General features: G+C 46.7%; 1 protein-coding gene and 1 non-coding gene across 2 annotated transcripts; one reads left to right on the forward strand and one right to left on the reverse strand.

Annotated features, from left to right (window-relative positions):
• Window positions 1-1,030: 1,030 nt before the first annotated feature.
• Window positions 1,031-293,937, reverse strand: ASIC2 (acid sensing ion channel subunit 2). Its single transcript, XM_055577255.1, has 10 exons — window positions 293,224-293,937; window positions 96,221-96,371; window positions 75,400-75,527; window positions 17,065-17,215; window positions 14,468-14,524; window positions 12,626-12,779; window positions 10,469-10,560; window positions 6,407-6,486; window positions 3,602-3,670; window positions 1,031-1,235 (listed from the first exon to the last, which is right to left on the reverse strand). Exons 1-10 carry the CDS (start codon window positions 293,935-293,937, stop codon window positions 1,134-1,136), a joined length of 1,698 nt encoding a protein of 565 aa, XP_055433230.1. The 3' UTR covers window positions 1,031-1,133.
• Window positions 161,610-161,681, forward strand: TRNAK-UUU (transfer RNA lysine (anticodon UUU)). The gene has a single exon. It is a non-coding gene; the product is annotated as a tRNA-Lys (tRNA).
• Window positions 293,938-576,716: the final 282,779 nt, after the last annotated feature.

The raw sequence follows: 576,716 nt of genomic DNA on the forward strand, positions 1-576,716 counted from the left end.
GGGCAACGTCACTGCAACTGTGGGCGTGGTGAAGCCATTTACCGTGTTGCAATCAACACGGTATTTGATGCAGGATAGGACGGAATAGAATAAGAGTGTACATGTTTGGTAAAGGTAAGTGTTTCATAAATTTTATCTCCCCATCTATTTGTCATCTATCTATTATCATCTATGTTTATCTGTCGGTTTTGACTTGGCAGGTCTGTCCCTTTCCTAACATCTTGGGGAGAAAGAGTGTAGGGAAAAGGCAGAGACGACTCGGCCATGTCCACAAGACCAGCTTTTAATATGACCGTGATTGGAAGCACGAATAAATAAACGCCAGAGAAAATGGAAAAACCAAACCAAAGCTCGGAACATCAAAACCCAGATTCAGAAAACGAAAGGAAACATATCTCCGACAAACAAACAAACAAATCAACAAACAAAAAGCCCCCCCCCACCGCGAAGAGACAGAATCAGACTGTACAATCCGTGTCACAGGGAGAGCCTACGGCGTGGGCCCCGCGGCTGTGTCCCCCCGGCCGACGCACCTCCGTCTCGGGCCCCTGGGAGGGGAGGAGGGCGGCCCCGGGCACCCTGTGGGCCGGCCTGGGGAGGCGGAGGGCGGGGTGGGTGGGCAGGTTAAGAACCTTCACGAACGACAGGAGGACCGGACGGCGTCCAGGGCTCTGCGGGTTCCCTCTGGAGTGTGCAGGTGTGATTCCAGGGCGGCCTCGTGGTGGTGCACTTCGGCGCTGGAACCCGGTCCCCCTGCAGGGCTGCTGGAAACCGCACGGCGAGGGTCGCGGACGGAAAAAGACGCGGACGCGGCGCCGTGAGGGTCGGAGCATGCAGTGCTTTGTACATCTGGCAGTGAGATGTGATGGCGGGTCGGTTCTCAGACAGTTTCAGGGCGGGACTCACTTCTCCTAAGAGGGTCGGACGCGCGGCGGCGGGGCCCGAGGACGCGTCGTGCCAGACGTGGCCGGAGCGAGGTTTCAGCAGAGTTTGCTATGTGTGCATAGGGGGCTCTTGCTTCTTTCCGTCGGTGGGCAGGGGCCATCCCACCTGAGCCTGCGGTCCCCTGTCCTGGTCCCGGGCCAGGTCCGTTTGGGGATGGGGGGTGGTGGTGCCGGGTGGTCCGAGGGCCGTCAGCAAGCAATCTCCTCCAAGGTCCCCAGGGCCGTCTGCAGGGGCACGTTCACAGTGTGGCTGATGGTTTCGGAGTGGTTTGGCATCGTGTCACAAGTGCTCTGGCGGGGAAGAGGAAAGTGCCTTTTGATGTTCATTCAGCAAAAATGTGTCCCAGGGTCCCTGCAGCCCAGCCCAGGCCCTGAGAACCGTGCAGCCCACAGTGGGCTCTCCCGGGCACTGCTCCTCCGCCCCAAACCCCTCCGGTGCTGGGTTGCCATCTTTTGACCTTTGCTCTAAGGGCTTCCCAGGTGGCTCAGTGGTAAAGAATCTGCCTGCCAATGCAGGAGACATAAGAGACACAGGTTTGATCCCTGGGTGGGGAAGATCCCCTTGGAGGAGGAAATGGCAACCCACTCCAGTATTCTCGCTTGGAGAATCCCATGGACAGAGGAACCAGGTGGGCTACACGTGGGGTCTCAAAGAGTCCGAAACAACTGACGTGACTTAGCACATCTATAAGGAACAAAGCAGCCCAAGGGTGGTAGCTGTATTCCCTGCGTTGTACAATATATCCCGTATTTATATCCTGTGGACCTCTCCAGAGGTCTCCTGCTGTGTCACTGGAAGCTACATCTGAGTGGTGTGTAACCTTGTGGTGTGGATGACTCATCCTGCCCTTGTCCTTGGACCTCTGTTGAGTCCACCTGGGGTGGAGGAGGGGCCACCTGTGGCCTGGCCTGGGCACGAGGGGCTGCCTGATCGCTGAGGCAAAACAGTGGAGGTCTCTGACAGCTGGGAGTCTGACCCCTGATCCCAGCTGCCCCCAAAGGACCTTGGGGTTAGGCTGGCCTCAGAGAAGGGTTATCTCGGGTCCCTGAGCAGGGTGGGGCTGAGGTGGCTTTGAGTCTTCTGGGTGATTCCTGGCCCTGCAGAGGGCTGGAGGCTGGGAGGGATGTGAGTGGAATTCTGTGTCAAGAATTCGGGGGAGATTAGATGAGGATGAGGCTGGGAGCGGTGCAAAGGAGGAGGCTATGTCTCTGAGACATTCTGAAGGCAGAAGAGAGGGTGGGGCGAGGGGAGGGGAGCCTGTATTCGCTGAGCGCTTACTACAAACTAGTCACTGGACGCTCACTGCTTCCCAGGGCTTGGTCTCATTTAATCTGATGGCACCCCCTGAGGTCCCAGTGGTTTGGCAGCTGCTCAGAGAGGGAGGTGATGTGCCCTCAGGTGCACAGCTGGGAAGAAGGGCCCTGGGATCCAGGCGGGTCAACTGAGTTCAGAGCCCGGGGCTCCTTCCACCCACACTGCCCTCCCCTCCACAGAAGCTGTCTTCTGTTCAAACAGAAGCTGCAGGGACCCGAGAGAATCAAAGTGGGATGTTTAGCCTGGGAGATGAGTAGAGAAACAGTGTCTGGAGCAAAAATGGGAGCCCAGATAGGAGGAGGAGGAGGAGGCTGGGATCCACTTGGGATGTTATGATTTTAAGGCAGCAATGGCCACGGAATGCGGTGTTCTCTTGGGGCGGGGGTGCTGACGTGGGGGATACCCACGACCTTCAGCGGAGACCAGGGTCCAGGAACAGACTGAATCTGGGAAGGAGTGTGGACAGTGTAAGAGGGGCTCTTCTTAGACTTGAGGAAAGGGAGGCAGAGTAGGGAGGAGGCTAGGGTGCCCCCCTAGCTGTGTAACCTGGGCCTCTGGGCCACAACTGCCTCATATACAGCATGGAGAAAAGAACAGCCCTTCCTCCAGGTGACTCTTAGGGTTGAAACGACGTGCCACTCTTAAGGCACATAACACAGTGCCTGACACATACCAGGCTTTTAATGGTCAGCAGTTATAATGGGTGTTATTGCTTCTACCTACTTCAAAGAATCTGCCTGCTAAGCAGGAGATGCGGGTTTGATCCCTGGGTTGGGACGATCCCTTGGGGAAGGAAATGGCAACTCACTCCAGTATTCTTGCCCGGAGAAGTTCACGGACAGAGGAGCCTGGTGGACATGGGGTTGCAAAGAGTGGGACACGACTTAGCTACTGAAACACCACCACTACTTCAGAGGGCCCCACACCCTATGTCCTGTTCACATGGGGTAGAGTAACAGGGACATTCCTGCTCACATTCTGCCACCTAGGGAATAAGGGAGTGGGCCTACATGGAGCCTCTCCTTGGTCTTCCAAGGCACGAGAACAGGGGCATGGCTTCTGGCTGGGGAGAAGCTGAGCTGGTCCAGGCAGAAGCATCTCCTGGTCTCTGCTGCATCCATGGAGCAGATCCAATCTACAGCTGGGTTCCAGGATGGGTCTCAGAGAGAGGCTCAAGGTTCAGTTGGAGTGTCCTTGGACTTGGGAGCTGCGGACGGTCTCGAGCTATGGAAAGGTGTGGGACGGAGCACTCCCGTCCTGCCTGGCACCGGCATCTGCATTCACACGGCTTGTACACACCAAGGAACTAACCAACCTGCAACCCCCTGCCGGCCGCCCTTACCACATTCTCATCGTGGCTCCCTTCCTCCTCTTCTTTGCCAAGCAGGTCTAATAGCTTCTCTTTGATCAGCTGCAAGAAAGGCAGGAAGGAAGGTCAGGCCGGGAGAAAGGCATCAAAGTAGCGAGAGAGACCTCCTTCCACATGGTTGGGCTGGGGAGGCAGGGGCAGCAGCGGCCTGGGCTGCAGCTGGACAGATGTTGGTAGGAGCCCAGCCTGGCATCCCAAACTGGGGTGCCTAGCCAAGCTTTTGGTGCAGGAGCTAGAGACTGTGTGGTCTCTCAGCGTGGCTGGTTCCCCATCTGTCCTGGGGGGACAGTTACCTGTCACTTTTGAGGCCTGACAGCTCCACAGTTCACAAGGTTGGGACACAACTATGTCAACATTTCATTCTCAATAAGAGAGTAGTTATTAAATATGTTTTCTGATGTGATTCAATTTCTATAACTTTGTACACCTTTGCACAAAAATGATTAAACAGGGCAGAACAAAAGCTGGCTATGGAACCCAGTTTGGGAGCTGGGTCACCATGCTGAGAGGTGGGGTGTGGCACTCCACAGGCCCCTGGTCACCCAGGCCCTCCACTTCCCACAGTGACCCCCAGTGGCCTTTGGCTATTGCCGGTCCCCTCTGGGAGGCAGGCCACTGCTCTGCAACCCCGATCTGCTGGGCTGAGACCCAGGTGGTCATGGGCTTCCCTGGGGGATTCTGGAGTCCCTGGAACCAGCCCAGGGCCGGGAGGAATGCAGTAGGAAGACTGATGAGCCCCTGGAGCACGCAGTGCCTGAAACTGCTGTTTGTTGTGTGAGAAGCTTTCAGAGACTGTTCCAGCTGCCTCCTGAGGGCGACAGCTCCCTGAACCAGAGCGGCTGGAGTGCCCTTGCTCTTCCTGCTCAGGATTGATGAATTCTCAGGAGTTCTCCTTCCCTAAAGCTGCCTGGACCCCAGAAGGTGCTGCTCTGGTGATGGGTCACCTGGAGGGCAGGTGTGTGTGTGTGCATGTGTGGAGTGTGTGTGCATATGTGGTGTATGAGTATGGTATGTGTGTGTGTGTGGAGTGTATGTGTGTATATGTTGTGTGTGAGTGTGGTATAAGTGTGTGTGATGTATGTGTGTGTCATGTGTGTGCAAATGGTGCGTGTGTACAGTGTATGTGGTTTATCTGTGGTGTATGTGTGTCCTTGTGAGCAGTGTGTGAGTGTGGTGTAAGTGTGTGTGGAATATGTGTGTGTGGGGTATATGTATGTGTATATGTTATATGTCAGTGTGGTATTAATGTTATGATGTATGTGCATGTCACGTCTGTGCAAGTGGTGTGTGTGTGTAGTATATATCGTGTGCCTGTGGTATATGTGTGTATTTGTGAGCAGTGTGTATAAGTGTGTGTGGAATATGTGTATGTGGAGTGTGTGGTATAAGTGTGTATGGCACATGTATGTGTGGAGTGTGTGGGGTATATGTGTGTGTATGTTATATGTGAGTGTGGCATTAGTGTGTGTGATGTGTGTGTGTATAGCAAATGTATGCGAGTGGTGTGTGTGTGGAGTGTATGTGGAGTGTGTATGGAGCGTGTGGGGTATATGTGTGTGTGTATGTTGTGTATAAGTATGGTAGAAGCGTGTGTGGTGTGTGTGTGTGTGGTGTGAGTGTGTGTGGAATATGTGTATGTGGAGTGTGTGGTATACATGTGTGTGGCACATGTATATGTGGAGTGTGTGGGGTATATGTGTGTGTGGAGCATGTGGGGGTATATGTGTGTGTATGTTATATGTGAGTGTGGCATTAGTGTGTGCGATGTGTGTGTGTATAGCATGTGTATGTGAGTGGTGTGTGTGTGGACTGGATGTGGAGTGTGGCATGTGTGTGTGAAGCGTGTGCAGTGTATGTGTGTGTATGTTGTGCATGCTGTGCTATAAGCGTGGTATTTGTGTGTGTGTGTATGTTGTGTATGGTATGCTATAAGTGTGTGGTGTGTGTGTATATGTTGTGTATGTGTATGCTATAAGCATGTGGTTGTGTGTGTGTGTGTGTGTGTGGAGGGTGTGGGGTATATGTGTGTGTATGTTGTGTATGCGTATTCTATAAGTGTGTGGTGTGTGTATGTTGTGTATGGTATGCTATAAGCATGTGTGTATGTGCATATGTTGTGTATGCATATGCTATAAGCGTGTGGTGTGTGTGTGTGGAGGGTGTGGGGTACATGTGTGTGTATGTTGTGTATGCATATACTATAAGCATGGTGTGTGTGTGTGTATGTTGTATATGTGTATGCTATAAGCGTGTGGGGTGTGTGTGTGTATGTTGTGTATGCGTATGCTATAAGCATGTGGTGTGTGTGTGTGTGTGTGTGGAGGGTGTGGGGTATATGTGTGTGTATGTTATGTATGCATATACTATAAGCATGTGGTGTGTGTGTATATGTTGTGTATGCGTATACTATAAGCGTGTGGTGTGTGTGTGTGTGTGTGTGTGGTGTGAGTGTGCGGGTGCAGACACACCCAGGCGTGAAGCCCCACACGAGGCCCAGGGGCTCCGCGCCGGCCCCTGCACTGTCTCATCCCCTCTTCTCATCCCTCCGGCTCCCTGCATGCGGGTGTAGACGGCTCCGAGGACAGGCCTGCGGCTTCCGTCTCTCACCCACCCCGCCCTGGTGCCTGGGGCGCGGGGACAGACCGTGTCCATGCATAGGGAGGGGAGGCGGCCCTGGGTGGAGGGAGGCCAAGCTCTCCCCGCTCCGTGCTCTGGTTCTGGGCGTCAGGGCAGGATGAGGGTGCCTGGTGGTCCCCCATGAGCAATCCCGCATCTTACCTCATAAATATAATCAAAGAGCTCTAGTATTGTAAGGATACTAGCACCAATGAACAATCCCATCTGACCACCAATATCACCTGGAGAGAGAGAGAGAAGACAAAGACTTGGCTTTCCTGACAGCGCTTCTGGAAGGGTGGATGGACGGAGAACTCGGAAAGCAGGCTTTCTGAGAGGGGCCCCCTTCCCAGAGGCGGGGCCCGGGCCTGGTGGCTGGAGGGCAGGCCCTTGACAAGCTGCTCCCTCACTGCGCTGCTCTGAGAGCTGCTGGGTTTCAGCACCCATGGGTGTGGGAACTAACCTGGATGCCTACTTGAGGGGCCTGGGACAGACCTCCCGTGCTGATGGCCTGGTTCAGTTCCATTCAGAACCACAACGTTGGGGCCCAGCTTTGGCTCTGGGCTGGGAACAGATGAGACGTGTGTGGTCCCTGCCCCGGGCGAGGGCACAGTCAAGCCTGAGACGGGTGTCAGTGTGTCTGAGTGGGGGTCTTGGGAGCAGGCACGTAAGAGACACCCCCAATTACGACAGGGCCTTTGAAGCTATCTTGAGGACTCTCTCACCCTTGGGATAAAGTCCTTGGAAGCATCTATCTCCCCTCCCTAAAGGTAAATGTTTGGTCTCTTTCTATTTATTTTTTATTTATTTTTGTTATTTTTGGCCTCGCTGGGCCTTCACTGCTAGGCGTAGGCTTTCCCTGGTTGCGGTGAGCAGGGGCTACTCTTCCCTGTGGTGTGCGGGCTGCTCACTGCGGTGGCTTCTCTCGTGGAGCGTGGGCTCAGGCGCGTGAGCCTTGCAGCTCACAGGCTCTAGAGCACAGGCTCAGTACCTGTGGTGCACAGGCTTAGTTGCTCCACAGCATGTGCGATCTTCCAGGACCAGGGATTGAACCCTTGCATTGGCAGGCGGGTTCTTAACCACTGGACCACAAGGGGAGTCCTTTGGTCTGTTTCTAGAGTACAGGTTCTTGCCCTGAGTGTATGATCTCCGCTGACCAGGGTCTTCTGATCCCCTTGTATCAAACTCCCGGGAGACTTGTAATCAGTATAGATGTCTGCACCCACCTGTTGTTGTACTTAGTCGCTCAGTCGTGTCTGACTCTTTGAGACCCCTGGACTGGAGCCCGCCAGGCTCCTCTGTCCATGGGGGTTGTCCAGGCAAAAACACTGGAGTGGGTTGCTATGCCCTCCTCCAGGGGATCTTCCCAACCCAGGGCTTGAACCCAGGTCTCCCACATTGCAGGTGGATTCTTTACCATCTGAGTCACCAGGGAAGCCCTGGGGCCTATGCAATCAGAGTCTCTGGGACTGGAGGTCAGGATTTTTATGTTCCCAGGTGGTTCTCCAGCCCACCAGAGTTTGAGAAGCACTCTCCTGTGGGGGCGTCCGATGGTTGGAGACTCCTTGAATTGAATGCAAATCGTTACGTGTGGGTACCTGGGCATTTGTAGCTGGAGAGTCCGTATTTCGGAAGCTATTATCATATTCTTAAGGGGGTTCTGATCCCCTGAAAGCCCCCAGATGCTCTGCTCCAGAGGCAGTGTTTTGGACCACAGGGCTCTGAGGCTGGGAATATGGAGGGTGGCCACCAGCTGGCTGTGTGTCTTTGATAAGCCCTGACCTTCTCAACAGCTTTGCCTACATTTGGGAACATTTGGTGGTGGAGGTGGTTGGGGGAGGGTTGGAGGAGATGAACAGTGAAGTCCTTTCCAGCTGTGACCTCTGGGATTGTGAGCTGCTGGCCTAGGAAGAGCGCTGGGAGCTGGGGGGCCCTGATGGGGGTGGGTGTACCATCCTCCTGGAGATTCCAGGCTGACCTCTTAGTCTGAGAACTTTCTGATGAGCACACTTACCCACTCCTCCCCTGATTATGGCTGGGAGAAGGCCAACAAGCACATCCCCAGGTGAGCAGGCTGAGATGGTGGGAAGGGGGCTCTTCCCGGGGTGGAGGGGGACTTGGTGTTGGGCTCACCAGAGCCCCACCTTCCTTCCCACTCCCCCCACCCCCTCTAATGTCCTTAACGGAGGCTCACTGGGGCGTGCATACACATGCACGTGCCTGTGGGGGGTGGGTGTATGTGTGAGCCGTGTGGCGGAGTGTGGAGGGCGTGCCAGGTGCATTGTGTGTGCATGTTCGGGACAGAAGCAGGCCTTACATCTGGCCACCAATGGCTTTATATAGGTGGCACACGAGTGTGTCTAGGGGTGGCTTTGTGGGGGTGGGCACAGTGGGTCCGAATGTGTAGAGGAGGTGTGAACGTGCTTGTGTATGGCAGGTATAGGTGTGTAGGCATGTGTGCACCTACGTGTCTCTGGAATTGTGTGGTTTGCACGTGGGTCTGTGCAGGTGTGTACTAGTGTGTGCGGCTCGCCCTGGTGTATGTGTGTACGCTGGGGTGAGGCGTGCTTTCTGAGTGAGGGGAAGGCGGGCCACAGGGCGGGAAGACAGGGGCCAGCGTGAACCTCCTGACTCAGGGCTTGCAACTGGCACTCGCTCTTCTCGCGAGAGGTACAGACGGCAGTGAGATTTTCCGCGGTGGGCGTGTGAAAGAGCGCGCGTGCGCACTAGTGCACACGCTTGTGCGGGGGAGGGGAGCAGAGGGAAGGAGGCGTGTCCTCGGTGACAGGGGCGGGGCTTTAGCACGGGCCCATTCTGGGAGTCTCAGCACAGTCCCTCTCTGGCCACAACCGTCTCCAAGGCCCTTAGTGATGACCACCTTAGCCCAGTGGGGACCCTGCGGTGTCTGCCGCTTCCTGGGAGAGTGTCTGTCTGGATGCCAGAAACCACTGTTTGTGGGCCTTCTGTGGGCTAGGGCTTGATCACATTTCACCATCATGGCGAGCTCACAGAGGGTTTTATTAGACTCATTCTACAGACGAGGGACCTGACGTTCAGTGAAGTGAAGCCATCTGCCCACATTCTCCGGGCTGGTGTGCAGCAGCCCCTGACTTGTGCTCCCCTTGAACTGCCAGGTAGAAGGTGTCTGTCTCCCCTGGTCCCCACTCAGGATGCCTCTCTCACCTGGTTCAGTTCACAGAGACAACAAGAGTGATTTTTCCTTGAAGCCACAGACATCGGATCCTTTTTTGAGAGTGAGTGAGAGTTGGGGGGATGGGTTCAGGGCAGGTCTTTTAACCCCCTGGGGTCTTGTTAGATTTAGCTGGGCTGGGGCACCTTTGAAATTAATACCCTGCATTCACCATGTGCCCTAGGGGCCAGAGGAGCTGATGTGAACTAAGGTATGGCGGTCAGGTTTGTAGATTTCTGGGGGTACATGGCCCTTCTTTAGTGTTTGACAAAGAGCTCTCAGTCCAGGGGCACCTGGCGTTCTCAACGTGGCAACATTGCTTTCCAGGTGGAGCCTCCATGAGTGGGACCTTTGTGGTATCTGCTGCCTGGACCCATCCATAGCTCAGCCCCACTGCACCTATCTGCCACGGCCCCAGGGCTCTGACTCCAATCAGGGGGCAGAAGACTGTGGAATCTAAGAAGGCAGTGCCAGAAGGGTCCTGAGAGAATGGCTGGCTCACCTGCCTCATTGTGTCAATGGGGAAACTGAGATTAGACCAGGGAATGAACTGGGCCTAGCACCACCGCATAGAGTGCTTCCCACTCTGGGGCAGGAGCAGTGCAAGGGAAGAGGGAGCAATTAGTGGATGAAAAGGCTGGACTATTATAGACTCATCATCCGGTCGCCCACCTCCCCATCCCCGCTTCCTCCCATCCCCTTGTGTGCTCAGTTGCTCAGTGGTGTCCGACTCTTTGTGACCCCATGGACTGTAGCCCACCAGGCTTCTCTGTCCATGGGGTTTTCCAGGCCAGCATAGTGGAGTGGGTTGCCATTTCCTTCTCCAGGGGATCTTCCCAAGCCAGGGATTGAACTTGCGTCTCCTGCATCATGGGCAACCCCCCCCTTTCTTTACCGTCTGAGCCAGCTGGGAAGCCCCATGTTATCATGCATGCACGCATGCGTGCTAAGTTGCTTCCGTCATGTCCAATTCTTTGAGACCCTGTCCATCCCCATGAGATGTGGGCATTTGTGCAATGGACACTCTGACTTACCAAGTAAGGCAGCAACTTCATATGCCTTCTTCTGTTCAATGGTCTCATAATTGAGAGCTTCAAAAAATATATCCAGAACGAGGATGTTTTCTCTGCAGAGGAAACATTCAGTGTCACACGTGGTGAGAATCATCAGGATCCTCAGGGATCATATCATACAACTTTCCCATGGACAGAAAGGGAAACAGAGGCTCAGGGAAGTGAGACAACGGGCTCAAAGTTAGAGCTGGTTAGCCAGAGAGCTGGGGCTTGAACCCGGAAGTCGTGACTCCCAGCCCATTGCTCTTCACGGGCCTGGAGGGGTATGCCAGCTCTCCCCTTGGCCCCTTATCACTAACCCACCCTCTCTCTGCCCCCTTTTCCAGGAGTCCTGCCAGGCCTCCAGGTCTCTATGCCCCAGAGGGTCTTCCTGGGTCCTTATGTGCAAGTGAGCTCAGAACTCACTTAACAAGGCTTGCTTGCCTGCCCCCAACTTACCTCCCCTGCCCACCCTGGGGAGGCCCTCAGTTCTTACTGGGATTGACGGCAAGCTTCTTCTGGTGGGGGCCCTGCCCCAGCATCACCAAGTTAGCTGTAGGAGCCAGGGAGGGTTTTTAGGGAGCAAACTTACATCTGGCTGTGGGGTTTTCTGGCAGAAGCACCTTGATTCCCTTCTGCTCTTTGGGGCACTTGTATTCATGAGAAACATCTTGGTGGGAGAAGCCATTACCGTCCGCAGAATGTTTGCAGCTGCAGGGCCCGGCCCCTCCTCTATCGATACAGTTACCCTGATTCTTTGATGCTGCTCACTAATGCTCTTAGTGTCTCTTGCCCTCAAGGGGCACACACCATCCCAGGATGAGAACTGGTGACTGTGTGGGAGGGAGAGGCTGGAGGAGGGTTGAAATTAACACCCTGCATCCATCATGTGCCTTTGGGGCCAGAGGAGCTCATGTGAACTAAGGTGGGGTGGCAGTCAGGTTTGTAGACCTGATGGGGGGGGGTCGTGGGAGCGAGAGGAGCCCTCTCCACACGGGGCTCACCCAGGAGCTATCCACCATCTTTTGCCTGGTTTATGACAACTGCCTCCCACCAGGCTCCCTTCCGCCCATCTGTCTGCCCATCCATCCTCTTAACCAGGTCTTCCTAAAACCTCTAGACTAACCCACATAACACAGAATTAGCATCCAGTGCCTCTGTCAGCCAGGCTGCCTTTAAAATGCTCAATAGTCACAGGTGGCCAGTGGCCACCACATAGGACATCATGGAGATAGAACATTTCTAGAAGGTTCTACCATAGAACACGTGGTCTAAAATGCAGATGAGACCCTATCACTTGCCTACCTGAAGCTCTTCTGTGGCTCCCTACCCTCTTAGAATCAAATCTACTCCCTGACTCCCCCCCAGCTCAGCCTATAAGACCCACATCCACCTCCCCTGGCTTCCTTTTGCTGTACTCTTATGACACCCTCTTCTCCTGTGTCTTCCTTTCATTTATTTTGTTCAAAGATTATTTTTTTGAGCATCAACTCTGTGCCAGACACTCCACAGCAGAGAACAAAAAAGAAAGGTTTGTGCCCTCAAGGGTCAGACAGGTAATTGAAGGAAACAGCCATGTGAATACTGAATTACACACAGTGGCGAGTATTATAAAGGAATACACCTGAGTGTTTCGAGAGAAGAATGACAGGAGGGGGCCTAAATTATTGGTCCAAAGACATGACATTTAAATGGAGACCTGCGAACCAAGGAACCAGTTGGGTGAGGAGTGAGAGGAAAAGCATTCTAGGCAGAGGGAACAGAATATGCAAACTCTGCCTGGAAGACTCTTCTGCATCCTGTTAAAACACCTCTGAAACTTTCCTTGACAGCACCCCTCTGCAGGGTACGGCCAACGACCTCTCTTATTATCTGCACCAGCCTGGACAGCTTTCAGTGTTCTATTTGTCTCTCTGCCGGTCTGTAAGCTCCTGAAAGATGGCTCTGCCTCTTAATGTGCTTTGTCTTCATACTCTGAGTCTGAGCACAGAACTTGGCTGAGAGCAGGTGTTCAATTAACGTCTGCCAGATGGAACTAACTGCTTACCTTTGTCCTCTTCCTTGACTGTCCCCCCTCCTCCCCATTTTTTCCTGGTCCCTCCTCCCCCACCCCCCCTCCACCATGTCCACTTAGCTTACGAGATATATTTTTCTGATTTGTTAAATTTCTTCTCGAGGTACTTGGCTGATGTCTTGCTGGGGATCTTCACCATGGAGAGCTCTTTGTTGTAGCGGGTCAGGTTGCAGGGGGTCCTGCAGAGACAGTAATTACTGTCCTTTTCTGCCAGCAGACCTGCAGGGGAGAGGGAGGCAGGGCTGAGTGGAGTGCAGGGGACTGGGACCTCTGGGCCCAGAGTAGCCAGGTCCCAGGTTCCTGCAGCAGAGAAGAGGAGGAGGTGCCCTCTGTGAATAAGGGGTGAGGGGCTGTGGAGAGAAGGGGAGCTGGGCTTTTGCTGGAGGTTGATGGGAGTATGAGCGGTCACAAAAGTGCCCACTGTTTCTATGTTACTTTTTTTTTTTAAATAACTCTTTTAATGTACTTGTCAACTAATTTTATTATCTGAATAATTTCTGCATCCATTTCAGCTGAGTTTTTAAATTTAATACTTATTTACTTATTATTTTTGGCTCTGCTGGGTCTTCGTTGCTACATGTGGGCTTTTCTCTAGTTGCGGTGAGCAGGAGCTTCTCTCTGGTTCTCATTGGGGTGGCTTCTCTTGTTGTGGAACACGGGCTCTAGGGCAAATGGGCTTCGTTAGTTATGGCACACGGGGGCTTAGTTGCTCCTCGGCATGTGGACCAGGGATTGAACCCGAGTCCTCTGCGTTGGCAGGCGGATTCTTCACCACTGGAGCCCCAGAGAAGTCCCTTCTCTGTTACTCTTGGTTCTGTGTTCCTCCTGCTTCCTTTACTGTTAGGTTAACTTTTTTAAGTATAGGCACCACTTTGGAAGCATGGGCTCCAAGGGAGTCCTGGACCTCTGACCATCCCAGGGCCGTCTTCTCTGCTCTCAGCTTCAGATCTCATCTGCAAAGGGGGCTGTTCCTCACAGGCAAGTGTGGGAGGCCACTGCATCTGAATCCCTAGGCTCCTTGGTTTTCCCTTGGGGGGCTCCATAGCTAGCACCCACCTCCTCTGCCAGCTGGTTGAGGACACAGAGTGAGTCTTTGTGTTCACCGGAAGTCCCTCTTTCCAACCAGCCCTCCTGGAGGCATCTGGACATGCGAGTTCAGAACTACTCTACTTAGATCCAGCAAGTACAACTGCTGAACAAACTTGAGTCCGGATGATTTAAATACCCACTGCTTGTCTTGCTTGTAAATCATTTCCCAGATCCCGGAGAGGCAGGTGTGTGGAGTGGGTCACGCTCTGGGGTTGCAGCTTGTTGGTGTGATCCCCCTCACTGGAAGTTTCCTGGGGTGGGAAGTGGGGTGGACCAACAAACACCCAGGAGCAGAGGCGGTGGGGGGGTGCTCCTGCCTCCCCTGTGTCCCTGAGGAATGCACACTGGGCCTCACCCCTCTGCCTGACCCCATCTCTCCTGGCTCAAGGGAGCAATGCAGAGGACAGCTTGGGAATAACCTCCAGGGTGTGTGCCAGGAGGTATTGCCAAGCTCCTTTGGTGCCCACTCGGTGCCCATGGTCCATCCTCTCTCCGTCTCTGCCCGCTCCTCTGCATTCCTCAGTGCTCTCTGCGGCCCCAAAACTCACTCCTTCTCTGTCCCCACCTCTCTGCCTCCTTTCTCTCCTTACTTGGGTTTCCACCCTCATCACTAGCATCAGCTCCCTCCCCAATCCTTCTCTCCTTCCTCCTCTCCACCTCCCTCTCCTGTCCCTGCAGGGATGCCGCCCTGTCCAGCCTCTTTCCCCCTCACCCTTCCCTATTCCCCTTTACCCCATCTCCTTCCCACACCTGGAAGGGCTCCAAGGTCTCAATCGCAGCCCCCACCCCCATCATTCCACTGGGCCCCTGGTACTGACCTAGGGCAGGCTCTGCACACTCCTTGTGCTGCTCAGGAGTACAGAAAGGGGCATCCCCTGCAAAGAAGAAAGACAGGGAGAGGTACTCAGGCAGCAACCCCTCCCCTCCTTGCGCTGGGGGAAGGGATTGCATCGGGGTACTTGGGAGGGGTAGCAGTTCACCAGTGGACAGTCAGAAGGCAGCTGTCAATCAGGACTGCCAGGGGGTAGTGGGGGACCAGAAGACTGGGCTCTGATCCTCTCTGTGATAAGAGGAACCATCTAGCTAATTTCTCCCAGGTCGGACAGCCTGGTTCATAGAGGTGAAAGGAAAGTGTTGACATAGGGAGGCAGTGGCAAGTATCTACTAAGCGCTGGGCATGCATCATCCCCTTTAACCCATTTAGGTACCTTTGGAAATAGGCACTACGGTGTCTGTTTTATTGATGAGAGAATTGAGGTTTAAGTATCCTATTCTCCCAGGCCTGCAGTGATGGAGGTGGGCTTGGAGCCCAGGTCTGTGCGCTCCCGAGCCCAGGGCTCTTTCCATTACAGCATGCTGCCGTAGGTGAGGAAGGCTGCTTGGTCAGTCTCCTCTTTGCTGTGCCCTTCATTCCACATTATAACTGAGATGCCAGTAACAGTGTCATGTGGGGGAGTGATTAAAATCTCTCCTGCCTGCTTGGGCTCAGGTTCCATGGGGAAACCTCACTGGCTGGGGATGCAGTCTGAGCATCAGGCGGGTAGCATTTTTGTTGTTTAGTCTCTCAGTTGTGTCTGACTCTTTGTGATCCTATGGACTGTAGTCTGCCAGGCTTCTCTGTCCATGGAATTCTCCAGGCAAGACTACTGGAGTTGGTTGCCATTTCCTTTTCCAGGTGACCTTCCCAGTCCAGGGAGTGAACCCGCATCTCCGGCATTGGCAGGCAGAATCTTTACCACTGAGCCACAGGGATGCCCAGATAGCATTTACCAGTGCTCGATTCTCTCTGGTCTCTGTAGAAATCCAGAAACTTTGTTTTTTCTTTTCCAACGTGCTAAAGTCAAAGCCAACTCATTGGAAAAGACCCTGATGCTGGGAAAGGTTGAAGGTAAAAGGAGAAGGGGATGGCAGAGGATGAGATGGTTGGATGGCGTCACCGACTCAATGGGCATGAACTCGGGTGAACTCTGGGAGATGGTGAGGGACGAGAGAGGCCTGTTGTGCTGCAGTCCATGGGGTCGCAAAAAGTCAGACACAGCTTAGCGACTGTACAACAACAAATGTCAAAGTTCACCACAATATCCTCCTCTTATTTTTTCCCTAAACACCTTTTTTTTCCCAAGAGCTGAAGAACTGAAATGGTTCCTCTTTTCTAATAATAAGAATGTAACTGATATGTTTCTCTTTTTGTTTTGTCTTCTATTCCATTCTGTCTTTGCCTGCTTCTCAGAGGCAGTTTTAAAGATTGAAAATCCTAAATTTAGATTAGTAGAGAAATTACTGATTCCTAATGCAATCGTTCAGAATTTAGCTCTAAGGATGTTCATTTCAGCATTGGTTATGACAGAAAACAATTGGTAATGAGCTAAATGTCCGAGGTCAGAATTTAGTTAGATAGACTTAAAGTATGATATAATCATGAAACAATAGCCACAAAATACAATGGTAAAGTTCCCTGCACATAGTAGGTCTTCAGTCAGCAGTACTCTCAATTCCCTCTCCCCATGTGTTAACACCGTCACCACTGACATTTGCAATTGACAAAGCATTTTTTTTTGGCTGCACTGTGGGATCTTAGTTCCCTGACCCGGGATCAAAGCCAGGCCCCCTTGCACTGGAAGCTCAGAATCCTAACCACTGGGCCTCCAGGGAATTCCCAACAAAGCATTTTTATATCTTAGCTTAATTTTATCCTCTTAACAGCAAATGTTTGTGTTTTAAAGATGGTGGAGGTAAGAACAGAGACGTTTAGAAACTTGTGCCAGGTCACACAGTAGTCATGTGGTGGGAGCTGAGTTGGAAGCCAATGCCACTGATTGTAGCCTCAATCGTCCTTCCTTCCGCGCTGCAGTACCAAGCTCTTCCGGCCCCGGTCAGCACCAACCCCTGCTAGCTGTGACAAGCCGACTGCCTCTAGTGATGGCTAGGCGCGTTGTTAGTCTGACAACAGAAATGTCAGGACACACGCGTTCATTGGCTGGCTGATGGACTCTTGCCCCACTTGAAAGAGTGCTAGATATTTGTATGCAAGAAGGGAAATAGCTGGAGGAAAGCAATAAACATCTGGATGTCTGAATGTGTACCACACCAGGATGGGAGAATTGTAAGCATCCGGATAAGTGGTCACTAAGCTCCAGGAGGGAAGAAGAGCAAGCAGCTAGCAAACGTATTGAACACTGGGAGGAATGCTCTCCAAGCTTCTGTCCACTCTGGAGACCAGGAATGTTGCCTTGGTTGCCAGACTGGAGGTTCCCATCTGCCCCCGAAATGTCTGCACATCAAATAACCGTCTTCCCAGAACAGCATCCCTTGGCATCCTTGTGGAGCGGGTGAAGAGTGTCCCATCGGGTGAGAAATGCAAAGGAGGTCGCAGGCGGTCCCGGGTGCCCCGTGGCCGCCCTCCCCTGGCACTGACCTGGCATGTGGACCATTCGACAGTTGCAGTTCTCCACGATGTAGCGGGTCTCACAGTCGATCCTACAGGCGGTGATGCTGTAAACAGGGAAGAAGTCGAGCCCCATCTCGGAGGACCGGCACTCGCCCCACGGCGGGGGCAGGTATGTGAGCTGCAAGACAGGAAGCAGGGGCAGCAGTCAGCCCCGGAGCTTCAGCTGTAACACACCCAGTGGCTCCTTCATTCATTTATGCAATTAATAAACAATTAATTGATCAACTACTGCGCGACAGCCTAAACTCCAAGGACCTCCCAGGCCTTCAACATCTGGCTCCAAAGCCAGTTCTCATATCTTACCTTTTATAACCTTCCCTATAAATGCTGACCTTCTCAAAGTCTTTTATCCCAGCCACATCCTCCCACGTCCACAATTTGTTGTCTTGCATTTCTCCGCAGCAGAGAAGTGGGATAAAAATTGGAGGGCTCTGTGGGCCCCTCCCTCCTTTCTAGGGTTTTTCTCCCCATTTTTTAGCTTTTCTGGCAACCCTGAACTCTGGCTTGAGACTTTTTAACTCCATGATGACTGCTTTCTGCTTGAGCTATATCTATAATATTCCCTTAGAAGTTGATGTGTCCTCAAAGAGTGATCTGATAAATGTTGATAAATATGTATTTCATCCAGGGTGGTTCCCTTCCTTCAAGGTCTGTATAAGCATTCCAGTTCCTGCCTATTTTTAGTCTCCTTCCCATCGAATAGTACTTTTGAAATCTTTTGCCCAGAGTTTATAACAGTTAGTTCCAGGAGGGTTAGTTAGCCTTGTATAAGTTGCTCCACCATAACTGAGAACCAAAAATCTCTTTATATATTTTATTTTAAGGCTTACAGGATTCCTTTGAGGGAGATGTTCCTGTTATAATTTTATTTGGGAGGAAACTGAGTATAAGACAGGTTAATAGGGACTTCCCCGGCACTCCAGTGGTTAACATTCCATGCTTCCACTGCAGCAGGTGTGGTTCGATTCCTGGCCGGGGAACTAAGATCCCGCATGACGCACGGCATGGTCAAGTAAATAAATAAAAGAAAAAATAAAAAGAAAGGTTAAGTAGCCTGTCCAAGGTCATGCACAAAGTCACCAGCAGAGTCAGCATGTGGACCCAGGACTCTATGACTTCAACCTTGCTTGTATATATACTATTACATTGTCTCTGTGTCTCTATAGGAAATTGACACGAGAGAGAGAAAAACACTCCAGAGAGGACGTTTCAGAGCTTTTCTCTTTTGTTTTTTCCTACAGCTCATTTCTTCTTCCTTTCCCTGAAGGTTTGCATTACTCTCTCATCTTTCTTTGGAATTCATGAGCAGACCAGGATTTTGCAGATTTCCTGAACAACTTTGGATAAGTCACTGCTCTCCTCTGGACCTCAGCTTCCCCATCTGTAAATTGGGAGGGTTGACGAGTAGGTTTGATAGTGTATGATTAGGATGGACTGGGTCCCCACGTTGCTGACTATTGGATCCATAAGCACAGAAACTGGATTTGGGAAGAATTCATAAGGACTTTTGGCAAGACTGGAGGTCTAAAATGATGTAAAATGATTTTGGGAGAGACTCATTTATTTTTCCTCTAAAACGGTTTCCCACAGTGGATGAACCTAGAATGTAACAGGTGAAGCTCTGTGGATGGGCCACAGTTTGTTCAGGGTCAGTCACAGCCCCCCCCTCCCCTTTTAATGCAGAGGTCATGATCCAGACCTGGGGCTTCCCAGGTGGCACCAGTAGTCAAGAATCCTCTTGCCAATGCAGAAGATGCACGAGACTCGGGTTTGATCCTTGGGTGGGGAAGATCCCCTGGAGTAGGAAATGGCAACCCACTCCAGTAGTCTTTGCTGGCGAATTCCATGGAGAGAGGAGCCTGGTGGGCTACAGTCCACGGGGTTGCAGAGAGTCGGACATGACTGAGCATGCATGCACGCGTGATCCAGATACCGTGGCTTCCCTGTGGGGGCTGGTTTATCGTTCGTCCCATCAGCTTTTCTGAAGCCTCCCACAGCAGCAGCTGGAAAATCGCAGTGTGTACAGCATCAACTCTTGCTTTCCAACGGGTGTCTGAAAGTGGGTTGGACTATTTATCCTGGGTAAGCAATGCCTCAGGGGACCCTGAAGCACAGTCTTCAAATATCTGAAGGGCTGTCTCCGGGAAGAAGAATTAGATTTGTTTCCTGGAATCCCCAGGGAAAGACAGACACAAGAACAGGTGTACTGAGGGGAGTGGGGAGGGCGATCACATTGATTGATGTTGCAGACACGGCGGTAGGCACAGCCCCTGCCTTCCCTTCTTTAACGCTGAAGAAGGATACACTCTGTCTCAACTTACCAACCTACTCTTATGATTCAATAATAAAATCACTCTCTTGAGGGTGAGCTCCCCACCATGAAGGGTGTGCAAGCAGAAACCATACAACTACCTGGCTGGGATGGGAAGAGAGAGACTCAAGTATTGCAGGTACCGTTGGGGATTCAAAAATCTCTTAAGACCTTATGCCTAGCCATAGACCCTACGTCTATAATTTTAAATTTTTATTTTTTAAAACTTTTTATTTTGTATTGGCGTATAACAGATCAACAGCGTTGTGACAGTTTCAAGTGCACAGCAAAAGGACTCAGCCGTACATACACAGTCTCCCTCAAACTCCTCTCCCGTGCTGGTTGCCGCATAATATTGAACAGAGTTCCCTGTGCTATACCGTAAGACCTTGTTGGTTAATCATTTTAAATCTAGCAGTGTGTACATGTCCATCTCAAACTCCATAAGTATCCCTTCTCCTGTGGTAACCATAAAATCATTCTCTAAGTCTGTGAGTCTGTTTCTACATCTATAATTTTAATCTGAAAATCAGAGACAGTGGACCAAGTCAGACAGAACCTTGAATCCCACTGTTTCATGGGCTAGCTCTGTGACTTTGAATAAGTGACGAAACCCCCATTCTCCAGCCTCAGCTTTTAGCCTCCTCGTCGGTCTAAATGAGATAAATGCCCAGCAGCTAGTCCATCCCCCGAGACTTAGTTCCTATCTTCTTCCCCCTAACAAATGTCTTCATGCTTTTCTGCTTTTTCGTTCCTTCAACAAATAGACCAACTCCACCTCTGCTGTCCTTACAATCTGGTTTTACAGACCAGAAAGTCTCCATCCTTTTTTGGCTCAAGTTATTTTGCGTTGGGTTTATTATAATACAGACTCCTGTCAATGCAGACATCCAAGTCAAGATGGTACTCAGACAGCTGATCTAGGGGTCTGGGGCTGGGGACGGAGATCTGGGGTGGAGATGGGGGGAGGGCTCTGGTGGATCCTGGAGCTGTTGGGTGGATGAGCCAGCTCAGGGATAGAGGAGAGATGCTCAGGATTGAGTCTTAAAGTGTTCCTGCCTTTACTGGACAACTCATCCATCCTTAGCTTCCCCCCCGCCACCGCTGACCCCCACTATGCCATGGAACCAGTGGCTTTGCACAATTGCTAACATTTATGAGCTAAGCCAAGATCTCAGAACTTTTGTGATAGAATACCCTGGTGCTTGCCTCTCATTGCTCCACTGTCTTGAGGCCTTTCTCCACAGACTTTTTCATTTTATAGAGAAACTGGTGTTTGCACTCTCCCTGTGCCGGGATAGCCTATGTTACTCCTCAGCTGCTGGCTTCCCCAGCCTCTCACAGCCCGCAGATTCCGAGGTGTGCCAGCAGGTGGCGCTGCAGTCAGCCTGGCTGCCCATAGAGATGCTTGGAGGGAGTCAGCCAGCGGCTCAGTCGAGTCCGACTTTTTGCAAACCCATGGGCTGCAGCCCCGAGGCTCCTCTGTCCAAGGGATTCTCCAGGCGAGAATACTGGAGTGGATTGCCATTTCCTTCTCCAGGGGATCTTCCCACCCCAGGGATTGAACCTGGGTCTGCTGCATTGTAGGCAGATTCTTTATTGTTTTCTGAGCCACCAGTTGACTCATTGGAAAAGACCCTGATGCTGGGAAGGATTGGGGGCAGGAGGAGAAGGGGACGACAGAGGATGAGATGGCTGGATGGCATCACCGACTCGATGGACATGAGTTTGAGTGAATTGCGGGAGTTGGTGATGGACAGGGAGGCTCGGCGTGCTGTGATTCACGGGGTCGCAAAGAGTCGGACCGAACTGAGCGACTGAACTGAACTGAACTGAGCCACCAGTTGCTAAGCTCCTTTGGCCTTTTCCTTGTGTCTGCAACCCACACTCTAAGGCCTTAGCTATGATGCTCCTTTAGGGAGGACGCTGGGACAGTGATGAGACTGTATATTAATATGTTCCTCCTGCTCCTGGAAAGGGTAGGAAAGACCAGAGGAGAGAGACAGGAGGAGGGAGACAAGGAGTGATGCCCACTGAGCTTAGCTGGCACCCACCCGACTTTTTTGTTGTGTCAGCCGCTTGGCCTTTTGATTTAGGCACTGGACACCATGATCACCTGGACCCAATCCTTTTAGACTCTGGAATTCTCTTGCCAGCTCCTTCCCAGGGCTGGGTCGGGGTCTTTGTTCTGACCTGCCTGGCTTATACTTCTTCCTTGCTAACCCACCTGGCTGGGATCCTGGTTCCCTGTCTGCTGGGAGGACCCATCGTAGGAGCACGCGCTCTGTGCTCGGACCCAGCTGGGTTGGAATCCTGACTCTGCCATTTGCTTAGTGGGGGACTTGCCCTTTCTGCTTGAGAAACACCCTGAGATATTAACTACTTCAGAGGGACACTGTGGGTTTTGAACACAAGGTATGTGTAAGCCAGCTGTCACCCTTGGCTAACGTCTTCCGGTCTCTGTTCTGGGTCATATGGTGGGATGCAAAACTCAGCCCCTCATTCATTTTCATGAAAGCCCGTTCACCCAGGGCGTTAGATTATATGGAAGATGTCAGAGTTGGAGGAGGGTCTACATCAGAGCAAAGCCCCTTCTCCTTGCCTAAGCCCAACCCCTCTCCATGTTCCTCCTTCTCTCCTTCCTGCTTTCTCTCTCCTCATCTGCTTTGTCATCCTTTCCAGAAGCAGAACCCACATATTCTTAAGTAGCTGCATCATCCTTTGACATCTTGGTGCATGGCAACATCCTCTCCTATGGAGTCTCAAGGAAAGGCACTTTCCTCCCTGGGTGGAATTCTAAAGCCAAATGTTAAGATTTTTTTCTGCCTTGTTCTGTAATAAGAGGAAACATCTCCAAGAGTGTCTGGTGAATAACAGATGCTGAATAAACTGAAGATGTTGTTGGCATCTTATCTCCTTACCGGGGCTCTGTCTCACCTTGTACAGTGACCTGGCAACAGAGACCCCTGCTGTGCTTTGACCGGAAACGTAGAAACACACCCTGACGACTAGTGATGCACATGTATTTTCTGTTACTTCTGAAGTCTCTCTGGGATCTCTATCAACGTTTGATTAACTGGGAAGCTAGCATGCTGTGGTTTTGACTGTTTCTTCGTGATTGTGCAAGAAATGAAATGTGACAGGTAGCATCGTGAGAGGAGCGTGGCTGGGGCTTCTAGGAAGAAGTGAAGCCCGTTGTCGGGTGCCGTCCATGTGTTAGGCTCTGTGCTGGCCCTTTGAGTTTTCTCATTTTATCTTGTCATCGAGCAGCAAGGTTGATATTGTTATCCCCATTAAACAGATGAAGAAACTGAGGCTCAGTCGGGTTATGCCCCATTTCCCTGGGTCCCAGATTACATTGATTCCAGGTCTTTGAGACTGCAAAACTCCTAACTTTTAAAAGCCATAAAACTTTCCCTCCCTTCAAATCAAATATGACATGAACACCAATATAATAAACAAGCAAAGAAGAGCTGCTGTGGGTGCAGGTAGGGAATGGGGAGCCCAGAGTCTCATACTCAGTCTCCTGGCCCTTGCTGCTGCTGCTAAGTCACTTCAGTCATGTCTGACTCTGCGACCCCATAGATGGCAGCCCAGTAGGCTCCTCTGTCCCTGGGATTCTCCAGACAAGAATACTGGAGTGGGTTGCCATTTCCTTCTCCAATGCATGAAAGTGAAAAGTGAAAGTGAAGTCGCTTAGTCGTGCCTGACTCTTAGCGACCCCATGGACTGCAGCCTACCAGGCTCCTCCATCATGGGATTTTCCAGGCAAGAGTACTGGAGTGGGTTGCCATTGCCTTCTCCGCCTGGCCCTTGCAGTGACCCCACAAGCATCTCGCAGGAATGCCAAGGCTTACAGTGCAGAGTTTGAACACCCAGTGAGGTCCCAGTGATTTACATAGTTCCTCAGGCAGGAATGGTAACCTGTGAACCTCACTTTCCTGCTGCATAAAGCAAGGCATATGGACCAGAGAGCTGCTGAAACGCCTCCAGAATCTTCCAGGTTTTGAGCCTCTGTGTCTCATTTTATACAAACCGGGAGAAAGGGTGGGCAGAGGGTGGGCTGCTCTCAGGTGATCAATCGGGTCTGAGTATTTGGCTCAGAAGGTGTTTTCTTCCCTTTGGGTGTTGGGGAAAAGAAGAGGCCAGAGGGATCCTGGCTCAGAGCCAGTGGGAAGCCATCACTCTGGGAATAATCGCCTTGAGTGTGAAGGGAAAAATCCCCTTTGTGAGTTCTTTTGCAGGGAACACAGTCGGCAGGAGTGTTCAGCTTATTCCTGTGGATGAAGAAGTGCTTGGCCAGAGGGGGCTGTCCTTGGGGTGCAGGGAAGAGGCATCAGGGTACAGTTTGGGCTGCTAACAAAGGCTCAGAGGGGCTTTTGTGGACCACCAAAGCCCAGTGGTCCAGCACAGTTGAGCAAGCTCTTCATTAACTCCTACAATGTGGGCGCTCGGGCTAGAGGGATGAGTACAATGGGGAACCTGCTCTCCAGGGGCTCCTGTTTGCCACAGACCCCTCCTGCCACTACCTGAAGGCATGTTCCCAGATCCCTGAGACCTGTTCCCTTCCTTGTCCCCAAGCCCACACAACTCGGGCCCAGCAGGAAGAGCATGGTGCCGTCAGGGACCGGCTCTATGCCCTCGGTGAAGTCACCTAGATACTCTGGGCCTCAGCTTCCTTCTCTGCAAAGCAGAGCTAACGTTCTGTGAGGAGCAGGGCTTCCCTGAGGGCAAAGTGAGACAATAGGTGGGAAGAGCTTCGCTTGCAGTACTTCCTGGGTTTGTTGAGTCTTAGGTTTGGGAAGTGCTTATGAAAGTCCTTCATTTAAGGTGTCAGTAGGCGGCTGGTCCCACGTGCCTGTCCTAATAGACATCCCGCCTCTCCAGCCACAGTCTTAGCTCTTCCTGATTCACTGGCTCTCAGGCCTCTCATACAGGGCCTGGCACATAGTGGGTGCTTGGTACTTAACTGGATGAATGAATGAGTGAGTGAATGAATGAATTGCACCATCCTGCTTTCTCCCAGCCACAGTACAGAGGATGAGTGCAGGCGGCTGGAGAGCCAATCCAGCAGGAGCAGAGGATCCTTCATGTTGGTCCCCGTGAGCCCTACATTGAGGTGGGCTCAGCATCGAATCACATCTGAGTCCTGGGCTGATGGCAGGTTTTCCTGTGTGACCTTGAGCCTGTCACTCAACCTCTCTGGGCGTCTCTGTTCCATCTGTTATGGGGCGATGCGTGTGTGCTCAGTCGTGTCCAACTCTAAGTGGCCCCCTGAACTGTAGCCCGAGAGTCTCCTCTGTCCATGGAATTTTTCAGCAAGAATACTGGAGTGGGTTGCCATCTCCTACTCCAAGGGATCTTCCTGACCCAGGGACGGAACCTGCATCTCTGGGCATCTGCATGGGCAGGCGGATTCTTTACCACTGGTGTCACCTGGGAAGCCCCATTCCATCTGTGATGGTTGGGGCCTTAAGTCTTTGGTGGTCTGAGACTCATGAGGTCCCCCTTGGTCCTACCCATGCCCTCCCACCTTCCACTACAACAGCAAACGTCCCCTGGCCCAGCCAGATCGAGGGGGAAATCAGAGCCTGCTTGCTTTCTGAGCTGTGATTTTTGGTTTGATGTTTTTATTTCATCCCGCTGAGTGATTTAAGTGTGTTCACAAATGATTATATTGTGCCCCTTTTAAACAATACTAAAATCAAATCAAATACGAAAATCAAATCCACCCATCAGTCAGTAACAGGCAGCTCTGATGTCTCAGGGGAAACAGGTCCTTGTAGGCAGCGCAGAAGCAGTGAGGCATCCCTGCCTCCTGTCCCTGCGGCTCTAGTGATACCTCAGCTCCCAAGGTCAAAGCAGGAGCCATGGCACCAGGAAGAAGCCAAAGTCACCGCAGAGAGACTGAGCTGGGGTCCCAGCTGGAGAGCCCATGTAGGTGCTTAGAAGAACAGTGTCTCAATCCTCACAATGACCCTTTGTGAGTAAGGACTACTAGCCCTGAAGACCCACAGGAGACTAATTGATGATATAGACATTGCTGATATTTATTGAGCCCTTACTAACGTACTTGGAGCGACTCTTCAAATCCTGACAACAACCTTGTGGGGTTGGTACTTTTATGACCTCCATTGTAGCAATATATCTGGGGAGACTGGAGTGGAAAAGAGACCTATGGTCATGAGTAGTAAGAGACAGAGCTGGAGGTAGAACCCAACCATTTACATGTTCATCACTACCTATCCTGCCTTGCCTAATACTGCAGTGGGTGGGGTCCACAGGAAGCAGAGCCAGTTACTGGGGGCGGGGTGTGTGTGTGTGTAGATGGATGGTGGAGACTGTGGCAGAGATCTGGGGATGGGAACATGGGTTCTCCAGATTCCAGTGTTAGGGGAATCACTGACTGAAATGGCCCACCCTGGCCAGGCTCCATAGTAACCATTTGCATGAGTTATTTTACAACAGGAGGTCCTGGTAAGGAACTCGGAACTAACAAGCCCCCACCAACCGGAAGAATTCAGGAAAGGTCAAAAGGAGATGCTGCATATCCTACCAATATCCCAGAATCCTCCTTGCTGGAATCCATCTTGGCTGAGGGATGCATGCGCCACCAGGAAGGACCCTGAGTCAGAGTGATTGGCCAGAGACAACCCGGAAACTAATCCCGTCCCCGTAAACCGGAGACTGTGAGCCATGTGGCAGAGCAGTCCTCCTGAGTTCCCTTACCCTGCTGCACTCCACACGCATTCCCCTTCCCAATAAAGTCTCTTGATTGGACAGCACATGTGTCTCCGGACAGCACATGTGTCTCCTCGGACAATTCATTTCCTAGTGCTGGACATAAAGCCCACTCTCGGGTCCCCCTCTGTGCCACACAGACATGGGAAATACTGCATAGATTCATTGGACAGTTTATCCTTCACAACAGCTCTGCCACTTAAATATTATCCTCCCCATTTTACAGATGAGCAAACTTCAGAAACTTGCCCACCACCACACAGCTAACAAGTGAGAGGCAGGAGTCAAATTCAGGTCTGTCCATCTGCAAGGCTCCTGAAAGGCGCTCAGGAGACAGCCTGACCTTGGCGGTGCTGTTATCCCATTGTCCTCTCTAAGGGACACAGTTTTTTCACCTGCAGCATCTGGGAATAGATAACCCCCAGGTGTAGTATGGTATAAGGTGTGATCTATAAGGCAAACCACGTGACTGCACCCCTCCCCCGACTCTGGTGCCCGGCAGACATCACCAATCGATCACAGATGTGAAATCAGAACCAAGAGGACATGTATTTTGGGGAAGTTTCATCTGTAGAAACCATCAAACTCCATGCTGTTAAACATTCACATAGATTGAATAAGACTTAGTATGTGCCTTATAAAATACAGAATGTGACCTCCCTGCAGGAATGGGAACCACAGCCTGCCCTCTTGTTCAGGAAAATCCTTGACTGGCATTCAGACCCTTTGGACCACAGGAGGATCCACCCAGTGGAATAGAGCAACACCCCAGACCTGCAGAGGGGTCACACACAGAGCTCCTTGTTGTGCTGGCGGGAAACTAAGTCATAGTAGTGGCTGATGCAGCACTTCAGCAATTAACAAAGTCCATTTAAAAAGCGAATTACCCATGGTTTATGACTAATAATAAAATAACGAGGTTACATCCATTGCAAAAATGTCTGTGAGTGGGAGAGAATGTGAGAAGAGCAAAAAAAATGTGAATTGTTTACTCAAAAAAGAAAGGATTTTTAAAAAAAGACTATAGCTTTCCTCATTCTAGCATGAGTTTCACCTTGGGCTTTGCTGGCTCTAGGTATGCCTCTGAAGCTCTCCAAGGATTCTTCCAGCTTTGGTGTCATGGGGCAGACAGTCTTGTGCAGTTTTATTTTCATAAAAATATCATGTTCTCATTATTATTTTCATCCATCCACCCACCCTCCATTCATCCCTCCCTCCATCCATCTATTCATTCATCCATCTATCCATCCACCCACCCACTCTCCATTCATGCCTCCATCCTTCCATCCATCCTATCCATTTATCAATCCACCAACTCTCCATCCACCCATTCCCTCCCTCCATCCATCCATTCATCCATTTACCAACACCCATTCATCCATCCACACCCTCCACCCATCCATTCATCTAGTCTCCATCCATCCATCCGTTGTCCATCTATTCATCCTTCTACCCACTTACTCACTCATTCACTTTGCAAGTGTGCAATGAATCTGTCCCAGGAACATAGCTAGGAGGAACTGAGGCTACAAAGATGAATAAGACCTGGTTCCTATGACCTGGGGGCTTACACTCTAGAAAGAATAGGCATGCACCTAACGAAGCACGTGCTGAAATGGAGCCACAGTGCATAGGAATCGTGGGGACACTGAGAAGGGCACGGCCAGACCAACCTGGAGTGGGGGCGGAAGTCAGAAAACTCTTTATGGAGGCAGTGGTCACCTGCGAGCTGAGTCTAGAAAGACTGTTGTTCATTAGATCTGGTGTGGGAAAGGTGTTCTGGGTCCAGGGACCTGCCCAGGCCAAGGCCCAGAGGTAAAGAAAGTCCTGGCCTGGAGGGGGAGCCTCTGGCAGGGCAACAAGAGTGCATGTGGGCGAATGTCGGCCGGTGTGCCTTGCTCAGCGCCCTGGAACAGCCCCGGGTGACTGAAACATTCTCCATCCTTGTTACGGTGACTCCCACGCCTGCAGTGTATCTATACCGCGGGGAGGCAGCAGTCCCTGCAGGATTCACGCCCTGCCTCCACTCCCCAGGGGTGAGAGCTGCCTCGGCAGAAGAGCGTGCTTAAGTGTGTCTGTGCATGCCGACACGCCATTATCCTCGCATCTTCATCTGGACACAATTTCTTGGGCGGGTGCTGTCGGTGCCGACAGCGCGTTCTCAGCAAATTGTCTCGGTGTGTGATTTGTTGGTTGAAACAGGGAGAGGGGAAGCGTCGTAGGGATGCAGGCAGGGAGGGGGCCTTATCCAGAGGAGGGAGCTTGGAGGCACACAGCCTGGCTTGGCCACTCACTCTGGGCCTGCCCTGGACCACGCACCACCCTACTCAGAGCCTCGGGTTTTCTTTACTCCCTCCAACCCTGGGCAGGTTGTTGGCATAAGTATCCTTGTCTTTTCCTGTCCTGGGCTCCTGGCAGCTTCTCCCCTGGACTTCAGTGCTTCTGGGGTTCTCGTGACATGGTTCTAGGGGGTCCTGACTCACCCAGCCCCTTTCTCTGACTCACACTCTCAGCTCCATAAGCTGGAAAGTAGCCCTTTGAGCTCCAGATTCTGCCCTGAACTTTCTTTCCCTCCTCTTCATCTACTTCCTCTGTTTTTCTTTTTTTAAACCCTGGGAGTGTTTTCATCTTTCAAAGAAGATCCCTCCGTCCAATGTCTACCTCTGAGTATCATCAGCTGGAGAGGCCAGACGAGGGACTGATCACTCGCTCTGTTAGATTAGACCATCTCAGAACTGCCGTGCACAGCTGTGCAGGGCGTGCACTGCACAACAGCCGGAGATTCACATGGATCAAGGTGTGCGTGTCACCACCAGAGGGCGCTCTGGGACCTGGAGCAGCCTGTCTCCCTCTACTACAACCCTGCCTGGGTTCCCTCCTTGGCTGGCCGTCAAGCACCATCATCCCATTGTCTCCCCTTGAATTACAGCAGCTTTATAAATAATGAAAACATTCCTGTTCCAATGGACAGGGCAGGGGGTTGGGGCTGGGGTCTCGAATGTGTTTGTAGGGCCACAGAACTGGCCTCCATGCACAGTCTCTATTGGAATGGGGGCCTTTTACAACCCTGCTCTTTTCAGTGGGTGTATTTGAAGGAGAAGTTGTGTCCAGGTTGTTCACCTAACAGCTTTTCTCCAAGTGAAGGTATCTCAGTGCATTTGCTATAGTTTTGGCTTTTAGCTCCATTCAGAATCCATTTTCCAGACATCTGGATGGGCACAGAGTTGGGGTGGGGGTGGTGTCTGAGGAGGAATAAAAAAATCACAATCGCAGACCAAGAAAACCTGGAAGCAAAATGGAATAGTAAATTGCTCTGTATGGTCAAGGCCAAGGCTGTGGGTCTATTATCTCGGTGTGGCTTCCACCCAGGCTGGGAGTGTGCGTGAGTGGGTGCTTGGGGGTGGGGTGGGCTGAACATAGGGCGCCCCTCCCAGCTCTGCCCTCTGCCTCCTCCTGTCCTCACTGGGGCCACTTGCCCGTCCCCTCCTCCCCACCCCCACCTCAGCCCTCCACCGCCCTCGAGCAGATTCTGAACCAGCTAGGAGGACGTCCAGCTGACCCAGCAGCACGCTACATGTCCTAGCCCTGAATATGGACAGACAGGATGCTTGCTGAGCCCCTGCACTGATCGAGTGTGCGGCTCCAGAGAGGTGGGGGTGGGGGCCCTGTGATACCTCCGTGCCCCACACTCCACCCGAGGCCTCTGAAAGTCCAGCAAGGGGATCAGAATGAGCGGCCGCCGCCTTCACCCTACGGGATGGCACAGCTGCCACCCTGGATGCCCGCGTTCGGGAGCCTGGGGCAATTTCCTCCCTGGGCTGTGACCCTGTATGGTGAAGGCTCTGTGGCAGGCAGGCAGGGAGGCTCTGTATGCCTACAACAGGGGCCATAAAATTCTTTTATTATCCTCTTCCTGGAACTTCCCAGCGTGGGGATGGTGGACATTTACAGGCATAAAATGTGTGGATGGAGGACTTCCCCGGTGACCAGTGGTTAGGACTCCTTTGCTTTCACTGCCTTGGGCTCTGGGTTCGATTCCTGGTCGGGGGACTAAGTCATGCAGCATGACCAAAATAAAAATAAATGTGGATCCTGGAAAATGATCTAAAGTTTATGCTCTTGAGCCACTTAACTCTCAGGTTGGGGCTGAGTTCTCAGGTCTGATCTTTCCAGCTCAGCTCTGCACCAACTTGTCATCGTTGTTTAATTGTTAAGTGGTATCCAACTCTTTTGTGACCCCATGGACTGTAGTCCACCAGGCTCCTCTGTCCATGGGATTTCCCAGGCAAGAATACTGGAGTGGGTTGCCATTTCCTTCTCCAGGGGATCTTCCCCACCCAGGGATCAAACCCACGTCTCCTGCATTGCAGGTGGATTCTTTACGACTGTGCCACCTGGGAAGAACCAACTGGAGTCACATTTAATTGAATCTTAAGCACTTTTTCAAAGAGGGCTACCTGCTTTGCATCTAGGCTGTTTATAACACCACACTGTGTTCCATCATTCCCCAAATAATTAATATTCATGGGGGGCTCATTATAATCATAAAATCTCATCTATCACTACCTATCAGTCCTTCAAACTGTGACTTCCTGGCCGTCGTCTCTAGAAATGCCACCATCGCCAGCATGCTGGGCCACATTTTTTACACAGTCAGAGTACTTTACAAGCTTAAAAAAACCTTTCTTTTCCACTAAATGATTTCAATTTTGTATGGCTGGGCTGGTGATCCCAGTGATAGTTACAGTCTATGGGGTACGTCCAGGAAATGCTTTGAAGGGGAACTGGGGACGCATTGCCCTTTCATAGACATCATCTTAAGTGCTTAGACCGTTAGGAAGGACTACAGTGGAAAGAGCAATACACCACCAGCCTCGGGAGTTCAGAGTCATTTGTATCCGTTACGGGCTGGCTCCTGAGAAGGACATTCACCCTCACCTTTCCATTGAGGGAATGTCAATGTCGGTGTCCATGGGCTCGTGGAAAAGATAGCTTGGGGATAAGATATAGAGTACTTCCTGCCATATCAGTAAACAAGGATGTGACAGTCATCGGCGATTCCAGCCCTCCACCGTGATCTGGTGAGCCCTAAGGACACTCAGAAAGGGGGAGAATACTTGTGACCTAACAGCCACCAGGTTGCAGTCACTCCTTAGGGTGAGCCCAAGGGAGCTCAGGATGTGAAAACATAGGATACTGGCCCCAGATGGCTGAGCTGCATATGAGAGGAACGACTGCATTTAAGCCCAGACTCCTGCATCTTCCCATACACAGAAAAGCACTCAATTCCACAACTTGAGATATCTGGCTTCCTTTAATTAACACCAATCTTTTGATGGTCAGACTACCTGCCCTTTGTTGCAGAACTTCTGTGTCACCTGGCTCCTGCCCTCGCCTCCTCAGAACAGTTCTCTCAGGGTCCCTTGAGATGCTGTCTCCTGGGCTTGGAGTCCTCAAAAATTCCCACCGAATAAAACACAACTCTCAACTTTTAGATTGTGAATATTTTTTAAGATGATAGGGGTTGCAGAGGCACGAAGTGTCAGAGGATATACAGCATGATATTGAGAAAAGAGAGTGGACTTTGGAATGGGGCTCCGGATTCTAATTCTCAGCTGTTTCTTCACCTCTAGAAGGGGGCACTGGTACCTTCCTGCGAGTCTCCATGGAGACTGAAGAGATGGTCTAGGAGAGAGATGGCACTGGAGCAGAGCAAGGACTTAATCAATACTCGGGGGCAGGACTGTGTGGTTAAAAGACTGGGCCCTGGACTCAGGCAGACCTGGTTTGGGGTTCAAGCTCTGTCACTTAATGGCTCAGTTTCCCCAATTGTAAATTGAGAGTGACAATGCCTATCTCATTGTTGTAAGAATGTCTATATTTCATTAATTGTAAGACACATATTTCCCCACATCCTAACCCCTCTTTACAGACCTTACCATCCCATCCGTGGTAGTTTTTCTTTCTTACTGGCACATAACATAATATTGGCCCCTACAGCTGTCGCTGTCTTAGATTTGATGAAGTATTCTAAATGGGCTCATGCCTGGTACCTGGCACACAGTGGGTGCTCAACAAACGGCAGCTGTTGCTATGACTTCCTATGAGATCCTGGGCAAGTTTTAAAATATCTTTGAGCCTCAGTTTCCTCATCAGCACAATGGGAATAATTATCTACTTCTCAGGGCTTGAGGGTGTATGAAACAAGGGAGCCTGGAGACTGAGGACCCTGGTGTATGAAGGAGCTCTAGATGGATCCTCCCATGGAACTGTACCCAGGGGACACCTCCCCTTTTTGGAGTTTCAGCACAGGTGGAGTGGAGAAGGGCCAGATGCCTGAGCTCTGCAGCCCTGCAGGACAACATCCCCTGCTCACCGCTGCCCCTGGTGGTACCAAGGCTCAGGGCAGGCCCTCTTGAAACAGATGGGAAGGTGAGGGAAGACAATGGGGGCAGGCAACTCTGCTGGGCATGAAGACCTTGACCTCAAACCTGAAGCCCCACGGGGGATGGCAACTAAGATGTCAATAACCCATATGAAGACCTCAGTGGAAGCCCTCCTTCTACCGAATGTGGCTACTGGGAAAACTCCCCAGATCACAGATCTCGTAGAGCCACTCCTGATTCCCCACTGGCCTTCCAGCAGAAGGCACCTCTGTGCTGGAGACAAGCGGTAAGAGAGGGCAGCTTTTGGTTGGCCACAGGGATTGGCAGCATCCCTTCTCCTGTGTTCCTGAAGGACCACGGTCTGGATTGGGGTTGATCAGAGCTAGTGTCGAATCCTGACTCCAGATGACCATGGATGCATGAGCCCCCTCTACAGGTCTCAGTGTCCTTATCTGTAAAGTTCACGTGTGTGTGCATGCGTGTCAGCTCTATTGTGTCCAACTCTTTGCAACCCGTGGGCTGTAGCCTGCTAGGCTCCTCTGTCCATGGAATTCTCTGGAGTGGATTGCCATTTCCTCCTTCAGGGAATCATCCCTACCCAGGGATCAAACTTGCATCTCCTGTGGCTCTTGTATTGGCAGATGAATTCTTTACCACTGAGCTCCCTGGGAAACCCACTGTGTGTTTGAAAGTGAAAGTGTTGCTCAGTTGTGTCTGACTCTTTGCAACCCCATGGACTATAACCCACCAGCCTCCTCTGTCCATGGGATTCTCCAGGCAAGAATACTGGAGTGGGTTGCCATTCTCTTCTCCAGGGGATCTTCCCCACCCAGGGAGTGCTCATGAATAGAGTTATAGAGTTGGTACCCCAAAATGTTGTGCTGCCCACCCCACTTCCCTCCTCCCCAACTCAGAGGCTTTGGAAATCGCATCTAGAGAAACCATAAGCAATATTGACTTAACTACAAAATGCTCTGATGTCTTCCCTGCTGCTTTGACAAAGTGGTCTTTGAAGTGAACCTTCCCTTGCAAGTCTGAAACATCACAGATGAACAGATGCAAACTGTCAGACCATGAGGAAGCCCTGGGTTGCTTGCCTTTCAAAGAGGAACAATCCTCGTTCAAGCTCTTTTCCGTTCAAGCTCCTTGAGGTTGTTCCGTGGCTTCAGCCCTCCTCCATGGTGGTAGGCATGCTGGTGTATGGCATCATGGTAGAGAGTGGGAGGCTGGGGGCATGGAGGAAGTGGGACAGATACCTTTTGACCTTTGACACTTTGCGTAGATAAAGTATGAGGTGGGTACCATTGTTATCCCTCTTATACAGATGAGGAATCTCAGACAGAGTTGTGTGGAGGTTTGCCCAAGATCTCACTGCTGGGAAGTGATGGAGTCGGGATTCAGAGTTGGACAACCTGATGCTGAAACCCAGCACCTCTCTCCTGTGGTCCCCGCTCCAAGGAAGCCCTCCCTGTCTAATGCCAGGTGATGGCCACTGCCCTTTGAGAGAGGCCACCCATTCAGAGACCCAGGGAGGCTCTCCAGAAGGCATCCTCTTTCTCTCAATGTGAGACAGCCATATTATCACCATTGTACTGATGAGGAGACTGAGGCTCACAGCAGCAAAATGATTTGCCTGTGATCATCCAGCAATTCAGAGAAAGGGTTTAGACAAGAACCCAAGTCTTTTGACTCCTGGTCCTGTCCCACGCCGACTGAGCCAGCTGCCTCCCGCTCCCTCACCCCATCTAGACCTCTTTCTGGGTTACCGCCCAGCCACCTGTGAGGGCAGGGTGATCTCGTATACCTAGTCAACCACTGCACTGTCCACAGCCCTGTGGCTTCAAGTTCTGTCTTTTCCTGGGAGCTTATTTATTTGGTCTTAGCAGCAGCATGGGGGATCCTGTTCCCTGGCCAGGGATTGAAACTGGGGCCCCTGCATCAGGAGCGTGGAGTCTTAGCCACTGGACCCACCAGAGAAGTTCTTTTCTGTGAACTTTGCAAAAACACAAATAAATGGACTCAGCTCTGGGGTCCTCCAGGGAAGCCCACAGACAGGCACTTTACTTGGGGGTTGTGTTGGGAGCAGAAAGAATTATGTTTGGAGTCAGACATCCTAAGCTTGAAACCCAGCTTCACTGAGTGCTAGCTTGGCGACCTTGGGCGAACCATTGACTTTCTTTGAGTATCAGTTACCTCTTGTCTCTGTCCTGGAGAGCTTTTATGAGATAATATATGAACTGAATCCAGTGCATTGTTTATAGGACACAGAGCAGGTGCTCAACATAGCCGAGATCTTGGCCTTCGTCACTGGCAAAAGAGTCCAGAAAATTTTGTTTGCCTTAAGAGCATCCTGTCTATAAAAGTCACCCAGCCTTGAGCCAGGGCAGGGGTTATTTTAATGACTCAAGGATCTTCGAATTTCACAAAGGGCTTAGCCAGGGTCCTTTAAGTGGCAGCTACATGTGCATGCTGCCATGCCTGTTTACGATTCATTAGCCATTTGACAGTGACTTTAGCGGCGAGAGAGAAAGTGCTCAGCCCGTGTTATGGACAGCCAGCGCTGGGAACCATTACCCGCTAGAAATCAAACAGAATTGGTGAAAAAAAAAAAAAAAGGTCTGAAGGAGTAACCCAAGGAAAAGATTTTGTTTATAAATATCCTTCTCGTCCTTTTTCCCAGGAACCCATCCTTCAGTTGTTTAAAAGCAAGATAGAAACCCAGAATCAGGCACCCTCTCTTCCAAACGTTTCTCCCTAAACTTTAAAAGCCCAGTGATAGGTGATTGGAACAAGCCTTCACAATGTAAGAGGCCAGAGCTGTAATTGTTCATTCTTTCGGCTGTAATTTATCTTGCTATCCCTTTGGGTAGCTAAACAGCTCTGATCATGGGCTGCCCAATCGGCTTATAAGTCTTCTTGATGAATCACTCTCCCTCTCCCTGTCCTTTCTCTGGGCTGCGGTAATTCTTGACAACTGCCTTAGAGCCTCAGTCTCCTGTGGGTGCGGAAGGGAAGAGCCATCTATTAGGAGGAACACGTGGAGAACAGAAAGCTTTGGGCATTGGGAAGCTGGCAGGTGGAGAGCTGAGCCCTCGTCTCAAGACAGAGAGGCCAGGACGCAGAATGCAGTGGATGTTCAGTGACGTCCAGGGTTTGAGGCACCCTTGTCTGTTTGGGGTCTTTGCATCAGGAATGGCTGGGCAAACCTCATCCACTGAGCTCCAGTAAGTATCTGGAGCATCTTAAGAAAGTGCCGTGTGCTGGAATTGTGGACCCACTGCAAGGGTAAACTGGACCTTGTGTGTTTCAGTATTGGAATGCTCATCTTCCTCCTGGGCTGGTGGGCTTTTCCATCCCCCTGCACCTCTGAGGGGCGTTAGTGGTAAAGAACCTGCCTGCCAATGATGGAGACATAAGAGACACTGGTTCGATCCCTGGGTGAGAAAGATGCCCTGGAGGAGGGCGTGGCAACCCACTCCAGTATTCTTGCCTGGAGAATCCCATGGACAGAGGAGCCTGGTGGGCTACAGTCCATGGGGTCAAAAAGAGTTGGGCATGACTGAAGCGCCTTAGCACAAATGCATGTGTCTCTGGATGGCATGTAGGACTCTTTCTCCTAGGCTGAGGCGGTTAAGAGTAGATGTGCTCTCTCTTTCTACAGCTGATGTCAGAAGGAGTGATGAGTCTGAGAGCCTAGAGGAGGAGGACAGAGCCACAGATGGGAGAAAGGTGGATCCTTGAATGACTGCATGGAGCAGGGCTCCACTGCCACTTGCACTAGACTACAACATGAAGGAGAAATATCCTTTCACTGTGCTTAACCGCTCACATCGAAGGGTCGATTGCTACGGCAGTGAACCTCTCTTACCTACTTTGACTGCCCAGGTGGCCCAGTGGTAAAGAATAGGCCTGCCAATGCAGGAGACACAAGAGATGTGGGTTCTATCCCTGGGTTGGGAAAATCCCCTGGAGTAGGAAATGGTGACCTGCTCTGATATTCTTGCCTGGAGAGTCCCATGGACAGAGGAACCTGGAGGGCTACAGTTCACATAGGTTCACACAGAGTCGGACACCGCCGAAGTGACTTAGCATATACGCACCTTTTCCCTTTACTCCCACTGGATGGGTGAGCACATCTAATTCCATCTTGCCACGACTATGCAGGTGTCCCCTCCACTCGACAGTTGCGACTGCCCTCAGCTCCCTCCGGGACCATTGCACCAGTCTCCTAATTGGACACCCCACCTCTCATGCACCCCCTCCAGTCTGACTCCCAGCTGATCTTCCTAAAATGCAGCCTCAGTCACATCACCACCTTCCCCAGTAAAATCCAACCTCCTTTTTTCTGCAGAAGACCCTCTGTGATCTGCCTTCCTGTCTCTCCTTTCATCCTCCCCCAAACCACTGGGCTCCCATAGCCTCTCCACCTTTGCCCTTCTATTTTCTGCTCCGATGTTTCTTCCTGCTTCTCAGCCTTCAGCCAGCTACCTGGACTTCAAGGCTCAGTTTGTGTCCCTCAGCCAAGAAGCTTCCTTCATCCATTCCTTCTTGCCTTTAGACCCTGGTGTTCAGACCTGTGGGCTTCCCAGGTGGTGCTAGTGGTAAAGAACCTGCCTGCCAGTGCAGAAGACACAAGAGGTGAGGGTTTGATCCCTGGGTGGGGAAGGTCCCCCTGGAGAAGGAAATGGCAACCCACTCCAGTAATCTTGCCTGGAGAATCCCATGGACAGAGGAGCCTGGCGGGCTACAGCCCATTGGGTCACAAAGAATCAGACATGACTGAAGCGACTTAGCATGCACACATGCATGCCCATCCAGACTTGTGTTTTATGCTGGCACTTCTGGAACACTTTCTTGTAATCATCAGCTGACCTGCCTACTCCCTAATAGCCCTCAAGCTTTTGAGGAGGGAGGTGGAGGGCCGATTTCTCTTCCCCTGGGTGGGCACAAGGCTGGAACCCAACAGAATCAACAGCTCTTGCTCCAAGGCAGCCAAACCAGTTGCCAAAGCAACCTTCCCTCCCTGGGCCTCAGTTTCTCTGTCAGTAAAATTGGGAGGTTGTTTGGCAAGGACTCATCCTTAGTGGTCTCTCTGGGTTTTCCCAGCCCAGCATTCCGGGATTCTACGATCCTACCACAAACACAGCATAGTCACGTGAGAGAAATCAATGCTCAGAGTTTTTCCTGAGCTGTGTCTGTGCGAGTCACAGTTCTGCAGGAGACCGTCCTCGGGGGTGCCTGTGGCTTTCGGCTTTGCCTGACGCCAGAGAGAATTCATCATTACAGAAAAGCTTATGGTGCAGGTTTAGCAAATGCGGCGTCTCAGGCATTCCGGAGCATCATTTATCAAGTAAACACAGCTTTGTTATTTAGACTTCAGCCACTTAGCTCATAAACTATCCCTCGGAAATAAAAAACTGGGGTAAGATGTCCCCTTGTATTGATCCCGATGAGGAATGGGCTTGATCAATGATGCCTCGGCCCAGGAATAAGGCCGTTTGCAGGCTTGCAGCTTGTTCCACGGATGCTCTGACTTCAGGGAGAGCGTGGGGTAGGAAGAAGGGACTCTCAGCACTCTGCATGCTTGCGCCATGAACAGGCTCAGGGAGCGACGCCATCATGGGTCACGTGGTCTGGGGCAAGCTCCTTCTCCTCCACCCTGGGTCAGGGCTCTCCCGGCTGCATTTCCCAGGGAAGTGCCCTCCTGGGGTGGGGTCAGGATGGTCCATCCCTCTCCCAACACCCCAGGAATACAGGGTAGTCAGCTGCCTCCAGTGGAGTTACATTCATAGCTTGTGTTTTGTTGTTTAGGTTCTAAGTTGCGTCTTACTCTTTCACGACCCCACGGGCTATAACCCATCACGTTCCTCTGTTCATGGGATCTTCCCAGACAAAAGTACTGGAGTGGGTTGCCATTTCTTTCTCCAGGGGATCTTCCCAACCTAGGGATCCAACATGTGTCTCCTGCATTGGCAGGTGGATTCTTTACCACTGAGCCACCAGGGAAGCCCATATTCATAGGTTTAACAAGCTGAAAACAGAATTCAGTGGATACTTAGGGAGCTGGCAGCCCCTCCCTGCCAAGTACCTGATGAAGGATTGTGCCCCTGGTGCCTGCACGTGGAGGGATTCCTTGTGCATCTCCCCACTCAGTTCCAGCCACCCTACTTGCTCGGACTCCACCACAGCACCTCCACTATTAATCAGTTCAGTTGTCACATGTTTCTCTCCTGCCCCAGGACTATTCATTCCCTGAGAGTCACTTCTGGTTTCCCAAGGTCCTCTGGGGTCAGCCAGTCTTCTGAGGACTTCCCGTGCCCCTGTCTGCTTGGAGTCCCTGTATTATGGCTGGGTTTGCTAATTTGCATCTCAAGTCATGCCTCCTCCAGGAAGCTCTCCTGGCTCATCCTCCCACTCTCCCTTTCCTTGACGCCCATAGCACTTCCCCTCTGATCACTGGGTGCTCAGTGCATGCAATCCTCTGCCACCATTTATCTTTTTATGATGTGGCCTCTTTCTATCTGTCCCAAAGGCCTCAGGATCTTTGGGACCTCATTTTGCCTGGTGGTTCTTTTGACCCAACTTTACTTAGTTCAGGACCCTGTGAAGGCTCTCATTAAATATCTGTTGCGTGACAACATAACAGAAATCCTCAGGTTAAAGACCAAATCCTTAACCTGGCCTTCAGGCCCTGCTTGATCCACCCCACCTGCCTCCCATTTCCTGATGCAGGCTTTATGTTCTACGATATGAATTACTCACAAGTCGGTCCTTGCCTCTGTGGCTTTTCTTTGTTCATGATGGTTGGGATGCTTTTCTTTCCAGTTTTCATCCAGATAATGCTTGCTGATCCCTGAATACCAGTTGAGACAGGACTCTTCCAGGCAGCCTTCCCTGACCCTCTAAATTTGAGTGAGACTCCTCAAGCACTCTCTGCTTCTCCTCTCCTAGCACCTACCACAAGGCGTTACAAACAGTGGCTCTTGCGTTGGCTGGTCTCCTCCACTAGACTGTGGGCTCCTCATGAATGGGGCTGGGTGTTAAGCATTTGTGGGTTCCCTAGGTGTGCAGACACTTGATAAATATTTGTCAATTAATGGATGGTTGATGGATGGATGAAGAGGGGGCACTGGGGGGTGCAGCCCCTGCAGAGCTGGAAATAAGAACACAGAAAGTGGAGGTGGGTGGGATGAATTGGGAAACTGGGATTGACTTATATACACTATTAATACTATGTATGAGACAGATAACTAATAAGAACCTACTGTATAGCATAAGGAACTCTACTCAGTGTTCTGATGGTGACCTAAATGGGAAGGAAATTCAAAAAAGAGAGGATATATATTATATATATATATTTCGGTCATCTGATGTGAACAGCCAACTCTTTGGAAAAAATCCTTGATGCTGGGAAAGATTGAGGGTAGAAGGAGAAGAGGGTGTCAGAGGATGAGATGGCTGGATGGCATCACTGATGTATTGGACATGAACTTGGGTGAACTTCAGGAGACGGTGAGGGACAGGGAGACCTGGTGTGCTGCAGTTCATGGGATCGCCAAGAGTCAGACATGACTGGGTGACTAAGCAGCAACAACAACATATGAATATATATGTCTGATGGCTTCTGCTGTACAGTGGGAACTAACGCAACGCTGTAAAGCAACTTATTCCAATAAAACTTAATTTAAAAAAGAAGGACACAGGAAGGTGGGAAATACAGATGTAAAATTTAGGACTGGGGCAGAGATGAGCAGCCAGGACTAGACTGGGTATCAGAAATCTAATGGGGCGGGGGGACTTCTCTGGTGGTTGGGTGGTTAAGAATTCACCTACCAAGGCAAGGGACGTGGGTTTGATCTCTGGTCCGGGAAGATTCCACATGCCTCGGGGCAACTAAGCCTGTGTGCCGCAGCTACTGAAGTCTGTGCTCTAGAGCTCTGCAACAAGAGAAGCCACCGCAAGTGAAGCCCACGCACCGCGACTAGAGAGTAGCCCCCTCTCACTGCAACTAGACAAGGCCTGTGCACAGCAATGAAGATCCAGCGCAGCCAAGAACAAATAAATAAAATGAAAAAAAAAAAAAAAGAAATCTAATGGGATTATGGGTTCTCTGGGGACGGGCGGGAGGGTTCCAAAAGTGAGGCCCAGGAAGGAGAGGGGGGATGCCGGAAGTGCCGCTGAGGGCACCCAACCCCAGTTCTGCAGTCTAAGGGGGCGTGGTTACAGCTGCCCTGACTTTGCTGCCTCACTTCTGGCTCTTAAAGGAACAGTATGTGCCTATACCATCCCAGGGTTTTCCTTCCTAATTCAGGCTTCAAATCAAACCCCCTTCATGGTGTATGCAAGCGCGAAATGAAATGGAGCTCCATGGAGGTTCTTATTTATAGTGAGACTCTGGGTGAGTGTTCCCAGCAAACAGATTTAGGTGTCTGTGTGTTTTCGGTGGAGGAGGAGTGTGAACTATTATCGAGCTCTTCAAACTTTAATACTCCTGGAACCACCAGTTCAGTTGCTCAGTCATGTCTGACTCTTTGTGACCCCATGGACTGCAGCATGCCAGGCCTCCCTGTCCATCACCAACTCCCCGAGCTTGCCCAAACTCATGTCCATTGACTCGGTGATGCCATCCAACCATCTCATCCTCTGTCGTCCCTTTCTCTTGCCTTCAATCTTTCCCAGCATCAGAGTCTTTTCCAATTAGTCAGTTCTTTGCATCAGGTGGCCAAAGGACTGGAGCTTCAGTTTGAGAATCAGTCCTTCCAATGAATATTCAGGACTGATTTCCTTCAGGATTAACTGGTTTAATCTCCTTGCAGTCCAAGGGACTCTCAAGAGACTTTTCCAACACCACAGTTCAAAAGAATCAATTCTTTGGCACTCAGCTTCCTTTATGGTTCAAGTCTCACATCTGTACGTGATGTGAGAAAAACCATAGCTTTGACTAGACAGGCCTTTGTCGGTAAAGTAATGTCTCTGCTTTTTAATATGCTGTTTAGGTTGGTCATAGCTTTTCTTCCAAGCAGCAAGCATCTTTTAATTTCATGGCTGTAGTCACCGTCTGCAGTGATTTTGGAGCCCAAGAAAATAAAGTCTGTCACCAGAGAACCTTGTTAAAACGCAGTTTCTGATATAGCAGGTTTCGGGTAGGTTACAAGACACTGGGTTTCTGACCAGCTGGTGTTTCTGATGTGTTGATGTTGCTGATGCCGCTGGTTCATGGCTAACACTGAATGGCAAAGAACTAGCAGAGGTTGCTGCCTCTCCATAGGGCTTGATGCATATACTCATCTTTTTAAAAAAATTTTATTTATGTATTTATTTTTGGCTGTGCTAGGGCTTTCTCTAGTTGCAGCGAGTGGTGGCTACTCTTTGTTGAGGTGTGTGGGCTTCTCATTGCAGTGGCCTCTCTTGTTGCAGAGCACCAACTCTAGAGTGCGGGCGCAGTAGCTGTTGCCCATGCATGGGCTTAGTTGCTCTGAGGCACATGGGATCTTCTGGAGCAGGGATTTTGAACTGGCGTCCCCTGCATCAGTTTTCTGGATTATCTCTGGATTCCTCATTCAAGGCTCTAACTGGCCTATATCACTCACCCATTTACTGTAGGTGGCAGACCCCACTGGCACACATCCGTATGTGCATAAGTGTATGTGTGCGTGTGATTCACTCTGTGTCAGAAAATCCAGGCAGAAATTGACAGTAGAGCTTGGAAGGGAGTTGAAGTAAAGACTTCAAGTTAAAAATAGACATGCTTGATGCTATTTGCCCAGTCATCACCCCTGACAGTTCAGGCAGGGTGTCTAAGCTCTTCCCAGCGCCCCAGATGGGGTTCAGCCTCTTTTGAGGACGGGATACATCACCAGTTCACAGGACTTGTTTCCCAGGCCCTGAGCCATGCTAGGGACCATCTGTGGACTTTTTCAGGTTCTCTATGTCCTCTTATCAGAGGGCCTGCTATCTTCACTGTCTTGTGTAGGAATTTCATGTCTGGGTGGCCTAGGTTGCTCTATGAATGTTCACTGGCCAATAAATGACTCAGGAGGGATTGATGGAGTTCCCATCAGGGATTGCCTTCAGGAAGAAACTAATGGGCAGAACTGGCTATTAAATTATCTGGGAATGAAATATCCTGTTGGGCTGGTGTCTTCAAGTACGTGAGTGGCTGACATCGTGAGAGGTGGAGTGTGTTTTCAGTCCTTCCCCATCTGCCCAAGATTTCCTTCTGAAGCCAGGGAGTGGGCTTCGTTAGTGGCTCAGGGGTAAAGAGTCTGCCTGCCAACGTGGGAGACATGGGTTCGATCCCTGGTCCGGGGGGATCCCATGTGCTGCGGAAGAACTAAGTCTGTGTGACTGACTACTGGGCCTGTGCCCTGCAGCCTGCACGCTGCAACAAGACAGGCCACTGCAGTGAGAAATCTGCGCAACTAGAGAGCAACCCCTGCTTGCTGCAGCTAGAGAAAACCCCATGCAGCAACAGAGACCCCGCACAGCCAAAAATAAATAAATAGATAAAATTATATCTTTACATGTAAAAGAAGCCAGGGAGCTTCTCCCGAAGCTGCTGAACATCTGCTGAGCGGCCCAGGTGACACTGTCCTTGGGTCTTCTCTCTGGATTTGGAACTTGCCTGGTCACTAGCCTCCCCAGTGTCAACAGGCCCGCTGTGATTGCACATGCCTCTGTGTTTGTGTGTGTGAGTGTGTAAGCAGGTGGAGAGAGGACGCAGTACCAGCAGGGGTTAAACTAGGGCCACCAGCTGCATGAGTCAGGGCTCTGGATATTGAGTGGCAAGTGGTCCTACCTACCATTCAGGAGTTTTATAATTTGGGGTGCCTCTGTATAACCGGGAGGCTTGTTACAAAGGCCGATTCCTGCGTCCCACCTTCAGAGAGTCTGATGTAACAGGCAGGGGGCTGGGCCTAGGAACAGGCATTTAACCCACTTCTTCCCTGCTTCCCATGCACACTGAGATCGAAGAACAGCTAGATTAGGAAAACATCATGCCCAATAATGAGGAGATGGGACCCACCACCTCCCTGGACCCCGATATCTCAACTGTAAATCAAGGGGAAGGATTATGTGGCCTTTCTGGCCTTTCCAGCCCCATGCACCTGTGGTTTCCCTCCCCATCCGAGGAGGTGGACGTGAACATGGAAGATGCAGAGGCACGAAGCTTTAAACGCTGTGCATTGCCCTGGGCGGGGCTGGCCTCGTTGTAAGGACTGCCTGCCAACCCCTGGAGTCTCATGAGGTTCCACTGGGTGGAGGAACCAAACACTTTTCTGGACTATCCTTCCGGAGAGCAGAAATTCCTTCATAAGAAGGGGACTGAAGAGAATGGCTCTGGGATGTGGTCTTGCCTCCAGGGCTGACTCGCAGAGCCAGGGATATTGGCTGGGGGCAGGCTGTGACTGAGATCCTCAGTTATCCTTTTTTTTGGCTGCCCTGGGTCTTCATGCAGTGCAGAGGGTTTCTCCAGTTGCAAGGGGTTTCTCTCTAGTTGCAGCGTGCAGGCTTCTCTTGCCATGGAACATGGGCTCTAGGCTCAGTAGCTGCGGTGTGCTGGCTTAGTTGCCCCGAGGCAACTCAGTTTAGTTCTCTGATCTCAGTTCTCTGACCAGGGATTGAACCCATGTTCCCTGCATTGTGAGGCAGACTCTGGACCACCATGGAAGTCCCGATCCTCAGTGATTAAGTCAGCCCCATCAGCTGTGGGTCAGCTCAGCTCCTGAGGTCATCTGAACCAGCAGTCTTGTCTGACTTTGGAGCTGGAGGCATGGGGCAGGGCTATCGGCCCACATTCAGAACAGAGAAATGGTGTCTTGCTTTACGTAGTCTGAGGTTTCCAGTAAAACTGAAGCCATACCTCACTCTTATAAATTAATAGAAGCCTATTTCCAATGAACTGCATAAAGTTTCCTAGTGTAGTAAAACAGTTTGAGAAACTGTTGGAATGCCTTCTGTAGAGCCCTGAAGATCCTTATACTATGGATCATAATTAATAGGAAATTATTATTATTTTTTATTAATTCTTATTGGAGTATAATTGCTTTGCACTGCCCTGGTGGCTTAGGGGTAAAGAATCTTCCTGCAATTCAGGAGCTGCAGGAGACACAGGTTCGATTTGTGGGTTGGGAAGATTACCCGGAGGAGGCCATGGCAACCCACTCAAGTATTGTTGCCTGGAGAATCCCATGGATAGAGGAGCCTGGCAGGATACAGTCCATGGGGTCATGAAGAGTCGGACACGACTGAAGCAGCTTAGCACATGAGCACGCATAGTTGCTTTACAATGCTGAGTTAGTTTCTGCTGTACAGCAAAGTGAATCAGCTATATGTCTACCTATATCCCTTCTTTTTTGGATTTCCTTCCCATCTAGGTCATGCAGAGTGCCGAGTAGAGCTTCCTGTGCTACACAGTGGGTTCTCATTAATTATCTATTTATCTACATAGTATCAATAGTGCATATATGTCAATCCCAATCTAATAGGAAATGATTTTTTGACCAACAAATTATATCAGTGATGGAAATTTTACAAAGGATTTTCATATACATGAACTTATTTTTTCCTTCTAAGAACCCCTGGGAGGCAGGCCAGGACGGATTATAAACAAAGCCAAAGAAAAGACGGCAAACACAGGGCTGTTCAGTAACCGGCCTCGTGTTAGAACCTGGGCCTTGTTTCTCGAAGCACAGAGGTGTGGCAGATGGGAAAAGGCTGGAAGAACTGTTTGCGAAGAGTAGATTTCCATGTGCTTTTTTCCTTTTTTTTTTTTTTTTTTTTTTTAGCTAGCACCACACCTGTTGTGCTTTTAGAGTGATTGAAAATATCTCACTAATCCACATGCAGTATTTATTTTTTTTCCTTACAAAGAAGAAAACAGTTTTTTCTTGCTATCACTTCTCTCTGACACAGCTCAGCCCGTGATAAAGCTTTATAGCTGGCAGGCTCTGTTTTTTCTTGTCTGTGGCTGTCAGCTGTCCGGTAACCATCTATCTTTCTTTGGTCTCTACTCTCCATTTTTTTTTGTAACATGAAAATCTTTGAGAAAATACACTTGGCACTCTATTTTTCAAGAGCCTTACAAATGCTCATTTCCCTTGACTCAAAAATCCCATCCTTATACAAACTAGCATACTGCTACTGCTAAGTTACTTCAGTCGTGTCCGACTCTGTGCGACCCCATAGATGGCAGCCCACCAGGCTTCCCCGTCCCTGGGATTCTCCAGCAAGAACACTGGAGTGGGCTGCAATTTCCCTCTCCAATGCATGAAACTGAAAAGTGAAAGCGAAGTCGCTCAGTTGTATCCAACTCTTAACGACCCCATGGACTGCAGCCTACCAGGCTCCTCCATCCATGGGATTTTTCCAGGCAAGAGTACTGGAGTGGGGTGCCATTGCCTTCTCCAGAAACTAGCATAAGGAAAGAATTAAAATTAGCCTAAGAAGATCATCTTCAAGCTCGGTCCGCAAGAGATCAGGCTGAGTTTTATTTACAATAGCAAAAACAGAGAAAGCAATTTCAGTACAGCAATAGAAAGATGATAGGTAAATTACGGTATGTCCATTTGATGGAAATATTATGCAGCCATTCACTTGATGGAGCAAATTGTAAAAACAAGGAGGACATGCTTTCAACAGACTATTAAGTAAGGATACACACTTGCTTATATCGCATGATGATGGCTTAAAAAAACCAAAACCAAACTCACAAAATCTACATGCAGAAAAAGAGATCTGAAAAAATATTTCAAGGTATTCAACTCATGATGTCTTTAGGTGGTTAAACTTTGATGCTTTCTACTTTTATGTCTTTTCCAAGTCTACAGTGCTGCATGGGTGTAACTTCTGAAACGGAAAGATGATAAATCCTTTGCACAGTAAGGGTGTGAACTTAAAGAAAAGTCGGACTTGAACCAGAGCCCTGTCACTTCCAAGGTCTGTGGGTTAGGCCTCTTGGTGTCAGTTTCACCAGAAGAAAACTGAGGATGCATCACACTGAGTGGATAGGGTTGTTTGGGAGTTAAATTAATTTACTAAAATTAATAGCACACATTAGAGGCTTTATACCTATGAAAATGGTTGAATGAATTATTTCTTACTCAAGTGATGAGGGTGGGGGGGGGGCAACTTCCATCCTCACCTTCCAGGTATGACCAAATATTTATTCAGCCATTGGGCGTACATTTATGAAGTATCTACCATGCGCAAGAAATTGCAGTATGAGCATGGTTTCCGTGTCACTAACATCAGACACAGATGTCGCAGCCTCATGTGACATACAGGCTCAGGAGAGAGAACGGAAACTGGGGGAAAATCGAGTTATACACTTGAAAGAATAATGGTGTAAAATGAAAAAAAATCTGTAGATCAGATTTTTAAATTGTTTATTCCGTGTAATCCTCACAACAGCTCTTTGAAGTCAAAATGCTTTCCCTTTCATTTGAACAAGTAAAGCCTGAGAGACTGAGGCCCTTGTTTAAGATGCCACAGCTGGTGAACACAGGGCAGGGTGTCCATCTCAGGCTGGTGGGTCACTAAAGCCCATGCTGAAACACCTCCTACTCTGGCTCCACAAGGCCCTCTTTCACCAGGTCCTTCCCCCTCATGCAAGACCCCAGGGACATCTTTTGGATCAGAATTTCCTTTGAGGTCATAACTCAGCAGTGGCCACAGGACTGGAAAAGGTCAGTTTTCATTCCAATCTCAAAGAAAGGCAATGCCAAAGAATGCTCAAACTACCGCACAATTGCACTCATCTCACACGCTAGTAAAGTAATGCTCAAAATTCTCCAAGCCAGGCTTCAGCAATATGTGAACCGTGAACTTCCAGATGTTCAAGCTGGTTTTAGAAAAGGCAGAGGAACCAGAGATCAAATTGCCAACATCCACTGGATCATGGGAAAAGCAAGAGAGTTCCAGAAAAACATCTATTTCTGCTTTATTGACTATGCCAAAGCCTTTGACTATGTGGAACACAATAAACTGTGGAAAATTCTGAAGGAGATGGGAATACCAGACCACCTGATCTGCCTTTTGAGAAATCTATATGCAGGTCAGGAAGCAACAGTTAGAACTGGACATGGAACAACAGACTGGTTCCAAATAGGAAAAGGAGTACGTCAAGGCTGTATATTGTCACCCTGCTTATTTAACTTATATGCAGAGTACATCATGAGAAATGCTGGACTGGAAGAAACACAAGCTGGAATCAAGATTGCCGGGAGAAATATCAATAACCTCAGATAGGCAGATGACGCCACCCTTATAGCAGAAAGTGAAGAGGAACTCAAAAGCCTCTTGATGAAAGTGAAGGTGGAGAGTGAAAAAGTTGGCTTAAAGCTCAACATTCAGAAAATGAAGATCATGGCATCTGGTCCCATCACTTCATGGCAAATAGATGGGGAAACAGTGGAAACAGTGTCAGACTTTATTTTGGGGGGCTCCAAAATCATGGTGACTGCAGCCATGAAATTAAAAGACGCTTACTCCTTGGAAGGAAAGTTATGACCAACCTAGATAGCATATTCAAAAGCAGAGACATTACTTTGCCAACAAAGGTCTGTCTAGTCAAGGCTATGGTTTTTCCTGTGGTCACGTATGGATGAGAGAGTTGGACTGTGAAGAAGGCTGAGCGCCGAAGAATTGATGCTTTTGAACTGTGGTGTTGGAGAAGACTCTTGAGAGTCCCTTGGACTGCAAGGAGATCCAACCAGTCCATTCTGAAGGAGATCAGCCCTGGGATTTCTTTGGAAGGAATGATGCTAAAGCTGAAACTCCAGTACTTTGGCCACCTCATGCGAAGAGTTGACTCATTGGAAAAGACTCTGATGCTGGGAGGGATTGGGGGCAGGAGGAGAAGGGGATGACAGAGGATGAGATGGCTGGATAGCATCACTGACTCGATGGACGTGAGTCTGGGTGAACTCCCGGAGTTGGTGATGGACAGGGAGGCCTGGCGTGCTGCGATTCATGGGGTTGCAAAGAGTCGGACATGACTGAGCGATTGAACTGAACTGAACTGAACCCATTTATTGCTGGTCCCCATGGAGGGAGCTTCTGTGTTAGAAAGAGGATGTCTTTGTTAATGCTGCTGCTGCTGCTGCTGAGTCGCTTCAGTTGTGTCTGACTCTGTGTGACCCCACAGATGGCAGCCCACCAGGCTCCCCCATCCCTGGGATTCTCCAGGCAAGAGTACTGGAGTGGGTTGCCATTTCCTTCTCCAATGCATGAAAGTGAAATGTGAAGTCACTCAGTACTAGGAGACAGTAAAGAGCTTATGGAGCTGGACACTTACTCATGGGCCAGGAGGGCTAGAATGACTTGGGAAGAATGACTGCAAAGGGGTACCTGGGGGAACAATGGCTGTCTCTGATGATGTACCCTTAGAGACTCTCACCCTGCTTCCTGGTGTGATTCCCTGGACCCCCTGAATGGCCTAATATTTATTCAGAAGGCATTTATTAGGGCTTTGGGGGCACCCAGCCTGGTCTTTGACTTGGTCTGGGGGGAAGGATGACTTCATGGATCACTTGAAGAGACCTGACATATAAATATTAAAGATTTTAGGCTAAAGCTCAGTGCCACTGAACCAGGATCAGAAAAAGGGAAACTTGGCAGGGCCCTCTTTTTCTATCAAGTCTAATTTCCCTAATATTATAGGCGAACAACTAAAGATTTAGAGATGGAAATTAACTTTCCTGAAGCTACACAGCAATGTTAATCAGCTTTCAGTACAGGAGGAAGTAAATGAGGATGGGCTTTCGGAAGCGGTGAGCTGACTGTTCGTCAGCAAATCATAACTAAAGAGTGTTGATGCTGAATTATTCATTCAGCAAACATTTGCTGGGTGCTTTCTCGGGGGTCAGGTCCTGTGTTTGGGCATCAGGGATATAGAAGATGCCCTCAAAGTGCCACCAGGATAGTGGTGGGGAGGGGACAGAGATGCAAGGAGTTGGGAGAGTACAGAGTAATAAGGGCTCCCTTGGCGAAAGGTGGGAGCCTAGGGGCTTGGGGAAGTCACCCTGGGGTTGTGAAATGATGGATGAGTTCCCAAGTGGACCCAGAGGAGGGCATAACAGGGGACGGCATGGGCAAAAGCCCAGCATCTCCAGTGAGCGAGCATGTTTCTTCGGGGGGCCAACAAGCCATTTGTTTGTTTGTTTTTTAATTGTATTTACAGCAAAGGGGATGCAGATGTAAAGAACAGACTTTTGGACTCAGTGGGAGCAGAAGAGGGTGAGATGATTTGAGAGAGTAGCATTGAAACTTGTACATTATCGTATGTAAAATAGACGACCAGCGCAACTTTAAAGTATGAAGCAGGGCATGCAAAGATGGGGCTCTGTGACAATCTGGAAGGACAGGGTGGGCAGGGCGGTGTCGGGGGCGGCGGTGTTCAGGAAGGAAGGGACACATGTATACCTAGGGCCGATTCGTACTGATGTATGGCAAAACCCATCACAGTACTGTGATTATCCTCCTATTAAAATAAATACATTAATTTAAAAATTGTATTTACAGTTTTTCATTTTAAAATACATAGATTTATTTATTTGGCTGCGTTGGGTCTTAGTTGCGGCACGTGGGCTTCTCTAGTTGCAGCATGCCCGACAAGCTCTTTATTATGATGGTTAAAATACAAGATTCTTGGTGGGGCGGCAGTAAATGATGCGGCCAGCTCATGGCTGGACAGCCCTGGGCAAGGATTAGAAGATGGGGCGTCTGCTGTCAAGGAGGGATTAGAATTTAGGAGTCTAGAAAACTTTTGTGTGTGAAGAACTCTAACACACAGTAGAGACTGTCAAGAGCCACAGGCAAAGCTGATTCAGAGGGAAAAAAACCCCTCACTTCCAGCTGTGGGCATCTGAGCTGGTTTCCTGGAGGAGGTGGCATGTAAGGTGAGCAGGAAAAGAAGCTTGTTAGATTTATACATGAAGAGCTGGAAGAGAGGGAATTCTGAGAAGTAGAAATAGAGCAGACAAAAGTTCAGAGTCAGGGGCCTGCCGTGAGTGGCCCCGTTTGATAGAGCATCTCAGACAGTGTGAACCAGGATGACGGGAGGCCTTGAACTTTGGCTCCACGAAACCACACTCGACTCTTTAGACAGCAGGGAGCCACGGAGGGTGCCTGAGAGAGCGGGGAGCGGGCTCAGGGATGGCTGTGAAGTCTGACTTTTGGAATACCTCCCTTGTCTCAAATACGCAGGAACTCCCACTAGGGCAGGGAGAGGCAGAAACGCAGAGAAGTTTAAAAAGAAGGAAAAGTGAACCCTCAGCGGTGATGGTTAGCGAGGCAGAGGATGCCAATGGGCTGGGGCAAGACCAATTACACCTTCAAAGCCACTTCCAGCCCTGGCTGTTAGGACTCACTTTTTAAGGCTTTATCCGGAGGCTGTTACTGAGAACCTGGTGACCTCCCCCAAAGCAAAGGGAGGATTAATTGGGTGTATTTGCAGCCTGGGGTGCCGGTGTAAGACCCGGGCTCTGACTCCTGGGGCCAGTACACAGAGAAGGCCAAGCAAAGACCCACTCAGACAACCCAGAGGTCACAGGGCAGAGTCAGATCCTTCTATGGGCAGCTGTGGCTTCTGGGTGATTGGACTGGGGGGGGGGGAGCGTGACCAAGAGGAGGGAGGCCTCTAGACCATTCTAATTTTAGCATCAAAAGTCCCATATCCCCTGAGACCCCCTCAGTTCTGGGTACACCAGGATGGTTGACAACCCTAGATGTAGCCGCTAGAGGCTTCGGAAACTTAAGTGATTGCAAACTTGAACCGTTGCAGCCCAGCCTTGAAGGCTAATCATTTTCTCTTACTGCCTTTTCTCTGTCTACAAAATCTAGGGACTTCCCTGGCAGTCCAGTGGCTATTAAGACTTCGCCTACCAGTGCAAAGGGTGTGGGTGTGCAAAGGTCAGGAAGCTAAGATCCCACGTGTCTCAAGACCAGAAAACCAAAATATAAAACAGAAGCAATATTGTAACAAAGTCAATAAAAACTTTAAAAATGGTCCACATTAAAAGATATTAAAAAAAAAAAAGAATCAATACTGATGTCATTTCTCTCCTTCCTCATGCTGATAACTTGTTCCCCCCCCACCCCGCCCCCCCGATCATGCTGAGTAGGGGTTTATCAGTTTTATTTATCTTTTCCAAAAAAATCTTCTGGCTTCATTGTTTTTCTCTATTTTTATATTTCATTAATTTGTATTCTGGTCTTAATGATTTCCTTTAGTGTGCTTACTTTTGATCGAATTTGCTTTTCTTTTTCTAGTTCCTTGATGTGCAAGTTGAGATCATTGATTTGAGACTTTTCCTTTTCTAATATGTGTGCTTAATTTTTCAAATTTCCCTTTTTAGTACTGCTTTAGTGGCATCTACAAATGTTTGTATGAGAGACTTTCATTTTTATTCGGTTCAAAATACTTTCTAATTTCCCTTTTGATTTCTTCTTTCACTCATGGATTATTTAGAACTGTGCTACTTAGCTTCTAAATATTTGGGAATTTTCCAGGTATCTTTCTATTATTGATTTCTAATTTAATTCCATTATAATCAGAGAAGATACTTTATTTTACTTGAATCCTTTTAACTTTATTGAAATTTGCTTTATGGCCCAGAATATTGTCTATCTTGGCAAATGTTCTGTGTGTACTTGGAAAGAATGGATGTTTTGCAACTGTTTCAGGGAGTGCTGTATAAACGTCCACGAGGTCAACTCGGTTGATAGTGTTGTTCAAATATTCTGTATCCTTGCTGGTTTTCTGTCTACTTGTCCTATTAATTATTGAGAGAGGAGTCTGAAATCATCAATTATAATTATAGAGTTATCTATTTCTTTTTTTGCAGCTCTATCAATTTTTGCTTTACGTACTTTTTGAAGCTTTGCTATTAGGCGCATAAATGTTTAAGGTTGTTATGCCTTCTTGATGAATTGACCCTTTCATCATTAGGAAATGACCTTCTTTGTCTCTGGAGATATCATTGGCTGTGAAATCTACTTTGTCTGACATTCCAACTTTTGATTAGTGCATGCATGGCATATATGTTTCCATCCTTAATTTAAAACAAAACAAAACAATTCGCATGTTTATATTTAAAACACAGGTTTTTGCTTTTTTGGTAACTAGAGTAGTTGGGAATTGATTTTTTATTCAGTTTGACAATCTATCTTGAGATTGAATGTAGTGCTTAAACCATTTTCAGGGCTTCCCTGGTGGCTCCGTGGTAAAGAACCTGCCTGCCAATGCAGAAGATGCGGATTCAGTTCCTGGGTCAGAAAGATCCCCTGGAGAAGGAAAGGGCAACCCACTCCAGTGTGCTTGCCTGGAAAATCCCATGGACAGAGAAGCCTGGGGGGCTACAGTCCACCGGGTCGCGTGACTCAGACACTAAACAGCAACAGACCACTTTCATAATGTAATTATGGGTGTGTCAGATTTGTCTATTATCTTGCTATCTGTTGATCCTGTTTGTTCTCCCTTCCCCTTACTTCTGCCTTCTATTACATAATTATTTTTTTGTGTGTGATTTTATTCATACCCTTTGTTAGGTTATTAGCTATAACCTTGTTTTGATATTTTAGTGCTTGCTGTGGGGTTTATAGTGTGCACCTTTAACTTATCACTGTTCCCTTCCTGTGATATGGTAATACTTCATGTATCGTATAAAAATCTTCCAATAGTCCTCTTTCATTTCCCCTGCCTTGGCTTTTATGCTATTGCTGGCATTCTTTTTACTTACACTTATGTTATAAACTTCACAGTACATTGTTATTATTTAAACAGCTATCTTTTTTTTTTTTTTTTAATAATTAAAAAATGTGTTTCTTTTTGGCTGTGCCGGGCCCTCATTGCTGTCTGGGCTTTTCTCTGGCTGTGGAGCTCCTCCTTCTCATTGTGGTGGCTTCTCTTGTGGCAGAGCACTGGGTCTGTGGCTCTTGGGCTTCAGCAGTCGCAGCACATGGGCACATCAGTTGCAGCTCCTGGGCTCTAGAGCACAGGCCCAAAAGTTGTGGCACATGGGCTTAGTAGCTCCTTGGCACCTGGAATCTTCCTGGATCAGGGATCTAATCTGTGTCTCCTGCATTGGCAGGCAGATTCTTTACCACTGAACCACCAGGGAAGCCCCTCAGTTATCTTTTAAATGTATTGAAATAAGAAAACTACACACTTACCAACACAGGTATCATTTCTACTCATCTCTGTTCATTCTTTTTATGTGAATCCATATTTTCATCTGGCATCATTTCTTTTTGCCTAAAGAACTTTAACATCTCTTGGAATTCAGATCCGCTGGTGATGGACCTGCTGGATTTTCAGCTTTTATATGTCTGAAAAAAGCCTTTTTTTTGTGAAGATATTTTCACTGGGTATACAATTCAAGATTGAGTTTTTCTTCTTTCAGTACTTGAAAGATATTGCTTCACTGTCCTCTTACTTGCATTATTTTTAATGAGAAATCTACAGTCATCCTTTTCTTTGCTTCTCTGTATGAGAAATGAGTTATTTTCCTCAGGATGCTTTTAAGATTTTTCTCTCATCACTGATTTTAAACAATTCTGGACTAGTTTTCTTCAAGTTTCTTGAGACTGGGGTTTGTTAAGCTTTTAAGATCTGTGGATTTATAGTTTTCAAGAAGTTTGGAAAGGATTTGGCCATCATCTCCTCAAATATTTCTCTCTGCCTGTCCCCTTTCTTAAAAAATCCAAATAAACATAAGTTAGGTCACTTGACACTGTCCCATGGCTTACTGATACACTTCATTTAAAAAAGTCTTTGTTTTCTCTGTATTCCATTACTATTTCTTCAAGTTAACTAATCTTTTACTCAAGTATTATTATAATATTACTTGAAATAATCTTCTGTTAATTCCCTCCAGTGCATTTTCTGTCTCAGATGTTATAGTTTTTATCTCTAGGAGCTCAATTTGGGCCTTAAAAATACATATTCCAAGTCCATATGTTGAACATATGGGGTTTAGTTATATTCTTTAATGACCTTGTTAGTTTTTTCTCATATGTGTTAGTTCTGAAAAAGTGAAAGTGAAAGTCGTTCAGTCATGTCCCACTTTTTGCAACCCCATGGACTATACAGACCCCTTGGACTGCAAGGAGATCCAACCAGTCCATTCTAAAGGAGATCAGTCCTGGGTGTTCTTTGGAAGGAAGGATGCTAAAGCTGAAACTCCAGTACTTTGGCCACCTCATGTGAAGAGTTGACTCATTGGAAAAGACTCTGATGCTGGGAGGGATTGGGGGCAGGAGGAGAAGGGGACGACAGAGGATGAGATGGCTGGATGGCATCACTGACTCGATGGACATGAGTTTGAGTGAACTCTGGGAGTTGGTGATGGACAGGGAGGCCTGGTGTGCTGCAATTCATGGGGCCACAAAGAGTTGGACACTACTGAGCGACTGAACTGAACTGGACCATACAGTCCATGGAATTCTCTAGGCCAGAATACTGGAGTGAGTAACCTTTCTCTTCTCCAGGGGATCTTCCCAACCCAGGGATTGAACCCGGGTCTCCTGCATTGCAGGCAGATTCTTTACCAACTGAGCTATCAGGGAAGCCCATGTGTTAGTTTTGGGTTGGTTTCAAAGGATTGACCCTTCTCTTCTTCATAGGTTATATTTCCTTGCTTCTTTGTGTGACTAGTAATATTTGATTGGATGTCAGACATTGTGAATTTTACCATGTTGGGTATCATGTATTTTAATATCCCTATACATTTTCTTGAGATTTGTTCTGAGACACATTTAAGTTAGTTGGAAATAGTTTGACCTTTGGCGAGTTTCCTTCAGGATTTGTTAGGAGGAAGGAGAGCAGCTTTTGGTCTGGGGGTAATTATTCCCTACTACAGAGGCAAGGCCCTAATGGATACCTTGCCCCATGTCCCAGGAATTATGAGGGTTTCCAGAGTGGCTGTAGGAATTGACACTATCCCCAGTTCTGTGTGGGTGCCAGGCATTGCTCCCTCCAACCCCCTTAGGTCATTCTTTCCCTGACCTTGGATAGTTTTCTCACATGCATACCCCAGTTGGGAGCCTGAATTCTGAAGTGGGTCCCTCTGTAGATCTCTGGCATTCTCTCTCTGGGCCGTCTTCTCCTCTCTGATCTTCTGTCCTGTGAACTCTGGCTGCCTTGGTCCTTCTGGACCTTCAGCAAAGGGTTCCCAACTCAGGGCATCCCTGGGGGCTCTGCCTGGGTTTTCCTGCATGCACTGTGGTCTGGATGCTCTCTAAGGATGCAAGCTGGGGCAGCCACAGTGCTCAACGTTTTTGTTTCCCATCTCTGGGGATCACTGTTCTTTGTTGTCTAATATTCAGAACACTTGAAAAGTATTCTTTGAGGGGAGGGTTGTTTTAGGTAAGAGGATAAGCCCACTCTGTTACTACGTCTTGCTTGGATGCAGGAATCAGAGCCTCTACCACCACCACCTGTTTAAGCCATCTCTACATCAGGCTTATTTTAATCTTGGGGCTTAAATGCTTTGCCCAAGTAGAGAGCAGATTTGAGTCAGGTATGCCTGACCCAACTCTGTGCCATCAACCCTCCATGCAGATAGGAGAGAGGGAGCTTCTTCACAATTGACATACTTGCCTAGTTATTACCAAATCTGATTCTTTCAAGAGCCAAGTGAGATACATAGGTGTTATTAGCCCACTGGACAGGTAGGGACTTGCCAGGTGGCACTAGTGGTAAATAACCTGCCTGCCAATGCAGGAGATGGAGGAGATACGGGTTCAAGCCCTGGGTCGGGAAGATTCCCCTGGAGGAGGGCGTGGCAACCCACTCCAGTATTCTTGCCTGGAGAATCCCATGGACACAGAAGCCTGGCAGGCTACAGTGCATGGGGTCACAAATGGTTGAACACCACCAAGCACACAGGGGGTGTGCATCAGGAGGACGGGTAGAGAGTCTGGGGCCCAAAGAGGTATAGCGAGCAGCTCATGGCTACGTAGAGAGGGAATGCAGAGTCAGGATTATAACCAGGGCCTCTGTCCTCCATTCCGGGGCTGTATTTGCTGCTTCGTCTCTCCCTGCAAGCAGCAGGCAGGGAGCTCAGCCTTCATTCCTGCTCTGTAGTGACACATGCATCTCCCCACTGGGACGTGGATGAATAATACAGTCTGCTGCTAGAAAACACGCGCGAAAGCACTGCCACAATGAATGCAGGGCCAGGCAGGCCCCTTGTGCTGCCTAGACGCATAGCATGGACGGTACCATCCTGTGTCTTTTGACTGTTGCCATGGTGTGTGGACAAAATAGGGGTATGTTTCCTTGGGAAATTTCAACAGTGACTCATCCTCATTTCTACTAGGACCAACTGAAGAAATGAGTAAGCCTCGGGGAATGGCCATAGTAATAGAGATGTTTGCCAGCCATCAGGAAATGGGTTGCTATCATTAAGTGACTTCTTAAAAGCTTGTAAAATAAAGCAACATCAATCACATTCAAAGAGAAATTGGCATCAGAAGGAGATGTGGAGCTCTGAAATGGATTCTTCTTAATCGAGGGTCTCTGTTCCTTTTGTTTATAGGGAATTCTGCGTACACAAGTGGTCAGAAGGCCTGGCTCCTTGGCCAGCCTGTGAGCTCAGAGGAGAGTGGGGGGAAAGGGTGCAGGCTTTGGAAGCTGAAAGGTCTGGGTTTGGCATCTTAGTAGTGAGATGCACTTTCCACTACTCTTTCCATTATTAAGCCTCAGTTTCCCCATCTATAAGATGGGCACAGGGAAGCCCGTTGCAAGGTGGCTGTGATGAGGCAACCTGGGTAAAGTAGCTGGCCTGCAGTGGTCACTCACGACCAGCATCACACCCATGGTCCTGAGAGCCTAAGGACAAAGAAAGAGGGTGTCCATGAGAGCTCTTAAGAGCCTTGGACTGCAAGGAGATCCAACCAGTCCATCCTAAAGGAAATCAGTCCTGAATGTTCATTGGAAAGACTGATGTTGAAGCTGAAACTCCAATACTTTGGCCACCTGATGCGAAGAGCTGACTCATTTGAAAAGACCCTGATGCTGGGAAAGATTGAAGGCAGGAGGAGAAGGGGACGACAGAGGATGAGATGGTTGGATGGCATCACCTACTCAATGGACATGAGTTTGAGTAAACTCTGGGAGTTGGTGATGGACAGGGAGGCCTGGCGTGCTGCAGTCCATGGGGTTGCAGAGAGTCAGACATGACTGAGTGGCTGAACTGAACGGATGAGGGCATCTCCACTGAATGAACTGTGATGGAAGACTGCCACTGATGAGGGCTCACGACAGGAGAAGACGCTCATGGGAAAGGGTGCTTAAGGACAAAAGGAGAGAACGAAACCCAGGTTCAACGAATAACGTGGACTAGAGATGATTGTGAGAACTTGCCCCACTCAAAGCCCTACTGAGAGGGCCCAGTCACCATGGACCTGGGGCGAGTGGAGGTTATGAGGAGGTAAAACCATGCGCAAATGTGTAAGTTGGGTTAGGAAGGCTGCCGGTCGGGACAGGACAGAGAGATGGAGAGCATCCTGTGTGGCCTCTGAAAGGAGAGAGAGAGAAAGAGTGACAGGGAGTGGGGAAGAGAGGGCAGAGGAGGAATAGGAAGGAGGAGGAGGTGGGGGACTGGGAGGCAGAGAAAGGGCAAGAGGATGAGAGGAAGCGAGAGACATGCGCAGATGGAGTAAGAGAGAGCAGCTCCTTGGTTCCGGCTTTCAGATGCCATGAACTGTGTGCTCTTGTATCTCCATAAGCCCTTCTGCAGCCTTCAAGGGCCATGGCCTATTCCAGGCATTATCCTCTGAAGGCGATCTGCTCCTTGTGATCCCGAACCAACATCAAGACCCACAAAGAACAAATGGCAAGGAAAGATACCCAAAGCATAACCATGCCTTCCTTTAAGTGGGGGTTCTATGGGTTCTTTTTTCCCATTTTTCTGTTTTCCCCCAAAGCTTCTTCACTGAGTGTATGTGAAAACCTTGCCGGCCCGTAGGACCCATGGCAGCTGCCATCGTATCCTTTTTGGATCCATTGTACCTGTGCTGAATTCATGTCTGCATGGCCCCTTCCCTGCAGGCCTTCTAGTAATTTCCATTTCCTGAGCTGACTTTCCTTTCTCTACACCTGGACTTCTCACAGCACCTGCTCAGAGGGAGGCCGTGTTTCCTGTCTGGGTTCCTCTCCAAGTTCCGGTTCTTCTGGATAGAATAAAAGCAGAGCACCCCAGGGTAACTGAAGGCCAAGTTTCTAAATGGTTTGAGTTCTTGGCTTTGGTGTCAAGCCGGTCCTGATTCCAGGTTGTACTCCTTGCTGGCTGCATGTCCTTGGCAAGTTTCTTAACTTCTCTGTGCTCCAGTTGGATTTTATGTAAAATAGTTTCCAACCTTTAATACCTTATTAAATTTGAGAAGCACACCCAGGATTGAGGGTAGGATTCTGAAAGCATTTGGAAAGATTTTGGACTCAAGAAATACCAGTTCTGTTTCCTTGACTTTTATTTTTGTCCATGCCTTGAGGCAGGCGGGGATCTTAGATCCCAGACCAGGGATCGAACCAGTGCCCCCGAAAGTGGAAGTGCAGTCTTAACTACTGGACTGCCAGGGAGGTCTCCTGATTCCTTGAAAATCGTTTCTGCAAAGTGATGTTTCCCATGCTGTTTTGTCTGCTCTGAGAGGCGTGGAGGCCCTGCCTGTGTGCTTCCTCACTGAGGTTCATAGCTAGGTTCAGCTGCCTTTTCTTCCATCTGCCATCACCAAGCACCAGCGTATCCCCAGCATCCTTTCCCTTGGGGTCACAGAAGCACCTGCCCCAGCAATGGGCCTGGGGCTTGACTATAGGAGCAACCTGACCGCTTTGGGTAGAGCATCCCTGACCCTGGCTGGGTCTGTTCACTCCTGGTGCTGCTGGCTGACTCCCTCCTGGCCTTTTCTTGGAGGTTTGGGTTACTGAGTTCAGCTCAATTCAATACACATCGATGGAGGCCTTATTATGTACTGAACAGTGGGGAACACACACAGGAATGTCTCAGTCCCAGAGACAGGCATGTGCCAAGGAAAAGAAAGACCTGGAAGTGTATATGTTACCTGTTGCCTGTAGGGTGGGGCAGGGAGACAGTGTCAAGCTCAGAGCAGGGATCAAAAATTGAGAGTGGGGACCTGTGATGCATGGTTGAGGCAGGGAAGAGAAAAATACACTTTTAGGAGTTCTGGAATCATTAACGATCCCTATCAATCTAATCCAACTTAATCAGCACAATCCAATCTAATTCAATCTCATCCAACCCACTGGGCTAATTAAACCTGTCTTACGTGGATGGAGGATGGGCATGGTGCCAAGCACTATGCTCTTCAATCTTAGGGAACGGTGTACTCTGGCTCCAGGCCTGGGTAGGGTGGGATGCTATTTTTTTTTTTTTTTAATAACTAGACAAAAGTCTTTACAAATTTGCTTTTCCTGGAAGGGGAAACTTCAAGCTGTTGGTCTTTCCCTATGGCCTCTGCATGTGCCGGGAGCAGAAGCGAGGTCTGGTGGAGGCTGTCCTCTGGGGAAGGTGTGGCAGGGCCATCCGGCAGAGGAGGTGGTCCTTGGCTGGCGGGAACAGAAGCCACACTCCTGGTGGGCGAGCCTGTCTGTTTGATGCTGGGTCCAAACCAGAAAACAGATCTGTAAGCAGCTACATTACAAATGTCTTTAAATAACCGGGCTTCCCTGGTGGTGGTGGTGTTTAGTCACTGAGTCTAGGTGGTAAAGAATCCGCCTGTCCGTGCAGGAGACACAGATTTGACCTCTGATCTGGGAAGATTCCACATGCCACGGAGCAGCTAAGCTTGTGCGCCACAACTACTGAGCTTGTGCTCTAGTGCCCAGGAGCCGCAACCACTGAGCCCACGAGCCCACGAGCCCACGAGCCTGTGCTCCACAACGTGAGAAGCCACCGCAATGAGAAGCCTGAGCATCGCAACTAGGAGAGCAGCCCGAGGTCGCCCCCACTAGAGGAAAGCCCACGCGGCCATGATGACCCAGCAGAGCCAAAGACAAATAATATTACTTAAAAAAACCTGGACAATTAACCCATGAATACACAAGCGCATTCTTATTATAAATAGTCCAGGGATCCAGAAAAAGTGGAAAGTCTTGCACTCTCAATTTTGTTCTGAGCAGCTGTCAGTATTTTTTAAATTCTCCAGGATTTTAAATCCTCCAGAATTCTTCTGTGTGTTACCATGCATACATGTGCATTTATAAATATATAGTTTAGTCTAGTGTGGGGGTATTTTTAATAAAAATGAGACCACACTGCATGTGTTGTTTGGTCTTTTTTTCCCCCACTTATCAATATGTCTCGGAAAATTTCCCCAAGGGACCCCCATTTTAACTGTTGCAGGGAATTGAGGGGAAATACATAAGCATTTGCCCTCCTTAATTTTATCATCCTTTCATTGATGAACATTTAGGCTGTTTCTAAATTCTTGTTCTCACAAACAGTGCTGCAAAAAGATCTTAATCCTTGCTACTTGGGATACATGTGGACATACTTCTTTAGGGCAGATTCCAAGAAGGAAAACTGCTCCATTGAAGAGGGGGTGTGCTTTTTTATTTGAATGGATGCTGTCAAGTCCCACTCAACTCCCAAGTCCAAAGGCCCTACCAGTTTATCCTCCCCTCAACAGCTGACTGTCTGCATTCTTCACAATGCGTGCGTGCTCAGTCGCTTCAGTTGTGTCCGACTCCTTGTGACCCCATGGACTGTAGCCCACCAGGTTCCTCTGTCCTTGGGGATTCTCCAGACAAGGATATTGGAGTGGGTTGCATTGCCCTCCTCCAGAGGATCTCCCAGATCCAGGGATTGAACTTGCGTGTCTTATGTCTCCTGAATTGGCAGGCGGATTCTTTACCTACTATCACCACCTGGGAAGCCTGCACTCTTCATAGACATGGTGTCTTTTCTGGGGTCCTGTTCTCCTACTGCTTCTTCCTTTTACAGTCTTCTTGGCTCTCCTAGAGACCTTGGTCATACACTATCTTCCTGTTCTTTGTCACCTAATTGTGTCAAAGGACAGGAAGTGCTATGTGAAAACATAAAACAGGACCTCCTGCTGGCCCAGTGGTTAAAATTCAGCACTTGCAGAGGACATGGGTTTGATCCCTGGTCAAGGAACTAAGATCCTACATGCTGCATGGTGTGACCGTAGAACAAAACCAAACCAAAAAAACCCAGAAAGCAGGTAAACCAAGGAGCAATGAGTCTCATTTAGGACTGATTTTTTTTTGGTTGTTGTTGTTCCCTGATAGGATGTGCTGCAAGGTTTGAAGTAATTCATTAACCAATATTGATTCACTCTGCAATTGATTAATTAGTTAATTGATTGACATTACGGTCTGTGCTATATGCTCAGAGTTGTTGCCTTCAGACAGCATCCTCTCCTGGATGGAGCAAGACATGCAAATAACTTGGATTATTTAGATAACTTTGTATTAATAGCCAGTTGGCTGTTGTTAAGGGCTTTCCCAGTGGCGGTAACAAAGCCATCTGTAATGCAGGAGATGTAGGTTCGATCCCTGGGTCAGGAAGATCCCAGGGAGGAGGAAATGGCAACCCATTCTGGTATTTTTGCCTGAAAAATTCCATGGACAGAGGAGCCTGGTGGGCTACAGTCTATGGGGTCACAAAGAGTAGGACACGACTGAGCATGCACACAGGCACGTGGCCGTTGTTAAAATTTTTAAATGCAAAAAGGAGAGAGATCTCAGTCGGTGAGAAACCAGAGATGCTTTACCGAGAGAGCTAACAGATTAACACCAAGATGTACTTGCTCACAGGGAATGATTACAGGGACCGTTGGCCCATTTGTCACAACATAAATAGGGACTTCTCCATCCCTGGAGGGCAACAGTTGTTTTCAAGCGGGAAGGAGGAGGAGAGAAATAGGAAAGAGATGTCTTTTCCAGATTCCCTTGCCCTTGCCCTTGCCAAGGGAGTCTGACCGTCAGGAGGACTATTCATATTCATGCATTTGTTCTGGTTGATATTTCTAAAAAAAAATTGTCTGTGACTATCTAGCTGTCCCCATTGTCAAGAAAAAGCTTTCAGCTTGCATAAGGAGGTGTCCTCTACAGAATTTTTTCCCCCTTATATAAAAAAACAACAACCATCAGAAACCAGGGCCACCCTGTTCAGAGTTCAGATGCTGCTCATGAATCAAAAGAGAAAGTGGTCCTGGGTAGTAGGACTCAATCAAAGAATGTTCTGATGGATTAACTTGCCTCTTGAGTAAGATAAAGTAGGTGAGTCAACAGACAGTAGATCTCCTTTCCTCTGCTGGGTCTGAGGAGGAAATAAGCCATGAAGAGATAAGCAACTGGCTTCTGATGTCAGAATCAGTGAAGAGAGGATCCAGGAGAAGCTAGTTCTGCCCGGAAGGATGCTGATGAGAGTGGGTACCATTAAGTTCTGGACTTTGGACCCAGGCTGAAGTTTCCATGTCTGTACCATTTTTGGTTTATCCCTTTTCCCCCAAGCGTACATGCATGCTAAGTCACTTCAGTTGTGTCTGACTCTTTGCAACCCCATAGACTGCACTTCTGCATATATGATAAATAAGCAGATTGACAATATACAGCCTTAACGTACTCCTTTCCCAATTTGGAACCAGTCTGTTGTTCCATGTCCAGTTCTAATTGTTGCTTCTTGACCTGCATACAGATTTCTCTTGAAGAATTTTCCACAGTTTGTTGTGATCCACACAGTCAAAGGCTTTGGCATAGTCAATAAAGCAGAGGTAGATGTTTTTCTGGAACTCTCTTGCTTTTTTGATGATCCAATGGATGTTGGCAGTTTGATCTCTGATTCCTCTGCCTTTTCTAAATCCAGCTTGAACATCTGGAAGTTCATGGTTCATGTACTGTTGAAGCCTGGCTTGGAGAATTTTGAGCATTATTATGCTAGTGTGTGAGATGAGCGCAATTGTGTGGTAGTTTGAACATTCTTTGGCATTGCCTTTCTTTGGGGTTGGAATGAAAACTGACCTTTCCCAGTCTTGTGGCCACTGCTGAGTTTTCCAAATTTGCTGGCATATCGAGTGCAGCACTTTCACAGCATCATCTTTCAGGATTTGAAATAGCTCAACTGGAATTCCATTACCTTCACTAGCTTTGTTCATGGTGATGCTTCCTAAGGCCCACTTGATTTCACATTTCAGAAAGTCTGGGTCTAGGTGAGTAATCACACCATCGTGTTTTTCTGGGTCATGAAGATCTTTTTTGTACAGTTTTTCTGTGTATTCTTGCCACCTCTTCTTAATATCTTCTGCTTCTGTTAGGTCCATACCATTTCTGTCCTTTATCATGCCCATCTTTGCATGAAATGTCCCCTTGGTATCTCTGATTTTCTTGAAGAGATCTCTAGTCTCTCCCATTCTATTGTTTTCCTCTATTTCTTTGCATTGATCATGGAGGAAGGCTTTCTTATCTCTCCTTGCTATTCTTTGGAACTCTGCATTCACATGGGTATATCTTTCCTTTTCTCCTTTGCCTTTCACTTCTCTTCTTTTCACAGCTATTTATAAGGCCTCCTCAGACAACCATTTTGCCTTTTTGCATTTCTTTTTCTTTGGGATGGTCTTGATCATCGCCTCCTGTACAATGTCATGAACCTCCGTCTATAGTTCTTCAGGCACTCTGTCTATCAGATCTAATCCCTTGAATCTATTTCTCACTTCCACTGTATAATCATAAGGGATTTGATTTAGACCTGAATGGTCTAGTGGTTTCCCCTACTTTCTTCAATTTAAGTCTGAATTTTGCAGTAAGGAGTTCATGATCTGAGCCACAGTCAGCTCCCAGTCTTTTTTTTACTGACTGTATAGAGCTTCTCCATCTTTGACTGCGAAGAATATAATCAATCTGATTTCGGTATTGACCATCTGGTAACGTCTATGTGTAGAGTCTTCTCTTGTTTTGTTGGAAGAGGGTGTTTGCTATGACCATGGAACAACAGACTGGTTCCAAATTGGTAAAGGAGTACGTCAAGGCTGTATATTGTCACTCTGCCTATTTAACTTAGATGCAGAGTACATTATGTGAAATGTCCGGCTGGATGAAGCACAAGCTGGAATCAAGATTGCTGGGAGAAATATCAATAATCTCAGATATGCAGATGACACCACACTTACGGCAGAAAGTAAAGAACTAAAGAGCCTCTTGATGAAAGTGAAAGAGGAGAGTGAAAAAGTTGGCTTAAAATTCAACATTCAGGAAACTAAGATCATGGCATCTAGTTCCATCACTTCATGGCAAATAGATGGGGAAACAATGGAAGCAGTGACAAACTTTATCTTTTTAGGCTCCAAAATCACTGCAGATGGTGACTTCAGCCATGAAATTAAAAGACACTTGCTCCTTGGAAGAAAAGCTATGACTAATCTAGACAGCATTTAAAAAGTAGAGACATTACTTTGCCAACAAAAGTCCGTTTAGTCAAAGCTATGGTTTTTCCAGTGGTCGTATATGGATGTGAGAGTTGGACTATAAAGAAAGCTGAATGCTGAAGAATTGATGCTTTTGAACTGTGGTGTTGGAGAAGACTCTTGAGAGTCCCTTGGACTGCAAGGAGATCCCACCAGTCCATCCTAAAGGAAATCAATGCTGAATATTCATTGGAAGGACTGATGCTGAAGCTGAAGCTCCAATACTTTGGCCACCTGATGGGAAGAACTGACTCATTAGAAAAGACTCTGATGCTGGGAAAGATTGAAGGCAGGAGGAGAAGGGGATGACAGAGGATGAGACAGTTGGATGGATCAGTGACTCTATGGACATGAGTTTGAGCAAGCTGCAGGAGTTGGTGATGGACAGGGAAGCCTGGCATGCTGCAGTCCATGGGGTTGCAAAGAGTCAGACAAGACTGAGCCACTGAACTGAACTGATACAGCTCTTAATCTGTGGTTGATAGATTGTCTGCCTCTACGGCTAGACTGTAAGCTCTGAAAAGAATCAGGTCAGCCCTGTTCATCACTGTAGCCCCCTTATGCCTAAACCCAGTGCCTGGCACATATTAGATGCTCAATAAATGAATGAGTCAGCAGGAAATGATCAAGGAATAGGGCAGGAAGGCTCATGGTCTGTGTGAGGGCAACACGTGGATCAAGGGGGCTACTGTAGAGCAGTGGGGGTACAGTCACTGGAAAAAGTGATAGCAAGAGCCAGGATGTGGAATTTGGACTTTATTTTCTAGGTTGGGAAAGACATTGATGGGTATCAAGAGGGATAGTGAGATGATAAAGTAGGCCCTTTTCTCTCTCTTTTATGCATTCATTGAGTCATTCATTCCATTCAATACATTATCAAGCATCCTCTACATGCAAGGCACTATTAAATGCTGAGATACAAAGACCAGAAATAAGATAGAGTCATATCCTCAAAGAGCTCACAATCTGGTAGGGAGATGGATAAGTAAACACATGATTATCATGTGCAAATTTTATGCTAGAGATTCACATGGAATATTCCAGGGTGGCCTTCTGGAGGAGGGAACATTGGAGCTGAATCTTGAAGGACACATACAAATTAGGTAAAGAAAGGGTGGGGAAGAGGTTGCTGGCAGGGATCGAGAGGAGTGAGCATGTGATGCTTGAAAATAACTGCACGCAGTTCAGGAGATTTAGTACTTTGGGTGGGAGGCCAGGGGAGTAGAGAGAGGTACTGCTGACATGTAGGCAGGGGACAGAGCAGAAAGGGCGTGAAGAGGTTCCTGGACTTCATTCTCAAGGAAGTGAGGGAGGGGGATGATCAGATGCATATTTTAGGAAAATCGTGTTGATGGAGAGAATGGATTGGAGAAGGGCAAGGTGGGCAGCAGAGAGACTAGCCAGGCAGCTAGTTCTTATAATGAAGGACTAAATTAAAGTGAGTCCGGGGCGGGCAATAGTGATAGCTGGTGTTTATTGAGCACTTGCTGGGTGCCAGAACAGTTCTGTGTGCATACATTAACTCAGTCTTTTTTTTTTTCTTCACCATGCTGTGTAGCATGTTGGAACTTAGATCCCTGACCAAGGATTGAACCCTGGTCCCTTGCACTGTAACATCAGAGTCTTAACCACTGGACTGCCAGGGAAGTCCCTCACTTATACTTCTAGCTACCCTCTGGGATAGAAACTGCCATAATTCCCATTTTACAGATGAGGAAATGAGGCACAGGATCGCCATCTAGGGAATGCGTATTTGTACTCAGGCCATTTAGAGGGCTGGGGGACCATCAGGGAGCACCAGTTTTGCGGTAGAGGTATGAGACAGGAGAAGAGGGTTCAGTTTAGACTGTTGATTTGAGATGCCTATGGGACTCTGAGAGGAGGCATACGACAGCACCTGGAGTACTGGGAAGAGATCTGGGCTGGAGACAGTGATCTGAAAGTCATGGTAAAGGGCAAGCTCATTCAAGGAGACTGCAGAATGAGACAAGCTGCAATGAGCATCTTGGGGCTCCCATCATCTCTGGAGTGACCAGAGAAAGACGTGCTCATGAAGGCAGCTCAGGAGGAATAGGCTGAGAGGCGAGAAGGAAACCCAGACCAGAGTGGAGAGAAGAGGGTCTCAGGGAGGGCGTGGCCAACAGCCCACCTGCCACTGGGAAACCAGGCGGGATTCAGTGAGGAGTGTCCTTACCATCCAAGGTTGGGTTTGGCCACAAAGATTTCATGGGCGACCTTGATGATGAAGAGTTTCTGTGGGATGCTAGAGGTGAGCTGGGAATTGAAAGGGAGGTGAGGAAGTAGAGAGAAGCAAGTCTAGAGAGACTTTGGAGACTCTCTTAGGAAGACAAGGAGCAGAAGAGGCTGCAAGGCAGAGGGGAGGCAGATGGAGTGATTTTATCTCTTTCTAAGACTTGAGCATATTTTATGAGAACTCACTTTGGGATTTCCCCCAACAGAGCTGTGCACATTGGCTCATCCTAACCAAGCAACACTTCTTTTAAGGACCCTTCTGCCTCCTCCACCTCCGCCGTGGCCTCCACTCTGACAAAAACAAACTCTCATCGTGTAGAAAAAAAAAGGTGAAAACCTGACTCTTGGCAAAACCATCTGGGGCTCTGAAGACATTTCTCCCTTAGAGACGGAGTGGCAATAAGTGGGCAAGTCGCTAAGCTAGTCGATGCTTAATTGATTCTTATTTTCATCTATTTATGGGAAACACTATTCCCTGTTGATCACGGAGGGGTGGCCACACAGCAATCTATCCTGCCTTCTGGCACCTCCCTGGCGCTTTCTGGAGCAGAACTTTATGATACCCTGTTTGTGAGGCTCCAGCTTCGACAGTTTGGAAGCTGCTGAAGGCATGTGGAACAAATTCTCTCCCCTGCCTTGAAAAACACAAATGGGCAAGCCTCCATTTCTAATGGGGCCCGTGAAGCGTATTAAGGCCCGTGGATCCAGCTGTCAGATTGACAAACGAGTCTCCTTGTTTGAAAGGCACTTAGGAAGTTGTATTTGGAAGCCTGAGAGGAGCTGTCAAAAGCGACTGGGGGGCCCACCCCAGATAACATCTGGGCTTTTTAAATTTGGGGTAGATTGAGAGTACTGTTTTGAGTTGTGAGCCACGATGGGATTCCATCCAAATGTTGGTGATATGGCCAATCTACGCCGAAGGCAAAGGCTTAGGCTTCTATAGGAACCAACTGTGCCCACACAGCCTGCCAATGACCTAATTGGGGCCTGCGGGACCCCAGCGTTTGTGTCTGCCCTGTATATTTACAGCCCCAGAGAGGCTGGCGGGAAGCTGCTTGATGCAGGGTGTGGTGTGACAGTGGGCATTCTCCTGGGAGTGTGGCTAAGGCCCAAGTGGGGAACCAATGCACAATCCAGGTTGTGGACTTGAAACTGTTCTCCTTTCCAGGGGCTCCACACTGGTTAGTAGAAGGAATTCTTGGTGAGAACGGGGTATATCTGGGCAGTGATTGTCAACTCTGGCTCCCCAAGGCATTTCTTTCTTTTTAAAATATTTCTTTCTTTCTTTGGCTGTGCCGGATCTTAATCATGGCACGCAGGATCTTCCATCTTCATTGCAGCATGTGAAATCTGTAGTTGTGGCATGTGGAATCTAGTTCCCTTGACCAGGGATGGAACCCAGGCCCCCTGCACTGGGAGCAGGGAGTCTTAGCCACTGGACCGCCAGGGCAGTCCCTCCCTCAGGACATTTCTGAAACCCTCGCATGTAAACCCAAGGCCATGTTCCCCCTAAAACTTTTTGAACAATGCGGCTGGTGGCCAATTGCCTGCCCGGAGTCTCCAGATTCATTCTCAGTCCCCACAAGAAGCATGCGTAAGGTGGTTGAATAAAGATTTGATGGACACACTGGATAAAGATTTAGAGAAACAAGACTCGCCACCAGGATCTTTGAGGAGGAAGTTTGAGATGAAAATTTTCTGATATCGACTCATGACTGGAAGTCCTGTCAGGATTCGCAATTGTCTTCACTTAGGGGCAAAGAGTCTGACTGGTGATGTCAATGTGAAGACAGTTCATCTGTGCTCCTACCACGCAAATGTCCCAGCTTTGCACTTTCACATATATTCACTCACTCATTTAATTCTCCCCATCTTCCTGAGACTGATGCTGCCCCTCCCATCTGTTCTACCCACTCTCGTGTACACAGATAGCTTCCAGATCTCTGTCTCCAGCCCTGGCCCTTTTCATTAGCTTTTGCTCTGATTAGGGCTTCTAAGGGTGCAGCCAGAAATGAGACAGATAGCATCATCCATCACAGGCTGGCTCCACCACCTCAGGGAGAAGGTGGGCCCTCAGGGCAAATTTTAACGGGCTTTTGGCAGGGGTGGGTGGGTGGGAGGGCAGGGAGAGCATCTCAGTGCTCTTTGGGCATGGTGCACAGATTTGAGCGTAGTTATATTCATTCGGGGCTTCCCTGACGGCTCAGTGGTAAAGAATCTGCATGCCAATGCGGGAGACACGGGTTCAAATCCCTGAGTCAGGAAGTTTGCCTGGAGAAGGAAAGGCCAATCCACTCCAGTATTCTTGCCTGGAAAAATCCCATGGCCAGAGGAGCTTGGTGGGCTGCAGACTATGGGGTCACAAAGAGTCGGACATAACTGAGCAACTGAACATGCATGCATGTATATTTGTTCTTTCAACCCTGCACATTTACTGAGCTCACATCTAAGCAAGGCATGGGGCATAGAGGATCTGAGGACACCATCCTTGCTCTCAGAGAGCTCCTGGCCTATGGTGAGCCAAGGGCTGATGGAAGCTAAGGAAGGCAGTTCTTAAGAGGCAGGTGTGGGGCTGAACCTTGGTGGTCCAGTGGTTAAGACTCCAAGTTTTCACAGCACAGTCAGGACTAGAGTCCAGGTCTCTGGGTTCGCAGTCTGGTTTTCTGTCCCCAGATAGATCTGTACTCTCTTAGCTTGGCGACCTTTGGCTGGTGACTTAGCTGGGTGGTTTTGTCATCTGGAACGAGGTGACAACAATATCTCCCTTTCGGGCTTATTGTGGGGAATAAATGAGATAATGCAGGTAAAGTGTCTCTGCAGCTTAACGTCTGGCAGGTGGTGTGTGCTCAGGAAGAAGCAATTGTTACTGCCCGTCCTCTCTGGAGTTTTGTTTCTGCTCCCAGCGTGTCATCCCACTGCCTGTCTCTGGTGGTGGGGGCTCCTGGGATGGTGCAAGGGCTGCTACAGCAGCTGAGCTGGGGTGGGGGCACTTCTCAGATTGTCCGAGGAGGGCAAGGTCATGCCTTGGCCTCACTGAGTTCAGGACAAATACAAATTTTAAGAAGCTATCTTGGGTGTGGACTACAGCCCAATGGTATGTTCTTTTGGATTACAGAACAAAGTGAAAAATATTTTGAGAACGGCATGTGTAATTTTTCATGGGTGGGATGACTTTACCACGCAAGAGGACTTTCTCGTTTACAAAGGCACTCACGGCAGGATTCCTGTAAGTCACCAGTTCTGCGTAGGCTTTCACTCAGGAGTCAGTTTCCCTAGCATGAGTCACACCCACTTTCTAGGAACAGACCTTCTGTTCCCCCACGGTCTTGTCACCCCTGGCCTTCCTGTAAGATTCCCATGAGCTTTGAGCTGAAGCAGCAGAATCCTGGAATGGGAGCAGCGCAGCCGTATAGATTAAGTCCATCACGATTTTCATGGGCCATCAAGAAAGAAAAAGTGGGGCTTCCCTGATGGTCCAGTGGTTAAGAATCCACCATGCAATGCAGGAGACCTGGGTTGATCCAGGGTCGGGGAACCAAGATCCCACATCCTTTGGAGCAATTAAGCATTGACGCTACAACTAGAGAGTCTGTGGGCCTCAACGAAAGATCCTGCTTGACTCAGCTAAGACCTGACATCACCAAATAAATAAACAAATAATGGTGAAGAGATAAAATCAAGAGAAAAAAGAAAAAGCTGCTAATTGTAACTGACATGCAATTGATTGGGAAACAAGCCCCAGTTTCAGAAATGTTAAAATGTGAAAGACCACACATCTTAGAACCAATGTTGGAGAACCAGGGTCATCTGGATAGGATAGAACCAATGGCAGAACACACAAGTAGGGGCCAGTCTCCAAATTCTACTTGGCTTAAGATTATTTAGTGGTTATTTTTTTCTGTATGAAAGAAACCACTAATATGTAGGTTTTGTGAGGACAGACACTGGTCTGTTTTCTTACCACTGTATCCCCATCGCTTCACACCCGTAGTAGGTGTTCAACAAATATTTGCTCAACAAATAAATAAAACAGAGCCACCTTATAAAATATGTGGCAAACCCAGACAAGAAAATAAATCATTCATAATCCCCCCACTGTGGGTATTTTGCCTTATTTCCTTCGAGTCTTATTTCCCATGAATATGCTCTTTTATATACATGTAAACATAATGATTATTAGATTTAGCTCCGGGATGTGTTTTTGTATTTCTCTATTAATATGAATGAAATGATGAAATGAGATGGTGTGGAAATGCTTTGAAGACTGTAAAATGTTTAACCAAATATCTTATTATTAGTTATAATAACCACAGCAATGCTAATATGAATGAGGCTGATTTTCTGATACTTCAAAGCCAACAACGAATTTGTCCTCTGAAGCTAGGAATATGTTCTCTTCCTGATCACCATGGGGAGTCCCTCTGTTTCATTTTGGGAAGAAAAAGAGACTTAAGGATTCTGAGAAGGTATCAGTCCCAGTCACTCACCTGGCCTAGAAATTTCTTCAATGTCACTAGCAGAGGGTCAGTGGTGGGGGTGGAGGGGAGAACAGAGGGCATCTTTCAAGACAATGACATTGCTGTCCCTACAGAGAGTTTCCTTCTTTTTAACTTTCACTAGCAGTGAAATGAATTCCCCTATGGGTTTCAGGGAAGGCTGTTCATGTCTCCTGCATGGTAATAGCAATGTGGACATCAGAGAGATGTCAGTACAGGTAAGTCAATACAAGATGGGAGTGGTGATTACTTTCAGTAAACCACAAAGGCATATTTGCCTTGGATGGCTTGCCCCGAATTCCCTGTTAGATAGTCAAAGACTTCACAGACACACCGATTAGTCTAACTCATGCCTGGTTCTTCCAAGGGAGGTGTTGATTCAAATCACACACAGAAGGGAGGACTGGCAATGATTCTCTCCTTGAGCAAACTCTAGCCAGGCTCCTCTACGCCCTGTTTCCATGAGGTCTCAACCTTGACCTACAAAGGCTAGGACAAACACGAACATAGCTTCTTCCTCCTTCCCTCCCTGCCTCCCTTCCTTCCTTTCTCATCATTAGCACTTAATTTTCATTAAAATGAATACTTTGAATGGAGAGAACTTCCCTAATGACTCAGATGGTAAAGACTATGCCTGCATTCCAGGAGATCCTCACCACTGGCTCAGACGGTAAAGCGTCTGCCTACAGTGTGGGAGACCTGGGTTCGATCCCTGAATCGGGAAGTTCCCCTGGAGAAGGAAATGGCAACCCACTCCAGTATTCTTGCCTGGAAAATCCCATGGACAGAGTAGCCCGGTAGGCTACAGTCCATGGGGTCGCAAAGAGTCGGACACGACTGAGTGACTTCATTTCACTTCATGCCTGCATTCCAGGAGACCCAGGTTTGATCTCTGGATCGGGAAGACCTCCCCTGGAGGAGGGCATGGCAACCCACTCCAGTATTCTTGCCTGGAGAATTCTATGGATAAAGGAGCCTGGTGGGCTACAGTCCATGGGGTCACAAAGAGTTGGACACAACTGAGCAACTAACACACACATACACACACACACACTTTGATGAAGAACAGGATTAGAATAGTGTTTACAATCGACTTCTGAAAAATCACATTATATAAGGGAAATAAAAACAGGTGAGCAGAAGTCCAAAAAAGGTGCAGCTTGTATATATCATTGCGCTTGGATGAAATATGCTGCTCAGGGAAGTACATACTTAGGCTGCATGAGCCCAGGAGGAAGACATCAACAGAGGACAACCCCCCAGGTAGCAATGCTGAATGCTGAAATCTCCAGCGAGCTCAAAAAATATTAGTATTTTGGAAACATTCAACTCGAGCTCTTTACAAAAATGACCGTCTCTTCAACATGTTTCTACACTAACGTGGTTTCTCACAGTTCAACCCAAGTCCCTAGGATGACCCAGCTCCCTTAAAGTACCTGCCTGAAGACTCAAGGCTGCCAAGTAAACTCAAGAGCTTACTGTTTGTTTTTTCGTGCCAGCATGGGAAGGCAGGACCCCTGTCTTCCTGCCTCTACAGGAGGAGAGGAGCCTAACTTTGGTGGGGTTTTATTAGCAAACTCAGATGGGTTTCACATGCACTGACCGCCCCCCTCCAACTCTCCCACTTTTTGTAATTTTCAGTTCTCTGACTCTGCTCAAGTGCCGTCTGTGTCCCACCCTTCCCCCTCATTTCCCCTTTAAAACGCCAAGTGCCTTCTGCACAGATTGAAGTTGAGTTCAGTTCATGAAGCTTCTTCCCTACTGCAATGGTATATTACTGATTAAATCTGTCCTCGCTGCTTTAACCAGTGTCTGACTTTGTTGATCTCTGACAGTACACCCAGGCTCATAGCTTGGGCTCCGGGCTCTCTGCACTCCTTGACCTCTGAGTCTGTGTTCTCATTCTTCCTGACTCAAATCCTCAGCCCTGAACTTGGCTCCCTGCTGTCAGCTTCATGTCCTCTAGGATGATGTTTTCTGGTTGTTCCACTTGGCTCCCACCTTGCACACTCTTGAACACTCCATTTCTGCCCACACTGTCTGCCTCCATCTCTGGGGCCTGTAGATGCTGGACCAACTTCCAAGCTTTCTCTACCCCTGCCACGGAGCTGCCATCCCACCTGCTACTTTCTGCCATGGAGGTTGATCATGACCTTTAGCAACTGCCCGGCTGTTAAGTACAGTAAGTTCATGAGGCCTGTGCCATCAATGCTCTCCCAGAGATTCAAAAATACAGCTCTCTTAGAGATTTGGCTCAGATGTGAAGAATCTGCTTGCAGTGGGGGAGACCGGGGTTTGATCCCTGGGTCAGGAGGATCCCCTAGAGGAGGGCATGGCGACCCACTCCAGTATTTTTGCCTGGGAAATCCCATGGAGAGAGGAGCCTGGGGGGTTACAGTCCATGGGGTTGCAAAGAGTCAGACACGACTGAGCATCTAACACTTTCTTCACTTAGAGATTTAAAAATAGTTTATTTTTTTTCACTTAAAAATTATTTATTTACTGTATTTATTTATTTGCTGGACCAGGTCTTTAGATGTGGACTTTAAAGATGTGGATCTTTAGTTTCGGCACATAAGATCCTAGTTGCAGGCATGTGGGATCTAGTTTCCTGACCATGGAATCAGTCCCGGGTCCCCTGCATTGTAAGTGTGGGGTCTGAGCCACTAGCCCACCACAGAAGTCCCTAAAATCAGTTTCCAATACAGAAAATTGCTCTATAAAGTGGCTAAGTACTGGATGAAAGATGATTTGAAACATATATTAAAAACAAGCTGAGCTCTTAAGTTATGTGTGGATCTCTTTGCTCCTCCCTGTTCTCTGGACTCTGCCTTCCTCATGCTTTAGAGCTGGGCTCCCTGTCGCTCATTCACCTCACTCTTCACTCCAGGCCTCCCAGGGCAAATTGTCTTGGGTGACCTGGCTTAGGACTCCCTCAGGGTCCTAGGCTCTCCAGCTTTTATTCTAAGCAAACCAGGAAATGAAGAGAAAAAAAAGCATCCATTCCAATGTCTCTCTGCAGTCCTGCCTTGAGACCTCCTCCCCACTGAGAATCTACAAAGGTCTCCCGTCTGAGACATGTAGGACATGTCACATCGGTGCTAGTCCATATTCCACGGACGTGCTGAGCTGACGCAGCCATCCTGGCTGGCTGGCTGGCTGGCTGGGAGGGTCCCTCCCTTGGTGCTGAATCAGAGAGCAGACATTGACCCATGAAGAGGCTACCCTCCGATCAAACTCCGAAACGGAGACTGATGCCTGCCTCTGTTCCTTCTTGCAGGCCACCTGGCATTGTATTAACAGAGTGATGAAACACACCAAACCCTAGCATCCACTGGCCTCCCACCTCACCATCACAAAGATTTTTCCCCAGAATCTTTTAGGGGAAAAAAAAACCCAACCAGTTCACTGAAAAAGAAAACAAGCTGGTTTTCCCTCACGCCCAATTTCAGAATTGACAGGCGGTCCAGGAGAATCCACATACAGAAGTCAATGGATACCTTTCTTCAATTTCAGAGTGAGGGTTTTAACTGAACCCAACCCTACTCCTTCCAGCCTCCTGGGTGGATTCTGAGCCTTCCAGGAGTGAGAATCCTATTTCTCCACCTCACGTGGCTGGTGGCTCAGAGAGGCCAAGGACCCCTGATCCCAGAGACCCCAGGGGACTTACCCTCTGCTCCTGTGTGGCCACGAAAGTCTGGAACCCTGGTGCCACACCAAAGCCCAGCTCTTGGATGAAAGGCGGCTCAGACTGACTGTGGATCTGAACCTTCACGCCTGCTTCAAACGTCGTTTCCTCTGAAAGAACAAAGATGGACAGAACCATGGGTCAGTGACAACGGATGTTCGGGGATTCCCGGGGCTGAAGGACTCACAGGGATGCTGGGAAAGCTCCACAGAAGAACCACAGCCCCCAGAGATGTGTACATCTGCATCCCTGGCAACGGCAGCTATGTTACCTTATGTTGGAAAAAGGACGCTGCAGATGTAACCAAAGATTTGGAGATGGGGAGATTGTCCTTGGTGATCCAGGTGGCCCAACAGGATTACAAGGGCCTTTAGAAGAGGGAGGCAGGAGGATCAGAGTCAGAGAGATGTGGAAAAATACTCTGCTTCTGGCTTTGAGAATGAAGGAGGGAGCCACAGGCCGAGGGATGTAGGCAGCTTCAGGAAGCTGGAAAAGGCAAGGGAATGGAATTTTCTCCTCGGGCCTCTAGTGGTAATGCAGCCCTGCCGATACCTTGAAATGCACTTTTGACTTCTGGCTTCCAGAACTGTAAGATAATAAATCTGGGTTGTTTGATGCCACTAATTTTGTGGCAGTCTGTTACAGTACTCATAAGAAAAGAATTCAGGTCATTTAGGCCAACAGCTCCTTGCTTCAGTCTCCAAAACTACAGAATGGGATTACAAAGTGAGTCAAGCACCTATGCTTTTTCTTTTTCTTAACATTTTTTTTTTTTTGGATTGGAGGATAATTGCTTTACAGTGTTGTGTTGGCTGCACCTATGCTTTTTATTTACTAACTTCTCTACTGGGCCATGAGCTGAGTCGAGCTGAGAGGATCAGGAGAATGAAAACACAATGTTGCTGCAGTCAGAATAAAGATATGGGGCTTGTTTGCAAGCCCCTTGGAGCTGCAGGAAGTGGGCAACTAGAAGAAAAGCTCCTCCCCTTTTTTCTCTTTCTGGCAGTGATGGAAGGCACGGCAGGAAGGGATGGGGCAGCAGGGCCTGGCTCATCCTATGTGTTGGTGCTTAAAATTGGTAGGGAATGCACCTATGGGATCCTTCACTCTTTCCTGGGCCTTCTTCTCTGTCATATTCTTTGCAAACAGCCTGAAGAATGAACTTTCCACCTGCAAACCTGAGTCACTTATAAGGAGCCCAATTGCCTTCACCCACCTCCATTCCAGCCTCCTTCTGGGCAGCCCTCTGCTTCATGGCACCACGTGGTTCAACCCATCAGGGCCACTGGATTGGCTGTTACCGATCCCTGATCAACAATCAGACTGGTTGTTACTGATCTCTGCTCGGCAGGGGTGCACACGCATCTCATTTGTCCTGGAATATCTTTCTACTTGGGCTTCCCCGGTGGCTCAGATAGTAAAGAATCTACCTGCAATGTGAACTGGATTTGATCCCTGGGTCAGGAAGATCCCCTCGAGAAGGGAATGGCTACCCACTCCAATATTCTTGCCTGGAGAATTCCATGGACAAAGGAGCCTAGAGAGCTACTTGGTCCACCTGACTGACCATTGTCCTCCTCATCAATGAAGGTTCAACCCTCAGCCCCACCAGAGCAACTCCTTCTGCTTGCTTGTATTCTTCACATACACTTAGCAAAGCCTCTGCCACACCACATCATCATCCTTTATCTCACTGTCTTTTCCACTAGGGCATCTTACAGGCATCCAGGGAATGATTGTTGAATGGATGAGGGAGACATCTGTGATTCCAACCTCACTCACGCATTAAAGGGCAAGGCCAATCTAGAGTCCGCATCAAGGAGTGTTCCAAAAGCAGAGAATGGGGAGAGGACGGGTAAATGCAGAAATCAGTTAAGATGGGGGGTGGTAGTGGTGGAGGTCAGAGGTCAAGGAAGGGGGATTGTCAACACCAGGGCCATAGCATGGGGACAGTTTGGGGACATGCTCTAAAGCTGGCACAGAGGAGAAAGGTGAGGAGGACGGAAGGGCTGGAGCCAGGCGTGTGACTGATCAGGGCCTGGGAAACTCTGGGGGCTGGTGACCAAGGCAGGGGATAGGCCTGGAGCTGGTGAGAATTCCAAGGTCAGGGGCACAGGGCAGGTGGAATGGGAGGAAGGATGGGCAGGGCTCTCACGATCTAGATGAGGAGGACAGCAGCTGATACGGAGTTTAGACAAAAGAGGGCCTCGGCCGGGAATCCTTTCATATGCGTCCTCCTGGAGCAGGAGAGAGTCCCAGGGACATCTCCACTTTTCCTGCAGCTGGGTCAACTCTTCTGCCGTCTCTTTACCCAGATTGCTCCATCCAAACTCCCGCCCATGTTCCTCAGTGCTTGTGTCGAGCTGTCCGGTGGATGGTGGATGCCTCAAGAGAAGAGAGGGCTTCTTGCTCTGTCTGGTACCCACAGTCCAGCCCAGGGCTTAGCCCACAGCTCCATCAGGAAGGGGGAATGCCAGAGAAGGCAGACGGGGTGGGGAGAGGAGGGCTGAGCGGCCAGCTGTCAGGGGCTGTGTTTTCTAAGGCCCGCCCAACGAGCCTAAAGTACAGGCTGTGATGGGGGAGGAGAGTGAACACCGGTGATGCTGGGGGACAGGAATGCCCGTACCTGGATGAACAAAAAGCACGTTCAGTGAGCTGCAGGGGGGTGGGACAGGCGAGATGCCAAAACGCATTTTCCAGAGCTAGTGAAGCTGTGTGCCTGCGATATAAAAGCGAGCTTCGGAAACCTTTGAGCCTGTCAGACAGGCTCGGAGGAGGAGCCGGTGGTTACAGGGAGAAATGAGGAATGAGGACTTGGTGTCAGAAGGGCTGTGAGTAATGGGCAAGGCAGACAGCCAGGCATGCCTGTTAGTGAGAGCCGCCCAAGGCTTCTCAGACTGAGTTAGGGTTTGAATGGGGCATTTATTCCAGAAAGCAGCTGGGGCCAGGCAGAGTAAATTCCTAAGTATTCTCGTATCGTTACAAACATGCAGCCACCGGATGAGCAGAAAACGATGAATCAGGTTTCTGCCTCCTTCAGGACAGTGCTGTCTAGAGGAACCTTCTGCGAAGACAGAATGTTTTATAATCTGTGCGATCCCACTTGGTACTGTTAGCTACAGGAAACATGACTAGTGTAACTGAGGAACTGAATTGATAAATGAATAGATAAATAAATAAATAACCCCCCCCCAACTTTTTTGAAGCATAGTTGACAAAATCATATAGTATTTAAAGGGCACAGTAGGATAATTTGATATACGTATACATTGTGAAAGGATCCTTCCCCCCTCAATGGGTTAATTAATATATCCATTGGAAGGATTGATGCTAAAGCTGAAGCTCCAATACTTTGGCCACCTGATGCGAAGAGCCGACTCATTGGAAAAGACCCTGATGCTGGGAAAGATTGAAGGCAGGAGGAGAAGGGGGTGACAGAGGATGAGATGGTTGGATGGCATCACTGACTCAATGGACATGAGTTCAAGCAAACTCCCAGGGATGGTGAAGGACAGAGAAGCCTGGTGTGCTGCAATCCATGGGGTTGCAAAGAGTTGGACACGACAGAGTGACTGAACAACCGTCACTGTACATATGTACCTTTTCCTGGCCTGCTTTATTCATCTATTTACTTTTTAGCCAATTGAATTAATTAATTAATTGAATTAATTAAAATTAATTAAAATTTAAAGGGTTCCACCTCTTATTAACATATCCATCATTTCACATATTTACCTTTATCTGGCCTGCTTTATTTACCTGTTCATTTTTTTATCCAACTGAATTTTAATTAATTAAAATTAAGTAGCCACATGTGACTGCTGACCACATTACTGGCCCGTGTAGTTGTAGACTGTCAGCTGTGAGCAGACCCGAGGCATCTCAGAGCAGTGGGGGTGAAAAGGGCTTAAGCAGCCCGCTTCCCCATACAGGTACCCTGCTGTGTCTCTTGTCCAGAAGCAGGAGAAAAGATAATATCCTTTTCATTGTCATATCCCTGAAAGTGCCTGGAACAGAGCAGAGCTCAGTAATTGTTTGTGGAATGAAGTGAACTAGTGAGGGAGTGTCCTCTGCTACGTTGACTGTTCCCTGCCCTTGGACCTGCTGGGAGTCTGCCCAGGGTTTACCTGGACCCTGGGAAACACCTGCACCACTTACCGCCCAGAGATAGGATCCCTCCCGTGTTGCAGGAGGCAGAAGGCCTCATCTGCTGAGATGCCACTGGGCTGCACACAAAACATCAGCAACAGCAGTGATAATAACAGTAGCCATAACCGGGACCATCTGTGCAATTCTGGGAACCAAAAGAAAATGTGGGACCCACTGTCAAAAACTTACTGAGAAACTCAAGATAGCAGTTGTTGTTGTTCTTTAGTCACTAAGTCATGTCCGACTCTTGCGACCCCATGGACTGTAGCCCTTCAGGCTCCCCTGTCCCTGGGATTTCCTGGGCAAGAATACTGGAGTGGGTTGCCATTTCCTTCTCCAGGGGAACTTTCTGACCCAGGGATCGAAACCGTATTTCCTGCATCAGCAGGTGGATTCTTTACCACTGAGCTGCCATAGCAAAGCACCAAACCAAGAGTCTGGGACTTCCCTGGTGATCTGGTGGTTAAGACCCTGTGCTTCCAATGCAGGAGGCATGGGTTTGATCCCTGCTTAGGGAACTAAGATCCTATATGCCACGCAGAGCAGCCAAAACACAAAAAGCTCAAGAGTGTGACCCTCCCGAGCTTGCGTGACTGCAGAGCTCACACACCCACGAAGCCAACCCTGATGATAACCCTGCTTGGTGCTGGGCGGAAATGTTCACATCTTCCTATTCCTTTTGCCACCAAATGATTCAACACTGAGTGGCTTCAAAGAGAGCAGGCTCCCGGTGCAGTGGAGGATTTGTTTACACATCATGAACACCAGGATTCAAAGCCCCAGAGAGAGACAGAGAGCAGAGAACAGGAAGTTACTACACGCACACAGCATCAGAAGCCCTTGCTAATTGGGACCAAGCTGAGATCCTGGTGGCCTAACATGAAAGGTGATGTTGAATCAGGAGGAAGGTAGTAAAGAGGCTTCAACCTGCAGAAGCCAGAGTCTCCCAGCATTTTTTTTAGCAGCCGGGCCATGGTTGGCAGCAGGCGAAGGCGAGCATTTCCTGTGCCTGCAGAAAGGGCTGGGAAGCTCTGCGGGAAGAGATGGGGAGCGAGGGGCAGAGTGCATAATGGAGCAGAGAAAGCACATCGCAAGGAAAGCAGCTTGTATCTTTAATCTTTGCAAATTACAGGAAGCGAACCGAGGCAATAAACACTGGAGAGAGGGAGGCAAAGAAGCGTCTGAAAATCTGGAGGAATTTTCTAGGCTAAGGCGAGGATGTACTGGCATAAAGCAATCTTGGGTTGGAGGAAATTGTAACAGTGGCTAGGATGGCTAGCTTGGGAGTGAAGGGTGGGAGGGAGGTCAGCCATACGGTGAGATGCATCTCAGCGCAGGATGGCTCTGCGTGTCCCCTCACCATCCTCTCCACTCCGCTCTCTGCTCCGGGAGCTGCCCTTGGGTAGAGTGTACTGCTGGACTCCCTTGCCCTCTAGCTTCTGGTTGGCTTTAGCCAGTGGTGGGCCCAGCTGATAAACAAGGGGAGACAGGAGAGTCAGGCTGGGTTATTTAGTCTCTCCACTCTGTCCTCTGGTCCCTGTGGGTCAGCTGCATGCCACCTTGAAGGGCACAGCCCTGGGCTGGGGGACTAGCTCTCCATTCTGATATTGGCTCTTTCCGTCTTTCCCAGGCATGGAAATGGCTCTCTCTGCTACCAGGCTCAGCCCACAGCCCCAATGGTGTGTGCATGCATGCTAAGTCACTCCAGTCGTGTCCGATTCGTTCTGACCCTATGGACTGTAGCCCGCCAGGCTCCTCTGTCCATGGGATTCTCCAGGCAAGAATACTGGAGTGGGTTGCCATGCCCTCCTCCAGGGATCTTCCCGACCCAGGGATCAAACCTGTGTCTCTTGCGTCTCCTGCATTAGCAGGCAGGGACCACTAGCGCTGCCTGGAAGCCCCATTGGTACTGCCTTCTTCAAGCCTTGCCTGCACCTTTGTGGACTAGCCCTTCACTAATCGTTCCTTGTATTACCCAGTCTGTGGCTGCTGCTGGTTTCCTGGTTGGATCCTGACGGGGAGCATCCCCAGAGGGCATCTACCACCTCACCTCTGAGAGGCAGCAGGAGGCCCCTCTGCCCCAATGTCCACTGAAGGGCAGCTGTTGGTTGGAGCACAGTTGGGAATGGAAACCTCACTACCTGCAGGGGTAGCTTTGGTTTCCAAAGTCTATCTTTGCACTGAGTTGAAAATTGCCTGCTTACAAATTTTATCCCCTTTTTCTAGCTCCACCCCTTCTTCCAGGATCTGAAGATATAACCACTGAAGCACTCTTTTTTTTTTTTTTTTAAGTATTTTTAACTTATTTTCTAGGAGAATTTAATCAATTTATTTATTTATTTGGCATATGGGTTCTTAGACCCCTGACCAGGGATCAAACACATGCCCCCGGCATTAGAAACACGGAGTCTTAACCACTCGATCGCCAGGGAAGTCCCACGGAGCACTTTTGTTTTCATGCTGATCCCAACAGAGCTGACCGCAGTGAATCTTTGTATCTAAAGTGCTCACTAGCTGAGGTGCACTTAGGGATGTGCTTGGCTTGGCCAGGCATATGTGGGGAGGGTCCTGGGACCCTCTCTCCAAAGCCCCAGGAGAACCACCTGTCCTGCATGGCTTGTGGAGTTCCGGAGGTCCCACTTCTTACACTGGGTAGGGTTAGGGTGGGCACAGCTTGTGCCCAGAGACAGAGCATCCCTTTCTCAAAGAAGTAAACAGGGCTTTCTGAGCCAATGGACACGCAAGCTTCTGGTATTTGGAGGGTCAAAACCTGAGAACACCCAGGACAGTTGGTTAGATACTTGCGGCTTGAGGGTCAGGCAGGGTGAGGGTTAATGTTAGGTCTTGGTTATGCAACAGAGAAGTGCAATTCTATTAAACAGAACAGTTACCAAACATACATTAGAGAAGGCACCGAATGTGGAGTTGGGTCTAGGCTCATTACAAAAAGATTTATTTCAAGGATTATTTAAATAATGAGTTTCCCTAGTTCATTCAGGCTCAGAGATTATAAATGACTGAGAGGGCTGATAAGTCTGGGAGGGTAACCAGCGTGTAGGAGAAAGTGCCATGTCTCTGAAACTATAGGGGAAGTTAGTGAATGATTAGGATTCTGTTGATAAAGATTCTGTTGACGCACCCCGCCGGCAGAAGTTAGGTCCCACTAGATTGCTGAACAGATCCTGTATATAGATTGCAAATCTTGTTCAAAGCATTACCAAATTCATAGCAACTTTTTGTTATTGAATTTTTTTCAATAAATGAATGTTAAAAACACGATAGCATTCACGTGTGGGTGATGTCTGAGAAATATCTGGGATGTTAAAAAGGCATCCTCGTATTTCCAAAGGATGGGAACAGTGGTCTAGATCAGAGCTTCTCCTACTTGAATGTGAGTCACTGGGGATCCTGTTACCAGGCAGACTTGGGCTGGGGTCTGACTTCTGCATTACTGGGGAGCTCTCTAGGGATGCCAGTGCTGTTGGCTGGAGGACCACACTGTGGGTAGCAGGACCCGCAGGAGAAGATCTATGCTGCAGCAGAGCACACCAGGCCTGTGGAGGGCTGGTCTCTGCCTACCTCTCCAGCCCCAGACCTCACCCTTGGACCCAGCCACCTCGGGACACCAGGGGCTGGGCTTGGCCTTTGCTCTCAATTCCCCTCCCTCTGCATGGCATCTCCCCTCCCTACAACTTACCCCCTCCTCTGACTCTCACATACTGCCCAGCCACCTGGCAAACAGGCCTGAGCATGGGACCAGAGGTCATCTCCTCTCTGAAGCCTCCTTGAGAAACACTTTTCTTCTCTTCCAGAACAATTTATCTCCTCCTTTGTACCCCAGCTTTCCTCTATCTGTCTTAACACTTCATGACATTTAATTGCTTACATGCTTACAAGCAGAGTGCAGTTGCCTGCCATTCCTTGAGGCATTTAACGTGAGAACCCTTGGATCAATGAGTTTCCATCTCCTACATAAAAGGAGCCCTTGGGATAGTCCCTAGACGGTGAATGCTTTGAAAACCTGGACTGGGCCTTACATCTGTATCCCTGAGTGTCAGGCACACAGTAGGCTCTGTGAGATGTGAGCTCTGAACTGGGGCTGTTTCATCCACCTCCTAGATGGTCCCCTCCGACCATTGCCTGGCTGCCTGGGAGATTTAACTAGAGCACCTGCATAGCACTTAGCATCTGCATGAAGCAGGTCTTCACAGATTGATCTACTTAATTGATGCCTGCCTCCAAGGGTGCTTCTGACTCATGGCATCATTTCTCCAGATTCTTTGGCACCTGTGGAGACCAGCTTTCCAGGACAAAGGTCCACTCTTGAGAGCAAGCTCAGAATCACAGCTGGCTGCATGCAGCATAGTCCGGTGCTCTGGACTCTCAGAATTCAGCCAGAGCCCACACCTCTCCTTGTGGAGAGGTCCTTGGTACCAGGCACTAGCACAAAAGTCTCTCCCGGAGGCGGAGATGTCAGGGAAACCATAGCAACCATCTCCCTCCACTCTTGCTCTGTCCCATTTGTGATGGGGGCTGGGAACCATGCTACCTTTGAGAGTTGCTCAGGCCCTCCAGCTATATGGAAAATTTATGATTATTTTTTTAATTTAATTTTAATTTTGATCAAAGCAATACATGTACATAATTTTAAGAGCCAAATGGTACCTCAAGGCTTTTAATGAAAAATAGTATTTTCCTGCTCCACCTCTCCCCATCCCCTGAGACACACTCCTCAGAGGCAATTACTCTCAGGAGTTGGAGCTGTTTCTCCCAGAACTGACTTTCATAGTTTCATGGACATCAACTGCTGGACAGTTATTTCTTGATTTTTATAACTTTTAAGTATTATCTACTGAATTTCCACCATGGGAGCTGAAGCTGTAAGCTCCTTATATGAAATATCCTGCATACTCTCTTGCCTTTCACCTAGATGTCAGTATCCAGCTTTCACTTAATTATGACTGTGCAAATATTACCCACACCCCAGTCTTAGAGTATATAACATTTTTGATCTCTTCCTTGTGAAACTGTTTTGTTTTTCCTATTTTTTTTCTTTTTGTTTTGTTTGGCTTGTACCAATGGCTGAAATGGCAAAAAAAAAAAAAAAATTTCAAAGTCATAGAAAGAGCAGAAAAGAGGTTGCCAAGGGCTGGGGGTGGGTGGAATGGAGAAGGTAGTAAAAGTGTACAAAGTGTACAAACTTTCAGTTATAAGATGTCTAAGGTCAGAAGATTTTATGTAAAACATGGTGACTATGGTTGATAATACTGTAACATATCTTTCTGATCCAGAGACAAAACCCAGGTCTCCTACATTGCAGGTGGATTCTTTACCATCTGAGCCAACAGGGAACCCAAAGTGTTAATTGTCCAGTAGTGTCAGACTCTCTGCAACCCCATGGACCCATCAGGCTCCTCCATCCATGGAATCCTCCAGGGAAGAATACTGGAGTGGGTTGCCATTCCCTTCTCCAGGGGATCTTCCTGACCCAGGGACTGAACCTGGGTCTTCAGCATTGCAGGCAGATTTGTCGCCATCTGAGCCAGCAGGGAAGCCCTTCAGTTCAGTTCAGTTCAGTTCAGTCACTCAGTCGTGTCCAACTCTTTGCAACCCCATGAATCGCAGCATGCCAGGCCTCCCTGTCCATCACCAACTCCCAGAGTTCACTCAAACTCACATCCATCGAGTCGGTGATGCCATCCAGCCATCTTATCCTCTGTCGTCCCCTTCTCCTCCTGCCCCCAATCCCTCCCAGCATCAGGGTCTTTTCCAATGAGTCAACTCTTCACATGAGGTGGCCAAAGTACTGGAATTTCAGCTTTAGCATCATTCCTTCCAAAGAACACCCAGGGCTGATCTCCTTTAGAATGGACTGGTTGGATCTCCTTGCAGTCCAAGGGACTCTCAAGAGTCTTCCCCAACACCACAGTTCAAACGCATCAATTCTTCAGCCCTCAGCTTTCTTCACAGTACAACTCTCACATCCATACGTGACCACAGGAAAAACCATAGCCTTGACTAGACGGACCTTTGTTGGCAAAGTAATGTCTCTGCTTTTGAATATGCTATCTAGGTTGGTCATAACTTTCCTTCCAAGGAGTAAGCGTCTTTCAATTTCATGGCTGCAATCACTATGTGCAGTGAAGCCCTTAAGGGAGCAGAAATTAAATGTTCTACTCTTGATATATCAAATATATTTGAAACCAAATTCTATCCTTACTTAATTTATAGGTTGCTGGATATAGAGTTCTCTCTTAGACAAGAAAGATTCCTGCTCCCTGGGCCCTGCCCCAAATTTGAAGGCATTCTGCCATTGTCTCCTGGCTTCTACTGAATGCATTGAGAAGTTGATTCTAATTTTAGATTCTAGGTATTTGACTGGTTTTTTCCTCTCCAGAACCTTTTGAAACATTCTCTTTCTGAGCCTGAATTTTGCAAGGATGCATCTTGGTCTGGTTCTCTTGCCACTTATTGCAGATAGGACTTAATGAATTCTTTCATTATGGAAAATTGTGTGGGTCAGTTGGGAATTTTTCTTATTTTATTTCTTTGGCAACATCTTCTTTTCCACTCTCACTTTTGTAATTCTAGAAATCTTAGTTGTAGGATGTTGAGCTTTCTCGGTTTGCTTTCTCATTTTTGCATTTTTTGCATTTTTTTCTCTCCCATTTTCCATCTGTTCGTCTTTTTTGTTTTACTTTTCAGGCAATTTCCTCAATTCCAATCCTTCTTTGGTTTTAAAAAATGTTTGCAATCATATTTTTAATTTTCAGTAGGTTTAAAAAAATTTTTTTCTTTGGATGTTACTTTTTAATAGCATCCAATTTTAATAGCTGGTGTTTATGAATGCAGTATCATCTCTTACCTCTTGAGAATTTTAATTAAAATGTTTTGAAGTTTCCTTCTTCTCTCTGCATTTATTTTTTATTTATCAAACACATACATAGTGCCTGATATTATTCAGGCACTTTGCTAAGTGTTTCACAAAAATATGAACCCATTTCTACCTTTCTAACAACCTTAAAGAACAGATAATAATATTATTCTCATATTAGAGATAATGGAACTGAGGCTCTGAGGGGCTAAGTAACTTGTCTGAGGTCACGCAGCTGGTAAGCTGAATAGCTGGGATTTGAACCAAGGCTCTACAACTCGGAGAAGGCAATGGCACCCCACTCCAGTACTTTTGCCTAGAAAATCCCATGGACAGAGGAGCCTGGTAGGCTGCAGTCCATGGGGTTGCTAGAGTCGGACATGACTGAGTGACTTCACTTTCACTTTTCACTTTCATGCATTGGAGAAGGAAATGGAAACCCACTCCAGTGTTCTTGCCTGGAGAATCCCAGGGACGGGGGAGCCTGATGGGCTGCCGTCTATGGGGTCTCACAGAGTCGGACACGACTGAAGCGATTTAGCAGCAGCAGCAGCAGAACTCATGCCATTAACCATTATCTCTATTTCCTCAAAGTTTCTTTTTTGTTTGTTTGGTTTTGATTCCTTTCCTGTTAGCATGTGTGCAGGCTCAGTCGCTCAGTTGTGTCCAACTCTGCAACCCTGTAGACTGTGGTCCGCCAGGCTCCTCTGTCCATGGGATTTCCCAGGCAAGATTACTGGAGTGGGTTGCCATTTCCTTCTCTAGGGGATCTTCCTGATCCAGGGATCAAACTCACATCTCTTGCATTGGCAAGCAGATTCTTTTCCATTGTGCTACCTGGGAAGCCCCTTTCTGTTAAGTGGCTTCTCTCAAGTGCTTGGCTTTTTGTCTCTCCATATATCTTTAAGAGTTATTTAGTGTCTGGACAGTCTTCTTTGTATGTGGGAGGACTTACCAGGGGATTTCACCCAAGGATGATCTAACTGTATGGGGACTGCTGCCTGTCATTCTCTGTGGGTATTTTCTCTTGAGCTGGTCAGTGTCTCCAGGCTTCTGGTTAGGGGTGGGAGGGGTAGATTAGTCTGACTGAGGACCTCACTACTCAGGAGGGAGAAACTCATCATATCTCCCTGGTTTCTATACAGCACCTCACCCATGCCCTCAGTTTTTTTTTTTTTTCCCCTTTCTTAAAATTAGTTCATTTTTTCTTTTTAAAAAAAAATTAATTTATTTTAATTGGAGGCTCATTACTTTACACTATTGTAGTGGTTTCTGCCATACATTGACATGAATCAGCCATGGGTGTACATGTGTCCCCAATCCTGAACCCCGCTCCCACCTCCTTCCCCATCCCATCCCTCAGGGTCATGCCAGTGCACCAGCCCTGAGTTCCCTGTCTCATGCAAAGAACCTGGACTGGCGATCTATTTCACATATGGTAATATACATGTTTCAATGCTATTCTGTCAAATCATCCCACCCTTGCCTTCTCCCACAGAGTCCAAAAGTCTGGTTTCCCCCAGTCCAGAGCCTATCTATTTCTTTTTTAAAATGAATTTACTTGTTCATTTATTTATTTGCTGCAGTGGGTCTTAGTTGTGGCATGGGGCTCTTTGTTGCCACGTGCAGTATCTTTTATTGTGCTGCACGGACTCTCTGGTTGAGACACAAGGGCCTGGTTGCTCCGTGACATGCGGGAGGGGGTTCCCCGACCAGGGATTGAACCCGTGTCTCCTGCATTGCAAGGCAGACTCTGAACTGCTAGACCACCAGGGAAGTCCTGAGCCTATCTATTTTTCAATCTGATTTTTTGCTTGGGTGTAGAGAGATATTTTTCAATCTGATTTTTTGCTTGGGTGTAGAGAGATATTTGGTTGCACAACTTCTTTCACAGACTTCTAACTAATCCTCCTAGTTTTAGCTGCCCCTCTCATCCTCACTGTCTGCAACATCTGATGCCTCCAATCCTCATCCTTTCTCAAGGAAGGGGGCTGTCTATGGAGAGAACTGTTTGGCTTTAATCAGTTTCTCTGTGCAGACCCCGATCCTTCAGCCTTGTCTGCTCTGACCAGTCAATTAACATCTGCTCTCCATTTTCCATAAACTTGCTGACAACCACTGTTCTCTTCTTTCCCATCTTCTTTGGCCTTGTGGGTTTATACTTGAAAAAAAATTCTCAATTGCCATTTAGGAGAGATTTGGGAGGGAGCCTCCATACATATTTATGTTCCTTCCACTGTGTCCAATCAGAAGTTTAGACCATAATCTTCCCTGAGGCTCAGTGGGCACATCATGAGCTCCTTTCACCGTTCCAGGAGAAGAGGGATAGAAGTAGAACTGATCCCAGGATGTACACAAGCCATAGGACCAATGGGTGCTTTTCATTCCCAATAGCATCAGCTGCCCATTCAGCCTTTTTTTTTTTTTTTAATTTTAAGAAAGATTTACTTTTATTTTTTTTTTGCCATGCCTCGTGGCACATGGGATCTTAGTTCCTCAACCAGGGATTGAAAGCACCATCTTAACCCCTAGACCAGAGAAGTCCCACTTACTCAGTGGTTTTCAAATTGGGTTCCTTGGAGCCCTAGGGTTCCTCAGGGAGTCTCAAGGTCGGCCACAGTGGAGCATGGAGAAATTAAACTATCTCCAGTTGAACCAGAGCAGCTCTTCCTTTATCTGCTTTATATATTGGGGCTGTGCTAAAGCTTTTGTTCAATACAAGGATTCTGCTATGGGAAAAAAAAGAGGAAAAAATAGAAAGGGAGAACAGCAACAGACCTATCATTATATGCCATTCTGTCTCTAAAGATGTCACTGGAATATTTTTTTCTGAGATATTTTTATGGCTGTGCCTTTACAATCACTTTTTTTGAGTTTTAAAGGAATGCAGTGGAAGGAGACTTGCTTGTGGGTCCGTAAGTGGGTTTTCAGCTGGGTTCAACTGCTTAGAAAGGTGTGTGTGCTTGGGGAGCTTCCTCAACCTCTCTGGGCTCCAGCTTCTTTATTTTTCAATGGGGATTATACCTTGTTTGGAGGGTCACTTTGGGGATTCATGGGACAGAATGTTCATGGCACAAGGGAGCTACTGGTGGTTCAGTGGTAAAAACAAACAAACAAACAAAAACTGACGGCAATGAAAGAGACTCAAGTTTGATCCCTAAGTCGGGATCAAAGATCCCCTGGAGAAGGAAACAGTAACCTACTCTGGTATTCTTGCCTGGAGAATCCCATGGATGGAGGAGCCTGGTGGGCTACAGTCCATGGGGTTGCAAGAGTTGGACACGATGTAGCAACTGAACCAACCAGCCACCCTGGTCCCATCACCCTGCACAGTGCAGCGATATTTTCTCTCTCTCAACAAATGTATCAGATATCTATTGCCCTGGTATATGTCAGTGAGCCAGACCATCCAAGATCCCTAGCCTTTTGTAGCCTGTGTTTCAATAGAGACAGATTCACAACCCAAAATATTAGTAAACAAGTTACTCATATGGCATCCTTGAAGATGACATGACATGGAACAAAGGACGAGCAGAACAGACAAGGAGGAGTGAGGAGTGGGGTGGAGTGCAGTTTTAAATAGGGCAGTGAGGGGAGGTGAGATCCGAGCAAGACTGGACAGAGGTGAGGCCATGAGCCACATGGTCTGAGCAGGGAATTCTAGGCAGAGGGAATGGAGGATGCAGGTGCTCAAAGGGAAGCTTTCCTGGGGTGTATAGGGAGTCACAGGGAAGTCAGAGTGGCTACAGCCATGTGAACACGGGGCTGAGTAGGAGGAAATGAGCCTGGGGAGATGACATGGGGCAAGGTATTGACTCTATTAGAGCAAGGACTCTCAAAATAATTTCTATGCTTAAAAACATAACATCAAATTCATTTTCCCCCAACACTAGGATTTGGGGACATCAAGGCAGAGTTTACTTGATTAAAAAGTATATTTTCAAAACTTCCCTGGCAGTCTAGTATTAACAGTTAAGACTTCACCTTCCAATGCAGGGGGTGCAGGTTTGATCCCTGGTCTGGGGAGCTAAGATCCCACATACCTCGTGGCCAAAAAACCAAAACATAAAACAGAAGCAACATTGTAATAAATTCAATAAAGATTTTAAAAATGGTCGACATTAAAAAAATCCTTTAAAAAGTGTATTCTCAAAAGGGACCTACTGCATAGCACAGGGTGTATGCTCTCTGCTCAATACGCTATCTACACAATATCTGCTCAATATTATGTAGCAACCTAAATGGGAAAAGAATTTTAAAAATAATAGATATATATGTACATATAACAGAATCACTTTGCTGGACACCTGGAACTATCACGGCATTGTTAATCAACTATAATCAATATAATAGAAAAAGTTTAAAAAAAGAAAATATAAAAATAAAAAATTAAAGTGCATTCATATTTTGAAAAGTGTATTCTACATCAGCTTGAATGAAGGCGATAATTTTGAGCCTATCTGTCTAGAATGCAAGTCTATTAGCGAGCTCCCAGCACACTGATTCCAGTTTGCTCAGATGTAACCCATCTCCATGCTCATCCCTACCTCCCTGAGAAGCACCATTCCCAGGACTTGCGTGTGGAACCCAGCTCCCTCAGGGCTCCCTTGTCCTTCCATAGACATGCCCAGTGGTCACTGATTGGCCCAGGGGAGAGCACCTGACTGGGCTGGGCCAATGAGTCCCTTCCTTGTTTTTCTCTTTTTAATAGAACAATGGGAGACTCAGAGTGGCCTCTCCCTGATGGTAGGATGTGAAAAATTATAAATCTATTGGGAACTATGTGTGAAAAGATATATGTGCGGAGAAACCCGGTCTCTAGTGAGAGAGAAAAAAGCAAATCAGAGAGAGGAGAGGTAACAGAAGGGGTGAAAGACCAAGGAGGCGGGTGCTCTTGTTTCCAGGTGTTTCTCGTGCTGCCCCTTTGCCTTCCCGCAGCTGTGTTGTTGAAGCTTGCCTTGGATTCCAGGGGTAATACAATTCTTTTATGCCCAAGCTTGTCTGAATCTGGGTTTTCTCATGTGCAGCCTAGATAACCCACTGCTTATTTCTTTTATCTTTGAAGTTACTCAGAGGCATCTACACAGAGTTTCATTTTTAACAACCTCCCACCTGCCTTCAATTTAATTTCCTTTAGCAAAATGCTGGTCATGAAATCTGCACTTCTGTAGCCTAGGACAGCTTTTCAGTCCTTTTTCTATTTTGTGAGGTCCTCCATGAAAAAGAAGGTTTTCCACGGTCAAAAGCATTAGGGAAATAAATGCTTTATGCAACATTCCTATCTTGGAGTATGATGTATGGAGAATCCCCGCCCTGAATTAACATGTTTAACTCTGCCTAACCAGGGTTCTCCAGATCATTTTTATTCCTGTAACATGTAACATCCAAAACTCAGGATTTGGGGGCATGCTGTCTAGGTCCATGTGTGACCGAGCCTGCCTTCTTTAAAGTGGCATATTTCCAGGGAGCCTTCCACAAGGATGTTTGACCAAGGAGGCATTGTCAGCCTGGGGGAAGGGACATTTTTGATTGATTTCGTAGTCACTTTCTACTTGCTGAGCATGAGTCCATAGGGCTGGGTCCACCCAAAGTGGATGCCTTTCCCTTATTCACTCTTTGGCACCAAAGGTCCTCCCTGTAGGTCAGAGTTACACCCAGGAGCATGGCTCCCTCAGTGCTTCCTGAAATTTCTGAGAAGTGAAGCAAGAATGTGCCAGAGGCTCTGCTTTGAGAATGAGCTACCCAGAGGATAAAGTGCTCCAGGACCCTTGGGTCAGAGTAGGATATTTGGAACAGTCTCTGCCTCTGGGATGGTCTGACCATCCTCCTATCTACTGGTTGTCATTATCAACCTTTGACTGTTTAGAGTTTGCAGAGAGCGCTCATCTGATCTGCTGGTAAAGGCAGGGCTGGGTGTTCGATCATGGGTCTGACTCTATAAAGTTACTTCCCTGTCCTACTTCTCTGTCTCTGTCATCAAGCTGTCTGTGGCTATTCCCTCAACAGCCAGCTTTCCATTCCTTTCTCCTCCATCATCACCCATCTCTCTTCTCTAAGGACTCAGGTTCCTTTTCCTGGGGATTGAGGGGAATTGGAAATGTCAAAGAGGCAAGGTGACATCCGTGGGGCCACCTGGCTTGGCAGGTCAAGAAGGCGGCTCCCTTCCAAAGACCAAGGTGGGATGAGGCTTGGCCATCCCCTCAGTCTTTGGGAGCAATGACCGAAAAGCCGAGCATGGCCACACCCCTCAGGTGGCCTTATGGACAAACATCCCTCACTCACCAGAGCCCCCTCTTGTCCTTCAGCAGGTGTGTGGACGTCAATTCCACCCATGTGAGGCTCACCCTCCACCAGGCCAGGAAACGAGCAGTTTTGAGGTGACCAGAGTCTCCAAGAAATGCTCATGACACAATGATTTCTCAGCCTGAAGAAAGGTACTGTGGAGGAAGTCTGGGTGTGGGGATTCAGGAGGCGTGGCTGGGTGGCCTGGGTGAAGTCGCCTAACCTCAGCCTTCATCCCTGGCAAATGGAGATAAGGAGCCCTTCCTATTGCTCAACATGAGGGGAAGGCGGGGAGGGAGGGTGGTTATGGCCCCAGAGGAATGCAGGGATGGCTGCAAAGGCAAAAATTCAAGAGGTCAACCAGAGCTACCGAGGCTGTGCTCTCCAATATGGCGGCCACTCGCCCCCTGTGGCGATTTAAATGAATATACATCCAATGATAATAAAAACTCAGTTCCACACTGATCACATATCAAAGGCTCAGTGTGGCTACCATATAGGACAGCACAGTTGGCACTGTAGCAATGTCCAGTTTCTTCTCTAACTAATTTCTTCTGGCTTCTGTCCTGCTTTGAACCCCTTCTCCTTCACGGCCTGAATTATCCAACCTCAGAGGATGCGGTTTGAGTGACAAGTGCTGGTGTCTCACTAGGGATAACTCACGCTCACTCTGCTGGCAGGAGGGAGCCTGGAACTTCTGGATTCTGTGTGCAGCTCTGCTCCTGATTGTAGCTTGAAAGGCAGGGGCTTTGTCCTGTGTCTTCTGCAGTCCGACCGTGTCCTGCCTGGGTGTTAGGCTCACAGTAGGTCCTTAACCACGATTATGGATTTGTCCTGAATGGATATAGCTCATGGTCCATGAGGGCTGACAGCTGGTCAAGAAGCTTGGGTCAGTACAGTCCTGGCTTGGCCACAGATTCACCATGTGACTATCAGTCCATCACTGCTTCCCACCAGGCCTCTGTAGAACAGGCATGCAGGGGCAGGGTGTGTGTGTCTGTGTGTCTGGAATAGGTGGTCTCAGGTTCTTTCCTGCTCAGACCATCCACACCTTCAGGGAGCAGAATGCAGACACCCCGGGAAAGGCCCTGTGGTTGGAGCCCAGACCATCAGTGGCCAGTGTGGAGACCCAAGGTGACCCTGCAGGGAGCTGTGCTGGGTGAGGATGTCTGGGAATGGGGCTGCCTGCCTTGCGAGTGTGTGTGTGTGCGCATGTGTGTGTGTCTGTGTGTGTGTCTATACGTGTGTGTGTGGGTGCATGTGTGTGTGTGTGTGTGTCTATACATGTGCTTTGGCTCCTGACTCAAGGTAACAGATGAGAAATCCAACATTACACTGGAAGGATATAACTAACTTTTGGTCAGGCTGTGGGTATGGGGTCTCCGGGATTCTTTCCTTTTTAATTTAATTTCTGGCTGTGCTGGGTCTCTGTTGCCATGCGTGGGCTTTCTCTAGTTGCAGTGAGCAGGGGTACTCTCTAGTTGTGGTGTGCAGGCTTCTCGTTGTGGTGGCTTCTCTTGTTGCAGAGCTTGGGTTCTAGGTGTGCAGGCTTTAGTAGTTGTGGTGCACAGGCTTCGTTGCCCCTCAGCATGTGGGATCTTCCCAAACCAGAGATTGAACCTGTGTCCCTTGCATTGGCAGGCGGATTCTTAACCACTGGCTCAGCAGGGATGTCCCTCCAGGATTCATTTTATTTTTTATTTCTCTCTTTTTCCACAAGAGGTTCAACTAGCAAATATGTTCTGGTGTCTCCAAGGTAGAGGACCAGGTCTTAGGGACCTCGTCCCGGCTCCCAGGACCCAGAGTTGTCTTAGGACCCCGGGTCACAGAACACAGGCTGGCCTGAAGGATGTTCTGGAAACCCAGGCTCTGTGGGCCCTTTTCCAGAGCATGGCACTAACACATTTCTTTATGTGTTGGTGGAGGGCAGTGCTTAGTCGCTCAGTTGTGTCCAACTCTTTCGGACCCCATGGACTGTACCCGGCCAGGCTCCTCTGTCCACGGGGACTCTCTAGGCAAGAAGACAATGGGGATCCTGAACTTAGGGAAGTGGGTGGATTCAACTAAGTGTCTGCTTGGCAGAGGGCTGGAGCCTGAGGTGAGCTCCCAGAGATGGTACTGGATCCATGTGAGTGGGTGATTCTTGTGAGGCCATTTCACTCTTCAGGAGCAAGAGGAGTGACCACAACATGCCCCGAGGGGTGCTCAGAGGCGAGGAGCCTGGAGAGTGGGTGCAGTGGACGGGAGAGAGCTCTGGGCTTGTGGTCAGTCTTCCCCAGGGTGGAGGCCCTCGCTGCCCTCAGAAGCCTGGAGGGCTTGGAACTGGGGAGGGCCAGGCCTCAGGACTGGCTGAGGGAATGGCTGTGGGAATCACGGGATGGAGGCTGGGCTGCAAGAAATGAGGGCCGGGGTGTTTGGCCTTCACCTGCTCCTCAGCTCCAACCTGAGGGCCCAGGCCTCCTTCCTGCTGCACTCTACTCTCTCTTCCCCCTACCTGGGGCCCCTCTCAGGCGCATCTCCAGACTTCCTCCTCCTTTCCCTCTTTGTTAATCTCTCTTTGGGTCTCCTTGGCATCCAGGATCCCATGCTTGGGCACCTCTTCACTTAACTTGGTGAGATCTAGAGGCTGCCGGCCTCCCTAGCCTCCCTGCCGTATCATTCCAACCACCGCTCCATCATCATAAGGCCTTCCCTGTCCTTCCTGCACCCCTCTCATGAGGATCTCATGAGATAATCTCAGGACTTCAGGGACCCCATACCCTGCAATGGTTTCCCTGAACCCCCCTCCTCCCAAGTGAAGGCTGTCATCCCACCCCATCACCGGGGACCCTCAGGCCCCAGTGGACTGTGAGTCTCCTCTTCTAGGCTGTGATCAAGGGCTTGGTCTTTTTTCAATTCAATATCCTTATTTTGGTGTAAAGCCTGAGATAGTGTATGTAGCTTATGAATAGTTTGCTGAATAAATAAACGAATAATTGGATGCACGAAATAAGCTTTGGGACCTGTACACCCGGGTCCCCCATGGGCTCACGCAGGCTGAGCCTGTGCCCTTCCATTTTCCAGCAGCCCCTCCACCTTCCCTCAGCGGGAGAAATCTGCTTTCCTTTCCGCTGGGCCCTGTAGCCGGGTTGGGATATTCAAGATGGTGGAAGCGGAAGGGGCTGGTCCATCGCTTCCTCTTCTCCTGAAATCGCGTCACCCACCGCTCCAACCAAACTTGTTAATTCAAGCCTTCCTCCGTGCCTCCTCTCATCCTACCCGCGTTCCCTTTCCAGTATCCCCATCACTGGCCCCCTCCCACTTAGTGAAATCCAAGGAAAACTCAGGGCATCACAGTTTGTGCCGGGACGCCCTTCCCATTCACCGGCATATCACCCGCCCCTTGATGGAGAGCAGTCCTTCACCGGGTGGGCCAAGATAACCCGCTCCAGGCAAAGGTCTCCTGGAGGCCGCTCCCCTCCGCCCTCACCCCCTGCCCCGGCCCCTGGCCCGGCTCACCTGTCTCGCCCCAGATGGGCAGGTACTCATCCTGCTGAATGTCCAGCATAATCTCCAGCCCGTTGCCTGTCCCCCCCTTGACCGTGGTGAGCAGAGGCTTGCCATCCTCGCCTGAGTTAAACATGTAACACTTCCCATATTTTGTAAACACCTGAGGGAGAGAAGAGAAAGAAGCACGTGGGTGACTTTGGACTGGGCTCCAGACAGACTGGGAACCCCAGAAATGCAACAGCAGGCCAGCGTCCCCACAGCCCGTCATAGTCAACCCTCTTGGGGACCAGTGATTCCTCACCCCGGGTTAATGGGCTGGATTCTGGCATCAAAGAACACATCTGGACACCCTTTGGGGTTTGTTGGCATGGAGTCTGGTCTCTTCTCCCTCTGTTAATCCTTCCCTTTCCACCCCCACCCCCGGGGGTGGGGGTGGGGGGATGGGGGCGGGCAGCCATGTCCACCTTCAAGTGTCAAGCATTGTCTGTATGCTTTCTATCCTGTAATCTGTGCCTCCAGCCCTGAGCTTTCTCTTGGGCTCCAGACACACCGATCCAGCTGCCTGATACGCATGATTTCAGGGGGACCCAGAGACACCCAACTGCCAGCATGTCCCAGTGGGATCAAGGCTTCCTCAGCCTCCACACCCCACTGGATGGCTCTCCTGTGCACCGTATCCCAGGGAATAGCACTGCCCCCTGCCCAGGGGCTCAAACCAGACCCTCAGAGCAGGTGTCCCCTCTTCCTCTTTCTCACCCCACATCCAATCAACCAGCAGGGCCCATCAACACTGTCTCTGCATCCGACTTGACTTTCTCTTCTGCACGGCTTTAACTTAATGACCTCCATCATTTGTTGCTTGGGCTGCTGCAGTTTCTTAGCTAGACTGCTGGATTCCAGACAACCTTCTCCAGCCCATCCTTTAAGTGAATCATGGCTCACTCCTTCAGAAATGCAAACCTGATTATATTAATCCTGTGGTTAAAATCCATCAGGGCTGCCCATCCCCCTAAGAGTAAGCTCCAGGGCCATCCTTCCACACCCAGCCTTCTATGATGCTCTCTCTGTCTGCTTCATCCTTCTCTTCCCATCTGAGTCCATGGGAATTCACTGGAAGATAAGCTCAGGGTTCGGTGGTTACCTCTGCAAGTGCACTGAGGAATCTACCCCTGATGGCTAGCACAGGGCCTGGCACCTGGGGGTATTCCAGAAATATATGTCAAGTGGACAAGTGAATGAATAAATGAGTGAGTGGGTGGAGCGACATTAAACAACTCTGGCACCTCTGGATGTGCCCTGCTGGTTCGCCTATTTGTGGCTTTCTAGTTGCTGTTTCCACTACTGTAACAGCTCTTGTTCCTTTTTCTTCCTGGGCAACCTCTGCAATTCTCCAAGACTGGATCGATCCATCGCCTCCTCCAGGAAGCCGTCCTGAGCTCATGGACCAAGTTGTATAACATCCCTCCTCACTTTCCCCCTTTGCTCCTTCACCAGGGCAGCTATCACATGCAACAGTAACCACAGGTGGATTTTGTTGTTTCCATTGTGCAGAGGACAAAACCACAGCCCAGAGATGTTAAGCAACTTGCCCAAGGTCACACAGCTATTAAGTAGAAAAGCTGAGATTCAGAGCCGCGTCTGTCTGGTTCTAACACACATGATCTTTTTGGGCATGTTGTCATTGTCATTGGGATGTTTCTGAGCCCTATACTGCTCCTCTCTGCCTTGCTTTTTCCATCAGCCAATCAATAGTCATATGCATGAGCTCCTACTACATGCAAGGCTTATGGAGATTGTAAAGAGGTACAAGCCCTGCACTCCCAGTATTTCCCTTTGTAGCTAGGGTCCCCAACACCCTGGCCATGGACCGGTACTGGTCCATGACCTGTTAGGAACCCGGCTGCACAATAGGAGGTGAGTGGTGAGATGGAAGTTTCATCTGTATTTACAGCCACTCCCCATCCCTTGGGCTTCCCAGGTGGCACTAGAACCTGCCTGCCAATGCAGGCAATGTAAGAAATGCACACCCGATCCCTGGGTTGGGAAGATCGCCTGGAGGAGGGCATGGCAACCCACTCCAGTGTTCTTGCCTGGAGAATCCCATGGACAGAGGAGCCTGGCGGGCTACAGTCCATGGGGTCCCAAAGAGTCAGACACAACTGAAGCGACTTAGAATGCACTCCCTCCCGCCCTTGCTTTACCACCTGAGGTCCGCCGCCTGTCAGATCAGATCAGTGGGGCATAATAAATGTAATACGTTTGAATCATCTTGAAAACATCCCTATACAACCCCCCACACCCCCAACCCCACCCTGTGTCCACCCCAGTCTGTGGAAAAATTGTCTTCCATGAAACTGGTCCCTTGTGCCAAAATGGTTGGGGACTGCTGCTTTTTCATGCATATTAAAGTATATAACTAGATGGTGATTTATAGGACTGTTTGTTGGAGAGGGTGGGGGCTGGGTCTGTCTTGCTGGATGAATGAATGAATGAATGGGCTTCAAGGGGTTGCTACTCCCATTCCCTCGCCCACCTCTGGGAGGCGCCCTTAAGTGTTGGCCCTCCTTGCTAGTTATGGCGGGAACTCACACCTGATATCTTGTTCCACTCCCCTCCCCTCCCTTTCTCTGCTCTGGTCTTCTCAGCTCCCTACTTAATTGTTCCTAAGCGTTTTTGCTTGCTTTTCCTCGAGGGTATTAGAGGAGAGACAGTTTACCTTCGTGGGGGCAGAAGAAGGGGCTCAGAACCAGGCAGGCGCACACAGACTGCACTTCTCCGCTGGCCTCCCTGCCTGCACCGCCTCAGCCCGCCGCTCCTGTCTCACTTCTCGCTTCTCGGAGAGGATCATTTTCCTCTTTGCTCAACATCAAAGGCTGAGAGCTATTTACCCACAGTGCAGTTTTGCTAGAAACTCAGGACAAGATGCCGCTCTCCTTCCCTGTTGCTGTGCATAATGATGTGTAAGAGTAACCGGCGCTTCAAACGTAGGCCTTATCGCCCCCAGCCACAAAAGACAATTTATTTAAGTCTAGACTGTCAGGCCAGAGCTCGCTGCTTCTTCAGACCTGCCATTCTCCGAGGCACTTCTCTGCTCTCCTGGTAAGCGCTGACAGCCTCATCTGGGATGGCAGGGCTGAATTTGCAAGGTTGCTAAGAATCAAGAATAGCTCTTAGTTGGATCCTTTTGTAATAATTAATGGTGCACATATCAAACCTGGATCTGCAGGAGTGACAGGGGTGGGGGGTGGGGGGAAGCCTGAGATAAAGATGGACCCCATGACCATCATTTTCATTGCTCACTGAGTGTTGCAGTTGAGAGATGACACGTGTACAGCTTCAACTTTCTCAATGGCCCCAAGAAGTTGGAGGGAAGGAGACTAAAAATTCCTGAGCCTCTACTCTGTGCTGGCCCCTGCTTGGCATTTTCAGAGGAACTATCTTTTTCCTAATTATGGTCCCGACTACCTTGATGGGAAGGCATCTTATTATCACATGCCCATCTTACAGTTGGGAAGACTGAGACTTAGTGAAGAGGTAGGTAGTAGAGCTGGGACTCATGGGTTTGACTTTACCGCCAAGGAAGTTCCAAGGGAGGAACCCTGAAATTTTGAGTCAGACAGAAAGGCATCAGAGCACCTTGCTCATTATTTGTCAAGTCTGTGGCCTTGAACATGACATCTTTTTCCAATGTCAGTTTTTGTGTTTGCAAATTAAGCAAGATAACCTTGCCACGTGGTTGTAACATCTAAATGAGGGAATGCAAGTGGATTTGTTTGGAAGATTACATAATAGACATCTTTAAGAGGTATGCATCCATACTAGGTCCTTTTCAGCAGAAGTGAGAAGTTATTTGAGTTATGGGGTGAGGTCAGTGATGAACTGAAGAATGGGAGGTGTTGAGGGGTCCTATCTTCTCTGTGTTTCAGTAATACTAAGCTCATCTCTCTCTCTCTCTCTTTGCTGCATTGGGTCTTCATTGTAGCTGTCAAGCTCTCTAGTTGTGGCATGTTGGGCTTTGTTGTCCCCAGGCATGTGGATCTTAGTTCCTTGACCAGAGATCAAACCTGTGTCTGCTGCATTGGAAGGTGGATTTTTAACAACTGGACCCCAGGCAAGTCCCATCAAGCTCATTTTGAAGTAGTTACAGGGGATGAAAACCACCGTGTGCCACTGACTACTTATTCCTTAAGAATGTTAAGCCTGTTGCTAAAAGCCCAGGGCAGCCGATGAGATTACTGGGGCCACAGAGTTCTGTAAGAGAGGGCAATGCTTTGATGCACACAATCCACTTTGAAATCTACTTTTGGATGGAATTGCAACCAGTCACTGGTGCAGTGGACAGCCACCATAGTCTGAAGTTCGCACGTTTTAGCCTGTACTCTTCTTCTCTTGGTAGTGTCTTTGTCTGATTTTGGTATCAGGGTGATGGTGGCTTCATAGAATGACTTTGGGAGTGATCCCTCCTGTTCAGTCCTCTGGAAGAGTTTGAGGGACTTCCCTGATGGTCCAGTGGCTGAGACTCTGAGCTCTCAATTCAGGGAGCCCAGATTCAATCCCTGGTCAGGGAACTAGACGCAACTAAGAGCTGGCATGCCACAGCGAAAAGATCCTGCATGCTGCAGCTAGAGATCCTGCATGCTGCGATGAAGACGGAAGATCCCATGCACCACAACTGGCACAGCCAAATAAATAAATAAAGATAAATATTAAACAAAGATTTTGAGAAGGATCAGTATAAGTTCTTCTTTGTATGTTTGGCAGAATTCCCCAGTGAAGCTGTCTGGCCCTGGACTTTTGTTTGCAGGGAGGTGTTTTTTTTTTTTTTTTTAAATTACAGATTCTATTTCACTTCTAGTGATTGGTCTGTTCAAATTATTTATTTCTTCTTGATTTAGTTTTGGTGGGCTGTGTGTTTTTAGAAACCAGTCCACTTCTTCTAAGTTATTCAGTGTTTTGGCATGAATTGTTCATATTTGGCACAATCTAAATCCAAGAAATCTGGATGTGGGGATGGGGAGAGGGTCTTGTGCCTTCCAGGAGCTCTTAGAACAGCCCTGAGGTCACAGACTGGCTTGGCTGCCCTCTCTGGAGCACCAGTCACATTCTATCTGCTGTCATTAATTTTTTGCAGCAGCCTTATGAGTTTGGTCTTATCACTCCCATCTTACAGATAAGGAAGCTGAGGCCCAGAGAGGCTGAGCCAGGTCACAGAGCTGGTAAGTAGAGAATCCAGGGTGTAAGTCATCTTTGCCTCACTCCATTGCCTGTGTTCTTTGCTGCTGCTTCCTCGTAGCTACAGCTACTCTGTTCCCAGCAGACTGATAAAATTGGTGCCTTGCTAACACTAGGGGTCTTGAGCTTGGTAATGGGGGTGGGAGTGGTGGTTATATCTCAGAGTCAGGAGAATCTCAGGAAAGTACAGGCACCACAGATCTTGGGGACTTCCCTGGTGGTCCAGGGGTTAAGAATCCTCCTCTCAATGCAGGGAACACGGGTTTGATCCCTGATTGGGGAACTAAGATCCCACATGCTGTGGGGCAGCTAAACCTGAGCCCGGCAACTAATGAAGCCCTCAGGCCACAATTAGAGAGCCTGCTCGCCACAACCAAAGGTTCCTCATGATGCAATGAGGATCCCATGTGCCACAATTAAGACCCATCACAGCCAAATAAACATAAAAAAATCTTCTTGCCCAAATGTCTCATCTTGCCCGTGGAGAGTCTAAGGCTCAGAGAGGTAGAGTGTCCTGCCCCTGGTCACACAGCTAGTTCGGGGCCAGAGTTGAGACCTGACCTGGGTTTGGGTCTGTGTTCTTCCTCTAAAACCTTCTGTTTGTGCATGATGGGGGTTGGAGATGATGGCTAAGCTCCCCTTCCTGGGGCCCTGCATCCAGGAATAAAAAAGATTAGCAATGCCTGCTGGCCTGGGTACCAGCATCCAGGCCCAGTGTGACCTGTTGGGGCAGCCTGGCTCAGAGTCCAGGAAATGCACAATGGAAAAGGTTAGGGACAGAAGATATCCCTGAAGACACAGTTTTCTGGCCCAATTAGTAGTGCAAACAACATTTCTACACATGGACCTTCTTAAGAAAATAAATTATGTATAAGCTCCCTTAAGCACTGTAGAAATATCCACTTACCAGCACACAACTGGGCCTGTAAGCTTCAAACCTTCCAAGCCTTCATTAATCCTGACCTTTAGGGCTTTTCTGAGGCAGTGGCTTCCTTGTCTCGTCTTGCTTATTATGCTTGAACGAAGTTATATCCTATTGCTCCAAACCTCCTCTAAAACTCAGCCTTTCCCCTCCGCTGAGTTGAATGAACTTTCCTCCCAGTGATTTGCTGAAATTTCTTGTTTGGCTGTTTTCAAAATAATGGACATGCTAAAGCCCACTGTTTTGTTTGCTCTGGCTTTCTCTATCAAAATCTCCTAACCCAGCGGTCCTCAACCTTTTTGGCACCTGGGACCAGTTTTGTGGAAGATAACTTTTCCAGGAATCAGGGGAGTGCATGGTTTCTGAATGATTCAAGTGCCTTACATTTCTTGTGCACTTTATTTCTATTATTATTACATTAGCTCCACCTCAGAACATCATGCATTAGATCCCAGAGGTTGAGGACCCTGCCTTAACACATTTTACACAGAGGGGGGAAAACAGTCTGTTAAATGGGTTACCAGGCTTTCAGTAAACAAAATGAAACTGATTTTTGTTTTCTTTTCTTGGAAGGAGGGGTGGAAGATTATCAGTAATCCAATCCTTTTCATTGCTGTGTAGTATTCCATTGCACAGCTATAGCAGGATTTATTCATTCAACTATTGATAGACATTGGGTTGGCTATTACAAATAAAGCTACTACTATAGCAGGTATAGGTCAGTCTTTGTACGGATAAGTTTTCATTTCTCTTAAGTAAGTGCATAGGAATTGAATGGCTGAATCATATCATCGTAAGTGTGTCTGTAACTGTTTAAGAAATGGCCAAGTTGTTTCCAAAATGGTTGTATAGTTTTATATTCCCATCAGCACTGTATGAGAGTTTCAGTGGGGGGTGGTTTCCATTTGTTTTCTGAAGTGGTCGTCAATTAGCACGTTTGAGAATTAAATACGGCAGAGGGATGCATGTATGGGGAGGGGCCTATAGTTGGTCAGCTCCTGGAAGGCGAGGCCTGCATCTTAGGAAAAATGCTTACTCACTCATCTCGCAACAGGAATTTTTGACCGCCTATGATGTTCCAAGGACAGATGCGTGACTGTGCTTTTACCCCATAGGGAGATTTAAAAGGTGACTTCAACAAGTACCCAAGAAAGCACCTCCGTGTGGCTGTGGAGTCCTTGGGAACCAAGGAGATGAGGGGAATGCAGCCCCTTGGCAACCACTTGTCCCTTCATCCCAATCAAGAGGCCACAGTCTCTTTTAGGATGTCATTAATACCATTCATCTTTGGGTGCCTTTTCAGAAGGGAGAGAAGAACGTCCAGTCACTGGGCATTACCACGAGGCAGGCACTGTGCTGATTGCTTTATACTCCTTCTATCTTTCTTAATAATAATTTAACCAATTAATTAAATACTTTGGCTGCACTGGGTCTTAGTTGTAGCATGCAGGATCTTCAATCTTCCTTGTGGCATGTGAGGTCTTGCAGCATGTGGGATCTAGTTCCCTGACCAGGGCCCCCTGCTTTGGGAGCAGGGTGTCTTTAGTCACTGGACCACCAGGGAAGTCCCCTATAGACCTTCTATCTTTCAGGGCTCACAGAGCCCACCGATGTAGATGGTATTCTTCCCAATTTGTAGATGAGAAATCAAGGCTCGGCGAGGCTAAGCCCTTATCCAAGATCCTCCAGCTAGAGAGAGATTCACCTGACTTTTCCCTTTATATTCATGGGTCGCTAAAGGAACCCTTAGCATCATTTGAGCATGTAATGTGGTACTGCGACGCCCCTCTCCTCCACTGAGTCCCTGCCCCTCTATGCAGAGATGTGACATATGCTGTGTTGGTTTCACTAAGAAGCGCTCCTGTCTCCTTCCTCCAAGCCTGAAACATAGCCCGGGGCTTTTCTGCTGGGCAACTGTCCAGAGAGTTTTAGACCGCACTGGAAGAGATGTGTAAGCCCCATGCAGAAGAAAAGAGCATCAGGTGACTGCCAATCTGTCAGCTGGGAAAACAGCACAGAGGGTAGCAAGGGTGACTCTGAGTGCTCTCCAAGTCACACGTTTTGTGAGCAAATGTTCCCCTGGGGAACGGCTCACAGAGGCAGAGGGGCACTTGAAGGCGCCAGGAGGGTCATTTGAAATTCCAGACCTTCACCGATGAATCCCTCCTGAGCCCTCATGTGAACATCCCAAATTGGGCCTGACTTGGGGTTATGAAACGGGCTGAGGGCAGCTAGAAGCCTTTCAAGGTGGACCAGCTTGGCTGGTACGGGGAGGGGTGTCTGGGTGATGGAGGTTTCCAGGGAGACTTCAGGACAGGCTGGTTGCTCTTTCTGCTGGGTCCTCCACCGTCTGTCTCCTGTGAGAAGTAAGGGCTGTGTCCTTTTCACCCCTGGCATCTCAGTGCCTGGCCCCACGCCTGGCACACAGTAGCCAGGTGTGAAATGGGCAGGTGTCTGGATGCAAGAAAAGACTCAAGCATGGAACTGGGAACCAGACAGGCTCAGCTTCCAATGCTGGCTCCGCCCTGATTCAGGGAAGTAATTTCATCCTTTTGAATTTTGATCCCTCATCCTGGCAATGCTGGTAAGAGTAACTTCCAATAGAATTCTTGTAAAAATCAAAAAGGTCATTAAGAATCTGAAATTGCTTCATAGAAAAAAAAAAAGTTTTCAGCCCAGGCAGAGAACTTTCTTGCCTGTGGTCAGTATCATGGCTAAGCCTTGCAGGGGCAGGGGAGGTGAAAGCATTGTTATTGGCCTATAGAAATGGAATCTGAGATGTTGTTCCATCTGGGACCACATTTGTGGCACATCCATTCAGTTGCCTAGTGAACTCTACAGAACATCTCTTGTGTTCTAGCACCACCCCAGGCATTGGGTATGCAGAGAAGAATCAAGTCTTTAGGGACCACCTAGTAGGGAAGGTGGTCCTGCAGAGTGATTCTGGGTGGAGTGCACAGAAAGAAGCCGTCTGGTGGGTAGGGATGGGAGGATTATGGGGGCTCATACAGAATTCTCTCTAGAGGCAGGGCTGCTGACCCCAGCGATATTTAGCAGGCTGAGACAGATCCCTTAGGCTGGCTCCTGGTCTTTACAGGGGCATGCTGATGTCAGAGAGGCCAGTGATGTCTGCTGAGCCCTACCAGCCCTTCACTCCAGCTCCCTTCTGTTCCCACCCCTTAGACAAACAACAATGGGCTCTACTAAGAGACAGGCAGGAAGGACAGACCTTGGAGTCAGATTATCCCGGCTGAACACCTACTATGTGCCAGACACCGTGCACAATGAAGAGTGGAGCTTAGCTGTTAGCCAGTTGATAATCACCAGGACACACAAGCAGTGACTTGGAGGAGCTGGCATCTTATTCTCTCCAAGGAAACCAGTGTCAGTCTCCCAGGACCCCCGCCAACCCCCCAAGCCTGGCTTTCTGATCTGTCCACTGCCGGCAGGTCACCAAGCCCAACCCTGGGGATATGGGGCCAAGGCAAGGGGTTAATAGAAAGAGCACATTCCTAGGGAGCCAAGGCTGACTGTGAAGACCATCCACTTGGCTGTCATCAGATGTGGGGAGCAGGACCCAGGAGGGCTTCCCTGCCTTGAGGGAGGGCAGAAGTGCAGAAAAAGTGAAGGAGAAAGAGTGAGCACAAACTGTCCGCAGCCCATCACCGTGTTCATCTCCTTCCTTCTTAACCCTGCTGACATGATCCCTGCTGCCCCAGCCCATGCCAGTTCCCACGCAGAACCTTCTGAAGGCAGGGTGTGTTCAAGGTGCAGCTGCCCAGATGCACTGGAAGGAGCCCCGAGTTCTGCCACCTTTGGTTCTTTCGGGGTGCAGAGCCTCGAGGTGAGGCACACCTTAGTTTATGTTCTGATTACTTACAAGAGAATGGATGCAAAGTACCCGACAGAGTACTCACTCAATAACATTAGTTAAGATAATGTATGGGTTCTGCTCCTGGGTTCTGAAATCTCAGCTCTTACATGATGTGATTTTTGGGTTCCTGGTCCATATTACAAGTTCTTTTTACAACTGCTTGCCTGATCCTGTGACTACAGCCCTGTGCCCACTTCTGCCTGCTGGACTTACAGGAATATATGTCCACTTGGTTTCCCTGTGGCCATGCCCAGATGGGACATTGCTAGGGTATTCCTCTATAGGAAGTTTGTATCACCCCAGCTGGGTATTTCTGCTCAGCTGAACTTCACCTTTCCCCCACTTTTCCAGCCTCTATCCTGGGGGCTTGTGTGGGCTTCCTATCCCATTGCGTTTTCTACCTGTGTGATCCACCCTGAGATAAGACACGAGTTGTTCCTTGCAGCTGCCTCACTACTCACCTTCTGAAGCAGGTGTGGGATGGGGGGAGGAAAAAAGTAGGGATCAGAAATGTGTTCTATTGTGTTCCTAGTTAATTTCACATTATTCTACAGGGTTGCACAGAAACGATGCATGGGTGAAAACCAAATGATGGTTTATGATGTTTACGGAAGAAAAGCAGATGTTCCAATTAATGCTAGGGCTGAAAACAGTCCCAAGGCAGGCTGATTCTAAAAGCTGATCAAGAAAAGGTCAAATAGGTAACAACCCACATGGCACAAAAATCCTCATACCACATTCTTTCTGATTTCATATTTTCTCATTAAAAACATATTTCACCTTCTCCAGGAACTGCTCAGAGAATGTCACTGTCTTCTAGTTTTTTCCCCTCACTGATCATGGAGGTTGCTGCTGCTGCTGCTGCTGCTAAGTCACTTCAGTCGTGTCCGACTCTGTGCGACCCCATAGACGGCAGCCCACCAGGCTCCCCCGTCCCTGGGATTCTCCAGGCAAGAACACTGGAGTGGGTTGCCATTTCCTTCTCCAATGCATGAAAGTGAAAAGTCAAAGTGAGTTGCTCAGTCATGTCCGACTCTGTGCGACCCCATAGACGGCAGCCCACCAGGCCCCGCCATCCCTGGGATTCTCCAGGCAAAACACTGGAGTGGGTTGCCATTTCCTTCTCCAATGCATGAAAGTGAAAAGTGAAAGTGAAGTCGCTCAGTCGTGTCCGACTTGTAGCGACCCCATGGACTGCAACCTACCAGGCTCCTCCATCCATGGGATTTTCCAGGCAAGAGTACTGGAGTGGGGTGCCATTGCCTTCTCCGGGAGGTTGAGCAGCATGTACTTTCCATAGCAAAGCTTGCATTATGAATGTTCAAAGGCATGGCAGATTCACAAGTGCAGAGGGTTTGAGGCAGTTCAGTGAGATTGCTTTCCCAACGTGTGGAATTAAGACCTGGCTGGAAGATATACAGCATGCATGATACCACGCTCCTTCCTAGGTCCATAGCAGACATAACTAATGGATCACAGCACTCTTTCCCTCTGAGTCTCACAGTTGTTTTTTTTTTTTTTTAAGCCCAATAATTCTGGCTGCCACTGTTGGAGTTGGCAAGTGAGTTGAATCCTATTTGCCCTTCTTGTGCTAGAAGAATGTACTGCTGATGGTGACAGTGTTTCTGTAATAAGAGGCAATGCCTGATAATTGGGGCAGGTTTGGAGGGCAACTTGAGGGGCACAGTTCTGGGGGCTTAGGCAGAAGGGACTGTAGTTGGTGACAGAGGCAGAAGTAGGATTTTGTATACAAAAAAAAAATTGCTGGACTTCCCTGGTAGTCCAGTGGTTAAGAATTCACCTGCCAATGCAGGGGATATGGGTTTGATCCCTGGTCTGGGAAGATCCCACACAACTGGGAGCAACTAAGCCCGTGTACTTGACTACTGAACCCAGCACCCTAGAGCCCATGCCCTGCAACAAGAGATGCCCTCGCACCACAACGAAGAGTAGCCCCTGCTCACCGCAACTAGAGAAAGCCCATGCACAGCCACAAAGACCCAGCACAGTCAGAAATAAATAAAGTGTTGAAAATTGCTTAGACTTGCCGCTCTGCACCCTGGTAGAGCACGTATAAGCTTTGGACTGCTGCTGCTGCTCCTGCTACTGCTAAGTCACTTCAGTCGTGTCCAACTCTGTGCGACCCCAGAGACGGCAGCCCACCAGGCTCCACCGTCCCTGGGATTCTCCAGGCAAGAGTACTGGAGTGGGGTGCCATTGCCTTCTCCGATAAGCTTTGGAACCAAGTACCAATTCTGCCATTCATGAGTTTTTCAAATTGGGCTAATGTTTCTTGACCATCCCTTTGTTTTTCTGTCTCAGATCGGTGGACTCGACTCCCAGGCGACTGGGAATAATTTTCACGGAACCACAGTTCCTTGACTTAGGATCGAAGGATCAAAGGGCTTGAGATGATTAGGGGCTTTCAAAATGAAAGACAAAGCGTTCTTTTGTTCTTTCAACATCTAATGAAGTACTATCATGTGTCAAATACTCTGCGAGATCCTGGGAATACAGAGATAAGTAAGACACGGACAGTCTCCTCAGTTGCTGGGGTAGAAATGGAGGAAAAAACACTTCAGGCCGTCAAGGAGACAGAACCGCTGTAAGGCCATCATTGACTCCCACACATAATTTACAGGGTGCAGCTCTTGAGGGACAATGAACAGGATGCAAGGTCCACCTCTGTAGTATTTGCTGTAACCCTTCAGTCCTGTTGAGCTTGTGTGCATTTGCAGAGGGCCGGTTTCCAGCTACTGTATTACTTTTTATGGGTGACTTAAAACAATTATTTATTTGGCTGTGCTGGGTCTTAGTTGAGGCATGAGATCTTTGGTTTTTGTTGCAGCATGCGGGATCTAGTTCCCTGATCAGGGATCAAACCTAGGCCCCCTGCATCAGAAACTTGGAGCCTTAGCCACTGGACCCACCAGGAAAGCCCATCAGCTACTGCTCTGACATCAGCATGACCTACTCAGGCCTTTCCCATCCTTTCTGCACTCCTCCACCACAACAGCCCTATCACATCTCCTTACCTCCAAACCAGAGCCTAGATTAGGATGGGAAAGGTGAGGTGCCAAGGCACAGAATTTTAGGAGGTATTCAATTCTTGGGACTGAGACTGGTGAGTGCCTCTTTAAATTTTGCACCTGGGTATCCAACTTGTACACCCTAGTCTGGGCCCTGTTCCAGACAAAGTCAGATGAAGACAGGAAGAAAGACATCCATGATGAAAGTGGCACGATAGCCTGTTCTTACAAGCTTGCAAAATAGACACTATTGTCTTATTTACAGATGAAGAAACTGAGGCTCAGAAAGGGTGAGTTACTTGCAGAGGCATCACAGAGCTGTAAAAAATCAGAGGCTTTTATTTATTTATTTATTTTTACTGAGACAGACCCAGGTCACGTTCCCAGTTCTGCCTGTCCTGAGCCATGTGACTTTGGGCCAATGACTTATTTTTTTCTGACCTTCTGATTCCTCTATCTGAAGAATGGGAATAATAATATCTCTCAAGGTCAGATGGGAATGAAGTCCAGGCACTTCCAGCTTCTGGTTCTGTGACTCTGCTTTCTCAGGTGTTAAGTGGACCGGCCGTACCTGTTTCACAGAGATGCCCTGGAGACCAAATGAAATGATGGCCGTGCCAGCTCATGGGGAGTTCTGAAGAGCTGTTTGGAGGCTCAAGTGTGAATTCCTTAATAGACTTTTCTGTCTCTCCAGCCCTGTTAACTGTCTGGTCTTCTGGGGTGCAAGGAGGGAGGTCAGAGTCTGTTTGGTGAGTGCTTTTAGATAATAGCTTCAGATCTTCTCTAGATGGATAATTGAGATGGAATGCTGGCTACCAGTCAGATGCCACGCCAAGTGCTTAAATGCACCGTTCCATTCAACCCTCTCAGAAACCCTCCTACTACTCCCATTGTCAGAGAAGAAGAAACAAAATCTGGGGCAGGCCAAAGGACTCACCCAAGGTCATGCAGCAAGTCGGAGGCAGAGCCAGGAGCTCCACCCATCTGTCTGATGGAGAAACCTGGGCTTTCTGTGTCCTGGTAGGCAACAATGACAGAAAGAAATCCAGGCTCTTTCTCAGCAATGGAGCAAAATCTAGGATTTGCACCTGAGCATACTCCAATGTACCTGAATATAAATTAGACTCATTGCAAGTCAGGGCATGAAACCTTGTGAGTGCCAGTTGCTTCCTAAGCAGGGGCGGAGCGATGGCTTGAGGCTTTCCCGGATGGCCTGAGAGTGTCACTGATTTGAGCCTTTGTTGTCATTCTTGTTGTTTAGTGGCTAAGTTGGACCTGACTCTTTTCCGACCCCATGGACTGTGTAGCCTGTCAGTCTCCTCTGTCCATGGGATTCTCCAGGCAAGAATGCTGGAGTGGGTTGCCATTTCCTCTCCTAGGGGATCTTCCTGACCCAGGAATTGAACCCATGTCTCCTGTATTGCAGGCAAATTCTTTACCACTAAACTACCTGGAAAGCCTATGAGTCTTTGCTATGTCCTCAAAATTCACCTGAAATTCTACAACCCTATTCCACCAAACCAGAGAGTGGCAGGTCAGCAGTTCTCTGCAGGTTTAGGTCCTATAGGTTCCACCTTGACAATATCTAGTTAATTTCCTTCTCCCAACCCCTGTAAGCTTTAGGGAGAGCTGTCAGCTGCCTCCACTGCAAGTTGCTGGGTGGGTGAATGTCTCCGTCCCGCAGCGTTGAGCATCCTCTGTGCTACCATATTCTCTGTGTCCTTCCTAGTTCTGGGGACTTAGCAGGAAATCAGTGAATGCTGAATAAATTAATACTTCCATTTATTTGTCTATTTTTCGCTCCATCCCCAAATTCTGAGACTATTTATCCAAGAGCTCTATGCAAAGCCTAGCATAGCATAGGTACTCAGTAGAAGTTTGTTGAATGATTAACTTAAGAGAGAATGATGCAATTTGCCTTATAAAGAAAGAAATCTGCACACGACGGAGTTGATCAAAACCTGTATGAAGTGAGGACTCCTGTATGGCTCCCCCCATGAACCAGCTCCCTTCAAAGCAGGAATTTTAGCAAAGGGGCAAGACCTCTGTCTGTCCTCCTGGCTCCAGGTTGGATGGTCTGCAGAGAGATTCGGTGAGGAGAAAATCAGGCTTCCTTTTATCAAAACAAGGCAGCCGGTTCTCTCATCTTCTGAGAACAAAGACTAAATGGAGGAACTGGGAGTATTTAGAAGGGAAAAGAACAGGCTTAAGGAGGATCACAATAGCTATCTGTAAATATTTGAGGGGATATCATTTGGAAGAGAGAATAGACTTACTCTGCATTGCCATGGAGAAGAGTGTCAAGACCTGGGTTGGACATAAGGAAAGAAATTACCAGTTAACATACAGGCAGTAATCTTTCTGGGGAGATGGACATATTCTACATCATAAGGCTATGGGTTACACAGGTGTATCTATTTGTCAAAACAATACAGGTAAGATCAGTGCATTTCAACATGCATACATTGTACAACAACAAAAGGAAATGTTAAATCATTATCATCATCATTGTCCTAAAGTGGGGGAGAGGGGTGAGCAGAGGTACAGAGGAAACAAGAATATATAAGTATCAATATTGTTTGATTTGGATAGTGGGCACATAGGGTTCATTGTACACTCCTGTTGATTTTGTATATGTTTAAATTTTTTCATAAGTAAAAGCTGGTGTATGTTCATTATTGAGCAGAGGTGAATCAATGGGGCTGTGTTGAGAGGCAGTGAGCTCCATATCACTAGAAGTGTTTTGCAAATTCGCTGTGTATCCTCAACACCCCCCACCCTCTAAGAAACTGGGCTATTGGAGGGCAGTCCAGGAGAACAGATGCTTTTGAACTGTGGTGCTGGAGAAGACTCTTGAGAGTCCCTTGGACTGCAAGGAGATCCAACCAGTCGATCCTAAAGAAAATCAATCCTGAATATTCATTGGAAGGACTGATGCTGAAGCTGAAGCTCCACTACTTTGGCCACCTGATGCGAAGACCTGACTCATTGGAAAAGATCCTGATGCTGGGAAAGATTGAGGGCAGGAGGAGAAGGAGATGACAGAGGATGAGATGGTTGGATGGCATCACCGACTCGATGGACATGAGTTTGAGCAAACTCTGGGAGACAGTGAAGGACAGAGAAGCCTGGCGTGCTGCTGTTCATGGGGTTGCAAAGAGTCGGAGACAACTGAGTGACTGAACAACAACGAGGAGCAGGAGCCTGAACCAGATAACCTTGGTCAGGAACCTCACCCTTCTCCTGGGTATGGGGATTGTCAAGACTGTACCACACGGGCTGAGGGTCTGGAGGAGAGCTGGACTCTCCAGAGCCATGAACTGGAGCCACAGTCCCTCATTCCAGACAGTGGGAGATGCTGGGGATGGAGGTGGGAATATACCCAAGGTGTCTAGGAAGGCTGCTAGACTTGGGGGGAGAGGGGTGTGGAGTGAAGAGAGGATCCAAGTCAAGATGAAGAGTTGCAGGTTTGGAAAGCAGTCTGAGTTTTCAGGCTTTGAGCCATATGCCATGGCTTGCTAGCTGAGTGAATCTGAGTAAGGCACTCTACCTCAGTCTTTTTATCTGAAAAATGGGAGATCAGACCTACCTCATAGGATTAAATAATCCTGCGGTGCCTGGCACCTAGACAGCCATGCTCATTAGGGTTATTACTACTAATAAGGTGGTGGTTGTTTTAGTCATTACGTTGTGGGATCTGTGTATCTGACTCCTTTCGACCCCAGGGACTATAGCCCATCAGGCTTCTGTGTCTGTGGGATTTCCCAGGCAAGAATACTAGAGTGGGTTGTCATTTCCTTCTCTAGGCGATCTTGCAGACCCAGAGACTGAACCTGAATTTCCTGAATTCGCAGGCGGGTTCTTTATCACTGAGCCATCAGGGAAGCCCTGTAACGGGGAGATGAGCCCAAGTAAGGACTGGCTCTGGTGGGGAAAAGAGAATGGACTTGAAGGTCTGTTTCCTTCATCAGCTACCACTTAAGGCCACATTTTAGGGATGGCTGAGGGAGGGGTGTCTGAATGGGTCAACGTGACTTAAAATGCAGGGGGAAAGAATCTACAAGAACTCTTCCATTGATGACATTCCAGGATTCTGTTGGGATCCAGGCCATTTCCAGGAGTGTCCACGGTACCCTGATTCATTGATGTTGCTATAGAGATGCCCCGTGCTGGAGAGCTGTGTGTCCAGATTGCCAGGGCACAGTTGCCTCTTGGCAGCCCCCAGGGATCCCAGACCCATTTGGCTGCAGCTGTGACCCCACCCCAGACGCTAAGCCCAGCCCAATCGGGCCTGGAGTCACACACAGTGAATCCCACAGGGCAGGTAAGGCACTTTCATCTTACTATCTCCAGCTCCTGGCACATACTTGGCGGGGGGTTGATAAATGGGTTCCAGGCAAACAAACGGATGCTTGAACTAAATGTGGAGACAGGTGCTTTAGCCAGACCTGTTCACCCTGGGGCTCATGTTCCTGGAGAAACTGTGAGGATGGGGGACAGTCTGTCCTCCCCCAGCTGGGCTCATAGACCCCCAAGAGGCCAGTGGACAGCTGTGGTTGACAGGCAGTGCTCCCAGCAGGCGGCAGTAGCCTCTGCATTTCCACGAACGGCTCGGAGCACCAGTGTGGCCACCCATTGAACACACCATACATCAGATGCCTAATGGCGCGTTTGAGAACATAAGTGGTAACCACCAAATGGGACCCAGGAAAGGAATTAGAGCCAGATGCACAACAGGGAGGGGGAAAAAAATTGAGAAGCGCCTCGGAGGAAATGGGGCCTGATGCAATCATCTCGAGACATGAGAAACCATCTCTCAAGCATCTGCAGGCCCGAGGAGTCCATTTCATTTAGAATGGGCACCAGGGGGCTTCCCTGGTGGCTTAGTGGCAAAGGATCCGCCTGCTAATGCAAGAGATGCTGGTTCAATCCCTGGTCCAGGAAGATCCCACGTGCCACTTAGCCCATGCAGCACAACTACTGAGCCTGTGCTCTGGAGCCCACACGCCTCAACTGCTGAAGCCTGCTCGCCCTAGAGCCTGTGCTCCACAACAAGAGAAGGGACCGCAACGAGAGGCTGGCACACCACAATGATGAGTAGGCCCCATTCGCTGCAACGAGAGGAAAGCCCGTGTAGCAACGAGGAACCGGTGCAGCCAAAAAAAAAAAAAAAAATCACTCTTTAAAAATAAATAAATTAGATAAAATCAGCACTCTTTACAGAAAGCTGGGCTAGATCCCAGGGCCCTCATGCCTGGACTTGGCCTGTGCCACCCCACCCTGCCCGCAGAATCCTGAACAGCTCCGAGAGCCCATCTGGCCACTTATTCAAGTTTTCATTCAATAAACATTTTTGCACATCTACTTGCTGGCACGAGGTTGTGTACCAAGGCATCTAAATGCAAGGGTTCAGAGTGTCTGTTTTCAAAAGCTGACTCTGCCCTGACCTGGGAGTTAATCTCCCTTCCTCAGTTCTTCTTTGTAATACCCTCCACCTTGCAAGGCTGCCATGCAGTTAAGTGAGAATATGGGGAAAGTGTTCAGAACAGCAGTGAACACGTCCCTCCTAGGATGCACACAGTCCAGCAGAGGGAAGGGACCGAGGGCTGGACTGCACACAGTAGGCACTCAGGAGATTTTATCTGAATTGAGCAAAGCACAGGCACACACATGCACACGTGTACACACTGGTATACAGGCACACACACACACGTGCACACGCACACATGCCACCGAGAGCTCCCACAGAGATCCATTTCCTTGGTAGGTAGATGGAGTTTTCCAGACCTCTTTGTGGAGAAGTGGCTATTCCTGGATCCTGGCATAAAGCAGGTGTCTTGGTTCCAGGGATTTCTCATTTCTGGTACCTGGAGTTCCCCTTTCTTTAGAGCTTGGCTCTGTATTACAATTAAAAAAAAATTGTACGTTGTCCTGCATGTCTTTGTGCATGGAGTGCAAGTCAGGTCTGGGTTGGCTTAGTCCACTGATGATGGAACTAGAAATCAAGGCTGGAACTGTAATTTTATCTGCTCATGCCCTATCTTGTTTCACAAGGTTTTTGAGGTTAGTTACAGTAAGTCCTCCACGTACAAATGAGTTCCTTTCTGAGAGCACATTCGTTAAGTCCAATTTGTTTGTAAGTCCTACGAAGTTAGCCTAGGTACCCAACTAATACAATTGGCTATATAGTACTGTTCTATAATAGGTTTATAATACTGTTCACACAAATAATACATAAAAAACAAACAAAAAATGAAGAAAACATTCCACTCTCTCTTATAGTACAGTTCTTTAAAAAGTACAGTGGTATATATAGTACAACACTTTGCCTACAGGGACTGGCATCAAGTGAACAGGCAAGAAGAGTTACTGACTGCAGGAAGGAGAGGAGGTGGGAGATGGCAGAGCTGAAGGATCATCAGTGATAGGAGATGGAGGGCAAGCTGCAGTTTCACTCACGCCTGATACTGACGGAACGCACGTTCACACCTTTGAAAGTTTGCAACTCAAAACGTTCGTACGTAGGGGACTAATACAGAGATGAATAAGGTAAGGTTCCTAACCTTCAGGACCCTATAACCCCTTTGGGAGCAGACTGGAGAGTAAGCAAACAGCTGCAATAGACAATCGCAGAAGGAAGGATGTGGTACGAGGTGGGGGGGATCAGTCGAATATTCTGGGGGGACTCAGGGTGGGGCCAAGGGACAGGCTATGATCTGAGAGATTGACAAGGCTCTGTGGAAGGGATGGATCTGCACTGTGGCTGGCTGGAGGAGGAGAAATGCAGGACACCCAAAGTGGGGAAGGGCAGAGGAAACAGCACGCGCTGAGGCACGTAGGCACAGAGGCATGGGGAGGTGTTTGGGGTGCTCTGGGAGCAGGGAGCACGCTGGCGGGGCTGGAAGGGAGGCTGGGGTGAGGGCAGGAAGTAGAGCTTGAGATGGGAAAAGTGGTTCAGGCCAGATGTGAAGACCGTGATGCTGGGCGAAGGCCAAGCATTATGTGAGACAGCCTACACAGGCAGTTATGTATAATATTTAATCCTCATTGTGATTCTCTGTGTTATTATGCTTCTTTTTTTTTTTTTTAATTTTATTTTATTTTTAAACTTTACATAACTGTATTAGATTTGCCAAATATCAAAATGAATCCGCCACAGGTATACATGTGTTCCCCATCCTGAACCCTCCTCCCTCCTCCCTCCCCATTCCATCCCTCTGGGTCGTCCCAGTGCACCAGCCCCAAGCATCCAGCATCGTGCATCGAACCTGGACTGGCAACTCATCTGATACATGATATTTTACATGTTTCAATGCCATTCTCCCAAATCTTCCCACCCTCTCCCTCTCCCACAGAGTCCATAAGACTGTTCTATACATCAGTGTCTCTTTTGCTGTCTCGTACACAGGGTTATTGTTACCATCTTTCTAAATTCCATATATATGCGTTAGTATACTGTATTGGTGTTTTTCTTTCTGGCTTACTTCACTCTGTATAATAGGCTCCAGTTTCATCCACCTCATTAGAACTGATTCAAATGTATTCTTTTTAATGGCTGAATAATACTCCATTGTGTATATGTACCACAGCTTTCTTATCCATTCATCTGCTGATGGACATCTAGGTTGCTTCCATGTCCTGGCTATTATAAACAGTGCTGCGATGAACATTGGGGTACTCGTGTCTCTTTCCCTTCTGGTTTCCTCAGTGTGTATGCCCAGCAGTGGGATTGCTGGATCATAAGGCATGTCTATTTCCAGTTTTTTAAGGAATCTCCACACTGTTCTCCATAGTGGCTGTACTAGTTTGCATTCCCACCAACAGTGTAAGAGGGTTCCCTTTTCTCCACACCCTGTCCAGCATTTATTACTTGTAGACTTTTGGATCGCAGCCATTCTGACTGGTGTGAAATGGTACCTCATAGTGGTTTTGATTTGCATTTCTCTGATAATGAGTGATGTTGAGCATCTTTTCATGTGTTTGTTAGCCATCTGTATGTCTTCTTTGGAGAAATGTCTATTTAGTTCTTTGGCCCATTTTTTGATTGGGTCATTTATTTTTCTGGAGTTGAGCTGTAGGAGTTGCTTGTATATTCTTGAGATTAGTTGTTTGTCAGTTGCTTCATTTGCTATTATCTTCTCCCATTCTGAAGGCTGTCTTTTCACCTTGCTAATAGTTTCCTTTGATGTGCAGAAGCTTTTAAGGTTAATTAGGTCCCATTTGTTTATTTTTGCTTTTATTTCCAATATTCTGGGAGGTGGGTCATAGAGGATCCTGCTGTGATGTATGTCAGAGAGTGTTTTGCCTATGTTCTCCTCTAGGAGTTTTATAGTTTCTGGTCTTACGTTTAGATCTTTAATCCATTTTGAGTTTATTTTTGTGTATGGTGTTAGAAAGTGTTCTAGTTTCATTCTTTTACAAGTGGTTGACCAGAGTTCCCAGCACCACTTGTTAAAGAGATTGTCTTTAATCCATTGTATATTCTTGCCTCCTTTGTCGAAGATAAGGTGTCCATATGTGCGTGGATTTATCTCTGGGCTTTCTATTTTGTTCCATTGATCTATATTTCTGTCTTTGTGCCAGTACCATACTGTCTTGATAACTGTGGCTTTGTAGTAGAGCCTGAAGTCAGGTAGGTTGATTCCTCCAGTTCCATTCTTCTTTCTCAAGGTTGCTTTGGCTATTCGAGGTTTTTTGTTTTTCCATACAAATTGTGAAATTATTTGTTCTAGCTCTGTGAAGAATGCTGTTGGTAGCTTGATAGGGATTGCATTGAATCTATAGATTGCTTCTTTTAGGGAGGAAAACTTAGACTCTGAGAGGTTACAAGACATTTTACCATAAGCATACTATTATTCCCAAATTAGTCCTTTAAGCCCATAAGCAGAGGCTAGTATTCAAACTCATATCCATGGTCCCTCCATAGCCCCAAGAATAAAATACTATCGCCGTGATGCCTTCAGGAAACAATGAGGGACTTTGGGAAATACAAAGGCTGTGTAAGGTCTATATTGATGTCTCAGGGCAGGGGTTAGAATGGAGGTGAAGAACTGCCCTGCCCCCATAACTGCCATCAATAAGAAAGAAATGAAAAAGGACCCAGAAGCTGAATGGAGGTTGAAAGTGCAAGAGCAGGGAGGTATCAGTGCAAGGACTGTGAGAAGCCTCTGGGATGCAGGAGAGGGGAAGAGGCTGGTTAAGGATCAAACCCTCTACTCACCGGAGAAGAGTCCCAGTTCTCAGAATGTCTCAGCTCATTCAACAGAGAGGGAGCTGGGGTGCGGGGAGGGGAGCCCCAACTTCTGCTTATGTGCTTGATTGACTGATGGATTCATTCATTCGTGCAGTCAATATTCAATTTCCTCTACACCAGGCACTGAATTGTATGGGGTTGCCAAGGATATAGAAGCCAAGAGAACATATATCAAGCTCATAATGTTAGGAAATTACAGGCAATGTCTCCTTTGTTCCTCCAAGAGACTCAGTGTGGAAGGTCTGTATAGTCAAAGCTATGGTTTCTCCAGTAGTCATGTATGGATGTGAGAATTGAACCATAAAAAAGGCTGAGTGCCGAAGAATTGATGCTTTTGAACTGTGATGCTGGAGAAGACTCTTGAGAGTCCCTTGGACTGCAAGGAGATCCAACCAGTCCATCCTAAAGGAAATCAGTCCTGAATATTCATTGGAAGGACTGATGCTGAAGCTGAAGCTCTACTACTTTGGTCACCTGATGCGAAGAACTGACTCATTGGAAAAGACCCCGATGCTGGAAAAGATTGAGGGCAGGAGGAGAAGGAGATGACAGAGGATGAGATGGTTGGATGGCATCATCGACTCTATGGACATAGGTTTGAGCAAACTCTGGGAGATAGTGAAGGACAGGGGAGCTTGGCATGGTGCAGTCCATGGGGTCGAAAGGATTGGACACGACTTAGCAACTGAACAACAACAACAGTGTGGAAGGTGTTAGATTCTCATGTTACATATGAGAAAGCCAAGCTCAGAAAGTTCCAGTCATTTATCCGAGGAAGAGTGGGACTGACATCCAGGTCAGCATAATACCAACATCCATTCCTTTCCACTAGAGCACGCTGCTCCCTGCTGTCATTCCAGGGTGGTTCTATCATGTATGCCCCAAGGAGGGCACCTTTGAGTGTGACAGGTGGGGATACTCTCAGTAATCACCCTGAGACAACAGACGGAATCTGGCATTGTTCCAAGCCAACTGGGAGGCTCGGTCACCCTACTCTAAAGGCGAATTAGCATTTACATTTGCACGGGACTTTGAAGCTTTGCAAAGCATTTCCCCACTTTCAGTCCTGCCTTAATCATACAACTTGCCCAGATAACTAAAGCTCATCCTTTTAAACACAAGGAAATGCAAAGCAGGTTTTCCTGCTTGAGGAATAAGTGCTCCATGGTGCTGACTTCCCTCTCCCACTCAGCTGAGCAGAGAGCTCCTTATAGCCTTCGGGACTCCAGTACATTTCCTACCCCAAGACCAGGGCAGGCACCAACACTTGCTCTATAAGACTGTTGGCTTCTTAGACCCAGCAGGTCTACATTGGGCTTTCTATGGTCAGCTTCTTTCATAGAAACTCAAAACCAGCATCAACTAAGTTTTGGAGAGCAGAGAACCATCAACCCAAAGAAGACGAGAAGGTGCTGGGGTCGGAGGAGAGGAGATCTTTGAGCTCAGTGAATTCAAACTCTCCATGTTACAGATGAAGAGAAGGAAAATGACTCACCCAGAGTCACACTGCTAATTAGTGGCAAAAATGGGACTGGAGGGACTTCCCTGGTGGTCCAGTGGTTAATGCGCTGTGCTCCCATGGCAGGGGCCCCCGGTTTGATCCCAGCCTTTGTATTTCCCAAAGTCCCTCATTGTTTCCCAAATGCATCACGGCAACAGTATTTTATTCTTGGGGCCACAGAAGGACCATGGATTTAAGTTTGAATACTGATCTCTGCTTATGAGCTTAAAGGGCTGATTTGGGAATAATACCCTGCCTATGGTAAAATTTCTTGTAATGTCTTAGAGTCTAATTTTTCCATTCCTAAAAGGAGCATAGAAACACATAAGACTGCACACCACAACTAAGACTCAGGCACAGGCAAATAAAAACAAAGAAACAAAACATTGCAGAGGTTTGTTTTTAAAAAAGTGGGACTGGACTCCAGTTTTCTTGACCCCCCCCAGGCTCGAGTTCATTCACTGAACCCTGCTGCCCTTTTTCCTTCCCCAGTACCACATGGGAGCTCTGGAGAGTACTCTGGACAAGTTCCACTCTCTCACACCTCCATGCCTTTGCACCTGCTGTTCCACCTGCCTGGCATGTCCTTCCAGGGAGTACCCTGCCTGGCAAGCTCCTTCCTCCTTCGAGAGGAAGTGGAAGCATCCCACCTGGTAGGCTTACCCAAATCGCAGGACTTGGTTGGTGGGTTAATTTTTGGTATCTCTTACACTGTGAAATTTATGTGTCTGCCTGTCGTTTTGATTCCAGGCTCCCAGAGGGCACAGATTCCTTCTTGTTCATCTCTGTATCCCAGCAGCCCACACAGGGCCGGGCGTGGAATGAGCTTTCCATCAATGTGATTGCATTAAACTGAAATGCCCTTGGGGGAAGGGAGTTATGACAGGAGAGGCTGCCTGGGAAGGGGTGAAAGATGGAGGCCAAGGGGGAGCAGACAGGCGCCAACAGCTGATTCCTCCCATCACCGCGGGGCCAAGGGTGATCCTGCATGGAGAAGTGGTTTAGAAGAGGCCTGAGGATGTGGGGAGAGGGCGAGGTGGGTTGGCAACCCCAGAGACTGTTCAACCCTGCATCGGCCTGTTGGAGTCAGTCTCTGGAAAAGTACCAGTGAATTAAAGCCCAATAAAAAAGTCAATTAAGTCTAAACTGGTTTATGCCTTAAGCTCCCCCAAGTCAGTGAGCCAGAATGCAAGCTGGGCCGATATTTCTCCATTTCTTTCCACGTCTACATTGGTCTCCAGTGAAGCAACCATGACACATTTTATTTCAACCATAAATGGGACAGATAGACTGATAGCAAAGTAACGGCTGCTGTGAGGCGAGAGGCTCTCTGATTCCATCCAAGAGACTCGTGTCAGTGGCGTGATGTCCACGTCCTGACCTTGGGCTCTGGACGGGGCACTGGCCGTCTGATCTCTGCATGTGTTCCCGTGTGCGTGTGTGTTTGCTTACATGTACTAGGGGTGTGTATGCCTGTATATGTGCGTATGCACCGTTGTATGTAGTCTGCACATCTGTGGGTTGTTTCATCCATTTATTCCATACATGTTTATTGAGCACCAAGAGCTTCCCTGGTGGCTCAGATAGTAAAGAATCTGTCTGTAAGGTGGGAGACCTGGGTTCAATCCCTGGGTCAGGTAGATCCCCTGGAGAAGAGAATGGCAATCCACTCCAGTATTCTTGCCTGGAGAATTCATGGGCAGAGGAGTCTGGCGGGCTACAGGCCACGGGGTCACAAAGAGTCGGACAGTAGTCCATGGGGCCACAGAGTCAGGCACGACTGAGCGATTAATACTTTGTTTTCACTTTTTTGTGTGCCAGATGCTGTACTTGCTTCTGGGGTTTTCATGGTGAAAAAGTTAGTCTCAGCTCCTCCCTCTGGGTTACACAGTCCAGAGGTCTAGAGAGGAGGAGAGACAACAAAACGAGTAATAACAACAAAGCATATCGAATGTTATATGGGTGCAGGTGTGCACACGCGTGCTTGAATATCTGAGTGCATGCAGGCCTGGAAAGCTAAGAACACGTGTGCGTGAATAGCATGAATAAAGTGGGGTGTGTGCGGGGAGGGGGAGACGCAAGAGGGAACTGAGGTCATCAGGGGCATCTGAATCAGAACAAGGGACCTAATACCTAAGGAGTGTGCACAACCCATGGCCTCCCCACCTCGTCTTGTTTCTCCTCAAGCTCATCTGATCAGTCACAGGAACCCTCAGAGGCCAGTAGCTGACCTTCATTGCTGGGTGGATGGAGAACCCTGGACTGGGGTGATGGGGACATGGAGTCTATTCACAGTGCAGCAGCTCAGTAGGAAATCCACTGCGAAGGGGGGCGTGGAGTTAGTCCTGAGCCGGCCGCGTAGGAGCTGTATAACCTTCCGAATGTCTCTGAGTCTCTCCGAGTCTCAGAATCTTCCCCTATAAGTCAGAGTGAGAATACTGTCCGTTAACCATCACAAGATTGCTGTGACCATCCACCACCCTGGTGCATCCATACAAAAGTGGGCAGTAGATACCATCGCTAATAGTTATTGTTCCTACCGTGGCCAAGTCGCCTTTCCGTGTGCCTTTCTGAAATAAGACTCCACTAGTGCCTGAACATGCCTATACAGCATTTTCCAAAGTATTTTCCAAAAAATAAGATTTCTACAAGATGCTGGAAGGAATAAAAGATCTGTGGTCAAAAAGGTTAGAAAATGCTGGGCTCAACAGAGTTAACCATGTTTATTTCTTGCTGGCCTTCTCAGAGCCTTCAATATACCAACATGCATTGTGAATCTCCAAGATCGAGCAGAGCAAACACCATCTCTGTCTTAGACTGGACCCCTCCTTAAAGGGCTAGAACTTAAGGGCAGTGGTACATTGCGGAGTGACTTCAGGAAGTCTTAGTAGGGGCTGCAGAACTGAGGCAGGGAAGGGAAGGCCAACAAATATGGTGAACTTGGAGCCAGTTCCTGCTGTGGTGCCCAGGGCTTAGCCCTGTAGGGACCTTCTGTGTGCCTGCTGCATGCTCCATCACTTCAGTTGTGTCCACCTCTTTGCGACTCCATGGCCCACAGCCCTCCAGGCTCCTCTGTCCATGGGATTTCCCAGGCAAGAATATTGGAGTGGGTTGCCTTTTCCTCCTTGAGGGGATATTCCCAACCCGGATTGAACCCAAGTCTCCTGCACTGACAGGCGGATTCTTCACCACTGAGCCACCGGGGAGGAACTTCTAGAACTGGTGAGGATGCGCTGCAGGGTTATCACATCAGCGTGGGGAGGGAGCTGGCCATTCATGTGTTTGCTCTTGTTTATCGTTGGTTGAGAGCTGCTTTTGGGATGTCAACACCCTGAACTTTCTGCTTGCCCCAGCCTCAGGCCTAGGATGTCCCTGTGTCCAGATAATGCTCTCAAGCAGAGTCCCAGGTGTTTGCAGGAAGTGCTTGACACAGGAAAGGACAGTGTGGAGGCCGTGTGGACAGAGCACTGAGAGCATCTCCAGAAATTCCTTAGTTGGCTTGACCTTCACGTCCATGTTTGGATCCATGACCACCATATGGGATTATGGGTCCATAGACCTCTTTGCGGTTAACATGGGCCGACATGGTAACATACAAATCCATCCCTGCGGGAGCATGCTCAGTCACTTCAGTTGTGTCCAACTCTATGCCCCTATGGACTATAGCCTGCCAGGCTCCTCTGTCCATGGGATTCTCCAGGTAAGAATACTGGAGTGGGTTGCCACGCCCTCCTCCAGGGGAGATTTCGCACCCAGGGATTGAGCTCTCGTCATTTATGCCTCCTGCATGGGCAGGTTGTTCTTTACCACTAGTGCCATCTGCGAAGCCCGATGCAGCCACAGATTGGCCCTAATCTATTTTCCAGTTTATCCATTTCTACTTCCTTTGAATCTAAAGGACACACTATATGGATTACTACAGTGGGAGAGGAATTGGGCCAGGTGAAAATAAGCGTCTCTTCCAATTTGAACCTTCCTGGGACAATTTGGAACTCTTACGTATGCGTGTATGTTGGATATACCTCCTGGAACAGGGCCTGGGATTTACTGTAGGGCAGAGGTGCCAAGCAATGCAGGGAATGGAAGCTTCTGGAAGGTAAGGACTCAGAGTATTTGGCACCGAGAATGCCAGAATTCTTATTAAGAGAAGCCAGGAGTGAGAGTGGTAAGCCAGACCCAAGCTTTGGGTACAAAGTGTTAGTGAGAAACAACGGGTGGGTGGAGACAGGCCAGAATGTTCCCGAATGTTCCTTATGTGAGACTCTAGCTCAGTGTCTGTTCTGGTGTCTTAAGGAGCCACAAACAGAATGCCAGAGCTGGAGGTACCGGACCCTGGGGATCATCTAACCCCAAACCCTTTTTTTTAAAGAATAGGAAATTGAGGACGAGAGTGATGAAAGGAGTTCATCACCGTTACCCAGCGATTTAGGAGCAGAGCCTGATCAGGACGCATGCTTCTTGCTCACTAGTGAGCCCTTCATTTTGGATTTCTTGACTAATTTGGCTCCTTCCTGCCAAGAATTTGACCATCACCCATGGGTTCTCTGGGCTTCCCCGCTGACTCAGTGGTAAAGAATTCACCTGCCGATGCAGGAGACACAGATTCGATCTCTGGATCAGGAAGATCCCTTGGAGGAAATGGCAATCCACTGCAGTATTCTTGCCTGGAGAAACCCGTGGACAGAGGAGCCTGGTGGCTACAGTCCATGGGGTTGCAGAGTCGACACGACTGAGCGACTGAGCATGCATATGGGTTCTCTGATGAGAAAGAAACCCCATGCAATTTCCCTTTTACTCAGTCCCCTCCCACTTCTGACTCGGACCGGAGCGGCCGTCACGTCTCCAGTCTTCATCTCAGCCCATGTATTCCCTGGAGGGTTCCTTGCCACCTCAGGTAGGAATAGCATTTGCAGTTTTAGGATGTCAGCAAGTTTCGCCAGGCAGTGTAAGGGAGCGCGAATGCTAATGCCTCCATCTGGGGATTATGTTAATACACTATCCCGAAGTGACATTTTTAAAACGGCACATTTTAATTGGCTGCCTCTTCCATCTCCAAGTCCAGGTTCATATCGTATTTAGTAAGTGGGACGGTGGAGGTTGAGATGGTGAGATGACCTTGGCTGGGTTAGCAAGGTGTACTGGCCTGGGACTCAGAAGCCCTGGCATCTAGTGGCTGAGTATGTGACCTCGGGCAGGTCACTGCTTATGTCTGGGCCTCACGTCTTTAGCTGGAAAGTGAAGAGGTAGGAGTTGACAGTTCCAGTGGCTCCTTCCAGATCTAACCTCCCATGATTTGGGGACTTCCAGAGTCCCCACAAATTTCTTGCCTTCCTCCTAGCATCCATGACCAGCATCCCAGGACTGGCAGCAATGCCACTTCTCTCCTGACTCTAGAACTTATGTGTTGGGGAACATACTTCTTCCTGCCTACTTGGTAGTTCCCTGGGTCTTACCTTCCAGACCTCTCAGCCTGAGTCCATTTCTGCCCCAACTGGAGTTAAATATGATAAAGATGGAGCTACTTCAAGTCCCTTCCCCAAATCCATCCTTTCTCTGAGGCCCAAAACAAGCATTCTTGGGAAAATCATTGAGTTCATTCTGTCTTTGACTCTATGGCCAATAGGTTGCTAACTATGATCTGCCTTTAGTTCATCCAGGACTTAATTGGTGACTATAGGGCAACACTGTTCTGGGCATGGACTTCCAAATCTTCCTTGATGCTGTCTCCAGTACTTCAGTGACTGCCCTGGGTGGGTGTCCACTGTCTCTCACTTGGGTTACTGGGGACCCCCTGTACCCCAGTCCTGTCCCCTTCCAGCTTTGATGCTGCCAAAGCCCTACATCAGTCTGTCTCTCCCCCTGCAGGCCCCACAGAATGGCCCCTGGTCTCAAGGGCCCACACCCTCACCAAGGCCCCTGTCTTGAAGAGTACCTGCACACCTCCACTCCCATCTCGGCTTAGGGTGGTAAGATCGAATGCTTGAAGAGGTATGAAACTTGGAGGCAGGGTAAGACGTGAGTGTTGGCTCTGGACTCGCCACGATCTACTGTGTTCTTATGCGGTCTTTTACTTTCCAGAGATGCACTTCTCCTGTGTGCAAAATGGAACAAACAGGTCTTGCCCTGCCTACCTGCCAGGGTGAAGCTTAATGAAAGAAGTCAGATGGAGAAAGACAAACAGTCTGTGTTACCACTTATATGTGGAGCCTCCAAAATGAAACAAATGAACATATATAACAAAACAGAAGTGGACACAGATATAGAGAAAAAAACTAGTGGTTACTAGTTGGGAGAGGGATGGAGAGGAGGGGCAAGATAGAGGTGTGGGGTTAAGAGGTAGAAATGTCTATATGTAGAATAAACAAGCACTGAGGATATATTGTATAGTGCAGGGACTACAGCCATTGTTTTGTAATAGTGTAAAAGGAGTATAATCTAAAAATATTGAGTCACTAAGTTGTGCCTCTGAAACTAATGGTATTGTAAATCCACTGTGGTTCAAAAATAAATAAATAAGCCTCCCAGGTGATTCTCATGAGTTTTGACATATAAGGATCATTGATTTATTTTTTTCATTCTGCTAAGTCGCTTTAGTCGTGTCCAACTCTGTGTGACCCCATAGACGGCAGCCCACCACGCTCCCCCGTCCCTGGGATTCTCCAGGCGAGAACACTGGAGTGGGTTGCATTTCCTTCTCCAGTGCATGAAAGTGAAAAGTGAAAGTGAAGTCACTCAGTCATGTCCGACTCTTCGCGACCCCATGGACTGCAGCCTACCAGGCCCCTCCATCCATGGGATTTTCCAGGCAAGAGTACTGGAGTGGGGTGCCATCGCCTTCTCCATTAGTTAATTTATTTGGCTGCATCAGGCCTTAGTTGCAGCACACGGGATCTGGGTTGCAGTGTTCGGCTTCCCTACTTATGGAGCGTAGGCTGCAGAACCTGTGGGCTCAGGAACTGTTGTGTGGGCTTAGTTGCCCTGCGGCATGTGGGATCTTAGTTCCCCGAGAGGGGATCGAACCAGCATCTCCTGCATCGAGGGGGTAGCTTCTTAACCACTGGGCCACTAGGGAAGTCCCGGCTTATTTTTATTACATCAGAAGTCCCAGATCGCACAACTCTCGACTCTCCCTTGAGCTCCTTGGACCCTCCTGCCTGAGGAGTTTCTCTCCCACTTTCCAACTCCAGGATATTTTTTGAGTATGTCCAAGAGGCATCACCATGAGGTGGAAAAGGCAAGAGCTTTAAATTAGACCAGTATTTTAATCCTGGCTCTGCTTTGATCATCTAAGTGACTTTAGGCAGATCTCCTAGCTCCCTGCCTCTTCATTGTTCTCTCTATAATGGGGATTGCCCTGTTAATGCAGGGGTGTGATGAGGATGACGGGACATAAGCTTACATATGAAGCAGCCGTCACATTGTAGAGGCTCACAAAAAGCTAGTTCCTCCACCCAAAGGGTTGGAGATCTGCCTTCGTTTGTGGATATCACCCAAAGGCAGGAGACAAGATGGGCCCCTGGGGCAAACAGTTGGAGCTCACTCTCTGTGGACTGATACTCCAAGACGAAAATGGCAGGACCATGGAGGCAGGAGGCTGGGCCCTGTCCAGATAGAAGATTAGAGGTCATATATTTCTCATTCTCAAAGTCAAGAGGCCTCCCCAACTACACATGCGCAGAAAGGCTCCTTGGAGGTCAAAAGAGGAGTGATGCTAAGTGATGCTAATTACCCATAGGCCTCTTCGGTAGGCTCCATCTTGGCTAAGAGATGTGTGTGTACATGTGGGAGGATCCTGAGATATATACCAAATATGATCTCTAAACCAGGGAGATCAAAATGATTGACCAAAGGAAACCCAGAAGAAATGCCTCATAGAAGTGATTTAAACTACCATGAGGACAGGACTCTCTCTGAGTCTACCGGTGTGTTTATCCACATGTCCTTTACTCTTTTTCCTCCTAATAAACACTTTGCTTCACTACTTTCTGTCTCTGTCAGAATTCTTTTTCTGCAAAGCCAAAGGGCCAGGGCCTGGTCATTGACCACTGGTCTAGTGGCTCGAATTCAGCTCTCTCACTGCCGTGATCTGACCTCCATCTCTGGCTAGAAACTGAAGCCCTACTTCAAGCCACTGCAGGCCAAGGCCACCTGAGATCAACTCCACACGGCATGTTTGAACTGAAACCCATGCGGGACCCGATTCTGAAAACCCAGCAGCAGCTGAAGATTTTGGCTGAACTCCCCAAAGCCCAAGTCCTGTCCTAAGTGAGACACGCCGCTCTTTCCCTGAGCAAGACTGTTAAAGTTCAACTAGCAACTCTGTGCCATGCATTTTTAAAGCCATGCTGGGGACTGGCTATTAAACCCAGCTGGGGCCGCCCCCAGTGAGTGGGGCTGGCTCCCCTGGGGTGTGGGCCAGGCCGTGGGGCAGAGCTGGAAGACCCCATGACAGGATGTGGGTAGCTGTCATTCTATCAGTAGAATCCATCTTGGCTAAGATGTGCACACACACGTGGGAACATCCTGAGATATACCGAACATGAACTCTAAACCAGGCAGATCAAAATAATTGGCCAAAGGAAACCCAGAATAAATTCCCCATAAAAGTGATTTAAACTACCGCAAGCGTGCAACTCTTGGAATCCACCCATGTGGACTGAAGCTGTCAGGATGGGGGCTGCAAGGCCTGAGCGATCGGCACCATGGCCTCAGTAAAGCTCCGTGATCCTAGATAATCTGTGCTGAGCTTGGCAATGGCACTGAGTTGCAGCTTTTCAGCTGCAAAGAAAGACAGTCCACTTGCCTCCCTCATTGGACTGGGGAATCGCCTTGGACAGAGCTTGGCCTCTGCGGTCAGACTGGGGTTCTCTAGGGTGGGGTCGTGTCTTTTCCATTAGACTGGAGCTTCCATTAGGGCAGGACTGTGATCTCTGCATCAGAGTAGGAGGTTTCCTGGGCAGCACTACTTTTCTGCCGTCAGACTGAGGTCCCATCCCCAGGGGTGGAGGCTGCTCGCTGGCCTTTGCCCCAGAGGTCCTAGAACACGCACCCCACCTCCTTTTCCCAGCCCTGCTGCCCTGGGGGCTCTGTCCTTTGCTTTGTAAGCAGTTAAAAAACAGAAGGCAAACAGCTTTCTTTTACAGGTTGTTGGCTTTTAAGTAAAGATAGTTAAAATAATTTATATCTTGCTCTGGGGGAAAAATGGAGAGAGAGGAAGGAGGGGCCAGTGTTCCTGGCAACGGAAAGCAGCATAAAACGTCCTGCTAAGTGCTCACTCAGCGGCCTCCAGCCCTTCAAACGCAGAGCAAACACCCGTGATTAAAGAGAAGCTTTGGGGATGGGTTCGTACTGGAGTTGTGACTGCGGATTTGAACCAAATACTTGGGGGGCAGAGTCGAGCTTCCCAGAAGATGACAGGCAGAGATGGATGGCTGGGTTCTAGGGTCAGGAGAAGAGGGGGCTGGCAGGGTGGTGCCTGCTCGCAGCAGACACACTTTCCCTTACTTGGGCTTCAACTTCTGTTCACTAAATTTTATGCTGAGCTTTAGGGAAGGAGCTGGGGTAGGAGGTAAGGACCTTGGTTTCTCCCAGCTAACTACCTGTGTTACCTGGGTCATCCCTCACTCTCACTAAGCCTTAGTCTTTAATGACCTTGAAGTCCCTCGTAACCCTAATATTCCAGAATCCTTGTTCTAAGTATCTCTGTTAAGCATCCTCCCAGCTTTTCCTTCACACAATCTGTGTTGACACAAGGAGTCCCTGAAACCTGGAAGCATAGGTGACCATACATCATGTCAACATAGACATCTTTAATCTGGTAGAACATAAAATGGTACCTATGTTTCCAGATCTTATTGGCATATGTCTACCTGTGCAAGAGTATTCGATAAATATCTGTCTCCTTCATCTGATGGTAACCTCCATGAGGACAAGGACCAGAAGTTTTTTTCTCTGTTGCCTGCCTAGCCCTCTGTGTAGTGTTTGACAGGTAGTGAGAACTCATTGAGTATCAATTAAATGAATTAATGAAAAAATGAACGGCCAGGCTTATTTTGGGAATGGGGAGGGCAAATGAAATGAATCGAGAACTCAAAAACTGGGCTCGCAGAGAACGTGCCCAGGTGTTTGGGATGCCTGGGTCATTCACCAGGCCCTCCAGGGTGTCTAGAGGTAATATTTTATGGAAGATCCAAAATGAGTTTTTGGCCAACCCAACAGAATTTCCACCTGGAGACTTGGGTTGTAATAAAAGAGATGAAGGTGGGAAGCTGAGGGCCAGTATATGGAGATGAATACACTCATCATGCAGCTTCTTAACATTTCTAGATCATTCTTTGTCTTCAACAGATCAGCTGTCTCCTTTGATAAAGGATTAGACTCCTGCTTGGAGAATTTGGACTCATGACAGGTCCATTCATGCCCACCTTGGCATCCTCAAAGACCTGGAGCAAGTTCTCTTCCTGGACAGGGCAGAGAGAGCAAGGGAGGCTGGGAATCTCTTGGGACCCTGGGACTCTCTTGGGGTCTTTGTCCTGTGGCTTCTCTTGTCTGCAATGTCCAGCTCGCATCCCCTTCCCAGCCCACTTGGCTTCATCACCTCTCAAGACTTGGTTCAGTGATCACAGCCTCTCTCTATTCAGATAAAAGTGACCATCTCTCCTTTGGGCATCACTGGAAAAATAGATGTTATTTTATCTTGTATCTAAATGTACTAGCTTAATAAACCATTTATTATGGATTTAGCGATGTTTTCAGATTTGGTGGTCGTCCTGGATGTGTATCTGCTAAGGGGTGAGAGCCTTGAGCTCTTAGTGTGGCCTGTCCAGGGTGTCTAGGTCCCCTCACCCTGGGTGGGCACATCCCTGTCCAGGTTTTTGATGGTTGGGGCAGGGGGTGTCATTCTGACCCTGGAATATAGGAGCCTTCTCTTCCTCCTCCGCGTATAAACCAGAAAGCTGAATCAGGGCTTGGTGGGGGGCTGAGCAAAGAAAGCCTGCTGTCTGGGGTGACGCAGAGGAGTGGGAAGTGACGAGTCCTGCCTGTTCCCAGTGACCCCAGGGCCTGACAGCATGCTCCCTGGTGACAGTCAACAGCAATGGGAGCAAGGCGGGCGGCTTGTTGAGACCTCTGAGCCTTTTACTACTTCACGTGTGCCGGCTAGGCAGGAAAAGCTATGTTTTGAAAGGTAGACACCTTGGCTAGACGACACGTAATTTGGCTGGACTGCACAGCATGCGGGATCTTAGTTCCCTGGCCAGGGATAGAACCTGAGCCCTTGGCAGTGAAAACATGGAGTCCTAACCACCAGACCACCAGGAAGTTCCTGAGACCAGGGGTCCCCAACCCCCAGGCTGTGGATCGGTACCAGTCTGTGGCCTGTTAGGAATGAGGGGGGTGCGCAGCAGGAGGTGAGTGGTGGGTGAGCCAGCGAAACGTCATCTGCTGCTCCCCATTGCTCGCATTACTGCCTGAACCATTGCCCCCAGCCCCGTCCATGGAAAAACTGTCTTTCACAAAACTGATCCCTGATGCCAAAAAGGTTGGGGACCTCAGCCTTAGACAACGTTTAGGGATAGCTACAGGTTGGACTAAGGTCTCTTGCATTCTGTGAAGCTACCAACTGCCTATTTTGAATAATATTAATCTCATGCTGAAAGGTGGTGCCGTCATAAGAATCCGACTGCCAATGCAGGAGATGCAAGAGACATGGGTTCAATCCCTGGGTCAGGAAGATCCTCTGGAGAAGGAAATGGCAACCCATTCCAGTATTCTTGCCTGGAAAATCCCATGGATGGAGGAGCCTGGTGGGCTACAGTCCATGGGGTCACTAGGAGTCAGACGCGACTGAGCACACCTGAGCATGCATGCGGAAAACTACTACACCCTTTAAATATTTAAGCTATAATTTAAAAGTACAATTTATTGAAAACTTACTACATGCCAAGCACCATGACGGTTGTTTTTGCTTTTCATATATTCTCCCTACTCCTCCAAATGACCTGGTTAGGAAAACTGTGTTGATCCCACTTTTGGAAGAACAGAGAATTGCCACAAAGGTCCAATAACCTGCCCGAGGTCGCAGAGCCAGGAAACAGTGGGTGAACTACAGACTGCTGGCTCCACGGACAGACGATATCTTTTTACTAAACTACCTAATCTTTTGCCATTTGCCTAGCAACAGAGAAAATAGTTTCCATAGCAACAATAGTAAAATCAGTGTTGGTATTTGGATAACCTGAGTTTTAAAAAACCCACTTAAACTCTATATAAGCTATATTCCACATCTGGGAAAGTATACAAGGGAAATAACTCTAACTGCAGGAAAGATCTGTGCACAAAGAAATGTTCTGACACATTAGTTATAGCCTTAAAAAAAGTACCAAAAAGAAACATCCAACAGCAGGGGAACAGTTAAATTCGGTGTGGTGCTGGCGTCCAGGGTCATACACATGCTCAGGTGTAACATGGTCCCACTTAATGCCTGGTCAGCTCTCTCTGTTTCTGGGAACTGAAACTCCCATTTTCCGGGAAGTGATGACTCCTGGTGGCGGGGGGTGGGGGGAGGGGGGCGGTGGGGGGTGTGTGACTGGCTTCCCTGGTGGCTCAGACGGTAAAGAATCTGTCCACCATGCGGGACACCCGGGTTCTGTCCCTGGGTTGGGAAGATCCCCTGGAGAAGAGAATGACAGCCCACTCCAGTAGAGGGGCGGTCGCCGTTTTATGTGGCCCTGCTCTCTTGGTCCAAGTGATGGGTCATAGGTGGGCACCTGACCCAAGCTGGGCCAACCAGTTCCTTTCCTGAAATTTTTGAGAAGGAGTTTGGATAGAGTTCCATTCCTCTTTGGGAAAACGAAGTGAACTGTGACATCAGGCATATTGATTGGTTCTTCCCTTGGCTTCCCCAGTCCTAGAGGGTGGTGCCTGATTCTTGTGGTTATGGATATCTGGGTTATCCTTGCCTTTACTCCTTCAGCCCTTCCAAAACGTTCGCTACTAACTTCCCAGATTAAATGCCCTTGGGGACATCCCCGGTGGTCCAGTGGTTAAGAATCTGCCTGCCAATGCAGAGGACATGGGTTCAAATCCTGCTCTGGGAAGATTCCACATGCCACAGGGCAACTAAGCCAATAGACCACGACTACTGAGCCTGCGCTCCAGAGCCCAGGTGCTGCAATTACTGAAGCCCATGCGCTCCACGGCCCACACTCTGCAACAAGAGAAGCCACCACAAATAAGAAGCCTGTGCACGGAAACTAGGGGAACCACTGCTCGCAACAACTAGAGAAAGTCCAAGGGCAGCAACGAAGACCTAGTACAGCCAAAAATTAAAATTAAAAAAATAAATACCCTCTGTCTGAAATCCCTTGCTTATTTCTGTGCCCCCAGTAACACATACCTTATTTCATTTTTTGGAATCTTAATTTCTTAACTCATGAAGATGCTAGGAGAATTTGATGAAATAAAGGCAGTCCAGTGCCTGGCACAGTGCTTATTAATGCTGGCTCCCCCTCTCACCTTGTGACTGAAACAGTCAACTCAAGTCTGCGGGAGGCTTTCTCCTCTTAGTGATTTGCTGAACCCCCCGGTCTCTAGGAGCGGCGCCCTAGGTGGTTAGAAGCCCTGCCTGGCAGGGCCCCCTCCCCAGCCTGCAGCAGTCAACCCCAAGGCATGGCTCTGGCACTGTTATGGCCAGAGCAGATTCAAAGTAAGAATATAAAGCGTTCAGAATGGTGTTTGCCAAAACCTTCTCTCCTCTTAGCATCCCCTATTTTAGTCACTCGAGCAGATTCTAATTTGGTCTCGAAAATATCCTTCAACGGCCCCAGGCAAGTGTCGTGTGGTATGCCATGGATGGGTACACAGAGCTCAACTTCCATCCTGCCTCCTTGAGTCAATCACTGATCCCTGGAAGCTACCGAGCGAGGAAGGAGGAAAACCTCCTCTCCTTATGACAGCGGAACAGATGACTGCAGAAACACCCCTGGGCGCTGGGCTCTGTGTTTGGGACTCATCTCTTGTTCAATCCGTACAACCACTGACAAGACAGGGGGATGGGATATGTTATGTCCATTTTATAGATAAGGAACTTGAGAGGTTAAGGAGGGACCCAGTGTCCTCAGCCCAGGTGTCAGAGCTGGGATGTGAAGCCCCAGCTGGCTGGCTGCAGGGCTGCCAGGGGGAGGGTGAGATCTGCCCTCTCGGTTCTCCCTGTGGACACCTGACTCAGCTGCCCACAGTCAAAAACTGGAAACAGATGGGCTCTGCAATCTGAATAGGTGACATTCAGATATCATTTCTCGGACCCTGAGCTCCTAACTGGCTCAGGGTCAAACAGAGGGAACTGGGTTAAAATGAGATCGGACGTGCAGGTCAGGCAGACAAAGGATGCTGCCCCCCAGCCCATGCCTCAGGAACCTTCCTCTCTGTGCCTGCAGGAGAAGGCTGCATCCTGCCTGTGTCATCACCTGCTGTCATCACCTGGCTGGATTCTCAAGAGGAGCCATTGGAAGGAAGAAAGTGTGTGTGTGCGTGTGGAAGCATTTTGGAAGGATCTAGAAGTCCACACGGTAAATACCAGGGCTGTCTGTTTGGGAGCTCTTTTACTTTGATCACTCTCAAGGGGAATCTAAGGGCTTCCCTGGCGGCTCAGATGGTAAAGAATCTGCCTGCAATGCAGGAGACCCGGGTTCAATCCCTGGGTCGGGAAGATCCTCTGGAGGAGGGCTTGGCAACCCACTCCAGTATTCATGCCTAGAGAATCCCATGGACAGAGGAACCTGGCGGGCTACAATTCATGGGTCCCAAAGACTTGGAGACAAATGAGCGACTAACACACACACACACACACACACACACACACTCAGCAAATCAAACTTGGAGGGTCCTCCTATGCTGGTAACAACTGACATGTCCAATCAAATCCTTCTATTTTTTTTTTTTTATTGCTGCTGTTTCTGTTTTGCTTCTTGATGTCTCTCCCCACTCTGAAAAATATGCTTGCTTATTTTTAACTCACATTGAAGTAAGTGTTTGATAACATCCCTGGTCTGGGTAATGCTAGGTTAACTGGATAACATTACAGAACTGTAGATGGGATGAGGGCTATTATTTTCACATTGTAGAGCATCTGGGGGAATTTAGATAACTACCTTAGTACATATAAATTGAGCAGTAAAACGATCAAAAAAGGTGCAGATTGAAAAGCAAGTGAAAGAGGAGAGAAGCTAGTTGAAGCCAACATTTGGGATGAGTTAGTGATTACATGTGAACAAGGAATTCAGATCTGAAGTTTCTGGTAGCAATATCCAAAAAGAGAACTGATTTTCACTGTTTGATAGAAGATAATGTACAGATACAGCTGGTGTTTGAATCTAGAAGGACAGGTGGGCTGGTGATATCTTACTGCAGAGAAGCAATTGCAACTTTGATGACATTAATACACACCTCTGCTTGAGCCAGAGGAAGTGCTGGATTCTCTAACGAGTTTCAATTCACTGTCTTTTTTTTTTTTTTTTAATTTTACATTTAATGAGACACAGCAGGATTGTCCTAGAGAAATTGTGGAGTAGCAGCACAGAGGAGGCAAAGCAATCTTTCTGTTGTTTCCACTGTAGATTTTAATTGAGGAAGGAACTGCTAATGATTTTTTTAATGAGTCAAAATGACCCCTTACGACGGTGGAATCCAAAGTCAGTGCCAACGTTGACTCAGTTGGCGTGCAGAGGAAGGAAGGACACATATTTATTGAGCATGGTACATCCATCATCACTTTCAAATGTTCTCAACAAGACTGTGGACCTGAATCCAGCTCTGACTCAGAGGCATCCCCCTCCTGGTTGGAGCTACCTGTCTTGGGGCCGCGGTTTTTATTGTAGAATGGGGACCAGCCATGACTGGCTCTGTAGCTTCACTTGGATTCCTGCAAGATCCAAGTTAGGGGAACTTTGGAGATCAAGGAGTCTATTTCTTTCTATTAAACATATGGGGAAACTGAGACCTGGAACAGGAGTCAGGGTAGAGACAGGAGGAGAACTCGACCTCCCACCATGGTCAACAAAACAGATGAGTGTGAAATGTGAAATAATACCAATCTATAAGGTTTTTCATAACTGCTGTGCCATTTCATTTGCCCCACAGCCCTGTGACATTGGCAGGGAAATAACTGGACCTTGAATTTCTAGAGAATGTCATATTGTGCAAAGATATATAGACCCATGTCATTGGACCCATGCCATTCATGCTGAAGCTGAAGCTCGGATACTTTGGCTACCTGATGTGAAGAGCCAACTCACTGGAAAAGATCCTGATGATGGGAAAGACTGAAGGCAAGAGGAGAAGGGGATGGCAGAGGATGAGATGGTTGGATGGCATCACCGATTCAATGGACATGAGTTTGAGCACACTCTGGGAGATGGTGAAGGACAGGGAAGCCTGGCGTGCTGCAGTCCACGGGGTCACAAAGAGTCAGACACAGCTTAGCAACTGAACAACAACACATGTACTTGCCACGTCACCTGGGGCAGGAGTCATGAAACTCGTCTCACAGACACGTAAACTGGGATTCAGAAAGAAGAAGTGAATTGCCCAAGGTCAGCGGGAAGTGAAAAGGCTAGAACTTAAATCAAGGTCGCCTGACTGAAGTTAGGTCTTGTTCAGTCTTACCAGGCTGCCCTCCTTGTATGTATTGGGATGAACTAGAAGAAAACCACTTAAATACCAAAACACCATTTACAAAGAACATGGAGATTAAGATCCTAGGGGCTGAGGTCAACCTGCCTGAGTTCAAACTTCAGTTCTGTTCCTTCTAGGGTCACACCATATACTTAAAGTTATTATGCCTCAGTTTTCTCATCTGTAAAATGGAGATAATGAGTCCTTCCTTACTGCTTTCTTGCGGAAATTAAACAACCAGGTCATAAAGCATTCAGGTCAATGTCCTGCTCAGGCATTAAAAAAATATCATCTAATAGTATTCTTGTTATAAAATAATAAGACAGTAGTAAGAAATAAAATTAAAAGGGATACTCAGTAATTTGGGATTAACATATACACACTACTGTATATAAAAATAGATAATCAACACAGACCTACTTTATAGCACAGGGAACTATACTCAATGTTCTATAATAAATTATAATGGAAAGGAATCTGAATCATATATATATATGTATGATGTATGTAAGTATAAGTGAATCACGTTGCTATAACTAACACAACATTGTAATTCAGGTATACTTTAATAAAAATTAAAAGAAACATTTAAAAGTTGACACATATCTTTCCTGACATCTCAGCCTCAGGTTTGCATTTGGTTTGGTAGAAAAATGGAAAATATAAACATAAAGTAGGAAACAAATCACTATAAACCCACCATGCAGCTATCATCACATTATTTTGATATTTTTCCAGCCACCTTTTCCTAAACACAGACAGAACTATACACACCGACAGTTTTAATCAATCTTTTAAAGTCAGCATTATCCCATGGGCCTTTCTCTATGCTATTAAATAGTTTTTAAAAGATCACGTTTAGTCACCCCCAAATGATGCCATTCTACTGGTGAGGCATCATTTAGGTACCCATGACATCATGTGAGGTTGGCTATTCATTTAGTCTTGGTTGGTTGGAGAGGCTGTGTCTGGCCTACTGCTATCTCTCTGACACTGACACAGGGCTTTGCACACAGTAGGTAGCTCATTAATGTGGGTGAATGAAAGCTCATACTTTGATAGGTACTTTCAGAGACTTCCCACCAATTTACATTCCAACATTTGCTGTATGAGTGTCTTTCTCCTCTCAATCCCATCCACATTGGATTTAAAATTAAAAAAAAAATCTTTATCACTTGCTAAGTAAAATATGGGGTCTCGTTGTCTTAATCTTTTTCTTCTTTGATTATAGTGACGTTGAACTTCATTCATATCTTAGTTAGCTATCACTAATGTATCTCCCCCTCTTCTTCCTTTCATCTTCCCCACCTTCTTTTGAAAGCCCTACTTTTGAAGGAACAGGCATCAACCCAGCGCTCTTGATACATTTCTCTTAGATGTCTTCACATTTCCAGGTACTCAATGAGGCTCATGACAAGGAATTGGGGGCTTGTTAATTATTTTAAAGTAACTGCATTAATAAGTTCAGCTCTTCATTAATTCCAAGGAAGCCATGACAGCGCTCAAGGTATTCATGAATTTCTCACTCAAATTTAGGGAGTTGTCGGTTGTCACTCAGCCTCTCTGACATTTCAGCTCAGACTGCCATTTTGTTTTCCTGTAATCCCATGCACATCTTATTACAGTTCAATTATGGTTTTTGAGGAAGCTTCATCTAAGGTATTAGCATCCAGTTAATTACAGAGAAGTGATGACAATGGAAGAAAAATGGATTTTATTTCCTATCATGACAACAGATTCCCTCCCACCCACCTACTGGTACAGGTGCATATTTTGTTGGCACAGACATCCTACCTGCTGCTCAAGGGGTCACAGAGAGAGAATCAAAGAACATTCTAGAACTGGAGAGTTCAGGAGATTCGATCCCTCACCTCCAGGGGAATGTCCAAACCCTCCTGGAAAGATGTTGCCCATTCTCTTCTGAAACATCTTCAGAAACCAAAGACTCACATCTACCTATAATCCATCATTTCATTGTCTTGTCGCTGACGAGCAAGAAGTTCTTTCTTTAATCAGAGTGAAGTCATAGCTGCTTTAATTTCTGCCACTTACTCATCTGTGACTTTGGAAAGCCCTCTGGCTTCTAGCTTTCTCATTTCTAGAATGATGGTCCTAGAGTAATGACTGTGTCAAGTCGTAATTCTAAAGTTCAAGATGTAAGCAAAGTGCTTCACGCATGAGGGTTGCTTTAAAAATGTTTCCCTTTCTGCAGGGCGTTTTGTTTCACTGTTGAGGGGAGATGAGAACCAGCACCGATTAAAGGTCTACCATCTAATGGGCTTCCCAGGTGGCACAGTGGTACAGAATCCACCTGTCAACGCAGGAGATGCAAGAGACACTCGGGTTTGATCCCTGGTTTGGGAAGATCACCTATGGGAGGAAATGGCAACCCACTCCAGTAATCTTGCCTGGAAAATTCCATGGACAGAGGAGCCTGGTGGGGTACAATCCATGAGGTAGAAAAGAGTTGGAACACAATGGAGCACATACAGACATCTAAATGGCACCTCATCTGGGGACTTTCCATATGTCATCGGCTTTAATAAGGTGATGTTCAGAAGGGTTTCATTCTCATTCAAGATACAGATGCAATGGTACACCCACTCTTCCCGCTGCCCGGTAGAGAATTCCTAGGCTGCACTAGGCATGGTGGGATTGGTCTAGGGGAAGCAGTAGCAGGAAACTGCAGGAGCCTATCCTCCCACTGAAGTGCCAAGAGGTCTTTACGAGATGCCTTACCCTGCAAGATCATGAATGCTAAATGCCCTGGTATTTCACAGATAGATGAGATTCTCTCCAGACTGAGACACCAGAGGAGGCTTCACAGAAGAGGCAGGTCTGAGTTTGGTCCCAAAGGATGAGATCACCTAGATAAACAGCAAAGCAAGAGGAAGGAAGAGAGAACAACAGAGGCAGAAAAGGAGGAGAGAGCAAGGAGGACTGAGCGAGGGGGCCCTGGAACAAGAGGTTTACTAGAGACGGTGGGAGAGAGACTGCTGGAAACGGCAGTTAGCCAATGGCTCATGGAGGATTTCCAATGTCAGGTCAAGGGGTCTGGATTTATAAATTATTCTGGAGACCTGGCCTCCCAAAGTAGTCATAGAGCATTGACCCTGGGGAGAGCCTCAGAGGAAAGAATAAAGCAGGATTCCCTGCAAACCACCCCTTTCCTGGTGAGTTACAACTCAGATGAGCATGGTCAAGGGTCTGAGCAGTCCTGCAGAAAAGAAAGACACAGAAGGTATTTATTTTTAACTTTTTCCCTGGGAAAAATTTCAATTTAAATAAGGTGTTGTAAAAATAAATTCTAAAGGAAATTAACCCTGAATATTCACTGGAAGGACTGATGCTGAAGCTGAAACTCCAATACTTTGGCCACCTGATGCAAACAGGTGACTCATTGGAAAAGACCTGATGCTGGGAAAGATTGAGGGCAGGAGGAGAAGGGGACGACAGAGGATGAGGTGGTTGGATGGCAAACTCTGGGAGATGGTGAAGGACAGGGAAGCCTGGCGTGCTGCATTCCGTGGGGTTGCAGAGTTAGACAAGACTTAGCGATTGACCGCTACCACCAAAAATGGAACCTAGCAGCCTGGTGATGGAAAATCTCCCTTCCTGGGCTGGTAGGAAATTTTGTCGTGCCCCTCCCCCAGCCCACCGTGGTGTTGGGGAGGAGGCGAGACCTTCAGAAGAAGAAATCACCTGCTGGAGACTGGGATGGCTGAGGTGCTTTTCCCCTGTAGCCCCTCCCAGCCTTTCTCTTCTCTGATTTCCAAGGACCTGTGGCTCAAAAAATCCTCTCCCACTGTTAACACACCTGGTCTACATGGTAACCCCGGGACAGGGTGATAGTTATCCCTACTGTGCTTGCATGCTCGGTCTCTCAGTCGTGTCTGACTCTTTGCAGCCCCATGGACTGTGGACTGTCAGGCTCCTCTGTCCATGGAATTCTCCAGGCAAGAATACTGGAGTGGGTTGCTGTTCCCTTCGTCAAGGGATCTTCCTGACCCAGGGACTGAACCTGGGTCTCCTGAATTTCAGGTGAATTCTTTACTGTCTGAGTCACCAGGGAAGCCCCTTAACTCCTCAACCAGGGATCAAAACCGCCTCTCCTGCATTGGAAGGTGACGTCTTAACCACAGCACGGCCAGGGTAGTCCCCTCTTTCTGGGTTTACATCACAGATTGACCTCTTCTGGCTACCAGGTCCTGATTCCCCTCCAAGCCACAAATGTCGGTCCCAATGAGTGCTAAGTCGCTCAGTCTTCAACTCTGTGAACCGTAGCCCGCCAGGCTCCTCAGTCCGTGGGGATTCTCCAGGCAAGAATACTGGAGTGGGTTGTCATTTCCTCCTCCAGGGGAATCTTCCCAACTTGGGAATTGAACCCACGTCTCTTACGTCTCCTGCCTTGGCAGACAAGTTCTTTACCACTAGTGCCAGGGGGTCCCCAGGGTGCCCCCTAATGGACACTCTGCATTAAGCTTCACCTCAAGGTCCACTTTCCCGAAACTAGGATGACCACGCATCCCAATTAGTCCAAGACATGGGACTTCCAGTGCTAAACCCAAGACAGTCCTGGGCACACCGGGGCCCTACAGCACATCCGGCCTCTGACAATGTGACCCTGTATATTCTTACACTTTCATGGTGATTGATAATTATTTTTTACTCTTTCAAAAATGGATGGAGGAACTTCCCTGGTGATCCACTGGTGAGGAATTCACCTGCCAATGCAGGGGACAGGGGTTCAATCCTTGGTCCAGGAAGATGTCACACGCCTTGGAACAACTATTAGATTTCTGTACCACAACTACCAAGCCTCAGCGACACAACTGGAGAGTCCATACACCACAATAAAAGATCCTGTATGAGGCGACTAAGACCTGAGGCAGCCAAATAAATAAATATTAAAAAAAAAAGGTGAGTGGAGAGGCAGGTACCATTTCCCTCTTAACTCTTCCCAACAATCTCACGACAATCTTGGGGAGGCAGGTATTATGATCTCGAAGGGAAATCAGGGCTCAGACAAGTTGAGTAACTTTCCCCAGGCTACACAGCCATGCAGTAGCCATCGGATTCAAACCCAGGCCTGATTAAGTCCGCTTGGGCTTTCCCCCCACAGCCCTCTTTTGTTTTAAAATGTGTCCCTTGGCTGTCTGTTCCAAACACATCTGTGGGTGGCTCTGAATGCAGAGAGGAGTGCTTACGGAATCTCAAACTAGCTCAGAACTTTTTTTGCAAAACAAAATCACACTCTTTTTTTTTTTAATTTTTTTCCAATTTCTTCCCCCCTCATGCAGGCCCTGTTCTAAGCATCTGAACTCTCCACTAATTACTGTCACATTAATTAAAAAATAAATCCTCTTTAATTTCATAACAGGTGGTTTGTGAGGCTGGAAGAGAAGTGAAAACTTGTGTGTAATTATTGTGTGTCTTATTTGCATTTCTAATTGCTCTGGAGGACACGGAAGGCCAAGCCTCCAGTCTCCTGGCTGTCTTTCACCTCCACTGGCTGTTGGCAGCCGTGGTTCTGTCTTTTCTCCAGGTACCACCTGTGAAGGTAGCGGCTCCCGCTGCAGTCCTGGGACTTCCCATCCACACGGGCAGCAGCAGGGCCCGCTCTGCCCCAGGTTTGCTGGGAAGGGTCTCTAATTCAGTAAGGACCCCCGTGCCCAGCCTCCAGTCTGGCGTTGGTTGGGCGCTCAGTGATGCTGGCTGAGCGGTTTCTAACCTAACCCTCAGCTTCCTGCCCCAAGCAGCAGGTGGGCACACTGAGGGCTGGCATCTCCAGTCTCCAAGGCAATGGCTCTTTTTTTTCCTTTAATTTCTTTTATTTGGTCCCACCAGATCCTAGTTGCGGCGTGCAGCATCCTTTCGTTGCGGCATGTGGGATCTAGTACCCCACCCAGGGATGGAAACCAGGCCCTTGGCATTGGGAGTGTGGAGTCTTAGCCACTGGGCCACCAGAGAAGTCTCCACCCATGCAGTGACTCTTGAAAGTGCCCCGAAGACATGTCTCTAGAAGTTGTCTATAAACTGAACTTCTGCAGACTGAATCCATTTCCCTTACTCATCTCTTCTTTTTAAGATTTATTTATGTATTTGACTGTGATGGGTCTTCATTGCTGCGAGAGGACTTCCTCTAGTTGTAGCAAGCAGGGCTACTCTTTGTGTGGGCTTCTCATTGTGGTGGCTTCTCTTGTTGCAAAGCATAGGCTCTAGGATACATGGGCTCAGCGGTTGTGGCTGACAGGCTTAGCTGCTCCACAGAATGTGGGATCTTCCTGGACCAGGGATTGAACCCGTGTCCTCTGCATTGCAAGGCAGATTCGCAATCACTGGACCACCGAGGAAACCCCCTTACTGACTTCTGACTCACTCTGGATACCTGCTTTTATTTTTCAGGGGCTTCCTAACACTTCAGATTGAAACTTCTTTGACCATTTCTGCCATCCCAAGTCTTCCTATAAAGGAGTTAGTGAGCCACACGATATTTACTTATATTATAAGCCCTTTTTAGTGAATGGCTCGATATGGTAGAAAGACTTTGGAGTCAGACCTACCAGGCTTTGCATCCTGGCTCAACCCCTTAGCAGTTGAGAGGCCCTGGAGAAGTCACTTAACCTCTCTGGGCCTCAGTATTTTATCTATAAAATGGACAGAATCATAACTTGGTGCACCATTTCACAGACTTTAGCTATAACATTGAAATTACCTGGGGAACTTTAGAAAATGACCAGTCCTTGGACTGTACTTAGGGCTGATTAAATCAGCTTGGGCACTGGGGTGGTGGCTTGAGCATTATATTTAAAGAACTCCATGGGTGATTCTATGAAACACTGGGAACAACTGTTTGGGCCCCTGAGGAAATACATGTTTCAATTCTTCCCCTTTCCTTTCAGGGGAATGCTTCCAGGTCACAGTGGGTCTGGGAGGAGCTGGGGGTCCTGGGAAGGTTACCGAGACAGAGATCTTCCCCGCAAAGGGCAGGACAGAGACCCAAGGTGGTGCTAGCTCACGAGGTGAGGCTTAGTCCAGGCACAAAGCCAGCCACTCCATCCTCTCCCTGGCCAATCAAAGTGAGAGGCTACGACTCCAGTGCTTTTTCCAACCCCAGGCAACTCAGGAATCCAGCCCATCAGCAGAGTCAGGGGCTACAACAATGAGAAGGCCAAGAATGACATCACTGAGGAAATGGCACCAATTTTACTTCGGGCCAGGCTTCATGGCTCATCTCTTTGGATCCTCATCACATCCCTGCAAGAGAGGTACCGTGATGCCCATTTTACAGATGAAAGAACTGAGCCTCTGCAGAGCTAAGTGACTGACTCTGTATTCTTTAAGTAGCCATTCAGTTCAGTTACTCAGTTGTGTCCAACTCTGAGACCCCATGGACTGCAGCACTCCAGGCTTCCCTGTCCTTCACCATCTCCTGGAGTTTGCTCAAACTCATGTCCATTGAGTTGGTAATGCCATCCAACCAACTCATCTGCTGTTACCCCCTCTCTTCTCCTCAAGTAGCAGAGCTAGGAGCAAGCTCAGTCTGCCTCATTCCAAAATTCTTCATCTTTCTCCTCCACATTAGATTTCCTTTCATCAGTACATGGCTTACTTCGTTTTTGCGGTTTCTTGGGTCAGATGTCCTGGAGGCACTCCTCTCTTTCCCTTACAGCCCACATGTAACCCACTGGGAAATCCCACTGGATCTACCTGTACAATCTGTCCAGAACCCAAGCATGTCACCACCTCCCTGCTGCCACGTTGGTCCAAGGACCACCAACTTTCACTTGGACAGTGGATGATCTCCCTGCCCTTCCCCTTCCCCATACTGCGTATTTGCAGCACAGTCCTTGGAGTCACTGATGAAGTGTTTCCTCCACATCGCCCTCTGCTGGTTGCCCTCTCACTCTGGGTCACCGTGTCTTGTGCTGCGCAGTGTAACTGATACCTCTGGTCTCTTCTCTGATCTCATCTACTGCTCCTCCCTTGTTTTCCCCTAAACTCTCCAAGCTTGCTACCACCTCCAGCTTCTGCACTTGTGGGTCCCTCTGCCTGGGATGTCCTTCCCCCAGGGTCCACTTTTGCTCCTTTCCCCTCTGCAAGATTTTGCTCAAATGCCACCCTGTTTAAAACTGAAACGAACCTGCTGGTGCACCCCATCATTTCTGCTCCTCTAGTTATCTCCGTGGTACTTATCGCCATCTGGTACACCACTCGTATAAACTTACTGATGTCTATTGTCTGCCTTTCAAGACTAGATTTTTGTTTGTTTGGTTCACTGCTCCATCTCAGGCGCCTAGAGCAATGCTTAGCACATAGGAGGTGTTAAGGAAGTACTTGAATGAATGAATCTAGCCATTGCCTCTTGCAAAAGGTGGGCGGCTTTCTGAGTCACGGCTAGTAAAAAGACTGGGGGTGGGGGTCATGTTAGGGAGGGCTGTGTCCCAGTGGTCTGCTGCATTTTTCCTCCTTGGTGTTGGATCCGGGGCGGGGGTGTGTACATGAATGTGAAGGACACGTGGTCCTACCCTACAGATCACCATGTTTAAGTTGTTCAGCACATTTGCTGTTCTGTCCTGTCCGTGGCTCTGAGCTCTACTCCTTGCTATGTTCTCTCAGCTCCTCCTCTTCTTTCTTTATGTCCTCACCTTGCCCTGTCCTCATCTTGCATCACCATCACCTCCAGAAATGATAGTTATCAGGGACCTCCCACATACCAGACACTATGCAAGCCCAGGAAATGCCCCTATGTCACTGAAATGTTACAACAACTCTCTAGCAAGATATTGTTGTTATAGATGAGGAAACTGAGGCTCAGAGAGTTAAGCAACTTGCCCATGGTCACCCAGCTAGAGAGTGATGAACACAACATTCGACCCAGGTAATCTGCCTCTCTTGCTCACTCTGTTTCTGCCTCAGGTACGCATGAACTTGAAGATTCAAGATCCCTTATTTTCTACTCCGCCCGAAGCCATCTTCTGTATACACGTCCCAAGGGCACCTTGCTTTGTCTGGAGCCGTGAGTCTAGGGCAGGCCTTCTCAGCCTTAGCACTGTCAGGCTGGATGTTTGGGGCTGGATAGTTCTGTGTTTTGGGAGGCTGTCTCCTGCATAGGAGCACGTGTAGCAGCATCTTTGTCTTCCACTCACTAAGTACCAGTGCACGCGTACTAAGTTGCTTTAATCGTCTTCGACTGTTTGCAATCCTGTGGACTGTAGCCTGCCGGGCTGCTCTGCCCATGGGATTCTCCAGGCAAGAATACTAGAGTGGGTTACCATGCCCTCCTCCAGGGGATCTTCTGACCCAGGGATCGAACTGGCGTCTCCTGCATTGCAGGTGGCTTCTTATTGCTGAGCCACTGGGGAAGCCCCAAGCACCAGTAGCTTCTCCATCTTCCCAAGTTGCAACAGCCATGACATGGCCAGGTATCTGTTGTGGGAGTAAAACCACGCTTGGCTGAGAAGCACTGTCTAAGGGCTGAGTGGTGAGGTGGATCAGGAGGCTTGTTAGCTGCCGGGTGGACGATTAGCTGCTGGCAGGACCATGGTCTGTGGATCAACACAAACTCCAAGGATCTGGCAAGCTCTGAATTCACCCAATAACAAAAGTCCTCTCTTGGTTCTTTTAGATGAAAGACAGGCATTGCTAAAGAAGTCCACTTTTACCTGTTACTGGACTTACTTCTCAGTGGTCTACCATGCACAGGATAGCTCAGCAGACTCGGAGCCTGATGGCCTGCATTCAAAACTGAATTCCACCACTTCTTAGCCATGTGTCCTGAGGGAAGTTGCTCCATCTCTTGGATCTTATTTGTAAGACGAAAACCAACCTTGTACCCTGAGATGAAGCCTGCAGAGGGCTTTGTGCAGGGACAAGCACATGCTGATAGAGAGCCGCCCATGTTATCTAGCGAGGTGCAGTGAGTTATTAAACAACAGCATTTAAGGTGAAAATGAGTGTGTCGTCAGAGTTTACCAAAGACTCCCATTTGGTGTTCTGTCCTCAAGTCCCAAGCCACATGAGTGGCACTGCCAAACTCTCATGTACTTGAACCCCTCCCAGAGTTAGAAAGCCCTGCGGAGATCAGGAGAGGGGGGCTGTTATCCTTGAGAACATTGGCAATACTCTCTTGAGCTGGTACTGCTTTCCAATTGCCACCAATCTTGCTTTTTAATTATAAATTACCATTAGTTCAGTTTCATCATGACCAATTTATTTGTTGTGGGTTGTTTGCTTAACAACAGTAATTTGGGCTTATGATTTTTCAATGGCTGAGCTTTATAGCACATGTGTAGGGCAGTTCAACGATGAATCATCTATTCCTCTTTCCTAAAGAAGATCCATCTCTAATGTTACCCCCGAATGGTCTGCAGTGAAATGCTTTCAGATGGAAAGTTCCATCTTTCCTGATGGAACTGAGAGCAGATGGGGCAGGAGGCTGTCGGTCCTTTAACCCTGCCTTAGTGGGCAAGAGTGCAAAAGGGCGAGAGAGGCTCTTCTAGATCCGATCTTCCCTCTTCCTCCGGTTTTATAGATGTGGAAATTGGTGCCCAGAGAGGTGAAGGGTCAGAGGTCATACATAATCACTAAAATTGAGTTCTCCTGATTATCTGTTTCAGGCTTCCTCCATGGAGGATGCTGAGTTCCCCCAAAAGTGGCTTGAAATGGACCAGCCTTGGGTTAGAACTTCCTCATGGGTCTTCCCATATGGTGGTCTGAGCAGATCTATGCCACACATTGGGCTTCCCTGATGGCTCAGCTGGTAAAGAATCTGCTTGCAATGCAGGAGGTGCAGGAGACTCAGGTTCAATCCCTGGGTTGAGAAGATCCCCTGGAGAAGGGAATGGCAACCCACTCCAGTATTCTTGTCTGGAGAATCCCATGGACAGAGGAGCCTGTCAGGCTACAGTTGATAGGGTGGCAGAGTTGGACATGGCTGAAGCGACCAAGCACACATATGCCGGGCATAAGGGCTGGGGCTCTGGAGGCAGACTGCTTTCTAGCTGTATCATTCAGACAAGTTACTTAATCTCCCTGGGGCTCAATTTCCTCAACTGTTTTATTTATTTATTTTTCATATTTATTTGTTTATTTGTCTGACTGTGTCTTAATTGGTGCATGTGGGATCTTTGATCTTTGTTGCAGCACATGGGTTCTTTTAGTTGTGGCACCTGGGATCTAGTTCCTTAGCCAGGAATCAAACCCAGGCCCCCTGCACTGGGAGCTTGGAGTCTTAGCCACTGGACCAACCAAGGAAGTCCCTCCTCAACTGTTACGTGAGGCTCATGACAGCACCAAACCGGACAATTCACACAGAAGGCTTAGCATAATGCCCTACACACAGAAGAAAAACGCTCCGTGGATCATGATTATTGCTAACATTTTTGGATGTCTAGAGCTGATGTTTCACTCCCACTGGAGCCTCTTATGAGAAAGAAAACATTGTATAGCTTTTAAGATGATCAAGTAACTTCATTTATATTATCTTATCTAATCCTCAAAATAACCCCAAAGCAAAGGTTGTTATCTCTGTCTTATAGATGGGAAAACTGAGCCTCAAAAATGCAATGCAGAGTCTTTACTCTGAACTCAAGTCCTGTGGCTTAACAACTAGAGCCCTCCCACCCCAACCCTGGCTTCAGGGTGACCTTGGCAGCTCCACGCTCAGGTCCTACTTTGACTTCCTTCTGCCTCACCAATGCTCTGCTCTGTCATGGGAATGCCAGAGCAGCTGTCTACACATGTCTAGGCCACTTGGAGATCGTTCTCCCTTCATTCTGCATGGATAGAGTCTCTCAACTAGACGAAGGTGACCTTAGCAGGAACAGCAGAAGCTGTCTGCTATTTCTGTAGAACACATCCGAGAGAGGGTGGCCAAGAGCAGAAAAACTCCAGTGATAGGTTCCATCTGCCTGACTGATGGGAAGATGGCTGGGATGGGGCCTGGGTGAGGAGGCTCTGATAGGTGCTGCACAGACTGCAAGCCTCCCATGGACTGTGAGCTGCGAACACAGCTCGTGGGTGGGGAATGGCTGTTGGGCATCTCTGCAGCCCTGGCCCTGGCTTGGCTAATGTGCACAGAAGGAGCAAATCTGGGGTGATGTCAGGAAACACTGCTCTGAAATCACAGCCAATAAAAAGGACATAAAGATGGGGGAGATGAAGCTATCAACAGCAGAGACCCAGTCTGGGGGATGCTTGTAGCTGGGTTTCAGCAGGAGTGAGGGGCTTCCCCAGATCTCATCACCAGCCTGGAATACAATTACCACCGGAGAAGTAGTAACATCTACTGTTAGGGGTGGAAGACCGGCAGCTGGTCACATGAACGTTCTAGCCTTCAGTGGAATGTGCTGCCATCCTCCGCCCACACTCGGAGACCCTCCCATGTTACCTCTGGTGGATCCCTTGCCAGATGTCATCTACCCACCAGCTACCACCAGGCACACAGCACCAACTGATTTCCATGCACCATCTTCCTCCCTCGCTCGTTCTTTCCTTCCTTTCCTCATTCAACCACTTATGCGTTTATCCAACATATATTTGTTGAATACCTACTAGATACTGGGTACCGCTCTAGGTATGGAATTACATAGCATCGCACAAACAGATGTGAGTGCATGGGATTCACGTCCTAGTGGGGATAAACAACAAGTAAGATATAGAACACATCAGATGATAAATGCCATGGGGAGAAAAGGACTATGAAAACATGCGAAGGCAGGGAAGGGGGACCCAAAAATGTCAGGGCTGGTCACAGTCTTAAGTAGATGCTTAGCACAGACTCACTGAGAAGGTCACATTTCTTACTTTGTTTTAAAGATTTTTTAATTAATATGTGGACCATTTAAAATATCTTTATTGAATTTGTTTTGTTTCTGTTTTATCTTTTGCTTTTTTTGCCACAAGGCATGTGGGATTTTAGCTCCCTGTCCAGGAATGGAACACACATCCCCTGCTTTAGAAGGTGAAGTCTTAACCACTAGACCCCAGGGAATTAAAGATTCAAAGGGGGATGAAGAACAGCCCATGTACACGCCTTGGGGAAAAGCGTAGAGGGAACAGCCTGGCAAAACCCTCTGGTAGGAGGATCCTTAGACCTTCAACTGCAGTTGACCTCACTTTCTAGGGGAGTAAACCAGGGCTCTGGGAGGCTGAGTGCCTTACTCAAGGTCACGTAAGTAGAATTGGTGGGCACATGCATCCTGGCCACAAAGCCTGCACCCTGTACCACTCCCCCACCTCTCTCTGGAGGCTGGCTTCCAAATTCCCAGCAGGCTTTTTTCTCACCTGGGCCTGGCCCAGGGCCAGTCTGAGCCCAGCACGTGTGTCTGGTCACCAGTCCCGTCATGTCTCCTCCCAGCCTGCCCGCCCGCCCTGGGCTCTGTGTTTGTAGCTGACATGAGCTCATCTCCCTTTTGGCAGGGTGGCAGTTTCCATATTTAGGCGACTCGGTAACCTTGCTAGGATTCTGATGAGCTGCTGTCTTCCAGGCTCTCCCCTTGATTCAGGGGCTCACTGAGGTCCTTCCAGTGGGACTTACCGCAGGGATGGTGGGTGGTGGGGGGGGGCAGGGGTGTAATTGGAGGGTAATTGGCAGAACTTCCTCCAGTCACTGACCCAACACCTTGTGGCCCAAATCTTAGCAGGGGTGGCAGTGACATTGGAGAGAGCTCATGAGCTTCTCCAAGAAAAGCTGTCCCAAACCATTAACACACATACACATGCACACAATCCCCCAACACCCACAGTGACACACCTAACTACACACACACACACACACACACACACAACTACACACCCAGCTGCACACACATACACACCTTCATTCAGTCAACGAATCATTCACTGAATAATGAATTATTGGAGATGCGATGAGATATTCCAAGCCTTGTGCAGGGTGTGGAAGGGTCAAGAATATACATGAAAAAGATAAAGGGTCCACTGATAAGCACATTCTAAATTCCTACAGTGGACACTGAGATACCCTGAGGGATGAAGGGTGCATGGACTCTGGACACAGTCCACACTGGACTGAATTCCAGGCTCCGAGTCCTGTGACAAGCTATTCAGTAATAATTGCTATAATTGATAGAGCATTTGCGCCAGGCACTTGTCTAATAGCTTTTCTGAATTCACTCAATTGCTTTAATCTTAAATTTTTTCATCTGGAAAGTGGGCATGAGAATTCCTTCCTCGTCAGGTTGTTGTAAGGATGAAATATTCTAAGAGTTGTAAAGTGACAGCATTTTGTTTGACCCCTAATAGGTGCTAATGAAACATTACTTCCTTTCCTTGCCTTCTCTGCTCTCAAGTAGCTCATAGTCTAGAGGGAGAAATGATCTAAGAATGTAGCCAATGAATGCGAAGTTGAAGGTCAAATTTCAAAGGGTAGGGACTTCCCTGGTGGTCCAGTGGCTACGACTTTGCATTCCCAAAGCAGGGGGTCTGGGGTTTCAATCCCTGGTCAGGGGACTAGATCTCAAATGCCAAAAATAAGAGTTCAAATGCCACAACTAAAGGTGGAAGATCCTGTGTGCTGCAGCTAAGATCTAGGGCAGCCAAATAAAATAATATTGTAAAATATTAAATTAAAAATATTTAATATTAAAAAATAGTTTCAAAGGACAGTGACCAAGTGCTGTGGGAGACTGTTAGCTGGGAAAATGAAGAAATGGTTGGCCCCTCCTTGTTTCTGGGGCCCTTGAAGCCTGTCCCCTCACCCCAACTGCAGGATCACTGAGGTCCTGGCACGCCACATGCCCTAAGACTGCTGAGTGAAATCAGGACCTGCTTCCCTAGGGCTTCAAGTAAGGCCCGCCCCTCCTGGCCTCATCTTTGCAGTGACTGGAAGGAGATGGGCTGAAGGAAATACAGTGAGATCTAAGACAGCCAGCAGAGCCCAGAGTTGGAGCAAACAGAACCCTGCTCTCCTGCACGAGGGGAGCAGAATGGCATAGCACAGAGCCAGCTCTGCAGAAAGCATCTTGACAACTCATCAGGGGATGTCAGATTCCACTAAAGCTTTAGAGATGACAGTGATTTGTTTGTTTCCTCCGAAGAGCTCAAGAAAGAGGAAGAATTTGACTTGCTCTGATGAAAAGAGCATCATTTGGTAACAGACTGGAATCACAGCATCACAGTATCTTACAGCTGAAGGGAGAGGAGTGCCTGTCTCCCAGGCAGGTTGTGGAGGACTAAGTGAGCCGATGCCTACAAAGATTCCCATGGAGTTAGGCACATAGTAGGTGCACACTGCCTGGTCACATGATCCAGCTCCAAGCGTCAGGCCGGCACGTGACACTTAACATGTCCCAAACACATTTGCCATCTGCATCTCCGCCTTCACCAGCCTCATGCCATTGAATCAGCCTCTCCTCCTTCCATCATTTCTCTTGGTTGCACCTCTGCACACAAGTGGCAAGTCAGCCATAACCGAAGCCTGAGAGGTAGATGGGACTCTTTAAAAAAAAAATTTTTTTTCAAATTTTATTTTTGGTTGCACTAGATCTTCGCTGCTGTGCATGGGCTTTCTCTAGTTGCCATGAGGTGGGGGTTACACTTGGGCATCTCACTGTGGTGGCTTCTCTGGGTGGAGAGTTCAAGCTCTAGGTGTGCGGGTTTCAGTACTTGCAGCCCGCGGGGGCCCCGTAGTTGCAGCTCACGGGCTCTAGAGCATGGGCTCAATAGTTGTGATTTAGCGGCTTAGTTGCCCTGTGGCATGTCGAATCTTCCTGGACCAGGGATCGAACTGGTGTCCCCTGCACTGGCAGGCAGATTCTAAACCACCGGACCACCAGGGAAGCTTGGGGACTCCTCTCTTGACCTCTGGAGTTACTTAGCAAGCTACAGGGCTTCTTCCCACAGTGGCTCCCAATTCTGCTTCTAGCTTCTGAGCACCACGACCATCGCCCTAGTTGAGTTCCTTGTAATTTCTCCCTGGACCATTGCCACAATCTCAACATTGTCCCCCATCTCCCACTTCTAGTTTTTGCATCTCTTCTCTCCAAACACTGCTACTTATGAAGCCAAATGGATTTTTCCAAAGGTAGCTCGGCTCTCACTCCTGGATTCAAAAATCTTAAATGTCTCCCTTCTGCGTTAGATACAAACTCCTCACTCTGGTGTTTAAGCTCTTACTCCATAGGGTTTTGGGCTGAGCTCTCACAGCCTTCTTTTGGCATCTCTCCTGGATAAATGCTGTGCTCTGCAAAACCAGATCATCTACCATTTCCCAAACAAGGATTTTCTGGCCCATTTGCCCACCTCCAAGCCCTCTGCCTGACACGTCTTCCTCAATCTCTATGTGTGCAAGTCCAACTCATCCTCTGGGGCCCTTTGAATGTCATTTCCTAGAGGAAGATGTCCTTCTCATCTCCAAGCAGATGTTATCACTATTTACCTATGAATAGCAGAACACGATGGCTCAGACCTCTCCTGAGACTCTTCCCCTGATGCAACCTGCATGATGGATGTTTGTAGACAGGTCCTATGTCCCATAAAGCACAGGGATGGAACTCAGTTCTTTTGAATCTGCTATAGTGCTGAGCAGGGCTGTCTACACTACAGACACAATGTGAGTGCCAGCTGGAAAATGAGATTTCCCATTGAGTGGGTGGGTCATCTGAATCCTTCTGCATCCTCCCTGGGTCAAGCTTGTGCTATCTACTGTTCAAAGAGGGAGACTTCCTGGAACCTGTAGGCTCTTGAACTGCTCAGTCTGTCTGTGCCTTGTACCTAGTCCTGTCTGACTCTTTGCGACCCCGTGGACTGTAGCCCATCAGGCTCCTCTGTCCATGGGATTTTCCAGGCAGAAATACTGGAGTGGGTTGCCATTTCCTTCTCTGGGGATCTTCCTGACCCAAGGATTGAATAGGTGTCTCCTGTGTCTCCTGCATTGGCAGGTGGATTTTACCACTGAGCCAGCTGGGAAGCCCTTGGTACTGATTAGCTGTTGTAGATGTTACCAAGTTGCCAAGCTCTGAGGACCTTGAGACCTTATCCTTTTTAATTCCCTCATTTCACAGAAGAAACTGAGGTGTAGAGAGCGGAAGTTACTTATCTAGGGTAAGGCTGGGCTGGGACTGGGATCTTAGCGACTTAGGTTGGAAGTATTTCTAGCTAAATGGACTGATTCATTCCTTTACTTATTCCTCTGTTCAACTTCCTTCACTGAGCATCAGATACCTGCCAGGTACTGCAGGAGGCCCTGAGGACTCAGAGATAAGAAAGAGTCCCTGCCCTGAAGGGACTCACAGTCTGGTTGGGTGGAAGGGATGGATATGGCAACAAGCAAGGAGAGAGGGGGTGATGGGAGTATAGAGGTGGGCCCCTCACCCAGCCTTGGCCAGTGGTAAAGACGGTGTCTTCCATCTTCAAAGATGGTGGTTCTGCAGCAACCACCCACTCCCAGCTCCCACCCCCACCCCCAGGGGATGATCAGCGTCTGCTGTGTCTCTCCCTTCCAAATCCTCTCCCACAGTCTGTGCTGCTGAGACAGTGTTTGATTGAAGCAATGAAATGGAGAAAGATGCTTTACATCACCCCAAGATCTGCTGTAAAGATTCAATTAGACAAGGCATATAAACCACTTAGCTTAGGGCCTTGCAGACAGCGAACCCTCATTCAAAGTTAACTATTATTATCACAAATAAGAAACCAGAGGCTCAGGGAGGTTACATAATGGACCCAGAATAACACAGCTAGTAAGCAGGGGAGCTGGGCTTTGAAGCCAAGCCTGTCTGCCTTCAAAGCTCTTCTCTTTCCAAAACGCCACCCAGACTTAGGGAATCCAAGTGTCTCTTGTGCTCCTCCAGCTGATGGAGATGATCCCAGGAAGCCCTGGGGTCAGAGAACCCGTGCTGTGTCCCAAGTGAGTGTCTTTTCACACACTCAGAAAGAAAGCTTCTGGACACCACTGAAGAAGAATAATACATAACAATATATGCAAAAGAATAATTTCTGCAGGCTTGAATGGGCCTCTTGGTGCCCTTTTGTACTAGGAAATGCACAAGACCCCCAAGATGAGTCAACCCACTTCAGAGCCAATCTTGTCCTGTGCTAGGAAGGCAATGGAGGAGAGAGAACTTTCTGGAAGCTAATAATATGGAACTGACAAAGAAGACCATACTCCCAGCAGCGCTGGAAACATGCACAGTCATTACGTGGTAATGTGGGAGCCCTTCCAAGAGGACCAAGTGTAGCCAAGACATACTTCTGGTAAATTCTTCCTCTAGTTTTATTTACCTAAAAAAATTTTGTTTCATAGAAATGACCGGCAGGGTGATTTAAATCTAATGGGGGAAATGGGTGAGCCAAATGGCAGGACCCTGATTTAGAAGACTCAGTACGCAGAAGTCTCGATAGCTGGAACCCATCGGAGGTTGCTTCTGTTATAAAAAGATTCATCTCTAAATTACCTACAAGTAGGAAATAGCTTCCCATTGTCATTTGAAAAGCAGAATACTATTTGACTAGGAGGTGGGGGAGCATAAGGTCGACAAAATTAAAGGCACAAGTAGGAAAAATCTATCAACTGAAAGGCCTTTAGGACAGCTCTCGAAATGCAGACAGGAGGGAAAGGGACCTCAGTCCTTTAAAACTTTGTTTTTGTAGCATTGCCTGTCTCCTGTCATGCAGGTTCCACCAAGGCAATTGTCTGCAAGTTTGCGTAGCTCTCACATACACATTACAAGAGGCCCTGTGTTTCCTGTACCCCCACCCCTCAAAAAACAAACACAAAAAACATCCAGGAACCCAACAGAAGAGCTTAAGAATTTCCTGCCTGCAAGAATTCAAAGATCTCACAGATCATAATGGACTCAAGATCAGATGGCTCAATCATCATACACCTTTCTATAATGTTGGTGTCAAATATTTACCCCACTTTCGCTGTGATGGGGAGCCCTCTGCTTCCTAAGGCAACCCATCCCACTCTGCACAGCCCTGACCAATTGGGAGTTGTTGGTGATGAGCCCAACACATGGAGCACCATCCACTTGATCTGGGTTTCTGGGTTTTCCCTCTTCTGCTCCACAGGACTTCAGACGTGTGACTTTATAGGTCCCAACCAACATACCCAAGAGTCAAGGCTAGCTCTGGCTCCATAAAGGCCAGCATTTAAATGCCCAGGAAGGCATCAAGTCTTTTAACACACAGGTATGGTTTGATGTATCATCTCTGAGCCCGAGGGGCAGCAAGATGGTGCCAGGATTTGAAAACCCCAAGTTTTTAATCTTATTCTGCTCCTGGTTCTTTCTAACAGCCAGTAAAAACGAACATCTTTTTTCCTACCTAGGAAATTTCACAGAAGCCATGGTTTGTGTTGCCTAGCACATTTCTGTCTCTAGTTCAAATGTCTTTGCAGGACTCCAGATCTGGAAGTCCCACTGCTTATTTCATATTGTGTTTCAGTGCTTTTAGAGGCTCTTCCAACTCAGTACATTCAATTCAGTAATGCCTTGAATAAGACAGAATTCTCAAATTTCAATCCTTATTATTATTATTATTTTTTTTTCCTGTTAACACATGGCTGGAAATTCAGAAGAAAAAAAATGCTTTGGAGCTTGTGTGCGACCTGGTTGTAGAAGACAGATGTCAGCCCAGTGGTTCAAAGCCCTGGCTTAGAGAAGGGCAGACCTGGCTTCTAAGTCACTTAGTAGCCGTGAGATCTTGGGCAAATGCCTTATTTTTCTCAAGTATCAGTTTTCTCATTGGGAAAATGGGGTGGGGGAGGGGAAGCATAACATCTTCCTTCCAGGGCGGTTGTGAGGCTTAAAGGAGAAAAGCTCAGCAAAGCTGGCAGCACCATGCCTAACACAAAATAAAGACATCATCTATGCTACTCTTTTTGCTCCCTCTTGGCCTCTGATGGCTAATTCCTGAGTCCCAGACAACCCGGTGATGAAACCGCTGACAGGCCAGCTGCTCCATTAGCCTGGTGCAACTACAGACTTTTGAGTCCCTCCCTTGCCTCGGGCGTCTGCTCTGGAGGCTTCAGGAAACCAGATGTGTTCCCCTCTGGGGACTCAGAAAATTTTGAAGGAAAATTGGCTGAAAGAATACAGGCAGACTTCTCAGGACCTACATATTTAGAAAAGCTCAACAAGTTCTGAAAATCAGATCCATGTGTCAATACATCCCTTCATACATTTGTCAAAAATTCACCATCATGTACTCTGGAAGAGGCACTGTCTCGGTGGGACCAAGATTCATGAGCTGGGCCCTGCTTTTGAGGTGCTCCTGTCTTAGTGGGGGTGTAAAGGGCTCGATGGCTTTGTGCCGCTGGGCAGTCAGTGGGACTCTCCACAGACAGTCTTCTTCTCCTCCCAGGCATGTGGTAGGGTAGGGCTGCACGCCCCTGCAGTGTGACTTTTGGTCACATGGAGATGAAGTCTGGATCCCTGAGTGACCTGCTGGGGAGCCACACTGGACACAAAACATGAGCCAGAAACCAGATTACATTGTGTTAAGCCACCAAGATTTGGGGGTTGTTTCTTACCAACCATAATCCAGCCCATTCTTCCTGATGCAGCCACCAAGCTCCATACCAACCCCAGTGTCTTTATCATAATGAACAAATTCTCCCCGCTGCCTAACTCCCCCACACCCACAGAAAATGGAGCTTCTGAATCTCCCTGGTGGTCCAGTTGTTAAGAATCCACCTGCCAATGCAGGCAACACAGGTTCAATCCCTGGTCCAGGAAGATCCCACATGCAGTGAGGTAACTAAGTGTGTGAGACAGCGCTACTGAAGCCTGCATTCCCTAGAGCCTGTGCTCTGCAACAAGAGAAGCCATAGCAATAAGAAGCCCATGCACCACAATGAGAGAGTAGTCCCTGCTCGCTGCAGCTAGAGAAAGCCTGTGCGAAGCCACGAAGACCCAGTGCAGCCCAAAATAAATAAATTAAAGAATTGTTTTAATTAAAAAGGAAATTTTACCAAAAATGAGCTTCCTTTATCAGAATTTAAAACCCTGAGCAATTAAGATGTTGTAAATTGAAGAGTTCTTTCCAATGAATAAAATTCCTCTTATTTCTAATGACTATGAGATGGCTTACATGAAGCTAAGTACTCCAGTGATTATAAAATCGCCACCATAGAACATCAACATTTCTTCTTTTACTGTTTAAGTGGCCTATTAAATTGATACTGATTAGGCATTTTTCTTTCTCAAATTCTTTCTCTCTTGACACTGATCTTTTGCATCATTTTTAACCCATGGTCTGATCTGGGCTGAAATGCTTTTTTCCTCCCGATCTGTTTAGGGGGCATTTCTAGGCACTTCTTCCAAGCTGCTGGCAAAAAGCAATTTCTGTGCATCTTTTAGGTCCCCCAATTTCCAAACACTGTCCTGAGTTAATGTCACTTTATTTTCAAAAGCACTCCTTTCCTCTTGACTGTTCCTAAGTGGTTTTGCCTCTGTACGACCATAGAGATAAAAGAATTCACAGATAGAAAGAAAAGGCCCTTCCCCTTCTTTTGAAACTAGAAAGCCTAGCCTTGTGGAGCCTGTGGCAGGCTGAAATGACTTCACGTGGCTCCCACATACAGAATGAGGAAGCACTACTATATTGAAGAAGCCGCCCTTTTGATCTATAAACGCTTTCTCATTAATTCATCAGGTCTGGTTGCTGTCACTGACCTGGCGTCTGCGGACTCCATTCTGTGCCCCCAGTCCGCACGCCACCCTCACCTCTTCCCCGGATGGCTCTCATTTGCTCCTGACTGGTCTTGGTCCTCTGCATCTTGCTTTTCCAATGAGCTCTCTATCTTGTAGCCAAGAGTCAGCTTTCTAAAATACAAATCTGCATTTTTCAATGCCTTGACTCAAAAGCCCTCCCCACTGTTTTCTGGAAAAAGCCCAATTTTGGCATCCCTGTATGATCCAGTCCCTGATCATGCCTCCAGCCTGTCTCTCTGACTCTCCTACTGTGTGCTGAGCAAGATGGGAGCCCCAGAAAGGTGCTGTATTCTTGCCTCCTGGCCTTCGCACAGGCTGTTTCCCCTTCCTAGAATGCCCTTTATCTCCCCTTCTCTAGCTAACATTCATTCATCCTTCAGATTTCTGTTTCTCCTCTGAGCTGTCTCCATTTTTAAGAAAATGTTTTTGGCCATGTGGTGTGCTGGATATTAATTCCTTGACTAGGGATTGAACCGGTGCCGCCTGCAGTGGAAGCATGGAGTCTTAACCACTGGACCGCTAGGGAGGTCCCTGAGAGGTCTCCATTTTTTAACTTTTCAGGTTGGCAGCCTGTGGGCTTTCCTCTAGTGCGGTCACAGTTTCCGCATCATGTTGAAACTGGTCACTTGTCGGTCTCCCCCATTAGATTATGAGCTCGTTGAGGGCAGGTTGTATATCTCCTTTCTCTACATACCTCCAGAGCCTGGTGCAGAGGGGGCTCAATAAGGATTTCTTGAATGTGGGTGACTGCTGCTGCTGCTAAGTCGCTTCAGTCGTGTCCGACTCTGTGAGACCCCATAGACGGCAGCCTGCCAGGCTCCCCCGTCCCTGGGATTCTCCAGGCAAGAACACTGGAGTGGGTTGAAAGTGAAAAGTGAAAGTGAAGTCGCTCAGTCGTGTCCGACTCCTAGCAACCCCATGGACTGCAGCCTACCAGGCTCCTCTGTCCATGGGATTTTCCAGGCAAGAGAACTAGAGTGGGGTGCCATTGCCTTCTCCGGAATGTGGGTGAAAGAACCTATTATTTCATTTGATCATGATGACCATTTAGGAGTGTAGGCAGAGCAAGACTTATCTCCAATTTCACAGGTGAGGGAACCGAGGCTTGGAGACACATGGCCTGCTCTGACTTGCTGTGATGCAGTATCATCCATCAGTTGATGGGTGGGTGGTGCTGGAAGTGGTGTGACTGGAGGAATCCATGTCTGGGAATCTGGTGATGGTGGAGGCCCGAGTCAGGGCTTAAGACCATTCTCTCACTCACTCATTCAGTGAACACATCCTGATCACCTACTGTGTATCAAGCATTGTGCTAGCCAGGACCCTGGCCTCAGAGTGGGCACAGCCCAGGCCTCTGCAGACTAGTCTAGTTTCCAACCTTATTCTATCACGAGAACCTGGTCAGAGCTGGGACCTTCCCTCCAGAAAAAGATGAACATAGGTGCATGCATGTGTGTGTGCACACACACACACGTTCTGTGTACATTTCAGGGTGTCTGAATTCCCCTGAAACTTACCTGTGGACCCTCGGTTAAGAGTCCCTAGTTTAGATGAGAAGACAAGATGGAAACAATTATGTGATATGAAACATGGGGCTGAGAAATTAGAAGTTCCACCCTTAACGGGACAAAGGAACTGGAGAAGACTGGGCATGTCACTCACTTGACATGAGTTTTACTGAGCACCTACTATGTGTCAGGAGCTGCGCTGAACACCAGGGACAGATGGTGAATAAGACCGTATAATCCCTATTCTCTGGCTCTTACAGTCCAGTTGACCAGGCGGTGGCATTTGAACTGAGCCTTAAGTTCAGGAAAGGAGATGGGGGAAGGCAGTCCAGGCAGAGTGAGACCAGTCTGAGATCTGGGAGGACAGGCAGACAGGCACCACCTCCTTCTCTGATGCTCCCCACCGACTAGAGGTGTGATGAGTTTTCAGCGCTCACTCTGGAAGATGACAGCCCAGCAGTGGAAAGCGCCATAGAGGGCTGGGAGACTGTGTGCGCGCATGCGCGCTTTGCGCACGCACAGACATGAACGAGCTGATCAGCTCCTTGTCACCATGGACCGCACTTCCCTCTGGCCTCCCAGCAGTAGCGCCCACAGCCCGCACCTGGGATTGCCATGCCCAAGACACCACCGAGGTTGCTTCCCTGATCTCGGCCCCGAACCCCGGGAGAGAGCTTTCTCTTATTTCTTTCCTCATCTTGGTAGAATTTCAAGTGCATGAGAAATGGAGGCTCACGGGCAGCTTGGATACAAATTGGTCCCTGCAGCCCAGCGCAGTCCGCAAAGCACCAGCGCCTTCGTGCGCAGCCAACCATGCAGGCGGCAGGGGACCCTAGCGTGCAGCTGTCAGCTCGGGTACCTCTTCTTCAGCCTCAGTGCTAGTTTTTCACCTGCAAGACCGGTCCGCTTTAATGGAAGGAAACCAGTTCCTGCCTTCCTTTTAGTTTCTTGGCACGTATAATGCCCCCGGTGATATTTTTGGCGGATGCGTAGCTGGCAGTTAGAGGACGTTTTGTAACTACCACAAAACAACCGTTAAGTACCAAAAAATAAAAAGAGTTTTTCTTTTTGGATCACGAAAGAATACAGACACGTCTGGCTTTGTAAAATTACTGTCAGTCAGTGGGCATATGGGTTCCTGAAAAGTTGGGCAGAAATCACAATATTGTGGAAAGCATCCTCGAAAAGCATCCCACTCTACCTGGCAAGCCGCGTACTCCTCCTTCGGATCCTGCCTAAATGGCTCCTTCTTTAGAAAGCCTTTTCTGGATCCCCTCCAGTGGAAAGAACAGATTTTTGTTGCATCTCTACCATGTGCCACTGAGCGACATTATATGTTATCGCAAACCATCCTCTCTACAACCCCAGAGATGGTAGCGGTGCTGTATTACAGGTGAAGAATCGAAGACTGCGAAGTGAAGAGGCTTGTACGGGTTTTCAAAGCTCATAGGTGATGCAGCCAGAGGCTGAAACCTGGACTGAACTAATGCTAAAACTCATACTGTGTTCAAACAGCTGCTGAGTTAGTTCTTCTGCTCGGAAGCTCCTTCCCTTCTGACTTTGACCATAAGTCACATCCACTTTAAGCATTTGTTGACGGGTTCTTTCTTTGCATTTGGTGGGTCTCTGATGCAGGTATCATCATCGCCTTCTTAGGGTCTAGTTTGCTTCTCCCATAGGAAGAATGCAGGGAGTATTTGTGGAATGAAAGTAGGAATTGGTGGGTATTCCCTGATGGTCCAGTGGTTAGGACTTGGCACTTTTACTGCCAGGGCCCAGGTTTGATCCCTGGTTGAGGAACTAAGATCCCACAAGCTGCGTGGTACAGCAAAAAGAAAAAAAAAAGTAGGAATTGATTATAGATTTCCTCAGAGATATCTAATCTGCAACAATTTTCAGTCTGTCTGTAACTCTTTCCTAGATTTCCTTGTTTGCCTCCCGTGGCTTTCTAGATAAATAATAAGGCCAGGCTCCTCTGTCGATGGAATTCTCCAGGCAAGAATACTGGAGTGGGTTGCCATTCCCTTCTCCAGGAGATCTCCCTGACCCAGGGATTGAACCTGTGTTTCCTGCACTGCAGGAGAATTCTTTACTGTCTGAGCTACCAGGGAAGCCCAAGTAATAAGGCCACCTCTGCTTTAAGAAGCCTAGCCTCCCCTCAAATTCTCCGAGGAGTAAACATATTCTGGAAAAGAATGGCCAGAAAACCATTGAAAGGTTGACTATAAGATCTTGACCTGAAATCCCCATTCACTGAAAACAGGACTTGGCCAACAATAGTTCTACTAATTTCCAACTTTCAGAAACATCACTTGAGACCACTGAGCAGTAGACCAACATACAAATGCCCTCAACATACAAATGCCCTTGCTTCTTCTCTTGTTCCCCCATCACCATCCTCGCTATTCAGTCTTGGTCCTCCATCTTGGTAGGCATTCTCCATATAGTGACTTTTTGCCATCGCCCAGGGTGGGAAGATGAAGCAAGAAGTTTAGGCAGAAGCAGGGATGCTTCTGATTGTCAGGCTTCAGCATCCAGCCCATCCCAAGCCTTTCAATGGATCTACTCACAATAATAACTGTGTTAGGAGTAATTGCCAATATTTATTGAGCACCTTTTATATGCCGGGCACTAAGTAGTTTCTGGGCTTTCCTGGTGGCTCAGACGGTAAAGAGACGCAGGTTCAATTCCTGAGTTGGGAAGATCCCCTGGAGAAGGGAATAGTACCCACTCCAGTATTCATGCCTGGAGAATTCCACAGACAGAGAAGACTGGCAGGCTAAAGTTCATGTGGTCGCAAAGAGACAGACATAAATGGAGTGACAGCATTCATGCAATCTCTGCAAACTTCATTTCATGAGTAAGGTAATGGAAGCTAAGCTGTTAGGAGATTTTGCCTTAGTCACAGAGCTACAAAAGGGTTGAGGTTGTATTTGAATCCAAGCAGGATATCTGACTCCAGAACTGCAAGCGTAACTACTTTGTATCAATGCTTTACCTTGGAGCATCCCAGCATCACCTATCCCCATCCAACCACCTCTTAGTCACCCAACTGTTTTGCCCAGTGTTCTTCGCCCTGGTCCTTATTTCAGCTTTACCTTTGGCACAGGCTGAGAAATGCTTTTCTGTTTGTCTTAGAGGCTCTCTTTCAGAATCTGGTTGTACTTTTGCTTGAGAACTACACACTGCGTTTCTGGATAACAGACCCCACCCCCAGCGCCATGTCTCCATCAGGAGACGGTGATCAGACTCCACCTGTCAAGGAAGCAAGATTCTCTGGCATGCAGCCAGTTTTCCTAACGAGGTGCACTTCTCTTGCAAAAGGTAGTTTGCTAGCTATATTGTTAGCCGCCAGAGCTCAGTGAAGTCCCCCGTCTATCCCAGGTCTCACAAAAGAGGGGTGGGGGAGCACTGTCTGAGTGACAGTGACCAGGTGGGAGGTGGGGAGCATTGCCCTGCATTCATTCCTGCCAGGTCCCTCCCCTCTGCTAGACCCTCTGTTCCCAGCACGCTCTGAACGAAGGCAGTACGTCTTGAAGAAATTCAACATCCCTTCCCGAGATCTGGTGCTGGCCAAATGGGCGGAGGGAATGGTTTCATTTGAAATCTCCCTTCATTCCCCCACCTCCCTCTCTGTCTACTGGTCCAGGAGTCACAAGTCTTTGGCAGTGATTTCAGGCTGGCTGATTTTTCATGGAAAATTTCTATTGGAAACCATGATGGGGAGGACTCATTCAGCTATTTGGGGGATCCTATGATGTTTAGAAACTGTGCTTCTTTTAAGTCTTTATTGAATTTGTTACAGTATTGCTTCTTTTTGTTTATGTTCTGGTTTTTGGGCTTGCAGCATGTGGAATCTTAATTCCTAGACCAGGAATGGAGCCCATGCCCTGAGCACTGGAAGGCCAAGTCTTAGCCAATGGACCGCTAGGAAAGCCCCTAGAAACCATGCTTCTTGAAGCCCCCAACTCTTGGCCAGAATCCCATCTCCAGACGACATCCCAGGCATATTTCCCAAGCCTTGTGTGGGGAGTTTTGTGACGTGACCAGCCTGCAGGCTCACATGGTCATGCGGCACCAGGGACCCTACCAGGCAAGTCTGATTGGCTAAATGCTCTGCTCCTTGTGGTCTCTGTGGGCAAACTGTGAGGTTGCCAGGGTGTGCCCTGTTTCATGTCTGGATATACTTTAGCAATGCAGAGCCTCTTTGGGGAGTTCTGGTTGACTGAGGAAAAAAGACAAATCCCTTTGTTGGCAAGCATCTGGCCAATTCATAGACTATTAGAAGTTGGAAGAGGCTTCACTGGGGCTCAGTGGTAAAGAATCCACCTGCTGATGCAGGAGACATGAGTTCGATCCCTGATCTGGGAAGATTCCACATGTTTCAGGGCAACTAAGCCCGAGTGCCACAAGTACTGAGCCTGAGCTCTAAACCCCGGGAGCCAAAACTGCTGAGCCCGTGTACCGCAACTCCTGAGCCCGCATGCCCTAGAGCCTGTGCTCTGCAACAAGAGAAGCCACCGCAATGAGAAGCCCCCCATCACAACTAGAGAGTGGTCCCACTCGCCGCAACTAGAGAAAAGCCTGCACAGCCATGAAGACCCAGTGCGGTCAAAAATAATAAATAAAGTTATTTAAAAAAACTAAAAAAAAAAAAGAGAGACTTCATTGGGATTACCAGTAGCCAGAGGTCAACTGCATCACAATGCCAGGCAACCCAGCAGAACCTGAATTCTGACCCCTGACCCAGCACACAGCAGCAGTGAGCTCTTGGATAAGTCATTTATTTTGTCAACACTTTGGTTCCATTGTCTGTAAAATAAGGCTAATACTAACAGCTGACACTCAGAGAGCTACTTACATACCACTCTTTATATAGATAAGATCATTACTGCCTTTCAACGACCCTATTGTGTTAGTTTCCTGGAGCTGATGAAACAAATCAGCCCAAGTATATTGTCTCAAAGTTACAGAGACCAGAAGTCTGAAATCTAGCTGGCTGATTTTTTAATTTAAAAAAACATTTATTTATTTATTTATTTTTGGCTGTGCTGGGTCTTCATTGCTACTCAGGCTTTTCTCTGGTTGCAGCTGGTGGGGGCTACTCTCTAGCTAAGGTGTGCGGGCATCTCACAGCGGGGGCTTCTCCTGTTGCAGACCACAGCTCCAGGGCGCAGGGTCTTCAGTAGTTTCGGCTACCGGTCTCCAGAGCCCAGGCTCAGTAGGTGTGATGCATGAGCTCAGATGCTCCTCAGCATATGGGATCCTCTCGGATCAGGTATCGAACCTGTGTCTCCTGCACTGGCAGATGGATTCTTGCCACTGAGCCACCAGGGAAGCCGCCGTAGCAGGCGCACCGTTGGCTGGGCTGTGCTCCCTTGAAGGGAGGTAGGGAGAATCCATCTTTACCTCCTCCAGCCGTTGATGGCTCCCAGCACTCCTCAGCCTCCACAACTCTCTCCCCTGGGGCTCACATCCTTCTTTCCTTCCTCTCAAGGATACCAATCACTGGATTTAGGATGCACCCTAAATCCAGGATGATATCATGCTGAGATCCTTAGCTCATTCATATCTTTAAAGATTATTTTCATATATTCGTGGGTTCCAGGGGTTAGGACTTGGAAATATCTTTTGGGATACGACTCAACTCATGGCACCTAGGACAAAGGTATCTCTCTGATGCCCATTTTACAGATGAGGAGACCAATCAAGGTCATACAGTGAGGAAGTAATGAATCTGAAATGCAAACCCATGTGGTCTGACTTCAGAACTTTTTTTTTTAAGTTTTTTTTTAATGTGGACCATTTTAAAAGTCTTTATTGAATTTGTTACAATATTACTTCTGCCTTGTGTTTTGAATTTTTGCCTTGAGGCATGCGGAAGCTTAGCTCCCAGACCAGGGATTGAACCCATACTTTGGAAGGCAAAGTCTTAACCACTGGATGCCCAGGGAAGAACCCAGAGCTCATTTTAAGAAATCATTACATTAGACAAATACTGAGTAGAGTTCTAGATGCTAGAGATGCAATAGTACAAAAAAAGAAAAGAGGAAAAAAACAGACCCTGAAACTGTTCTTGGAACAGAGAGCAGGCCAGTGTGGTTGAAGTGGAGACAGTGACAGAATTTATAGAACCTTCTAGTGATTTCGTGTTCAACTCACATGAGATGGGAAACTCATAGAGGGTTTTGAGGGAAGAAGTGACAGCATCTGCCTCGTGTCTTTAAAGGGCTCCAGAGAGACCAGTGGGTTAAGAAGTGACTACTGTGGGTCCAAGGCATAAACAGGAAGACAGCTGGAAGGTCCAGGCAAGAGATGAGGATGCCCAGAGTAGGGAGGCAGTGGTGGTAGAGAAGTGATCAGATTCTGTGCATACATTGATGCAACAGCCAATAGAATTTGCTGGTGGGTTGGATGTGGGCTTTGTAAAAAAGAAAAAAAAAGGATGCCCAGATTTTTGACCTGAGCACCTGGAAAGCTAGAGCTGCCCTTGATTCCTCTGCTTCTCCTGCAGGATACTTGTAACAATCAAATGTAGTAACAAGCAGGAAAATGCTGCCCTGAAGCTCTGCCAAGTACTTTCCTTTGCTGGTGGTGGTGGTTATTATTATTTGTTCTGTGATTTGAAACTTCTTCCAGCTCCAGGTTGCCAGGAGGTGCCAGACTGGGCTGAAAAACTGTCAAGCAAATCGCTGTCTGAATTACGAGAGAATATAATTATCTGACTGTAATTTTAAACTGTCCTTTTTAAGTCCCTCACTCTCTTCCCTGCCTGTGCTCAGCGCGTATTTGAGATTCAAGATGCTGCTCTCCCATCATAATGGATGAGACAATATCAATATAGGCAGAGACAAAGGAAACAGCGGCAGTTTGGAAATTATCTCCTTCGGATCCTTATCATTCTCCCCTGAGCCTCTGGATGTAAATGGAACCATTGCAAGCTTTTTGCTCTTTGAAGTGTGAAGTACACGATGACTGGCTACTGTTCTAGAAGCGATAAATTCCTTCCCTCCCAACGTGTCCAGGTTTCTGGCAACATTCTTATCAATGTGACAGTTTTCTGTTGAATTTTTTCTTAATGGAGAGTAGTGTTCCACATTTGATCCATGAGTGTACCGGTGAATTTCCATTGCTTCTTCAATTCCTTCATTCAGACATTTCACAATGCTTATTAACACGAAGCTATTATTTTCATCATCCCTATTTTACAGATAAAGAAATTGACATTCAGAGAGGTGAAACTCACATGCTCAAGGCCACACTGCTAATAAGAGCAAGGCCTGGATATGAGGACCAAGGACCTCTTCACTTCAAAGCGTGACCACCACACTAAGTAATGGGTTTTCAAAGTAACTGGTTTTACTGAAACCAACCTTTACTTCCCACCCCCCACCTCACCCTTTGCAAAACATTTTTTTTTTATTAACCTTAGTGAAATGTCACAACCATAGAGTGATTTTAATGAAAAACAGTTTTATTACTTTCAAATGTTATATAAATGATCAACTAAGATATAATAGAGTGCAAATAGTGACTATGAAGGCAGTTAATGAAAAAATTACAATTCATAATAAGCCTGTGGAATGCAGTGTGTATCATAAACACGAAAGACCTTTAACATTACAATAATTAATTGCAAGACTCAGAAGTCGCTGATGCATGAAAGGAATGCTTAATTTGAAAGCTCTTACTTTTAGAAAAAGGATACTGATTTTTAAATGGATTTCCCATACCTACTGAGACACCCAAAGTTCTCAGAAGTAGAGGTAATTTCAAATGATTTACTAAAAAAAAAAAACAAAAAACAAAACACACACAGACACTGGATCTGCTTTTATATCAAAGTGTGAACGAATGGGACTCAAATTAGGAAGCACTTATTGGATCCTTAATAATCTTCCATCAGTGGCCCTTCACTGAGCCCTGGTTAGAGCAGTGATGGAACAACAGGGTCCCATCCACACTCTCCTGATCTGTTTTCCTGGGACTTATATCAGATTTTAACATTTGCATTCTAACTACATATATTCAGTTGCTATTGTTCTTGAATAAGGTGCTAAGTCATGTCACAACTCTTTTCAACCCCATGGACGGTCGCCTGCCAGGCTCCTCTGCCCATGGGATTTCCCAGATGAGAATACTGGAGTGGGTTGCTATTTCCTTCTCCAAGGGATCTTCCCTGCCCAGGGACTGAACCCCTGTCTCCTGCATTGGCAGGTGGATTCTTTACTGTGAGCCACCAAGGGAAGCCATTGGTACTTTGCAAAATTATCATTTGTTAGAGATAGAAGGGAGCCTACAGTTTTGGAGTCAAGACCTGCCATGGAGTCCTGGCTGTCACCTTGCTGTGTAAATTTTGGGCACATCCTTAAACATTCTGAGCTGCAGTTTCTTCATCAAATTGAGATAAAATATTAAGTGAAGTAAGTCAGACAGAGAAAGACAAGTATCATATAATATCACCCATATGCTGAATCTAAGTTTAATGAAAAAGAAAAGGAAACAAATGAACTAACTCACAAAACATAAATGGACTTACAGATATCAAAAACAAACTTATGGTTGCCAAAGGGGAAACATGGGTAGGTGAGAGGAGATAAGTCAGAAGCCTGGGATGAACACATACACACTGCTATATATAAGATAGATAACCAACAATGAACTGCTGCATAGCACAGGGAACTCCATTCAATATTCTGTGATAACCTATATGAGCAAAGAACCTAAAAGAGAATGAATATATGTACATGTAGGGCTTCCCTGCTGGCTCAGATGGAAAGAACCTGCCTGCAATGTGGGAGACCAGGGTTCCATCCCTAGGTCAGGAAGATCCTTTGGAGAAGGGAATGGCTACCCACTCCAGTATTCTGGCCTGGAGAATTCCATGGACAGAGGAGTCTGGAGGGCTACAGTCCATGGGCTGAAGAGTTGGACACAAAGAAACACAAGCTGGACTCAAGATTGCCAGGAGAAATATCAATAACCTCAGATATGCAGATGACACCACCCTTATGGCAGAAAGAGAAGAGGAACTAAAAAGCCTCTTGATGAAAGTGAAAGTGGAGAGTGAAAAAGTTGGCTTAAAGCTCAACATTCAGAAAATGAAGATCATGGCATCCGGTCCCATCACTTCATGGGAAATAGATGGGGAAACAGTGGAAACAGTGTCAGACTTTATTTTTTTGGGCTCCAAAATCACTGCAGATGGTGACTGCAGCCATGAAATTAAAAGACGCTTACTCCTTGGAAGGAAAGTTGTGACCAACCTAGATAGCATATTCAAAAGCAGAGACATTACTTTGCCAACAAAGGTCTGTCTAGTCAAGGCTATAGTTTTTCCTGTGGTCATGTATGGATGTGAGAGTTGGACTGTGAAGAGGGCTGAGCGCCGAAGAATTGATGCTTTTGAACTGTGGTGTTGGAGAAGGCTCTTGAGAGTCCCTTGGACTGCAAGGAGATCCAACCAGTCCATTCTGAAGGAGATCAGCCCTGGGATTTCTTTGGAAGGAATGATGCTAAGGCTGAAACTCCAGTACTTTGGCCACCTCATGCGAAGAGTTGACTCATTGGAAAAGACTCTGATGCTGGGAAGGATTGGGGGCAGGAGGAGAAGGGGATGACAGAGGATGAGATGGCTGGATGGCATCACTGACTCGATGGATGTGAGTTTGAGTGAACTCCGGGAGTTGGTGATGGACAGGGAGGCCTGGCGTGCTGCGATTCATGGGGTCGCAAAGAGTCGGACATGAGTGAGTGACTGAACTGAACTGAACTGAACTGAGCAATGAAAGTTCAAAGTTCATATGTACATGTATAACTGAATCACTTTGCTGTACACCTGAAGCTAACACAACATTGTAAATCAACTACGCTCCAATTGAAAAAAAAAAAAGATGCTAACAATAATGTCTGTGTCATAGGGCTATTTTGAGGATTTGAGCTTTGTATCTGAAATGTTGACTATGGTAACTAGCATATTACACAGTGCTGAGTTAAAGGAATCTCTCACTGTAATTGAGCCATACAACCCAATCCCTTTACTCTAAAGAGGAGGAACCAAAATATCAGGAGGTTAAAGTGACTTGCCCAAGTCTACCTGGCTATTTAGTGACAAGATGATGTAAAAGCAGAAGCAAGGTATCCTGCCTCCAACACAATACCTCATCAACCATTATGTTAACACTGAACAACATCTCCTCCTACATAGCCATTGTAAAATCTCTCCATCTGGAACATGCCAGTCTAGAAAGCCTAGAAGATATGCTGGGGGTGGGAAAGTCATGAATGCCCCCAAATTTCCTTAAAATGCTGCTGTTGGAGACTTCGGAAGGAAGGACAGCCTTCCTAGTCCTATGCCTTTAACCTATGTCTTTGTGAAACTTTCTCCCATGGCATGTGGTCTATTCCCAAATGTGCCAGATTTCTGGTCCTCTGCATTCTTCATAATCAGCATCCCGAATACCCTACCTGCTCCTGGTTATCCTGACATTTGTGTCTTGTTGCTTTTTCTGACCTCTTTTAAATTTTGTTGCTGTTGTTACGTTTGTGGTTGTTGCTATCTTACTGGGAGTAGAGTTGCTTTACAATGTTATATTACAAAGTGAATAGGTTGTCATTGTTGTTGCTTAGTCGCTCAGTCATGTCCACCTCTTTGCGACCCCAGAAACTCTAGCCCACCAGCCTCCTCTCTCTCTCCTCTCCTCTCCTGGGATTTTCCGGCAAGATCACTTCGAGTGGGTTGCCGTTTCCTCCTTCAGGGGATCTTCTCAGCCCAGGGATTGAACCTTGACTCCAAGTCTGCTGCACTGTAGGTGGATTCTTTACCTCTGAGCCACCAAGGAAGCCCAAATTAGCTATATGAAATGCCAATCCACTCCAGTATTCTTGCCTGGAGAATCCCAGGGACGGGGGAGCCTGGTGGGCTGCCGTCCATGGGGTCGCACAGAGTCAGACACGACTGAAGCGACTTAGCAGCAGCAGCAGCAGCATACACATATCTGGGCTTCCTACATGGTATGGCAAAGAATCCACCTGCCAATGCAGGAGACATAAGAAATGTGAATTCAGTCCCTGGGTCAGGAGGATCCCCTGGAGGAGGAAATGGCAACCCACTCTGGTATTCTTGCCTGGAAAATTCCATGGACAGAGGAACAGGGCGGGCTACAGTCCACAGAGTTGCAAAGAGTTGGGCATGACTGAGCACACCGGGTATATATATGTTGCATGCATATATATATCCCTTCCCTCTTGGACCTCCCTCTCACCCCCACCCCCATCCCACCCAACCAGGTCACCACAGAGCACAGAGCTGAGCTCCCCGTGCTGTACAGCAGGCTCCCACTAGGTATCTATTTTACACACATATGCACATATGTCAATCCTAATCTCCCCGTTCATCCCTGCCCTCTGCCCTGCACCCACATGTCTGTTCTTACATCAGCATCTCTTTTCCTGCCCTGCAAGGTTCATCTGTACCATTTTTCTAGATTCCCCACATATGCGTTAATACTAAGGCCCGAAATTTCTCCTGAGGTCCATCCTCGACTCCCTTCCCTTGCCCCCCACCCTTTTACACAGCTCCCTGCATTCCATCCATCTTTGTCCTCTTTGTGGCAACCGCCCAGCACCACCAGCAGACCTGCTAATCCTAAGTATTGGCCTATGTCATCTGTGGCCTTGCTGGGTTTGTTCCAATTCAACAGTAAGTGTCAGACAATGAAAGGCAGTCCTATTTCAGAGAGTATTACGCTCCCAGCACTAATTACCCCCAGAAAGTAGTATAGATTTATATCAAATTTAGCACCTGCTTAATGTAAGCAAATGTGTTAAATTCATGAGACCTGGAATCTTCATTAAATATCTCAGAAGCAATCACCTCCCACCACTCCTTTTGTGGAATTAATAAAAGAGAGAAATTTGCCTTCAAGATTGATTCAATTCCAACCCTCTAGCACCTTCTCCGGAATCTCTTATTAAAGAAAAACAAAGCAACAATAATAAGAGAAGTCTAACCGGAAATCAAACTGATCACGCCTGTCTGTACGGTTTCCCAGTGGCATTTGTAAAAATTGACTCTGTGAGTTTGAAATATCTCCTTCCTAGGGCAGTATGTTGTTTTTCAGTTTTGGATTGAGTTCTGTTTGCTTGTTTCACCGTCTCCTTCATGACATGGCTCTTGATGGTTCAAAGGGATAATATAGTCTCTATAAAACCAGCACCCCGTCCACCCTCTTGGATGACTGAGGAAGATTAGTGGTGGGGGTGGGGGGTTGCTACACATGGAAAAACTATCCCAGTCTGGCTTAAACAGTGCACTGTTTAGTTTGCATAAAAACCTAGAATGGTTTTCAGACACCGGATAACAGTCAGCATAGGATGATGCTCCCCAGGAGAAGGGCAACCAACAAAGTGAGGCCCACAGTCGCCCTGTCTACTTCCAGGAGAGTTTCTAGGTTGCAGGACAGGGAAGGATAACCTTAGCAGAGGCTGGCAGCCTTCCTGAGTTGAGGTGACAGAGTTGAAAAATTCAGGCATTCCAAATGCCTAGAATTCATGGGGTAGAATACCTAAGGGATAAAGTTGTATGAAGAAAGAATTCTGGAGATGTGCAGAAAGTCTCCCTGGAGTCTTTGCTGAGAACTGATGAGTGCATGCCTATAAGGAAACAACCAAGGCTGAGAGAATCCCCAGAGACCAAACAGGGCCAGGAATGTTACATGTTTCTCTTAGCCAGAGTGTGACAACTTTGCAATATGCCAGGCTTCAAGCAGACTCCTCAGAAGGGCATTTCTTCAGTAGTGAAGACAAATTAGCCGTAGACTAAGGCTGTCTTGACCCACCTAATAAAGCTTAAAAGCAAGCTTCTGAAGCAGGGGGGTGTCAAACATTTTCTGTAAAGGGCCAGATAGTAAATATTTTAGGCTCTACGGGCCATATGGTTTCTGTCTCAGTGACTTAAGTCTCCTGTTTTTATACAAAAGTAGCCACACATAAATGAATAAATGAGTGAACGGAGCTGGTGACTGTAATCCATTAAAACTTCATTTACAAAACCAGAAAGTGGGCTGGATTTTGCATGCAGAATATAGTTGGCTGATCCCTGTTCTAAAGCATTAAAATCGTCTCTGAATAATTTGACAGCATCCCAGAACAAAGCCTCTCAAAATTTAAAGGAATTGAAAATCAACAGCAAACAGCAGAAAATTCATAATGTCTAACACCCAATCAAAACTGATAAGGCATACAAAGAAACAGAGATCTACCGTCCATAATAATGAGAAAAACCAATCAATGAAACACACCCCAAAATGAAAAAGATGATCGGATTAGTAGACAAGGACATTAAGACAGTTGATATAAGTATAGACCATGTTCAAGAAATATAGGGGAAAACTGAGCATGATAAGGAGAGACAGAGATGATATCAACAAGATTCAAAGCAAAATTTTAGAGATGGAAAGTATGATATCTTCAGTGAAAAAGACATTGGTGGAATTCACAGCAGATTAGGTAGCACAGAAGAAAAGATCACTGAAGCTGATGACACAGCAATAGACACTGTCCAGAATGACACACGGAAAGAAAAGACAAAATAAAACTACTGGAGTATCAATGCACTGTGGAATGGCATCAGATGACCTCATTGATGGAACTGGAGCAATAGAAGAAGGGAGAAAAGAAAAAATACTTGAAGAAATAAGTGAAAGTCGCTCAGTCTGTCTGACTCGTTGCGACCCCATGGACTATACAGTCCGTGGAATTCTCCAGGCCAGAATACTGGAGTGGGTAGCCTTTCCCTTCTCCAGGGGATCTTCCCAACCCAGGGATTGAACCCGGGTCTCCTGCATTGCAGGCGGATTCTTTACCAGCTGAGCCACCAGGGAAGCGCTTGACGAAATAAAGGCCAGAATTTTTAAAAAGTTTGATGAAAAGGATAAATCCATAGATGTAAATCAATCAACGAACAGCATATGTAAGAAACACAGAAAACTACATCCAAGCACAGTTATCAAATGACTGGAAAGCAGTGACAAAGAGAAAAATCTCAAGTCAGAGAAGAAGACACACTGCATACAGAGAAACAGATATGAAAACAAAAGCAGATGTCTCAGGAACAATGAAAGCCAGAAGACCGTGGAGTGGTATCTTTAAAGTACTGAAAGGAAAGAACCGTGGACCTAGAGTTCTGTATCTACTGAAATGTGTTTCAGAAACAAAGGTAAACCAAAGGTTTTCTTTTCAAACATACAAAGAGTGACAATTCATCACTAGCAGACAACTACCCAGTGAAATGGTAAAGTAAGTCCTTTAAGCAGAAAATAAAATGATACCAGATGGATATGTGAATTTATATAAAGAATATGTGAGTAAATATAAAATATTCTTTCTTATTTAAAAGCTCTTTGAAAGATGATATTTAACATGTAAAAAAAATGATGTATTGTGGGGTTTACAGCACATGTAGCAGAAAATATGTGACAAAAATAGCAGTAAGGTGGGGTGGGGAAGATGTAAGTATCCTTTTGTAAGTTTCTTTTATTCGGTATGAAGTGATAAAATATTCACTTGAAGATAGATTGTGATGTTAAAGAGTTATACTGTAACGCTAGAGTTGTGCTTCCAGGGTTGCCTATCCTGGGGATATTTGTCACAATGTAGGGAGGGGTTCTTGGCATCTAGCGAGTCGAGGTTAGGGATACTGTTAAATATTTCACCAGGGCGCACAGGAGAGCATCCTGTGACAAACAATGCTCTAACCTCAAATCCTGATAGCGTCAGAGTGGAGAAACCCTGCTCTAGAGTAGTCACCGAAAACAGTAAACGAAGAGACGGAACTAGGAAGCCAACAAAGGAGAGGAACGTGGAATCAAAAAAAAGATAAATCAAAAAGAAGACCAGACTAGTAGGTAAAGAAAACAAAGACTAGATGGGGCAAATAGACAATAAATGGCGAGCTGATAGACTGAAAACTCAATCATGTCAAAACCAGATTAAATCAAATGGTCTCGACATCTCAGTTAAAGGCAGAGATGGTCAGACTGGATATTAAAAAAGCAACACCCAACTATATGCTGTTCACAAAAACAACTTTAAACATAAAAACAAAGATGAAAGTATATAAAAAGGGAAACCATGCTAATTCTAATAAAAAGACACTACAGTGGCTTTCTTACTATCAGATAAAGTAAATCTCAGAGCAAAGAATATTATCAGGGACAAAAAAGTTCACTTCACAATGGTAAAGGGGTTAATTCACCAAAACGTGAATAATAATAAGAAGTATTTATGCATTTAATGGCAGAGCTTCCAAACACATGAAGCAAAAACAGATAGACTTGAAAGTAGAAATAGACATAACTATAGTTAGAGCTGGGGGCATCAGTACTCTATTAATAATGTATACAATATGCAGACAGAAAATTACTAAGGGCATAGAAGACTTTAATAATAATGGAGAAAGAATGAATGATTTTCCCCTAAAGATCAAGCACAAGACAAGAATGTATGCTCTTACCACTTCTATTAAGCCCATTGTATTGGAGGTCCTAGCCCATGCAATGAGATAAGAAACAAAAGGCATATCAACTGGAAAGGAAAAAGTAAAATCAACTTTAGTCACAGAGAAAACAATAATCTATGTAGGAGATTGCAAGCAATTTGCAAAAAAAAAAAAAAAAAAAAAAGCTACCAGAACCAATAAGTGTGTCTAGTTGATACATACAACAATATGGAGAAGTTTAAAAGTTATTATGCTTGGTTAAAATCAGACAAGAAGAGAACATATTGTCAGCCTCCATATCTATAAAATTCTAGAAAATTAAAACTAAAGGAGGGTGACAGAAACCAGATCAATTGCTCCCTACGGATGGAGACGGAAGAAGGGAAATGGATTACAAAAGAGATGTGAGGGGATGGAAATGTTTGTTTTCTTGATTGTGTTGATGGGTTTCAGGCGTCTTTGTCAAAACTCATCAGACTGAGCATTTTAAATATGTGCATATTATTGTGCAGTGATCATATCTCAATAAAGTTGGAGAAGATGCTAAAAGAGGAGGAAGGGGAAAGAAGAAGGGGAGGGGAGAGGAGGTGGGGTGGGGAGAAGGAGGTAGAGATGGAGAAGGTGCATGAAGAGGAGGAAGAAGAGGAAGGGAGGCTGCCGGCCACCTAGAGCTAGAACGGGCAACATCGCAAGGACTCCGTCCACGCTGCCGCTCACAGCACTGCTTTCTCAGAACTCAGGCTGTCTTCCTGTGTAGCTGCTCAGAATCACTGTTCCTAACGTCCTTGTTCACATCTGCAGGAAGGATAAACACACTCCCTAAAGTTTCCTCTTAAGACAGAAAACACTTGCCCAGCAAAGTACTCCTTATATCTCTTTGGCCAGAACGGTGCTACACGCCTTTTCCCGAAACTTTGATTGAAGAGGGGGCTTGCACGTTGAGGAATTAATCCCAGAGTTCGCTGCAGTGATCTTACTCTAAGATATTTTTCTCCTCACCATGAAAGACAGTTCTTTTTCCTTCTCTCTGTCTCCTCCTTCCTCTTCTTCATCTTGTTTTTCTTCTTCTTCCTCTTCTCCTTCCACTTCTCCCCTCCCTACCTCCACCTCCTCCTCCTTCTTTCTATTCTTCCTCCTCCTCCCCCTTCTCCTCCCCTTCCCCTTCTTCTTAATAAAGACACGTCATAGGTCACATTAATTCACAGATTTAAAATAGTATTTAGATATATTTATGAAAGATGAAGCTATAAGTGGGGACAAGAGATGGGTTTGCTCTGTTACTAAGGTGACATTCACTGAGGACCATCCACACGCCCTGGGGTCTCTTGGATGGGCAGGGAACAGAGACATGCCGCTGCTCCTAGACCCTCACCTCTGAGTCCCTATCCATCCAGCTCTGTGATGAAACGGTGTGTGACTTGATTTCAAGAGGCAAGAACTGGAAGGCTGCCTCTGGGGCTATTTCTCATAAATGCATAGATATCAATATTTTACAGGTTAAAAAGCAGTGCCCAATTTTCTAATTGACATGGTCCTAAACAACAAAGCAGATAAATTAAAATTTAATAACATTTTTGGGGGGGGGCATGTGATTCACTATAGCTATTTCTGGACTGAATGGAAAAAAAAAAAACCTTGCACATAGGGTATTTTTCATTTGTTCTGAATTGGCCCTTGTTCAAGAAGCACTGCTCACCACAGTGGCCTACAGGGCAGGAATTTGCTGACCAACTGGAGAGCTCACTCCGGTTTCAGGGAACTGTTTAACCTACTTGAAAGAACTAACTCATTGCAAAGTGCATTTACATGCTAATGCTCTAATTACAAAGATGTTTTATCTTCTCACTCAATGAGGGGAAGCCCTACTTAACTCTACTTAGAACCCTTTGTTAATAAAACTTTCCCCAGGATGAATCCGGAGATCAGCGACTTAGTTTGCAGTGGGTCCCATTTTGGATAGTTTGCCACACTCTTAACACTCTTCTTCCCCAGCTGACTGTCTGAGTGACTTTGTGCCCACAGGTGCTGGGCTAAAGATGTTGTCCTGAATCTGTGCTTGCCCTGGGCTACTGGGGTGACCAGACCCTACAGAGCTGCACTCAAACACCTCCTGGAGCCTTCACTTTCCTGCGCGTGGCTCCTGGCCTGGTACACTTTCAGTCCCAACTGCTAGCCTCTGTCCATAGGCTCTCCTCTGCCTGTTGAATCTGCATCCACTATGTGGAAGCTGGAGGTACCTGGGAATTTACATCTCCTTGAAGAACAGCCCTTTTAACCAATGACAGACAGATGCAAGGTGTGTAAGTACTCTGGTTCCCTTGTGTGCTCATGGATCAACTCTGAGGTGTGATCTAGACCAGGTGTGATCCTCTCTTGTGGAGAGTCTCTCCACAAGACCTGGAGATCCGACGCAGAGACTCTGTGCCAGGGTTGAGACTCTGCATTTCCGACAAGTTCCTTGGTGATTGGTGATGCTGTTGGTCCTCTATGCTTGGAGTCTCATCGGTCTACGCTGTTTCCAGAACTACTTACCCCCTGCCCAGGACTGAGTGAAATTTCCTTCTCAGGGACTTTGGTTGCCTTGCTTGGCTTAGTCATCTTCAAGGTTTCCCTATTGATTTTTCCTGGGAATACTTCCTAATAAATCACTTTCGCATGAATCCCTGTCTCATGCTCTGCTTCTGGGGATCCTACCCTAAGGCAATAGAAAATAAGCACGTTGGCAGGTGGAGGGTGCTAGTTAAGACGCTCTGTGACAGAGAGTCTACTCAGATCGCAGGCATACCACAAAATTCTCAAGCCTCCTGACTTTTGCTTATGCTGGTCCATAAAGCTGGAATTATTGCTTTCCACTTCTCTGCACATTCCTCGTTTTTCAAGACTCTAAAGCCAACTGTGCATAAGTGTGTGCTAAGTCACTTCAATCGTGTCTGATTCTTTGTGACCCTATGGACTGTAGCCCACCAGGCTCCTCTGTCCATGGGGATTCTCCAGGCAAGAATACTGGCGTGGGCTGCTGTGCCCTTCTCCAGGGGATCTTCCCGACCCAGGGATCGAACTGGTGTCTCTTCTGTCTCCTGCATTGGCAGGTGGGTTCTTTATCACTAGCACCAACTGAGAAGCCCAAAGCCAACTTAACCATGAAGCTATTTTTGATCTCTAGAGTCTGAATCAGCCCTTCCTCCCCTTGCGTTTTCCCATTTTGTTGCTCATGCCTTGGTTTCCTCCTCCAAACAACGGGTTTATTGATACTTGCCCTTGTTACTCTCACAGAATGGTCGCAACAAACAAGAGGATAGATGTGAAATTCTTCGCCAAGCCGAAAAGGTCTGTATGAGTGCCAGCTGCAATGACGATGACTATTATGTGGGAAAAAATACAGCACCTGTTCCGTATGCAGCGTTTTTCTAAAATAGTTTTTGTTTTGGGGATCTATATATGAACATTTAGATTTATAGCACTGGTAAGTAGAGAACATATTTTTTATGTACAAACTTAAGCCTTAAAGTTTCCAGATTGCGGCACAAATCTGTTACTTGGGAGCTCCCACTGCTAACTTCTAATAGCGCAGCTCAACCTATTACATTCTGTAAAACCAAGACCAAGGTCAAAGGGGGCCAGGATCTAGGGTAGTATACGGGGTGAAGTCCAGCTTCTGGGATGTCTCAGCGGGGTTCCTGAGGACCGTCAGCTTTCTCCCCATCCACACACCAAGCTGCAAAGCTGATCACAGTAGGCTGAGCAGAGAACTTTGGGGAAAGACAAAAAGCTACTGTTTGCCACTTCTCCAGGAATGATGACAGCAGCCAGGCAGAAATATCTGGAGCTCAGCGGGATGTGTGAAGACCGGACTGAGCAAGAGAGGTAGGAGGTAGGAAGATGAATGTGGGAACAAGCTAAGTTGGGTTCCGGGCTCGACAAATGATTATTCAGCCAGCTTGCCTGCGTTGTGACATATTATTTATTAAAATGGAAAGGAAATTTAAAAAGTGAGATGTCAGCCTCATCCTCAACCTTCCTGAGCATAGGCAGTTGGCACAGAGCAGCCTCTGCACAGGATAAAAAAAAATCCCAGATGATGGCAATGTGGGGGAGAAAAACTCAGAGAGCCTATTTAGAATCATAGAGATGCAGGTATAAGTGTAGCCTTGTCACCTAGTATCTGCGTGACCTTGGGACATTCCTCTACCCTCTCTAGACCTCAGTGTTCATACTGTAAAATGGGGATAATCATGTAGGAAAGAGTCACTTTCAGGATTCAGTCAACTATGGACAGAAAAGCACTGTGCCAAAACCTTCGTAAGACTATGACCATTATTACCAGCAGTGATCATGATGATGGTTGGGTTGATGTCTTACAGTATTTAAAGTTTTTTTCAATCCACTATAGTAAAAGGTTACTGGTCTTCAGCTTTTGTTTTTTTTACATTAAGAAATGAACCCTGTCCTCAAGGTTTGCAGGATGTCAGAGTAGACAGATTTATAATCCAATCATTAAAAGATATTATTTTCAGTCAGAGAACACCTGTGATCATCTTTACTGTACAGAAGGGGGAACTGAAGATCAGAAAATCAAATGACTTGCCCAAGGTCACGCAGCTAGGAGGAAGGAGGGTCATGGCTCTAGCCCAGCTGTCTGACCCTACGCTACACTCCGAGGATGGCTGCCTTCACCTCACTTCTGGGACACAGTGAGTGGACTTGGAGATCAATGGTCGGGAATGGATGAGGGATTGGAGGAAGACAAATGATATGAATCCTGCCAAAATCTTATTGGACAGGATAACAGATCACAAATGATGGCAACGGTATAGGTATTTAAATACCTATTATAGTCCATGAGATGAAGCAATATTTTGCAGAGGAGGAGGCTGCCCTGCTCTCATTTGGGGTACTGGGGTGTGGTACCCTGCCTGGGGCTCCCAGCTGCCCAATTTCAGGTGCCTAAGGAGAGAAAGCACGGTCTGGGTGTCACCTACCCACACACCTTTTTAGCCACACTGCTTTCCTTGGGCAGGGATGTCCTCTCTAAGGACGAAAGGAGAGAGTCCCGCACTTGTGGCCAGGCTTCCCAGGCGGGGGTCCTGGCGCTGCTGCTTACCTGCTGGGTGAGTTTGGGCAGTCACTGGATTCTTCTGAGCCTCGGTTTCCTCTTTTGTAAAAATGTGGCACTTACACATGCCCTGCCTCACCCCTCAAACAGCACATCTGCCCTGTGCCAGGCTCTTGCTGGGCACTTCACATGTTTCAAAGGGATTAGGAGGCAATGAGGCACAGGATGGACGTTCCCGGAAAGTTATAAGCAGCGCTAGCAGCTCATTTTATCATTTCTTTACCATAATTCCTTCCTCATCCTTATTTTGCAAACATGGAAACCTATATTTGGAGAAGGTTAAATAATGAAATCAAGGTCACAGAGCTATTGAGAGGTGGACCTCAGATACAAATTCTGACTTTAAATCTGTGCTCTTTCCACTGGGCTATGTTGCTCGCTTAAAAGCGCATGAGATGAGGACAATGATTATCACTGATGGAAGAAGCATGTCAGTGTTAGCCACAGCAGGAGATACTCCAGTTCTTTCCATCCATGGAGAAGGGTAAAAGTATATGGTGGGGCCCACGGGGCATCCCTGGAGCTCTCTGCCAGGGCTTTCCCAAAGCCCAGGCAGGAGCATGGAGCTCGCTGAAGGCAATAAATAGAATTGCAAATGGCCGCTCTCGGTGAAATCAACGGGCCCATGTCAAAAGCAATAAGCTCCAAGTGTGAGGAGGCCCTCGCTGCCCTGGGTTGTGGCCCCATTCATCCCGCTTACCTCTGATTAGGAAACACCGTTGCCCTTGGTGGCAGCACCTGAGGTCACAAAAACTCCAGTGATAAGAGTGTGCCTTCGGGCTGGAGATCGCAAGGAACTGAGGCTAAAATTCAGTCCTGGCAGGTGGGAAGTGGTTGGATATAAATATTTTAAGACAACAAATATGATTCAGGAGGCTAGTTGGAACGCACTGACACCTCCCAGGGCTCCCGGCGGCATGACGCACAGATGGGAGTAGAAATCTCCACCTCAGCATTAGAACACACGCTGTAAGTCACCCGGAGGGAGCTGTCCCCTGCAGGGACGCATGTCCGAGTCCTCCGTAGAAAGGTGGCGGGTGGCGTGGGGAGCTCTTGGGTGATAGGGTGGGGACAAGAGTGAGGTAGCAGCCTATCACTTCATCTTTCTGAGCCTCAGTTTCTTTATAACATGGCTGGAGAGTGAAAGTAACAGTGAGCAGGAGATAGACTTGTTGTTTAGCGGCTAAGTCATGTCTGACTCTTTTGTGACACCATGGACTGTAGTCCGCCAGGCTCCTCTGTCCATGGGATTTTTCAGGCGAGAGTACTGGAGTGGGGTGCCATTACCTTCTCCAGGGGATCTTTCCAACCCAGGGATCAGAGCCATATCTCCTGCTTTGGCAGATGGATTCTTTACCTCCAAGCCAACTGGGAAGCCCCAAGAGATAGACTGCTGCTGCTGCTGCTAAGTTGCTTTAGTCGTGTCCAACTCTGTGCTACCCCATAGACAGCAGCACACCAGGCTCCCTGTCCCTGGGATTCTCCAGGCAAGAATGCTGGAGTGGGTTGCCATTTCCTTCTCCAATGCATGAAAGTCAAAAGTTAAAGTGAAGTCACTCAGTTGTGTCCGACTCTTAGCGACCCCATGGACTGCAGCCTACCAGGCTCCTCTGTCCATGGGATTTTCCAGGCATGAGTACTGGAGTGGGTTGCCATTGAGAGATAGACTAGAAGGTCTTAAATTGCCCAGCTCTCTCCCTGCGCTAACCCAGTGGCATTCTGGGAATCATATCTACCATTTGGATTTGATGTTTTGGTTATTGAGATAATTCAGCCCAGTGGTTCAGCACCTGGCCTCTGGAGCCAGACACCCTGGGTTCAAACATCAGCTCTGCCGCTGAAGCTGCTCTGGGCCCTGCACTTTACAGAGTGCTTCTCTGGCTCTTTTCCATCTGTGTCCTTCCCTACAGAGGCCAAGAGGATGTGTCCACTGGAACCTGTATTTCTCATCCTAGAACACACGCTGGGTCCCTGGAACCAAGGATCTCTCTGCCTGAATGACTCCATATCAGCTCCCAGGACCCAGGAGTCCCTCAGCTGTGGGTCCATCCTCCTGAGAGTGGACCACTTCTGGTGTGCACAGCTTCTCCTCCTGAGGCCTGTTTGCAGTGAAAAGTCTAAAGCTCGGATGTGTGTGGGCTGGGGTGACCACAGGCACATGTGAACAGTCTAGAATAGGAAGAGAACAAAGATGAGCTGTGGGTCAGGGAGAGCTCTTCTGGGGTTAAATCCTGGTCTGGACTCCAAGGAATGTGATAAATCTGAATTCAAATTGGGTTTTACAAAGAGACACCTCTACCCCAGTGTTCACTGTGGCACTGTTTACAATAGCCAGGATACGGGAGCAACCCAAGTGTCCATCGACAGATGATGGATAGAGAAGATGTGTACATATACACAGCGGAATATTACTTAGTCATAAAAAGGAATGAAATTGCGTCATTTGTAGTGATGTGGATGGACCTAGAAACTGTCATACAGAGTAAAATCAGAGAGAAAAACAAATGTATATTAATGCACATATATGGAATCTAGAAAAATGGACAGATGAATCTATTTGCAGGGTAGGAATAGAGATGCAGTCTTAAAGAATGGACTTGTGGGTGTGGGGTGGGGAAGGGGAAGGTGGGATGATGAGCATATGGTGCACATATATGCACCACCATGTGTAAGGTAGACAGCTAGTGGGAAACTGCTGTGCAGCACGGGGAGCTCAGCCTGATGCTCTGTGATGACCTGAGGAGTGGAGTGGGCTCAAGAGGGAGCGGATATACAGATACACATTGCTGATTCACTTTGCTGGACAACAGAAACTAACACAACATGTTAAAGCAATTATATTCCAATAAAATTTTTAAGAGAATTAAAGATGTTTTAAAAAGAAGAAAAAAACAAATTGTGCTTTGCAGTCATTATACGGGTAGATTTGTCAAATAGGATGAGAGAATATACTTTATTTAACAATTTGTGGACTGGATTCTTAACTTTTGAATATTTGACATGTGGTCTATGGACCTCCATATACACTTGCCTTGAGCCCCACACAGGTTAACAGGGAGCCTGGGGCCATTGCTTAACCTTTCGGTACTAGGTTTTCCCTTCTGTAAAGTAGAAATAATAGCAGAACTAACCTCACTGGAAGGACTGAGGCTGAAGCTGAAGCTCCAATGCTTTGGCCACCTGATGCAAAGAGCTGACTCATTGGAAAAGACCCCGACGATGGGAAAGATGGAGGGCGGGAGGAGAAGCGGGTAGCAGAAGATGAGATAGTTAGACAGCATCATCGACTAGACGGATATGATTTTGAGAAAATCCTGGGAGATGGTGGAGGACAGGGAAGCCTGGTGTGCTGCAGTCCACGGGGCCACAGTCAGACACAGCGGCCGAGCAACAGTGAACCTCATAGAAATATTATATGGGCTGGTAAGCTGGTGCATGGGAATGAGCATTCTGCCCAGGGTGCGGTGAGCAGTCACTAAAATGCTAGCTGTTGTCACTTTCCTACCATCGGGTATAGCGTCCTTCCCACCATGCTCTGCAGACTTCCCAGTCCCCTGTCAAGGCTTCGCTTTGTCATCCCATCCTGCCACCTGCCACAATAACCAGGTGACAACTCTGCCTGGCATACTGCTGCCTCTAGAGGTCACCTTCAGCCTGGGTAACAACCCTCCTCTAAAGTCCCCCAGCCTGGAAGAACCTCCCCCTACCTCTCCTGAAAGCTCCCATCCCAGGGAACAAAAGGCCCATCACCTGCATGGCTCAAGTCAGTGGGGCAAAACTGAAACAGGCAAATAAAAGCTTCTTGAAATGTCAACCACCCCAGCTAGGGAAAGACGCATGGGGAGCCAAAATGAACAATCCCTCTTCTAAAGAGCAAATAAATAAGCCTGAAATACAGGCGCCAGCCCTCGGCCATGTCATTAACCATTCTGCTTAGAGACCTGACAGGTGATAACAAAGCAAGTAGGAAGGATTGATCTTTCAATTTAACTTCGCTACCATTAAAAAGCCTTCTGTAGTTCCTCTGATATGCTTATTTTATTTTTCTGGCATCATGCCAGCCAAAAGCAGGATAAATGATAAGTCTGTTAACGAACACCTCAGTTAATTTTATGGCAGAGAGAGCAGAGGGAATGGGTGGGACCCCCCTCCCCACATTGTGGTCTCAGAACCACTCTGAGCATCAAACATTTATTAAGGACCAATCATAAAAGCCTCCATGATGGGGTAATGGCTCATTCTAAATCCTTCCTGATAATAAAATGAGCACTGATTGCAAAGACAATATTTAAGCTCTATCCACAGTATGTCAAGGAAAGGACAAGGTGGCTGAGGCGTGAGAAACACTTAGCCAACTTGTTTAATCATCAGGTGTCCCGCTCTTGACAGGTGGGGGGATATTCACTAGGAAATATATTATCAAAGGAGGCACCTCCAGACCTAGGCTCAAATCTTGCCTCCCTATATTGGCACTGAGTGACTTTGGTCTTGATACATAACCTTTCTGAGGCTTTGCTGTCCATTTGCAGGGCAGCAACGGAGACGCAGACATAAAGACTTGTGGATATAGTGGCCGAAGGAGAGGGTGGAGTGACGAGAGAGTAACTGAAACACACACATCACGATATGTAAAACAGAGAGCCAGTGGGAATCTGCTGTATGAGGCAGGGAGCTCAAACTCGGTGCTCTGTGACAACCTAGAGGGGTAGGGTGGGGAGGGAGGTGGGAGGGAGGTTCAGGAGGGAGGGGACATATGTAGACCGATGGCTGATTCATGTTGATGTTTGGCAGAAACCAGCAGTATATTGTAAAGCAATTATCCTCCAATTAAAAAGAAATACATAAAAAAATAGAGACATTCATACTTCTCTTGTGTGGTGGTTTGGGGGTGCATAAAGTGATTAGCAGCTTCGATACGTTTGAAGCTCCCGTCCTCCTTCCCTTGAGCTGGAATGTGGTGGTCCTGATCTGGGAAAGCACCCCTTTAGCTTCAGGGCAGGTACTGTGCCATGAACAAAGGAACAGGCTCTGAAACTGATAGCTCCTCTCCCTGGCAAAGGACTGCTTCACTGAAGTACACTGGCCACCATAACTGACCTGGATCCAAGTTACAGGAACCAGATTCCGATTGTTAATGAAGTGACCCGAGGATGACATTCCCGTGAGCGTGGTCGTCCAGTGGCCCTTCCTTGTTTACCACACTCCCCAGCACCGCACCGCGCCTGTCTCCCACTTCCCCGCCTCACGGCCCCTGCCCATCCCTCGTTCTTCCCGTTCCAGCCCAATGCCCTGTGCCGCCTTCCTGCCTTGGCATTTGCTGTTTCCTCTTCCTGGAGAACCTTTCCACCCTCTCCGCCTAAATGACTTCTTCTACTCTTAGAGGGAGCTCGAGGGTTTCTTCTGTAAGGATGCCTTCCTTGACATCCCCAGCCCACTCAGGGTTAGCTTTCCCTCCGATTCACGAGCTTCCCTCCTCTGGCAGTGACCACGCTGCTTTGATGTTGTGTTCTCGTCTCTGTTGGACCTTACAGAGAGTCTCATCTCCGTGTGTGAAGCAGTCATTGCGGTGCTGGGCACAGAGGCAACAAAACTCTTATTAAAAGTTTTTTCACTCTCACTCCCTAGGCAATCTTGTCCAATCTCAGAGACTTAAAAACTATTACAGCCACTATGGAGAACAGTATGTGCCTGCTAAGTGGCTTCGGTTGTGTCCGACTCTTTGCGACCTTATGGACTATAGCCCGCCAGGTGCCTCTGTCCATGGGATTCTCCAGGCAAGAATACTGGAGTGGGTTGCTGTGCCCTCCTCCAGAGGATTTTCCTGACCTAGGGGTCGAACCCACATCATTTACGTCTCTTGCATTGGCAGGTGGGTTCTTTACCACTAGCACCACCTGGAAAGCCTGGAGGATAGTATGGAAGTTCCTTAAAAAACTAAAACTAGAATTACCATATGACAGAGCAATTTCCCTCCTGGGCACATACCCAGAGAAAGCCATAATTACAAAAGATACATGCACCCCAATGCTCATTACCACACAGTTGACAATAGCCAGGACATGGGAGCAACCTAAATATATATCAACACAGGAATGGATAAAGAAGATATAGCATATATATACAACGGAGTATTACCCAGCTATAAAAAGAATGAAATAATGCCATGTGCAGCAGTATGCATAGACCTAGAGATGATCATACTAAGTGAAGTAAGTCAGACAAAGACAAATATTATATCATATCACTTATAGGTGGAAAAATACAAATATTATTTGCATTATACAAATAAAACTATGCAAGTGAACCCATCTGCAAAACAGAAACAGGAATAGAAAATAAATTTATGGTTACCACGTGGGGAAAGGGAGGGAGAGAGGGACAAATTAGGAGCATGTGACTAGAAACCTCTTTGCAACCCCTTCGACTGTAGCCTGCCAGGCTCCTCTGTCCATTGGGATTCTCCAGGCAAGAATACTGGAATGGGTAGCTATTCCCTTCTCCAGGGGATCTTCCCAACCCAAGGACCAAACCCATATCTCCTACATCAAGGGCAGATTCTTTATCATCTGAGCCATGAGGGAAGCACCCAGATACAAACTACTATACATAAAATAGATAATTAATAAGGATTTACTATATAGCACAGGGAGCCACATTCAATATCTTGTAATAACTTGTAATGGAAAATAATCTAGAAATATACATATATATGTATATATATGGAATCACTTTGCTGTACACCTGAAACTAACACAATATTGTAAATCAACTATACTTCAGAAGAAAAAAAAAGAAAAACTATATGCTGGGTTTTGGAGGGAGATAATGGGCTGCTTGGACTTTCCATGTGGCCCAGTGGTTAAAGAATATGCCAGCAACGTAGGAGATGTGGGTTCAATCCCTGGGTCGGGAAGATCCCTGGAGGAGGGCATGGCAACCCACCCCAGTATTCTTGCCTGGGGAATCCCATGGACAGAGGAGCCTGGTGGCCTACAGTCCATAGAGTCACGAAGAGTGGGACACGACTGAAGAAACTGAGCATGCGTGCACATACCATGGGCTGCTTGGTGTCCCAGGGCTAGAAGCAGGAATGGTTTTCTCTCTAAGGAATCTTCTAAAGAGGATTTCAGAGCATGAATAAATTAAATGTGAGATGGAGGCAGTATGTATGGGGCCCAGACACCCCACCCACCCTGAGAGGTTGGTGTTCATTTTTACCCAGGGTTTGGCCAGCAGGTCTATGCCTCCTTTGGGGCCCAGTGCGGGTTGGAGCTGGGCTCCAGCTTCACTTGGCAAAATGTAAAAGGAACTATGCACACAGAGCTAATTCCCTTCCTCCATTAACATATATATTAAAAAAATAGATAAGTGTGTCTGTGGAAAGAAAATATGACTTTAAGATATAATTGCGGTTTCACTGTTCTTATAATACCTTCCTAAATAATGCTGTTATCAAAATTTCTCCTCCCTGTTTTATTGAGCTTAATCCTTGTATGTGTGACTTGATCCCTGAAGCCTTCCCAGGACGGGTAGCACTTCAAAAACCAGAGAGAAAAAAAGCAAGGAACAGCCCTGACACTGTGAGCTGGTGCCTCATGTGGTGCCTGCCCCAGTGAGCTCAGAATCTTCTCAGATGCTAATGAGAGAATTCATGGGCTTCTTCGGGCCAAAGAGCCAGGAAAGACAACTGTTAGGAAAAGCCAAGGCCAGAGGGCCTAAAGGACCACTATTCAACAGCTGGAGCAGCTGGGCACTGATGCCACAGGATGGAGGATAAGGAACTAATTCCTCAGGCAGAGCTCAGGGAATAAGAGAGAACATTTGGAAAAAACCCCTTCTGATTCAGCGGTTTGGCATCAGGGCTCTAGGCCTGGAAATCTTGTTTTAGCCCCCTTTTTGCCATCTTCTCTGACTTGTCCATGGAGGCACTGGTCCTCTGACCTCTGTGTACCCACAGCCCCTTCCTCACCTGGGGCTCCTTTAGCACATATATCACCGTATGGTAGAAGCGATGGTTTCCAAGTCTTCTTCTCGAGGTTGAAAGGAGCATGAAAGCAGGGACCACATTCAGTGGGTTTGCATGGCCCCAAAGCTCAGAGGGTAAATAATCCGCCTGCAATGCAGGAGACACAGGTTCAATCCCTGGGTTGGGAGGATTCCCTGGAGAAGGAAATGGCAACCCACTCAAGTATTCTTGCCTGGAGAATCCCATGGACAGAGGGATACTCCCTGGAGGGCTACAGTCCATGGGGTCTCAAAGAGTGGGACATGACGGAGCAACTAGTACTTAAAGCTTTGCCCAATGTCTGACACATATCATATATGTATATATATATACATACACACACACACGTATATACACACACATATATATGTACTTATATGTTTACATGCATATATATACTTACATGTTTTATATGACCTTATATATTTTATATATAAAGCATATATTTATGTATAAAGCACATATACTTATATATGTATAACTGTACATATGTTTGTATACATATACTGCATGTGTGCTTATGTATGTATCCACATGCCTTCTAAAATCATATTTTCTGGTTCTTCCAGGTAACGAACCCTCTGATCCAGTCAGACCCCAAGTCTCATCCTGGGTCCTGCCCACATGGCCAGAGGATTTAACTGGAGCCACGAAGAGGAAAGTGGAGGTCCCTGGACAGATGTGGACAGCCCTTTGTCTCCCCAAGCCCACTCCTGGCACAGAGGAGGGCCTCCCACAGCACTTCTGCCTCTGAGGAAGGTGAGCTGAGGGCGGGGGTACCCATTCCCCGCTCCTTCTTAATTCTGCCCAATTGGAGAGAAGTGGCTCATCTGACTGGAGAAGGCAATGGCACCCCACTCCACTGTTCTTGCCTGGAAAATCCCATGGACGGAGGAGCCTGGTGGGCTGCAGTCCATGGGATCACACAGAGTCGGACACGACTGAAGCAACTTAGCAGCAGCAGCAGCAGCAGCAGGCTCATCTGATGGGGGTGGGGGGCCTCTTTCCTCTGAGCGGGTTGGGAGTGGGCCATGGCCTCTGCCTGCCTTTGTTCTTTCTGGAGACCTGCCCTGCACCATAGGACTTGCTCCTATGTCCCCAGTCATGCAGGCTGAACCCCTTAGGATGGGATTCAGACTGGGAAAGGCTTGATACTCTCCCTGCATGTGTGGGGCCGGTAGGGGTCAGTCTGGCTTTCATGGTCTGCTCAACTGGCCAAGGCAGGTGTCAAGGTCTGAATTAGTGTGGAGGGTTATTAGACCCCCGTTTCAGCCTCAGGAAAGTCATGTTACCCCATCTGGCTCATGCCAGAGAGCCCTGCATTTGGGGAGGTATTATGAACATCTGCTTTGAATCAAGTTGGTATATTATTGGCGTTTGGCTGGCAATCCTTGTGTTGGTCAGACCTGGAGAGGAGACAGGATGAGATGTGGGTCCCCTCGCCTCTGAGAGCTAGGCTGGAAGGGCCCCTTTGTTCGGTTTCTCCTAAGTCTGGTAAGTGTCTGACATTTAGTTTCCTGAAATATCAATTCTTCCAGAAGGACTTAGCCTGTCACTTTTCTGGGCAGTCCCTACCTGTCCCTCCCTTGTCCAGCTCTGTTCTTCTTGACACCCGCAGGCTCAGCCCTTGTCCAGCCACTGAACCAATGAGAGGCCAGCCTGGCAGAGTGTGAGGCGTCCCTTCATGCCATCTGGGCAGGATGGGGTGGTCAGCGGCTGCCACCCCGGGGGTCAGCCAGAAATGCAGCCCGTCATGGACATTCACTGTGTGTACTGCCAGACACCAATCACCTTCCTGGTGACAAGCAGCAGCCCTGCCTTTGGGGAATCATCTCCTCCACGCAGCCCATGGATGTCAGATAAAGACTCTATCCAGACTCCGAGGGTGGTACCCATGGCCGAGGTCAGGCCAACAGGTACAGCTCATGCCCAGCACAGCTGGTTCAGAGCTGAGCGTGTGATCCAAGTCAGGTGAATGATAGCCAATGAAGCTCAGTTCTAGTGTGCATGGGTGTGTGTGTGAGCGTGTGCACACACGCGCCCGCTATTGGAGATGAAGGCTTTCATTTCCATTGGATGGGAAGCTGGAAGGAGGTAGAACTTCCTGCGGCCACTGTAAGGAGACTGTCTGGCCAAGAATAAAGCCAAAACAGAGGAAGCAGAGCCAGAATGCAGAGAGAGAAGCCTTATCCAGGTGACAGCATTGGATTCCTGGAATGAGCCATGCCTGAAGGCCAAACAGTCTACCCGGATGGACTGGTCAGTTACATGACCCAAGAAGCATATATGACTGGAGTTTGCTCACTTGTAACCAAAGCATCATCACTGATTCAGAGCCTTCTGTCCCCACCGATCACAGTTTAGCAGGCCCACTCTTCTAACCCTTGTTCTGTGGTGTCTGAAATTTTTTCTCTCCACCCTCAGTTAGCAGTTATCAACTCGAACCACTGCTGAGAATGGAGTCTAGCTCTCTGGACACAATGCTCAGCCAGGCCATCAATCTGGCGATTGGTCCCTCTCAACTGTCCCTTAAAAGTCTGGCCCCCAGTGTCCTTACATCACCTGATACTGAGAACAGCACAACCTACAAGCTCCTGCCTTGTGCCCCATGAAAATGCTGCCAGCCTGGATCAGCAGTTCCCAAAATATGTTCTGAGAACACTGGTACCATTGAATGCTGGTTTTGGAGATTAAAAAAAAAAAGTTTGCAATTAAAAAAAAAACTGACAAAGCTCTGCATTTTATTTATCTTGAGATGCAAAAGCACATTTGCTTGCTAAAAGTTCTGATAAGTACTGCATTAAAGAGAAGTACTTGACATATCATAAGTTAGCCTTTTGAAATATATTTGACTACTGAACACCTATGTTCTTGGTTGTAGGTGTAATACTTATAACATCCTGAAAATGTTGTAGGGAACCTTGACTAGAATTTTCAGAAGCCCTTGGACCTGATGCCCATATAACTGGCTTCTTTCTGGAGGGGGCTGGCCATTCAGTCCTGATTGGGGCTTGACACCTTCATCCTGGACTGGTGATATTGACATTATTTCTTTCCACCTGATCCCCCGGAATGCTGCAGGGCTTGGGCCAGCTGGTCTGAGCTGTTTCTGGTCATAGCATCCCCGCAATGGTGGCAGGGGATGAATAGATTGGGCTGACAAGAATCATTCTTTTCTGGGCCATGTGGACTCTCTGATACTCCATTCTGAGACCACGGTTCAGATCTGGCACCAAGGGTGTCCGCAGTTACATGTAAACAGGGAGCTCAACTCTGAACTGTGATTGATGTTTCAAATCAAACGCTCTCGGGGTCAGGATGGTAGATGAGTTTCCAGAAGTCAGGGCCAGTAATGAAACCCACCAGGGTCATAAAAATGCAGGATGGCCACAGGGGGCCCCAGGGAGACTCAAAGCTAGATGACAGGAAAAGAGCTACATTTTAGTTTATCTTGCTCTCAAAACAGCAGCCTCGTACTTCCCAGGAAACAGAACTGCCTGCCAGGTATTGCCTCGTAAATCCTCATGATGTAAGGGGGTGGAAGGAGCCAGGGGGTCCAGGCAGGATTAGTCCTGAGATTGGGCAGAAGGAGGGCAGGGAGGAGTAAGTACCTACTATACACCAAGCCCTCTGCTAGCTGCTCTGCATTCATGATCCTTTTTAATCTTTGTAAAATTCAATCAGGTGGATAGTGCTTAATTTTACTGGGGAGGAAACTAAGATCCAGAATATTGAAGCCTTTTGCTTAATGGAGACCCTGGGATTTGAATCCAGGTCTGACAGCCACCTAAACCTATCCCCAGAAGGGATTTCTCTTTGGTGTCTTATGGTAGAGAGACATCTCAGACTTTGTGAGTCTGTCCCTTGAGTGGGGTTGTTTTCCCCTTTCTATCCTTTGACAACCTCTCAGTTGTGAATCCCAATCAAGATAGAAATATGCTTCCATGGGTTCTGGTCTCTCTGATGGGGGAACATGAGCATCTGAGGAGATGTGAATAAACTGGATGCAGGGTGAAACTCCAAGGTGATCCAGATACCTCCAGATTGGAGAAGCTGCTTTCATACTGATTCTAGGTAAGTTATTAGAGATGAGTAACGCCAGCCAGCCAGTAGGCTGGTTTGTCCCCTGGAAACATCTGCATTTATTTATTTATATTTTGCCCACGCCACACAGCATGTGGGATCTTAGTTCCCTGGCCAGGTATCAAACCCCTGGCCCCCTGAAATGGAAGCACTTAATCACTGGACCTCCAGAGAAGTCCTTGTTTATTTATTGGCATTATCCCCAGTTATTCCAATGGGTGGTAAGTCAACAGCTCACTGGATTGGAAGCCAAGACATCAGGAATCCTGGTCCTGGCTCTGTTCCTCCCTTCCAGTACAACTCCTCTCTCCCTCTGAGCCTTAGTTTCCTTGTCTGTAAACTGGGTTTAATCATGCCTTCCCTGCCCACTTTCCAGTGACAACAGATGGGAATCTGCAAATAAACTGGAACCACAGTGAACCTCCAAGGTTATCCAGAGACCTTCAGGTTGAATCAACTCAGCTAGGATTTATTAAGCGCTAACCAGCACCCCACTCCAGTACTCTTGCCTGGAAAATCCCATGGATGGAGGAGCCTGGTAGGCTGCAGTCCATGGGGTCGCACAGAGTCGGACACGACTGAGCGACTTCACTTTGACTTTTCACTTTCATGCATTGGAGAAGGAAATGGCAACCCACTCCAGTGTTCTTGCCTGGAGAATCCCAGGGACGGGGGAGCCTGGTGGACTGCTGTCTATGGGGTCACACAGAGTCGGACACAACTGAAGTGACTTAGCAGCAGCAACCAGGCACACCAGGCACTCTACCTGATTTGAGGAGAGAGGCTTACAAAGGTGGATCACATCAGCTTCCTGCTCTTAAGTGATTCATTTGGTGCAAAGAGGACGAATGGAGGTGATGAACCAGGGTTTATATTTCAATGGTGTTCTAGTGCCTTCTCATTTATTACTTCACTTAAAAGCATATGATGGCTGTCTGAAATAGGCAGAGCAAGTATTCTCATTTGACAGATGGAGGAAGCTAAGGTTATAGAAAGTAAAGTGACTTGCAGAGTAGTGATAATAATATCTTAAGTCTGTGCCCACAATTCATTTGTACAGAGTTTTTCATATGGGACTTGTCATCAAATCTTCAAAATATCCCTGAGTGGTAGGACTTAGCATTAGACAGATCTCATAGATGAGAAAGATCTGTCTAATACTAAGTCCTACGAGAAAGGGCTTCCCCGGCGACTCAGCACCCACCTGCAATGCAGGAGTCGCAGGTTGAACCCCTGGGTTGGGAAGATCCCCTGGAGGGATCATGGGAACCCACTCCAGTTTTCTCGCCTGGGAAATCCCATGGACAGAGGAGCCTGGCGGGCTATAGTCCATGGGGTTACAAAGAGTCGGACACAATTGCAGCAACTCAGCATGCACAGCACATAGATAAGAGGCAGGGTCAGAATGTCAACTCTTGGAGAGAAGAAAGACACACCATCTTCACCTACATCTTCTCAGCTCCAAGCATGAAGTCTGGCAATGAAAGCAAACCAATAACCCAGTTAACGAATGGGCTGTGGGCTTGAATAGACATTTCTCCAATGACATACACATGGCCAACAGGCATATGAAAAAATGCCCAATAGCACTAATTATTGGGAACACGCATATCAAAACCACAATGAGACATCACCTCACAGCTCTCAGGATGGCTATTATCAACAAACCACAAGACAACCAGTGCTGGGGAGGACGTGGAGAAATCAGAACTCTTGTACACTCTTGGTGGGAATGTAAAAGGGTGCAACTGCCATGGAAAGTATTTAGAGCTTTTTCAAAACATTTAGCATAGAACTACCATGGTGGTGGTTTAGTCCCTCAGTTGTGTTTGACTCTTACAGCCCCATGGACTGTAGCCCCCCAGGCTCCTCTGTCCATGGGATTTTCCAGGCAAGAATACTGGAGTGGGTTGCCATTTCCTTCTCCAGGGGATCCTCCCAAGACAGGAATCGAACCCGGGTCTCCCAAATTGCAGGCAGATTCTTTACCGACTGAGCTATGAGGGAAGAACTACCATACGATCCAACAACTTCACTTCTGGGTATTTATCTGAAAGAACTGAAATCAGGATCTTAAACAGACATCTTCACTCCCATGTTTTTTGCAGCATTATTCACAATGGCCAAGAAGTGGACACAACCCAAGAGTCCATCAATCGACAGATGAATGGATAAAGAAGATGTGGTTTGTACATGCAATGGAATACTATTTTTCCTTTAAAAAGAAGGAAATGCTGCAATGGGAGACAGAATGGATGAACCTCGAGAATATTATGCTAAGTGAGGTCAGTCGAGTCACCAAAAGACAAGCACTGCTCTAACAGATTCTCAGAATCAAAGAGTGGAATGGTGGGCTGAAGGGAGGGACAAAATGGGGAGTTACCAATCGACAAGCATGTGTTCAGTCAAGCACGATGAGTAAGTTCTAGAGATCGGCTGTAACAATGCTGTACCTAGAGTCAACAAGACTGATTATACGCTTAAAGGCTGTTAAGAGGGTCTCACGGTCAGTGTTCTTAAAAACAATAAAATAGGGACTTACTTCCCCGCTGCTCCGTTGGCTAAGCCTGTGCTCTCCCAACTCAAGGGGCCTGAGTTTGATCCCTGGTCAGGAAACTAGATCTCACATGCTGCAACTAAAGATCCGGCATGTCACAACTAAAAAGAAAATAAAAGAACCCACATGCAACAATGAAGATGGAAGATCCTGCATGCCATAGCCAAGCCCTGGCACAGCCAAATAAAGAAATATTTATATAAATAAATATAACAAGTGCTTAAAAAAGGCGCTTTCAGTGCCCTGACCACATCCCCTTGCACTTAATGATTTTAATGTGGGATGTCCCAATTTTCACCTACCAGCACCTGCATTCTTTGCCTGGAGGAGAAATCTGACACCAGGAGCCCTCTTTGCCCACCCGCAGGGCCACCCTGAAGTGCCAGAAGATCAATGCTTCCTGGCAGCCACACCAACCAGCACGGCAGGAATCGGCACCTGAATACCTGCCCTCCCTCACCCTTCAGGTGGGATGACTCCCAGAGTTCCCTGTAGGACTAAGGTCCAAGTGCCCACGGTGCTAACTTGCTTAATAATGCACTTGTGTTCATTACTCTCCTTCCCTGTCTCGCTTTCAGCTTCCCTAGCAGTGTTTCCTGGGATTATCTCCCAAATAAACGATGTATCCTGATTTCAGGGTCTGCTGCTAGGGGAAGTGGACTAAGAGATGGGTTCAGTAACAGTTTACGGAGTGAGTGAACAGAGAAGTGAGAGGCTGTGTCCACCCGTGCCCCCGACCTAGGAAGGTCAAGGGAAGGGGGGCAGTTACTCGGGCCTTGATGGGTTTGTTTCATGGAGACTGAGGTGGGCTTGGGAGGGACCTGCATCTTGCCTGCTGTGCTGGTGAAAAAAAGCAGAGAAAACATGCCAAGAATCTTGTGCTGGAGAAAACATGCCTTCCCCTTACCAAGGTTGGGGTCAGGAACGTGATTCCCAAGCTGTGTGGTCAGTGTATTAGGAGCACAGGATGCCTGCACTTCGGTCCCCTCCCTGGGTGCCCCGTTCTCAGTCCCAGCTCCTTACTCAGGCCCGACACCCTCCCCATCCCAGACCCCTTGGTCTCACTTGGGCGCTCGAGCCTTATACCCTCTGTGTCCTCAACACATGGAGTTCATCTCTCCCTCGGGGCACTTCTATTCTTCCTGGCTCATTGCCTGGAATGATCATTCCCCCAGAGCTTGGCTTGACTCATATTTTCCTTTTCCTTTGGATTTCAGCTTAAAAGTGACCTCCTTAGAGAGGCCTTTTCTGACCAATCAACTTAGTTACTCCTTATCACATCACCTTGTTCTAGTTTCATAAAATCTGTACCTGTGGAATATTACATCATCATCATCATCATTATTAAACCTGTTCTCTTTATAAAGCATAGATTCTAGGAGAGAACTGGTTTATTTTGTTCACTGATGCAACCTCAGTACTTGGAAGAGAGCCTGGTCATAGAAGATGTTCAATAAATATTTGTGAATGAATGAAAGAATGAATGAATGATGAAGTAGGGAGAGGATGGCAGTGGGCAAAGGTCTGTAAGAATTCTGGAGTGTAAGGGCTAGTGCCTTTGGCTGAAGGAGTGCCTTGGTTAATATTAATTTGGACCAACTGGCTGTCTTTAAGGGTATGTAAGCTGGAGGGAGGGGTGATGTGAATGGCCTAGGATCACTCAGGCAGGTGTAGGAGGGTCAGAGCCTGAACCTTGGGTCCTGCCCACAAAGCCTAGGCTTTTGACCTCAACTACCATCTTGCAGGGACTCCCCAGGTGGCTCAGTGGCAAAGGATCTGACTGCCAAGGAGGAGACTTGGGTTCAGTCCCTGGGTTGGGAAGATCCCCTGGAGAAGGGATTGCAACCCACTCCAGTATCCTTGCCTGGGAAATCCCATGGACAGAGGAGATTGGTGGGGCTACAGTCCACGGGGTTGCAAAGAGTCGGACATGACTTAGAGACTAAAGAACAAATATCGTCTAAGGGTCACCCCATGCACCCGAAACAAGACTTTCTGACCACATAGTCCAGTCTCCTACCATGGCTCAGGTATTATTCTTGTTACTGTGATATTTAAAACTTTATTTAGAAATTGTCCCAGCTTTATCTCTTTTTTTGGCTGCACTGCTCAGGATTCAAGATCCTATTTCTGCAGCCAGGGATCGAAGCTATGCCCCCTGCATTGGGAGCAGAGTCTCAACCATGGGACCATCAGAGAAGTCCCTACCCAGTTTTATCTTTTGTTGGTTTATGAGCAAATATAAAGGTCAGCCATACAAGTAATTTGCCCTTGAAAACATGTCACATTAAAAAGACCCCCCACCTCCACTCCCAACCCTGCAACGCTTCTAGACCATGGTTTTTCCACCTCCTCACTTCTGACATTTTGAGTTGGACAATTCTTTGCTGCGGGGATTTGTCCTGTGCATTTTAGGAGGTTTTGCAGCTTCCCTGGCCTCTGTCCACTTGATGCCAACAGCACCCCGCCCCCCAGTTATGGCAATCAAAAATATTTCCAGACACCAACCCTGGGGACAAAACTGCCCTCACTTAAGAACCATTCTCCTCAGCTAGAGGAGGGCAGATACTATGTCTCTTTTGCTTATTATTGTGCCCCCAGGGCATGGCCCAAGTTAAGTGCCCAATAAAGATTTGTTGGAAGAAAAGACGGATGCATGAGTGACAGTGGATGAAGCAACCAAGCATTAGTCACTTAGTCATGTCTGACTCTTTGTGACCCCATGGACTTCACTCCAACAGGCTCCTCTGTCCATGGAATTCTCCAGGCAAGAATACTGGAATGCGTTGCCATTTCCTACTCCAGGGGATCTCCCTGACCCAGGAATTAAACATGGGTCTTGTGCATTGCACACGGATTCTTTACCGTGTAAGCCACCAGGGAAGCCTGACTAAATGAATGAAGGAATGCAAAGCTCCAGCCAGTGTCCTTGGACTGAGCCTGTTGAATCACCCCATCTCAGCAGCTCCTCTCTTGCCCATCTTCTTGACATCACGTCCAGCAGCCTCACTGACCCATCAGTGGTAGCCTCTGGCATAGTTGCTCCATCTGGTTCCCCATAAACTATCGTAGGCAGCAGTTCCCAACTTGGTCTGTCTCAGACTTGTGCACAGAATCCAGAAACCAACAACCTTCCAGTGAAACAGGGCAAGGGTGCAGAACTTGGAAGCGTCTGCAACAGACGCCCCCACCAATTGGGGGGTCATTCACACCTACTGGGAGCCAAACCGAGATGCTGCAGCAGAGGAAGTTACTGATAAATATGTCCCCCATATCTCTCCATCTCACAGACCCCAGAGAAGCAGACATCCATCAGGGAACATTACACTGTATAATGAAGCAACCACACTCACATCCCAAATAAGAAAATGGGAGGCTTCTATTAGACTTTAAGCTGCTCAGATTCACTCAGCCTCTGCTAATGAAAATATGAGCGGCATCCAAGGCTAAACCTGGTCCCTCATGTGGGCTGGTGAATATCTTAATATCTCCAGATTCCTTTCAGCCTTCTAAATTGTGTGCATTGCTTCTGACATTTACGAGTTATCTATGATGCCTGCAAGATTAAGCCACCACGAAAACTTCTCCATCTGCCCTCTTATTTCCACAGCCCCTCCCCAACCCAGGCTGAGCTAGAATCTCTTAGACTGTTAAAGCTTATCCCATATGGGTGAGATTGGAGGCCAGCTGCAGACCTTTTAGGGCGCAGTTCCCTCCCCATCGCTATTTTGCATGGCACATGCTAGGAGATTTCATTTCAAGTCCTGGCTGAGTGAGAACCTTCCGAATCCCAGCGATCATGAGGGGTAGACAGCAAGGAGTGAGAGCTGGTTCTGCCGTCCCAGGAAAGGCTTCAGCATTTATTGAGCACCTCATATGTGCTCTGTATATACCCTTACAGTAACTCCTCCAAAGAACACAGGGTGTGAATTGGTCTCTGCAGCCATGGAGCCCCCTGCCCCTGGCTGTCCTCCTAGCCCAACTGGAAACATTTAATTTATACCCCTCTCCTGTAAAGAAGGCTGAGCATCAAAAAATTAATGCTTTCCAATTGTGGTGCTGGGGAAGATTCTTGAGAGTCCCTTGGACAGCAAGGAGATCAAACCAGTCAACCCTAAAGGAAATCAACCCTAAATATTCATCAGAAAGACTGATGCTGAAGCTCCAATACTTTGGTTACCTGATGTGAAGAGCCAGTCCCTGATACTGGAAAAGATGAAGGCAGAAGGAAAAGAGGGTAGCAGAGGATGAGATGGTTAGATAGCATCACTGACTCAATAAACATGAATTTGAGCAAACTCCAGGAGATCATGGAGGACAGAGGAGCCTCGTGTGCTGCATGCAGTTCATGGGGTTGGACAAAGAGTTGGACATGACTGAGCGACTGAACAACAACAACCCTTGCCTCCAGAAGCTTCTAGCTCTGGGGTTTGGCTACTTCCAGGAGGCTGAGCAAACTAGGAAAGGAAGGATTCTGCCTGTGGTGTGTATGTGTACGCACCCCACCCCGGACATGTCTGTACACGGGGTGAGTGGTGTGTGAGTATGTGTGTGTACATCCCAAGGAACGAAGGTGAACACACCCGTGTGTCCACTGAAAACATGCCTCAGTGTGTCCATGTGTGTATGCATGAGTCCCTGGGTGCCCGTGGTGGGGGCTCTAACTGCATTTTTGGTTTCCTTGCTCCAGGGGTCCCATGATGCCCACGGGGCCACCTGCCCCCAGAATCCTGCATGCTGACCCGGCCAGATGGCGGGGCCTTGGTCTGCTTGTTCACAGGACAGTAAAAGCACTTCTGTCATCCTAAAGGTTTTTCTGATTGAAGTTGTTAAAAAACAAAAAAAAAAAGAAAGAAAGAAAAACCCTTGTGAAACCCTCGTTTCATATTTGAGAAACACATGTGCTTTGAGTCACAGAGCTATGAGGGGGATTTGACCAAAGCCAGTGTCTTTCCAAAGCCAGATGGCTGGGACGATGGACATTTAGTGACTGAGCTGTACACGGGGCAGGATGAGAACAGTGCCAAATAAAGACATGAGGTGCTCCGTTGGGAAGCAGAGGAAGACAGGGTTAAATCACATGTAGGATTTAATGGGTCCAGGTTTGAAGAACAAAGACAGTTTTGATTGGGTGGAAAATGAGACGTTCCCAGGGCTGAAATGTATGCAAAAGCACAGAAGCGCATGGCCCTTCCGTGGAGCTAGGGTGTGTGAAGAGTTACTAGCAGAGGGATGAGGGTGCATGTGGTACAGCTGTGTGCTGAGACCAGTCCACACAAGCTCAAGAGAGCTGACCCTCTCATCCTGCCCACCTAGGTGCTCAGTGAGGTCAGGTTGGCAGCTTGAAATCAGCCATGGGAACATTCACACCAGGGACATGGACAGAGGATGTTCCCCCCGGAAGTCATTTGTGAAACATTCACTAGTACACACTGAGAATTGGGGAGCATTACCTCTAAGGTGACTCCAGAAACCCACATGTCAAAAATCAGCAAGGTGGAGATGCTATGGATGAAGATGCTCCAGGAAGGTGACTAGTGGCTGGAAATTCAGATCTCTGTCGTTTGGAAACCCAGAGGTGCCTGCTTCCCTCCCCACTCCTTTCCCAGGCAAAATGGAAATGCCTCATCTAAAGGGAGGTAAACATCCCTTTATAATACGTATAAAATCAATAACTAATGAGAACCTACTGTATAGCTTGGGGAACTCTACTCATTGCCCTGTGGTGACCTAAATGGGAAGGAAATCTCAAAAAGAAGGGATATACGTATATGCATGTGGAGAAGGAAATTGCAACCCACTCCAGTATTCTTGCATGAATATCCTATGGGCAGGGGAGCCTGGAGGGCTATGGTCCATGGAGTCTCGAAGAGTCGGACACGACTGAAGCGACTGAGCGCATACACGTAGCTGATTCACTTTGCTATACAGCAGAAACGAACACAACATTGTAAAGCAACCATACTCTAATAAAAATTAATTAAAAAATAAATAAAAATTCAAAAACCACACAAAACAACAGCAAATATATCCCGTTAAATGAAAAAAAAAAATCAAAGTGAAGATCTGACCTGCTGGAGTTTCTGAGCAGGGAATCAGGCAGAGCACGCAGTTCCTTCCATTTACCACCTATATTACATTATCCCAAACTCACTGATTCAGAATTCTCTTACCATAGATCAGGGCTTTGGCTCTTCCATTACTAGCTAATCCAAACGGACCTGGTGCAAACTTAATTTTGAGGATATAGAGGCCCCATCCATTTGCACGATCCACTGGCTCTCACATCCTTAAAGCATTTGCAGACTCCTTCAAATCAGGAAGGCTGTGCCAGCCCAACAGACCCTCCTTCTGAGAGAGGAGAAACAGAGTTCTAGGATCTCCTGAAATCTCTGGCTGCCTACACTGAATACCTATACGACACCTGTTGGGCTTCCCAAGTGGCATCAGTGGTAAAGAATCCACGTGCCAATGCAGGAGACGCAAGAGATGTGGGCTCGATCCCTGGGTTGGGAAGATCTCCTGGAGCAGGAAATGGCAACCCTCTCTAGTATTCCTGCCTAGGAAATCCCATGGACAGAGGAACCTGGTGGGCTATGGTCCATGGGGTTGCAAGGAGACGGGCACAACTGAGCAGGCAGACATAAAAGGCACCTGCCACAGTGCTGGGTGTTTAATGCTGGGTGCTTGGTTCCTGGTCCTCATCACAGCCCCAAAAGGCAGGTAACATGACTTCCATTTTTTAGAACAGGAAACAGGATTCCTAGGAAGGATGAAAAAATAGGGCCCAGGTCATGCGTTAGCAAGTGTCAGAGTTCATGCTTGTCTGTAAGCTCAGATTCTATTTTGTCTTTTAAAACAGTTTTTCTAATTGGATATAATTTTTATACTTAATCAGCAATTCAGGGTCATTTTACTTATTTTTATTTATTTTCTGGCCAGGCTATGCTGCATGTGGGCTCTTAGTTTCCTGATCAGGGATTGAAAACGACACCATCCCCTCTCCACTGCATTGGAAGTTTGGAGTTTTAACCACTGGACCACCAGGGAAGTCCCAAGGCTCAGATTCTTAAATACTCCTTATTGCTATTTATAGTAAGCTGAATAATGTCCCCCCCTGCTTAATTTATCCACTATTTCCTTATATGACAAAAAGAACTTGGCAGGTGCAATTAAGTTAAGGTTCTTGAAAGTGAAACGGAAAGTAGCTCAGTCATGTCCGACTCTTTGCGTCTTCATGGACTACACAGTCCATGGAACTCTTCAGGTCAGAATATTGGAGTGGGTAGCCTATCCCTTCTCCAGTGGATCTTCCTGACCCAAGTATCGAACAGGGGTCTCCTGCATTGCAGACAGATTCTTTACCAACTGAGTTATTAGGGAAGCCCCAAGGTTCTTGAGGTGAGGAGATTATCCTGGATTATCTAGATGATTCAATGTAATCCCAAGGGTCCTTAGAAAAAGAGAGCAGAGGAAGATCTGACCACAGAAGAAGGCAATGTGATAGTGGAGGCAGAGATCAGAGTGATGTGGCCACAAGCCAAGGATACCAGCAGCCACCAAAGCTGGGACCGGCACAGAATCACTCTCCCCTGGAGCTTCCAGAAAGAACCAGCTCCCCCAGCACCTTGATCTTAACTCTATAATATAGACTCATTTTGAACTTCCAACCTCCAGAGCGGCAAGCCAACATGTTTCTGCTATCTTAAGGCACTATTTGCAGTGATTTGTTACAGCAGCAATAAGAACCTTATACTTCCCAAAGCAGGAGGAAGAGATGGGGCAGAGATGACAACAGAAGGAAGGAACAGGGTGAGGCTGGACCTCCAGCTGTCCTTGGCTTTCTCTAAGCATAGGATTTGAACAGAAGGGCCCTGCTCCCTTCCCTTCATCCCACCATTCTTAGCCACACTGACCTCAATCTGAACCAAAGCAATCGGTAATTAAGATAAGCCTTCCTTGACCTCCCTCACAGGGGAAGGGAAGGAGACAGCTGATTGACAGAGGACAGCACCCTGGGCTTGGGTCCTGGGTTCTGGGTTCTGCTTCAGTCTGCCAGCCCCCTCACTGTGTGATCTTGGGCGAAGTGTATTATTTCTCTGAACTTCTAAGATGCTTCCACTTCTCTGATCCAGCTCTAAGATTCTTCTAAGGGTGAAGCAAACTAATTTGTGTAAGCTCAGAATGGGTAGAATGTTGAGCCCCCCAAAGGAGTATCTGAAACATCCTCCCTGCAGCTCCGTCCTATTCATCTTGTATGCAAACAGGGTGCTGATGCTCTGGGTGGAGGCCTCCCAAAGCTGCAGGCTGGGGAACAGACCCTCAGGGAGACGCTCCAATGCATATTAATTTGGGAAGATGTCTCTGGCTGCCATGGCCAGAGGGTGGGCACAGATTGGTCCTATGAACCAAAGGTGGGGGAAAAAAAACCCCTCTGGTAAAGATCAGAAGCACCTCCTGGATGTCTGCAAATAAATGAACTGTGCCCAGCATCAGTTGAGCTGGCAGGGATGAGAGGAGTGGCGGTCTGGGGGCTGAGAAGGGAATGCTGGTGGTCCAGGAGAAAGCGTGCTACATCTGCCCACAGTGGTGGGTTTCTAGCTGATGAGTCCTGCCCAACTCTTTTGTGACCCCACGGACCATGTAGCCTGCCAGGCTCCTCTGTCCATGGGATTTTCCAGGTAAGAATACAGGAGTGGATTGCCATTTCCATCTCTAGGGGATCTTCCTGACCCAGGGATCGAACCTGAGAACCTGAGAACCTGAGTGGTGGAGTCCTAATGAGGTTATTCTTTTAGCCATAGAAGGCTGGGCCTGGTCATGTGGTGAAATTGTGCCTGGGAGTAGAGCTTAGTGGGATACAGCATGGCTTAACTGAGAATCATGACCCATGTTTCCAAAAGCCAAGCCCTAATGCAAGTTCCGCCACCATCCTCTTTTGGGATTTTGAGTGTCTTAACTTTCAATCTCAGCTTCCTGATCTGTCAAGTGGGTGAGGGATAAAGAGCTCTTTGGAGTCCCTGCTTCATCCCTGGCAGGCCAGATTTCCTAGCTGCCACGCTCTTGGAGGCTTGGTTTATTCAGCTGGAAAATGGGGTTTCTTATCAGAGCACTGATGGATTAGATATTAAATGGTACAGGCCCTGGAGTGCCGACTTCCTCCCTGCCCCTGCAGGCTCTCTCACAGGTCTAGAGGAGAATGAGACACAGCAGGACACCAGGTGTGTGTGTGTGTGTGTGTGCGCGCGCGCTGTGGTTCCTTCTGTGGGTGGCTGGATCTATGCAGCACGGTGAAGGGTGCCTGCCTCCTTGTTCCCAACCAGCTGCTGTTCTCCCATGTTCCAAGCAAAACTCCTGTCTACCTCTCAATCCCCAAGTAAGCATGATATGCACAAAGGGTGGGGCTTAAATGACCAAAGGTCTGTGGCAACCCACTCCAGAATTCTTGCCTGGAAAATCCCATGGACAGAGGAGCCTCATGGGTTATAGTCCATGGGGTTGCAAAGAGTTGGACACGACTGAGCACACACACACACACCTGCTCTCTAAGCTCTGGAGCATCCCTGGCTCCCATCCGAGGCCTCCATTATCAGCTCCAGGTTTCCAGAAGGTTAACATGATAGGGGGCCAGGAAGCTCCATTCCATGGAGTCCCCCACCTCTTATCCGCACCCTGGCTGACTCTTCCCTGTGCTGCAACCCTTTCTCAGGCAAGAAGTACAACAGTGAGCTGCTGGCTGAGGGCTGCCTTCCCAAGAGATTGCCTTGTGAGGCTGACTTCCCAGTGGAGGAGATCTGCTTGCCTCAGGGCTGGCAGAAGGATGGGGGTGTGTGTGCCAGGTCTCCCAGTGACAGGTTCATCATCTACCTCTTTCTCTCTGAGTCAGTCATGTCTGGAGAACACACCCATTTTCCTCCAATCTCAAAGCCTAAACCAAGACTCTTCAAACCTTAATGTGCTTATGAATTACTTGGGGATCTTATTAAAATGCAGATTTTGCTGCAATGGGTCTGGGTCAGAGCCCAAGGCTCTGCATTTCTTGAAAGTTCCCCAGTGGTACTGAGAATTTTGGTACTGCTGATCTCCAAGCAGCAGGAGCCCTGAAGGATCATCGGAGGCAATGAAAAAGAGCTCGAGGCTCAAAAAAAGGGAGAAAGGAATTAAATGGGAGCTGTGAGCTGGGGACTGTGTGAGGTGGTTGAAGAGTTGCTCCCTGTGCAATCCTTATATCAAGTTAGTAAAGTTAAGTGTTAGAATCCTAATTTCACAGAAGGGGAAACAGAAGGTCAGGGAGCTATAGACACACGCCCAGAGGCACAAAGCTGGCAAAAGCAGGCTGGGATGGAGTTCATATGTTCATCCTCTCTCTTTCTCTACTAAGATGCTTCCCTATAAATAGAGATGAAGCCCTTCTGCAACTCACCAATGGAAATACCTCTCACAAATAAACATATGGAAAACGCTTGGTCTCATTCTGCATTCAATACATACAGAGCAAAATGATGTGAAATGATTTCTCACTGGTCAAAACAGAAGAGACATTTTCAGTGGCTCAGTGGTAAAGAATCTACCTACCAGTGCAGGAGACACAGGTTTGATCCCTGGTCTGGGAAGATCCCACAGGCTGGGGAGCAACTAAGCCCATGAACCCCAACTAAGCCTGTGCTCTAAAGCCTGGGAATGGCAACTACTACACCCATAACTACTGAAGCCTGTGTGCCCTACAGCCTGTGCTCTGCAGCGAGAGAAGCCGCTGTAATGAGAAGCCCGAGCAGCGCAACTAGAGAGCAGACCCCACTCACTGCAACTAGAGAAAAGCTCGTGCAGCAACAAAGACCTAGCACAGCCAACAACACACAAATAAATGATAATAATAAAAGAATAGGTATTTTAAAATAATGATTGCAGGTGGGGCAAGGTGTGTGTGGTAGATGGGGATTCTCATACACATCTAACAGGAGAGGAATGAGATGTAATTACAAAATTCCACGTAATGGAATTTTATGTAGCCACTGAATGATGTGTATGTAACACCATGAAAATACTATGTCATAAAGGAGAGAAGCAGTTTGCAAAATGATACATAGGGAATAATCCCAAATTTATAGTTAAAAAATTCCCTTCTACCTATACCGACGAAAAAGACTGAAAGGAAGGAAACCAACTTATTAGTCTGAGTTGTGGAACTATGGGTAGTGATTTTTTAATGTATTTTCCAAAATGTTTTTCAGGAGTTGACTTTTATAGTGATTTTGTAAAAATGTCCTTTCAATGAGCATAGGTCCTTTGCTCTTAATCCAACTTAAAAGTCAAATGCACACAAAAGGCTTTATAAATTATTCTTTATTTTCTCATTGACTCACATGATGATTTCAGAGACAAGTGAACTTTACTTCTGATTGATCATTGATTGGTAGCAGCTTTGGGTTCTCTGTCCCAGCTCCTACGGTTAAATATGTCAGGGATAAAATATGCCAGGGATTCCCTAGTGGCTCAATGGTAAAGAATCCGCTTGTCAATGCAGGAGATATGGGTTTGATCCCTGGTTTTGGAAGATTCCACATGTTGTGGAACAACTAAACCCACGCACCACAACAATTGAGCCTGTGCTCTAGAGCCTGAGAACTACAGCTACTGAGCCTGAGCACCCTAGAGCCCTAGGGCCAGTGCTCCACAGCAAGAGAAGCCACCGCAATGAGAAGTCTGTCCACTGCAAAGCGAAATCTGTCCACCGCAAAGAGAAGTCCGTCCACCGCAACTAAAGAATAGCCCCTACTCACCGCAACTAGAGAAAAGCCCACATGCAGCAACAAAAGCCCAGCACAGCCAAAAATAAATAAATAAATAAAATTATATGAAAAAATGTCACAATGTCTAAACAAGCACTCAAAAGTCATCATGAGGGTGATACATTAAGAGGATCTTGTGAGTGATCACTCATTCATTCAACAGACTGGGCTTTATGGAGGCTGAGGAGAGGAGCCTGGGTATAGTCCATGGGGTTGCAGAGTTGGACATGACTGAAGCGACTTAGCACGCACTCAGGCAAACTGTCACCTCAGCATCCATGCGTTTCCCAGGTGGCGCTAATGGTAAAGAACCCACCAGTCAATGCAGGAGACATAAGTAGAGTAGCGTGGGGTGTGGTGGAGACAAGGTGGAAGTGACCCCTTCTGCTAGAGATAGCCTAACTGGAGAGAGATGTTAGATAAGGAAGGGACAAGATGGAGCTCTAAGCAGTGTTTGCAAAGACTCTAAGGGGAAACATGGAGAGCATGGTAGGTTCAAGGAGCCGCTCCAGTCTGGTCTGACCCAAGGGTGGCATGTCTGGGGAGGAAGAGATGAGCTGAGAACAGCTGAGATCTTCACAGGCTGCAGACGTCATGCTGAGGGGTTTGGATTTTATTGAGAAGGTGATGGAGAGCCCCAGGAGGGTTTCAAAGAGGGAAACATCATGACCAGACTGGAGATCAACAACGACCACTCTGGGTCCACAATGGAGGTGAGATGGCGGATAGTTTATCCCGGGAGAGTGTTTGGGTGTGTTAAGAACTAGCCCAGGATGTTTGGAATAGATTAGGTGAGAAACAGCGGAGGGAGCAGGACAGATAGAAGGGACACTTAGGCAGTAAATCAACAACTACAGGCCTTGCAAATTAATTGGATGTGGAGAGTTAAGGAGAGGGAGGAACTTCCAGGTTTCTGGGAGTTTAGAATCTTCTGAGTTGACTGTCAGAATATTTGTAATTGTTGATTTATGTATTTTTGCAGGCTTTAATTTCAGGGTACATTAAAAGGTAATTTGATTGAACAAAATATCATTTAGACAAGACTTTTCAGGGATACATACTGCTTTTGAAAACATAGGTACATCCACAGACCAAAGGCCCATATCTTATCCACATGCCCTGGAAAGATGCAAGGGCCAGCTCCTTTCTAGCGGCTCTGGAAAGTCCTCGGCCGGCACTGAGATGCTTCACATTGGGGAGCAGAGTCAGGACGCTGGCTGGCTGGTGGAGAACTGCTCCTATATACCTGCCCTGGTGGCTCAGAAAGTAAAGAATCCACTTGCAATGCAGGAGACCCAGGTTTGATCCCTGGGTCAGGAAGATGCCCTGGAGAAGGGAATGACTATCCAGTTCATTGTTCTTGCCTGGAGAATTCCATGGACAGAGAGCCTAGAGGGTTACAGTCCATAAGGCCCTGTTGCACAGAGCCTCAGGTGGCTCCCCCAAATCAAGGCAAGGTATGGGGGTGGAAAGTGAGAGGGTTACAAGAGTACATTGGTTTGGTCACCTTCTTTCTGCAGGTGACCTTTCCTCCTCGCAAAGCAGAAAGGAATCACAATTTTGTGATTTGCTCTGATGTATCCGTGAACGGCATCACACACAAACACATATACACATTAGAGTTGAGTCTTGGCAGGATCGAGCAGTCTACTTTCCATTGTGATGCTTACTAGGGCTGAGCCATCCCCAGACCTGAGTCTTTGGTTCCAGGGTGCTTGCCCTTTCCTGTTTGTCTTGTGGAACCCGTTTAAACATTCTGTATCTACCGCTCCCCCAAAGCACTTTTGTTTTTGTTTGTTTTTTCCCCAAAGCACTTTGAAACCCACAGTTTGGTGAAGTGGAAAGAGCCCAGACTCTAATTGCAGACAAGAGCTGTTTGGAATGCAGGGTCCCTCCCTTCCAGGGGAGGCGGTTCCTTCTCTTTGACCCTCAGGTTTCTTCCCTGTACAATAGCTTCACCTTGTCAGCTTGCCTTGTGGATCGAGTAAGATGAACTCAGACAAAGTGCTTGGCACGTGGTGGGCACTCAATGCTTGTTTCAGAGCTGGGAGGGACAGCCCCATGGTCTACGGGTGTGACGAGTTACAGCCTCCCTTCTGTATCGTGGGGCTTCCCTGGTGGCTCAGACAGTAAAGAATCTGCCTGCAGTGCAGGAGACTCAGGTTTGATCTCTGGGTTGAGAAGATCCCCTGGAGAAGGGAATGGCTACCCACTGCAGTATTCTTGCCTGGAGAATTCCATGGACAGAGGAGCCTGGCAGGCTACAGTCCATGGGGTCACAAAGAATCCGATGTGACTGAGTGACTAACACTCTGTATCTTGGGAGAAGGGACATGTGAGACAGGTCTAATGTGACATGCTGTGCACAGGGGCCCTCATGGGATAAACTTAGCCCAGGGATATCCCTGTATAATATAGTAATTTCTGCAGTGAAATCTTCTGTAATGGTAAAGACAAAGTCCTCTTTACTAACTAGTGCAACTCAACTGTCTATGCTTAAAATAAATTAGCCATGCTGTTGACTCTGGCCCAGAACCACAGCTGTGCCCCAGACTGCCCTACAGCACCGCAAGGCTGTCTCAAGTGTGGTTTGTGCCAAATTCCTGGGAATCCGGGAACCTAGCTGGGGCTGGACTGAAAGGTGGCTTTCCTGGTGCTGAAAGCCGGGCTCGGTATGGGGTGCAGAGAACTGGCTCCTTATCCCTGCTCCCCAACTACTTGCTCATGACCTTGGGAAAGACACAGACCCCTGAATTCAGCCCAGAGCCTGTGTTCTCTGCTTCGCTGCATCGTTAGGGTCCAGTCCAGTGACTGGCACAGTGGGGGCCTCAGAGTCCCCTGGGTGAAGGAATTAAGGAATCAGAGACTCTGCCTCACCTTCCTGAAGACTTGGATACTAATTCCAGGCTGGAAGAATTGTATCAGGGCTACCGAATATAAAATGCCCAGTACTGTGCCTGGGGCATGGTGGATGCTCTTACGTTATTATTCCTATCATGACTATTAGTTGAGCCGTACCTCTGGGCTCAACTGCCGCTTTCACCAAAGGTTGGCAGTGAACCTCAAACACAGTAGGTGTTCAATCTATGATAGAAGATTTCTTTTTAATATAAATCTATTTATTTTAATTGGAGGCTAATTACTTTACAATATTGTATTGGTTTCACCATACATCAACATGAATCTGCCACAGAGAAGATTTTTTTTTTAAAGAAACATTTTAGTAAAAAAAATTTTTTTAAGACCTATTTTTATTTTATTTATCTTTGTAAAAATTTTTTTTTGGCTGAATGGCATTTGAGATCTTAGCTCCCCAACCAAGGACCAAACCCACACCCCTTGCGTTGGAAGAAGTCACAAGCCCTGGACTGCCAGGGAAGTCCCTTCTTATCATGAATATTTGTTGAGTTTTGCCTCTGGGCTCAACTGTCACTTCCACCAAATCTGTCAGCAAGCCTCACACGTAGTAGGTGTTCAGTCAACGATGGAGGATTTTGTTTTTAAAGAAATACTTTAGTTTTATAATCTTCAAAAACTTTTTGGCCATGTGGCATGTAGGATCTTCGTTCCCCAAGCAGGGATTGAACCCACACCCCCCTGCACTGGAAGTTTGGCGTCTTAACCACTGGACTGCCAGGGAAGTCCCAAGTGATGGAGGATTTTTAAACCCATTTTTCCCCTTTGCTTCCAGTGTGGACTGTGACTCTGATCCAGTTGCTCAGAGTATCTCTCCTCCCCCACTCCCTCCCTCCCCTCCCCTTCTCACCACTCCAGGGGCCACAGGGATGAATTGGGGAGGGGGAAGCGGGGAGGGCTACTGTACTGGATCACTCAGGACCCCACACGCCTATTTTCCAACCCCGCCCTTGGAGGGAGAACCAAACCAGGTCCCAGGAAGTATTTTCGGTATTTTCCCCAGCTATTCTCATCGCTAACATTTTGTAGTGGGTGGTTCGAGCTGGTGATTTTCCTTTCTTTTGTGCAAACGAGACCAGAATAAACAGCGCAGGGTGAGTCACTTCAGCTCTTCAATTACTTAAAAACGCAAGGACCTGATGAAGCTTAGAATGTCACCTTCTTCAGAAAAGCCAGAGCAGATGGGAAACACTCCATATTCTGAGTAGTCTCTGCCTTCCTAGCACAGGAGACCCGCTGCTAGCAGGCGACTAGCACCCGGAGAGAAAAGGCCGAGGAGAAACAGCCTTCACAGGGCTCCCCCACAACTCCGGATGCCAAGACCTCTGCACACATGACTTCATATCTCAGTCCATTTCATCTTCACAATGACCTTATGAGGTAACACATGGAACATCTATGAGGTCATGAATAACAGCCCCATTTATATTTCTGGTGCTGGAGAAGACTCTTGAGAGTCCCTTGGACTGCAAGGAGATCAAATCGGTCAATCCTAAAGGAAATCAACTCTGAATATTCATTGGAAGGACTGTTGCTGAAGCTGAAGGTTCAATTCTTTGGCCATCTGAGGTGAAGAGCCAATTCATTGGAAAAGACCCTGATTCTGGGAAAGATTGAAGGCAAAAGGAGAAGAGGGTGGCAGAGGGTGAGATGGTTAGATAGCATCACTGACTCAATGGACATGAGTCTGAGCAAACTCTAGGAGATAGTGGAAAACAGAGGAGCGTGGTGTGCTTCTGTCCACGGGGTTGCAAAGAGTTGGACATGACTTGGCGACTGAACAACAACAACATATATTTGTGGCCTGCAGAGGTATCTGGCCCACTCCCCACATGGTACATCCTTGAATCCTTGCAACAATCCTAGGACATAGTTATTGCTCTTTTACGTTCATAGACAAGAAAACCGAAGCTCAAAGCAGTGGATTGAACCCAGGTCTCCCAGTTTATAAAGCCTATAGTCTTAAAACTGTTTCCCAAACTGTGTCCTGAGGAACTGCACAGTCTCTTGAGATGCTGTCAGGGGCAAGAAAGGGTTCCATGGCCCAAACAGTTTGGGAATTAATTTTAAAGACTTTTTTTTGATGTGGACCATTTTTAAAGTCTTTATTGAATTTGCTGCAACACTGCTTGCTTCTGGCTCTATGCGTTGGTCTCTTGATGGCGAGGCATGAGGGATCCCAGTTCCCTGACCAGGGATCAAACCCACATCCCACCACACCGGAAGGCGAAGTCCCAACCACTGGATCACAAGTGAGTTCCCAGTTTGGGAATTTTTGCTTGCACACCCTGCCTATTAGAGTCAGCACATATGTTACTTCTTAACGGTTCTGAGGGAGTGTGTGTTAAAGAAATTTGTGGACTTTGTTAGCCTAGTCACTTCTCTAACCTGATTGGTCATGTAGCTATTCACTCATTCCCAGAGTGTTTATTACCATCTCATGGACCCCTGGGCTCAGTGGAGCAGGGCTATAATCCCTGCCAGAGGACTCAAAAACAGTGCAATTTTACCCTCGTGTTCCCACTGGAGTCAGTTCTTGGGGGAGAAAACATCCAATGGAGAAAAAAGTGTAAGAAATCACTTATAAAAAGTGAATGCCATGTTCTTGAATACCCAGTGATTTATCAGCCTTGCTAAAGTCTCATCTGGCACTTCTTGTTGAAGAGGCTTGAAGAGGTCCTCTAGTCTAACTCTGTGATAGCCACCAGAGCCTTGACTCCACCCTGGCCTTCCCAAGTCATCTTCCAGCCTCTGTTTACATACTTTCAGGGACAGGGAACTTGCTACTTTGCAAAGCAACCTGTTCTACATAGATAGCAGCTGTTAGAAAGTCATTCTTTCCACTGACATGAAACACTTCCCAGCAGTTCTTATCCTGTGGTTCCTCTTGCTTCTGCAAACTCTAAAAAATGGTGAAGTCCACTGGCATTTGTCCTAGAGTCTTCTGTTCTCCAGGCTAAACCTCTCCACTTTCCCATGGACTTGGAGTCCAGCTTCCTTGAAAGAAGCAGACAAATTGAGAAAGGGCGTGGGCCTTGGAGTTTTGAGGGGTCAAGTCTCTGACCTGTTCTGAGCTGTGTTGTTGTTGTTCAGTCTTTCAAGCATGTCTGACTCTTTTCGACCCCATGGACTGCAGCACACCAGGCTTCCCTATCCTTCACTATTTCCCAGAGTTTGCTCAAACTCATGTCCACTGAATCGGTGATGCCATCCAACCATCTCATCCTCTGTCACCCCCTTCTCCTCCTGCCTTCAATCTTCCCCAGCGTCAGGGTCGTTTCCAATGAGTTGGCTCTTTGAAGCAGGTGGCCAAAGTATTAGAGCTTCAGCTACAGCATCAGTCCTTCCAATGACCTTGGCAGTTTATTTAATTTCTCCAAGCCTGTTTCTTTATTTGTGAAAAACAGTCCTGGAGGATTTTATGGAATTTGCTATAGACCTGTTTGAGGATGAAATGAAATAATGCATGCAAAGCACCCAACATGGTCCCTGGCACTAGAGAGGTGATAAGTACACATTATTGACCTCTCTTCTCTGCCTCCTCCATCTTTCTGGACTCTCCCCTCTTCCTGTGTAGAGGTTTCAGATTGTTACCGTCCCCATCTCCAGGCTTCAAGCAATTCCAGAATTGCTCCCCTACACTGTAGCATCATTTCTCTTATTCCAGAAACCAGTTGATACCCTGGTTCTGCTGTGAACCCCAAGGTGGTCTTGGCTAAGCACTTCCCCTCTCTGAGCCTTTGTTTCCACATCTGAGGTCCAACTCTGGTGTTCTGAGGGTGTTCATAAGTGTTCAAATTCTCTTTTATATTACATAAAAAGCCAGCAAATGATCTATTTTTTTTTTTTTAAGAAAATATAACAAAAGCCCCTTTGAGAATATGGTACCTCACAGAACATTCTTGTGATTCACTGGGAAAACACAAAATGTTGAATCTTCAAGGACTGGAAAACATTATTACTATTTGTATTTTTCCCCTTCTGAAAGACTTGAACTTTTGAGTTCATTTTCAACTAATTTTGAAACAAAGAGAAATCTGGTTGATTGGAATTTGGGTAAAAATTTTAGGCTTCTAGATTCTGGTTTTTGTACTGAAAAAAAAATCAAACAGTTTTAAAAAATGCTTATTTTAAAGAGGGCCAAATAAAATAAATTCAATTCTTTTAGATTTGACTTGGTAAAATAAACATAATTTGCATTCTGAAGAGTCTATCAAATTGGTTTAGGATTTGACCCAAACACAGAATTTATTTTGAGCTTTGAAATGCAAACTCTTTATAGGAAGATCATATTTTTTTTTTCCTGGGAAGTTCAATCTTAAAGATAATTATTTAGAATTTGGATTTCATTTCTCTGCAAAAATAAAGTTACAAATGGCAGTCTGGTAAACTAGAATCACAGATGCTAATTACCTATTCACAATTGTTAATAATTTATATTTTTCCTTTGGAATGATTTCTGTTTTCTTATTGCCACTGCCTTCTATGGTCCTCCCAACACTTGGGAGGCTCTGTTATAAATGAAGTGTGTTTTGGGGGTGTTGTCCCGGGAACCTAATTATTCTCTAGGATAAATGGATCCCTGCAGAGCAGCAAGAAGAGAATATGGTACCTTGAGGAAGATGCTTATGATTCACTCTGGCAAGAATTAAATTAAAAAAAACCTGATGAATGGATAGCTAAATGTAATATACCCATACAGTGGAATGTTACTTGGTACTAAAAAGTCATGAAGTACTGATACATGTTGCCGCATGGAGGAACCTTGAAAGCATCATGCGAAGTGAAAGAGGCCAGGCACAGAAGGTCGCATAATTGTATGATCCCATTTATATGGAATATCCAGAAGAGGCAAATTTATGGAGACAGAGAATAGAGACGGTAGTTGCTTAGGGCTGGGAGAGCAGACAGTGGCGGGTAACAAGTTCCTGTTTGTTTTGTGGGGGTGAACATTCTAATCTGCAGCTATGGTGATGATTGTACATCCCTGTGAATACAGTAAAAATACTGAATCACTCACTTTAAATGGGTGAATTGTATGGCATGAGAGTTATATCTCCATAAAGCTGTTCCTTTAAAAACAGAATTAAGCAAGGCAACTGGAGCTCTATTTCCCTTTCCTGTGTTCCAGAGAGAGCTTTCTCCACCCTGTGGCTTGGTGCTGGGCTGCTGATCACATAAATATACTGGAATGTTTGTAGCGTGAGGATCTGTAATTTAGACAATACTTCTACACATCTCTTAAGAGAGCATCTTTTGTAAAATATTATCCAATGAAGCTACAGTCTAGCAGTATTCATTCATTCATTCACTCATTCCTTCCTTCCTCCAACAAACTCCTCCTGACCACCAGGTCTGTATCAGATAGCCAAGTTCACATCGGGGAACCATGTTTCTATGAGCAACCAGATTTTAACCAGGGATCCAGGTTCACACCAGGCAATCAAGTTTGCATCTGGGAGCCAGGATTTCACTAGGGAATCAGGTTCATATGAGGTATCCAGGGTCATACAAAAAAAAAAAAAAAATTGAGATTCTCACCAGAGAACCAGGTTCTTACAGGGATCCATGAAAAGTACTCTGATATGCTAAAAGCCCTAATTAATTCTTTTCCATCCCAACCTGCATCTCACAGAACCCAACCAAAATATATTGAATTATCCTTCTCCCTTCCCCTCTTCTTTCAAATGTTTGCTCTTTGGCAACAGATTTTTTTAAGAGGAAAGAAAACAAACATCCAGATGTTTGAGGTTATCAGCTAAATTGATTAGTGTACTTTATGATAAGATTTCCAGCCTGGCTTCAAAGACAGAACTTGCCTGGTACATTTTAATGTGTATATATATATATATATATATATATATATATATATATATGTATATATATGTATATATATATAGTCTTCCCAGGTGGCCCTAGTGGTAAAGAACCTGCCTGTGGAAGAGACTTGTGTTCATCTTGGCTCTATTTACTTATTTATTTTTTTAATTTTCTGACCATGCTGCCTGTAGGATCCTATTTCCTCAACCAGGAATTGAACCCACATCCCCTGCAGTGGAAGTGCAGAGTCTTAACCCCTGGACTACCAGGGAAGTCCCTAAATGTTTCTTTATAGAATATTTGGTCCCAGAGAGGAGACCTCTAAGACAAAGAAGCCTAGAACTTTAAAATTCAAGGAAACCACACACGAAAGCTCTCTCAGAGATGGGGAGACAGTGTCCCCGAAAAGATAATGCAAGTGAGGGACAGTGTCCCCAAATCTTACTTAGGGCTTCCTCTGTGACAGATGCTATGCTAGAACCCAGGTAGAAGTGGGTCACGGATGACAGACTTGGGCTCTGCCTTGGAGGTTCATAATTGGCTGGGGGAGAAGAGAAGTCAAGGGACAAAGAAGATGCTGGTCACAAAACATGTGATTTTTGCATGTGACATTCCACGGGAGAGGTCTGGGTATTTCTGCAGACACCTCTGTTTCTTTTCGAGGATTTTACTAATAGACCAGCTTCTTGGATAGAGCTCCTGTTTGGATTACATGAGGCTTGGACACATTGTCTCAATACGGAAAACAACTCCAAACACAAGCCAAGAACAAGGGATCAGGTGCTGTGCATTTAAACTTGGCAAAATCCTACCCGTAAAACGGATGGGGCTGTTGGAACTGGAGTTCCCCCTCCGCTTAATGCTAATTATTACGCTCTTGCTTTCTGGGTCCTGAATTATTCATGAGGCCACATATTAAATATGATGGTGATTGGCAGTCTCCAGCTGTGGCACCTGAGTGTGTACACGTTGCCTCTGTTTCCAGGAAACAGAGACTGAGGGAAGGAACGCACGGGTCTCAGGGCTTTGGGGGAGCACGAGATGGTGGGGAGGGGAGGAGGGAAGCTGGAGAAATGAGATCAGTGGGAGAAAGGTAAAGCGATGTTGCTTTCAGAGAAGGTGGTTGTGAGCTGAATAATGAATGGGCTAAAACGTGGGGAGCAAGAGAACTGATGGAACTGGAAGGAAGTACTAGGTAAAAGTCAAAGGAATGAATCAGTGAATACACACTTGCTAAAAGATCTGTGCTTGAAGGGAGGCGTGTGTGCTCAGTACTGTCTGACTCTCTGTGACCCCACGGACTGTAGCCTGTCAGGGTTCTGTGTCCATGGGATTTCCCAGGAAGGAATACTGGAGTGGGTTGCCATTTCCTCCTCCAGGGGATCTTCCCAACTCAGGGATTGAACCTGTGTCTCCTGCATCAGCAGGAGGATTCTCTACTACTGAGCCACCAGGGAAGTCCTTTGAGACATCTTATTTAATTCTCAGGTCTGGACACACACCTGTTCACTTAGTTCCCCACGACTCTCTGATCTGGGCATTAGCTGCTTTGCTATGCTGGAAGCTGGGGCTAGTGCCATTCCTTGGCTAGTCACGGGGACTTCAAGACATGCTGTCCCATATCCACTGGGAAGAGTCTGGTTTGGAGGATAGGGCACCCCTATGAACATCAGGTGCAGTTGAGAGGGGCTGTCAAAGCCTTCCTGCCTTGGGAGGAGGAGGAGCTCTGCTGGGAACCCTGCCAAATGGAGCCCCTGAGCCTGAGTCTGATGGGGAACCGATTGCCCCTTCTGGTCCTCACCATCTAAAGCAACCTCTGCAGCTGTTTGCCAGACTGGCATAGAAAAGCTGCCTCCTGAGTGTAAAACGGTCAGCCTTTTTTGGAGGGCAACTTGGCACTCTCTATAAAAATGAAAAATGCCTAACACCTTTGACTTGACGCACATTCTGTGGCAATGTTTGTTACAGCAAGAAAACAAGAACCACTCAAGTGTTCACCAGCAGGGAGGTGATTAAATACAATACTCTGTACAGAGAGGCAGTATACAAGTTAAAGGCAGGATGTGGAGCCCTGCTTTGACACTTACTGTCTCTGTGATTGGAGCAAGTTGCTAATATTTCTGTGCCTCAGTTTTCTCATCTGTAAAGTGGGGATAATAGTGCTCATAGGGTCCTTATGAGGATTATAAGAATTAATCTATGCCAAGTGCTTAGAACAGAGCCTGGTATATAGTCAGGAGTTAATAAATCTTAGTAATTAACAGTACTCTGTAAATATGTTCTCATTCATAAGATTCCCTCTTATTTCCCTCCCCCTGGCCCTCTATGACTCAAGTCTTTCCCCCTGGCCAGGCGGCCATTGAGCTAGTTCTGGTTCCAAGGGACAGCTGACCCCATGGAGCTTAAGGACTGGGACTGTGTCCAATCCTAAAACTCAGAAAGTGAAAAGCATGGTATAGCTATAGTATACGTTGTTGTTTAGTCGATAAGTCGTGTCCGATTCTTTTGCAACTCCATGGACTATAGCCCGCCAGGCTCCTCTGTCCATGGGATTTCCAAAGCAGGAATACTAGAGTGGGTTGCCATTTCCCCTTCCTCCAGGGGATCTTCCTGACCCAGGGATCTAATCCGAGTCTCTCGCATCTGCTGCACTGACAGGCAGGTTCTTTGCCACCAGGGAAGCCCATAGTGTACATAGCTCTGAGCTGCCAGTCGAGGCTTCAATGGGAGCAGGATTATGCAGCAAGCTTTCTCTGGCACCCAGGGCTAAGAAGCCACTGGCTACAGTCCTTGATCTCAGCCAGCAGCAGCCAGGAAAAGTGAGGAAGTATAGGGATCTGTGTTTCCTGCAGGGAAAAGAAGTTTCCACGGTCCCAGGCACTGATGTCATTACTAACAGCCTCCCTAATGTCATCACTGCTGACTTTTTCCTTCCTCCTTCCTTTTCCCCCTTTCATTTATTAAGAATTTGTAGTGATCTCACCATGTGCCAGGCAGCATTATAAGGATTCTGGGCACACAGAAGCAAAGAAAATGGCCATCTTTCAAGGAGTCTGTGGTCCAAGGGAAGGACCAGACAAGGAAACAAACAAGTATAGGGTAATTGCAAACATCCTTTGACAAGAACTTCATCTGTTTATCATTGATTCCTGGCTTCTAAAACAGTGTCAAGTACATCAGATCAGATCAGATCAGTCGCTCAGTCGTGTCCGACTCTTTGCGACCCCATGAATCGCAGCACGCCAGGCCTCCCTGTCCATCACCAGTCAAGTACATAGTAAACCCAAATTAATATTTATGGAACGGTTATGCACAACAGCATAATGTGTACAAGTTACAGAATTCATACCAACCAACTGTATTTTGGAGGCAAGAAAGTCTTAAGACAGAAAATGACATATGAACAGGGTTTTGGAAGATGAAGAGGAGTTTGCTAGTTTGGCACAGCATGCAGTTTAAGATGTCTAAGACGAAGTTGTGTGGACAAAGAGCATCTCCTGCCTTTTCAGCAGAAAAAGTATGTCAGCCGTAAGTAAAAGTCATCAGCCAGTACTGCAACCCTGAAAAAGTGTACCCTGAGGGGATTCAGGAGTTAGAAAAACAGAACACTGGCCCTAGATAGCTAAGGTGCACATCAAAGGCGTAGTTTGAATGAGCCCAGATTCTTGCATCTTCCCACACAGAGAAAAGCGCTAAATGCCTTACTTTGAGATGTCTTTTTTGGTATGATTAGCAGTAGTCTTTTGATGATCAACTGCATGTTTGGTTTTTTTTCAGCAAGAACTCCTATGTGTTCTGGCTCCTCCCTTACTGCTTTGGAACAGCTTCTCAAAACTATCTTAAGTGGCTGTATTCCAGGCTACAGTCCTCGATAATGTCCCGAATAAAACATAACTCTTAACCTTAAGGTTGTGCAAGCTTTTCAGTCAACAGCTGCAATGATAAATTTTGAGGTCACGGGAAAACGGCACGGCACACGTTCTCACATCAACGAAGGCAGAAGAAACAGGGCCAAGAGGTGATGAACAGCTTCCTCCCCTTAAGCCCCGGTCACTCTGTTCATTTTCTTCATTTCCTCTATAACCCTTATCATAGTGATACATAATCCATTTATCTGCTCACGTGTTGTCTGGGTCCCTGTCTCTCTGGCTCCTAGGACAGAGTCTGCCTCATGGTTAGAGCTCAATAAATGCTCACTGAGTCCATTAATAAGTGAGGGAAATGAGAAGAGGAGAAAGATCAGGCCCTGGGCACCCACAGCCAAGGACTCCCTCCCAGGGTGGGTGGGTCTGCGGCAGCATGGTTCAACAGAAATATAAAGGGAACCGCTGATGCAATTTCAAAGTTTCTAGAAGCTATGCTTGAAAAAAAGTTTAAAAAAAGCAGACTTTCCTGGTGGTCCAGGGGTTAAGACTCTGCCTTGCGATGCAGGGGATGTGGGTTTGATCCCTGGTCAGGGAACTAAGATCCCACATGCAGCAGAGCAGCTATGCCTGGGTGCCACACCACAGCTACTGAGACCACACAACACAACTGGGGAGTCCGTGCACAACAACGAAAGATCCCACGTGATGCAACCAAGGTCTTACGTGCCACAACCAAGACCCAACACAGTCAATTAAATAAATATCTTTAAAAAGTAGAAAAAAACACACACAGACGAAAATAATTATTTAGCCCATTACATCCAAAATAGTATGCAGTCAATATAACAATTATTGATATTCTTTTCCCTAATCTAAGCCTTTTCAATGGAAAAGACCCTGATGCTGGGAAAGACTGAGGGCAGGAGGAGAAGGGGGTAGCAGAGGATGAGATGGTTGGATGACATCACGGACTCAAAGGACATGAGTTTGAGCAAGCTCTGGGAGAAGGACAGGGAAGCCTGGTGGGCTGCAGTCCATGGGGTCGCAAAGAGTTGGGCACAACTGAACAACAACGAACAGCAAAAGCCTGTGATTGCACTTAAAGCAATCACATAAATCACATAAATCAAATAAAGTTCTCAGTTGGAACCAGCCATTTCAAGTGTTCAGTAGCCACAGGAGGCCGGTGGCTGCCAGAGTAGACAGTGGGCCTGAGGCCTCCACCCTGCCGCCCACCAAACGCTGTTGGTGGGGCGGGCACGGGCCCTGCACGACTCGTCACCCTGCTCTTAGGAGGTGAGGAAATGGGAATAAAACCTCTTAAAATCATGGAACGCGTACTCTGGCTCCTTCTCTATGTCAGCACTCTGGTGTGCCAGCCCCTTGACCCCTCCACACGGAGGCTGCACCCCTCCCACCCACAGCTTCAGTCCCTTCCCTTCTCTGCTGCCTTCCCCTCCTGCTCAGCAGAGAGCCCAGAATTTTTTACAGCATATTTGCATTGATCAAGTGTGACAGCAAGACCCACTTTTCCAGGTCATTTTATTAAAAAAAAATTTTTTTTCCTTAGTTTCTCTTTTTTTGTAATGTGGGCTATTTTAAAAGTCTTTATTAACCTTGTTAAAATATTGCTTCTGTTTCATGCTTTGGTATTTTTGGCCACCAGGCATGTGGGATCTTAGCTGCCTAACCAGAGATTGAACCTACATTGCAAGGCGAAGACTTGGACTACCAGGGAAGTCCCTCCAGGCCATTTTAAATGAGTGAAGATCTGGGGTGGGAGTGGAGTGTGTCCAGGGGTACCTGGACACTCTTGGGCCCCTTCAAACAACCTTTTCAAGGCTCCCTTGCACTGTGGGGGCCTGTGGTCTGGGAGCACCAAAGCCCTCCTGTAACAGGCAGGGAGGACCAGCGGGCCACAGTTCTTCCACCCACCAGGGCATGGTTCCGAAAGCTTTGCCTGGACTCACTTGTGTAAACCCCACAGCAACCCTACTTGACAGGTGCTGCTGTTCACCCCATTTTACAGATACAGAAACTGAAGCACAGGGGTTAGATAAGCTGCCCAAGGATGTATACCTCGTGGGAGGTCAATCCAGGATTGGAAGCCTGTCTGTCTTGCCTAGGATCTGTGCCCTTGACTGCTGTGCCCTATAGGAAAGGGGCAAAGAAAACACTCTGGGAACAGGGTAGGGGGAGATATGGGGATGGTTTCCTGCTGGTGGGGAGAGCGATGGAGAAGATGCGCCTAGCCAGCAGGTGGGGACCTGGCGGAGTGACCTGAACTGAACCTACAGGGATGACAGACAGCATTTCCCACGTGGGGTCCTTGCTTTTCTCCCTCGGAAAGGCTCTTGGGGTCCTCACCACTTAGAGCCAGGAAGCCCCCAGGGCTGCTCCCATTTTCTGCTGATAGTTAAAATGGCCAAGGAGGAGTGCTTAACGGCTACGGAGAGATGAAAAGCTTATAGAACTAGAATGGTGATGATTACACAAAGCTGGGAGTATACCATGTGCCACTGGATGGACGCTTAAAAAGAAAAAAGGTTAAAATAGCAAATTTTATGCTTTGTTATGGTTGCCATGATTTTTTTTTAAAGGGGGAAATTGCAATTTTAAAAAAGGGAAAATTGCCATTTTAAAAAAGGGAAATTGGGACTTCCCTGGTGGTCCATTGGTTAAGAGTTTGCCTTACAATGTGGGTTCGAACCCTGGTCGGGGAGCTAGGATCCCATATGCCACAGCTAAGAGTTTGCATTCTGTAGCTAAAGAGCCTGCATGCCGCAACTATGTAACCCAGCACAGCTAAATAAATAAACAAGTCTCTCCTCATGATTCTCACGTGGGTGAGCAACAGCCATATCCCAGCAGCGGGTCAGACCTGCCTGGAAACCTCTAACAGGTAAGAGTGAGAGTCCATCACACAGAAGCACAGGTGACCACTCAGTGTGGGGGGCTGCAGCCAAAAAATGCTCACATCTACCCGCTGCCAGCGGCAGCCTTTATCCACGCTCCTTCCCTGCCCTGGAACAAAGGTCTCTCTGACCCCCCAGCTCTTTCCATCATGTGAGAGGAACACACCCGCATCCTATGTCCCCCTTTGCCCTCCAGGAGCTGGGTATCAGCTATACGGATGCAGAATCCAAGAGACTGACATGGGGACCCCCAAGCTGAGGCTGGGGAAGACAGAGGTCCTCAAGATAGTCTCTGAAAGTTGAGCAGGGGAGGGAGAGACTTCATCTGGAGGAGAAATCCCTCTGGGGAGTGGCACAACTAACCACCACACTTGCCTTGAACTTGGAAATTCAAGTTCATAGACTCTGAGAGGCTACTTAAAACGGGATGATTAGGGCAAATCACCTAGCTTCTCTGACAGTGGGATGAGTTATACCCAGCAAGGGCTCTGATGGGGAAGGGGACTCAAAAGGAGGAGAGAAAAAGTAAACGAAAATGAAAGAGTCTATAAGGAGGCATAGAGATTACTAAAAGCATTTTCACAGCTTATCCAGTGTTCATCCCTTCAATCACTCATCTGTCTTTATTCAACAAACCTCTCTGGACCGAGAGCTGTGGAGACACAGACACAAGACACAAGGAATGTGGTCCCTGCCCTCAGGAGGCTCACAGAAGAGTGGAGGATGGGATGAATATGAAGATGGGTTTCCAGGGTGACAAGGGCTCTGATTCATGTCTATACAGGCTCCCCCTGAGGAGTGGGAGATGGGGAGTATTCTAACTATGGAAGGAAAGTCTCAGGCAAGCCTTTATGGAAGAGAAACCGCCTGTGTTGGACCTCATAAGACAGGTGTGTCTTCCCATGCAGGTGGGAGATATGGCTCCAGGAGCATTGCAGGAGGGAGAAGAGGGTGAGCAAAGACGTGCAGCCACGAAATGACACGGCTCATTATGGGAACTGAAATATAGCTGGAGCGTTCGACATGCAGGACATGGTAAACAGACACCTCCTTGTCGCTGGCTAGCTGGGTGACCTTGGGACAAGCTGTTTTTCTGGCTTGAGAAACGTTTCTGTCTGTGCAATGAGGGGATCAGATGAGATGATTCTTGGGGGCCTCTGCAACTCTGGCTGCTTCTGGGGGCATTGAGATCCCTGTCACCCAACATATTCAAGCAGGGAGGAGGTCATCTCACCCAGGTGGGATTGTGGTCTTTAATAGGCGCTTGGACCAGATAACCTTGAAGGTCCTTTCAAGCCCTGAGCCACCCTGGTTCTGGCCCCCAGATGGGGCCTGTGGGGCTGTGCCTGGTAGCCGAGGACGGTCATGCAGGGCATCTGTCCCCTTCTCCACGTCCCAGGTGGGACTCATGCTAGTTCACGAAAGTCTGATGAGCCCACACAGGCTCACCACTGAGTGACTCATAGGAGGACTCTTCACTTCTGTCTGATAATGGTCAGAGGACCCTCAAGGCCAAAAGCTGGCAGCTTTGTGCTCAGAAAGACAGCAGAAGACTAGGGGCCCTGGCTTCTGATGTATTAACTACATATGTATCAGAGCTTCTGCTTTTCTGGGCTCAGGAGTCCCTCTGGTGATTGCCCATCTTTGGTGAAAGCCAGTGCCCAGGGACAGGCTATATTCAATAAAAGGATGCAGGTAAAGAGAAAGGAACACAAAGCCCTGCCTGCCCGTCCGGAAACCACGAACAAGGCAGAGATCGATTGCCCCTTCCATCTTCTTATGGCCCATGGGGAGGGCGCCCTTTGGGATGGGCTTCCAGCTCAGTTCTGCCATCGTCTCAGCTGGGTGATCTGGGGGTCATCGTGTCCTCTCCAGAGGCTTTTGTTTCCCCTCCTGTACAGTGTAAATAATCATGTCCATATGTGCATGCACGCGTGTTAAGTCACTTCAGTCATGTCCGACTATTTGTGATCCTATGGACTGTAGCCTTCCAGGCTCCTCTGTCCATGGGATTCTCCAGGCAAGAATACTGGAGTAGTTGCTATGCCCTTCTCTAGGAAAACTTCCTGACCCAGGTATTGAACCCAGGTCTCCTGTGGCTCCTGCATTGCAGGTGGATTCTTTACCACTGAGCCACCAAGGAAGTCTATGTCCATATGTACCAAATAAAATAACAGGGGATTCTGTAAGCTGACTCACCAGTGTGGATATCCAGGTTGATGGTAAGGTCCCATTTCTAGGTGATGTGCCAATGAAAATAAGTCCAAGAGAGGTGGAGGCTGTTTTGATATGTAAGTATATATGTATTATATCCTTGCCTGGAAAATTCCATCAACAGAGGAGCCTGGTGGGCTAGAGTCCATGGGGTAGTAAAGAGTCGGCCACGACTGAGCAACTAAGCACGTTGTATTATATAGTACTATGAATATTATACGGTATAGTTTTTTTCCTTTCTACCTTTGACCTCCTTCCCCCATTTTTCTCCCTTCCCAACCTGTCAATCTGTTCTCTGTATTTATGAGCTTGTTTCTTTTTATAGATTCCATATATGAGAGATTCTATGTCTGACATTTCACTTGGCATAATACCCTGTAAGTCCATCCATGTTGCTGCACATGGCATTATTTCATTCTTTAAGGCTGAGTAACATGCCATTGTATGTACGTGCCACATCTTCTTTATCCACTCGTTCATCAACGGACAACTTGTCTCCGTATCTTGGCTACTATACATAGTGCTGCGGTGATCACTGGGGTGCATATATTCCTTCAAGTTATTAATAGTATTTTCATTTTCTTTGGCTAAGTACCCAGAAGTGGAATTGCTGGATCATATGGTAGTTCTATTTTTAATCTGGGGGGGGGGGGATCTTATTCCGTTTTCCGTAATGACTGCACCAGTTTACATTCCCAGCAACAGTGCACCAGGGGTATACGAGGGGTTCTTGTTTCTCACACTCTCATCAACACATTTCTTGTCTTTTTGATGACAGCTATTCTGACAGGTGTGAGGTGATATTTCATTGTGGTTTTGATTTGCATTTCCCTGATGATTAGTGATATTGAGCATCTTTTCATGTGCCTGCTGGCCATCTGTTTGTCTTCTTTGGAGGAACATCTATTCAGATCTTGTGCCCATTTTTCAATTAGATTGTTTGTTTTTGTTTTGCTATTGAGTTGTACGAGTTTTTTAAAAATATATTTTGGATTTAAAAATATTGATGTGTGAATGGATTTTCAGGAATCTATATCTTGCTTAAGTCACAGAAGAGATTTCAGCTGGGTTCTGTGCCAATTCACCCATTCCTTGAAGAGCCCAGTATGTAGACAGCCAGCCCACTATGCTTGGAAAACTTCCAGGACCACGGAAGTTGGTCTTGGGAAGACCCAGTGGGTCATTCAGTTAATTTCCTTGGAAGGTAAACCACACTCCTTCCAGAGCCAGTCATGGAAGCCACAGACACGCTGGCAAAGGCTCTGGAGTCTGGCAGCCCTGTGGTCCCATCCCAGCTGTGCCACCTATTTGCTATGTGACCTGCAGCAATTGTCCTGTCTAGGCCATAATCCCTCTGTAAAATGGGGAACAGCGTTGCCAACCTTATGGTGGTGGTGTGAGAATCGACAACAATGAGATGAAGCACCTAATGCAGTGCCTGGCACAGACGGACACTCCAAAAAGGTGCTAAGAGTACTTACTAAAGAGCAAAAAGTGGGACTTCCCTGGTGGTCCAGTGGCTAAGACTCTACACTTCCCACACAGGGGCCCCAGGTTTGATCCCTGGTCAGGGAACTAGATCCCACATGCCTCAACTTAAAAAAAATAATATCCCACATTCGGCTACTAAGACCTGGCCCAGCCAAATAAATTAAAATAAATATGAAAAAATCTTTTAAAAAGAGCAGCAAGTCACACACAGAGTGTTACCTGGATTTTGACCAATGAGATATCACAGACATTCCAAAGAACAGCCAACTTTGTGCACCCAAGATCTCACATTCATTTGTGATGTGGGTCTAAATGCACTTCTAATAGTCTATACCAATGAAATCTTTGTCAAATGCCTGCTATAAAGCTCAGTACTGTGACAGGTGCCTTTCTGAAGAGAAACAGAAGACACCCCTCTGTTAAACAAAGGGGGAGCCCAAGAGTCGGCCAGCTTCAGGAGCCTGACAGGGCTCTCTGGTCCTCAGGGAGCTTAGCATCCTGGTGGAGGAAAGAGATGGAGTGAAGAGTCAGCTGAGGCCCAAAGGCCAACCTGTGTGCTCAGCACTAGAGGTGAGAAAGGCTGATGGTTCCTCCCGGGAATGGGGGCGTGGCATCAGCCAGCCAGGCACTTGCCTTCCTCAGCTTTGGGAGGAAACTCACCCCTGCGTCTGCCCCTGCCAGGGTCTGCCTGCACACAGGTGTGACATATGCTAATTTGTGGGGCTTGGCACTCTTGGGGAAGGGAATTCCAGAGTGTGGCCGGGGGTGGGTGGGGAGGTGGAGTTCCTGGTGGTCATGGTCCTTTGGAGCTCACACTGCTCACTCTATACGGAGGTTCACGGCAGGCTGAAGACCAGAATGAACCCTCCAAAGCCTGGGGCCTGCGTCTGAGGGCATCCAGCTGCCCTTGCTTGTGGTAGCCCTGTCTCCTCACAGATGGACTCTGTTGCATCTTCCAGGGGTGCTAGCAGGATTCCCTTCCCTTCCCTGATGGACCACCATGGCGGTCCCAAGCAGCAGATCTGAGCCTCTGATACTGACTCTGATGCCTGGCGGATCCAGGCCGGACAGATCCTTTTGTGTCTTGCGATCAGGGTCCTGTGATCACTGACCCCTGGCCCCACTGTTTCCTCAGGTTAAGAGACTCTCCTTTCCAGCCTGCTTGTCCGGTTAGCTTCTTGCTTCAGCATTTCTCATCAACAGAGTCCCCTGCATTGTAGACATCTTTCAGGAAATCCTGATAACAACATTTGCAGAAAGTTAAGATTAGCAACCAGGAGGGAGGCAAGCAGGAGCCACTGGATAAGATTCTGGGCCCCTGTGTGCCATCCAACTCTGCCACTAATGGATTTTTATTGCTATAAATATAGTCATAACACAACATGTACCATTTAAACCGTTTTCAAGTGTACAATTTGGCGCCACTTATTTCTGTTTTAATAGACAAATCAAGTATCCTCTGCAGCTTTAATCTCCTCATTCATATCCATTACTTACTTTTCCCCCCCCCCAATCCACAAATATTTATTATCTAGGGCATTGCCAGCACTGTGCTAGGTACTTGATCAGTTTTGCTAAGGTACTCCTACAATAAATTTGAACAACTCTTAACCATGCCAACGTTTCTAAGCAGCGTCTAAATGTAATTTATTTTATATTTGTGGTTTAAGTATATTCTCACCACAACCTTGGGTTGTAAATTTAGCTCAAGGAATTAATGGAAAATGTCCTTCCTACAACCAGTAGGGAAGGAAAAACATTTTCTTCAAGCCTCTTTAGGGTCCTTGGCGGGGTGTGAGAACTCAGCTGACACAGATAGATTAACAGCAGAAAAGCACGCTCTTTCTTAAAAAATTTTTTAGATAGATATGTGAGCCTTTACAAGAGAAAGGAGACCCGAATACATGATCAGGAAGTTTACAAACCTTTTAGACAAAAAAAAAAAAACAATACAGGTGAGAAAAATGGATGAGACAAAGGGGTCTGGGCTGGCAGTTAGTGATGAAGAAATAACTAGCAAGACAAGGGTTAGTTTAATGGGATCTGTTTACGCAGCCTTTTTGGCCTCCACGTGCCTCTCTCAGGTGGTAAGGATGCCTCCTGGTTCAGGGAGTACCACTGTCACGGGGGGATTTTTGACCTGTTTCTGAGAAGGGTGTGGGGGAGGTCAGAGTGAACTTCCTGCTTTTGTTGTTTTCTCAAATTCTTTTTTCTCGGTTTTACTTAAAAAAAAAAAGTTTTTTTATTGGCATATTGTTGCGTTACAGTATTGTGTTAGTTTCTGTTGTGCAGCAAAATGAATCAGCCATACATGCACATATATCTCATTTTTGAATTTCCTTCCCATGAAGCTTCCTGCAGAGCATGGAGTAGAGTTCCCTGTGTTATACAGTAGGTTCTCATTTCGAATTCTCTCAGCTTAAGATATCCGATAGGCCAGGGTGCCATATTTTGGGGGGGATCATGTGATGAACCCTATCAAACCTAAATGGCAAAGTCATCCTCGCTGTCAAATGATTCAGCCAAATCAGACTTACTTTCAACCCACAAAACCTGACATCATTTTTCAATTCACCCTTTAATATGCATCCCTGTGGCCACTTCCCAACGCTGAGAGGACAATGGGGAGGTCGATGGACAGCGGCCACCTGGCTGCCCCCTCCCGACTTCTCACTGAGCCCTCCTTGCTCTGTCTCAGGTACTGCTCCTTCTGTAGCTGCGTATTCTTAATTTGTCCCTTTGATGGCACAAAGAGAACTGTGCCACTCAGGACAGTGCCCCCTGCCCCAGAGGTGTGAGGCTTGCCTTTCTCTGTAAAGTGGGAGACTCTTCTCGGGGGTCACCAGAGGGGAGTGGAGAGGGCCACCAGCAGATTCCAGGCACCGTCCCTCGCACGTGGGGACTGTATGGAAGTTGAGGACCCGGAGGTCGATTCTTTCACCCCTTTCTGTGCCTCTGCACGCCCTGGAAAGCTTTCTGCACCCACACCCACAGCCACAGTGATCTCGGTCCCTGGATTGAGGACAGCCAAACGAGATGATCGTCAGTCCTGGCATTCTCGGATCCCTGCCGGTGTTAGGGCTCCACCAAAACCCCCAACCCTCCAATCTCCACCCCTTGTACATCCAGGACAGTGCCCTGGGCAGAGAGAGGTGCTCACACCGCCGCCCTGGAGCTGAAGGGCAGCACGGCGTGTCACCCCAAAATACAACTGAAGGAGTTCAGGACATGTCACTCCCAAATTCCCTGCTTTGGAACATTGATTTAAAAAATGCATTGTTATTTATTTGGCTGCACTGGGTCTTAGTTGCAGCATGTGGGATCTTAGTTCCCTGACCAGGGATCGAACCTGGGCCCCCTGTACTGGGAACACGGAGTCTTGGCCACTGGAACACCAGGAAAGGCCCTGGCATATGGATTATTTGGAGCTGTTGGCACTTGAAAAACAGCAAACACAGGAAAAGGCTTTCTTTGAACTCCCCTTACTTGTTTAAAAATAAATTCTCTGAAAGGAACTCAACTGTCATAAGTCCCCTCCCTGGGGATGTCATCAACTGAGGAAGGTAGACTCTTGTCGCAGGAGGGGAGGCGTGAAGCTGGCCCCATACCCAGACATGCTTCGCCGCAAACCACCATACCTCCTACCCATTCTTCTAAGGGCACATTCATCCTAGCTCGAGATCATTTACTCTCCCCTAAGAAGTCCACATTCCGCCCCCCCCTTTCCTCTATTAATGTGGTAGTAAATATTTAATTTAAAGCTACCTCTGAGTTACTCATTGTCTCCTGGATATCTTTTATGATTAACGTGAGATATACATGTTAATAAACTTTGTTTTTCTCTTGTTCATCTGTCTTTTATGACAGGGGTCTCAGGTAAGAACTAGGAAAGACAGAGGGAAAATTACTCCTCCTCCCCTACAGAGATGTTCTACTCTAGAAACAGAAAACTCACATACTATGCCACGTTATTTTCTCCCGAGTTTGAAATCTACTAACTGACCCAATTCATACACACATGAGCTCTTTCCAGAATTTCAAAACCGTAACGACACTTTAGGTCACTGAATAAGAAATTACACACACACACACACACACACACACACACACACACACAGACATGCCTTTTTATTTTATTTTTTGTTAAAGCGGATCGCCAAAGGACACCCTCCAGTGCACACACACGCTCACAGATTTGGCTTCTGTACTCTGGGTTTCCTTCAAGCGGGGCAGCCCTGCCAAGCCCTGGATATTGTATCGTAAAGACCAAAGTAGGTCATGACCACAGGCTGGCAGTTCTCAGCATAAATCAGTTGCTTTGCAGGGAGATAAAACTTGTCCCCCATAAGGAGGCAGACACGTGGGCACCCACACGGCCGCTCTGTCTCCTTCTGTGAGGCTGAAACGGAAACCAAGTTCCTGGGGAATGCATTTTATTACAACCACCAAAATGCCCGGAGCAATTTTTTTTCCTTTGAAGTTAGCAGCTTTTAAAAGGGAAGGTGAAGTGCATAAAAACCGGGGATGTTCTACAAATACACCATCCATCTTTTATGAGGTTTTGGGAAGGCGGGGCACCTTCCTGTAATTTACTAAAAATGGGGGTCCGAGAGGCCACCAGTTCTTACTAATAAGTTTCCCTTCGTCTCAGGAAAGGCTGTGATGGGCTGTCCCGGCCAGCTCCCTGCAGTGTCCGGAGGGCACGCTGGTTTGTTGAGCTGGAGCAATGAGGCCTGTGATGGGAAGGGAGCAGTTTCAGAGGGTTTCAGAGTGAGTCTGGTCTGCCAGCCACAGACACTGGGGTCACCCATCTCAAAGAGACGCAGAAGAATCAGATTAGTCTGTGATGCTAAGCATACTCCTGCATTCTCCACCGTCCGTGGGATCAGGCTGAGGGTAGATACAGAGCTGTGATGTCATCCTTCCCTGCCCTTTCTGGCTTTCTTCATTCTCTTTCTCCTGAGGGCATGTGGCTCTGGTCCCTATACTGCGCTTGTCTTCCCAGCCTCTGTTTTTGGAAAGCGAGGTCACTGCTGGACCCAGCTCGAGTGAGAGACACAGGACAAATAACCACAAATGCAGGCGGCCGAGGCTCACCGGCTCTGTCTCCATGCCTGGCAATGCCTGTATACATGGGTAACCAAGCGGGCCCGCTGCTCTTTCCCTTCTTCCTTTCCAGGGTCCTGCAGTCAGTCTTAACCCGAGGAAACCATAAGAGGCGTGACTCCCTGCCTCCCCGGCTGATGTGGGAGGGAATTCCCTGTTGCTGCAGAGTTTGAGAGTTGCGGGAGCAGAGGCGGGCAGCAACGACTCAAACATGGGATGGGAATTTCTAACTCAAATCATCTTTGGAATGAGTCGGGGCAGAAGTGCAAATTCTACATAGACATATGTGGTGATGGTAGGGGTGGCTTAGGGGCTTGGAAAGCTGATGAGTGACCCTAGTCCACCTCCCTTAGGGCACAGGGGTCACCTGGCCTTCCTGGACCTGGTTGGGAGGGGTCCTCTATGTAGCCTTTCTACTGAGCTCTGCTCGGGAAAGGAGCCGGCCCGGTGTGTACCCAGCCTTGGCCTCCACATAGCCAGTGGCCTCCACGTAGTCTGTCTGATCTCCCTAGTGAGAGATGGAGAAGAATCTTGCCTCAGGATGGATCAGACCCAGAGTCTCATCCATACTTGATTGCAATGATGAGATATTGGAATTTCTTGAATTGACATGATTTAAATAAGATTTTGGATTTAGAGATGATACTGGAATGGGTTAATACTTTGGGGAGCAATGGGATAGGAGTGAATATATTTTGCATGTGGGAAGGAAGTGAGCTTTGGGAGAAGGAGGCCAGAAGGTAGACTGTAGTGGGTTGGATGCTGCTGCTGCTGCTAAGTCGCTTCAGTTGTGTCCAACTCTGTGCAACCCCATAGACGGCAGCCAACCAGGCTCCCCTGTCCCTGGGATTCTCCATGCAAGAACACTGGAGTGGGTTGCCATTTCCTTCTCCAATGCATGAAAGTGAAAAGTGAAAGTGAAGTTGATCAGTCGTGTCTGACTCTTAGCGACCCCATGGACTGCAGCCTACCAGGCTCCTCCGCCCATGGGATTTTCCAGGCAAGAGTACTGGAGTGGGGTGCCATTGCCTTCTCTGAGTGGGTTGGATAGTGTCCCCTTAAAATTTGTTTCCTTAGAATGTAACCTTATGTGGCAATAAGGTCTTTGCGGAAGTAATTAGTTAAGGATTTTGAGATGAGATTAGCCAGGATTTAAAGTGAGCCCTAAAGCCAATGGACTGGTGTCTTTATCAGAGAAAAGAGAGGAAGACTTAATTGGAGAAGGAAATGGCGACCCACTCCAGTATTCTTGCCTGGAGAATCCCAGGGACAGAGGCGCCTGGTGGGCTGCTGTCTATGGGATCACACAGAGTTGGACACGACTGAAGCGACTTAGCAAAGCCAATGGACTGGTGTCTTTATCAGAGAAAAGAGAGGAAGACTTACTTGAAGGTGGAGAGACACAGAGATAAGAAGGCCATGTGAAGACGGAGACAGAGGCAGGAATCACGCTGCCTTGTACAAGCCAAGGAACACACAGAGCCACCAGAAGCTGGAAGAGGCAAGAAAGTGGGCTTTCCTAGAGCTTCACAGGGATTGTGATCCTGCCAACACCTTGACTTTGGACTTCTGGCATCAGATGTGAAAGAATACATTTCTGTCATTTTAAACCACATGGTTTAGATGATTTGTTATCAGAGCCCCAGGGAATGAACAGAGTGTGGTTCAGGGACACGGGAAATCACGCTAAAGAGGGTGCTACCTAGAGGCCTGTCATCTGGGCCAGCACAGAGCACCGTCAGAGCCATCGTCATCGAGGTGATTGGTGGTGTCCCCCCAGTGAGGCCAGGTGGTGGCTGGTGAGGTGTGTTAGGGGAAGCCAAGCCCCAGCCAGGGCTGGGCCTGGGGAGGGCCTTCAGCTGGGGCCATAGCAGGGTTGGGTGTGGGGAGGCCCATGGGACTGGCCTCTGAAATTAGGTTAGACTTGATGACATTGCCACTTAATAGATGCTGGTGTTTTGTTTCTGTTGAAAGTTTGGGTTCTCCACCTGATTCTACTGTGACTGGGGCCCAAAGGCACTTGCTGGAGGGTTTGGTGGTGAAGAATCCTGCTGCTATAATTGAAGGAGAAACCTGGATGCTGCCCGCCTCTCCTGGGAGCTGCCTCCTGACATTGGCAGGTTTTTGGACTCGAGGCTGCTCCTTTGACTTACTCATCCCGAGAGAGGGGAGAAGGCACCGGGGATCCTGCCTCGAGCCAGGCAGCGTGGCCCAAGGTGATGCTAAGGCTTTGGCTGCAGGGAGCTGCCTCCTCCTCAGCCTCCTTGCTTCCCCTGTGGTCTCTCTCCAGGCTCTTCTTGACACCAGAGCCATCAAATTAAACCCACAACCACTCTGCTCAAACTTGACTCTTTTCCTCATTTCACACCTAGCAAAGCTGCATGCATTCTGTGGCCTGACTGTCTTCTCCCTGAGATCTGACTCCTTTCCATCCCTCTTGCCTCCCTGCCCTTGTTAAACAGAGGAGGCTCATTCCTGCCACAGGGCCTTGGCATGTGCTGTTTCCTCTGTGAAGAGTATTCTTTCCCTAGATATCCACCAAGAACCCTGATCTTCCCTTTTCAAGTCCTTGCTCAAATGTGAGGCCTTTCCCAAACACCCTATTTAGAATTATAACTGCCCTGCTCCACACTGACCCCACAACAGCATCTCTGCTATTAGCTCTGTTTTGTTTTTTCTCCATATCACTGATTCCACCCAGTATTCCATGTGGGTCACGTATATATTTGTGTCTCTTATATCCACAATAGTTTGAGTCAAATTTCTGCAGGGCAGGCTTTTTTGTCTGTTTTGCTTATTGCTGTTCAATCTAGGGCCTAGAACACTCTCTGGTTCATAGTAAGTGTTCAGTAAATATTTGTCAGATGATGAATGGATGATCTTAAGATAGTACAAGGTAATTGCGATTGCCATGGCACATAGCAGGTGGTCCGTGAATATTACTATCCTCCCCTCCAAAACACCCAATGATTATACATTTAAAGAAGAGCCTGCCAGGACTTCCCTGGTGGTCCAGTGGCTAAGACACCTCGCTCCCAATGCAGAGTTCGATCCTTGGTCAGGGAACTAGATACCATGTGCTGCAACGGAAAGATCTCGCATGCCTCGACTAGGACCTGGCAAAACTCCATAAATAAATATAAAACAAGAGTTTGCTGACACCTGGGGACACCACTGCAGAGACATTTGCAAGGCGTCATAGATGTGAGTACTGAGCAGTCTTTGGTATTCACCTACGATCAGCAGTGCGTGCTTTCTCCGTAAGCTCTCTTCTCCCCAGCCCCTAAGTGCAGGCATGTGCTCGTTCTTAAGTGTCCTTTCCTCCAGGAAGCCCACCCTGACTTCCAGACGAAGTCAAGTCTCCCTCATCAGTGTTCCCCTGGGACAACACTTCCCACTCTGTTCCATACCTGCCTGTTAATTTGCCTGCTTATCCGACCATTCTGTAAGATAAGCACCAGGTCTGGACGTGGCACATAGTAGGTACACAGTAAAGGCTCATTGGATGAGTTTATGACACAGGCCCCCAAAAATTTTCCAAATGAGCACATCTTTCCTGAGATAGCTGGTCTGGATCCTTCAAGCCTACGGGTGTTGGTTCCATCCCTACCCTGACTTGCAGTCTGCAAAATCAGAGAAGCCCCAGATTGTCTTGCTGTTGTTCAGTCGCTCAGTTGTGTCTGACTCTTTGCAACCCCATGGATTGCAGCATGCCAGGCTTCCCTGTCCTTCACTATCTCCCGGAGCTTGCTCAAACTCATGTCCACTGAATCTTGGAGGAGCACAGATGCTGCTCCAAAAAAGTTCAGTCTCCCCTACATCCTTCCCAAGATAGGGGTCTCAGGACCAAGCAGCTTCACACATGAAGCTCAGGCCCCTGTTGACCTCACTCTGGACCCCAGCTCATTCTTAAAGATTTCTTTCAGGCCAGCCATCCCTGGTTCTCCTCTTCTAGGTCCAGGTCACTTGAGTGATCACCATTTGTTCAGGATGGAAAGCGAAAAGCTTTTTGCAGCCAGGGAGACAGGAAATGCTGGGCACTAGGCAATTGGTCAGGAAGCAAATACCAGCCTCATCTCCTGGGGGCCTACCTGGAGCTCAGGCCTGGAGTTCTTTGTTGAAAGGACAGTTTCCATTTTACTAGATTCCTCACCTGATCTGCTTGAGGGGCTACAGGAGGCCACCAGGGGCTGTCACACCCCAGGCAGTGAGACAGGAAGGATCTGAAACACCAGAAAAAGTGGGATGGGTCTCCCACCTCCCCTTCCTGGAGGGTTCTTGCCCTGCTGGTGTTTCTTGCTCCTCTGCCTTCAGGCAGCCTCCTTCCATAAATCAAGATGCTCTAGAGCCATGTTCTTTATCTTCTTTATTGGCCAGCCCTCTCAAGACACACACACACACACACACACAGCATTGAAAACAGAATTCTGGCATACCAGAATCTGGGCTGTGTACCTCTTCAGCTGACTTGACCATTTATGAAGTCCCTACTCTATACCTAGTAATAAGCCACCTGATCATTTCATTTATCACCTAGACCAACCCTGTGACAGAGAAATCATAGATCTTCTTTTATAGACCAGGAGACTGAAGCTCAGGTAGCCCAAGAGAGTGGTTCAAGATCATCCAGCTTGTAAAGTGGCTGAACTGTATTTAAATACACCCCTCTCATCCCAACCCTTCCATACTTAATCCGCCACTATTACTCTCTAGCATGACCTGTTTTATGCATGGCAAAGGTTAGCTGGGCATGAGCCCTCAATTAATAAGACTTTAAGGATGTTGGGTCTTCAACGGAGTCAGGAAATAAACACAAACAAACTGCCTTCTCCCTCGTCAAGGGGATATTTCTTTTCCTCTGCTGTTCCCTTCACACACCAAGAGCTTCGTTCCTGCAATAGTCAGCTTTTCTCCTGAGTCCCCTCTGGGGCCCCCTCTCCTCACTACACAGGGAGGCCCGTCCAGAGCTTGCTGCGCGGTTGTGGGCATAATTCTAGCATTCAGTGTTTGTTCAGGAAGTCATCTTCCTGAAGATATAAACCGTCCCTCATCTAGACCTTATTGGTCACAAAGGTGACATTTTTGGCCTCTATCTTATTTACTCTTTTCCTCTTATTTTTCAAATGGCTTTGAACCCGGGCAGGAAAGAAGGCTGTATTGATTGGACTTTCTGGAAGACCTTGGCGATCCTCTGAATAATTCCATGAGATTCAATCTAGGACCCCTGCTCTGTGAAGCCACCATGCACATAGATTGTGCCCATGCCACAAAGCACGCTCCCTACTCTTCTTGTAACTGGGAAGGGTTGGTGTTGAATTCACACTGGATCTGCTCTGTGACTTTAATCCTTATCTTGCCATGTGCTATGTGCCGTGCTAAGCGGCTTCAGTCGTGTCCGACTCTGCAACCCTATGGACCATAGCCTGCCAGATCCTTGTCCATGGGATTCTCCAGGCAAGAATACTGGGGTGGATTGCCATGCCCTCCTCCAGGGGATCCTCCTGAGCCATGGATTGAACCTGTGGCTCTTGGCAAGCAAATTCTTAACCACGAGCATCACCTGGGAAGCCCTTTGTTAATTTAGGCATACATAATGGCCTGCCCCAGGAGAAGGCAATGGCACCCCACTCCAGTACTCTTGCCTGGAAAATCCCATGGACGGAGGATCCTGGCAGGCTGCAGTCCAGGGGGTCGCTAAGAGTCGGACACGACTGAGCGACTTCACTTTCACTTTTCACTTTCATGCATTGGAGAAGGAAATGGCAACCCACTCCGGTGTTCTTGCCTGGAGAATCCCGGGGACGGGGGAGCCTAGTGGGCTGCCGCCTATGGGATCGCATAGCAGTAGCAATGGACCCAGGGAGATAACCTGACCCCACCCATCTGTGAAGGACTGTGACTTTCTTAAAGTCTTTGTTGGCAAATGGCCAGGGCTTTCTAGGTGGCGCTAGTGTTAAAGAACCTGCCTGTCAATGCAGGAGACGAAAGAGACCCGAGTCCCATCCCTGTGTCAGGAAGATGCTCAAGAGGAGGCCATGGCAACCCACTCCAGAATTCTTGAGTAGAGAATCCCACGGACAGAGGACCTTGGCGGGCTACAGGCCATGGGGTTGTGAAGAGTCGGACACAACTGAAGCGACTTAGCCTGCACGTGGCAACTGGTGCGGCGCCCCTCCTCTGCTGCTTATGCCGCTCAGCGGCGAGGCCCAGAAATATACATTTGGGGAGGCCAGAATCTCAGACAGACACAGCATCTTTGTTTGTGGACATGACAGGAGATGTTCCATTTCACACCACCCATGAAATGACTGTCGGGAAGTGAAACTAACACATCCCCCTGCCTGAGGCTTGCCATTCTGGGGGACATCTGCAAGGATTGAATAGTCTTTTTTCTTTGTTTTCTCACCCCACCCCATCTCTGATCCATAAAAGAACCTGGCAACCCAGCCCCAACAAGATGACTATTTTGGGGCACTAGCCTGCCATGCTCTGAGTCAGCCGGCTCCCTAACAAAGTCCCTTCCTTGTCCCAACATCTTGTCTTGGATTTACTGACCTATCTTTTGGCGAGCAGAGCGAGTTTGGACTGGGTAACAATCTGGGCTTCGCAACAGAGCTGGGGACGCCCAGCTGAGCCACAAGACACGTCTGGCAAATCTCAGACAACACAGGAGACGGTGCTCACTATGCCATCAGAAAACCATGGGGCAATCCATTAAATCAATATCCTAGTTCAGCGGTCCCCAACCTTTTTGGCACCAGGGACTGGTTTTGTGAAAATGATTTTTCCAAGGACTGGGGTGGAGAAGGATGGTTTGGGGATAATTCTCATAAGGAACCTGCAACCTGGATCCCTCACAGGCGTGGTTCACGGTATGGTTCATGCTCCTGTGAGAATCTAATGCTGCCGCTGATCCGACAGGAGGTGGAGCTCAGGCAGTCCTGCGAGTGATGGGGAGTGGCTGTAAATGCAGATGAAGCTTCGCTCGCTCAACCGCTGCTCACCTCTAGCTATATAGCCCAGCTCCTAATAACCCCCCAGGACATGGCCCGGGGGTTGGGGACCCCTGCCCCAGTTGATAGGTGCCATTTAGAAATGAAAAACCCAAGTTCAAAATATTGAAATGCAATAATAAATACTCTCCATTTTTAATCAGAACCTATACAAAAGGAAATTTACTCTTCAAGCAATCAGAAAGGCTTTCACGATCTTTTAGGAACTTAGAGAAATCACAGCTGCCTGTATAGCAGAGCCGGGCTCTGCACCCAGTTCTTTCCCAGTTAATCTTTGGTGCAACCCTGCTCAAGGAGGTTTTATTATCCCCATTTTGCAGATAAAGAAAATGAGGCTCAGAGGACCTCAATAACTTCTCAGGACAGACTGAAATTGGATTTAAAGCCAGCCTGTGTGGTTCCAACGCCAAGTCCATCCCAGCATATCACGCTGCCTCTCCATAAACAGGAGAGCATTAAATCCTTGACATTCACGAGAGTAATCCTGAGACCTCTGGGAGCTCCTGATTTACAAATTCCACTTTAGCATGTAATCGTCTCCATAAAACATCTATTTTCTAGCTAAGATCTATCTTTTCTCAGTCTTACTCCATTGTCAGAGGTGGCTGTTAAGACTTGCTTTGAGATAAGGGTTGCTGTGCAAGGAGGGTGAGCAGAGATCAGGGAGGCCAGGTCAGGAAGTGAATGCAGGACTGTCTGCTGGGGTCCTCCACCAGCCACACGCCAGCCCTGTTTCCTGGAGCACCGGGCAGAGAGCTTAAGAACAAGATGTGTCTGCCACGATGCTTAGATGGCCCTGTCCCACTGCTGAATACACACACGTACCTCCCCTCCACCGGCCCTCCCCGGCGACCTTCCACAATCACACACTGCAGCCTTCTGGGCAGAGATACTATGCAGGGCGGATCCCAGGAGACAGCAAGGCACTGGTGTTTCCTGAAGCTGGGTGTAAATTGAGATTTTAAATTGTACATTGACGGACATTCTGTTTTCGAAATAACTGTGCATTTCGTAATGACTATTTGAATAAGTGTAACTAATACAGCAAACCCTGATTTCATAGATAATAGAGCTGATTTTCCATCCATAGTCATGATATGGTTTCCTCTGAAAAATATACTGAAGTAAAAAAATGAGACAGCTCAAAGGAAAATATAAAGGAAACCATAAAGAAGGCTGAGCGCTGAAGAATTGATGCTTTCGAACTGTGGTGCTGGAGAAGACTTTTGAGAGTCCCTGGGACAGCAAGGAGATCAAACCAGTCAATCCTAAAGGAAATCAACCCTGAATATTCATTGGAAGGACTGATGCTGACGCTCCAATACTTTAGCCACCTGATGCAAAGAACTGAGTCATTGGAAAAGACTCTGATGCTGGGAAAGATTGAAGGTAGGAGGAGAAGGGGACAACAGAGGAAGAGATTGTTGGACAGCATCACTGACTCCGGGGACGTGAGTTTGAGCAAACTCAGGGAGATAGTGAAGGACAGGGAAGCCTGGTGTGCTACAGTCCATGGGGTCGCAAAGAGTAGGACACAACTTAACGACTGAACAACAACAACAAAGGAAAATCTTTAGTAAATGGTGGGTGCCATGGTATTTGGTGATGGCAAAAGGGTAGTCTGTGGGTGAATGAAGTTAGAGATATCCTGGCTGGGACGTTACTATGTGGGCAGGAGGATGAGAAGATATGGCTGGAAAAGAGGCCTGAGGCCCCCTCCTGAATGGATCTGGACCTTCAGAGATAGGAAGGCCTGCATTCTGGTTGGTAGACAGAAGGGGAAAAAAAAAACAAAAAACACAAACCTCAGTCTTTTTCACCATTAGCAATTACATGGTGTGGAACAGACTGTGTGTAACATTAGAGAAATTCAAAGTACAGGAAAGATCCCTTCAGAAAGAATGAAACAAATCTTCTTTGAAAAGGTAATTATAGAAAACAGGACCCACTCCTGCGATAATCAAACCCTCTCCTAGGGCTTTTTTTTTTTTTTTACCTTTTTAATGAAAAATTTCAAACATAAGCAAAAGTAAAGAGACTGGAGTCGGACACGACTGAAGCGACTTAGCAGCAGCAGCAGCAGTGAATAATACAAAAAAATCCCATCTACCTTTTCCCAATTTCTTCCTGATCATTTTTAAAAATAGTTTTATTTATTTATTTATTTTTGGCTGTAGTGGGTCTTCGTTGCTGCTTGAGCTTTTCTCAAGTTGCGGTGAGTGGGCTCTACTCTCTAGCTGTGGCACATGGGCTTCTCATTGTGGTGACTTCCCTTGTGGAGCGTGGCCTCTAGGGCGAGTGGGCTTCAGTAGCGGTGGCTCTCGGGCTCTGGAGCTCAGGCTCAGTAGCTGTGCAGCACAGGCTTAGTTGCTCCGCAGCATGTGGGATCTTGCTGGATCAGGGATAGAATCCACGTCTCCTGCATTGGCAGGTGGATTCTTTACCACTGAACGACCAGTGACGCCCCTTCCTGATCATTTTTAACCAGCTAAAGGAAGGCCCAACTAAGTGGGGGTTGGGAGAATTTTGTTCTAGTTATGGCTCTGCCACAAATTAGCTGCGTGACCTTGGACAAGTCATTTAACCTCTCTGAGGCTCTGTTTTCTCTTCTAGAACACGAGGGAGATGAGCTAGATCTCCCCGGAGCTTCCTATCACCCCAACCCACTTCTACAACATCATAAAATAGCAATAAAAATGCAGAGTGCTAGGCTACCTGTGGTGCTGAGCCAATTAAACTGCTCAGATCTTTCCATCCTCTGGCACGTGTGGTCAGTTGCTAAGTCATGTTGGGCTCTTGTGGAACCCCATGGACTGTAGCCCACCAGGCTCCTCTGTCCGTGGGATTTCCCAGGCAAGAATACTGGAGTGGGTTGCCATTTCCTTCTCCAGGGGATCTTCCTGACCCAGGGGTGGAACCCAAGTCTCCTGCACTGGCAGGCAGATTCTTTATCACTGAGCCATCACTGAGGATCCTCTCCCATCCTTGCGCTCTTTGTATAACCTTTCCCATGGGAAAAGTTTAAGATGTGGGGACATGCTAAGTGACCCTGTTAGGACAGACACTCAGCACGTCAAATATGCTAAGATATGTATATTCTCATCTGAAATGAAGGAATTAGCAGGGGAAAAAAATCATTTTATGAAGTGTTATGGAATAATAGAGGTTTTGTATTGGACGTATTTGGGGACACGTCTGTATTTATCTCTAATTCACACTGGAAAGGCAGGGTAGGTGACCATCCTTGGATCTGGGAAAACCATGTGGACCACCAGACTGGAAAATGAGGTCCCCAGGAAGCCTGTGAAATCCTGATTAACACAAATGGGTGGCCTTTGTTGGTCCAATGAATCAGATCAGTGTTGACATGAGCAGACACATATCTGATGTTGAGCACAGTGCCTGACATAATAGGTATTAAACATCAATTTTATGATTTCTATTTTCCATGCAGATACTGAACTAAAGGGTTTAAGCAGACACATATAAAGCTCACACACACTCAGCTTTGGTAACAAGAGAGCAAACAAAGGCATAATAATCTACTTTGCAGGGATAATCTTATGTACCTGAACAGCACCCAGGGAGGAAATCAGCGGCTCTTAGTCCCAAAGAGCGCTTGTGGTCCTGACCACACCTCCCCACCCCGTGAGCTCTCAGAATGGCCTTGAACACCGGCTGCTATCCTCGCAACACACAGCCTTCAGCATTGATGACAACGAGGGCCCTAGCACAGGCTCTGCCTTCTCACTGGTTCGGCATCTCTGCTCAGGTGAGAATTCTGCAGAGAAAATGAGGTGGTACAGGCTGCTAGCCAGAGGGAGCCAAAGAGAACAAGACAGGGTTGGAGGCTCAGAATATCGGTCTTGGCTCCATTATCGTGTAATTTGGGACAAGACCTTCTTCATGGCACTCTTGGCCTCATGTGTATAACAAACAGTTAAACTGTGTTTTAGGGTGTTTTTAGCAGGAACATAGTCTATTCTATGATGATCATCATATAATAATAATAATTATATGAATACAGATAATAATGATGACAATGTATAATAATAATCACATGCAATGCATAGAATCTGAGTCAGACCCCGATTTCTGAGACTGCTATTTACCCCTTAAATAGGGGTTTCCCTGGTGGCTCAGGTGGTAAAGAATCTGCCTGCAATGCAGGAGATGTGGGTTCGATCCCTGGGTCAGGAAGATCCCCTGGAGAAGGAAATGGCAACCCACTCAGGATCTTGCCTAGGAAATCCCATGGACAGAGGAGCCTGACAGGCTACAGTTCATGGGGTCGCAAAGAGTCAGACACGACTGAGCGACTAACACACACACCCCTTAAATGCATTTTCATAGGGTTACATGCTGGGGCACGTGGTTCCTGGCTTTGAGAAGCTCATCGGCTACAGGAAGAGACATAAAAAAGATCAATTAAAGTGCAGCAAGAGCTATTACGGAGATAAGAACAGGTGCTTGGGGAGTCCAGAGGCATCTGCAACGATCCTAGAGGGGCTGGGATTCTGGCTCATCTCTGGGTTAAACATCTGTTCTCCCACACGGAGTCAATATGGAAATCTTCATTCATTCAACAGCTGTTTGTGAAACGTCCATGGAGTCCCAGGCCCTGTGCCGGCCTCCCTGCAAGCCCTCTTGGAGTTACTGACTATGGGGAAGCGGGCATCATGCAACTAAAGGCACAAGAATGTGGTTTATGGGGACTTCCCTGGTGGTCCAGTGGTTAAGAATCCGCCTTCCAATGCATGGGACGCAGGTTCAGTCCCTGGTTGAGGAACTAGGATCCACAAGCTGTGGGGCAACTAAGCCCATGTACCTCAACGTCTGAGCCTGTGGGCTGCAATAAGAGAAGCCCTTGCACCCCAAGTAGAGAAAGCCTGTATGCCACAACAGAAACCTAGAGCAGCCAAAACAATAAAAAAGAAAGCAAGAAATAAAAAGACTGTGGGTTATGAATTGTGTGCAGATCTATGAAGGAAGCTCAGAAATGATACAGGAGAACACAAAGACTTAGAGATCTGGGGAGGCTTCCTGGAGGAGGTGGCTATTGAGCTGGGAGCCAAAGAGTGAGAAGGGGAAAAGCATTAGATGCAATTGCATACATGCAATTAGGGTAAACATGCAAAGAGCCCAGTGTTAAGAGGGAGAGGGCTTGTGATGAGAATGAGGTCAAAGGGTAAGACAGGTATCCCATAATGAGTCCAGGAGAAGGCACCGATCTGATTCACCTTTTTTAAGAAGCACTCTCGATCCCAGTAGAGAATGGGATGGAGGAGGATCCTGTGAATGGGGGAAGGCTGGTTTAGAGACTCTTTCCATACTGGGGAGAAATGATAGTGGCAGTCAAGATGGAGAGAAGGAAGTGGACTCTGGAAATGAGTTGAATGTGGACTTGGCCAACTTAGCTGATGAATAAAAGATGCGGGCGAAGGGATAAAGAACAGCTCCCAGGTCCTGGCTTAACACATAGGGTGAAGGCAGGTACTGGGTACCCAGAGGGTACAGACAGGGAGAGGAAACAGAACACTTCTGGGCTCACCAGCTGATGTATAAAGAATACCTCCCATAGAGTAGTCACTCAGTAAGTGCTGGTCCTTTCAAGGCAGAGGGGCAAGTTTACTAAAATCCAGGCAGGTCTGGCAGCCAGATCGACAGGCAGATTTAGAGCGAAGAACAGCTGGGCAAACAGCAGGAGCTTGGCCAGGGAGCCTTGCAAGGCAGCGGCAGGCTCACACCTGCAGCCCTCCACACCTGGGCTCAGGTGAAGTCAGCCGAGAGATTGGTAAAAATGATGGCCATAAAGAGCATGTGTATATTGCTTTCCTGTTTACAAAGCACCTGTGCCAGACACTATCGCATTTGATTCCTGCAACGACATGGAAGCAGAGCCCAAACCCCAATTCTAGGATCAGGGAAGCTTAGGCTTAGAGCTTGAGGGACTTGTTCAAACTGACATCGTCCATCCTGGGTAGCACCCAACTATTCTGGTTCCCACTGAGGGCGCCCCAGCACCGCCAGTTTATACACCAGTCACCACCGATGCAGTCCCAGGGACCTTAGAGGTTTGCAAGAGCCTACAAAAAATAAAACTGGGGCCTGGAAAAATGGATGGGCTCCAAAATACAAAAAGGGCAGAAATGAAACGAATGAATGTTTATTTAAGTGTCTACAAAATGTAATGTCAAGTCAACTTCATTAACTGTTCCATAGAGCGTGTATTAAAATTTCATTATGTTGAGAAATAAGGTGTAGGCTAGATTCTCCTCATTCTGCAAGAATTCCGTGCAGATATAGAGAACAAGCTGGTGGTTGCCTGTAGGGAAAAAGAAGGGGGAGCGGCAAGACAGAGATAGTAGATTAAGAGATACCAAGGACTGTGTATAAAATAAATGTGTGTATAAAACAAATAAGCAACAAGAATATATTGTACAGCACAGGGAAATAGAGTCATTATTTTGTAATAATTTTAAATGGAATATAACCTATAAAAATACCAGATCACTACGTTGCACACATGAAACTAATATAATATTGTCTATCAACTGTATTTCAATAAAAAAAAGAACTCCAAAGTACACAAGATGGTTGTTAAGTAATCATAGCCAGTAGCGAGTGAGATGAACAACTTGTAGTCAAATAACCACAAAGGCAGAACTTCAATAATCCTTCCAAACTCTATTACTGCAAAAGATTATGTTTCCTGTGGGATAAGGGGTTTGTGTTAGTGTCTTTGATGAAACATGGGGTGAGGTGCCAAACAGAAAGGTCTAGAGCAGAACAAAATAATGCCTTTTGCAGCAGCAGGGATGGGCCAAGAGATTAACACTAAGTGAAGCAAGTCAGAATAAAACCAATACCATCTGACATCACTTACATGTGGAATCTAAAACACGGCATCAAGGAATCTACTTATGAAACAGAAACAGGCTCCCAGATGTAGAGATCAGACTTGTGGTTGTCATGAGAGGGGTGGAGTGGGAGTTTGGGATTAGCAGGTGAAAGCTATTACATTTAGAATGAATAAACAAGGTCGTACTGTATGGCACAGGGAACACTATCTAATCTCCCAGGATAAACTGTAATGGAACAGAATATTTAAAAAGAATGCATATATGTGTAAAACTGAGTCACTTTGCTATACAGCGGAGATTGGCACAACATGGTAAATCAACTATACTTCGATTAAAAAAAAAAGACAGACCCAGAGTCTATGAGACCATAGGTGTCCAGCTGTCAAGCCTCCTTGGATCTCTCTTCTAAGTGTATTTAGTTTCCGCGAACCCAGAAATACACCTGAAATGGTCCCTCAGGTTGTGAACCCACCAGAACATTTTGGAGGGAGTGTTTCTAGGAAGCAGAGATAAGCGAGAACAGAGTGGCTTCCAAAAAACCAAGGTGGGAGGGGCCACTTGTGTCCCCTGGGAATCAGGAGATCAGTAGGGAGGTGACTCAACAGGAGGAGCTTTGTTGGAGCCCCCCGGGGCAGAAGGAGTGAGTCTACTATAAGCCAAGAGTAGGTTCCCACGGCAAGGTTTAAGGAAAGGAGGGGTGAGTCTTACCCAAGAACAAAGGCAGATACATTTCATAGATCACACATGCACCTGTTCATTCAGCAAATATTTTCTGAGCATCTCTTCCGTGCCAGCCTCTGCTTTAGGCGCTTGGAATATATCAGTGTGCAAAAGCGACAAACGTCCCTGTGCCCCAGGGAACTTGTATTCTAGGTACAGTCACATGGTGTTGGGGAGACAGGCAGGAAACAATAAACATAATAAATGAGAAAATGATATTAGAGGGTTGTAGAGAACTATGGATAAAATGAAAATCAGAGACAGGTGAGGAGAACTGGGCATGCCACGGAAAGAGGGGTGCAGACTGTGGCTTAAATAGGGTGATTATGGTTGAGCTCACTGAGAAAGTGAGATCTGATTTAATTCTCAGCTGCTTCTTTTTTTAAAGTGCGCAATTCAGTGATGTTTATTTTATTTTAAAATGTTTATTTATTTGGCTACATTGAGTCTTAGTTGCGGCGTGGGAGGAATCTTTCATTGCGGCTCTCGGGCTTAGTTGCCCTGCCATGTGGGACCTTAGTTCTGGACCAGGGATCCCTTGTATTGGAAGGCAGATTCTTAACCACTGGATCACCAGGGAAGTCCCAATCTCAGCTTTCAGGACTGCAGAGTGATAAGGGAGTGAGTCATGTAGATATCTTCTGGAAGAGTATTCCAGGAAGAGGGAATTGCAAGTGCAAAGGCCCTGGGGTGGGTGTATGGCTGGCCTGTTCATGAAACAGCAGGGAGTTCAGTGTAGCTGAGGGCTTCCCTAGCAGCTCAGGTGATAAAGAATCTGCCTGTAATGTGGGAGACCTGGGTTCAATCCCCTGGGTTGGGAAGATCCCCTGGAGACAGGAATGGCTACCCACTCCAGTATTCTTGCCTGGAGAATCCCATGAACAGGGGAGCCTGGCAGGCTACAGTTCATGGAATCGTAAAGAGTCAGACATGACTGAGAGATTAATACACACACAGTGTAGCTGGAATGGCTGAGCATATGCTGGTAAAACAGGTCAGGGCAGTAATGCAGACAAGAACATCTAGCCACTGTGATGACCATTCCTTTCTGAATAAAAGGGGGGAGTCTCTGAAGGGTTTTGAGCAAATGATTAATGTGATCTTATTACTATTTAAGGAGCTTCCCTGGTGGCTCAGATGGTAAAGAATCTGACTGCAATGCCAGAGACTTGGGTTCAACCCCTGGGTCAGGAAGACCTTCTGGAGAAGGGTATTACTACCCACTCCAGTATTCTTGCCTGGAGAATCCCATGGACAGAGGAGCCTGGTGAGCTACAGTCCATGGGGTCTCAGAGTCAGACATGACTGAAGCGACTTGGCATGGCATTTCTGTTTAAAAGAATGTGATAAGGAAAGACTGTAGGGGAATGTATCAGTTTTCTGTGGCTGCTGTAAATAATTACCATGAACTAGATGGCTTACAATGACAGAAACTTCTTTCCTCACAGTTGCGCAGGCCACAAACCCAGAATCAGTGTCACTGGGCTGGAATTGGTATGTTAGGGCCGTACTCTGTCTGGAGGCTCTCTCTCTTTTTTTTAAAGTTTTTTTGATGTGGACCATTTTAAAAGTCTTAGTGCATTTGTGCGGAGAAGGCAATGGCACCCCACTCCAGTACTCTTGCCTGGAAAATCCCATGGATGGAGGAGCCTGGTAGGCTGCAGTCCATGGAGTCGCTAAAAGTAGGACACGACTGAGTGACTTCCCTTTCACTTTTGACTTTCATGCATTGGAGAAGGAAATGGCAACCCACTCCAGTGTTCTTGCCTGGAGAATCCCAGGGACGGGGGAGCCTGGTGGGCTGCCGTCTATGGAGTTGCAGAGAGTCGGACACAACTGAAGCGACTTAGCAGCAGCAGCAGCAGCAGCAGAGCATTTGTGACAATATTGTTTCTCTTTTATGTTTTGGCTTTTTGACTGCGAGGTATGTGGGTTCTTAGATCCCAAACAGGGACCGAACCTGGAAGGCAATGTCTTAAACATTGGACCACCAGGCAAGTCCCTGGGGTCTCTTGAGGAGAGTCCATTGCTCGCCTCTTCTGGCTTCTGTAGTCTACAGCATTCCTTGGCTTGTAGTCACATCACTCAACCTCTGTTAGCATGCTTACAGCATTTCCTCTGTGTATGGATGTCAAATCGCCCTCTGTCTCTTATAAGGACACTTGTGGGAGCATTTAGGGTTACCTGAGTAATCCAGGATAACCTTTCCATCTCAAGGTCTTTAATCATACCTGCAAAGACTCTTTTCCCAAAGGAGGCAACGTTTATTAATATATATTCCAGGGATTGGAACCTGCTATCTTCTGGCGGGGGGGTGGGGGGGTGGGGTGGGGGTGGGGTGTGCATTAATTCAGCTTCCTCTGCGGGTGTGGGTGTAAGGAAAGTGTTAAAAGGTTTTTGAAGTCATCCAAGCAAGGCATCACGATGGTCTAGACCAGGTAGGTGCAGTGCAAGTGGTGTGAAATACTTGGATTCTTGGCATATTTTGAAGGTAGACCCAACAGGATTTTCTGACTCACCGGAGGTGGGGCGAGAGAGCAAGAAAGGGCTCCAGACAGACTTTTCCCCTGAACAAGTGGAAGGGTGCAGGTGTCCTCACTGGGATACAGAAAGCTGGGAGTGGAGTAGTTTTGGGGGGAGGGGAACAAAAATTCAGTTTCAGAAATGTGGGGTATCAGATGCTGTTCCAGAAATGAAGCCGGTGGCTGGGCAGGAGGGTCTGGGGTTTTGGAGACAGGTCTGGGCTGGGAGCATCAGCACAGAGGTGGTATTCAGAACTCTAGGACTTAGAGTGGCTTAGCTTGGGAGCCAGTGCAGAGATGGGGGATTATGGACTGAGCCCTGAAGTCCCCAACACCAGGAGGTCAGGGAGAAGAGCAGCAGAGATGTCCCAGTAGAGGAGGCTGAGAAGCAGGAGAGTGACAGGGTCCCATCCGAGAATCCAGTGGAAGAAGTATATCAAGGAGGATGGGGAATAACACAACCTCTCAACCAAGACAAAGAACCATGGCTTTGCCTACTTGCTTGCCTCCCCGCCCTCAACTCTGTCCAGTTTCGCTCCAGCAGGAACATCTGGCAGTGGACCACTCACTCTAGAGAGGAGGTTTTTGCTGCATATAGCAGCTGCAGCTAAGTCGCTTCAGTCATGTCCGACTCTGTGCGACCCCATAGACGGCAGCCCACCGTCCCTGGGATTCTCCAGGCAAGAACACTGGAGTGGGTTGCCATTTCCTTCTCCAATGCACGAACGTGAAAACTGAAAGTGAAGTCGCTCAGTTGTGTCACTCTACACGACCCCATGGACTGTAGCCTACCAGGCTCCTCCATCCATGGGATTTTCCGGGCAAGAGTTCTGGAGTGCCACTTATAGGCCCCCATGCAAAACACTGGTCGTGGAAACTTAGTTCCGCCACAGGCGCGGTGGGCTTGCATCCAACAGGAGGTGTTAGTCTAAACCCTCCAGCCTCTCAGAATGTAGTTAATGAGCCTTCAGCTTGGGACCCTGGGCTGTCAGGCTGTAGCTGGGGCGGTGTGATGACTGGGAGACGAGAAGGAGGGCCCAGAACACAGTGGGTGTGGTCAAGCCAGAAGTCATGCGTTGAGTTTGAAACAGGGATTCCGCACACCACCCCCCACCTTGACCAGAAGTAATCCTGCGTCTGACTGCGTGCTGGCTGTGTTGGTTTAGACTCATCACCTATCTTCTCTAAGCTTCAGTTTCCCTATTCGTAAAATGGGATGGCAAAAATCTACTTTCCCAAGGACTTACTGTATAGCACAGGGAACTAGACTCAATATCTTGTAATAACCTATAATGGAAAAGAATCTGAAAAAATATATGTATTGATATTATACATATAAATACATATATATATATATATATATATATTTAATATAACTGAACTGGGGCTTCCCCGGTGGCTCAGATGGGAAAGAATCTGCCCATAATGCGGGGGACCCGGGTTTGATCCCTGGGTCAGGAAGATCCCCTGGAGAAGGGAATGGCTACCCACTCCAGTATTCTTGTCTGGAGAATTCCATGGACAGAGGAGCCTGGCAGGCTACAGTTCACAGGGTCTCAAAGAGTCGGACACGACTGAGAGACTTTCACAATATAACTGAATCACTTTGCTGTACTCTTGAAACTAACACAGCATTGTCAATTAACTACACTTTAATAAAAAAATTTTTTTAAACATTTGAAGAATCTATTTCCCAGGGAATTAATTAGAGACTGCCAAGGACATCGAAGGTGCTCAGAGAGTCTGTTTTCTCACCCAATGCCTTGATTTCAAATGATGTGAGTCAATCTTGCCATAGTCCCCACCCAAAGGGAGAGGTCTCTTTTTAGAGGCGCCAGGATGGGGTGGGTGTCCAGTCCATGAACCTGGAAACCAGAGCCAGGAGCCTGCTGCTCGTGTGGGCTGCTGGCCTCCTGCTTCTGCTCTCAAGGCCAGCCCAGCACCACGTGGCCATGTCACAAACACACGTCCAGTGGGAGAGCAAGCTGCTGATTCACTGCAATCATTGCCTCTAGACTCAAAGAACGCTCTCTGATCAGAACAGGGAGAGGCCTGGGGCACCGGTCTGGCCTTCGATCCTGCTGCTTTTTACTCATTCCCTGTGACCTCAGTAAGTCACCACTTCCCTGGAAGCTCCATTATTCCAACTTGGGTGGTGAGAGGTTCGAGCTCCATTAGTCATTTTCACAGTTTTGTTTTATAGCAGAATGCTTTTATTTTTATAAAGCCTACATGGTATCCTGCTGTTTAAAATAGATTAAAGATGCTCTTGTTAAAGTGGGGAGGGGACTCCTCCTTATCAGCCCAAGGCATTTCCAGGAAACCCTATGTTTCCCAGGGGACAGACTTTGAAAGATTCTGACTAAAGGCAAAATTTGCCAGCGACTCTGAGTTTAAAGCTATATGTGATTGGAGTTAGATGAATTGGTGCTGATGAATATGTATTTCAAGTGGTTAAGTGTAAAAATGTATTTGTGTGTATGCTTTATTTCCATTTTTAACCTGCAGCTAGCCAGCCAGATTCTTGGTATCTTATGCCCGCTTGTTAATTTCTTGATGTCAGATCTGCTGCACTCTTATATATTGAAGGGGTTGACTTAGTATTGGTAGCCAGTTAAAAATGCTTTGACTCTGAGATAGAAATAAACAGATCCTGAGCTAAATATTTCTAAGGTCTCTCATAGCTCAAAAAAAAAAAAAAACCTCAAAAATCCTAACTTTTCCTTGTGGTCAGTCTTTCCCATTTCATGAAGCAGGTTCTGGGTTCATAATGAAAATAGGGCAAATGCTGCTGTTCAACAATCATGGCAGGAAGGAGAGTAAAACTGGTTTTAGCTGAGCACATACTGTGTGTCAGGTACCATCTTATACCTTAAGTTGGTTAATTCTTTGAGGCAATGGTACAAGGGTGCAAGCATCTTTATTTCTATTCCACTTATGGGGAAACTGACTCTCAGAGAGGAAAGGTGACTTACCCAAGGTCATAATGGCTAGTAGGTTTAGGACCCAAACTCGGATCTGTATGCAAAGGCTGTGCTCTTCCCACCTCACATGGTTTCTGAGGGCAAAAAGTCCCTCTGATTTCAGTACAGCCATTGAATTGTATAAAAAGCAATCCTTTTCACTGACCAAGTTCTTGGTTCAGCGCCAGTTCTCCCATCTACATTACTAACACTGATCTCCCATGAATCCTGGGAGGTCAGCAGGCCAGGTACTATCATACCCATTTTTCAGAGTGGAAAACTGAGGCTGGGAGAGCTGGAGGGACTTGCCTAGCGTTACACAGAGCGTGGGAAGAATGGGGGTTTTGCTATTCCCTTCTGAATCCTCTCTCCAACCAGAGGGAGAGCCAGAAACCCCACGGCTCCCTTGCTCAGGGAGTTCATGTCCCCTTCTTTAGCAGAACTTCATTTTGTTTTCAAATTGCTCCCAATCTTTTCATCGCGGCAGGCTTTTCATTTATTAGGCATTCAATTTCCCTCCCGTTCATCATTTATTTGCTTTTGCTTTTCATTTTTTAAGAGGTAAAGGAAATGCAAATTAGCAAGTGAATGGCATGCATAATACAGCCAGACTCTGCTACAAACAGTCTGCTCAGTTCTAGGACAAATTGGTCTACAAGGACCCGACACACCTCTCCGGGTGTGTCCACAGAGACCCAGCCTGGAGACCCGATTTCCTGCTGACGGCCTACCTCAAGAGAACAGTGGCAAGAGTGCGCTTTGTTTTGATCAACCATTCCCGAGGTTGATGCCTTGGTTAAAGTCCAGTGCACTGCTTCCCAGAGTGCTGGGGAAATGTGTTTGCAGGGACCAGTGATGGTAGCACGGACAGTCCAGTGCTGCTCATATAGCATTGCCTGGGGCAACCCCTTTATTTATTTTCTTAATTAAATTTATGTGGCTGCACCGAGTCTTAGGTGCAGCAGGTGGAATCTTCGATTTTCACTGTGGGAAGTGGCATGTTCTTTAGTTGTGGAATCTTTAGCTGCAGCATGTGGGATCTAGTTCCCTGGCCAGGGATCGAACCCAGGCCCCCTGCATTGAGAGAGCAGTGTCTTAGCTACTGAACCATCAGGGAAGTCCCAGCAACCCTCTCACTCTTGGCCTTACTTCCTGAACCACCCGGAAGGTGTGTCCCTTACACTTTGCTCTGTTTCCCGGCTCTCGTAGCTGGAGTTTTGTGGCTCTTCCTCCTAGAATGTCTTTGTCTAGGTCTTGGGCTTGTTATGTGTTCTTCTAAGAACTTGGTTTTCACTGGGCAATGGCTGTATCTCTCTATTTTAGCAAGACACACACAGGGTCCCCTGGCCTCTTAGATTTACTGAGGACCCTCCCATCCTCTACTCGTTGTCTCTACTAGGTCTGACTTGGTCTTGTGGGTGGAACGCAGATGCACTCAGATCCCTTAAAATTCACATGTTATGCTCCAAAAGAAATAAGAGTTACCATTGACTGAGGGCTGGAATAATGGTATGTGCCTTTGCTTGCTACTTTCTATCTCAGTCAGCGCTTTACACCCCCGTGAGACAGTTATTACAATAGTCCCACTTTGCAGTAGAAGAAACTGAGCCTCAGAGAAGGTATTGTTTAGTCGCTAAGTCGTGTCTTGACTTTTTTGAGATCACATGAACGCAGTAGCCCACCAGGCTCCTCTGTCCATGAGATTTCCCAGCAAGAGTACTGGAGTGGGTTGCCATTTCCTTCTCCAGGGGATCTTCCCGACCCAGGGATCAAACTTGCCTCTCTTGCATTGGCAGGCAGATTCTTTACTGCTGAGCCACCAGGGAAGCCCCAGAAAGGATATATACCTCCCCAAGGTCACACAGCTCACAGGGGACAGAGCTGGGGTTCTCCCAACTGTAGCCTGTGGGAGGTGGTCTGATCGCTGGAGATGTTCCAGCTCTGGGATGCTGAGACCATTGCCCTGGGGATCATCAGAGGAGCAAGCATCCTCAGACTCGGCTATGGTTTGGGCAATGAGACCACCTGTCAGGTTCTATCATTACCTGGGTTCCCAGGTTCTTGTTTCCCCTGAACTTCTGTTTTCTGAAATACAGGGCAGGGAGGGGCAGCTGTACAAGAGAGGAGCAGATTTCTTGGTGCAGGTTTTGCAAAAGCATTTCCATCAAATTGTCAGTGGTTCTGCTAAGGGGTGCTCTGGGGCTTGGAGGCAATGTGCACCAGCTGAGAACATCACAACCACCAAAAAGACTCAGGCAACTCTTCCAGAAGTGCCACTGCCTTGTGGGGGCAGAAGGAGGGCCAGGTGAGTTTTTAGGTCATCATAGTGAAAAGGTCCAGGAATGTCTGTGCCCCTCTCCCCACCTCCTGTCGCACCTCCTTCAGTCCTGTTCCCACACGGTCACCAGAGCGATCATTCTCAAATGCAAATCTCAGGCATGATCATACCATCTCCTCTCCCCTTCCTCTTTCAATAGGTCCCCTTTGCTTTTAGGACAAAATTCAAGTCCCTTAATCCAGCTCCAGCCTTCCAGGAGCTGGCCCTGTCTCCCTTCCCCACACCAACCCATCAAATCTCATTCTGGCTTTAAATGCACTAAACTTTCTTTTACCTCTTGGCCCACGCTGTTCCCTCTGCCTGGCACACCTAATGTCCTTTCTTTTTTTTAATATTCTATTTATATTTATTGGCTGCACTTGGCCTTAGTTGCAGCCCGTGGTATCCTGTTTTAGTTACAGTTTGTGGGATCTGGTTCCCTGATGAGGGATCAAACCCAGGTCCCCTGCATTGGGAGCATAGCGTCTTTGCCACTGGACCACCAGGCAAGACTCCTTATTCCCCTTTCTTCTCCATCTGGTTGACTTCTGTTCATCCTTCAGCACTCTGTTGAGGTGTCACCTCCTTCAGGAAGCCTTCCCTGACTGCTTCTCCCACTTCACAGACATGACAAACCTAACCTAACAAAATTAGTTTCAATTCCTTTCAAACTTCCTATTTTAAAAGAAAACTTAATTCATGGGAATGATGCTCACATTACAACGATAAGTCAGAAGAGCAGGATGTTAAGAAAGCTCACCAAGTGGCACCATTCTGTTAATCACTCCCCACACAGACAGACATGCAGACATGCGAACAGGTTCTCAACCAAGACACTCAAATGGAACATACAGGAGCACTAACGGGTTACCACTGGTGGAGGGGTTAGGGGTGAGTTTTATTTCCTGCTTTGATGTTTACAAATTATCTGTATTTTATTTAACTACTGGATTACTTTTATAATTAGATAAAATGTTCAAGAAAAAATAGTTGTGCTGAATGTTGGGTTTGAATGTAAAGAAATAATTTTTAAAAAAAGAGTGTAAGATTTAAATCTACTGAGGGATGCCTGTGATAAGTGATGAGGCTTAAAGAACCGATTTTATTTTAAATTAAAAAATTTTTATTGGAGTATAATTGCTTTACAGTGTTGTGTTAGTTTCTGCTGTACAACAAAATGAATCAACTATATGTATACAAATGTCCCCTCCCTTTTGAATCTCCCTCCCACCCTACTCTCCCATCCCACCCCTGGAGGTCATGACAGAGCACACGGCTGAGCTCCCTGTGCTATGCAGCTTCCTGCTGGGTGTCTGTTTAGGAGGGTAGTGTATATATCTCAGTTTTACTCTCTCAGTAGTGTATATATGTCAGTTTTAATCTGACTCACTCTCCCCTCCCACCACATCCACATATCCGTTTTCTACGTCTGCATAAACAACAAATTTTAGACTGCTGTGCATAGTTTCTCATTAAACATACAAAAAGAGGTCAATATATACTAATATATCCATGTGTCAACAAGGAGTAAGCTGATGACATCTATAGCAGTCTGATAATGCTGGCTGTCTCAGGGGGACGGGAGGGGCAGGAGGGGTGGACCAGGCAGGAGACTCACTTTGCCTGTGTCCATCTTTGTACTATTTCACTCGCTAATGTCAGCATGGCTTGCTATTGTAAATATTTTCAAACATCAAACAGTAAAAACAAAATAGAGAATAAAAGACTTTAAATATCAGGATGAATTAAGGGGCTTCTAATTAACAATAGAATATTTCAGGCAAGTCACAAAGTGGCTTCATAATAGGAACTTGTTAACAGTTTCAGTTTCGGAAATTATTTTCAATTTAGAGAAAAGCAACAGAAATACGACAAAGAACACCCACACCATCTTTACCCACAGTCCCCTAATATCACTAGTTTGTCCCATTTGCTTCATGATTTGTTCTCAGAGTCCTGTTTATTCATACTAGGAAAGGAAGTATCACAGGTTGATATATCACTATTTGAGGTCAGATGAATTGCCATGGGTCTGAGTGGTCACCTTAGAAAAAGACGTATTATATCTTAGGCTACAGACATGCTGTATGTACCCCCAAAATATATATAGACAAGGTTGTTCTTTGCAGCATTGCCCGTCTCAGAGGAAAACTGGATCCCATTAAAGGATCTGACCACTGGAACTGGCAAACCTGTATTGCAGGCAGATTCTTTACCAACTGAGCTATGAGGAAAGCCCATAAAATATAAAATAAATGATGGCAAATCCATGCAATGCCTCATGCGGAACAATCAGAAACAGAAGATGAATTTGTGAGATGCTTTGAAAATATGTCTAAGGTACACTAGGTAATAAGTGCAAAACAACGTGTGTAGAATATGAACCCAGGGTATAGAAAAAAGGGACGCATGCTGGAAAGAGACATAGGAAACTATTTCTAGGAAGAAGGTTGGAGTCTTTTTATACTATTCTATACTCTTTTACACCATTTGTATCTTTTAGCCATGTGAATGTTCCACAATCATGATAATAAAAAAATAAACTGTCGTGAAAAGACTTTTACTGTAAGAGAAAAACTGTCTGCCCGCCCTCTTAGAACATCTCTTTGGGGTTTTTGGTTCTATTTCAATTTTATTATTTTTTTATTGGCGTATAATTGCTTTACAATGTTGTTGCTTTCTGCTGTACCACGCAGTGAATCAGCTCTATGCATACATATGTCCCCTCTCTCTTACACCTCTCTCTCCCACTCCTCGTCATCCTACCCCCCTGGGTCATCCCAGAGCACTGAGCTGAGCTCCCTGTGCTACACTGCAGCTTCCCACGAGCTATCTCACACATGGTGGCGCGACAGTGAAACTGCTCAGTCGTGTCCGACTCTTCGCGACCCCATGGACTGTAGCCCGCCAGGCTCCTCCATCCATGGGATGTTCCAGGCAAGCGTACTGGAGTGGGCTGCCATTTCCTTCTCCAGGGGGATCTTCCCGACCCAGGGATCGAATCCAGGTCTCCCGAATTGCAGTCTGAGTCTTGACCATCTGAGCCAAAGGAAGCTCACGGCAGTGTATTAGCGTCAAACCTAATCTCCCAGTTCATCCCACCCTGCCCCCTTCCCACTCAGTGTTCACACGTCTGGGTCTCTATTCCTGCCCTGAAAACTACAATGAAGTATCACCTTACTCAAGTCAGAATGGCCATCATCAAAAAAATCTACAAGCAAGAAATGTTGGAGAGGGTTTGGAGAGAAGGGAACCCTCTTGCATTGTTGGTGGGAATGTAAATTGATACAGCCACTATGGAGAACGGTATGGGAGTTCCTAAAAAAAACTAAAAATAGAACTACCATATGATCTAGCAATCCCACTCCTGGGCATCCCTTTGGTTTTAGAATATGGAAGGAAGTAATTCCCGGTCTCCCAGGGGTTTGCCAGGTGGGCGGCCTTGAGCCCCTGTGTGATTCCCCTACTAGCAGGTCTTCCCCCCACAGACAGATGCAGAGATGGGCAGGAGGCCTGTCTGTCAGGCCCTGGTCACAGATATGTCTGTTATCATCACAGACTGCAGTAAAAAATGGTGTCAACATTGAAAAAGATTGCCCATAAGAAAAGTTGGATTCCTGGTCTATCTGGAAACATTTGGCAAAACCAGGGCTGTATTTGTGAGCTCAATGCTGGGCAGCAGCCAGGCGGGGTTGCCTTGAGCGGACGAGCAGGCTCTGTTGGCTGGACCCCCTCGTTCGCACAGCCCGTCTGGGTCCTGATGCCAGGGGTGGGATTTGCAGCCTCCACTCTGATGTCTCACGGGTGAGGTCTTCCCAGTGGGATCTGCCTTTCAGCATCTCAGTCCAACAGTAATTTCCAGCAGGGTCTGTTCACGCATATCCTAAGAAGCTCCATAGAGGGAGGAGGGTCATTATCTCACACTTCCATCATAAACATAAGGAGGCTGTGGCCCAGAGAGGTGAGGTGACTTCTTCCAAGATCACACAGCAAGCTATTCTCAGGGATAGGACAAGAACCCGGAGCACCAAACTCCCACCCTAGTGCCTGTTACATTGCCTCCCACAGGGTGGTCCCCAGACTGGATGATGGTTGAAAATCAAGGGGCTGGGTCCTCGTTGGCACCATCTCCTGGGTGAGGCAAGAGGGCTGGCATGTGTGTGGATGGCACCAAGGTCCTTATCCTCCAGTGGAACCAGGTATAGTAACAATGACCGCCACAGCTTTGTTCATAGCTTGCTCATTTAGAGAGGTGCTCAGGGCAGAGAATAAGAGCCCAGCTTTGACCCATGGCTGAGTACTTGGTAACTGGGTGACCTTGGGTAAGTTATTTGTCCCTCTATCGCTCTTGTTTCCTCACTTGCTAAATGGAGATGATAATAATAGCATCTATCTCATAGGATTTGTTTGAAGGTTAAGTAAACTAATAGGCGCATGCATATGAAGTCACTTCAGTCGTGTCCAACTCTGCGACACTATGGGCCATAGCCCATCAGGCTCCTCTGTCCATGGGATCTCCAGGCAAGAATACTGGAGTGGGTTGCCGTACCCTGCTCCAGGGGATCTTCCCAGCCCAGGGATCGAAGCTGAGTCTCCTGTTTTGGCAAGCGGAATCTTTACCACCAGCGCCACCTGAAAACCATGCCTGCCACATAGTAAGCGCTCAATAAATCTAAGTGGGTATGATGACTGCAAGGTAGGAACTGGGCTAAGTGTTTTGTCTGCTTTATGTCGGTTAGTTCTCTCAGCTGGCATCGGGTAAGTGCCATTCATTCACGGCATTCATTCACTCACCAGTTATTTATTAAATGTCTAGTTATGCTGGATCCTTGGTGCTGGGGAAACAGCATTAAATACACAGAGTTGACATTTTCTCTGCCCTCTGTGCTTGCATTCTAGGGAGGGGTAGAAGGGCATAGATCCCCAAAGCATCAATTAGTTAATGGTCAGGAGTGATCCATGCTATGAAGAAAATAAGAGCAAGAGATGGAGAATAAGGCTGGGTGGGAGGTTGAGTGAGAAAGTTTGAGGGAGGGGAGTGACGGAAGGATGCTCCCATGAATGCATCTGTACAGAGACCTGAGTGAAGCGTGAGGGGCCAGCAGATGAATACAGGAAGAGCCTTCCTGGAAGAAGAGAGGGCAAGTGTGCCACGGCCCCAAAGCAGGAATGAAAGATGGCATTCCTGGGGTGTTCCAGAAGACAAACGGAGGCCTTGGTGGTTGAAGCCAGAGAGCTGATGGCAGGGGAGTGGGGGGTAGAGACACATGTAGAGCAGGGAGGGAGAGAAAGATCGAGCCTTATACTCTAATCTCTGATTTGCAGAGGAAACTAAAGCTCAGAGAAGTTAAATAACTTTCCCGAGCTGGTAAGTAGGGGAACTGGGGATTTGAACCCAAGACAGTCTGGCTTCAAGGCATATGTTCTTAACCATCGGTATATATGGCCTCAGGCATGAACAACCAGCAATACAGTGAAAATCCAGACCCATCTATTTGTTTTCCAAACAGATTTCTGGGAGAATAGAACAGAGTATGAACTACTGGAGGGATGAGGAGTGCATGTGTGTGTGTACATAAGGAGGGGTTCTAAGGCAGAAGGGAAGGGCCTCTCTTTCTCTCCTGGCGCACACACCCACATTCACCTTGGCAGCTTCAGCAGGCCACTCGGGGATAATGGTGAGGGCTCAGGATTCTGCAGGAAATCTGGAATAGCCCCCAAACCTGTCAGATCTTGGGGCATCTCAGAACTGACAGTTTTAAAACACCAAAGGCACTTAAATAAAAATAGCACGTTCTAAATGCAATATCCTCCTTGGTAATGATATACGAGGCCTCCATGGCTGGTGGCATTATCTTCTATGGCGATATATTACGCTGTTACAATTCATGCCATCCGCCTGCAAAACCAGGGATGTAAAACCCTGTAATTTATAACAGAATCTTGCAAACCTATGTATTATATATGTGTGACTATCACTACCTGGTAATCCATATGCAGTAACCACTCGGTTCAGAAGTCGGGCCCTGAGACACTCTCTCCCCCAAGCCATTCTGCAAATGCCGAGCTCAGCAGATAAGAGGAAGGGTGTGCATCACTGCCAAGCCCCCAGACTGAGCAGAAATTAAGCAATGGGCTGTGTGTTGGTGGTAGAGGAAAGCAAAGATACTGAAACCGTGAGATTGGGATGGAAAGAACAAGGAATGACAGTCTGGAGACCCGAAGTCGAGTCTGGGCTTCCTCACTTATTTTGGATCTCACGGGGCCATCTGATCACACGGCCTGTCCTCGATGTCATGAATTGAGATGGAGATAAGCGTGGACAGAAGACACCATCCTCCTTTCAGGGCTTATGAATCACCTGGATCCTGTTGGACCACACCTGTTGGGCTGCAGCCCAGGGGCCCCTGATTTGGGTCTAATGCCTGAGAATCTGCATTTTTTTAAAAATTTAAATTTATTTGTTTTAATTGGAGGCTAATTACTTTACAATATTGTATTGGTTTTGCCATACATCAACAGGAATCTGCCACGGATGTACACGTGTTCCCCATCCTGAACCCCCCCTCCCACCTCCCTCCCCGTACCATCCTTCTGGGTCATCCCAGTGCACCAGCCCCAAACATCCTGTATCCTGCATCGAACCTGGACTGGTGATTCGTTTCTTATATGATATTATACATGTTTCAATGCCATTCTCCCAAATCATCCCACCTTCTCCCTCTCCCACAGAGTCCAAAAGACTGTTCTATACATCTGTGTCTCTTTTGGTGTCTCACATACAGGGTTATCGTTACCATCTTTCTAAATTCCATATATATGTGTTAGTACACTGTATTGGTGTTTTTCTTTCTGGCTTACTTCAGTCTGTATAATAGGCTCCAGTTTCATCTGCATTTTTAACAGAATCTCACAGGTAATGATGCTGGTCCTGGGACTCTACCTTTTTTTTTTTTTCTCTTAAAAACAGTTTTCTTTCTTTCTTTTTTTGATGCAGACCACTTTTAAAGCCTTTATTGAATTTGTTACAATTTTGCTTCCTTTTTTTTTGGTATAGTGTTTACATTTTGAGAGGCAGCATTCTGTTTTAAATGCTCTTTTTGTTTTTCTGACAGTATTGTTGACAGGGTCAAAACATTGAAGCTGTGGTTTGGTGGGTTTTCGATTTTTTTTTAAGGTCATTCTCTGTGCTATCTTCAAATAAACAAAAATGTTGCTTCTGTTTTAATGTTTTGATTTTTGGCCACTGAGGCATGTGGGATCTTAGCTTTCCAACTAGGGATCGACCCCACACCCCCTTCATTGGAAGGTGAAGTCTTAACCATTGGACGGCCAGGGAAGTCTGGGACTCTACCTCGAGTCACTCTGTTTCATCTGTTCCAGATGACTTTAGGGACCTCCATATGAAACCTGCAAAGGAAGAGATGATCTGCCCAATTTACTGTGCAGCACAGGGCAGGGCAGATGCGCAGATAAAATCTGGTCTTCTTGACCCCAAGCCAGTGCTCTTCCACTGGGCTGCAAGCCTGTCTCCCGGCTCCGCCCCCAAGCACACTCCAACCAAGGGAGCAACAGCAGTCAGGGGAGGCCCCAAGGAAGGCAACCAGACCATGCAACTTGAAACAGAACCTGCCGGGCACATTAACTCTGCAGGGGCAGGTCAGAGCCACTGGCAGGGGCCACTCTGATCTCCCCAGGTCTCCTCCGAAGGTCAGGCAGAATCATCTAATGGCTTCTTGAAGGGAAAATGACAGTCTGATGGTTTTTTTCCTGCTGAACTTTATCACCTCCAACAGCCAAAAGATAGATCCCTGCCTCCAGGGGGCCAGGGAATACTGGGCTGGGTTGCCCTGCAAGGCAGAGTGCTCTTTCAGGAGAGGTGGTAAATGGCTTATGGGATCAAGGTAGCAAGTGGGGATGCCATCCTGAGCCCCACAGGCAGAGATGCCTAAATACTCAACTTCCCCCAATCCCAGAGCCGGGCCCCTGCCTGCTTCCTCATGGAGAGCTCTTGTCTCTCCCCAGGGGTGACTTCTCACCACCACCTCTTGCTGGCGCCCTGCACAGTGCAGATCCTGGGCTTCTGCACATAAATAGGCTTGGGCTGACCAAGTACAGGCCTCCCACTGCCTCTAAGCATGATTGCAAAGATGCTTTGTTGCCACGATATTGCTCTTCCCTAGGAACCACCTCTTCAGAACCCTTTTAAAGCCTCTCCAGCAAACATGTTGATTTCATTCCTTATTGCCCTCATTTGACTGCAGACCCTCACACTCCTGATTTGACTGCAGACTTAGAAATAAGCATCCAAGTGTTCCCTAGTCAAAGGGCGACTTTTATCCAGAAAAAAAAAATCTGTGAATCAAATAGCATCCTGATTCTCCATCATTAATTTCAGAAACTTGGTTGTTTCCAGCTTGCTAGCGCATCCCCCATCATCCCCTTTCGTGGTTATCAGAAGTACCACATACCCTCTTAAGCAAGATGGGACCTTTAAGGGTGAGTGCTGTCTCCCACCTTCCCTTCCCCCCCTGAATCACAGCATCATCTGATCTCATCTTCCTGCCATTCAATTATCCAACTACTGTTCTCTGACCTGCTACTATACGCCTGCTGCTGGGTTCTTATCCTCATGCGGCATCCAGGAAAATGGGGGAAACAGCCAGGAAATAGGGAACTAAGCTTCGTCATGGATTTGCTAGTGGCCTGGGAAAAAAGTCAGTTAACTTGTGCTGAGTGAGCGAGGTCTGGTCCCTGCCCCTGGGGAGCTCACACATGAATTGGGAAGGCAGGCATCCAGATTGTTGCAATAATAGTAGCAGTCCAGATGTTTGCAGCACTGACCAGGTCCAGGCACTTTACGTGTGTGTGCGCTAAGTCACTTCAGCTGTGTCTAACTCTTTGTGACCCCATGCATTGTAGCCCACCAGGTTCCTCTGTCCACAGGATCCTCCAGACAAGAATACTGGAGTGGGTTGCCATGCCCTCCTCCAGGGGATCTTCCTGATCCAGGGATTGAACCCACATCTCTTGCGTTCCTTGCATTGGCAGGCGGGTTCTTTACCACTAATGCTACCTGGGAAGCCCCAAGCAATTAAATGTATGTCAGTTAATTTCATACTCACGTAAACACTATCGTTGCATTAGCCACATTTTACCCAGAGAAGTGACTGATAAGCAGCAGAGTCAGGATTTGAACTCAGGAAGTTGGGCTCCAGAGTTCATGCTTTCGATCTGGGAATCACGGTCCTGAGTGGGCTGGTGGGGCAAGTGAGGCTGGCGGCTGTCTTCACTCTGGAAGTGTCTCCCATTCCAGAGGAAGCCCGGTCCCTCTCTGCATACGTGTAGGGTGCTAATGGCCTCTCTGTGCCACTGAAGTGTGACTCTCTGGGGCCCTTCGGAGGCAATGTCTGGATACAGGCTTAATGAAGGGGAGCTGGTGTGTGACCAAGTTGTCAGGCTGGGGACTGAACGGTCTGTGCTGGGAACTGGCCCGTGAGTCCATGTGGGCTCTGCTGAGCCATGGAAGCATCTAGCCCTCCCAACGCCAGCTGAGAAAGGCCTCTAGGACTGAGTGCCCAGCCCCCGAACAGGATGGTTCAAACCCTTCTGCCCGCTTCAGAATTCACTGATCCCTCTCTATGCCCTATAGTCTTTTCCTCTCTCTTATCTCTCTAGGACTAGAAGAAGGGAGAAAAGAAAGGAGCAAGGAAGGGAGGTGGGGAGGAAAGAAAGGAGGGAAGGAAGGGAGGGAGTGATGAGGAAGGGATGGAGAAAAAGCCCATAGCTACTCAGGTTGCTCAAGCCTTATAGGGGGAATTTCTCAGCCTGTCATTCGACCCCACCCCTGTATTATGGCCTCAACCACTTGCCAAACTTACCCATCACAATCTCCCCAAGGATCATTCATTTCTCGACAGTTAATTTATGTGTCCAAGAAAGGGACAGGTACTCTGCTAGACTCTGGTTAAACAATGAGAATACAATAGGTGGTCCCTGCCTGCTGATAGACATACACAAATACATACACAAATAAATATGTGATGATGCGCGCTGAGTGCTGTAGGGAAGAAACAAGTGGACAAGGCATGAGCCGGCAAAGCAGGGTCAGAATAGGGGGAGAAAGCCTTTCGAGTGTGCAGGGGAGGAAGAGTCTGGATAGAGTTTAAGGCTGCCTCGGGATGGGGGATGGGCACTCAGGTCTCAGCCAGGGGGGTGGTGCCGATTCTTGCTCAGTCACCCAGTCGTGTCAGACTCTTTGCGACCCCATGGACTGCAGCACACCAGGCTTCCCTGTCCTTCACTATCTCCCAGAGTTTGCTCAAACTCATGTCCATTGAGTCGGTGATGCCATCTGACCATCAAATCCTCTGTCATCCCCTTCCCTTCCTGCCCTCAATCTTTTCCTGCATCAGGGTCTTTTTCAGAGTCAGCTCTTTGCATCAGGTGGCCAGAGTACTAAAGCTTCAGCTTAAGGCAAAAAGACTCGAGAGGATTTTGAAAAAATGCACGGCTGTTTGCTCTGTAAAAGAGCTATTAAGAGGAATGTTATGGATGCTGCTTAGTTCATTAACTGGACTGTGGGCTCCCAGAGAGAAGGGCATCTGTTTGTTATTCTTCTGGGTGTTTCCCGGCCCTGGCTGAGTGCTTGGTATTTACATATGGATACAGACACCGCCTGGCTCTGCAGAGGGTGAGCTGCGGTCTCTTCAGGGGCAGGCATCCAGGAAGGTGTTTATCCTGCACACCCCACTTGCTGCCCCTCTGAGCCCTGAAGATAATGCACATCTGGAAGGACCACTGTCCACTCGCACGCCACGTGCTGTGGGTCTGAGCGATGAGCCCAGAGGCCAATCTGTAAGCTGCAGTTGTCAGCTTTTTGTGTTTTGGTTAGAAAGCCTTTTCTCCAGAGAAGATCTTGCTTGTAAATCCATCATAGGAGATGGACAGAAGCAGAGAAGCCCTGGCGGAAGCGCTGACCACACACAGGCTGGAACCCAGCCAGTCTCCCAGCAGGCGCTTCCGAGGCACCCGGTTTGATACCCGCTGGTTTAGGTGCTCTCTCTGGCCCCGTGAATACCAGGCTCAGGAGTGAACATGCCTACCCCCAAGCCTGAACACTGTGGGCTGTTCAGAGCTGACTGTATGCAAGTCGGGGCTGCCTGCCAGAGAACTTAGTCTCTTCCCATCTTGTTCCAGGAGGAGTTTCTAGAACCTTTTTGGCATCCGTGTGTGTTTAGTCGCTAAGTCGTATCTGACTCTTATGCGACCCCATGGACTGTAGCCTGCCAGGCTCCTCTGTCCATGGGATTTCCCAGGCAAGAATACTGGAGTGGGTTGCCAATTCCTGACCCAGGGATCAACCCATGTCTCCTGCTTGGCAGGTAGATTCTTCAATACTTAGCCATCTGGGAAGCCATCTTTTTGCCACCAGAAACCAATTTCATGGAAGACAATTTTTCCAAGGACCAGGGGTGGGAGGGATGGTTTCAGGATGATTCAAGCACATTATGGTTACTGTGCATTTTATTTCTAATCGAATGCTGCTGCCGATTGGACAGGAGGTCCTGGTCCACCGCCTGGAGCTTGGGGAGCACGGCAGGGTTCCTCCTCGTGCTCATCCTCTTCGTGGAAAAGGAAGGGGCCACTGTGGACAGAGGGCGAGGGCTGGTGAGCCTCAAGTGATGCCAGCTAAGTAGCCGCAGGCCCTGGAGTTGCAAGGGGAAAGGAGAGGTGGTGAGTAGGGGAAGGGCCAGTGCTCTGGGCTAGCATCCTGCTCTGCTCTGCTTCCAGGCCACTGTGTGTCCTTGGGCAAGTGACTCAATCACTCTGAGCCTTTCTTTCCACATCTGCAAAAGCCACAGTGTTCCTGCAATGATTGAATGAGATAATATGAGTGGAAAAAAAAATCAATAACAGAACGAGGACTAATCCGGCATCTGTAACACACTTCATGAGCTATCATGTCACCACTGCGAAGAGAAGAGAAAAGCACCCAGAATGGTGCCTGGCACACTGTGGGCACATTGATAATGGCTCTTACTGAGGCCCAAGACCAATGCCAGGCTGCCACAGATGGCACTAAGTGCATGGCTGGGTTCGAAGTGCTTTGCAGGCATCACCTCACGCAACACTCACAGTAACCCCATGAAGCAGATATGATTATTCTCCTCGTGTAATAGACGAGGAAACCGAGGCACAGAGAGGTGAAGCAACCTGCCCCGCGTCACACAGCTAGTAATGAGGGGACGTAGGAATTAAACACAAGCTACCTGACTCTGACCCCAAGCTGGGTACCACTTTACAGGCTGTGCCTTCCCCTTCTGAACCACTCAGACCTCTCACAATGTTTAGTAGAGGAAACTGTGAGGGAAGAGGTATTCCTCCCATCTCACCCCACTCTGATCATTCAGCTGTTTTCCAGAACAGCATCAGATCAGAGGCCAAGAGATCGGTGTTTAGGTTTCCGTGTTTCTACCTGAAAGCTCGGCGGGTTGGGTTAACTCAGCTCCCTTCCGCCAGTTCATTCCCCGAAACATGACATTATCGGCGGAGTGAGGGTATGGGTAACACGGAATCAGGACCACGCTGGTGTTAGGGGTTGAGCCTAGAATCTGAACAGTTGCTGGGAAGAGTTAGGGGTTGAGCCTAGAATCTGAACAGTTGCTGGGAAGAACAACAGTTGGGAAAAATGAGAACCCCGCCAGAAGCACCTGGAGGAGGGAAAAACATCCCCAGGCTGGCTGGAGGTCAGGTCTGCCAGGTCCTGGCACCGGCCCCCACGAGAATGGTTCTGGGATGTCCTGACTCCTCCAGTGCTCTGAACACCTGGCTTGGTTACCTTCACTGGGGGAGGAGTCAGAGGCGGGCAGAACTGTACCCTGGGGACCTTCACTGGGTCACAGAATCCAGCCCACAGACCCTGTTACTCTGCAGAGGTGCCATTCTCATTGGGGGAGCCTTGCTTTCAGGCTCCAGGCTCTTTTCATTGCCTGGAATGTTCTCTTCCAACTGCCTGTGTCTGCCTGGCCAATCCCTCATCCCCAGGGATTCAGTGTGGGGCCACCTCTTCCAGAAAGTCTTCCTGGATTAGGCGTCTTGACTCTGGTTCCCAGAGTCCTGGGCTCATCTCTACCCCGGGAGATTCTACACCAGGCGGTCATTGCCTTTCACGCCTTTGTCTCCCCTTCCCTGGCTGTGAGCCCCTGGAGGCAGGTGCGCCCACCCACTGCTGTCTCTCTCAGCATCTGCCCAGAGCCCAGGCATGGAGGAGGAGCACAGAGCAGGGACAGCAGAGATGTGGTTCAGGCCCTCTGACATGAGCTCTCTGTGTTCAGAGCCTATGGTTCCCCTGAACTGCATCAGGAGCTTCTCCATCACGTGGAGACTGACATTCAGACTCCCTACCTAAGATGCCTGGGAAGCCCACCTGGCCCCACTGCCCCCCTCACCTCCTGCCCCGTGGCCATAATAGTTCTCTCGCTCAGTTCCTTCCCACCCGGGGCCTTTCCACGGACTTCTCCACCAGCACTGTTCCCCCAGGGAACCTCATACATTTGACTCCTTGTCACTTAGACCTCAGGCTTCCCAGGTGGCGATAGTGGTAAAGAACCCACCTGCCAGTGCAGGAGACATAAGAGATGAGGGTTCAATCCCTGGATTGGGAAGATCCCCTGGAGGAGGGCATGACAACCCATTTCAGTATTCTTGGCTGGAGAATCCTATGGACAGAGGAGCCTGGAGGAGAATCCCATGGACAGAAGAACCTGGCAAGCTACAGTCCATAGGGTCGCAGAGAGTCGGACATGACTGAAGCGTCTTAGCACCCATGCACATACTTAGACCTTAGGTACAATGCCATTCCCCACTCCCCAAAAGAGGGATTTATCCTGACCATGGTCCCCTGGTCACTCCTGTTTTCGTTACTTCGAACAGCACATGTGTGTTTTATCCCTTGCCTCTAGAACATAAGCCCAATAGGAGTAGGAACCTGGTTTGTCCTTTTTTTGACATATCCACAGCACTGAACAAACCTGACTCAGAGCAAGCGTTCAATGAACACACACCTTATAAAAAAATAAAATCTAAGTTCTTTTCCAGCACAAGCTATCTGTGGTTAATGAAACACAAGAAACTCTCAGTTTTCCATTTGGATTGAAAAGAAAGTGCCCTTGCATGTAGTTCAAAGAAGCAAAAAAGAGTAGAGATACTTTTGCTTGCATGCTTTTCTTTTCTTTCTTTCCTTTTTTTGGGGGGTGGGGTGGGGCGGGGGGCACTCCAGGGGCTCAGGGGCTGCAGAATCTGCAGAACCATCCCTGCAGAACCTGCCACTCAGTGGTCTCAGTCCTGACCCCGGCTTGTCCCCGTCTGCACGCCCAGGGCTTCCTCCTCAAACATGCTTCTCCGACATTTGAAACCAAGCACTAAGTGGATGATCGCTATAATTAAACTGCCTTTTAATTATTCAAGTAGATGTCAGTGATGTGCACCATTGTGACATTATAATGGACTCCGACTCCCTCGCAAATGTCGAGAAACACAGGGGACCATTACCTTGTCAAAATGTTCGCTCCTTGTGACTTTATTTCCAGTACACCAACTAATTTTTCAAGTGAAACAGCAGAGTGAGAAGGGATGGTTGACAAGGGTATCTGCTCATGAGTGATTTTGGCGACACAAGGATTCAGTTGATTCTGTCCAGATGCAACAAATGGTCCACCTTCTGAAATTCATTGACTCTCAAAAGAAATGAAGTATTAGGGGTAATCAATCTACATTTCTTGGCTGCTCACTGGGCAGAGGGGCCTTATGGTAGGCATGAGCTTGGGCAAGGATGGGCAGAAACAAGAAGAACACTCTGAAGCAGTCCTGGCAGGGCTTTGTTTTTTAATTAATTAAGCCACCACTGACTGAGGATTTACTATGGCAATTATGGTACTAGGCTAGAACCTACTTAGATAGATCACACACACGCACACACACACACACACACACACACACACACACGCACGCACACCCCTGAGGCAACAAGGACTGCTGGTTTGGGGTTGGAAATAGTAGGAACTGGTTCCAGACCTAGAATTGTCTCTAACTAGTTGTGCAACTTTGGATAAGTCAGCTCTTAGGGGCTCTGGTGGATTCAACTCTCAAAGGATGTTTGGTCAGACTCATTTCTAAGCTATGATAATACACCCAACATATGCCACACACTCTCATTGTACGTTGATCAGCATGCATTTACTTGACACTGACTCTGAGTCCAACACTGTGCTAAGACCATGGGGAATAAGAGGCAAGTTTGACAAGGCTTCTGCTTTCAGGAAACTTTGAGTGGAGCCCGGATCCCAAAGGTGAAGCAGAAAACAGGCTATGTTGTCGCTCGTTATGAAGTCGCCAAGTCTCACCGCAGCCCTCCAGGCTCCCCTGTCCTCCACTACCTTGCAGAGTTTGCTCAGACTCATGTCCATTCAGTCGATGATGCCATCCAACTGTCTCATACTCATACTCTTTCCCAGCATCAAGGTCTTTTTCAATGAGTCAGTCCTTGGCATCGGGTGGCCAAAGTAGTGGAGCTTCAGTCCTTCCAGTGAATATACAGGGTTGATTTCCTTTAGGATTGACTGGGTGATCTCCTTGCAGTCCAAGAGACTCTCAAGAGTCTTCTCCAGCACCGCAGTTCAAAAGCATCAATTCTTTGGTGTTAGTTAAAGATAATTCTAGTGCCTGCTGACGGCAAAGGCAATTGGAGTGCAGGAAAAGGAGCAATCAGTGTGGGCTTGGGAAGCTGCAAAACCTCTTGAGAGTCCCTTGGACTGCAAGAAGATCAAACCAGTTAGTCCTAAAGGAAATCAGTCCTAAATATTCATTGGAAGGACTGATGCTGATGCTGAAGCTGAAGCTAAAATACTCAGGACACCTGATGTGAAGAATGGACTCATTGGAAAAGACCCTGATGCTGGGAAAGATTGAAGGCAAGAGGAGAAGGGGACAACAGAGAATGAGATAGTTGGATGGACCTGACTCAATATCACTGACTCAATGGACCTGAGTTTGAGCAAACTCCGGGAGTTGGTGATGGACAGGGAAGCCTGGTGTGCTGCAGTCCATGGGGTCTCAAAGAGTCGAACACAACTGAGTGACTGAACTAAACTATAACCCTGACATTCCTTCCTGCTCTCAGGCCCCAATCCTCTCCAGCCATAATAAACCTTCTCCCCAGCCCAAACAGAGGAAACCTACAGACTCCTGCCCATAGCTTTCACTTTAACTAGCTGCTGATCTCATTTACAACTTATAGTCTACAGCGAGTAGGTTTTCTTTTGCATCAGTAAACTAATTCATTGCAAAAACAACTCATTTAAAAAAATGCTTTTTTCTCCAAAAACCTATCAAACCTCTAGCTTGGCAAGTTACTTCCATTAAAAGGAAAAAACTCTTTAATCCTGTAATCATCTTTACATTTGGAGATGATCAGCCTGCACACTGATTATAGAGCTAATTATGTGATAATGAGCCTATTTCCTCTCCTGGTCCCCTCTCACCTGAGTAGAGTTTTCTGGCTCCTCTCCCTGTGGGGAACTCACCCGCACCCGACTCCCAACCCTTTTCTAAACCATTGCTTCCAGAGTAGTTTTTCTAAAATGCAAATCAGGGCCTGTCAATCTCGTACATTCCTGTTTAAAATTCCTCTCTGGTCCAGCATCACCTTACAGGGGTCTCAAACCCACATGGCACTGGGGCTGCATGAAAGAGTTTCATTTGGTACTCATGGGACTTAAAACATTTTCACTAGGATGTCTCTAGGCAGGTCACTTGTGCACCAGTTAACCAGTGGCCTTACCCGTCCCTACCTGCTTCTGTCTGGCTACTCCTTATAGTCCCTGTCTGAGCTGTAAAGCCAACTTCATTTGCCTCACCAAACGAAAGCTGAATTGCCCATGAAACATTCCCTTCATCACCTGGCACCTCTGCAGCATCCCTGAGTGACACCACCACCATCCACTCACGTAGTCCAGGGCTCACAGGGTCTGGCACATAGTGGGACACAACTGAGTGACTGAGCACACACTCACACACAAACACACACACAGAAGCACTCGACCAATACTTGCTGAATGAATGACTGAAATGTCTAAGAGGTGGACTGAATTCTGAAATCTGAAGCTGACTTTAGGTGAACAATACTGAGCACCTAATTTGTATACAGAGATGTCTGATGGTCTGAGGAAAGCCCTCCTCTTATCACAGAAGTCCATGGGCTCTGTGATAAGCATATGGTGGTATTTTCACCATCATCATTATCATTATCAGCAGCATCTTTATCACCATCACCATCATTGTCATAATCAGCATCGGTCAAAATGATCATCACTCTCATCACTGGCACCATGACGATTATGTCATAATAATGGTGATCGTCATCCCCATCACTACCAGTACCATCCTCGTCATCCCATCATCATCATCACCAGTCATCATCATAAGAAACATCATCACCATTATCAGTCAAAATGATCATCACCATCATGCATGTGTGTGAGCTAAGTTCCTTCTCTCATGTTCGACTCTTTGCAACCCCATGGACTGTAGCCCACCATGCCCCTCTGCCCATGCGATTCTCCAGGCAAGAATACTGGAGTGGGTTGCCATTTCCTGCTCCAGGGGATCTTCCCGATCCTGGGATTGAAACTGGGTCTCTTGTGGCTCCTGCATTGGCAGGCGGGTTCTTTACCACTTCCTTTACCTAGGAAGCTCATCACCATACATCATCATCATCATCACCACCACCACCACCACCATCGTCAATCCTATCTACTATCACCAGCATCACTCCCACCACCATTATCATCATTATCGCCACCATAACTACCACCATCACCATCAGTCAAAATGACCAGCAGCATCATAAGGCATCATCATCACCATCGCCACCATCTCCACCACCATCACCATCATCATCACCACAGTCAACGTCACCATCCGAAGCCACCATCACCAGTCACGATTATCACCATCATCACTCCCACCACCATCAGCAGTAACACACTCTCCAACATGTTTATAGTATTCTGTGGTTGTTCAGTCTCCAAGTGGTGTCCAAACTCTATGAGACCCCACGGAATACAGCACACCAAGCTTCCCTGTTCCTCACCACCTCCCGGAGTTCACCCAAGTTCATGTCGATCGAATAGGTGATGCCATCCTATCATCTCATCCTCTGATGCCTTCTTTACATTGAACAAAACAACTTTTAGACATTATTTTTTTGGGTTCTCAGAACATTCCAGTGAGGGAGGTCAGTCCCTAATTTTTGTCCACATTTTGCAAATAAGCAACTTGAGCCCTAATAGGGAAGTGACTTGCCCAAGATCACTCAGCAAACAGGTAAAAGAGAGCTGACTCAAATCTAGCACTTGGGCTGCCCACACAGTTCTGACTGAACTGCCTCCCTCCGTACCAGCCTCCTTTGCCACCTGGAGGCAGGCGAGGCAGGTAAACCCAGGACTCAACCCTATTTTAAAAACACACCAATTGAGAAATCGCCTCCGAACCTGCACATTTTTTATTCTGGCAATGCAGGAGAGGGGATAGCTTTTAAATTATAATCTGTGGTCATATTTTATGGTTGCTGGACGGGAGGGCCGGGGGGGAGCTTAAGGTGAGTTTAAGAGGACTTTTTGGTTGGTTAAAGAAAAAAATTACAAAATTAAAAGAGTGGAAAAAAAATAAATTGGTAGTGACTGTTTTTACTACATGAGCTTACAAGCTGGAGTGGAGAATTAAAAAGTTATATAGCTAGGGTTGCTAACCATGACTTATCACAGACAAATCCTCCATATTTATAGCTTTTTCCATCTCAAGACAGCAAGCAATCCCCTGATATAGGGGATTCTCTCCGCCTGGGAACCCTGGAGGCTGTGTGTGCTCATTAGTGGAGCTGTCAAGGCTGAGGACACAGCTAGGATTTGCTTGTTTACCGTCCCTCTGCCTGGAGGTGGGGGATCACTTCCTTGATCTCTCAACACTCACTGGGGATGAGGGTGGGTGGGTAGAAGACTCCTCTGTGTCAGAGCCCAGGGAGGAGGAGAAGGAAGCTCTAAAGAAGTTAGAATGGAAACAGCCAAGGCTCTATGCTAGAAGCTGTTCTCTCAACACATTAGTCCTTACAACCACAATACTACCAATACCCCCATTTCACAGATGGGTAAACTGAGGTCCAGGGAGACTAAACAACTTATCCAAGGTCATGCACAGTGAATTGCCTCTCAAAGTCTCAGTCCTTGAAGAATTTAAAAACAAGCAGGGGGAAAGGAAGGCAGAAAAGAAGAATGGGTGAAATTACCGAGGGAGGAAGGGAGGAAAGAAAAAAAAAAATTAAATGAGCATCTGCTTTGAGCCAGGCTCCATCTGGCTATCTTTATTTCCTCCTCACTCTGTGGAAATGGGTGGTACTTGTTTCCATTTACAGATAAGGAAACTGAGGCATGGAACAGTGAATAAAGTGGTCAAGGTTAGTTGGGTTACAGGGGTTTGAACTGATGTCTGTCTGGTTCTAGTCCTCCCAGCTGGACGGCCTTGGGAAAGTTGCCCGACCACGTTGGGCCTCTGTCTCCTCACCTAGGGAACAGGAATAGTATTCTCTACTCCCGGGCTGCCCTCTCTCAAGCACTGAAAGGGGAAGTCCTTGAGAAACCAGATGGCACTGCCAAGTGAAGTCTGGTACAACACCCTTGCTTGCAGAGGGGCAGAGGAGGGCTGCTGTCTCATTGTCTAGGATGAAGGGATTGAGGACCAGGATCCCCGGAGCTGACACAAGAGGGCTGAAACTGAGCCTCCTGCTTCCTGGTGCTGTTCCAACATTCACTGATAAGAAGGAAATTTGCTGGGGAGGAGGTCAGACCTGAACAGGTATATCGTACCGCCGGAAAAGTCTTAAACATGGAAACAAGGGACCCTGGATCTCAAGGTCACTGACTTGCCGCTTTTTTCAACAATAGTCTCCTGGAATGTCCTGTCCAACCTAAGAAAGACTGCATGGATGAGGTAGTCCCAAAACTCTCAACTCCTGTTAAAGCACACCTGAGTCTGGGCTGTTCTTCAAGTCAAAGGAGTCAGAATCTCTAGAGACTGAGCTAGGCGCATTAGTAACTTTTTTTTTTTTTTTTAATATTCTTTTGATGTGGACCATTTTATTGCATTTGTTACAATATTGCTTCTGCCTTATGTTTTGGCTTTTTGGCCCTGAGGCATGTGGAATCTTAGCTCCCTGACCAGGAATGGAACACATACACCCTGCATTGGAAGGTGAAGTCTTGACCACTGGACTACCAGGGAGGTCCCCAGTACAATTTTTAATTAAAAATTTCCCATTGGTGATTCTAATGCTCAGCCAGAATTGAGAAATACTGATATATGATTTCCTTTATTTTCCAGATGGGACCAGAGGCTCAGAGAGGGACAACTAAGGGCCCAGCTGTTCGTGGCAGAATGCAAAGTCCAGCCTCATGGTTCCCGCCTTGGAACCTTTCACTCTGGTCCTTGAGACCAGACCATCCTGGTGTCCCCTGGTATCTGAGAGATGGACACCCCCACCCCTCCCAGTTTCCCTCCCTCCTTTAGCACCTCATGTCCCGAGACAGGTATGGGCAGCTGGGAGGCCTGAATGGAATCATGACCCACAAGACTGCACCTGGACTGGTCTACATCCTGCAAGATGAAGTGGGGGAACCGAGGCAATTATCTAATGTATTAGCTAGCCCGTCCCTGCGGCACTCCTGTGAGCCAAAGTAATAAATACAAAATGGTAATTTCTCTCTAGAAGCCTGGCTCCAGCCTCCCACTCAATTCCCCTCCCACCCAGAAGTCATATACCACTGCCTGCTTGTCCTTTCCTGTATGGGGCAGCAGTAACTTGGAGTTATTTAAATATCGTGGGCAAAATTTGCTTTTCAAAACCTGAATCATCATCCAATAACCTCCATTCTCCTCTGTGGCTCACTTGTCTGGCCAGAGCAGATATTTCTAGCCTTCAGTAGAAAGTAACAAAATGCCCTACAGGTATTATTAATGAGGACCAGTGGCCAACATCCCTGTTGTGTATGTTGTAGACTAGCCTCAGCCTTGGAAAGGGAAGATTTAAGTTGTAGCTGAGACTTGACCAGCTTTGTGACCTTGAGTGAGTCACTCTGCTTGCCTAGAATTTGCGACTTTCTACCTTCCCTTAGAGCTGTCATGCAAATCCCCCTGGAGAATGGACATAACTCTGCTTGCACAGACTCCAGTAACATCTTTCGTGCATGTTAGAGTATCTCCAGACCTCCATGGCTATATGCAGAGGAGAAAGAACCAAATTCTTCCTAGCATGGAGGCATGGAGTGAAAGTTGCTTAGTCATGTCTGACTCTTTGTGACCTCATGGCCTATACAGTCCATGAAATTCTCCAGACCATAATACTGGAGTGGGTAACCAGCTGTTCCCTTCTCCAGGGCATCTTCTCAACCCATGGATTGAACCCAGGTCTCCCGCATTGCAGGTGGATTCTTTACTAGCTGAGCCACTAGGGAAGCATGGAAAAGGGGAGAAGATGATAAAGCTGAGTCTGGAAGGATCTTTCTAGGAAGACATGGGGGTTGCGGGACATTTCAGACCAAGGCAACAGCACAGGAAAAAGCCCTGGGTGAATGTGGAAGATGTATGGAAGCTGTTCAACATGGCAGAATGCATGATACGCAGAGGGAGAGGGCTTGGAGCCTGCCTGGGTGCTTGGCCTTATCCTTGATGGGGAACCACATGATAACTTTGAGCAGATTCTCAGAATAAAGATAATAAATGGTTGGTCCAGTTTTTCAGCACTAAAACGGAGAAGCCATTGAGGGGGTATTGGCTGTGGTCTGGTTATAAGATATATACAAGGGCAAGGACATTGAATTGTTGAGGACTTAGAATGGATTCACTCTGATATCCTTAGAGCCCAGCATAGTATCTGGTATATAGAAGGCAGTCACTAAATGTATGAATGAGTAGATGAATCTGAGTCAGTGAAAGAATAAAAGAAGGAGCAAAGGGATGAATGACTAAAATAACAAACAAGAGTATGAATGAGTGAATCAGATGAACAGTCCAAAGCGTGGTCAGCAAGCTGCCTTAGCAATTCTAACTGATGGCCTGTAGCAACAAAAGCACGGGCTTCGGGCTGCATTACCTAGAAATGCCTTATTACTGGCACGATTCCTTCAAACTGAAGGCTTCTCCCGCTTAGGAGCAGCAGGCTGCCCAAAGACAAAGGCTCACGATTACTGTGATCAAGCAAGAGGTTGGCCTTCCTGGACTCACACCTTTCAGGACACATCCCATGGACATCCACACAATCAGGACAGGATGCAGAAACACCTTGAGTGGGCTCATCCTCGTGGGGAGCTCCCTGGGGAGGTATGTGACCCCACTGCCCCATCTCCATTTACATGGTTTCCTTAAATGACTCGTCATTCCAGGATCATATAAAGACAAAGAAAAGAGTGATCTTTAACAAAGACTTACTTATTGCTGTGCCCTCCGCATTTCTAAGCAGCAGCTGTAGCAGCCTGAAGGTCTAGCTTGGAAGAAGCAGCAGCTTTGCTTCTCAGGGCAGAATTCAAGACAACGTGGTCCCTCCCTGAACTCTCTCCCAAAGGGATGATTGTTGAAACACAGGATAAATTGTCGGGGTTGATACACACTTGAGTCTGGGACCAGAAGCCCTTTTTCTCTTACTCCAGGCTGTCTTTACCTCCTGCCTTGTAGATCCTTGCGAATCAAAATGTGAGCTGTGGGGACTTCCCTGGTGGTCCAAGGGTTAAGAATCCAACGGGCAATGCAGAGGACACGGGTTCGATCCCTGGTTGAGGAACTAAGATCCCACAAGCCGCTGGGCAGCTAAGCTCATATACGGCGACTACTGAGCCCACATACCACAAACTAGAGAGTTCTGGAGCCGCGGTGAAGATCCTGCATGCCGCAACTGAGATCTGACACAGCCAAATAAATAAATGATAAATGTTCATTAAAAAAAAAATTAGTGAGCTGTGAACCAGCAGCATCAGCCTTACTCAGGAACTTGTCAGAAATGCAGAGTCTCAGGCCCCACCTACTGAATGAACCAGAACCTGCATTTTCACAATATCCACAGGTGACTCTCATGCATGTGAAAGTTCCTGAAGTTTGAGACTCTCTGCCTGTAGGGGACACAGACACCTCCAAGCTGGAGGATTCGATCACCTGACCAGGTTTCACAAAGCCCTTCAGGGAAGACCTTCCCCAGGAGGTGGCCCTGACATTGAGGCTCTGCAGCCGGCTACTGATTTGGTCTCCTCGTTTTAACTCATCACCACCGGCTGGGAGAAGTACCAGAGTTGGAGTCAGAACTCCTTGGGGACTTTGGGCAAGTCAGTTCTCCCTGAGCCTCACTTTTCCCATCTGTAAAATGGGAACAGTACTACTGGCTTTTCAGACACAGGGTTATCATGGAGACGAACAGAAGTAAAAGATCTGCAAACTCTCTCTGAAACACAAAACCAGGCGAACCAGCCTGTTTCAGTGTGGACAACCAGCCATCCTGATCGAAAACTTTAGAGGCTGAAGAAGGAAAGTCCATGTGAACCTCAAAGGTAATTGTTATGCTCTCACAAAAATTAATCAGCAGAGGAACGTGGTGATAATTAACCAGGATGTAGCCCTCCAAAGAAAGGGCCTGACCATGTCGGTCTCACTGAGCTGCCCTCCAACAGGGATTTGCAATTGGATTCTTGAAACTGCAGGTTTTTTCCACTCACTTGGAGTTATTTTTTTAAAGGAGAGTTCAGCCTAAGGACCTAGGGCTACATTACATTAGCATTCCGGAGGTCAATATTTCCAGAACAGCTAGAATCATGTTGTTCTCTTTACATTGTGTGGGTGAGAGAGGCAGCTACATTTTGGAAGGAGCCAGATGTGCTCATAGAAAAGGAAAAAAAAAAGGAGACTTGAGCTACAGAAGATGAATTTCCAGTGTTGGAAGAAGGAGGCCGATCCCCCTCCCCCAGCCTCGAGCTCCTGGTCCCTCTGCTGTGAATCTGTTCTCGGAACCCTCTGTTCTCAACTCCCAGTCTCAGCATAGATATCATCTCCTCGAAGAAGCAATCCTTCCCTGACATTCTCTATCACATTCTTTTTATTTTTTGCTTTAAAAGAATTTATTAATATTGGAAACAGTCTTGCTCACTTATTTATATATCGTATGGATCTTCCCAGGTGGCTAATGCTAAAGAATCCACCTGTCAATAAAGGAGTTGCAGGAGATGCAGGTTCGATCCCTGGGTCAGGAAGATCCCCTGGAGAAAGAAATGGCAACCCACTCCAGTATTCTTACCTGGGAAATTCCATGGACAGATGAGCCTGTGGGCTACAGTCCACGGGGTCACGAAGAGTCAGACATGACTGAGTGGCTGAGCATGCGTGTTTATCTGTGCCACTGCCTTCCTCCCACCCCCGCCAACACAGAATATTTTCCTAACATCCTCAATCAACTGGGGTTATGCATTCAAAAGAGATCGCTGGACCTCTCCCCATAAATTCTGATTCAGTAGGTTTGGGTTTGGATCAGGGATTCTGAAACCAGCCCTCCCAATGACTGTCACCTTCATGGAGATCATTCACAAGCTCCAGAATATGAGCTCTGTGGTGGAGGGCACACATCCATGTCCCTCTGAGCCTTGCATCTGGCACGATGCCCCCTACAAGAGGGATCTGGCTTCCCCTTCGTGGATGAATGAACGAATGAATGACCAAATGAGTCATGTATACTTTGGTGGAACCATCACCCCTAGGTCCCATTTTAGCGGCTCAGTATTTGGGCAGAGCACCTGTCACTCACGAGAAATGGAAGCAGGTACTGGACCAGTCAGAAGATAGAGCCAGGCATGGTCCCTGCCCTCACAGAGGTGACAGTCTGACGAGAGGAGACGGAGTCTACAGAGGATAACAGTAAAAGACCGAGAAAGGAAAGAACGGTAAGAGGGACATAAACAAAGTGAGTGTTGACGGGTCAGAAGGACGGGATCCTGCTTTCCAGATGGGCTAACTTCAGAAGAGCTGGGATTTTCCCCAGACAGCACTTTTATTGTGCATCATGTGTTTGTTTGTGATAAATTATACATACATATGGTTAAAAATATTCAAACCATAGAAAATGATGCAGAATGTGAAGCCAGGCTCCTTCCTAGCCACCCTGTCCCATCCTTCTAGTCCCCTCCTCAGAGGCAGACCTCATGCACCCTTCCAGGTATATTCTGTGCGTAGCTAACTAAACCCACAGCTAGACAGAACAGAGAGGGTGGACAGGCAGAGACAGCAGATCAGGGGTCTGGGTAAGGGAACAGCCCAAGGAAGAGGGTGAGGGAAGCCAGAAAATTCCTTGAGAAAGATCAACAGCTCTTAAATGACTTGCCTCTGTGACTCAGGGCCATGGACCCACGACTCCAGGATGGTGGGAAGAGGGAGGTCAGACAAGGTGTTTGATTGGTGGTTTCCCACATCGCTGGCTGGCTAAGCTTCTTGGAGCATGGGGCAAAGTGAGTACAGGAGGGGTGGGGGTGGGCGTGAGGCAGCCAGGGGTCAATAAATATTAAATATTGAAAATGCTCTCCTTATATCCTATGACATCCCTTATATGGGGAATCTAAAAAGAAATGATACAAATGAGCTTATTTATAAAACAGAAACAGACTCACGGACTTAGAGTATGAACTTATGGTTGCCGGGGGTGGGGGGAGGATGGATGGAAGGGATAGTTAGGGAGTTTGGGATGAACATACCGCTTTATTTTAAATGAATAATCAACAAGGACCCGCTGTATAGCACAGGGAACTCTGCTCAATGTTATGAGGCAGCCTGGATGGGTGGGAGTTTGGGGGAGAATGGATGCCTATATATGTACGACTGAGTCCCTTTGCTGTCCATCTGAAACTATCACAGCATTGTCTACCAACTATATTCCAATATTGAATAAAAAGTTTTTTTAAAGAAAGAAAATGCTCTCCTTTAAAAGCACAAGATGCAGGTCCTCACCACCACTTTCCGCATTAACCTTATGGGCGTCGATTCCTCATCTATAAAATGGGCACAAGAGGACTATACAGAAAGTATTGCCATGAGGGTGGGAGACACGAGCGTGAGGCACAGAGCCTGGTGCAGAGGAGGGCGTCTTCTGTCTGATTCCACTTCCTCTCGTCCCACCTCTTGGCATCAACCGTTGTACTCAACTTGCCAGAAATGCCTTTGCAGGGACCTCAGCTGACCCCGGCTCCAACATTTATTTATAAATGTCACTTTCAGCGAGTTTCCTTTTGTTCTCTGGGCCTCCACTTCCTCGCCACTGCATTGGTGGTGCCACAGCAAAGAGAGCTACGAGGATGTTCGAGACCTTCTGCATCACCCCTGGCACTACCTGCCTCTAAGTGCCCGCCCAGTCCCTTCTTTCCTTAGCATCACAGCCCATCTGGCTCAGCTCCTCAGCCATGGCCAGAGTGATGGTGCTCTTGCTGCCCTAAAGACCCGACTAAAGAAGATGAGAGCCAGAGACAGCCACCCCAGGTCAGAATTTTAAAAACAAAACTTACTTGGATGTGAAAAATGCACCCGTGTTTCTTTGGCTGGTTAAAATATTTGATGCTCATCGAATATTCAACAACAACAAAAAAAGGTTTTCACTCCCTGTACTGTCAGAAATGTAATGTAATTATAGCGATGTTAAATATCCCCAGCTGTTCTGAGATATTTGAATCTTAAATCAAGCCTGCCTCTACACATCCTGGGTTGCAGCTGGAGATCTTCACCAAGTACCACACCAAGGCAGAGCTGGGGGAAGTTCAAGCGAGAACTCTGGGCTATATCTCCAAGCTTGTTTGTGAGATCTGGGCTTCATCCCAACATAGCTATAAGGACCCCCAACCTGGGCTGTTGGCAGCATCGCCAAAGAAAGCTGTGTTCCTCAACAGGGCTGTGCAGACTTGTAGGTCATAAGCATCTATCCAAACAGGCTTTCAAATCCATGTGCAGGGAGCATAAAGAGATAGTGTAAAATAAACGGTAATAAAGTGAATAAACACACGTCTCACTCCAGAGCCTTTGAGGTTCTTCTATAAATCAAATTCTTGCCATAATTTGCTCTGCGAGGCTGTGCTGAGCAGCGGAATCAAACCTCATCTGCTTTCCTGAGTGGTAGGCTTAGATTTATGGATGTGAGTTCACAGTGGATGCCCATGCCATTTCAAAGTGGGAAAATAATTTTCGTTAGGAGGGGTTCCAAGAGGAGATTAAACCTTTCACTTTCGGAGATCAGAGAATCAACAACTTTCAGATCAGATATGCTGTTGGAATCAGAAGGGGATGGTCAGTGTATGTATTTTGCAAAAAGAGTAAACTTGCAGAGGAAGAAATAGACACTGTGGTGATATAAAAGCTTAAGCACAAATATCCTCAGGGTCAATTTCAAGCTTCCCAGTGACATTCAATGTGACCTTGAACCACCCGATCTCCCTCTTTGCTTTTTAAATTTGGATCAGGGGACTAAAGAAACCCTCAAAGACCAACCTACCCATATAGGTTTGGGATGAAAAGTACTTAATTATTCCTGGCTAGAATTGTAACAGTGTATAGAAGGTCACGCTATTCTTCCAGCACTTGGAGGTTTTTTCTGCAAAGAAGTGAGAGGGGTCATCATTATCCTGATGATAAAGACGATAGTGACTTTTCACTTTTATCTAGCACCAACACATCTGTGCTTTTACATTCAAGACAGAGGTGGTGCTTTCTGTATCCATACTCAACTTTCATCCACCAGGACTAGACCACACCTGGCTTTCAAGAAATCATTTTTGAATGGATTATTATATTATCTTTAAGTTTCTTAACAGCCCTGCAAGGAAGGTATGATTTCTGCTTTACAAAGAAGGAAACAGAATCTCAATGAAGATAAGCACCTCCCACCCTAACAGCCACCTTGTCAATGCTAGGCAGTCCTGGGAGTTGAACTTGAGTCTGACTCTTGAAGTCACATTCTTCCTACTTCTGCTTACTTTTTCTAGTTGTACTCCTTTCTAGTGGCTGGGGTCCAAATTGCCAATCTGGCATGAATGTTAAACATGGATAAAATACTCCCACGTGGACTATTTTTGAACCAAGCTACATGTTTGTTATGGATTCTTTCATTTTCTTGGTTTTAGGATAGACCCTGATCTAAACCTGGACTTCCCTGGTGGCTCGGATGGTAAAACGTCTGTCTACAATGCGGGAGACCTGGGTTCAATCCCTGGGTCGGGAAGATTCCCTGGAGAAGGAAATGGCAACCCGCTCCAGTACTCTTGCCTAGAAAATCCCATGGACGGAGGAGCCTGGTGTCCATGGGGTCGCAAAAAGTCGGACACGACTGAGCAACTTCACTTCACTGATCTAAACCTACCCAGCCTGGTTCACTAGGTGTAACAGAGAGTGTTTTGTACAGCAAATGAGGCCTGTATTAAATTTCTGTTGCTGCTGTAACAAATTACCACGGTCTTAGTAGCTTCAAACAGCGCAATTTTATCAGCATATCATTCTAGGTCAGAAAGCTAAAATCAACGTGTCAACAAGGCTGCATCCTTTCTGGAAGTTCTGGGGGAGAATCTGTTTCCTTGCCTTTCCTAGCTTCTAGAGGCTACCTGCTTTCCTTGGGTTGCGGCTCCTTTCTCCATCTCAAAGTTGTCTGTGCAGTCTTTAGATCTCTCTCTGACTCCCTGGCCTCAGCTTCCACGGTTACATCTTCTCTGACCCTGATCCTCCTGCTTCTCCGTTACAAGGACCTTTGTGATTACATGGGGCCCACTAGGTGGTCAAGGATAATCTTTCCATCTCAAAGCCCTTATTCTGGATTTCCCTGGTGGTCCAGTGGTTAAGAACCTGCAGCAGTAAAGACTGCTGCTGTTGCTGCTAAGTCGCTTCAGTCGTGTCTGACTCTGTGCGACCCCATAGACGGCAGCCCACCAGGCTCCCCTGTCCCTGGGATTCTCCAGGCAAGAACACTGGAGTGGGTTGCCATTTCCTTCTCCAATGCATGAAAGTGAAAAGTGAAAGTGAAGTCGCTCAGTCGTGTCCAACCTCAGCGACCCCATGGACTGCAGCCTTCCAGGCTCCTCCATCCATGGGATTTTCCAGGCAAGAGTACTGGAGTGGGGTGCCATTGCAGCCAAAATTAAATAAATAAATAAATATTTGTAATGTCCTTAATCACATCTGCAGAGTCCCTTTTGCCATGTAAGGTAACGTATTCATAGGTTCTGGGGATGAGGGCCTCTTTGAGGGGCCATTATTCAGCCGACCACATGGCCTTTGCATTTTGGTTTGATTGACACTGGCTTGGCACATGGCCCCTGTGTGACCTCTGCTGTGATGTGACATTGATGCCAGATGCCCCTGTTATGCACTTCCTCTGGGGTTCACTGGGGAACCCAGGACTCCTCCCCCAGGTACCTTCCTTGCTCCACTCCGGGATGCCCATTCTGTGTGTTTTCTTACAGACCCAGTGAGTCAGATGTGACTGAGAAAGCCCATGGATGCCTCCTTCTCAGCATTCATAGAGCCCAAGCCTCGCCCCTCAAAGTGTGGTCCACGGACTACCAGCATCTGCATCACTTGGGGGCTTGTCAGAAATGCAAATCTCAAGTTCCATTCCAGACCTACCAAATCAGGATCTCTGCCATGGGCCCAGGAATCTGAGTATGCTAAATTTTTAGGAAGCATGGGTCTAGAAGCTTCTCTATTCATCCACAGCCGATTGGAATATGGCAGAACAAACCTGCCTGGGAAGGAGGGCAGGCCTCTGGGCAGAGATAAAGAAGGAACCCAACACCTCATCTTAGCAGCCAGTTTGAGCGCTGATTCTTTTTGGCAAGGCACTCAGAAGTCCACTGCCTTTCTCTTAAGAAAATCTTTCAGGGCAGACAATATGCCCCCAAGTCCACCCTGGCCAGGAACAAAGTTGCTAGGTAAAGAAGTGGTATATAGGGGCCATAGGAAGACTGCATTCACAGTTTTTGGCTAATTTCTGTTCCTGTGTCATGTGACCCTGGGCAAGACACTCCACCCTCTGAAGTTAGACAGGCTGCTGCTGCTGCTGCTGCTAAGTCGCTTCAGTTGTGTCCGACCCTCTGCAACCCCATAGATGGCAGCCCACCAGGCTCCCCTGTCCTTGGGATTCTCCAGGCAAGAACACTGGAGTGGGTTGCCATTTCCTTCTCCAGTGCATGAAAGTGAAAAGTGAAAGTGAAGTAGCTCAGTCGTTCCCAACTCTTCGCGACCCCATGGACTGCAGCCTACCAGGCTCCTCCGTCCATGGGATTTTCCAGGCAAGAGTACTGGAGTGGGGTGCCATTGTCTTCTCTGTAGACATGCAATAGAGTGCAATAATCACCCTCTGTTCTTACAAGGATAAAATGAGATGGTAATGTATATTACACAGTCCTATCCAGGTATGATCACTGGTTTAGTCACTAAGTCATGTCTGACTCTTGTGACCCCATGGACTATGTAGTCTGCCAGGTTCCTCTGTGCATGGGATTCTCCAGGCGAGAATACTGGAGTAGGTTGTCATTTCCTTCTCCAAGGTACGGTCACTAAAACTCTGCTAAGTAGAAATGCAGGTTGGACTTGCCTGGTGGTCCATTGGTTAAGAATCCATCTGCCAATGCAGGGGACATGGGTTCAATCCCTGGTCCAGGAAGATTGCACATGCCTTGCAACAACTAAGCCTCTGCATCACAACTACTGAGCCTGTGCTCTAGAGCCTGTGCTCCGCAACAAGAGAAGCCTCCACAGTGAGAAGACTGAGCACCGCAACTAGAGAGTGAGTAGCCCCTGCTCGCCACAACTAGAGAAAGCCCACACACAGCAACAAGCACCCAGTGCAGCCAAAAAATAGATAAATTTAAAAAACAAACAAACCAAAAACACCTTAAAAAAAGAAATGCAGGTTAATTTAGCCAAAGCTGCACTGGGATTTCTTTGTCGGAAAAACTGTGACGTAGGGAAAGGAGGGTTGACTTTGGAATCCTAAGATCAGAGTCTGTCTGTGACCTTGGGTGAGTTACTGAACCTACTCACTTTCTTTATCTGTATCAGGGAAAGAGGAATACTTTTCTGTCTGGTCCGTTGTTGGGCTGGAATAAAATAATGAATATAAAAGGACCTGGCAGAGAGCTCAATAAATGTGTGCAGAATCAGAGGAAACAATTTACTAAGCAAATTAATAGTATAAACAATGGTGTCAGGGGAGATATTTGACATGCTCAGGAGAACAAACTTCCCCAGTACGTTCATGGCCTCTATTTGTTTTACCAACAATTCATGTTCCAATTATGCGTGAGTCATTTGTTTGTTCGTTAGCACAGGTCTGAGCTGGAACTCAATTTGGCAATAGCTCCTTAGCCAGGACTTCAAAGTTATCCATGTCCTTGAAAGAATGAATATGGGAATTTAGTTCAGGTTATGGCTGCATGAAAACATTTGCATAACTCCTGAGTAAGTTCCCCATCACAGACCTATAATATTTCCATTGGCTGCAAGTCCATCATGGATCCTAGGAATGGCTTCTCCTTCTCAGGGTGGCAGGGCTTGGAAACCAGGATAAATTCCAGGGGCTGTACCAACTTGTAGTGAAAGAAATTTTCAGTGAAGGCTTGACTGTGTGGGACACCTTCTATGAAAAGATTTGTTCTCACCAGCATCTTTGAGAGTTGGTAGAACGGTGTCATCAAAAAGAATATCAGCTTTCGAGCTAGACTAATCTTTGGTTGAATCTTTACTCTGCTGCCCCTGAGCTATGACTTTGTACCTCTCTTGAGCCTCCGTTTCCTCATCTGTAAAATGGGTGCCATAATAGTCATTCGATTCTGGTGAAATTGATGTGACCCATTTACATAACAGGTGCCCTGTACAAATCCTGGTGCTTGCCTAGTGGCTCAGATGGTAAAGGATCTGCCTGGAAAGCTAGAGAAGCGGGTTCAATGCTTGGGTCGGAAAGATCCCCTGGAGAAGAGAATGGCAACCCACTTCAATAGTCTTGCCTGAAGAATTCTAGACAGAGGAGCCTGGCGGGCTACAGTCCATGGGGTCTCAAAGAGTCGGACACGACTGAGCAACTAACGCTTTCATACAAATCCTGGGCTAGAATCTGTCCCGCTTCCTGCACGATGAGGCACACTCAGCTCTGCAGGACAGTTTACTGCAAACAGTGGGTTTGGGCTCATCTTTGTGGCCCAGTGCCTGGCAAGCAGTAGATGCTCAATGTGCACCAGTGGACTGAATCTCTGAGTAGCCGATCCCAGCAAATCACTGAGGAGAACCAAAGTGACTGATGCGCAAATCGAATGGTCTGGTTATTCCTCCAGCCCTTCTCAATTGGGCAGACATCTGATTGATGCCTTCATGACCAGCCACAGTGGCCCCCGAATAGCCACTATCAGAATCAGCGTGACGTGGGTCCATTTGGATATCTACAGACCTGAGCAGAACTGACATCTGATTCCCCAAACTGATTTCCCCAAAGTCACATAACTGGGGGAAGTCTTTTCATGTTCCTTGCATAAATGTCTATTTAATCACCATCCTGTCTCTAGCACTCCAATAACGTGTACATTTCCCCCCCTTCATCGCCGTTTCAGCTCCGCAAAGAAACAAATGGTTGGCTGAAGAGCTTGGGCCATCTGCAGTAGTTAAGCCCTATCTTCCCCTGACTGCTCACTTGGATGGAGAACTTTGCAGCTAAGTCCCATTAGTCATTTGGCTCCTGCTCTCATTTCACAGAGGAAGCTGCAGAGGCCAAAGTCACATAGGCTGGTCAGGGCAGAATAGAGGCTGGATTGGTCTTCCCAAAAAAACCTCTGCCCCACCAAACCTGCTCCTTCCTCATCCAGCTATGTAGCTATGCCTTTGTGGTCCTGAGGATTTGGGTTCAGATCCCAGCTTTGCTATCTACTGGCTCTGTCACTTTCAGCTTAACTACAGAACTGCCCAAAGGGGCATGTCCCCCATCAGCCAAATGGCGATGATTACACAACCTTTTAGGGTGATTGTGAAAATTGAGATGGTGTGAAATGTGCTCAGCTTGGGTCTGGCACATCGCAGCCGCCCGGTACTATTTGCCTTCGTCCTTCGCTCGAAATGTTCACTGCAAGTAATATGAACGGAAATAGCTCACATTTATTGAGTCCTTACTGGGTTCCAGAAACTCTTCTAAGCATTTGACATGTATTAGCTCGTTTATTCCTCTTTCTCTAAAGGCAAAGGTATCTTTCTCTCCTCCCTGAAGCCATCCATCTTCACAACTATTGGACTGCCTGGCCTAGCACCACTTCAACGGGAATTTGCTGATTTTAAACAACATGTTGCTGAAATGATTTCTTGTTTTCTGTGGCTGGCTTGCAGCAGCCAGCCTGCTTCCTGTGACAAAGTGTGATGAAATCAAATGCTGTTGTCTTGGCTTTTAGTACAGAGGACTGGTCCAAAATCTGCACTCAGGGTTGACTCCTGCAGATGGGGGGAGAGGGTGGCGCAGGGTTAGGCAATGGGGGGGAGGGGGCAGGGAAGGCTGGAATTCTCCTGATGGAGTTAGGAAAGGGGGTGACAGCTGGATGGGGGTTGGGACCAGATGAGATCTCCCTGTCAGTGTGACAGCCAGCAATGAAAGAAATTAGACATTTTGCCACAGAGTTCAAAAATTTAGTGTGGCCTCCAGGTGTTCACACCTTTGCATTGTTGTTATTGTTGCTGTTGTTTAGTTGCCAAGCGGTGTCTGACTCTTTGCGACCCCATGGACTATGGCACACCCGGCTTCCCTGTCCCTCACCATCTCCCAGAATTTGCCCAAATTTGTGTCCATTGAATAGGTGCATTGTTACTATTCCCCCAACTCATCATATCTAGCCCCAACCCCCAAGCCCTGTGCACAGCTTTGAGCCACACTCAGCCCCAGAAAGGACGTGTCCAATCTCATTCTTTCATGTCTCCGTTCTCCCCATTCGCACAAGGTGCCCCCTCTCCATGAAGCCCCGTTTCTCTCCTTCTCTACCTTGGAACTCCTACTGATCCTTCCAGACTCAGCTCTGATGTCACCTCCTCCCAGAAGCCCATAGAGATCCCTAGTCTGCTCTGGGTACTCCTTCTGAGCCCACGCAGCACCTCTGGACTCCTGGCATCTGTTGCTGTTATCTCTTTCCTCAACAACACTGCAGGTTCACGGAGGACACATCCCATGCCTTATTTAACGCTACATCCCCAGCAGCTAGTTCAGAGCATGACATACAGTTGGTACTTAGTATACACTGGGTGTTGGAATGAATGAACCAGGAAGTGAGCACATCGCCACTCAGGTAAGTGCTCCTGATAAGAGATGATAATGATATTGATCATAATTAATAACTGCTACCATGAGATACAAAGATTGTGCCTATCTCTTTATCAAATTATAACAACAGCTCTTGAATACTGAGCTCCTATGCTGTTCAGGCTGGAGAAGGCAATGGCAACCCACTCCAGTACTCTTGCCTGGAAAATCCCATGGACGGAGGAGCCTGGTAGGCTGCAGTCCATGGGGTCGCGAAGAGTCGGACACAACTGAGCGACTTCACTCTCACTTTTCACTTTCATGCACTGGAGAAGGCAATGGCAACCCACTCCAGTACTCTTGCCTGGAAAATCCCAGGGATGGTGGAGCCTGGTGGGCTGCCGTCTATGGGGTTGCACAGAGTTGAACGTGACTGGCGCGACTTAGCAGCAGCAGCAGCATGCTGTTCAGGCAGGGGCTGGTCACTGCATACGTATTATTTTCTTCCCAGCTTTCAGGGGTTAGCGAGGGAGGCACACAGCTAAAAAGGGACACAGCCAAAGCCTTAAACTGAGGTCTGCCTGGACGCTTCCCCTGACCCTTGCCTCCTCCCAGAGAACATCACTGCTTCTTGTCATTGGGCCCTGACTGGCCTCTGTCTACAGCTGTTCCCAGACCCTCAGGCCCTCCTTCGAGGCCCCATACCCACAGAGCCTGGCCTCATCGTTCCGCGTCCTGTCCAATTACTGGGGAAGGCTGGTCTCCCCGCCCCCAGGAAAGCCCAGAGCGGCCAGAGTGTTCAGAGCCCTAGGTCCACGGCAGAAGCCAGGGAAATCACACGGACATTTGGAAGCGGAGCTGCTTTGTCTGACCACTGAGTGATTAACCATTTCACATCTGTGACAAACATAGAGAGGAGCTGCACGTAACCACATCCTGAATGGCCTGTGGACTAAAACCCGACAGACACCCCCCCACAACCCTCTGATCTCCCTGCTGAGTTTATTTCTAGAGCCTGAGGCCAACGGGATGGAATGAGATATTGGGGGCACATCTCCCCACTGGTCCCCCCGGAAGCTCATCCCTCACCTGGGCCACTTAGGGCTTCGGAACCCCAGGTACCTTGGCATCCTCATTCTCTCTCTCTCTGCTCCCCAAAGTAATAAATGCCCCCAAATTGACTGGGCATTTCCTCATTAGAAAGGCATTCCACTGGTACTCCCTGGAGAAATTAACCCAGGAATCCTGGAAAACAATGAGAAGTCTTGAGGTTACCTGGGGAAGGTCTTCACTCCCCAAACCATTTCTGAGTGCTTAGCATGCATATCAGGGTCTGTGTTGGGGGCTGGAGACGTCAGGGAAATCAGATCTGATTCCTGCTTGAGTCCAGGCCGTGTGTGTGAGGGGGAAGTGTGGTGACGCTCACGCATGTGAGGACTGACGCCTAAACGGGAGGCAGAGGGCAAAAAAGAGGAAGGTATCAGTTTCAGTGAGAAGCGGAGGTGGTGGGTGGTCAGGGAAGGCTTCAAAAGAGAGGAAACCCCAGGGCTGGAGGCTGAAGGATGACTGGGCATCCCAGGTCACCGTACGCACTTATGGTAGCAGAGGAAGCAGTCCAGCTGTGGTCAGCTGTTCAGCAGAGCTTGGGCACGTGGTACCAGAGAGAGCATGGCCAGAGATAAGGCAGGGCCCAGGTTCCGGCCTGAGGAACCAGGACCTGGGACAGGTGAGTCCCTGAAGGGTTTGAAGAAATGGGATGCTATGCTCTGTGTGGAACTTGAGAAAGACTGCTCTGACTATAGGGCCAAGGGTGGATGCAGAGGGCAGGGAGCAGAAGCTGCAGGCCCGAGACCAGTGAGGAGGCTGATGCCCTTTAAAAGTGGCATCTTTATGGGGACCCAGCACAGTCTGAAGAGTGCCCATCTCACACATACCTACGTGCATGCTCATTCATTCAGCTGTAGCCAACTCTTTGTGACCCCATGGATTATAGCCCGCCAGGCTTCTCTGTCCATGGAATTCTCCAGGCAAGAATACTGGAGTGGGTTGCCATGCCCTCCTCCAGCGGATCTTTCCCACCCAAGGACTGAATTCACATCTCCTGCACTGGCAGGTGGCTTCTTTACCATTGAGCCACCTGGAGCCCATAATCAGAGAATGTGGTGTATGTACTATTGTTACCACCACTAGATGGAGTAGGAAATTAAAGAACAGAGAGATTCAGTCACCTGTCCAAGGGCACACAGCAAGTGGTCATCTCAGGATTTGAGCCATCAGTTCAGCCTGAGAGTTCACGCTCTTAACCACTCACTATAGTGTTCCTTCATCAGAGCCGACCAAGGCTTAGGGCAGGGTAGAGTGGTTAAGGAAAGGATTCCTTAATGGGCCCACCCACTGTATATTAAGGGCTCCCCTGAAATAGCTTCTGGCCTCCATGGATAGAGGGGTGCAATCTTTAATCCTGAGGCCCTTGGAGAAAAACTACAGCATGAAACGTGATGGCGCTGAAAACTCCCAGGGCAGTGCCATGATGTGAAGCCACTAGGGGTCACTTGAGTCCCCAGGAACACATACCTTTGGAGGTATGGAAGTAACACTTTGGTTTAGGTGGGTGTGGGCCTGCAAAGTCTTCAGACACAGGAAGGCAGGGTACGGGTGGTCACAGAAGGGTGTGCCCCAGTGAGACGAACCCGATTTTCATCAACTCAGGGCATTCCTGCCAGGGAGACTGAGGTCAGATGACTCCTGCAGGCACTATGTGCTCTGAAGACCCCTAACAAGTGGCCAAGGCTATGACCCCCTGCAGGGGGCCAGTTTCCACTGTCCCAGCCTTGCTCCAAGAAGGGACAGGATTTGGAGGTGGCTGAGGGCTAGAGTCCTACCCAGGGATCCTCTGATAGAAGAGAGGCCCAGGGTCAGAGAGGAAGGTTTCATGTGGCTTCTGTGTGTGCGTCTGGTGGTATACAAAGTTGGACTTTGAGCTTGCTGACTCAGGGCTTTGGACTGCATCTTAGTGCCTCCGACCCCTCATCTTTAACATGGGAATAAAACTCTGCCAAAGCAGGGCTGTGGTAAATGTCAAAAGTGAATCCTGGCAGTTAGCCCGCGAGCCACGCTTTGTAAAGCCATCATCAGATGCGCTGAGTTTTCCAGGTGTTGTATAGCTTGGAACTGGAGCTGCTGATCCTTGAATGTAACAGTGAACTTCAGTCTAACTCTAGGGGCTGCTAGCTAGTGGTCAGCCCAAGAACAACACAATAAGCTCCTACAGGCAAACGAGCTCTGTTCCAAGAACACGTTCATGCGTCCAATTTGTAAGTCCAACAAAGCCAGCCTAGGTACCCAACTAACACGATTAGCTATATGGTACCATACTGTAACAGGTTTATAATACTTTTCACACAAATAATACATAAAAAAAAAACAAACGAAAAATAAAGAAAACATTTTTCATCTTACAGCACAGTACCCTGAAAAGTACAGTAGAACCAACTACATCACCGCTGCTTTTATGCTTATTTCCAGACATCCTGGGCTTGAAATAAAGATACTGTACTACTGTCTTCTATACAATACTGGACAGTAAAGGACACAAAAGCACAGCCACCCGGGGAGGATGCACGCACGTGACAATGTACTCCAGACACATGAACTTATGTGATTGGACAGGCAAGGGTAGGTTTGCATCTTTGAAAGTTCGCAACTTGAAGACTCGTATGTAAGGGGCTTACTGTAAACAATAAAGGCTCATGACCTTCCTTCCTCTGTCTTTGTTAGACGGAACTCAGAATTGTATCTGAAGTCTGGGCGAAGTCACTTAGAAACATATGTTAACAGCACCTCCTGCTTGCTAAGGTGGGGGAACCATGAAGTAGGTATTCTTTTAAAGCAAGCTGAAAAGCTCAGGAAACAAGGGATCTTTGGGGAGTGGATAATTCACAGCTACCGTTAACACAGGCTTAAAGCAAAACAAAGAGAATAAGACTGAGGCCAGGGTCACTATCCTAGACCAGGACTGGGCCAATCAGCCGATCAGAGCCCTGGCCTGATGGGCATCTGTGCCAACACCTGTTGGAACCAAAGCATCTCTTTATTATCCTAAAAAAAAAAAAAAAAAAAAAAAAGCACTGTCAGAGATGAGACGATCGGGAGGAATGCCTAAAGCTGGTAAAATCACCATCAGAACATTATGAACAAACTACACACACCGACATTCCCGGCACTGGTGGCGAAGCCCAACCCCCCTGAAAGGGCATTTACACAGGAATGGCTGGACAGGCTGGTGCCACGCTGAGGCTTGGCACCACAACTCCTCCCAGGCAGACCACACAAAGCAGATACCTTCTGTCTGACAGCTGCCTTATCCAGACTCCAGCATGGGAGAACCAGCACAGCAAAACGTTTACAAACCCTTCAATATCAATTGAGCACAGCTTCAATATCTCTGCCATGCTGCTTTCCCACTGCAGGGCGTCGGCTCCCCTAGAGGGACAGACCCATTCTCACACCTCGTGGGGTCAAGGGGCCCCATGGCGCCCACCACGGCTCCATTTCCAGATCGCTTCTGACACAAGCTCCTACCAGAAGGGTACTTCCTGACACAAAAAGTACCAGAAGGGGCTGCTGCTTCTCCCACCAAACTAGGTACAGCTTCATCCTCCGCTGGTATTCTGGTGGTTTCCTCCAAAGTCTCCCAAATTGGATGTGTTTGGAAACTCTCAAGTCATAAGCTACTTAGAGTCCCCAGCAAGCTTAGGGGGTCTACCTGATTCTTGCCCATATTTAAAGAGCTTCCTATTGAGTTTCCCAAAGAGAACAAGCCCACACTTCAGACAGGCTTCTCTGTCTTCCCATCCCTTCACTCCGGACACAGAGTAGCTACCTGGAGTACTGTGGATCCTGGGGTGGGGGGTGGGGGTGAGGCCTGGAAGAAAGGGGACTGGTATTCCCAGAGGGGGTTTGGGTGCAAAGAGAGAGGCCGGAACAAGGGAGCCAGAGGACTCCTCCTGCAGTGATGTCCAAGTTCCCATAACCTGGAGAAGATGCGGGGGACCTAAGACTGGGTTCTGCCCTGGGCCTCTTGGGCTGGTATCACCTCCAGGGGTCTGGGGTCCAACCCCCGGGCTGGGGAAGAGCTGCCAGACCCCGGGGCCTGGGGAAAGTGAGGGAGCAGAGGGAGCGGGTTCGCGCAGAGGGCCACTCACGGAGGAGAAGTTGTGCGGGCCGCAGAGCTCGCCGCGGTACTTGCAGGAGAGCAGCATGTCCTCGAGCTGGTGGCCCAGGCGGTCCATGAAGGCGGCGCTGATGCCCTCGAAGTGGCGGGGAGGCAGGAAGAGGCGGAAGTCGGCCAGCTTGCGGAACCACTGGCGGCGCGGCTCGTCCCCCCGCAGCAGCTCGCTGACCAGCGGGCGCGCCGTGCGGTTGGGCAGCAGCAGCCCGAGCCAGTGGCCGGCGTAGTAGAGGTCCCCCTTGGAGAGGCGCGGGAAGCGCAGCGGGTTGTTGTTGCACACGGTGACGGCGGGGAAGGGCAGCTGGCGGCTCCACTCGCGGTGCACACGCGTGTGCGACGGGAAGCTGAGCCAGTAGAGCAGGCGGTTCGAGGACCAGGACAGCAGCAAGCCGAGGGACGTGCAGAAGGCCAGCACCCAGAGCGCCCGCCGCTGGAAGGAGCCCCCGGGCGCCGCGCGCCCCGCGCACATGTGCCGCAGCCCGTGCAGTTTAGCGCGGCTCAGCGACGGCCGCCCCCTGCGGGCGCCCCCCGACCCCTGCAGCGCCCGCTCGCGCTCGCCACCCCGGCCGCCCCCGGGCTGCCCGGCCGCCGCCACCGCCGCGGGCGCCGGTTCCTCGCGGGCCATGCGGAAGCGTCCCGGGCCGGTGAGTGCGGCCGCGGGCCGCCCGGCTCCGCCGCTCCGGCTCATTCATTCAGTCCGCGGCTGGCGGCAGCGGCTGCGGCCCCGGCCGGGCGGAGCCGCCATGGAAGTCCGCAGCAGCGGTGGAAGCAGCAGCGGCAGCCGCCGCGCGCAGCCCGCGCCAGGGAAGCGTGCGCCCGAAAGGAGCTCCGGTGGCGCGGCATGCCCGCCCGGCGCCGCCACCGCCGCCTCCGCGGGCGTCCGCCCGGGACCGAGCCCGCCTCGGCCCGCCGCCCCTGGCAGGGCCTTCCCGAGCGCCTCCCAGGCTCTCCTGGCTCCGAGTCCTCCTGAGGATGCCCGACGCCGGCCACTACCTTTGGAGCGGCTCCGCTGGGCGCCGCCTCTCCGGTCCCTGGGTGCTGCACCCGCGTCCCCTTGTTCTGGACCTCGGGGGACCCTGAGCTGAGTCTCTCCGGGCTCCGCCTAACCCCAGCTTTTACGCTGGTCCCGGGAGAGCAGCCACTCAACCACCATGCTTGATTCGGACATCCCCAAGGGCCCCCCGCCGGTGGCCCGCGGTGCTGGGACACGGTGGGGAGAAGGTGCTGGGGGACTAGCGCCCCCAGAGGCGCGCGGCCGCTCCTGGCTGGGAGGGTGGGGTGGGTGTGTACCGCGATGAACGGTCGCCCTGCTGGCCCTCTTTCCCTTTCCTCCGGGACCCTCCTAACTGCTCCTCCGGCTGCTCTCGGTGGAGACCTGCTACGGCTCCCCCGAGTCCTGCGCCGCCGGCGTCCTGCGTTGCAATGTGACCGCCCTCGCCCGGGGCTGGGGGCGTCTCAGGGTCCCGCCGGAGGCTGCCGGCCGACGGGCTCCTTCAAGGCTGCTGGCCAGAGGGAAGTGTCGCTTCTCTCCCCCGCACGGCTCTGCGAAGTGCCTCGAATTTCCAGAAAAGCCCGATCTCGCCGTCCCTCGCCTCGTCTTTTTCCTGCTTGGGCGCTCCAGGAGCTGGGGACTGCGGAGCCCCGGCTACTCCTCTCGGGGGTGACCCGGACTCGCTGCTCCGCGCGCCCGGCTCCTCTCGAGACTCTCAGCCCCGCGGTAGCGGCCGCGCCGGCTGCGCTCGCCTCCCGCCTGCCCGGCCCTCCTCGGGGCCCCCGGGCGAACTTGGGCAGCGGCCGCGCGACGCTGGCGCGGCTGGGTTTCCAGCACCTGCTCCTCGGCTCGCCGGCCCGGCGGCTCCGGGCTGGCGGGAGGGGCGGCGGCGGCGAGCGCCGTGCGCTCCCGGAGACGCGGTGCTGACGCGCGCGGCTCCTCCTCGCTGCATTTTAATTCCTGGCCACTGTGGCCGCTGCACACCGAGCGGGAAGCCTCTTGCCAGAGCCGGCCGGGTGGGGGATGCGCTGCACAGATGTGCCGGGTTGTGCGGGGCTGGCGGGAGAGACGTGGAGTAGCAACATTGCGTGTCTGTAGGTCGTGTGTAGATGAGTGTGAGGCCACGTCTCACTGTGTCGGGTGGGCTGTCGAGAACCCGAAGCCGCTGTCTAATGTGGGCCTTTGAGCAAGTGTGTGAGTGGGGTGTCAGGCGCTGAGTGTGGGTAGGATGTGCGCGTGTACGTGTGAACGGGCATCTCGGTGTATCTGGTGGGTTTATTTTTGCAGATGCTGTACTGTGGCTATTTGAGTATGCTTGTTGTGTGTAGGATAGAGGGATGGTGTGTATGCTCTACTCGGGTGGACCGTTTGCATTTAGCGGGTGGTGGGTGCCACGTGTGTTGATGTGTGGGTGGATATCGGCAGCTTCTGGACGTGGTGTGTAGTTGGTGTTTTGCATGTGTGCTGTGTGTAGATGAGTATGTGTGTTGAGCTGCAGGGAGCAGCCCCTGGGTCTCTGGCAGATTGGGCCCAGCAGGGGCAGCCCTGCCTTTTAGGAGCTTCTGGTGTCCCCTCTTAGTCACTTCCCTGGGGAGGTCTGCTGCTCGCCCCTGACCACAGTCCACCAAGCACAGCCTCCCTGGACAGGCAGGAGGGGGAGAGTGACTTCTGTGGACCCGAGACTCCAAGTCTGCCGTTCTCACAGCAGGGTTCCTACAGCTGCTTAGCTGATGATGTCTTTCTTCCCTCCTGGGCAGGTTCAAGGTCTTCCACTAACCCCTGGGCACTTTGGACACTTTCATTCAGCTTTTTAATTAATCAATTAAAGTCCTTATTGGATGTGTTACAATTTTGCTTCTGTTTTATGTCTTGGTGGGGTTTTTTGGTCCTGAGGCTTGTGGGATCTCAGCTAACCTGTACTCCCTACATTGGAAGGCGAAGTCTTAACCACTGGACTGCCAGGGAAGTCCCTAGCTTTTTAAAATGTTCTGCCTTGGCGTGTCTCATTCACTTGGGGAAGAAGTTCCTGAAGTTGGGTTTTGCTAAAATTCTGCTCTGGATTCGGTTCCTTGAAGACATCTGTTGCTGGCTTTGGGGGAAGATCCCGAATCTACCAGTTTTGTGGGGCCTCTGACAGAGACTCACTTACCAGGGCTTCAGTCTGGTCCCGGCAGTCCTGGGAGGGGGACCACTGTGATACATATCCTGGCCAAGGTGGGGGGAGCTTGTGAGTTCAGTGAAATGACTGATGAAGCAGCCAGATATCCCCCAGCGTCACAGCCCTGGGGCAGCACAAAGCCCTGTCCTGTAGAACCTTTGAGACCTTTTATGTTTCTTATTTGTTCAGCTGTTATGGGCTTTTTATTTCTTTTTTTTTTTTTTCCCCTTGAAATGTACACATGCAGTTTTCGGTTGCCTGAGCATCTTCTCTGCCATGGCTTCCCCTGTTAATTCTTTAGATGGGTCACCTCTTCACAGAGAGGAAGGGTATCCTGCATGGGCCCCAGGGCTCTTGGCACAGAAATCCAGAGGCAGACACAGGGGTGATCCCAAGTGATCGCAGGCTTTCTTTTTGGCACATGGATGCAGTGCGTTTGCTACACTGCCTGAAATCCCCCCACCCACTTCTTGACCAATACTTGGACCAGCTCTGTGAAGTTCTGCCCTTTCCTCAAATCCCAGCTGAAACATTGCCTCCTAGGTAACTGGGTTGATAGGCCCATGGCCTTTGTGTAGTGCCTTGTCACTGTGTGGGTCCAGGCTTTCCTTCTGGACGTGAGCCCTTTGAGGACAGAGACCACATCTCATTCTCATTTTTTTTTAAATTTTATTTTATTTTTAAACTTTACAATATTGTATTAGTTTTGCCAAATATCGAAATGAATCCACCACAGGTATACCTGTGTTCCCCATCCTGAACCCTCTTCCCTCCTCCCTCCCCATACCCTCCCTCTGGGTCCTCATTCTCATTTTTGTCTCTCTCTTAGCACAGTGCCCTGGCACCTAGACAAAACACATCAAGATGGGGAAGAGGAGAAGGGAACTAAGATTTCCTGAATATTCCTATATGCCAGGCAACTGCACCAGACACATATTTAATTTCTCATTCCAACCTTGCGGGGGTGGGGGGGCGCATGGTATTTTTACCCTCTTTTTACAACTGTTGAAAGGAGTTGAACTCAGCTCTAACTCATTCCAAAGTCTAAGCTTTTCCTTTCCCATCCTGCTGCTTTCAAAAGCATGAAAAATAATAACCGTATAATAAATGTAGGTCTTCCTAATCACTAGGACATATTCCAAGTGACTTACGTTAAAAACAAGTGTCAGGACTTCCCTGCTGGTCCAGTGGCTAAGACTCCGAGCTCCCAATGTGGGGGATCTGGATTTGATCCCTGGTCAGGAAACGAGATCCCACATGCCCACAAGGAAAGAGTTCACATACTGCCACTAAAGACACCGCCTGCGTGCCACAACTAAGACCTGGCACAGCCAAGTAAATAAAGAGTAAACCAAGCCAGGCTTCCCAGGTGGCGCAGTGGTAAAGCATCTGCCTGCCAATGCAGGAGATGCAAGAGATCTGGGTTTGAGCCCTGGGCTGGGAAGATCCCCTGGAGTAGGGAATGGCAACCCACTCCAGTATTCTTGCCTGAAAAATTCCATGGAGAGAGGAACTTGGTGGGCTACAGTCCATGGGGTTTCAAGGAGTCGGACAGGACTGAGCACCACCACCAAAAGCAAACCCAAAAAATGACAGAAAAAAAAAGCATCATAAACATTCTAAATGTTTAACCCTCAAAATAATCCGATGAGGCACATATGAATACTGCTGTTTTCTTTACTCAAAGGAGAGGACTCCTGACCACAGAGAGCTTGAGTTACTCACCCTAAGCCATGCAGCTTAAGCAGGAGAGCAGCCTTTCAGTGCAGGCAGCCCGGCTCCAGCCCCTGTGCTCTTAAACCCTGCCCCACGGCATCGGTGCTGTCAGAGCTACTCTGACATGACAGCTCTCGTGAATCAGGCGAGCTCGCTTGGCTGAAAAAACAGATTCACAAGGCAGTTCCTGAACTGCCCCATGTGACCTATCCACCAAGAAGTTCACATTCAGCGTTGTGATTTCCCAATCATAAGCTTTTAAGAAAATTTCCCTTTTCCTGTTTGTCGCTAAAACATCTGTCGCTCCACACCTGGCTTCCTGGCCTTCGGTGTGACCTCTGGGCACCAGCCAGCCCGCATTTCTGGTGGGTGACCACCACTGCCAATTATCAGCTCTTTCTCCCATGAAATGAGTTTGCTGGGAGGGAAGGCCCATTGAAGTCAAAATGATTTTCCATTTTTATAATCCTGTTGTAGGAGCTGACAGTTGTGGCCTTGATCAGGCTTCACTGGAGCCCTTGACATTCCTGCTTATCCCCAATCCCTGCTGCTCAGGGGCATGGTTATTGGAACGCATTATGTTGTTCAGCCGCCCAGCTGTGTTCGAATTTTTGTGATCTCGTGGACTGCAGTACTCCAGGCCTCCCAGTCTCTCACCATTTTCTAAGTTTGCATCAGTGATGCCATATCCATTGCATCGGTGTCCACTATATATCCATTGCATTGGTGATGCCATCCAGGCATTATGTCCATTGCATCGGTGATGCCATCCAGGCCTCTCATCCTCTGATGCCCTCTTCTCCTTCTGCCCTCAATCTTTCCCAGCATCAGGGACTTTTCCAATGAGTCAGCTGTTCAGATCAGGTGTGCTCCAGTATTTTGGAATGTACCATAGGTACCACCTCACCCGGTTCTGCGGAATCCCTGCTACACATCCCATCAGTGACAGTCCACTGGTAACTGATTGTATTCCAAAACATCTGGCAGTGTTTAAAGCTCCCTTTTGTCACATTGGAATCAGTCTCTTTGCAAATGTCTCCTAATTTATCCCTGGGGAGCCACACAAAATAAGTTTGATCTTTCTTTCACATGGGAACCCTTCAAAATACTTTATAAAATTGAAGTACATCAGTGGTGAAAGGGGCGCCAGCAGTCAGCCTTCTAGCCAAATCTTCAAGAAAGTCTTTTCTTCTCCAGATTAAATGCCATCAGCTCCTTCATCTGTTTCTCCTGCATTTTCTGCTCTTGGGATGGAATCTCGGATGTTGATGTCTTTAAAATGGTCCCATACCTATTGGTACGAACCCACCAAGCCCTTTACTTCAGACCTGATCCTTCCAGAACCTGATCTTTCTTCTGATGGTTGTGGGTTCTTTTCTGCCCCCATCACCACCTCTGGGATTAAGTGGAAGTGGTGGGAGGGAAGAGGAAAGCGTGGGCAGTAACAATGTGTTCTTGGTGGCTCTGCTTAAGATGCCAAGTGCATTTTCTTTTAGGACTCCTGGTGATGAGCTAACACTGCTTCTCCTCCTAGAGTTCATTGCTATTACGGGGCAGGTGGGCTTCTGTGGGTCTATCTGTGAACCTAAACAGCTCGCCTTTTCGTCCTTCTTTCTCTTTGTTTTTCTTTTTCTGACCCTGTACTGCCCTGGGGTCCCTATCGCTCTGCCTCTCTCTCTCCTCCCTTCTCTTTTTTCCTTTTCCTTCGTTTCTTCTCTTCCCAACCTCTGCTTAAGGCCTTGAGGTTCCCTCTGATTCTTAGCTCATGTAACTGGTGACCTCTGGGCTCAATGAGGTAGCTACAGTGCCACAAGATCTCAGCCAGTGTCGAGTGGTCATGATTGGGGCTCCAGAGCTGCTAGAAAGGGCGAGCAGAACGTCACCAGGGTTTTGATCACTGGGCACCTCATTTCCCCATCCTTCCCAGCCTCCCTCCATGGGGCTGGCACTGGAGTTGCTGTTCCATCTCACTTTGCACATGCTTCAGCCTCTCCACTGCTTCCCCCACTCACTCTATGGCTTTCTTATATTATACTTGGCCCTGCCTAGTACTTTCTTCTTCCAGGCTCTTTCTTAGATTTCTCTGAATTTTTTTTTTTTTTGGCAGTTTTTGGTCATCCTCATTTTACTGGAGTTCAAGCTCTCAGCTTCTCATTTTTCACCAGCACTAAATCCCAGGGCTCAGAGGGCAAACAAGGGCACATAGCCAGCAGAAGAAAGATGGGGACTGGAAGGACCAGGTCCAGCGTAGAGGGCTGGCAAGTTCATGCTCTGCTGAACCACTGTGCTCCAGGGTGAAAGCAAATCCTGAAAGATGGGAGGATGTAATGTAACCTAATGTCTAATTGAACCCCTTCACTCTGGAGGGTGGGGGCAGCAGGATGAAGCAGAGGTCCAGAGAGGGGAATGGCTTGTATAAATCACACAGATGGATGCTGAGAAACACACGACCAGACCCAGATTCCAGCTTCTGGTTTATTCTCTGCTCACCCTATGTAATGGGCTTCCCTGGTAGCTCAGCTGGTAAAGAATCCTTCTGCAAGGCAGGAGACTGGGGTTCAATTCCCAGGTCAGGAAGATACCCTGGAGAAAGGATAGGCTACCCACGGCAGTATACTTGGGCTTCCCTGGTGGCTCAGATAGTAAAGAATTTGCCTGCAATGCGGGAGACCTGGATTAGATTCCTGGGTTGGGAAGAACTCCTGGAGGAGGGGATGGCAACCCATTCCAATATTCCCTCCAGGAGAATCTCCATGCACAGAGGTGCCTGGTGAGCTACAGTCCATGGGTTGCAAAGAGTCAGAATAAATTTTCAACAATCCATTTTGAAACCAGAAAAGTATTCACATGGTCAAAAAGGACAAAAGAGTAAAAAGTTTAGTAAAACAGTCTCTCTACCCCTCACCTTCATAGCCACCCATCTTTCCTCCCTGAAGGCCACTAATGCTATCAATTTGTTGTATAATTTATTAGTGATACTTATGAATATACATATGTGTGCATAATCACCATATGTCTCCCTTTCCTCACACAAATGGTTGCATTCTGTGAATACCATTTACTAGAGTAATTGTATTCTATGTTCTTCACAGCTTTTTCTTCTCTGTGTTTGCAGTTATTTTATGGTTGCCTTCCTTTGGCATCTCATTCCAACTTCTGTTATTTTCCTCAACTTCTCATTTCACGTTGTCCTGCTCTTCCATCCAAAAATGAGAGTGGGTCCTATGGCAAGGTGGTACACAGAGCTTGCTGTTGTATTATCAGATTTTCTGTTGACTCTTTGTTAGACATGCTGACGGATGAAAGCCCTCGTGTGGATAATCTCAAACAGCAGGCAGTGCAAAAATATGTCCATTTGGTGCTGAACAGTATTAGATGATGCATTTGCAAGGGATTTAATTTTATAGTCATATTTTCTTTAAACTAATTATAACACACACAAAGGCAAAATTGAGTGTCCTGAGCACACAGCTCCAGTTGGTTTGGGAAAGTGGTCCAAACAAGCATTGGTAGGTAGAGAAAGCCAGTTTTGGATTCAGAAATTTCTGTGACTAATATAGAGAGCAGGTAAGACACACCCTTGAGAGAAACAGAGGGTGTCACAGCCAAAAGCGATCTTAGTGAGCATGCGGTTACTCTTAGAAGAGGAAATCAATAAACAAAGTTTAGTGACTTGTCCTGGTCACTGGGAAGTTGATCTTATGATGGTGATGATGGTAGTGATGTAGGGTGATGGTGATGATGGTGGTTGTTGATGGTGATGGTGATGACGGCGGCGATGATGTTGAATGATGGTGTTGATGATGATTGTGATGATGGTGTTGATGATGATGGTGATGATGGTGGTGGGTGATGGTGATGGTGATGATGGTGGTGATGATGATGGTGATGGTGATGACAGCGGCGATGATGTTGAATGATGGTTTTGATGATGATGGTGATGATGGTGTTGATGATGATGGTGATGATGGTGGTGGGTGATGATGATGGTGATGATGGTGGTGGGTGATGGTGGTGGTGATGATGGTGGTGATGGTGATGGTGATGGTGATGATGGCGGCGATGATGTTGAATGATGGTGTTGATGATGGTGATGATGATGGTGGTGATGATGGTGATGATGGTGATGGTGATGATGGTGATGGTGATGATGGTGTTGATGGTGATGGTGATGGTGATGATGGTGTTGATGATGATGGTGATGATGGTGGTGGTTGATGGTGATGGTGGTGTTGATGATGATGGTGATGATGGTGGTGGGTGATGGTGATGGTGATGATGTTGGATGATGGTGATGATGATGGTGATGATGGTGGTGGGTGATGGTGATGGTGATGATGTTGGTGGTGATGATGGTGGCGATGGTGTTGAATGATGGTGTTGGTGATGATGGTGATGATGGTGGTGGGTGATGGTGATGATGGTGATGGTGATGATGGTGATGGTGATGATGGTGGTGATGATGGTGGTGGGTGATGGTGATGATGTTGGATGATGGCGATGATGGTGGTGATGATGGTGGTGGTTGATGGTGATGGTGATGATGGTGATGATGGTGGTGGGTGATGGTGATGATGGTGGTGGGTGGTGGTGATAATGGTGATGGTGATGATGGTGATGATGGTGGTGGGTGACGGTGATGATGTTGGATGATGGCGATGATGGTGGTGATTATGGTGGTGTTGATGGTGATGATGTTGTGGTGATGATGGTGGTAGTGGTGATTGTGATGGTGGTGATAATGGTGATGCTGATGCTGATATTTGATAGTGAGAACTAATTAAGTGTCAGGCACTGTGCTTGATGAACATGCATGAGCTCATTTAACCCTCACAGTAACCTTATGAGGTATGTGTCACCATCGTAGCTCTTTTGCACAGGAGGAAACTGAGGCAGATTGGATAAGTAACTTGTCCAGTCAGTGCCTGTTTTGGCTCTGAAGTACAGGGCTGAATTAGGTGAAATTATGACCGTAGTGGATATTGACTGAGCACCTAGCATGTGTCAGACACTGTCCCAGGCGTGGGAAATGCAGCATCTACTAAGACGTAATCTCTGTCTTAGCTTGCGGTCTAGTGGGGGGTGTGGGTCAGAAAATACATACTTGTATTAAAGTATGATAAATGCTATGCCAGAGTGTGTGGAGAGGGCTCCTCTCCCTTGGTCTGAGAGCAATCATCATACACTAAATTCGGTTTCCAACTGAATTTCCCCATGCATTTTCATTTTCTCACCCAACTCATGGAGAACTGTTTGACTCTGTCTACAGGGATCCACGTTGGAGCCAGGATCTGAGACCAGAGGCAGCACCAGCAGAAGTCCATGTGGAGGAGCCCTGACCCATGACATCCACGTGCCCACATTCACATCCTCCTCCTGATTTGGGCTTTTGTGTCCTTGGTGGTGTCCTGTTGACCTGTGACATTTACTTTCTGAAGCCAGATCACATCAATAATGAATCTATCTCTTCCTCCCCATCACCTTCCCTATTCTGGGTTTAGGCTTGAATAACTGGGTGTTGGTTGTAACTCTGACCATAAAGTTAGCAGAGCAATGGAGCTTTGCACCCTTTTCTACCTAATTTCCTCTCCCATACACATAACAAAACTCATTAAAACAGTTAAGCATAATAACCGTCTCTAGTATAGTTACCATCCACTCATGGTACGAAAAGGCAGGCACTTAAAATCGGATTTAATGACAGATAAAACCCGAGGTACAATTAGGCATTTTATTTCTCAATTCCTTGGCTGTCCCCTTCTCAGCCATGACTTAGTAGTACCCTGGCTCTCACCTCCCCTTCGGGGAGCACTCACTAACCAGCCCTGAATCTGTCTTGCAGACAGACCCTCTGCAGTGACTCAGAGATTTCAGGCTGGGTTGATTTGTTAAAAGCCTCCTTCCCGGCTGCCCTCCCTCGAGCCACTGCTTTTCTCTGGCTCTGCCACCAGCAGTTTGTTTACTTCCTTCCCCTTATAAATGACCCAGGCCAAACCACTACCTCGGGTTTCTCTCCTCCTGGTTTATCTTGCCTGTCCACCCACAGGAGGGGCAGAATGGGAGGGGTTTTGTACATTTTTTTCCAGTGGTACAGACCTCTGTGATTATCCAAATGGAAGACAGGGCACAGAAGGGCAAGGCAGGAAAGGCAGGATAAGAAAAGGAAAGGGGAAGGGAGGAGATGATGGGGAGGGAGAGGAGAGAAAGATAACACGGCATCTGCTGGGTGCCTATCACATACTATTACGGACACCACGTAATGTTTTTTATTTTTTTGGCTGCATCATGCTGCTTGTGGGATCTTGGTTTCCCAACCAGGGATCGAATACAGGCCCTCAGCAGTGAAAGCACTAAGTCTTAAGCACTGAACTTCCAGGACATTCCCCCATGTGATGTTCTTTCATGACAATTCACGATAATATTTTACAGATGGAGACATAGAAATTTTATCCTTCTAATCCTATTCCCTCTGTTGCTGGTTTAAGCACAGCTCAAACCATAATCACCCAATGCAACCACTCACTGAGCTGGATGTCAAGCACTGAGTTAAGCCTCATCTTCTAGATATAGAAAATGGGGCTCAGAGACAGGAAGTTACCTGCTTAGGGTCACACAGAGTAAGTCGCATAGCAGCCGAGCCAGGATTCCAACCCAGGTCTGACTCCAACGTGTTGTTAATTATTAGAAAGGCAGGAAATTGGGAGTTAAAAGAGAGAATAGATAATGTGGGTGGCAGCATAATTTAGAGTTTTGCAAAAGCCCTCAGGGAGATGGAGGAAGTGAAAACAGAAGCCAGGTTCTCACTATCGGCAGTGCATATGGGGCTCTTTTTTCCCCAGTTTCAGTACTATGCATCATGGGCAGAGCTAAAAAGTATAGGAGCTCAGAGGCAAGGAAGAGGTTTAGGGGGCGTCCCCAGTGGCTCAGTGGTAAAGAATACACCTGCCAATGCAGGAGACACGTGTTCGATTCCTGGTCCAGGAAGATCCCACATGCTGCGAAGCAACTAAGCAGGCGCTCCACAACTACTGAGCCTGCGCTAGAGGCCGGGAGCCGCAACTGCTGAGCCTGCGCTAGAGGCCGGGAGCCGCAACTGCTGAGCCTGCGCTAGGGGCCGGGACCCGCAGCTGCTGAGCTCTGGCGCTGCAATTACAGAAGCCCACGCACCCTAGAGCCCATGCTCCACAACAAAAGAAGCTACCGAGTCCCCGAGCGCCACAACTAGAGAAAGCCAGTGCAGCAAGGAAGACCCAGCACAGCCCAAAATAGGTATATAAATAAATACAATTATAAAAAAAAAAAGAAAGAGGTTTAGGGAAGTCCACATGTGTACAAGTGCTATAGGCTGAGCCAAGTAAGTTGAAGAAAGCCCCACAAAATATTTCCTCTCTCAACATCCAAATGATGAAACATCACGGGGCTGCAAGGTGGGAAGCCATCTTTACAAACCACAGACTTTCAGCCTACTGTCTCCCTCCCTCCTCTCCTCTCCTCCAGACCTCAGCTTTGCTTTCTTCTTTTAATCAATACTTCTCTAGCCCAACAGTGCTTAAGTTTACTCATTCAATAATTCGCAGCAGCCTACAGTACTAACACACGTTAGATTCAAAACAGCCTTCTGAAAGCCCCCTGAGTTATAAAGGCAAGTTCATAAGCTCAATGTGCAATAAGAGCAGGAAACAGTTTGCACCCTTTGACTTGGAAATCCCACGCCCTAGAAGCTTCCCCAAGGAAATAACCCCCAAAGTACAAAGGTATTTGCAATGAGGGCTTTTCATGCTAGGAAAAAAAAAAAAAAAAAAAAAAAAAAACAGTTCACATGCCCAGCACTAGGCAAACAGCTAAGCTAATGATGATGACAATATGTTCATGGAAAAATGATGTCATTTTTAAAGAAAAGACTAGGACAAGGATGCCGGTGTGTTAAGTTAGAGATGAAATAGCAACAGGTAAAAAGATCTGAGCATGAAGGGTACATGCACCATCCAGGGAAACACCTTTGTACCTGAACAATAGTCAGGGGAGAATTAGGAGAGACAGTGTTTATTAATAAACAGGGTTTTTTGAATTCTTTGATTTCAGAGAAACAAATGAAACATAAGCAAGCTCACCAAAGCCAAGCTTGGAAACAAGGGATGCTGTAAGAAGAAGAATTTCTATCTCTATGCAGTGGGATCTTTGGATCACGAGCCACTGGACCTGGTCCTCTTAGCTAATCTCACCAACCTTCCCACTGTGGCACTGCCCATGTGCCAATGGAAGCGAGCCATAGGTGCTGCCCTGATGTGGCTGGAGCCATCACCCTGAGCCCTGCCCAGTCCCGTGTGTTCCTCCTGATTCCTGGGTACCCTTCCCCTGCATGACAGGATCCCTGCCTCATGCTCAATCCCTTTTGAACAAAACCCCAGCAATAGCTCATACGATAGATGCTAAGTGTCCAAATAATAGCTCATAATAAAAGCTGAAATGGAGGTGAACTGTCCCCAATATGGGAGAGGTATTTGATGACGATCACACTGAGTTGTTGCTTTCCTTGTGTCCTTTCTGCTGGCTGGGTCTCTGAGAACTGTCTCTGATCATGGACACAGAATCTGTACCAAAGAGGAAATGACTTCTGAAACAAGGCGATTTTATGAATGTTTAAAATGTCTGGAACATTAAAGGAATCATATTTCAAAAAACAGAACAAAACAAAAACCAGACTCTGCCTAGAGACCTTACTCTGACTTGTGATTAAACTCATGGCTGGCTGACTTGGTTCGGTGCACTTGACCCTGCCTGGACCTTGACAGTATGAAGGGTCTGAGCCCTTTCTCCAACTGCATCATGCTTCTATCTTTAACTGTGGTTGAAATTCTCCTGGTCTTGGCATCCGTAATATTCTTCATTCCAGTTTAGAGGCAGTTCAAAGAGATAAGGAACAGTTTGAGCAGTCACAATGCATGGCTCCGAACTAATAATAATGATAAAAGTAGCCTTAATTAATTGAGGATAGTAATGTGGCAGGCATAGAGCTAGGGACTTTGCATGCATTATTGCATTTAACCTCCAAGTAACCCTAGTGAACATGTTATTCTTTCTCTTTGTGCCAAAGAGGAACCTGAGGCTGAGAGAGATCAAGTGGATTATTTAAGGTCAAATTCGGGTTTTGCTGATGTTAAATTCTCCTCCTAACCCCTATTACATGATACAACCTTCCAGGCACTATCGCATAGTTTGAGCATGAGTGAACCTTTGATTTCAGGGAGCCTACTTTTACTTTATGTACAGTCTTGAAAACTTGCTTGTTTTTTAGGCTCTCAGGAGAACAAAAATTGTATACATCATAAAAAGAGACAAGTAGATTCAAGATTCAAGTACCCTTATATTCAGAGTGTATAGCCAAAGTTGGACTGCAAAGGAGAAGACAAAACTATAAAAATGGGGACTAAAAGGACTGAAAAAAAGATGCCACTTAATGTTGGGTAACCTCCATATGTTTCTAATCACCCTGAGTCTTTTAGACCCAAAATAAGAGTTGGAATTTACAATGATGGTCTTGAGTTGCCAAGATCACATTTTATTGTGCATAATTTGCATAAGAATATATGAAAGAATGGGATCTTTTTCAGAAGGAGTTTTGGACAAATGGTTCCATTAAAAAAAAAAAAGTTGTGGTGCTCAAAAGAATAAATAAATCCTTAACTCTTGGAAATGTTGGCTGTGCAGAAAAACAACTTATTGCTTTGGAAGAGAGAGTCTAAATGACAAAGGTCCATTTCTTTCTTTGGTCCATTGTTGCGGCCATCACCTTGAACAAGTTTCCCTGCTGTCATTTTGGTTGATGGCCAAACCATCATTTGGTACATAGCTTAACATTTCCAATTGATTACGATGCTGTCAGTTGGGTTATGTTGTGGGTGTTTAGTTGTTCTATAAAAGGGAGTTTTGTGGTATTTAAGTGTTTCTTTTCTGTTTCTTAAACTAAAAATAATGACAGACCAATTTTTACCTCATTTTTTTTTCTCTCCCTGCAGGAAGAAACAATAAAGGAAAGATGGGATTCTATTTGAGAAAACAGTTCTCCTGGTCATGTCTCCATCAGAAACATTTTAGGGTTCTGTTCTGTAGGACTTCGAAGTCTTATGCAAATGGTGATGGAATTCTGACTTAAAGATAGGTGTCAGAAATCAGAATGTTTCATCTAATGGAGCTCATTTATTAGTTTTCTGAAGATGAACTTCCCTTGGAGGATTTTGTGTACCAGTGTGTGTATGAGTGTGTGTATGTGTGTATGCATGTGTATGTGTCTGCATGTGCATGCGTGTGTTTGTGTGTTGCCCTTTTACATGTTCACACTAATTGACAAAAAGGAATGTGAAATGTCTGTGTAGCTTTGTGATGTGTTGACAATACATCATTTTAAATTTGGAACTGGACTTTTAGACAGGGGAAGAGAGATTTCATTCATGAATTCTGCATCCCTTTTTCACCTAGAAATCTTGGAATTATCCTCAACTAAGTCCTTACTTTGGAGGAGGAAATGGCAACCCACTCCAGTATTCTTGCCTGGAGAATCCCATGGACAGAGGAGCCTGGTAGGCTACAGTCCACAGGGTCGCAAAGAGTCGGGCACGACTGAGTGACTTCACTTCACTTTCACTTTCAAGTCCTTACTTAGCTGGGCTTCTGAGGTGCTGCAATGATAAAGAATCTGCTTGCCAATGCAGGAGATGCAAGAGACGTGCATTCTATCCCCCAGTCGGGAAGATCCCCTGGAGTGGGAAGTGGCAACCTGCTCCAGTATTTTTACCTGGAGAACCCCATGGACAGAGGAGTCTGGTAGGCTATAGTCCATGAGGTCATAAAGAATCAAACATGACTGAGGCACTGAGTAGGCACACAAGTTTTTACTATGACTCCCCCCACCACCCCCAACATTCCATTCATCATTAAAGGCTGTCCATTCTGTCCCTAAACTATTCTCAAGCCCCTGGGCTGTGTTCCTTTCTCATGGCTGCTAACTCGGTTCAAGCCCTCTGGTCTACAGCTCACAGCCTACCCTGTTATTATAGCTCTTAACGGGCCCCTTGTCTTGATTTCCTCCCTCGCTGATCCCTTCCTGACCCTATCATTCTGATTATGTCATTCTTCTGTTTGAAACTCTTCAATGGCTCCCCAAGGCTTATAACAGTGCTTCACAGCCTGTGTGTTGTGTCACATGATGGGTTGAAGGAAGTGTGGATATTGACTCTCACAGCTCTGGGGGCAACAGAGCAGGCTTGGGGCAGCAGGCGCCCCAGGGGCTCCTCAGGACTATAGCCTTTGCTCCAGTATGCTGTAGAGATATCACTGATTTTCTTCTTGAAAAAATTCCAGAAAGTTCTGGAAAAGCCTAGACTCTAAACCCCTTTTCACCCAGCTCCACTTATTCCACCAGCCTCTCCTGCTACATCCTACCCCACAAACCTTTTATCCCGGCTACCTAAGCTTCTTGCTTTTCCATCTTCAATCCATACCACATTTTTGCAACTTTCTGACTTTGAAGTTGCCATCTTCCCTTTTCTTCTTGGTGAAACTGCTACTTTTTAAAGATATATTTATTGGTTTTTGGCTGTGCTGAATGTTCATTGGTTGGCATGGGCTTTCTCTAGTTGTGGTGTGTGAAGGCTACTCTTCGTTGGGGTGTGTGGATTTCTCATTGCAGTGCCTTCTCTTGTTGCAGCACACAGGCTCAACAGTTGTGGCTTACGGGCTTAGTTGCTTCAGGCATGTGGGATCTTCCCAGACCAGGGGATTTAATCCACGTGCCCTACATTGGCAGGCGGATTCTTATCCACTGTACTACCAGTGAAGTCCTGAATACAAGCCAGCTAGGGGAAATTTGAAAAGTTATTTAAACTCTCTGAGTCTTAATTTTCTCATTTGAAAAATGGAGATAATAATATCTGCCTTGCACTGTTAACCTAAAGATTAAATAAAATAACATATGTAAAGCATTTAGTACCAAGCTTGGTATGTAGGAAGCACTCGGGTAAATATTTGTTGAATAATAAAGGGTAGTGGCTCTCATTAGCTGTCAGACTTTGCCAATGTACTCATCCCATAATTATGCAAGGGTTGTTAACTCCTCTTTTAAGATTTTCCTATTCATGTCAGTGCAGTAGATTCTACTCTGCTAGGGTGTCAGCTCCATGAAGGAAGGAATCTTGAGTTTATCCACTGGTGCATCTCATGCACACTCAACTGGACCTGGCATGTCATAGACCTTAGTAATCATTGTTGATTGCTTGCTTTCTTCATTTGGCTCCTGGGAAGGTCAAATGGGATTATGCATGTGAAATACTTTGAAAGTATACACATCTTGCAAATACCTTACAAGTCTAGAAATTGCCCTTTCAGGGACACTTTTAGTCTCAAGGCTGATGATCAGGCTGAGCTGCCAGCATACAAACAGGCTTGTAGACCCATGTTCCGTGGCATGGCACGTCAGTTCTAGGGCAGTCTGAGGCCCACACAAAACATTGGCATTTTAATTTGTTGGACAGAGTTAACCAAGGCAGGCATTCTATTTGTGTCATTATCTTCTGAAATAGATGCTTGAACATAAAAGTCATTTATGGATCTGTCGGCTTCAGCTCTTATGCTTCTAGTAGCGATGCAATTCTAGCTGTTTTGTCTGCTGAATTTCAGATACCCTTGTTCTCTAGAGCAGGATGTGGCCACCCTTACCAAGGAAGAGGAAGTCATCCTGGGAAGGGCAGGTGAGGGAGACTCGGGGTAGACTTCACGTCAAGTGAGAATGGGAAGCTTCTTAGCGATCAGCTGGTCCTGTCTCCTTGGTCCAATTCATAGAACGAAATTGATGCCCAGACAGAGTCAAGGACTTGTCCCAGGCCACACAGCCAGTGCTGGTATCCCCCTTCAATATTTTTTTCCTTTTACTTTGTACAGTGTCTATAACAGAGAGAGGAGGAGGCATTCCAGGCACTGGAAATAACACTAGTAGAAAAACATTGAGTCTGTGGAAGGGCTCCATTCATATGGATTTGGTAGCTCAGGTCTGAACAGAGGCTGAGAAGTGAAAATTCTCTGTATGTGATAGTGAATGAACATAGATAAGGTACAAAGACCAGATTGGGGTGTGCGTGTATGTATGTGTGTGTATACTTTATTATTAGCTTATAAAGGGATTTTATTTTTCATTTGCAGGAAATTTGGGTAGCTAAACAATATGAAGCTTCTAGAAAATTAGTTTCTCAACAGGTAGTGGCATGGATTGGGGGTGGGAAGAAAAGAAGGCAGGGACACAATTACACTCTTCTCCCCTTAAATGAATGAGGGTCTGGGCACAGTGGTAACAGTGGAACAGGAGGAAATATTTCCCTAGAAAAGAATCATTAAGGGCTCTGTGTGAGAGAGACAGAGAAGGAAGGAGCATCATGAGATACCTCAATGAAGAAGTGGTAACAATTACTCAGATGCCAAGGTGATGAAGTGCAGGTCAGGCAAGTAACAAGGCTGATGACAAACATCTCTGAAAATGCAAAAAAAAAAAAAAAAAAAAAAAGAAAGAAACCCCCAAAAACAAAAAACAGAATTTTATTTAAATGAACAAACTTTAGCTTTTTTTTAAAAAAGTCATGCCGCATTCAGAACTTCCCTGCAGTGGAGACTCAGAGTCCTAAATACTGGACCACCAGGGAAGTCCTTTTATTTATTTTTTCAAACTTTAGCTTTAATAATAGGAGTTTCTGGCCTGGAATACAGAACCAAACTAATTAGGGAAGGAATGACTCAGTGGCTTTCAGTTTATTATTTAAGAAATCTCTAAATTTATGTGTTTTTTTATCACAATCAGATGATGTTTACCCAACCTTTGATTTTATTATTTATTTTTAGGCCTCACTGCACAGCATGTAGGATCTTAGTTCCTTGACCAGGGATAGAACTCATGCCCCCCTGCATTGAGAGTGTGGAGTTTTAACCACTGGATCTCTGGAGAAGTCCTTGTTGTTGCTGTCGTTTAGTCACAAGTCATGTCTGGCTCTTTTCAACACCATGGACTGTGGTCCACCAGTCTCCTCTGTCCATGGGATTTCCTAGGCAAGAAAACTGGACTGGGTTGCCATTTCCTTCTCCAAGGGATCTTCCTGACCCAGGGGTCAAACCCACATGTCCTGCATTGGCAGGCGGATTCTTTAGTGCTGAGCCACCAGGGAAGCCCAGGGAAGTCCTCACCCAACTTAACAACCATGAACAGGTCCTTTAAACCACCACGTCTACCTCTTCCCCCTTCTCCAGGGGGAGACAGTCCTTTCCTGACCTTCCAGGCCCAAGACAGTGGGCTGGTTTTGTCCTGCTCACAGGACTGCCTGCTCTCTGATCCCTGCTCTTTCTTCTGTACCTTGTATCGCTTCATCTGGACATGACATTGGAATTTCTTCCTATTCTGATTTCCAAGCCCCTGCTGAGTTGCCTTATTTAAACCCCTTGTTGCCTGGAGCTGGTCTTGCCAGCCTCATGATCATAAAGCAAAACCCAGTTATGGAGCCTGGCCCAGTAGTGGCCTACTGTAGGCACTGGATGATGTTATGTTGTTGCTGACTGAGTGAATGAATGAATGAAAGATGAAGGGCACAAGGAAGGGAGGGAGGAAGATGGGAGAAATAAAAGGAACACTTTTATTCCACTGATAGATTTAATGTCTATGACACCAAAACACTTGGTTGAGTTGGTTTAATTCTGGGAAAAGGCAGGACCACCTACATATCAACAACATTTCGAATCATCTACGTAATTTAGGTAAAGAGCTATATTATCGGTGAAAAAAAAAGATTGAATAAATAGTTTCAGTGAATGGTCAACCCTTTCAGTGACAACTATCCAAGTTCTTTGTTAAATAGACATTCTCTGAGCTGACTGGATATAGAGGAGTTTGGAGGACTTCCCCCAGTGGTCCAGTGGCTAAGCTTCCATGCTCCCAATGCAGGGGGCCCCGCTTCTATCCCTGGTCAAGAAACTAGATACTGCATGCTGCAACTAAGATTTCACATGCTGCAATCAAGATTGAAGATCCTGCATGCTGCAACTAAGACCTGGCACAGCCAAATAAATAAATAAATATAAAAATATAAGTAGAGAAGCTTGACACCGAAGTAGCCACCAACCATTTGGAAAGGACCCCACTGATTGGGAGCTGATGGCTTCTCACCATGTTGCAACCAGGGATAAAGTGGTGACTCACCACTTGATTGAATCGCTTCTCTATAGACACCGTCTCTCAGGTCTACAGCCACATCCCAGATCTTTGCTCTGTTTTCTTCTCTGCCACCGCCCCTTCTTCCTCCATTTCCTCCCCTCCTCTGCTCAGATATTGACTTTTGAAACTCCTGGCTCCATTCAAGAGATTGTCTGCAGACCTTTTACCTCCATCAACCACATCAAAATGACAGTAAGAGAAGAAAAAGAAATGCTTTCAAAGACAAAGAGGAGACATGGGCGAATTCGATATTTCAATCCATTTTTGAAAAAGGCAGGACGTAAATGGCAGGACAGGGGAGCTGTGAGCGGCAAGCTGGCAGAGAGGGAGTCCCTCAAGAAGTGAGCTGAGCTGCTCCATCCACCAGAATCCTTGCACTTGGGTGCCTCTTAGGCTGCCTGAACTTAGTGGTGTTCCAAACTGAATTCATCATCTTCCTCCCTTCCCCTCCTCTACCCTTCCCACCACTGTGGCCACCTCCGCTGCCCCCCTTCCTCCCCTCCTCCCCTCAGCACACCCTCTCCTCCTGTGGTCCTTATCCCAAAGGATGCCACCACTGACCACACAAACCGAAGCACAACCCTTCATGTCCGTCTCTCAAAACCCATTACACCGTGACACAAACCATTTCACGGTGTCAATACATGCTCCCATATCTATTTTCCCATCAGATCATAAGATTTTAGAGACCATTTCATTCTTGACAGTAATCTCAAAGTGGAGCACATGCTTGGCACATCCGAGGCATTAGATAAAAATTTTGTAAAGGATCTCTCTCTCTGGAGGATGATTTTTAAACATAGAAAAACACCACTCTCTCTTCCCACCCTATGGAGTCAAGCAGGATATGCCTTCATCAGCCAAAAGTTTTCAAAATCGAGTCACAGAATAATATTACTGCAGACTTAAGCTATCCTATGAGAGTAGATTGTATTACTCTAATATTATCTCTGTGTTATTGTAATACCACTGCTTGATGCTTGTCTGTTGAAGCTTGAGTGTTGTGATGCCTATGACCTCTCTTAACCCCTTTGATGTCCATTTGCATGCCCTGTCTGTGATACTAAGAGATGACATTAATGCTCAGAGAGGTGGTATTGGGATGATGGTGGTATTGGGTTGGCCAAAAAGTTCATCTGGGTTTCTCCTTAAGATGTTACAGAAAACCTGAATGACCTTTTGGGCCAACACACTACTTGGGAGTCAAGAGCTCTGGGTTCATGTCCCATATCTGCCTTTGACTCCTCCTGTGACCTTAGGAAGTCACAGGGACTAGTCTCTGGATGTAGGTCTTTCATCTTTTTTTATTTATTAAATTTTTGTTGTTGTTGTTGATTAACAATGTTGTGATAGTTTCAGCTGAACAGTGAAGGGATTCAGTCATATTTAGCCATGGATCCCTTCTCCCCCAAACTCCCGTCCCATCCAGACTGCCACATAACATTGAGCAGAGTTCCCTGTGCTCTACAATAGGTCCTTGCTGGTTATCCATTATCAATATAGCACTGTGTCCACATCCATCCCAAGCTCCCTAACTGTCCCTTCCCCATGGCAACTAGGTCTTTCATCTTTAAGATGACATAGTTGAACTAGATAACTTCTAGAACCGTGTTTCTCTAAGACCTGTACCCACCTGAGCTGATGATTAATCTCAGACCGGAGCAGACCCAGTCCCATCCTTGGAGCGACCCCACATGCCAGCATTGCCACCTCAGTTCAGGTGGCCAGTGTCCAGCCACAAGGACAGAGCTCAGGGACTGCGGTGCTGATCTGAGGGAACAACTCGCACTTTCATCCTCAGGCTCAGAACCTGTGTTAAAAACACCTCTGAAGAAGTTGGACCCTGGCTGCGTGTGGGTTTGATCCTTCCTTTGTATCTTCTGCTGTTCTCTCCTTTTGTGTTTTTCTGGAAGGAGAAAATTACTCACATAGAGTCCAAGAGACAGAGTCTTCTCTTGGAACACACACCTGCTGATTCCAGTGCTGTTTGCTATACACGAGATTGCTTGGGGGCTGGGAGGAAAACTTTCCTTATCCTTTTATATATCAAAAAGAAAGGCTGCATTTCTTTGGTTTTAGCATTACTAATCTGGTTCAAGGGCTGGAGCTTTCTGGGGGAAAAAAATCACAAAGCCCGATTTTCCAGCCTCTGGTTAAAGAGGCAGAGAGGTAAACAAAGACCTACCGAAGCCCCCTGTGGGTTCCAAAGGCTTGGGGAAGCGAGCTCCGATGCTCACCCTCTCTGCATGCCTCTGGCTCCACCGTAGACTGGGGATGGAGAGCAAAAGGGAGGCAGCACTTCCGTAGCTGGATATCTGCTGTGTGTGCAAGGTGTCGCCTGGCTGCTTTGCATCTCATCTGGTCTTTTAATTTTCTTTTTCGTTGTGCTGAGTCTTTGTTGCTGCCTGCAAACTTTCTCTAGTTGCTGTAAGAGGGGGCTACTCTTTGTTGAGGTGCATGGACCTCTCATTGTGGTGGCTTCTCTTGTTGCAAAGCACAGGCTCTAGAGCGCGGGCTCTGTAGCTGTGGCACCTGGGCTTAGTTGCTCCCGGGGCATGTGGGATCTTCCCTGACTAGGGATTGAACCTGCGTCCCCTTCATTGACAAGTGGATTCTTAACCACTGGACTGCCAGAAAAGTCCTCATCTGATCTAAACCACCCTTCTAGGTCTCTAGGGCTTCCAAGTTGGCGCTAGTGGTTATAAAAACAAAACAAAACAAAACAAAAAACTTGCCTGCCGATGTAGGACACAGAAGAGATGAGGGTTCAATCCCTGCATTGGGAAGATCCCCTGGAAAAGGATATGGCAACCCATTCCAGTATTCTTGCCTGGAAAATTCCATGGACAGAGGAGCCTGGCAGGCTACAGTTTGTGGGTTTGGAAAGAGTTGGACGTGACTGGAGCGACTTAGTGCACATACACTCTAGGTCTCTAAAGAGGAGAAGCCTAATTCATAGATATAAGAACTGACACTTAGAGAGCTGAAATAACTTGCTCAAGTTTCCACGTTAAACCTGGGATTTGAATCGAGGTCTGTTTGACTCCAAAGACTGTGCTCTTTAGAACTAACACCCAAAAAAGTTGTCCTTTTCATTATAGGCGACTGGAATGCAAAAGTAGGAAGTCAAGAAACACCTGGAGTAACAGGCAAATTTGGCCTTGGAATACAGAATGAAGCAGGGCAAAGACTAATAGACTTTTGCCAAGAAAATGCACTGGTCATAACAAACACCCTCTTCCAACAACACAAGAGAAGACTCTATACATGGACATCACCAGATGGTCAACACTGAAATCAGATTGATTATATTCTTTGCAGCCAAAGATGGAGAAGCTCTATAGAAGTCAGCAAAAACAAGACCAGGAGCTGACTGTGGCTCAGACCATGAACTCCTTATTGCCAAATTCAGACTAAAATTGAAGAAAGTAGGGAAAATCACTAGACCATTCAGGTGTGACCTAAATCAAATCCCTTATGATTATACAGTGGAAGTGGGAAATAGATTTAAGGGCCTAGATCTGATAGATAGAGTGCCTGATAAACTATGGAATGAGGTTCGTGACATTGTACAGGAGACAGGGATCAAGACAATCCCCATGCAAAAGAAATGCAAAAAAGCAAAATGGCTGTCTGGGGAGGCCTTACAAATAGCGGTGAAAAGAAGAGAAGCGAAAAGCAAAGGAGAAAAGGAAAGATATAAACATCTGAATGCAGAGTTCCAAAGAATAGCAAGAAGAGATAAGAAAGCCTTCTTCAGCGATCAATGCAAAGAAATAGAGGAAAACAACAGAATGGGAAAGACTAGGGATCTCTTCAAGAAAATTAGAGATAACAAAGGAACATTTCATACAAAGATGGGCTCGATAAAGGACAGAAATGGTATGGACCTAACAGAAGCAGAAGATATTAAGAAGAGATGGCAAGAATACACAGAAGAACTGTACAAAAAAGATCTTCACAACCCAGATAATCACAATGGTGTGATCACTGACCTAGAGCCAGACATCCTGGAATGTGAAGTCAAGTGGGCCTTAGAAAGCATCACTACGAACAAAGCTAGTGGAGGTGATGGAATTCCAGTTGAGCTATTACAAATCCTGAAAGATGATGCTGTGAAAGTGCTGCACTCAATATGCCAGCAAATTTGGAAAACTCAGCAGTGGCCACAGGACTGGAAAAGGTCAGTTTTCATTCCAATCCCAAAGAAAGGCAATGCCAAAGAATACTCAAACTACCGCACAATTGCACTCATCTCACACGCTAGTAAAGTAATGCTCAAAATTCTCCAAGCCAGGCTTCAGCAATATGTGAACCGTGAACTTCCAGATGTTCAAGCTGGTTTTAGAAAAGGCAGAGGAACCAGAGATCAAATTGCCAACATCCGCTGGATCATGGAAAAAGCAAGAGAGTTCCAGAAAAGCATCTATTTCTGCTTTATTGACTATGCCAAAGCCTTTGACTGTGTGGATCACAATAAACTGTGGAAAATTCTGAAAGAGATGGGAATACCAGACCACCTGATCTGCCTCTTGAGAAATTTGTATGCAGGTCAGGAAGCAACAGTTAGAACTGGACATGGAACAACAGACTGGTTCCATATTGTCACCCTGTTTATTTAACTTATATGCAGAGTACATCATGAGAAACACTGGACTGGAAGAAACATAAGCTGGAATCAAGATTGCCGGGAGAAATATCAAAAACCTCAGATATGCAGATGACACCACCCTTATGGCAGAAAGTGAAGAGGAACTAAAAAGCCTCTTGATGAAAGTGAAAGTGGAGAGCGAAAAAGTTGGCTTAAAGCTCAACATTCAGAAAACGAAGATCATGGCATCCGGTCCCATCACTTCATGGGAAATAGATGGAGAAACAGTGGAAACAGTGACAGACTTTATTTTTCTGGGCTCCAAAATCACTGCAGATGGTAACTGCAGCCATGAAATTAAAAGACGCTTACTCCTTGGAAGGAAAGTTATGACCAACCTAGATAGCATATTCAAAAGCAGAGACATTACTTTGCCAACAAAGGTCCATCTAGTCAAGGCTATGATTTTTCCTGTGGTCATGTATGGATATGAGAGTTGGACTGTGAAGAAGGCTGAGTGCCGAAGAATTGATGCTTTTGAACTGCTGTGTTGGAGGAGACTCTTGAGTCCCTTGGACTGCAAGGAGATCCAACCAGTGCATTCTGAAGGAGATCAGCCCTGAGAGTTCTTTGGAAGGAATGATGCTAAAGCTGAAACTCCACTACTTTGGCCACCTCATGCGAAGAGTTGACTCATTGGAAAAGACTCTGATGCTGGGAGGGATTGGGGGTAGGAGGAGAAGGGGATGACAGAGGATGAGACCGCTGGATGGCATCACTGACTTGATGGACATCAATCTCAGTGAACTCCGGGAGTTCGTGATGGACAGGGAGGCCTGGCTTGCTGTGATTCATGGGGTTGCAAAGAGTCGGACACAACTGAGCGACTGATCTGATCTGATCTGATACTCCCCCATGCTGGTTGTTCCTGGCAATTGTTTTGGGGCTGGGGGGATGTGTTTGCAGGGAGGAGATGGCAACAATCAGGATGGGGGTCTGCAGGGGAACCAGTCTCTGAGCTTACATTTATTTCATAGGCAGGAAACTGCTGACTCATCATATATTTGTTTGCCCTGCTACATGTAGAGGAGATGGAGAGAGAATATGGGGAGCTCAATTCTATCAGAACTCTGAGATGCAAGTAGAAGCAGGAGGGTAGATAGCCCAGAGACCAGGAGGGGAGCTGGAGGGTTTTGTTTGAACCCAGAGACAAGACACTCCCCACCATAAGCTAATCTCTAGGCTTCCCCCTCTGTATCCCATTTCTTACTGTATAGGCTTTCTTTGGAAAATCATCTACTTTCTTGATTTCAACTCACAGATGAACTGATGACTTCCAAACAAAGATTTCTGCCAAATCTTGCTTCTGAGTAAATGTGACTCCTTTCGCCAACTCTGTGGCAAGTTCCCCAGCCACCTGAAATTCAGCATGACCCACACTGACCTCCTCATCCTTTTCTCCTAAACACTTTCCTGTTAAGCTTCTCACCTCAGCAAATGGTGCCGCCATCACCCAGTTGCCTGGGTCAGAAACCCAGGTGTCATCCTGGACTTCTTCCTCTGTCTATCCCCAAGCCTTGTTGATCCAAACTCCAATATCTCTCAACTCTACCTACCTGTCTCACACTGTCTCCATTCTTGCCAATGCTTTCTTTTTCTTTTTCTGGCAGCACTGTATGACTTGTGAGATCTTAGTTCCCTGACCAGGGACTGAACCCCGGCCCCTGGCAATGAGAGTGTAGAGTCCTAACCACTGGACTGCCAGGGAATTCCCTCACTAACCTTTTGGAGGCTCCCATCATCTGGAATCCTGCTTCAGTCTTCTTTTTGGTCTCCACTCCCACCAACTTCCATCTACTTCCCATGCTCCTGCCAAATCAGCACACTGCACTACTCTTCTCTAGACCCTTGGATATTCCCTTGGTCTTTAGAGTAAAGTTCAGACCCTGCGGTGGTCTTTGGGACTGCTGTCAAGAAGAGCAGGTACTAGAGGAGGATGTGTAAGGAATCTAGCTTTGAATATCAACTCTGTAACACGCTACACATGTGACACTGGGTGAGACACACAATCTCACTAACTCTCTTTATCTTTCAGTTCAGTTCAGTTCAGTTGCTCAGTTGTGTCTGACTCTTTGCAACCCCATGGACTGCAGCACGCCAGGCCTCCCTGTCCATCACCAACTCCCGGAGTTTACTCAGACTCATGTCCATTGAGTCAGTGACACCACCTAACCATCTCATCCTCTGTCATCCCCTTCTCCTCTTGCCTTCAATCTTTTCCAGCATCAGGGTCTTTTCAAATGAGTCAGTTCTTCACATCAGGTGGCCACAGTATTGGAGTTTCAGCTTCAACATCAGTCCTTCCAATGAATATTCAGGACTGATTTCCTTTAGGATGAACTGGTTGGATCTCCTTGCAGTCCAAGGAACTCTCAAGAGTCTTCTCCAATACCACAGTTTGAAAGCATCAATTTTTGGCCCTCAGCTTTCTTTATAGCCCAACTCTCACATCCATATATGACTACTGGAAAAATCATAGCTTTGACTGTACGGCAAAATGATGTCTTTGCTTTTTAATATGCCGTCTAGGTTGGTCATAGCTTTTCTTCCAAGGAGCGAGTGTCTTTTAATTTCATGGCTGCAGTCACCATATGCAGTGATTTTGGAGCTCCTCAAAATGAAGAATGTCACTGTCTCCATTATTTCCCCATCTATTCTCCATGAAGTGGTGGGACTGGATGCCATGATCTTAGTTTTCTGAATATTGTTTTAAGCCAACTTTTTCACTCTCCTCTTTCAGTTTCATCAAGAGGCTCTTTAGTTCTTCATCACTTTCTGCCATAAGGGTGGTATCATCTGCATATCTGAGGTTATTGATGTTTCTCCTGGCAATCTTGATTTCAGCTTGTGCTTAATCCAGCTTGGCATTTCACATGAAGTACTCTGCATGTAAGTTAAGTAAGCAGGGTGACAATATACAGCCTTGACATACTCCTTTCCCAATTTGGAATCAGTCTGTTGTTCTATGTCCAGTTCTAACTATTGCTTCTTGACTTGTATACAGATTTCTCAGGAGGCAGGTCAGGTGGTCTGGTATTCCCATCTCTTTAAGAATTTTCCATAGTTTGTTGTGATCCACACAATCCAAGGCTTTGGCATAGTCAATAAAGCAGAAGTAGATGTTTTTCTGGAACTCTCTTGCTTTCTTGATGATCCAATGGATATTGGCAATTTGATCTCTGGTTCCTCTGCCTTTTCTAAATCCAGCTTGAACATCTGGCAGTTCTCGGTTCATGTATTGTTGAAGCCTGGCTTAGAGAATTTTGCTAGTGTGTGAAATGAGTGCAATTGTGCAGTAGTTTGAACATTTTTTGGCATTGCCCTACTTTGGGATTGGAATGAAAACTGACATTTTCCAGTCCTCTGGCCACTGCTGAGTTTTCCAAATTTTCTGGCATATTGAGTATAGCACTGTTACACCATAATCTTTTAGGATTTGAAATAGCTCAATGGAATTCCATCACCTCCACTAGCTTTGTTTGTAGTGATGCTTCCTAAGGCCCACCTGACTTCACTTTCCAGGATGTCTGGTTCTAGGTGAGTGATCACACCATCATGATTATCTGGATCATTAAGATCTTTTTTGTACAGTTCTTCTGTGTATTCTTGCCACCTCTTCTTAATATCTTCTGCTGCTGTTAGGCCCACACCATTTCTGTCCTTTTTGAGCCCATCTTTGAATGAAATATTCCTTTGGTAGCTCTATTTTCTTGAAGAGATCTCTAGTCTTTCCCATTTTATTGTTTTCCTCTATTTCTTTGCATTAATCACTGAGGAAGCCTTTCTTATCTCTCCTTGCTATTCTTCAGAACTCTGCATTCAGATGGGTATATCTTTCCTTTTCTCTTTGCCTTTAGTTTCTCTTCTTTTCTCAGCTATTTGTAAGTCCTCCTCAGACAACCATTTTGCCTTTTTGCATTTCTTTTTCTGGGGCATGGTCTTTATTTTAATGTGGATGGTCCTTATCTTTACTGTGGAGCTAATAACATTGATCAGATTGCCAACATCTGCTGGATCATCAAAAAAGCAAGAGAGTTCCAGAAAAACATCTATTTCTGCTTTATTGACTATGTCAAAGCCTTTGACTGTGTGGATCACAAGAAACTGTGGAAAATTCTGAAAGAGATGGGAATACCAGACCACCTGACCTGTCTCTTGAGAAACCTGTATGCAGGTCAGGAAGCAACAGTTAGAACTGGACATGGAACAACAGACTGGTTCCAAATAGGAAAAAGAGTACGTCAAGGCTATATATTGTCACCCTGCTTATTTAACTTATATGCAGAGTACATCATGAGAAACACTGGGCTGGATGAAGCACAAGCTGGAATTAAGATTTCTGGGACAAATATCAATAACCTCAGATATGCAGATGACACCACCCTTATGGCAGAAAGAAAAGAAGAACTAAAGAGCTTCTTGATAAAAGAGAAAAAGTTGGCTTAAAGCTCAACATTCAGAAAACTAAGATCATGCATCTGGTCCCATTACTTCATGGCAAATAGATGGAGAAACAGTGGAAACAGTGACACACTTTATTTTGGGGGGGCTCCAAAATCACTGCAGATTGTGATTGCAGCTATGAAATAAAAAGATGCTTACTTCTTGGTAGAAAAATTATGACCAACCTAAACAGCATATTAAAAAGCAGAGACATTGCCAATAAAGGTCCGTCTAGTCAAGGCTATGGTTCTTCCAGTAGTCATGTATGAATGTGAGAGTTGGACTATAAAGAAAGCTGAGCACTGAAGAACTGATGCTTTTGAGCTGTGGTGCTGGAGAAGACTCTTGAGAGTCCCTTAGACTGCAAGGAGATCCAACCAGTCCATCCTAAAGGAAATCAGTCCTCAGTGTTCATTGGAAGGACTGATGTTGAAGCTGAAACTCCAATACTTTGGCCACCTGATGCAAAGAGCTGACTCATTTGAAAAGACCCTGATGCTGGGAAAGATTAAAGGTGAGAGGAGAAGAGGACAAAAGAGGATGAGATGGTTGGATGGCATCACCAACTCAATGGACATGAGTTTGAGTAAACTCCAGGAGTTGGTGATGGACAGGGAGGCCTGGTGTGCTGCAGTCCATGGGGTCACAAAGAGTCAGACACAACTGAGCGACAGAACTGAACTGAACTGAATAACATTGACGAGGTCAAGATGGTTAGATGGTATCACCAGCTCAATGGACATGAACTTGAGCAAACTCTGAGAGATAGTGAAGGACAGGGAAGCCTGGCCTGCTACAGTCCATAGGGTCCCAAAGAGGTGGACATGATTTAGTGACTGAACAAGACAAGAACAACAATAGCACTAATATTGTTCATTTTTGCAAAAATGGAATCAAATGAGCATAGGATACATAACCTGTAAAACCAGAGCCTGATGTACGACAGCTTTGAACGGCAGCCATTCTTAAATCAAAAGTTCTAAATCATGTTGTTGGTGAGACTTTTAATGATGTTACACAGGAAGTGTCTCCATGCCCAGCTTTCTACCTAAATTGGGACTTCCATTTCATCATAGGTGCCAAGGGAGGAAGTGACTTTTCTGACAAATGTAGTATATCTTACTTTTTCCAATGAACAGTATTAGGGGAAAAAAAAATCATGGGTCCTATTCATCAGAAAAAACCCTAGATACAAACAAACAAAGAAACAAAAACTTAGATCAGCAAAGTCAAAGTATAGCAAAACTACCTGGCCATCCTTTGAACAAGAAGTACAGCAAGCAATAAGGAGCAAAGTAAATACAACCATAAAGATCACTGAGAAAGAATCAGTGAAGAGTGGAAGCAAAATCCCAGGGTTTTCTGTTATTAGAAAAGGATCTCCCTCAGTGGAGGGGTTTCTTTGGTGGCTCAGATGGTATAGAGTCCACTTGCAATGCAGGAGATCTGGGTTCAATCCCTGGGTCAGGAAGATTCCCCTGGAGGAGGGCATGGCAACCCACTCCAGTATTCTTTCCTGGGAAATCCCATGGACAGAGGAGCCTGGTGGGCTACAGTCCATGGGTTTGCAAGAGTCAGACACAACTTAGTGACTAAACCACCACCACTCAGTGGAGGCAGTGAATCTTTATTTTTTAAATTGATTTATTTCAACTGGAGGATAATTACAATGTTGTGATGGTTTTTCCCATACATCAGTATGAATCAGCCATAGGTACACATGTGTCCCTTCCACCCTGAACTGTCCTCCCTTCTCTCTCCCCACCCTACCCCTCTAGGTTGTCACAGAGCACCAGCTTTGGGTTCCCTGCATCATGCTTCCAACTCCAACTCCAACTCCAACTCATGCTTGTTATCTATTTTACGTATGGTCATGTTTATGTTTCAATGCTATCCTCTCAAATCATCCCACCTTCTCCTCCCACTGAGTCCAAAAGTCTGTTCTTTACATCTGTGTCTCCTTTGCTGCCCTGTACATAGGATCGTTGGTACCATCTTTCTAGATTCCATATTTAGGCAGTGAATCTTAAGAGCAGCCCTGCACTCTCATGAAAGAATCTCAGCAGGACTCAGCATGCTTCTTTAACCACAGTGGTCAAAGGTTATTCTTCTTCTTTAGAGTTATTGCCTATTCTGCCACCTGGTATCATAATCCACTCGACCGTTTATTGTGTCTAATTATGTCCAATAAATGTCTATCTTTTTCTTCCCAGCAGTGTAGACATCACCATTCTCAACAAATCCCTATGTTTCCTTCACAAAATCCAGGACTAAAAACTCTGCGAGTGACTGTGTCCTGTGGATACCTGGACTGGGGAAGGGGAGGGTGGTTCCTCTGTGATATTTGTTAAGCAGTCCCTTCTCTGTGAAGCTAATGGGATCTCTGCTCTCGTGTTTCCTCTCGTTTCCTTGCCTATTACGTATGCTCTTTGAAGTGTTCTGATTGTTTTCTGTCTGAATGTACAGAGAGAGAAAGACTTGTGTCCAAGTGGGTCAGAAGAACTAAGAGGGAGAGGGCCATCCTGAGAAGCCACGTGGCATGGTAGCAGAGAGTGCTCTGGCCCGGGAGCCTCCACAGAGGGATTGCTGGTGGGACTTGGACAAACAGAAGGTGGGGACAGCTGTCATGGGTGACCCCTTCCCCCAGGGAGTCCTCTCATGGAGGATGTGTCATTCTTTGTGGGCTATTCAGGGTTTGCTTCATCTGTTGTTATATGTAGTTGTGGACGTCATGAGCAGGAGAAGCAATGGGGTGTGAGGCTAGAGAGACACTGGCTTTGCTCTTCAGCTGCGTTCTTTTTCTTTAGTTTTGGTTGCACTGGGTCTTTGTTGCTGTAGGTGTGCTCTCTGCAGTTGCACGGAGCGGTGGGCTACTCTTGGTTGTGGTGTGGGGGCTTCTCATCGCAGTGGCTTCTCTGGTTGCAGCACATGGGCTCGGGAGCACAGGCTCACTAGTTGCGGCGCGTGGCTTAGTTGCTCTCCACAGCACAGGGGATCTTCCCAGATCAGGGATCAAACCTGTGTCCCCTGCATTGGCAGGCAGATTCTTAACCACTGGACCACCAGGAAAGTCCCTGCAGCTCCATTCTTAACAAGCCAACATGACCTTGGGCCATGTTGCTACTCAGACCCTCAGTGTCCCCCTGGAAATCTTGTTGAAAGGATGATGTGAGGATTAAGGGAGATGGCGTGGTAAGACTTCAGCACTGTTTTGGACACGATCATGTTAATTTCCTTCTTCTTCCTTTTCTCTTTCCTTCTACGACCATGGACGGGGGCCTCTCCGCATGATGTTATCCCAGTCCGCTGAGCTTTCCCAAAGTCACAATGCCTTCTTGGTTGAGCAGGCATATTTCCAGGGACTTGGACTTTCTGAAATGTGGATGCCAGAATGGGAACCCCCAGGCCTCCCCTCAGATGGACAGGGACATGATAAAAAGCCCATCACTGTGTACAGAAGAATTTCTAGTACTTCAGTTCCCAAATGTCCTCACTGAAATCTGCCTTTCTGGAGAGGGCTGGGAAGGTGGGGGTTCATTATATAACATGGATTTGATGTTAGGATTTGCACATTGAGTTTTCATTACCAGGCCTCATAAAAAGCAGAAGAGCTCAGTGGAAAAGATTAAAAAAAAATTTTTTTTTTTTACAAAGATAGAGAAGTCAGGGGGTCTGACACATTCTCCACTCTGTGGTTCTTAAGGACAAAGATAAATGGGAAAAAAAAAAAGAAGATTCTATTTTTATGCTTTGAAAGAGCATACTTTAGGTTAGGAAAATAAGCCAGTTTTGATGTTTAGTTCTGTCAATATAGTTTGGACCAGATCTTTCTTTCTGTATCTTTTTGTTAATTAAGGTAGCTGACAGAGTAGGAAGAGAGGTTGACATACAATCTTGTGAGACATACAGTCTTGCCTGGTCACAAAGGGGTTAAGGAAATTGGACCTCCTTCAGTGGAAGGAAAAGCAAACAGGTTTTGATATTAAAGGGAGTTCAAATCTCATTTCCACCCCTTACTATCTGTGTGACCCTGGGCAAATCATTTAAGTGTTCTGGACCTCAGTCTTCCCATCTGTATAATGGGGATAACAACAACTACTTTGCATACTAGAGAGATTAAATGTGATAGGGTATGTAACAACACTGTCTGATACCCAGAGGGTGCTAAGTGCAAATTCCCTGGTGGTCCAGTGATTAAGACCATGGAACCAGGTTCGATTCCTGATTGTGGAACTAAGACCTTGCAAGCCAAGCAGCAGAAAAAAAAAAAAAAAAAAAAAAAAAGGTCCATGGAGTACACACCAAAACATGTTCAGGGTGTTATTATATGGAGCAACATTGTTATTTGGGAGCACACTGCAAACGGAACCTTGAGAGGAAGGAGTCATAGGTCTTCCCACCATAGGAATGATTCTGAGATTTGTTCAGAGTAAAGGTTGAAAGAAAAGTAGAAAATAATGAGAACACTTTTTCATACATTCTTATATATTCTCCGTTTGTACAGCAAAATGTTTTGCAGTATCTTAAAGTATATGGATACGATAAAGTAGGACAAAATTTTAAAGCCTATAAACGACTGAGAAAGCAAATACTGTAATTACTTTGGCTGACATGGCGGACTGAGTTTCAGGATTGAGTTTGGAACTTCCTGGTAAACAAACCAGGAAAAGAGCAAATTGATGGGATTAAATGACTCCCATCCTCTGGGAAAGCACAGGATCTTTGTAAAGGAGGAAACGTTTCCCACAGGAATTCATCACAAATCCCTAAGGTATTTATGACATCGCACTTGACATTTGCTGCCTAGAACAATAGAAGATCACTGTCTCCATCACACTGCGTGTTCCGTTTGGCCTTGGTCATCCTGACTCTTGAGGGAAGCCACGAAGGGTAACAGATCTTAGTGGAGATGCTGATTGGACATTGAATACACCTGGGTTCAAATCCCAGTTCCATCACTTTCTCATTACGGATTAACACACACAGAGGTAAGTGTTAACCACTTCACACAGTGTTTCATGGGATACCTTTTCCTGCTGGACTCTGAGCTCTTTGAAAGCAAGAACATTTTCTCCTTCATCTTGGTATCCTTCATGCTTACCACCAGCCCATGGTGGGGAAATAAATGCTTCCCCGAGAATAAATTAATACATTCTGGGGAAGGGAATAAGTGACAACCTCTGGATCCAATGTCACTGACTCTTCAAGGGAGGGCTGGAGATTGGGATTCAGCTTGACCCTGTGAATTGACTTAGCCTCACTGAGTCTCTCTTTCCTCCCCTTCCGTGGTACCATTGTGTCCCCTGAGCGAGCAGACAGGAGTACCCCACCCAGAGTATGTGCTGCATACATTGAATCAGTTCTCTTCCCCTCTCTTTCCCAGACTATAGCCTGGGGTGTGTTTTCCTGGGAACATCTAAGCTGATGAGGTCCTTCATTTTCAGGCCTCACCATGTCATACGTTCTAATTGCCCAACAGCACCAGAGACATGGTTCTAAAGTACAGACATGAACACGTCCCCTCTCTGCCAAACGCTCTCCAGAGTCCCTCTGCTGTCTACACATCAAGTGCGGATTCCCCGGCTACTTTCAGAGCTCTTCACCCACAACCTCTGCCATCTCCAGACGTTGTCTCCAACAAGTACTTGAAGTTCTAGACATCATAAACTCTTGAGCTGTCCCGAAATACATAATGCCCTGGCACAATCTTTCCCTCTGCCGGAAGCATCCTTTTCCCCTTCCTCCTGGTCAGCATGGCACACAAAGTCATTCATCCTTTAAAAAAAAATATTTTATTGAAGTATAGTTGAATTACTATGTATTGCTCATTACTGCTGTATAGCAAAGTGACTCAGTTTTGCACGTATATACATTATTTTTCATGTTCCTTTCCATTATGGCTTATCACAGGATATTGAAGATAGTTTCCTGTGCTATACAGCAGGGCCTTGTTGTGTATTCATTCTATATATAATAGTTTGCATCTGCTAACCCCAAACTCTCAATTCTTCCCTCCCCCACTCCCCTCCTCCCTGTCAACCCCAAGTTCTCTGTGTCTGAAAAACTCATTCATTCTTCACGATTGGTCAAATAGTGCCTTTTCTGTCAGGCCACCTATTGCTACCCATTGAGTCTCTGTCTCTGGTTGCCCATGGTGACTCTCTGACATTCGTTCACAATGTCCTTTCTCTCTTTGTTTTGCTAGACTATGGGCCCTTTGAGGCCAGAGATGATGCATTTCCTTTAGTGCCTAAACTGGTGAAAGTTAGTGTCTCCTCCTAGCTGGGGCCTCCACTGCACGTTGTCCACACCTCTGACTTCACCTCTGTCACTTTAACCACCCACAGTGGTTCAAATGGCTTCCCAGGTGGTGTGAGTGGTAAAGAACATGGCTGTTAGTGCAGGAGACATAAGAGATGAGGGTTCGATCCCTGGGTTGGGAAGATCCCCTGGAGAAGGAAATGGCAACCCACTCCAGTATTCTTGCCTAGAGAATCCCATGGACAGAGGAGCCTGGCAGGCTCCATGGGGTTGCAAAGAGTCCATGGGGCTGCAAAGAGTCGGACACAACTAAAGTGACTTAACACACATGTGATACCTTTTCCTGCTGGACTTTGAGTTCTTTGAAAGCAAGAACCTTTTCTCCTTCATCTTGGTATCCTTTATGCTTACCACCTGCCTGGGGTGGGGAAATAAATCCTTCCCCAAGAATAAATTAGTACATTCTGGGCAAGTGAATAAGTGATAACCTCTGGATCCAATGTCACTGACTCTTCAAGTGAGGGCTGGAGATTGGGAGTCAGCTTGACATTTTAACATATTTTCACTTCAGACGCATCTCTTTACCATTCTCTGGCAATTTGAGGGGCAGGAATAGAGATGCAGACGTAGAGTAAGACGTGTGGACACAGTGGGAGAAGAGGAGGGCTGGAAGAATCGGGACAGTAGCAGAGATGTGTATACACTACCGTGTGTAAAACCGCTAGCTAGTGGGAGGCTGCCGTATAGCACAAGGAGCTCAGCTAGGTGCTCTGTGATGACCTAGAGGGCGGGTAGGAGGGAGGGGATATATGCATACATATAGCTGATTCATGTTGTTGAACAGCAGAAATGAACACAACCTTGTACAGCAATTATACTCCAATTAAAAAAAAATAAATTACAGCTCTCTGGAATTACATCTCTGGTGGGGATTAGGTTCTCCTATGAGGTATAAGGTGAAAATCAAGCAAATAAAAATCACCCTTGAAAATCGCTCAGGAAGGAACCCCAATTGGAAGTACTATTCCTCAACAAGCCCAGCTTAGTCAATGTCTTTTCTGCTCTGGAAAGGTTAATTTTCTCTAGTGGAATCCTAGGAATAATTCATTAGCTTGCATTTAGGGGATCATGCTCAATCAAAAATATATATTATTACCAGACTGGATTGGGAGCTCAGAGGGAGGGACCCAGTATGGGGGTGGGTGGTGGGGACATGGCTGGGGGACAATGAATGGGTGGAGGCTGAATCTTTTTGGGCACAGGTGGCTAGAAAAGGCTCACACTGCAAGAGTCAAGGTGGACCCTAAAAGGGGGTCCACAGATGAAGACAGAAACAGGCTGGGGGTCGGGGAGTCAATGCAGGGAGATGGCATGGGTCTGAAGAAAAAGCATGGAGATGCTCAGACAGAATTACAACGTGTCAGAGCAGGTCCCAAAAGCAGAAGGCAGAGAGGCAGTAAGAGGGGTCTGAGTTCCGCGAGATGCCATGGGACAACCAAAGAGGGTTGTCACAAAGCCCCTGGGCCAGTGCCTTGCCCTAGCTGCAGCCACCCTGAACTGGTAGGCTCCCCATGCAGGACTCTTTGTGCCACCATGCTCTTGGCTTAGTCAAAGAGTGACGATTTACAAATCTTAATAAAAAATGCTTTAATTGCGAAAGTTAACATTTCCAGGACTTCCCTGGTGGCCCAGTGGTTAAGAACCTACCTGCCAAGGCAGGGGACATAGGTTTGATCCCTGGTCTGGGAAGATTTCACATGCTGTGGGGCAATGAAGACCCAACGCAGCCAAAATTAAATAAATGCATAAAATTTAAAAATAATTCCATCATAAACTTCAAACTTCTACCTTTAAGTACATGAAATAACACTGAAAGGTCCCTCTTAGCATCTTAGTGCCCCTAGTCCTGTTCTCCAAGGGGAACCAATGAGTGTTAACAGTTTAATATGTATCCTTCCACATTTATTTTAAGCACACACACTCAAACATGCACAGACATTCACACAGTCGTGTTTTTTTATGATTAAAAATGTTATTGTTACCTACAGTCTCTTATGTGCTATTTTTTCTCACTTAGTAATACATCACAGCAGCCTTCTGCATTCTTTGCTCTTGTACCTGATATTTTTCAGAGTGAAGGTCCCCCAAATATCAGATGATGGGAGACCATTAAGACCAAATCTTGATATTCTAAGAAAGCTTTTCTTCCATCCAGTTTGGTCTGTTAGCCCCAGTGAACTAGAATTTAAAGATTTATGTTACTAATTATTATTTTTTAAATAAAATCTTAAGGGCAGAGCTTTGCTGGCAATACACACGGTAATTATGTTTACTGATTGTCACTACTCCTGAACAGCGATTCACAGTATAAAACTCCAGTAATTAGAACAATAAGCCCAGGTTAATTAAAATACTGGGTAGCATTTGGGCAAGGAGAAAACCCACGCTGGAGATTTTCCAGGCGCACATTCATTTTGTAGGCACTTAATTCGCCCCGGGAGCCAGTGCTGATGAGGTAAGACGCTCCGTGCTAATCCGCGCTGGTCCGCCTTTGATCATGCCTGGTACATTTCTCTCCTCTGGCTTCAGGACCAGCTTCAGAGAGCTGAGTCCAGCCACTGAGAGAACAGCCCTATAGTTGTTTAGGTCTAATCTTGGGTCCCATTCTTGTGTTATTACTGTCCATGCCACTTGTCTTAATGGTTGCAGGCAGGTTAATTAAAGGCATTAATCAAACCCCCCTGCCTCCCCCCCCACCTCCCCCCCCACCCCCCGCAAAGAAGTTTGGATGCTGTCTGGAGTTTCTTCTGCCTTTGTTCTCCATCTAGCGTTGAAGTCGGCTTCCCTTGGGATGCTGTGGTCCCCATACCCTCCTGGTTGGTGGACTGGGCGTGCTATGAATGGTTCCTCCTGCCACAACCAAGGATTCCCACGAACTCTGATGGAGGGCTTTGGAGGTGATCCCTCTAACATTTTCTCCAGGGGCACCTCTGCTCTAGGTTGCGTGAATGGGAGTTCCTCGTGTCACTTTATATTGACCCAATGGCATTGTCAATATCGCTGTACACGTCTTTGAGTTCCATGAGGCCAGACCTGTGTTTTTCATTTTGTATTTCCAGAGCTTTGTCCAAGGCCTGCTTATAGGGGACACTCAATTAAAAAAATCCCCTTGCCACTTCTGCAGCCTTCCCTGGTGGCTCAGATGGGTCAAGAATCTACCTGCAATGCAGGAGATCAATGTTCGATCCCTGGGTTGGGAAGATCCCCTGGAGAAGGGAGTGACAACCAGCTCCAGTATTCTTGCCTGGAAAATTCCATGGACAGAGAAGCCTGGCGGGCTACAGTCCATGGGGTTGCAAAGAGTCAGACACGACTGAGTGACTAACACTTTCACTTTCTCTCTTTTTTTTTTTTTGCCACTGCTGCACCTCCTTTTTACCCAATGATGAATAATGAATTCCACAGCTATTTATGGAGGTCTCCCTTTGGGTCAGGTACTGCTCTGGGCACCGTGAGGACTCAGAAATGAATGACTAAGACATGGCTTTTAGATGCAAGGAGATTACAAGTTACTGGGAAGATAAAACACATTTGCAAGTGGCTATAAGACATGACTCCCACAAGAGAAGGTCAAAGAAGGTGCCGTGGATTGTCAGAGCAGAAGAAGGACACTGCCAGCTAGGGAGATCTGAAAGGGCTTCTTGGAGGAGGTGACATTTTGGCTAGATTTTTAATTAGTTAATTTATTTTTGGCTGCACTTGGGCTTTTCTTTAGCTGCGGTGAGTAAGGGCTACTCTCCAGTTGCAGTGCACAGGCTTTTCTCATTGCGGCGGCTTCTCTTGTCGTAGAGCATGGCCTCTAGGGCTCTCAGGCTTCACTAGTAGTGGCAAGAGGCATGTGGAACCTTCTGGACCAGGGATCAAACTCATGTCCTCTGCACTGATGGGCAGATTCTTAACCACTGGACTACTAGGGGCATTCCTGAATAAACTTTTGATATTTATATAAATAGAATATATTTGGATGTGTAGAGACACACATATGTGTGTGTGCATGTGTGTGTGTGTGTGTGTGTGAGCTTGTGGGTGGGGCTAGTAAAAGATATTGAGATGCTTCCCTGGAGTAAAACCTCCAGCATAAGCAAAGGCAGTGTGTGTATGCATGCGGTGCTACATTCATCAGATATAAAGCACCGTTGGGGCAGCAGCTGGCAGCCCCGGGAGTGCCCTGAGTCAGGAGGGCCTCTGCAATATTGTGGGGCAGGTGAATTTGGAATTGTCTCCCCCTTGCTGCTTTCCTCTTCCCCTTCCATCCTTCTCCCCTTCCTTCCCATTTCCAGACATGCTCTCTGGGTATCTGGGTCTTCCTTTTCCTTCCTTAACAATGCCCATTCTCAAGGAGAGATCAGATAACTCTCTGCTTGCAAGTGAGTTTGGGTTCCAGGCTGTCCATTAAGAATATCATTTAGTCTGCCTTAGCCCTGGACCGATTTCACCTACTGCGGAGCCACGAGGATGTGGTACCCAAGTAAGGTCCTGATGTGCCCTCAGCTTTCTTCCTTTCCCAGAAATTGATGAGAGGGAGTGCCCTGCCTCCTCTGGCCTCTGCATCACAGTTGCAAAGCCAAACAGTTTTCTCAGCTACTTCCCATTGAGCAACTGGTTTTATTTCTTCTTCCTTTAATTAGTGGAGTAAATAAATATAGCAGGATGCCTTGCTGAGATCAAACTGGCTTTTATTTTCCTCCTCTATTCTACCGTGCATCTTTTGATCATCATCAGGAAGGCAAGTCACCTCTAGGGTCCTGGAGGAGCTCCTGGGGGCCCTGTGTAAGGCACCCTGGCAATCAACGGGGTGGCTTCCCATCCCTCAGGTGGGTAGAAGGATGATTGCTCTGGGCCAGAGAGGGGTTGGAATAAAGACCTTTTGGTTTTGCAGTTGGAAAGGGAAAAAGCGATTTACTCCCCACATGGTGGGTGGGTGATGCTGTTTCTCAGGGAAGCAAAGTGATTCTAGGTCTGCAAAACATAGCCTCCAAAAAACAAACCTGGGGGACTAGAAATCTGGAGGAAGTCTGTGGGAAGCACTGAGCCTGCTGACTGTTGAGAAACACAGTTCTGTGCACCTGTGGGGGGGTAGTTTCAGGCACACTCAGCACTGATGGAATGGTTTTTCCCTTTCTCAAAGGTCCACAGTGTCCCACATCGGGGTCGGGACAGGAGGATGCTCAGAAATACCTGTTGGGCTGCAAAGGACCATCTGATCCCAACAGCATGACAGGGAGGAATCTGGGATTTCCCTGTATTCATGTGGGATTCAGACCCTCCCCTTTCTTGGTCTTCGTAGATGCTACGAGTTGGAAAGATTCTATGGTGTGGGCAACCCCATGGACTGTAGTCCGTCAGGCTCCTCTGTCCATGGAATTCTCCAGGCAAGAATACTGGAGTGGGTAACGATTCCCTCCTCCAGGGTGTCTTCCCGACCCAGAGATCGAACCCCCAGTCTCCTACACTGCAGGCATACTCTTTACCATTCAAGCCAGCAGAGAAGCCTCAACAGTTTCTTGGTCTATGTAAATGCTACAATTTGAAAAAATTCTATGGTGGGGGTAGGAGGTAGAAAACAATCAAACACACTAAGCTCCCCAAGCTGATTAACTCCTTTTCAACCTAGGGTGTGACCCTGAGGCTTCCATCAGCAGCTCATGAAGCAGTAAAAAGCAGGAGTTAATGGGGATGGGAGTGGTCTCCCACAGCTCAGGGCACGCAACCCAGCCCCCAGTCTGTGAAAGCCGGTGATAAAATCAGAGTCCAACGTCTTCCAAGCAGACACCTCCTCCTTTCTGAGACCGGTTCTCGACAAAATTCTCTCATAAATTTTGTCTAATTTTTTTTTTTTTCAAAAGAGCCCCTCTGTGGTTTAATTTTTGGTAACTGTGATTTTTGTGGAGGCATTCATTACTTCAGTTGGTGGGTTTAGAGCAGCCCTAGTCTTCCATGTTTTAAAAGGTCCCATTATTATTATTTTTTTTATTGGACAGCTCTTGGTGTCTGATCATTATCAGTCTAGAGATGATTCGAGTAGAAAGGGGCTCTCCAGACCATCCCGGGTCCCCTCTTATCTTCCGGACGAGGAGCTGAGATTGAGTGAAGGTACAGAAATTGCCCAAAATCAGAGACGGAGCTGGAGCCGGTTGCTAGGACAGTATGTATAGATTTGAGATGGACAGGAACTTGTTTGAGAATTTTGTTGTTGCAAACACATTGCCTTGTTGACTCATGCTGAGTTTGGAATTGGCTGAATTCCATAAGTAATTTGCTTTCGCATGTGGAACCCTTAAGTCATGATGTGTCTGTTCTCTGAGCCGCACTCACCTTCCTTCTCCTTATCTTTCCTGGCAATGCGTCCTTCCTGACCACTCCAGGTGGCCTCCTCTGAAAATCCTTTCCTGTTGCCCCAAGGATGTTCAAATCTATCTGTGCCCACTGCACTCTTGTACCTGTTCTGTTAATGAATGTCATAAAGTGTCCATCATTCTTATTCAACCTTGAAACCCTTTCAGGCAGGATCAGTGCTTGAATTTTTGGGTCCTAGCACCTAGCTTGCAGTAGGCATAGAGTTGGGTGAATGATGGGACTTCCCTGGTGGTCCAGTGGTGAAGAATCTGCCTGCCAACGCAGGAGACACGGATTCAATCCCTGGTCCGGGAAGATTCCACATGCTGTGGGGCAACTAAGCCTGTGCATCTCAACTACTGAAGACCAAACGCCCTAGAGCCCATTCTCCACAACTAGAGAAAGCCTATGTGTACCAATGAAGACCCAATGCAGCCCCCCAAAAATTGGTTGAATGACCACATGTGCCATTGTTTCTTTGGGCCCAAGTGTGGTGCTTTTACAGTTAATAGAAGCATGCTTCATTTCTACTGAAAGTGAAGTGCAAGTATTAGTTGCTCAGTCATGTCCAAGTCTGCCATCCCATGGACTATAGCCCACCAGGCTCCTCTGTCCATGGCTTTCTCCAGGCAAGAATACTGGAGTGAGTAACCATTCTCTTCTCCAGGGGATCTTCCTGACCCAGGGATCAAACCTGGGTCTCCTGAATTGCAGGCAGATTCTTTACCATCTGAGCCACCAGGGAAGCCCATAGCATGGTTACAGAACTATAAAAATTTAGTGTTACATGTTTTCAGTATATCAACGATGGAAAGGACCAATCTATAAATATGAAATCTGAGGCCCAGATAGGAAATTAACTTACCCAGAGATGCACAGCATTTCTGTATAACAATTAAAACTGAAACCAGGCCTCTGTGAAAATACAAAGCCCTGTTTGCTGATCCTGTACCACTGTTTAAAATATTTATTACTTGGTTTCATTAAAATAATCTTCCTATAGAATTCTTCGCTGCATAAAAAATAAAAAAGATCAAGAATTATGTTTTTAGCTTTTCTTCTTCTTATTTTGTTCCTTCCTAATGAAATTATTTTGTTTCTTCCTAGAGGGAAGGATCAGAAATGGCCATTCCTCAGTCGTGGAGGAAGCAAGTCTTAATTCCTGTCTATCAAATTTTTGGTAGAAATGATTCCTTCTTACACAGGGAAGCAAGATCTACTGAACTTTCATCACATATTTTCTTTTCACTGCGTTTATAGCCCCCTGATGAGAAGCATGATGCCAGCTTAACTAGAGCATTGAAAATGCGCTGCTCTCCTCCAAGCCATCAGCAGATCATGGATGCCATGGCTTAAGCCAGATAGCTTACAGTGTGGGAAATTAAACAACAGTAGGAATGGAATAAGTGGCAATATCCGGTCTTAGTTTGCCCAAGAAATCATGGCTTCCGGGTCAGCTGTCTGGAGCCCAGGAGGGCTCACCATGGATTCATGCTCTGCTTCCCACTCTAGAGAGTGAAAAGCAACAGAGGACAAATAGGCACAGAATTAGCCAATGGCAAGAGCCCTCTCTAATGACTCTGCTTCTGAAGGCTTGGTGGGTAGAGGAGGTGGGTGGGTCTTTATTTCTATCACAGCAACTCTGGCTCCTGGATCTCAGATCTTGAGAGATCAGAGCCTGAGCCAGGATGAAAGTGGGGCAAAGTCAGCTCTGTGTGTGGGTGAGACATGCATCTGAATCACCCCACTCTGCCTCCTGAGTGGTAGGAGAGAAGCGAGCAGGGAGGAAGATCCAAATGTGCCAGATTCCAGAATGACTCTTGTCTATCCAGCCCTGGTTTTCAAGAAGATTCTCCCCTTTAGCAGCTGGAGGTGTTGGTTTGCAATTCACACCAAATCTTGCAGCAAGTCTCTGTTAAGTGCCTGCTGTGTGCCCCATTGATCTAGTGGGGGTGATATAAGAGAAGTAGGAGTTTTGACTTCTTGACATATCAGATAGTAGGAAAATTCATTCATTCATTCAATATCTTATGAAAACCTACCTTATGTTCCATACAGTATTAAATACAGAAGGCAGAAACAGCTAAGCCACAATACCTCCTTTCAAGAATGCTACTGCCTGATGGGCTGATGGAAGAGACAGGTGCCTACAAAATGGGTAAGGAACGCGGAGAGAACAGAATGGGCTGGAAGCAAAAAAGAGGGATATTTCATGCAGCCCAGGTGCCTATTAAAAGTAGGTGACACTTTAATAGCCATCATCACCACCATCATCATGAAGGATGATAGAGTTAGTGGGGAAATAAAAGTATGTGTGTGTAGCGCACACAGTCAGAGTCATCCCTTTTTAGAATTTGGGAGATGGTTTAACAATTCATGAGAATAGAGGACTAGGAACTGACACTATCTCTTTCCTGATGTACCCACAAATAACCAGAGAGCAATTTAAAAAAACAGACAAGAAATAACTGAATTCTTATATGCTGGTAGGAGTGGTAACTGGTACAACTGTATTTGGATAACTTGCCAAAGGTCAACATAAGGCTCCCCTAGGATAGAGCCATTCTTCTTCCAAGTACATACTCAACAGAAATGCATGCATATGTTCACCAAAAGTCATGGACAAGCATATTTACAGGGGTGCTATTCCTAATAGCTGCAGAGCATCAGTATAGAATGGATAGATAAACTGTGGTGTATTCATACAGCAAAGCACCATACAACATTGAGAATGAATGAATCGTCACCATTCACAACAATAAGGGTCAATCTCAAAAATCTCAAGTTATCAAATACCAAACTAGTGAGTATAACAAACAAGAAATAGACTCACAGATATAGAGAACGAACTAGTGGTTACAGTGGGGAGAGGCCGTATAGGGGCAGAGGATTAAGAGGTACAAACTCTTGTGTATAAAATAAGCTACAAGGAGATTTTGTACAATACAGGGAAGATAGCCAGGATTTTATAAGAACTATATATGGAGTATGACCTTTAAAATTCGTGAATCTAGCGAACACCTATAACCTGCATAATATGGTACATCAGCTATTAATATGTCAATAAAAAGCTCTGATCTTATAAAGTACAAAACCAAGCAAGTTAATCTATGCTGTTAGAAGTCAAGATAGTGGTTCTGCATGGGGAGGGTAATAATTGGAATGCGTGGGGTGCTTCCGGGTGCTGGTGATGCCCTATTTCTTTTTTAAAAAATTAGTTTATTTTTGGCTGTGCTGGGTCTTCGTTGCTGCCCAGCTTTTCTCTAGTTTCGGTGAGCAGGGGCTACGCCCTAGCTGCGACGTGCAGGCTTCTCATTGCGATGGATCCTCCTGTTGCAGAGCACAGGCTCTAGGCTTCCAGGCTGCAGTAGGAGCAGCATATGCACTTAGTCGCTGCGGCTCCCGGGCTCTAGAGCACCAGCTCAGCTGTCGTGGTGCACAGGCTTAGTTGCCCCGTGGCATGTAAGATCCTCCTGCATCAAGGATCGAACCCCTGCCTCCTGTGTTGGCAGGCAGATTCTTTACCACTGCACCTCCAGGGAAGCCCTGATGCCCTATTTCTTGAGGTGGGCACTGGAAAGATGCTCACTGTGAGAGAATTCAGTCAGCTGTAAACTCGTGGTAGTGGGCTGTCTTATATGTGTGAAGTGTATTAGCCTTCAAGAAAAAATTGAAAGCCACCTGTAATCCAGGGAGAGGCTGCAGTTCAAGGGTGGATGGTTAAGACTGTAGAAATTTAGAATACAGAAACCGTCCGTGGTGAATCGGGTCTTTTGCGGGTAGAAGAGTGGGTGCTCGCAGGAGGCTGGGTTGGTGTCCTTATGTCATGAAGTCAAGTATTCATTTTCCCACAAAGAAGGCCTCATTCCATTCATTTAGCTTTTGCAGCATTTGTTACCTTGACCAGCAGGCAGCTTGACTCTCTGCCCTTCAGTTGCACATCAGGTGAATGGAGTAACAGTCTGGGCTGCTGCTCTTGCAGAGTTGTTGCCATGATTCACTCCTAACTCCATTAATTGTCTGCCTGCTAGGCTCCAGGAGGATAAAGAACGTGTCAGGATCTTGCAAATCCAAGGGGTTATCGTATTCTGACCCGGAGGGCTAGGAGGCGAGGGGGATGCTGAATTACCTGGAGATGCTGGGACAGAGGCAGGGTGCTAAGCCCTTGTGCCTGGTGCATCCCTAAGAAGCCTCCCAGGGAGATAAGGGCTGCTTTAATGTCACATGTGACCAAGCCACAGAGCCCATCTTTGCATTCCCTTCCTTTCATTTAGACAGGAGGCCGGGGGCCCGTGTTTCTAGCCGCATCCTCAGCAGCACAAAAGCCGCTTTCTCTCTCTGCTCCAGAGAAGAAAGCAGGGAGAGGCCATGTGAAGCTGACGCTAATCATACCCCCCAGGCTGTGGTCTGCCTGCTGCCCACATCACTGCAGTCGCCAGGAAAGACATGAGAAAATCACCCTGGAAAGAGATGTGACACAACCCACCATTGTCTCTGACAGCCCGGGATCCCAGCTTGGTCCAGAGCCATATGGAGGGGGAGGAGGGGGACAAAAAACACGGGCTGCACACAGGCTTCATTTAGCTCTGCACTTGATGCTTTTCATTTGATGTTTTTTCCATCATTTGGTAACTGTGTGTTGAGAACCTATAAGAGCCTGGGCGCTGAAGGTGCCACACACACACACACACACACACAAATAAACAAAAGTAGACCCTGACTCCACGGAACTCATAGTGCAATGGGAAAACAGACATCAAACAGATGCTCGTGTGCATGATTAAATAAGTGGGTCTATGATAGATGCGAGGAGAAACAGAATAAGGATATCTGAGAGCACATCCCAAGCGGACCTAGGCTACTTGGGAAAAGAAGGAAAGGTCTGCAGAGGAGGCAACTCTGAAGCTGGTACCTGAAGGCTGAACAGGAGTTACTGGGTGATGAAGGTAGGGATAATGTTCTAGGCAGAGAATAGTGCACAGGAAGGAAAAGCGTGGCATTCAGAGGAGCTAAGAAAACGCAAAGGTGGCTGACGTGTGATGCGTAGGATGGAGAACAGCCCAAGAGGCAGCTGGAGAGGCAGTCAGCATCCAGATCACAGAGAGCCTTGTGGCTTGTGGGAAGAATTTAGACATCGATTTTAAGAGTAATGGGTGGCTACTGAAGTGTTTGGAGCTTCCCCGGTGGCTCAGTGGTAAAGAATCTGCCTGCAAGGTAGGAAGTTACCTGTAATATAGGAGTCACGAGTTCAATCCCTGAGTCAGGAAGATCCTCTGGAGAAGGAGACAGCTACCCACTCCAGTATTGTTGTCTGGGAAATCCCATGGACAGAGGAGTCCGGTGGGCTACTGTCCATGGGGTCCCAAGAGTCAGACATGACTTAGTGACAGAAGTGTTTTCAGTAGGCTAATGATATGCTTATATTTGTGTTTTTAAAGGGTCACTGTGGCTTCTGGATGGAGGGTGGGCAGACAGAGGGTTAAAGGGCTTGAGAAAGATCAGTAGGTGATCACAGCCATTATCCAGGCAAAGAATACAGTGGGTTGGACTGGAGGAGTGATAGCCGTGGTGGCAGAGAGTCGAGATGCTTGAGCTGTACCTTGGTAATGGGATGGCTAAGATTTGACAATGGAAGGGCTGGGTGAGGGAAAGGGAAATGACTGGTGACTGCTGGGTTTTGGCGTGTGCAACAGGGGGAGATGGTAGGACTATGGCTGAGATGGGGAAAAGTAGATATGTGGAGACAATTCTAATTTCTGTTTATCTTAATCCTCAGAAGGGCCCTCCGTCTGTGGATATAGAGTTGAGATCCAGAGTCAAGGTCACAGAGCAAGTTCTCTAAGTCGTGGCATCAAGGTGCTTTGTGTCCAGTTTCAGAGACTTGTGTGTGTTCCACATCTGCATTCCTGTAGCATGTTATAATTTACAAAACAATTTCAAATACATCAGCTTATTTTTGACTTTGTATCACTACAGCCCTGCACGGTAGACAGAACAAGTATCATTATAGCCATTTTATGGGCAAGAAAATTGAGGTCATGAACTTGACCAATGAAACAGCTATAACTAGTGTGGATAGGGTGGCTCTCTGGTCATCATCCCTCCCAGGTCACGCTTTTCCTACTATTCCTCACTGCTAAGCTCACCAGCATGGGAGTGAGAAAAACTGCTCCGTGGACTAATACTGGGAAATTTATTTAGCCTCTCTGCACCTCAACATCTTCACCTGCAAGCTGGAGAAATAATATCTGGCTCAAAGGCTTGTCATGAGAATTTGATGTACCAATGTAGGTAGAGAATTCAGCATATCACCTAACACAAAGCGAGCACTCAGTTCTCCTTAGATAAGAAGCTGCTGTTGAGTATGCTTTTCTCTATCCAGACACCCCCTTTCTCCCTGGAGAAAAAGCAGCAGCTCTCAACGCTGGGAAGAGCCTCGAGAACTGCTGACCAACTTGTTCCCAGGGGACTCTGATGCTCTCTATCAAGTTCCCATAAGGACTTTTCCTCTTTCTGCTCCTCTGTTCCCACTGCCACCGTCAGCCAGTCACTGACTCTTGACAGTTCTTCTTACACAGCCCCCTTCACTGTGTTCCTTTCCTCCCCATCCCCAACACTGCTCCAGTTCAGATCCCATTTCTTTCTGTCTGATGTGTCACAACAGACTTTTAACTGATCTCCCAAAGGCTTGCCCAGTCTAGCACATCCTTCCTTCCCTATGTTTTCTCTTTGTCTACACGATAATACCTAGACCCCTTTGCCAATAAGTCAGTCATCTTCCTTTCCTGTCAAAGTCACTTCCCAGTGCGATTCAATAGACAGCTGGAAGCCAATCCACTGTCTCTCAACACAGCATCATCAACAGTCTCTCTGCCATACTTCTGACCATACTGTTCCTCACCCTCCTGAACAGCCTTCTCTCTGCTTCCCATTTCTTGAAGGTGCCACTCATGTCTCATCTCTATTGTGAAACCTCCTCTGATTTCTCTAGGCTAGAAACTTCTTCTATTGACTCTCAAAGTATTTACTACATTTTCTACCACTTGAGGGCTGGAAACCCGTCTTACTCATGATTGCAGCCATAATGCCCAGCATCAATAACCTACCCATGGTATGGTTAGGACCTATGATAGTCATACCTATGCAGTGGTTCTTTTGCCGTATGATTTGAGTCAATGGAAACACAAGAAATGCACTCATTCATTTTGTGAACCACAAAATAGTGGATTGTCCACCTAATATGTGCTCTTGCCATGCTGGAATGCCAAAATGAGTGAAATCAACTCTCCTCTCTCAAGGAGCTTGATGTATGGGAGATATGACAATGGACACTTACCTTCAGTGTAACACATGCTGAACTGCAGAGCACTACGGTAGTTTATTGGAACGGACCTGCTCTAGACTGAGGCAATGATGAGGGTACTGGGGGTTGAATTGTGTCCCTTGAAAAGCTATGTTGAAATACTACCCCCTAATGTCTGATGCTGAAGCTGAAACTCCAATACTTTGGCCGCCTCATGTGAAGATTTGACTCATTGGAAAAGATTCATGCTGGGAGGGATTGGAGGCAGGAGGAGAAGGGGACAACAGAGGATGAGGTGGCTGGATGGCATCACCGACTCAATGGACATGAGTTTGGATGAACTCCGGGAGTTGGTGATGGACAGGGAGGCCTGGTGTTCTGCGATTCATGGGGTTGCAAAGAGTCGGACACTACTGACTGACTGAACTGAACTGAACTGATAGACACCAGGAAAGAACAACTGTGTGGGATGACAGTGAGTCAGAAATTGGAGTATGCAGCATGCACATCTGCAGGCCAAGGACGGAGGATGGCCAGTAACCACCAGAAGCAAGAAAAGAGACAATTCTTCCCTTCCCAGGACCTTCAGAGGGAGTATGGCCCTGCTGATGCTTATTTTAGATTTCTAGCCCCCAGGACTGTGAGACAATAAACATTTGTTGTTTTAAGCCACCCAATTTACAATACTTTGTTATGGCAACCCTAGGAAACTAACACAAAAGAGTAACTGAAGGAGGTGAGTCCTAAGTGGAGGGAAAAACCCTTAAAATGACATTTGTCATTTTACAAAAAGTACTCGGTTATTCTGGGAATAGTGTTTGGAAGGTGGGAGGTCTGGATTCACATTGCTGTTGTCTAGTCACTAAGTTGTGTCCAGCTCTTTCGCGACCCCTTGGGCCATAGCCTGCCATGCTCCTCTGTCCATGGGATTTCCCAGGCAGGAATGCTGAATTGGGTTGTTATTTCCTTCTCCAGGGAATTTTCCTGACCCAGGGATGGAACCCACATCTCCTGCATTGGCAGGCGGATTCTCTACCACGGAGCCACCTGGGCTGATATAACTGCTGAGACATGGAGAGGCGCTGCCCGTGGTGCTGATGGAGACGTTTGGTTGGTAAGTAGGTTGGATTCAGGACCAGGAGCTGGACTGAAGCCACTCCAGATCCTGAGAGAATCAGGTTATCCTTATGCTTTCTATTCCTCTCCCTACTTCTTTCCTCTCTCTTTCACTTTCCTTTTCTCCTCCTGAGATAACCAAGATGCTGTGGGTTTTGATACCTATACAGCACCTATAAGATTTCTGTTTCTGGGGACCAAATTCTTATGATTGAGACACAATCTATTCAGGAGGCCCATGCGATGCTCACTTTCCCTCTCTCCCACCCTTTAATAGGCTTCCCAGATGGCTCAGTGGTAAAGGTTCCGCCTGCTAAGTCAGGACGGAGATTTGGGTTTGATCCTGGGGTTGGGAAGATCCCTAGGACGAGGGCAGCAACCCACTCCAGTTTTCTTGTCTGGAAAATCCCATAGACAGAGGAGCCTGGCGGGCTGTAATCCATAGGGTTACAAAGAGTCACACACGACTGAGCGACTGTGTCTGAGCATGCACACATACTTTAATGATTACTCTCCTGCAGGATCTCCTCTCATCCACTCTCTTTTGCTCCCTGTGTTCTCCCCTCTCTCATCTAGCAGAAAGAATCAGGCCAAAGAGCTTTAAAAAGAACCCTTGCTTCCACTTTAACTTATCTTCAGCACAGCTGTTGTTTCTGAGTTGTTTTTTTTTTTAAATAGAGATTCAGCAAATGCTGTGATACTTACTGATGGTATATATACATATATTTATATATTAATTTAGTCTCCAGAGGATACCCTGCTAAATATAGTAATTATGTGAATGTTTTCAAACACCTTTCTCCTCTTGTAACTTTCCCCCCCTTTTCCTGGAGCTGAGTTGATGCTGCTGGGGAAACTGAGTGGAACCTTGGCTGACTGGCTAAGTGCTTTTGCCATTTAGGAATAAACTTGTTTTAGAAGCAGGAAAAAAAAAGTCTCAGACTCCAAAGAAAATAAATGTTGGGAATGTTTGGGTGATGAGGTTGGGGGGAATATGGAGCAGTTGATAAAACAGATGTAGGTTTGAACCATAGCATCATCCCTGACTAAGTGTGTAACTGTGTGAAAGCCCCTTACCCTCTTAAGGCCTTATCTTCCTCATTTGTGAAACAGAGGTCTTAGGCTCCACTTTGCAGGATGTTTCAGGATCAGGGATACTTAGGTGCATAGTAGATGGTAGGTGCTTGTAAAGTGGTGGCCATTGGTGTAATTAGACTGTTAATTCTTCCCTGGCTGAGAAACTCATTAGGGTTAATGGGAATATTAGCCTAAAGGGAATAAGGAATCCTGAGTCAATAGGGAAGGACGCAGACTCAGAGTCACAGCTGGTCAGATCTGGAAGGGATTTTAGGGGACATCTGGAAAAACCTCCCATTTTACAATTTAGAAAAATAAGACCCACTCAGAAGTGGCTTGGCCGAGGTCAAGAAACTTATTCTACAGACTGGTACCCTGATTGCTTGTATGGGCCCCTCTGTACATGGTAGCCAATTATAACTTAGGTGGCACTGTGTGGCCTCTCTATGGAGTGTTTTCTTTTTATATACAAACTTGGAACAAGAGAAGTTGAGGGGCTTCCCTGGTGGTCCAGTGGCTAAGACTCCATACTCCCAATGCAGGGGGCCCAGACTTGGTCCCTGGCCAGAGAACTAGATCCCACATGCAGCAACTAAGAGTCCACATGCCACAACTAAAGATCCCACATTCCACAGCTAAGACCCAGTGCACCAAGTAAATAAATAAACATTGGAAAAAGAAAGAACTTGAGTTCAAGTCTTGGCTGTGTCCGTAACAGTCGTCCTTTGACCTTGGACGAGCCGTTTAGCCTTGTTCAGCCCACTGTTTCACCTTCCCAATGGGGCTCACCACCCTTGCCTTGCAGGTTTATGAGGATCAGAGGTGCTGGATCTACAGAATTATCCAGAGCCCCCATGCAGGTGACCGCACCTGTGCTCTCCTCCTAGAAAGGAGCTGTCTTTAGCAGTGAGGAGCAGGAGGAATGTATTTGGGGCAAGAGGAATAGGGTCCTCCTCGGGCCCTCGAACACTTGGGTGTGTGGCTGTGCTCTTAGAGATCTCCCCTGGCCCAGGGGGAGAGGGGCCGGATTCTCACCACAGCTCTGCACCCGTTGCTTTGTCACCTGACGTCAGTTTCTTTCCTTCTCTTGAAGTCTGCGAAAGGGTAGCTGTGGTGGGACCAGATGATCTGAGTCTCCTCTTGGCCAGGAGCCATACTCTCCTTCTCATACCGAACCCATCTCTGTCCATTCTAGCGGGAGGGACTTTACCTTCCTGGGCTGAAGCATCAAGGTTTACCCCAGGTTCCTCCTCCCCCCATCTCCCTCCTCAGGCAGTCTTCTGTGAGAGATGTGTGGAACTAGACCCTACACCCTCCTAATTTTCTCAACTCACTCCACATTCCTTAAGTGACTGGGCCTCTGGTTGTGGTGGGGCTGAGAGAAAGGTCTTAAGGACTTGGATCCCACAGTGATGGGCCAGGATCATAAAAATGGAGGCTACTTTTATTGAACTGGAGCCTGTACACAGACAGTACCATAATAACACCTTCTTGACATTCCAGGAGTGAAGGTGAAAGTGTTAGTTGCTCAGCCATGTCCGGCTCTTTGTGACCCCATGGACTGTAACCCACCAGGCTCCTCTGTCCATGGAATTCTCCAAGCAAGAATACTGGAGTGGGTAGCTATTTTCTCCTCCAGGGGATCTTCCCAACCCAGGGATCAAATCTGAGTCTCCCGCATTGCAGGCAGATTGTTTACCGTCTGAGCCACCAGGAAAGCCCAGCGGTGAGTCATACTACACTCATTTTACAGATGAGGAACCTGTGGCCATGCAATCACATTATCTGACCGGAACACAGAGCTCCTAAAAAGGGCTAAGCCGGTATGCAAGTCAATCTCCCTGATTCTAAGGTACCCTCTTTGTATGTTCTTTGCTGCTATCCTTTCTTGCACCATATGCTCTGTCCATTTCCATCCCTCTCTCTCTGCATTGCCATTTCTCTCAGGTTGGTGGGCATATTCTACTTTACCAAGATTGACGCCTAAGGCTAGACCTGAAAGGGATCTGTGAGGTCAACATCGTAATTGTTTTCAGCAAAGATCTTGAGGTCAAGAGAGTGTCTGTGAGTGTCCTCAGTCAACTCAGGATAGAAGTCAGGGAGAAACAAATTTTAATTGAACTCCCGTTAAATTCCAGGTACTATGCTGGGTGTTTCTGGTGGGTTATTTTATTTAACCCTTTCGACAATACTGTTAAAGCAGACACTACTATTATCTTCATTGTCTGGATAAGGAAACTAAGCTTCAGAGAGGTGAAGATGCTAATTCAAGGTTGCTCAGCAGCTGAGTGGTGGAGCCAGAATATTTAGTATGTTTGCTCTGAAAACCTCAGCAATTTGATGTTTACTCCACTGGGTGCTGCCTCAGTTTCTTTTGAATAATTAATATCTGAGACACCAAAGGCACTGAACTGAAAGACACAGATGAAAGCAAGCACACACTTTATTTTGCCATCTTTTTGATCTGCACTCCTGCAAAGGTCTGTACTGACTCATAGTCAAAGGCAGCTCTTTGTTATGCTAAGGAGCAGTAATACATAACCCATATGTTAAAAAGAGCAGCTAATATTTATCATGCATTTTCTGGATCCCAGACAGTGTGTTACGTTATCTGTATGGATAACGTCATTTAGTGCTGACCTCAACTTAATTGTTAACCCTATTCTACAGATAGGGCTTCCCTGGTGGCTCAGTGGTAAAGAATCTGCCTGGCAATGTAGGAGACACAGGTTCAATCCCTGGGTAGGGAAGACCCCCTGGAGATCGAAATGGTGACCCATTCCAGTATTCTTGCCTGGGAAATCCCATGGGCAGCGGAGCCTGGCAGGCTACCTGGTGTGGAAAAAGAGTCAGACATGACTTAGCGACTAAACAACAACATTCTACTGATAAACAAATGGAGATTTAGGAAGGTAACTAAGCTGCACCTGTAACTGTCCATTATCATTACCATTAGGTAACTGTCCATTACCATCCGGCTTGCAGGAGGCAGTCAGAATCCAGACTCAGCAGCTGCCTTGAGGACTGCATTCTCCATTCTGGCTCCACGTGAAGACCATGTGGGGAGCTTTGGAGAAACAGGATATTGTGCCCTTTCACAGATCACCTGAGTCAGGGTCCCTGGTACACAGAGCACAGAGCAACCGTATTTCTCAAGCTCATCAGATGATTCTGATACCCAATGAGCAGATGATTCTGATGCCCCGTGAAGGTTAAAAACTACTGCTTCATCAACAGAGGATTCTTTATCACTAAACCATGTTGCCTAGGTGGCAAAGTGGTACCCACCCTCCTTAATCCCCTTGATGTCACGTGGGTCGCCAGGGAGGCTTACACTAAATCTACTTGCTACCGGTGCTGTCCAATAGAAATAAAACATGAGGGAATTGCCTGGTGGTCCAGCGGCTAAGACTCCGTGCTCTAAATGCAGAGGACCCAGGTTCAATCCCTCGTCAAGGAACCAGAGCCCACGTGCCACGACTAAAGAGTTCCTTTGCCTGCCGCAACTAATGATCCTGCATGCAACAGCGATGATCAAACATCTCCTGTGCTGCAACTAAGACCCGGTGCAGGCAGATACATAAATACATATTTTAAAAAGAAGAAGCAGTATAACAGGAGACACACAGGTAATTGTACATTTTCTAGTAACTCTTTTTAAAAAATAGGAGAAACATGTGAAATTAATTTTCAAAATATATTTTCTCTAGTGTACTACAGATAAAATATTATCATTTCAACATGTAATTGTTATAAAAATAAACAATGAGATACTTCACATTCCTTTTTTAAAATTTGTATTGAGTCTTAGAAACCTGGTGGATGTTTTGTCCTTAAGGCACATCTCAGTTTGGAGTAATCACTATTCAAATGCTTGATGTCTGCTGCTGCTGCTGCTGCTAAGTGGCTTCAGTCATGTCCGACTCCTAGCGACCCCATGGACTGTGCGACCCCAGAGACGGCAGCCCACCAGGCTCCTCCGTCCCTGGGATTCTCCAGGCAAGAACACTGGAGTGGGTTGCCATTTCCTTCTCCAATGCATGCAAGTGAAAAGTGAAAGTAAAGTCGCTCAGTCGTGTCCGACTCCTAGCGACCCCATGGACTGCAGCCTGCCAGGCTCCTCCGCCCATGGGATTTGCCAGGCAAGATGTCTCATGTGGCAAAAGTGGTTTATGCATTGATGGTGGTGGTGGTTTAGTCACTCGGTTGTGCCCGACTCTTTGTGACCCTGTGGACTGTAGCCCACCAGGTTCCTCTGTTTATGGGATTCTCCAGGCAAGAATACTGGAATGGGTTGCCATTTCCTTCTCCAAGGCATCTTCTTGACTCAGGGATTGAACCCAAGTTTCCTTCTTGGCAGGTGGATTCTTTACCCCTGAGCCACCTAGAAAGCCCTATGCATTGGTAGGTGCCCCAGGTGTCCTCTGGCCTTGTTTCCTTTTCCATGGTCTCAGCTTCATAGAAATTATATCAGTATGCTCAGGAGAGATCTCCCCTCATTGAATTTTTGTGGTCTTCTAAGTACCAATTTATTTCATTACCTACACATAGTCTGTTCGATCTATAAAAATCGGTCTCTGATTTCCCAAATGCCCAGTGATTATCATCATAGCATTAGCTAACACTTCCATCCTGTCACATAAATACCATTTCTCTTTTGTGCTGGGAACATTTAAGATCTATTCTTTTAGTGACTTTCACTAGTGACCCTTTAAGAAGGGTCTAAGCCTTGGGGATGGTTCCAGGGCCCTCCCTTTGGCAGGATGACAGAAAGCTAGTCATCCTCCCCTCATACTCCTTCCTCTGTTTATTTTTAAAAGTGAAATGTCTTGAGAAGCAATTTGGTGATATGGATCAGGAGACATAAAAAATATCCATTCCCTTTGACCAAGTAATTTCCTAAGGAAACAATCCAAAACGTGGAGAAAGTTTCAGGCCTGGAGATGCTTATCAGGGCCTTATTTATACTGTGGAATAATTGGACACAACCCAAACGTTCAGTGTTTGGACAGCGATTACAAGGGCTGAGCCAAGTTGTAAAAGTGGGAAATCACGCAGCCATTTAAGGAAATATCTGAGTGTGATCATAAAGGCGACTTCTTACGTTAAAATATGGAGGGAAAGAGCAAGCACCAAAATGGTTTGCGCAGAATTCTCAGTGTGTGAGAAAGTCTCAACACAACAAAATGACAGAAAGAGAAACCACCGAGGAGTTTAAAGTAGTTATCTTTGGGTGGTGTGATCATGGGCAATTTTCCCCCTTCCTTTTCCACACTTATCTGTATTTTTTTGAAAGACAGTGAGTACATATGCCTTTTGTAATAAAATAGGCTTCATTATAATAAGTAAACAGTGTTGAAGAGAAAAAAACCCAAAAAACCTTTAAAAGGCAATTGAAAAGTTTCTGCTGTCGCACGTTGGAAAATCTTCTGGCTCTGCCAGGGGCCCTGGGGGAGGGGAAGGCGCAGAAAGAGGGGAATTGTGGGTGTGAAGGCGCCTCTCCTCCCAGGCGGATTTGCATTTGGCACACTGCCGCACCATTCTGACAATTTGCAAAGTCTTTCCCTAGAGCCTCCCACAGGGGGCTGCCCCTCAAACAAAAAGTTGGTTTGTGAAGAAGACTCTTCTACAGTGGTGTTGACACAACAAACTCTTTCTTCAGCCTGGAGCTGCAAAATGGATGTATTCAAAGCTCTCAGGAAGGGGGTGGACCAGGAAACAGCTTAGTTGTTCTAAGCCTAAAATGAAGTGTCTGAGATGCACAGCCATTTTTGAATCCCCTGGGCAAGCAGAATCCTTGTTTCAGGGCACTGAGTTTGAAACCCTGAGGCCTTCCAGAGTCTATCCCTTCCAAAAGAGAGCCTCGTGACCTCTGTTAATTGCAAAATAAGCTCAGAGGAAGGAGCATGAGCTGAGGCATCATAAGGTGTTAATGTACCCATTTCATAGATGGAGAAACTGAGACACGGTTGCGGGGGGGTGCAGTCACGAAAGGTGTGAGGGGTACCTTGGAGGTTCAAATTCAGTTATGTCTAGCTCCAAAGCTCATGTACTTCCCACTTTGTGACACTGTCAGCCTTCTCTTTCCTCCTCCTCTCTGTGAGGGCTATGGATGAGGCGGACACAGCCTGGAAGATGCAATCCTAGCTGTTCAACTGGCTCCCAGTTCTGACCAATTCCATTTTCCCATTACTGGGTTCTCACTGCTCATATAAAAAAGGGATATAGGCCTGGATTCCAATGCCCATAGCTATAGAGCCTGTCCTAAATAGACCCCATCAGCAAATCAACTAAGTCAGTAGCAATGCTAAAAAGTTGAGAAGTTTGACCAGAGAGGACATTCTTACCCACAGCAGAATCTGGAGCTCTCACAAAATGAGGGGAGACGGGCTGTATCATTTATAGGCATTATTTAGAATGCAAGCGATGGTTCCTTCTCCCCAAATGAGCAACCCAGCCCAGGACCAAAGTGGCTCGTGTATCATCCTCTCCTGACAGGGACAGACAAAGGGTCCTCTTGTATTCAGCAGGTGACCAGGGTCGTATTCCTTCAGGCAAGCGCAAGATAGATGATGCTTTCATTGGAAGATGGAGGAATAACACTGGCAATCTGTAAACACGCAAGCTGACAGTGTGATTCACGGAGTAATTACAGAATAATACAGTGCAAACTATTAGGGGATGATAACAAAACGTCAGGATCGACTCTTTGTTTTGAAAACTTGGGGCTGACAAACTTGCCAGTTATCGGCTAGTTCTCAAAGTCTGTAAAATAGTGTAATGGGAGCAGAGCCTGGCAGCTGGATTCAAAGGAGACGGATCTGTTCTTCCTTTTTACAGTAAGCCATAAGAACCCAGGAAAGGAGAAATAAAAATGAAAGCAGTTAGGTTAATCAACATTAGCATCCAGGTACAATGATCATTGTCAGGTGTCTAAACACCCCAGAAATGAGGCGCACTCAGTTCACTGAGAGCCAGAAATAACGACAGAGCCTAAGGATGGGCATACCTTGCTCTAACTGAAAGGAAAACAAAAATAACAGTAACTACAAACCCTAGAATTTCTGGGGTTTCCCTGGTGGCTCAGTGGTAAAGAATCTGCCTGCCAATGCACAAGACGTGGGTTCGATCCCTGGGTCAGGAAGATCCCCTGGAAAAGGAAATGGCAACTCACTCTAGTATTCTTGCCTGAGAAATCGCATAGATAGAGGAGCCTGGAGGGCTACAGTTCATGGGGTCACAAAGAGTCAGACATTACACAGCGACTGAAAAGCACCAGAATTTCTGGAGCACCTACTACGTGCCTGGTATTTTATACACATTCCATTCGGATAAACTAGCAGGTGAGAAAGCTTAGTCTCGTGTTTGGTTGAAGAAACTGTGGTTTAGCTAATCTAAGTAGCACAGTCAATATGATGGTGATTGTAAGCGGGGGAGGTGGGTTTCAAACCCAAATATGATGAACTTCAAAGACCAGGCACTTTCCATCACATCAGGCTGGGTCCTGGGGAGCTGTAGGGGTGGGGCTGGCAAACCCATAAGCCTGGTTGACCTACGTGCGTGCTTGGTCACTCAGTCTTGTCTGACTCTTTACGACCCCATGGACTATATATAGCCTGCCAGGCTCCTCTGTTAATGGGATTTCACAGGGAACCTATATTCCCAAGGGCCTGCAAAGGAAAAGTGGCACACACTGTGGCTGCCACCAGGATTGGTCAAGGGCATGGCGGAAGGGGGTCCAAGCACAAGGGGGACCCAGCTGAGAGGCTATAGCGGCATGTGTGTGAAGGTGAGGGTGTCAGGGTCAGAATGACTGATCGATTATTTAGGAAGCACTTACGTCATGTTAGGACTTGAGGCCACAGAGATGAATTGGACTCCATCTCTGTACATCCCTAAGCTTCCCTATGTCCCTTTATCCCTAAGCCAGATCAGCCTTCTGGCTCCTACCATAGGCACACAGCAAGTGCTACAGAGAAATACTAGATTCACAGAAAGGGGAGGAGCATAGTCTCCTCCAGACTCTTTTGAATAGAGGTGACAGTTAAATGAAACATGGAGTGATGATTAGGAATTTGCCAGGAAGAGAAAGAAGAGGGTAGAGAGAGCAGCCTAAGCAGGAAAGTGCATGGTGAGTTCTGGGAAGCACACCCTGTCTGCTGTGGCCGAGAGGAGCGTGCACAGGTGTAGGAGCCCTGGGTGGAATCTTAATTGCGTGCAGATTGTAAAAAGCCCATCATGGCATGTAAGTAGTCTGGACTTGATAGAGTATCGGTGGGGAGACAATCAGGGTGGACAGGTTAATGATTCTCAGAGAATCACTCAGGGTCTAACAAGAGGGGCTGGTAGGGAAACAGATGTAAGGACAGGGTCTGGAATCCCAACCAGGGAACCAGGAGGTCTGCAGACATGGGAGGGAAGAGGGGCAGAGACAGAGAGGGAGGCTGCCTGGAAAGCCAGAGGCCAAGATCCAGGCTGAGCCCCGCAGTGGAAGGATTGGAGCAGTGGTGGCTATAAAGGAGCTGCTTGCTGGGTCAGTGCTGTGTGAGCCTGCGATTTCTAGGGGCAGCTCTCAGGATTCAAAGTTCAGCCAGTGGTCTTTTCCAGTGGCAGCCCTGGAGCCATCCTGGTGTTTCATGATGTGCCTGCAACCTTAGGACGACTGTCCATGCTTAATTCTTTCCAAATTGCTCCTTGATCTCTGTCCCTCCTTTCCACATCCCTACCCCTCGGAGTCTCTGTCTATAGACAGAGTCTATAAGAGAGTGTGGGGCAGCGGGTGAGATGGTCCTGGGGGAGTCACAGGCCTGCCTCTAATTCCCAGGTCGGCTATTGGTTCTGACCCGGCATCTCCCTCACCCCGGGCTCTCATCCTTCAGGACAATACCTAGATTATTTCAAAACCCCAAAACAATGGTGTTTATAACAGCAATGCTCAGCTGTGTCCAACACTTTGTGACCCCATGGACAGCATCACACCAGGCCTCCCTGTCCTTCACCATCTCCAAGAATTTGCTCAAATTCATGTCCATTGAGTCGATGATACCCTCTGTTTCCCCTTCTCCTCCTGCCTTCAATCTTTCCCAGCAACAGGGTCTTTTCCAAAGAGTCAGCTCTTCGCATCAGGTGTTCAACTTCAGCATCAGCATCAGTCCTTCCAATGAATATTCAGGGTTGATTTCCTTTAGGATTGCCTGCTTTGACCTCCTTGCTCTCCAGGGACTCTCAAGAGTCTTTTCCAGCAACACCTCTAGGTCTGCTGTTGATTCTCTATTCTTTCTTCAGAGGGAAAGGGAAGGGGTGATACCAAGCAAGCCATACTGGGGCAGAAAGCAAAAAGAAAAATCACTCATATCCATCCTGTCTTTAATAATAATGTGCATCTCTGGTTCATCGTGGGGTTTTGACATTACTTTTGATATTTAAAAAAATACCGTATTGATTAGTTATTGAGATGTTCTGTGTGTTAGTCACTCAGTCGTGTCTGACTCTTTGTGACCCCATGGACTGTATGTAGCCCACCAGGCTCCTCTGTCCATGGAATTTTCCAGGCAAGAACACCGGAGTGGGTTGCCATTTCCTTCTCCAACTGAGATGCTTTGGCATCTGTTGAATTTTGCACGTGAGGCCAGTGTTGCCCTCACCTCATGCTTTCTCCAGGCTGGGAAGGGGGCTGAAATAGATGGATGCCTGTCATGTACGAAGTGTTTACAGATCCTGAACTGAGCCTCATAACTGATGTGTGGGGAGGCTGGTATTGGTCCCATCCTGCAGGGGAGGAGGGTAGAACCCAGAGAGGTTACGAAAGTTGCCCAAGTCTGCCCATGTCTGGCGAGTGATCAGGTTTTCAAGGCTCCCTCAGAGAACCATCCTGTGTGTGCATAAGTGTGTGTGTGCGTGTGTGTGTGTGTGTGTGTGTGCATGTGTGTGTGTGTGTGCGAGTGTGACTGTGTGTGAGAGAGAGAGAGAAAGAACTGGCTGGAGTCTAACTGCTTCTGCAAGGCTGGGCCCACTTGGCTGTGGTGTAGCCTGTCGCACAGAAGGTAATGGGGCTCCTCTTGACTGATACAGAAAGACACCGAGTGGCCAACTTTGTCAACGTGCACAGGCGCGGAGGAGCGGGGGAGACGACATCGGGACAAATGGTGCTGGTTCCTGAGCCGGGAATATTCTTAGAGCAGAGAGGAGTGATTCATCAGCTGCCCAGGTTGGATGGAAATATCTCCCAAGAATATCTAGCTCCTTTTCATCTGGGGCTTTCCACACAGGTCCAGAGCTGGCTTTGCATTCCTGGGGGGTGCCGCACCCCCCTCACAGAAGGCCATGGGAGACGAGTGGCCCCAGGGCACCCATCAGCTCTGACTCAGTTTCCCCTGTGCAGGAGCCAAATGGCATTCCAGTGAGGAGGAGGGATAGAAGAACAAAGGGCCTGGAATCTGCAGCCGTTAAGTCTGTGTGTCTGCACGTATGTGTGCTCGGTCATGTCCAACTCTTTGCAACCCCACCAGGCTCCTCTGTACATGGTATTCTCCAGGCAAGAATACTGGAGTGACTTGCCATTTCCTCAGGGGATCTTCCCGACCCAGGGATCGAACCCACGTCTTTTGAGTTTCCTGCATTGCAGACAGATTCTTTACCACTGAGCCAACAGGGAAGCTCACAGCAATTAAGACCTGGGTTCAAACCCCAGCTTCATCACTTAGAGTAATAACGGCTACTGTTTGCCAAGGCCTGCCTGGGCCACTTTGTATCCATCAGCTCAGCGAGCCTCAACATGAATCTATCTCCATTTCACACACGTGGAGACTGAGGCTGCGAGGAGTGCTATTGCCCCAAATCCAGGTGATAATGAGCTCCCTAAATGACAGCATAGTAGGTTTTTTGTTTTTCTCCACGTACAGACAAATAAAATGAAAAAAAAAAAAAAAAGAGCAGAAAGACAGAGGGTTGTATTACACACACACACACATATATATATATATATATATATATATATATATATATATATATACGTAGGGTGGTCTGACTCTAGAGTTCTTACTTCCATGCTTCCTCCAAGTCATGTGACCTGGGGCAGGCTACTTGTCTTCTCCGAACCTAAGCTTCCTCCACTATTCTCAGGGGCCACTGGTTATGTTGTCAGCATTCTTGTGAGGATTTAATGAGATAATTCATTCATCAAATATTTATGAGGTGTCTGCACTGGAAGACCAAAGAGGATGGGGACATTTCTTCCTATCAGGATCCTGGCAATGACTGGATGGGATCGGGGAGTGAACAAAGATGGCAGCATCCAGTGAGAAGCACGTGGCTGGGGAGAGTGCTGGGCTGACAGGGAGGAAGTGGGAGAATCTGAGGTGGATTCCTAGAGGAGGTGACACCCAACTTGGGTTTTGAAGGACAAAAAGTGAAAGTGTTAGTCACTCAGTCATGTCTGACTCTTTGTGACCCTCTGGACTGTAGCCTGCCAGGCTCCTCTGTCCATAGGATTCTCCAGGCAAGAAGACTGGCGTGGGTTGCCTTTCCCTTCTCCAGGGGATCTTCCCAACGCAGGGATCAAACCCAGGTCTCCTGCATTGCAGGCAGATTCTTTACTGTCTGAGCCACCAGGGAAGCCCTTTGAAGGAATGAGGGGAAAGTAATTCCAGGCACAGCAGAGCAGCATGTAGGTAAGAAGGAAAAAGGCAGGTGGCCAGGGGCCATGGCCAGAGCATGAATTCTTTTTTTTCCTCTGCTGCTGCTGCTGCTGCTAAGTCGCTTCAGTCGTGTCCAACTCTGTGTGACCCCATAGACGGCAGCCCACCAGGCTCCCCCATCCCTGGGATTCTCCAGGCAAGAACACTGGAGTGGGTTGCCATTTCCTTCTCTAATGCATGAATGTGAAAAGTGAAAGGGAAGTCACTCAGTCGTGTCCAACTCTAGCGACCCCATGGACTGCAGCCCACCAGGCTCCTCCGTCCATGGGATTTTCCAGGCAGAAGTACTGGAGTGGGGCGCCATTGCCTTCTCTGAGACAGTATTTTATTTTGAGCTGAGTCTTTTGGGGGCTGCACTGTGTCCTCATTACAGTGCTTGTACATCTCTAGTAGTGGTTCAAAGGCTCAGTTACTTCAAGGCAATTGGGATCTTAGTTCCCCCACCAAGGATTGAACCCGCATACCCTGCATTACAAGATGGATTCTTAACCGCTGGACCATGAGAGAAGTCCCCAGAGCTTGAATTCTTAATGGGAAGATCACCACTAATGGTGAAAATGGATTCTTGGGGGAGGAGGGCAAGAAATCATGGCTATTTTAATGGTTTGTGGCATTCCAAAGGATCATAGTCCACACACAGATATGTATTATATTTGGGATATTAAAGTCTCTAGGGCAGGTCAGGGGAAAAAGTGTCTAGAAAGCCTCTGTAGGCTACAACATGGATGGGACTTGAGGACATGTTAAGTGACATATGCCAGGCACAAAGACAAATATCATATGATTTCACTTATACGAGGTACCTACAGTCATCAAATTCACGGAGACAGAAATAGCATGGTGGTGGTCTGGGGCTGGGGGGGGAGGGGGAGTGGTGAACTTCTGCTTAATGGGTACATAGTCTCTGCTCTACAAGATGAAACCTTCTGGAGATCGGTTGTACAACAATGCTTTCAGTTATTTTAGGTATTTAATTATTTTAGTTAATACTATTGAACTGTACACTTAGAAATTTTATGTTGTCTGCTTTTTTTTCTTTCCCATCACAATACAATGTTTAAATTTGTCTTAACAATGAAAAAAAAGGAAGGCTCCATAGGGGACAATAATGAAAAAAAAAATAAGGGGGCCACGGGAAAGAGGGAGCACCCTAAGATGAGGCTGGGGAGGAAACAGGGCCAGGCCTGCAAGATCTCAGATCTCTTATTCAGTAGATCTGGGTTTCAGATCTATAGGTTTGGGATCAGCAAACTTTTTCTGTAGATATTTTTGGCTTTGTGGTTTATATAGTCTATTCAACTCTGCTGTAGTTGAGCAAAGGCAGCTGTTAACAATATGGAGATGAGTGGTCATGGTTGTGTTCCAATAAAACTTTATTTACAAAGATAGGGGCATCTAGATTTGACCCGTGGGCCAGTTTGCTGCCCCCTACCTTTGGAAGTGTTCACACAGGGGCTCCAATTTGCGTTTTAAGAAGTTACTTTGGCATCTATGCAAAGACTGGACTGGATGGAGTAGTGCCTGTAAACAGCCAAGCCCATCACAACACCTTGCCCACAGGAAGGTAGGGGTCCATTCAGTCCTACATGCCAAACGGTGACTTTTGAGTGGGGGTGGGGGGGTGGTTGTTAGGATAAAGTTATCTGTCTGGGGCTGTCTCCTCTTGTTGACCTTGTACAAACCCATGCCTGTGATGGCTACCCAGCTCCCAACATTGCTGGAAGGTAAGAGATGTGCTTTTTCAACATCTTTTTAGCTGCATCAAGAAGAGGCAGAGCCATCAACAAAATGAAAAGGCAACCTACTGACTGTAAGAAAATATTTGCAAATCGTGTATTTGTTAAGGGGAAAATGTCCAAAATATATGAAGAAACCGTACAACTTAATAGCAAAAACAAATAAAAACACAAAGAATCTGGTTGAAAAATAGATAGATCAGAATACACATTTTCGGGCGATGCTACTGGTCAAGTATCTGCTGCCAATGCAGGAGATGCAAGAGAAGTGAGTTTGATCCTTGGGTCTGGAAGATCCCCTGGAGTAGGAAATGGCACCTCATCCAAGTATTCTTGCCTGGAAAATTCCAAGGGCAGAAGAGCCTGATGGGCTACAGCCCATGGGACCGCAAAGAGTTGGACACGACTGAGCGTGACACAAAGAAGACACATAGATGGCCAAGTAATGAAAAGATGCTGAACATTGTTAGTCATCAGGGAAATGTCAATCAAAACCACAATGAAATATCACTTTACATCTGTTCGAATGACTGTTACCAAAAGATAAGAAATAGCCAATGTTGGGGTAGGATGTGGAAACAAGGGAATTCTTGTACTGTTGGTGGTAATGCAAATTGGTACCTCCACTATGGAAAACAGTATGGAGTTTCCTGAAAGCAATTTGAAACAGAACTACCATATGATCCAACAATTCCACTTCTGGGTGTTTACTTGGAGAAAATGAAAACACTAACTCGAAAGGATACCTGCAGCCCCATATTCATTGCGGCATTATTTACAATAGCCAAGATATGGAAGCAACTTAAGTGTCCATCAGGGGATAATGGCTAAACAAATTGTGGTGTGTGTGTGTATTCTCTTATATACAATAATGCATATAATAGTCAATATTATATTACATAAATATTACATTTATAATATAAATGTAATGGAATGTTATACAATGGAATATGTGTGTGTGTGTGTAATGGAATGTGATTCAGCCATAAAAAAGAATGACATCTTCCCATTTGTGACAACATGGATAGACCCTGAAGGCATTGTCTTTGTTTGAAAAAAGTCAAAGAAAGACAAACATCATATAATCTCTTTTACATGTGGAATCTGAAAAACCAAAAGTAAACAAATAGGCTCATAGATACAGAGAACAGATTGGCGGTTGTCAGAGGCAGGGGTGAAGGTGGGAGAGATAGTCGAAGGGAGCCAAAAGGTAAAAAGAACACAGTGAAATGAAAAAGTTTACAATAGTAACAAAATTTTAAAAGCCTTAAGCAACCAAAACAGATATCCCAAATTCCATGGATCAAAAAACCCTTCATTTTATCTTATATACCTTTACAACGAGTTTGCTTAGCCTGTTTCCTAACCCAGAATAAATTAAAGAAAGGAAAGGAGGAAAAGGAAGAGAAGACATAGAGCTAAATTTGGCACTGGTGACGCTTGGATGGGTATCTGATGTTTCGCTCTAAGTCATTTCCTAACAAAACCCACACCCCTGCCCTGCATTACATAGCTTTGATTCATTAACTCCAGCTGCTGAAATTGCAGGTAACACTCTGCGTTGCATTTTAAACAGGTAATGATGACTGCTTTAAAAGTGGCCCCTCTAAAAAGGTTAATATTATAAATGCAGCTTAAATGCCTAATTCATAACCAAAAGCCACAAATATGGAAATGTTAGCAGTGTTAAAACTTAGAGAGCAAGAAGAAAACAGCTCATGTTTGCTTTGCTCTCTGCTATGAGTTCTGTGCTTCTAAGTCAGGCTGCCAGCTGGGCTGGAGAAATGTCTTCAGGCCCCCTTGTGACTATTTGGCCATGCCTGTGAGCTGGAGTGGGCCAGAAGGGAGAAGACTGCCCCCTGCTTTTAACATGGGAAAGACACCCTTGTGGCTCAGCTGGTAAAGAATCCGCCTGCAATGCAGGAGACCTGGGTTCAATCCCTGGGTTGGGAAGATCCACTGGTGAAGGGAGACTAGCCACTCCAGTATTCTGGCCTAAAGAATTCCATAGAGAATTCCATGGACTGTATGGCCCACAGGGTCACAAAGAGTTGGACACGACTGAGCAACTTTCACTTTCCACTTTCTAACGTGCCAGAGTAGTGGTTTCTTTAAATGCAAAACTGGGATCATGATAATTCCTGCCCTATTTACCTTATCTAGAAAGTTCAGAATGTTCTTGATATGAAAGTAATAGTGAAAGTGGAAGTCGCTCAGTCGTGTCTGACTGTTTGCAACCCCATGGACTATATAGTCCATGGAATTCTCCAGGCCAGAATAATGGAGTGGGTAGCCTTTCCCTTCTCCTGGGGATCTTCCCAACCCAGGGATCGAACTGGGGTCTCCTGTATTGCAGATGGATTCTTTACCAGTTGAACCACAAGGAAAGCCCAAGAATACTGGAGCAGGTAGCCTTTCCCTTCTCTAGGGGATCTTCCCAACCCAGGAATCGAGCTGGGGTCTCCTGCATTGCAGGCAAATTCTTTACCAACTGAGCTACCTGGGAAGCCTGTTCTTAATATAGCCCCATCATAAATGCTGGGTGATATTTTTCTAGCACCTAGGCCTGTGCTTGGCACACAGTCAGTGGTCAATAAATATGCTCAACTAATGTTCATCGAATGAGTATTTCTTCTCTTTTCTTCCACTTTTTTTCCTTCCCAAGGTCTATAGGGCTTTGAAGTTGCTTTCATTAGTTTATATAGATGCTAAAATATTAAGTGTGGCCTCTCCCGGGTATACTTGTGTTTTCTGGGAGACAATTTCAGAGAGAAACTTTTCCAAGATTCAGAGGAATAAAATGTTTAATAGTGGAATTTCAAGTATATCAATAGTTCAGGAAGGGAGTCATTCCTGATCCTCAAATGAGACTGCAGAGGGGGCTCCTGCCTCGCCAATCTAGCTCTTAATAATGATCCTGTGTGTGTGTGTACCTTTGTGTGAATGAAAATGTGTACATATGTGCAAGGTAAGTCTGGACCAGAACTAGAGTTAAGCATACGAGATGCTCAGGGAACATCATTTAAGAAAGCCCTCACTTTCAGGTGCTGACCCTGCATTTGCCTGACCCCAGGAGTGAGTGCCTCCTTAAATATTGGGTTGGGGTGCTTCACAATCTCACTCCAGTCCCAGCCTTGGGATATTCATACCTGTTTACAGATGGGGCATTATTGAAGATGAATTTCACAAGGAAGAGCACATAACCTTGTCCTAAAGAGCCTAAACCAAAGATCAGTCAGTCAGTTAGTTCAGTTGCTCAGTCGTGTCCAACGCTTTGCGACCCCATGAATCGCAGCACGCCAGGCCTCCCTGTCCATCACCAACTCCCGGAGTTCACTCAGACTCATGTCCAACGAGTTGGTGATGCCATCCAGCCATCTCATCCTCTGTCGTCCCCTTCTCCTCCTGCCCCCAGTCCCTTCCAGCATCAGTCTCTTCCAATGAGTCAACTCTTCGCATGAGGTGGCCAAAGTACTGGAGTTTCAGATTTCCTTAAATTCTGGTGAATCTTTGTGGTCATCCAATACAATGGTACAGGCTTCTCAGGTGGCGCTGGTAAATAAAGAATCTACCTGCCAATGCAGGAGAGGTAAGAGATGTGGGTTTGATCTCTGAGTCAGGAAGATCCCCTGGAAGAAGGCATGGCAACCCACTCCAGTATTCTTGCCTGGAGAATCCCCATGGATAGAGGAGCCTGGTGGATACAGCCCATAGGGTCACAAAGAGTCAGACAAGACTTAAGTGACTTAGTGTGCACACAATACAACGGTAACAAAATACTAATGTCCATCAGAATCACTTGGGAAGAGCTGGTTAAAACTCTAAATTCCCAGGACTTACCCCTAAGTTTCAAGACTGGGGATCTGGAATCAGCCTGTGTAATATGCATTCTCACTCCCCATTTCAGGTAACTCTGAAGTGAGTTGTCCAGGACTACCCAATGAGAAACTCATCATTAGGGTTTCATCATGAAATTCATCATCCAATCCAGGTCACTTTTGAGAGTGAGAGGAGTTTGTGATCATTTAAATCAGAGGGCAGCAAACTCAGCCCGTTTCTGTAATTGAAGTTTCATTGTACTCAGCCATGTCCATTTGTTTATGTGTCGGGTTGGCCAAAAAGTTCGTTTGGATTTCCGAACAGTTGTATGCAAAACTCACACAAACCTATCGGCCAAACCAATATTATCTACAGTGGCTTTTTTTTTTTTCCTTACTTTTTTTTTTTTTTAATTTTATTTTATTTTTAAACTTTACATAACTGTATTAGATTTGCCAAATATCAAAATAAATCCGCCACAGGTATACATGTGTTCCCCATCCTGAACCCTCCTCCCTCCTCCCTCCCCATTCCATCCCTCTGTAATGACAGAGTTGATTAGTTGCAAGAGACAACACAGCCTGCAAAGCACAACTATATGGTTATAAAAAAACATTTACTATATGGTTCTTTACAGAAACCGTTTGCCAACACCTTGTTTGGATTATTGTTCAGCAAAAATTTACCCCCACCTTTTTCTCCCGTGGGCAGAGTATGCTTCTTCATGTCACTGATGTTGGGTATAGCCTTATCTCTTACCTTGGATGATGAGATGTTAGGGGACATGCCATGGGTTTGCATTGTGGGGCTGGCTTGCTTATTATCCTCTCATTTCAATGAGAAGAGCATGTCCTGGTTACCCTGCTGGCCCAAGGAGAGTGAAAGCCATGGAGAGCAAGTGCAGATCCAACTTACCTGGCAGAGCCCACCCAGGATCAACCAAGCCTATCCTATCCCCAGACTTAGGGGCAAGTGTAACTAATTTTTGTTTTTAAGCCACTGAATTTTGGTTTGTCAAGCAGCATTATTACAGTAATTGATACAGAGACACTGTTAATTATTCCACATTTGCAGAAACAATCTGGATATGGTTACCTTGACCATTATAGTTTAATCATCCTCCTTTCACTTAGAAGGAAGATGAGGTCCTGAGGGGTTAAGATTTGACCGAGTAAATTTTGAAAAATGCTTGGATACATCATTGAAATACATCATTTAAAATCAGGTTGTAGATACACAGCTGAACAGCCTCTAAGGAGAGATACTTAGCCGTCCTTATGATAAACTGGTGTGGACTCAGGGAGGTGGGGTTAATTTGGGGGTTTTCCCTGGCTTTTGCTTGTGCCCCTTTGCTGGGGAGCTGGGGAAAGGCCTGCCTCAGACCGACATCTGTTGAGATGAATGCCCACCCCTTTCTGTCATAACAGGTACACAGCAAGAAAAATCCACCAAAGGGAAGTAGCAGCAAGACTAATTACCTAGTAGGCACATATTTTGATTCAAATGCAATGTTGCTTAGCAAAAGAAAATGGGCTGTGAATAAACAGAGATCAGTCCATGCCACCGTCAAGTAGTAGGTGATATCAGCAGAAGATGGATTTAAATCCTTCTTAGAGCCTCAACAATTCTAGTCCCATGCATGGCAGGATAAGCGACCTTCCCTGGGGGTTCCCTGGGAGGCAGTTAGCAATGTGGAAGGGGCTTCCTATGAAATATTTACTCTGGTGATAGAGATTTAAATTGCAAACTGGTTTTTTGTGTAGAAGCATGTGCACATGTATGTGTGTGTGTGGTTTGGACACTTTTGTGCAAGTCTATGTGGCTTGTGTTTTTTAAGGGTGTGTTTCTTGTGTGTTTGCTTATGTTGTCTGTGTGTGCTCATATATACACACCTGTTTATCTGTATGATGCTGTGTGTGCGTGTGATCCTTGTTATCTAACATTGTTAGGGTCTCTCTGCTTGCCTGTTGCCCTCCTCAAAGCCTGAATAGTCCTGGGAGAATTAGATGACCATCTCACTCTCCACTGACTAATTAATCCCTCATTAGGGTCATAAGTGATCATTAGTTTCAAGTCAGCCTTGCTACCCAGGAGAGGCACAGCTCTGAACTGGAGACCTTGCAAGATAGGGAGATAATTCTCCTGGATGCATCACCATCTGATCATTTCTGCTTATCTGAGGTGGGCAGAGTTTCTAGGTGAAGTTCCTCTTCTTGTACCTCCTATTAATTCCAGACTGAGTCTGCCTTGATGGCTTAAAAGCTATGATGCTATTCCAAAATCTTGTTCTTGGGATGGATGGGCTGGATAAGATGGGGTGCTGGAGGGAGGCTGGATGGGCCTGAGATGCTACTAAGAAGGACCTGAAGTTCATATATGGACAGGGGCATACGCAAATTACAGCCAAACAGGTTGGTTCGAGGTCAGCAGACAGAAGTAGTTCAAGCAGCAGGTCTGAGGAGTAAGAGAGAGGTTGAGTCTGGCCAAGGAGATGGAGTGAGCAATTCCAGTCAGGGCAGGAAAGAGGGCAAACGGCTCTGAACACTTCAGACGGGCCAGAACTTTGAAATGAAAGTGAAACTCGCTCAGTCTTATCCGGCTCTTTGCAACCCATGGACTATACAGTCCTTGGGATTCTCCAGGCCAGAATACTGGAGTGGGTAGGCTTTCCCTTTGAAGAATCCAGTCCAAATGACCCATGGCCAGATGGGCCTGCTAAGATATTCAGGGCTGGACCAGGCTGACCATAAAGGCCCCCTCCTGTAGGAACCTTTCCCTAATAAAGCTCACTTATTTATTTAAAAAAATTTTTTTAAATGTTTTTATTTATCTGTCTATTTTTGGTTATGCCAGGTCTTCAGCACTGCCCGTGGGCTTTCTCTGGTTGCAGCGAGGCTGCTCTCTAGCTGTGGTGCGCGGGCTTCTCATTGCCATGGCTTCTCTTGTGGGGCACGGGCTTAGTTGCCCTGTGGCATGCAGAATCTTCCCAGACTAGGGATCGAACCCATGTCCCCTGCACTGGCAGGAGGATTCTTAAGCACTGGACCAACGTGGAAGTCCGAAGCCCACTTATTCTTCAACCACTCATAGAACCCCTATTCCACCACTCCTAATCCTCTCCAGTACACTTCTGTGATTCTTAATAGATTCCACTGGCTACTCCAAGAATTTGTTCAAGTTCCCTGGACATTTAATCAAATCCAAACATGAGCTAGCTCTGGTCCAAGCCACTCCCTTGATGCTTGTCATTGACGGCCTCACCATGTTACTAATGTTTGCATGTCCCTACATCTCATCTCTGCATCTCTCCAGCTCCCCTGGCACAGGACAGTGTCCCATGAGGCTTTGCCTTCCTACCATCCTGTGCAATCATATGTACTCAAGCCAGCTCTTCTGACTGGTGGGTTGATGCTGTCTTCAGTATCTTAAAGTCCACTGTACATGAGAGACACTGAATCTTAGCGGTATTTTCTTCCTCTGTACTCCTCAGTCTCAAAATTTTGTGCCCACCTCCATCCATGGCCTGTAGGCTTAGATCTGTCTACTTCTTGAACCAACTCAGACCCCTCCCCCCATCACCACCAGCCCCATTATCTACAAATGTGCTCATACAGGTGTGATCAGATCTCTTCTCCATGTAAAAGTCATGGATGTGAAATGGAGCAGGACCCAATGGTCCTCCCTCCCCACCCCATGTCTTCTGCCTGCCTTTTGTCTATAGAAAAACTTTAGCCAAAGGATAAGTTTAATCAGAGAAGTGAGAAAATGTAGAAGCAAAGGAAATCAAACAAGACCAAATAATAATAGTTTAATCATCAAACAAAGTCAAGGACTTTTAGTTTCATTCCTCTTCAGTTCCATGGACAGAGGAGCCTGGCAGACTGTAGTCCATAGGGCCACACAGAGTCAGACATGAGTGAAGCGACTAAGCAATAGCAGCAGCAAGGCCTATAGATAATGTTCTGAGCCATGTTCTTTGAGCTATCTTGTAGATACTGAAACCTCCACCAGGTGGAAGAAATTAACTATATGATGACCACATGGTGGCCATGACATAAGCTGCCACAATTCTAAGAACTGGCCTCAAATAAGTATGAACAAACTGACCCTGGAACTGAAGATTAACTGTACTTAAAACAATCAAGACGATGCATATCAGATCACCATATGACCTATTTCAAGATGACTGTCAGAAGCTGGGGCTTCCCTGGTGGCTCAGCTGGTAAAGAATCCGCCTGCAATGCGAGAGACCTGAGTTCAATCGCTGGGTTGGGAAGATCCCCTGGAGAAGGGAAAGGCTACCCACTCCAGTATTCTAGTCTGGAGAATTCCATGGACTATATAGTCCATGGGGTCGCAAAGAGTCAGGCACGACTGAGCTACTTTCACTCACACATGAAGTCAAGTGGTCAGAAGCTGACTGTGCTGTTTCTTCATGTAGCCCACTCCCTCCACCTATATACCTCTGAAACTCCCTTTTAAAAGCTCTTGCCCAGTGATAGTTGTGGGGAGTCAGGCTTTGGACATAAGTCCACCCTCTCCCCTGGTTGTCAGCCTCCGAAACAAAGCAAATTTTCCCTTCCCTTTCAAGGAGCTAGCAGCCAGACCTCACTTTCAGTAACAGATGGATCCCTACAGAGTTCCCTAAAGATCCTTTGTGCCTTTCCCCTCACGTTTCTGCCAATACGTGGACTGCCTTTTACTCTTCTCTGTTTTGTGAATGTTCATCATTTTTCAACTTGGATTAGCCATCACTTCCTCTGGGAAGCCTTCCCTGATTCCTCCAGGCCTGAGTCTTGTCTTCCAGCCTCTGCCCTCCCATGGGACCTTATTCATGCATCATGATAAGCACTTAGTGCACTGTGGGGCAAAATTGGCCTGAATATCCAACTTTTCCACCAGACAATTAGTTCTTCTAAGGCAGGGACCACGTCTCAGTCATCTTTGTAGCTTCCCGGTCAGGAAGCAACAGTTAGAACTGGATATGGAACAACAGACTGGTTCCAAATAGGAAAAGGAGTACATCAAGGCTGTATATTGTCACCCTGCTTATTTAACTTATATGCAGAGTACATCATGAGAAATGCTGGGCTGGATGAAACACAAGCTGGAATCAAGATTGCTGGGAGAAATATCAATAACCTCAGATGTACAGATGACACCACCCTTATGTTAGAAAGTGAAGAAGAACTAAAGAGCCTCTTGATGAAAGTGAAAAAGGAGACTGAAAAAGTTAGCTTAAAGCTCAACATTCAGAAAACGAAGATAATGGCATCCGGTCCCATCACTTCATGGCAAATGGATGGGGAAACAGTGGAAACAGTGGCTGATTTTATTTTTCTGGGCTCCAAAATCACTGCAGATGGTGATTGCAGCCATGAAATTAAAAGACATTTACTCCTTGGAAGGAAGGTTATGACCAACCTAAACAGCATATTCAAAAGCAGAGACATTACTCTGCAAATAAGTAGTTATGTATGGATGTGACAGTTGGACTATAAAGAAAGCTGAGTGCTGAAGAATTGCTGCTTTTGAACTGTGGTATTGGAGAAGACTGTTGAGAGTCCCTTGGACTGCAAGGAGATCCAATCAGTCCATCCTAAAGGAAATCAGTCCTGGGTGTTCATCGGAAGGACTGATGTTGAAGCTGCAGCTCCAATACGTTGGCCACCTGATGCGAAGAGCTGACTCATTTGAAAAGACCCTGATGCTGGGAAAGATTGAGGGCAGGAGGAGAGGGGCATGACAGAGGATGAGATGGTTGGATGGTATCACCAACTCAATGGACATGAGTTTGGGTGAACTCCGGGAGTTGGTGATGGACAGGGAGGTCTGGCGTGCTGCGGTTCATGGGGTTGCAAAGAGTCAGACACAGCTGAGCAACTGAACTGAGCTGAACTGATCCCCTCCCAGTGCCACATGCATATGGATTCTCAGTAAAACTTGGTAAAACTCTCTGGACCAGTCATTGGAGAAGGAGGAAGACCCCTGAGGCAGGTAGAGCAGGCTGACAGAGGAGCAGCTGCTGGAAGGGATGTCCAGTGTTGGACGGTGTGGACTTTTCCCACAGTGTCACCAGACTGCAGGCCAGCAGCTGGTCGTCACTGTTACCTGGCACTGTTACTAGGAGGGTCTGGAGCAGATAGTAGGTTACCAGGACGTAACTATTGGAGGCACCTGCTAGTGGGAGAGAGCCTGCTCAGAAGAAATGGATTACAAACCTCATCTGACCGCTTAGCACTGATGACCATGAGCCAAGGATTTAACATCTAGGCAACTCAGTTTCTTCATCTGTAAGTTGGGGATAGAAATCTTGGTCTCATAGGGTTTGGATGAGGGTGTGCATGCGTATGCTAAGTCACTCAGTTGTGTCCAACTCTGTGCGACCCTTTAGACTATAGCCCTCCAGGATCCTCTGTCCTTGGGATTCTCCAGGCAAGGATACTGGAGTGGGTTGCCATGCCCCCCTCCAGGGAATCTTCCTGACCCAGGTATTGAACCCTCATCTCTTATGTCTCCTGCATTGGCAGGTGGATTCTTTACCACTAATGCCACCTGGGAAACCCTGAATGAGGCTGAAATGAGATAATATGTCCAAGCAGGGATCATAACGCTTCCTTGACTGTATCAGATCTCACTTTGGTCTCTCCTTCCACCTAACCCTGTTCATATATTTCTTACGTTGTTAATCTACTACCTCCAGGAATTTATTTACTCATTGAGGGCTCCACAGGTCAAGAATCCACCTGCAATGCAGGAGACTTGGGTTCAATCCCTGGGTCAGAAAGATCTCCTGGAGGAGGAAATAGCAACCCACTCCAGTATTCTTGCCTGAAAAATCCCATGAACAGAGGAGCCTGGTGGGCTACAGTTCAAAGGGTTGCAAAAAGTCAGACATGACTGAGTGACTAAGCACAAAAGCATGTTTGGTGAGCACACTGGACCTTCTTTGAGGACAGAGACCAGGTCTCAGCTCTGTATTTGTTGTAAGTACCCATACGAGGGCCAACATACACGTGAATAAATGAATGAATGAACAAATGAATTAATGAATGACTATAGATTGTTAGCAGGGAAGTCACACCACTGCATACATAGCAAAACCTTATTTCTTTTGGGCTGAGGATAGCAGCTTGAATTAGCCAATCACGAGAAGATTTAAAACAAAACAAAAAAAAGTTAGAAAAGAAAAAGCAACTTTCCAGTTTATAAACCACCAGAAGTCCTGACTACCAAAGTGTTTCCAGATAGAGGTCTTGCCAGAGAGGCTGTCATGTATAGATAAGGCTCATTTGTAATTAGTAAGTGTCCATTTGCATTCCCATGAAGTAAGATGTTCAAGTTCTTACAAACAATCTATTCTCTGGAGAAGGCTAAACATTACTCTTGTAATCTTGGAGATTAGCAAGTTTTTTTTCTTGGTAACATTTTTTGTGCATTCCTTCAACAAATGTTTATTGAACTCTTATCCTGTGCCAGGTACTATTTTGGGCACTAAAAACATAGCAGTGAATAGGGCACGTGCCCTGTACTTATATAAATTATGACAGTGAAGGGAGATAGTCAATAAATAAACAAATAAAAATGGAAATGGTGATAGTGGAGAAATGGTAAAGCTAGCTTAAAACTCAACATTCAAGAAACTAACATCAAAACATCTGATCCCATCACTTCAAGGCAAATAGACGCTGAAAAATTGAATCAGTGAGAGACTTTATATTCTTGGTCTCCAAAATTGCCGTGGATGGTGACTGCAGCCATGAAATTAAAGGACAGTTTCCCCTTGAAAGAAAAGCTATGACAAACCTAGACAGGGTATTAAAAAGCAGAGACATCATCACTTTGCTGTACAGTCAAAGCTATGGGTTTTCCAGTAGTCATGTATGGAGGTAAGTTGGACCATAAAGAAGGCAGAGCACCAAAGAATTGATGCTTTTGAATTGTGGAGCTGAAGAAGAATCTTGAGAGTCCCTTGGACAACAAGGAGATCAAACCAGTCTATCCTAAAGGAAATCAACCCTGTATATTCATTGAAAGACTGATGCTGAAACTCCAGTACTTTGGCCACCTGATGCGAAGAGATGACTCATCAGAAAAGATCCTGATTCTGAGAAAGATTGAGGGCAGGAGGAGAAGGGAGTGACAAAGGATGAGATAGTTGGATGTCATCACCGACTCAGTGGACATTAGTTTGAGCAAACTCCGAGAGATAGTGAAGGACAGGGAAGCCTGGCGTGCTTCAGTCCATAGGGTCACAAAGAGTCGGACGTGACTGAGTGACTGAACAATGACAAACGGTGGAGCAGAGACTGAAAACAGGATGATGTGCTTATGAGCTATCAGGTGGTCAGGCCAGGGGGAGAGGCAATTCCAGACAGAAAGAAGAGCTGGTACAAAGGTGGGAAAGAGATTGGCAGAGCCAATTATGGACATGAGGAAAGAGAGACGAAAATGAAGTTGGAGAGGAAAGTGAAAGCTGAACTATGTATGGTGTTGGAATCCTTGGGGGAAAAGTGTAGATTCTGTTTCAAGTGCCATGCGTGGGCTGAAGCAGGGAGTGATGTGATCTGTTATATGTCTTTAAATAAATCTCTCTGGCTCCTGCATGGAGAATAGATTTCAGGGACAAAGAATGGAAGCAGAGGCCAGTTAAGAGGTGATGCCAGTGGCGTGATGAGAATGTCGATGGTTTGAAGGAAGGTGTTAATAGCAGAGGTGAAACATGGTGACATGTATTACATTTCCAAAGGTATTTTGGAAGTAGGATCAATAGCCTTTGGGTTTTTTTTTTTTTCCTCCTCTATTGGAGTGTAATTGCTTTACAATGTTGTATTAGTTTCTGATGTACAATGAGGTGAATCAGCTATGTTATTGTTATTATTGTTTAGTCATTGTGTCTAAACATGTCCATGGAGCCATGGACAGGCTCCTCTGTCCATGGGATTTCCCAGGCAAGAACCCTGGAGTTGGTTTCCATTTCCTTCTCCAGTGTATCTTCCCAGCCCAGGGATTGAACTTGCATCTCCTGCATTGGCAGGCAGATTCTTTACCACTGAGCCTCCTGGGAATCAGCTGTGTATATGCATATATACCCTCTCTCTTACCCCTCTCTCCCCCCTCCATCCCATCTCTCTAGATCATCACAGAGCTTCAAGCTGAGCTCCCTGTGCTATAGAGCAGCTTCCCACTAGCTAGCTATTTGACGCATGGTGGTTGCATGTATGTCAAACCTAACCTCCCAATTCATCCCGCCCTCCCCTTCCCCACCTGTGTCCGCAAGTGGATTGTCACAGGTGGGGGAGAGCAGTGAGTCAAAGACAGGAATAAAGGGGAACTCCAATCTTTTTGGCTTCTGATAGGGTGAAGAGGAGTAATATTTTCTGAGACAGGAAAGCACAGACAAAATTTGGGGTTTTCTCTGTGGCTATGTGCATGCATACATATATCTGAACATGTGTGCACATAGGCTTCAGTGGTGGGACAGGCGTGTTTTAGGATTAAGGGTTTTACTCTGGCCATGCTAAGTTTGAGGTGCCTATTAACGTCCTTGTGGAGATGATATGCTGGCAGTTGGATATTTGTAACTTGAGCTTTGAGAAGTTATTAAAGCCGGAAATACAGTTCTGGAAGTTATTTGCATACAGACTACCAAAGGAAAGGAGTGTAGTTAGAGAAGAGAGAGCAACCTCAAACAGCCCAGAGACCCTCCAATATTGAGAGCTTCAGCAGAGGAGGAGGAACGTGCAAAGAAGACCAAGAGGGACGGACTGGGAAGTGGGAGTCATATCTGAATGTGAGCTGAAACCAAAGCCAAGAGAACAGGCTCCAGGAGGGAGGGAGGGATAGATAATGTTGATTTCAGCATGCCCTACCACCAATATGTGACTATAGGTGGTAGGGTAGTGTCTGTGCAGAAGTGGGGTTGCACTGTGACTATAGGGGGTTAAGAAGACAACGTTCAACTGACTCGTTTGTTCCTTTTTATAGTTGAGTAATAGCAAGGAGGGATAAGAATGCCTTCCTCAGAGATCCATGCAAAGAAATAGAGGAAAACAATAGAATGGGAAAGACCAGAGATCTCTTCAAGAAAATTAGAGATACCAAGGGAACATTTCATGCAAAGATGGGCTCAATAAAGGACAGAAATGGTAGGGACCTAACAGAAGCAGAAGCTATTCAGAAGACGTGGCAAAAATACACAGAAGAACTGTACAAAAAAGATCTTCACGATCAAGATAATCACAATGGTGTGATCATTCACCTAGAGCCAGACATCCTGGAATGTGAAGTCAAATGGGCCTTACGAAGCATCACTATGAACAAAGCTAGTGGAGGTGATGGGATTCCAGTTGAGCTATTTCAAATCCTGAAAGATGATGCTGTGAAAGTGCTTCACTCAATATGCCAGCAAATTTGGAAAACTCAACAGTGGCCACAGGATTGGAAAAGATCAGTTTTCATTCCAATCACAAAGAAAGGCAGTGCCAAAGAATGCTCAAACTACCGCACAATTGCACTCATCTCACATGCCAGTAAAGTAATGCTTAAAATTCTCTAAGCCAGGCTTCAGCAATACATGAACCATGAACTTCCTGATGTTCAAGCTGGTTTTAGAAAAGGCAGAGGAACCAGAGATCAAATTGCCAACATCTGCTAGATCATGGAAAAAGCAAGAGAGTTCCAGAAAAGCATCTATTTCTGCTTTATTGACTATGCCAAAGCCTTTGACTGTGTGGATCACAATCAACTGTGGAAAATTCTGAAAGAGATGGGAATACCAGACCACCTGACCTGCCTCTTGAGAAACCTGTATGCAGATGAGGAAGCAACAGTTAGAACTGGACATGGAACAACAGACTGGTTCCAAATAGGAAAAGGAGTATGTCGAGGCTGTATATTGTCACCCTGTTTATTTAACTTATATGCAGAGTACATCATGAGAAACGCTGGGATGGATGAAGCACAAGCTGGAATCAAGACTGCTGGGAGAAATATCAATAACTTCAGATATGCAGATGACACCACCCTTATGGCAGAAAGCGAAGAAGAACTAAAGAGCCTATTGATGAAAGTGAAAGAGGAGAGTGAAAAAGTTGGCTTAAAGCTTAACATTCAGAAAACTAAGATGATGGCATCTGGTCCATCACTTCATGGCAAATGGATAGGGAAACAGTGGCTGACTTTATTTTTCTGGGCTCCAAAATCACTGCAGATGGTGATTGCAGCCATGAAATTAAAAGACACTTACTCCTTGGAAGGAAAGTTATGACCGACCTAGACAGCATATTGAAAATCAGAGACATTACTTTGCCAACAAAGTCCATCTAGTCAAGGCTATGGTTTTTCCAGTGGTCATGTATGGATGTAACAGTTGGACTATAAAGAAAGCTGAGCACCGAGGAATTGATGCGTTTGAACTGTGGTGTTGGAGAAGACTCTTGAGAGTCCCTTGGACTGCAAGGAGATCCAACCAGTCCATCCTAAAGGAAATCAGTCCTGGGTGTTCATTGGAAGGACTGATGTTGAAGCTGCAACTCCAATACTTTGGCCACCTGATGCAAAGAGCTGACTTATTTGAAAAGACCCTGATGCTGGGAAAGATTGAGGGCAGGAGGAGAAGGGGATGACAGAGGATGAGATGGTTGGATGGCATCACCGACTCAATGGACATGGGTTTGGGTGGACTCTGAGAGTTGGTGATGGACAGGGAAGCCTGGCGTGCTGCAATTGATGGGGTCACAAAGAGTCGGACACGACTGAGTGACTGAACGACTGAACTGAACTGAACTGAATATTCCCTTGTTTATATGGCCCACAACATGAGAGAGTAGTATTGACATGGATACACTGTGTGTGAGTGCTAAGTCACTTCAGTCATATCTGACTCTTTGCGACTCTGTGGACTGCAGCCTGCCAGGCTCCTCTGTCCATGGGATTCTGCAGGCAAGAATACTGGAATGGGTTGCCACGCCCTTCTGCAGGGGATCTTCCCGACCCTGGGATTGAACCTGGGTCTCTTATGTCTACCTGCATTGGCAGGTGGGTTCTTCTCTGCTAGTGCCATATGGGAAGCTATATACATATATATATATGCATATGTATATATGTGTATATATACATATACACACTACCATGTGTGAAATAGATAGCTAGTGGGAAGCTGTTGCATAGCACCAGAAGCTCCGCCTGGTGCTCTGTGACCTAGATGGGTGGGATGGGCGGGGGTGGAGGGGGTGTGGTTGTGTGTTGGGAAGGAGGTTCAAAAGGGTGGGTATATATGTACACATATAGTTGATTCATGTTTTTGTATGACAGAAACTAATACAACATTGTAAAGCAATTATCTTCCTATTAAAAATAATTTAAAAAGACAACATGAAGTGGAAGCATGGGCAAATCCAGAAACCCTTTTTAAGGAAAGTTTTGCTGTGAAGTGGGGACAGAATAGTGGAGAATGGCTGAAGGGTTAAATGGGATGTGTGAGCTGAAGGTAAATTTGGGAATAGGCTTGTTTATGGAGGGAAATGATGCTAGAGGAAGGTAGAAATGGCTGATGCAAGGGAGGTGGAGCTGGACTGCAGATATGAGCTGATGGGGAGCGAGAGATGAATGGGACCCAGAACACAAAAGGAGGCGTGGCCTTAAAAAGGGGTGGAGACTCTTCATCCACAGAAATAAGAGGAGAGACAGAGAAACGGGGTTCAGAGGAGAGTCTTTTCAGTATGGACATCTGAGAGTCTATCTGCTGCTGCTGCTGCTAAGTCGTTTCAGTCGTGTCCGACTCTGTGTGACCCCATAGACGGCTGCCCACCAGGCTCCCCCGTCCCTGGGATTCTCCAGGCAAGAACACTGGAGTGGGTTGCCATTTCCTTTTCCAATGTATGAAAGTGAAAAGTGACAGTGAAGTCGCTCAGTCATGTCCGACTCTTCGAGACCCCATGGACTGCAGCCTACCAGGCTCCTCCATCCATGGGAGTTTCCAGCCAAGAGTACTGGAGTGGGGTGCCATCGCCTTCTCCGGAGAGTCTATCTAATTGATTCTAATTGCATTCAAGCATGAGGTAAGCACTGTGGCTGTTGTGTATGAGTATGTGTGGGAGCATTTTGAGGAGAAAGGATGTAGGACTTTTGAGTAGAGGGGAGGAACTGTGAAACAGTCATTTAGAAGCATAGGCAAGTGAATTTACTTGGAGAGTGTGGTAGGATTGCCAGGCAACCCTGAGTGCCAATTTGAGGTTAATGTCTGTGAGCTGAAAGTTGGACCAATTATCCCACGAGCCTGTGTTTTTGCCTGGCAACTTGGAGCAGGTGGAGAGTCAGGTTTAATCATGCCCAGGGCTTGTCCTTGTTCTTAAGAAGAGGCAGAGGTGGCAAAGGAAATGAGGGCGTTTGATCAAGAGAGTGATTATAATGACAAAGCATGAGTTTAAAGAAAGACAGACCAGGAGGGTCATGAGGACCTGTGGAATGATTGGCGGTGAGGGGTGTAAGGGTCATCCATCTAGAAGCCTCAATGAGATCACAGAATTCCTGGAGCCTGAGCACCGGTGTGGCTGAGCTGGGAGGATAAGCAGTTGTCATCAGAGGGAATACTTCAAGTCAAGATTTCTTGAAGGTGATACAGTTGTTGGTGATGATAAGGTCAAGATTATGACCGTGGAGCTGGGTAGCTGCTGCAGGGTGAGTGAAAAATAGGTTACTGGAAGAAGTGATGTCAAGAAACTTAAGAGGCCAAGGTGTTGGATGACCCATCCACATGGATTCTGAGGTCATGGTGTATAATGACAGAGTGCTAGGAAGGACACAGAGAGATAGGGAGTGAGGTTTGTTGTGGTGTCGGCAACAAGGACATCTGGATGTGGTGATGACTGCACGGACCTACCTCCAAGGATCTGAGTGTGTGTGTGTGTGTGTGTGTGTGTGTGTGTGTGTGTATTTAAGTGAGGAGCATACGTGATTAGAAGGCAGTGCTTGGGAGCAAGGAAGAGGAGACACACCCCACTTTCAGACCTTAAATGTAGGTAGAGGTGCAGGTGAAAATGTTGAAATGGACAAGAGTTAGGACAAAAAGGTGAGGAGGATATTCAGAGAAGAGCTGTCGCTGTCAGGAAGTCTCTGGCCCATAGACTGTGAGCTCCAGGGCCCACAACACCAGGATGGGGAGGGCTAGAAATAGGGTGAGATTAGGTGTTGTGCAGAGCAGGGAGGGGATGAGGTCCTGTGATGATGGATGGTGAGGTCCTGTAGGGGGCTCGGGCTTTTAATGGGGACCAAGCCAAACAGGTGAGATGGTTGGATACCATCACCAACTCAATGGACATGAATTTAAGCAAACTCAGGGAAATCGTGGAGGACGGAGGAGCCTGGAGTGCTGCAGTCCATGGGCTCACAGAGAGTCAGACACAACTTAGCGACTGAACAACAACAAGCTGAATAGGGGGTGGGCTTTATAGGTTTGGCCCTAAGGTCTCTTGAGAGAAGGTGGGTTCAAGCTGGACCCTGGTCCCCTGAGGTTGCATCGAGGATTTGGGTGGTGCCTTGGGCAAGGATGAACTGGATCTAGAGCAGGGATGTCGTGTGTTCCCGGGCCAGGCGATTGAGGTAAACAAGAGAAACTGTCTGGGCCAGCACTGGGGTACCATATCACTGCTTCTCAATCTCCGATATGCAAACAGAGCACCTGGGATGCTGTTAAAATACAGATTCTGATTGAAGAGGTCTGGGGTGGAGCCTGAGATTCTGCATTTCTCACAAGCTCCCGGGTGATGTTCATGCTGCTGGTCTACAGTCTGCACTTTGAGTCGTGAGGACTGGGGGTCCATGGTCTGCTAAAGGGAGCAACTGCTTCTCATCTGTACTTTCTGTCATCATCTAAAAATGATGGCTCACAGGTGTCTTCTTATTTTTAAAAAGAAGCCATATAGGGATTTTTATGTAAAATCATTTAAAAATATTGGTAAATAATAAAGAGCTTGTAAAACACTGGATGGAGGCAAATAAAACATGTGCGTGGGTTGAATTCCACTTAAGGCACATTGGTGTGTGATTTCTGATGGAGAGGAATTAGGGTGGGGTGGAGTGGGGGTGCTGGGGAGTGGGTGGGTTAGGGGAGCACTGGCCCGGAAGTTAGCTTTTCCGAGTCACCAAAATGGCTCTGCCTCTGGCACTCGAGGTCGCCATTTATGTGACATTTGAAAGTTAAAAAACAGGTTTCCAGGCACCTGGGCTGATGCTTGCCCCTGCCAGGCTGCCAGCCTGGGTGCATTCTCACCTCTACAGAAATGTTGTCCTTTCAGCTTCTGTGATCTAGAATACCCTCCACTTGCCCCAGCCCCCACCTCCCAATCTATCCCACTGGCTTTCAAAGTGGTTTAGGTGATGGAGCACCTGGAAATCTCAGTTTTCTGCATGAAACATCAAGAAATATTGACATATTTAATTCCATCACTCAGACCAAGAACGATTTTTCTAGCAGGAAATATGACCATAGTGTATGTACGCAGGTCTCTGCAACTCAAAAGAAGAATAATCACACATAAAATATTTTGAAGAAAACACATTCCTGGCTTCCCATTAGCATTTATTTCCACTTGATCATTCTGTCTGTTCCCCCCAGCCCTCACTATCTGGCAAGTGGTAGCAGGCACCCAAAGTTTAAGAAAGGTGTATTTTTTTTTTTTAAAGAAAAAAACACAACATAGAAAAAATTCTATCTATTAAGCTAATGTGTGCTGGGAACTGAAATGTCTATTTTTCTATTTTAGTGATGGAAACCTACCACTGAACTTGTAGAATGCTAGTATTCCAGTAGGAGTGGGCTGAAAACTTGCCCAAATGCCATCCATTCTTCAAAGTCTAGGTGAAGACCCACCTTCTTCTCTACTGAGTCTTCTTAGGTTCTGTTCGCTCCTCTTCATCATTTATCACCCTCATTGCTGAGCTGCTCTGTCCAAAACATACACTGAATTCTTAGTTATGAGGCTTCCCAGGTGGTGCTACTGGTAAAGAACCCACCTGCCAATGCAGGAGACATAAGAGACCAGGGTTCGATCCCTGGGTTGGAAAGATCCTCTGGAGGAGGGCATGGCAACCCACTCCAGTATTCCTGCCTGGAGAATCCCAGGGGCAGAGAAGCCTGGCGGGCTACAGTCCATAAAGAGTCAGACACATACACCATCTTCATGAATGTATTGTGTAGCTGTCCTGCTGTAAGCTCACACAGACTGGGACTGCGTCTTGCACCTTTGCTGAGCCAGCAGAGAGCAGGTTCGTGAAATCCTTAATTGCTAACTTCTCTCTGCATCTCAGGACCTCAGCAACTCCTAGCCTCCCACGAGTCACAGAAACACTCTGAGTCTGATCAGGTTGTATGGCGTCACCCTGCAGAAACAACGCCCATCCACGTGACGAAGTGGAGGTGTTAGCCGTTCAGTTGTGTCCAACTCTTTGCAACCCCATGGACTGTAGCCTGCCAGGCTGCCCTGTCTATGGAATTCTCCAGAAGAATACTGGAGTAGATGGCGATCCCCTCCTCCAGGGGATCTCCCTGACCCACGGATCGAACTTGGGTCTCCTGCCCTGCAGGCATTCTTTACCATCTGAGTTACGTTTCGCTATAATATTGGGAGATTCTTCAAACTCCCTAAATCTCCCTTTTGGAGCTTACTATAAGAATTCTACTTTCCTTTTAGGGTCAAAACAGTGTATATCTTTGGTATAGAAAGCTCTAGATTCAAATCTTGGTCCTATTACTTATTAATCATAGGACTTGATGAGGTACTTGAATCTTTGCGCCTCAGTGTCTCTATCAACAAAATGAGACTAATACTTAGACCTCTATCATAGAGCTAGCATGTGGGGTGCAATTATTTTTGTCCCCCTCTTCCTCTCTCCTTTCTGCTTGTGTGTGTGTGTACGTGTGTATGTGTGTGCGTGTGTCCATTCAGTGATGTCAATGTTTTGTGACCCTATGGACTATATACCCCACCAGGTTCCCCATCCTTTGGATTCTCCAGGCAAGAATACTGGAGTGGGTTGCCATTTCCTCTTCCAGGAGCTTTTCCTCACACAAGAATTGAACCCAAATCTCCTGCATTGCAGGCGGATTCTTTAATACTGAGCCACTGGGGAAGCCCTCTCTGCCTGCAAGTCCCTCCCCATTTCCAAGGGTCCACTGGCTATTGGAGACTGCTGGATGTTTGGACATCATGACCTGCCCCACTGCAAATGGAAGGGCAAGGAGAGCAAAGCTGGTCTTAAGCTCTTCCTTCCAGTGCCTGTCTTCTCCTAGACTGCCATACTAAGGCATTCATTCAACATTCATTCCCAGACTGAGACACTTCCACACAGGTCTAATGATTTCCCATCCTCCCCTCATCAGTCTTATTCCTGTTTACATGGCCCCCTGAGGTACAGAGCTCCATTTTCTCTGTGGGATCATCCCTCCAGGTAAACCCCGACCTCTAAGCAGCGTTCTTATACATCCTGAAGACTCATTCCCCCCACCTCCAAGCTGTTCCTGTGATTACAAAATGTTTAATTGTGGAGCTCATCAAAGAGCATTCATAATGCAACTTTGTTTCTCAAAGAAAATTTCCAGGGGAATTCAAGGTCTTGGGAGTGTGGGTATCCTGGGTTTATGATCGTTGGGCATTTTTGAGCTTTTTTGGTGGAGTTCTTTACCCTTGTGGCCAGAGCAGGGTGGGAGGGGACCCAGCGGTGTTGTGGGGACGCTGGGGAGCATGATGAGTGAGGAGATAGAGCACCTGGGTTCTGGATCTAAAATTCACATGGGTGACTGTGTGACCGGGAGCAGGTCTGCTAACAGATGGGTCTTAAAACCATCTTCTTCCTCCAGCAGTGCCTTTCTGATGCCTCCTCTTCAGTCTTCTCTGTGGTCCTCTCCCCTAGGCTTTTTCTTGTGTCTCATCTCTCCTCTTTCCACTCCCTGGGTTAGCTTCTCTACTCCCATGGCTCTCATTGCCACCCCTCCGAGAAGGGCCCCTTAGTCTTCACCTGTAGCTGAAACTCTCAGTTTTATGCATCTGACTCTCTGACTTGACCTCCACGTGGACACCTTCCAGATACCTCAAAATAGGGATGCTCCGAATCAAACACACAATTTCCCCAGCAACTCACTCAAATAGATTGCCTCACAGTTACTAGTCCATGTTTTCTCCTCTGGACCAAGAAGCCAGAAATCCTGGAACTGTCACATCAGCCCCCTCTTTCACTGTCTATTCAACCTGTCTGAACCAGAGGATGAGATGCCTTGGTATCTGCCAGCAGTGCTCCATGGGCGCCGCCCTTCTGGCTACTTGCCTGGACTCTTGCAGTGCGGTCTGATCACCTCTGCCCATGGCACTCAGCCTTTCCCAGCTCCAACTCACTAGCAGTAAAGCCCTGGATGATTAATGGGACTCTTTCTGCTTCTGTAAAATGAGAAGATCTAGAGAAGACAATCTCATCAAGGCCCTATCAGTCTTAGTTCAATTATTGTCCTCCATTGCTTAAAACCCTGCAACAAAACCTTGCCTTGGGGTTCTTTCCTCTTCTCCCAGCCACCCTCCCAGTGATTTCTAGAGGGAACTTTTCATGACTGGAGGAAGTCCTGTGATGTCCGCCAGGACTGCTTTCTGCCTGTTGCCCTCTCTGGCCTTGGCACCTCCCCATGCGCTTCCAGTTCAAGGTATGCATCAATGTTCAGCATGCCCTCACCCTCACCAGCACTCTCATGCTTCCAGGCTGCTTATTTCCTCTTTCCGCCATTCGGATTTCTCTCTCCACCCCTGTCAGTTCTTTTCCTCTCCTGAAACTTACCTTTTCTTTCCTGGGGTCTGTCTCGTGAACTCAGCCTTATTACTCAAGGTCCACATTAAGCCTCGCTCTTTACCCTAGCGATGCACTAACAGCTTTTACACATCTTCCCCCCTCCCCTCACTTACACATCTGCCCCCCCACCACTTACACATGTGGGTCTTATTCACACATATGCCTCCCACGTACACATCTGCCTCCCCACTGGATTCTGAGCTCCTTAAAGGTCCAAACGTTGCATTCCCGGAGCCCAGTATGGTGGCCAACAAGATGCAGATTCAGTAATTGTGCTGTGATCGAATGGCTCCGCAAATCCATGAAATAACATCCAATCTCCTTATTTTGCCACTTAAGACTATTTCCATCCCAGACTCATCCACTGTCGGCTGTTCTCATGAAAGCACTTAAGTCAACTGTGTCATTCATCCTTTTGTCGTCCTGTCCTGAACACACCCGTCACCACAGTGGGACCTTCTGCAGCCCAACCTCCCCTGCTCTCCTGTCTATAGCTTATCACTTGTTTGAGGTCCAACAAAATGTCACTTCTTCCTTGTCCTTATTCCTGAGCCAGGAGTGACTTCCTCTTCCCAGGGTTCCACTTTTACATTTCTTAGCATTGGGAGCCTTGTAATAAAGTGATGGTATCAATTTAATTCATCTTTACTGACTTGTACTTCCGGACCCTCTGACCGTGTTCAGGGTCTCCATCAAGGTTATACTTATCACGTATACCATGGGTCTATTCAGACTCTCCCAGTGATGGTCCATGAGCATCTTTAAACTCATTCATCCCCATATCTCCACCCCCACCAGCTTCCTAGTGAAGATGATCCAAACTCTTCCCTGGTCCATAGAAACAGTCTTCTAACTGGTATTCTTGTTGCCATGATATCCTGCATAAACTTTTAACTGTGCAGACCTGACCAAGTCCCACCTCTTACAATTCTTCCCATTGTTCTTGGGGGAACCACCCAACCCCTCAACAGAATCTGTCCCACGTGCCTGCTTCTCCAGCCCCCCTCCCCATCAGTTCCCCCTTGCTCTCCGCTGTCCAGCAGTGCTGTCCTTCTAAGTGCTCTGGACTCCTTCCTATGCAAGGGCTGAAAGGGAAAGTGAAAGTGGGTCAGTCGTGTCTGACTCTTTGTGACCCCATGAACTATATAGTCCATGGAATTCTCCAGGCCAGAATACTGGAGTGGGTAGCCTTTCCCTTCGCCAGGGTATCTTCCCAACCCAGGGATTGAACCCAGGTCTCCTGCATTGCAAGGCTGGATGCAGGCTATTCCTTTGCAGGGAATTTTCTTCAGCTTTTCTTGGTGGGCTTGATGAACACCCCTCCCCAATCTTCGAGTCTCCACTCAATCATCACTCCTTTTTCTCCTGACACCCACCACTCTGTCAGCTCCCCTGATTACACTCAGCATTTATCATGGTTTGTCAGCCTCCTAGAAGGATTACTAGGGGGCAGAGCCATGTCTTTTTATTCACCACTGTCCTCTCCCCAAACCTCCTCCCCACATGTATGCATCTGGCTTCCTGTCATATAGAGTAAGTGCTTGGGATCCACCTGTTAAATAGATGCCAGTGTGTATGTGTTGGGCTTCCCTGGTGACTCAGACAGTATAGAATCCACCTGCAATGCTGGAGATCCGGGTTTGTTCCCTGGGTCGGGAAAACCCCTCGGAGAAGGGAATGGCTACCCGCTCCAGTATTCTTGCCTGGAGAATCCCATGGACAGAGGAGCCTTGCAGGCTACAGTCCACAGAGTCGCAAAGAGTCAGACACAACTGAGCGATTAACATACACACATGTATGTGTGGGCCATAACAGACTGGAGAAGGGGCTGATTCATTCATCTTCATTGGGAGCAAGAAGTATGCTGGGTATATGACTACGTGTGCGTGTATATGTGTATATTCAGAGTTTTGAATGGCAGCAGATAACACAAAAAGCATAAGAGCCCATGTACACACATTCGAGAGGCAGCACTGGAGAACAGTCTGGCTCAGAGCCCATCTGAGCAGAAAACAGAGTAATGGTGAGATGATGCCTAGGGCTTGATCTCATAGGATCCCAAGAAATTTCCTGGGGCAGAGTTTGTTACCGGGTGTGGATTGGTGGAGGAGCTTCTTGCTCCCAGGATGTGCCTTGCATTTCTCACATGCACAGCTTTTAAGATTTAAATGATTTGAATGTGGGGACTGTATTTTATCTATCTTGGACTCCTCTCTTCCCATAACAGCTCTCGCTGGATTGATGAATTGATCCTAATCAAAGGCTGAGCTCTGGCAAGATTTGTTCATTCATTCAATCATTCATTCATCATTTACTGCACACCTACCTGGGTGGCGCTAGCGGTAAATCTGCCTGTCAATGCAGGAGATGCAATAAACCCAGGTTCAATCCTTGGGTTGGGAAGATCCCCCGGAATAGGAAATGGTGCCCCACTCCAGTATTCTTGACCAGAAAGTTCATGGGCAGAGGAGCCTGGTGGACTACAATCCACGGGGCTGCAAAGTGTCAGACATGACTGAGCAACTAACCACACACTGTTCATGTTTTCATTCAGCATTTATTGCATTGCACCCCTCCTAATTACTAGGCATGGGGCTACAGTTGTGAAGACAGGCATGTTTCCTGTGTGCTCAGATCTTATATAGTGTGGAGGGAATTTGGATGGTGCAATTGGCGCTGGACTAGCAAGGATCGGGGAAATGAGATCTCAAAGAAAGAGAAACTAACCTAGACTGGGGTGGTGGTTAGGGCAGTCTCCCTGGAGGAGGTGATTTCTAAAGCTGGAGTCAACCAGGAGTGCGGGACAAGTGTAATGAGTATTTCAGCAGAGAAACAGCATGAGTAAACGTTCAGAGAATTCCAGGACATTCACTGATTCATCACAACAGGAGGGAAGGGTGGGGAGTGGAGGTGACTGATGAGGCTGGAACTTGTGTGAGCACCTGCCTGCTGATAGGAGGTGCTGAGCCAAGTACTTTAATAAATTCAGTTTTACTGTATCTTCAGAACAGCCCTATGAGGCAAGGATCATTGTTCTATTTTTTTCAGAAAAGGCTCAAGAAAATTCAGCAGCTCCAGAAAGCTTGCCCAACTGGCCAGCAGCCAGGCCACACTTCAGATCTTTGGTCCAGTCCTCTCCCGTCCCTGTACCACCTCTGGATTCTGAGGCTGTGGAGGAGGAAAGGCAACGATGCTGAGCAGAAAAGGGAACAAGAAGCGCCAGCACATCCCTGACAATGTGGCCAGTCTGCATCCCTAGGCTCCTGGCTGGTCTCCACCGTAATTAGGAGTTGCTGTGTGCTGCTTAGTGGGGGTGGGAGGGGAGCTCAAAAGGCCACCTCTGCAGACAGTGCTGTTGGCCATGGACTGCATTCACCTCGTCTTAACAGTATTCAAATGAGGCCTCCAACCCATGGTGCTCAGAGCCAGCACCTGGCTGCACAATTTGGAATGAGCTTCACAGGCATGAAGGCCTCATTATGTAATTAGGTCTTTGGAAAATGAGCTATTCTTCAGCCTCTGCAATCAGAGGGCTTGATGCAGCCCCGGGGCTCCGAGGGGATGCTGGGGGTATGTCTCTGTGGCTCACTGCTGCTGCTGCTGCTGCTGCTGCAGGAATCTTGTCACTAAAAGCAAGCAGTTTCCAGGGGGTCTCAGCCTCCATGACAAGGAAAGAGGGCTTTCTTTTCCTTTACCTTCCTGTAGGGAACAGCATAGAGGTCATGGAGGGTCTGGAGAAGTGACTCTAAATCCGAGCTCGCATCATGATCACTGGGAGGGTTCATTAAAACACAGATTGCCAGGCACACCCCCAGAGTTTCTGTTGAGCTGGGTTTGGGTGGGGCCAGAGAGCTTGCATTTATAACAAATTCCTGGGTGACGCTGTTGCTGCTAACCTGGGAACCACACTGGGAGAACCACTCTCTACAGTGAAGAGAGTCACCCAAGCCCAGCTTCCTCAGGAAGACCCTCTACCCAGTCCCCAATCAAAGCTGAACTTCTCCCTCCCCACGAGCACACAGGGTCACTGTGAGCTTCAGACTTTAGTGAGGGAGGCAGGTAGGGGAGGTTATTCAGTTATTCTGATTTTTCAGATTAGGGGGCTGAGGTCCAAGTTCCCATGACTTGGAAATGGTAGAACTGGGTCTAAAATCTTGTCACTCAAGGCTTAAATTTGCAATGAGTAGACCATTAGCAGTTAGTTACTTCCTTTAGCTCAGGGGCTGGGCAAGAGGACCCCGGCATCAAAATCGATGTTCTTTTCGAGAAATGGAATATTTCCTGCCACATCAGTAAACAAGGGTGTCATAGTCATCAGTGATTGCAGGCCTCCCATTTGACTTCCAGAGCCCTCAGGGCACTCAGGTTGGAGAAAAATACCTATGATCTGGCAGCTGTCAGGACTGCAGCCACTCCCTATGGCGAGCCCCAAGGGAGCTCAGAATGTGAGAAGACAGGATGTGGGCTCAGGATAATCGAGATGCATATGAAAGGAATGATTTCAGTGAGCCTAGACTCCCGCATCTTCCCATAGACAAGCATTAAATTGCTTAACTTGGGATATCTGGTTTTCTTTAATTAACAATAATCTTTCAGACTACCTGCCCTTCATTGCAAAACTTCTATATAAACTGCTTCCTCCCCTCATCTCCTCGGAACAGGAATGGTTCTCTCAGGGTCACTTGAAATGCTCTCTCGGGCTTGGAAGTCCTAAACATTCTCATCAAATGAAATATAAGTCTCAACTTTTAGGTTGTGAATATTTTTTAAGTCAACATCTCTTCCTAGGTCTCCAGCTGAACTATTTCTCCCACCCTCCTTCTAGCTGGTTAAGGCCATTCACCAGCTTCTTGAGATGGAGTAGCAGTGATGCTCACCACTTCCAGATTTTTGTCCTCTATAAACCTCTCACATGCTCTGCTTCTAATGTTTATTCTCCCGAAGTGGATGTTAACTTCCAGGTCTGCTTTGGATTTCATCAGAACCTGAGGTCTTTAATATATGCATGGAGGAGAGTCTTCCATGAGTTGAATAACTATCCAGAAGTCTATGTGATTAACTTCTGTTGTATTAAGTCCCTAACATTTGGGGGTCCATTTGTTTTGGCTGCCTGAGTGCATGCATGCTTATTCACTCAGTTGTATCTGACTCTTGGCAACCCTATGGACTATAGCCCACTGGGCTCCTTTGTCCATGGGAGATTCCAGGTGAGAATATTGGAGTGGGTTGTCATTTCTTCCTCCAGGGGAGATCTTCCCAGCCTGCATCTCTTGCATCTCCTGCAATGCAGGTAGAGCGTTCATCTAGGAGCCACCAGGGAGAATATTGGAGTGGGTTGCCATTTCTTCCTCCAGGGGAGATCTTCCCAACCTGCATCTCCTGCACTGCAGTTAGATTGTTTACCCATGAGCCACCAGGGAAGCCCCTTTGGCTGCCTTACCTGCCTTAATTCACATGGTTGGTTTTCTCATAGTTTGATCTTAGAACTGCTTGCACCAAAATCACCAGCTTTCTAAAAATGCCGATTTCTATTCATCCCTACTTAAATGGATTTCTGAGCTGCAGAGCCTGGCAATCAGTATTTTAAAAAAGTATCTCAGGTAGCTCTTTTTAAAAATATGTATTTATTTGACTGCACCAGGTCTTAGTTGCAGCATGTGAGGTTTTAGTTGAGGTACATGGGATCTAGTTCCCTGATCAGGGGTGGAGCTGGGGTCTCCTGCATTGGGACAGGAATTCTTAACCACTGCACCACCAGGGAAGTCCCTCAGGTAGTTGTTATGTGTGCTAAAGTTTGACAATTGTATTCTAGATCTGGGTTGGCCAATTATGGCCCACGGCCAAATGTGGTCTGCCACCTGCTTTTATACAGCCTGTGAGCTACAAATAGGGTTTACAAAAGAAGAATAATAGAATAATACTTGGCAAGAGTAATAGAATAACACTTCACAACATGTGAAAAGTTTTATTGGAACACGGCCATGTCTATTTGTTTACACTCTGTCTTTGGCTGCTTTTGTGCTCCAAGGGCAGCTTGAGTAGTTGCAACAGAGGCCATATGGCCTGCAGAGTCTAAAATATTTATTATCTGGATTTTCACAGGAAAAGTTTGCTGACCCCTTGTTCTAGATCTTAAAACTCTACTTTAGAAAATGGATGGTAATGTGTACCTATGTCATCATGAGCTACAGATTTAGATTCACTTGGGGCATGAAGAAATGAGGACAAATATTATTATGCACTCATTCATTTATTTATCCTTTCTTTTGGTAAACATTTGTTGAATGCTCTTGGAGTGCTGGGTATTGAGATCCAAAAGAGAACATGATAGGTGAATAATACATAAGCTTGGCAATTATGTTTTTTTTCCATGACACTGAAGCTCATTATTACATGAAAGGTTAAATATTAACTAATCTCTAATTACTGTATAACAATGTTACATCTTGCTGCTCAGGGATTTTTGTAGAAGCCATTAACAGAAAAGGTTCATACTTGGAGATAAGTGCACCTACTGTAGATCCTTCATTTCATAGGAATAAAAAAAGCAACAAGAACTGAGCTGGAAGCAATTGCAGACAGAGTCAGAGAACTCGATATTTTCTTTTCCAGCCCAGAAGAACATAAACCAGTAGGAGAGGCAAAAGTGTCTTGAGGGCAAACACCTAACAGCAGAAGTGGAAGAAGAAGAAAATCTGGAATGCCTGGAAGTCACACTGGGAGAAGAGATATGATCAGGCTATGTTTACCCAGCATGGCCCTCACCACCTAGAAAGCTAAATGGCAGGAAGGGAACAGGTGGACCAGAGACAGAGGATTTGATAGAATTCACTGGATGCCAAGGGCAGGAAAGGGAGCAAAGCTAACTCTCATATGATCCAAACAGAAATTAATGTCTCAGGGGTCTAGTCTGGGATTGGTGTGTAGTTAAGTTGGAAGGCGTTTCTAGGTAGCATTGATTCTCAGTATCAGGTAGGGTCCAGATTTAAAGTCAAGGGAGTACATCCAAGTTGATGAAAAGAGTTCCTGAATTAGGACCTCCTTTTAGAAGTTGGAAGAAAACAAAAAAGCAGAGTCCTATCGCCACACTTGCCCAGTCTAGGGCTCAGGGCCCAGTCCTAGCTTTGATGGAGATAACTGAAAGTCAAGGACAGAACCAGGGCAGAAGTTCACACATGCAGCAGAGACCAAATAGGGAGGCTCAGGGTGCAAGATGTACCTAGAATTGGACTCTCACTCATGCACCAAACACAGCTCCCTTGCAACTTAAGGTACAACCAGCCACCTGACAAAGTTCTGACAAAAAGATACAAGAGAAATCATTGGGGGAACTTGTAGAAAAGCTCCTCAAAGAGGGCTGACTTAAGTGGGCAGGACATCTTTTTGCCCTCCTCTCCCTTCTTACTGCCTCCCAGAATATAGATGTGATGGATGATGCAGCAGCAGCCATTTTGGGCCATGAAGTGACTTTGAGAATGGAGGGGGACTTCCCTAGTGGTCCAGTAGTTAAGACTTTGCCTTCCAATGAAGTGGGTGTGAGTTCGATCTCTGGTCGGGGAGGTAAGATCCCACATGCCTCTCAGCCAAAAAAACCAAAACATAAAACACAAACAATATTGTAACTAATTCAATAAAGATGTAAAAAGAGAGAATGGAAGAACATCCTTGGATAGTGTTGCTAAAAAATAAGAATCTGGGTGTTTTAAAACCTGGGAGCAACCACATCAGACTTTGGATTGTCTATCTCTAGGAGAAGGCAATGGCACCCCACTCCAGTACTCTTGCCTGGAAAATCCCATGGACGGAGGAGCCTGGTGGGCTACAGTCCATGGGGTTGCTAAGAGTCGGACACGACTGAGTGACTTCCCTTTCACTTTTCACTTTCATGCATTGGAGAAGGAAATGGCAACCCATTCCAGCGTTCTTGCCTGGAGAATCCCGGGGACGGGGGAGCCTGGTGGGCTTCCGTCTATGGGGTCGCACAGAGTCGGACACGACTGAAGCGACAGCAGCAGCAGCAGCAGCAGGCTTCTTTTATGTTAGATAAAAACAATATTCTACCTTGTTTAAGCAAGTTATTTGGGGTTTTTCATTATGTGATGCCAAACTTACTCCTAATGGACATCTCACCCTCCACCCAGAAGCATTTCCCAATGTGTGGTTTATGTATTACAAATAGTGTACAAGACACTTTTAGAAAGTATTAACACCTTGTGAGTGCATGTACACTAAGTCACCTCAGTCATGTCTGACTCTTTGTGACCTTATGGACTGTAGCCCCCCAGGCTCCTCTGTCCATGGGATTCTCCAGGCACGAATACTGGAGTGGGTTGCCATTCCCTCCTCCAGAGGGTCTTTCTGACCCAGGGACTGAATCCACGTCTCTTATGTCTCCTGAATCGGCAGGCAGGTTCTTTACCACTAGCGCCACCTGGGGAGCCCAGCTCACCCTGAGAAAACCCATAATTCAAAAAAACACACTCACCCCAATGTTTACAGCACTATTTACAACAGCCAAGACAAGGAAGCAGCCTAGACACCCATCAACAGAGGGATGGATAAAGAAGTTGTGGTTCATATACACAATAGAATCTTACTCAGCCATAGAAGGAGCAAAACTGGGTCATTTGTAGAGATGTGGATGAAGTCAGAGTCTGTCATACAGACTGTCATAAGTCAAAAAGAGAAAAACAAATATCATATATTAACACATATATGTTGAATCTAGAAAAATAGTACGATTGAACCTATGTGTAGGACAAGATTGAGGTACAGACATAGAAAACAGACATGTAGACACAGCAGGGGAAGAAGAGGGTGGGACGGATTGGGAGAGTATCATTGACATATATATGCTACCGTGTATAAAACAGATAGCTAGTGTGAAAATGCTGTATAGCACAGGGAGCTCTGCTTGGTGCTCTGTGATGACCTAAAGGGTTGGGATGGGAGGCGTGGGAGGAAGGCTGAAGAGAGAGGGGATGTATGTACACTTACAGCTGATTCACAGTATTGCACAGCAGAAACTAATGTGACATTGTAATTACCTTCCAATTTAAAAAATAATTAAAAAACATGAGTGTTGACTGGAGAAATGGGATGGACTATAAATTAGTTAATTAAATATCTCAAATAGGAAGGAATAAATAAACCAATCTTAAGTTAGTATTTATGTAATTATATTAAAAGTAAACATTTTGATTAATATTTTAAAAAGAAAGCATTAATTCAGACAAGCATAGGTCTTATGATTATGTATTCATTTTAATGTATACTAGAGAAAATAGAGCCCAACACTTTGAATTTGTGATTTCATGGGTAAGACTCAGGTTGGTATTTACATTTAAAAAGTAAGTCAATTTAAATTAAATGGTTGAACAAATAATAGAAAAACCAGCCTGCAGAAATGACAACAATCTTGAAGGTAGAATTTGAGTGACTGAATGTTTGCAAGTGATGCCGTGGGGAATGGTGCTGAAACTGGACATGTCTTGTTTGCGCAAGACAGTCTTACCTGGCCCACAGCAAATGCTCAATAAATGTCTGCGGAATGAATGACAACATCCACCCCTGTCTCCCTGAATGAGCTCTGCCTTTTCCCACACACCTCTTCTGTAGCCCACCCTCTCATCACCACCCTCTGCAAAAGACCCCCAATCTCTTTTCTCGCCTGCTTTTCCCAACCTTCTAATATGCAATTTCTCTTTTCAAAGCGCAAGGAGGTATTCTGCTTTTAGGGCTTTTATTTTTCAGGTTTTATTAAATGGAGCTTTTAGCCTCAGCCATTTTACAATTCTGCGTTGATCTCTTTTTTTGAACCGGCTCATTGGTTGGGGCCCATTTCGTGTGGTTGAAATAAAAGGAAACTGCCTCCCATATAGAAGATCTATGGCTGCTTGTTGCTCTTGTGCATAAATATATTTATCACCTGTGGCCAGACAGAACCCTGAGCAGAACCTGTCTCCTGAGGATGAGAGGAAAGAGGAATTCCCTGGCTTTCAACCCTTTCAACCAACTCAGTTCATCTCCCCATCCCCCCTCACTACAGACACTTCCCTTAGTAACACCCCTCCCCGACCCCTACTGCCTTAAACCCAGAAAAAGATCAGCAGTAACGCCCTGGGTGTGTGGGCCACAGTAAGGGTTTCAAAGTACTTTCAGATATCTTGCCTGAGTCTCTGCCTGCACAAAAGCATCTGGAATGCTTGTTTGTCCTCAGCCCCACAGTTTTAGGAGGGGATGGCCGTGGTCTCATGCTCACTAGCCATTGCAAAAATCCTAGAAAAGGCTGGGAGACACGTGTAGATAAGGAGGTTTGAGTCTAGAAAGAAGGCTAAATGGAATCTATAAGGAGGAGTGGGGATGTGCTGTATCTACACGGAAATGAACCATGATGTTATGGCAACTGGGCTGAGAGAGCAAATGGAATGTCCCTATAGGAAGCAGATGGTGGAGAGAGAGAGGAACAGTGTAAAGTACAACCCAAAGGTCTGGGGTGGGAAAGCTGAGATCACTGAGAACCAGGTGGGGCAGGATGAGGACAGGGACTTATACAAAGTGGGCCTGGTAGTAACCAGTTGGGAAGTCATCAGATAAGCTCTGCTGGCACACAGAGATAGGACATCACTTTACTAGCAAAGGTGCATCTAGTTAAAGCTATGGTTTTTCCGGTAGTCACGTATGGATGTGAGAGTTGGACCATAAAGAAAACTGAGGGCCAAAGCATTGATGCTTTTGAACTGTGGTGTTGGAGAAGACTCCTGAGAGCCCCTTGGACTTCAGGGAGATCAAACCAGTCCATTCTAAAGGAAATAAGTCTTGAATATTCATTGGAAGGACTGATGCTGAAGCTGAAGCTCCAGTGCTTTGGTCACTTGATGCGAAGAACTGACTCACTGGAAAAGACCCTGATGCTGAGAAAGATTGAAGGCAGGAGGAGAAGGGGCAACAGAGGATGAGATGGTTGGATGGCATCACCGACTTGATGGACTGAGTTAGAGCAAGTTCTGGGAGTTGATGGTGGACAGTGAAGCCTGTTGTGTTGCAGTCCATGGGACTGCAACGAGTCAGACATGACTGAACAACTGAACTGAACACCTGTAGCTTCCGAAGTCTGGTTTTCTGAGATGTTGAAATCTGTCAGTACCACCTCTGCTGGTGGGAACTCCCCTGTTTGTAATAACATCTGGCATCATCTCTGAGCCTCATGGCAACCATGGTGCAAGTGGGTCCAAGGTGATGTTCCCATTTTACAGGTGAAGTAACTGAGGTTCAGAGAGTCTCACCCAAGGTTGTATTGATGACAAGTAGCAGAACCTTATCCAGATTCTTCAGTCCCCTGATCTAGGGCTCTTTATACCACCCCAGGGTCCTTGCAATCTGTGACTCAACACAACATGGTGTTTAGAACAGTTTTTGAGCCCTAAAAGGTGATTGAAGGTAGATACAGATAAGCTGATTGAGTTGTGACCTTGCTAAAGTGATTACGTTCCTTCCCTCCTCACTCCTGGCCCTTCGGTTTTCCTCTGTGTGACTGCATCTCTGTAAGTTCTACATCTAGTCGAGTCTTCTCCTTAACCTTCACTTGGCTTCATGATCTCACCAGTTACTTCTCCTCTTCCTCTTCCAGACAACTTTCATGAAGAGCAAGGTTTGGGGGCTGACAGTTTGTAGATCTGTTATGTGTTATACCCCACATAGTCCCTGGTGGGGTGGTAAAGAATCCACCTGCCAAGGAGGAGATGTGAGGGTTTGATTCCTGATCAGGAGGATCTCCTGGAGAAGGAAATGGCAACCCACTCCAGTATTCTTGCCTGGGAAATCTCATTGACAGAGGAGCCTGGCAGGCTACAGTCCATGGGGTTGCAAAAGAGTTGGACATGACTTAGCAACTGAAAAGAAAAACACAAAGTACAACTAGTTAGGAGTGGTGACCTTTTCATCCACTTGTTTTTCCTCCACATAGGCTGAGTGCCAGGCTCTGTGAAGGAAGCCAGAGGAAACAGGAACAGCTACCGTGGAGGACAAGCCCAGTAGATTTTCAACCTTTTCTGTGTTGCAGAGAAGAAGCCAGTTCTGACTCCAAGTTGGAAACTGCTTGGCTTGTTTTTCATCGCTTTTGTTATAATGATCCATAATGGCTTGCTTCAGAGGACTCTGTCCCTCTGCCTGACTGTAAATTAAAGTGTCTTTGTTCAGCTCTGAGAGAGATAATCTGACCTTGCCCACCTTTGAATAAAGGAGATTAACACACCCCTTCCAAAGGCTGACCCTTCCTGGAGAAGTGTTGCCAGACTGAAGACCTTTTTACTTTACTTCCCCATTGCCTCTCCCTCTCTGTTCTGCCTTTTGACTTTAGTTCCTCATTGCCTCTCTCCCTGGTTCTGTAAAAGAACCTGGGTTCCAAACCCAGACAAATTTGTATTTCTTGCCTCAACACCTGTCTCTTGGATTCATTGGCCTGTTGTGTGAGCTTGGACTCGGTAGTACAGCCTCTACACACCTTGGAGAAACTGGTGAGTAATCCACCTCTCTCCTCTCAAAATGAACATTTAACCATTTGATTGAAGTTTTGCATGAAATGATAAAGTTTTTTGAACTCCTTTTGGGCCTATCTGTAAAAGCGCTAGTGGTCTAGGGACCTGCAGTTAAAGATAGAGGTGATGGGAGCGGTGGATGAGCAAAAAAGCAGTCACATGGAGAGGAAAACAAGGCAGAAGCTGAAAGGGTGTCTCAGTTCAGTTCAGTTGCTCAGTCGTGTCCGACTCTGAGACCCCATGGACTGCAGCATGCCAGGCCTCCCTGTCCATCACCAACTCCCAGAGCTTGCTCAAACTCATGTCCATTAAGTCAGTGAGGCCATCCACCCATCTCATCCTCTGTCATCCCCTTCTCCTCCTGCCTTCAATCTTTCCCAGAATCAGGGTCTTTCCCAATGAGTCAGTTCTTCACATCAGGTGGCCAAAGAATTGGAGTTTCAGCTTCAGCATCAGTCCTTCCAATGAATATTCAGGGCTGATCTCCTTTAGGATGGACTGGTTGGATCTCCTTGTAGTCCAAGGGACTCTCAAGAGTCTTCTCCAACACCACAGTTCAAAACCATCAATGCTTCGACCTTCAGCTTTCTTTATGGTCCAACTCTCACATCCATACATGACCACTGGAAAAACCATAGCCTTGACTAAATGGACCTATGTTGACAAGGTAATACCTCTGCTTTTGAATATGTGGTCTACGTTGGTCATAGCTTTTCTTCCAAGGAGCAAGCATCTTTTAATTTCATGGCTGCAGTCAACATCTGCAGGGATTTTGAAGCCCAATAAAGTGAAGTCTGTCACTGTTTCCATTGTTTCCCCATCTATTGGCCATGAAGTGATGGGACCAGATGCCATGATCTTAGTTTACTGAATGTTGAGCTTTAAGCCAACTTTTTCACTTTCCTCTTTCACTTTCATCAAGAGGCTCTTTAGTTCTTCACTTTCTGCCATGAGGGTGGTGTCATCTGCATATCTGAGCTTATTGATATTTCTCCCGGCAATCTTGATTCCAGATTGTGCTTCATCCAGCCCAGCGTTTCTCATAATGTACTCTGCATATAAGTTAAATAAGCAGGGTGACAATATACAGCCTTGACATACTCCTTTTCCTATTTGGAACCAGTCTGTTGTTCCATGTCCAGTTCTAACTGTTGCTTCCTGACCTGCATACAAGTTTCTCAAGAGGCAGATCAGGTGGTCTGGTATTCCCATCTCTTTCAGAATTTTTCGCAGTCTATTGTGATCTGCACAGTCAAAGTCTTTGGCATAGTCAATAATGCAGACATAGATCTTTTTCTGGAACTCTCTTGCTTTTTCGATGATCCAGCGGATGTTGCCAATTTGATCTCTGGTTCCTCTGCCTTTTAGAAAAGGAAGCCTGGCTTGAAGAATTTTGAGCATTACTTTGCTAGTGTGTGAGATCAGTGCAATTGTGAGGTAGTTTGAGCATTATTTGGCATTGCCTTTCTTTGGAATTGGAATGAAAACTGACATTTTCCAGTCCTGTGGCCACTGCTGAATTTTCCAAATTTGCTGGCATATTGAGTGCAGCACTTTCACAGCATCATCTTTCAGGATTTGAAATAGCTCAACTGGAATTCTATCACCTCCACTAGCTTTGCTTGTAATGATGCTTCCTTAGGCCCACTTGACTTCACATTCCAGGATGTCTGGCTCTAGGTGAGTGATCACACCATCGTGATTATCTGGGTTGTGAAGATCTTTTTTGTACAGTTCTTCTGTGTGTTCTTGCCACCTCTTCTTAATATCTTCTGCTTCTGTTAGGCCCCTACCATTTCTGTCCTTTATTGAGCCCATCTTTGCATGAAACGTTCCCTTGGTATCTTTAATTTTCTTGAAGAGATCTCTAGTCTTTCCCATTCTATTATTTTCCTCTATTCCTTTGCACTGATCACTGAGGAAGGCTTTCTTATCTCTCCTTGCTGTTCTTTGGAACTCTGCATTCAAATGGGTATATCTTTTCTTTCCTCCTTTGCTTTTTACTTCTCTTCTTTTCACAGCTATTTGTAAGGCCTCCTCAGACAGCCATTTTGCTTTGTTCCATTTCTTTTTCTTGGGGATGGTCTTGATCTCTGTCTCCTGTACAATATCATGAACCTCCGTCCATAGTTCATCAGGCACTCTGTCTATCAGATTTAGTCCCTTAAATCAATTTCTCACTTCCACTGTATAATCGTTAGGGATTTGATTTACGTCATACCTGAATGGTCTAGTGGCTTACCCCACTTTCTTCAATTTAAGTCTGAATTTGGCAATAAGGATTTCATGATCTGAGTCACAGTCAGCTCCCGGTCTTGTTTTTGCTGACTGTATAGAGCTTCTCCATCTTTGGCTGCAAAGAATATAATCAATCTGATTTTGGTGTTGGCCATCTGGTGATGTGCATGTGTAGAGTCTTCTCTTATGTTGTTGGAAGAAGGTGTTTGCTATGACCAGTGCGTTCTTTTGGCAAAAGTCTATCAGCCTTTGCCCTGCTTCATTCTGTACTCCAAGGCCAAATTTGCCGGTTACTCCAGGTTTCTTGACTTCATACTTTTGCATTTCATCCCTATAATGAAAAGGACATCTTTTTTGGGTATTAGTTCTAAAATGTTTTGTGGGTCTTCATAGAACCATTCAACTTCAGTTTCTTCAGCATCACTGGTCAGGGCATAGACTTGGATTACTGTGATATTGAATGGTTTGCCTTGGAAATGAACAGAGATCATTCTGTCGTTTTTGAGATTGCATCCAAGTACTGCATTTCGGACTCTTTTGTTGACCATGATGGCTACTCCATTTCTTCTAAGGGATTCCTGCCCGCAGTAGTAGATATAATGGTCACCTGAATTAAATTCACCCACTCCAGTCCATTCTAGTTCGCTGAAATGACAGTGGTAACACTTTTCTCACAGGGCTGTTGGAAGACTGAAAAGATGACAGACAGGAGGGCCCTACTTCTGTGTCTGTCTCCACTGGATCTTTGGGCTCCTCCTGGGCAGAAGAAGCGTTAGGTTGCTCAGTTGTGTCTGACTCTTTGCAATCCCATTGACTGTAGCTCTCCAGGCTCCTCTATCCATGGGATTCTTTAAGGAAGAATACTGGAATGGGTTGCCATTCTCTTCTTCCAGGGGATCTTCCCAACCCAGGGATCGAACCTGGGTCTCCTATATAGAAGGAGATTGTTTACCATCTGAGCTACTAGGGAAGCCTCCTCCTGGACAGGGACCTTGCCTTTTATCACCACATCCCTAGCATCTATGGTGCCTGACACAGAGGAGGCACCCCTTGAGTTCATTTGAATAACAGTCACCAGAGTTGACACTATCTGAGAGTCTACTGAATAAATTAGGGAGGCAGGTAGGAGGGAGGAAGTGGCTTGATTCTCTCCCAAGGGAGGTGACCTATTAGTATAGGAAATGCCTACCTTACCCAAATAGATGTCTTCCTAAAACTCTATCTGTGTGTAAATTGAAGTCTGACAAGAAAAATCCTATTCCCCTAACAACTTTGATGATTTCAGAGAGGCTTTGCTTTCATTTCCTCTTGATTTAAAATGGGCAGTTGCCTAACATATTGGCCCCTAAAGCATTTTTCCCTGTAAAGGAAGAAATGCTCAGAGAATCAGCTCTTAAGTGTACCAGTAATGATGGGGAAGAAGGGAAGGATCACTGGTTAACCTTTTCGTTTCAAGAGACTTTGTCATTTCCCAAGCAGAGACCCTTCAAATATCTCAAAGGACTCACTCACAGAGCCTCAGGTAGGAGGAGGGGCAGGAGAGAGCCTGCATCCGGGCTCCTGAACTGTGATGCTTGTTTTATGCTTAAGGAAAGCACAGCCTAAAAAGATGAAGTGGCCTGTCCAAGGCCACACACAGTTCACTGTGGAGTCAAGGGCAGTGACCTTTCCACTGGCTTCCATAAATAAGTGCTCAAAGTAAAAATGAGGTGACTTATAATCTGGAAAATCCTCCTTTCTGCTCCCTACCCCTTGTCAAGCTGTGCTGGGAGGCAGTGTTTGTAGAAGAAGGATGGCAGCAGCTAGACACACCCGATTCAACACCCCAGCCCTGCATCCCAAGCTGTGAGGGCTTACTATGAACCACCAAGGCCCCAGTGAGTCCCCTTACCCGCCCCTCCATCCAGGGTCTGTCTGGTCTCCACTTGTAGGGCAGTTGGACCCTGCTCCCGGGGATGAGCATTGGGAAATGAGAAGAATCCAGAGAAGAGTTGCCACGGCAACAGGAGAGCAGTGGCTGCTGCTATGCAAGGTGATCTCTGGCTTCACACACGTCAGAGAGTTTGCTTGTTTGCTTCCCATCTGGGACTCAGAGCTTCCAGGTACACATTGAGGGAATGCTAATGCCACTTTGTCCCTTCTCTCCCTCTTCTGGGGTGGCCCCCTGGGCTTTGGGTACCACCTGCCATCAAACTCCCCTAGTGAGTGGCCAGAGACAGTCTGGGAAACTGCTTAGGTTTTTCAGCCTCTTTCCTCACTGGATAGTTGTCATGTCACATCTTAGAGCTGGAAAGAGTTGCAGTGATCTTTTTTGGTACAAGACTTTCATTTGATATGTAGGGAAAGTGAAGCCCAGAGAAGGCCAATGACTTGTTGAAAAACACACTATAAACATGAGTGTCTTAGTCTGTGTGGGCTGCCCTAACAAAATGCTAGAAGTTGGGTGGCTTAAACAACCAAATTTGTTCTTACACTTTTGGAGTCTGGGAATTCCAAGATCAAGGTCCTGGCAGATTCGATTCTGACGGGGCTCTCTTCCTGCTTGCAGAAGTTGGCCGCCTTCTCTCTGTGTCCTCACATGGCCTCTCCTGAGTGCATGGACATGGAGAGGCAGTGGACTCCCCTGTGTCTCTTCATATAATACAAGGGCACTAATCCCATCATGAGGACCTCACCCTCATGATCTCATCTAACCCAAATTACCTGCCAAAGGTCCCATCTCCAAATACCACCCCACTGGGAGTTGGGGCTTCAACCCTAACTGGGGTGTGGGACACAAATATTCAGTCCAAAAGAATGAGGAAGGACCATAACTGGAACAGTTCAGTGCTTTTTCTGTGTCAGACTTTATTTTTCTGGGCTCCAAAATCACTGCAGATGGTGACTGCAGCCATGAAATTAAAAGACGCTTACTCCTTGGAAGGAAAGTTATGACCAACCTAGATAGCATATTCAAAAGCAGAGACATTACTTTGCAAACAAAGGTTCGTCTAGTCAAGGCTATGGTTTTTCCAGTGGTCATGTATGGATGTGAGAGTTGGACTGTGAAGAAGGCTGAGCGCCGAAGAATTGATGCTTTTGAACTGTGGTGTTGGAGAAGACTCTTGAGAGTCCCTTGGACTACAAGGAGATCCAACCAGTCCATTCTGAAGGAGATCAGCCCTGGGATTTCTTTGGAAGGAATGATGCTAAAGCTGAAACTCCACTACTTTGGCCACCTCATGCGAAGAGTTGACTCATTGGAAAAGACTCTGATGCTGGGAGGGATTGGGGGCAAGAGGAGAAGGGGACGACAGAGGATGAGATGGCTGGATGGCATCACTGACTCGATGGACATGAGTCTGAGTGAACTCCGGGAGTTGGTGATGGACAGGGAGGCCTGGCGTGCTGTGATTCATGGGGTCGCAAAGAGTCGGACACGACTGAGCGACTGATCTGATCTGATCTGATATTGCTTCTCTGATGCATGTCAGAAGGGCTCTTTAGAGACTGCCTAATAACTGGGTAATTTTGGCCAAGTCACTTCTCTCTGGAATCAATTTACCATTCTGATAAATGAGGGATTCAAATTCACAGTTTATAATTCTCTGCTTTGTTTACAGAAATGACATAACCTGCTATATTTTTCTTTTAATCTTTTGGCTGTGCTGCACGGCATGTGGAATCTTAGTTCCCAGACCAGAATATTGAACCCACGCTCCCTGCATTGGCAGTGCAGAATCACCAGGGAGTTTCCAACATAAGCTTCTTGATGACTCAAAAATGGGTCAGAATGAGACTCCCAGATCAAATCCTATGATCTCATTAATTTTTCTTGGTGTTAGTACAGAAGTGATGTCAGTTTTCAGAAGGTCATCAACATCTTAGCTATAAAGACTCCCTCCTTATAGTGGCTAAACATAGACAAACACCTCCCACTGGTTATTCTGGTTCCAGCCCAACCGCCCCCCCACCACCCACCCACACAGACAAACGTCTCGACTTATCTTCCTAGGACCCACATCTGGCCAGCCATTCTCCTTCCCTCTGAGCATCCTCTTCCCCTTTCCTCTAAGCAGCATCATGCCAGCATCCTTTGTCATCACCCCTCTGCTTCCTTGTGACCATGATGTTTCTAGAACACGCTTGGATATCTCCAACTTTGTACACATGGATCCCTCCACTTTTGCTCACCCCACTTATCCTAATTCCCCTCATTCTTCAAGAGCCAGTGTGGGTATGTCTCTGCCACTCCAAGGTCACCTCAGCACTTAGAGCTTCTCTCTATGGGAGCGCTTTTCTTACTGCATAATTATCGTTATCCTCCTCTTGCACCAGGATATAGGCTTTTAGGGTGAGAATGAGGTCTTGTTTTCCATTGGCTCCCTCACCTAACACTGAGCAGGTACTCAGGTAGGGTTTGCTGAATGAATGAATAAATCTGGGAGCTGTTTAAAAAGATTTTTCAAGCTCAAGTTGTGAGTGTCGGTTACTCATTGTGTTTGCCAGCCTGTCTGTTCCTTTTATCAAGAGGCCATCCCTAAGAGGCTCACGGGTCTGAGAGTCAGAACACCCTCAAATGAATCTTTATTCCTGGAGAAGTAATTCCTCCTCCTTGGTGTTAGCTACAATGAGAGGTTTGGGTATAGTGATCCCTAAAGTGTCTTTTATCTTTAATTTCCAATAATTCCAAGATATCCAGTCAGCAGTCAACACATAGCGAATATAGTAAGTCACAGGGAAGGAGAAAAAATACTCTTAAAAGAAAATAGCTGTGCTGGGCCTTTGATGCTGTGCATGGGCTTTCTCTAGTTTTGGCAAGTGGGGGCATTTATCTAGATGTGGTGTGTGAGCTTCTCATTGCAGTGGCTTCTTTTGTTGTGGCGCATGGGCTCCAGGGCACATGGGCTCAGTAGTTGTGGCACATGGGCTTAGTTGCCCTGAGGCATATGGAATCGTCCTGGACTAGGGACCAAACCCATGTCCCCTGCATTGGCAAAGCAGATTCTTAATCACTGGACTACCAAGGAAGTCCCCCTAAATACTCTTGATTTAAAGTTTATTTGTGGCTGAATCTTAGGAACAAGGGCAGTGACATGGTAGGTCTCAACTACAGGGGCCCCAAAAAACTGTCCAGCTGAGCAGGAGGGAGAACATAGAGAGATCACAGGTCAAGTTCATGTTGGTTATCTAAGGCAGGTTGGAGCAGGCAGGTGGGGCCAGAGGTCAGTGTCAATTACTAGGTTGGCAAGGCTGATCCAAGAGCAGATACTGTTGGCTTCTTGCTCACCAACCCTCCTGTGATGGTACGAGGGCTGTCAAAGGCCAACATTGACCTGACTTGAGCACTGCTCTTGACTTGAACAGCTTCATCATTTACTCATAGAAGTTATCTTAGCGACTGTCAACTCACTGACTATCTGGATAAAATTCAAAGTTTTAAGCTAGTTTCATAACTACAGAATTCTGGAGCATGCACGTTCAGTTGCTCAATTGTGTCTGACTCTTTTGCAACCCCATAAACTGTAACCCAACAGGCTCCTCTGTCCATGGAATAGCCTAGGCAAGAATACTGGAGTGGGTTGCCATTTCCTACTCCAGGAGATCTTCCCTACAGGAAGGTGGGAGGATTCTTTACCACTGAGCCACCTGGGAAACCCAATAGAATTCTGGAGAAAGACAAAACTCTTCAGTACAGCATTCAAGGCTCATCCCTATCCCTTTCTTTATAGACTCTAAGCTCTCAGTTTTCTGGAGGCACTGTACTCTCCCATGCCTTGATACCTGGACATGTGCTCCCCTCTCTTCTTCTCTGTTCTCCAAGTCAACCCTTATTCATGACTCAAAACTCAGGCATCCTCTCCAGGAAGAAGTCTTTGATTCTTCCTCCCTCAAATCTAGATCGGGGAACCTATCATATGCTCTGATAGCTCCCAGTGTTCTCCCTGGTAACACCCATTAAAATGTCTCTTATTTCATTGCTTTCATTAGGAACATGAGTTCCTCGAGGGTACGAACTCTTACTTGTTTATCTTCAGTGCAATAATCAATGAAAATATTTTTGAGTGAATAAATGGATGACAAATAAAAAAATGGAATGTAACTTTCAAGGTCTAACTATAGTATTTATATCAACACAGGACAAGTATGCAATTGGTCCATGAGTCCTTGAGAACCTTGTATACTCCATTAATGAATAATAATGAGAAATGCTTGCAATTAGCATACTCTTAGTTGAATGGGAAATGCTGTGGGTGGCAAATGTGTTCACTTTCAGTGTTTTATGGACTAAGCATTCCCTGTTCTTACACAATTTAGCAAATGATGTGTATAAACTCAGGTGGCCGTAGGGTCTCCCCCAGGTCCTTCTGATTTAGCATCTTTACATGGTAATGGCTGTGAAGAGAGACGTTTTGTTTTGTTGGGAGTCTCTGTGTTCTTCCATGCTGGCATTTCTTTCAGGGAACTCTACTCATTAGGAGATACATTCTTTCAGAGTTCTGTTAAGCAGTGAGAATGCCAAAGGCTCAAAGGCAGGTGTGAAGGGCAGGGAGGGGAAGGTGCACAGAGGGTGAAAATGCATAATAAACAGGAAAAACTCTACAAAGCCCCTCGAGAAATATGCTGGTATGAAGAAGACAAGTGCCAGTGGCACTTTCCCTCTGGCATTTCTATTCCCCCTTGAGGTTCTCCCACTTTGATCTTTCCACTGTCTGCTCTGTAAAAGAATCTAACGGAAGCAAAACACAACATGCTCCAGGGCTGAGCTGGGACAAGCTCGCCAGAGAGAGTTCACGGGAGGAGCAACAACTGCACCTTGGCAGCCCTGAGTTTGCAGCCTGCAATGCAGGAGATGCGGGTTCCATCTTTGGGTTGGAAAGATCCCCTGGAGGAGGCATGGGAGCCCACTTCAGTATTCTTGCCTGGGAAATCCCATGGAGAAGAGGAGCCTGGTGGACTAGAGTCCATGGGGTTGCAAGAGTCGGACACAGCTGGAGTGACTTAGCACGCACACGCATGCACAGGGGGGTTCATGCTGATACCTGCTCTCATTCATGCCTGTCGTCAGGGGGCCCTGCTCCTCCTGGTCTCTGACTCAACTGTGAGTCAAGTCAGAGCCTTCTTTGGGGGTTTCTCAGCATCATTGACATGGGCTCAGTTTTCAGAAAGATCTTTACCAAAAATGAAGGGGAACTGACTAAGATGAGACTGCTAGCACCGCTAACAACAACCACAACACAAAACAATAATATAGCTGAGATAGAAGAGTGCAGAACTCCTGTCCATTACAGTTAGGGTCCCAGAAATTGCCTCATTCTTCTCTAAAGGAATATGCTAGTACCCACTTCATCTAAGTCTCGGAGGTTATCTTCTCTAACTCTGTCTTTTCAAGGGACACTCAGTGTCTGGGCTTTTAGGCTTCCACCCAAACTGACCATTGCAGCATGAGAAGGAATTCTGAGAAAGGTGGCTGATTATATCCTCTGAGATCCCCTCTGGGCTATGTGTGCTATTGCAGATACTCTTCTTACAGTGTGGCATAAACTCTCCTCCATCAGGGTGTGGAATCTTTGTTTCCTCTACTTGAACCTGGTGGACCTTTGTAACTGCCTTGATTAGTAGGACATGGTGGTAGAACATTGCAAGATTTTTGAGCCTAGGTCATAAAAAGTGATATGGTTTTCCACCTGGTGTCAATATGGACTTTGGAGTCTGGCTACTCTAAAGCTGCCAAGTTGGAGAGACAAGACAAAGAAGCCACATGGAAACAGAAAGAGCTGCCCACAGAGCCCGAGCTGACAGCTGTTGAGTCTTCCCAGCATCAACCACAGTGAATAAATCTTCAGATGATTCTGAAGTCCTGGAGGCTTCTAACTGATGACCCAGACATCAAGGATCAGAGAGAAGCCCTTTCTTGCTGTGCCCTGTTTGAATTCCAAACCCTCAGATCCAAAAGCATAATAAGGGGTTGTTTTATGACCACTAGATTTTTGGGCACTTTGTCATGCAGTGTTAGATATTCAGCATAAACAAAGAGAGAGCTTTCCACTGCCTTGCTGCTGTGCTGTTTGTCCTAAACTCCACCACTGTCTACTTTTCACCTTGCAACTAACACTTTGCACCTTTCATCTCTTGATTCCTCCCCCACTGAAGGCTTCATTATGCCCCTTTATTTGGATGTTGCTTTTTTTGGCCACCATCTTTACTTTTCCTCACTGATAATAGCTTCTGCTTGTGCTTTGCCTGCTTTCTTCTTCTGCCCTCTCTTTCCTTGGTCTTAGCTCAGGATCCTCTGCCATGGCACAAACTTTCCACAGGAGGTCTTGGGTTGCAGTCTGATTACCAGGCACTGGATAGTGTATCAGTATCAGTTCAGTCACTCAGTTGTGTCTGACTCTTTGTGACCCCATGGACTGCAGCACACCAGGCTTCCCTGTCCATCACCAACTCCTGGAGCTTACTCAAACTCATGTCCATCGAGTCAGTGAGGCCATCCAACCATCTTATCCTCTGTTGTCCCCTTCTCCTCCTGCCTTCATTTTTTCCCAGTATCAGGGTCTTTTCCAGGGAGTCAGTTCTTTGCATCAGGTGGCCAAAGTATTGGAGTATCCAATGAATATTCAGGGCTGATTTCCTCTAGGATGGACTGGTTGGATCTCCTTGTAGTCCAAGGGACTCTCAAGAGTCTTCTCCAACACAACAGTTCAAAAGCATCAATTCTTCAGTGCTCAGCTTTCTTTATAGTCCAACTCTCACATCCATACATGACTACTGGAAAAACCATAGCCTTGACTAGATGGACCTTTGTTGGCAAAGTAACATCTCTGCTTTTTAATATGCTGTCTACATTGGTCATAGCTTTTCTTTCAAGGAGCAAACATCTTTTAAATTTCATGGCTGCAGTCACCATCTGCACTGATTTTGGAGCCCCCCAAATAAAGTTAGCTACTGTTTTCATTGTTTCCTCACCTATTTGCCATGAAGTGATGGGACCGGATGCCATGATCTTAGTTTTCTGAATGTGGAATTTTAAGCCAACTTTTTCACTCTCCTCTTTCATCAAGAGGCTCTTTAGTTCCCTTTCACTTTCTGCCATAAGGGTGGTGTCATGTGCATATCTGAGCTTATTGATATTTCTCCCAACAATCTTGATTCCAGCTTGTGCTTCATCCAGCCTGGCATTTCACATGATGTACTCTGCATATAAGTTAAATAAGCAGGGTGACAATATACAGCTTTGACGTACTCCTGTCCTGATTTTGAGCCAGTGTGTTGTTCCATGCCCAGTTCTAACTGTTGCTTCTTGACCTGAATACAGCTTTCTCAGGAGGCAGGTCAGGTGGTCTGGTATTCCCATCTCTTTAAGAATTTTCCAGTTTGTTGTGATCCACACAGTACTAGGCTTTGGTGTAGTCAGTAAAGCAGAAGTAGATGTTTTTCTGGAACTCTCTTGTTTTTTTTTTTTTTTGATTAACCAATGGATGTTGGTGATTGGATCTCTGGTTCCTCTGCCTTTTCTAAATCCAGCTTGAACATCTGGAAGTTCATGGTTCATGTACTGTTGAAGACTGGCTTGGAGAATTTTGAGTATTACTTTGCTTGTGTGTGAGATGAGCGCAATTGTGCGGTAGTTTGAGCCTCCTTTGGAATTGCCTTTCTTATGGATTGGAACAAAAACTGACCTTTTCCAGTCCTGAGGCCACTGCTGAGTTTTCCAAATTTGCTGGCATATTGAGTGCAGCACTTTCACAGCATCATCTTTCAGGATTTGAAAGAGCTCAACTGGAATTCCATCATCTCCACTAGCGTTGTTCATAGTGATGTTTCCTAAGGCCCACTGGACTTTGCATTTCAGGATGTCTGGCTCTAGGTGAGTGATCACATCATCATGGTTACTTGGGTCATGAGGATCTTTTTCGTACAGTTCTTCTGTGTATTCCTGCCACCTAATATCTTCTGCTTCTGTTAGGTCCATACCATTTCTGTCCTTTACTGTGCCAATCTTTGCATGAAATGTTCCCTTGGTATCTCTAATCTTCTGGAAACTGTGGGAAGACAATATCATTTCTTGCCCTCTTAGAGCTCAGGCTGATAATAAAACATCATAGACTGGGTGGTCTATGTAAATAAGAAACATTTATTTATCTGGATGCTGTGAGGTCTAAGATCAATATGCTAGCATGTTTGGTATCTGATGAGAGCTCTCTTCCTTGTTTGCAGACACCTGCCTTCTTGCTGTGTCCTTATATCATGGAGAAAGAATGAGTTCTAATCTCTTCCTCTTCTTACAAGGACACTAATCTCATCATGGTGGTTCCCTGGTGGCTCATAGGTCATAGTTCTTCCCTGGTGGCTCAGACAATAAAGCCTCTGCCTACAATGCGGAAGACCCGAGTTCAATCCCTGGGTCAGGAAGATCCCCTGGAGAAGGAAATGGCAACCCACTCCAGTTCTCTTGCCCGGAAAATCCCATGGACGGAGGAGCCTGGTAGGCTACAGTCCACGGGGTCGCAAAGAGTCGGACATGACTGAGCGTCTTCATTTCACTTCACTTCACTTCAATCTCATCATGGTGGTTCCACACCCACAACCTTGTCTAAACCTAATACCCTTCCCAAGGGCCCCACCTCCAAATACCTCGGGGGTTAGAGTACATGAATTTTGGGGGAACATATTCAGTCCATAACATTTGGCCTCTGACTTCCCAAAACTCATGCTCTTCTCTTGTAGAAAATATACTCATCCATCCTAATAGCTCCCCAAAGTCTTAACCCATCCTGAATCAACTCTAAAGTCTTATCTAAAGATCATCTAAATGCACTTTTTATCCTGAGGCAAAATTCCTCCCCAGCTATGAATATGTGAAATTTGATAAGTTATGTGTTTTCAAAAGACAATGGTGGGTGAGCATAGCATAGACATTCCTGTTCCAAAAGGGAGAAATCAGAAAGAAGAAAAGGGTGCTGAGTCAAAGCAAGTTAAAAACATAGCAAGGTGAATACCATTGATCTTAAGCCTTGAGAATAAAGCCCTCTGGTTCAATGTGCTGCCTTCCAGACTTATTAGGGCAGTGGTCCTGCTTTCTAGACCCACTGAAATGGTGGTTCAACCCCTGTGGCTCTACCAGGTTGGGATTACACACCAAGACTCAAGGATAGGGACCCTTCTTTTAAGGCCCTGGGCAGCCAATCTGGCCTACTGAAAGCAATGCAGTGCCCTCCCTCTATTCCCTTTGCCCCCAATTTGAGACAGAGGAGGCAGCCCTGATGATCTCTGAATGGTCTTTGAAGTCATTCTTCCATCATCTTAAAGAATAATACACAATTTGCTGCCAAATGGCTCTGTGGTTCAGTCCTGTAAGAGCTAAGAAGTCAGACAACCTTCCTTCATTTCTTCTCATCTCCAACCCTTTAGGGCAACCTGGCAGTGTTTTTGCTGGGCTGGTTAAGTTCTTGGTTGATATCCATAGTAATTGTATCATCAAATGTCTGTTGAGCACACCCTTACTACTCTCTTCTGAACCCAATTTCTTATTTTTTTCCCATATGGATAGGCTGAGAATTTTTCAACTCTTTAGCTCCTGGTTCTTTTTATTTTTTAACAGTTCCTCCTTTAATTGGTTTCTCTCTTTTCACATTGTACTATAAACACTAAGGAGGAACCAAGCCACTCCTTCAATATTCTGCTTAGAAATCTCCTCAGCTAATTATCCAATTTCATAGCTCACAAATTCTTCCACAAAACACTAGAAAATGAACATAGTTCAGTCAAGTTCTTTGTCACCTTCTCTCCATTGTCCAACAGCATGCTCTTCATTCGTCACCAGAATGGCCTTTTACTGCCTACAGTCAATATTTCTACCAGTATTTTGTTTATAAATATTTGTGTATTGTCTAAGAAGTTGGAGCTTTTCTCTCCAGCTCTCCTCTTTTCTTTCCGAGTCTTTGTCAAAATCACCTTTAAATGTCCCTTTGTAGATATCTTGGCTTTTGTGTTTTTTTTTTTTTTTTTTTTTGAGAGTGTACCTCAAAACTCTCACCACCTCTACACGATTACCCAGTTCCAAAACCACTTCAATATTTTTAGATATCTGTTACAGCAGCACCTCACTTCTTGGTGCCAATATCTATCTTACTCAGCTTGGGTTGCCATAATAAAACGCCATAGGATGCCTGGGTTAAACAACAGTAAAACATTTTTCACAGTTCTGAGGACTAAAAGTCTAAAACAAAAATCATGTTCTGGTAAGAACCTCCTTGCTGTCTTATAGACTGCCACTTTCTCACTGTGTCCTCATCAGGCAGACAGAGCAGGCTCTGGTATCCTTATCTTATAAGGACACACATTCCATCCTAATGACCTCATCTGAACCTAATCCAGAAAGGAGTACATCAAGGCTGCATATTGTCACCGTGCTTATTTAACTTATATGCAGAGTACATCATGTGAAATGCGAGGCTGGATGAAGCACAAGCTGGAATCAAGGCTGCCAGGAGAAATACCAATAACCTCAGATATGCAGATGACACCACCCTTATGGCAGAAAGTGAAGAAGAACTAAAGAGCCTCTTGATGAAAGTGAAAGAGGAGAGTGAAAAAGTTGGCTTAAAACTCCACATTCCAAAAACTAAGATCATGGCATCTGGTCCCATCACTTCATGGCAAATCGATGGGGAAACAATGGAATTGGTGAGAGAGTTATTTTTTGGGGCTCCAAAATCACTGCGGATGGTGATTGCAGCCATGAAATTAAAAGATGCTTGCTCCTTGGAAGGAAAGTTATGATCAACCTAGAAAGCATATTGAAAATCAGAGACATTACTTTGCCAACAAAGGTCCGTCTAGTCAAGGCTATGGTTTTTCCAGTGGTCATGTATGGATGTGAGAGTTGGACTGTGAAGACAGCTGAGCGCCGAAGAATTGATGGTTTTGAACTGTGGTGTTGGAGAAGACTCTTGAGAGTCCCTTGGACTGCAAGGAGATCCAACCAGTCCATCCTAAAGGAGATCAGTCCTGAATATTCGTTGGAAGGACTAATGCTGAAGCTGAAACTCCGATACTTTGGCCACCTGATGCGAAGAACTGACTTATTGGAAAAGACCCTGATGTTGGGAAAGATTGAAAGCAGGAGGAGAAGGGGATGACAGAGGATGAGATGGTTGGATGGCCTCACTGACTCGATGGACATGAGTTTGAGTAAATTCCGGGAGTTGGTGATGGACAGGGAAGGAAGCCTGGCGTGCTGCAGTCCATAGGGTCACAGACAGTCGGATACAACTGGGCAACTGAAATGAATTGAACTGAAACCTAACCCTCCACAAAGTCCCCTTCTCCAAGTACCATCAAAGTAGGGCTTTGACAGTGTGAATTTGAGGGATTCTTTCTTACAATAATTCTTTCTGTAACACTGGTGAACCTCATCAGATAACACTCGCCTAGACTTAAACTATCTAGACACAGCTCCATTAACTTTTCTTCAGAATGGTAGAAAGGGGACCAGACATGAAGATGATAAAGGCTGTCTGCTTCTCAGTGAAGACCACCATCCCTGGTGGGGAGTAAAACACAAATGCAAAATGTTCCTTTGGTTCCCCAGAGGAACCAACATATCAAAAGCCAGCAAGTGTTTCATCCAAAGATACCAAGTTGCTGAGAAGGTTTCCAGAAGGGTTGGCAAGGGCCTGCCACAGAAGCCCCTACTTCCCCAGGAGCGGTGGACCTGAGGCATGGAGGGCCGGGAAGTGCTCAAAGCAGAGAATGTCTCTGGTACCTGAATCCCCTCTGAGAATGAGCCGGATGCTTTGGGAAGATGATGGATGAGCCTGCGTCACATAACTGGAAAGAACCCAGAGGCAGGAATTAGACAATGTCAAGTCCTCTTGCTTCCCTTACTTGTTCTGTGTGACCACAGACAAGTCCCTTTACCTCCTTGAGCCTTCCTCTTTTGTAAATGGGAGAAACTCCAGCCTGCCTTGTCTCCTCCTTGGGCTCTTGTGAGGATTGAATGACCATGCACAGGATGACACTTTAATTGAATATTCAGCATGTCCTGGACATGTCGCTTCCTTTATGGCACTTATTCCTCATAAAAACCCTGCACTGTAGAGATCATCACCCCATGCCACAGCTGAGGAAACAGAGGGCAATGGGGCCATGCAACTCTCCCAAGATCACATGGCTAGTAGGGGGTAGAGTTGACATTCCAGCTCAGATTTGCCCAGCACTGAAACCCATGTTCTCTCCACTAGAGTACAGTTACTGATATTGTTGTTGTTACTGATTTTATGTCTCTTCTATGATCCATCGTGGGAACATTTTATTCTGTAGAAGGGACATGGGGGTACTCGGGCATCATGAAAGTACACCTGGTTGTCCACCAAACCCCTCAGTTTTGACCCCGTGAGCTACGCTCCAACTGAATTAATGAGATTTCTGCAGTGCTGTCTCACAAGAAGGTCTAGACTCCTAATACCAAGGTCCTGATGGTATGCAGGACCAGAAACAAAGGCACAGTGACGTTGATGAGAACTATTTCCGGCCCCTGCTGATGACATCATCAAGGTGAGACAGCACCCCCCGGACACTCACCTTCGAGACGGGTGATGTGAGGCTGAGTCCCTGCAACCTACAGGGGACAAAAGAGGAAGCCCACAGTGTGGGCACATCTGGCCTGGACCACCCTCCTGGACTGGAGTGAGCAGAATTTCAGCATGTTCTCTCATCCACAATGCTCCATAATTGCTTTTTCTGGCAAAGAACAAAACTCGCAGAGGGGCAGCCTGGCAGCACTGGTAAAATGAACCACTAGGCATGCAAGCCACACTCTGCTTTCCGACAGGTAGCCTGGAACGTGTGGATCCTGACCACAGAGAGTCAGAGTAAGAGGAGATGGAAATGCCAGGGCAGGGCCTCCCTTAAGGACAGCTCTCCTGCCAGGCAGAGGCTGGAGGGGTGGGAGCTCTGGCTTCTTAGCAATCAAAACCAAGGCTGGGCAATTTGCAGCAACATGGATGGACCTAGAGATGATCATACTAAGCAAAGGAAATCAGAAGGAGAAAGACAAATACCACACAATATCACTTACCACATAAGTTCATGATGCAAACGAACTTATCTATGAAACAGAAACAGACGCACAGAAATGGAAAACAGACTTGTGGTTGCCAAGGGGAAGAAGGAATGGGGAGAGAGTTTGGGATTAGCAGATGTAAACTATTATGTATAGGATGGATAAACAACAACAAGGATAAACAACAAGCATAACACAGAGAATTATATTAAATATCCTGTTATAAACCATAATGAAAACTATATATATACATATATGTATGTATGTATAACAAAGTGTTTGTTAGTTACTCAATCACATCTGACTCTGCAACCCCATGGACTGTATCCTGCCAGACTCCTCTGTCCATAGAATTCTCCAGGCAAGAATACTAGAGTGGGTAGCTATTCCCTTCTCCAGGGGATCTTCCTGACCCAGGGATCAAACCTGGGTCTCCCATTATTGCAGGCAGATTCTTTACCATCTGAGCCAGCAGGGAAGCCCATATGTATAACTAAATACATATATAGCATACAACTACTGAGTTGTATGGCGGAAATTAACCCAGCATTGTAAATCAACTAAACTTCAATAAAATAAATTTTTTTAAAGTTAAAAGGAAAAGTAAAGCCAAGTCAGGGCATTGCCAGGCAAAGACCCCAGCTCATCTCTGGAGGCAGGTTGGAAGAAGGGCTGTGAGAGATTCCATGCCTCCCAGCTGGAGGGAAGCTCAAAAAGTACAGAGTAGATCCTATGATTAGTGCTGGGAAATCCATCTTCAGGAGCTGACTGATCCCCAGAATCTCCACTGGGATCCTCTTCTGAGCACTGCATGGCTGAGTAGAAAAGAGGACTTGGAGAACCTCCTAGCTCTGTTATTTAGGAATCTGACACTTGGGCAAGTTCTTGGCTGTGTGTGTGTGTGTGTGTGTACAGAAAGCAAGCATTGGTCAATGTAAGAGGCTTCACAGGAAGAGACCACACCATGCACAGCACTGCAAACAACTAAAAAAATACAACAAAAACACTAGTTGGCCTTTGTGAAGCCTGATGGGAATCTTATTAAATCCTTCCCTTCCTCCTTGACAGTTGGTTCCCACATCTCGACCCTGCCACTTACTTATCTGTGTGACGTGGTTGAGTTATTTACTCTCCCTGAGCTTCGGTTTCTTCACCTGTTAAAATGGGCATCATCCCGTGTTCTTCAGGGCCAGTGAAGGGAATCAAATGAAGTGACGTGTGTGAAAAGCGCTTGGCAACTATAAATACACTTCGGAGTTGCTGTTGACGGGGTGAGAGTGAATATCAAAGGTAGAGAAAAGCAAATTGCAAAGCAGTGTGTGTCTCCTCTTTGTGAGAATGAGGTCTGGAGGGGCTCTAATCCTTAGAGATTGTGCTTTAGGGCCTTGGGAAGATGGATTCCAAAGCCTCTGAAATGAATTGGAAATTAGAATGAGAATGCTAAAGCGCTGCTGCAGGTTTATTTGAGTAGGGTCAGGGAGCAGGTGTTGGGGAGGAGGGCGAGCCTGGGAGGAGGTGTCTGTGTTCTCCCAGGTGGAGGTGAGTGAGGGCAGCAGACAGGACGGCCGTATTCCTGGGAGCCTGGAAGGTCCCAGACAGTACAGAAATGGGAGCTGGAAAAACATGCATGCAAAGAAGTCTCTTGCAACCCACACTAACCCTCTCTGCCTCCTCTTAAAAAAAAAAAGTGAAAGTGTTAGTCACTCAGTCATGTCTGATCTTTGCGACCCCATGGACTGTAGCCCTCCAGGCTCCTCTTGACCATAGAATTCTCCAGGCAAGAATACTGGAGAGGGGTGCCATTTCCTTCTCCAGGGGCTCTTCCTGACCCAGGCATTGAACCTGGGTCTCCTGCATTGCAGGCAGATTCTTTACCATCTGAGCCACCTGAAGCCAAACTAGATGGGCTGGGGTAGGGACTGAGCCAGCTCAAATACTTCCTGCCTGGAGTATCCTTTTTTCTTTTTGAGAACTGTAGCAGGGCTGAGCGTACGGTGTGATCAGGATGCTGGTGGTGGCCAACAAGTCATGCTGATACTGAAGAGGAATGAGGGTAGACAGCTGGTGTTACTGGTGGAAGCACAGTGGGCATGCCCATTGTAGGAGCATGCCCTCTACCCTCTCTGCACTTGTCTCTGAACCTGACGTCTTATTCAGGAGAGGGCCTGGGGCGGGTCTCCACCAGCGGTACTCCTGGAGCTCTGGTGCCTGGGGCAGGGATGGGATGGGAGTGGGGCACAGATCAGCAGGAGGGGGTGGCTCTGAAGCTTTAAGGACAGAGCTAAACCGCACTGACTCTGAGCACGTCTGGTTCATGGCAAGAAGGGAACCTGAGAAAGGGAACCTTAAGTCCCTAGTTCTTGAGGCATGCATGTGTGCGTGCTAAGTCGCTTCAGTCATGCCCGAGTCTGTGCAACCCTATGGACTGTAGCCTGCCAGGCTCCTCTGTTCATGAGATTCTCCAGGCGAGAATACTGGAGCGGGTTGTCATGCCTTCCTCCAGGGGGTCTTCCCAACCTAGAGATTTAACCTGTGTCTCTTATGTCTCCTGCATTGGCAGGCAGGTTCTTTGCCACTAGCACCACCAGGCACTGGTTTGAAATGGGGTCTCTAAGTCATGTGGTAGAATTGGCCAGAAATGTAAAGGGATAACATTTCAGATGCTAGGGAAAAAGAAGGAGGATGGTGACAGGGCCCTTTTTGAACAGCCATAAATGCAGATGTGAGCGTGCAATCTCATGAGTTTGTGAGCAGACCTATAGACTAAGAGTCCAGACAATAGGGTCCCAGTCCCAGCCTTCCTGTTTGGGCTCTAGGGGACCATGAGCCAATTTTATACTGATAGAAGAAGAGTCTCCCAATGGTTAGGCACCTTTTGTATGCTTGACAGGGCCCAGAGCAGTTTTGCTTTGAATCAAAGCTCCGACAGGTACAAGGAATTACCCCTATCTTACAGATGAGGAAACTGAAGCCCAGAGAAGCTTGGAGATTTTGCCTCAACCAGGTGTCTACTGGGCCAAAGAATCTGTATTCTAAGAAGTCTGTATGCTCCTTAGGCAGTTGTGAGCCTAGGTCATTCATTCATTCACATTTATGTAGTGGATATTTTTGAATGTCTCTCATGTCATGAGTACCATTGAGGTTATAGATATGAAACAATGACCAAAACAGTCACAATGGAGTTTATGTTCTACAGAAGGAAGACACATAATGAAGAAACAGGTAAGTAAATATATAGAATATCAGATGGTGATAAATACTGTATTGAAAAATAAGGCAGGCTAAAGCTCAACACTCAGAAAACTAAGATCATGGCATCTGGTCCCATCACTTCATGGGAAATAGATGGGGAAACAGTGGAAACAGTGTCAGACTTTATTTTTCTGGGCTCCAAAATCACTGCAGATGGTTATTGCAGCCATGAAATTAAAAGACACTTACTCCTTGGAAGCAAAGTTATGACCAACCTAGATAGCATATTAAAAAGCAAAGACATTACTCTGCCAACAAAGGTCCATCTAGTCAAGGCTATGGTTTTTCCTGTGGTCATGTATGGATGTGAGAGTTGGACTGTGAAGAAGGCTGAGTGCCAAAGAATTGATGCTTTTGAACTGTGGTGTTGGAGAAGACTCTTGAGAGTCCCTTGGACTGCAAGGAGATCCAACTAGTCCATTCTAAAGATCAGTCCTGGATGTTCATTGGAAGGACTGATGCTAAAGCTGAAACTCCAATACTTTGGCCACCTCATACGAAGAGTTGACCAATTGGAAAAGATTCTGATGCTGGGAGGGATTGGGGGCAGGAGGAGAAGGGGACGACAGAGGATGAGATGGCTGGATGGCATCACCGACTCGATGGACGTGAGTCTGAGTGAACTCTGGGAGTTGGTGATGGACAGGGAGGCCTGGCGTGCTGCAATTCATGGGGTCGCAAAGAGTAGGACACAACTGAGTGAATGAAGGGGCAGAAACTGCCATGGTGGGGATGTTTGCTCTTTTATCGAGGTTGGTCAGGTAAGGCTCCACTGACAAGGGCCATTTGACCAGAGACCTGGAGGAAAAAAGGGTGAGAGCCATGTGGCTTTTCAAGGGAAGAATCTTCCAGCAGAGGAAACAGCACAGGCAAAGGCCCTGAGGCAGGACTGTGCCCAACAGGCCAAAGAAGAGTAAGTTGAGGGGCTTTCCTGGTGGTCCAGAGGTTAAGACTTTGTCCTCCAATGCAGGGGGTGAGGGTTTGATCCCGGCTGGAGAGCTAAGCTCTCACATGCCTTGGGACCAAAAAACCAAAACGTAAGACAGAAACAGTATTGTAAAAAATTCAATAAAGACTTTAAAAATGCTCACATTAAAAAAAAAAAAAACAACAAAACGAATAAGTTGGCCTATGTGGCTGGAGCAGAGAGAGCAAGAAGAGAGGAGCAGTGGACAAGGTCAAGGTGGTAACAAGGGCAGACCATGTAAGGGCTTCACAAAGCTTTTATCTTTTACTACAGATGAGATAAGGAGCCGTTAAAAGGTTGTAGCAACTAAGTGCCAGGCTTGTAAAATATGGCTTGTATTTTATTTTCATTTTACTTTTTACTTTTGATTTTGCATTGGCGTATAGTTAATTAACAACATTGTGTTTCTTTCAGGTGTACAACAAGGTGAGTCTCCTTCTCGCTCTGTTATTAGGACTGGACTCTAGGGTGTGTATAAGAGACAAAGCAGGAAGACCACTCAGGAGGTACTGAGGTTGTGAAACGGGAGGTCATGTGGCCTGAACCCTGAGAGAAGCAGTGAAGGAAGTGAGAAGCTATCAAACTCAGGAAACATTTTTGAGGGAAGCGCTATTTGCTAATGGAGTAAATGCGAAGTATGAGAAAAGAGAAGAACAGAAGTTGAATCCAAAATTCGGACCTGAGTCACCTAAAATGTGAAGTAGCAATTGGCTGAGATGGACAAGAATGAAAGATAAGTGGTTTTGGGGCCTGAGGATAAGAATTGGTTATGGATGTATTGAGTTTACCATGTCTGTTAGATATCTGCCTGGAGATACAGAATAGGCAGTTGGATTTAGGAGCCTGGAGATCAGGGGAGAGCTAAGCTGAAGATATAAATTTGGTAACTGTGAGTACACAGGTGGTATTTAAAGCCATGAAACTGGATAAGATACCCTAGGGATTAAGAAAAGATGTCTGTAGAGAACAGACTGGTAGCTGCCAAGAGGGACGGGGCTGGGGAAGGAATGGAGTGGGTGATTGGGGTTAGCAGATGTAAACTTTAATCTACAGAATGGATAAACAACAAGGTTCTACTGTAAACCACAGAAAACTGTATTCAATGTCTTGTGATAACCCATAATGAAAAAGAATATTAAGAAAAAATAATGTACATATATGTGTAACTGAATCACTTTGCTGTGCAACAGAAGTTAGCAAGACATTGTAAATCAACTATGCTTCAATAAAAAATAAATTAAAAGGGACAAAAAAAGACATGCTTTCTTTACGTTGTCAGTGATCATAAAGCCATTTGGTTTCAGCCCTTCATCCACAACTGGTCTCCCAGATGCCCAGACTCAATAGGACTCCTAGCACCCAAGACCTAGTCGGGGGGGTGACAATTCCCACGGATGCTGAAACGCCATCCAGAGCTCCTGTTACAAACTTCAAACCTCACACCCTTGCACACTTCCCTCCCTCTTACACCTTGTACCCCTCTCAGGCATCCTATAAAATGCAGGCAATAGGACTTGCTCTGTTTTCTTCCCAGGAATACTGTTAAGATCATCAAAGTGACCCTCATCAGCTTTTAAGCTGGTCAACTGTGGCCACAGATATTAGTTACCTATGGATTTTGCCATAGCTAATGGGAGTGGTAGCAGCCAGGAAGAGACAAGGGAAAGGGACCTGGTGGCTGGTCAACTGAAGGTGGGGCTTAGAGAGAACAATCCAAGTTCAAGTGTCTCAAGATACATCTGTCTCTTCCACTGTCCTCAAAATTTGTCTTGGATGTCCAGCACATAGTAGGAACTGAGTGTCTTGCACAGAGGAGGTCCATAGTAGAACTTAGTTAAAAATTGGTCACATTGGACCTCCCTGTTGTTCCAGTGGTTAAAGAATCTTACTGCCAATACAGGAGACATGAGTTTGATCCCTGGTCCAGGAAGACTCCACATGCTATGAGGCAACTAAGCCCAACTAGCCCACATGCCCTAGAGCCAGTGCTCTGCAACAAGAGAAGTCACCACCATGAGAAGTCACCACGATGAGAAGTCACCGCGATGAGAAGCCCTCACCCTGTAACCAGAGAGTAGCCCTGGCTCATTGCAACCAGAGAAAACCTGCATGCAGTAAGGAAGACCCAGTATAGTCAAAAATAAATATATTTTTAAAAATAGAAAAAAGAACTTGTCACATTGACTCTCATCTTACATATGGTAATGAAGATGATGCCATCAACACTGGTTAGGTGCCTACTGCACGGTAGGCACTCTGAAAAGCTAAAGTGTTAGTTGCTCAGTCATGTCTGACTCTTTAAGACCCCATAGATTGTTAGCCTATATGCATGCTATCTGTAGCCCACCTCTAAGGTCGCAAGTGGTATCTTTTGATCAGGAGAAAATACACAGGACAAAATTAAGCTCGGGGAGGTTAAGTGACCCACCCACCATCACAGAGCTGGCCAGTACAGAGTCCCATCTGCCTCCAGATGCTTCTGCATCCAGAACCTATCTTCTTCCCTCAGAGTCTGGGCCAAGCTGTCAATTTTAAGTTCCCAGATTGGCAGGCATCCTACACTTGAAAGTGATCACCGGCTCTTCAGCTTTTCACAGGTCAATCCTTTTGTGGCCTTGGACAGCACTCTCACAGGCTGTGGAGCTGTCTCCTTGATCCCTTATCGAGGGCACACACATCTTCCAAAGAACCCTGGCATGGTGGGAGGCCTGGACGTGGGTCTGCAATGAAGAAGGAGTGAAGGGGTCCTCCCCGAGGGCCTCATAATTGCTGCTCTTCTGCACCCTGGCAGCCCTGGGAATCTCTTTGGCCTCTGAAAGTCCCAGCCCCCACCCCTTGCAAATAAATGGCTTACCACCAGGGTGGTTTGCATCTCTCCAAACCAGGCCACTGCAGCTGCCCCTTGCTGTGGAGTGCCCCCACACGCGCCCGGATCTGCTCCAGTGAGACAAAACGGAACCAAGATAGGGCCATGGAGGCAGATTTGTGTTTTAAAGAGGAGCTGGACTCACTGTTCACAGTTAGAAATGGCCGAGTTTGGGGCCCAGGGGAAGGAGACCTGTGGATTCTCCCAGCAGGAGGCTTATAACAATACTTAGTGGGTGGTTATGTTTTCTTTGTCTGTAAAGAACGAAGTGAAGAATTATTGTTCCATCTCTAGCAGGCACATGTGTTGTTCAGAAAGGCTTTATTATTTCTGCAACCAAAGCTTGCCACCAACCTAGAGGCATCTGAGGACTGTCTCCGGCAATCCAGGTCACAGACCTCTCTGTTGTCACCAAAGTCCCCAAGGACATCTCACAGTTGTAGAGGCTGCCTGGAGGCACCTACAGGCATGGAAACAAGATGGTTGGCTGGAAGAAATGCCTCGACAGCCAGCCAGTGTATTTTCTTACTTTGAACTCCAAGAGTCTTTTTCTTAGAGTCTCAAAAGGGTGTTAGCTCATATATATATAAATCGGTCAACAAGTGTTGGATCTAACAGTGTTCTGAGCACATGCAGAGATAAGGATCTTGGTCCCTGTACAGGTGACATATTCCTGACAGGTAAAATGGGCTTCTCAGTTCTACGTGTATGCTCAGTTGCTCCATTATGTCAACTCTTTTGTGACCCCATAGACTGTAGCCAGCCAGGCTCCTCTGTCCATGGGATTTCCCAGGCAAGAATATTGGAGTGGGCTTCCACTTCCTACTCCAGGGGATCTTCCTGACCTAGGGATTGAACCCCAGTCTCTTACATTGCAGACAGATTCTTTACTACTGAGCCACCAGGGAAGCCCCAGAATACATCAGGAGCTCCCTAAGTGCTGAAGTGGTGAGAACGTATTACTTCTTTGCCTTGTTTTCTACTTGACCCACAGACTTCTTGCAATTTCCCAGCTTGACACATCTCTTTCTGGTCCATAACTTCATGCCTTCTGCCTAGAATCTCTCTCCCCTTTCTCCACCAAGCAAATTTCCATTCCCTCTTCAAGCCCTAGCTCAATATCGCCTTTTCTGTGAAGTCTTTCATTGTCCTTTCCACAGAGCTAGCATCTCCCATGCAGGGTCCCACAGTAAGTTCTCCAGCCTTCTAAAAAAGCATTTATCATAGGTTACAATTACTTGATTATACGTCCTTTTCTTTCATTAGCTTGAGGATTAGGCCATGTTGGAATCGCCTCTGAGCCCAGAATGTCCATATCAAACACAGAGAAACCATGTATGGTATCTTTTCTTCACGGAAATATTCCATAATCACACTCACTTCTTTTTCATTTAAAAATAGCATGCTCAACCCCTGTCTCCTGAGAGCATAGGGTACTTTTTAGGTTGCTGATACCAAGAAACAGGTGCACAGGAAATTGTCACAGAGTGAGTGGCAGTTGCAGGCTTTATGGCAGAAATATATCTCAATATCAATAGTAAATTGACCTTTTGACTCATACTTGGCCCTTTGGTGAGCTTGATAGAGCAGATTAATTTTTCCATGACTCAATGTCTAGACATCTGGAGACAGTTCGTTTAGCCAGCATCAGGGTCCCACCTGAGGCCTCTGTTCTTGACCTGATAAGTACCATGTTCCTGTCAAGGACTCACAAGAATGCAAGGAGCTTTTGCTCATCAAATTTGCAGATGACAAGACAGTCATGGGGATGGTGATTATGTCCGATGAGAGAAACAGGATCCAAAGTGATCGCAATAAGCTGGAACAAAGGGTCAACTCATTGAACTGAGATTAATCCCATGTCCAGGAACCAGCCGCATGGGGACTGAAGCTGGCAGGGGTGTGACTCTGCAGAAGTGTGTGGGGGCAGTGGCTGGTTTACTAGGGAGTGGTGTGGCTGTTAAGAATGGAAGCTGACTATGCATTATAAAAAGTAGGGGGGCTTCACTGGTCACTCAGATGGTAAAGAATCCACCTGCAATGCAGGAGACCTCGGTTCCATCCCTGGGTTGGAAAGATCCCCTAGAGGAGGGCATGGCAACCCACTATTCTTGCCTGGAGAATTCCCATGGACAGAGGAGCCTGGCAGGCTACAGTCCGTGGGGTCACAAAGAGCCAGACACAACTGAGCGACTAAGCACAACACAGCACAACTAAGCCCCAGCACCACAACTGCTGAGCCTGTGCTCTAGAGCCTGGGAGCTGCAACCACTGAAGCCCTTGTGCCTTAGAGCCACAGTGAGAAGCTTAGGCACTGCAGTGAAGAGTGGCCCCTGCTCATCGCCACTAGAGAAAACCCATGCAGCAACAAAGACCCAGCACAGCCCCAAATAAATAAATAACATTATTTTAAAAACTAAGGGTTCTCGAAGGCAGGAGGTGATGGTTCTGCTGCACTAGTCTCCAGTCTGACAGCGCCTGGAGGTCATGCTCGTTTCTGCTCCCCACCCTTTAGTGAGGTGTTGACAAAATGATCCATGTTCCAAGAAAAGTGACCTGATATTAAGGGCTCTGATATCTGAGAACCTGGGGGAATGTCACCCTGTAAAACAGGGGCTGAAGAAGGAACACCTTTGCAGATATCCAATTTATCACATTGCAGAGTGATTTTGTAAGGCTAACGCACAGAAGACACATTCACTGTAAAAGTGCCAGCCAGATATATTTCTATTCTAGTAAGAGAGAATATTCTAGTAAGTCAGCACTTACTAGAGCTGCCCTGGGATGCTGGAAGCTCTCTTTTTCTTGAATTATTTGTCAGGAGTATTATGGAAGGGATTACAATGTTGGAGAGAGGTACCAACTTCTGGGTCCTTGAGAGGCTGAAATTCCAAATTATACTTGTTTTCCTGTTGTTTCAATGCCCTGAATTTCCACAGGCTATCTCAGCTCAAGGGGAGGGGTGGGCAGGGGACAAGTGGTGTTATTAGAGATGCATGGTATGGTGTATCTAGCCTGCCAAGGACAGATCACTGACCTTGAAGGAAAGTCCTGTCCCTCTGTTCTCTTGGTGCTTGGGGTAAGTGCTTTCTGTAAGGCTCCTCTTTTCTTCATGCACATACACTCAATCCTGAGGCAGGCCAAGCGGAATCTTAATCCCCAAAATATTGAGCCCAAGTTCCCTAGCTGGGACCACTCCAATAACTAGTGTGTGTGTTAGTTGTTCAGTCATGTCTGACTCTTTGCAGTTCCATGGGCTGTAGCTCTCTAGGCTCCCCTGTCCATGGGACTCTCTAGGCAAGAATACTGGAGTCAGTAGCCATTTCCTCCTCCAGGGGATCTTACCAACCCAGGGATCCAATCCAGGTCTCCTGCATTGAAGGCAGATTCTTTACCATCTGAACCACCAGGGGAGCTCTTTGATAACTAGGTTGCTTGCATTTTAAATTCATAAATTTCACTCACACACACAGTGGTAAATCCCTGGAGGGTGGGGCTGTATCTGTGGTTACGTTAAGCTCCTCCCTCATTATCATAACGGTTAGGTGTGCAGACAGACTTGGATTCAAATTCCAAGCCTTTACTAGCTGTGTGAATCCGGCACCATAGGAGCCTCTCGAAGGTTCAGTATTCCTGTCTGTAAAATGGGGGTGGTAACATTATATATGTCATTAGTTGGAGGAATTAAATAAGATGTGTACATGTAGAATTTAGCAAAATGGTAACGCATGGTAAGTACTCAACATACTAACCACAGTGACTCTACAATGACAACAAGACTGAATAGCCTACCTTCTGCTGGGTTTTTCCTGGCCTCTGCATCTATCCCCACCCAGGGCCTGTGTCCTTCCCTTTGGGTTCTACCTGGGACTGTTGTTTGGAGCAGTCCTGCTTCCTCCTGGGGAACCGCACCGTTTGAAGGAGTAGCCATTGTCCCCACATCCCTTCCTTCCTCACGGCACACCACTTTCATTTCCCCCCCACACAAAATCATTCCAATTGTAACTTTCAGATTGCTCTTATTTCAGGGGGAACGCTATTCTTGCCTATGTCTTGCATTTTAACAACTTTCATTGCTATTGCTCATGTTGATTTGTTTAATAACATGTTTTAAACTAATCCCCTGTAATAAAAGGATTTCATTACTTATGGAGACGATTGCGTAATGCTGTGAGTTTTGTTAGTTACACTCTTCAGATGAAGCCTACCAGAGTCAAAACTTTTGCTAACTCTATAAGTCTTGGTGATGAGTGTTGCCCCGGGAATCTGAGAAGGAGATATCCATGGCAGGGATGGGTCCTCAGGATACAAAGGAGTACAGTTTGGGTCTGTAGAGACTCGGTTGCAGAGGGTGGAAGAATCCCCATCTCATGGCTGAGGAGGAATTATTGTTTAGCTGCTAAGTCATGTCTGACTCTTTTGCCACCTCAATGGACTGTAGCCTGCCAGGATCCTTTGTCCATGGGATTTCCCAGGCATGAATACATTTCCTTCTCCAGGGGATATTCCCGACCCAGGGATTGAACCCAAGTCTCTTGCTTGGCAGGTGGATTCTTTACCACTGAGCTACTTGGGAAGTCCAGCCTTAATGAAGACAAAATGTCACAGTGAGTGAGGGGCTCCTATGGTGGGGACAGACCAGGGCTTACAGATCCCACCTAACCCCACCCACTGGCAATGACGATCACAACATCCAGTTTGTCACTATGTGTATCACATCACACTTGATTATCTAACAGATCCAAGGAATGATGCCTCATTCATCTTCGTATTCCCACTATCTAACTGGACCGGACACAAACAAGGTGCTTGGTAAACTGAAATAAATCCTTCTCCCCCTACATTTTCCCCCAGGTGCTCTCTCCTAAATGCACATGTCTTCAACAGCCACCACTTAGCAGATGACAGAAACTTCTGTCTCTTACCCTTCACCTCTAGGGATCTACCTATATCTCCAAGGACCCACTAATTTTCACCAGGGGGCTGTGTCACATTCACTTTCAACTTAATTTGTCTAAAGTTAGACTTATCACCTGGTGCTTTGCATGTGGTACTTATTGCAGTGAATGGCTCCACTGGTACCACTGCACACTCAGTTGAGAACACAGGAGATCTTGATATCTCCCCACCTTCAGTTCAGTTCAGTTCAGTCGCTCAGTCATGTCTGACTCTTTGCGACCCCATGAATCGCAGCACGCCAGGCCTCCCTGTCCATCACCAACTCCCGGAGTTCACTCAGACTCACGTCCATCGAGTCAGTCATGCCATCCAGCCATCTCATCCTCTGTCGTCCCCTTCTCCTCCTGCCCCCAATCCCTCCCAGCATCAGAGTCTTTTCCAATGAGTCAGCTCTTCACATGAGGTGGCCAAAGTACTGGACTTTCAGCTTTAGCATCATTCCTTCCAAAGAACTCCCAGGGCTGATCTCCTTCAGAATGGACTGGTTGGATCTCCTTGCAGTCCAAGGGACTCTCAAGAGTCTTCTCTAACACCACAGTTCAAAAGCATCAATTCTTCGGTGCTCAGCCTTCTTCACAGTCCAACTCTCACATCCATACATGACCACAGGAAAAACCATAGCCTTGACTAGATGGACCTTTGTTGGCAAAGTAATATCTCTGCTTCTGAATATGCTATCTAGGTTGGTCATAACTTTCCTTCCAAGGAGTAAGCGTCTTTTAATTTCATGGCTGCAGTCACCATCTTTTTTGGAGCCCCCAAAACAAAAGTCTGACACTGTTTCCACTGTTTCCCCATCTATTTCCCATGAAGTGATGGGACCAGATGCCATGATCTTCGTTTTCTGAATGTTGAGCTTCAGGCCAACTTTTTAACGCTCCTCTTTTACTTTCATCAAGAGGCTTTTTAGTTCCTCACCTTAGCAGTGAACTAATCAATCACAAAGTTTTGTTGATGCTACCTATGAAGTACAGTTCAAATCCCTTCACATCTCCTTAGTGTATCTGTCACCACCTCCATCAAAGCTACAGCAACGCCTCCTGTGGACTTTAACCCATCATCACACCATTCTCCAACAGGAACAAGATTCTTCCTCTCTAACTCTCACCCCCTTGCTCTATGCCCTTTAAATTATCCCACCAACATCCTTAAGTGGTCCATGGGTTCTTGGCAAGAGTGAGGCCTTTCTGATCTCATTTAATACCATCTTTTGTGTAGCTTTCAGATTTTCTGTCACATCTCTTATTTGAGGGGTCCCTTAGTCAGTATAAGCTAGGCTATGCTGTGTAGGAAATTAACCCTCAAATTTCAAATAGCAAATTATTATTTATTTCCTGCCCATTTAAAGTCCAGGGCAGAGTAGTTGTTCTCCATATGGTAACTCAGCAGTCCAGGCTGCTTCCACCTTCAATATCTCCATGTCAATTCCTGGCCTCTGTGGGCATCTCAGCAGGGGAATAGAGGTCATGAAGAATCCACCCTCTCTATTAACTGTCCTCAAACAGGGACAATATATCCCTTCTCTTTATAGCTATTTGGCCAGAACTAGTCATCTGAGGGGCTTCCCTGGTGGCTCAGATGATAAAGAAGCTGCCTGCAATGTGGGAGACCTGGGTTCAATCCCTGGGTTGGGAAGATCCCTTGGACGAGGACATGGAAACCCACTCCAGTATTCTTGCTGGAGAATCCCCATGGACAGAGGAGCCTGGCAAGCTATAGCCCATGGCATTGCAAAGAGTCAGACATGACTGAGTGACTGAATAAAGCAGAGGACGGCAGTCATCTGAGTCCCAACTGAACTGCAAAGTAGGCCGAGGAGTCTAGATATAAACACTGGACAGAGAAAAAAATGGATATGATAAGACTTAATCATTTATACAGAGGGAGATCACCCTAGGTCTGCCAGCAAATTCCATGCTTAGATGGAAATCCCATCATATGTGAAAAGTCACTGGGTAGGGTTTCAGAAAATATGTCAGCAGAGCAAAAACAACAAGATGAGACCAGGAAGCTAGTTCTTCTGAATGAAGCTGGGTAGGAAATGAACAATAGCTCTCCCAGGACTAGGACACTTTGTCCATTAGTTAAATCTGTCTGCAGTAGAAGATCAAGGAAGAGGTTTCAAAAGAACATATCACAATAGCCTGTAACAAAAAGATTCTCTTATGTCTTCATGCATGCAAATCAGTAGGCCTGGCATGAGTTCCTGAAAATCCTGAGAGACTTGGCAAAGTATGTATGAACAGAACAATACCAATATGATGAGTTTGGGGAAATGAGAATTGAGCACAATAAACATTTTCCAAGGATTGTGATGATGATGAATTAACCACAATAAAATGCATTAAGCAAGAATAGAGGACTAACTCCCTCCTGGGCTCACTGAGTCCCCAAGCCTGAGACTGGCTCATGCCATTCCTTCTGCCCTGGACGCTTCTCCCACTCTTCTCTTTTCTTCCTAGATCTAACTACTCTTTTTCTTCAAAAATTTAGTCCCATTATCCTATTTGTCTGTCATGCAGTTCAGCGGTCCCCAACCTTTTTGGCACCAGGGACTGGTTTTGTGGAAGACAGTTTTTCCATGGGCTGGGGAGTGGGGGATAGTTTCAGGATGATTCAAGCACATGCCATTGATTTTGCATTCTGTTTCTATTATTATTACATCAGTTCCATCTCAGATCATCAGGCATTAGATCCTGGAGGTTCAGGACCCCTGATGTAGTTTGTAATTACGTATTGCTGTGTGCAAATCACTTCTCCCCAACTTAATGGCTTAAAAACCCAAACAGTCATTGTCTCATGGGTTCTGTGGAAACCTAGGAATTCAAGAGCAGCCTAGTTGGGTGCCTCTGCCTCAGGGCCTCTAGCAAGGTTGCAAAGTGTCTGCTGGGGCTGTGGTCTCATTTGAAAGCTCAGCCAGGGGGACTCCCGTGGTTGTCAGCAGAATACAGCTTTTCACGGATGGTTAGACACCTCATTCACTGTTGACTGGGGGCTTCCTCTGGTTCTTTGCCATGAGGACATCTCCACAGGACAGCTGACAACGTGGCAACTGACTTTCCTCAGAGTGAGATGGTGCAAGAGAACATGCAAGATGAATATCACCACCTCTTTACAACTCACAGGCTCTTTGAGTGTCTTTGTTATCTCAGGAGGCACATCCATCACTTTTGCATATTATTTCTTCAGAAGCAAGTCACCAGGACCCACCCCACCCCACTCAGGGGAAGAGACTTATGTTAGGGCAGGGATACAAGAGGTGGAGAACACTGGGTAAGAAACGTGCATGTGTTCCTCCCTCCAGGAAGTACCTGTGGCCACACAGAGCAAAAGGAAGGAAATTTGAAATTTGCTATTTTAAATCCTGAAAGATGATGCTGTGAAAGTGCTGCACTCAATATGCCAGCAAATTTGGAAAACTCAGCAGTGGCCACAGAACTGGAAAAGGTCAGTTTTCATTCCAATCCCAAAGAAAGGCAATGCCAAAGAATGCTCAAATTACCACACAATTGCACTCATCTCACACGCTAGTAAAGTAATGCTCAAAATTCTCCAAGCCAGGCTTCAGCAATATGTGAACCGTGAACTTCCTGATGTTCAAGCTGGTTTTAGAAAAGGCAGAGGAACCAGAGATCAAATTGCCAACATCCACTGGATGATGGAAAAAGCAAGAGAGTTCCAGAAAAACATCTATTTCTGATTTATTGACTATGCCAAAGCCTTTGACTGTGTGGATCACAATAAACTGTGGAAAATTCTGAAAGAGATGGGAATACCAGACCACCTGATCTGCCTCTTGAGAAACCTGTATGCAGGTCAGGAAGCAACAGTTAGAACTGGACATGGAACAACAGACTTGTTCCAAATAAAAAAAGGAGTACATCAAGGCTGTATATTGTCACCCTGCTTATTTAACCTATATGGAGAGTACATCATGAGAAATGCTGGACTGGAAGAAACACAAGCTGAAATCAAGATTGCTGGGAGAAATATCAATAACCTCAGATATGCAGATGACACCACCCTCATGGCAGAAAGTGAAGAGGAACTCAAAAGCCTCTTGATGAAAGTGAAAGTGGAGAGTGAAAAAGTTGGCTTAAAGCTCAACATTCAGAAAATGAAGATCATGGCATCCGGTCCCACCACTTCATGGGAAATAGATGGGGAAACAGTGGAAACAGTGTCAGACTTTGTATTTTTGGGCTCCAAAATCACTGCATATGGTGATTGCAGCCATGAAATTAAAAGATGCTTACTCCTTGGAAGGAAGATTATGACCAACCTAGATAGCATATTCAAAAGCAGAGACATTACTTTGCCAACAAAGGTCCATCTAGTCAAGGCTATGGTTTTTCCTGTGGTCATGTATGGATGTGAGAGTTGGACTGTGAAGAAGGCTGAGCGCCAAAGAATTGATGCTTTTGAACTGTGGTGTTGGAGAAGACTCTTGAGAGTCCCTTGGACTGCAAGGAGATCCAACCAGTCCATTCTGAAGGAGATCAGCCCTGGGATTTCTTTGGAGGGAATGATGCTGAAGCTGAAACTCCAGTACTTTGGCCACCTCATGCGAAGAGTTGACTCATTGGAAAAGACTCTGATGCTGGGAGGGATTGGGGGCAGGAGGAGAAGGGGACGCCAGAGGATGAGATGGCTGGATGACATCACTGACTCGATGGACTTGAGTCTGAGTGAACTCCGGGAGTTGGTGATGGACAGGGAGGCCTGGCGTGCTGCAATTCATGGGGTTGCAGAGTCGGACACGACTGAGCAACTGAACTGAACAAGAGGTGGAGAATACTGGGTAAGAAACTTGCATGTGATCCTCCCTCCAGGAAGTAGCTGTGGCCACACAGAGCAAAAGGAAGGAAGTGGTACAGTTTCTGTAACATGTACAGCATGTCACCCTAGCCATCTCTCCACCATGTCCCACAGCCCTGGTCTGCTGCTTAGTATCTAAGAGCTGGAAAGAAATTTAGACATCATCTTGTCTAACACTATCATGTTAAAGATGAGGGAAAAGGCATAGAAATGGTGTGTGACCTTCCAAAACGATGGAGTTATTTGAGAAGAGTGGGGCCTGGAACTCAAGTCATCTGTTTTTCTCAAATTTTGGCTTCTTTCATCTACTCTCTTTTACTTTCTATTCTCCTAAATGACTTTAACTTTCTCAGTACTAGTCATTCCATAGGAAGTATCTCTCAAAGATCACCTAGAAACTTCTCGGTCAAGTATTTGATTTTGACCCACTTATGTTTTCACCTCCTTTGACTTGCATGAGACCACACAGATCTGGTCCCACCTGTTCTCAGTGGTAAGTTCCTAGTCTTCCTTTTGTACCAAGCACAAAATTTTACAATATCCTGGACACTCAATCTTAGACTCTGTTCTTAACTTGGAAGAAAAGTTATGACCAACCTAGACAATATATTAAAAAGCAGAGGCATTACTTGGTCAACAAGGGTCCATCTAGCCAAAGCTATGGTTTTCCCACTAGTCATGTATGGATGTGAGAGTTGGACTATAAAGAAAGCTGAGTGTCAAAGAATTGATGCTTTTGAACTGTGGTGTTGGAGAAGACTCTTGAGAGTCCCTTGGACAGCAAGGAGATCCAACCAGTCCATCCTAAAGGACTGACATTGAAGCTGAAACTCCAATACTTTGGCCACCTGATGTGAAGAATTGACTCATGGGAAAAGACCCTGATGCTGGGAAAGATGGGAGGAGAAGGGGATGACAGGATGAGATGGTTGGATGGCATCAGTGACTCAATGGACATGAGTTTGAGTAAGCTCTGGGAGTTGGATGGACAGGGAAACATGGCATGCTGCAGTCCATGGGGTTGCAAAGAGTCGGACATGACTGAGTGGCTGAACTGAACTGGCTCCATGATGGACTTGATGTTCTTGGGCCTTTGAAGATTGCATGCTTTTGCCTTGACCTTGTGATGCACCTCATCTCCCCATTTCTAACTGTCTGCTGGGCATTCTCAGTGACCTGCCATTGATGTCTAAACTCAACCATGCTAATGAGAACAACCTCAACTATCCTTTAGCGAGCTGATGTATGTGCTAGTTCCTAGACTGAGTGCTTAATTTAAATTTCTTATTTAATCCTCTCAAGAACACTGTACAACAAGTAATACATTTCACATGATATAGATGAGAAAACTAGGTTCAGAAAAGTAAAGTGACTTGTCTTTATTCCACAATGGAACAAGATACTTTCGATTCAAAATCTGTGCTTTGAACCACTCTCCTCATGATGTTTCCCCTAAAACCGTTCCCTTAAGACTTTCCTATTTCTATTCTTCCCTTCTCCACTGTATTCAGCATTAAAATCTTGGCATTTAAAGCCTGCCATGTGGGCTTCATTGGTGGCTCAATGGTAAAGAATCTGCCTGCCAATGTGGGAGACGTGAGTTTGATCCCTGGTCTGGGAAGGTGTCACATGCTGTGGAGCAGCTAAGCCCATGTACCGCAACAACTGAACCTGTGCTCTAGAATCTGGGAGCCACAGCTACTGAGCCCACATGCTGCAACTACTGAACCTGTGCTCTAGAGCTGGGGAGCCAGAGCTACTAAAGCCTGAGCACTTTAGAGCCCATGCTCCACAACAAGAGAAGCCATCGCAATAAGAAGCCCGTGTACTGCAACTAGAGAAAAGTCCAGTTCAGTTCAGTTCAGTCGCCTAGTCATGTCCGACTCTTTTCGACCCCGTGGACTGCAGCACACCAGGCCTCTCTGTCCATAACTAACTCCCAGAGCTTACTCAAACTCGTGTCCATTGAATCGATGATGCCATCCAACCATCTCATCCTCTGTCGTCCCCTTCTCCTCCCGCCTTCAATCTTTCCCAGCATCAGGGGCTTTTCAAATGAGTCAGAGAAAAGCCCATGCAGCAATAAGGACCCAACACAGTGAAAAAAAGATTAACATTAGTTTTTTAAAACTAATATTAGTTTTTTAAGTGCTATCCTTTAAAGACTAAAGGATATTACTTTTTAAAAATACATGCCATGCCATGAGATATCTCTATGCCTTTGTATATATTGTTTTCTCTGCCTGGAAGGCTCTTCTAATCATCAATATGGTCAGTACATTTCATCCATGTCACCACACTGCTGAGGTCATCATTTTCTCCCTGGTGTCACATGCCTGGGTCATAGTGAACTTGAAACTGTCCTCATTGGCTGGGTCTTTTTCATAGGAGTCAAGGTGCCCCGATGCAGAAATGGTGCCTGAGGATGCCTCTACAAAAGCAGCTATCACCTGAGCTGTTATGTCCACCTATGGGTATCCCTATCTGTATAGTATACTTTATAGGAGCAGGGGCTGTGGAGCTTTTCAGCTTTGCAGCTCCCATCCTGGCAGCAGACACCTGATGGTTAATGACTCATCTCTGATGCATCTCATTCCTTTAATCCCCACAGCTCATCAGTAGGCAAGCCCTGCAGAATTCTCTGTTAGATTTCTCAGACCTCTTCCTCACTTTCCATTTTCCCAGCCATCATCCCAAGTATGTGTCTCCTGACCTCTCATGTGGCCCAGTGCCTTCACCTCCAAACTCACCTCCTGGCTCATTCCTTGTTCCCACGTCCAGTTCATTCTGATGATTTCTACTCTATTAACACTGCTTTGTGCACATCACTTGCCTGCTCAATGACTCCCTGATGCCTGTATTATAAAGCTCAAGCTCTTTAGCTTTGCTTTCAATAACCTTCCCAATATGCCTGCATGCACCCTCTAATCTTCCAGTCACTGCGGCTCTGTATAAACAAACTGTCTAGCTAAGTGTGCTATTCGCCGTGTCTTTACTGCTCCATTGAGTCCCCTTCCATGCCATTGCCCATGCTGTTCCTCCTGCCTGGAATGCCACTCTTCTTCCCTCCACATATCTGAACTCTTCCCCATCTTGACATCCCAGTTTAATTCTTGATTCCTCCTCTAGCTGTCTCTGGCCATTGACCCATATCAACTTTTCTCATCTGGTGTAGAGGAAAAAGCTTGAACTTGACTACCTGAGAGATATGGGTCAGAATTTCAACTACTGGCTAGTTTCATGGATCTGGGCAAGTTATATAACCTCCGATGCTAGGCAACCTCTCTTGCTACCATGAAACAGAGCTAAGTATTTGATAATACTTTGGACTTAGATCTTTATTTGATGCTACTATATTTAGGGAAAGATTGAAGGCAGGAGGAGAAGGGGATGACAGAGGATGAAATGGTTGGATGGCATCACCAACTTGATAGACATGTTTGAGCAAGTTCCAGGAGCTGGTGATGGACAGGGAAGCCTGGAGTTCTGCAGTCCAGGGGGTTGCAAAGAGTCAGACATGACTGAGCGACAGAACTAAACTGATTACATTTACTGTTTGCGTAATGCCTGGTCTCTGATTTTCAAACTAATATGATTTAGCAAGAGCTCACCAGGTGGCACAATAGCAAAGAATCTGCCTGCCAAGGCAGGAGGCGCTTCCTGGGTCAGGAAGACACTCTGGAGTAGGAAATGACAACCCACTCCAGTATTCTTGCCTGGAAAATTCCATGGATAGAGAAGCCTGGCGGGCTACAGTCCATAGGGTCGCAAAGAATAGGACATGACTGAGTATGCACAGACACAAGTTAGGCAAAATAGGAGACGATGGGACTTCCCTGGTGGTCCAGTGGCTAAGACTCTGTAGTCCCAGTGCAGGGGGCCCACGTTCGATTTCTGGTCAGGGAACTAGATCCCACATGCTGCAGCTAAGGTTTCGCATGCCACTACGAAGAGCCCTTGTGCCACAGCTAAGACCTGGCACAGTCAAATAAATAAATAATTCATTCACTAAAAACCAAAACTAAACAGGAGATGACAATGTCTATGTGCTGGGATCGTGAAGAGGACGAAATGAAGGAATGCGTGCCCCGAAAACAGGTTTCAGTTGGTGACCTAAGCTGGGTTAGTCCAGGATTCAGATGGAGTTGGGCACACCTGGAGTGTCTATGGAGGAGACACACATGACATTCTTTGCACCAAGAAAAAGAACCCACCCATGGTGTCTAAGACACCAGGCGACCATGCTTGCCTGAGATGCTGCCTCGGTGACAGGGACCAAGCACAGCAAGGGAGGGCCTGGCTCCCAGGGCCCACGCTCCTGCATTGGAATTCCACCGCTTCCGCTTTTTAACTGTAAAACTTGGGGCAAGTTCCTTCATCTCTTTTTCCTCTCTGGCTTAATTTTTAAAATAGGGATTAAAGATGGAACCTATTTCATGGGGTTAATGTGATGATAAGTAAATTATCTGTACAAAGAGTTCAGCCCATCTCTGGCAGACTGTAAGCCTTTAATAAATGCTAACTATTATGTCTTACAGTATTATTCTTGAGGCTGGCCTGTATGGACTTGTTTCTATCCCAGGGCAAGTGCGGGGGTGGGGTGCTGTGAGTAAAAAGAGAAAGAGATGTTTTCCTAATCATACCTGGAAGAGCCCAGTGGGAGCCAAGGGAAGCCTGCTCCAGAGAGCATCTGTTACAGAAGGTAGCACAGGTGAGAAAGATGCCTCGGAAGACAGCCCAAACTGGGTCACCTGTCAGGAGGAAGACAGCCTTGGCTCTCAGCCCTGACTGCAAGTTGGAGCTGGGGGCTTGTAGCCAACGCTGATGCCTGGGCCCCACCCGCAGAGCTTCTGACTGAATTCGTCAGGCCACGCCCACCTATGTGTATTTCTTAAAAGCCTCTTGGTTGATTCTCTTGGGGATCAGGGGTGGCAAACACTAGGCTAAAGAGAGATTGAGGTTAGGAAGCAGGGGGAGATGTGAGTGGGTAAAGCAGAATTGAGGGGAAATGATCCCAGAGACTAGAGCTCAGAACCCAGGGAGGTGCTTGGGGAGGTAAATTTATGGAGAGTGACTGCCTTCTTAAATTTTGTTCCCTAGGCAGCTCACTTGACTACCAGTCCTGCCTGGAGACTTTCTTGGGGGCTGATAGCAATATCTTCAGTGCCTCACTTACGTTGGTGGGTCATATCTTTCTGGAAGCAGATACAGTAAGTCCCCTCCATAGGAACCTGTTTCCTTCTGCGAGCATGTTTGTGAGTCCAATTTGTTCATAATCTGTTCATAAGACCAACAAAGTTAGCCTAGGTACCCAACTAACACAACTGGCTATATAGTACTTCACTGTAAGGGCTTCCGAGGTGGTGCTAGTGGTAAAGAACCTGTCTGCCAATGCAGGAGAGGCAAGAGGCTCAGGTTCAATCCCTGGGTCGGGAAGATCCCCTGCAGGAGGACAGGGCAACCCACTCCAGTATTCTTGCCTGGAGAATCAAATGGACAGAGGAGCCTAAAGGGCTACAGTCCACAGGATTGTAAAGAGTCAGACATGATGGAAGTGACTTAGCATGAGTGCATGCTCTGTACTATAAGGTCTATAATACTTTTCACACAAGGAATACCTAAAAAACCAAACACAAAAAAGAAAGACAACATTTTTAATCTTACAGCATAGTACTTTGAAAAATACAGTAGTACCTGCTACATCACTGCTGCTTTTATGCTTACTTCAGGACACCCTGGGCTTGAAATAAAGATACTGTACTACTACTGTGTTCTATACCCCACTGTACAGCAAAGTACACAAAAGCACAACCACTTGTAAGGGATACACGCATATGACAATGTACGGCAGACACATGAGCTAACTTACGTGACTGAACATGTGAACACATATTCACATTAAAAGTCTGCAACTTGAAGGTTCATATGTAGGGAACTTACTGTATACAAAAAGGGAAGAGACTAAATTTCTACTTTTATCCATTCATCCATCCATCCCCCATTCACCCATTTATTCGTTCAATAAAAATACACTGAGGACGTATTATGCACAAATACTTAGCTACGTCTCTGATCTGCTGTAATCTACAGAAATGGGTCCAAATTGTTTGTTGCCTCTTTGTGTATCTGTTAGGGGTTCTGCTTCTGACCTTAACTTGTGAAGAGGAAGACCAAGAGAAAAGCCTGGGTCTTCTCCAGCTCTGGAACCAGAGTCTGGAGCTAGACGGGCTGGCTGAACACTGCTGTGGGTGAAGTCATGGTATGTGAGCTTTTCTCATCAGAGGTCTGGTAATTTGAAAGGAAAAATTTTGCACTGACTTTGACGCTGAGTAGCAGTTGAATCCTGACCAATGTTTTTAACCTCCCCAAACTACATTGCAAAATTGTAAGATGGGAACATTAGGTGATTAAATAAATAAGTAAGCATAAATAAGTAAGCATGTGAGGTCTGATTCATGGCAAGTGTTCATGACAAAAGCCAGAGAAGTCATGAATGTAATTGGTGGGACTTTTTAATTACTCTGAAGCTTTTGTTTTTCACTATGTGATCAGTCGGAGAACATCAGATTTTCCCTACTTAAGCAGATCCCTTCATAACCAGAGAAACTTAGAATTCAGGATCGGCAGGAATATACATGTTAACAAGTCCAACTCCCTTGTTTTACAAATGAAGAAATCAGCCCAAAAAGGGGCAGTGCTTTGGTTGAGGCAGCACAGCATGTCATGGACTTGGTACTGGATAAAGTTTGGAATACTTTGTCCTAGCTCTTACTGCAGCACCCAGGAGCAGACTCACCTCTGGATTCCGCTGAATACAATATGAACTGTTTTAAAAAGTACAGTTTTGGGAACTTCCCTGTTGGGTCCAGTGGTTAAGAATCTGCCTCTCAATGCAGGAGATGTGGATTTGATCCCTGGTCCAGGAACTAAGATCCTACATGCCATGAAGCAACTAAGCCTGGGCCACAACTCAAGAGTCTGTGTGCCGCGATGAAAGATCCCGTGTGACACCGAGGATCCCGCGTGCACAACTAAGATCTGAGACAGCCAAATAGATAAATAAATATATATTTTTAATAGTTTAAAAAATATGGCTCTGAAGTTCTGAATTGATGCAACATAAAGAAGGCTCAAAAATTTCAGTTTCTTGACCATATACCATGTACTTGTTCAGTCGCTCAGTTGTGTCCAACTATTTGTGACCCCATTCGCTGTAGCACTCCAGGCTTCCCTGTTCTTCACCACCTCCCAGAACCTGCTCAGTCTCATGTCCATTGAGTCGGTGATGCCATCCAACCATCTCACTCTCTGTCGCCCCCTTCTCCTCCTGTCCTCAATCTTTTCCAGCATCAGAGTCTTTTCCAATGAGTCGGCTCTTTATATCAGGTGGCCAAAGTATTGGAGCTTCAGCTTCAGCATCATTCCTTCCAAAGAATATTCAGGACTGATTTCCTTTAGGATTGACTAGTTGATCTCTTTGCTGTCCAAGGGACTCTCAAGAGTCTTCTCCAGCACCACAGCTCGAAAGCATCAATTCTTCAGCACTCAGCCTTCTTTATGGTCCAACTGTCACATCTGTACATGACTATCAGAAAAACCATGTACTACGCAAACATATTCGTGCTGTCTCATTAAATCTTTATAAAACCCCATGAAGTACGAATTAGATTATTTCCTCTATTTTACAGATGTGGGAAACTGAAGTTCAAAAAGATTAAGTGACTTTCCCAGGGACTCATCGCTGGGAAGTAGCAGTGTGGGGCTTGAATCCGGGTCAGTGTGACTTCAAAATTCACACTTTCTATGCTTTATCTCACTGCCTCACTTACAAAAGCTGTCGCCAAATAATCTATAGAGATTTCTGTGTCTGGAGTGGGTCTTGAATCACACATCTGGGACGACAGAGGAGGACTGATAGCCTTTCTCACTGTGGGGACACAATTAGACCACCTCTCTAATAATCTTTCACATACAGCTGAAAACATATCAGAGGGAACTTCGATAATGAGGGAAGACATTGGAAAGTGCACCTACCCCAGTTCTCTGCCTCCTCCAGTGTGCATGAAATTCTGCCATTAGTGATTCGTTCCTTTGGCTAATCCGTGACTCTCACAGCATGAGTGAGTTTATTCTTCCCTCTCCCACCTGTTGAACTCTGACTCTTCTTTCAAGGCCCAATACAAAAGTACATTCATCAAGTACAGGAACTTATGTTCTGAGTCATCACTCTGGACTCTGTGCTGGAGATTCAAGGATTATCAAGGAAGCATAGGTCTTGCCTAGACTACTCACTGTCTGGGGGGGAGGCCGGCTGAGAAAATGCACACTTCCAGTACAAACTGGAAAAAAAGATGGATGTAAACACAGGGACATTCAGAGGGGGCTCCCAACCCAGAAAAGAGAGGAGACAAGGACTATGTTGCCAAATTTCTCTGGAGCAGAGTATCTCCACCCAAAGTGCTCACCTAGCGTTTCACACAACCCCGTCACAGCATTCATCCTGGCCGCTTCTGAAGGTCTCTTTACTTGTCTGTCCTAGGATGTGGGGTCCTTTGTCAGGGGCCCTGGGTCACTCAGCTCTGTGTTCCCTGTGGCTAGCAAGGGGACTGGCACATAGTAGGTGATCAGTTAATGTTACTCAAGGGAAAAATGGATAGCAATATGGGGAAGACTAAAGATAAGACATAACAGGGGTTCTTGGAGGATAAGGAGACTAGAAGAAAGACACAGACATGTGAGAGAGAAAGGTTGGGACTGGGGCCCTTCTAAACCACACTGGACCTACTTTCTGTTTCAGCCAGAGCTGGGGGCCTAGGAAAGAACAGAGGCCTAGGAAAGTCTCTTGGGACCCTGGAGAAAGGAAGTGATCATCTTTCCATCACCCCATCAGCATCTGATCTGTGTAGAGGGAATGCTCAGGGTATAGCTCAAGGTCTAGCTGGAGGAGCCCCATTGGGCATTCTCCACCTTCCAGCTCTATATCACTTTAATATTGCTTTTCATATTGATTGAGGTCCAATTTTATTGTGAATAATTCACTAATTCACTGTACCTTTTCTTGAAATCTCTTTAATCAGATTTTTTGTGTTGTTTTTGAGTTACAGTGATTTATATCTGTTGAATAATGACCTTGTCAATGAAGATGATGGTGAAAAAAGAAATCTTAGACTGAGAAGTTTCCCATGATGGTGGGAACAGTGCAGACGGCAGAGAAGGCACAGGGAGATGCCTCTGTCTGGTCTCTCTCCTTGGGCTCCTGACCCCACTCTATGTTCTTGCTTTTCCTTGGCTTGATGATCTTCTAACACACCATATCATTTACTTGTCTACCACGCTTGTTATTCATTGCTAATTTCCCCCTCCCACCCTATAATGTAAGCTCCATGATATTAGGAATCTTTGTCTATTTTGTTCACTGATAAATTCCTGAAATCTAGAAAAGGGCCTGGAGTTTTGAATGTGTTCGATCAATATTTATTGTATGAATGAAAGCATGAATGAATAAGTGTTAGCCCATGTACGTGTGTGCTAAGTCACTTCAGTCATGTCTGACTCTTGGCAACACTATGGATTGTATCCCACCAGGCTCCTCTGTCTGTGGGATTCTCCAGGCATGAATACTGGAGTGGGTTGCCATGCCCTCCTCCAGGGGATCTTCCCGAACCAGGGATTGAACCTACATCTGTTATGTCTTCTGCATTGGCAGGTGGGTTTTTTTTTTATCACTAGCATCACCTGGGAAGCCTAAGAGTTAGCACAGGTTAATGCAATCCAAGGTTTGGAAGCCACTCTGAGTGAAGGGAGGAGGGAATTTATAAAGTTGTGGGCTCATGACTCCTGGAAACCTGTTGGAACCAAGATGGCATGGAGCAGCCAGCATCATGGTGATGACGATGATGATCGGGGTGATGATGGTCATCGCGGGCGGGGGTGATGCGGACGGTGCTAGTAATCATGATGGCAGAGGTGGTTCTGCTGCTATGGATGTGACGGTCATAATACGCGGCAGAACCGGGACTGCAGCCCAAGTCTTAATGTCCAGTGAGCCCCCATTTACCGATCTCTTGTGTTCTAGGCACACTTCTAAGGCTCCACACTCCACACTGGAGATTTAGGAGTCAGAGACTCAAACACTTCACTGCAAGTGTCTCGCTTGTAGGTGATACAGGTGCAGATAGTGAAGGCATCATTTGGTGGTGACCATTTCCCACCATGTGCACAGAGGAGGAGAGACCAGAAGGCGGGAGGGAGAGAGGAGGCTTGCCCTTGCACCCCTAAGTGATTACACCCCGCTTTCCACTTTGGCTCCATCTTCCACACTCTCCTGCTGCTGCTACTGCTGCTGCTAAGTCACTTCAGTTGTGTCTGACTCTGTGTGACCCCATAGATGGCAGCCCACCAGGCTCTCCCGTCCCTGGGATTCTCCAGGCAAGAACACGGGAGTGGGTTGCCATTTCCTTCTCCAATGCATCAAAGTGAAAAGTGAAAGTGAAGTCGCTCAGTCGTGTCCGATTCTTCAGGACCCCATGGACTGCAGCCCACCAGGCTCCTCTGTCCATGGAATTTTCCAGGCAAGAGTACTGGAGTGGAGTGCCATCGCCTTCTCCACCACACTTTCCTGACCCCACCTAATCCATGCTTCATCCTTAGATGTGTTAGGATAAAAAAAATCTACCTAAAGCTAGGTCCTCATCTGACCAAACGTTCCCCAGTTCACGCTGGCCATCATGTGCAGGCCTGGTACTTGGGCCCCAGCAGTGATGGAGAAGCAGCTTCTGTTCTCAGTGTGACCATAGTTTTGTAACAAGCCATGATAAGTGCCCCTACCCATCTTCCTGGCATTTCTGATGGGGGGAAAGCCATGGGCAGAAAGTCAGATGGGATTTCCTGAGATGTGTGTGTATGTGAGAGACACTGGTGGATGTACCAAATGGTGACCTGAGTTCAGTGTGCCTGTCTTTCTGCTGCATCCAACTCTTGAGACCTTATCACTTTGGGGAGTTGGAAGAGTGGGTCCTTTTCAGATAAGCCTCAGACTCTATCTACTTCATTAGCTAACTTCCCAAGAAATCTGTCTTAAAGAGGGACAAAATAAGCAGACCGAGGTTATTTTAGAGACCTGTCTGCATAGGTCTGGGCCAGAGGTCTGTTCTGAAATACAAATTATTAATTTCTCTATTGCCTGTGAGGAGGTTCGTCTGGGTCAAAGCTGCAGACCACTGAATTTTGACTTCCCAAGAATCTCTCCTTTCTCGCCTCCAACTACAAAAGCCATTAGGATAGGAGTTCCCGTACTAGAATATTTGCAAAGGACTTGAGAAGTACCTTCCAGAAGGAAGGTAGGCACAAACAGATGTTGAGGCCCTTATGTGCCCGGCTCTATATGCCTTGGTCTGCCTGTGTGGCCTTGTCAAAGGTCCCATCCGAGGGGAACAGCAGCCCAGGGATCTGTTAGCACCTAAAGTTTGAAGCACACAGACTATCTTGGGACCAGTCTCTTGTCTTGGGAAGATCAAGTAAGAGGAAATGATCTTGGAGGACAGGTCTTTAGGGGAGGGATATAAAGTAGGAGAAACACAGAAGGTCGATATGGACTGGTGTAGCTGAGTTTGTGAGTATTGGGGATCTTTCCAACTCTACTCCCCTCCTAAATATGCCTGGTAATTGATAGATTTGGGAGGCAGAAGTCCCTCTTTGGAAAAGAAAAAAACAAAACAAAACTGGAGCCTTAACCCTCCATCTCCCTAGGACCACACAGATCAGCATACAATCAAGACTTAAAAATGTAACTTTCACTCATTTCCATCTGATTCCATTCCAGGGGCCTATTCTATGCAAACTGCTGTCCAGGGTCTGAGAATTCAAGTCACTCAGATTTTGCCTCTCACCTGTCCATACCCTTTACCTTTCCTGGTTCCTATCTGGCCTTCCCCAGCCTCTTCTTACTACCAGCTGGTGTCTCTGCTTTCAGTCCACCTCCATCAGTGTCAATAGTTTGAGTTATGATGAAGTAAACACTTCCAAAATCTCAGTGGCCTAAAACAACATAGGTTTATTTCTCATTCACACTACATACTGAAAGGTCACTGGAGGTTTCTGATCATCTTGGTCACTGAGGAGCCCTGTCTGACAGAAGGTTAACTAAGTGAATGACATCATCATCTCAACACTCCACCAGAGGAGAAAACAAGGGCAATTGCCTGCTTTTATGCTTCCAGTTTTTAAGTGCATCCACCCAGAACAGACGTATGTCACTTCTGCTCTTAGTTAATTGGCCAAAGGAAGTCATATAGTTATATCTAACTTCAAAGGTTCAGGGAGGTATAATCTTCCCTTGTTTTTTATTTAAAATTTTTTTGATGTTGACCATTTTTTAAAGTCTTTATTGAACTTGTTACAACATTGCCTCTATTTTTTATGTTTTGATTTTTTGGTCTCAAGGCATGCAGGAGCCCAGCTCCCCTACCAGGGATTGAACCCACACCCTCTGCCCTGGAAGGCGAAGTCCTAACCACTGGACCTCCAGGGAAGTCCTTTCCCTTGTGTTTGAAGACTAGGAAAGCAGAAGAATTGGTGAGCACTCTTGGTAGGCTTCCCCGGTGGCTCAGATGGTAAAGAAAGTGAAAGTCACTCAGTTCTGTCCAACTCTTTGCGGCCCCTATACAGTCCATGGAATTCTCCAGGTCAGAATACTGGAGTGGGTAGCCTTTCCCTTCTCCAGGGGATCTTCCCAACCCAGGGACTGAACCCAGGTCTCCTGCCTTATAGGTGGGTTCTTTACCAGTTGAGCCACCAAAGAATATGTTTGCAATGCGGGAGACTTGGGTTCAATCCCTGGGTCAGGAACATCCCCTGGAGAAAGGAATGGACACCCACTCCAGTATTTCTACCTGGAGAATTCTATGGACAGAGGAGCCTGACAGGCTACAGTCCATGGGGTTGCAAAGAGTTGGACACAAATGAGTGACTCACACACACACACACACACATCAGCTGTGCACCTCATCTCCTGTAACCCACCTCCCTAATTCATTTCTCTCCTTTTCCTTTCCTTGATCTTCTATCTTAACCCTATTTCTTAACTCCTTGGCCATTGTAATGTTCCCTTCCTCCATTCCTTCTTTTGTCTCCATGCCCTTCTCCCTAAATCCACCATCTGCTGTCTCTCATCCTGTCCTTCTCTTCCCCATCCAGCCCCTGAAGGTCATGCCTCCATCACTTGGCTGGCCTTTGTTAGACGTGATTGAACACAATCTCTAGCTCTAACTCCACAAGTTTCTTTTGCCCCTTATTGAGCTTAATGATTTATGTCTTGTAATGGACACAAATGGGCAAGAATTCCTGGATCTCATTAATAATTTTAAGCATGCCAGAAGTAGGATTTTAAATCCTAAGCAAAAATTAAATGGCCATGAAATCTTTGTTTGCTTCCCAGGAGAAATCCCATTTCAACTTGACAGCTTAATTAAAATCTGGGTAAATTGGACACAACACTTAATAAACAGGATTTGGCAAGCCTGGGAAGGAGATAGAAGGGAGGTGAGAGTGGGAGAAAATGAAGCTCACAATGTAACAAAAGGAAATTAAGTTATGGGAGTTCTCTCTCCCTTAGCGCGACCTTTCTGGGAGCTTCAGATATCTTCAAATGACATGCCTGACTCACACGATTCTGAGAGAATTGATTTTCTTCTCTGACTCTAATTTTCTCCAGGGTCATATTATTCCACAGGGCAGGAAAGCCATTGTTTGAGAATGCTCTTGGAGGATCTTTGCTTTCTTCCCTTTTGGGGTTCATATCTGACTCCTTCTGGACCAAGTTTCTTGCAAGCCCAAAGTCTGCTGGGAAAGTTGTCGGTAGGCTGTGGGGGTTGGAGGGACGGGAATGAGGGACTGCCTTGTCTGGTGGGCCCCATGAACATGCTCATCTTTAGCTTCAATCTTTTTTAAATTTTATATATTTTTTATTTTATATTGGAGTACAGCCCATTAACAATGAAACTGTATGTATACATATATATACATACAGCCATATTTATACATGTACCCATCCTTCCCCAAACTTCTTTCCCATCCAGGCTGCCACATAACAGAGGTCCATGTGCTATACAGTAAGTCCTTGCTGTTTATCCATTTTAAATATAGCAGTGTGTACACATCCTTCCCAAAGTACCCAACTATCCCTTCTCCCATGGCAACTGTAAGTTCATTCTCTAAGTCTGTGAGTCTGTTTCTGCTTTGTAAGTTCATTTGCATCATTTCTTTTTAGATTCCTCTGATAAGGAATGCTAGTCCTCCTTCTCTGTCTGACTTACTTCACTCAGTATGATAATCTCTAGGTCCTTTCATTGCTGCAGATGGCATTATTTCATTCTTTTTAATTAACCTCAGTCTTTTCTTTCATTTTATGGCCTTGCCTTTTCCTGAGATCTGCTCTTTGACCATGAGTTTCTATGGTCAAAGTATTTCCACTTCTAGCAAGATTTAGATTCTTCTCTGACTCTGCTGTCTTTACCTGCTGTGGGTGATCAGGCTTAGAGGTCCAGCCTGGGACCTGGCTGCAGACTTCATCAATGAGATCAATGACCATCTTACCCAGAGTTCATGAGTGGACTTAGGCAGAGGCTCTGAGAAGTTCTCCGGTTTCCATTCTCAGCATCCTTAGCAGAACACGGGGTCTCATCATGTAAGTAAGCTCACTGTGTAGAAGGGGAAGACTGGGAATAGGAAGAAGGCAGTTACAGAGCTTCCTACCTCCACTCACTCGGATGGGATTACTTTTCCACTTACATTGAGGAAGGTCACATCTCTCCCCCATCAGTTGCCTGTTGCCTTGACCTTATCTTGACATTCAGCAGTAATTTACCTATGTGTAGTTGCCACGTGGGGTTCTCCAGGAGAGAATACTGGAGTGGGTGGCCACTTGATGCGAAGAGCCAACTCATTAGAAGAGACCCTGATGCTGGGAAAGATTGAAGGCAGAAGGAGAAGGAGCAGCAGAGGATGAGATGGTTAGATAGCATCATCGGCTCATTGGACATAAATCTGAGCAAACTCCAGGAAATAGTGAGGACAGAGGAGCCTGGCGTGCTGCAGTCCATGGGGTTGCAAAGAGCTGGGCATGACTTAGTGACTGAACAACATAAGTTGCCACACGCTTCTTTTAAAGTAAGGTTGCCTATCTGTCTTGTGCAGAAAAAAAAAAATGTTTCAAAGAAAGAAAGAAATTAAAATGCATTTCAAACTATTTTATTCTTCAGTGAAAAACCTCGACTGGTGGAACTGGCCACAAGCACCTGGACAATGATCTCCCAGGCAGGTGCGGGATTGGCTGACCTTTGAACACAAGCTACTGTTGAGGAAGAAAACAATTTTCATCACCACTTATGGTCTCCTCTGACTTCCATGAAAGAATATGTAAACTTCAAGCTGGTGGAAACCCTGGCAAATATCTGGGTGAAGAAGCTGAGCCTTGCAATTGAGGAAGTGACTGGCCCAAGCCCCTCAATGAAGTTGCACTGAGCTATCAGGCTGATGGCTTCTTCTGTCAGCAAATAACCTTAACTTACAATGACATGCAGGCTTCCCAGGCAGTGAAGTGGGAAAGAATCCACCCGCCAATGCAGAAGATGTGGGTTTGATCCCTGGGTCCAAAGGAGCCCCTGGAGAAGGAAATAGCAACCCAATCCAGTATTCTTGCCTGGAAAATCCCATGGATAGAGGAGCCTGAAGGGCTATAGTCTCTGAGGCCACACAGAATTGGACACGATTGAGTGACTGAGCACACACGCAGAGAGAGGCTTGTGGCCTTATTATATTTGGCTATTGGACTTCCCTGGTGTCTCAGATGGTAAAGTGTCTGCCTACAATGCGGGAGACCTGGGTTCGATCCCTGGGTCAGGAAGATCCCCTGGAGAAGGAAATGGCAACCCACTCCAGTTCTCTTGCCTGGAAAACCCCATGGACGGAGGAGCCTGGTAGGCTACAGTCCATTGGGTTGCAAAGAGTCGGACACGACTGAGCGACTTCACTTCACTTCATTGGTATTTCTAGCTTCATGCAAAGCTATAGTTTTGCCAAGTCGCCTGCTCATTGAGAATACATTTCATTCTTTTACACTGACTTCCATAAAAAAGCAAAAGAGGTGTTCTTGCTTCAAGGACCTTAGTGGCCTAAGTTGTTGAGTTTGGGTAGGAAAGGGTTGCAGTGATAGAGTGAAAGATGAAGGTGCTTGGTGGTGGCCTGGAACCAGAGGTAGAAACTGGGAGTGACTACAAATAAATAGGAATGAGGTGTTTTTGTTTTTGTTTTTTTCCTGGCATGATGGAAAGTTTCTAAAATTAGATTGTGGTGATGATTTTACAACTTTGTAAATTTGCTAAAGGTTATTCAGTTGTACACTGAAAAATGAATGGGACTTCCCTGGTGGCTTAGTGGATAAGTATCCACCCACCAATGCAGGGGACATGGGTTCAGTCCCAGTTCAGGGAGATTCCACATGCCGCAGAGCAACTAAACCCTCAAGCCTCAACTACTGAGCCCACATGTTGCAGGTACTGAGCCTGCAATGCATGCCCCAGAGCCTGTGCTCTGCAACAAAAGGAAGCCGCCAAGTAAGAAACCTGCGCACCGAAGTTAGAGAGAACCCCGCTCACTGAAACTAGAGAAAGCCCAGGCTGCGATGATGACCCAGCATGGCCAACAATAATAATGACAATTATAAAATAAATAAATAAAATTATTCTTTTAAAATGAATGAATTTTTTGGTGTATCAATTGTACCTTGCAAAGCTATTTCTCCAAAAACTAAAGAAAGAAAGAAAGACATGACTGAGAGTGAGGGCTCAGATAACACTTGCAGGAGACAGAAGATTATAAATCCTGGAGCTCCAGGTTGGTTTGTGTTTGGACTCTTGAAGGCTCTCTACCTCCAGGAAACAGGGCAATGTTTGAAGCTGATAGCTCCATTTCTAATTAGTTAGACTCCAGATCCTTGTCTAAGGGCTCAGTCTTGATCAGACAGTTCTTCAGTTTCTGTCAAATGCATGTTGAGTTGGGTGACATTTAGGAGGGACAACATATGCATTGTTAACCACACACCCCTCTGGGCGGTGGAACGCTTGTTTGATCCTCATAGAGCAGCTGTTTGTGCTCCATTAGCCTAGATATCCCTGGAACTGTGTTTGCAGCTGTTACAATAATATTCTTTTCATTTTATCAAAGTTGAATCGATGCTTTTGAACTGTGGAGTTGGAGAAGACTCTTGAGAATCCCTTGGACTACAAGGAGATCAAACCAGTCCATCCTAAAGGAAATCAGTCCTGAATATTCATTGGAAGGACTGATGCTAAAGCTGAAGCTCCAATACTTTGGCCATGTGATGTAAAGAGCTGACTCACTGGAAAAGACTCTGATGCTGGAAAAGATTGAGGGCAGGAGGAGAAGGGGGTAACAGAGGGTGAAATGGTTGGATGGCATCACTGACTCGATGGACATGAGTTTGAGCAACCTCCAGGAGATAGTGAAGGACAGCGGAAACTGGTGTGCTGCAGTCCATAGGGTCACAATGAGTCAGATACAGCTTGGCGACTGAACAACAACAACAAGAATGAAATGACCACATAAAGACTATATAGGCATTTCTCACTAATATAGTGACCATTATATTACTACTGGATGAGCTTTCCATAAGACCCAAGTTAGCAAGTACCCCCACAGAATTTAGTACCAGGGGAAAAAATGTTTCTCTCCTGAAAACTTGAATTACTTATTTGATTGGCAGTGGGAGCAACTGAACCCCAGTGCAGGCAGCTTCTTCTTCTCCTTTGTCCTCCTCCTCTTCCTCTTTCTTCTTCTTCATCCCTGTCTTCTTCTGTTTTGCCCTGATTGCCAGGCCACTCTGAGCTAAAGTGAGAGCAGAGCCACAGGTATGTCATCTCTGATTCAAGTGTTCCCTGCTCTCTGGTCCATTTCAGGTTGCTCCCACACATTCTTTCAATCAAATGTTTCTCGAGCACATGGCACGGTCCATGAGCCATATAAGACTCTGGGGTTGGCTTGATGGCTAAGACATGATCCTTGCCCTCACAGAGGGAGACAAGGGAATAATGGCAAATAGAATCTCAAAATAAGGGCCTGCTCCAGTTGCTACAGGAATAGAGAAAGGAGGCGGCAGTAGGCACAGAGAAACAGAGGACAACTTTCCAGGGCAGTATACTAACTATGGGCTTCCCCATTGGCTCAGAGGTGAAAAATCCGCCTGCAATGCCGGACATGGAGGAGATGCAGATTCGATCTCTGGGGTCAACAACATCCCCTGGAGGAAGGCATGACAACCCACTCCAGTATTCTTGCTTGGAGAATCCATGGACAGCAGAACCTGGCGGGCTACAGTCCATGGGGCAGCAAGCATGCGCTTACTAACTATATTTTCTTATTTTCTGAATTCTTGATGCTCTGGCATTTGTGACCTCAAATGGGGAAAGACTGTCCCTCCCAAGGCTAGCCAATTCTTAGTGATCACAAAGTGCTAGGGAACACACCTTTGATATGTAAACTAATCAATCCAGGGCCCAAATTCAGAACCACTTCTACCAGGTGCTTACATTCCAGGAGCCAATATTCCTCTGCCCTAAGTCACCTAGGGCCAGGTTCAGACAACTGGAGGCCATCCTTCTGACCCAGAGCCTGCCAACACTATTCAAATGAGCCACTCCTAAGCTGCTTCCCTGCTCTGGTTTGCCTTTCTCATGGAAAACACAATCCAGGTTTTGGATCCTGCTTTTTCCACACCTCCCCTGCTCCCTGATCAAATCTGGTGCTTTCCCCTGTGACCCTGCATGGCATGGCATGCCCCCTCCTCTCGGGAAATGTAAGAAATAAAAATCATCTTTCAATGGCGTTCGTCTCTCCAGGTCATCATTCAGTTACCCTCATGAATGAAATCCTGTGGGAACAGTTGATACAAATAGCTAATGCTTGATGGGTGATGGGGAATTTACTAGATGGAAAGGTATTTAAGAAGGAGAACTAGCTTATGCATTGGCCCACAGACTTGGTGAGACAGGAGCACTAGGGTGCTGTGTCTAATGCATATTTTTAGCTCTTTAAAGGCAGTCTGTTAACATTCTTTCTGCCATGTGAATGGAGCATAAATGATAAATAACAGAGTCTGCACCAAGTCTTAGCTGCACAAGATTGAATTTCCTTATATTCAGGTTTGGGCTGCTCTTTCGTTTCCTCAAATGCAGAACATAGCACAGTGCAGACTTTGAATTCTGACTCTATCTCTTGTTAGCTATGCGTCTCTGTGTCTTTGTTCAAATTCTTAAGCTTTCTCTGCTTCAGTTTCCTCATCTAGAAGAGGAAATAAGACCAAGAGCCTCCTCAGAAAAGTTGTTGTGAGGATTACATAGCTAAATATTTGTAAAATACTTAAAATGGTGGCCAACATGTAATAAGGGCTATGCAAGGATTTGCTACATTATTTTCTGAATCTTGTTGTGTGAAGGGTACTGTGCTAAAATTTTAGAATTTATAAAGATGTAGAATGTATGTTCCTACCCCACAAAGAGTTTACAAGTATGAGAGCCTAGAGAAGTTTGGAAGATTGAAGGGTTGCTCATGAAACTATATTTGCATGAGATGTTGAAAGTGTTGAAGGTGATAATAGATGAATATGTGTGTGTGGGTATCGGTCGCTCAGTTGTGTCTGACCCTTTGTGACCCCATGGACTGTAACTCTCCAGGTTCCTCTGCCCATGGAATTCTCCAGGCAAGAATACTGAAGTGGGTTGCTATTCTCTTCTCCAGGGGCTCTTTCTGACTTAGGGATCAAACCTGGGTCTCCAGCATTGTAGGCAGATTCTTTGCCATCTGAGCCACCACAGAAGCCCTAACAGATGAATATGGTAACCCTTAATTACTCTCCAATAGAAAACAGAAAACAAACTGAACTGGGGTACAAACAGCACTGGGTTTTGAGTCCAACAGACCTGGGTTCAAGGTCTGGGTCAACTGTCTTCCAGCTTTGTCATTTCCAAGCCATGTGATCCAATTAGTCAATTTCTGTGAATCTGAGTTTTCTCACTAGTATAATGTAGGTAACAATATCTACTACAGCAAATGGGAGCAAAACAGATAACAATAACTGATATTTACTGAGCACTTGCCATGTGCTAGGAACTGGACTAAGAATTCCATGAGGAGGTCAGCTTAAAGAAAGGTCAGCAACTCCATGTCCAAGGTCAGCAATAAGTGGCTGAGCTGGAATTTGAAACTAGACAGTTTGATTCCAGTGACTGTTCTAAAAACTGTTATTTTATGCTAAATCACTCAGAGTAGTCCTGGAGCCAGCAGGCACTCAGATAATGATAACAGTTATTATTAACTGTGTAATATCCTTAATCTATTTGACTAACAGCCAATGACCCTTTAAGACTCTCTTCAAGTATTATATTTTTCTTCTCATCCCCGGAACCAGCCTGGTGATGCTCCTATGATATATCACTCTGGGCAAGCATAGGCCCAATTCTCTGAAAATCCTCAGCTTCATATTTTCTTCAAGTGAATAAAAGGGAAGGTCTTATCGAGTCCCAGGGACATTAATCAAAGATTAATCCAATAAAGTTAGTAATGAAACAGTCTGATTAGAAAAACAACATGAACTGCAACCATTTGCAGATGGGGAACATTAGATCCAATCAATGCTTTACTCCAAATGGATTTAATGCAAAAACACCAGGACCTGAAAGCCAAGGAAGCCCAAGGAATTCTGGGAGCCAACTTGGGGTTGACTTGGCCTGGTAGCAACCCTACAGTCTTCAGCCAAGTCAACTCAGGTATTGGAACCAATGCCAAGCCAGGGCAAGGAGCAAAGCTGGCAACTCAGCCCATCAGAATATCCCTAACAGCAGATGATATCAGCATGATGATGTCACTTCTAAATTCTTCCCGTTCAAGGTGGGAAGGCAGCCGGAGCCAAATCCAGACCCTCCCAGTTTAAGATCTGTGGCTCCACCCTTAATAAGAGCAATGCCATGTGTACCCTGCTGCCTCAGGGAATGGCTTTTCAGATCCTGGGCAGAGTGTTTAACATTCAAAAGGCAATATGCACATAAGCTGGGCTTATGCACATAAATTCACTTGACTAAATTATGTTAAGAAAGGAGAAAATAGCTTAATTCCATAACCAACTTTTGTCTCATTTGTGGCTTTCCTTTTCTGTTCTGACTAATTTTCATTCCCCCAACAAAAGGCATGGCAATGAGAAGCAGTGGCAGGAATACCAGGAAACAGACTGACTTGAGTCCATCTCTGGGTTATGGCTATAGGTGGTGGATGGTGGAGAGGCAGGATACTCCAGAGTAGTGTAAAGAGAAGAGGTGAGAGTGGGTTTGAATATGGCTCTGGTACCTCTAAGCTGTCTGAATTTCAGTTTGCTTATCTTTAAAATGTAGGGTTTTAAAAGAATTCATGCTTTTGAACTGTGGTGTTGGATAAGACTCTTGAGAACCCCTTGGACTGCAAGGAGATCCAACCAGTCAATCCTAAAGGAAATCAGTCCTGAATGTTCATTGGAAGGACTGATGATGAAGTTGAAGCTCCAATACTTTGGCCACCTGGTGCAAAGAACTGACTTATTGGAAAAGACCCTGATGCTGGGAAAGATTGAAGGCAGGAGGAGAAGGGGATAACAGAGAATGAGATGATTGGATGGCATCACCAACTCGATGGACATGAGTTTCAGCAAGCTCCGCAAGTTGGTGATGGACAGGGAGGCCTGGTCCCTGGGGTTGCAAAGAGTTGCACTGAGCAACTGAACTGAACTGAAATGAAAATGTGGGATAAACATTAACTTAAAATGTTTAGCCACAGGTAAGATAATGGTAGAGTAGATAACTCAATTAAAAATTATTTAGTGCTTATTAGATCCCTGATAAGACACACTTATAACAATCATCCCCTTTTCTCCATTAGAGTAGCAATGTTTTTGTCCTCCATGCCCTGGGTGAAAATTGGCAAAAGTCAAATGAACGGATGGGTGGACAGATTGGATGAGTAGATGGATGGGTGGTAGGGCCTAAGAGAAGTCCAGAAACTACAGAGCAACAAGTCAATTTTTGAAGAAGAATCAAGAAATCCTTTGTGGGGTCTCAGGGGGAAGATAACAGAATGGGAAAGCCACATGAATGGGGAAGGAGTGAACAAACAGGATGGGAGATGAAAGAGGGCAGAAAAAGTGCCCAAGAGTGTTCAGGAAAGACAGTGTGTATGGAATGCACTAGTCTTGAATTTCTAGACGCCGTCAACCCCGGCATTCAGGGCATGGGCTCCTGAAGCAAGTGAAGGGCATCAGCAGTGAGGTATCAGCACAGAAACTGGAGTGACCCTCAAGAAGCCAGGTGCCCAATGTGGACCCCTTCCTTCCTTCAATTTGGGAGGGACCAGGAGTCAAACTTAACATCTTGTCTGAGCAAAGTCCTAACAATAGCCTTGACACTAATGTCAGGAGTGTGGCCAGAATTGGGGTGAACAGCAGGGATACTCCAAAGTCAGCATCCATCTTTTCTCAGCCACGGTGGCTGCACCCCCACCCCCCTGTCCCCCATCTCTCCACCAATTAATTTATCCAGATCAAATGGAATCATGGATAGGAGATGGAAAGCATGCAGTATTTTCTGAAGCTCTGATAAAAGACTAATCTTGGTGAGGAGGTGACAGAAGAAGCTGGACCATTTGGCTTATGCCTGGGGGTGGGGTGGGGGTCGGGGAGGGTGGGACCAGCCACAGGGCCTCAGCTGAAAGGCCTTAGGGATGTTTTAGAGTTAGGACACATGAACAACTAATCTTCCAGGATCCTAGCCCAATGTGACTAAGCTTGTTCTAGTCTAGCAGTGTTTGGCTCTGTCCAGCTCAGCCCAGTTTCCACTTGCCCACATCTACCCAGTGTATCCAGTTCAGCCCGGATGACACCAGTCCAAAGCAACTTTCTCTAGCACCACTCAGCAGAGCCCTCTCTGTTCCATGTAGTTACAATGACTTGGACTTACACTTTATGATCACTGATGATGGATAGACAGACAATGACAAATGGCCAACCTAGAGGTAAGCTTCAAAGATGATGTGGAAGTTCTCACAAGGCAGATCTCAGGATCTGTGTCCACCTGAGACAGGTGGTGATGAGGGTTCTAAACACTGGAGCTTCTAAGCCTGCCCACTCTAGGCATTCCTTACTAGTTTGCCCTTCTCGGAAACAATGGGAGAACATGATGATAGCACTCTGGACCATGCAACTCTAAATAATAAATATATGGTTTTGTGCTTAATTAGATAGGTAAGTAAAGTACATTAACAATTTAGAAACATATATGAAAGAAGGGAAATATTAGTTGAAAGAATCCTATTCTTCATCTTATTTTCCTTTCTGAGTTGAGGGAAAAAATCAACAATATGGGTTAGCATAGTAACACATTCTTCTGCAGGTCAGGGCTTGATAATTACTGTTTTTGAAGGACACACTCACTTGGGAGTTAAGATCTCTGGGTGAGCACCAACCCTTCCCTGTGCTCCTAACTCACCTCTAGCCTCCTAGCACATCACCATGAGGTCAGGCTGCGACCTTGTCTTCATCAAGGAGCTTTTGTGTCTGTTCTTCCATCTTCTCGTTCCTTTTTGTTAATCTTGGACCCTCATCTTTGTCAAGTTCCTTCCCTGAGTGGGGTGCCATCAAACATCCCTCCCTTGCCCCATTTCTATGTTAAAAGCAACAACAACACAGGTCCAAATGGAGTCACTTAGGCCAGGTCATGCCATCAAACTCGAGCTTGATACTGAGTCTTCAACCTCCCCCAGAAATGTAGTTTTAACCAGTCAGGAATTTTCTGGTCAGCACCAATGAGGTAATCTGTCACATGGGCCCTCTCCATTCCCCAAAGGAAGATGAGGTAACCCACCTAATAAGACACTCCTTTCCCCAAAAGGAGATGACCTAATCCTTTTTCCTGTTTATGACTTCCTGTCCTTCCTTTAAAAACCTTACCTTTCTGTAACTTTCTGGAGCTCCTCTTTGCTTGTTAGATGGGATGCTGCCTGATTCATGAATCATTCAAAAAAGCCAATTAGATCTTTAATTACTTGTTGAACTTTGTTTTTGACAGATTTGGTGTCCGAAACAGGATCCAAGGCAAACTTCTAATGGCACATGGGAACAACAAGAAACATAAGGTGTGGTACTCACGAATCCTTTTTTGAATTCAGTCTTCCTCACTGATTCTGAGAGCCTTGGGTAAGTTTCTCTTGGTTCTGAACTCTGTCCAGTTTGCATCGAACTCCTGATCTAATTGGTTTTCCAGCCAGTTTCCCATTTATGTGAAATCACTAGTTCCATGTTGGGAGCTGCTGGTAGTTTGGACCATAATCTCCCATTTGGTTGGAAACCCCAGTCCCTTGGTTCTGTTCCCAGATTCCATGTTGGGAGCTGCCAGCAGCTGGGTCTGTAGCACCCTGTTTGTTTGGAATTCTCCCCCAGATTCCACCCTGGGTGCCACTGGTGGCAGCTGCACGTCCCCATTTGAGGTTTGTTGGTCCAATCCTTCCCCGAGTCCCAGATTCTACGTCGGCATTGTTGGTGCGTTTTGTCTGGCTGGGTGCGGTAATTAGTTACTGCTGGAGTGTTAAGATGCACATGCTTGTTTGTCTTATTCTTGGTAGACAAAGTCTACCTAGAAGAGATAGAATCTTTAATTTCTAAAGAGTCAAGTGCACCATCTTCCAGTACCTACTTATTTTATGTCTATGAACTATAATCCTACAAACTGTACTTGTCTACAAAAGTGGCAAAATATTACTAAAAACAGCCTAGAATTACAACAGCCATTAAGGGAATGTTCCAATTAGACAGGATCATTCATTTAAGAAGTGCACTTGAAAGTAAGGGTTCCCAAATTAAACAAACAGAATGGGACACCTATTTTAATTGGTATGCACAGCTCCCAAAAGGCTTCAGGATTCCAAAATAGCATCATTAAAAGACTCGTTAGAAAGTGCCAATGAAAAACTAAAGACACAAGAGGTACCAAAAACAAAAGATGATAGGACTAAGATGAGTCCTGCTGCTCCTCTCTATCCTTCACCTGAGTACTTTCATTTTACTAATCCTCTGCCTGAACTGCTTTTCCACTCTGAAGAGACTATTAAACACTTACACTTTAAAATAAAACCACCCAAGGTTACTAACCTCCTTAGATGTCCTTCACCTCTTGGTCAAAGATTGAACTAAGGGCCATAGTTAATGCATTTCCTATACCTAAGGAGGATCCCCAATTTTGGGGAACAATTTAGAGTCAGGGCATATGACCTCAGGTTTTGCCTATGTTGGTAGGATCTGTGGAAGCCCCAAAATGGAAGCAGAATGGAAAAATCCTGAGGATGATATTTGAGATCCTCAACCAGGAAAAAAAGCTCTCAAACAGCAACTGATCTTTCACAAGTCATTCCTAGGGTTTCCACTGTATTGACTGGTCTACTATTTAAACATGCAAAAAAAAGAAAGATGAATCTGTGCCTAACTTTAAGGCCCTCTTGAAAAGCTTCTTCCTATAGCATTCTGAGTTCCATATAGTAAATAGGGTCACCCAACCTGCTCACTGCTTTATTTGAAAATAGATTATCACCTGAGATTAGTAGATTGATAAAAAGACAGAAAATAGGATGGGAGGCTTATGGCCATAGCCAAGTGTTTTGAAAGGACCTTAGAGCAAGATCACAAACAACAATTCACTAAAGTGTTTGCCTTATAGCTACATCAGCTCCAAGGTCAGAAACCTAAAATAACACAAGGAGGGAGGTGGGATCAAGATGATGGAAGAGGGAAGTGCTGTGCTCACCTCCCCTCAGCAACACATCAAAATTACAACTATGTATGGAACAACTCTCACTTGACCTAAAGACTAGCAGAATGGCTATTCTACAAATAAGGCAATAAAGAAAGATCCACATGGAGTCTGGTAGGGGGAGTGGAGATTGGACCTAGTTGGGAACCATACTTCTAGCGGGGGACCCAGAAGAGGAGGGGGGATATCACAGGCTCAGGGATCCTCCTTGAGGAGCCAGAGGATTGAGCCACATATCAGACACCCTAGCCCCAAGATCTAACGCTGGGAAGATGGGCTCCTGAGCTGGTTTGAAAACCAGTGGGGGTTATATGAAGGCTGTGAGAAACCAAGACTCCGCTCTTAAAATGCTTGTGCATAGACTCGCTTGTTCCTAGTCACACCGTGGAGGTAAGCAGATTGAAAACTGAGTGGTGCTCTAGCCAGCTTGCCAGAACTGCCTCAGGGCATCTCCAACCCTGCACAGGACTCCCACTCTAGCCCCTTTTGCTCCTGTGCTGCTGCCCGTTAAGGCTGCCATAGCCAGTGAAAGTGCAGACACTTAGAGGAAACAGAGTTGGCTCGGGTCCCGGCCCTGCCTCTGATCAGAACACTTGGAAGGAAGTAAAACCAGCTCCAGGGTGGTGACACATTAGACCAGTTGCATATCATAGATATCTACAGGATACTCCATTCAAAACCAGAAGAATACGCGTTCTCTTCATGTGCACAAGAAATGTTCTCTAGGATAGGTCACATGCTAGGCCACAAAACAAGTCTTAACAAATTTAAAGGAAGATATAAATTATATCAAGCATCCTTTCCAACCACAATGATATAAAACTAGAAATCAATTACAGGAATAAAAATGGAAAACACACAAACACATGGAGATTAAACATGCAACTAAAACACCATTGGGTCAACAAAGAAATCAAAGAGGATGTCAGAAAATGTCTTGAGACTAATGAAAATAAAACACAACCTTCCAAAATGTATAGAATGCAGCAAAAGTAGTTCTGTTTAAAGTGACACAATCCTACCTCAAGAAACAAGAAAAATTTCAAATAAACAACCTAACCTACCATCTAAAGGAATTAGAAAAAAGAACAAAGTTCCAAGTCAGCAGAAAGAAGGAAATAATAAAGATCAGAGTGGAAATAAATAGGGACCCTACTCCCTCCCCCAAAAAACAGTAGAAATAAATCAGTGAAACCATGGGCTGGTTTTTGTTTTTAAAAAGATAAACAGAATTGATAAGCTGTTAGCCATGATCATTAAGAAAAGATGCGGTTCAGTTCAGTTCATTTGCTCAGTCATATCCAACTTTTTGTGACCCCATGAATCGCAGCACACCAGGCCTCCTTGTCCATCACCAACTCCCGGAGTTCACTCAGACTCATGTCCATCGAGTCAGTGATGCCATCCAGCCATCTCATCCTCTGTCGTCCCCTTCTCCTCCTGCCCCCAATCACTCCCAGCATCAGAGTCTTTCCAATGAGTCAACTCTTCACATGAGGTGGCCAAAGTACTGGAGTTTCAGCTTTAGCATCATTCCTTCCAAAGAAATCCCAGGGCTGATCTCCTTCAGAATGGACTGGTTGGATCTCCTTGCAGTCCCCAGATAAACAAGAAATAAAAGATGATATAATCATCAAAGACATCAAATGCTGGTCCCAGAGGCTGATGCTGAAAGGTCATCTTCAAAGTCTGCAATGTGAGTGTCCTCATATCTAACCCCAAGGGAGGGCCTCCGTATGGCTCCCTGTCAGAGTTGATGGGACCTCAAGGGATCCTCCGATAAACTATTACCAGTGATTCCTGATCAGGAGGAAACTAAAATTACACTTAATGGAAACTTTGCCAAATTCTAATTGATACTGGAGCTATGCTTTCTACCTTAAACCCACTCTTGTAGGACAGTAAATCCCTAGGAGTGAAAAAATGGTTTCCATAGTTGGGATGTCTACTAAAATTTAGAGAGAATTTCTATTTCAACCAGTACAAATGGCTAAGACTTTTTACTGAGATGCATTCTTTTTTTTTTTTTTTTTGGTGTATGACACAGCCCTAATGTATTAGGTAGAGATCTCATTTCTAAATGAAAAGAGCTGATACATTTTGCTTCCAACGGAGACTTTGCCTTAGAATTTTTTGACCAACTTGAACTTTATCTTTTATGTTCTTTACAATTTGTCCCTGATTTAGAACATGAATTCCAATAAAAGTCCCCTAATTTAATCAAAGGGCTCAAAAATCTAATATTGACATTGGGAAAATAAAAAGTGCAGAGCTTTTTATTCAGATAGATATGAATCTTATCTGAATATTTATTCAGATAAAGAAATCTTTATTCAGATAAAGATTCAGATATGACTAAAATTTCCTAAATTGCCTCATATCCACTGAAGCCTGAGGCTGTACAAGGCCTCTCACCTTGTCACATAGTAGAACACAATCACTCTGAGGCTGATCTTTCCTGTACCGGCCCCTGCAACATGCAGAACTTTCTAGTCCTTAAACCTAATGGCAGGATGATGATTTGTCCAGGATTTAAGAACTATCAACAAGATAGTTGTTCCCTGTTTCCCAATTGTTCAAATCCCGAGCATCCTTTTATCACAAGTTTCACCAGACTTAAAAGAGGTTAATGCTGTGGACCTTAGCTCAGCCTTGGTCAGCATCCCTGTTGACCCCATGGCTAATATCTATTACCCCATGGCTAATAGATGGCTAATATCTATTCACTTTGACTTGGAACAATCAACAAGGTACCTGGACAGTCACACCTCAAGGCTTCACTGAGGCCTCTTCTTGTTCCTTCCAAGTGCTCCCTTAAGATGTGTTCATGCTCAGTTGCTCAGTCAGGTCTGACTCTTTGTGACTCCATGGAATATAACCCACCAGGCTCCTCTGTCCATGGGATTCTCCAGGCAAGAATAGTGGAGTGAGTTGCCATTTCCTACTCCAAGGGATCTTCCAGACCCAGAAGGTGAACCCGCGTTTCTTGCAACTCCTGCTTTGGCAGGTGGACTGTACCACTGCATCTCCTGGGCAACCCTCCACCAGGATTTAAGGCCCTCCAATCCCAGGGAATCAATCTTCTACAGTAAGTAGATGACCTCTTGTTGTGCTCAGTTACCAAAGAGGCATCCATAAAATATCCATATTTGCCATAAGTAAAGTTACAATTATCTTTAGACACTGCTTATTACCACATCAACCACATCATAATGTAAGTGCTGGAGGAATTCCACTATCTCCAAAAAGGATGAAACTAATCCGAGGATTTCCCAGGCCCACAACTAAGTAACAGCTTCGTGGATTTCTAGGCCTAGCTGGCTATTGCCTTATGGGTTCCTAACTTGTCCCTATTAACTTCCTAATTCTATGAATTTACTCAAATTTCTGCCCCTGAACATTTTCCATGGGGAGATAAACATGGGCAAGGCTTTCTAAGACTGAAACAAGAACCTCCTGCCCTGGGGCTACCTTACCTATGCAGGAGGGAGAGAACCAGATCCTGGGAACATTGAGAGCTTGGTAATAAACACAGGCCTGTTAGGGCATCAGTTTGATTCCATTATTCCTGCCACCCCAGCTGTCCTAAGGCTACAACCACAGCTGCAAAGTTAGTGGCAGCTTCACCAGATCTAGCCCCAGGAAATGGCATTTGTTTACAAATTTCCTCACTCTGTCCAAAGTTTTCTTAATTCTGAAATGACCCAACATTTCTCTGCAAGCAGACTAACTTCCTATGAGATCCTTCTGCTCTTGCCACCTAATCTGCATCTTGAATATTAACTACATACTTAATCCTGCTATGTTACTATCTCTGCCTGACCAAGGTGAGCTCCGCAACTATGAGATGTTAATGTCCCACTTTGTAATCTGACCCGATAATGTATGAGACACCTTCTCAACTAATTCTGATCTAATTTTGTTTGTGGATGGTTCAGATTGTAAAAAAATGAGAAAGGGGAGTAAAGGAAGAGAAATGAGAAAGGGGAGAAAGTAAAGCAAGTAGAGGACTGACTTACTGCCATTATCTTAGCTTCTGAAATTGCCTTCATCAAAATTGAGGCTCATACAGAAAGGATGGGACCTGAGGATCCGGGAGATGCGCTGACTGGCTTTCATGCAAAGGGTATGAAAGACTCTCTAATCAACAAAGATTATAAAGATGGTGGGACACAGGGATAAAGTCCATTCTACTTCTGCAAAAGTGACCCCTCTGTTGCCAGACTTTTGCCATCCCAATGTCCTTGTAACATGACAACACTCTGTTCCTGAATAAGATTTATTAAGACGGGCAAACAATGGTTTTAAATTAAATAAACAGTAAGAGGGCCATGGGAAAATTAAGATGGCCATTTGGTTCTTCATGTCTTCCTGGCAAATCTCAGCTTTCAGTTTTTCCATTGCTTCACACACCATAGTGGAATCATCACAGTCCCCATCATCCTCAATCATCAGGCAAGATGGAGAGAACTAATGGGATCCTCAAAGTTAAAATCTCTGAACTTGCTGAAACTTTCTGAATTCCTTTGGCCTAAGGTGCTGCCTCTGACCTTGCTGACTATATCGTAGTGCTCCCTTTGGGAAACAAACTCACTCCACCTGAGACAGTCACTGGTAGACCAAGGTCTCTCGGTATACAACTTTCTGCTTATCTTTTGTTTCATGTTAATGTAATCAGCTACTGTAAGACTTTAATACCTTAGGCTAAAGCTATCATCTACAGATTAAAGAAGTTTTCCTGGTTCTCAATTCAAAGGATCCTGTTGGTCACGGTCTGGAGCCTGGTGATTATGTATTCTGGAAACGCCAAAAGAGGAAGACAGTCCTGGAGCCCCAGTGGAAGAGAATGAATAGATGAAGAATAAATCCATGAATGCCTAAGAAAACGGAAGTATGAGTAACCATCAGAATGGGTGAAAAATAAGTGAGTCAATGAATGCTGTGTGAATGGTCACAGTCAAATGGATGTCACAGACCATAATGAACACCAGGTGCTTCTCCAGAGTGGCCAACCCAGCCTGGGTGAATGTGTATGGTCCTGGCGGCAATCCACTACAGGATCTTCATTAGAATAGCAATTTTCCACCCTATTATTTTGAGTTTGGATTGTATGATTATTACCATTTGTCCTCAAATGATTAGAAAATTTTTGAGCTGGTTAAAGAAGAGCTTCTCCAATTGTGAGCCCCCAAATGAATATCGGTGCAGTTCAGCCTAGACTTCCGGAGCTGGTCTGTCATTATATCAATCTGATGTTAATTAAAATGGTAATTGGATGAGAGCTTTCAAAGGCCCTCTTTGCTGGCCTCGTGAGGCTTCCCACTGGGCTGATTTTGGAGGGACAGAAGTCAAAGCTGGGAGGGGAAGGAGAGGAAGGAAACCCTGGGTTCTTGTGGACCTGGAGCTAACACAGACATCTATCTGTTTGGCTGGACTTCAGAGAGCATTTTGATACTCTGGTTTCATTCTGAGTCCGTGGTTTAAGAACCAGGGAAGTAGCAAGAAGAAAAAAGAAAAATGCTAAGATTGATATTTACAGCCCCAGTTTGAGGACTGACTTCACCATAGACTCTGTGTGATTTTGAGCAAGTCTCTTGCCCAGAGTGAGTCTCAGTTTCTTCATCTGTGAAATGGGATGATTCCTACCCTAATTGCAGCATCACTAAGTGGGTCAAATGAGATACAAGTGAAAGGCTTGAGTAACTCTAGTGCGGCACATGATGAAGATCACTATCCTGAGGAACTGTCCAAAGAGGGTTTTGGCTACTGTTGGAACAAACCTGTGAGTGCTATGATTTGACCCGAAGTTCAATAAATACAAACAAAATTCTAGGTGGCATTTAGGCCCTGGTGTCTCTTGCCTGTTGCTTTGGATTTGTTCAGCCCAAACTCTGGTTGGGCTGTTTTTCAGCTCTCACCAGTCCTATTGCTTTTTACTGTGCTGAAAAGAAAGGGGTTGGGAGGTCAGCTCTGCCCAACTGTCCAGCAGAACAGACCAGATGGCCTTTGCAGTTCTTGGAATGCTGCTGATGACCTGGGTGCCAGGGGTGATGATCCTGACCTGCCTTTCCATGGCTCATGGTAACTGCAGAGAGGAAGGGAAAGGCGGGCGCTTCCTTCATGAGAGCCGTCTATGGACCAGACACTGTGCGAGGCATTTCCCCACCATGAAGATGGTCCCTGAGGCCAGCATTGATCTTCCTTCCCAGAGAGGCAGGACCAGCGAGGTCAGATCATTTGTCTGAAGTCAGACAGTGAGGAAGAGGTAGAGTTGGCATTAAAATCCTGGTCTTGGTGAGGCCAAAGCCATGAACTATCCATTAGATGGGGTCCAGGTTCTATTTCTCCTGAAGTCTCTGGGCTGGATATGGGTGGTTCTTCAGGGTGGGAGTGATTTAGCACAGACTAGGGGAAGGCTTCTCCATCTATGGCTGCAAAGAATATAATCAGTCTGATTTCGGTGTTGACCATTTGGTGATGTCCATGTGTAGAGTCTTCTCTTGTGTTGTTGGAAGAGGGTGTTTGTTATGACCAGTGCATTCTCTTGGCAAAACTCTATTAGCCTTTGCCCTGCTTCATTCCATATTCCAAGGCCAAATTTGCCTGTTACTCCAGGTGTTTCTTGACTTCCTACTTTTGCATTCCAGTCCCCTATAATGAAAAGGACGTCTCTTTTGGGTGTTAGTTCTAAAAGGTCTTGTAGGTCTTCATAGAACCGTTCAACTTCAGCTTCTTCAGCATTACTGGTTGGGGCATAGACTTGGATTACTGTGATATTGAATGGTTTGCCTTGGAAATGAACAGAAATCATTCTGTCATTTTTGAGATTACATCCAAGTACTGCATTTCAGACTCTTTTGTTGACCATGATGGCCACTCCATTTCTTCTAGGGATTCCTGCCCGCAGTAGTAGATATAATGGTCATCTGAGTTAAATTCACCCATTCCAGTCCATTTTAGTTTGCTGATTCCTAGAATGTCGATGTTCACTCTTGCCATCTCCTGTTTGTTTAACTTCTATGCAGAGTACATCATGAGAAACGCTGGGCTGGAAGAAGCACAAGCTGGAATCAAGATTGCCAGGAGAAATATCAATAACCTCAGATATGCAGATGACACCACCCTTATGGCAGAAAGTGAAGAGGAACTAAAAAGCCTCTTGATGAAAGTGAAAGAGGAGAGTGAAAAGGTTGGCTTAAAGCTCAACATTCAGAAAACAAAGATCATGGCATCTGGTCCCATCACTTCATGGGAAATAGATGGGAAAACAGTGGAAACAGTGTCAGACTTTATTTTTTGGGGTTCCAAAAAAATAAATCACTACAAATAAATAAATCACTTCCAAATAAATAAATCACTACAGATGGTGATTGCAGCCATGAAATTAAAAGACACTCCTTGGAAGGAAAGTTATGACCAACCTAGATAGCATATTCAAAAGCAGAGACATTACTGTGCCAACAAAGGTCTGTCTAGTCAAGGCTATAGTTTTTCCAGTGGTCATATATGGATGTGGGAGTTGGACTGTGAAGAAAGCTGAGCGCCAAAGAATTGATGCTTTTGAACTGTGGTGTTGGAGAAGACTCTTGAGAGTCCCTTGGACTGCAAGGAGATCCAACCAGTCCATTCTTAAGGAGATCAGCCCTGGGTGTTCTTTAGGAGGAATGATGCTATAGCTGAAACTCCAGTACTTTGGCAACCTCATGCGAAGAGTTGACTCATTGGAAAAGATTCTGATGCTGGGAGGGATTGGGGGCAGGAGGAAAAGGGGACGACAGAGGATGAGATGGCTGGATGGCATCGCTGACTCGATGGACATGAGTTTGAGTGAACTCCAGGAGTTGGTGATGGACAGGGAGGCCTGGTGTGCTGCGATTCATGGGGTCGCAAAGAGTCGGACATGACTGAGCGACTGAACTGAACTGAACTGAGGGCAAGGCTGCCAGGCTCATCTTTACTGCTGCTGGGAGTGTGAAAGGAGGAATGGGCAGAGGGAGAGAACGTGGTGCCCTGTGACAGGTCCAAGGCCAGAGGGATGAAAAGATCATGAATTTGGATTCAAAGAATGAACTCTGTGTGGCTAGCGGTAGGTCAAGGACTGGGCTGTGAGAGCGACTGGAGATGAAGAAGCAGCTAAGGGCTAATGGAGGTGGAGTGTGTCAAGGCTCGTCCACGTCTGCTACTTTCTGCACAGCATCAGATAAGGTGCTGTGAGCAAGCTGCTTTTTATTCCTTCTCATTCTCAATAAGGTGTTTCTGTCCCTATACCTTAAAGGCACTTGGCTTATGAGAGTCTGGGCTTGATGACCAGACCATCTCCAGGGGTTGTTTCTATCTCCAGAGGTTCTCTGTGTGCACTGAGTTGCTTCAGTTGTGTCCCACTCTTTGTGGCCCTATGGACTTTAGCCTGCCAGACTCCTTTGTTGATGGGATTCTCCAGGCAAGAAATACTGGAGTGGGTTGCCATGCCCTCCTCCAGGGGATTTTCCTAACCCAGGGACTGAACCTGTGTCTCTTATGTCCCTGCACTGGCAGGAGAGTTCTTTACCACTAAAGCTATCAGGGAACATAGGAGGGATGCAACTGGGGACCACCATGATATCTTCTGGGGTGTATTTTTCCAAAGTTCTCAAAATCAAGTGAAGTGGAACACAACTGGCAAAGCAGGGGTTCTGACTTTGGGGTTAAGAGCCTCGATATTCCCACCCAAGACTAAATGCCTCAGCAGGAACAGAAATTAGCAAATTCATTCATTAAGGGCTCATTGACACTTCTATTATAAAGACTAATCATTTGTTTTTATTGAGATCTTTTCCCTTAATTAAAGCCATTAGCACCAATGAGTAACCATCGATCAATCAACAAGCTTTCTTAAATGCTCCGACTTGTCCTGATTGCCACTGAATAGAGTCCGATTTTACCTCTTAAGTATCTCTCCAAGTTGTCCATTTGTATGCCCCCTCCAGAGAGGCCAGTCTAGTCCAAGCCCACATCCTTTCTCACCAGGACCACTCTGATAGCCTCCGGGCTGAACTCTGCATCACTTCTTGCCTGGTGCTGTGTCTCTGCCCCATCACCTCCTGCTGCACTCACTCTTCCAACAGCCTCGTGTGGTCCTTCGTCCGTGTCTACTCCCTTCTGCTGCAGAATTTTATCTGCTGTTTCTCCTTCTCTCAGTCTTTATCCACCCACCCCCATCTCCAGGCTCATCAGATCACACTTACTAGTCAGCTGTCAGCCCACATGTCAATCCTCAGGGAGGACTTCCACGTTCCCCCAGCTGGACCAGACCCCACCAGTTGTACTCTGGTGTACTCTGGTAAACTGGCATTGGCCCAGTTTCTTTAACGTGCTTGCTTAGTTGATGTTTATCTTCTCTCCCTTAGCTGGTGAGCTCTACAGAAGCAGAAACTAATGTCTTATTCACACTTGGTTTTGGGATGGGGACCAGGGTGACACATCCTTTAAGGAGGCCTTCACTCTCGAGTGCTAACTCTGAGCTTTTATGAGTCAAAGCTTTTGGGCCTCCTTAAATCTTGCTTTTGGGCCATCACTCACCTACCACAGTCCTACTGCGGCTTGGTTTGCCAACACTTAGCCTGAGACCCCCATGGGGAAGGTACACTCATAGATACTTGTAGAATAAACGCATGGGAGACAGAAAGACTCAGGAAATGGAGCTAGTTAGCAGGTTGTGCCTAAGGTAGAGAAGAAAATAGAAGAGCTTAAACCATGTAGCGGCAGGCAGGGGACGGGGGACAGCGGATGTGAGACAATCTGGAGGATGGAGGAGAGGGGATGGGGTGGCATTTTGGGTGCTCATGATGGGAAGGGAATGTTTCTAGGTTGGTAACTGGCAGTGCCCATGGAGAGGGGTGAAGTTGAGCTGACTGTCCCCTGAGAGGACCCCTTCCTGCTCCCACCTCAGAGGCTGCAGCTGGGGCTTGATTAGGACCTCTCTGGGGAGGGGCATCTTTCAAGGGGGATGGGGGGGCTCTCTTCTTTCTCAGTTACCCCCCTGGGGCTCTCATGTCCCCAGAGATCACTGCAAATGGCCAAGCCTTCTAAGGTTTTTCCAGGACTCTTAGGGAGCTACCTCGTCTTTAACAAGGTCTGCTTTAACAGAGAATGCCAAACACGTTTCTTTTTAAAATTTTAATTTTGTTCTGTCACTGATATCACCGTACGCCCCATGCTACCCCTCAAAATGACATCTTTTAATGTCCCTGGATATGCAGATATGCCATGAGAGCAAACAGGTTCCAAAGAGTTTCTCTCTTTCCTCTGGCCCCTCTTTCTCCCTCTCCATTCTAAAGAGGACACGCAGTTAGGGTTTCTCAACCTGGATACCTCTGGACCAGATGCCCTCCCCCTGGCTTGTCAGAGGGATTGACCACCTGATGCTAATACTCCGATTTGCATTCCCAAGCATCCCTCATCCCCTACAGCTAGGGGCAGGTGGTCAGACCACCCTCTGGGGACTTTCTCCTTAACTGAGCTGATTTACTGATTTGGAAGTCTTTTACCCTCTCTGGAGCTCAGTTAGCACAAGATGGACTTGAACTAGAAAAGATGACATATTATACTTTCATTTGAAGTGCTTCAATTCTTCTGAAAGAGACAGAGAGACATGGGAGGGGGAGTGGCCAAAGAGACATAGATAGATGGCAGAATGGATGGATAAATGATGGATGGATGGATGAATAGATAGATAGACAGATGTTTACTCAATAAGTCGTGTCTGACTTTTTGTGATCCTATGGACTGTAGCCCGCCAGGCTGCTCTGTTAATGGGATTTTCCAGGCAAGAATACTGGAGTGGGTTGCCATTTCCTACTCCAAGATAGATACATAGATGACAGAATTCATTCAGTTCAAGGTGGTCCAAGTCTCCTCACTGACCACTGATCTCACCCCTGCAGCGGTCAGTCAGTGTTGTGGGAGCTTCAGGGGTCTCATATTACATCCTGCAGTGAAATACAGAGACAGGAATCAAGGGAGACAGAGGAAAAACAGGCAGAGAGAGATACATAGGTAAGGAATGACAGAGGAGAGAGAGGGGAGAGGGGGAAAAGAGAAGGAGGGTTCTGATGACATTTTGTTCCCTGACACCAAGGCTAAACATCATTTGGGGAATTGTCTGAAAGCCCAGGACTTTTTAGGGGAAGCCTGTGCTCCTTCCTGTTCTAGCTGGAACCTGTGTGGGCTTTGGGGGTGAGATACGTTAGAGAAGGAAAATGAACTCCACAGTGGCGTGAGTCCACTTCTAACTGATGATCAAAGCAGGAAGCTGCAGTCCCCACTATTCTGTCAGGCAGAACCCCTGGGGCTCACTGTTCACTTGGGAACTGATGCCTTCTGCCTGCTACCTGCTCGTTGCACGGGAGTCTGCTGAGCCCAGCTCTCTGGTCTGACTTATCCATGCATGATACCATTGCCCTGGAGGCGACTCACATACCCATTTCACAAGTCCAAAATCAAGGCAGTCTTGATTTTGGAAGTCTTAACAGAAGTACAATTCATTAATTTTCTCATTGTCCTCCCCTCACTGAACAAATCGACCAAGCTTGGATCATTTGTCATAGTAGTCGACATTCTCACTTATTCTTTTTTCCATTTGCACTCTGGGCCCTTGCCAGTGAATAACTACTTCTTGGCATCACCAATCTTCTCTGCCTTCTCCCATGGGCCTTCATCTTTGCTATTTGATCATTCTGTTTTAATTTGGAGGGCCTGGGGACTCCTGGAGGACAGTCTCCCAGGGGGTGACTGGTTTGGGCAGTAAGCCAGACTCTGGCACCTGGGACCAGCTGCTAATTACTGCAGGTGCCTGTCGGCACCCCGCTGGGTGTCTTGCCCACACAGGCAGCTGAGGATGGCACAGCTCTGCGGTTGCAGGAAGATGCCAATGGCTTTTTAATAGCCAGGGGCTCCTCCTCATTCATCTGTGCGTGCTGAGTTTATTTTGCCATTTGTCAATTTCTGACTCTAGGGGACCTGGGTTCAGAATGGTTCCGGCTTCAAGATTGATGATCCAAGTGAATGACAGGTCCCCCCTCTCCCCTAAACAGTTGGCGCTGCCAATAGGAAGCCCACAGCCCGCTCATCTCTGAAAGGCCCATTTCTCCACCTCTGCTGAGGCTGGAGATAAAATATTTATTTGGGATTCAACCAATACGCCCCAGCTGCCTTGCTAGACAGTGAGCAAGCTTCGAAACGAGCAAGAGCAAGCAGCTTAATGGCTCAGCCCAAGTTTTGCTTTGCCAAAGGGAGGAAAGAGAGAAAGAAAGAAAAAGATTCCAGTCCTCTGTTTGGAGAACTCATATTCCTTGGATGGAAAGGAGCTCTTCATGGGGGTACAGTCCTTAACTGCCATTGGTAGAATTAGAATGCAGGCTCGTTTTGGGTGCTGAAGTAATAGGGTGTTTGAGAGCAGAAAACACAATTTTTCTCAAGCGGAAATGGACATTTCATAGAATCTTTCATTCCCAGCAGTTGCAAAATCTTACAATTCACCCAGTGCAAATGTGTCAGCCTTGAATCCCATCTAGATCATTACTCCCTATATTTGAAAGCTTCCAGTGATGGGGAATCATGACTAACTTCTCCAAGCAGATGCTTCCCTGCTTGGAATAATCTGTCTGCTGAAAGCATTTTTAAAAAATTGAGTTGACATCTGTCTCTCTGTAGCTTCTACCCACTGGATCCAGATTGGCCTTAGAAGCACAGAACACACACTTTCCATTCAGCTCAGTGTCCTTCAGTTGAAAAAGAGTAATTTCATCCTCTTCAAGACTTCATTCCTCCAGGCTGTCTCCCTAGTGGGTTCTTGCTCAGCGCTGGGGATTCAAAGGTAAATAAATCCAGGGAGATCAGGGGCACGTGTCTCCTGTGACATGCTTTCAAATCCCTTCACTATGCAGCTTGTGGAGAAGAGACCCCCATGTCCATGCTGACATTCCCACTCCTCTGCTCAATCCCTTCCTAACTCACACCCGAGAGGGTAGGGCTGACAGTTCAGGGTCCAAGACACTCGCTGAGCTGTGTTTGACGATGGGCAGGACCGCTGTGCCTGAAGAGTTGATGCCACCCTGTGGTCTTCCCTTTGCAGTCTGGCCACTTGGAAGTAAGCAGGGCAGGCAGGGCTGGAGGCTCAGGACAGGCTCACTGCACTTTACTTCTTCTGAGCCTACAGCCAGGCCAAACCTATTGCGTTGACTAAGCCATCTGAGAATCAGAAGCCATTGGCATGCAAATGTCTGCGTGAATATGTGTGTGTGTGTGTAGGTGTGGCTAACGTGTGAAATCTTATGTCGGGGGAAATCAGGACTTGTCCAGCTAGAAAGAGTGATTCTAGGAATTCCCTGGGTAGGGCTCTGTGCTTCCTCTGCAGGGGGCACAGGTCCAATCCCTGGTCAGGGAACTAAGATCCTGCAAGCAGTAGTAGATCATGGCCAAAAAATTATCTTTTAATTTTAATTTTAAAAAAAGAAAGAAAAAAAAAATGCTCCTTGTCTATCTTGTTCTTCTTCTCTGGGAATAACTCCCTAGTTTGAAAGCCCACACTGCAGAGGAACTATCAGAAGGGCAGCATTCACGAATTCCCTAGCTTCTGGCTTAGCATCACCCGGACAGCACCAAACGTCATTCTAATCTTCAGTTTCCCTAAGCCTTAGAGTGCAACACCCAGCACTAAAATGAATACCTGCCTTTGAAAATAATGATGTTAAAAAAAAAAAAAAAGGCAGGAATATCAAACATGGAGCAGGTCCATATGCCTTGCCTGCCAGAGAAAGGTGGGGAAGCATCACTGGTACCCGCTGGTCTCTCTCCTCCTTGTCCTGGAGGAAGTGGCTACGCTGAGTGATGAATGTGTGCGTAGTCTCCTCCTTATCTTGGCTACTGATCTACGGGCAATGATGGGAAGCTGCTCAGAGAGATTGAAGCGGGTGTGATCACCGAAATCACGGCAAGAGGTACACCCGGTGAGGCTGAGGCACTTTTTCATCCATGATGAGTGCTCTGTGTAACCCCATGTTATGGCAGCACAAAGCTGGTCGGCTCTGACTGCCTGGTGGAATGATCATTAAAGAAATGACAGAGGTCTCTAATGCCAGCAAAGGTAGACGTGAGCAATGAGTAAGAATGAAGAAGCAGATAAAGACTGCATGAGAGGAAGATGACAGCATTCAAGTCTCCATGCGTTTGGAAGACAATGCAGCAATATCTATCAAAATTAAAAAGACATCTCCTCTTTGACCAAGAAATTCCATTTTTAGGCTCTTTCTCTTATTTTCCTACAGATAGACTTGTACAGGTCAGTAAAGATGGATGTACATGGATATTAATTGCAGCATTCTTGGCAATACAAAGACAGGAAGACAAATATAGTCAACATAAATACAAATACATTTCCATCAGCAGGGGACTGGTGACATAAAATATGATCTATGTATATGGTGAACTACCATACAGCCTTGAAAAAGAATGAGGTCACTTTAGTGGAGCTGAAGCACAACTATCTTGGAGACACATTAAGGAAAAAACCCTACAGAACAGCATGCTTCTATCTGTGCAAAATATGAAGGTCTATTCAAAGACATGGGGGATTCCCTGGTAGCTCAGCTGGTTAAGAATCGGCCTGCAATGCAGGAAACACCAGTTCTATTCCTGGGTCAGGAAGATCTGTTAAAGAATGGATAGGCTACCTACTCCAGTATTCTTGGGTTTCCCTGGTGGCTCAGCTGGTAAAGAATCCACTTGCAATGCAGGAGACCTAGGTTCAATGCCTGGGTTGGTAAGGTCTGCTGGAGAAGGGAACGGTTACCCACTCCAGTACTCTGGCCTGGAGGATTCTGTACAGTCCATGGGGATGCAAAGAGTCGGACACAACTGAGCGACTTTCACTTCACTTCACTTCATGCAAAGACATAAGGGCTTATATGTGTGTAGGCTATTTCTGAAAGGATACACAGATAACTGGTAATACTGTTTATTTTGGGTTGGGAGTTACTGTTGTTCAGTCACTCAGTGTGGTCCAACTCTTTGCAACCCCATGAACTGTAGGATGTCACGCTTCCCTGTCCTTCACCATCTTCTGGAGTTTGCTCAAACTCATGCCCATTGAATCAGTGATGCCATCCAGCCATTTCATCCTCTATTGCCGCCTTCTCTGCTTGCCCTCAATCTTTCCCAGTATCAGCGTCTTTTGAGGAAATAAGCAACAGGAATGAAGCTTGTTTTTCTTTCTATACAGTTTTACATCACAGAAATTCATTAGCATAATCCTGTACTCTATTCCCGCAAAACTAGTTCATAATGAAAAGAAAGCATATGCTTTCTGCACACCTGCCAATACTGCACTTCTTACTGACCTAGATATTCAGATGAACGCCCACTGTTTGTAGGATACTGAGCTAGTCCCATTGGGAGGGAAAGTGAAAAAGATATAGTTCATGCTTTCGGGGCACCTACTATCTATATGGTGAGAAATAAATGTGTTCACTCAGTTATTCTAGAAGTCAGAGAGAACATTTAATCTTGACTAGGGAACTGGAGCAGATTTCATAGAGCTCAACTGTAAATTATTGGTAGTAGAATTTTGAGACCTGAGGATGGACAAATGGGGTGCAGAATTTCCAATGGAGAAAACCATACGAATGAGAAATGTAGAATGGGAAATAAAAAATGATGTTGGGGGACTTCCTAGGCAGTCCAGTGGTTAAGACTCCACACTTTCAATGCAGAGGTGCAGGTTCGATCCCCGGTTGGGGTTCTAAGATCCCACGTGCCACAGTGTGCAGCAAAACGCATACCAACGACAACAAAACAAAACCTTGCTGTGCCACCTGTACCTCCTCATCTGCTGGCTGAACTATCAGAAATACTTGCTTTGGGGTTAAGACATGGTTAACCTTCTGAAGTCTATGAGAATGCATACACTTGCTTTAGATTGAGGTTTTCAAGAGGCTAGATTCCATGGGAAAGAATGCTATAAACCAGCTCTTCTACTGTCCCCACTTGACCCCCCAAATAACTGGATTTGTAGCATTTGCCAATTCCCATGGTGTAAATATCCCCACTGTGGCTAACTTCAGGCTGCCAATACAGAATGGGAGTTGGGAAGAGACACGTATAATCAACTCTCCTAGGCCTCAAAGAGCTTGCTTGGACATGCCACTGAATAAATGAGAATCCTAGAGCATCAGAGCCAAAAAGAACATTAAAGAAATTTAAACTGAGCCTTAGCTATACATGAGGAAATGAAGGTGTTTGCACAATGTCAGACGAAATGGCAGAGTTTGGGACCTCATCTTCTAGGTCTTAGTTTAGTGAGATTTCTCCTTTTCTTTGGATATCACCAATATAATAGAGGGCACAAAATAAGGGAGAGTGTAGTTTTGAAGGAAGAAGACATTATAAAGAAAAGTAGAGAGGTTTCTCTGGCAGAGCAGCAGTGGATAGGGTACCAGAATGGTCAACAGGAAGGATTTGTGCCCTGGGAGTTATATGAAAGGACCACAGCAGGGAGAAAGGGGAAGAGTCAGGAGAGATTTTAGAGGGAGGCCTTAAAAGACGAAATCCCTAATTGCAGTTATGCTCAGGACTGACTTTTCTTCCTGGAAATATAATGAACTGATCTGATACTTGGAAGAGAGAGCTTGGGCTAGTTCCTTCCATGTCTTTGATGACCAGTGTACACTTGGGTAAGTCATTTCCTCTCTGCAGAAGTCAGAGCCTTTTTCCTTCACATGAAGCCAGGGGTGGGGTTTAGTAGATGATTTCTTGAGACCTTTCCAGTGTGACAGTCTCTGTGCCTGTGAATCAGTGGCTCAGAGAAGAAAGCCCAAGAAACATCCATGTAAGACTACAGGGAAAAAATGCAGTAAGATGGATTTATTTATTCATACCCATTGTGAGGTAGACAGAGAAATCAAAGCCACAGGAAGGCAAGTGTGAGGTTTGTTTTTGTGATTCTATGGTAGGGCCAAGGAGTGGAAAATGGATTAGGGGGAAACAGGACAGAGAATCTTCTTTATTGTGTCATACATTAAAAAAATGTGACAACCCATGCAGAAAGCTCTTCAGTAGGGACCCATTACCTCCCGGGCAAGGTCCAAGTTCCTTTGCATGGGTACAGAGACCTCCATTTTCTGTCCTTGGTTTATCTTTCAAATCTCCTCTCCTGAGTCCCCCAACCTAGGTAACTCTCTCGTCATTCAGATAGGGCTCTCAGAACAGACACCGCATGCTATAATTCTTCAGGTTTGAGGCCTCAGTCTTGGCACAGATCTCTGCCTGGAAAGTTCTTTCCCACCCTATCTGCTGGGCGAACTTCTACTCTATCTTTGAAATCCTGCTGCAGCTCCTCACTGTCTTTCCTAATCCTTTCTTACACAGCAGCCTTCCCCTGCTCCGCCTCCAGATAAAGATAATCACTTCCTCCCCTGACAGGCACTGCTTCTGTGTGCATGTCATTTGAATGGCAATATGGCAATTTTGTTTAAAGTTTCTGTTTTTATCTTCCCTACTTCACGTGAGCTCAGCCAGGTCAGGAAATTCCCATCTTGGTTCATGAAGTGGAATTGATAAAAACATGTTGGACCTGGTGATGCTGGTAAAGTCAGATAGAGAGAAGGGGGAAATTGCTGCTTCAGTACCTCCCTGCCCCTACCTAGAGCTCCACCCTGAGAGAGGAAGAGTAAGGTCTGCTGCTGCTGCTAAGTCGCTTCAGTCATGTCCGACTCTGTGCGACCCCATAGACGGCAGCCCACAACAGGCTCCCTCATCCCTGGGATTCTCCAGGCAAGGACACTGGAGTGGGTTGCCATTTCCTTTTCCAATGCATGAAAGTGAAAGGTGAAAGTGAAGTCACTCAGTCTTGGCTTGACTCTTAGCAACCCCATGGACTGCAGCCTACCAGGCTCCTCCGTCCATGGGATTTTCCAGGCAAGAGTACTGGAGTGGGTTGCCATTGCCTTCTCCAAGGTATGCTAACCAGATGCAAAGACTTCTGCTGAAGGCCACTGGGTGTGCTGATCTGCCAAGCCCCTCAAATTGTTTTTAGCGGAGCCCCTGAGGGAAATTGTGTGAATCTCCCAGGGTGGGAGGATTGTAAGGCTGTTGTAAATCATGTAATGAAAGTCTTGACCAAGGTGGCTCCATGCTGGGCTCCAGCAGAGTCATTCTAACTCTCTGGAGGGGAAGATCTTTCTAGCTCCCACACAAATCCATCCCACTGCCAAAGACTGAAATGGATGCTATATCGTGCCACCCAGATACCCCTTCAGCACTGAAAGACTTACTCCCCTACTGTCTTTTCCTTTCAACAGGTGCTGCCCTCCAGAGCAGGCCCTGATCAACTTCCTGCAAGCTAGTCTCCATCCCAGGGTTTGCTTCAAGGAGGAAGGAACTCAACCTGAAAGGATAATGTCACCCTACTATTAAGGGCTGTTAATTATTAGCAGACTGGTCAGAGTTGGTAGGCTTGGGTGGTGAGCTTCTGGGACAGCAGTAGGAACTGAGACTATAGGGAGGAGGGTGATGGCAACAGGGCAACCAGGAGAAGAAGCACAGAGAAGACTGGGATCTACCGATGTCATCGGTATAGTGTTTAGCCCTGGCAGTTGAGCAGCAGCCTGCCATGGCTCAGTTCAGTTCAGTCGCTCAGTCGTGTCCGACTCTGTGACCCCATGGACCACAGCACACCAGGCTTCCCTGTCCATCACCAACTCCCAGAGCTTGCCCAAACTCATGTCCATCAAGCTGGTGATGCCATGGCTATCAGGGATAATTTTAGCAGCAGCGGGGAGGTGGCAGTGGGAGTGGGTGACACTTTGGATGGCACATTAATAGGGGCTTTCACCAGCTTGGTGCTGCCCACCCTGTAATGTTACACATTAGATTTACTTGAAAAATACTAATTCTAGGTCTCAACCTTAAAGAGATTCTGATTTAAGTAGTCTTCAGTAAGGCTTGAGGCTTTGTATTTTTGTTGTTGTTGTTTGTTTGTTTTGTGGGGTGGGGTGAGGCAGGGGGAAGGCTTTATTTGTTTTAAATGCTCACTGGAGATGTCTAATGTGCAGTTAGGGTTGACTGAGAACTACCACTATAAGGAGTTATTATCATGACTGTTGTTACTACTATTTGACTCATAATTGGCCTTTTGCCCCTTCTTCCCCAGAGTATAGTACCTTATAGTAGACTTCCCAACCTTAACCTCTGTCCCATTATGGGGGAGACCTCGTTATCCCAGTTGGGCCCAGCAAACTATGGCTGTGGCAGCTAGATGTAAAACCAATGACTCTCCTGGGGTTGACCAGATGACCGAACATTGGCATTCACAATTATACTCCTGTTCACCCCTAGTGTAAGGCATGTAGCAGTTCAGCCCTTCAAGACGACACTGGCAGGTATGTGGCTGCTGTGTGGAAAACTAAGCAGGACAGGTTTTGCTCATAGACAAGGGCAGCAAAAAGGCCCAGGAAACATAAATGACAGCCCAGGAACTGCACCCCTTACTGTGTGGTTCAGCACAAATCCTTTCTCCTCTCTATGCCTCAGTTTACTGCTCTGTAGAATATGGGTGGTTTATCTGGATGAATGACAATTCTGTTCAGTATGGTGCTGCCCCCTGCCCCCTCTAGGATATGCTTTAGACGGCTGACTTCATCTCCACCTTTTGTCATAGAGACACCAATGTCAAAGGCCAGGGTTCTGAGCGATGCCACTTTAGAGTGAGGGACCTGAGAGTCTGTCCTGGCTACTGCCCACCCTGGGTTGTAAGTTTCCCCATTTCTCCTCCTGCCATCCAGAACTTTAAATAGCTTCTAGCACACTACGTGGCTGCCAGAAGTTGTAATTAAATAATGTCCAGCTCTCAAAAGGCTGTTATAAATGGTCTTTTTGTCTGCACCACTGTCTGGGAAGCCAGGAAAGAGAAACTGGAGGGTTATAAATATGAAGGGCAGAAGTTCAGTGGGGAACCTGGGGGACATCTTTTAGGGACCCTGAAAACTACTGAAGGTTTTCTTTTTAATGTTTACACATTTGTCCATGGAGGAACTCCATGTCTTGGCTCTATGACTGGATTTGTGCGTGGGATAACCTGACAAGGGCTGGGGGAATCTGGTTCTTATCTAGAACTGGTTCTTCTAGAATGCAATCACTACCCCCTTTCAACATCCAATCAGGAAAGTAAAAAGGACAAGACAAATGCTGGCAATCCAGACAGTTCTCAGATGAACCACTGTGATTTCCCCCCTTCCTCCCTTCCTCCTTTTCATTTGTCCTCTTTCCCTTCCAAAAAATACTCTTTAAAAAATTATTTATTTGTCTGTTTTGGGTCTTGTTGCAGCACACAGGATCTTTCACTGTGGCATGAGAGCTCAGTAACTCTGTGATTGACATGTCAGATCTTAGCTCCTCGACCAGGGATCAAACACAGGTCCCCAGCATTGAAAGGTGGATTCTTAACAACTGGACCACCAGGAAGGTCCCCCAACCAATACTCTTGAACCATTATTATGTTTCAAGTTCTCACTAAATGAAGAATATGGAGAAGAAACGTGCATTTATTGAACACATCAGTAGTGTTAGATAGTGTATGTACATCCCTCCAGTTAATTATTACTGTACAACTAGGAGATAATTATTATACAACTCAATACTGTAGAGGAAGAAACCGAGGCCCTTTGAGATTGAATGACCTTCCCAAATCCCAAGTGAAAGTGAAAGTCGCTCAGTCATGTCCAGCTCTTTACAACCCCATGGACTATACAGTCCATGGAATTCTCCAGGCCAGAATACTGGAGTGGCTAGCCTTTCCCTTCTCCAGGGGATCTTCCCAACCCAGTGATCAAACCCAGGTCTCCTGGTTTGCAGGTGGATTCTTACCACAAAGGAAGCCCATCAGTGATTAAACGGCTGGGGATGTGAACTCCATGAGACTGTGTGGATCATGGAGGCAGGGACTGCGTATCTTCTGTGTACTGTCTAGCTAGGGTGCCGCATGGTACCTGGCACATATGGAAGGAGGAACAGAAGGAAGAGGGGAATCAACTCAGTTCTGTCAGACACCAAAGTCAGTGGTCTATCAATGCACATTGTCTCTGGAGAGCACAGCAGATATAGATACAGATATAGATATAGATACATAGATACAGATATAGGTACAGATCGAGATCTAGATAGACCCTGATGGTTCAGTGTTTAAGAATTTATCTGAACACAGGAGATGTAGGAGATGCAGTTTCGATCCCTGGATCAAGAAGATCCCCTGGAATAGGAAAGGGCAACCCATTGCAGTATTCTTTCCTGGGAAATCCCATGGACAGAGGAGCCTGGTGGGCTACAGTCCATGGGGTCACAAAGAGTTAGACATGATTGAGGGACTGAGCACTGAACTGAGATAGATAGGTAGATACAGAGAAACATATGAAATAGTTGGGGTAAAGAGTTGTTTAAGCATGTGCAAAAACAGCTTGATTAGAAAGTAGAAAGTTGGTTTCAAGAGTCTCAGTGGAGGTGGAGCAGAGGTATTGTGGATGTTCAGAGGGGAGAGGAAACACCTCCAGCTGCAGGAATGAGGGGCTTCATGCCTCCATGAATTTGAGTCTTGAAGGATGAGTAGGAGTTGGACACGCAGAGCTGTAGGGTGGGAGAGGATGTTCAGACAGAAAGAAATGGAGAGAATCAAAAACGACCTACCAGAGAGAGGATGGACCAATGGTCAGGGCAATTGGTAGCCACTTGGATTGGAACCCCAGACTACGTGTTATCCTAGCAGGGTCCTGGAGATTCATCTGACGGAGCAGCCCCCTGTCTCATGAATGAGTGAGAGGTGTTCAGGGTAAAGGCAGTCCAGTTTGTGTGTTTGAGTGAGTGAGTGGGTACGTGTTTTGTGTGTGTGTGTGCATGCATGTGCTAATGGGAGTTTGAAACTTCCTTCTGAACCTAATTGGGAGCCAAGAAGCCCGAGTGGAAATTCATGTTTCTGAGGTAGGGCTGTCCGGTATGGGTGGGTCCACCATGAACCTCTATCAGAGCCCGTGGACATATATGCTGGCAGGTTCTGCAGCAAAAATGTGTGGTGTGGCTACCAGGCTGGGCATATTCTGGTGGGTAGGGGACTGAGACTTTGGCCTGTCCCTAGGAGGTTGGGTCAGATGTGGCACCAACAAAACTGATTTTGGGGATAGAAAGTACAACACAGGGGCTTGGGAGTTGGAGGGAGCCAGTCAAGGATAAGCGCTCTGATTTCACTTCTCTTTATTTGTCCCCTAGCAAACTCCTACCTGCCACCCCCAGGGGCACAGAGCACCTGGCCAGTGCCTGGGAGCTTGTCAAGGCTGTCGCTGAGTTGTCCCTCACTTCTCAAGTGAAACACCCCCTGAGAGTGGCAGGAACACAGGCCACAGACGCAAACAGCACAGTGGTTTTGGGATCATTGAATAATTAGAGCCAATGCACATCACGTTCATAGACAGGCTGCCTGGTGGCATCGCCAACGGCCAAATAGAAATTCACAGGGCTGTTGCAAGAGCCATGGGTGCCCAGAAAGAGAAGGCCTGTGGTAGAAAGATTCAGGGTTATTTTGATAAGAGCCTTCCACCGCAACATAAGAGTCCTGCCAAAGGCAACCATCACTTTCTGGTGAGGGGGTGACCATTTGACCTCCTCAAAAACCTGGCTGTTCCACTGATGCGGAGCCCTTGAGGTCAACTTCAGAGCAGGTAGTGTAGACAGCAGTCCACAGGATGGGATTCCAGGCACAGGGGGACACTGCGGATGGAGTGGAGATTCTGAATTTAGCATCTCTGCCAGCATGGCCCTAGAAGGTTTCCTGTTACCTGCCTAAGCGGTCTTGATTATGTCTTTCAATGTCTCTGGACCTTGGTTTTCTACTCAAAAACATTCATTCAGCAAGCACCCATTGAGCACTTACTATATGTCAGGTGCTGAGTTAGGTACAAGGGCGTGGAAAGCAGAGAAAAATAAATGGTCTCTGCCCTCATGGAGCTTCCAGTCTAGTGGAAGTAAACAAATACTTGCACAAATAAGTGCATTGTTACACATAATAATAAATGCGATGAGGGAAAGAGTACTATGAGAGAACCCTTTAGGCTCAAGGATCAAGGAAGATCTCTTTGCAGAAGTGGCTGGGAGCAATACCTGAAGGATAAGTTACCAATCAGACTGGGGGAAGAGCTTGTGCAAAGAACCTGAGGAGGAGAACAGGGTAATATGTTTTAAGAACTGACATTAAGCCTGGGTGGCCAGAATGCAGTAGCAAGGGGCCAGATGGAGTGACATGAGGCTGGGGTTGGGGGACAGGAGAGGGGTTAGTGATGCCCATTGGCCATGAGAAGGATTTGGGACTTTTCCTGGTGACTGTTGGGAGGCCATTGTTCCATTTTGAACAGGAGTGTGGCCACTGGATTCCCATGCTAAACATCAACAATAAGAGATGGAAAAAAGATGACAGAAACCACAAAAAAACTTGGAGCTATACACAGTCAGTTAAAAAAAGACTTGAACAAGTATTTTTGCATTATCGAATCTATCTCATGGGAATAATCTTCTAGCAGAACAAAGAATTATGCACAAAAGATCAACACCACTCTGGCTGTGGTACGAAGAGAATAAACACTAAGAAGTCTTGCCTGCGTCCAAATTGAATGAGAGGAGGATATAAAAGAGCTCTGTAGGTGATAAGGGGGACCTGAAAGTGTCCCATCATCCCACTCTCCATCAACTCCAACAGCACCTAAATAAAGTTTATCCCAGGAGTCTAAAAGCTTTATATCTATTAAAAAGGAAATCATCAAGGAGGGTCATGCTTTGAATTAAGGAAGACAAAGGCAGAGTCTCACCCCAAAGGGACCAGAAGAGATGCTTCTCAACCCTGGCTATACATTAGAGATAGCTGGTGTGGCATATATATATATATGATATATATATATATCATATATATATGTATATATTTATATGTTAAAACTGCAATATATATTTGTTGCTTTAAGTCAAATGTTTTCCCCAAAGCCTTATCTCCTGGCATACAAGCCCATATGCAGCCCCTCCCACAATGGATAGGACTACAGGGAGCTTTAAAAAATATTTACGCTCAAGTCCCATCCCCAAAGATTCTAATTCATTTGGTCTGGGGTAAAGTCCAAGCACTGGTACATTTAAAAGTCCTTGGATGACTGGGAGAAGGTGAAAACCCAGTTTAAGGACCAGAACCCTAGGTGGATAATTTATCCTAGTGTTCACAGCTTTCAACCATGGAATTCCTTAATTTCCCTGAGGACACAAGCCCACAAGAAGGAAATCCAAAGCCCTTAGTTTAGGGGAAAAGAGATGTCTAGAGCCAGGTAGATAGATCCACTTTCTACAGACATTAACTTTGTCTCATGAACCCTCCCTTTGAATGAAGGTGTGCCTGACACCCAGTTCTCCACCGGCAAATAGTCCTTCTGCTTCCACCCACTCGCCTGTTACGTTTTCACGTTCCTGCCTCTGCATATGCTCTTTGAAACTTACGAGCAATAAGGAAGACTGATTCTGAGAATCTTTGTGTGTCCTCGAATTTCCATGGCTCATGGGATACTGTTCCTGTCTCTCAACAATAGCTCAAGAGGCCCTACCCTCTCTTGGCTCTCTCTCATGCTATCTCCCTGATGAAATCGTCCATAAAATAATTACAATGATCGTAAAGGGAGTCTCAACAGATAGAAGATACTGGTGGGATTATCAGATACCATGAGCTTGCCCCACCTCTCTTGGTGTTGCGTGTCAGGGTCGGTTGGCTGGTCTCTCTGACTGTCCTATGAATGGGCACTGGTACAAACTGGCATCTGTCTGTCATGGCAGAAGTGTTGATAGGCATTGAGCTCCTGTAATGTTCTACATGTAGGAGATATTGAATTTCACAAGACTCTCTTCTTGTTCTCAAGGAGCTTTGAGCTTAGACAAATAAGGAAATGGATGATAGAGTGTGATGAGTGACTCCCTGGGGGCCTGTGTGAGCACTCATGAGACATCACACTTGGCTGGTGATATCTTTGGAGAGAGGAGATGCAATATTTCTGTTGCCTGGGCAAAGATAGAGGGACATCAACACAAGAGGAACAGCGGGTACGATGCACAGGTGCAGAAGCTTGAGGATTTTCAGGGAGTTATAAGTAGCTCCTTCTGGGTGGAGAGATTTTCCTGAGATCTATGGATCACAGAAGTGGCCTGTATGCATCTGGTGAGTAGCACCTCTTTAAAGGACTGTATACAAAAGGGACACAGTGAACAGAATTCATCATCAGCCAAATACATCCCTGACCCAACTCCACTCCGTACACAGATCCTACTCTTTTTTTTTCACAGCCCAAGTATTAGCCTCCCCTTCAGTGCCCCAGCCTCATGTTTCCTCCAGCCCCCGTTTCCAGAACAAGGACTGTAATTTGCTTTCTCCTGTGCTGCCTGGCCTACTGACATCCTGTCTCCTGGCTGCTCTCTTCCTCCTGTTTCCTGCCTACATCTTGTTCAAACTGGCCTCTGTGTGATCACCCTTTCTGACTCTCAGACAGGTTTCAGGGCATTCTCTTATGAACTGAATACACAGGCAGCCTTAGCATCTACAAGTGCCTTTTGGGACCAGATGCTTTGCAGAGGAAGTCTGCAAATCTAGAAGGGGCATAGGTATTAAGAGTAGGGCACCTGGGGTTTAGAATGGAGGAAATGTGGTGGGGCCACATTTGCACAAAATCCTGTGTGAGGAGGCAAGGGGCTCCTGATACTCCCTACGTCCTGTCACTATGCATGCATCCATGCTAAGTCACTTCACTCATGTCCAACTCTTTGAGACCTTATGGCCAGGTTCCTTTGTTTATGGGGTTCTCCAGGCAAGGATACTGGAGGGAGTGGGTTGCCATGCTCTCCTCCAGGGGATCTTCCCCAGCCAGGGATCAAACCTGCATTTCCTGCAGCTTCTGCTTTGCAGGCAGATTCTTTACCACTGAGCCACCGGGGAAGCCCTCCTGTCACTGACTAAAACAAAAGTCATAGTGTGGATGTCTCCTTGTAGATGTAGGGCCAGGAAGATGGTGTGACTAAGTCAAGGGGTCAGTGAAACAGTGAAGAAGGAAGGGCCACAGCAAAGGGGAGCTCATGGTTCTTCTAGTGAAGGATGCTGCCACCTCACTCCAGCCACATGAGAATGTGGTGATGCAGGAATAACCAGACACGAGACTTCCCTGGCCACCCAGTTGGTTAAAGTTTCCAGTGCAGGGGGTGTGGGTCTGATCCCTGGTTGGGGAGCTAGGATCCCACATGCCTTGCGGCCAAAACACCAAAACATAAAACAGAAGCAATATTGTAACAAATTCAATAAAGACTTGAAAAATTGAAAAATAGTCCACATCAAAAAAAAAAAGAAAAGAATAACCAGACATTGGAACTTTTCAAGATAAGTTTCATATCTGGATTTTAATGGAAAAGAGTTGGCAGTTCAAATAAAAACAAACAAAAACTACCTAAACGTAGAAAAAGGGCAGTATGGTGTTGAATTTCACTGATTTTCCACAAAAATATGAATGGAATGACTAAGACTGACACCCTCCCCCTTGCAAGCCATTGACAATTAGTGACAAAATATCCCTTGAATGTGAAAAACACAAGTGGCTGGGGACAGACCACCACCAAGTCCAAGCCCTGCATAGTCCGGGCATCTGTGTGGGGGGAGCCAAGGGGAACAGTGAGGTACCTGATGGACCTGAGAAAAGAAGAACCCACACAGAGCTGATGGATACTCACTGGGGAGTGCAGGAGTAGGGGAGGAGTTCGAAAAGAGCAGGTGAAACTGGGAACTGTTCTGCGCAATCCACAAATGGGTGACCACATGCAAGGCGGTCTGTGCAAGGTCTAAAGGAAGAAGCAGTTCAGATCACGTGAATACTCCAAGCTGATCAGCCAGGATCCTTAATCCAGGTCCACACACTGATGAGAGAGTGCTGGGTGTGGGAACGATATTGAATACGATGGGGATACCAGAATCAAAAGAAAAAAGAAGGTCCGTGTGAAAATGGGTAGGGAAAGAGAGTAAATCTCAGAAAGCAAGCTGCCATATTTTTAAATACTACACAAAACAGCCAAAGAGGGAGTTCTGTAAAGTTCAAAAACTACCCTGAACCAGGACTCTCATAAACACCAGGAAAACTGTGTTCATGTAAAAATAAACCTCATAAAAACATCCAGGACAAAACCCACACAAATTTATAAGAACAAAGAGAATAAGGTACAAAATAACTTCTTTAAGACAGTGAAAGAATGCCAGAAAAACAAATGAGAAGTGTACTATTTCAAAATGAGCTAAAAGACACCGGTGGTGATGGTTTAGTCGCTAAGTCGTGTCCGACTCGGCAACCCCATGGACTGTAGCTGGCCAGGCTCCTCTGTCCGTGGGATTTTCCAGGCAAGAATACTGGAGTGGATTGCCGTTTCCTTCTCCAGGGGATCTTCCTGGGTCTCCTGCATTGCAAGCAGATTCTTTACTGACTGAGCTATGAGGGAAACCCAAAAGATACTAAGAAAATGATACAAGCATCAAAAATTGAGACTAATAATAATAAAATCCTCAAAGATTATTTGACAATCACAGGAATGATTTGGAAAGAAAGCTGCCCTTTCCGAAATGAAGATCAAAACTAGAAGGAACACAAGAGTAAATAAATATAATAAATAATGCCTTAAGAATGAAAGAAGGTAAAAAGGAAGAAACTTTTAAGAACTGAAAGGAAGCGAAAAAAAGAGATCAAAGGAATTGAGAGAAAATTAAAATAACGAACAAAGAGATAAACTATCCCGTATATAATGATAAAGGTCCCTGAAATAAAAAATAGCCAAAGAAGAAAACTTTCTAGAAACAGCATTACTACTACAAATAGTAATAATTAACAATGAAATATCTGAAATTACACATGAAAGAACACAGGCACACAGTGTATCTGAAAAATTAAAGTGAAAGTGAAGTCGCTCAGTGGTGTCTGACTCTGTGTGACCCCATAGACGGCAGCCCACCAGGCTCCCCGTCCCTGGGATTCTCCAGGCAAGAACACTGGAGTGGGTTGCCCTTTCCTTCTCCAATGCGTGAAAGTGAAAAGTCAAAGTGAAGTCGCTCAGTCGTGTCTGACTCTTTGCGACCCCATGGACTGCACCCCACCAGGCTCCTCTGTCCATGGGATTTTCCAGGCAAGAGTACTGGAGTGGGGTGCCATTGCCTTCTCTGAAAAAAAAAAAAAAAAAAAAAAACTAAAAATTAAAACTCCATGACAAATAGCAAGACATAGTCTGGTAAAATTGCTATACTTTAAGAAGAAATGATTTTTTTTTTCCCCCAAAAGCAGAAACCTGCTTAGCCATCTAGCCAAAAAGAAGCAGCAGCTTTTATGGAAAAGAAAAATTAGGTTATCATCAGACTTTCTTACAACAGTGGTCTATGATAGAAGGAACTGAAGTAACATTTTTAAGATATTGAAGGAAAGAAAATATAATCCAAGAGGTTTATGTCCAGAAAATCTGACTTTCATGTAGAAAGAGCACAGATAACTATTATAAGCATGCAATAACTTAAGGAATATTATCCTTATAAGCTTTTCTTTTGAGATTTACTAGATAATAAGCTCCAGATAAGCAAAATTACTAAAAAGACTTTGATGTTAAGGATCAGTGGTGATCATTAGATACATAGCTACTTATAAAATTAATAATGAATGAGGATTAAAGGAAGTGAGTACAGTATGCAATGACTGTGGAATCTGAAAATATCAATATAGCACAACTACAGCAATTCAGGGGACAACGAGAGGAACGCGGGCAGATTTCTTTCTAATTATTTTCACTAATCATGTTCCCATTGGTAGTATTTATATTACTTTTCTGAGACAGCTGTGTGGGTAATCTGAGATAAAGCAAGTAATTAATCATGAGAGGTTCCAATCATATCATCTCCTGCATCTTCAAGGAACCAGGACACTCAGTTTGGAAGAAAGTAGACACAAATGTCGGGCTTCCCAGGTGGCGCTAGTGGTAAACAATCTGGCTGCCAATGCAGGAGACGTGGGTTCGATCCCTGGGGTGGGAAGATCCCTTGGAGGAGGGCAGGGCAACCCACTCCAGTATTCTTGCCTGGAGAATCCCGTGGACAGAGGAGCCTGGTGGGCTACAGTCCATAGGGTCGCAAAGGGTAGGACACAACTGAAGCTACTTAGCACGCAGGCAGACATAAATGCAACAGGGAAGAGATTAGGTAAAACCCGTTATTTCTGTATTTGAATGGAAAGTATCAATATCTGTACAGTATATATATTTTCTAGCTTTGTCCACTGAAAAGAACTAGAAATAATGACCAACCCAGAAGCAATGAGCATTCCTAGTACTGAGACCATGGTCTTGAAAAATCATTTCCCACTAGAAGAAATCTGGGACTCCTGAGAAATGGCAGATTTCAGATCTGAGGCTAGAAATGTCCAAGATAAATCTGGAATATTTTTCATCCTAGATGGTAAAGAAGTTATCAAAGATCACTCAGTCAGTCAGTTCAGTCACTCAGTCATGTCCAACTCTTTGCGATCCCATGAATTGCAGCACGCCAGGCCTCCCTGTCCATCATCAACTCCCGGAGTTCACTCAAACTCACGTCCATTGAGTTGGTGATGCCATCCAGCCATCTCATCCTCTGTCTTTCCCTTTTCCTCCTGCCCCTAGAATTGTGTTAAAGGATGCAGGAGCTAACTTAAAGATCTTCCACTCCCAAAGATGAGTCTATTTAATTTTAAATAAGAATAATCATTAAAATGGATTAAACCTATCAGTTTATTTAAACACTTGTGTTCACAATCATTTACATAGCTATGTATTTAAAATATATAAACATAGAATATATATTTAATAAATGCGTGTGTGCTCAGTCGCGTCCAACTCTTTGCGACCCCATGGACAGTAGCCCACTAGACTCCTCTATCCATGGGATTTCCCAGGCAAGAATACTGGAGTGGGTTGCCATTTCCTATTCCAGAAGATTCTGCCCATCTAGGGATCAAACCCTCGTCTCCTACATTTCTTACATTGGCAGACAGATTCTTTACCACTGAGCCACCTAGGAAGCCCATATTTAATAAATACTATAAAGAATTGGTAGAAGGCAATGGCACCCCACTCCAGTACTCTTGCCTGGAAAATCCCATGGGCGGAGGAGCCTGGTAGGCTGCAGTCCATGGGGTCGCTAAGAGTCGGACATGACTGAGCGACTTCACTTTCCCTTTTCACTTTCATGCTTTGGAGAAGGAAATGGCAACCCACTCCAGTGTTCTTGCCTGGAGAATCCCAGGGACGGGGGAGCCTGGTGGGCTGCGGTCTATGGGGTCACACAGAGTCGGACACGACTGAAGCGACTTAGCAGCAGCAGCAGCAGCAGCATAAAGAATTGGTCAGTTTGGGGAAATGATAGGAAACCAGTTTATTATTTTGAATCTGATAAAGAAAGAGGATGGATCAGGCATTTATCCTGCCTTCCCTATCTGAACTATAGGGAAAGTATCTCTTTATAACAGTATTCCAACTAACAAATGGAAAAGAAATGATGGCATTGGAGTATTACCGTTTATTGTTTATATCCTTTAACAAGTGGTTGAATCTAGACAATGGGCAGCAGTGGCTGCTAGCATCATAAACAGGAAACAGGGCATGAGTTGCCTTCTGATGTACCCCTTGTCATCTGGCCAAACGGGTCAAACCTGAGTGCAATCAGGCTTCCAGGTCCAGTTGCCCATTTGTGGAAAATTTAGGAGACATGAAAGAGCAGTCAGCAAAGCCAAGACAGAAGGAAATTCAGAACGAGCGATGCAGATTCTTCAACAGATAAATTGTTAGAAAAAGAAAGGGATGAAGGGTAACCTGCAATGCTTTAAAATACCTGCCAACTTTTAAAAACTATAGTCACTAGAGATGTACCCTTGGGTGATCAAGCTGTAAAGAAAGCACAAAGAATTATGTACTATAAATATCAGAATAGAATTAGTTTGGGAGGAGAGAAGAGGCTGTAATTGAAAAGGGGCACAGGGAAGGAGCTTCTGGGGATGTTGGCAAAGCTCTATTTCTTGACCTGGGTGGTGGTTAAGGGGGTCATATAATAACATTGGATTGGCCAAAAAGATCATTTGGGTTTTTCCATCTTATAGAACTTTTTGACCAACCCAATAATATAATAATAATTTCTTCAAGCTATACATTTATTTTGTGTGATTTCCTGTATTTTGTTTATATTAATATAATAATATATGATATATTATATATAATAATTATATATATAATATAATATAAATAAAACAGTTTTTTAAAAACTCATATATGTATGTAAAAAAGATCAGAATACCAGACCACCTTACCTTCCTCCTGAGAAATCTGTATGCAGGTCAGGAAGCAACAGTTAGAACTGGACATGGAACAACAGACTGGCTTCAAATCATGAAAGGATTACATCAGGCTGTATATTGTCAACCTGCTTATTTAACTTATATGCAGAGTGCATCATGAGAAACGCTGGGCTGGATGAAGCACAACCTGGAATCAAGATTGCCAGGAGAAATATCAATAACCTCAGATATGCAGATGACACCACCCTTATGGCAGAAAGTGAAGAACTAAAGAGCCTCTTGATGAAAGTTAAAGAAGAGAGTGAAAAGGTTGGCTTAAAACTTAACATTCAGAAAACTAAGATCATGGCATCCGGTCCAATCACTTCATGGCAAATAGATGGGGAAACAATGGAAATGGTGAGAGACTTTATTTTTTTGGGCTCCAAAATCACTGCAGATAGTGACTGCAGCCAAGAAATTAAAAGATGCTTGCTCCTTGAAAGAAAAGCTATGACCAACCTAGACAGCATATTAAAAAGCAGAGACATTACTTTGCCAACAAAGTTCTGTCTAGTCAAAGCCATGGTTTTTCCAGTAGTCATGTATGGACATGAGAGTTGGACTATAAAGAAAGCTGAGCACCGAAGAATTGAGGCTTTTGAACTGTGGTGTTGGAGAAGACTGCTGAGAGTCCCTTGGACTGCAAGGAGATCCAACCAGTCCATTCTAAAGGAAATCAGTCCTGAATATTCATTGGAAGGACTGATGCTGAAGCTGAAACTCCAATCCTTTGGCCACCTGATGCGAAGAACTGACTCACTGGAGAAGACTCTGAGGTTGAGAATGATTGAAGGCAGGAGGAGAAGGGGATGACAGAGGATGAGATGGTTGGATGGCACCACTGACTCGGTGGACATGAGTTTGAGGAAGTCCCAGAAGTTGGTGAAGGACAGGGAGGCCTGGCATGCTGCAGTCCATGGGGTCGCAAAGAGTCAGATACGACTGATTGACTGAATTGATATGTATACATGGGCTTCCCTGGTGACTCAGATGGTAAAGAATCTGCCAGCAATGTGGGAGACCTGGGTTTGATCCTTGGGTTGGGAAGATCCCCCCAGTATTCTTGCCTGGAGAATCCCCATGGACAGAAGAGCGTAGCAGGCTGTAGTCCATGGGGTCACAAAGAGTCAGACATGACTGAGTGACTAAGCGCAGATGATATGTATACATATATGGAGGCTAAAGATAACACATCTACCAGGCAAGCTTGGTCATGAAAACTTCCAAGTTCAATTCTGCCTTGGAGGACAGGGTGTTGGTTATAACGTGGACTTTTAACTGCATGATCTCTCTGGCTTCTAGACATTTAAAAGAGAGTATCTAATGAACAGGTAGAGGTCATAAGAGTAAGCCACAGGCTTTTATTATTAGGAGCCAAGAATGAGCTGAGTAATAAAATATAACTTGGCCCAGAGTAGAGGGCGCCCTGCGTTTGACATTTCTACCTAATTCTAACCAGAAACCCTCTGGGAGCCCAGAAAATGTCATGAAAAATGTATATTTACAACCGTGGCTCAGTATTGTTGTGTAAATTCTACCTTAATAACATACAGCACTCAAATTTTCAGGTTAATTGTGATATTTCCATCACAATTATATTCTACCTGTGAAAGAAGTGTTTGGCTTCAAGGCCAAACAATAGTAGCTTTCAGGGTAAAGGTAAGCATTTGTTTACAAAACTGTAATTGCCTCAGAGAGTGGAGAGAGGTGTGGGCTCTTCATTGATTGTGCCAGGGGGGTTCCTGGTTGAGAAGACCAGTATAATGTGCGTGCATGCTCAGTCACTTCAGTTGTGTCTGACTCTTTGCGACCCTATGGACCATAGCCCACCAGGCTTCTGGGACCACAGGATTCTCCAGGCAAGAATACTGGAGTGGGTTGCTGTGCCCTCCTCCAAGGTATATTCCTGATTCAACTCAAAGAACTGGGCAATGTCAGTCATTTTCTACTCCCCAGGCCAAACTCCCAACTTCTCTTTTTAAGCTTGTATTTTCACACTGTGTGTGTGTGTGTTTAAGTGTGTGTTAGCCACTCAGTTTTGTCTGACTCTTTGCAACGCCTTGGACAGTCGTTCTCCAGGCCCCTATGTCCTGGGAATTCTCTCGGCAAGAATACTGGAGTGGGTAGCCAGTACCTTCTCCGGGGGATCTTCCTGACCCCGGGATCTAACCAGGTCTCCTGTGCTGCAGGCAGATTCCTTATTGTCTGAGCCACCAGGAAAGCCCCTTCACACTGTAAGACATTTCTATGCTAAGAAAAAAACAATGAGCTCAGTATTTCTGAATCATTTTGCTAAGCACATTGGGCTACTCATTTATCTAAGTAGTTAGCATTCAAATTAGCCATAAAGGCTGTTGTGCTTATCCTGAGGCTCTTTAGATCTGAGTTCCCTTCCTCTCTTTGGAGACTTCCTTGTGGCATAAATTTTGGTGAGAAGAAGAGACTATCTTTCACTATGAAAGCTGAAAAGGCCAATTACAGCTTTTGTTCTCTGTTATACAGCCCTCTGTTATCTGTGGTTTCCACACTTGGGGAATCAACCAACCACAAATAGAAAATATTTGGAAAAAGAGATTCCAGAAATTTCCAAAAAGTAAAATTTAAATTGCTGAGTGCAGCAACTGTTTACATAGCATTTACATTATATTCACCACTATTTACATAGAGTTTACATTGTATTAGGGGGTATAAGTAATCTAGAAATTGAAACCAATAGATCTATGTAGCTGCCTTCCTGGTGACAAGACCCCTAGTGTGTTCCTTGATTACTGATGATTAGGAAAAAAAACTGTAGGAATACACTCTGGCCTCCTAGGTCCTCCATGGGTAGAGAAAGAAAGGAACAAAACTTAGTGGCTGTGATTGGACAAGCCAAGGAATGCAGAAACAAAGGCAGGGCTGTACGGCAGAGAAATAACTATAATTTCAACAGTAAATCAGCCCCAAGAACTTCCAGTTGTGTCTCAAAGGGAAAGACCAAGTCGAACGCACATTTCTCAGTTGGTTTGCAGAAACCAGAGCTCAGTCAGACAGAGAATAGCGTGTAGACCCCAGGCCAGCTGGGGCCTGAAGATTAGAATGTTAACCCCCTGTGACCTCACCTGGCTACCTCACCACCCACCGATCAAAAACCTGCACACACTGATCACATTCGTCACACACCTCTCCCTCACCTTCCCTTTAACACCCCTTCCCTGAAAGCCGCTGGGGAGTCTGAGCACGAAATGCCCACACTCCTCGCTTGGTTGTTACTGTTGTTTAGTCACTCGGTTGTGTCTGATTCTTTGCGACTCTGTAGCCCACCAGGCTCCTCAGTCTGTGGGATTTCCCAGGCAAGAATACTGGAGTGGGTTATCATTTCCTACCGCAGGGGATCTTCCTGACGCAGGGCTCAAAGCCGCCTCTTGGCAGGTGAGTTCTCTACACTGTGCCACCAGGGAAGCCCCCCTCGCTTGGTACCTTGCAATCAGTGCTATGCTTGCCGTTACCACAAACAGTGTCAGGGGATCGGCTTTGCTGCGCATCATGCGGGCAGACCCAAGTTTGCTTCAGTAACCAGAAGATTGAAAGGAAATGGGACCCAGAGACAAACCATAATTCCAAAAGATACATGCACTCCAATGTATACTGCAGTGCTATTTACAGCCAGGGCATGCAAGCAACCTAAATGTCCATCAACAGAAGAATGGATAAAGAAGATGTGGGACATACATACGATGGAATACTACTCAGCCATAAAATGAAATGAAACTGTGCCATCTGCAGAGATGTGGATGGACCTAGAGACTGTCACACAGAGGAGGAGTCGGAAACAGAAAAGACAAATATTGTCTATTAACACCTATATGTGGGCTCTAGAGAAATGGGGCAGAGGAACCTATTTGCAGGGCAGGAACTGAGACACAGACATAGAGGACAAATGTATGGACACCAGCGAGGGGGAAAGGGGGTGGGGATGAATTGAGAGATTGGGATTGACATATGTATACTACTATGTGTAAAATAGATAACTAATGAGAACCTACTGTATAGGACAGAGAATTCTACTCAGTGCTCTGTGGTGACCTAAATGGGAAGGAAATCCAAAAAAGAGGGGATATGTGTATGCGTATAGCTGATCCACTTTGCTGTACAGTAGAAGCTAACACAACATTGTAAAGCAACACTACTCCAATAAAAATTAAAAAAAAAAAAAACATAAACAGGAGGCTATGTGTAGGTTATATGGAAAACTGTACCATTTTATAAAGGGGAGTTAGGCTTCGGAGGATTTTGCTATCAGATCCTGTGGGGATCCTGGAATCAATCTCCCATGGTTACAGAGGAACAACTCTACTCAGTTTCATTTGTGGCTAGATTGCAAGCCCATGACCTGACTCAGCCAGTCAGGAACACTCACTCCAGGCTGTATGGCCAAGAAACACGATGGTGGAGGATTCTTGACAGTAGTGGAGAGGAGCAGGGACATCTTGTTTCTAGGGATGACTCTGACAGAATCAACAGTGTGAACATCAGTCTCCCGGGGCATCCGTGGTGGCAGAAGCAGTCTTCACTAGTCTAGTTCTAGAGTGTAGACTACACTACGTGTGCTCACTCGCTCAGTCGTACCCGACTCTTTGGGACCCCATGGACTGTAGCCCGCAGGCTCCTCTGTCCATGGGGATTCTCCAGGCAAAAATACTGGAGCAGGTTGTCATGCCCTCCTCTAGGGGATCTTCCCAACCTAGGGATCGAACCCAGGTCTCCCACATTGCAGATGGATTCTTTATCATCTGAGCCACCAGGGAAGCCCGTACTACACCATCTACCTAAGTTCCTGCTTATCTTCTGATGATTCTATTCTATAGTCTTCTTGGCAATTCTTGCAGCTACCCAATATCTTTCAACAAATATCTCTGCTTAAATCACTTGGAATCTTTATTCTGGGGGTTACTTTCAATTTAGAAACCTAGATGATATCATGATCTGAGCAATGTCATGATAAGCCACTTGAAGTGAAAGGAGACAAGACCCTGAAGAAAATAGATACAGTGATCTTTATAAGAAGAATTTTTTTTTTCTAGAAATCAGATGCTTTTTTTTTTAAGTTTTTTTTTTTTTTTTTTTGGATGCTGACCATCTTTAAAGTCTTTCTTGAATTTGTTACAATGCTGCTTCTATTTTATGTTTTGGTTTTTTGGCCATAAGGCATGTGGAATCTCAGGTTCCCAATCAGGGATGGAACTGTCAACCCCTGCTTTGAAAGGTGAAGTCTTAACCATTGGACCTCCAGGGAAGTTCTGAATTTCTTTTTTTTAGGTTGAAGGAATGAAGATAAGGGTAGGGACAAGAAAGAAGAGAGGGCATGGAGTTAAAACAAAGTAGGGTGGAGGATCTACAAACATTCCCTGAGATGGCTTAAGAGCATGTTAAGAATATATAATATTCAATATAAGCTGTGTTATGTGCTGTAGCATAAATGACACCATCCCTGGCTTCCTCTGCTTCACAGTCTATTCCATCCTCATTGAAGCTTCATGTGAGTGAGATTTGGGGCATGTTGAAAGCAAGGAGCAACTGAGTTTCAGGAATAGGTGATATGATATCAGACCCAGGAACTATGAGAAAAATCAGGTGCCTGGAGACAGGAGCACAAATGCAATGAAGTCCTCCATATACTTGTGAACATCTTCAAGAACAGATGCTATAGAATAATGAACAAGGTCAAGAAGTTACAAGACCTTGGCTGGCCTCTGGATCACTTAGGAGCAGTGGAGGAAGCATGGCCTCCTGTCTGAGAGGCAAGGACGAGGCAGAACTCCAGCAATGGGAGTGGGGATAGGCATTAATGGTAAGAACTGGTGAAGGTAGATGAGGCATCACGCAATTGGAAAAAGGAGATACAGAGAGGACAGCTGAATTCTGGTGGGCTTTACCATAATTTTTTTAATTAAAACATTTAAAATATATATTTATTTATATATTTGGCTACAAAAGGTCTTAGCTGCACATGCAGAATCTTTCAACTGAGGCATGCAAACTCTTAGTTGTGGCTTGTGGACACTAGTTCCCAGACCAGGGATCAAACCAGGCCCCCCTGGATTGGGAGTGTGGAGTCTTAGCCACTGGATTACCAGGGAAGCCCCTAGTTCTTTTATTTGTAATCAGGTATTTTTCAGGCATAATTTTTATACCATATTATTCACCACTTGTAAATGTACAAGTCAGTGATTTTTGATTTGTGCAACCATCATCATAATCCAGTTTTAGATCATTTCTTTCATCTCAAAAACTTCTCTTGTGCCCACTGGCCATCAGTCCATATTCCTGTTCCCAGTTCAAGGCACACTGGTCTACTTTCAGATCAGATCAGATCAGATCAGTCGCTCAGTCGTGTCCGATGCTTTGCGACCCCATGAATTGCAGCATGCCAGGCCTCCCTGTCCATCACCAACTCCCGGAGTTCACCCAGACTCACGTCCATCGAGTCAGTGATGCCATCCAGCCATCTCATCCTCTGTCATCCCCTTCTCCTCTTGCCCTCAATCCCTCCCAGCATCAGAGTCTTTTTCAATGAGTCAACTCTTGGCATGAGGTGGCCAAAGTACTGGAGTTTCAGCTTCAGCATCATTCCTTCCAAAGAAATCCCAGGGCTCATCTCCTTCAGAATGGACTGGTTGGATCTCCTTGCAGTCCAAGGGACTCTCAAGAGTCTTCTCCAACACCACAGTTCAAAAGCATCAATTCTTTGGCGCTCAGCCCTCTTCACAGTCCAACTCTCACATCCATACATGACCACAGGAAAAACCATAGCCTTGACTAGACGAACTTTTGTTGGCAAGGTAATGTCTCTGCTTTTGAATATGCTATCTAGGTTGGTCATAACTTTCCTTCCAAGGAGTAAGCGTCTTTTAATTTCATGGCTGCAGTCACCATCTGTAGTGATTTTGGAGCCCAGAAAAATAAAGTCTGACACTGTTTCCACTGTTTCCCCATCTATTTCCCATGAAGTGATGGGACTGGATGCCATGATCTTCGTTTTCTGAATGTTGAGCTTTAAGCCAACTTTTTCACTCTCCACTTTTACATCTCCTTAAATTTGCCTTTTGTAGAGATGCTGTACAAATGGATCTGGCTTCTTTCACTGAGCATAATGTTTCTGAGATTCTTCCATGATGTTGTATGTATCAACTGTTTACTCTTTTATTGCTGGTTAGTACTGCTGGGAGGGATTGGGGGCAGGAGGAGAAGGGGATGACAGAGGATGAGATGGCTGGATGGCATCACCGACTTGATTCACATGAGTCTGGGTGAATTCCGGGAGTTGGTGATGGACAGGGAGGCCTGGCATGCTGCGATTCATGGGGTCGCAAAGAGTCAGACACGACTGAGTGACTGAACTAAACTGAACTGACTTCAAGTAAATATCACATTTTGTTGATTCATTCCACAGAGGGCTTCTCTGATAGCTCAGCTGGTAAAGAATCCCCCCGCAATTCAGGAGACCCCAGTTCAATCCCTGGGTTGGGAAGATCCCCTGGAGGAGCAAATGGCAACCCACTCCAGTATTCTTGTCTGGAGAATCCCATGGACAGAGGAACCTGGCAAGTGATAGTCCATAGGGTCGCAAAGAGTCAGACACGACTGAAGTGACTTAACACACGTTATGTTTTTTTTTACTTCATGGGCTATACTTTTGTTTCACATGTACAATGTCTTTGCCTCATACAAAGTCATAAAGACTTCCTCTTCTAAAGAAGTTCTATAGCTTTAGGTCTTACAATTAGGTCTACGGTCCCCTTTGAGCTAATTTTCGTTCTGATATGGTATAAGGTTTGCTTAGTTTTGGCTTGGTTTATGTACTGATATCCTATTGTTCCGGGACCATTGGCTGAAGTGACCATCCTCCCGTTGAGTTGACTTGGCACCTATGTCAAAAATTAATTAATATAAATACAAGGATTTATTCCCAGGCTCTCGGTTCTGTTTCACTGATCTATATGTCTATCCCTGGTTTCTGTACATTTATAGTAAGTTTTGAAATTGGATAGTTTAACCCCTCTAAATTTATTCTCTCACTATCAAATAAGGGATCTCCTTTCTTGTGATGCTTTTGTCTTTGGTATCAGGATAAAACTGATTTTATTAAATAAGTTGGGAATTGTTCCTTCCTCCTCTATTGCTTGAATGAGTTTTTGAAGTATTGGTATTATTGCTTCTTTAAAAAAATGTGTTAGAATTCACCAGGGAAGCCCTTTGGGCCTGAGCTTTTTGTGGTGTGTGGGGAATATTTTAAATTATTCATTCAGCTCCTCTACTTGTTAGGGGCCTATTCAGATTTTCCATTCCTTTTTGAGTAGGTTTTGATAACCTGTTCCCATTTGCCTGGACTTAATCTGCAGAATGCCACTCTATACTGTGCAGCTGCTGTGTCTCTGCTCAGTTTCATAAACATTTCTTATTTTTATATTTTAGTCTAGCTTCCTAGGCGTCCAAGTGGCTTGCTTGCATGCTCAGTTATGTCCAACTCTTTGGGACGCCATGGACCATAGTCCTCCAGAGTCCTCTGTCCATGGAATTTTCCAGGCAAGACTACTGGAGTAGGTTGCAATTTCCTTCTCTGGGAGATCTTCCCGACCCAGGGATTGAACCCGCATCTCCAGCACTGCAGGCAGATTCTTTACCTGCTGAGCCACCAGCGAAGGTGGCTTCCTAGGAACTGCCACTATTTCTACAGAGCTAAGTGGTCAGCCAGGCTCAGGCAGTTTTCAAAATTCTGCCATGAGTTTTGTTTTCCACTGGGCAGTCTCAGGCCTCCCTGTGGTTGGAGCAGCCTCCCAGCCAGGCAGGACTGTGTGGAGAGCTTATCGAGCCCCTTGTAGTCTCTCGTTTCCAGGATGTCTCTATTAAATTTCCAGCTGATCCTCTGGCTGTGGCTCATCTCTCGTGAGTGCTCAGTCATTCAGTCATGTCTGACTCTTTGTGACCCCATGGACTGTAGCCTGCCAGGCTCCTCTGTCCATGGGATTCTCCAGGCAAGCGTACTGGAGTGGGGTGCCATTGCCCTCTCCAGGGGATCTTCCCGACTCAGGAATCAAACCTGCGTCTCTCGTGTCTCCTGCATTGGCAGGGGGATTCTTTACCACTAGTGCCCCCTGGCATCAACCTGAGGTTAGGAGAGCTGCTGATTCATATTCGACAGCTGGCATAGGCTCTGCCTTCCAGTCTTAATCAAATCAGCCCCTTCTGGCAGAGAAGCTGCTTGTTTTCATGAGCAGCAAGAATGCCCTAGACTCCTGGGGTGTTCTTACCTGAAGTTCCAAAACATCTCACAAATAATTTTCAATTTGCTATTTGTTTTTAGCTAATTTCCAGGGGCTAGACATGGTTGTTTTTGACAATTTTGTCTGGTGTGTTTTAGTTGTTTTCTGAAGAGAAGATTTGTTAACTTCTTCATTCCTCTACAACCTGAAGTCCCCTTAGGCTTTTTAAAATGCTGAGATGCTGGGTGGGCATGTGATCTGTCAACTAGGCTTCTCTTTGGATTTTTTTGTTTGTTTGTTTGTTTTGTTTTGGCTGCACAAGGTCTTCATTGCGGCACGTGGCCTTCTCTCTAGTTGCAACACACAGGTTTAGTTGCCCCTCAGCATGTGGGCAACTCGGGCAAACCCTGGGAGGTAGTGAGGGACAGGGAGGCCTAGCGTGCTGCCGTCCATGGGGTCTCAAAGTGTCGGACACGACTTAGTGACTGAGCAACAAGAATTAACAACAATGGCATATGGAATCTTAGTTTCCCTGACTAGGGATCGAACCCGTGTCCCCCTGCATTGAAAGGCAGATTCTTAACCATTGGACCACCAGGGAAGTCCCTTCACTCTGGTTTAAAGGTGCCATTGGGCATCTGGCAATCAAGGAGTATAAGCTTTCTCTTGTAAAATGTCAGCATGTTCTAGCATGATGCTAGGAAAGGTGTGAGTTGGAACACTGACAAGTCTGGGAGGTGTTGAGCACAAGAGATGATGGAGACAGGAACAGGGCAGGCACGCTGAGGTGGAGGCAAGAACCAAATGCATCGTCCATTGGAAAATATAAAACTACCAAAAATTAAAAATCTACTTTCCATCCTGTAAGGCTACCAACCTAATAGCCACTGTTTCCACGAATGTTTCCTCCCAGGTACCCGCCTCGAACTTCCAGTCCCCTGGGAAGTGAGCAAGTGTTAGGAAAAAGATGGGGATGCACCGGCCACGCCATGAGGCAGTAGGGGATCATGTACCGTTGGGAACTGGAAATGGCCAGCATGTCAGTATCAGCTTGGGTGTCTGGAGTTGCTGACCTCAAGCTCAGCTCTAACCTTCATGTAAAGATTTGGTCCTAATACATTAAACCAGGGGTGGGGAAATTATAGCATGCAGGCCAAATCTGGCTTGTCATCCATGATGGCAAATAAAGTTTAAATGGTACTCAGCCACAACCCATGTGTTTCCATATTGTCTGTAGCTGCTTTGGTACTACATAGACAAAGATGAATAGTTGTGACAGAGACCTGTAGCCTACAGGGTTAACATATATACTATCTGCCCCTTTATAGAAGCTTTTCTGGTGGCTCAGATGGTAAAGAATTGCCTGTAGTGCAGGAGGCCCGGGTTTGATTCCTGGGTTGGTAAGATCCCCTGGAGAAGGGAATGGCAACTCACTCCAGTATTCTTGCCTGGAGAATTCCATGGACAGAGGAGCCTGGTGGGCTCCTTTATACAAAAGTTTTCCAATTCTCATTTAAAATTAAAACTATAATAGATAAATCCCTTATAGATAGAGCATCCCATATAAAATCAGAATATGGAGTCAAGTTTGAGGCATGATATTATGGCTACAACATCCCACATGTAATCAGAGCATCACACATACAATGGAGAGATATGGGATCACGACTGGTCTCTGCTACATAATACTAATGGCATCTAGGCAAGCACCGGCCATCTCTGGGCACAAGTCCACTGGCAAATAGGAACTGGATGACCTATTCTGTCATTCGGTTTTGTTGTTCAAACAGAATTACTATATGAGAAGGCATACTGCAAGCCATGTAGCACCACAGAAAGCCTGTTCTTTCTGACATTTACGGAACACCCACTTTGACCTTCTAAATCCCCTGTGTGAATCCATTTTTCTTGTGGAGTGAATGCTACCTTATGTACCTTTCATGTGACACCTATGATTGAGCATTTTCTTAGGCACTTTTCCCTGATTTGAAGTGGGAGCTGGGACCATTTCTATCACAGAGCAGAGAAATAGAGGATGGAAGAGCCGCAAGGAAACACTCACTCCTTACTGCTGCCCCCCACCCCATGCAATAAATAGGCTGGTCAGCAGCAAAGAAATGGTTTGAGGGTCACTTTTCTTCTCAAGGACATCCCTGCTGAAGACAACGATCATTTAAGGCTTAATCTTGTGAATGATTTCTCTTCCCTTGAAGAGTCTGAACATGGTAAAATCTAATATAACAACAAGGATAACTCAACCGTTGACAGGAATCTGAAATTTGGGTGAGAGTTTATCAGTAATTGTAAGACTGAGTTATAGCTCAGAGCCTGGAATCCCCAGCCACTGTGGCTAATTTCACCAGCAAGGAAACATACATCCTCACACAGTGGGTAAAATTCGAGAAAGGCTCTGGTTAGCACATGAGAATTCTCAGTGTGACTTCCGGATTGCAATGCTGGTTATCTGTAGTCTCCTGGCAAGCCTTCTCAGTGGGGGAGGTGGAGGTCTCCCGGTTCAGGAGACAAAGGCCACATCTTCTTCTCCACCTCAGTGTCCACAGTTGAATTACCTACAGAACGAGCCATGATTCCTGCTCATTTTCTGCCTGCCCTTGCGAGGTCAGGTCCTGGTGTTCATGCACAGGAGCAAGGAAGTTGTTGATTACATGTAATTGTCTACAATCAAATGGCAGGGGAGGATGTCTGAGAGCCGGATGGGGCCAGAGAGGTTAAGACTAAATGCATCTGAAGAAAAGCAGAGTCAGAGTTGGTCCTGGTGGCAGATGCGTCCCAGGTGGCCTGCCAACAATGCCATTAAATCAGAAAAGTCAAGGAGGCCTGTCAAAGGAGGATGTATTTATCGGTATAATTATTTGTTGAAATGGATAAGGCAGGAGATTGGAGCAAAATGGCCAGAGGCATGAGTAAGTGGTCAGATCTTGTCATTGAGGGGCTAGACAAAGAGATGAGTGAGGTTCATTAAGGCAGAGGAAAGCAACGGAAGCAGTTGGGAATCGGCAAGTCAGGGTTGTTCAGATCTAGTCTTGTAAATACCATGTATCTCTAGCTAGTTCCCTTTTGGATGAAAATAACAGAAATTGATTTTGGCTAGCTTCAAGAGAGGGGAAAGGGGTGGGGGGGGCAATTATTGAAGGGATAATGAGGTATCTCGTAGAATTGAAGGACTGAGATGCCTAACAAGAACAAATTAGAATTAGGAGTTCAATTACCATGGAGAAACCTGGCATTTTCTTCTGACTCTTGCCTCCTACTTCTCTTTGTGTCTTCTTTATTTTCACTTTTCACCGCCAAGTGACATGCTTTGCTAATCAGGCTGTGGCTGCCTGTAGCTTGCGAGTTAATGTGTCCTCAGTCCTGGCTACCTGGAGAGACTGACTTCCATTTCTCAGAGCCAGACTTTCTTGGAAGGATTCTGACTGGCCTAGTTCTGGTCAGGTGACCCTTGCAGGACCAATCGCCTGTGGTTAGGGTCGCAGAGAAGAAGCAGGACTGCTTCCAAAGTAAAAGGGATAGATGGAAAGTGACAGTTCCCCAAAGAAAGAAAGTTTCTAGAAAAGAGGAAAATGCTGCAGAGAAATAACAATAGTTGTCAAAGACACCAGGTGTCCTGCAGGGTGATTTTTTTCTATCTGTACCCTGCTGGGCTTCAGGAAGATGAGGGCAGAATCTTAAAAATGCTGGGAAACTCTTATGTGGTGGGTTTTTTGCTTGACTCTACCTTGTGATCACAGCATGATCTTGAACAAGTCACTTCACGGCCCGGCATCTCAGCTGCCACACCTGTAAAGTAAAGCAATAATATCTGCCTGATAGTATGGTTGGGTGGATTATGTATGGCATGATAGTATGGCATGATGAAGAAGAAAGTGTTTTATAAACATCTCTGTTTTTCTCCTTTCTCCTGCCTTATCCTTTCTGTTCCAGGTCCTTTGAGGCTGAGAATAATACAATTAAACTATCACTGTGTTAGGGCATGTCTGTGTCCAAATCGCGGTGTATCTGGATGAGGCAGGATTAAATGGTGCCTTCACGATCTTATCTTCCCTGGTGGCTCAGATGGTAAAGTGTCTGCCTGCAATGCAGGAGACCCAGGTTCAATCCCTGAGTCGGGAAGATCTCCTGGAGAAAGAAATGGCAACCCACTCCAGTATTCTTGCCTAGAGAATCCCATGGACAGAGGAGCCTGGTGGGCTGCAGTCCACGGGGTTGCAAAGAGTTGGACATGACTGAGGGACTTTACTTTCACCATCTTAGTCAGTTCAACTCATCACCATCTCATCAGAACCAACTGTCTCCCACATCTCTTTTCTCCTTGGAGATTCTTGCTGGCCAGTGGTAAAGATCTACTCTAAGGCAGTCACCATCTGCAGCCTTATGGGCTATCATGCTGCTCCTGTGTTTCCTATGTCTCTCCAGTCTCTCTTCTAGGCAGCTTCCAGACCATGATATCGTTATCACCTATTTGCTTCTTGTCTTCTGAGTAGCACACTCCCCTCCTAGCCCAGATGCCTCCAGAGACCTCAAGCCTGTTCAGCATCTCTTTGCAGTGACCTGGACACAAGTGTGTTTGCAAAGCTCCTTTCACCTTCTCAGGAAAATATAGTGCTCCATGTGCGTGAATGGTTTAGGTAACTGAAAACCATTTTTTTAGTATGAAAAAAAAAAAACAACCCTTCTGGTGGCTGATTCTAATGGAAAGTTTCCCTTTCATATACAGACCTTCTTATCTTTGACTCAGGAAATTTCACACCTGGGTTTCAAAGCTATACAAAAGGATTCACAAAATAACTTATTGCAGCATTTTCTGGACAAGCTCAAACTTAAAAACAGCTGAGCTACCCAAACCAAGGGGCTGCTAGTTTAATAAATTGTGGTAAGTAACTAGATAACTATTTTGAAGATACTAGAAATTGTATTTAAATTATACAGAGAATGTTTATGGCATTAATAGAGGAAACAACTCTTTAAAAAATGGTGGTATACAGTCACTATCATTTTCTTATCCAGAAGGCATCCCCCTCTCATCCTTGCTAATGATCTCTGACTTTATTCAGGTATAACCTTCATCATGAGATCCTGCCTCCAGAATAAAGGCTGCTGGTCTAAATCGGTCACAGGTATTGTTTCCAGTTTTCATTGATTGGTTTAGGAGTAGTCATGTGACTTAGACATGGCCAATGGATACATGAGGGGAAGTCTTATGCTGGTGGATTCTGGGAGCTTTTTCTCTGATTCTAAAACAAATTGCACAAGAAGTTAAAGAGAGCTCTGGAAATGGATAATACCAGTGGTTGCACAACAACATGAATATACATAATACCACTGAACTTCACACTGAAACTGCATGAAGATAGTCATTAAAAATATATATATATATTTCCCCCCGTGCTGCACAACATGTAGGAGCTTAGTTCCTTGACCAGGGTTCAAACTCACGCCCCCTACATTGAAAGCATGGCGTCTTAACCACTGGATCACCAGAGAAGTATCAATAAATTCTTTGTGTATTTCACCATGATAAAAAATAATTGAGCAAAAAAAGAGAGAGAGATGTACGGAAAGAGATTGCCTCTGCTAGCTTTTCTTTAGGAAATGGAGGTGGAAGAATACTATATCTGGGTATGGAAATACTTGCTAGAGTAACGCCCCTCCATTCGGGTGGGTCCCCCCCGGGTCCTCTCATCGGTTTTCACAGTTCGTATGCCTCTGCACACAGGTGACATCCGCAAGGAGCGCTCATCTGAGCTCCAGCCTACACACCCAACTACGACTCGACATGCTCATGTTCACTGTCCGCTGTGCTCTTCCAGGGTGGTGACCAGCAGCGCAGGGAACCGAAGAAGAGAGCAGAATTGAAAGTAATCCAGAGAAGCGCCCATGCCACGGACTTGCCTCAGAACAGCCGTGAGGCAGAACTTCCCCACGCCAAGGGAGAGGCTGGCAGCTGAGACGCCTGTCAAAGATGTTAAACCTATTGCAGGCACCCAGCACATCCTTCTGCTATATTTGCTCACATGATTGCTTTGCTTGCAGGTTCTGGCTTATTTTCTAGATAATTGGGGCTTATAGATAAATAACTTTTGGGTAAAGGAGGCATCACTCTGCTATTCTTATAAAATCTTAGGCCATACATCAATATTGCAATATATACCAATCTTGTGCCTGAGAGGCCTCAGGGTACCCTTCTAACTCATAAGCCCTCTTTGGGGAGAGGGCTTTTGCTATATCTAGGTATCCTAATGTGTCTTACGGGCTTCCCCAGTGGCTGAGCTGTAAAGTATCCTGCCAATGTGGGAGATGTGGGTTCGATCCCTGGGTCGGGAAGAACCCCCAGAGAAGGAATGACAATCCACTCCAGTATTCTTGACTGGAGAATTCCATGGACAGAGGAGCATGGTACGCTATAGTCCATGGGGTCACAAAGAGTCACACACAACTTGGCAACTGGACAACACAACATGTCTTACAGGATGACCACTGGGTCTCCTTTCATTTTTTTTTCCTCTTCCTTTTTCTCTTTCCAGCTTTATTAACTATATTATTGACATACAGCATACGTAAGTTAAAGGTTTACATACATGTGTATATTGCAAAATGATCACAGCAATACGTTTGGTTAACACCTCCATCTTCTCACATAATTACCATGTTTTTGTGTGTGTATGTGGTGCTAAATTTAAATGTGTTATCAACACTCTTTTCACATAGTCTCTTTGATGGTGGCTAACTTAGCCTATCAATGGCACCCCACTCCAGTACTCTTGCCTGGAAAATCCCATGGATGGAGGAGCCTGGTGGGTGCAGTCCATGGGGTCGCAAAGAGTCGGACACGACTGAGCAACTTCCCTTTCCCTTTTCACTTTCATGCATTGGAGAAGGAAATGGCAACCCACTCCAGTGTTCTTGCCTGGAGAATCCCAGGGACGGGGGAGCCTGGTGGGCTGCCGTCTATGGGGTCACACAGAGTTGGGCATGACTGAAGTGACTTAGCAGCAGCAGCAGCAACTTAGCCTATAAGCTTCCCTCCTTGCCAATTTCAGAAACAGACCCCCACAAAAGGCTAAGGGACAGTGAAACTTAAGCCGGTAGGTTTCATTTACATCTCACAAGCAACTGGATATTTGGAAATATCTGGAAACCTGACTAGATGTGTTCACTTTCATCTAATTTCTTGGGCCTGTCAACATGAAGCTAAGTTTTTATACAACCCTTTATTGAAGACTGCCAGAATTGCAGGGGGCTTTGCATCCCGTGTTGTCCAACTGTGTCATTTTTAACAGGAGCCGGCAGCAGCTCAGAGACGTGAAGCCTCCCACCCAGAGTCACAGAGCTCGGTAGTGGCGGGGCTGGACAAGGAACCCAGCCTCCAGGCTCCCAGTCCATGGCTCTCTCCATCTCCACCCCAAGCCCCTCAGCTCTCATCTAGTTTTTCTGTGCTTAATATGTTTTCCTTGAATTGATTTTTCTCCTCTGCCTCATCCATTACCTTCAAGGTTATTTTTGGTGCTCTCTTCTGCCTCTTTCATTTTGCAGACTGATTTCCCAGGCTTTGCTGAGGTTGGCGGTACTTCCCACCCCAGGGTCTTTGGCTTTCATTAACGTTCTGCTCTCTTTCCCTCCCCACCCATTTATTGTCTTCCTGGGGCTGGTAAAACAGACTGGTCCCCAAGACCCTTACTCCTTCCCCACCTCTCCTCCCAGCTTCCAGCCCTACAAGATGCTACTAATTCCCATCATGCTCTATTTCCACCCCCTTCACTCTCTTCTCTGCTTGCAAAGTCTGCTCATAATGACAACCCTTGGAGCCCATCCTTCATTGATAATTCAAGGCTGTGCCAGCCACTACCATAGGGTAGTGATGACCTATGCATCTTTCTGATGGCATTTCTTCCCCCTTCTCCCCCAGGTTTTCTCTGTGTAGAGATGTGTCTATCTGGGGTGATTCCTTCTCTCTTATCTATGAGGTGGGTGGGGTATCTGCCAGGTGCTTGCAGGTAATGACTGCTTAGAGCATGGCTGGTTGGATGGTTTGGGAGTTGTGTGTACAGATGGAAAGAGTTGGATGGAGCATCATTCCATACACCAGTGTTCTAGTTCTGTGGCCAGAACTAGAAATCTTGGCTTTCTTTGCCCGCCGGAGCCGAATAAAGAATACAGAGGCAGAATTTGGAGGAAATAAAAAGGTGGCTTTAATTCTCACCCGGTGGAGTGTACACAGTAGGCTTATGCCTCAAGAACTGTGCCCCTCCTCCACGAGGAGTCTAGGGGCTCAAAGTCAGGAGTCAGTGATGAGGAACAAAGGGAATAGGATCTTGATTTCTTCCTCTTGCTTTGTTTCAAAGACAGTCATAGGCTGATGTCAGTAACCCGGTAATTGAGTCTGGCAATTCCCGTGGCTCCGCAGCCTTCTCTCTGATATGTAACTACACTGGAAAGGGTGTTGTAAGGGAAACACCAGATACAGGATGCATTTAGCATAGAGTCAAAGGAAAATAGGAGTGAAATGTAGTTCCTGCAGAGTTAGGGGGCAGAAAAGCAAACTTAGTTACAGACATGCAGAGTTGGGAGCAGTTAAAGTAAAACAAAATCTAGAAATGTTCAGGCCTGCTCATTGTTCTCTTTATTTTCTTTGTTCTCAGGAAAAGTGTTAGTTTCAACTGTGTCCGACTCTTTGTGACCCCATGAACTGTAACCCGCCAGGCTCTTCAGTCTATGGAATTCTCCAGATAAGAATACTGGAGTGGGTTGCCACTCCCTTCTCCAGGGGATCTTCCTGACCCAGGGATCAAATCCAGGTCTCCTGCATGGCAGTCAGATTCTTTACTGTTTGAGTCACCAGGAAAGCCAAGAAAAAAACACTCATTGCTGTTTTTCCCTTATCACTGCAACAGCTCCAGGCCCTAGATTATCATAGGAAAAAGAAGGGAGCTTTAGATGGGGTCAGACAACCCTTCTTTCAAAGTCCAGCTCTATCATTGATTAACTTTGTGATATAGGCAAAGCTGAGTTTCCTCATCTGTAAAATGGGGACAATGGTCAAGCGCTTTCATTTGTGAAGGATGTAATAAACGTGGCAAAGGATCTGAACTGCTTAGCCTCGTTTCTGAGACTTTCTACTGAAGTCAGAAGGGGATAGACTTAAATGCTAGACTCCCTGTGCAGTAGCTGGAAACCTGGGCAAGTTCATTAATCTCCTTAAGCTTCTGTTTACCTAACTGTAGTGTGGGAATAATAAGTACCAACCTAACAAATTGTTTCTGAGACTTAGTAACCAAAATATGTAAGCATTTAGCATAATATCTATGAAGTAAGTGCCCAAAAGATGTCAGCCATTTTTTTGTCTTTAAATCAGTTGAATTAAAATATCATTTTTTTTTTATTGTCTGTAGTTTTTTACAATATCATATGAGCTTCAGGTATACAGCACAGCAATTCAGTTTTATATATATATATTCTTTTTCCAGAGAAGGTGATGGCACCCCACTCCAGTACTCTTGCCTGGAAACTCCCATGGACGGAGGAGCCTGATAGGCTGCAGTCCATGGGGTTGCTAGGAGTCAGACACAACTGAGTGGCTTCACTTTCACTTTTCACTTTCATGCATTGGAGAAGGAAATGGCAGCCCACTCCAGTGTTCTTGCCTGGAGAATCCCAGGGACGGGGGAGCCTGGTGGGCTGCCGTCTATGGCGTCACACAGAGTCGGACACGACTGAAGCGACTTAGCAGCATATTCTTTTTCAGACGCTTTTCCATTCTAGGTTATTACATAACACTGAGTATAGTTCCCTCTGCTATACAGTATAGGTGCTTGTTGGTTATCTGTTTTGTATATTGTAGTGTGTATATGTTAATCCCAGCCTCCTGATCCCTCCCCTTACCTACTCTTTCCTGTTTGGTAACCACAGGTTTGTTTTCTGTGTCTGTGACTCTCTGTTCTGGAAATAAGTGCATTTGTGTTTTATATTTTAGATTCCAAAAATAAGCGATACCATATGATATTTGTCTTTGTCTGAAATGTCAGCCATTTTAAAGAGGTCAATAAACACTATTTGTTTTGCCATTGTCGTTTTATCCTATAGCCTTTTGAAAAAATAAGTGGGTGTACATCCTGAGCATCTTATGAACTTTGAGAAGTCTGTGAATTAAGCATTCATTAAATACTTTTATATATACTGAGTGTATGTATACTGACTATATACTCTACAGGGAGAAATACCAAACTCTATGGAGCTCAAAACCCAATTGGGTTGCAAGCAAGTGGCAAATGATTTCAAAACACTTTATCACCAGAGCCAACATAACAAACTGCAAATTGAACAGCTGCGTCAACAATTCAATTCTGCATCCATTTATTACGCACTTATTAAAGGCCAGGCATAAAGATGAACAAGACCTGACTTCTAGGAGTTTACAAGGTATAGAGATACACGACTGAAGTGACTGAGCCTGCGAGCATGACCATTACTAATACATTGATGATGATGGTTTTGATGGTGATGTTTTTGGTGCTGACAAACCTCAACAACAATAAGAGCTAAGATGTATAAAGAGCTGACTTCTAGACAGATGGTGGCTAAAGGGCTTTGCATACATTATCTCATTTAATACCCATAAGAACCCTTTAAGGTAAACAATGTTATTTTTTTATGGGTGAAGGAAAGGAAGATCAGAGAGTTCAGTAATTTGCCCAAGGCCACAAAGCTCCTGAGTAGCAGAGTCAGATTTCAAACTCAAGCATTATTGGTGTTAAGACCCTGTACCCAACCACTCAACCACTCCTCACTGCTCTTCCACAGCCAATCATAACAGAGGAAAGAGTCGCATACATGCTGTGATAGAGGACAAAGTGCTTGTGGGAAGGAAGGGGAGCAATCTAATCCTGATGGAGAGATGACTGAAATCTTCATAGCTGAGCTGTCCCTGGGGCTGGGGTTTCAGGAATAAGTAGGAAGTCAATGGTAGGGGATGGAGTAGGAGAGATTCCAGATGGAGGGACCAGTCTGGACCGTGCAAAGAGGCTTCACAATTCTGGATCTGGTTGGGAAACAAGAGGCTGGGTGGTTTGCTGGGAGGGAGGGCTCTTGGAGAAAGCGTTGGAGTAAAGGAGCGATGAGAGTATCTTGAGGGTCTTTGGAGGATGAGCTTTGGATATGCAGTACAAAGGCTGGTAAGTCACATGCTCCTTGTTTTTTTATCAGCTAACAGAACTTATTTCAGGATCCATAGGGAAAGATATATATTTTTTTCATTTTGATTCTTGGAGCTTTTTCACCGTGTTTGACCTGGAAGCCAGAAGAAATGAATTTTATTGAAAGGCCAAAACCATAATGGACATGAGGTCGAGCCCAGGGATTTCTTTGCTTTCTGTTTGTAATATTTATCTGTTCGTTTATTTGGCTGCACCAGGTCTTAGTTGCAGCATGCAGAAATCTAGTTCCCTGACCAGGGATTGAACCTGAACCCCCTGCACTGGGAGCACAGAGTCTTAGCCAATGGACCACCAGGGAAGTCCCTGGCTCAGGGTTTGAATCCAATCTCTATCACTCTCTGGCTATAGGACTTCAGACAGGTTAGTTAACACTCCTGAGCCTCAGTCTCCTCCTCTACAAAATGGGTTTGTTAAGAGACTTGAACTGCTGGATATACATAGAGCATTTAAAACAGTGTGTGGTACACAGCCAGCTCTCATAAAATAGCATTATTATTACTGATCATGGGTTAACTACCAATTGGCCACATGACTTTTTCTTTCTGAGCTTGGAAATCTTTATGCATTAAGGAAGGGGTCAGTCGCAATATTTCTGTGACCCTTTCCAGTGTAAAATGGTTTCATCCCAAATGGCTCCTTTGGTGAAGAAGCTGAAGAACATAACAACTTTAGAAATTCCTTTTCTAATAACAAAGAAAAGGTTATTATACTAACAAAGAGTTAGGATAACTAAAGGAAATCAATCCTGAATATTCATTGGAAGGACTGATGCTGAAGCTGAAGCTCCAATAGTCTGGCCACCTGATGCAAAGAACTCACTCATTGGAAAAGACCCTGATGCTGGGAAAGATTGAAGGCAGGAGGAGAAGGGGACAACAGAGGATGAGATGGTTGGATGGCATCACTGACTCAATCAATGGACATGAGTTTGAGCAAGCTCTGGAAGATGTTGAAGGACAGGGAGGCCTGGCGTGCTGCAGTCCATGGGGTCACAAAGAGTGGGACACGACTGAGCGACTGAACAACAATCCCAAGCTCCTGGGATAACTCAGGAGCTTGAACCTATGCAAAACCAAGAGTTTTGTCCAACCAAGCCTTCTGGGAGCTGATGTACCAATATTAGCAAGACCCGTGGCCTCCTCCTCAGACAGCTTCTGGGTTGTCCATGGAGACAGAAAAAGCCTCTTCTGATTGGACTTTCAAAGCAACCTGTCCATTCCAGTGACCTCAGTAGCTTATTCATCAGTTTGGGATTTGTGTGTGTGTGTGTGTGATGACCCGGGGACTTCCATTATGCAAGCGTTTTGATCAAGACACTATTTTGCCTTCACCAAGTTTCTTGCCTGCTCAGTGGCTGCGGGGTCAGCCATGAGAGTGATTCTTCACCTGCTATCTGTCCACATCCTCAGCAGTCCCTGCCCTCCTCCAGTACCCTGCGTGTTTGCCAGGAGGTTGAGTGGTTCCCATACGCTGGCTGGGTCAGAGGCCGCCTCCTGGGAGATGCACACAAGATCAGTGCCTCTCTTTCAGCCCGCGGATATTTAGCTCATTAAACAGCAATAGATGCAAACAGAAAAATGAAACGGCGCACATCCTTAGCGCTAAATACATTTCTTCCCTTTGTCTTAGTTCGATTTTTCTGAAGGGAAATGTGAGGAGCTCTGCATACCGAGAGGCTGAAGGCATCCAGGCAGAGAGATGAGAGGAGATTGGCTCCAAGCAATATCCCGCCTAGCAGGAAGTGAGTGGTGATGAATCCATATTTCTCCATAATAAGCTGAGCCGTGGGGGCAGAGCATCCCTTCCCCAGTGCAGGGAGAGAGTGTCAGGCAGGGCTGGCTGTGCCTGTGGGGATGTGGTCACAGTCCCTGCTCGTCTCAGGGGCAGCAGCTGTCCTGCCAGCTTGGTTCCTCCAAGCCGTTTCCCTTCATGTTTTCCAGCCTTGGGAGGGCACCTGTGGGTTGCCACCTCAAAGTGGCCTAAGAGCTGGGAAGTGACCTTCCCATGGCGAATGGAGCTTCTCATCTTTTTTTTAAAGATTTTTTTTTTAATGTGGACCATGTTTTAAAGTCTTTATTGAATTTGTTACAATATTGCTTCTGTTTTATGTTTTGGTTTTTTCACCTCCTGGCATGTGGGGTCTTAGCTCCTCCACCAGGGAGTAAACCTGCACCCCCTGCGGTGGAAGGTGAGTCTTAATCCCTCGGCTGCCAGGGAAGTATCAAGCCTCTGTTCTTTAGAGCAGTAAGGATATTAGATGGCACCGAGTTCATTTAGGCCTTGGTTTGTGGTTAGATTCCTTTTTGGATTAATTTTTATTGATGTAGAGTTGCTTTCCAATGTTACATTCGTTTCTTGCTGTATAGAAAAGTGAATCATCCATGCATACACATATGTCCACTCTTTTTAACATTTCTCTTCCATTTAGGTCACCACAGAACACTGAGTGGAGTTCCCTGTATTATACAGTAGGTTCTCATCAGCTACCGATTTTATACATAGCAGTGTGAATGTGTCAGTCGCAACCTCCCAATTCATCCCACCACCCCCCTTCCTCCCTTGGTAACCCTACGTTTGTTCTCTACATCTGTGACTCTAATTTGCTTTGCAAATAAGTTCGTCTGTACCTTTTTCTAGATTTGTGGTTAGCTTCTTTACAACCCTTATATCCGGGGACTGTGAAATAATTTTTTTTTTTTTAATTAGAGGCTTTTTGCTACCTTTCAGAGTCTTATTCAGATTTCTGTGGCTGAGGGTCCACATAATAGCTTACACACTCTAGTAGACTTTTTTTTTTTTTTTTTGCTTGCCTCCAAAATACCTATTTCCCACTTAATAACTGTCTAAAATGTCCAGATTTGCTTTGGGGGAACCATTGCCCCCTAGTGTTAGCCTTGGGTATGGCTCCTACTCTCAACAGTGAGCTCAGATTGTCTTGAGCCAATCAGCATGTCCTATCCCTGGGCGTGTGACACAGCTTGGGCCAATGATACACAAGGCACCCGTGAGGGGAATGGGGATGGGGCATCCACCATTCTCTCCACCAGGAACTGGTGGAAGAAGAACCTTCATCTTTCTCCTGCGTGTTGTACTCTGAGGTCAGCTGATTGGCACTGGTTCAGTCCTTTTGGCTTCCTTGATGGCTGGCATCCTGGGGGTGCCAGATTGGCATGCAGAGGACACCGAATAGAGACAAGCAGGGCTGGCTCTGATGATAGCATGATTCTCTGGAAAAAACTGCAAGTGAAGCCAGAACCAACTCTGGATACTTCACTTACCTAAGTAGATTCGTTTATTTGGGGCCAGTTTTACTCTTAGTTGCAAAGAGGGGAAATTTTGGAATAAATGATCCTCTTAACCACAGAAATGTGGAAAACTAATGACCAAGGGTGTTTTATTTGGTCTTCTTTATTCCTTTTGGTTTCAACATTCCAGATTCTGAAAGAGCTAATGTTTATGGAGTGAAAGTGGAAGTTGCTCAGTCCTGTCCGACTCTTTGCATCCCCATGGACTATACAGTCCATGGAATTCTCTAGGCCGGAATACTGGAGCGGGTAGCCTTTCCCTTCTCCAGGGGATCTTCCCAACCCAGGAATCGAACCCAAGTCTCACACTTTGCAGGCAGATTCTTTACCAGCTGAGCCACAAGGGAAGCCCGATGTTTATGGAGAATATGTGCTAAGCATTAACTTACAGGTTATGACTTGTTGAGAGCCCCCAAACAACCCAATGAGGAGTGTACTGTCATCAATTCCATTTACAGATGAGAAGACTGAGGCACTCTGAGGTTAAGTAATTTGCCCAAGGTCACAGAACGATAAGTGGCAGAGCCTCAGTTTAATCTGACAGGAAGCTTCTCACATCTCCCACAACCCTCGTATTCCATGACTACAATTTCCAGAAGCAGAGCCAATGACTGTTTCCCACTGGGAACTATCAAGCATCCAGCCAATTTCATTGCCCAGAGCTTTCTCAGCTTTTCTCAGTTCCATCTCCTTTGCCCAAACGATAATTGTCTGTTGTATTCTTCAATCATCTTACCTTCTCCTCCCAGTCTGACAGTCTGGTTTCTGTAACATACATCTCCATAGCTCCGTATTAGAATGTCATCAGCCCACTTCCACCACCCTCAGCACTTGGTTTTTTAGAAGAGTCCCAAATGTAAAGTTTACAGCATCAAGCAGCAATGAGCGGGATTAGATTCCTTGGCAATGAACACTTAACACTCCTCCAGGTTTAGATCCACGTATTGAAATCTTCTTCAGTTTGCAACACGCCGGTTTTGCCCAGGTCCCAGGGGAGAGTGAGGAATTATGAAGCGTTCCCTCCTTGCTCTTCTCTGTATTCTGCCAATTGCATCCTCCAGGCTCAATCTTAACCATATGAATAACCAGTCTCCCAATTCCCCAGTCAGGGAGTCCTCCAGATCCTCGTATTTACTCTTCCCACACTTTGATAGTCCCCAGGAGCAGCTTCCTGGTGCTGCTATGGCCCACGCCTTTGTGCCATGCAGAGAAAAGAATTTGAGTTGGATTCTGCCTGACACAATTAGAGGTAGTAAGAGAGTAGTGAAAAGGGGCACATGTTGGCAAGAGAAAGGAAATTGTTCAGAGTATCAAACCTCTGAGTTCACTGATACCCAGGCTTTCCAAATGCTCACCATCCTCTAGAATCTACTGCCAAGCACATGAGAAGAATGTTCTATTTCTATCACATACCCCAGTCATCCTGTCTCTTATGTATTCCATCTGTATCAAGCAGTCATTGGCTTCTCTGTCCAAATAAACACATACATATGATTTTACATTAGAAGGTACCTTTTGTAAATTACATAAGAAAACCTTCAGATCTCGACTGAACCAGATATATCCTAGTTCTATTCACTCATCAACTGAAATGTGTATTGATCCACCCATCTATCGATTCACCCAACAAAACTTGATTGAACACTTCTATGTGCCACTGTATTGAGGAAACAAAGATGAAAAAATATAAATATATTTTTTCCCTTGGAGCTCATGCTTTAGTAGAAGAAAGACAAATAAACAGAGTATTTCAGTCCATTTAAGGAAACATTTTAACAGAGTTAATTGCAGGGTGTCATAGGAGCAGCTGAACCTCCAATACTTTGGCCACCTGTGCGAAGAACTGACTCATTAGAAAAGATCCTGATGCTGGGAAAGATTGAAGGCAAGAGAAGGGGCCAACAGAGGATGAGGTGGCTGGATGGCATCACCGACTCAATGGACATGAGTCTGAGCAGGCTCCGGGAGTTGGTGATGGACAGGGAAGCCTGACGTGCTGCAGTCCATGGAGTCGCAAAGAGTCAGACATGACTGAGCTACTGAAGTGAAGTGAACTGAAAGGAGCAGAAAAGAAGGGCTATGCTTTGGGGGTCAAGAAGGGCTTCTTAGAAAAGGTGAGAGTTCAAATTAACAACTGAGAATCACTGTAGCAGACAGCATGGGTCTCCAACATCTGTCCTCTCCTTTGTCCTTCTGGCAATAGAACCTACAAGGTTTTAGCTGGCCACAATGGCCAAAGACTCACTTCCAGACTCTCTTATATCTTTGTGTAGCTGTGAGACTAAATTGTAGTCAATAGGGCATGAGTGAAAGAGATGGCATACAGTTTGATTATGATTTTTTTTTTAAAAAGATCTCTTGCTCTCTGCTTTCTCTTTCTCATTCTCCTTGGGTTGGAATGTAGATAGAGTGGAAATGATCTAATTTTGACCATATGGATAATGCTCTAGTGAATGACAGAGCCATTAAGACAGAAGGAAACAGAATCCTTGGATGACTATGGAGCAAAGGCACCCATCAACCCTGGGCCTATTATATGTAGGCACTCCTTTATAAGAGCAGCTTAACCTGTGCATGTGTGCGTGCTAAGTTACTTCAGTCGTGTCTGACTCTCTGCGACCCTATGGGCCAAAGCCCACCAGGCTCCTCTGTCCATGGGATTCTCCAGGCAAGAACACTGGAGTGGGTTGCTGTGTCCTCCTCCAGGGGATCTTCCCAACCCAGGGATCGAACCCATGTCTCTTATGTCTACCTGCATTGGCGGGCAGGTTCTTTACCACTAGCACCACCTGGGAAGCCCTACCTTTACAAAATAATGCTTACCCACCCCCCCACCCCCCACAACAGGCTTAGCTCTGCACAAGAAATCCAGCATGATTAGATATTACAATGTCCCCTCCCCTTTGGTAAGGATGATCTAGAAATATTTGGTGGTTATTGTGCACTGATATTTCTGGAGTATCTGGGAATGACTGAAACACTGGATTCTGGTGAGAATAGCCACAATGAGCACCCCCCATCACACAGCCAGGGTTCCCTACTAGTCCTTCTACTGGGGCTCTATCCTGCAGGTTGCTGGGAGGTGGAGCGGTCCTAAGGGACAAAACAGGTGAACCTTGCTCTGCTTCTCAGCTTGTGATTTGAGCTGTCTCTGCCTCCCACCTACTTCCTGGCACCTTCTTCCCCTTGGACCTGGTGCTGATCTTGGAGATGTTATATATCATCTTCAACTTCTGCAATTCAAAGGTAGATTCCTGGTCTTATTTCTGAGCCTTCCTATGGCACGGTAGTCTTGACACTGTATCCCACTCAGTCCTCTTGAATTAAATCCCTGGATCCTAGGTCTTTCCTAATTGCATGTACATTTCATTCATGTCCCCAGAACATGGTCTTCACTATGACCCTCAGTTCCTCCTGCTCAAATGAAACCAACTCTTTTGATTCCTATCTGTCTCTCTGTACTGATTTCTGTCCAGCACCCCATTCAAATCATCTTGGGGGAGTTTCTGAGCCGCTTTATAATTGGAGCCATAGAACAATCTTAATACACGATGACCATTCTTTCTTCTTCTATATAGCCACATGACAGAGACCACCTCCCACCTTCACTCTTCAGGCTAAATATTGGCAAATGAAGAATGCCAAAGGCAAAGAGATTCTTTCACCATTCTCTAACATTTTCCACTGACTATCAGGCAGTAAACTAGAAGGCAGTCAGCTGACTCAGTCTCAGAAAATATTACAGGCACTGGGCAGGTAGCTGAGAGTCTCCAGGGGGTCTTTACTCCATGACATTTGTCTCTATGAGCTCCAGCCCTTATGGACCAAAGAAAGGGACAACCGCAAGATTTGTGATAAATCTGTGGACCCAGAATAGACTCAGAACCCTGCTCGGCCATGACTTTTGTCTCCAAGCCCTGGGTGGCCTGGAGCCCCCACCCTCTCATTCTTTGTTTCCATAGTGTTCTCCCAGCCCTGGTGCATGTCGCTAAGATACCATTGCTCACACATGATGTGCTGAACAGTCATGACTTGTGAATGTGTCTCTCTCCCCTGCAGGGTGAATCATACATCTTCCTGTCTCCAGAAACTAGCACAGCACCTGGTACACGGGAAGGGTTTACAAAAGGCACGAAACCTCAGAAAACACCATTGGCGTGCTGGCTACAGACCCTTCTGAGAGGCCTCTGAGCACCAAATTGTCGACTACAAATTGGCACTCGTCATGGGTACTTGCCATCCACCTCTTCAAGGATTAAATCCTGTGCTGCTGCAGCTGCTGATTTTTAACACCCCCTGAAAGGAGTTCATGGTGGAGAGCAGGAATGAGGCACTCTGTGCTGGAGGGGGCGGGGGCAGGGGGGACTAGCAGGGCAGGTCTTCAGATAGTTAGATATTTTCAGCAGCCAATTTTATGAGCCCAATTCTCATATCTCTTCATATCTAGAAAAGCACTAAAATCCTTCATGGTGACTACCACCACTCCTTGTGACTAGCAGAAGTCTTCTGTGAAAAAATACGTGTTTGATTGTATGTATTCCCCTTTCATGAAAATTACATGCATATATACTGACCTTCCCCCCTACCCCTTTGGAGCAGTTTCTCAGAGCTTTCTGAGGTGCTGTCTCCCAGGCCATAGTCCTCATTCTTCCCCCAATAAAACTTAACTGGTGTGAAATGAAAATATCTCCTGCCATATCAGTAAACAAGAAAAGTCACAGCCATCAGCGATTTCTGGCCTCCAGATGTGAATGAGAGCAGCCAAAATGGAACTCAGTGCCTATGATCCAGATGCTGCCACCCTCTACTGTGATTGCAGAGGAGCTGGGAGATGGGGGAATGAGGGGTGGGGTATGCAAGAAGCAGCCATCTGCCGCCTTTGCCCCTTCTCCTTAAGGTGAACCAGGAAACAGGATTTGGTCCCAGACAGCTGAGGTGCATGTGAGAGGAAATAATTCGGTGAGCCCAGAGGCTTGCATCTTCCCATATATAGAATGCTACATTCCTTAATTTGATATCTGATTTTTCTTACCTCACAATAATCTTTGATGTTCAGACTGCCTGCTCCCTTTGTTGCAGACTTGTATATAACCTGACTCCCCCCTCCAGCCTCCTGGAACAGTTTTCTCAGAACTACAGAGATGCTGTCTCCTGGGCTCAGGTCCTAAAGATTCCCATCCAATAAAATAACTCTGTACTTTCCGGTTGTGGCTATATTTTTTAGTCAACACTGGCAACTCTCATGGTGTGATTTTTTTTTTTTCTTTAAGTCAACAAAATCATAAAACAGTCTAGTTGTGAAATTCAGGATACCCCTGGCATTCCATCCTTGGTCTTCACATGCCACATCCCAGCATGTGCCAGCAAACGCCCCAAAACCTGCTGATGCTCATTATCCCCATCCCAAGACACCTCACTCTGAAGCCTGCTTCCCATTCAGAGAGACCTGCCTTTCCTCTCTGCATCTTTGGAACTTTAGACAGGTCCTTGGACCATTGGTGCTTACTCAACGACCCTGGTACCTTAGGTGATTTGCACCCCATTTCTAGCCAGATCCTATGAAGCCTCTCACTCACTCCAGGCACCCTTGTGTGATGGGGTAAGGGTCTAGATAATTAAGTATTTAAACCCAAATGGGGGGGCTACTTGCTGTCAACAACTGGGAAAGATATTTGAATAGGAGATTTCAATTAACAAATACTCATCCAGGGACTTCCCTGGTGGTCCAGTGGCTAAGGCTCCTTGCTCCCAAGGCAAAAAGCCTGAGTTCAATCCCAGATCAGGGAACTAGATCCCACATGCAGCAACTAAAGAGTTAACATGCCTCAATTAAAGACCCTGCATGCCTCAATGAAGATCAAAGTTACCACATTTGCCGCTGAGAACCTGCGCAGCCAAATAAATAATACATTAATAAATATTAAAAAAAAAAAAACCCTCATCCAGATTCCTTGATGACACTACCCATGCCTTTTCTTTCATTCTTTTTTCCCCCTCTTTAAATGTTTTTATGACACTGGTAAAGACTTCCTGTGGCTCAGACAGTAAAGAATCTGCCTGCAATGCAGGAGACCTGGGTTTGATCCCTGGTTTGGGAAGTTCCCTTGGAGAAGGAAATGGCCACCCACTCCAGTATTCTTGTCTGGAGAATTCCATGGACAGAGAGCCTGGTGGGTTATAGTCCATGGGTTTGCAAAGAGTTGGACACAACTGAGTGACTAACACAATACACACTATACTGTAACACTGGTGAGTGAGTGCCTGGAAACCAAACTCTCCTATTGGGCCCACCACCTGGAACTTGACACTGAACCCTCGGATAACGTCTCCCTTTAAGTGTTTTGTTTGCCTTCAAGTCCATTTGAATACAAAAATACAATGGAATTCCATTAAAAGAATGTCTGGGGCCTGAGACACCAGGATAAAAGACGGGAAATTGCCCTATTCTTTATGCAGCGGCTCCACTTGGAGCTGACAGTTCCTGGATAACTTCAGGGAGCAAGCTGTTAAAAAAACAAGTGGGCCATATTTCATGCTGGCTTCCACTCTCCCCTGGCTGTTTTTACTAGGAGCACAGGGGACCGTTAGAGCAATAATACACCAGGCTGCTTTATAGTGCTTTCCCCCAAAAGCTGAATTTTCATAATTGTTCAACAGGAAAATTGTTCCTTGGGCTGAAAATGTAAATGCCTCAGCCACTGTGGGAAAGCTGCTTTGAGGGTGGGCTTGGATGACAAGAGAGCTTAGAAATTCCAGAGTTGGAAAGGGCTGACCCCTCACTTGAAATATAAGTGGTCTGGGACCCAGAGAGGAGAAGGGATGGATGCCCAGCCACACAAGAAGTGGCAGCAGAGGCAGGACCATAAGCTGGACCCCTGACTCTCTGGTCCTGAGCTATCTCCCTTCCCTCCTGCCTGACTTATGAGGGGATGCATAGGAAGGTTCTATAGCTGACTATTCTTCTTGTTATGCTGAAGTCAAATCTCTCTTTAAAAAAAAATTATTGTATTTATTTATCTGGCTGCCTCAGGTCTTAGTTGTAGCAGCAGAATCTTCATTGCTGTGCACAGGCTCTAGCCTGGGCTCCACAGCTCATGGGCTCAGTAGTTGTGGTGCGAGAGTTCGGTTGCCCCGTGACATATGGGTCTTAGCTCCCCGACCAGGGATCAAATGCACATCTTTTGTATTGCAAGGCAGATTCCCAACTACTGGGTCACAGAGAAATCCCAAAGTCAAATCTGTAAGGACCAGCCAGAGAAAGTGTGCTCCGGCTGAAGCTAGCGAGGATATAGACAGATTTATGGAAGAGCTTCTTGAGCATCAGGGCATTGGGATCTAGGGTTGAGAGACTTCAGGCAAACACAGATTCTTTCCTTGAATGGGATCATATTTTTAAAAGAATGCTGGGGGAAAAAAAGTGTGAATTTGGAAAGGATGATCGAAGTGATGAAACAGAAGGTGAATAGGTGACATGACGGACATTTCCACCAAAACATTTAAAGGTGGGAAAACAATGAACTCCCAAAGTGGGTAAGGGGTATTGTACTAGAGAGCTGCGCGGGTCTTGTCCAGGACTAAGATTCTAGGCTTACCTCTCAGTTCTTCCTCAATTCTCAGGACTGATAACTCAAAGGTATAGCTTTTTTTTTTTTTTTTTTTCCTTTTGTTTGGGATACAGAGCCTGTGTTTTTGAGAACCAGAGAAACGAATTAGTAGCTATGGTCTGCATTCCCTACTTTCCCTATCACTGCCCAGCCAGGGTGAATTCTGAACTTCCAGAATATTACTGAATGAATGAATGAATAAATAAATCAGTGATGAAAGAAGAGCTGAAGAGAGAGATGATAGTGGTGATTTCGAAGGCAAAGACCTTTATTCTCTCCTCTGTGTCCCAGATGGAAAAATATAATACCAACTAATTTATGCATAAATTAAGAGTCCCCACCAAATTAATCTTTCAAGTATTGAGGTTAGCTCCTTTAAACAGAAAAACCTTTTGTTTCCGTTCTTTTGATTTGAAAACACTTAAACCGTATTACATACTTCTAAAACAAGGCTTATGAGATAGAAATATTATTTTTACTCTGTTTCAGAACATTAATAAAATACAAATAATAATAAAATACCATCATACATTTTTCTATGGTGCTTTATAAAGATGATATAACTTAAATATGCAATCTTATTTATTCTTCACAACATTATTAAAATTATATATTTACGTGTATATATATGGGCTTTCTCCTGCCAGTGTAGGAGATAGGGTTAGATCTCTGGGTCAGGAAGATTCCCTGGAGCAGGAAACAGCAACCCACTCCAGTATTCTTTCCTGGGAAATCTGTACTACGGACAGGGGAGCCTGGCAGGCTACAGTCTATGGGGACACAAAAGAGTCGGTCATGACTTAGGGGCTAAAAACCAACAAAAACAAAAGCATATATATTCTCATTTAAGTAGATAAAGAGACTGTGGATCAAAACAAAACAAAACAAAACAATTTTTCAATGTCATGAAAAGCCGGTAAGAGTCAAAGTCAGGTCTCAGATACACATTTTCTGATTGCATGGCTATTGTCTAAGCTGAGAATAAATGCCTCTTTACTCCTTCTCAGGGCATGACCTGATCAGGAGTCAGCTAGAAGCAGACTGGAGAATGAGGGATATTGGGCTTAACCAACAAGTTGGTGAATAAAGGAAGATGGCCAGGGCAGTGAGGGGAAAGATCCTGGTGGGAGGCCTGGACTGCAGAAAAGAGAGGTGGCCAAGACTTAATGTTGGTATCAAATGGTGTGAAAGGTTAGCTGGACACGTGATGCTGCATCCTGAGTGGAGGGCAGGGCCTAGCAGAAGGAAGCTCTTGGCAGGGGTGATGCTCAGAGATGGGGGCTTATGGATGCCCTGAGGGGCTTAGAGCCAGACCCCAGAGCAGGGTCTAGCCTTGGGGGCTCCAGACCAGGGTAGACAAGACCACAGTGTGTGGGTCTCAGCCAGGCGGGCTGGGGTTCAGGAAAGGGAGACAGGCCAAACAAAAGGGCAGAGATCATTAGGAACTGGGGCAGCAGGCAGGGGTGCCAACGTGGCCTGTGTACCTGGGCCTCAGGCTCTGAAGATTCCCCAGCTCACCAGTGCCTGGACACACACCATTCTGAGATTCTTCCCAGCCCCACCTCTGAATGGCCAGTCACCCCAGAGCTGCAAGAAGGGGACATCTGTGTACAGGCAAGGACTACAGCAGGAACCCTGTCACCAGTCATCTTTGCCCCCTCTGGGGGCAGCAGAGTGACCAGTGGACTCGAGGAGCATGGTTTGGAGATGGAGAGGCGGAGAGTCTTGGCTGTAGACTCTAGATTCTCACTAGCTGTGACCTTGAACCAAGCACACGATCTAACCAAACAATTGTTGCTGTTGTTCAGTTGCCAAGCTGTGTCTGACCCTTTGTGACTCAATGCACTGCAGCGTGCCAGGCCTCTCTGTCCCTCACCATCTCCCAAAGTTTGCCCAAATTTAGGTTTATTGAATGGGGGATGCCATCCAACCATCTCATCCTCTGTTGCCCTCTTCCCTTCTTCCTTCAATCTTTCGCATCATCAGGATCTTTTCCAATGAGTCGGCTGTTCTGAATAATATGGTGAAAATAATAACAGCCATTCTTTCTTTGGGGGTTAGCATCTGACCTGATACCACAATAGAAATATATAAGGAAGCCCTCCCTTCCTTTGAAAATATGGTTAGTTCTTGTCTGCTTAACTTTGAGGATGGAGAATGGACAATTTGGACTTTTTCATACTTTTAATGCAGGAGCAAAAGTACTACCTATCTGTGATGTGCCAGGCGCTGTGCTAAGAGTCCCAGGAAAGCAGGTATGACTACAAGCTCGGGCTTTGAAGGCCAGGTTGGGGAGCTAACATCAGTCAGGGAGACAAATGCCCAACCAGTTATAAGCAAACTGCAAGGTGGAATGATGTAAGAGCTGAAAGGCAGTGCTTATGTGGAGTGGTTGTCTGGACTCAGTTGTTATTCAGTTACTAAGTTGTGGCCAACTCTTTGTGACCCCATGGACCACAGCACACCAGGCTTCCCTGTCCTTCACTATCTCCTGGAACTTACTCAAACTCATGTCCATTGAGTCGGTGATACCATCAAACCATCTCATCCTCTGTTGCTCCCTTCTCCTCCTGCCTTCAATCTTTCCCAGCACCAGGGTCTTTTCCAGTGAGTCGGCTCTTTGTTTCACGTAGCCAAAGTATTGGAGATTTAGCATCAGTCCTTCCAATGAATATTTATGGAAGTATGGACTCAGAGCCAGGAAAAATTTATTTCGACCAAGGAGATTCAAGAAGGGGCTCACGGAGCAGCTGGTGTCTGAGCTAGACCACGGAGAAGAGCTGGAACTGAGGATCATAGTAGAATCCAGCTCAGAAACTGTCAACTGTGGGTTTGGGTCTTAACTAGTTTATAAGGCTCTAAACTAATGCATCTAAATGAAGACTGTACATCTGAAGTACCCAGGGATCATATAGATAATTTGCAAACGGCCAGATCCCTTTCAGATCCCCAGTTTCAGGTGCCTAGGGGTGGAGCCTGGGTGTTTGCATATTGAAGAGGCCTCCATTTCCTCCTCTACCTCACCAACCCAGGTGATTCTGATTAGGGTTTTTGGTGAAGAGCCAAGTCCTAAGCCATTTCCAAGCTTTAGCATGGTTAACCATCTCCTGGAAATCTTATTCAAAGGCAGATTTCTGGGCCATTCCATCAAAGATTCTGATTCAAAGGGTCTGAAATGAGGCTTGAGACCCTGCATTTCTAACACATTCTCTGTGGTTGCTGATGCTGCAGATCTGGGGACCACACTTTGAGTTGTCGTTGTCGTTCAGTCACTAAGTCATGTCTGACTCTTTGCGACCCCATGGACTATAGCACGCCAGACTTCCCTGTCCTTTACTGTCTTCCCAGAGTTGCTCTAACTCATTCCATTGAGTCGATGATGCCATCCAACCATCTCATCCTCTGCCACCTCCTTCTCTTCTTGCCCTCCATCTTTCCCAGCATCATTTTGAGTAGCAGGGCTTTAAACCATCACCTGGCTCTGGTGGTTCTGGCTAGGATGCTAAGACCCAGAGGGAACAGGTCCCCTTAATGAGGAAATACTTTGGAAAGCAGACGCATGCTTCTGCATCGTGGACCTTTATGAAGTCACATTCAATCACCTGGAAACCTATGGGCAGTCCACCAGACAAACAGCAAATAGATAGTTTAGTGGCAGCAGACAGTTTGGCTCAGAAAACAGGTGATCTGTCCATCTTCTTTTTGACACTCAGAAAAGACTGGCCCGATGACTTCGGGTCCTGTTTGTTCTCCACATGTTTTTGATCAGCTTCATTTTTTGAAAAATATTGTTCATGGGAGCAATTTAGTTAGAGTAAAGGAACTCTTCCAAGCCTTTTTGTGTTAGGAAAAATTACCTGGAAAGAATTGGTGAGCTAGCTGACCGACCCTGGGATTTGGTCATTGGAACAAGTTAGCTGTTGACAGATGATGCCTGCCTTTTAGAACCTAACACCATAGGCCTTGCATTGTGGGTTTTCACTAATTCAGTGGATCTTGGCCGGCTCCCTGCTTTCAGCCCTGGGGAAAAGTCTTAATCTCACCAGAGGTGCTTTTCAGAAGCAACATCTTCATGCATTTCAATTAAATTATGCAGAGATTTTTTTTTTCTTTTAAAGATTTTCTCTCCTTTTTTCTCCTTCCTTTTTGTGGAATCAAGTCTTTTGTGCTGGAAACAATACTAGATGAGATGCTGGAAATGAAGAGATAAATTAGATTTGATCAGCTCTCCTCAAACCGCTCGGTGGAAGAGGCATAGCTCCAACTATGATACTGCATGCTGTCACAGGGGTCCTGAGTACAGTGTATAGAAAAGGGCCTACTCATTTTTGGCTTAAGGAAGTTTTATGTAGAAAGAGATACTGCTTTTTTGCACAAGAATAGTCAGGCTTTAAAGGAATTAATCTCCAAATTATACAAATAGCCCATATAGCTCAACATAAAAAAAAAATTAAAAAATGAGCAGGAGCTCTAAATAGACATTTCTCCAAAGAAGACATACAGATAGTCAAAAGGCACATAAAAGATGCTCAACATCACTAATTATCAGAGACATACAACTCAAAACTACAAGGATCGCACTTCAGTCAGAATGGCCATCTTTAAAAAGTCCTAAATTAACACACATTGGACAGGATTTTGAAAAAAAGGAACTCTTCTACACCTTTGGTAGGAATGTGAAATGATACAGCCAATATGGAGAACAGCATGGAAGTTCCTTTAAAAACTGAAAATAGAGCTAATATGATCCTGCAATCCCACTCCTGGGCATGTATCTGGAGAAAAACCATAATTCAAAAGGATACATGCACCTTGATGTTCACTGAAACACTATTTGCAATAGCCAAAACAGGGAAATCACTTAAATGCTTACTGACAGACGAATGCGTGAAGAAGATGTGATGTATATATATATATACACACATATACATATACAACAGAATATTACTCAGTCATAAAAAAGAATGAAAGAATGTACCTAGAAATTATTATACTAAGTGAAGTAAGCCAGACAAAGACAAATATCATAGGATATCACTTATACATAGAATCTAAAAAAAGTGATACAAATAAACTTATACAAAGCATAAACAGATTCACAGACAGAAAACAAACTTATGGCTACCAAGGGGAAAGGGTGGGAGGAATAAATTAGGAATTTGGGATTAACATATACACATTACTATATATAAAATAGATAACGAACAAGGACCTACTATAGCACAGAGAACTATACTCAATATTTTATAACAACCTGTAAGAGAAAAGAATCTGAAAAAGAGCACACACATATGTGTGTGTGTGTGTGTGTATAATATATCTGAATCATTGGCTGTATACCTGAAACTAACATCACATTGTAAATCAAATATACTTCAATTTAAAAAAAGAAGAAAAAGAATGGTCAGGCTTTGAGAGGATAACAACATCTGAATAAACACAAGAAATATATGGTAATTAGGAGGGTGAATATGTATCACACCTCTTAGATAACCACAATGGAGGTTTTGATAACACTAATGATAGTAACAACAAATGTCTTTTGAATACTTTCTATATGACAAGTACTGTGTTAAATAATTTATATGCATTATCTAATTTAATGAAATCCTCCTCACAAGCCTACAAAGTGACAATATTGCCCCATTTTATATATGAATATACTGAGGCATTCAGATGCTTATATCTTTCCTTTTCTCCTTTGCTTTTCACTTCTCTTCTTTTCACAGCTATTTGTAAGGCCTCTTCAGATAGTCATTTTGCTTTTTTTCATTTCTTTTCCATGGGGATGGTCTTGATCCCTGTCTCCTGTACAATGTCACGAACCTCCATCCATAGTTCATCAGGCACTCTATCAGACCTTCTGCTAACAGAAGCAGAAGATATTAAGAAGAGGTGGCAAGAATACACAGAAGAACTGTACAAAAAAGATCTTCACAACCCAGATAATCACGATGGTGTGATCACTCACCTAGAGCCAGACATCCTGGAATGTGAAGTAAGTGGGCTTTAGAAAGCATCACTATGAACAAAGCCAGTGGAGGTGATGGAATTCCAGTTGAGCTATTCCAAATCCTGAAAGATGATGCTGTGAAAGTGCTGCACTCAATATGCCAGCAAATTTGGAAAACTCAGCAGTGGCCACAGGACTGGAAAAGGTCAGTTTTCATTCCAATCCCAAAGAAAGGCAATGCCAAAGAATGCTCAAAGTACCGCACAATTGCACTCATCTCACACACCAGGAAAGTAATGCTTAAAATTCTCCAAGCCAGGCTTCAGCAATACGTGAACCGTGAACTTTCAGATGTTCAAGCTGGTTTTAGAGAAGGCAGAGGAACCAGAGATCAAATTGCCAACATCTGCTGGATCATGGAAAAAGCAAGAGAGTTCCAGAAAAACATCTATTTCTGCTTTATTGACTATGACAAAGCCTTTGACTGTGTGGATCACAATAAACTGTGGAAAATTCTGAAAGAGATGGGAATACCAGACCACCCGACCTGCCTCTTGAGAAACCTATATGCAGGTCAGGAAGCAACAGTTAGAACTGGACATGGAACAACAGACTGGTTCCAAATAGGAAAAGGAGTAGGTCAAGGCTATATATTGTCATCCTGCTTATTTAACTTCTATGCAGAGTACACCATGAGAAACGCTGGCCTGGAAGAAGCACAAGCTGGAATCAAGATTGCTGGGAGAAATATCAATAACCTCAGATATGAAGATGATACCACCCTTATGGCAGAAAGTGAAGAGGAACTAAAGAGCCTCTTGATCAAAGTGAAAGAGGAGAGTGCAAAAGTTGGCTTAAAGCTCAACATTCAGAAAACTAAGATCATGGCACCTGGTCCCATCACTTCATGGGAAATAGATGGGGAAACAGTGGAAACAGTGTCAGACTTTATTTTTCTGGGCTCCAAAATCACTGCAGATGGTGATTGCAGCTATGAAATTAAAAGACGCTTACTCCTTGGAAGGAAAGTTATGACCAACCTAGAGAAGGCAATGGCACCCCACTCCAGTACTCTTGCCTGGAAAATCCCATGGACAGAGAAGCCTGGTGGACTGCAGTCCATGGGATCGCTAAGAGTCAGACACAACTGAACGACTTCACTTTCACTTTTCACTTTGATGCATTGGAGAAGGAAATGGCAACCCACTCCAGTGTTCTTGCCTGGAGAATCCCAGGAACGGGGGAGCCTGGTGGGCTGCCATCTATGGGGTCGCACAGAGTCGGACACGACTGAAGTGACTTAGCAGCAGCAGCAGCAGATAGCATATTAAAAAGCAGAAACATTACTTTGCCAACAAAGGTCCACCTAGTCAAGGCTATGGTTTTTCCAGTGGTCATGTATGGATGTGAGAGTTGGACTGTGAAGAAAGCTGAGTGCCGAAGAATTGATGCTTTTGAACTGTGGTGTTGGGAAGACTCTTGAGAGTCCCTTGGACTGCAAGGAGATCCAACCAGTCCGTCCTAAAGGAGATCAGTCTTGGGTGTTCATTGGAAGGACTGATGCTGAAGCTGAAACTCCAATACTTTGGCCACCTGATGCGAAGAGTTGACTCATTGGAAAAGACCCTGATGCTGGGAGGGATTGGGAGCAGGAGGGCATGACAGAGGATGAGACGGCTGGATGGCATCACTGACTCGATGGACATGAGTTTGGGTAAACTTCGGGAGTTGGTGATGGACAGGGAGGACTGGTGTGCTGTGATTCATGGGGTCGCAAAGAGTCGGACAGGACTGAGTGACTGAACTGATCTGAACTGAACTGATACTGGGGCAAGGTTGATGGGAGAAATATCTACAACCTCAGATACACAGATGATACCACCCTAATTGCAGAAAGCGAAGAACTAAAGAGTCTATTGATGAAGGTGAAAGAGGAGAGTGAAAAAGATGGCTTAAAACTCAACATTCAAAAAACTAAGATCATGGTATCCAGACTCAACACTTCACAGAAAATAGATGGGGAAAAAATGGAAACAGTGGCAGATTTTATTTTCTTGGGCTCCAAAATCATTGTGGATGGTGACTGCAGCCATGAAATTAAAAGATGCTTCCTCCTTGGAAGAAAAGCTATGACAAACCTAGACAGCATATTTAAAAAACAGAGACATCACTTTGCTGACAAAGGTCTGTATAGTCAAAGATATGGTTTTTCCAGTAGTCATGTACAGATGTGAGAATTGGACCATAATGAAGGTCAAGCACCAAGGAACTGATGCTTTTGAACTGTGGTGCTGGAGAAGACTCTTGAGAATCCCTTGGACAGCAAGGAGATCAAACCAGTCAAACCTAAAGGAAATCAAGCCTGAATATTCAATGGAAGAACTGATGCTGAAGCTGAAGCTCCAATCCTTTGGCCACCTGATGCCAAGAGTTGACTCACTGGAAAAGACCCTAATGCTGGGAAAGATTGAAGACAGAAGGAGAACGGGGTGACCAAGGATGAGATGGTTGGATGGCATCACCGAGTCAATGGACATGAGTTTGAGCAAACTCTGGGAGACAATGAAGGACAGGCAAGCCTGGCAGTCCATGGGATCACAAAGAATCGGCCACAACTGAGCAACTCAACAAGACTGAGGTTTAGGGATTCCTTAGGTCACTTACTCAAGGTCATATGGTTCTGAAGTCAGGAATTTACACCAGTTGACTATTAACTGGTATTACTTGCTAAACACTCACTGTGCATCAGGCACTTTGCATGGTCATTTTTTCATCTTTAAAGCAACCGTATAAAGCAGATATTACAGTACCATTTTATAGAGGAAGATGCACGTGCTGAGAAGTGAGTTTTACACATTTATACAGTCATTAAATGGAAGGACTGGGATTAGAAACTAGGTCTGTCTGAGCTCCAAAGCTTATCTTCTTTTAACCTTGCTCTATTTTTGCCCTTTCACTGGATCCTGCAATGTCTTAACCCAAAGAGGTGAAGGTAAACAAGATTGTTCCCAGAGGGCTGCCTGGGGAAAGCCTGTGCACCTTTGCAATGGAATGACTGTTCGGCATTTGCTTAAGGCTGGAGGTGCAAATGGAATGAACAATTGCCTGGAGGGGGAAAGAAATAAGAAAGCCTGGGGCTCAGAGGGGTGAGAAAGGAGGTGAGAAACTGAGGCAAGCTGCTAAATGACAGGGGATGATGGTTTGGGTGAGAGGATAGGGTGGGGTGCAGGCAGCCTGGGGCTCTAGAGTCCTGCAGTCCTGGGTTCTAATCCAGGGTGACTTTAACCTAGGTACTTCACCTTTCTGAGCCCCCATTTTCTCAACCATAGAATGGGAATACTAACACCTTTCTTGTCACATTGTGGTGAAAAATAAATGAGCCAGTGGAGCTGGCCCATGGGCATGCAATAATCAGTAAGTACCTTCTTGCTGCCCTGTTTACTTCGACTCCTGCTGACTCTGATTAGGCTATAAGAGAAAAAAGCCTAATTTCTTGAACAGGAAGGATTTGATTCCAGCAGGAGGCCCTGGGGCACAGACTGGCATGGGGGACCCAGGAATAATATCCATTTGTCTGGCTCTTTCTCCAGGCCAGAATGCTGATTTCCGGAGCCTTCATCCAAGCACTAAATCCATCTAATTGGTTTGAAAAGCACTGGGCGGATAAACATGCCATCAGCCCACCACTGTAATAATGTCAATGACATTTATGCCTGAGATGAAGGATGCAGAATGAATGGAGATTAGACCCCAGGTACCCTGCTATGAATGACAGCCCAGACAAGACACTTCTCAGTCAGGAAATGTCAGCCTCTGGGACGTGGGGGTTTAGGGGTGTAGCAGGCAAAGATGAGCCCTACATGGGGCTTACATGGGGCTTACAGGCTCAGTTAGAAAGTAGATCAGATTTCAGATGGTAAAGAATCTGCCTGCAGTTTAGGAGACCAGGGTTTGATCCATGGGTCAGGAAGATCCCCTGGAGAAGGAAATGGCAACCCACTCCAGTATTCTTGCCTGGAGAATTCCATGGATAGAGGAGCCAAGCAGGCTATAGTCTACGGGGTTGCAAAGAGTCAGACATGATTGAGCAACTTCACTTTCTTTACTTTCAGATTTGCCTATGACACAGAGACATGGACAAAAGACTAGAACACTGTGCTGGGTGAGTTCCTTAACCTCTCTGAGCCTCTGGTTCCTGCCTGTGAGAGTAGCACCATGATGTTGGTGAGCATTATGGACCTAAAAAATACTCATAATCTAAAAGTTGAGATCCATCTGCTGGATCATCAAAAAAGCAAGACAGTTCCAGAAAAACATCTATTTCTGCTTTATTGACTATGACAAAGCCTTTGACTGTGTGGATCACAATAAACTGTGGAAAATTCTGAAAGAGATGGGAATACCAGACCACCTGACCTGCCTCTTGAGAAACCTATATGCAGGTCAGGAAGCAACAGTTAGAACTGGACATGGAACAACAGACTGGTTCCAAATAGGAAAAGGAGTACGTCAAGGCTGTATATTGTCACCCTGCTTATTTAACTTCTATGCAGAGTACATCATGAGAAATGCTGGGCTGGAAGAAGCACAAGATGGAATCAAGATTGCTGGGAGAAATATCAATAACCTCAGATATGCGGATGACACCATGCTTACGGCAGAAAGTGAAGAAGAACTAAAGAGCCTCTTGATGAAAGTGAAAGACGAGAGTGAAAAAGTTGGCTTAAAGCTCAACATTCAGAAAACTAAGTTCAAGGCATCCCGTCCCATCACTTCATGGCAGATAGATGGGGAAACCGTGGCTGACTTTATTTTTCTGGGCTCCTAAATCACTGCAGATGGTGACTGCAGCCATGGAATTAAAAGATGCTTACTCCTTGGAAGGAAAGTTATGACCAACCTAGATAGCATATTCAAAAGCAGAGACATTACTTTGCCAACAAAGGTCCGTCTAGTCAAGGCTATGGTTTTTCCTGTGGTCATGTATGGATGTGAGAGTTGGACTGTGAAGAAGGCTGAGCGCCGAAGAATTGATGCTTTTGAACTGTGGTGTTGGAGAAGACTCTTGAGAGTCCCTTGGACTGCAAGGAGATCCAACCAGTCCATTCTGAAGGAGATCAGCCCTGGGATTTCTTTGGAAGGAATGATGCTAAAGCTGAAACTCCAGTACATTGGCCATCTCATGCGAAGAGTTGACTCATTGGAAAAAACTCTGATGCTGGGAGGGATTGGGGGCAGGAGGAGAAGGGGACGCCAGAGGATGAGATGGCTGGATGGCATCACCGACTCGATGGACATGAATTTGAGTGAACTCCAGGAGTTGGTGATAGACAGGGAGGCCTGGCGTGCTGTGATTCATGGGGTCACAAAGAGTTGGACAGGACTGAGCGACTGAGTGACTGAACTGAACTGAAAAGTTGAGAGTTATGTTTTACTTAGTGGAAATTGTTAGGACTTAAACCCTGCATGCAGCATCTCTAATAACCCTGAGAAAACTGCTCTGAGGAGGTAATGGGGAGGGGAGCCAAGTTATATAGAAGATTTTGCAACAAAAGGCAGGTAGTCTAAACATCAGAAGATCATTATAAATTAAAGAAAACCATGGGGCTTCCCTGGTGGCTCTGTGGCAAAGAATCCACCTGCCAATGCAGGGGACATGGGCTCGATCCCTGGTGCAGGAAGATGGAAGATTCCACATGCCACAGGGCAACTCAGCCCAGGTGCCACAACTACTGAGCCAGCCTAGAGCCCCTGCTCTACAAGAATCCACTGCAAGGAGAAGCCCACGTACTGCAACTAGCAAGTAGCCCCCAATCACTGCAACTAGAGAAAGCTTAGGCAAAGCAACAGAGACCCAGCATAGCCAAAAGATAAAATAAATAAATTAAAAAAAAAAAAAAAAGAAAACCAGATATCCCAAGTAAAGGAATTTAGGACTTTCTAAGTATGGGAGGATGCAAGAGTCTGGACAGGCTGGAATCTTTGATGTGTACCTCAGCTATCTGGGGCCACTATCCTGTGTGGTCACATCTTGAGTTTCCTCAGGGCTCACAGTGGAGAGTGGCTGCAGTCTGATGGCTGCTAGACGGCAGGTATTCTTTCCTTCCTGAGTTCCCTCAGGGCTCATCGGCTCACCATCCATAGTGGCTGCAGATGACTGTGACATCCTTTGTTTACTGGTATGGCAGGAAAGATTCCATTTTTCAGTATAAAATGAGAGGAATAAGTGGAGAATGTAGCACTGTTCCTGTGGAGTTACAGGAAATCCAGAAATGTTGAATCCCTCCTCCTTTCCTATTTTTACTTTCTTCTGGAATCACCACTTTCTTTGTTCCAAAGAGTCCAAGACCTATATACTCTCCATTCATAATCCCAGGAGAACAGCTCATTCATCCACTCATTCATGAACACTATATTTTTTTTCATTCATTCATCACTTCTGTTTTGGTCATGGAAAATTCATCCAGGTCCTAGCCAGAGAGCCACATAAAAAAGAATCATTGGACTTCTCCCCTGCCATTGAGTTGATGGGGAGCAGTGGCATTGTATCAGATAGAGTCCCTTACACAGTGCAAGATAATTCAAGGAGGGCGTATTTGCAAAAGGAATGATTATTAAGGAGTGGTGAAGCCACCAGTATCATGCCTGTCACCACCCCCAGGACAGGGAGGAAAAGTGGAACTGACCCTGGGACCTGCCAGAAGAGGACAGTGCACAGTAGGCCACCTCGAGAGAAGTAGTGACCAGTCAAGCAGGCAGCCTGAGGTAACCTCTCAGGGAGGAGTCCAGCTGTTCCTCCCTCCTCCCCCTGACCCTCTCTGATGCTCCCCGTCAGCTGACATGATCAGAAGCTCAAGGCTAATGAGTTTCTGGTTTTGGTCCACCATGGCCAGGGCAGGGAACTAGGTGGAGAAGACTGGAAAGTGACTCTGTGGTGGGGAGGGGTGGCAAATGCAAGGCATCCAGCACAAACATTTAAAATTGATGACAAGGGGAGGGGTTGATGTTAATGAAGGGAGGGGTGGATTCCCATCATTCCTTTCAATTTCACTCCCCCCTTTCCCCACTTCAATCTCAAATTCAGGGGGATGGAGTTGATCTCCCTGCCTCTGTCCATGACCTGTGGCAGCAAGCATCTCCTGAAGACTCACATGTCTCATGCCCCAGCTTAATAACTTTCAGAGGCTTTCTACTGCCTTCAGTGAAAAGCTCAAATTCTTTGGGATGGCTGGCAAAGCCCTCAGGACCTGCCCTTTCTTGCCTCTCCAGCATCATTTCTTGTTACACTTCTCCCCACTCTTCTCACCTCCGTCTCCCACCTCCATCAATGCCACAGAGTTGACTTTTCCCTGTACCTAACATCATCTTCTTCTCAGTCTTTGAACCTGCCTGTCTCACCTCTGCTGGACCCCAACCTGAGATGCTCTCCCTCCTCCGCTTTGCCTGGCTAATTCTGAAGAAATCATGACCTACTTAAGCAAACAGAAAGGTATAGAGAATAAAAATTAGACACCCACATATCCATCCTATTTAATAAATGTTGAAATTTTGCCACTTTGCTTCAGATCTTTTTTTTAAAAAAAAAAAGAACTAAAACATCACAGTTACAATGGCTGCTGCTGCTGCTAAGTCACTTCAGTCGTGTTCAACTCTATGAGACCCCATAGATGGCAGCCCACCAGGCTCCACCGTCCCCGGGATTCTCCAGGCAAGAACAATGGAATGGGTTGCCATTTCCTTCTCCAATCAGTTACAATGGAGGCACCTATTGTACTTCTTTCCCTTCTGTAATACTATTTCCATGCTTTTACATGCTGGCTAGATATCTGTGTTCTAAAAAGGAAAATAATTGCCATTATTTTATAGTTTGTTTGTTTGTTTGTTTGTTTTTTTGCTTTTTCCACTTAACATTATGTGAGTATTTGTTGTTTTGGCTTTGTTGATTGGACACAGTCTTGAGAGACTCTATTGGCAGATGGCTTCCTTCTAGTGATGAGAGTCAAGTAATGATGTCTGGTCCACACTTGACTTCAAAAGAGTGGCTTTGACAGATATTTCATAAGCACCAAATGATTTAAAAGAAATTTTATTGAGGCATAGTTGATTCACAATGTACTAATTCCTGCTGTACGGCAAAGTAATTCAGTTATATGTATAAATGTTTGTGCTCATGTGCTCAGTAAGTAGCTCAGTGGTGTCTGACTCTTTGTGACCCCATGGGCTGTAGCCTGTCAGGCTCTGCTGTCCATGGAATTTCCCAGGCAAGAATACTGGAGTAGTTTGCCATTTCCTACCCCAGGGGATCTTCCCAACCCAGGGATCGAACCCACGCGTCTCCTGCATCTCCTGCATTGTCAGGTGGATTCTTAACCCCTGAGCCACCTGGGAATCCATATATAATATATTCTTGTTTATATTCTTTTCCATTATGCTTTATCACAGTATACTGAATATAGTTCCTGGTGCTATCCAATAGGATCTTGTTGTTTATCCACATCCCCCTCTCTGGAACTCAGAGTCTTAATTTATAAATCGAAGGCATGGGGTTAATACGGCTCTTAACTTCTTCCAATCTTAATTTTCTGCAATATATACTTTAAATAACATCTGACTTTTGAGAGTCTTCACTCATTCATGCTCTGGCTTCTTTCCTCAGGTCCTTATCATGCCCTACTGCATCCTAGGCACTGGGTATCCACATAAACACGACCGTGACCTTGTCCTCAAGTACTTCCCACTTGATTGGAAGAGACAGGCAAGCAAGTGGAGAAGCCTTGGCCATGGCATTCCAGACTAGGGCTTGTCAGGGAGGGCTTCCGGCTTGAAGTTAGACTTTGTCTTAAGGATGAGTTGGAGACAGCCAGGCAAAAGGCAAAGGTCATTCCAGGCAGAGAAAGGCACAGAGGCTAGCGGGAACTTGAGGCATTTGAGGATGTGTTAAATGATATAGATTAATTGTTCCATTAGGACGTGGTTGCCATCTTCCCATTTCATTTTGAATTCATTCAACAATATTTACTGGGTGCCATCTTATGCCAGGCGCTCTGGTAGGAGCTGGGAATGCAATATGGGCAAAAATGTCATGGTTCCTGCCCAGGTGGAGTTCTCTGTCTAGCAGAGGAGGCAGCATAAAAGAAAAGGAACAGGGTGCTATGAGTGATAACAACACCTTAAACTAATTTGAAGGGGGTGGGGCTAAGTCTTCCCTGAAGAAGTGACAGTTCCATTTGGGACCTGAAGGGCGGGAGGGAGCCAGACATGAAAAGAGAGTGGGATGGAGCCTGTAGAGATAACTTTTGGAAGTTCCCTTAAAGGATAAGGGAACTTCCTAAATATGGGTCTGAAAAATGGCCATGAGACAGTGGAGCACAGCAACAGGGAAGTAAGAAAGCAAAGGATGTGTTTGTTGTGGGAGGTTGGGTGCAGGTCATGCCTTTTAAAACCAGGGCTTTTCATAAGGGCAACAGGAAGTGGCCACTGACCACTTCCTTCGTTCTTAGAAATGCCTCCTGGTCATGTAGTAACGAGAGTTTAGGCATCTGAGTCATCCTGCCTCCCCACCCCAAACCCAGCCATCTTCCTGAAAGATTGTAGGGTCCCTCAGTTCCAAAGACTTCCCTCAGCTTCACTGCATCACCAGTTCCCAGGACACACCTTGCAACTGACCATCACCAGGGAAAGCTCCGCCCCTAGAGTCTGACAGCCACACTTCCCCCTCTCCGGCCGCCTTTGCTTCCTGTTCTTTGCCTCGTGGTTCCTCACTTGGTTCTCCTTCCAGGGTTGCCCTCAGTCCTCGACTTGTCAGCTGTGCTGTCATCCAGTCTTTTATTCCTCCTCCCCGGCCTGGACTCATCCATCCCATCAGCTGTCCACCTTCGCTCACTGTCTTCACTGCCTGTGTCTGTTCTGCAAAACTCCAGCTGCATGTCAACTAAACTCTCTTTATCTCCTCTCCTGCCTGGACTGCTGAAGGCTGATACTGCACGTGTGTCCCTTTGGGAACTCCTGGTATCTGCTCCCTGCCAGGCCTGGGATGGTGTTCACTCTGAGCCACCCTGGGCTGTTCCCTTCTGCCACGCATGTTCATTCCTCATAGTGGTTATTTCAGATCTTCATTCCTCTCCATGCGAACTTCCCCTTCCTGTCCTCCCTACTAAGTCCCAACAGATGACCTTGCTTCTGCTTCAAAGTGAAAATGAAAGCCATCGAGTAAGAACTGCCTCAGTTGCCTGGCACAACACTTACCAATCAACCCATATTTGTGCTCTTTTCCGCCTTCCCCTTTGCCCATGGCTGAGCCTCAACCTGTGCTCTGAATCCCCAGATTTTCTCCCTTGGTGAGGTGGGGTGGCTTCATTGACAAGCCTTTCGCAAGAAGAAAGAGTGCAACCATCTTCATCCTTGCTGTGCCTACATCAGGCCTGGGCCCAGAACAAGTGTCTGAGAAACACTATTTGTCCAATGATCCCTGTCTTCTGCCTTCAGCCTCTGCCTCTCTATTGGCTTACTGCACGGGCATTTAAATCTACTCAAAGTGTGTTCACCAATCAAAAGACACCACCTGGGACCTTTCTGGTGATCTAGTGGCTAAGACTCTGCTCTTCCAATGCAACGGGTCCGGGTTCAATCCTTAGGGAACTAGATTCTGGATACCACAACTTAGAGTTCCCAGGCCACAACTAAAGATCCTGAGTGCTGAAGCGATCCTGCATGTCACAACTAAGACTCGGTGCAGCCAAATAAATAAATATATATATTTAATAAAGAAAGACACATCGCAACCACAGCAAACAGCTCCTGACCCAGTGCACGTTTCCCTCTGGCTGCGGGTCCAGGTTCATCTCCATGCCTTTCTGAAGCCTCCTCCATTAGCTCCTAAGTCCCCCCACCCCCACTTGGCTTCATCCTCCCAAGGAAATCAGCCTCCCCTACAAGCTCATTTTTGCCACGCACAAGGCACACTAGTCCTGTCTCAGACTACTGCCCTCACGACAGTGGATGATTCTGCTGCTCCCTCCTTTCTTTGGAAACCCTCTCTTCTTCAGACTTCTGCAACACTGACTGTGCTTTCTTAACCCTCCTTCGCTCTAATCTCCCTACTTCTGGGCCCTTTCCTCTTCCAACCCACTCTGCTCCAGCCCGCCAGATCTCTCCAACACCAATGGGCACATGGTCCATCCCTTGAGCCTTCCCTGGTGCTTGGCTGTCCTCTGGATAACATCCAGATTCTTTCTATGCAGTTGTTAGACTCAGTCTGCTGGGTCTCTCTGGGTTGATTCTGCAGCCTCACCTCCGGCTCCATCCTTGTGGGTGACTCCAGGCTACCAGAGGCCTCGAGCCCTTCACCCATTCAGTTCCTCCTGATGATTCGACCCTCCATCACTTTCTCCCAGCAGCTCACGTTTTGGGACCACAACTCGAACATGACCCCAACTCTTTCAGACCTTCTCTATCCAGGCACCATCTTGAGTCTGGATAGGTTTTGCATTCCCAATCTTGTGCTGGTTCTGAGTAAGAGCCTTCACTCTTGAGATGTGTTTCACAGTTTGTTCATTCATGTTGTATGTTCACATGTATGTTCACATTCATGTTCTCATCTGATTCTCTCAAGAGCCCTGTGAAGCAGGAATATCCACTGTTATCTCCATTCTAGAGAAGACTGAGGGTTGGGGAGTTTCAGTGACCTGCCCAATGTCACACAGTGAGTACATATTGAATCTAGGCCTTGAATCCAGATCTTTTTTTAAAATTTATTGTTATACAATTTTTATTTTATTTTTTAATTTTTAAAATGCATTTATTTATTTGCCACATTGGGTGGCATGCGAGATCTTAGTTCTTGGATCAGGAATATTCCATTCCCTCTCCCCTGTAGTGGAAGTGCAGTCTTAACCCCTGAAAGGCCAGGGAAGTCCCCTACTTTTGATACAATTTTTAATGCTATTTTCCATTTACAAAACATTGTCTATATTAGCCATCGGACTTCCCTGGTAGCTCAGTCAGTAAAGAATCTGCCTGCAGTAGAGGAAACCTGGGCTCGATCCCTGGGTCAGGAAGATCTCCTGGGGAAGGAAATGGCAACCCACTGCAGTATTCTTGCCTGGAAAATCCTATGGACAGAGGAGCCTCATGGGCTCCAGTCCACGGGGTTACAAGAGTCGGACACGACTGAGCGACTAAACCACCACCATGCTCTCCATTAGGCACAATACCTCCCTGACTCACACCCATAGTTTGTACTTCGAACTCCACACCCCAGTATTCCACGCCCTCTCCCCCTACCGGCAGCCACAGCTTTGTTCTCTGTATCTGTGAGTCTGCGGCTTTTCTGTTATGGAACCCAGATCTTATTACTCCTCACTCTGGCTGCATGTTTCTCTTTCTCTCCGATTTCCACACTCTCTCCCCAAGTCCGGTCCTAACCACGTCCGGTCCTAACCTCACAGAGCGGTACCCTGATTCCAAGCCCAGCTAAGAGTGGCCAACCTCCACAGCTTGAGCCCATGGGCTCGGAACCCCCTGGTCGTGATGGGCCTGGAGGTGAGATCTGAGAGTGACCAGACTGGGGGTGGTGGGAGAGGTGGAAACACGCCACCACATGCCTCCTTGTGCCCGAGGACTCTTCCTTTCCTCGACTTCACTTCCCCAGTGAGTGGCGGATCACCTGCCAACACGGCTGGAAATAAGTGACTGGAAGGATGGAGACGGGTGGAGGGGAGTCCATGGAGAGACGGGAAGAGGCGGAAGCGGGTGGTGAGTCTTTAGGCTGAAGGAGGAGCTGTCAGGGAGGAGAAATGATTCCTGAGCTGGCCGTCCCGTGTCCCCTCGTCACTCAGATCCTCCCTCTGCCTCCAGCCCGTGTTCCTCCGTCCGTCCCTGATTAATAAAACCAGCAGCGGCGGCTCTGGCACGTGGCAAGGGCTGAGTGCGCTCCATCAAGCCCTCCATCTGCTTGGAACCGGTTTTCCGCTGCCCCTTTGATTGCAGTTTTGCCCGAGTCTTGTCAGTACGGGTCCCCTGACAAACAGTCACACATCTGGGCTGCTTCCAAAGGGGCTGGAGGGCCATCAAGCCGAGGATGGTCTGCCAGAGCATAAGGTCAGACAAGGTCACAGGGTATTACTGTGTTTGCAGAAGCAGGATCTGGGCAGAGCTGCCTGGCCCGACCCAGCGGGACTCTGCATTGGCCAAGAGATGGGGCTTCTCCCCAGCAAGGGCTCTTCTGAACTGGGTGAGCTCACCCAAGTCACTAAACCCATCTGGGTCTTTGTTTTCTCATCTGCATGAAGATTGGGATTATAGAACTTTGCGTTGTAATGTCAGAAGACAGACTGGTTATCTTTTCAGTTCCTTTTCTGGGGCTGTGACTCTCGGTGCTCTGGTTCAGTGATTATTTGTGCTCCAACTTATGACCTACAAACCGGAGGTTGGATAAAATAAGCAGCCATGCTAGGCTGAACAACGGCTCCCCTGAGATGCCCACATCTTAATCACCAGAACTTGTGACTATTACTTTATATGACAAAGGGGCTTTACAAGTGTGATTAAGTTAAGACTCAAGCTAGGGAGAACATCTTGGATTATCCAGCTGGGCCTGATGTCATCACAGAATTTCTTACAAGAAGGAAGCAGAAAATCAGAGAGGAGAAGGTGATATAATGACAAAAACAAATGCTGGGAAAATAGGGTTTGAAATTGGAGGAAGGGGTGACAGGCCAAAGAAAGAAGGCAGCCACTAGAAGCTGAAAGAAGCAAGAAATCAGATTCTCTTCTCAGAGCTTCCAGAAAGAGCCAGATCCACCCACATCTTTCTTTAGCCTGAAGTGAAAGTGTTAATTGCTCAGTCGTGACTGACTCTGCGACCCCATGGACTGTGGCCTGCCAGGCTTCTCTACTCATTGGAGTCTGCAGGCAAGGATATTGGAGAGAGTAGCCAATCCCCTCTCCAGGGGATCTCCCGAACCCAGGGATCGAGCCCAAGTCTCCTGCATTGCAGGTGGATTCTTTACCATCTGAGCCACCAAGGAAGCCCTTCTTTAGCCTAGTGAATCTGATTTCAGACGTCTGACCTCCGGAACTGTAAGAGAATACATTTGGGTTGTTTCAAGCCACTAAGTTGGTGCTAACTTAAGCTTGGCAAGAGGAAACCAAGCTAACACGGCTAATCTTAACCATGGGCAAAACAAGCAATGGGTAATATGGCCTAATACAAGTATTGCAGGGAGGCACCCTGTCTGAAAACCACACCCTAGGAGATGTCCCCACTGGAGACATCTCTCTGGGCCAAGGGGGAGACAGCCCTTCCACAGCAGGGATGACCAACTGAAATTTAGCACAAGCTATGCAGGTCATCTAAATTTTTCCTGTAGCCTCACTAAAAAGACTAAAAGCTGATGAAATTAATTTTAATAACATGTTTTATTCAACCCAGCATATCCAAAATATTATTGTTTCCGCCTATAATGGGAACATTTTACATTCTGTGTTTTGGACCGATTCTTTGGAATTGAGTGTCTATTTCACGTTTACGTGCCTCTCAGTTTGGCCCAGCCACACAGGGCTATGATCTGATCTTGAGTCCAATCAGCACAGCTCTAAAAGGTTAAGACTGTCATCGCCCTTAGTTCATCAGGCTCCTTCTAACTGACCTTGAGTGGATGAAGGTCCTTGGGAACATAATGGCTCTGAAAGGCCAGCATAAAATGTATGAGAGATGCTATTATGGATGGTCATCTGGGGTCAAGCCAGTGGCCGGTAAGAAGCGAGCCTAGAACGCAAGCACACTGCCTCCCTGACCAGGGGCGGGAAGAGGGATGTGAGGCGAAGCAGATCAGTTAAGCTCCCTCTGTGTACACTCCGTTCTGTAGTTTGACTTAATGTACTCAGTAATGTATCCAGTTGTTCTGCTCCATACCCTGCAATATTCTTCAACTGCCTAAATTGAAATAACATCAAGCCAATAAGTTACAGGATATTTACAGTCCTTTGCTTTAGGTTATTTCATATTTCTTTAGAGCCAGCAAGATATCTGAGTTTAAGCAAAATATTCAATGGAGACTGCCTGACCCAGAGCCTGGCATACAGTGGATGCTATACATGAAGGACCTGCTAATTCGTGGCTGCTAAATAAATGGCTGAGGTGACCTGAGTCGGGGGCTCCAAGGTTCCACTCTGGAGCTGGCCCTGCTCAATCTGGTCTGCTGGGCCCAGGTGTGCCTTCCCTGGCCACCTCGTCCTTGCCACTGCCCTCATCCCGTCGCTCATCCTTTCCCTGCCAGCCCACAGCTCATCTCCCTTCTCTCTTCCTTGCTGTAGCTCCCACTGACTCAGACTGACAACTGGTCCACTGGCCCCTGGAACCTCTCTCATCGTCTTCACTCTTCACTCTGATCCAGATGGAATAAAGATGGTGGCAGACGCCTGCCCAGGGCTTACACAAGCTGAGTAGTGTTCTGATGGCTTTGCCTGTATTTACTCTATGTTGTGGGCACTTGTAGGACCCCCGTTTTACCGTAGGTGCTGCTGAAGTACAGAGAAGTTGAGTAACTTTTGAGAGGTCACACAGCTGTCATGGGAGAGTGGGTTTTGAAGCCAGGCAATCTGACTTCAGAGGCCATGAGCTTACTTGTGTGCTGCCTCTGTGCACGTCCCTGGAATCTGGCCCAGCGCCTGGCACAGAGTCAAGGTCAACAGAAGCTGGGTAAGTGAAAGAATAGAGGCGTCGCTTTTATGGTTCTGGCTTCAAGCGTCAGGAGGCTCCGTCAGTCTCTGCTGATATCTAAGGAGACAGGACTGGAGGGTGTATTCCTGCCCCCACCTCAAGGTGACACCCGAGGGATGTCTTGATACACCAGAGGACCTGCATAAGTGACACACAGCCTGAAAGCTCCCTGGTTGACATGTGGGCCTCTTGGACAGCAAATCCTTAGCATCCTGAGCAGTGACCCAGCAGAGGGGGAGGTCCCTGCCACCCCACCCCATCGCCCTGGTACTTCTCGCCTGCCAGCTATGCCCCCGAGCCTCGATCTGAAGTCAGGAAGGAGAAGCTCTAATGGATGAGGACTCAGCCCGTGTTTTGTTTCTCTCCTGCTGTCAGGGTGGAGGTAGGGTGGCCCCCAGGCTAACATTTCAGTTCTAGGCAGAGGTGTGATGGAGAGACAGAGATACCTGCAGAAAGACTGGCTTTTGAAACCAGCTCTTACTAATGAAAGGGCTTCTTCTGACTTCCTATAAGATTTTTACAGAAACCACCTGATGTGATTTTATGAGGTGTTCTTTGAAAGCCACTTAGAAATGAGCATTCCAGGCAAACAGAATTCATTTCTACCTGTGGTTGGACAAAAAGATCTAAAAATCGAAATGTCAGATCCTGAAGTGGTTTCCTTGGACTGCTTATGTTGAATTCAGAGCCCTCCGCTAGGCATTCCAAGTTCTCCAGGAGTTATTCCTCCATCATCACCTCCTGTTACACCCCAGCAAGGTAAGTGGGAAGGCCAGGACCAGAGAGGTTAAGAAAGTTGTCCATGGTTGCTCAGCCAAGAGCACTGGCTTGAGAGTCAGAAGGCCTGAGTCCCAGTCCAGGCTCTTCTTCTTCTTACTTCTTCTGCTTACAAGCCACGTGACCTAGTGCAAGTGACAACCTCTCTAAGCTGTGGCCTCCTCAGTTGTAAAGTAGGGACAATAACAGGGCTCTACAGGGGATGGCTGTAAATAATAAATGAGAAAATGTATGGTAAGTGCTTAGTCCATGCCTGACACCAAGAAATTTCTCCATGGAGTTGAGCTATCAGTGACGGTGGTGGTGGTAGTGGTCTAGTTGCTAAGTTGTGTCCGACTCTTGTGACCCCATGGACTGTAGGTCACCAGGCCCCTCTGTCCATGGGATTCTCCAGACGAGAATACTGGAGTGGGTTTCCATTTCCTCCTCCAGGGGATCTTCCCAACCCAGGGATTAAACTCAGGTCTCCTGCATTGCGACTGGGTTCCTAAAGGACTGAGCCACAAGGGAAGCCCTAGCTATCAGTTATAAAATGTATCAATTTACAGAGTCAGAGTTAAAGGCAGTACTGGTAGCTTGTAAAAACTTGGTCACTAACCACTCACCGTGTTTGCCTCTCAATATGCTGGCTTGCCTCCCTGTGACACCTCCGATCTAGAGAGACTGTCTCCTAATTATGTACTCTGTCACCTCCATAGCTTTCCACATGTCATCACCTAGTCGTGGGAAACCCGTTTCTTTTCTCCCAGCAGATAAGCATACTCAAAAACATTTGCAAAGTACAATGTGCATATCCTTTATCATCAGTATTAGCATCTGGGCCTCCTCTGCTAAGTTTGGTAAAGGATTTTTTTTTTTGAAGTTCAGAAATGTATTTATTTATAATGCATTTTACTTGCAAGCCATAAAATGGATTTATATTGATACTTGGGTTCTTTGGCTACATGTGCTGAATGTGCAGTTGTACATTTTGTTTTTATGTTTGTTGTTGTCAGTTGCTAAGTTGTGTCCGACTCTTTTGCGAGCCCATGGACTATAGCCCACCAGGCTCCTCTGTCTATGGGATTTCCCAAGCAAGAATACTAGAGTGGGTTGCCATTCTCTTCTCCACGGGCTCTTCCTGACCCAGGGATTGAACCTCAGTCTCCTGTTTGGCAGGTGGATTTTTTACCACTGAGCCACCATAGAAGCCATTTTTGTGTTCAGTCATGGTAAAATACACATAACATAAAATTCACCTTCTTAACTATAAAGAATTCTTCTGTAACCCCACCATACCCCTGAAACTCACACCCAAGCTCTCCCCACCCACCCTCATAGGGTCAGCGCCTTGTGAAGGACTCTGGGACCCCAGCCCTCTTTAGCATGAATGTCCCAGGCCCTCCACGCTTGTTCTTTCTCAGCCCTGGTCTCTGCTTAGTCCCTACGATGGGGTGACCTTGACACAGGCAAGCCTGGCATCTGGTATAGGTTCTGTCTTGGATCTGACACTAAGCCCTCCTGAGGCTCTTCACTTCCAATTGGTCTGAAGATTCCTTCATCTGGTCTGACCCAGATGCCTGGTATCATAACTCCATCCCCTGACTGGTTAAATGATGCCTTTGACTGCTATGCCCTCAGCCTTCCAGCTTCTGCAGCAAAAGACCACGTACTCCTCTGATGGTTCAGAGTTCCAGAGCGGGATGCTACACAGAAGCCTTCTTGGACCCCATCTGAGCCTTGGGCACAGGCATCCATTTGGCTTGGCTCACTCATCTCTGCCCTCATCCCCTAAGAGCCATCATTAGCTAAAAGCTATCATTAGGTAAAAGCCGTCATTACTAAGGACTTCCTCCGAGCCATCACTGTGCTCAGAGCCTCGCACACATGCCCTCATTTAATAGCCTCAATAACCCAGTGTGTGTGCATGCTCAGCTGCTTAGGTGTGTCCAGCTCTTTGCCAACCCATGAAGTGTATAGCTCACCAGGCTCCTCTGTCCACGGGATTTCCAGATCCTCTACCACGGAGCCACCCGGGAAGGCTTAATAACCCTTCAGGCTGGTATTATTATCCCATGATACAATCCTGGAGACAGAGGCCCAGAGAAGTGAAAGGACTCATCCAAAACCACAGAGCTGGGCATCACAGGAGCCAGCATCAAGCCCAGATTTTTCTGACTCCAGAGCTATTGCTCCAAAGCAGGATGGAGCTGTCCCTGCTCTGACCTCTTCAGCCTTCCCACCCCTGTCATCTCTCGGGAAATCTATTGAAGTCTATGACTTCAGAGCCTGGGGTCTCCATCCCCAGCTTCCACGTGAGTCAGCTCATTGGCCCCAGATACTAGAGTTGCCATGGTTTCCCACCACTCCATCTCCAGGACATGGGAAACCAGTTCAGGGCACCCTCTTCAGTGAAACTGGACAAGGTCAGACTCCAGTTGAAACAAGGTTCGCTCCACCAGCAGACAAAAGTGGGGTCCCATGTCAAAGACAGAACACTGTGAAGGCCAGTTTTCCTGAGTATTCATGGACTCGCCAGGCATTAATTGACTGAGGACTGCATCATGTTTGGGAACTGGGAATCTGGGCCTCTCCATGCTCAATCCTTGAAGGGTCTGTATGAGTCCTGAGTACTCAGGTAACCAGAGCGTCCTCCCTTTACCCCCAAATCAGAAAGAGAACCCACTCTAATTCCACTCTCCTAACTCAACTACCCATTCCAGGTTTGCATATTTCCTTCCAGCCCATTCAAATTTGTATTTTATTTAGTTGCAGTCATAATGAATACATCAACTTTTTGTTTGGCTTTCATCATTTACAATAGGCCCAGGGGCCACATCCGGCCCCCTATTTGTTTTTGTAAATAAAGTTTTATTGGAACACAGTCACTCCCACTCATTTACACATTTTTGGTGGGTGCTTCCACATGACATGGCAGAACTGGGTAAATTGCAGCAAAAACTGTATATCCTACAAAGCAAAAATATTTACTTCCTGGCTCCTTAAAGACAAAATTTGCCAACCTTTGACTAAGAATATTACATTAATAAAAAGGTTATTATATTATTGGACAGTCTTGCTGGTTATAAAATTAATGGCTACACAACTGTCCATTGGGTGGCCCATAATTTTTAACTTTACACTTCCCTAATGGGTCAGATAAATTTGCTAGTCTGGGTAACCTGCAATGAAGATCTTTGCTTCTGTTGGCTGACTGCCTTAGGAAAATTCCTACATGGCTGCTTTGGTCAAATCATCTGACATTATCATCAGAGGTGATTGAAATTCTGTCCCTATTGTATTCATTTGTTTTAACCCTGGTTTAGGAATTGACTTTCCTGACCCTTGATCAATTTGGTAATCCCAGGTGGATCCAGAACCTCTTTTTAAAATTTCTGCTCAATTGAACCCTCCTCTTTAGTTCACCAGAGGCTGTTCGACACTTAAACTGTGGGCAAACTTGCATCCCCTTCCAAGCTTCTCCCTTCACTGCCATTGCTCCAGCCCACCTCTGCCAGCCCCTCCCCCACCATAGTTCTCCTTCCTCTCCTCCAGGGCCCCCACCTCTCATTTGCAATTTCCACACCTGCAAAGGCATCAAGCATCCAGAATAGATCACATTGTGAACCACAAAGAAGGGCTCAGGCTGGAACACCCAGCCAGATCTCAGGGAGGGGCAATCCATTACTGGACTCCCCACCTCCGGTCTAACACAGTGCTCGGCACCCTGGCCCAAGGGCTCCTTGTCAAGAGGATTTATGAGTCTCTGCCATCAGGCTCGCTGATGTGTCTGCCTGCAATTCATCTCCATGTTTTCTACATCCTCCGGCTCCTCGGAAACTTTCCACATATTGGCTTCTGATTTACTGCATGCACAGACTATTTCGATGGGAGAGAGGATAATAAAAAAGGAAAAACTCTAAAAATGGATTTTTGCCTAACGCTGCTTGCCAATGAGTTTCTTTAATTGTGGCATTAGGAATATATGCAATTACTTGCATTGAGCCACCCTGACACAGTGATTTGGACCCTAGAGGAAGCTGAATCATTTGGGAGGTCAGGCCCCAGCAGTTTGGCGACTGGCTGACAGATCTCATCCCCCTAGTGACTATGGGCAAGTTCCTCTCAGCAGCCTGGCCTGAACCTAGAGGCTGCAGGGTCCCTTCTGATGCTTCACTCTTGAGAGCATCCCTGATCATGATCCTCACGCTCTGCTTAAAAAGCAGAGGGAAGTGGGGACACAAACCCATTCTTAGGGAGTCCATGCATCAGAAATGTCTTCCTTCTGAGAAACTCAAATCTCATCCCCTATATTTTTTCCACATTGACCCTAATTTTGCCTTCTGGTAAGACCTGAGCAAGTCTGATCTGTCTTTTTCATAGCAGCTTTTCGGATTTTTAAGGATTAAGAGTCTGTCTCCCTGTAATCTTCTGTTAGCGGAAATATTTCCAGTTCCTTTAACCACTTTTCATTTGTTTTTTATTCTAGGTCCCTTGCCAAGATGGGGCCTTGCTGGAAGTTGCAGTATCAGTCATGTAAAAATAAGAGCCAGTGTGTATCAAGTGTGCATTATGCTGAGGCTCAAAGTATCCTGTAATGTGTTCAATCTTCATAGCAGTTCTATGGGGTAAGTGACGTTATTGTTCCCATTTAGCAGATGGGGAGACTGAGCCAGGACTTTGACAGTTAAACCATGAGTTGAGTCCTGGACTGCTGCTTGTGTTCATCAGGTTATTCAGCCTTGTTATCTTTATCTATAAAACCAGATAACGAGTCCTATATCCTAGAGATGCCTTGAGGGTTCTAAGAGAAATTGTGCCTACAGTGTGGTTAAGGTCAGCATGAGGTTTCCCTCAGTCCTTTGATGGCAGGGGCTGCCCTTCAGTTTGACGTTATCCTCCCCACATAGAGACTCTGCAAACCAAGTTCTCAATCTCCTTCGACCTTCTCTCACCCGAGGTCATGCTCCCCTCATTAAGCAAACACACCTTTCCTCTCTTTGCTCCATTCCAAACTTTTGGCCCTAATTGGAATCCTGTGCCAGCCCGAGTAAGGACTCTGGGGAGTGACCTTGACCTCGGGCTTGCTTCTAACATCCGCACGGTGGGTGGTGGGGCGGAGGGTCACTGAGCATGTGTGTATGCACTGTCTGTGATCCACCTTACACATGTGACAGGGAGTTGCCCAGCCTCTCTGCTGTGATTGTCAGCTCTTTCAGGGAGGGAAGCTGGTTTGTGGGACGTAGGAAAGCTGCCCGGATAATGGCTTGATGTACTTCTCCCCGACTCAGGGCCTGGATGGATGTAGGTTAGGGGTCTCCCTGCAGCTCTTCCCACGGAGCAGCTGAGGTTTCCAACCAAATTCTCTGCAGCATTAGCTTTGTTATGTCAGATCTGCCGTCGACCCAGTTTTCCAAATGAGCAGTTACAGAAACACAAAATGAGCTGCTAATTTAGTAGCTACTGATTTCTTTAAACAAACACTTCAGAAGCATAAATACAGAGTAGAGCATTTGGGGAAACACATGAAGTCACTGGGCCCGGAGAAGAAGGCCAGTGTTGGCATCCCCCAGTCCCGGGGTGGGGGTGGGCGTACAGGGCCCCGCCACACCACGGCAAGGCTTTACCTTCACCCCGATTCTCTGTGAATACTGGGCTGTGAGTTCTCAAAGGACAGCACAACCTTCCTTAGGTTTCTTTACTTTTTAAAATTTGTATTGGAGTGTAGTTGATGTACAATGCTGTGTTAGTTTCCGGTAAGCAGCAAAATGGATCAGTTATACATATATATACACATATATCCCCTCTTTTTTTTTTTTTTAGGTTCTTTTCCCATATAGGTCATTACAGAGTACTGAGAGTTCCTGTGCTATACCATAGGTCCTTATTAATCACTTCCTTGGGTTCTGTCGTATGTCCCTGATACGGCTCCCCGATGAATTTCATTTTGAACATTTTACTTCAAGATAATTACAGATTGGCGTGCAGTTGTAAGAGATAACACAGAGGGACCCCATGGTCTCCCGGTGTCACCCAGTTTCTCCCAGTTCGCATCCAGTTTCCCCAGCGCATCCCTATTCCACATAGAAATAATAAAGCACACATAACCCTGCAAAGAAGAATTTCCTTCAGCCCAATCATGGATTTTTTTTTAAAGAGCTGTTTCATAGCTACATTTTAAAAATCTAGATATAAAACCTCAAAAACCATAGCATAAACAAAGGAAGATACTTGAGACCTACAAGAATGGATTGTTATTATTTTTTTTTTTTTAGAATTATAGAGTCTTTAAAATCAGTAAGATAGAGATTAATACAGTAATAGAGAATAAGTAAAAGATATGAAGAAACATGGTCTTGCAGAACCGCAATGCAGTCTCACAATAGGAGACTGACTGGGTCACTGATACTTTTTGACCCTCATCAGCCACCATAGTTTTCTTCTCTCTCGCCCTCTCCTTTCTTTCTCACTTTTTCTCTTGTCCCCTTTTGGTCTGTCCACTTTCTTTTGCCAGCTCCTTTCATTTTCCATCTTCTCTTCTCTTTTATTGTTTTTTCCCTAAGTTTTACCAAACGCAGTGCTCTGGTGAAGCTCCCATTCTAGCTCTGTCCCTGGGAGAGTTTGGACTGGCATGCACCCCACCCTGTAACCCCACCCTTCCTCTGGAATAACATTCTCCCACCCTCAACCCTGGGGTGGGGTCTTAGCTTGAGAAATGCTTCCAGGTCAGCTGTTTTCAGAACCCACTGAACTCAAGCTGGACCAGGAGCTCCAAGACAGGAGCTGATTAGCACCCACAGCACTGACTGCCCCAAACACAACCACACATTGCTGCTCTCTCACTCACTGACAGTCGACTTAGAAGTTACCACAATCAAGATTCTACTCTTCATAAGTGGGAGGACTCTTATGGGACACCCGATTCAATTTTCTCTGGGATGATCTGTGGCCTTTATAGGTTTTATAGTTTGGGAAACTGAGATGCTGAAGGGAAAGGTCTACTAAGTCCCTTTGAAACAGGAAGGAAGGGGGCAACCTTTGAAAGAATGGCGCAACCCTTGAGGATACAACTTAACTCATTAGAACCAACTACTGAAGGCTGCATGCTCTGGAGCCCAAGCTCTGCAACAAGAGAAGCCACCTCAATGAGAAGCCTGCGAACCACAACTAGAGAAAGCCCGAGTGAAGCAATGAAGACCCAGCACAGCCAAAAATAAATACATAAAAACAAAAGGAACAAAAAAGCGTCACTCAGAAAATCCTGGAGGCTGAGAAGCAGCATGGAAGCCGCACCCAGTCCTAGGGGTGGAAAAGCACTGGATCAAGGGCAGATCACACTGAGACCGGAGCAAGAGGAAAGGGCTTCCTGGACTGATTCTCCTGAAATCTGAGCCCTGTGAAAATGGAATGTAGCAGGCAGCCCCGATGGCCCACTTTTGAGCATCCTGAACACAGTTTTCTTTGAATTGAACTTTCTTCCCCCTTGGACTCATTATTTGCTCACCTCAGCTCTGCAGATTAGACCTGAAGACAGAAAACAGATGATGTTTTTGGCTGGTGCATGAGGCCTCTGACCTGCTCTGTTCCTGACTCCCTCTGTAGTTGTATCTCTCAGGAGTTTTCTAGCTGAGTGCTCCCCCAGCCTAACTGTACATCAGGAGCACCAGGAAAGAAGGATGGGATTCAAGACTTCTTGGGAGTGATGCTGTGGTCTCTAGGTATGGCTGGGACTAAGTGAGGTGTCCAGGGCACAACATTTTAAGGAGGCATCTGCTCTCAGGGTTGTGCAAGCATGGGACCTACCTACACCTGGGACTCCGCTCTTTCTTAAATGTTGTGCCCTGGGTGCCTTGTTTGCTTACCCCCTTGCTCCAGCCCTGTCTCTAGATCCAAACTTTTACAACTTGGCCATTGACTCTGGTAGGTACCCAGGGGGACCACGGATGCCCTCTTGTCTTGGCCCCTGATCTGAGCAGCTCTGTCTGCCTGCATCCTTGGTCCCGGTTCTGAGCCACAGGAGATCTCTACTTCCTCCCAGTGCCATGGCCAACTCCCATCAATGTTCTCATTTCCTGGGAAAGCAAGAGGAAAAATATCCCCAATCTGGAGTCTTTTCTTCTTTGACTTACTTTTCTTAGTCACTCAGTTCAGTTCAGTTGCTCAGTCATGTCCAACTCTGCAACACCATGAACCGCACACAGCATGCCAGGCCTCCCTGTCCATCACCAACTGCCAGAGTCTACCCAAACCCTTGTCCATCGAGTTGGTGATGCCATCCAACCATCTCCTCCTCTGTCATCCCCTTATCCTCCTGCTCTCAATCTTTCCCAGCATCAGGGTCTTTTCAAATGAATGAGCTCTTTGCATCAGGTGGCCAAAGTATTGGAGTTTTAGCTTCAGCATCAGTCCTTCCAATGGACACCCAGGACTGATCTCCTTTAGGATGGACTGGTTGGATCTCCTTGCAGTCCAAGGGACTCTCAAGAGTCTTCTCCAACACCACAGTTCAAAAGCATCAATTCTTTGGTGCTCAGCTTTCTTTATAGTCCAACTCTCACATCCATACATGACTACTGGAAAAACCATGGCCTTGACTAGACGGACCTTTGTTGACAAAGTAATGTCTCTGCTTTTGAATATGCTGTCTAGGTTGGTCATAACTTTCCTTCCAAAGAGTAAGCGTCTTTTAATTTCATGGCTGCAGTCACCATCTGCAGTGATTTTGGAGCCCAGAAAAATAAAGTCAGCCACTGTTTCCACTGTTTCCCCATCTATTTCCCATGAAGTGATGGGACTGGATGCCATGATCTTCGTTTTCTCAATGTTGAGCTTCAAGCCAACTTTTGCACTCTCCTCTTTCACTTTCATCAAGAGGCTCTTTAGTTCCTCTTCACTTTCTGCCATAAGGGTGGTTCCATCTGCATATCTGAGGTTATTGATTTTTCTCCCAGCAATCTTGATTCCAGCTTGTGCTTCCTCCAGCCCAGTGTTTCTCATGATGTACTCTGCATATAAGTCACTACACTGAATCAACCCCTCTCACCCCAGAGGAGGTGATAGCTCTTGGGAAATTCATGTTGATTTTGTGTCCCTGTTTCCTGTGTTCTTTGGGAAATCTGGGCCATTGGAAGCAGTGTTCTAGGGCCCTCCAGTAACTTCAGGAGATAGGTATGGAGCATTCCCTGGATGCCAGGCACTCTGCTGCTACGGAGCTGGTCTCCGCCCTCACCAAGCTAATGCTGGTGGAGTAGATGTGGCTGAGCGCACAGTGCAGTCCCTGAACTGTGGCCAGTGCTGTGATGGAGACGCACAGGGAGCAGGGGTGGTGAAGGCAAGGCCATGATGACCAGAGACCAAAGCCATTCCTGAGAGAGTGACCCTGCAGAGTTCGAAGGATGAACTAACTGGACTAGATGGGGGGAAAGAACATTCCAGATACAAAGAACCATGTGTGAAAAAGCTCTTTAAGGAAGGATACATTTAAGGAGCTGAATGTGACTGGTTGAAGGCACAGGGTGGAAACAGTGAGACCCTAAGTGGAGCAAGAGTGGGCTCAGAATCCGTGAACATTACAGTCTTTTCCTCCAAGCCCTGGTTGAGTCTTGCAGAGCTTTGAGTTGGTAACTGAGTTCATCTGGTTGGCTCTACAAAGTCATCACTAGTAGCATCGTGGTTACTAGAACAAAAGGCAGTAAATGTGGAAGCAAATAAAACTATGGACATAGTCTAGGAAAGACAAGATAGTGGCTTGGACCAGAGTGTTAATGGGAGATGTGAAGTGAAGAGCGTAGAAAGGGTCTTCTCAGAGCCACATTCTCCAAGAAGCCTTTCCCCCACTCCCTGCAAGGCTGCAATGGCTGCTCATCTCTGTGGTTCCAGAGTACTCTGTGTTTACTTCAGTCAGAGTTCTTCTCTCCCTGCAGTCTGTCTCCCTCAGTGAACTATGGGGATGGGAACTCTTGAGGATGGGAATCATATCTTATTCTTGCTCCTGGTGGCTGGTATATAGTAGTGCTTTGTCCACATCTAGTGAATAACTGGCACAAGACAGCACAGACTGAGTGTGACATGACTCAATTCAGTTCAGTCGCTCAGTCATGTCCAACGCTTTGCAACCCCATGGACTGCAGCATGCTAGGCTTCCCTGTCCATCACCAACCTGTGGAGCTTGCTGAAACTCAAGTCCACTGAGTAGGTGATGCCATCCAACTATCTCCTCCTCTGTCGTCCCCTTCTCCTCCTGCCTTCAATCTTTCCCAGCATCAGGGTCATTTCAAATGAGTCAGCTCTTCACATCAGGTGGCCAAAGTATTGGAGTTTCAGCTTCAACATCAGTCCTTCCAATGAACACCCAGGACTGATCTCTTTTAGGATGGACTGGTTGGATCTCCTTGCAGTCCAAGGGACTCTCAACAGTCTTCTCCAACATCACAGTTCAAAAGCATCAATTCTTTGGTGCTCAGCTTTCTTTATAGTCCAACTCTCACATCCATACATGACTACTGGAAAAAACCATAGCTTTGACTAGACGGACCTTTGTTGGCAAAGTAATGTCTCTGTTTTTTAATATGCTATCTAGGCTGGTCATAGCTTTTCTTCTAAGGAGCAAGCATCTTTTAATTTCATGACATGACTACTAATTCCCAATCATCACCTGAACATTTGAATACCCTCACCTTCTAAGAAGCTTCCAGTGCATGAGCTTAGGATTGAAGGTGAGGATAGCTGGCTCTGGGACACATGGATGTGTAAGGCAGAGGGTCTGCCTTTAAGGGGATCACGGTCTATGGAAATGGAGAAGGATAAGACAGCGTGGAAGGTGCTTTCATGGAGGTATTACAGCTGTGTTGGAAGCAAAGAGAAAGGAGTGGGTGTAGGTGCCGTGGGCGAGGGGAGGGCTTAAGGAGGAAGCACTGTTGGGTTAGTTGGGAGTTAGGAGATGTGCATGGGGTTTCTTAGAACAGTAGGGCCAAGCATTCCTGATAGAAATGCCATGATGACCAAAGCAAGTGCACTGAGTGTTGGAAACCCAAGTGAAAACAGCATGTGTGGTTTGTCTCCCCAGCATCCAGACTCACTTCTTTGAGTCACAGCCCAGTTTTTCAGGGAGGATAGAGGCTGTGTCAGTCCCTTTGGTCTTGGCAAGACTTCACAGGGAGCTCCAGGCTGAAGTACAGGGTTTGGAACTGAGCCGTTTAGTAACACGTACTATCCTGGTGTTAAGGGTTGACTACACTGTCATCTCAAATTTCGTATGTTGAGATTCTAACGCCTTTCTATTCAGCTAGTCTGTGTCTTTTGGTGGGCACATTTAATCATCTTACATTTAAAGTAATTACCAATATGCATGTTCCCTGCCATATGACCCAGCAGTCCCACTCCTGGACATATACCATGAGAAAATCATAATTCAAAAAGATACATGTACCCCAGCGTTCATTGTAGTACTATTTACAATAGCCAGGGCATGGAAGCACCCTAAATGCCCACTGAAAAATGAATGGATAAGGAAGATGTGGTAAACATATACAATGGAATATTACTCAGCCATAAAAGCAATGAAATTGGGTCATTTGTAGTGATGTGGATGGACCTAGAGTCTGTCATATAGAGTGAAGTAAGTCAGAAAGAGAAAAACAAGTATATTAACACATACATGTGCAATCTAGAAAAAATGGTACAGAATAACCTATTTGCAGGGCAAGAGCAGCGATGTTGGATATGTGGATATAGCAGGGGAAAGGGAGAGTGGCATGGACTGGGGAAGTATTATTGACATATACACCACCATGTGTAAAATAGAGAGCTAGTGGGAAGCTGATGTACAGCACAGGGAGCTCAGCTTGGTGCTCTGTGATGAACCAGATGGCTGGAATTCGTAGTGGGGGAGTGCTCAAGAGGGAGGGGATATATGCATACACATAGCTGCTTTTTGTACAACAGAAATTAACACAATATTGTAAAACAATTATACTCCAATAATAAAATTTTAAAAATAGGTACCCCCCAAAAAAAAAAGTTTCAGTGAAGGCATACTGGAGTAACGTGGGCCCTAAAATTTAACAGGACTGGCTCCCTTCCAAAAGGATGCCGTGTGAAGAGACGGGTGCTCAGAGGGAGAGCTCTGGGTAAACTGGAAGGCACGGGCCAGGGTGATGGGTCTACAGGCCAGGGAGAGAGGCATGAAAGAGATTCTTCTGCTCAGCTCTCAGAAGGGGCTGCTGACACCTGGATTTTGGGCTTCCAGCCTCCAGGATTGTGGCAATGCACTTCCGTTGTTTAAGCCACCTAGTCCTTGATACCTTGTGCTGGTGACCTTTGGAAATGAATGCTCCTGGAGACGCTTGCTCTGGGGTGGGCACCAGACTTCCGCTGGTTCAACTCCAGCGACGACTCTTGCAGGCGCCACCTTCAATGCAGATGCCTGCTCTCTATCGGGTGGTGCCTGAAGCTGGAGCAGCGGTCACCGTTTTTGTCACCATGAAGGAGAGTCTTTGCGAGAGCAGAAACCACAGAGAGAAAGCATTGCTGAGAGATGTGGGGAGAGAAACTGGGCCCTGGGGAGGTGTCTGGGGACCTGAATCCAGCCACGTCTGAAGCTATCCCTACTTCTAGACTACATAAACCAACAAATTCATTTTGAGCTGAAGCCAGTTTGAGTCAAGTTTTCTTCAACTTGTAACAGAGTTTTGACTTATACAGATTAATTTGTTAAAAAAAGGAAAGAAAAAGAGATCCCTGGAAAGAGCCTGGGAGAGACTGCACACAAATAAATGGAAGGAAATGCTATAAGAATCACACAGCAGCTCCAGGAATCTGGGGAACTATAACTAGGAATATACTCTGCTGACATATTCTCTTTTTTCTCTCATCCTTTTTTGGGAGTTTTCCTCGAGTAATAGTCACACAGCAACACAGTAATGTCATGCCAACCTACAGCATAACCAACATGGCAGCCACCAACTCCAGAACCACATTCTTAGAGTCCCAATCAAGAAGCTGCTGCTGCTGCTGCTGCTAAGTCGCTTCAGTCGTGTCCGACTCTGTGTGACCCCATAGACGGCAGCCCACTAGGCTCCCCTGTCCCTGGGATTCTCCAGACAAGAATACTGGAGTGGGTTGCCATTTCCTTCTCCAATGCATGAAAGTGAAAAGCGAAAGTGAAGTTGCTCAGTCGTGTATGACTCTTCACGACCCCCTGGACTGCTGCCTAAAAAAATCCCAGGTCATTACAATAGCCTCCAGAATGGCTCCTCCTTATCTGTAAAGCATGGGACCTGACCCAAGAGCGAGTCCCCTTTATGTCCATTTTGGATCTGATATGCTGTGATTCCTCTTGTGAGCAGCAGCGGTCCTGTGGGCTGTTAGGTGTTCAGACAAGAGAGATCCATGGCCAAATACATCTGGAAAATCTTGTTTATCCAGGAGGCAGGTTTCCTGCCGGACTTCTCAGAGCCTTTACCAGGTTGATATAGATTGAGAGTTCCAGGGCATAGAGGATATGTGTGCTATATTTTTGTAACTCATTTGATGATAATGTGTGCTCAGTCCCTCAGTCATGCCCAACTCTTTGCAACCCCTGACTGTAGCCGCCAGGCTCCTCTGTCCATGGGATTCTCCAGGCAAGAACACTGGAGTGGGTTGCCATTTCCTCCTCCAGAGTATCTTCTCTACCCAGAGACTTAACCCACATCTCTTAGGCCTCCTGCATTGGGAGGCGGATTCTTTACCACTGAGCCACTTGGGAAGCCCATTTGATGAAAATAAAACAACTCTTATGTCAGAACATCTAAAGGAAAGATATTCCTTAGGATATAATTTGAGAAATATTATATACACTCCATAATGGTAGGGGTTGTGTTTTCTTCATTTTTTGTTTTCTCCTCTGTGTCTAGAATAGCACATTGTACCCAGAAGGCACTCAAAGGAATCTCTGAAGCTCAGGGCTGGAAGGGACCTCAAAATTCAATTGGTCCCGTGTTCCATGTGGTACACGAACGTGTTTGACAGCTTCTCTCCACAGCGCTCTCTGAGACTGCCATAATTCAGTCGTAATATCGGCCCTAATTCAGTTATTTCAGTGTCAGTGTGGCGCTGAATGAGCTGGAAGAGACCGGGACTCTTGACACCTCAGTGCTTCTGCAAGTCCACCTGATCTGCATGAACCGCTGCAGGCACCAGAGTCCCCAGTGGAATTCCCTCCGCCTCATCTGTCACTGAGCTACGCGTTTCTCTCAGTCCCTGGGGATTCTCAGTGCTATTAATCGCCATGCGATGCCAGCTAAATAAAACCTACTTTCACCATTTATAAAGCACCCCAGCCACTCACAAAGCCATCCATTGTGTCTCGTGTTCGCGTCTTGTTAGCCCTGCCTTGTTCTCAATCTGGAGCATTCCCACTGACCTAATGCCAGGTTGCGGATGTGCCAGAAAATAGAGGAGGGAATTGGAAAATGACCCTCTCAACCAAACCCCACCTTGCTTTTATTTGTTTGCTTTTACAGATGATGAAACTGAAGCCCAGAGAGGGAAAGTGACTTGCCTGAAACCACACAGCAGGTAAGTGGCAGTGTCAAAACTCATCAGGGTTATTACGTGGCAGCCTGGATGGGAGGGGAGTTTGGAGGAGAATGGATACATGTATACATATGGGGGAGTCCCTTTGCTGTCCTCCTGAAACTATCACATTGTTAACTGGCAATACCCCAATATAAAGTAAAAAGTTTAAAAAAAAAAATCATCACTGTCAATGCCCAGGAAGAAGTTAAACAAATGCTCCCTCAGATGTATTTCTAGGAGACATTGGTCTTTCGGGATGGTCAAATTTGTGTTACAAACATTGTACTCGATATTATTTGCTTGGAGAACACGTTTAAATTCTGCAGTAAAGAATCTTGCTGACCTTCTGTTTACTCTAGTGTTTTTCAAATTCATCTGACCGGGGAACTTCACCTCCTTTTTTGTCATAGGACAGGCTGAAGAATTAGCTCCTCAGAGCTTGTATTTTAAAGGCTGGGCTTTGGGTTCTTCTGCGTAGTTATGGCACTGGGTGGAGGGGTGGCGCAGGCAGGTGAGGGGTGGTGAGGGGGCTGCGAGGGTCAATGACAGGAACATCGACACTGGGAAAGACTGGGCTTGAGTGTCCTTGACCGATGGCTTTGCCTGTTTGCTGACTGAATGGTGAGAGTGAGGGGAGAAGGGGAGTCCTTACGGATGAAAGAGCAGTTCTCCTGGGTTCCCTTACCCTACTGTTCTCCACCCAGGTGCCCTTTCCCAATAAAATCTCTTGCTTTGTCAGCACATGTGTCTCCTCGGACAATTCATTTCCGAGTGTTAGACAAGAGCCCAGTTTCGGGCCCTGGAAGGGGTCTGCCTTCCTGCAACAAATGGAGACTTTGGTGGGATTCTTCTTCGTTGAGACTGACATCCTGACCACTTGGGGTACTCAGGGGCCAGCTTGCCTGCCAATGGACCAGACCCAGCAGCCGCAACTGGGACCCTTTTGTCCCTGGTCTCCTCCTGACACGAACAACTGGCCAGAGTGCCCCGACCGGTAAGGAACAAGAGACTTTATTGACCTCTCTCCCCTTCCCTCTCTCTTTCCTCTCCTTAACCCTTTCTATCCTTTCCCATTTTTCTAGTCCCCCGGTCCTGGATGCAGGAATCTGGTCAAAGGGCCCTCAGCCTGAGCTGAGGATTGGAGACTGATCACCTCCTCTTGGCAGAGAACTCGAATTCTGGTTCTGGTCTGGTCTGATTTCTGGTAGGGTCGAGTTCCAGTCCTCCCTTCTCTGGAGACCCAGGGAAAAGTGCCATAACCCCTGGGTATCTATAGGAGACAGGAGATGTCTGTAAGGCCACCCCTTTCACCCCCCTCTCCCGCCTCCTCCCCCTTCTTCTTTCAACCTGGCTTCCTTTCCTCCCTTGAAATCTTTGATGTTAGTACTTGGATCTGAAGTTCTGTGTCTCTATAGGAGGTTTTCTGAGAGACTGTATTCTTGTATTTAAGGGCTTCCCTGGTGGCGCAGAGGTTAAAGCGTCTGCCTGCAGTGTGGGAGACCTGGGTTCGATCTCTGGGTCGGGAAGATCCCTTGGAGAAGGAAATGGCAACCCACTCCAGTATTCTTGCCTAGAGAATCCCATGGACGGAGGAGCTTTGTGGGCTACAGTCCATGGGTCGCAAAGAGTAGGACACGACTGAGTGACTTCACTTTCACTTTACGGGTGAAAGCTGATGCCAAGAGATGATATCCCAGTGGGGGGTGTGGCCAATCCAGTGAGTTCCAGCTATTGTCTAAATCTAGGGGGGGAGGGGCATGCAAAGGAGATGGACAAGACAGGACTGGAATGGCAGGGTCAGAGATGACATTATGTGGACACAGATACTCTACAAAAGGTGTCCTAGAACAAGCATAGAGGACCCGGTTCCTGAAAAATGGGTTGGCAAGAGCGAGGTGAGGTGCCATCCTAGAAAGGTGCAGCGGGGACCTTAGGTAGGTGTTCCTTTTCTACCCTGGTGGTGGGAGGGGACATAGACACAGCCCAGGTACCCTGGAGGCCTGGAAAGATGTTGCCCACCTTCTCCAGGGACCCACAGGGGTACACCTGCGTGTGGAAATGTGAAGGTACAGCACAGCTCAGCATAAAGGGGGCTTCCAAACCAGGCTTGGCTGGATGGCACCACTGACTCAATGGACATGGGTCTGAGCAAACTCTGGGAGATGGTGAAGGACAGGGAAGCCTGGCGTGCTGCCGTCCAGGGGGCCGCAAAGAGTCAGACACGACTGAGTGACTGAACAACAACAAAGCTCCAGGCAGAAGACAAGGGCAATTAACCAGTCCTGAACACTCCCAGGAGAGCAGCAGACTATAGCCAATAGATTCCAGAGCACCGGAGTGGGCCGATTCCAGGCTCATGGAACAGCGGCAACCCAGAGATGCAAGTTATAATCCCAATCATGCCACTAAACAGCTCTATGACTCTGTGGAATAAGCCTTTTTCCTCTGGCTCCTGGTGCTGACATCTTCAGAATGGGTTAGCCTCAATTATTTCTTCGTTTTCTTCTGTGACCTTTTAATTCTCTGGTCATTCAAGTAGTGTAACCCCTGATTCGCCTCCGGGCTGTATGTGTTCCAATACCCCACGTCCCTCCTCCTTGTTTTTTTTTTTTTTGGTAGATCTGAGGTGAGCCTTTTATCCTAGAACTGCAAAAGTGGGAAATTGCAGTTCTTTCTTGAACGTACTTTATAACTCAGGGAAGGCGCACTTGAGAAATACAGTTTTCCCGAGGAAGCAAAACCAATAACACCTTGTGAGTCAGCCAGACCCGGCTTGAGCCCCGCCAGACCCGAAGCCTCTCTGGGCCTCAGCATCCCCATGGGCCACCGGATGGGGTGACTGTGAGGGTCAGAGGAGATGATGGACATGCATGTGATTTATAAAGTGTGCTCCTTGTGGTGCTGTGCCCATGGCAGGGTTGGGGGATGAGAAAATGATGGTGATGATGGTAAAATTGCTGGATTATTGAAGCTAAAACTTGTGATGAGAAAAGAAGCAAGGTCATTAAAGGCAACACTTTGCTTCCTCCATCTCATACCTGGTCTGGGGCTGCTGTTGCTGGAGACCAAAGCAGGGATGCCCCCGAGGGAGTCAGGTGGGGGAGGCTCAGCTTATACTGAGCTTTGGGAGCACATCCTATCTGCTTCTGCAGGCAGCGGTGAGAGGGTGGATCAAGGTTTTTGCTGGGAGTCGGAGCACCCCAGGAAAATCAGCCAAGATGTTGACTCGCTTCGCCCCCCTAGTAGCAGCGGTGACTGTGCGGATGAAAGAGGGCCTTTGGGTTCAGTCTTACCTTGTGTGCTCTGCTGCTGGCCCCCACTGCCTATACAAGCTGCTTTTTGTTTTTTGATTGCAACCCCTTGGAGGCCAGTGAGTGGTTGCGGTAGGAGGAAAGAGGCCAGAAAGCACTTTGGACTGACCTCAACTCTAATCCCCGCTCTGCTGCAAGATAGTTGGATGGCAGAATCAAAATGAGTGACCCTGAGGGACTTCCCTGGTGGCCCAGTGGCTGAGTCTCCAGGCTCCCAATGCAGCAGGCCTGGGTTCAATTACTGGTCAGGGAACTAGATCTCCCCTGCTGCAACTAAGAGTTCCCAGGTTGCAAATAAAAAGAGACCCCACGTGTCACAACTAAGAGTCTACATGCCGCCTGCCACCACGAAGGTCAAAGATACCGAGTGCCACAGCTAAGACCCAGTACAACCAAATAATGAATTTACTTTTAAAAATCAGTGACCTTCAGATAGCCACAGTCCTCTCCTGAATCAGTTCCTTCCTTCATTTGTGATTCAGCTCTAAGGACACTCCCAGCTCCACATTCCAGGATCAGGATGCTCCAAAGAGACCCATTATATTGACCCCCCTCCCTGCCCCACCCCCCAGCCTTTCAGGAACCTGAGACTAAAGGACCACAGTTTAGACGCACTGGCATCAGCCCCCATCTCCCATTCCCATCAGGAGGAAGGGAAAGGGACCATTAAGGAAGGTGGTGGAGCTTTGGCCTTTCCGAGGAGCAGACCCTCAACTGCAGAAAAATCCCCTAGGAACTAGACCACTGGGAAAAGGGGACAAAATAATGGCTGTTGTTGTTTAGATGCTAAGTTGTGTCCAACTCTTTGCGTTCTTCATGGTCAGAGGAGCCCACCAGACTCCTCTGTCCACGGAATTTCCCAGGCAAGAATACTGGAGCGGGTTGCCATTTCCTTCCCAGGATATTTTCCCCATGCAGGGATTTAACCTGCATTTCCTGCATTGACAGGAAGTTCTTTACCACTGAGTCACCAGTTCAGTTCAGTTCAGTTCAGTTGCTCAGTCGTGTCCGACTCTTTGAGACCCCATGAATCGCAGCATGCCAGGCCTCCCTGTCCATCACCAACTCCCGGAGTTCACTCAGACTCACGTCCATTGAGTCAGTGATGCCATCCAGCCATCTCATCCTCTGTCATCCCCTTCTCCTCCTGCCCCCAATCCCTCCCAGCATCAGTCTTTTCCAATGAGTCAACTCTTTGCACGAGCTGGCCAAAGTACTGGAGTTTCACCTTTAGCATCATTCCTTCCAAAGAACACCCAGGGCTGATCTCCTTCAGAATGGACTGGTTGGATCTCCTTGCAGTCCAAGGGACTCTCAACAGTCTTCTCCAACACCAAAGTTCAAAAGCATCAATTCTTCGGCATTCAGCTTTCTTCACAGTCCAACTCTCACATCCATACATGACCACTAGAAAAACCATAGCCTTGACTAGATGGACCTTTGTTGGCAAAGTAATGTCTCTGCTTTTGAATATGCTATCTAGGTTGGTCATAACTTTCCTTCCAAGGAGTAAGTGTCTTTTAATTTCATGGCTGCAATCACCATCTGCAGTGATTTTGGAGCTTGATAAAGGACAGAAAAACATCTATTTCTGCTTGAGTCACCAGGGAAGCCTGATAATGCACAGTAGTTAGCATTAATTGGGCACCAGGGTCTGACAACCATCTTTCCATCCCTTCTCTTGTATATTGCTTGAATTTGTTTGCAGATATTCACTACCTCATTTCTGCTACTCTTCTGAATATGCTTGTATGGTCGTGCAATAGCTGAATGCTTTATTTTATTTTTATTTGACTGTGCCAGGTCTTATTTGTGGCATGTGGGATCTGGTTCCTCAATCAAGGATTGAATCTGGGCCCCCTCTATTGGGAGCTTAGAGTCATAGCCACTGGACCACCAGGAAGGTCCATGAACACTGTGTTTTATTTGGGATTTAGAAACATCCTGGCTGTCGGAGCTACCTTTCTTAACCTGGATACTCTACTCCTGCTGATTTGGCCTCAGATTGTGTTCAGACTATTTTTTTTTTCTTAATGCAGCTTCTGTCTCACACTCTTGGTAACTACTTGGCTTTTGGCCGGCTAATCAGCCACTCCCCTAGATGTTGCCTTTATCATTACTGCAAATCAGCTCTTCCCATCCTGTCCTTGTGATTGATGCCTGGGCTCAGTATGTAGACTTGACATTTATCTCTGCTAAATTTCATCTTGTTGGTTCAGGTCCATTGTTCCTAGCTGTCAAGAGCTTCTGAATCTACCACATTAGCCCTCTTTTCCAGCTTTCAAGTGGTGGTGTGGGAGGTGGGGGGCGGAGCTGGCTGCCTGGGAGCTGGGATGGGTGGTTGCATATGCAAAACCTGGCTCAGTGGAGAAGGTGAGGAGAGCTGGACTGGGAAGGATGGGACTGAGGAAATAGCCTGACTCATGGCTGATCCAGGAAGTGGCAAGGAGTTTAACAGAGGACACTGAACATGAGTTGGTAACTTTGAGTTTGGTGATAGTTGGCAGGGCAGTTCAATATGGCGGGCAGGGCATGTCAGCTCTAGTGCTAGGAAGGTATAACACTAAGGTCAGGGTGCTAATTGTGAGGCCCAATCAGTGGCTGGGGATGTAGAGGCGAGTTCAGTGCTCTGGAGGAGAAGGAGAGCTGCCAAGGACCAGGCACAGTGCTGACTTAGGTTCCTCTCCCTCCTTCACCTCTCACATCCAATAAACAGCCTATTGATTCTATCACCAGCTGTCATTTTTCCTTGGGCTGCACTGCACAGCAAATGGGATCTTAGTTTCCCAACCAGGGATCGAACCTGCACCCCTTGCACTGGAAGGGCAGTCTTAACTACTGGACCTCCAAGGAAGTTCTCATCCAACTATCTTGCAATTAGCCTTCTTTCCATGCTTCTGTTTCTTCGCCAGTTGAAATATCTTCATCTGTTACTAACCGATCTCCTTTTATTCCCAATCCATTCCCCATATGATGCCATGAGTGTGTGCTCAGTTGCTATGTTGTGTCCAACTCTTTGTGAAAGCATGGACTGTAGCCAACCAGGCTCCTCTGTCTATGGAATTTTCCAGGCAAGAATGCTGGAGTGGGTTGCCATTTCCTCCTCCAGGGGATCTTCCCAAGCCAGGGACTGAACCCATGTCTGTTACATATCTTGCATTGACAGGTGTATTCTTTACCACTGGGCTACCTGGGAAGCCGATATACGATGCCATAGGTTCTTGTAAACTTACAACTCTGGATGTATCACTTCTTAGTTAAACCCTTTAGTGGTGTCTGATTGTCATTAACTCCCTCAGCATGCTGCAAAGACCCTCTGTGACCTGGCTTCCACTACTTCCTCATATTCAACTTAAGCTCTGTCTGATCCAAATGAATTTTAGACATCAAATCTTGCTAGCCTTCCAGCCTTAGCACGTCCTGATCCATCTGGTTGGTCTGCCCACTAACCCTTTTCTCCCTAGTCTGTGAACTCTTTCTAGCTGATGTGACTTTCTCAGGGAAGCCCACTGGGAGCTCAAGTTCCAAGGCCTAGGCTATGTCAGCACCAGGGCAAGTAACAGTCCTGACTCATGATATCAACTCACCACTCTGCGTTTTAGTAGATAGTTTATTTGTCTACTGTCCTCACTAGACCTTAAGCTCCTTGAGAAAGGGATTGAATTCTGTTTTATCTCTGCATTTATCATGTGACCAATAGATTTTGATAAAATGGATACAGGTATTAAAGTTTCCAGTTACACTATCTGGGGTTAGGGCAGGATCCCAGGATGTTGGGGGCTAGGAGTAGAAGACAGACTTCTACTTTGAGACTGGACAAAGAACTGAGATATTGGTGTGTGTGTGTGTGTGTGTGTGTGTGGGTGTGGGTGGGTGGGTGTGTGTGTGATTATGAAAAGAATCAGGCATCAGAGCCAATAAACCACAGATTTTGGGATTGGAACCAACCTTGATTCTTTATATCTGCTACTTTATAGCTATGTGCCCCTGGGTAGACTCAGTGGTCTCTCTGAGCCTCGGGGGTCTCCGATGTACCATGGGGAAAATAATGCCCAGCTCTGAGATAATGTAAATCAAACATGTTTGACCCAACATCTGGTGTGCAGCAGGTACTGAACAAACAGCTTGTGCCTGGTCATCTTGGTTGTTATGTTGGGGAAATAGAAGTCAACACACCAGCTGGACGGGACAAATCAGCTTCCCTGTAGGGGTCCAATTGTCCTCAAATGCCCCTTTAGGAAACAGTATATTGAAACAAAGGGGGAGACAGGACCTTTTGTCTTTTAAGTTGAACTGGATTTTTACATGCAATTTAAACTGAACTGGTATGTTAGTTCTCTGACCAGGGATCGAACCTGCAGCCCCTGCAGTTAAGTGTGGCGTTTTCACCACTGTACCTCCAGGAAGGTCCCAGAGACAGGATCTTCATAGCCAGACCAGGAAGGACTCATCCCAAAGTCCTCACTGAGAAGGCTGTTCAAGGGACCTGGGTCACTTGGGCAAGCTCTTCAGGATCCCTTCTGCCTTCACAGGCTGCAGTCTCACTCCTAATTTCCCCTCCGCCATAGTGATTCCGTTAGTCTCTATAAACAGTTGTCTTTATAATTCTGCCTCTTGACAGGCAGGTGGCAGCTTCCAAGATTTCAGTTTATGTTCCTGTAGCTGCGTTGGAGATGGATACCTTCTCCCCCAGAGACCCTCTGCAGAGACAGAGGGACAGCCCCAGCCCAGCCTTCTAGGCGGCACACTGATAAACCATCCCTCTCCTGGTCTGTATCCTGGGCAGGTGACTCATCTCATCTCACTGGTTTAAGTTTCCAAGGTTGATATTTTCTGATCTTCTACCCAGATTCTGAAGTTCACTCTCTTTGGAGAGTGAGCATCCCCTTTTGTTCCTTGTTTTTATTTATTTATATTTTTGGTTGCTCTGAGTCTTTGCTGTTGTGAGTGGGCATTCTCTTGTTGAGGTGTGCAAGCTTCTCATTGAGGTGGCTTCTCTCCTTGTGCAGCAGGGGTTCTAGGGCGCATGGTCTCAGTAGTTATGGCACATGGGCTTAGTTGACCCATGGCAGGTGGGGTCCTCCCAGACCACAGATCAAACCCTGCATTGCAAGACTGATTCCTAACCACTGGACTGCTGGGGGAGCATCTGTTCCTTGTTTATTATGTTCTTACGTTCCTTATAAGATGTTCTTATGTTCACCCTCTTAGATCAGGGGTCAGCAAGCTTTTTCTGTAAAAGGTGAGATAGTAAATATCTTAGCTTTGGGGACATGGATGATTTCTGTCATATATTCCTTGTTAGCTTTGGGGTCAGCCTTTTAAAATGTAAAGCCCATTCTTAGCTTGCAATTTGCACAAAAACAGGCTATGGTCTGCATATGGCGCCAAACCAGACAGCCATAATTTGCTGACCTTTGCCTCACACTGTTCACTGAATAAATGCACCCCTAAGTCGATTTCTCCCTCCCCTTGCTCCCTTCCTCCCTCTCCCTGCAAGCCCATCACAGGATTCATAAAGCATTTACTAGATTTGCTGCTGTGCTGTGGCCAGAGATATAAAGATGAGTAAAACAAGAGTTTCCAATGTCTGAGGCGATCATGCCTGTCATAGTAGCCGGCAGAGTGCACTGACTTAAACGGTAACCCGGCTGCGTTGACAGCATGAGTTACCACTTGGTGCGATAAGAATTATCTCAGGCTACCACACCTTAGGCTCTGGAGCCAAGAGGAGGGAGGCAAGAGAGGACCCGCCTGTGTGATCCCAGGGAGGAGGGACGGGGAATTGGATCTCGAAGCAGGAGTCTGCCTAGCACTGCTTTCCAAGCAGGAGAAACATTTCAGTAAAGAGATGCAGGCAAAGAAGTAAGCGACTTGTTTCAGAAGAATTCACAGGGATTGAGGTGGGGTCCAGAATATTCTTGGATGATGGGATGATGTCATAGGTAAGGATCACTGGTTCATATCTCAATTCTCTTACTCACTTGTGGAACCTTCAGGCCAGCTCTTTAAGCTCCCTGAGCCCCCAAGCTTGCTTTTGTTTTTCTTTCTGATTTGTCAAGTCAGAAATAATATGAGTATTGGGAGGAATACGTAAGTTAATGAATGTAAAGAGCTTAGCTCAGAGTGAGTGTTCCATAAATGTCAGCTGCTTTTACCAAGAGAGGAGAAAGGTAACACAGAGGGACACTGGTAGAGACTTCTGGAGCCAGATCACACCTGCCCGCACTGACTTCGGACTGTACCATGCAGACAATGGGCACCATTTATGATTTTGAGCCAGGTCATTGGATGGGGTCTGTTTTAGGCTCTAATCTCCATTCTGACCTTTGACTTTGGCTAAACCTATGGGGCAGGTTTGATGGTTCCCACTTCACAGATGAGAAAAGCGAAGTTTGGGGAACTTGAACGGCCTCCTCTTCAAGGTCAATCGACTCATAAGCAGCAGATCTGAGCCTGGTCTCCTGAACTCACAGCTCTGTCCTTCCCCACCCTGCCTCGCCCCACTGCTTGCTAACCGACAGACGGCATCATGCCAGCCTCACTCCGGCTCCAATTAGCAGACAAATCAGAAGCGGCTGGTGGGCCTTCGTGCTTGCTGCAGTCATGTTTATCATCCATCAGAGGAGAGAAGCGATGTGTCAGGCTGGTGAGTCAGACCCCCTCAGAGAGAAGATTTAAGGTGATGCGATTTATGGGGCAGGTCCTAGGGACCACAATTCCGATGGTCAGATATGCTTGGGAACAGGATATTTCAACAATTCACTACAAGCTGAACACAACCCTCACCCAGGGAGAGCTTTGAGTGCTTCAGAAATCGGTGAGATCAAGGCTAGACTGGGACTTAGGAGGCCTGGGTTCTGTTCCTAGCCTTGCTTGCCATTGCATGGGAGGAAAGCATATCTTGTTTTTATTTCTGGGTTTCAGTCTCCTTCTGTAGAGATGAGAAGTTGGGGAAAATTCAGTTTAGTAGTAGGTAGTGTGAGAGTGAGCGTATGGAAAAATTCAGATCTCTTCTCTTTAAACAGACCTCCAGCTGGAAGAACAGTGCAGTCAAGAGTAGTGCGGAGTCTGTATTTGAGTCTGGGCTCTACCCATCAGTCTCTGGTGTGAACTCCAACTTTTCTAGTCAAGTCTTTGAGCAGGAGTTTTTGCACCAAATGGGCTAAACCAGAGCAGAGATCTCTAACTGATCTTTAGCTGTGGGCTAAATCTGACTTGTGGATGAGATTTACTTGGTTCCCAGACAGATCTATCTTTCTAATTATTCTCCACCTCTTTAGGGAGCCAACATTGAAAAAGTGGGAGATTTCACATCCAATTCTAAATTCTTAAGTTCTCTTTAAAAAACAGGGACTTCACTGATGGTCTAGTGGTTAAGAATCCGCCTTCCAATGCATGAGACATGGGTTCAATTCCTGATCAGGGAACTAAGATCCCACAAGCCACGAGGCAGCTAAGCCCATGCACTAGAGCCCACCTGCTCTGAAGCCTGTGGCCCACAGTGAAGATCTGGAGAGCCACAATTAAGATGGGGTGCAGCCAAAAAAGAAAGTAATGGCAAAAAACAACCGTATCCTTTTTCACTATGGAGTTCAGCTGGCCACTGCCAGTGCCAGCAGGTAGCCCGGGTTCTTCCTGCACAGGTAGGAAAGCCGAGGTCCGGGGAGGGGAATTGAATGAAGGGGACAATGGTGGGCTTGGGTCTCCACGCCTCCTGTCGTCCAGTCGAGCGCTTATTGCATTTTATCAAAGTCTTATCAGTCAATCCTGCAAAGTAAGAAAACACATCTCATTGATGTTCGTTTTTAGCTAACCTTTAACACGAGAGTCTTGGGAGTTGGGTATAAGAGAGCGGGGTGCTGACATTGTGGGTCTGATGCCAGAAGACGAGAAACTGATCGGGGTGGAGGTAGAATACTTTTGTTGTTTTCTATTGCATTAATTTTATGTTCATTATATCGCGCCTCCTGTATTGTTTTTCATATATTTGATGGCTCTTTATCTAATTTCTTAGAATGAATACTTAGGGCAATTATTTTCAACTTTTCACACACACAGAAATTATAAAAGCATCAAAAGCTATTAAATGTCCTCTGAGCATAGCTTTAGCTAGGTCCCGTAGGCCTTGATAGAGAGTGTTCTCCTTTTTATTACTTTCTAGATAATGTATAATTTGTTTTTATTTTCTTTTTGAGCCAAGGATTATTTAGAAAACATTTCTTCATTTCAAAACAGTGAAGGTTCTTTTGTTCATATTTTAAAGTACAATTTCTAAAATGAGTTGTCCGTCAATATTGATGCTGAGAATGAAGAATGAGGAGGAGGTCCTAGGAGCAGATGAGCAGTTAAGGTCAACCTCACAACTTTTGATGGGTACTCATTGTGTGGGGCATTCTTATCCTACCTCCCCTGGTCTAGGTGGGGAAGAAGCAAGAGGAAACTGGGGAGCAGAACTCCACGATGTTCTCCTTTAGTGTCTGTTCTCCCGCTTCTCAGGCAGTGACCTAGAGAGTTGCGGCCCCCCTCTGCCCCTGTGTTAGGCGTCAGTCCCTGTCCAAGCTCTAGGAGGTGTCTCCCTACACATACCCCACAGGCAGGCATCATTCCCATTTGGCGGAGGTGGAAACTGAGTCCCAAAAGGCCACAGACAACTTTCTCAGGTTACACGGCTGAGAACTGGATGCAAACCAAGCTTTCTCTGGCTCCTGAAGCCTGGCCTTCATGCTGTACTACTCTAGTCCCATCTCGACACTTCTTTGTACCTGCGACTGCTCAAAATTTTCAAATGAATACTGAGACTCCCAGCTTCAAAGGCCTTGGTAATAATTACACAGTGAGTGCATGACACAGCAGAGCCCCAGTGAAGCTTTAATTAAAACCATCAGAGAATATGGGTTCATGGCCCTGTGTCCCTAAGCTCTCTCCTCCCTCCATCTCCCCAGCTTCCTTTCACATCTTCCTCTTCCTCAGTCCAGTCCCTGAATTCCTAACTGGGAAAGTTGAGAAGTGTGGAGGAGTGTGGTAGGGATTAAGGGCAGCAGAGGGCAAGCTTTGTTTGGGGACAGGAGGCTGACAAGACCAAGTGATCTTCCACACTGAGTCTTTCCCAGTCAACCCCTTGGACCTTTATACTGCCCATATCAATCTTTCTAGGACATTGGCTTAATGACCAAGAATTATGGATTTTTTTTGAATGGGATCCCATATCATTACAAAAGACCATTTAAGGAGTTTTATGATCTTGCTGCTGGGAACTGGAATTTTCAAGCCAAGAGAGGTCACGTGGTCTTAGAAAGGCTGCCTTGTGTTTCTCGTATCTCACGGACTGCTCTCTCCTCCTCCCTGAGTCGCAGCGTCACTTTTCCCCAAATTCACTGACTTGGTCATCTATTTGATGCTGTGACTGTGTGGCCATGGAGAAGCCCTTTACTCCCTTGGGGTCTTACTCTCTGCTCCCCCAGGAGCAAGTCCTTGGTCTGTTCCCCAGGCCTTCCTTCTTGCTTCCTTCCAATCTCTGTGCCCATCCCCGGTATCACCACTATGTATGCTAAGTCACTTCAGTTGTGTCCGACTCTGTGTGACCCTATGCACTAGAGCCCACCAGGCTCCCCTGTCCATGGGGTTCTGCAGGCAAGAATACTGGAGCGGGTTGCCGTGCCCTCCTCCAGGGGATCTTCTCGACCCAGGGATCAAACCCAGGCCTCATTATGTTTCCTGCAGTGACAGGAGGGCTCTTTACCACTACCACCGTCTGGGAAGCCCATCACCACCGTAGGTTCCATGCTTTCTTTTCTCCCAGGTCCGTGGATTTGGGTCCAGAGTGCCATGGGTGCTCATAAACACTGAATACAAGGGTGAACCAATGATGAACAAACAAATCAAGGGATCGTGGCTGCCTAAACGGCATGGACGGGGAGGGAGGGTGGTGAGAAGGGACACTCACAGGGCAGAGAAATTGCTCTGGAGCTGTGCCCTAGCTCAAGTAGTGGCATGGATGGCAGAGGAGAGAATGCCCTGCTGCCAGGAAAGACCCAGAAGCACCGGTCATGCCCGGTTTCCCAACCAGCCCTTGGCTGCTTCTGGGCCTTCCTCTGGGGAACTGCAGGCTGTCTCGAGGCCTCAGCAGCAGATCCCGAGGCAGCCAGAGACGTCCCCAGCTAGGTTTATTGAGCACAGCTCTGGCACCAACCCTATTCCATGGGTCCTGGGCTTTTTCAGGCCCATGGGTTTAACCTCTTTCAACCCCATTTCCGCACCTGCAAGTGGAGATAAGAACACCCATGTGTTTCCATGGAATAAGTCCAGACAAAGAACGTAAAATGCTAGGTGAGTCTCAGTGCCCGGAGAGTTTGCTCCCCTCTTCCACCATCTATTTTCATTGAAACCTCTCCTGTTTCAGGCCTTACCTGACCGTTGGCTTCTGTTTCCCTCCCCCACAGCCGGGGCTTTGGGGTTCTCCACTGCAGGCTGAGTCTGCCCTTGGTTCCCAAGACCAGCCCTGAGGTTTAAACAGCCCCCGACTGTCACTCTGAGACTCACTTGTTGATGCTGCCTGGACCTCTGCCCCCATTCTGAATCCTGCCAAGGGCAGAGTCCAGCTGGGTCCAATTGAGGGGAGCCCAGAGCTACGTTGGGAGCTGCCCCCTGAGCCCACCCTCCCCCTTTAATGTCGGCTTCTCTAAGCATACCTAGCACTTGCCTTTGTATCACTCACTTGGAAATGACCGAAGTTCCTCGTCACAGGATGGGTGTGTGCGTGTGTGCGTGTGTGTCTGTGAGTGTGTTGCTGTGCTGGTTTCTTCAGTCAGACTAGTCATTCTCAACCCAACCATATAGCAGTATATCCTAGAATGACTTCATAAAATGCCAATATCCAGACTCATCCCCAAATACTCTGATTTAATTGGTCTGGAGGGGACCCTGGATGCAGGGACTTTTGAATAGCACTTTCGGGTCCAGCTGGTACTGAGAGACACTGAATAAGGTGTGGGTTCAGGGATTCAGAGACAGGGATGCAGCTCTGTCCATTCTTGTTACATCCAAGGGGCCTGGGTTGGTCCCAAGACCACATCCATCGAGCAGGGGTTGTCCTCTTTGGGACCCTTTGCCTGATATCCTCCCTTCCTCTGACTGGACCAGGTCTGCATGTCCTTCTTCTTTTTAAAGTCTTTATTGAATTTGTTACAATGATTGCTTCTGTTTTATCTTATGGTTTTTTGGCCTTGCATTGGAAGGTGGAGTCTTAACCACTGGACCACCGGGGAAGTCCCTCTTATTACACTGTGTTTGATTTCCTGTTCACCCCTCTACTGTTCCCAATAGACAGAAGGCTGCCTGCTCTAGGGTGGAGAGGGATCCAGGCTTTCAGCTTTGGCATCTTCATCAAAGCCTTCACATATCAGCAAGTACCAGCACCCCAGGGATCTGGGGACCTCTAATCCCTTCCTCCCAGTCTCCCTGGTTGTTGATGAAGCCCCTTGTCCCTTCTCGATGTCATCTCCTGGCTTTTAGAAACAGTCTGGTCCTCCAGCCCTCATAGCTCCTGTATTAACTATCTCCTCCTATGGAACACAGTACTCCACAATTTAGCAGCTGAAACAATAAATATTTATTATCCCATACTGTCTCCATGGGTCAGGAATTGGGGACAGCTAAGCTGGGTGGTTCCAGTTCAGAGGCCCTCATGAGCATGCAGGCAGGGGGTCAGCAGTTGCTGCTCTATTTGGAGACCTGATTGGGGCTGGAGCGACTACTTCTAAGCTCCTCACATGGCTGTGGATGGGAAGCTTCAGTTTCTCATAACGGTGGCCTCTCCCTAAGGCTGCCCATGACACGGCCTCTCCAAGAGCCACTCACTGATCCAAGGGACAAAAGAAACAAGCAAGAGAGGGACCAACCATGCTGGAAGCCAGTCTCTTTATATTCACAGCATCACTTCTTCCATAAGTGGTAGGTAGCATAGCACAACTTGGGCACAATGTGGGTGGAATGACACAGGAATCTGGCTTATCGCAGGTCATTCTCAAGGATGCCCATCACGGCCTCCATGCAGAAAACTGGCCTGAAACTCCAGACAGGGTGTGTGCAGGTAACAGTTTTGAAGATCATTTAGGCTTTGTTGGGATCTTTTTAGAGAAGGGCTGATAAAATAAGGCTCTCCTCCTTTTCTATCCTAAACTTCTTATTAACACCTGAGCTCAGAAAACTTGTCAGTGGAGACTCAAGAGTAAACCAGAAGTTCCACGTATCTCCAGAGCGGGAGCTTATTTTTTTAGTTATGCTATTTCAAGACTGAACGTGGGAGTGAAGGGGAGACAGAGGAAATCTGTCCACAGGGGCTTTGAGGGGAAGGGGGTGGGTTGGTGGTGACCAACCTCCTGTGTGGCCCCCCAAATATGGCTCAGAGAAGTAAGATGGAGCCAAGGCCAACCCTGTGACTTCTCCAGGAGGGGAGGAGCATGCCAAGCTCAGTCCCATCTGGGTCGGTTCCGTTTTTGTGTGATTCCAGCAGCTGTTCTTTCCCCTGGGCCTTAGTTTCTCCACTTATAAAATGGGTCCATTGGACTAATACTTAGACTATTTTTAAAAACAGTGGTACCTTTAAGCCACTGTGAAAAACAGTATGAGGTTTCCTCAAAAAACTAAAAACAGAGTTGCTATATGATCCAGCAATCCCACTCCTGGGCATACATCTGGACAAAACTGTAATTCAAAAAGATACACACACTGCTATATTCATAGCATCAGCATTCACAATAGCCAAGACGTGGAAGAAACTTAAACGTTCATCGAGAGATGAATAGATAAAGAAGATGCAGCATACACACGTGCGCGCGCGTGCACACACACACACACACACACACACACAGTGGAATACTATTTAGCCACGAAAAAGAATGAAATAATGCCATTCACAGTAGCATGGATGGACCTGGAGATTATTATACTAAGTGAAGTAAGTCAGACTAAGACAAATATCATACAATATCACTTATACATGGAATCTAAACTGTGACAGAAATGAACTTCTTTAGGAAACAGAAACAGTCTAACAGACACAGAGGAACAGGCTTGTGGTTGCCAAGGGGAAGGAGGGTTAGGGAGGTACGGGTTGGGAGTTTGGGATTAGTTTATGCAAACTATTATATATATATAGAATCACAATAAGGCCCTACTATATAGTAAAGGGGATTCTATCCTGTAATAAGCCATAATGGAAAATAATATGAAAAATATATGTATAAAATCACTTTCCCATACCCCAGAAACTAACCCAACACTGTAAATCAACTATATTTCAATAAAATAAATTAATAAAATAGTGGCACCTTCATTTTCTAAATTAAAGCTTATAACTAATGAGGTGAATAGAGCATAACTGTCTCATTACCATATAAAATAGACAATGTTATAACAGCTACCGTGCACTCCACGCTTAGAATGTTCTTGATGCTGTTCTTATATACTTTGCACTCATTAACTTGTGGAATCTCCAAAGACATCCTATGAGTTAGCAACTATTGTTTTTCTTGTCATCATCCCATTTTACAGAAGAGGAAGTTGAGGACCAGAGAGGTGAAGTACCTGCCCAAGATCACACGCTTGTAAGTGGCTTGAACTCATGTAGGGGGTGCCCTGGGTCCCCAGGCTGTACAGATAGAAACAACATTGTTCCAGTGGCAGAGAGGGAGGAGGTGGCGGCAGCCCCACTTGGGCCCTTCTCGCTCCCTCTTCTCCCACTGGGCACCTGTGAGCAGGGTTACAGACCCCCCGTGTTTGGGGAGCTTTCCTTTGGTGTCTGAGCCCCAGTGAGCTATGACTGCATTTCTCTAAGGACTCTCTGCAAACACCTGCATCCGCACCATCTGGGAGGCTTGTGAAAATACAGATTTTAAGGCCATGTTGGGATCCCCAGGGTCTGACTCTCTAGGTGGAGCCCAGGAATTCCAAGTTAATAAGCACTCAGTTAGGTCTCAGGCTCACTGACATGCAAGAATTGCTGTATCACGAGTGCCGCTGGGCGGCTTGATCACAGCCATTCGGCTTAGAAAGGCCTGGATTTAAAATTTCCCTTAAGGAGGGGGAAGGCCAGGGTCTGACAGTCCAGCCAGGGGTCTTGCATGATTAGGTCTCTGGGCACACGCACTGATGAACCATCTGTCAGACATGACCCCACCTCAGGCCCACAACCCGGGTCGTGGTCACCCAGAGTAACAAAGGAATTCGTCTTGCCCAAGAGCCAAGCTGGGGGCTTGGTCACTGTGACATAATTCTAGGTTACAATTAATCAGCACATCTGTGAACACACCAGGTGACACAAGATCGTTTTTTTATGCTTTGGAGAGAAAACAATTTTCATTACAGCTCAACACAGCTGGGGAATCAGAGAAACAAACAGTATTCAACGTTCATGTGTTAATGATTGTTATTCCTTGAGATTGTTACCACCCAAGCGCTGATTACAAGCTAGACTGCAGAGACTATCTTGGCGATGGGAAATCTGGCTTCTTATGGCCTCTCTTGGGGGCCTTCTCGGCTGTTAGAACTGGGGGAGGTCATTAATAAACGTGTTGCAGACACAGGGTAATCATGTCGGGCTTATGAGCGTAGCTGTTCCACACAGAAGAGACACTGCCCCAGCAGAACGGGAGAATGGGGAGGCATTAAAGTCACTCCTGGGTTCATCCTGGTGTTGGGACCAGGAGAATGTACTCTCTTCCGACATCATTTAAGTCATAGATATGCTATGCTCTAGCATTTTCTCAGAAGGTGACCCTCCAGCAGTTTTTGGATTACCTGAGCACTTCAATTAATTAGTGGGCCCGACTAAGTTCCCCTGTACAAGCCAAACCATCCTCCTCGGGCAGGGGTTGGGGGTTGGGGTGGGGTGGCTGGGGGAGGCGGGGTGGGGGCATTTTGTCAGTGGCCACTAGAGGGTAGCAGTGAGTCCACAGTCTGTCTATTTCCACTCCCGCACCCTCTCCACCTGCACACACATGGATAGATGGATGGATGGATGGGGGCTCTTTCTTGACTTTGAAAGATACAGGAGCAAGGGAGGGGCCTTGAAGCTTAAGCTTTATTTGTTTCACACTCATATGCCTTCTGGCCTCACTTGGCTTCTTATTTTGGAATCTGAGACAGCAGGGAATTCTGTTTCCAGAAGGTTGCCCCTTCCCCAGGAAGAAATTACAGGAGTGCTTTAGAACTGACCTTCAGGTCCTGGGAATAAGCCTGTGGAACCAAGAATGTGGAGGATTCTAGCCCCCATACCTTTTGGGTATGTAGGTGCCAGAAAGATAGTGGTCTCCTTTTGAAAAGTCAGGTCTTCACATAGGAGCTTGTTGCTGTTGTTCAGTCGCCAAGTCTTGTCTGACTCTCTGCAACCCTATGGACTGTATCCCACCAGGCTCCTCTGTCCACGGGATTCTCCAGGCAAGACAACTGGAGTGGGTTGCCATTTCCTTCTCCAGAGGATCTTCCCGGATTAGGGATCGAACCCGCGTCTCCTGCACTGGCAGGCAGATTCTTTACCATTGAGCCGCTAGGGAAGCCCATCAGAGATGCTGAAAGAGAAGGTGCTGATATTGGCATTGGCACACTGGCTTATGTCAGCCAAGGATGTGAATGATAGTGATAACGACCATAATATCATAGAGGCAGCTGATACTCACCACGCTTGCCAGACATGACCAGGCAGGCAGGCACAGCACAGATGAGAGGCTTAGGATTCAATAACATCAACACAGCCACATGGCTAAGAGGTGGTCTGAGTCTGGGGAGCTAGGTCTGGTTGAGTCCATACAACATTTTGCTTCCTGAGCAGGAGGGAGGTAACAAAAGCCTCTGGGACTTGGTGAGGCCCCAGCATCTTAACCTGCTAAGGAATGTATTTCAAAGGATAAAAATTAGGCCGAATTGAGTCATTCCTTGCACCCTGCACAAGGAGGTGAGGTAAGAAAGGCCACTGACTAATGAGCTTTGCCACTGGAAACCAGACAGTCATCCTGGAGTGAGGTCCACGTGGACACAAGTGACGCTGTAACCATGGTGACTGCAGGGACAGGGATGACCCGATTCCATGGTGGGTAAGAGAACAGTGGCCCCACCTGATCCGGGGCACCCTGGAGACCAAAGGAGACATACCACCAATGAGTCAGCCTGCCCAGCAGAATGCACGGAGCCTGGGGTTACCCACCAGGACAGGAAGAGGTGGGCAAGGATGGCTGACCAGGCAGGCAGAGCTGGAGGGGGTCTTGGAGAATCTGCTAGTCCAGTCTCCCCATTGTGCAGGCAGAGATACCTGAATCTGGGGAGATAAGGAAGTGTGACATCCTACCATCTGCTATGGCATCACTGGGGCTGGACCCCGGCTTTCTTGCCCCCAAGATCATAACATACTCTGGACACCTCCTTACTACTCCTCATAAGACCTGAATCTTATTCTAGCTCCTGGGAGCCCTGCTGCCTGGCCCATGAAGATGCCCTAGAAGTACCCAGGCTGCTGCTCTGCATGTCTCCCATCAGCAGCCTCTTTGGGGAGCAATGCCTTTTGGCCTCGCAGGCTGTGCGATTTGGCGGGGGCTAGGAGGCCTCTGCTGGGCAGCCACAGCCTGACCCGCTGGGTGAGGAGGGAACACAGGGGGCTGCTGAGTGAAGCCCACTGGCTAGGCTGAGGGCCTGGAGGCTGGCACAGGTGAGCATCCTTTTAAACGAACACTGGAGTGGGTTGCCATTTCCTTCTCCAATGAATGAAAGTGAAAAGTGAAAGTGAAAGTGAAGTCATGTCCAACGCTTCGTGACCCCACGGACTGCAGCCTACCAGGCTCCTCCATCCATGGGATTTTCCAGGCAAGAGTACTGGAGTGGGTTGCTATTGCCTTCTCCGATCCTTTTAAACAGGATCTGTAATTGCAAAAAATGGGACCCGGGCCACCTGTGTGACTGCCCTCCTAGTCCCTTCTGCCACTGTGCTCCCTGCGAGGTAGCCTGGGGCTCTCTGCTCAGGACCTGCTTTGGGTCTGTCCCCCTTATCCATTTCACGATGAAGTCTCTCTCCCATTCCATTTCCTAGGTGCTTTCCCATTCCAGGTCCTGCCATTAGGACAGTGCCTCTTCTTGGGTAAATGGATTGTTTCCCCCTATCCTGAAGGGCTATATAGCAGAAACTGGTCTCACCCTAAAGCTATGAATAGAAGGTAGAGGCCACCACTCCCCCCAGAGGGTGTGGCCCGTGGGTGGGCAGGCCCTGGGGTCTCTGCAGAGCCTCTTGCCCCTCTCTAGTTCTTTCACTTTAAATAACACACTGAACCTCTCTGGCCCTCTGTTTCCTCATCTGCAAAGTGTGAACAATACCTAGTGAAAATGCAGAAGTGAAAGTGTTATTCATTCAGTCCTGTTCAAATCTTTGTGACCCCATGGACTGTAGCCCTCCAGGCTCCTGTCTCTGGGATTCTCCAGGCAAGAACACTGGAGTGGATAGCCATTCCCTTCTCCAGGGGATCTTCCTGATTCAGGAATCAAATCCAGATCTCCTACATTGCAGGCAGATTCTTTACTGTCTCAGCCACCAGGGCAAAGGGGAAGTCTTTGATATTTAACAAAGGTTCTCATCTTCCGGTGTTGCCTTGAGTATTGAGATGAAGTAGTGAATTGTCCATCATAGGACTCGGTAACTATTTACTTCTTTCATGGAAATCCTCAGTTTCTCCATCTGTGAAATAGGAATTCCTATCTGACCCACAGGATAGAAGTCTGGGACACTATGCTTTGGAAATCAGGAACTGCTCTACAATCCAAGTGTTGTTTTCCTCAGGTGTTGTGAATTCCTGCAAGAGCAGACACAGGGGGCTGCCTTTAGTGTAGACGCCAAGGTTCATACCAGGTCGCAGAGTAGGGAAGTGAGCTACACAAGAAGTCGGGTGACAACGTGTCTGGACACTCCATCTTCTGATCTGGGCCTGGGCCTTCTGGGTCCTCTTTTGTTTAAGGAAAAATGGAGTTCTGAGACTAGCTCAGAGGTCAGCCTCTAGCTCTGGACTTACTGCCTCTGTGACCTTGGGAAGTGCCTTGGCCTCTGAAACCCTTATTTCTTTATTCTGAAACGAGGGTGATAAAACCTCCTGCAGAGGGTCATGTAAAGGGTCACTGTACAGATGACCTCCAGTGCAAGGCTCCTAGCAGGGCCCTTCCCACATGAGCCCCGAATCCTGGTCACACTTTCCTCTTGTTATAGATAATCGCAAAGCCCCCTCAGCTCTCATGAGCTAGAGCAACTCCTTTGGGTTAACTCTGACAAGCAGTCATCTAATCACTACTGATATGCCTCCAGGGACAGGGAGCTCACCTCCCCACCAGGCTGGCACCCCTGAACAGCTCAGATGGGGGGCAAAGTTCCTACTGTAATGCCATGAATTCTCTCTCCACATAATTCTCACCACTGGCAGGTCTCGGATTTATCGGATCCTTCCTTCTCTAAATCACCTGTCCAGTGACTCTGTCTCCTTGTCTCTGTCAACCAGATCCTCATGTGGAACACCTTTAAACTGTCCCAGCTCCTTTTGGCTTGGGGTTCATTGGACCTTCAACTTGCAGGGTCCACTTTGCATATTCAAGGCCAATGAGGACGGCGGTGGTAGCACCTCTGTGGGCTCAGATCCATCAGGCTGGACACATGGATCCCTCTTATTGCTCTATGTTCAGACTCTGAGCTGCTCTGCTCTCGCAAAGCTCTTCCTCTAAGGGCACTGCCCTGTCTCAGGAATGCTTGAAAACAGAGCATTGTTGGCTACCTTATGTGCATGCTAAGTCACTTCAGTTTTACCCAACTCTTTGCAACGCTATGGACCATAGCCTAGCCATGCCCTCCTCCAGTGAATCTTCCTGACCCAGGGATTGAACCCGTGTCTCTCCTGCACTGACAGACGGGTTCTTTACCACTGGTGCCACCTGGGAAGCCCCGGGGTACCTTACTCACAGGCACTTTATATATAATCACCTCTCCATCCTCCCAATGCACCTTCAGAGTAAGTGCTATTATTCCAATTTCGCAGATAAGGAAGGAAGGTTCAGAGACATTTAGTGACTTGTCCAAAGTCACACAGCCATCAAACCGTGGACCAAAGAGTGGAAACCTGATCTGTTTGATTTGAGATGAGAGAATGAGTTCTTCCTGCACAAACGTGATAGAACTGTGAATTCATCCAAAACAAGACAGGTGATCTCTTATCGCTGCTGTTTCTCTGTGTTCTGGGTGAAGGATTAAAGCATTCACAGTTGTGCCTTGATAAGGGCTATCAAGAGTCTCTTAGGTGATTCATGGCTCAAACAACCAAGCAGCCCCTCCTGGTGTTGAAAAGGGCAGTGTGGAGATGCCGCATCAGAGGGGCAGATTGGCTGAGCTGGGTCAGGCTGCTGTTCCCAAGCTTGCAAGAATAAGGTCCCGCATTTGATTCCCTCCACTTCCATCCCACTGGCTGCCTCCCACGTGTTTTTACCTTGGTGATGAGTCCTGAGAGTATGGACAGTGTTCAGAGTCCTGCGGCTCCTTTTGAAATGCAATGTTCAGTTGTTCAGCTGTGTCCAACTCTTTGCAGCCCCACAGACTGTCAGGCTCCTCTGTCCATGAAATTTTCTAGGCAAGAATATGGCAGCAGGTTGCCATTTCCTACTCCACGGGCTCTTCCCAACCTAGGGATCGAAGCTGAGTCTCCTGGGAGTCTCCTGCCTTAACAGGTGGATTCTTTACCACCAGTACTACCCAGGGAGCCCCGAGGTTAAGGTAGAAGGTCCTATGGACCCCTGGAAGGCAGCCCTCATTGTGCCACAACCATTAACCCCCATCTCTTCTGTTCGCTCCACACTCCAAACCTGTGTCATTCCTGCCTCATTCTTCCCCTCTCCTCTGAGTGGTGTGGTTACCCTGGCTGACATCAGCTGGGCTGGCCACACGGCACTTCCCAGCATCCCTCCCCCCTAGATCCCAGACGGGGCCCCAGGAGATATGTCCTCGTGGGGGATTGGAGGCGAAGATGACACAGCAGCCACTTTGCGGCTCACGCAGCTTGTTACTTAGCTGACGCCAACCTGGTTGATGACCTGTCCTGCCACTTTCCCTCCAGCCCCTGGAAACCTTCTTTGGTCCCTTCCGCCAAGAGAACTGTTCTTGCCCACGAGGTCTGCTATTTCCACCCTACGCTTCTTTGCTGTGAAGATGTTTGTTGTATAAATAATTGGCAAGTTAATCCACAAAAGATAAAATAACTAGTTGCCTGGTCTTGGTTTGGTGGTTTGGTTTCAACTGGTTGAAAT

Source organism: Bubalus kerabau, chromosome 4 (genome assembly GCF_029407905.1).
Source record: "Bubalus kerabau isolate K-KA32 ecotype Philippines breed swamp buffalo chromosome 4, PCC_UOA_SB_1v2, whole genome shotgun sequence".
Classification (NCBI taxonomy): domain Eukaryota; kingdom Metazoa; phylum Chordata; class Mammalia; order Artiodactyla; family Bovidae; genus Bubalus; species Bubalus kerabau.

Coding starts and splice junctions, on each gene's coding strand:
- ASIC2 (XM_055577255.1), bottom strand. CDS start 293,937: ATGAGCCGGAGCGGCGGAGCCGGGCGGCCCGCGGCCGCACTCACCGGC. Junction 17,216..75,399: donor TGGCCACACAGGAGCAGAGG/GTAAGTCCCCTG, acceptor CCTGTCTTGCAG/CTCACATACCTGCCCCCGCC. Junction 3,671..6,406: donor TCTTTGATTATATTTATGAG/GTAAGATGCGGG, acceptor CCTTTCTTGCAG/CTGATCAAAGAGAAGCTATT.